This window comes from Desmodus rotundus, chromosome 7 (assembly GCF_022682495.2).
Source record: "Desmodus rotundus isolate HL8 chromosome 7, HLdesRot8A.1, whole genome shotgun sequence".
Taxonomy (NCBI): Eukaryota; Metazoa; Chordata; class Mammalia; order Chiroptera; family Phyllostomidae; genus Desmodus; species Desmodus rotundus.
Window position 1 is genome coordinate 51,555,795 of NC_071393.1, and position 576,716 is coordinate 52,132,510.

At 39.3% G+C, this 576,716-nt stretch overlaps 5 protein-coding genes, 2 long non-coding RNA genes, 2 other non-coding genes and 5 pseudogenes across 16 annotated transcripts; 6 read left to right on the plus strand and 8 right to left on the minus strand.

Annotated features, from left to right (window-relative positions):
• Nucleotides 1–22,828: 22,828 nt before the first annotated feature.
• On the minus strand, nt 22,829–24,578 carry LOC112296570 (elongation factor 1-beta pseudogene; annotated as a pseudogene).
• Nucleotides 24,579–43,668: 19,090 nt separating this feature from the next.
• On the minus strand, nt 43,669–46,703 carry LOC112296571 (ADP/ATP translocase 2 pseudogene; annotated as a pseudogene).
• A 244-nt stretch (nt 46,704–46,947) lies between these two features.
• Nucleotides 46,948–48,271, minus strand: MPV17L2 (MPV17 mitochondrial inner membrane protein like 2). The gene is given in 4 exon segments (XM_053928958.1): nt 46,948–47,022; nt 47,025–47,195; nt 47,197–47,327; nt 48,232–48,271. Coding segments are annotated over 4 exon segments (417 nt in total).
• A 2,221-nt stretch (nt 48,272–50,492) lies between these two features.
• On the plus strand, nt 50,493–51,246 carry LOC112296597 (very long chain fatty acid elongase 1 pseudogene; annotated as a pseudogene).
• A 34,065-nt stretch (nt 51,247–85,311) lies between these two features.
• BRMS1L (BRMS1 like transcriptional repressor) lies at nt 85,312–115,565 on the minus strand. 2 transcript variants are annotated; one of them, XM_045188035.2, is made up of 10 exons: nt 115,234–115,565; nt 111,880–111,970; nt 107,695–107,822; nt 105,775–105,854; nt 92,752–92,848; nt 91,378–91,461; nt 90,530–90,594; nt 88,827–88,866; nt 88,311–88,458; nt 85,312–86,894 (listed from the first exon to the last, which is right to left on the minus strand). In XM_045188035.2, the coding sequence occupies exons 1-10, from the start codon at nt 115,373–115,375 to the stop codon at nt 86,777–86,779; spliced, it is 993 nt and encodes a 330-aa protein (XP_045043970.1). In that variant the 5' UTR covers nt 115,376–115,565; the 3' UTR covers nt 85,312–86,776. The 2 variants fall into 2 exon arrangements, with proteins under 2 accessions (XP_045043970.1, XP_024407073.1); XM_024551305.3 differs by having other exon boundaries at nt 88,311–88,437; nt 115,234–115,564.
• A 5,262-nt stretch (nt 115,566–120,827) lies between these two features.
• LOC112296615 (U6 spliceosomal RNA) lies at nt 120,828–120,930 on the minus strand. Its single transcript, XR_002973942.2, has one exon. It is a non-coding gene; the product is annotated as a U6 spliceosomal RNA (small nuclear RNA).
• A 14,253-nt stretch (nt 120,931–135,183) lies between these two features.
• LOC128781307 (uncharacterized) lies at nt 135,184–144,348 on the minus strand. Its single transcript, XR_008427234.1, has 3 exons — nt 144,216–144,348; nt 139,645–139,743; nt 135,184–136,683 (listed from the first exon to the last, which is right to left on the minus strand). It is a non-coding gene; the product is annotated as an uncharacterized lncRNA (long non-coding RNA).
• RALGAPA1 (Ral GTPase activating protein catalytic subunit alpha 1) lies at nt 144,026–400,960 on the plus strand. 7 transcript variants are annotated; one of them, XM_024551309.4, is made up of 42 exons: nt 144,026–144,585; nt 182,498–182,608; nt 183,270–183,319; nt 186,604–186,661; nt 190,493–190,536; nt 192,391–192,568; nt 194,131–194,246; nt 196,691–196,829; nt 197,812–198,020; nt 200,316–200,555; nt 219,545–219,742; nt 222,870–223,007; nt 229,848–229,996; nt 232,812–232,941; nt 234,639–234,876; nt 235,910–236,071; nt 244,079–244,219; nt 254,740–256,275; nt 258,017–258,141; nt 259,195–259,411; nt 260,749–260,925; nt 263,065–263,217; nt 267,317–267,510; nt 267,763–267,861; nt 268,598–268,753; nt 270,085–270,213; nt 274,185–274,310; nt 275,446–275,504; nt 280,602–280,710; nt 282,024–282,134; nt 286,564–286,632; nt 292,569–292,703; nt 293,319–293,502; nt 303,255–304,119; nt 307,035–307,106; nt 317,406–317,529; nt 329,290–329,445; nt 350,212–350,370; nt 351,751–351,878; nt 390,611–390,735; nt 391,333–391,363; nt 399,620–400,960. In XM_024551309.4, the coding sequence occupies exons 1-41, from the start codon at nt 144,480–144,482 to the stop codon at nt 391,338–391,340; spliced, it is 7,623 nt and encodes a 2,540-aa protein (XP_024407077.2). In that variant the 5' UTR covers nt 144,026–144,479; the 3' UTR covers nt 391,341–391,363; nt 399,620–400,960. The 7 variants fall into 7 exon arrangements, with proteins under 7 accessions (XP_024407077.2, XP_071078032.1, XP_071078033.1 ...); XM_071221931.1 differs by lacking the exon at nt 391,333–391,363 and adding an exon at nt 397,877–397,941; XM_071221932.1 differs by lacking the exon at nt 399,620–400,960 and adding an exon at nt 397,877–397,893.
• On the minus strand, nt 200,587–219,236 carry LOC123478705 (uncharacterized; annotated as a pseudogene).
• Nucleotides 400,961–403,169: 2,209 nt separating the features above from the next.
• INSM2 (INSM transcriptional repressor 2) lies at nt 403,170–404,858 on the minus strand. The gene has a single exon (XM_024551285.2). The coding sequence runs from the start codon at nt 404,856–404,858 to the stop codon at nt 403,170–403,172; it is 1,689 nt and encodes a 562-aa protein (XP_024407053.2).
• Nucleotides 404,859–467,250: 62,392 nt separating this feature from the next.
• On the plus strand, nt 467,251–468,710 carry LOC112296496 (protein EURL homolog; annotated as a pseudogene).
• A 23,147-nt stretch (nt 468,711–491,857) lies between these two features.
• Nucleotides 491,858–492,072, plus strand: LOC112296605 (small nucleolar RNA U3). Its single transcript, XR_002973934.2, has one exon. It is a non-coding gene; the product is annotated as a small nucleolar RNA U3 (small nucleolar RNA).
• A 52,760-nt stretch (nt 492,073–544,832) lies between these two features.
• On the plus strand, nt 544,833–548,066 carry NFKBIA (NFKB inhibitor alpha). Its single transcript, XM_024551313.4, has 6 exons — nt 544,833–545,183; nt 545,759–545,867; nt 546,186–546,396; nt 546,670–546,758; nt 546,890–547,150; nt 547,495–548,066. Exons 1-6 carry the CDS (start codon nt 544,957–544,959, stop codon nt 547,540–547,542), a joined length of 945 nt encoding a protein of 314 aa, XP_024407081.1. The 5' UTR covers nt 544,833–544,956; the 3' UTR covers nt 547,543–548,066.
• A 5,080-nt stretch (nt 548,067–553,146) lies between these two features.
• On the plus strand, nt 553,147–558,232 carry LOC123478783 (uncharacterized). Its single transcript, XR_006654101.2, has 3 exons — nt 553,147–553,498; nt 553,931–554,052; nt 556,461–558,232. It is a non-coding gene; the product is annotated as an uncharacterized lncRNA (long non-coding RNA).
• Nucleotides 558,233–576,716: the final 18,484 nt, after the last annotated feature.

A 576,716-nucleotide genomic window follows, 5' to 3' on the forward strand; every position in this document is an offset into this window, starting at 1 on the left:
TGGTCTTCTTAACATGGACTGACTCTACTTGGAAAGCATGTATTTTTCCCCATGACATCTGGAGTACAATATAGAGAGTCATTCTTTTGTGAACTGGGCCTTTTCCCAAGATTTTTATTTTGCATTTAACAAAATAACGGCAAATTTCAGGTATTAGAAGGATCGAAACAACCCCTTCTATTCTGTTGTCCTTAGAACACCATCTTTTATTCACAGCTTCTCTTGTGGTGCTGGGAGGCAGATTCTGTCGCTATAGCAACGCCCTGCATATCCTTGGGGATAGCTTACAGTTTTACTCTTTTTTTTGAACAACAAAGAGCCATTGATACTACATGTTGCCAAAGGTTACAAAAGTTGAATTCTAAAATGAAAATATTTCTTCTATAGAAGTGGTACACCATATGCGTCCCACAAATTCAAAGAGATATGTAAGGATATGACCTTTGTGCGAACACTCATAAATCTAGCATAATACTGTTTGGCTTCAATGGATTATTCACAACAGAAGTAGTTGAAGTGTATGCCTTGTTTTTCTAAGACCACTGTGGGAAAGAGGGGTTTTATTCCCAGTATCTGTAAATATGCAGGAAAAGGAAACCAACAACAACAACAACAAAAATTCACCTACATTTTGTGTTACTTTGTAATCCCCTCCCCACCCCACCCCACCAAAATGAACTGCTATATCAAAATCCAATTACTATTTGACAGTAAATTGATCCTCAGAAGAGTGGTTGTGACTGAATCCTAGTTCCTCAGAATAGACATGAAATATAAGAGAGTCTCGAGAGCTCTGAAATCTGTATTTCTAGGTTCATTTTAACTGGATTCTCTTCATCTGTGGAAAAAAATATTCCTTAGCTAGTTGTTTTGTAAAACCAGTAAAAAAAATTCTTTTCAAATATTCTTTTTAAGATGTTATCTCATCCCCACACAAATCTGAAGGGATATGCTGAGAACCACAAGAGAGAAGTTAGAGGCTTCACAGAATCAACTCCTGAAATGACCATAAGAGCTGATAGAGGGTAAGGAAATGGGAATCTGGAGTTTTCTCACTAACAGAAGAGAGAGCCACAGGCTGAAAATGTAGATAAAATATAAGGACTGATCCCAGTCTCCTCTACTCACTACAGCCTCAGCAAGTTCACTCGGGCTAGAAGATCCTCTTAGCAGACCAAGCGAACCCCATAATTTAAGGCCTTTCCTTCATTTGTTCCCCAGTATTTACTAGGCGCATGTTATGTTTCAAGCCACTTTTCAAATGCTTACTAATTGCCTGATTGTACTCTTGAAGAGTCAGTCTCTAATGCAATAAAATCTTTATTAGTACAGTTTCTATGGCTATATTATGGAGAACTATATTAAAAATAACAGATTTGCAAGGTAATCACAGCGAACAATTACAACCACAGAGAGGGTGCTTTTAAATAACATCTCCCACTAAAAGAAGCCAGGTTTCCTTGGATAAATAACTAATTCCAGAAATGATTGGGATAAGGAAAACACAAGGTAGTCTCGGACATTGAAACCGAGGGTTTATGACTTTGATTAAAATTTTGCTTTAAATCCTAGCTCTAGAAATTCTCTCCCTCTCTCTCTCTCCCTCTCTCTCTCTCCTTCTCTCTCTCTCTCTCTCTCCCTCTCTCTCCCTCTCTTTCTCCCTCTCTCTCTCTCTCTCTCTCCCCCTCCCTCTCTCTCTCTCATGCACACACACACATACACAATCACCAACCCTGAGGCAGCAGAAGACAGTAGCCTGGACCTGAATTGACTAATGATCACAGGTATAAAGGTACCTCCAGCAGGCTAAAGGTAACATCTTAACCTAAGTTATGTTTCAGCTCCTGAGCCTTAAGTTGGAATGACCCCCTGGCTACTTTCTCAGGAAGCCAGACAAACACAACAACAGATCTCAAAACTGTCTTCAAGACCTAAAGAAATTACTCATTTCCCTTACCTCACCTCTGACCAATAAGCTTCCAGTATGACACAGCCCCTAACTCATGGTGTCTTATAATTTTGCCCCCCCATCACCTGTAACCTACGTGCCATCAGGTGTTTGAGCTTTTGAACATTAGCTTCCCATTTTCCTGGGTGGTGGCACTCATGATAAGACAGCCAATCTTTCTCTACTGTAATCCTCCGTGTTCGGTGTTTGGCTCTTTATGTTTCATGACATCTTGCTGTTCAGGAAAGCAAGGAAATGCTTAAATACTATTAGAGTCATGTCAAAAGCTGATTTGAATGAGCTCCTACTGGCCACATCCTGGACAATTTGAGCATCAAAATAAATAACGAAAAAAATAGGTTATAATGTATTAAATAAGAAATAAATACATGAATCCACACCGAAGCACAAAAGAAGGAAGAAGGAAGGGAAAAAAGAGAAAAAGAAGAAGGATGAGGAGAGAAAGGGAAAAATTTAAAAAGGAAAGCTCTACTTTACAGAAGAATACCAACTGTTACAAATTAAATTGTCCCAGGGACTACCAGTCAAGATGGCAGCATAGGTAAACACAGCTCACCTCCTCACACACCCACATCAAAATTACAACTAAATTATAGAATAACCATCATTCAGAACCATCTGAAATTGAGTTGAATGGAAGTCTGACAAATAAGAAATCGAGTTGAATAGAAGTCTGACAATGACTGAATTAAAGAAACCACACCCATCCAGACTGGGAGGAGGGGTGGAGATGTGGAATGGGCTGGTCCCACATACACATGTGGTGGATAAAAACTTGGGAGGGATATCTTGGGAGCAAGGAGTCCAAGTCCCACACCAGGACCCCCAGCACAGAGTTCCAGTGTAAGGAAGATAAGTCCTCATAAGTTCTGGCTACAAAAACCAGTGGGGATTGAGTCAGTGGAAGAAACTTCTGGAGTCCCAAGCAGGTCCTCTTAAAGAACACACACACAGACTTACCTACTCAGACTCACTCCTTCTGAGCTCCAGAAGCAGGGTAGCAGCTTGAAAGGCACCAGTGGCATAATGGGAGGAACTGAAGTGTCTGGTATCAAGGCAAGAGCTGGGGGACAGAATTTTCCCAGACAAAAAGGTGGGCAGAGCCACAGAGCTGCAGGTGGATGCCATATCTAAGACTCCATCAACCTGGCTAACACTCTTTGCCCCATCTTGGAGATTTCTTGAGACTCCATCTCATCCAGTTTACAGCTATTAACAGTAACTTATACATACAAATAGCTGGTCTTGGCTAAAATTTCACAGCTTCCTAAATTCTTTTAAATAAGCAACAGCTCTCCTTAGTGAGCCCCCAGCCTCTGTACCTATTGCCAAGTGGCCCCAGGCTCAGCAGTAGCAGCAGCCAGCCTAGATTAATAGCTTGGTTTTGCCTGGGAATTTCTAAGCCAAGCACAAACAGCAACCATCTCAGATTGCTCTATAGCTCAGGCAGGGTGGGCCCGGGCAAAACACAAGTGAGGGCTGAGCTTGGTCTGCACCACCCAGGAAACCTCAGGGCCTGCATACCCAGTTGACAGCTACAGGCCATGTAAGAGTACTTCCACCCTGCCCTGGCACAGCTGATCCTCAACAGAGGGCAGAAGTTTGTGGTCAGTGGTCATAGCTAGTCCTTGCAGCTGACTGGTCTAGGTAAATCCCTCCCATTGACCTACCAACAGCAACCAAGACTCAACTACAAGAGGAGGGTGTACTCAGCCCACACAAAGGGCACATCTTGAGTACCCAGCTTGGGTGATAGGGGAGGCTGTGTCACTGGACCCTACAGGACACCTACTATGTTAGGCTATGATACCAAGACAGGGAGTCATAGCAGTTCTACCTAATACATAGAAACAAACACAGGGAGGCTGCCAAAGTGAGGAGACAATGAAACATGGTCCAACTGAAAGAACAGATCAAAACTCCAGGAAGAAAACTAAACAAAATGGAGATAAGCCATCTATAAGATGCAGGGTTCAAAACACTGGTTATAAGGATGGTCAGGGAACTTAGTGAGGACCTCAACAGCATAAAAAAGAACCAGACAGAAATGAAGGATACATTAATTGAAATAAAGTACAGTTGTAGGGAAACAACAGTAGAGTGGATGACACCAAGAATCTAATAAATGACTTGGAACCTAAGGAAGCAAAAAACAACCAATCAGAACAACAAGAAGAAAAAAGAACCCCAAAAAATGAGGGTAGTGTAAGCAGCCTCTGGGACAACTTCAAAATATCCAGAACATTTGCGTCATAGGGGTATAAATAGGGGAAGAGAAAAAGCAAGAAATTGGAAATCTATTTGAAAAAATAATGAAAGTAAACTCCCCTAATTTGGTGAAGGAAACAGACATGCACATCCAGGAAGCACAGAGAGTCCCAAACAAGATGGACGCAAAGAGGCCTACTCCAAGACACATCATAATTAAAATGCCAAAGGTTAAAGATAAAGAGACAATCTTAAAAGCAGCAAGAGAAAAGCAGATAATTAGTTACCTACAGGGGAGTTCCCTTAAGACTCTAAGCTGATTTCTCAAAGGAAACTTTGCGGGCTAGAAGGGATTGGCAAGAAATATTCAAAATCATGAAAAGCAGGAATCTACAGCCAAGATTGCTCTACCTAGCAAAGCTATCATTTAGAATTGAAGGGCAGGTAAAGAGCTTCCCAGACAAGAAAAAACTAAAGGAGTTCATCATCACCAAGTCATCATTATATGAAATGTTAAAGGGGCTTATTTAAGAAAAAGAAGCTTAAAACTATGAACAATAAAATGACAATAAATGCATACCTGTTAACAATGGAATCTAAAAAACAAAGTAAGCAAACAAGAAGAACAGAGATGGAATCATGGATACAGAGAACATTTTGATGGTTGCCAGATGGGAGGGGGGTGGAGTAAATGGGTGAAGAGGTGAGGGTATTAAGAAGTACAAAGAGGTAGTTACAGAAGTCATGGGGATGTAAAGTACAGTATAGGAAATGGAGCAGCCAAAGAACTTATGCATGACCATGGACATGAACAATGGTGGGGGGATTGCTTTAGGGAGTGGAGGGTGAAGGGTGGAGGGGGGAAAGGGGAAAAAATTGGTACAACTGTAATAGCATAGTCAATAAAATATAATAATAAAACATATTGTCCCACCCAAAATTCATATGTTGAAGCCCTAATTCCCATTGTGACTATATTTGAAGACAGGGCCTTTAGGGAGGAAATTAAGGTTAAGTGAGGTTATAATGTTAGGGATCCAATCCTATAAGACTGGTGTCCTTGTATGAAGTGGAAGAGACACTAAAGGGTTCTCTTTCTCCACATGTGACAGAGAAGAGGCCATTAAGGACACTGCGAGAAGGCAGCTACGTATAAGCCAGGAAGACAGGCCTCACCCCAAACCAGCCCTGATGACTTCGATCTTGGCCTTCTGTCCTCCAGAGCTAGAAGTAATCAACCACTTCTAGAATAAAAGTCTATAAACATTATAAACAAATGAAATTAATAAACCTTGATGAAATCTTAGGTGAACAGAAGCACCTAAATAGACAAATCAAGAATGATTTGGGAAATTTTTAAATGGGACTCTGTATTGGTGACAAAATTGAATCCGTGGTAATTTTCTGAGGTGTTAATAGTACAAAGGTGACGTAGGAGACTGTTCGTGTGCTTAGGCAGTGCACACTGAAGTACTCCTGGATGAGCTATCATGATATGAGCAACTTCCTTTCAAATGGTTCAACAACAACAAGAAGAGATGCATATACCCATGTAAATAGAGAGAAAAATAAAGCAGATGTACAATAGTAAAATATTAACATTGGTTGTAAAGGGTATAGAGTGTTCGGTGTATTATTCTTTCAACTTTTCTGTGATTTGGAAGTTTTTAAGTGTACAGTTTAAAAAATAAAAAACATAAATATATTAAAATGTGAAACATCTTATGACATGCAGCTATTCTAACTGTGACTGACCAAGCACCTACCAGGACCGAACGGTATAACTTAATGGTTACAGAGCATGGATGTCAGGTCCCGACAGACCTATGTTCGAAGCCTGTTTCTCAGACTTTAGACAAATAACAATATCTCCAAGTTTTAGTTTCTGCAGTAAAATGAAAATAATGTCTAACTGATAAGCAGTGGAGGAGATGAAATGAGGCATATAAGCTGTCTGGCACACGGAGAAAGCTGTTATTACATGGCAGCATAAGGATAGGAATTGGAAGCTGTTTAGTCACCGTTACATGTTACACGTTCTCTGGCACGTACTCACCACTAAAACTGTGACATCACTTACTGACAATGAGTAACCTCATTTTATGTAAATAGGGACCATTTTTGTGGTATGTTTTCAATCAAATTAAAAGTCCCTTAAAGATGAGAACCATGCCTTAACTTTAATTTCTGCATTTCCCATAGAACCTTGTAAAATGTAGTACATGATAATATTTCATCTGAATGCTATGCTACATCAGTGTTCCTCAACCCTGCCATCACATTGGAGCACCTGGGGAGCTTTTTTATTTAATTTCTCACCTGAGGATATGTTTTATTGATATTAGAGAGAGGGGAAGAGAGAGAGAGAGAGAGAGAGACAGAAACATTGATGTGAAAGAGAAACATTAATTGGTTGCCTCCTGTGGGTGCCCCAGCTGTGGATCAAACCCACAGACCTAGGTATTTGTAACAACCGGTAATCAAACCCACAAAATGTTGGTGTACAGGATAGCACTCCAGCCAACTAAGCCGCCCAGCCTAGGGCACAGGAGCTTCAAAAGAAAATAAAGACCCAAACAAATGTTTAAATTTAAGCATTTTTGTATTAGGTTTGTTGAGTGTAGAAAGTCATAGAAAAATTGATGGGATGAAGGGTATGAGCTAAGTATAGTAAATTGGGGGGAAATTAGCAAAGCTTGTTTGTTCAGATTCTTCCCTGTGTCCCTCTGTCATTAGAGATAAGGATGCTCCTCTCCCATATGTGTATGGCAAGGGCACGTCTCACAAGGGTTTTATGATGTGCTTCAGGAAAAAATCAGAAAGTCCTTTCTGCACCTGCCATTTCTCAAATTCCTTCAGTTTAAAACATCCAATATGCCAAGGTGCCATATTTCTCTGTAGCATATCCTGAATCCCATTAGTTGTTAACACAAAATGTGACAGATTTGGGCTTCATGTTATCAAAATGTATAATTGCATCTAATGCACATTTTCCTCAGTTGGTGAAAACTGTAAAGGTACATTTTCCTAAACCAGAAGTTTGGGTGAGGTTTCACAGCAGAATAATTATCCAAACAGCAGAAACATAAATGTAATACTGCAGTATTTGATCATTTGGACTCTCACAATTTAGAAAATATTTTTATTTGTGTCCCAAAGAAACCAAATCAGAAAGTAGACTACCTGAATGGTACAGGAAATGGAGACAAGTGAGAACAGAAATCAGTATAATAAGACTATGAGAACCAAAAGCATTTTAGCCAGCTGCCAATGTTAAAGAATGAGTGACTGATAAAAATGTGTCCAGGCATTGGTCAAAATGCTGAACATGCCCCTCCCACAATCCTCCGACCACAGTGGCACCTGTGCTGTGAGCCTTAGTTGCAACCATAGCTGTCTGCCACATCCAGGTACCCTCCTGGATATGACCTTACAGACCTGGAACTGCTGGAGAGCACCAAGTGTCATTAGTAAATTATAAAGAGAAAGGGCGCCTATTGTGTCGTATCATATAATGCCTAATGAGGCTCTTGTTTCTTCCTAGGACCCAGGCCTATACTGCTAATGGCAGAGGGCACCAGATGTTAGACCTCGCTCGGTTCAGCAACCTTGGTTATTGAATTCAGCTGGGAAAGAATTCAGAGGCAAGGAGCTCAAATACAAACAAAAGTTTATTTAGGCAGTCACAGCAGTGGAAGAAACAAGTTGCAAAGGCAGAAGAAGGACCCTTGGAGCTTAGGAGAAAGAGATGTGAAGAAAATGCACCTGGTGGGAGGGGAGCAGGAAATGCGCAGGTGTGCTTGAGAGAGAGTGAGAGAGAAAGAGAGAGAGAGAGATCTGTGTCTCTTCCGGGTCATGGTCTCCACTGAGGTCAGCCCCAGAGCAGGGGGTCATTAGTCATCACAGCAGGTCTTGATGTCAGCCATGGTGTCACCCTACCTGGTCTCCCTGCTTTTCTGGGACTGGAGCTGACACACAACTGAGGCCTAGAATGTTACCCCCTGTTTAACCTTAACTTTGTCTCTGTGGTCAAAAGATTCAAGGCTTTGCTCCTAGATTATTTAATGCGGGTCAGAACCTCATTGTCCTGAGGGCTCAATGCTTAAGGGAATGGCCATGCCAGGGCTTGTCTGGGAGTCGTAGGAGGCTATCCTCTGCCTCCCTCGCTTCTCCTCTAAGCGGGTGTATTACATGAATAGCAATATGCTAGGAGAGGAAAGGTCACCCTAGGGGCAAGGTCCCACCCTAGTTTTGCCTGTTGCTAGGTACCTTGGGCCTTCCACCCTGATTACCTTCTGTACACGGCTTATCATTCCTAATCTGCTCATGTCTGTCTCCTGCCTACTACATCAATACCATGTCCAAAAACTAGCTATCCAATTTCCCACTTAATAGCCAGTTAACCTTGTCAAGGTACTTAACATCTATCAAAGCTCAAGTTTTTCCATCTGTCAAACAGTTATGTTTTAGCTCCAGGCACAGAAAAGCAGCAAACCAGATGGAGTGTCACCATGGCTGACATCAGGACCGGATGCAATGACTAATGACCCCTTCCCCTAGCGCCCACCAATCAAGAAACCATGACGCTGAAAGGGCACACCTGGAAAAGCCAGTAAATATTCTATTGAGATCCTCTTCTGGGACCTCCCCTAAGAGCCCCACCTTTAGAGAGGATGAAAACTCTTAGGACTGAGGACCCAGCGCACTTCTGTCTCTCCCTGCAGCACACCCATGCCCTTTCCTCTTTGTCCTTTTCCTAAGCTCCAGGGCCCTTCTTCTGCCTCTAACTTCTTTCCTGAGCCCACGCAGCCCAGCTGGTTCACTTCTTTCTACTTCTGTGACTTTCTAAATAAACTTTCTCCTTTGACTTGAGTTTCTTGGCTCTGAATGTTTTTCTTTGCCGAACTCAAATACAAGGTTGCTGAACCAAGGTCCAGTCTAACTCTGCCAGTAACATCTGGTGCCATTTTGCCACTAACAGGACCATTTCCACGTGCTGCCAAGATTTTTCTAACTAACTGTAAGGCATTTAAGACTTTAAAGTTTTAACTAAAAGGAATGATGCAAATGAGATAAAAAACCATTGGGTAAGAAAACATGGAAGAACAATGCATTAAAAAGTTGGAAACTAGAGGAGAAAAAAGCAGTGTGATAGTCTCAAGTGAAGCAAAAGGAGGGAAAACTCAGTGGTTGCCTACTGTAGGGAAGGAAAAATCTTTTTCCCTATATTCTCACACGCTGACCTTGGTGGCCTGTGAATTAAACAGACACAAGACAGAATAACAGGAGAAAAGGCACACGAACTTTATTGATGTTAATATTTTACATACATGGAGCCATCATGGAAAAGAAGTGAAAAAAATGAAAGAAGCAGTTAGGTTGGGGGAGGATATATATCACTGTGACAAAGAGTGATAAATTGCGAAGAAGTGACGAGACAAAGAAAAGGGGGTTGGGACTCCTGAAAGTGGTGAGCTGTAGGGCGGTGGCTGGTTAGTAAGGTTTGTTAGGCAGACTGAACTCAGCGCTGTCTTTGTCCTTCTGATATAGGAAAAGGGGAACACCTTTACAAGTGGAAATGTATGTCACCTTTACAAGGGGAAACGTGTGCCCTACTTTCAAGCAGAAAGGGGGAGGGCAGAGAATTTTTTCTGTCTTTTTCAACTGCCTTCAGCTCACAATAATTTTTATGCCAAAGTGGCATATTTTGGGGGTGGCATATTCCAGACCTCTTCACTAGGAAAACAACTGAGGGCTCAAGTTGAAGAGTTTCCAGAGGCAAGTTCTGAATAACACAGAGAAATTGAACTGCGTCACCTGCACATTTTGAAGTAGCCTAAGAGAGAAATATTAGAGGTGGTCTAGACAGGATATACCAAAACGAAGTTAAAGATTTCTTATCATAATGGTGGAAAGAGAACTAATTCTAGAAATACTAAAAAAGACAAAGCTAGACTGTTTCAAAGGTTTGTTTTCAAGGGGTCAAGTTTTCATGTTGTTCTTATCATTTACTTGAGCTTCATAAAGTTGGGGAAACATTTAATGGAAGTGTTACCAGACCTTGAATGCCAGGCTCTTGAGTCTTGATGCCATAGGAATGAGTGCTGAACCCAGAGCAAGATCAAGCAGATAGAGCTTGTTGAAAATAGTCTGTGCACAAGGGAGTCGACCAGAAAAGAGAAGCCGAGCTCCCTGAGAGGTCCTTGTGGATGGCTTACAGAGGGGCCTCGGGGTGGGTGTGTAACAGGGTGCAGCCAGGGGGACCCCCAAATAGGGATTTGTAATGGGGTCCAAAACTCAAGGTGTCCAGGAAATATAATATAAATATATATATGATGTCCTCCCCGCCACAAGTCTGAACTGGGGGATGGGACACATGGAGCAGGGCCATGGAGAGTTGTTCTGCATAGCAACAGTTTTGCAACTCATCTCAGGCATGGTCATTTAACATGTCTATAACTTTTAACTGGTTTCATGGATATGTTAAATAGCTGTGGCCACGCTTTGAGCCAGGGAGATGGGAGTGACTTCCACCCTTGACGGAACTGGGAGGCAGCTCCCCCTGGTTACAGCGCCTGCATGAGAGCTTGGAGTAAGAAGGGACCATGCAGCTTTGCCGAGAAAGGGGGACCATGTGGCTTTAGGGCTCCCTTTGCCACACAGCTTAGGAAGCTGGGAAGCAAGATGTAGCAGCGATGCAGAGCTCTCTCTTAGCACTTTGGAAGAATGCAAGAGAGATGCTGTGGGAAGGGAAAGGGGTAAAAGGACTCTTGCTGGTGGGCCATGAGAAGGTGCCACATGGGTTTGGATTAACTGGAGATCCCGGTGACACAGCTGATGGTGCTGGAAACCGTGGGAAGCCTGCCAGCCAAACATGGATTACTGGGAAGAACCAGGGGCTACCCGAGCCGTGGACTTCTATTTCTTTTCCTGAGATATGGTACCCCAGACTGGGCAAAGTGGGGAAGGAAGGACTGTGTGTGTTTGTGGGTGTTTTAAGGGACTCTGGGATCTTAATGAAGACATTAAATCATTACTCTAAGTCTGTACAACCTTTGAATAAATAATTCCTTCCCTTTTCACCAATCTCTGGCATTGAGAGACTTCATTCCCTTGCAGTGGGCAAAGCAAACCTAGTACAAGGGGACTCCAGGAGAAGGGGGGTCCATTGGGTAATAGTATATCATTCCCCCCCTCCACAGGTCTGTTCTGTAGTAGGTGTGGGTCATGGAGATGAGGGCAAAGTCAGTTGTCCCCTGATTGTCATCTGGCAGCGACTGATCCTGAGGTGATCACGCATTGTTTTCCATGGCCAGTGGACCACTCAAAGGGTCCATAAACTAATGCCTGCACAAATATTCTAGTTACCATTTAACTGACAAGACACCAATTTGCAGAGCATGGTGTTTAAAGAGGGTGCTATCATCACACAATCTTTCCCTTAAGGATGCAGTGAGGTTAATTCCAACTACAGAATTTTATTGAAAGCAAAGGTCACAGTCAGGTCTAAGGTCTAAGATGGAGTCCCTTCAGTCAGGATGGGGCCTCGAGATGTTACACTCTGAAGTATCATAACAAAGATATCTATGTAGTGTGTAAATCAATTTTACACTGAGTAAATTCAGCATGAGGTGAAAACATCTTCTAAATTTAAGGATTCTAGCCCTTTGCAAAGCAAGGCTCATTTCTGCTCTAATGAACTATTCCCACAATAAGAGAAATGTTACTTTTGAGTCTTGGTGCAAGTTGGGTCTTTGGCCATCTGCTAAGCCGCTGTAGGCCTCCGTCACACTGTGGATACAACAGGCTACGTGGACCCTGAAGTCCTGTCCCTCAGGAGATTCTCTTTCTCTTTTTTTTTTAGATTCTTTTTTTAAATTTTTGTTGTTATTCAATTATAGTTGTATGCCTTTTCTCCCCATCCCTCCACCCCACCCCAGCTGAACCCACCTCCCTCCCTCACCTCCACCCTCCCCCTTGATTTTGTCCATGTGTCCTTTATAGTAGTTCCTGTAATCCCCACTTCCCACTGTCCCCCCCGCCCCCCGCTATTGTTAGATTGTTCTTAACTTCAATGTCTCTGGTTATATTTTGTTTGCTTTTTTCTTCTATTGATTATGTTCCAGGGGAGATTCTCTTTCGATGTAAATGAATACAACTCTTGTTCAGATGTGACTCTTCCTTTTCCTTCAGTCACTCTTTTTTAAGTTGAACATGTTCCTCATAAAAATAGTTGCATTATTTATGATAGGATAAAAAACATACTTTCTTCTCTGCTCCTTTTAGAGAACAGGACCACAGGTATTCTTAGGTTCCCAACATCTTATATTGATAAAACCAAAATTTTGATCATTTTAAAATGTATTGCTATCTCAAGAAGCAAAAATCTGAATCATTTTAATAAATAAACTTGGTTTGGAATGAATTGTTCATGTAGTCACCAAAGTGCCATTTTGAAGAATTACAGAACACTTTTCAATTTCGTGCGCATCTGAGTATTGAGTCTCTAGCCATTTGCACATATTTAAGTACAAGGGACCAGTGTCTCTCCCACAATAACCTACATCACAAGAAGCAACTCCGTAGACTTATGAAAACTAAGCATGCTATTATTGACCATGTTGATGGATCTATACAAAATGATTGTGGTTCTTTTCCTTTATCTTTTTGCAAGATTTTAAAGACCTGCATTTTTTATCCTATACCTTAGAGTAAAAAGGTTTTGAAATCACACTAATATCTTAAAGTTATAATCCTAAGCATGTAATGGTTCCGGTTCCCAAAGCACATTTTTTGTTCCCTTAAGAGCTGAAAAATAGCCCACAGCACCAGTAGTTTGGGGAATGTTGTCCACGATCACCTTTCACTTTTAAACATGCTTTTTCCAGTTCAATTTTGTGACCCTTTCTTTTCACTCTAGTTATTTGGGGCCTTTTCTAAGTACTACCAAATAGGAAATGACCACAAAGACAAGTGGAAGGAAAAAACATTTTTAAAATAACTTCACGTACCACCTGCAATTCTGGTAAATGCCTCAGCCTCAGAGTGTGCGGGCATTTTTAAGATTTCTGTCAAATCAGTTGCACTGCCCCCCCATAGGGATCCAGGTTCCCTTTTCAGCTCGGTAATCAAATAGATTGACTGGTCTATGTCTGCCTTTGTCCACTTTGACCTACATGTTCCTGTGAGGGACATCTTTGTCTCACTTTTCTTTGGTCACTGAGTTCATGTACCTCAATAGGCTAAGTCTCTCAGTCCATTAATGAGAATTCTCAGCTCAGCCCTGGGCCACCCAGAAACCCGGTTGCATGCTCTCACTGAATGGCTTCACTGGTGGCCCATTCAAATGTGCTAATGTCAGAAGAAAGGGTTGAATGGGGCACCCATGTACACCATTGCCGAGGCAAAGTGACTGGGTCTCCAATAAAGCCTCCCTGGGGCGGTGTTAAATGGAGTTATCAATGGTGGAGAGGCTGAGCCAGGACCATGCTCCAATCATGCCATCAACAGGTGGCACGGATGCAGGCACTTCCATATGAAATCACACTGTGAAGTTCACTGACCATGCCTTCCTCTCTCCGGCTTCCAACCTCCAGATAAACGTGCACATATGCCTCCTTCTCTTTCTGGTTCTGGTGCAGGCTCAAAGAAGACATTTTGGGTGGGAGAGGAAATGGGTATTGTTTGCCCTTAATTGTTCTGAGATTCACCCCTCCAGCTGAGAAACTTTCTCAAAGCCTTCTTATTTTACTGTAGATGTACGGAAGCAGATAAAGCATTGCCTGATAACCCCAAAGCACTAAAAGGGCATTTAGCTCAGAAAGGGAATATTTTGACAGTGCAAAGCAGATGTCACATTATGCCCCTGTGAGCTAATTCTCTTAAGAGAACATCTTGAACTCCATTATGCAGGTATGATGACCAACCAACTCTGGAGCCTCCTCCACCCCCCAACAGAAACCAGGGCAAATGAAAGGGAAAAGAAAATAATCAAGCAGCTCCCAATTTTTCCTTCTAAATAGATATGTCTTAGAAGAAATGTAAAAGGAACCAACAAGACATAATTTTTATAATTACTGTTAAAATTTACTATAAGGCTCCTGGGTTTCTGAATTATTCACAAATAAACAGTATTCCAATGCATTAACTTGGAATAATACTCCAAAATTGTAGTTCCACTATCTGTCACTCAAACTGGACATCAAGATGAGCCAGTACCGCTGCCTCCCTGATGCCTAATCCTTAAATCCTGGCCACACCCTGCAGAGCCAGGTCAACCTCGGCCTTCCAGGAGCGCCCAGCCTCTGCTTGCTCACTCACTGCAAGTCAACACAGTCAACACAATGAAAAACGCTTCAGTCAGTTCCTCAGCTCCCTCAAACCATTTCCGCTCCCGAATCAAAAGTAACACACACAAAAATAGATAGCATATCCCACTCTCTCAGCTATTTTTTTTTGTTTGTTTCTCTCAGCTATTTTTAAAGATAGTAATTTTGTTGGGGGACAAAGCACAAAGCACAAGGTCCATACACACACCCAAGATGGAACTAAACCCACATGGAAATAATTTTAAAATATTCCGAGGTGCTAAACTGGGGGAGCTCCCAACTACAGAACAGGCCCCAAGAAGTTGTGTTGATCTAGTTTGGACAGGGGTGGGATTTGTGGAGGAAATCCTCTGGGGCCCACGTTGTGTATCTAGTCCCCACACAGGGGCCTTCCTGGGACCTTACATCTGGTTGCTAAGCAACAGCTGATGTAAGAGAGCTGTCCTAGAGGAGCCTTCTTTTAGGACTTCATCTCCAAAGTGATTCCCACACAATCCTGTTTCTCACACATATGAAGGGTTTACAGTGATTAAATTCAAGGACAGTGGTTCTTGGGCCCCAGAGGGAAGGTGGCAGGTCTCCCAGAGCCTCCAACTAGCCTAAAAATCTTCTTTTCTTTTTCCTTTGCAGTCACATGAAAGGTTTTCCCCATTGTCCCTCATCTTCCAACTCTAGTAAGTTCCTCCTACTTTTTTCTCAGGCCAGATGAATTACACAGAAAACAAAGAAGAGTCCTGGCTGGTATGGCTCAGTGGATTGAGCACCAGCCTGCAAAACAAAGGGTCGCTGGTTCTATTCCCAGTCAGGGCACATGCCTGGGTTTCAGGCCAGGTCCCCAGTAGGGGGCGTGCAAGGGACAAACACACATTGATGTTTCTCTCCCCCTCTTTCTTCCTCCTTTCCCCTCTCTCTAAAAATAAATAAAATCTTAAAAAAAAAGAAAATAAAGATTTCGCAAATTATTTTAATTTTAATTAATGTGGAATATATTTCTTTTCTCTAATTATCTTGTACTTTCTATCCATGTTTAATAAACATTAACATTTGCTTATTGTGTCAAGCTTTTTAATCCAAGAAAAAACATGCCAGATAAGGTGGAAGCTCATTTTGATCAAAGATCAAACCCTTTCTTCTCTTTCCCTAAAGGCAGGCACGCTGATGAATTCAGTGGTAAGCCTTCCAGTTTAAGTTTTAATACTTTCACTAAAAAATTGTTCTGAGTTTTTAAACCTTTGTAAATGATGTATCACATGAATGTAACTTGCTCTTTTTAGTTAATATTGGTTTTGAGATCAAATCACGTTGAGACCGTGCGCAGCGCTGCTCTAGGTACTGAGAACACAACTGAATAAAACAAACTCCTTTACTCATGGAGTTTTTATTTTGATTCCTTAATTTTTATAATGGACATGGATTATTTTAATACTCAGAAAAAGAGTTATTTCTTTAAAAAGTAATCCTCAGTCTTCTATTCCTCAGAAGTAGAATTTTGCCCTCAATTCCCTAAGAAAAAATATTTGCATGACACGTTAGTAAGAGAAACAACTGGCAAGGTTTAATTAAAAAAAAAAACCAAAATCCAAATTTGTCAATCAAGAAAAAAAATTCCTGCCTTTTCTTTCCATAATTTCCCTCCTTCTTAAGCATATTTCATCCAAAACTATCCAGGGGTGTCCAACCTTTTGGCGTCCCTGGGCCACACTGGAAGAGGAAGAGTTGTCTTCGGCCACACATTAAATACACAAACACTAATGAAAACTGATGAGCAAAAAAAAGGTTTTCAGTAAATTTATGATTTTGTGTTGGGCCACATTCATAGCCATCCTGGGCTGCATGCAGCCCATGGGCCGAGGGTTAGACACCCCTGACTGAATTTTTTTTTTAAATCTATGGCTTTTTGTTGGGACTGATGTCTGTAGAGCCCACATTCCTTTAACTGGGTTAGCATTTGAGGGTATTTAGACATTGGTCCAGGAAAATGCAACCATGTGATGCCACAGTTACCCTTTTGGTTCCTATGGTATATTGCCAGATAGAGAAGGTTATAGTCCCTTTAAAAATAACAAACATAACTGAAAATTGGATTGGGTTTGTACCTGGCCACCCGGCTTGCATTATTTCTCTCACCTTTATTCCCTTTAAGCAGATCAGTTTAAGAAGTCAGAATCTTCAACAACAACAACAACAAAAAAAAAAAATAGAAAGAAAGAAAGAAAAAGTCAGAGCCTTAAACAGCATTTTTCATAAGAGGCCTCTGGATTTTACTTTCTTCACTGCCTCTAAAGAGGCTCCACAGAATACCCAGAAAGAATGGGCCAATCCCCAGCTATCCCTTTGTTTACACTTCATTGCCCCCTTCCCTGTTGCCCCCTCCTCTGCTCCCCCCCTCCTCCAGCCTCAGAAACTTTGCTTTTGAAGGCATTTTTGACTTCAGAGAAGTTAGACCATGTCGCGGATGTCTCTGCTGTCTCTGAGGCAGGCTAATGGAGATAATGGGCCCGTGGGAGAGAGGAAGCCAAAGAAAGAGAGGGATTCCTTGGAATGCTTAAGGGATTACTGACGAAGCTCACCAGACAAATGAAAAAATGGAAAGCAGCTGAGGTCAGTCTACTAGATCCTTTATGCTGGGGTGGCGGGGTGGGGGTTGGGGGGTCTTGTTACTGTTTGAGAAGGGGGGAATAATGTTTTCAATTAGCCTTAGGCCACTTATCAAAAACTTTAAATAAATTTTTCAGATAACTAAGACTATACCCAGGAAAAGTCATTAGCATTTTACTGGATGTAGTCTTAATTAACAATCTTAATTATCTGAAGCATTTAAAGTCTTCAATTAGTAGTCTTAATTAATAGAAATGGAACAATAAATGAATATTAGTTAAGTGAGGAAAAGTCGGTATCGATCATTTCCTAAGTTAGAAAATCAAGTATTTAAATGCTGGTGCGGGAAAGAATTTAGTAGGAATCCCTTTTTTTAAGACATGCATCTTTTATTTTTTAATGTTATTATTGTTATTATTATTATTGATATTGGTGTTATTAATCCTCACCCAAGGATTTTCTTTTATTGATTTTAGGGAGACAGGAAGGGGGAGAGAGAGAAAGAAGCATCAATGTGAAAGAGAAGCATTGATCAGTTGCCTCTCACAAGTGCCCCGACTGGGGATTGAACCTGCAACCTAGGTATGTGCCTTGACCGGGAATCAAACCAGCAAACTTTAGGTATATGGGATGATGCTCCAACCAACTGAACCACCTGGTGAGGGCAGGAATCCTTTTTTATTACCAAAGTACATTTTTCACTGGAGATACACATAGGACAGAGTTATTCTTCCAATCTTCCCAACTTCAGTAAAGAACTCTTTACAAGCGTCGTTCAACGTTGCTTTCAGGCCTTTAAACTCAGGCCTTTTCTGTGCATATGCTAGAGACCACATGCAGGTACGTCAGCATGGGAATATATCTATCAACCCTTCTCAAAGCAAAATCTGTCTCCATTAACCTTTAAGCTGAAAGACAAACTGTTCTTGTTGGAGCCTCACTTCCAAAATTCACTCAACCTACCACCGCCTTTCCAAGGAAATGACTGAACTGGGAGTTTTCTACATAGAAACAACCCAAATAAGAATTAGACGTCACACTGACTGTAATTCTTCCTCTACAGCTACAACAGTGGTAAGATGTTGGTGATACTGGTTAAGGCTACATTATCATCTTTCACATAAAAAACCCAGTTAATAAGACAGAAGTATCAGACACTCATCCGAAAGTACAAAAATAACAGATCACGTTTGATGCGTTAATTACAGCTATATATAATGAACATTTGCCTATGCATTGTGTTATTATTATTGTTATTACAAACAAGTGGTCTTTATATGGAAAAATGTATTATATTTTTACCTTTCTTCTTTGTGACCCTACTGCTGAATTAGTCTTGGCATAATGTTAACTCTACTCCTAAGAGGCAAATCCCTTGAAGAAAAATCCTACTTCAGGAATCCCACACTCAACTGCTAGATCAAGAAAATTAGCATAGAAAGATACAAAGGATGTATTTTAGTTTAACAAAGCTAATTCCGGATACACACACTGGTGGATCTATAACACAGAGCAGTGGCATTCCATGGAAGATCTACTGCTTTATGGGACAACTTGTTTCCCTCCTACCTATCAAGCTTCCAAACAAGCATCAGCTTTGTTTCTATCCCTGCAAATGGCATTTACATTGTAGAATCACATTTTTGTGAGAGAGACATAGAACGTGACTTTTAAAAGTAAGCGTCAGATGAAGCAATTTATTGCACACAGATTTCAATTGCCTTTTTTAAAAAAGAATATTCAGAATTGCCAAGACCCCTAGCCAACCTACCACCTACTGGCATGCTGCACCAAGCATCTGTCTACACCTCCAGGGCTTGCCATCAGCTGCAGGTGCCATCTGCCTTTGAAGTTCTAATGTTTTTGTACTTCAAAGAGGTACCAAGACAATAGTAGGGAGGAAGAGATTGGGTCTATTCCCCAATTCACAAAATGTTAGACATATTTTATGAGCCTAAATGGCTTTCTGTTTCATCCTCAAAATCTCCCTCAGCCAAGGATTAAAACTAGCCAGGACACAGTAGATTGTATTAATTATATAGTCTATTAATTAAAGACTTGGTACATAAAATAATTAGCAATTAAGTCTATGCCAACTGGTTAGTCTACACTTTTCTTACTGATGTGGCAAAATAAATAGCAGGGCCTTTAACAAAATTATTCCAAATCTACTATCACCTCCCGTTCTTGTAACATTCTTGGAAGTCTGTTTACCCTCATGAAATGCCCCCCTCTGTTCTCTCGATTTCCATTGGCAAGGGTTGTAGGGTCCTGGGTTAAATGTATGTAAGAAATCAACATTTTCAAAATAAGATTTATGTAATTAAGAGATCAATAGCTGCAACTTCACTGCTCAGTATAAATTTCTATATGAAAATGCCTGATAAAGTTTTCAATCTTTTAATAGCTCAAAAAATAAACAGTGGCTGGCACACAAACCCACATGAAAGCCAGCGATGGGCCCAATGGAAACTGTGCAGAGAGCCCATCAGACATTAAGTAAATACTTTGCTTCTGTTTTCTAGTCCCTTTTTGTTTGGTTACCATGGCAACCTGTTTTTGTGGGGGTCACTTGAAATGTATAAGAATTTGCTGCAATTAGATGCTTATATCCTATTGGTCGGTATGATAGAGAGGAGTAAAACTAAAAAGAAATCAAAGAGAAGGAAGGGCACTGGTGAATTTGGACAAAGCCGACATGCACTGTGGGACCCAAAGGAAAATTCTGTAAGCCTAATTATCTTTCACAGCTATTTTCAAAGCTGCTCTTAATAAAAATGCCCATATCCTCTAGCCCGTGATTTCTCACCTCATTGACCTTCCAAACTATTCCTTAGCCATAACACGTGTATCGCACTTGATTTTACTTCTGTTATTCTCTAATTGTTTTACAGATATGTCTTATCCCTTTATGAGATTGCAGAAGTCCTTCAAAGGGGGGACCACATCTTCTCATTTTGAGGCCGTGAGGTAAAATGCAGAAAACCACAGAAGTGGAATTAGACGTGAAGGACTGTGGTTTGGTTCCGAACCGAATTACTTGCACAGCATTTAGCCAAATCCCTCCAACTTCACTGAGCCTCAGTTTCCATGTTACAAGATTCATGCCCTTAAAGGATGTCGTAACAGATTATTTATACTGTCCCTGGCATTATTTATATCTATGATATATTCTTACCATTTATTTCCTGAATTAAGGTTAATTGACTTAATATGTTAAAATTATCTTAGGCAGCCATAAATATACAGAAAATTAACATAACTGCCTCTGCTATAGACTCTTAGATTATAAATTTTAAATCCATGGTTGGGCAGGGTGAAGGCAACCTACTTCTGGGATACAGAAGAAGCAAATTGGATGGTGGTAGTTACACTCACAAAGAAAAATAACAGCATCAGTACTTACTCAAAGCCTTGCGTAGCCTGACTCCTGAGAAGCAAGGTAGCTCTACAGTTGTGTCTCACCCAGATCCAGAGATTATTAATGACAGAGAAATTGTTTACTTTAAATAGCTTCACCCCTTTTTTTGAAGCAATATATATTAAAGATTAGACTAATCATTAGACATAGCAAATGATTGCAAACCTCAGCTTGATTGTTTACCATCACAGATTACCTGAATTCTGCTCCACTCACCTTGGTCACTCCAGACGCTTAAGCCCCCATTCAGCCAGCTCCAGCAGTTCCAGGAGGTTATCCATTCAGGCTTTATTTCAACACCTCCAGTGGCAAGAGAATCACCGTGGCCCACAAGCCATTCATCCTGTGTTCAAGCAGCGCTAATTGTTCAGTAATCCTTCCTTATATTAAAACCAAAGCCCTCTTCCCAGTTACTCTATACATTGGGCCCAGGCTTGAACTTCTCGTGTGATATTGTTTGGAATTCTTTTTCTCTGAGTGCCCATCACTTTTCCAGGTCCTTCTTCAAGGGGCACCCAGAGCTAAACACTATCCCCTGTGCTGGCTGACCAGTAGAGTATACAATTAATCTCCATCATTAATTCAACAAGCATGATTCTGTGCCCCTTGGGGGCTATATGCTAGATACAAAGATGAATTAGAAATGTCTTTGATTTAGGGATACTAGGACCTACAGGGGGAGCCAAGAATATCAACAAATATGTTCAACAAACAAGCTGAGGGCCAAGGTTGAGAACACATATTTTTCAGTGTTCCCTGGGAAGGGGAAAGGGCCAGGAAAAGATTCATAGAGCAGGTGTTACTGGGTAGTCCATAAAAAGAGCATTCTGGGAAGAAGCAGTAGCGTAATAAAATCTCTGACACATGACTCAACATGATAAATTCAGGGAACTCCAAAAAGTTTTCTGTAACTGAAATTCACCGTATGAGCGTGACAAGACAAGAACTTAGGTTGGAGAAGCAGGCAAGAGCGCCTGGTGGAGGGTGTGTATGCTGGGCTAAAGCATCTGAACTTTGCCCTGTATCTAGTGGTCTCCAAACTGGAATGCACATACCACAGGGGACGCACAAGAAGATCCACTGGGGTAAAATATGAGAACCACTCATATTTTATTTTATTTGATTTTTACCCCAAGAATTATGAAAATATTAAGCTTTACCAATATTTCATTTGAACTGATACTGGCACTCTCAATAGGTTTCCGTGTCAAACTGTCAAATGTCATACACAGCAAGCAGAGCACCCTGAAGAAAAAATGGGAATTCCACAGTGGGGGGGGGGCTGGACAGCTGGCCGTCATCCTGTCATTCACTTTATTTCTATTTAACAAGTTGCTTTTTATGCTGCCTGGTCCATGAGACAGACTGATATGATCTACTCATAAGGAAAGAAATCCTCATAAAATAAACAATTACTTTTGAGTACAAATCTCTTCAAAGACACTCTAAACTCGAGATAACACTACTAGGGTAAGCACAGTCAGAGCCAAGACAAAGGCTGAGCTGATCGTTCTGCCCCTTTCATTCTCTCTGTCGGGTAAAAACAGTGGCAACACATTCTAGTCTGACACATCAATGATATGTATTATATGATTATGTATATCAATGATATATAATACATGATTAAGATATGGGTTCACATCTAGAATATGAAAACCTTACAAAAGTTTACTGAATTTAATAAAGATCAATAAAGCCTACTTTTGAGGGATTTTGCTTAGTAATAGTAAATTATGTTTAAAATGCTTGTCCTTTCTGTCTTAGGAAACATGGTCAAAAGCCCTCGGAAGGCCAGTTATGGTGACTTCGGCAGATAATGCAGTGACTGGATGTACACACCTTCCTCATGTGCTCTCCTGCACCTCAGCGCTGCAGCTTCCTGCACAACCTGTGTCCCTACCCCTGAGCGTTCTGGATCCCCAAACAGGTGGGTCAGAAGCACTTGGTGATCGACGTCTAGCCAATGACAGTCTAGAGAAGGAGATTATTTACTGTGCCTGGAGCAGAACAACTCAGAAAACTTCTGCGCTGGTTCCCGGCCTCACCAGGGGGAGTGAGACCCAGGTGCCCACAGCGGGACCCTGCTTGATCACACCCCCTTTGTTGGATCAGCCCTTCCTTCCTCTCCTCACTCCTGCCATGCCTTGTTTTGCCAAACAGTTGGATAAGATTGTTGTTAGTTGTTTCTAACGTGTTTTTGTTCTTCATATTTTTTAGACTCTGTCAATAATGAAATACATGAAAATCAACCTTTCTTTTTGTCTTTCATAGCTTTTATTTAATAGCAATGATCCCTGATAGATTTTATGTCTTGTTGAAAGCAGTCACATCCATGGACTGTACATAGTCCTGGCCTTTTTGATTTAGCTGCATTGTGGCTCAGTTGGTTGGGGTGTCCTCAACGAACTCCTCCTATAACCAAAAGGTTTCTGATTTGATTCCCCATCAGGGCACATACCTAGACTGCAGACTCCATCCCTGGTTCAGGCTCCTATGAAAAGATACTTCTCTCTTGCATCATTATTTTTCTCTCTCCCTTCCTCTCTCTCTCAAAGCAATGAGAGAAATGTCCTTAGGTGAGGATAATTTTTTTGAAGGGATAATTTTTTTAAAAAGTGATCAGCTCCTTCAGCATATCTGTTTCAAATTTATCATCCTTACACACTGTATTTGGAGTTTTTTAATTCTATACACCTCCTGGGAACTAGTGTGGAAGAGCCCCAGACAAAGCTTCTGGCACACTCCTCTAACTTTACCATTGCCCTCTTGTCATCCCAAAGTTTCACATCTAATAAGATGGGAGACTCGGCAACAAGTGCAGGTTTTAGCTTTCTTTTACTCGCACTGTGCAAAGCTTTCTTCTCTTTGCCTCTTGGCTGCTTTGTGTGCTTCCTTCTTGTCACATCCATAGAGATCGGTGTCATTATCCTCTTTACTATCCGTAGCTCCACTTCCTGTGGTGTCTTCCACATTGGCAGGGCCATACTTGCCCCAAGCTTTCTACACTCCTGGCAGGTTGGCCTTTTCGTTTTTGTAAGACTTAATGTGATTATACCAGCAGAGGGCATGATACAAGTTGGCAGGTGGTAGGCTGGAGACTGCTTCAAATATTGCCACATCTGCCTTTAATGTCACACACCCCTTGATGAAGCTTTTGTCCTCTAGGTAGTTGCTGAGCACCTGAAGGCCACTGGGGCTTTTCAGGTCTCCACAACCCAGGGCGTTGCCTGATCTGGGCAGCTGGGTAGTAGCGGAAGAAAAGAGGAATAAAGGAGGGGGGTCCCTAAGTGCTACAAGAAAAAGGCCTAAAAGGCCCCAAACTTCCTTATATAGAGGCAGAGTTTCCCTGCTTCATACCTGGCTGAAGGCTAAAGGTCAAGTACATTAATCTTCTTATTCACAATGTAAAAATTGGGGACTTAATAAAGTGGCCCAAAAATTACCTGCAGCCCATTCTTTTTATTTGGAAATCAGAAAAACAACTTTTTTGTGAGCCAATACAGTAAAATGTATTGAAGAATATATATTCTCCTTAGTTTTGATATCTTTTTAAAAATAGATATCAAAACTAATATTAAGGAACTACTGCATATAAATACAAACTTGACTAAAAAAGAGGAAAGAAGAAGAAGTCATTGCCTACGTCATTATAAGCACCTTTGGGTGCAAAAATGGTGAGCCCAGGTGAATGAACATTTCATGAATAGTATTAAATTTTATAAAAACAAAGACTTTAAAATGTAGCCTACATCCTTATAGTATTCTTAAATCACCTTTGAGTGAGGTAAAAAATCATGCAAATCTGAGGTATTACACAGAGATTTGTTATCTCACGACAAAGAACTTTAAAAGAACTTTTATATTTAAAAATGAGTTACATATTTTTCTTTTACAGAGAAAAATGCCCAAAATTTGCTTACCATTTTTTATGAGAATAGATTGTCATTAGCATACTACCTATTTTTAAAATTTTTTTATTGTATGTTTTTCCATTACCATTTAGTCCCCTTCTACCCCCAACCCCTACGCTTACCACACTGGTGTCCATGTCCATGAGTCCATTTTAGTTTTTGCTCCATCTTCAACCTCCCCCACTTTGCTGTCATCCAGCTCTCTGAGTTTGTCTCTATTTGGCTTATTAGTTCAGTTTTTCATTAGATTCCACATATGAGTGAAATCATGGAATTTGTCTTTCTCCAAGTGGCTTATTTCTATTAACGTAATGTTCTCCAGGTCCATCCATACTTTTTCAAAGGGTAAAACTTGCTTCTATTTTATGGCCAAGTAGTATTCTATGGCGTAAATGTCCCGTAGTTGTTTTACCCACTTATCTATTGGTGGACAGTGGGCTGCTTCCATAACTTGGTGATTGTAAATGCTGCAATGAACGTAGGGGTGCTCATGTTCTTTTCAACTAGTGTTTTGGGTTCCTCCAGATATAATCCCACAAGTGGGATCACTGGGTCAAAAGGCAGATCCATTTTTAATTTTTTGAGGTATCTCCATACTGCTTTCCACAGTGACTGCACCAATCTGCATTCCCACCAACAGTGCAAAAGGGTTCCCCTTTCTCCACATCCTCGCCAGCACTTGCTGTTTGTTGGTTTATTGATGACGGCCATTCTGACAGGTGTGAGATCATATCTCATCATGGTTTTAACTTGTATTTATCTGATGATTAGTGAGTTGAGCCTCTTTTCATATGTCTATTGGCCATCCACATGTCCTCTTTGGAGAAGTGTCTACTCAGGTCCTTTGCCCACTTTGTAATTGGGTTGCAATTGGGTTGTTTGCATTTTTTGTTTTGTTTTGTTTTGGTGTTGAGATTGTAAGTACTTTGTAAATACTGGATATTAACCCTTTATCGGATGTATCAAGAAATATGTTCTCCCATTCTGTTGGTTTTCTTTTTATTTTGTGATGATTTCCTTTGCTGTGCAAAAATTTTTTGGTTTGATGTAGTCCCATTTGTTTATTTTTTCTTTTGTGTCCCTCACCTGGGGAGATGTATCCAATACAATTTTGCTGCAAGCAATGTCCGAGATTTGGCTGCACATGTTTTCTTCTAGGGTTTTTATGGTGTTGAGTCTAACACTTAAATGTTTAACCAATTTTGAATTTATTCTTGTGTGTAGTGTAAGAAAGTGGCCTAGTTTCATTTTTCTGCATGTATCTGTCCAGTTTTCCCAACAACATTTACTGAGTAAACTATCTTTAGCCCATTGTATGTGCTTGCTACCTCTGTCAAATGTTAACTGACTATAAAGTTGTGGGGTTATTTCTGGGCTCTCTGTTCTGTTCCATGGATCTTTATGACTGTTTTTATGCCAGTATCACACCATTTTCATTACTATGGACTTATAGTATAGTTTGATATTTGGCAGCATGATTCTGCCAACTTTGTTCTTCTCCTTTCTTAGGATTGCTATTGCTCTGTGGGAACTTTTGTGGTTCCATATAATTTTTTAATATATTTGTTCTAGTTCTGTGTAATATGTCACTGGAATCTTGAGAGAAATTGCATTTAATCTATAGATTGCTTTGGATAGTACAGACATTTTAATGATGTTAATACTTCCTATCCATGAACATGGTATGTGCCTCTACTTATTTGTATCTTCTTCAATTGTCATATAAATTGTCATATAATTGCCATACAAAAATGCAACTGATTTCCAGATATTAATGTTGTATCCTGCTACTTTGCTGAATTCTTTTATAATTCATAGTACTTTTTGTGGAATCTTTGGGGTTGTCTATGTACAGTATCATGTTATCTGCAAATAAAGACAGTTTTACTTGTTCCTTTCTAATTTAGATGTTTTAATTCTTCTTCTTGTCTGATTGCTGTGGCTAGGACTTCCAGTACTATGTTGAATAAGAGAGGTGAAAGCAGACATCCCTGTCTTGTTCCCAGTTTTAAGGGGAATACTTGTAATTTTTGTCCTTTGAGTGTGATGCTGGCAGTGGGTTTATCATGTATGGCCTTTATTATGTTTAGGTATGTTTCCTCTATTCCCACTTTGCTGAGCATCTTTTATCATAAATGGGTGCTGGATTTTATCAAATGCTTTTTCTGCATCTATTTATATGATCATGTGGTTTTTATCCTTCATTTTGTTTATGTGGTGAATTACATTTATTGATTTGGGAATCTTGTACCAACCTTTCATTCCCAGAGTAAATCCCACTTGATCATGGTGTATGATCTTTCTGATGCATTGCTCTATTTGGTTTGCTAATTAATATTTTGTTGAGGATTTTAGCATCAATGTTCATCAGGGATATTGGCCTATAACTTTCTCTATTTGTAGTGTCTTTATCTGCTTTTGGTATTAGGAAAATACTGGCCTCATAGAATGAGTTTGGGAACCTTCCCTCCTCTTGAATTTCATGAAATAGTTTGAGAAGGAGAGGTGTTAGTTCTTCTTGGAATGTTTAGTAAAATTCCCCTCTGTGAAGACAAAAGCCATCTGGTCTATCGCTTTTGTTTGTTGGGAGTTTTTTAATTAGTGCTTCAATTTACTAGGTGTAATCTGTCTATTCAGATTCTCTGATTCTTTTTTTATTTAGTTTTAGGATATCATACATTTCTAGGAATTATCTATTTCATCCAGGTTGTCCTGTTTGTTGGCATATAGTTGTTCGTAATATTTTCTTACATCCTTTGTATTACTTTGGTGTCAGTTGTCATTTCTCCTCTCTCGTTTATGATTTTATTTATATGGGTCTTCTTTCTCTTTTCTTGATAAGTTTAGTTAAAGGTTTCTCAATCTTGTTTATCTTTTCAAAGAACCAGCTCTTGGATTCATTGATCTTTTATATCATTTTTTTAGACTCTATTTCATTTATTTCTGCTCCAATCTTTATTATTTCCTTACTTGTACTCAGTTTGGGCTTTTTGTTGTTGTTGTTTCTCCAACTTCCTTTAACTCTAAAGTTAGATTGTTTACTTCAGCTTTTTCTTGTTCTTTTGTTTTTTTGAGATAGGCCTGTAATGCTATGAATTTCCCTCTCAGGACTGCTTTCTCAGTGTCCCACAGATTTTGGATTGTTGTATCCTCATTTCGTTTGTTTCAAGATATCTTTTGATTTCTTCTTTCATCTCATTGTTGGCTCAATCATTGTTTAATAACATGTTATTTAACTTCCATGTCTTTGAGTGTTTTTCAGTGTTCTTCTTGTGATTGATTTCTAGTTTCAGAGCAAATGGTCAGAGAAGATGCTTCATATGATTTCAATCTTCTTAAGTTTATTGAGGCTTGTTTTGTGTCTTATCATGTGGTCTATCCTAGAAAATGTCCTATGTGCACTTGAAAAGTATGTATATTCTGCTGCTTTGGGTGAAAAGCAGCTTTTTAGTTCTATTTTTTGGAGATTTGATCTGTTCTTTCATTCAAACCATATTTCTTTGTCTCAGTGCACCTGTTATGTTGTAAGAGGTAGAGCCTTAGGTACTCACCAGGGTGGGACAACACTCTTTGCTGCACTGTGGCACTGTATGTTGGGGAGGGGTCCGAGAGGGAACAATGTTGGTTGCTTGGCTCTGTGCCAGCTTTCAGTCACTTTCCCTGCTACCCACAAGCAAATTGGGCCCTTCTGGTGCTGATTCCAAGCTGGGTGTGTTTGTGCATATTCTAGGATCCTGTGGTTCTCTCCTTTGAACTCTGCTGTGAGGCTGGGAGTTTCTCCCACTGCCACAACCCCCACAGGTTTTTACCACCAGAGGTTTTGAGGCTTTATTTCCCTGGGCTGGACCCCTGGGTTGTGTGGTCTGTGTTGCTCCCCAGATGTTCTTCCCAGTTAACCACACACAAATGTGGGACCACCCACCTTGCCCACCCTGGTCCTCCAGTCCACCTTGCCACAAGTCCTCTCTGCCCCAGCTGCCTGTCTCTGCCCCTCCTACCAGTCTGGATGAATGTTTCTTCTTTAACTCCTTGATTATTGAACTTCCATACAATTCAATTTTCCAGCAGTTTTGGTTATTTTTTTTTAAACTTGTTGTTGTCCTTCTTCTGGTTGTGCAAGGAGGCAAAGTATATCTACCTACACCTCCACCTTGGCCAGTCCAAGATATACAAAGAATTTTAAAGACTTAACAACAAGAAAACAACTTGATTGAAAAATGGGCAAAAGATCTGAACACACACCTCACCAAAGAAGACAGGTACATGGCAAATAAGCATTTGAAAAGGTGCTCCATGTGGTGCACCTGACGTGCCCTACTCGGGTGATCAAGTAGGCTGCACCACTCTGTCTCACAAGATACCTACTATATAAGGCCACTCTACCAAGATTAAGAGATGTTGAAGCACTACTTAATACATAGAAACAAACACAGGGAAGTGGCCAAAATGGTAAGACAAAGAAACATGCCCCCCCAGCCAAAAAAAAAAAAAAGAACAAAATGGACAGAAAAAAACAGAACAAAACTCTGGAAAAAAATAAACTAAACAAAATGGAGAGACACAATCTACCAGGTACAGAGTTCACAACAGTGTCTATAAGGATGCTCTTAGGGGAAGAATAGATCAGTTCAGGGAGAACTTCAGTGAAGAGATAGAAAACATAAAAATGGAGCTAGAAACCATAAAAACAGATGAGTCATAAATGAAGAATACAGCCCTGAGTAGTATGGCTCAGTGGGTTCGGCATCATCCTGCAAACTGAAAGTTCGCCAGTTCAATTCCCAGACAGGGAAATGCCTGGGTTGTGGGCCAGGTCCCCAGCTGGGGGAATGCAAGAGGCAACCAATCGATGTTTCTCTCACACATTGATGTTTCTCACCCTCTCTCTCTCCCTCCCTTCCCCTCTCTCCAAAAATAAATAAATATAATTTTTAAAAATAAATGAATACAATAACGGAAATGAAAAATACCAGAAGGAATCAACAGTAGATTAAATAAAGGAAAGGATGGAGTCAGTGATATGGAAGATAGGTAGCAGAAAATACCCAATCATAACAGCAAAAAGAAAAAAGAATTTTAAAAAATGAGGATAATTTAAGAGGTCTGTGTAACAACAGTAAGTGTACCAATATTCACATCATGGGTATGGTGGAAGAAGAAAGAGAGCAAGGAGTTGAAAACCTATTTGAAAAAATATGACAGAAAACTTCCTTAACCTGGTGAAGTAAATAGGCACACAAGTCCAGGAACTGCAGAGTTTTAAACAAGGTGGGTGCAAAGAAATTCATACCAAGACACATAATTAGAATGCCAACAACAATGAAATGTCAGTACTTACCTGTTATAATGACCAAAATCCACAACACTGACAACACCACATGCTGGCAAGAATGTGGAATAACAGAAGCTCTTATTTATTGCTGATGGGAATGCGAAATGGTGAGTCGCTTTGGAAGACCACTTGGTGGTTTCCTACAAAACTAAACACACTCTTACCAGCAGATCCAGTAATCACAATCCTTGGTATTTAATCAAAGGAGTTGAAAACTTCTGTCCACACAGAAATCTGCACAGGGATATTTATATTAGCTTTATTCATAATTGTCCAAACATGGAGGCAACCAGGATATCCTTCAGTAGGTGAGTGGATAAATAAATTGTGCTACATCCGGACAAAGGAATATTATTCAGTACTAAAAATAAATGAACCATGAAGCCATGAAAAGACATGGAGTAAATGCATGTTACTAAGTGAAAGAAACCAGTCTAAAAAGGGTACATACTCTATGGTTCCAACTATATGACGTCTGGAAAAAGCAAAACAATGGACACAATGAAAAGGTCAGTGGTTGCCAGAGAAAGAGGTTGGGGGACAGATGAAGATGCAGAACAAAGAGGCTTTTCAGGGAACTAAAAGTACTCTGTATGCTATAATAATGGGTATATATTATTACACATTTCTCTAAACCCATAGAGTGTGCAACACCCGCAGTGAACCCTAAGGTAAATGGTGGGCTTTGGCTATTATGATGTGTCAATGCAGGTTCGTCTATGGTGAAAAGGACACTACTCTGATGACTGATGTTGGTAATAGAGGAGCATATGTGGCAGAAGGGGTTATATGGGAAATCTTTATGCCTTCCCCTCAGCTTTGTTGTAAACCTAAAACTGCTCTTAAAACTGGTGTTTAATAAACAACAAACTTAGTCTCTCTGTTCAGAATAAAGGTGAAAGCTTGACAATGAGTGAGAAAGCAACTACTTTCCGAAAGAAGCCTGTGTGGCCAGAGCGTGTGTGAAAGTGTCATCCTCACATCTGCACACTTAAAAACAGAAAAGTGAAACTTTCTGACTTGCTCTAAGATTTTGTAAATAAAGTTTCAGGGGAGTGTTTTTTGTAAAAATATTGAAATGTAACACTTGTGAATTAGTTCACAAGAACAATTAACTGAATTATGGAAGATGGAAATTTTTTACCAAATTTCAGAAAAGAAAAAGATTTGAGGATTTCCAGTCAAGATGGTGACGTAGGCAGACACAGCTCGCCTCCTCACACAACCACATAAAAACTACATCTAAAATATAGAACAACCATCACTCAGAACCACCAGAAATTGAGTTGAGTGGAAGTCTGACAACTATGGAATTAAAGAAACCACATCCACCCAGACTGGTAGGAGGGGTGCAGACGTGGAAAGTGCGGGTCCCACAGCCACACCTGGTGGTTAAAAATTTGGGAGGATATCTCAGGAGTGAGGAGTCCCAGCCCCACACTAGGCCCAGCAACCCAGGGTTCCAGTGCCAGGAAGATAAGTCCCCAAATCTTCTGGCTCCAAAAACCAGAGGGGATTCAGTAGGTGGAAGAAATTTCTGGAGCCCCAAGCAGTTTCCCTTAAAGAACCCACACACAGACTTACCTACGCATACTCGCTCCCTCTGGGCCCCAGCAGTGGGGTAGCAGCTTAAAAGGCACCAGTGGCATACAGGGAAAAACTGAATTGTCTGGCATCAAGGTGAGCAGAGGTCATTGTCCCTTTTCTAAACCCTCCCCCACAAAGAGCTGGCAAGCTAGTGCCATATCTGGGACTCCATCAACCTGGCTAACACTGTGTGACCCACCTTGGAGATCTCCAGACACTCTGCCTCACCCAACTTACAGGCCAACCCAAGCTGCTTTTCCATGTGAATGGCTGGTCTTGGCTCATGCTTCACAACTTCCTAAATCCTATCAAACAAGCAACAGCTGAGCCCCAGGCCCAGCACTAGCAATAGCCAGCTTGATTCACAGCTTGGCTTTGCCTGGGAATCTCCAAGCCCAGCACAAGCAGCAGCCATTGCTTTATAGCTCAGGCAGGGTGCCTCAGACCAAACAAAGGTGGGAGCTGATGTTAGCCTGCACCACCCGGGAAACCCCAGAGCCAGCACCTGATGGACAGCTACAGACCACATTGGAGCACCACTACCCTGCCCCCGTACAGCTGACCCTTCCTGGAGGTTGGAGGTTGGTAGTCAGTGGCCACAGCCAATCCTTGCAGCTGACTGGCCTGGTTAAATCCTGCCAACAGCAACCAAGCTTCAACTATGAAAGGAAGGTGTACTCAGCCCACATGAAGGGCACACCTCAAGTACCCGCTTGGATGATGAGGGAGGCTGTGCCAGTGGACCCTACAGGACACCTACCACATTAAGCCGCATTACCAAAGCAGAGTCAAAGCAGCTCTACCTAATACATAGAAACAAACACAGGGAGGTTGCCAAAACAAGGACACAAAGAACCATGGCCCAAATGAAAGAACAGATCAACACTCCAGAAAAAGAGCTAAACAAAATGGAAATAAGCAATCTATCAGATGCAGAATTTAAACACTGGTTATAAGGATGGTCAAGGAACTTAGTGAGGACCTTAGCAGCATAAAAAAGATCCAGTCAGAAATGAAGGATACACTAATTGAAATAAAGTACAGTTGTAGGGAAACAACAGTAGAGTGGATGACACCAAGAATCTAATAAATGACTTGGAACCTAAGGAACCAAAAAACAACCACGTATAACAACAAGAAGAAAAAAGAATCCAAAAAAAATGAGGATAGTGTAAGCAGCCTCTGGGACAACTTCAAAATATCCAGAACATTTGTGTCATAGGGGTGCAAATAGGGGAAGAGAAAAAGCAAGAAATTGGAAATCTATTTGAAAAAATAATGAAAGTAAACTCCCCTGATTTGGTGAAGGAAATAGACATGCAAGTCCAGGAAGCACAGAGTCCCAAACAAGATGGATGCAAAGAGGCCCACTCCAAGACACTTCATAATTAAAATGCCAAAGGTAAAGATAAAGAGACAATCTTAAAAGCAGCAAGAGAAAAGTAGACAGTTACCTACATGGAGTTCCCATAAGGCTGTCAGCTGATTTCTCAAAAGAATCTTTGCAGGCTAAGGGATTAGCAAGGAATATTCAAAGTCATGGGAAGCAAGGATCTATAGCCAAGATTGCTCTACCCAGCAGAGCTATCATTTAGAATGAAGGGCAGATAAAGAGCTTCCCAGACAAGAAAAAAATGAAGGAGTTCATCATCACCAAAGCACCATTATATGAAATGTTAAAGGGACTTCTTTAAGAAAAAGAAAAGATCAAAACTATGAATAATAATATGGCAAAAAATACATATTTATCAACAATGGTGTTAAAAAACAAACTAAGCAAATAAGAAGAACAGACAGAATCATGGATACAGAGAGAGTTTTAATGGTTGCCAGATGGGAGGGGGATGGGGAGGAATGTGTGAAGAGGTGAGGGCATTAAGAAGTACAAATATGTAGTTACAGAATATCCATGGGGATGTAAAGTACAGCATAGGAAATGGAGTAGCAAAAAAACATATATGCATGACCCATGGACATGAACAATAGCAGGGGGATTGCCTGAGGGAGTGGAGAGTGCTGGGTGGAGGAGGGGAAAGGGGAGGAATAGAGAAAACTGTAATAGCACAGTCAATGACATATAATTTAGAAAAAGAAAAATATTTGAATATTTGATGCATGAGACTGAAAAGTAAAAATTGTTCTAGTTACAGACAATGATGAACTTCTTCTATTTGCTTTTGAGGTATGCTGTATTTAGACACTGTAGCCAAAACCAGGAATCAAAATAAACTAAACTTTGAATCACTATATTAAAAAAAGTTAAGTCAATATTTTAAAATTGATAAATCATATTTAAACAATTGCAAAAAATAGGTTTGTTATTTGTATTTGTCTTAATGAATAATATTTTGAATGAATTTTTATTGTATTTCATCCTTTTGAAATTTGTTTTGTGTATGTTTCATCATGTACAAAATAAATATTTATTTACACATATATTTTTATATACTTATATTGGATATGTGTGCTCCAAATATTCATATGGATAGGGTACACAGACAATGGGAAGACTGAAAGAAAACCTGGTGAAGTGTTTAGAGCCAGGAAATAACATAATCAGATTTGTGTTTTCAAATGCATGCTCTAGAAATAACGTAGATGCCACTCAAGGTTGAAGAAAGACAAGTTAGGAAACTATTTGACAGTGAAGTAGCAATATTTGGTCCTAAATCAACACAATAGCAATGGAGAGAGAGATGAAGAGTGATGAACATGAATGGAACTCGGAAAACCATTATTAGATGAGGGTCAGAGAAAGACCTGAAATAAAAATGACTTGGCTCCCTGGCTTGGAGCAGAACTTCATTGCTAGTGGTGTACTCACCAAGTCAGAACCTTCCAGACGGTAAATACCAGGAGGCCAGCAGATTTAGGAGAAAAAAAAACTAATACACTTGCTGAATCTGAGATGCTTATGAGAGATAAGTATTGATGTCAGAATGCTGGGCTTACAAATACAGAGTTGAGAATGGTCATTTTATATAATTATAGTTTATTGATGCAGCCTTAAAATACTTTATTTTGCAGGAAGGGGGTTAGTTACATCATCCTTTTAATTCATACTGAGTTTAAAATGAACTAATCTCTTAAATCTTGTTCACATATGATATTGTTAAGCCATTTCTCTTTATACTGTGCTTTTGCCATTTGGTTTTTAGACCCAGGAACAAGACTTTTCCCTTTTGTTTATCGCATTGCATCTTGCTCAAGTCAACTCGTCAATCAGTTTATCAAGCTCTCCCTGGATGGTGGTCACTATCAAGTACATCAGTCCTATCTTCCACCTTTATTTCATCACTTCCTAGCTTCAGTTAATTAAAAATTTTGTGCTATTTCTTTTTGCCCCTCCTGGCTCTCAGATACCCATTATCAAATTGATAATAGGGTTCATAGCATCCTATTATCATCAGTATCTGCATGGCCACTATTTTATGTTATTTTTACTTTTGTTATTGTTGTTCTCCCTTATACTACATTTCCAACTTCCTTTCTTCTTATGGCTTCCCCCACCATATTGGAACTGCACCGAAAATTTTTTTAAAAAGAATTGAGAGTTTTACAATGTTAACTTTCTCACCTATGTACATGGCTTACCTCTCCATTTATTCAGACTCATTCATTCACTTCATGAATATTTCTTCAGTGTTTATAATGTTTCAAACTCTAAAAGCTGTGAGAGTATTAGACAACTTTCTTTGGGTCTTTTAAAAAAATTTTAATATTTTTCTGTAAGTATCCTCTATTTTTGTTTGGTCACTTTCTATATACTTCAAGTTTTGTTGCTATAATAAAAGGCATAATATTTTCTGCTATATTTTCACTTGGTTAATGCAAATATAGAAGAATTCTGTTGTTTTGTTTGTTTGCCATTGTGACCTGTATTCTTTCATTAGTTGTAACAGTCTGTTAGCTGTTTTAAGTTTTGGGTCTCTTCCCTGCCTGTCCTGACATTTTTTGTATGTCTTTCTTGCCTCACCGCATTGGCCAGAGACAGTCACTTCTGCAAGAATCTCTGAACGACCCTCTCAATAAGTTACTCTGCGACAATAACAACCACCCATCTACAGCTTGCACACTAGCTTCTCTTCTTCTCTTTCTTCTTTTCCTCCTCCTCCTTTTTCTTCTTCTTCTTTGGAAAAAAATAAGGTCTATTTGATCTTCCAGAATCTCTCATTCTCCCCAACATCATCTTTTAAATTCTCAGTCGAAACACCATCGGATTTTCTCAATGAGATTGTGAGCACATTCTTTGTGGCCATTCCCTTTGCTAAATGCCATGTTTCAAGTTGTCTTACAGAGAGATTCAGGTTAAGTCCTACACGATATTGGGCAAGGGTAATCAAAGAAATTTTATGTGAAACTCAAGATTTTAGCTAATACCAGCTGTAAATGCAGGTTAACTATATTTACTTTCTAGTACAGATGTATTTCCGTCACACTATCCTCTTCAGAGTTGGCCCCTCAGATAAGGAAGAGTGGGAAAGAATGGAGTGTGTCACAAAGGCTATGGAGGTAACAACAGATGTTAATAAGACACCAATTAATATAAAAAATGAAGGACTCTGAAATTCCAGTTTATTTAGTATGTATGGTTACTTAGGAGTAAAATCAGGAGTTGGCGCCTGATTTACACCTGTTGTTTAAGAAAGAGATACCTTGACGTTTACGTATGATCATTTTGTTACTTTTCAACAGCACTAAATTCCTGTTCACTTGAAAACATTTTCAGAACAAATGAATCAGTCATTTCATAGATGGACATTTACACATTTATTTATGATTCAATTATTGTTAATTACTTCTATGTGCTTCTTTTCATTATGTTAATTCCCTGTATCATTACACTTTTTGTTTTGCTTGATGGTAGTTTAGAGTCTATAGCTAATTATATTGACACTAAAAAAATATTTGGCACATGTTTGGAATGGACTATAACTCAGAATCAAATTTAAATGGCTTCTTGCAAAGCCAGGAAAATTGTTGCAACACTAGCCACATAAAAATATATTTACTCAGCTAATACATGTTAATATTCATTGTTTGGGAAAAAATACTAAAATATATACTTATATATTTGATACTTATATATTTTACATATATCTATATTTACATAAATATAAATATGTAAATATAAATATTTATGTAAATATAATAGAAATGTAAATATAATATAATGTAAATATGTAAATATAAATATAGATATAGATATATGTACATTATAAAATGTACATTTATATATAGATATATGTGTATTTATCTGTATATATAAAATGTACATTTATAAATATATATCTTATGTCTATATATATTTGAACAGGGTTCAAGGTAACAATTACAGAAAAGCTGCCAAATTAGTAGGGAAATAAACTAGCAAGTTTATTTCTCTCTCTACTTTTTACCAAAGAGAGGATTGAGAGGAAAAATGACAAAAAAAATGGGAAAGGGGAGAGACAAATACATTCACTACAATTAAAATGTATTCCCTGAGATCATACTTCATTATTTTAAGTTATAATATTTTATTCTTTTCTCCTTCACAAGTGTTATTCACTTAACATCCTCAACTGCCACTTCCATACTTACTCAAAAATAATAATAATTACATCAAGAACATAGCAATTGATACTGTCATTTACGTCTCATCCCAAGAGGTATAAACTATTAGTCAGTTTAAGTTCTTTTTCTGCTGGATGAGATTTAATTAATAAAAACGGGCAAAGAATCTGAACAGACACTTCTCCAAAGAGGACATACAGATGGACAATAGATACATGAAAAGATGCTCAACATCACTAGTCATCAGAGAGATGCAAATTAAAACCACAATGAGATATCATCTCAAACCTGTCAGAATGGCCATCATCCATAAATCAACAAGGTTTGGTGTCAATGTAGAGAAAGGGGAACCCCAGTGCACTGTTGGTGGGAATGCAGACTGGTACAGTCACTGTGGAAAGCAGTATGGAGATACCTCAAAAAATTAAAAATGGACCTGCCTTTTGACCCAGTGATCCCACTTCTGGGAATATATCTGAAGGAACCCAAATCACTAGTTCAAAAGAACACAAGCAGTCATATGTTCATTGCAGCGTTATTTACAATCACCAAGTTATGGAAGCAGCCCAAGTGTCCACCAATAGATGAGTGGATAAAACGACTATGGGATATTTACACCACAGAATACTACTTGGCCATAAAATAGAAGCAAGTTTTACCCTTTGAAAAAGTATGGATGGACCTGGAAAGCATGAGGCTAAGTGAAATAAGCCAGTCGGAGAAAGACAAATACCATATGATTTCACTCATATGTGGAATCTAATGAACAAACAGAACCAGCAAGCAAAATAGAGACAGACTCACAGTTAGAAAGCAGGCTGATAGCTAACGGGGAGAGGGGAGGTTAGAAGATAGAAGGGTTGAGCAAAAAGGAAAAAGGACTCATGGACATGGACAACAGCGTGGTGATTGCTGGGTGAAGGCCGGTATAAGGGGACTAAATGGCAATGGAAAAAATACAATAAAAAAGAGAAGAAGACACATTAAAAAGAGAAGAGAGAAATAGACATATAGTGATAAGGGCAGTGCTGGTTAAAGTATTAAAAGCAGAAATATTTACAGTTCACTCTTCTTCAGCTTTTTCTAGAGCAGCAAATCTAAGCAGTGCTATGCCTTCTATTGCTCTCTTTCACTTTACAGATGCTGAAAACTTTCATTTCAAGTTTCCATCTCCTAGAAGTGGGGTGGAAAAAAAGCTGGTTATTATTTCTAAACCCATTGAAATTGCATTTTGTGGCATCAAAATGGATTTTTTTAAAGCAGGATGTTGGATTGACAGCAAAGCAGCTGCACTGCAACAAACGAAAGCAAAAATTAATAAGAGACCTTAGTAAAAGAAAGACTATTGGTTTTGCACACCCAGAGCAAATTGGCTGGATTTAGAAGAGCACACTTTGATCTTTTGCAGACTAATTACTGCTCTGCGGTTTGACTGTTCTGTGCATTATTTGCCCTTCATACAAAACGAAACTGCCATGGTACACAGCTGTAATACAAACGAAAATTTGACATTCAGTAAACAAAGCATGGCAAGGGTCATTCTTTCAGCACAATAAATGCATAATGCAATTTTAGAATGCCTTTTGTATACAAAAAAAATGACACAATCTAAGGCAGTTTTGAACTCAGAGTATGCAGTCAAGGCTGTTCATAAAGGACGGAGAAATTGCTCCCAGCTCCAATCTATAAATATAGATTGAAAACAGTGTATTTCAACATTGTGGAAATGCTGAGGAATTTACATATTTACAGAAATAAATGTGTCCATTTTTAGAAGATGGTTTTTCATTTGTCTTTAGGGTTAATTGGGAGCAGATTTCTTAAGCAGCTGTCTACAGCAGCCATAATGGTGTTTACTCGCCAATATGATTTGGATTTCCTTCTTGGAAATAATTCAGATTTTTAACATGTAGACTTTATATTAAAGTATTTAATGCTATATTTACTTTTCAGAAAATATAATGAATTCAATAATAATATTTTCAACAAATACCAATTAAGTCATATTAATTTGTATTACTTATAGATCACCACAATTATTAAAGCATAAATCTCTTTCTGTATAAAAATATATATATATTTAGGTTATAAATAAGTTTTCCTTCTAAAGGGCATCCTTTGAATAGTTTGTATTTACACATGGTTTTGACAATCTCTCAAGCAAACTGTACAATAAGTGATCATCGTATAACTAAAAAATGGATCAAGTATGTTAAAAGGCTTTTATCTGATAATACTTGACCCAGTTGGTATGTAAGCCAATTTAACCTTTGGAGCTATACAAACTTTACCTGGTTTTTGAAAACACACATTTATGCAAATTCAAATATACCTCCATTTAAAAGTCAAAGGACTTACAATAATTTCACTATTTAATATTGAAATATTTCAAATAGAGAGTAAGTATTTGATTAAATAAGTGATCTATCAAAAGGATTTCTAGCTAATTTGGGCAGAAAACATCATTATGCTTTATTTCTATCTCAAATTTTTTGGGGGGAAAAGTGGCTTAGAGGATATAATGATTCAGTTCATTTAATGAACCATTCTTTAAAAGAAAATATACATATATTTATACAGGATTGATTGATTGATTGACTGATAGCCAATGATCACCACCAAGAGAAAACACCATGGGTGTTAAAAATTGGAAATACTGAACTCTTTTATTTAGCCATTTAAGAATACCACACATTAGATATTGAGCAAGTGTACTCTCAGTCATTATTTTTTAATTGCTGTATGAATTATATAAATTTTATGACCTTCAGTGCCTCCTCATTTTGCTTTCAAAACATAGCTGGCTATATCCTCCATATACACACAAAGCTGTTTTCTAAATGCCTGTTTCCGTCTGGCTCATTTAACTTTACCTCACAGAAGCGCTCTCCTGGGGAACGAAGGTGATGGCGTGCATGGAGGGAAGAAGAGTAGTTACCTATTCACAGAGAGAGACTTGAAGAGTTCAGCACAATAGATTTTCACAATATGTTTAGGAGTGGCCCCGTGCTACGGTACTAAACCCCACGTAGGAAGGTAGATAAATACATAGAGATAGAACTATAGACCTCAGCCACATGGATTGAAGAATAACAGAGAATCTATAATGCTTTCTACTTCAGCAGCAATCATACGCAACCTCTGCAAATTAATCAGCCTGCAAAACGCCAAGTATGGAGAAAAGAGGATATTGATTCCTGGAGAAGCCACCTATATTTTATTTTCCCATTAAAAATAATCACAGAATGCTATTCTAAAAGTGTAAAGACTTTTTCCCTGTGAAATATAAAACAGACAAGTTCCTTTTTGCTAATACTTCCAAGATTGTATCAGAACGACTGCACACATCACTTTTGTTTTAATTTTAGGGGGGAAATTACTAAATAAACCCTGAAAGCATTATTTCCCATGCATTCTTTTCCTCAAGGGTGTTAAAAGTCTTGGAGTTACTGACGACTCCATTGAGTGTGCTTTCTTCCCTGTGATCATTAGTCATTTACTGTTCCTTTCCACTTACTTTTGGCCTGCAGATCTGAAAACTATCTCCAAAGGAACAAGAAATTAAGAAATACCTTTACTTTTCCCTGTGCAAAGTAAGTTTTCCTGTTAAACACACAAACTTACCCTTTCCAACTTACCTTACTCAAAAATTAAAAAGAAATACATTCATTGAGGTAGAAATTTTTACAACAAAAATTGTAATTCTGAAAACAGAACTTAGATTTTATTCAGCAGTAGAAGCTGTTTTCCATAATGTTTTCTTAATTATCTCATAAAATAATAATGAATTATTTCATGTGCTGTACAATCAGTTATAGCTTTGTGATTGAAAGCCTTTTTTTTAAATAAGAGTAAAGATTTGCTTTGAAAGACTTTTTGAATCTCCCTAAACAGTTAAGGTTTCTAGTATGTGCTTTGGGGGTTATTATAGTCACAAGTTCTGTTTTAAATTAAACACCTAATGAAAAGGAAGCCATTCATAAATAGCCACGCACATAAATCAGAATGGAATAGTGGGGGTTCCACATATGTCCCCCTTTCCCACAAGTCTCTTAGAACAATTTTCTATCCCCAGGAAAAAAACTGAAATTTGTCAAGTGGCTCAACTGCAACGCAGACATCGTGGCTGAATATGCAAATTGGCCACCACTACCACCAGCCTATTTTGGTGTAAGAGAAAGGCAGCAATTGCTATCTTCCTCTAGAAATACCCCCCAAAGCGGAGAGTTCTCATAGATCATTCTGACTGTTAACTCTGGTTCCCTCAGACAAGAACCTAACTTTAACCAAATCAAAAGAGAAAAAAATCTCAACCTTTGCATAAAATGTGAGTGCTTTCAGGAAATCTCATTTAAAAAAAATTGCCCTGGCTGGTGTGGCTCAGTGGATTGAGTGCCAGCCTGTGAGCTGAAAGGTTGCTGGTTTGATTCCCACTCAGGGCACATGCCTGGGTTGCAGGCCAGGTTCCCAGTTGGAGGCATGTGAGAAGCAACCAATTGATGTATCTCTCACACACTGATATGTCTCTCCCTCTCTTTCCCCTCTCTCTACCAATAAATAAATCAAATCTTTTTTTTTAAAGCACTCAACATATAAGGGGGTTTTAACTGCTCCCCAAACCATTTTTCATCTTCTTAAGGCTGGAGGTTACAGGGTACTTTGAAAAATGGATTTAACACTTGCTGATCACTAAGAAAATTAAAGGCATAAATGGCCAAGACAGGATGGCAGGGCCACTACCAAAGGTTTCACACTAGTATCATTCCAATGCCTGCTTCTCATCTCTGTGCATTCAAATGCTTACAAACAAAATTCGAAATTTTCAGGATTCGTCAAGGGCAGGAGCAGAAGATAGGCCCTTCTGAGCAGTTCCTCATCCAGCTAGGCTTGGTTGTGAGCGGATTAGCTTCTTGCCTTAGGGAAGTTATGTCACATGTCTCTTTGCCATATATAAAGTGAGGGTCAAAATTAGCTTTGTGGGAGAAAGCCCGACAAGCGTGAATAAATAAAATTGTCTTTAAATAGTTTGAAGCCAGGTACAATTTAAAATAATAATAATAATAATTATTATTATTATTATTATTATTATTATCATTATTATACTTTTAATACACTGTGATCTTACCTCAAAGCAAAGGGAGTGTAGTCTGCTGCTTCTTCATCTGAACGAACCCCGTAGCAATCATGCCTATTGAATACTTGCACGTGGTTCTGTGACGAAAGTTGTCCTGTCATCCAGGAGCTAATTATCTCAAATGAGAGGCCGGAGGTAAAAGTACTCTGTAACGTGTAAAGCACAAACTACTGCGCTTGCAATAACAATAGTAATAGTGTTAAGCAATTACCCTGTATGTTCTGCAGGGGTTTATGCAAACCTCACAGCAGCCTTGGGAGATAGATGCTATTACCACCGTTCATAAACAATAAGTCTGAGACAGAGACACCGAGGGGCTTGCTCATTCCACACGGCAAGAAGGAGAAACCGGGACGAAGCCAAGGTCTGTCTGACTTCCCAGGGGTTGTTATGGCGATGATGTTGACCTTTTCCCCATGTTAGAATTTAGCAGTTTTTGTCATGACTGACAATTTATACTTCTGAAAATGCACATGTTGTTATGAATTAGAAAGTTGAAACATGGCATGTTTTGTTTATAAAAGTTTTTTTTTTTCTAAATTGCTCTTCTTGTGCAGTACAACACTTGAGATATAACTTGAAGTAACAGGGAAAATGGGGACAGACTCAGAGATGACTGCTAGTGAGACGGGGGGCAGGTTGTGGGGAGGGATTGAACAAAAAGGAAAAGGACTCATGGACATGGACGACAGGGTGGTGATTGATGGAGGGAGGGGGTGTAAGAGGCCTAAATGGCAATGCAAAAAATACAATAAAGATTAAGTCAAAAGAAGAGAGAGCAGGGGAGAGAGGGGGACAAAGTTTAAATTATGGTGAATAAGTATTTAGAACTCATTTATTTCTTGTAAAATATTTTAAAAGTTAGAAGTACCCTTAAATGGTTGGGCCATGTTTTCATCTATTTAACTTTCAGAAGGAATTAAAATACTTTATTTCACCATCTATGATGACTTTTGTATTACAGTTTTTCTCCAGAAGAAATTGCTTAAGTTCTTACTTTGTTGTTCATATGAGTACAATAGGTGGTACATATGCAATCGCTAATCATTACTTGATAACAGATTTTTAAATATTTGGTATTGACATCTACATCATCAGATAATATTGGTGACAGTGGCATTAGAATCAAATGCCATTATACATGTAAATAAATACATAATCACCAATGATTTTTTAATATTTCAGGTATTTTTTATTTCTTCAGATTCGTTGTTTATCAGGAGTGACCAAAATAAAAAATATAATGGAGCCCCCTCATCATCATGGAAATGGCTTTAACAGAAAACTGATCCATCGGCCCTGGCTGGTGTGGCTCAGTGGTTGAGTTCCAGCCTGTGAATCAAAGGCCCGCCGACTCGATTCCCAGTCAGGGCACATGCCTGGGTTGCAGGCCAGATCCCCAGTAGGGGACGCACAAGAGGCAGCCACATATTGATGTTTCTCTCCCTCTCTGTCTCCCTTCCCCCCATCTAAAAAATAAATACATAAAATCTTTTTTAAAAAGAGAGAGAAAACTGATCAGATGAATGTTATTGGTTCCCATCTTCTACCATTAAATAGTTGCCATTGATAAACAGTCTGTCAAGAAAGCTCAAGATATGATGTATCTGTTACTGGAGGGGGGCTAGGAAATAATTTGTGTGAACTTCTTGATTTCATCATACAAGACAAGTACAAAAGCACCATCCATGCCTCTGAGAACATTAGACCATGCACCCTTATAAAAAGCGTTGCCTACTGCATCACAAGCAATCTCCCTCCAGCTGCCCGGCAGGCCTGTGTACATGGCATCAGTCCCTTTGCACCCTGACTGCATCACCATGCCACAATGAACAATGTCAAACGGACAGGAAGTCCACCCAGCCAACACCTTGACGGATCGTGCGATCATCCAGCTGATGAAGATGGGCATATTCTTGGATCTGGAAGCATTCTCTGTGCAGTGCCAGAGATTCCAAAGTGGTCAAATGATGATACCCTGCACAAACACAGGAAAGGCTTGGGGCAGGCCCTTGTCCCCATCAGATTTGTTGATCGTAACCAAGCAGTCACAGGGGCCTTTGAATTCCCTTCCAGCTCCAGCTTTGCCTACCTCAGCTATTAGATGGGTACAAGCAAACTCAAGAGGATACACAGAACACAATGAGGTGGCCCCAGCAGCACCACCTGATGCCAAATTCCCTGCAGAGTGGCAGCAAAACTGGGTTCCTTTGTCCACACCGCCCAGGAAGATCTGCTTGTATTTATCTTTGAGGGCAAAGTTGAGATCCTGGGTGGGGAAGGATCTGATAACATTGGCCAGGTTACTGCCCAGAAGGACAGGACTCCCTGCTCCTTGGAGATAAGAAACATGCAGTCTATATGGCCCCTGATTGCGTATCCACAGTGACTTGCTAACTGGCATTGGCATGCTGCCCCTGCAAGCAGCGGGCTCGACCCGCTCAGTGGACACTATTGCTGTCTGGGAAATGGTCATGGCCACTCCTGCTTCCAGGAAGCCCTTGGTGAAGGACAAACCAGCATCTGTCACGTTGAAAGGAAAGAAGCAGCAGGTGATTACCACGGGACTGGGCTCCTAACTGGCCTGGATTCCAGGGCTCCATGGCCATACGATTATTTTAAGCTGGAAACTACCTGGTGTGAAAATCACATATCCATAAAGAAAATAGTATTTTACTAAATCATTTTGGTTAAGAATTTATGGGAATCATATTTTTTTTAAACATTCATACTAACCCTATTGGTTATGGTAGCAAAAAGCTCTCTTTCTACTTTACAAAGAGAAACACCATGACCAAAAAAACCCCCTCATAATAACAAAGTATTTTAATTTCTTCTAAAAGTTAAATATATGAAAAACTGGCCCAACCACTTAAGGCTACTTCTAACTTTTAAAACATTTTAGAAGAAAAATCAATTCCAAATACTTATTCACCATGATTTATATTTCAGAGTATTGCAATTGATTTTGGGACAGGGTATATGAAAGAAAAAAGGACTGAAAGTTCAATTACAGTTAAATAAGTCTTGTCAGAAAAATAAACTGTGATAATTGGGGATTTTATCACGATGCAGGGAAAGCATTTTCTAATATAATATTTTTTCTCATTCTACCATTATAGTTCCAGGAAAAGCTTGGGAAAAGATTGGGAGCTATGTTTTGATGAAACTTGGCATGAACTTTGCTAACAATGATCCAAATAAGTTTTTAGATTACTCTCAAGAAATTGCAGCATTTCATGCAAAATGGTATCCACTTTACAACTAAGGTAATTTTTTTTACTGACCATGAAATGAAAATCTATATTCTGCTCTTCCTTGCATGTTTCTTTAAACTTCAAACCAGAGGCAGAAGTCACATTTTGGACCATTTTCTACTTTAATCTTCACTCTTCTGTTCTGTTTCTAAGGGGATACTTAGTTTTAACTAGATTGCAATTTCATTTGAAAAGAATTGAACAGGTTTTTCTAGAATGAGTTAAAGATTACCCATTGAGATTATTTTGGGCAGCTACCTTTAAAGACACAAATATCTATAAAAAATGGTACATCTAGATTTAATACAGATAATATTTGATTCTTTGAGATAGAAACGATGTAACTGTGATACTGACAGGAAATATATGTAACATACTCTTTTCACATCTAACATCTCTTTGAATAAGCACAGTTTTCTTTGTAGAATTTAATTATATTGAGAATGCTAAAAATATTAATAAATTTCTAATATACTAATAGCAGAAACATCTGGTATTGTTTTTAATTCAAATGGTTAAATATATACAATATTATTTCATGTTACTTATAAGTAGAATACAAAATTTAAGGCATGTTATAAAAATTATTATTACATCATTTCTATGTAAAAAGGAAAAATTATTAGCCTCCTCGTTATACTTTTAATAAAATATTTAACATTATTTAAAATTGATTTATTAATAACAAACATCAATTTATTAAAATATTAATTTATATAATAAATATTGGGTTACAAAATTTATTAATGATATATTGCTATTAATGCGATTAAATAAATATTAATGATAAATATCGGTTCATTAAATATTTAATGAATATTTTAGCATTTACTTTTAGAATAATAAAATCTTTAACATGCAGTCTGATAACTGTTCATTATTCAATAACTAAAAATAATGAAAAGCATAACTTTCTTACATATACTACCTATGGTAACAAAAATACACATTAGGAGTATGATTCTACATGGAGGAACTTAAAAATAAAGGTTTTGGTATATGTCACGCATACATTTACTAGCGAACATTTAGTGCGTGCCTTCCATGTCCAGGCACGGGGCCCAGTGTGCATGACGACACGATAACAGAGGACGCAGTACTTGCCCTCTGAGTGATCATAGTCTGAAAGAAGACCTGTATATATTCAGTCACATAAAATTTAATGGAGTTTCCACAGTCTGTGGGAGACCGGTGCCTGCCTAAGATTTGGGATCCTGGAGGCCAACTCCAGGCCCGGTCCTGCTCCGAGGGGACAGGCCATGTCCCCGCCTTGGTCCAGGGTCCAGAGCCCAGCCCACAGGGGTGTTGAAGGGCTGGGGTCCAGGGCTGAGGATGGAACATCTCCATCACTGACCACTAGGCTCCCAGTGAGAAGTACTGAGGGATGAGTGTCCATCTTCATGGTTGTGTTACAGATGGGGAAACTGAGGCCTCGTACTGGGCTTGTAAGGAGCAACCCAACCAGATGCCCAAGAATGAGGGTGGGGCTAGGACTACGCCCAAGACCCTGCCTGGTCTGCCTTGGGAGCACGGTCCCCTTCCCTCCCAGGTAAGGGGTCAGCTGGAAATCTGTCCTGCCCTGTCTGTCCGGTCCTGGGGCAGGACAGCAATTCAGCCTGGGGGGGGGTCAGGGGGCCCAGTATCCATTACTTCAGGTAGGAGAGGTATGTGTCCCAGCCTAGGGTCAGGCCGGCGATGTGGGTGACTTGGACTAGGGGTGGAGGGTTACGAAGAGGAATTCCCTCAGCTGGAAGGAGGGCTACAAGCACTAGTCCACCTTGTAGAATTCCCAGAACTTGTCCCTGGCAGCTCTTGCCTAGGATCTGGCCCTCTAGCAGCCAACAACCAAGAAGTACCAGGCGCGCATTCCCAGCATGGGAGAGGCCCACAGCTGGCTGGTCGACCAGGACTTTCCTGAGGATGTTTGGGAGGCTACGGAGGCCAGATGCGGAGAGCAGGAGGTCCAGCCAGAGGTACCATTAGTGCAGGGCGGGGCCCATGCTGCCGCACACTGCAAACGTGCTCACTGAGGGCCACGGGTGCCAGCTCTAGCCCAGCCGGGTTCAGATCCCCCAGGACGGGCATGCGCCATCCAGCGCTGCGAAGACAGCTCTACAGCGCAGGGGCTGGCCGCCACCCACAGGCCAAACAGACAGTGTCAGCTGCGGGACACAGCACCCGTGGGGACCTCAGTAAAGAAGACAAATATTTAAGAGATAATTGCAATAAAACCAGAAGGTGGGACAGCGGCCCTACTGTCTTAATTGTCTCCTTCCCCTCATGTAGTCCTGCATTCGAGTTCCAAGGGGCTCCCGTGTGTGCAGACCCCACGCTGGCCTGCATCTCCCTTGAGGCCTGGACTCTTGAGTTTCCACTTCTGGGTGGGACAAAGATTGATTTTTTTTTAATAGCTAGAGCAGGACATGAAGGAGAGCAAACACAGTTTTTTATGGTGACACGGATGTACGGTATATTTTGATAGCAGAAATTACAGTCTCAGTATTGTAGAGCAGGGCACATTCCACTGAAGCAATTTTATAGCAAAAGAGAGAGAGAGATGCTATAAAGTAATAATAATGATACTAGCTAATCCTCTTTGAGTACTTCCAGTGTGCCAGCACCTTATATATTTACTCAAGTAATCCTCACAGCAATCTGAGATAGACACTAAAGAGACAAAAAGGTACTTTTAAGATCTGTTGGAACACAGAGAAGAAAACACTTCACTATCTAGAGAGGTCAGACAGTTGAGCTGCTAAGTCCTATAGTACATATACCTTGACAAGAGGGAGTGATGTATCAGACAATATTAATATAAGTTATGCCACAGGAACCCCAAACCCCCAAATTTTGATGGGTTATAACAACAAAGATTGTAGTTGCTCACAAAACTTGTCAGGTTGACTTGAGGACTCTTCATGTCTCCTTACTCTGGGACCAGACTGACAGAGCCTCCACCGTCTGGAGCATCGCCAGTTGCCATAGCAAGCAAAGGAGCCGTGGGAAATGACACACTGTTTCTTCACGTCTCTTCCTATAAGACCCATGTCAGTTCTGCTCTGTTTTTATTTGCCAAAATAAGTCGCATGTTCACACCCAGCTTAAATAGGGAAGGGAAGTGCCATCCTACAATATACTCAGAGGCAAGAGAACAGGAATTCTGAGGAATAACTCCAGCGCCTACCAAGGTATAGAGGGAAACCAAAGCCAGCGAGGGAGAGAATCTCTCACTTTGGGAAAGACCTGGACCCTCTTTTAAGGGCTTTCAGTAGATTAAGTCAGGCTCATTCAGGATAATCTTGATTACCAAATCATCTTCAAGGGGAGGGGATTGTACAGGGAGTGACCAGGGGGAATTACTGTAGCCACTCTACAATCTGAGCTCAACAGAAGCAAATGGAAGGATGTTTTAAGAATCCTGGTGAAAAGTTTTAAGGTCCCAGACTAAGATTCAAAAATGTTTAGGAGATGTAAATATCCCCTAAATATAATTTAATTGTATTAAACTTTAGGTAATGGTCACTTTTTTTTTTATCTGTAGAACTGAACTCTGGTGATACTCAAAGTAAATATTTTTCAATGTTTTTACCTTTAAAAAAATAGCCACAAATATTTCAAATACCTAGATTATTCTAGCCAAGAGCAAAAATAAAACAAAATGTATGGATATCCAGTTACCAAGCATTGAGCTCTATGCCATAACTCACACACAAAAACTAGTAATTACTTTATAGCAACACCAACAGTTTATCTATAATTTTAGGACTTGAAAAATAAGGTACAGAATATATGTTACATTTTTCATAGTTGACTATCAAGACAATTGTTTAAAACATTTACACATAGGCAACTTTTAAAGGTTAAAATAATTTAATGAGTATTGTGCAAGATCTTTACTTATATATATGTAATTTGAAAACCACACGAATGTAAGGATGTCAGGGAGCCTAGGACATTGCAGTCAGGGCAGAAAGACATTTAGTAGCTATCTTAGAAAGTGACAAACCACCTGTCCCGATTGGCTCGAAGTAGAAATGCCAGCCACATGTACTCCTTATGAGCCATAAACATATATAATTGACTAAAAAGACAGACAAAGAAAGATAATGTCCATTAACATCTATGCATCCCTGTTTTACCTTTAGAGACCTCCTTAATGCCTGCATTTTTTAAATGCAGCAGAAGTGACCTTAGATTCTGCGTCAGCTACCATAGTTAAGCTGAAATCGGAGGCAGCTGGCATTTGATGCAGACCAGTTGAGAATACATACAAAACACAGTGTAGCCCTGACCGGTGTGGCTCAGTTCGCTGGGTGTGGTTCCAAGACAAAGGGTCACTTGTTGGATTCCTAGTTGGGGCACATGCCTGGGTTGTGGGTTTGGGCCCCCACTGGGGAACATGCAAGAGGCAACTGATTGATGTTTCTCTCTCACATCAATGTTTCTCTCCCTCTCTTTCTCCCTCCCCTCCTCTCTCTTTCAAAATACATAAAAAACCTTTTTTAAAAATTTTAAAAACACATTATTAAAGAGGTTAATTTCATACCTTCAGCACTAAAATGCACTGGCTAAGAAAGCTGTGGAACTATCTTTAAGTGAAAACTTAATGTTTGAACTAATATTTAACTTGAGAGTAGAAACAAAGGAGAAAAAAAGCTCACAAATTTTCAACGACCCTCAGGACAATTTCATGAAGACTCTCTGCCATCCAGAATGTCCAGGCTCCAGAACACTTACTGTACAGAAGTATGGTTTGCGCTCTGAGCTTCAAAAAACGTCATGTTGTTTGTATCAAAGAAAAAAATTAAGTTAATTATTTCACAGGCAGCAAATCCGCGGTTTCTTTCTCAAAGCCCCCTTTGTGTAGGTATGAAAATTTCATGGCATTGCCAGGGACCCAACCAGCCAGATGCCACCTCAATGTGCTTGCTTTTTAGCATTCTGTGACATGCACACCGCCTGCTGAGGATGTGAAAGGAGACAAGTCAGAAGATAATGAGCCAATTTCAGGTGTCTTCACATTCTGTCAAAGTGAACATTGGAAAGTGTTTATCACTATTATTTATAACATTAAAGAAAAAAGATTTTGAAATTTGTTGTTGCTCTGGAATGCTTAGCTAACACTCCATGGATAATAACCAAAGGGTAATTGCGTGGTAACACTGCAGTATATCAGTCAAAGGGAATCATGTTTTTTCTCAATTCAGGCAGGCTGGTCCTGGGGTCTATTCTCTGGCCCTGCTCCCTTCGAGTCCTCCACTGCTGCCTGCCTGGCCCTCCACTGAGTTGGGAGCCAGGATGCAGGCTGCTGTGAACTTGTACCAGGAGACGATGAAGCATGTGGTTCCTGACATCTGGCTGGAGGAGTAGCTACACCGGGCGCCATGACCCTTGGACTATTGCAACAACCCAGAGGCACTAAGGATGGTTTGAGTGGCCTGGCTCTTGCTCTTCTTCAAGCTAATTGAGCTGAGGACACAATGATCTTTATTCTCTGGAAAAAAGATGGACAGGTAGCCTTCCTACATGTCTTCCACCATTCAGTGCTTCCTTGGAGCTGGTGGCAGGGAGTAAAAATTGCACCAGGAGGAAAGGGCTCTTTCCCTGCCATGGTAAACTCCTCTGTGCAGGCCATCATGTGCCTGCACTATGGAGAGTCTGCCCTTGGCCCTGTGGCTCAGTCCTACCTCTGGCAGAAAAAGCACGTGACAGCCATCCAGCTGATCCAGTTTGTCCTGGTCTGGCTGCCCATCTCCCAGTACTACTTCATGCCCAGCTGTAACTACCGGTACCCAGTCATTATGCACCTCATCTGGATGTATGGCACCATCTTCTTCGGGCTCTTCTCCAACTTCTGGTATCATTCTTACACCAAAGGCAAATGGCTGCCCTGTGCAGTTCAGCAAAATAGGGCTTCAGGTATTGCCAAAGTCAAGGCCAACTGAGAAACTTGCTCTAGCAAGGTGCCCACCTAAGTGCCTCAGGACTGCACCTTAGGCAGCATCTGTCATTGTCCTCCCCACCCACACCTGTGACCAGGGCTCATGTGGTCAGGACTGAGCAGGGACAAGCCTTTCCCTCCCCACAGCTGGTACACAGGGGCCCAGCTTCTGTTCCTCACCTACTTCTCCCAACCAGCCCCAGAGATGTGGCCACATTGCCCTCTGCCACTCCAGAGCTTATGTCCCCCTCCCTGCCTTAACCTCAGGAAAGGAACATTCAGGGCTGCTACCCTCCCCCCAGGGGCTTGTGGCCTTTTCCTCACAATGAAAAGGTCAGCAATAGTCTGTCACTGTGGACCCACGCCCCCTCCTTTTCCATCCCACATGTCAAAGAGGGTGGGAGGCCTGGAATACAGCCTGTGGAGGCTGCTCACTCACTTATGTCTTCATTAAAAGTGACAGGAAATTTTTTTTAAAATGGTTTCATGAACTTTTGTGCCTCCCAAACTAACATTTTACATAAAAATCAGCTCCAACACATATTTTAAGGATTTTTCATCACAACCACAACTTGCTACTAGTTAAATAACGAAGAATGAATATAACATCTTTATTTTTTCTAAGATTTTATTTATTTATATTTAGACAGAGGGGAAGGGAGGGACAAAGAGAGGGAGGGAAACATCAATGTGTGGTTGCCTCTCACACACCCCCTACTGGGGGGACCTGGCCCACAACCCAGGCATGTGCCCTGGCTGAGAATCGAACCGGCGACCCTTTGGTTCACAGGCTGGAGCTCAATCCGCTGAGCCACACCAGCCAGGGAAAATGTATCATCTTTAAAACAAAAACTTTTTCAGGCACAATGGGCATACCATACAATAAAATAATTATCCAAAGTATTCAACGGGGCGAGTTTGAACTTTTACATAGCTGTGCGATCACGGCCACAGCCTCTCCTCATTTCCGTTTGTGTTCTCTCCTGCTGCCCCTCCCCAGCTCTCCCCCAGGCACCCATGGATCTACACTGTGTCACTTTAAATTAGTTTGCATTTTCTCGAATTTTACAAAAGTGGTTCTACTGTGTCTTGCTTCTATCACTTACCATAATTATATTCAGATTCATTTTGTAGTTTTATGCATTAATAGCATTCTTTCTGATTTCTGAGTAGTATTCCATTGCATAAATATTAACACAATTTCTTTATTCACTTGATGGATATCTAGGTACTTTCTAGTTTTTGACTATTACAAATAAAGCTGCTAAGAACATAGGCTTTGAGGAGAACCCAGATGGCGGCGTAGGTAGACACACTGCGCCTCCTCGCACAACCAGAACTGACAGAGAATCGAACAGCAAGGGGGACCGACACCAAGGAAATAGAAAATAAACATTCATCCAGACTGGTAGGAGGGGCGGAGACGGGCACCGGGGTGGAGAGGACTCCCGTGGCTGTGGCGGGACTGAGACTGGTGGAGTGTGGGACAAATGGCGCAGGCAGTCTGAGCACTAGCAGACCCTGCGACCCCACATTTGCACAAATAAACCCAGAGGGCCGGACTCAGAGTGGCGGAGAACGGGGCAGGCAGAGCAGCGGGTAGCACCCCGCAGCCCCACAGTCGCCCACAGATAAACTGGACGAACTGCGGGGAGCGAAGCAGACCCCGTAACCCAGGGCTCCAGCTCAGGGAAATAAAGCCTCAAACCTCTGATTGAAAATGCCCGTGGGGGTTGGGGCGGCAGCAGGAGAGACTCCCAGCCTCACAGGAGAGGTTGTTGGAGAGACCCACAGGGGCCTAGAGTGTGCACAGGCCCACTTACTCGGGAACCAGCACCAGAGTGGCCCAGTTTGATTGTGGGTATCGGAGTGAAAGATTGAAAGCCAGAGGAGAGTGAGGCGGGCGCCATTGCTCCCACTCGGCCCCTCCCCCACGTACAGCATCACAGCGCTGCGACCAGCATTACCCCGCCCTGGTGAACACCTAAGGCTCCGCCCCTTAAAGTAACAGATGCACCAAGACAAACAAACAAACAAACAAACAAAAAAATGGCCCAAATGACAGAACACTTCAAAGCTCCAGAAAAAATACAACTAAGCGAGGAAGAGATAGCCAACCTATTGGATGCATAGTTCAAAGCACTGGTTATCAATATGCTCACAGACTTGGTTGAATCTATTCGAAAAACAGATGAAAAAATGAAGCCTATGCTAAGAGAAAGGAAAATGTACAGGGAACCAATAGTGATGAGAAGGAAACTGGGACTCATATCAATGGTGTGGACCAGAAGGAAGAAACAAACATCCAACCAGAAAAGAATGAAGAAACAAGAACTTGGAAAAATGAGGAGAGGCTTAGGAACCTCCCGGACGCCTTGAAACGTTCCAACATCCGAATTATAGGGGTGCCAGAAGGAGAAGAGGAAGAACAAGAAATTGAAAACTTATTTGAACAAATAATGAAGGAGAACTTCCCTAATCTGGCAAAGGAAATAGACTTCTGGGAAGTCCAGGAAGCTCAGAGAGTCCCAAAGAAGCTGGACCCAAGGAGGAACACACCAAGGCACATCATAATTACATTACCCAAGATTAAACGCAAGGACCTACATCCAAGATTACTGTATCCAGCAAAGCTATCACTTAGAATGGAAGGGAAGATAAAGTGTTTCTCAGATAAGGTCAAGTTAAAGAAGTTCATCATCACCAAGCCCTTATTATATGAAATGTTAAAGGGAGTTACCTAAGAAAAAGAAGATCAAAAATAGGAACAGTAAAAATGACAGCAAACTCACAGTTATTAATGGCCACACATAAGACAAAAACGAGAGCAAACTAGGCAAACAAGTAGGACATGAGGGTTGTCATTAAGGGAGTGGGAGGGGGAGAGGGGGGGAAAGGTACAGAGAATAAGTAGCATAGACGATAGGTGGAAAATAGACCAGGGGGAGGGTAAAAATAGTGTAGGAAATGTAGAAGCCAAAGAACTTATAAGTATGACCTATGGACATGAACTATAGGGGGGGAATGTGGGAGGGAGGGGGGTGGGCAGGATGGAGTGGAGTGGGGGGAAAAATGGGACAACTGTAATAGCATAATCAATAAGTATATTTAAAAAAAAGAACATAGGCTTTTGTTTCTCTTGAGTAAGCACTAGGAGCAAAATAACTCAGTCATATGGTAAGAGTATGTAAACATTTTCAGAAACTCCCACACTGTTTTCCAAAGTAGTTGTACCTGTGTAGATTCCCACTGTTCATATTAGCTCTGGTTTCTCCACATCCTCACCAATTCTTGATACAGTGGGTCTTTTTCATTTTAACCATTCTAAAAGTGGGTGGTGGGACTCTATGGTTTTAATCCTAAATGAAGGATTATTTGCATTTATTCTAAATGAATAATGTTGAGCATTTTTTCATGTCTTTATTTGCTATATTTTTGGGTGATGTCTCTGTTCAAACCTTTTGCATGTTTTTAAATTGAACTGTGTATCCTTCATTAGATGTATGCCTTACAAATATTTTCTTCCAATCTGTGGCTTGTCTTTTCATTCTCTTATAGTGTCTTTTGAAGAGGGAAAGTTTTTCATTTTAATGAAGTACAATGTATGAGTTTTTCTTTTGTAGATTGTGCTTTTGTTGTCCTATGTACGAAATCTTTGCTGCACTCACAGTCATAAAGATTTTCTTGTGTATTTTCTTCTATCAATTTTATAATCCTAGATTTCACAGTAGCTCAATAAGCCATCTTTAGTTAATTTTATATGTGCTACAAAGTATTGATCAAAGTTCATTTTTGCATTTATTGATAGATAGCCAATTATTCCAGAACTATTTGTTAAAAGTATTTTTTTCCTCCCTTGAAAAGTATGGGTATATTTCTGGGCTCTCAACTCTGTTACATTGCTCTATTTATCTAGTACGTTGATCTTTTTACCCAAGGCCACAGTCTTGATTATTGCAGCTTTATAATAAATGTTGAACAAAAGTTGTATTAGCCTATGAACTTTATTTGTTTGTTTTTCAAAATTGTTTTGGATATTTTATATTCTTTTTCATTTCCAGATGACTTTTTAAGATCAATTTGTTAATTTCTATAAAAAGATGTGCTGAGATTTTTATTGCAATAGCACTGAATCTGTAGATCAGTTTAAAGTCACTTGACATAGTCACAATATTGAGGCTAACTACCCATAACAGGGAATATCTCTCCATTTATTTAGGCCTTTAGTTTCTCTTAGTAATATTTGACAGTTTCTAGTATATAAGAGTTGCTCAACTTTTGTCAGATTTATCCCTAAGCATTTTATAATTTTGAAATATGTAAATAGAATTATTTATTTCAAAATCTTAATGTTCATCACTAGTTTATAGAAATACAATAGATTATATGATATAGTATATAATATAATATAATACATATGATATAACTACAATTACTACCTTATACTCATTTTTTAACTCAAAACTACAAGTTTATTTTTTAATTTTTATTTTTTAAATATATTTTGTTGATCATGCTATTACAGTTGTCCCATGTTCTCCACCTTTATTCCCCCGCACACCCTCTCCCACCCACATTCCCCACCACCTTAGTTCATGTCCATGGGTCATAATATAAATTCTCTGGCTTCTACATTTCCTATACATTTCTTAACCCCCCACCCCACCATCTATTTTGTACCTACCATTTATGCTATTTATTCCCTGTACCTTTTCCCCCATTTCCCCGCCTCCCCACTGATAACCCATGAGATCTCCATTTTTGTGATTCTGTTCCTATTCTAGTTGTTGGCTTAGTTTGTGGGGGGGGGGGGTTACGTTCAGTTTTTAATAGTTGTGAGTTTGTTGTCATTTTACTGTTCATATTTTTGATCTTCTTTTTCTTAGATAAGTCCCTTTAACATTTCATATAATAAGGGCTTGGTGATGATGAACTCCTTTAACTTGACCTTATCTGGAAAGCACTTTATCTGCCCTTCCATTCCAAATGATAGCTTTGCTGGATAGAGTAATCTTGGATATAGGTCCTTGACTTTCATGACTTGGAATACCTCTTTCCAGCCCCTTCTTGCCTGCAAAGTTCCTTTTGAGAAATCAGCTGAGAGTCCTATGGGAACTCCTTTGTAGGTAACTGTCTCCATTCCTCTTGCTGCTTTTAAGATTCTCTCCTTATCTTTCATCTTGGGTAATGTAATTATGCTGGGCCTTGGTGTGTGCTTCCTTGGATCCAACTTCTTTGGGACTCTGTGAGCTTCCTGGACTTCCTGGAAGTCTATTTCTTTCACCAGATTGGGGAAGTTTTCCTTCATTATGTTTTCAAGTAAGTTTTCAATTTCTTGCTCTTCCTCTCCTCCTTCTGGCACCTCTATGGTTCTGTTGTTGGAACATTTCAAGTTGTCCCAGAGGTTCCATAGCCTCTCCTCATCTTTTTGAATTCTTGTTTCTTCCTTCTGTTCTGATTGAATGTTTATTTCTTCCTTCTGGTCCAAACCATTGATTTGAACCCCAGCTTCCTTCCCATCACCGTTGGTTCCCTGTACATTTGTCTTCATTTCACTTTTCATAGCCTTCACTTTCCCCTCTATTTTGTGACCATACTCAACCATTTCTGTGAGCATCCTGATTACCAGTGTTTTGAACTGTGCATCTGATAGGTTGGCTATCTTTTCATTGCTTAGTTCTATTTTTGAAGTTTTGATCTGTTCTTTCAATTGGGCCATATTTCTTTGTCTCAGCACACTTGTTACATTGTCAGTGGCAGAGACTTAGGTATTAGCCAGTGCAGGGCAACCCAAGCCACTGCATTATGGCACTGTCTGTGTGGGAGGGGTCCAAGAAGGAACAATGCTGCTTGCTCAGCTCTCTCCCAGCTTCAAGCCACTTCCCCCACTGCCCACAAGCAAATTGGTCCCTTCTGGTGATGCTTCCCAGGTGGGTGGTTTTGTGTACATTCTAGGACTCTGCGGATCTCTCCAACGAACTCTCCTGTGAGGCTGGGAGTATCTCCCACCACCTCAACCCCCAAAGGTTTTTATAGCCAAAAGTTTTGAGGCTTTGTTTTCCCATGCTGGCACTCTGGGTTTCTCTGTCTGCCTTGCTTCCCAGTTGTTCCTCCCAGTTTATCTGCACGCAATGTGGGACTGCTCAAGTCTGCCAGCAACCACCTTGTCCACCCGGTCCACCACCTTGCCATGCATCCTCTCCACCCCAGTTGCCCATCTCCACCCCTCCTACCAGTCTGAATGAATGTTTCTTCTTTAATTCCTTGGTTGTCGGACTTCCATACAGTTTGACTTTCTGGAAGTTCTGGGTTTTCAGAACTTCCATTGTTGTTCTGACACTGTGGAAGTGTTTTTTTTTTTTTAATTCGTTGTTGTCCTTATTTTGTTTGGGCAGGGGGAGGCAAAGTTTATCTACCTATGCCTCCATCTTGGCCAGAAGTCCCTTATCTCCAAATTTTAACATTGATTGGAATTAGGGAAACTTGTTTTCTAACTAAAGAAAACCTGAGGATATTTTTAAATCAATAGGGTTAAAGGTTAAGAGAAGGTATTCAGTTATACAGGTACCAAAGAGCTGAATTTTGGCAAAGCAAGTTCCTAATTTTCAGACAAATTAAGGTAAATTAACATTAAAAAACCTTTTAAGCTTTAAAAAATTACACAAGTCACATGTGATCATTTTCAAAAAGTCAGAAGAAAAAGACAAGTATTTGAAGCCCTAATCCACTAACCAGGATAATCTCTATTAACATGTCAGTGTACATCTGTTGAGCTGGACATCTGTTTGTCCCTCTAGATCCACTCACAATCCTGCCCATCCCCAGGTGAGGAAGTAACTGCTCTGTGCCTTTAGAGACTGATCTAATCAGACTACATCAAAGAACTCCTTTTTGACGTAGGAGTTCTTTGACATCGAAGAACTCCTTTTAACCAGAACTCCTGATTTCTGGTTAAGCTCAGTGAATGAATAACACTGTTAAGACAGTGGGGGAAGGAAGCGGAAAGAGAGGTCAAGATATTCATTTCCCAGCAGCCACAATGTAGAGTGGGAAGGCTACATCCCTTCAGGGACAGTCACAAACCCCATGCAAAGGCCTTCCCCCATAGCAGCCCCTTCCTGTGGCCCTTTCATGAGCCTAGGCTTGTGGCAAGCCCATCCTATCCTCCACACTCATCAGCTATAGATTCTGTACTACTCCTTTTTGTTTCTCTACATCCTGCCTACACCTTGTAAATAATTCGTCTATATAACACCGCTCAAATCACTCCAGCTGAGTGTGACATTCATGTCCTGCTGCTACCTTGACTAACCTCTGTCTAGATTTTAAAGTTTTTTTTCAATTACAGTTTTCATTTAATACTATTTTGTATTAGTTTCAGGTGCACTAGATTTTTAAGTATAATTATATATATAATACCTTATACTAAATATATATATACACACACATATACATGCACTCACATTTTTACAAAATACCTGCATAACATACCAGCTATTATATAGCTATATCAAAATCTGTATGAATTACTATTATTCAAAATTTACATCATTTCCATTTTTTTATTCTAAATAACGATGCAATAAATATGTACATATATATATCTTTGCACTCTTGTTTATGTTATTGTCATGAGACACATTCTTAGCAGCAGTATTTCTGTGACAAAGGGTATGTGCATATTTAAGGCTTTTGATATTGTCAAATAGCCTTTCACACAGGCCATAATGGTATGCACCTCCCCACGCAGCCTACTAGAATGCCCATATGCCCATTATTCCACCCACTCACTAACACTTCACCAAAACATGTTTTGCAGAAAGAAAATTAACCTCTTCAGTTCCATGTATTCACACCAGTTAGTACTGTGCAATGAAACTGTACCCAAAACTACCAAGTTGCCACCTGGATAGCAATTCAAACATCAGTTCTTACTTCCAATTTCAGAAATCATAAAATAGCATTTTCTGACATCTCCCTTTTCCACATGTCTCCCCCAGTAAGTACAGTCTTTAAACCCTTAAAATATAATGTGTAAAAATTCTTCCAGTGATTCTTTGGGAATGGAAAAAGCCATACATATAAGTCCTAAACCAAATAAGCTAGGGCAGATTTAATAAAATCCTTAATTTCTTTTACAAAGTATAAAGGAAAATTATCACACATTAAGATTTAAGTCAATCCCACAGAGGCCAAAGGAACAAAATAGAGCCCAGAAATAAATCTATGCATATTTGGTCAATTAATTTATGGCAAAGAGCCCAGAATACACGATGGGGAAAGGATAGTTTCTTTAATAAATGACATTGGGAAAACTAGACAGCCACGTGCAAAAGAATGAAACTGGAACCCTATCTTATACCATAAACAAAAATCAACTCAAAATTCATTAAAGACTTGAACATAACACCTGAAACCATTAAATTCCTAAAAGAAAATATAGGCTGTAAGCTACTTAACATCAATCTTGACAATGATTTTTTGGATTTGACTCCAAAAGCAAAGGCAACAAAAGCAAAAATAAAAAAGTGTAACATCAAACTAAAAAGCCTCTGCACAGCAAAGGAAACCATCAATAAACATAAGGGAACAAAATGAAAAGGTAACCTGAGTGGGAGAAAATATTTGTAAATCATATATCTAACAAGGGGTTAATATCCAAAATATATAAAGGACTCATGTAACTCAATAGCAAAAAAAAAGGAAAGAAATCTGATTTTAAAACTGGTAGAGGATCTGAATAAACATTTTTCCAAAGAAGACATACAGAAAGCAAACAGGTAGATGAAAAAGTGCTCACCATCACTAATCATTGGGGAAATGCAAGTCAAAATCACAATGAGATACCACCTCACACCTGTTAGTTAGAATGGCTGTTTTAAAAAGGACAAATAATGAGTGTTAATGAGGATGTGCAGAAAAGACAATCCTTGCGCACTGTTGGCAAAAATGTAAACTGATCCAGTCTCTATGGAAAACAGTATGGAGGTTCCTCAAAAACATAAAAATACCATATGATACAGCAATTTTATTTCTGAGCATTTATCCCAAAGATATAAAATCACCCCCTCAAAAAGATATCTGGGACTTCCGGCCAACATGGAGGCATAGGTAGACACACTGTGCCTCCTCGCACAACCAAAAGAAGGACAACAATTTAAAAACAAAAACCAACCAGAACTGCCAGAAAATTGAACTGTATGGAAGTCCAACATCCAAGGAGATAAAGAAGAAACACTCATCCAGACCGGTAGGAGGGGTGGAGACGGGCAGCTGGGCGGAGAGGACTCACAGCAAGGCCGCTGCTGGCAGACCCAGCGAAGTGGCAGACTGTGGTGTGGGGTGGGCAAAGCTGCAGCTGGCTGGTGAGGCAGCAGCTGGTGGACCAGGTGACAGACTATGTAACCCAGAGTTCCAGAGCGAGGAAATAAAGCCTCAAACCACTGATTGAAAACACCCGTGGGGGTTGAGACGGCAGTGGGAGAAACTCCCAGCCTCACAGGAGAGTTCCTTGGAGAGACCCACAGGGTCCCAGAATGTCCACAAACCCACCCCCTCAGGAATCAGCACCAGAAGGGCCCAATTTGATTGTGGGTAGCGGAGGGAGTGACTGAAATCCGGCAGAGAGTGGAGCAAGCACCATTGCCCCCTATAGACCCCTGCCCCATATACAGCATCACAGGGCAGCCACAAGAGTTACCCTGCCCTGGTGAATACCTAAGGCTCCGCCCCTTTACATAACAGGCACGCCAAGACAAAAAAAAAATGGCCCAAATGAAAAAACAGATCAAAGCTCCAGAAAAAATACAACTAAGCAACGAAGAGATAGCCAACCTATCAGATGTACAGTTCAAAACACTGGTAATCAGTATGCTCACAGAATTGGTTGAATTTGGTCACAAATTAGATGAAAAAATGAAGGCTATGCTAAGAGAAACAAGAGAAAATGTACAGGGAACCAATATTGATGGGAAGGAAACCAGGACTCAAATCAACAGTGTGAACCAGAAGGAAGAAAGAAATATCCAAACAGAAAAGAATGAAGAAACAAGAATTAAAAAAACTGAGGAGAGGCTTAGGAACCTCCAGGACATCTTGAAACATTCCAGCATCCGAATTATAGGGGTACCAGAAGGAGAAGAGGAAGAACAAGAAATTGAAAACTTATTTGAACAAATAATGAAAGAGAACTTCCCCAATCTGGCAAAGGAAATAGACTTCCAGGAATTCCAGGAAGCTCAGAGAGTCCCAAAGAAGCTGGACCCAAGGAGGAACACACCAAGGCACATCATTATTACATTACCCAAGATGAAACAGAAGGAGAGCATCTTGGAAGCAGCAAGAGAAAAGGACACAGTTACCTACAAAGGAGTTTCCATAAGACTGTCAGCTGATTTCTTAAAAGAAACCTTGCAGGCAAGAAGGGGCTGGAAAGAAGTATTCCAAGTCATGAAAGGCAAGGACCTACATCCAAGATTGCTCTATCCAGCAAAGCTTTCATTTAGAATGGAGGGAAGATAAAGTGCTTCTCAGATAAGGTCAAGTTAAAGGAGTTCATCATCACCAAGCCCTTATTATATGAAATGTTAAAGGGATTTATCTAAGAAAAAGAAGATCAAAAATACGAACAGTAAAAATGACAGCAAACTCACAGTTATTAACAACCACACCTAAAACAAAAACAAAAGCAAACTAAGCAAACAACTAGAACAGGAACAGAACCACAGAAATGGAGATCACATGGAGGGTTATCAACAGGGGAGTGGGAGGGGGAGGAGGGGGAAGGTACAGAGAATAAGTAGCATAACTGGTAGGTAGAAAATAGACAGGGGGAGGGTAAGAATAGTGTAGGAAATGTAGAAGCCAAAGAACTTACATGTATGACCCATGGACATGAACTATAGGGGGAGAATGTGGGAGGGAGGGAGTGGGCAGGATAGAGTGGAGTGAAGGGGGGGAAAATGGGACAACTGTAATAGCATAATCAATAAAATATATTAAAAAATAAATAAATGAAATAATATAAAATTTTTTTAAAAAAGATATGTGGACTCCCATGTCTACTGCAGCATTATGTGCAATAGCCAACACAGGGAAACCACCAAAGTGTCCATCGATGGACACAGAAGATGTGGTCCATATACACAATGGGATATTATTGAGCCATAAAAGAAGGAAATCTTGCCATTTTTGGCCACATGCATGGACTTTGATGACAACATGCTATGTGAAATACATCAGACAGAGAAAGGCAAATACTGTGTGGTTTCACTTATATGTGGAATCTTAAAAATAAAAAAAGAGTTAGATACAGAGAATAGATTGGTAGTTGCGATAGGTGAGGGGCTTGGGGAGGGTAAAATAGGTGAAGGTGGTCAAAGGTACAAACTCCAGTTATAAAATAAATAAGTCATGGAGACAGAATGTGCAGCTTGGTGCTATGGCTAATAATACTGTACTGCGTATGTATTTAAAAGTTGCTAAGAAAGTACATCTTAAAAGTCCTCATCACAAGGAAAAAATAATTTGTAAACATGTGCGGAGATGGATGTTAACTAGACTTACTGTGGTGATCGTTTCACATTAAATCCATATACCACATCATTATGTTGTACACTGAAACTAATATAATGCTATACGTTAATTATACCTCAGTTTAAAATAAAGATTAAGTCAGTCTTATGAAAATAAATGGAATCCCATGGCTATGGAAGACATCAGAGTCAAGGGTCTTTGAGGATACGGCCTTCTATTGAATGCAAGAAACAGAAAAGACATGAACAATGCTAACGGTGGCCCCAAAACAGTGGAAATCAAATTCTAAGAGCCTTGGCCAGGTGGCTTGGCTGATTGGAGTGTCATCTCATACACCACAGTTTTTCAGGTTCAAATCCCAGTCAGGGCACATACATAGATTGTGGGCTCGATCCTGGTTGGGGTGTGTACAGGAGGCACAACCCATGTTTCTCTCTCTCTCTCTCTCTCTCTCTCTCTCTCTCTCTCTCTCTCTCTCCCCCCCTGACTCTCTAAAATCAATAAATATATCGTTGGGTGAGGATTTTAAAAGTACAAATAAATAAAAATACACTCAACTTTAAATAATAATAATTGTAAGAACAGGGTCTCTGAAAAGGAAAAATAAAAACAAACAAACCTCTAGCCAATCAAGAAAAAAAAGAACAAGTATATACAAAAGGAAACAAAATGGAGGGTAACCATAGTTATTGAGGGTTTTTTTTTCTTTTTGAAGTACTATGACTCTAAGCTAAAACTTTAAAAATATATGTGAAATACAGAATTTTCTAAGAAAATTAGAATGACAAGTATTACTTCATCAGATCAATATACATGGAATAAGTGGAAAATGTTGACCAAAAAAAAGGCAGAAGAGACTACATATTAAGAGCGCAGCCTTAAATTCCATTGTCCTTCCAACCCTGGCTAAGACCACCTCGGTATCTCCTCCAACTATCCTCTGAGCTTGGCTGGAGAAAAATCACAATCAACCTCAAATGGGTCATGAACACTGCAAAGGAACTACAGAATTATGTATTTCTAGTTGTATTACTTTCCTATTCTCTACATCTCTATAACATAGATAAAATCTTCTCTCTTCTTCTCAAACTTCTGAATTCTGCCACACACTCTTGCCCCCTCCCAGGTGGACCAAATCTCTCAGCAGGCAATCTGGGGAAATCAGACTTCTGTTTTCATGAAGAAACAATAGCCATCAGGACTTCCTCAAATTCATGCCACTAGAACAATAACGCAAACCTTAATCATAATTAATCTTTTTTCCCCTCTTATGCCAGAGAAATAAGTGGCCAACTCTTATGACTTCACAGGTACCTTATTCTGTCCTATATCTTCAAACTGCCTCTCTCTACTGGCCCCTTCCCATTAGTCTTCCAACATCTTCCCTCCTATGAGCTCCTTCCCTTTCTGCTCCTTTTCATTCCTCATCTCCCTTTTGTTTCACAACCCACCACATTCTGGCTATTAGTTTCAACAAAAGGCCACTTGTCAAATTCATCACTAACCTCCGGGTTCACTCCAATCAACACTTTGTAGTTCTTTGCCTGAGCGTCCCTAGACAGTATTTGATACTGTTGACCATATTCTTCCTATCTGCTGCCTAATTAACAGGTTTGGTTTTTCTTTTTCCCTACGGGTTGAATTTTCACTTTGTAATATAATTTATAACAATGTATTGGTTCATGTATCTAATCAATAGTACAAGCTAAAAAGCTCCAATCCTGCCAAAGTAAGTCTCCTTCCCACCATTCCAGCTTCTCCAGTTCCCTCACGCAGAGGCCACATGCTGCAAGCACTGTGTGAGCCTGGAGCTAGGAGTGCAGCCGGTCCTTCCCGCCAGGAAGAAAACCCTGCTGGCCCAAGAACGGTGGCTACCCAGAAGGAACAGGAGATAGGCAGGCAGGTTCCTGAGGACGTTGTTTGAATATAGGTATCTAATTGACTCCGAAGCTTACTCAGACTTCAAATCTTCAAAATCTCTAGACTTTTCTAGTAATGGGAAAGAATAAATTCCCATTTTTATAAAGCTAGCTTGAACTGAGTTTCTGTAATTTGTAACTGAAGTGGTCCTGACTAATACGAGGGAATAGTCTGTAGAAATTTTTAGAACACAAAATTGACAGGGTTTCATTATCAATTAGACATGGAAAATCAAATTACCCAAGTGTATATGGGGGCCTGGGGAGGGTTGGCTAAGGTCCTAGACCCACATCTGGAAAGAAGAAGTTTACGTTTCACAAAATTGCCACATGTGATTGTGTGAGGAAAGGTGAAGATCAGAAATAAGTTAAGGGTCCTAAAGCTGGTAATTCGAATGGATGCTCAAAAATAAGCCCCAGTCTAGAAATAAGACATTAAGAGCCCACAGACTCCTAACCTTAAGTCTTAAGCTGGGGCAGAGATCAATTTATCTAAGAGAATCTGAGCTAGCAACTGCCAAGAAAAAGTCAAGGATCTGGAAAAACAGAGATCAAAGTTACACTGGATAGGTACATACCAGGTCTGGACAACCAAGGCAAGTAAACATCTGCATAGAAATAGAAAAAAGAGGGGGGGGAGTAAGTTAGGTGGAACAAAGCTGATATTAGCACTAAAGCCCTAAAATTACCTAAGAAGGACAGTTGGCTCTCTGATTTATTTTGCAGGTACTGCTGAGGGATGGCAGCTGCGGCACAAAGGACTGTACAAAAAGTAGTTGTCGCTCACTTAGACAACTGTGACATAAGCAATCTCATTAAGGCAGGACAAGGGAAGGAAAACTAGAGATGAGAAAGATAAAATAAGTAGAAAGCATAGGAAATCAAAGAAAATTACAACCAAAAGATCACGCATATTCTGAAAAATAAAGCTAAATCAGGGAGAAGACACTGAAGTTCAAACGACTTTGGGCAAAAGCCCCCAATCCAGTTTAATACTGACGTTTTCTTTTAAAGAGTACAAAGAGAAAGTCCAGTTAAAACAGTGCCATTGAAAGTCTGAGAAGTTATGTTTAGCCTAGATGTCTTTTTAAATTAAAAGCAGGCAATTCTGATGTTACAATCATTCACCGCACAGTTGGGGTGACGTTTCCCCACAGCCTGCGTGTGGCATGAGTATGGGTTTCATTTTGGCTTTGTGCTAATTCCAATGTCTTTTCTACCTGTACTGCACTCAGGATGGAACTGAAGTCTTTACCTGAAACTAAGAAAAGCTGTCAGAAAACAATAAAAAGATAGAAAAAAGAAACAAAGAGAGAGGGAGAGGGAGGGAAGGAGAGGGAGGGGAAGGGAGGAAGGAAGACAGGCTGGCTGTCGGTACTGTTTTGCTGGGTCTCCACAAACAAGCCAGTCATAAGGGGAGGCACAACTCAAGGCTAAGGAATGTAGGAACTATCTGTTATTCATTGCGTATTTACTTAAACAAGAGAGCCCATATTCAACTTTTTAATTAAAAAGCACATGTTATTAGACCTCGTGGGTAAAATTCAGTGGTGAAAGAGCCTCTCTGCTGAGTGTGAGGTCCCTAAAACCACCCTGGGAGCCAGTGCAAGACTGCCCATGACCCCCAGACCCTCTCATCGTCTTCACTCAACCCATCCAACAAGTATAAAAACCACAAGTAACACGGACTGTCCAACAAGCTGGTTCATTTCTATTTGTTTTCACTGAATTGTGTTTATCTCCACAACTAAAATATTCAAACCACAGGGACAAAAAAGGATAAAGTTACATGGTAAAAAAAAAAAACAAATTGTTCATCTTTCATAGTTAAGAGGCAGCCCTGGGGACTTCCACTTCCAGGAAGAGGGAGTAGATGAAATTTCCCCTAACCCTCCCACTAACTCCAACTGAAAAGCTGACAATCTGCCGCTATGTCCAAACCCACATAAGAAGGCGTGTAAGGTGGGCAAAGGACACGTTGTGCTACTGGCAGCCCTGCCTTGTAGCTTCCAATGCAGCAAACCTGTGATGCTAGAGGCATCTGTGGCAGATAAGGATGCCCTGCAGTCTCCGCCAAGTCTCAAATGGGAGAGCCAGCCTGCAGAACTCGATGTGCTGGAAAAACAGCAGATAACGACACATCATCGGAATTTATATGCACATTTTCTTGTCATCATCTCCCCAGAGTTCTCCAATGAAATTGATATTTATATAAAGTTAGAAGTCCAATTTCCATATTTCCCACCATGGGCCACTATTTTCCAAAACCACGGCTGAGAAGTCCCCGGTGCTCTGCAGTACACCCCCCGCCCCGCCCCCGTCATGAATCAAGCGTCACTAGATGCACAAGCAGGATGATGTGCTGCTGAGTTCTCTGCTCTGCTCATTGAGCTCACCGATTCCTACACCAGTGCCTCAGTTTTTCATTTTAGTTTTCAATTACAGTTGACATTTAATATTATTTTGCATCAGTTTCAGGTGTATGGCATAGTGGTTAGACAACCACATACTTTATTTACAAAGTGGTCCCCATATTTCAAGTACCCATCTGGCATGCTGTGTAGCACTATATTACAATATTACTGACTACGTTCCCTACGCTGTACTCTACACCCCGTGACTACTCTGTAACTGCCAATTTGTGCTTCTTAATCCCTTCACCTTTTCACCCAGCCCCCCAAACCCTTCCCCTCTGGCAATCATCAGTCTGTTCTTTATATCTATGAGTCTGTTTTTATTTTGTTCGTTCATTTATTTTGTTCTTTAGATTTCACATGTAAGCGAAATCATATGAATACCATATTTTACCATGTATAATGTGTATTTTTTGCCTAAATTTTTGAGGGGAAAATAAAAATGCGCATTATACATGGGAGTACTAATTCTGTTAACTATATAAATGTTTTTAATTCTGTTATTTATGCTTATGTGTTAAAAGTGTAACTCTAGAAAGCAATAATAGTATCCATATACAAAATGGATATGATCATTGGTTTTATATATAATAAAAATTGAATTAAAAAATTAAAACGGAAGATTTTTTTTCCTGAAAGTTTGAGCCAAAAAATGTGGTGTGCGTTATACACAGCAAAATATGGTACTTCACTATAATAATTACTAAATCTTTATTAAAATTCTAGTATCTGATAAGGAGATATCTCCTTACCTTATTTATCATTGGAAGTATTTTGGCTATTTTTGGCCTTTAGTGCTTCCACATACCTTTCCTGATCAAGTTTGTCAGATTCCTTGAAAAACCCTGTTAGAATTTATTTTCTATATTTAAGTATTGAAAAATTATATATACCTCTTTCACACATTATGAGGATAAATATTGTTTCAAGATACCTTGCTTTGGAGGTGTTTGTGTGTGGTGTATGCATACACACGTATGTATTAAGACATGTGTCCCTGTGAAAAGGTATGAAACCCACTGTCCACAGCCATTCAGAGGCTTCCTTGGCACCGGTCCCCCTTGGGCTTTCTCTTTTCCATTTGGTGTTTACTGCCTTATTGACTAAATTACACTGTTTTTAAACTGCATGCTCATTTGATTTTTAAATTTTCTTTTATTTTCAACTACAGTTGACACACAATATTATTAGTTTCATGTGTACAACACAAAAATCCAGGAAGTTTCCTGCCTCCCTCAGATTGATCAAACAGGACCATCTCTTACACACCTGTTTCTGTTGTCAGCGGGAAACTATTAGTTTTTTTACATGGCCTTCTTATCCCTTGTAAAATGAGTTTGTAGAATGAGACAGGAAATCTTAGAGCATAAAGAAATGTTAGAAATGCCTTTACTCTTAGGAAAACATTTTGAAGACAACTGAGTCCAGACTCCTGGCCACCAATGTCTTGGAATTCTCAAAGCGCCCTCTTCTGGCAGCCGGTGTTAACCACCACTAGTCCACACAAAATTCTGCAGACCTCAGATACACATTGACTCGGTTTAAGCTGATGCTCACACGGAGGGAGTTCTATTCACTATTATGTTTCCCAACTGAAAAAATTTAACTCGAGTATAAGTTCAAACAGCTCTAAGTCATACAGAATCTACAGCTACAGGACTTTTTTACAAGTTTCCCACTATTACAAACAAATCTAAACACTATTTGAAAATGAAATGGATTAATCATGTATAATTAGTGAGAATAACTTTTATACTAAAAACAACTTTTCTGGAAATATTTTACTATAAACAGATATTAATATTTCTGGGGTAAATATGCCATATGTCTATGCTCCTGTCTTTACATTATTCCCTGGTCAAAAACAAACTCATACTATCTTCTTTCAGGGTTTATGTAAAATTTCTAACTGCCTAAGAAAGATGACCATAAAAAACAATAAAAAATTCTATGGAATAATGAAAATTAAATTTACATTTACTGTGGTTAATAGCTTATTACTGTAATACAATCTTTAAAATGGAGTTAAATAAAATTAAGTGGAGGGTGAAAGGGTCAGGCCAGTTTCCCAGCCTGCCAGCCTGCTCGTGACCCATCAGGCCGGTTCTCCAACCCTCTGGACTGCTCGTGACTCGGTTATCCCAACTCAATTGGTAGCCCGCGGCTTAATCAAAACCCTCTCCCACAGCACACGACAGACACCTGGCGCCAGCCATGATGGCCACTGGCCAGACTGATCTTCCTGCACCTGGGAACGCCCGCCCTTTACCGAACCCAGTGTCCCGACTCACATCCTAGAACCCTGAGGCACCCGCCTGGAAGAACAAGGGACTAACCCCTTCCCTCGCCCCTCACACACTCCAGGCTTTTTCTTTAAAAAACCCCACACTTGCCTTCCCCGGAGCTGAAGTCAACCCAACTCAGCCCGCCTCTTAGGGCAGCACCAAAGAAACTTAGATCAGATCACCCGGTTCCTCCCGCCTCTATACAGAGGGATAAAATAACATATTGAAAATTCATATCATCCATATTAATAATTTCTAAACTGATAACTATTCCCAAGTCAGCATGGTCATAAAAAGATATTTAAAATATCAGCATCCTTATGGGCCAGAGATTCCACTTCTGGGAATATATCCAAAGAAACGAAACACTCAAAATAATATATGCACCCCTATGTTCATTGCAGTGTTATTTACAATTGCCAAGATTTGAAAGCAGCCCAAGCACCCATCAGTACATGAGTGGATAAAAAAAAACTGTGGTATATTTACACAATGGAATATCTCTTGACCGTAAAAACGTAGGAAATCTTACCCTTTGCGACAGCATGGATGGACCTGGAGAGCATTATACTAAGTGAAATAAGCCAGTCAGAGAAAGACAAGTACTTTATGAGTTCACTCATATGCAAATGAACAAAATGAACAAAATAAACTAACAAACAAAATAGAAACAGACTTAGAGAGAATAGACTGACAGCTAGGGAAGGGGAATTGCAGGGCTGGATGAAAAAGGTAAAGGGATTAAGAAAAAAAAAACTCAGACACAGACAACTGTATGTGGTTACTAGAGGTAAAGGGGGTGTAGGAGGTAAGAGAGAGTGTAAAGGGGATACATGGTGATGGAAGATTTGACTTGGGGTGGTGAACACACAGTACAATATACAGATGATGTATTATGGAACTGAACACCTGAAACGTATGCAATTTTAGTAACCAATGTCACCGCAACAAATTCAATAAAAAAGAAAAAATGAATAAAATATCAGCATCATTCATTTTGCTCAACAAAAGTAACTAACTTATGTGTTTACACACTAATGTTTATAGTACCTGTTTATCTTAACTTTTATTTAGAAAGATTATAGAAATTTTGTGCTTCCTAATTTGCAAAACTCTAATAATCTTGTGCCTAATTTTTGCTGTAAGTCAATGTACCAATAACAATATCTATCTCCTAACAGAAGGAACTATGGCCAGTCAAGATGGAGGCACAGGTAAACATGGCTCGCCTCCTCGCGCAACCACACAAAAATTACAACTAAACTACAAAACTACTATCACCCAGAATCGTCAGAAAATTGAGCTGTATAGAAGTCCAACAACCAAAGAATGAAAGAAGTCACATTCATTCAGATGGGTAGGAGGCATGGAGATGTGGAATAGGCAATCCCACATCCACGTGTGGTGGATAAAAATAGGGAGGGATATCTCAGGAGTGAGGGATCCCAGCCCCACACCAGACAACCCAGCCCAGGGTTCTGGTGTCAGGAAGGTAAGTCCCCATAACTTCTGGGCATAAAAACCAGTGGGGGTTGGGACAGCAGAAGAAACTGTAGAATTCTCAGGTGTCTCCCTTAAGGGTCTACAACAGACTTAGGACTTATGCAGACTCACTCCCTCTGGGCTCCAGCACCAGGGCAGCAGCTTGAGGGCACCAGTGGCATACAGGGAGAAACTAAAGCATCTGGCATCAGGGCGAGTGCTGGGGGCAGCTTTTCTCCCAGACAAAACTCCAGAAGCCAGGCAGCAGCCATTGTCCCTTTTATGAGCTCTCCCCCATACAGAGCCACACAGGGGCAGTACCATAGCTGAGCCTCCATCAACCCGGTTCACATGAGTTACTGCACCCAGGCGATTACCTAAGCCTCCACTCCATCCAACTTACAGGTGCACCTTCTACATTACTAAGACAGAGAGTCAAAGCAGCTCTAGCTAATACACAGAAACAAACACAGGGAGGCTGTCAAAATGAGGACACAAAAAAATATGGCCCAAATAAAAGAACAGAACAAAACTCCAGAAAAAATTAAACAAAATGGAGATAAGAATTGTATCACATGCAGAGTTCAAAACACTGGTTATTAGGAGGCTCAAGAAACTCGTTGGGTACTTCAATTGCATAAAAAAGACCAGGCAGAAATAAAGGTTACACTGAGTGAAATAAAGACAAATTCACAGGGAATCAACAGTGGAGTGGATGAAGCCCAGAATAAATCAATGATTTGGAACACAAGGAAGAAAGAAAACTTCAATCAGAACGGAAAGAAAAAAGAACCCCCCAAAACCCAAGGACAGGCTAAGGAGCCTCTGGAACAACTTTAAACGCACCAACGTTCAGATCATAGGGGTGCTGGAGAAGAGAAATCACAAGAAATTGAAAACTTATTCAAAAAAATAATGAAAGAAAACTTCCCTAATTTGGTGAAGGAACTAGACATACAAGTCCAGGAAGCACAGAGTCCCAAACAAGATGGACCCAAAGAGAACCACACCAAGATACATTATAATTAAAATGCCAAAGGTTAAAATTAGCCCTGGCTGGTGTGGCTCAGTAAACAGAGTGCTGTCCTACAAACCAAAGGTCGCCAGTTTGATTCCCAGTCAGAGCACATGCCTGGGTTTCGGGCCAGGCTCCCAGTTAGGGGCATGTGAGAAGCAACTGTTCAATGTGTCTTTCACACATTGATGTTTCTCTCCCTCTCTTTCTCCCTCCCTTCCCCTCTCTCTAAAAAAATAAATAAATAAATAAACAAACAAACAAATAAATAAAATAGAGAGAATCTTAAAAGAGCAAGAGAAAAGCAGATAGCTACCTACAAAGGAGTTGCCATAAGACTACCAGCTGATTTCTCAAAAGAAAGTTCGACCCTGATTGGTGTGGCTCAATGGATTGAGCACCAGCCTGCAAACCAAAGGGTCACTGATTTGATTTCCAGTCAGGGCACATGCCTGGGTTGCAGGCCAGGTGCCCAGTAGGGGGTGCATGAGAAGCAACCACACATTGATTTTTCTTTCCCTGTCTTTCTCCCTCCCTTCCCCTCTCTAAAAAATAAATAAATACAATATTTAACAAAAAAAGAAAGAAAGTTTGCAGGCTAGGAGAGACTGGTAAGAGGTATTCAAAATCATGAAAAGCAAGGACCAACAACCAAGATTACTCTGACCAGCAAAGCTATCATTTAAAATGGCAGAGCAAATAAAGTGCTTCCCAGACAAGGTAAAGCTAAAGGAGTTCATCATCACAAAGCCATTATTATATGAAATGTTAAAGGGACTTGTTTAAGAAAAAGAAGATATAAACTATGAACATTAAAATGGCAATAAGTTCACAACTATCAACAACTGAATCTAAAAAACAAACTAAGCAAACAAGCAGAACAGAAACAGAATCATAGACATGGAGATCATTTGGAGGATTACCAGTTGGGAAAGGGAAAGGGGAGAATGGGAGGAAAGGCAAAGGGATTAAGAAGTGCAAACTGATAGGTACAGAATAGGCAGGGGGATGTTAAGAACAGTATGGGAAATGGAGTAGCCAGAGATCTTGTACTCACGACCATGGACATGAACTTAGGGGATAGAGGGATAGCCGAAGGGAATGCAGGGTGTGGGTGGAGGGGGACAAAAGGGGAAAAATTGGAACAACTGTAATAGCATAACCAACAAAACATATTTTAAAAAGGAAGGAACAATGAAATAATCTACTTCTATTCTAATCTACTTCATTATATAAAAGATCAATAGACTCACTTTCCAATGAGTTGATATTTATTAATTTGGTATTTTGTAATGTTTCTGTATTATAATTATCAGTTAGGCTATTCTTTAATAATAATCTGGAGATTCTATTGATTAGAAGTAGATCATTGGGTAAAAATGCAACTATGCAAGAGTGTTTTTAAAATGTTCATAAAATAAAATCTTGAGAATAAAATTGGGGAAGCATGGGACAAAAGCCCGCAACAGGGTTATTAAGTCAATAGACAAATATAAACCATCTATTTAAAATTTCAGAGCGCTTTGATCTGTATTAAAAGTTTCTTTTTGTTTAATTACACACTTTGTTTCTACAGTAACTCTTAAGCATATAATCTGCTGCAATGTTCTTAAGCCTTTTATTGTCCGTGGTGAATTACTTTCAGTCAGTAAACAGTACTAATATAATCCTTGTTTAGAATTTTATCTTCTTCCTGAGCATCCCTTAATTAGTACGCAATAAAATTAAATGAACTGCAGTCTCACTATAGGATTTTGAATAATTAGAAGGAAAAATACAAATTCTAAACTAAGCACCTAAGTCTTACAGGAACTTACTGCCACCTTCAGGTTCTGATCAAAATGCATTGGTAGTACAGCTTTCCCATTTCCAGGAGACAGCCCCTGGTCAACGCAGCCAAACATTAACGTCACTTTCTGGTTTGGGGAACAAAGTGCTGTCTAGCTTGGATTGCAGCACCCATGTGTTTCATGAAATACTCTCACTGTGTTTTCCTTTTATGATTCTCCTGGAACATGTGATTGAAAACCAAAGCCCACTGTGTGTTTTATCAGTCTTTATAATTATATACCGGGATCTCCCAGAAAGCTGTCCAGAATATACTTAAGTATCTTCAGTCTAACTGTAATGGAAAACTCTTCAAGTAAAACTGTTTTAAATGCCCCGGGTGTCAATGGCCTCCAGCAAAAGGCCACCAGGAACACACCTGTAGCTGACCTAGTTGGGTTCTTGCTTGTTGCAGTGAGAGAACACACACCACGGGAAATGAGGTATCTGAGAAAGGAGGAGCTAGAAAGGACTTGCAGGATTTGCCCCTGTCGTGGGAGATTTTTGGTTGTGCTCAAGGAAGTGGGGCTATGCTCCGGACAGATTACTGTCAGGAAGTGGGGGCAAGTCTATTAGTCATCCGAATAAATCTTATTGATAAGGCAGAAGTGAGGCCAAAGCTGTAGTTCATGAAAAAGCAGCAGTCATTCATATTAGCCAGGAAAGGGAGAGGCTTAGTATGTAGTGCTTTGTAGACTGACCTTGTTTTATCTGTACTGAGACAAGACTACGAGGGGGAGGAGTCTTGTTCTTCATCTCCCTTCCTCAGTCACGGAGTAGCCTTGTTCGATGTGGGTGTTTCACGAGATTGTTTATACTCGACAGAACACCAGGGACTAGTGTGAGTGCCAAGCAGGCCCTAGTTGTCGGGGACTGCTTATGTACATCTACAATTCTGCCAACACCTTTACTATTCATTCCTTGAATGTGTGATAAAGTTATAAGTTTATGATTTTTAATATGGAAATCAACAGAAAATGAAATCCTGTGCTCCTGATAAATGTTGCCAGAGTCAGAAACCCAGATTTAAGAATTAGAAAAGGGGCACTTGAAACCTGTGGGCTGTCGTGAACTAATGTCACTCCAATAAATTCGGTTAAACAGTTGGAAAGGCGTGAATTTATTCGAAGACCCGTGTCACAGGAGGAGGATTGCAGTGCAGGTGGACTGCGAGTTAGCTGGAAGCAGGAATCCAAAGGCCAAGAAACTACCTACGCACTTCTCATCTCTTCGGCTCTCTGCATCACCTTTCTCCATGGGGCAGGAAACTTAATTGCCTGTAACTCCCCAACTTCCTTGTCCTCCCAGTTTCAACACTACAGGGAGACTGGCCCTCCTTCCAGTTACAGTGTGAAAGACCCCAGGGAAGGGCTCTAGCTGAGCCAGCCTGAGTCACATGCCCACCTGGTCTAAACAAGTACGACCAAGACTGGTGTGGCATGAGAGAAATGGATGCTCCCACGAAAACCACGTGGTTGGGAAAGAAATGTTTCCTGGAGAAAGTGGAACTGGAGAGCTGGGTAGACGAAAGAATTGAAGTACAGCAGGGACTAAAAAAAAAATCAGTTCGGGGTTTTAGAAATATGGCATTTGCTAGAGAAGGAAAAGATAAGAAGCAAAGAGACTAGTTAGGTCATTACATTCATCCCGGAAAAATATATTAGAGGCTTGAACTAGGGCAGCATCAGTGGGAGTGGAGAAAAAGGATGATTTCAGGAGGTGTTTCAGAGGTAAAATCTATAGGACTCAGTAATTAAATAGATGTGAGGAGTCAAAATATATAAATAGGCCCTACATAAGACTTATCATGTAACAGGCACTGTGCTAAGCACATGACATATAGTAATTCATTAAATCCTCACCACAACCATATGAAGTATAAAGTATTACTCTTTCCAACTCCAGATGGGGGTAGTGATGCACACGAAGGTTAAGAAACCGCCCAAGGACATACAGCTGGTAAGCAGCAGAGTTCAGACCCACTTAGTCTTGCTCCAAAGTCCCTGAGGTCCGTGAGTGTAACCACCTGCCACAGCCTCTCCAAGATCTAAATTTGGATGGATGGTAGCATCGGTACACGTGGGGCTGGGAGAGGGATGTAGAGAGGAGATAATATTTGGTTTTATATGTGTTAATTTGAAAATGTGTGAGGAACAGGTAGGTGGAAATGCCCATCAGACGACCTGAAACGTGTAACTGGGGCGAGGGTACAGATTGCAGTTTGCCGTTGGCAGGACACAGGTGGTAGCGGAAATCAATGAAATGAGTGAAAACTTCTTGAAGGACTTGGGTGAGGACCTAGCCTGCAGCTTGAAGCAAAACAAACAATTAAAGAGAAAGTGAAAGAATGACCCTGAAAATGATCAGAATCAACATTTCTGATGATATGGAAAAACAGGCATCCTCATGTAATGCTTGTAGGAGTATAAATTGGTACAATTTATTTGCAGGGAAATTCATCAATATCTAATGAAATATAAAATTCTCCTACCACTTGACCAAGCAATTCTACTTAAAATTTTTGCTATAAAAAAAAGAAAGAAATTTATGCTACAAATATGTCTTTCCAGTGGTCAAATATGTATTTACAAGGGTGTTGACTTCAGCCTCATTTGATTATGAAGAAAGAGAAGGAGGGAAGAAAGGAGAGAGGAAGGGAACTTAAGTGTCCATCTATGTTGTGCTGGTGGTATTCCACACCATGGAATTCCATGTGGCTTTCCAAAAAAATGAATACCACGCAGTCATTAAAAAGAATGAGGTAGATCTGGGGACTGATAGGGAAAGATCACAAGGTACATTTTTTAAAAACAGGAAAGAAAAAAAGAAATACAGAATGCATATAATATTCCTTTAGTGTAAATAATATATCCTACTATGCCCTACTCTATTTACCTGGCAGAAAAAATACCCAGAAATAGCACAGAATCTTACAGAATCTTTTAAAGCTCAAGATGGAGGTAGAAAAAAAGAAAATCTAGGGAACCAGGAGAGGACACAGGAGGCATTTTGCAGGTAATGGCAGGAGCAGCAGCCTTGCCCACCTGGATCTCCTTCTATCCTGGCACCCATGCAGAGTGGGCTTGGCTGTGACTGGCAGGGAGGAGAAAGGAGAGCTCTAGAGCATGGGACGGTGGCGAGTGGGCACAGCCCTTGGGCTCCACATTCTGTAAGCCTGAGACCCCTACAGAAATTCTGGGCATGAGGAAAGGCCCAAATCAAATCGGCCCTTGTGGAATGGATAATATTACTATATATGCATACTGTATGAGTATATTGAAAAAATATAAGTTAATACCATGGACTGTAAGACTCAAATCAAAAACTGATGTAGTCAATAATTTATACAGTGTCTGAAGTCTTTTATTTTTAAAAAATAAGTATTTCTTAATAAGAGATATTACCCATCAATGCATTTAAATATAATGAAATCATAAATGTATCAAACAGGTGAAAGTACTATCTTTGCCATTAACAATGCCACTTTCAAATTCATTCAATAGCATGATATTTCTTTCAACATTCTTCTAATAGTACATGTAGTTTAGCCTTTGCTTAAAGACCTGGTTTTCTAAGCAGTTTAATGGAAACCATAATCTTTACTAGCACAGATGACATGCTACCACATATCCTGCTTCTGTACTAGAATGATGGAACTTTCCTTTTAAAGAGAATGCAACAGTGTCCTGACAAGTTCACCCCCCCTCAAACCCATATGAGATACTGAAAATATGAAACTTTAAAGACTGTTACTACAGAGACTTCCGGTCAAGATGGCATCATGGGTAAACATGGCTAGCCTCCTCACATGACCACATCAAAATTACAATAAAATATAAAACGATCGACACTCAGAACCAACAGAAACTGAGTTCAAAGTCTGACAATTATGGAATTAAAGAATCTACATCCATTCAGACTGATAGGAAGGGTGGAGACGTGGACAGGCTGCTCCCACACCCATGGGTGGTGATAAAAATTTGGGAGAGATATCTAGGAAGTAAGAAGTCCCAGCCCCACACCAGGCCCCCACCAAGGGTTCCAGTGCCAGGAAGATAAGTCCCCATAACTTCTGGCTCCAAAAACCAGCAGGGACTGAGTTGGTGGAAGAAAATACTGGAGTCCCAAATAGTTCCTCTTAAAGAATCCACACACACACTTCCTCAGACTCACTCTCTCTGATCTCCAGCACCAGGGTAGCAGCTTGAAAGGCACCAGTGACATACAGGGAAGAACTGAAGTGCCTGACATCAAGGCAGGAGCTGGGGGACAGCTTTCTCCCAAACAGAAAGGTGGGCAGAGGTCATTGTCCCTTTTCTAAACCCTCCCCACAATGAGCCACAAAGCCAGCAGGTGAGTGCCATATCTGAGATTCCATTAACCTGGCTAACTCTGTTTGACCCACCTTGAGATTCCCAGAGACTTCGTCCCACCCAACCTACAGACCCACCCAAGTTGCTTTTCCATGCATGTCTGGTCTTGGCTTATGTTTCACAACTTCTTAAATCCTCTCAAACAAGCAACCTTGAGCCCCCAACCCCTGTATCTATTGCTAAGTAGCCCCAGGCCTGGCACAAGTAGCAGCCAGCCTAGATTTGGTTTGGCTTTGGCTGGGAATTTGCAAGCCCAGCACAAGCAGCAGCCACCTCAGACTGATTTATAGCTCATGCAGGGTGGCCTTGGGCAGAACAAAAGTGGTGGCTGACCTTGGTCTGCACCACCCAAGAAACCTCAGAGCCTGTACACCCAGTGGACAGCTACAGACCATGTTGGAGCATCATCACCCTGCCCCTGCACAGCTGATCCTCCATGGAGGGCGGAAGTTAGTGGTCAGTGGTCACAGCTGGTTCTTGAAGCTAACTAACTTGGGTAAGTACCTCCCACTGACCTGCCAACAGCAATCAAGGCTCAACTACAAGAGGACGGTATATTCAGCCCACGTGGAGGGCGCTCCTTGAGTACCCAGCTTGAGTGATAGGGGAGGCTGTGCCATAGACCCTACAGGACACCTACTGCATTAGGCCATGATACCAAGACATGGAATCAAAGCAGCTCTAGCTAATACACAGACACAGGGAGGCTGCCAAAATGAAGAGACAAAGAAACATGGCCCAAATGAAAGAACAGATCAAAACTCCAGAAAAAGAACTAAACAAAATGGAGATAAGCAATCTATCAGATGCAGAGTTCAAAACACTGTTTATAAGGACATTCAAGGAACTTAGTGAGGACCTCAAGGGCATAAAAAACATCCAATCATAAATGAAGGATACACTAATTAAAATAAAGAACAATTTACAGAGAAACAACAGTAGACTGGTGAAACAGAGAATCAAATCAATGATTTGGAACAGAAGGAAGCAAAAAGCAACCAAGCAGAAGAAGAAAAAAGAATTAAAAAAAAAAAAGAATAGTATAAGCACCCATTGGGACAACTTCAAGTGTTCCAACATTTGTATCATAGAGTTGTCACTAGGAGAAGAGAAAAAGCAAGAAATTTGAAATCTATTTGAAAAAATAATGATGGAAAACTTCCCTAATTTGGTGAAGGAAATAGACACGCACGTCCAGGAAGCAGAGAGAGTCCCGAACAAGATGGATGCAAAAAGGCCCACTCCAAGACACATCATAATTAAAATGCCAAAGGTTAAAGATAAAGAAACGATCTTAAAAGCAGCAAGAGAAAAGCAGTTAGTTACCTACAGGGCAGTCCCCATAGCTGATTTCTCTAAAGAAACTTTGCAGGCTGGAAGGGATTGGCAAGAAATATTCAAAGTCATAAAAAGCAGGGACCTACAGCCCTGCAAAGCTATCATTTAGAATCAAAGGGCAGATAAAGAGCTTACCAGACAAGAAAAAACTAAAGAAATTAATCATCATCAAACCACCATTATATGAAATTTTAAAGGGGCTTATTTAAGAAATAGAAGATCAAAACTATGAACAATAAAATGTCAAAAAATACCTATCTATATTGATATATAGATATAAATATCAATTTAATATTGATCTATCAATATAGATAGATATAGATATAAAATATCTGTAATACCTACCAACAGTTGAATCTAAAAAACAAAGTAGGCAAACAAGAACAGAGACAGAATCATGGATACAGAGAGTGTTTTGGTGGTTGCCAGATGAAGGGAGGTGTGAGGGAGTGTGTGAAGAGGTGAAGGGATTAAGAAGTACAAATAGCCCTAGCTATACCAGTGGATTGAGAGTGGTACCAAAGGGTTGCCAGTTTGATTCCCGGTCAGGGCACATACCTGGGTTTTGGGCCAGGTCCCCAGTGGGGGCCACGTGAGAGGCCACCACACATTGATGTTTCCCTCCCTTTCTTTCTCCCTCCCTTCCCCTCTCTCTAAAAATAAATAAAACCTTTAAAAAATACATTTAAAAAAAGTACAAATATGTAGTTACAGAATAGCCATGGGGTTGTAAAGTACAGTGTAGGACATAGAGTAGCCAAAGAACTTATACACACGACGCATGGACATAACACAGGTGTGGGGATTGCCTTAGTGAGTGGGGGGTTGCTGGGTGGCGGGATGCAAGGAGGGGAAATGAGGACAACCATAATAGCATAGTCAATAAAATACAATTTTAAAAAGACTGTTACTACATAACTTCTTCCCTTGACCTTCCTTTAATAACAAAATGCATCTTTGAAAGAAAATACGTTTAGATTCAAGCATAGGAGACAAGAAATTTTAGACTCAGAGTTGTTTTTAGATAGAAAAATAGTTATACCACATTTTTCAGAACAATTAACAACTTGAGGTATCACTTCAGCTTGAGAACACTCAATATGCTAGTCCTGCCGCAGGACTTTGCCTCTCAGAACTTGAGAAAACCATCATGACCAGGAAGTCCTAATGATAAATTTATAAAGAATAATAAGCATATCAGAATTCTTACATTTGTTTTGTTTTAAACATGAAAAATAATAAGTGACTTTTCACACATTAAACAGTTTCTGGCACATGGCAAACATTCAAATTATTAAGTAGTATTGTCACTGGCTGCCCATGAGTAGGGACCACATCGTTCCAATAAACTGGCAGCATGGCAACACTAGTGGTTCAGAAAGAACTTAGAGAGGGCTGCGGGCAGGTATCGCAATCAGCAGGCCACCAAGAAAAAAAAGTGGTCATTAAGATTATAGCAATGTGTCCAGCACAATACTATGAAGGGGGTACCCTCACCAGAGGACTGGTGTCTACCTGATTTCTCTAAAATAAAGGAGACTTCTGATGACAAGTTTGCTGTGACATAGATTTTCCCAGAAGGAAAGACTGTGCCAGCTAGTTGACTTGAGGCATCCGTTTTCCTTCTCAGTTATATTTCCCAATGTAAATTATTAAGCTGGTACTAGGCTGTGTCATTCAGTCCCGTGGGTCGGCCAGTCTAGCTTCACCAGAGCTGTCACCTTGGGGCGTGTAGGAGTATGCTAGGGCTGCCACAACAGAATACTGCAGGCTGGGTGGCTTAACCAACAGAAGTTTATTTTCTCACAGTTTTGGGGGTTAGAAGTCCCGAATCCACGTGTCAGCAGGTTTGTTTCTTCCGAGGCCTCTCTCCTTGGCTTGCAGATACCTTTCTGCTGTATCCTCACAGTCTTCCCTCTGGGGTCCAAATTCCCTCTTCTTTACAAGGACATGAGTCAGATTGCTACTGAAAAAGTCAGTGTTCATACTGCCTATCACTACCAGAACCAATAAGTAGAGACAAGGATGGAATCTTTATGGGCGCTTTATTTAGATGCTGGTGATCTGAGAAGACAGCAGGTTACGCACCCTCAAAAACTGTCTTAACATCTCATTTCAATCTGACATTTTTGGTTAACTGTATAAGAGTTGCAGTCCAGCAGGGACCTTCCTAGTACTTCTTTACCTGTTGATCAACCCTTTATCTGCATCACACGCCTTCCCTCCCTGGAACACAGCAGCTCAGATACCATCTCCACAGCCTGCAGACCCCCTGGGGGCACAAAGGTTGGATTACAGACCTCTAGTCATCATGCATTCCAGTTCCAGGAACAACAGCTTTCCACATACATTAATCACTTAAGCCTATCAGCAAAGGCTAAAATGTTTAACTCTTGAGTTCCCCTTTCAAGACTGGATTAGGCCCCAACCTAATAGTCTCATTTTAATTTAATCACCTCTTGAAAGGTACTATCTCCAAATATAGTCATGTTCTAAGGTTCTGATGGTAACATTTCAACTAAGAATTTGGAGATACAATTCAGCCTATAACAGGACATACAGATAAAGTTCAAGATTCTGGGTCTGTGAAGTAAAAGGCAACAGTGACCAAAGGGGGAAACTGCCTCAGTTAATCCCACTGGACACAGGAGCCACAGTCCTTGTAATTCACCCACAAAGGCAATATAAGGAATGTGCTCTGACTGGTGCGGCTCAGTGGGTTGAGCATCATCCCACAATCCAAAAGGCCACTGGCTCAATTCCTGGTGGGCCCATGCCTGGGTTGTGGGCCACATCCCCGATTTGGGGCGTGCACAAGGCAGCCAGTCAACGTTTCTCTCCCTCTCTTTCTCCCCTCCCCTCTCTCTAAAATTATATATATATATGGAATGTGCATTTTCTCTAACCTCATTCTGAGCTTTCACATTCTTTTAAAAATATTTTAGATTTCCTTATCTTTAGCAATTAAAATAATTTACATTCCAATTTGGCAAGAGGCGACATGAATCCTGAATCCTAACTGCCATATTTATTCAGTCTACACATATTTTCCTTATAACTTTATTTTAGTTCAAAAACAAAATCTTAGAAATAAGAGCCAACATCCCTGTTCTTCTAGTGAAATAACTATCAATGAGATGTATGTACATGGTTCCATCAGTGGTATTTGAATTCAGAGTAACAGCGTATCACGTAACAGAGTAACAGAGTAACATGTATCTCAGAACTTTTACATGAAGAAGGCCACAACGAAAAGCACTTAGTGCCCAGCCCACCCGCCCCCCCCCCCCAAAAAAAAAGTGAGAAAAGAGACAGAATGAGGAGTGTACCAATAATGTTTGTTAATGATTACTAGTAATGAATTGAATTAGTTTTTTGGTTTTTATTTTTATTGTTGACATTGTTGCAGATGTCCCCATTTTCCCCCCTTTGCCCCCCTCCTCCCAGCCCCTGTTCCCCCATCCCTCTGGCCATCACCACACTGTGGTCCGTGTCCATGGGCCATGCACATATCTTCTTTGGCTAATCCCTTCACCTTCTTTCATCCGACCCCCACCTCACCCCCCCCACTCTGATAGTTGTCAGTCTGTTCTATGTAAAATTGGATTCGTTTTGATTGGATTCTTTTTTTAAAAATGGGAAATAGCAGGAAAAGGTGGACTGAACATGAAATATTGGGAGCTGTGACAGGAAAGGCCCTTAAATTGATCCTAAGACAGAGGCTGATCGTAAACATAATAGCAGCCGAAACAGCTGCTACATCACACTTCACAGGTTCTAACAACACCCCTAAAGTAAACCTTCTAACTAGAAGTCTAATGACGTACTGCCAATAACAAAATATATTTTATAGTACTTTAGTCATAGATGAGCATATGCTTACCTGAAATACTTACATATAAATATTGAAGTTTTGAAAGCAAATGTGCTAAACACAGTTTTTAAAATAAAAACTTTCTTTGTAGAAAGTTTGTGGAAGTTATAGAAGGTTTGTGAGAGTTGTAGATTTGTGAGGAAAAATCTCGAGAGGAAGCTATTTGGTTAAGCTGAATAATGAATTTGATTAAATCAATGAATTTAAATATCAAAAGTAAGTTAATACAGAGTTGGAAATTGGTTCTTTTTTCACTATTAGAAGGACAAGATTTTCCTATATTTATATAACCATGTCACTTTAGGGTTTCATCAGAGACAACCATTGCCCTACTCTGATTCATTCACAAATATGTTACATCTTTAGAAAAAAACATGGAAAGAACTGACTTATTCTAAATTAGGTCTCAAAACATAAATTTTCAGATCAAACCTTTTAACTAGACAAATGCATATAGAACTGTAAGGAATAACTGAACTGACCCTTCACTCTGTGCCCCACATCCTGGCACTGGAGGGCTCATATTGACCAGCATGCAACAATTCCACATCAAGAGGATGATGCTTCAGGGATTCCGGCCCATCCCTACTTTAGAAGAATCGGTTAACAGCCTCTCTGTTTCAGTCTCAAATCCAATTCCCTGTCTTCCTTATATCAGGCAGGGAGACACTTCCATAACCTACACAGGCAGGGACCATGATCCTTACCAGCTGGAAGCAGTTACTGAAGATAGTCATCCTCCCTCGTCACCCCTAAAATATTTCAGAAATGGGCCCTGGCCAGGTAGTTCAGTTGGTTAGAGCATCATCCTGATACACCAAGGTTGCAGGTTCAGTCCCTGGTCAGGACACATACAAGTATCAACCAATGAATGCATAAATAAATAGAACAACAAATCTCTCTCTCTCTCTTTCCCTCCCCTTTACTGTCTCAAAAAAAAAAAATCAATAAAAAGGAAAAAAATTTTTCAGTGATGGAGGCCTGAGGGGGGGATGAGACAGGGTAGTAAGCCAGGACAAGTGAGGTAGGGAAACTGAGACAATAGTTAAACAACCAAGTAGTTTACAGCCATCTAGTAAATCCTATCTTCCCTAACCAAGGACACTTAAACAGTGTACACTTCTCCTCCCCAACCAGAGGGTACATGGCTTAAATCACCCTACTCAGGGAGATAGATTACAGAAATCCAATTAGTGCCTTTTGTGCCAACCACACCCAAGGATGGATGAAGTCAGGGGAATAAATTTCATTTGGGTGAATCACCATAAAGCTGATGAATATTCTATTGAGATCTTCCCTGAAGACCTCCCCTGAAATTCCTGACGTTAGAAAACAGGTAAGAACCCTCAAGACACAGACCCGCAGAGGGCTCTCTCTGGAGCACGCCCATGCCTTCCTTCCCTCTCAGGTGTGCATCATTACTTTCCTCCCCTAAACACTAAGCTTCCTCCTGAGAATTGCAACCAGGGGAGCAGTGGGCAGTGGCAGCGCATCCCAGGCTAACCCCTGAACCTGTCCCCAAGGCCCCCCTTTCTCTGACTTTTCAGTGAGCAAATAGCAGCCCTAGCGTGGCTCACTGCTTTCCCAAAATGTTTCTAGAGAGCCAAAGCAGAGCACCATCTACACTCTCTCCTATTGCTGCTTCTACCCAAGCCCTTCCTTTGTTTCACTGTCCCCAGCTTTAATAAATGTACTCTCAGAATAAACACATGAATAATAAAATAAATAAAATGAGTAAATGAATAAAATAAAAAATTCTCTTTAGAATTTCAGAACTTATACAGTACATTTTTATTAAAATACAACATATATGCATATTCTAAAATTAAGTATACATTAACTGTCTAATTAGCTAAATATACCCTAATAGAGGTTGAATTAGGAAGCAAAAACATTTGTTCAACACTCCATATCTATTCATGTAAACTGGCTGAAATCCTTAGAAATAGATAGATAGATTATAAATAATAAAAGAATGTATGCACAAGTAATTCAAGACACTACAAATGACACTCAAACACATCTTTTTATTATATACTAAATTTAAAAATACAAATCTTATTAAAAATGCTTATGAAACATTGTATACATAAGTACTGTCAAATACTGTCAGATTATGACATTATGTACATTTGCTAAGGTTAATCAGAGACAGAACGGAACACAGTACATAACTTTGCTGACAGTGAATTTCAGAAGTCAAATATTTTAACATTTGGCAACGGCGAAGTAGTGATCTGCACAGGAAGATGTTTGAAGAGGTAAAACAGTAAGAAAACAAACGGAATAATACAGAGTTCCTGCCCTAAGGGTTAAGAAGTAGATCTCTTCCTCATCCTCTTCAGTCTCATTATAACAGAAATTAAAGTGCACAAGACCACCAGGAACACATGATTTGGTTGCACCCTAACGTACACTACAGCCGACTGTGCTGCCGTAGTGAGGGCTTCAGTTCTTCACACTGTTCCTGAGGTTTAGGAGCTGATTTTGAATGTGGCTAAGGGAAGAGGCCAATACTTTCTAAATTGCACCAAGTGCCCTTAAAGTGTTGAATTTAGTAGAAGTGTAGATAAGATTTCTAATTTGAGAACACATTTAAGGAAATTATCCTTGTCTATTTTGCCCTAAGCATAAAATTAGGATAAGAACTTACTTTTACCTCTGGAAAATGCTTTGTAAAAATCTGTTTCGAAGATCAGAATATACAGCAAGCACCACAATACTGTCAGTTACTGTCCACCACTTACGCTGCAGCATAACCAGCTGCCTCTAAAGGCTCACGGGAAATACACATCGAAGCACATTACTACTTGACACTAATTTTACTAAATAACATTGAGTATACATAATTTGTAAAAACAGGTTACCACCATACAACGAAGGAAGAGGAGAAAGAAAGCTGCTAGTCTACAAAAGTGCTCCTTTAACTGTCAAACCCAATAGCTTAATTTTGGGTAAAACAAGATTGTAAAGTAAGGCCATCAGTTCTAAACAAGCTGATAACGCCATATATACATACTCACATATATATGATTAAATTTCAATTCTGATTAAACACTAATGTGCTAGTACAAACCATTTATAGGAAACGTATCATGAGGCTTATTTACAAATACATAATGAATGACAACGACATGGAAAGTCTAAAAAAATTGCAGATAAAAGTAATCATTTAGCAACATACTTCACTAAACACAGATTTGCATAAAAACCAAGAAAAAAGTTTAGTAAGAAACCCCTCCATATACACCTATTGGTCATTTCACCTAAAAGACAAACAAATGTAATGATCACAACTAAACTTTTTTACTGTCTCTTTCAATATAAGGTCCACTTCGAGTACTACCTACAAATGCACAGTCTCTCGTGATTCAGCGAGGGTATTAAAGTCATTGAATATAATTTTTACTCCCATGGCACATCACACACGGTAACACTAATAAGGTAGATTTAGGTAACACTTAAATCATGATTACGAATGTTTAATTGAATATTTTCCTTTCTGTAGCTGTGAAATGTAAAGCTTAGATTTGCTTCCATCAGGCCTCTTAAACCAAACTTCATCATGGTTAATTGTTGTAATTATGGCACTGAAAAGGATTCAAAAAAAAAAAAAAAAAAAAGAATGAATCAATGAATTACAATGTGACTCCTCTACTCATTTCAGAGTACTAGCTATGAAACCGAACAGGTGGGCTACGAGTAGATCCAGGTACACAAATGCCTTGTGCCAGAATGGCCGTGTTGTCAAAAACATCACATTCAGCACACCTAATAGATCATTTTCTTTCTTTCTTTTTAGTGGAGTTGGGAAAATGTACTATTAGGACTCTTAAATACACAATGTTCCCACCCCATCCCCACTCTACCGCTCCCTCACCGAAAACCCCCTGAGCGGCACTAACGCCAGTACTCCCGCTGGATCCAGCAGTCTGGGCTGAAAAAGCCTTTCAAATACAATCCCCACCTCCCAGTGTCCGGCCTCTGTGGCACTTGCACAGACTTTTTTAGACACTGTTAATCTCTATATAGGAACTTTTTTAAAAATAGACTTTGGTTAAGTCATCTCCTATGATTTTTTAATCTCTTTTTAAACTACATTTATGCTAAGTAGTAGTAAAATGTTTCAAAGGCAGTGTCATAAAGCCAAGAATCTGGGGGTATCATGAATAACATAGTAATTAGCCCAATGAGCTTCTGTGAGAAAAGTTACCATACACAATGCTCCTGGTATCCTAAAAATTTAAAGATGAAATTACAATCTGATTAAAATCACTGTATTTGGAAAATTAATATTCTATACTAACTGCAAACAGTTTACTTACCACTGAAACCTAGACTTTCTTAATATAAATGGTTACCACTCCGAGAATTACATCTTTAATAACCAAAGTAATTAAAGCAGCAATTAGCATTAATATTTTTCAAAGGTTACAACCAGATAAAACCTAGAAGGCTATATAAATAAATATATAAACTTTATTTAAGCCTAGACAGATCAAGCCTTCTAACAAACTATTTTCAGTTTTCAAGTTTACTCTAATTACTGTTACTCTTAAAGTTTTCACGCGTTTTCCATTCCTTTCCTACACTAATTGATCTATATTCTTCTTATCTAAAATACTGTCACACACCAAAAAATAAACCGAAGGACTGACAGGTCTACACATAATAGAAGCACACTATCAAATTTGCAATACTCTGATTTGAAGACATAATATTAGGATCGTAATAAGATGTCTACTATAAAAATTAACAAATAGTATTTCTTACCTGGCTAAGGGATTCTAAGACTCCCACCTGTGCTAATGCTTGTGTTCATGAGCTTACATGTGACTCTGGTATATAAATACTAACACTGGTGGAAACACATGCTAACCAAATCATATGCCGAGAGAAAAAAAGGGTCCACCGTCACCTAATGATACATCAAGAGTATACAACGGAGGCAGCAAATATTTACTGACAACAGTGTTGCAAACACTGAAATGATAAAGGCCTTTTACCTTGTAGGACATTCATCTTTTTTGTCAATGCATATTGTCTGTCCGCGTATATACCATTCGCCATCATAATATAATCTTCCCTCTTCAGATCTAGCACTGTGCATGTGTTTTTCCAGTTTCACAGGTGCTAAAGGGATCAGTTCAAAAACTGTTATATTAATAAGACATTGTCAGAACAAAAGTGCAGAACACAAAGAATTAACACCAATCCATGCATATATGTGAAAAAACACTAAAAATGTTTCTTACGTAACAAATCTAAATCTCAGAAATAAGAAAATTTAATTTCTTACATTTTCTATATAATTCACTACGTTTTTAATGTAGGTACTAAATAATGCTAAATAACGTACACTAAATCATCAATTAACTAGACAAGTGCCAGAAGGGGAGGGGGGCATTATCAATTACTGAGGCCAGTTTTAAGTGGGGGAAGCTCTTCAGTATGTAGACGACTTAACCCTGTTCAACAAGTCTCCATAGAGAAGATTTCTGACCTCAGACTGAGTGACTTACGTTCTGTTTTCACTCTGTGTGGGCCCAGGGTAGCCATTGCCTTAATAAAGAGAAAGAGAAAAGAAGGACATCACTGTCTGAGTTCATAGGCAAAGTATATTTTGGTTGTTAATATCTAAGACCATAAAGAATATATGAGGGGGGACCCAAAAAAAACCCCAGAACAACAGAATTACCTTCTAGAGGGCAAGCCCCTTGCAGCACAGGCCTCCCCACCAGGTGAGTGTTCTAAGAACCCACCTGTGTCAGCGCACCAGCTAGCGCTGTTGTGATGGGCTGTGTTCAGCTTCAGTGAATTTTTTTTTAGACTCTTGCAACATACTTGCCCGTTTCCCGATGGGCGATTCATGAGCGCGCCTGCCCACACTGTGCTGAGTGTTCAGCAGTTTTGTCCCGCCCTCCCTATTCACCCGACCTCGCCCCAGTGACTTTATTTTGTTTCCCCGGGTGACAAAAGTCCTCAAAGGGAAACGTTTTGCCAATGTGGAAGAGGTGAAACAAAAAATGGCAAAAGCACTACAAGGCATCAGAATCAACAAGTTCAAAAACTGTTCTGAGCAGTGGAAAAAACGTCTGAATAGGTGTATTGCATCAAATGGAGAGTACTTTGAAGGTGACTGAAGTTTAAATGTGAGAATAACTACACAGTTTTTATAATTAAATTGTGGGGGTTTTTTGGGTCCACCCTCCATATGTCTATATAAAGAATAATGATTTCTCTGGGATGTATTATTAATACATGAAATAATCTCTAATTCTCAACGTAAAAGTTTCTAAAAATGGAAAAATTGTTAAGGAAAACAAGTCTCCATTTTCAAACAAGCACAGCAAATCCTGTAATTCCTAAATCTTTGATGACAAAATGCAAGACATAACAAAGGCTCAAATTTTCAATTTAATTCATTCAACAAATATATATTAAGTGCCTTCTGTGAGCCAGGACCAGGGTAAGAAGTAGGCACAGAATTTTTTTATTTTTTAATTTTATTGATTTTTAGAGATAGAGCAAGGGAGAGAAGGAGGGAAACATTGATTTACTGTAAGGGAAACATTGATTCATTGGTTGATTCTTGTATGTGCCCTGACCGGGGATCAAACCTACAACCTTGGTGTATCAGGACGAGGCTCTAACTAACTGAGCTACCCAGCCAGGGCCTTTAATATTATTGTTGGGAAACCTAAATAAATGCTTTTCTGTACTTCTGCATAAATTATTAATTATATTATAACAAGAAAGAAACGAACTGTTGACATGTCTCTCTTCATATACCCCTTCCATTCACTGTTATCAGTATTAGCATTAATTGCCTTAGAGAGACTGTTGCAAAGTAAAACAGTAAAAAAGACAGTAAAAAAAAAAAAAATGTAGGCCCAGACAGTGTGGCTTAGTGGTTTCGGCATCATCCCCCAAACCAAAAGGTTACCAAATCGATTCCCGGTCAGGGCGCATGCCTGGGTTGCAGGTTTGGTCCCTGGCCAGGGCATGTTCAGGCAACCAATGTTTCTCTCTCACATCAGTGTTTCTCTCCCTCTTTTTCTCCCTTCCTTCCCCTCTTTCTAAAATCACAAATAAATTTTCTTAAAAACTAAAAAAAGTAAAGCCTATTTATAATAAACACATTTAATGTACTAGTGAAAAACCATTGAAATTTAAGAAGTAAACCATAAAAATATACTTGCATTCCATTCCTCTTTAATCGTACCTTCCTAATTGTTGTCCAGTCTTCCAGAATATCAAGATCTTGTAGCATATAAACTATATATGGACGTTGAAAAGTCAAGGTCATTGAGCTGTAAGAATTTCACACTTTGCATTATCCTTCCAAACTGCAGTTTTCCAAAGAATGTAACAAAGGTCTCTGGGCATAATCCCTTGGCATGCTGATTTCTGACTTCGAATTACTCTTCAAAAATCTCAGTACCTCAGATGTTATTAACCACACTTAATCCTACAAGGTTTGGCAAAAGTAGGTTTACAGTGGTGAGTACATGAAACATAGTTCATTCTCATATTGCTTATTGTTATGCTATATTACTTATTAATCATTGTATTATGTTCCATACAAACACCAATATGAACAACTAATTCTGCTCCACCCTGCGTGTCACTGCACACGCACCGCCAACCTCATCACTCTTCTGAGGTGGGAGAAGGCAAGGGCAAGGGGAGGCCACCACAGGACATGCTGAGACTGACGCACATATTGATTTAGATGCTCCACTCTGAGAAACATTAAAAACATTAAAAAGCACATACGAATTAAGCAATCGCGCTGTACACTCAACGGCTCTTTCACGTCAAAGCCCTGGTGAACTATGAAGCTATATTAATTTTTGAAGTTTAGATTGTAACTGTATTTCTCCTCCTCCTCTACCCCTCTTCATCTAAATTATATTCTTCTGCCTTTAATCAGTTTTATAAATCACCTTTTGCTTATTACAAGATCTTGCAAATAAAGGCAATGTACACTAATAAAAGTTGCAAAGGTAAGCACAGTACAACAATGCATATAAGGCAACAACAAGAACTCAGAAAATCTGAAAAAGATATCTGAGACAACAACTGGCTTCTTTTTGTCAGGACTGAAAGGGTCCTTCCTCTTTTTTCTTGACTGAAGCTCATCATTCCACAGCTCTGGCAAGTAAATAAAATGTAAGTATTAGTTTACTTCTAGAGATCAAAGGAATAAAACAAGACAATAATTTCAAGGTAGCAAAATTTCACTGGCGACTATGTATAAGTGTATAGATATATGACTATAAATAATTTCATGAGCACCTATATATTTATAAGTTTTTCTCTGCTTTTATTAAAGTAAAAATCGACGTGGCACATAACAACAATTATAAGTAACAATTGGTGAATATATGTCAGGCACTTTGTTAAATATACATTATATGAATTGTCTCAACTAATCCTCAAAGATACCTCTGAGGCAGGTACTCCACTGCTTCAGTTATACAGAAGAGACCAGTTCAGAAAAGCTAAAGTAACCATCACCCATGGCCACCCAACTAGCAGGTAACGGAACAGCAGCACTGAGCTCAGCTTGGCCGACTCTACTATGTCTACTCTATACCAGAGAAACAGAATTTATAAAAAATAAAGTAATGCATATGCAATAACTGTAGGATAACCCAGTAAATAGTCAACTCAATGGAGAAAGCCTTTCCACGATACCCCTAAAAAGCCAATTTCAGCCCTGGCTGGTGTGGCTCAGTGGATTGAGTGCTAGCCTATGAACCAAAGGGTCGCTGGTTTGATTCCCAGTCAGGGCACATGCCTAGGTTGCAGGCCAGGTGCCCAGTAGGGGGTGCACGAGAGGCAACCACACATTGATGTTTCTCTCCCTCTCTTTCTCCTTCCCTTCCCCTCTAAAAATAAATAAACTGTAAAAAAAAAAAAAAAAAAAAAAAAAAAAAAAAGCCAATTTCACATTGGACTCATCTAATTAACAAGTTTTTCCCTGAGACACAAATCTGCTCCCTGTGACTTCTACTCATTTTTCCTAGTTTGTGTGATACCAAAGAGAAGAGGATTTTATTCCTTCCTCTGCATGACAATCTTTTAAGACTTAAAGGGAAGAATATATACTACAGCTGTCTTCCATGTCTATTTTCATATTATAATAATATTCTTACTACTTCTATAGTATATTATTCTTATTCGTATAGTTCCTGTCAGACTTTTATTCTGTCCCTTTTCATGTGCTCCATTTTCCACATCTTTCTGAAGTGTGAGTTCAAGTCAAATCAACAATCACAATCCTGTCAAACTCTTTATAAGTCTCCCCCTTTCCTCGCTCATTAGAACACTTCATTTATATAACATGTATATTAGAAAACCAAGATATTATGAGACACTACGTAAGCCAAAGGTTCGGGGTCATTTAAATTAAATATCACGATCACATCATTCCCATACCTGAGGTAATATCAATGCTGTGTCTGTCCTCTTCAAGCCGCCTTATCTTCTCCTCTAGTTCACTCTGGACTGTATCATACAACAGAAGCTTTTCACTCTTAAAAAAACAGATTACACATAAGTAGAAAGAAAAACTGGTCTACCTTAACCAAGAGTACTAAATAACTTACTCTTAGAGTACTTTAACTAATGGTGCTTCTGTTTGCTTTTTTACTTCAACTTCAAAATTTTAAAAATGAAAGTCAAAATATAAAAGAAACAAAACCAGAAAATATAGAAGCTAAATGCAGACTGAAGAACATATAGTTAAATTGTTTAAGAACATCTAAATTTGTATACGATAGCCCTGGCTGGTATGGCTCAATGGATTGAGTGCCAGCTTGTGAACCAAAACATAAGTTGGACTTCTGGTCAGGGCACGTGCCTGGGCTGCAGGCCAGGTCCCCAGCTGGGGGTGTGCGAGAGGCAACTGATCGATGTTCCTCTCACACATCACACATCAATCCTTCTCTCGCACGTTGATGTTTCTCCCCTCTTTCTCCCTCCCTTCCCCTCTCTCTGAAAATAAATAAATAAAATCTTTAAAAAAATAAATTTGTATATGATAAATAAAGAGGTTATTTACTTTATAAGAAACTCATAAGCTCCATGGTCCCTTTTAAATATAAGCAGGTTCCACCTGTCACCAAAACGGAGAACCTGCCCAATAAAGTATAACATCATGAAATGGATCATACTTTCTCATTGGAACGGTGCTTGGGCCCGTATCCCTCACTAATATCTCAGCATCCTGTTAAAATGGACTAATACATCACAAAGAGAAAGATTCAAGTACAAATTTTATAATAATTCAATTATAGTCAAAATCATAAAATTACAGACCAACTACATCCAAATCTTGCAACAAAACTACAGAAAAACTGAGTGGCTTGCTAAAAGAGGCAAGGCTGTTAAATGGCAAAGCAGACTCGAACCCAGTCCCAGCCCACTGTGGTTTTATACAGCACTTTATCCCTTATTTAAAAAGCCATAAAATGAATATATGTATTTTTTATTCATTATATATAAAAAAAAACTTATGACAGATTCCTAAGCAACCCACCACATGCTAATTGCTACTAACTAGATATTAGCCTACTGGGATATAGCTAGTTATGATTGTCTTGTAGAAGCTACTGGAATACAGTGAGAGATGATTCTTGCGGGCGGCACAGGCCACACCCATGCAGGCAGCATTCCTAATGTCAACCGTAAAGTCCTCTCTTTCAGGTTTGAAATTTAGAATCTGCACAAGCTTGAAGACTGTCCTGAGTGGAAGGGGAAAGGATGGCTTTTGTGAATTTGGGGCAAGCCAGGAGCCAGAGAGAAAGCAAAGCTAAAGTTGGCTAAAACTAGACTTCGTGTGAAAAATGATCTCATGGCAGGCCACTCTCTCTGTTTACTTACTTTTACTTGTTGCCCTGCCTTTGGTAAAGTCTTATGAATATTCCAGCCTTATCTACACTGTGCTACAAGAATTGGGAGATATCGTGTGTCAGAGAAAACCGGAGAGCTGGCCCCCGCCACCGTGGACGTAGTGTGGCAGCTATAAATAGATCCAGATTCTCCAACCAAAGATAACTCTGAATATAGAACTGGAGTGGTAGGGCTTTTGCTTAAGACTGTAAGAGTTTAACTGGTGTGTTCTCTACTTCTCATTGATAAATTTGCCCTTGGCCATGCAGACATTCTAAAATAAATCCACTAACCGTTTTTTAAATTAAAGAAAAAGTCACAATGGGACTGACATGTTTAAAGCTTTGGGGGCATCTCTAAAGAGATCATAGGTATGTCTTAAAGCATACAGATGGAAGTACCTTGACTCTAATCTCATTCTTATTCCCTTATTCTTCTCTCCCTTATCCCCAACCCAGTAAGAGCCTCAAAGGGCTTCCTTGAGGAAAAAACATCATACAGAGCAGGTAGAGGACACCTGGAAATCCAACCCCAACTGCCTGGGTGCCTACAGAGGCTTCTACGTTCAACCGGTAACTCGGCCTTTAAGCGTACTACTCATAATTACATATTTGGCTTTAGGAGCCCACATTCCCTCCAAACCTCACACCAAGACTGAGTGAACATGCTCGCTGAGCCTTCCCAAGGCTGACGCCTATGCCTGTTCTCATCAGGGAAGCTTCGAGGAGCCCAGGAAAGTGGCTCCCAAAGTCTCATTTTTGTACTGATCTCACCCTGACCTGTGTTCAAAACCAGCTCCCCTCTAGCAGTTTCCTGACTTAGGCACCTGACAGGTCTCAGGACTCCCCAGTCCTGGGAGATTTTGGAAGGACTAGCATTATCAGAGACTAAAACATACTATAAGGCCATTTTTTAAGTATACTGTGCTAGAATAAAAAAGATAAGCAGAATAGAATTTAAAAGCTCAGAAACAGACCCTGGCTAAGGGAATTTTTGGTGTATGACAAGGGTGACTTTTCAAATCATCTGAAAATCTGATAATAAATAACAAGAGAAAAATGAGTTTATGTACATAAAAAGCTCAGTATTCTCTGCCTCACATTATACATGAAAATAAATGCACTAAAGAGTTAAATTTACAAAATGAAATCTAAAAGAGCTAAATGTAAGATGATGATTCCTTATTTGATGTTGGGATAAAGGAAGCCTTTCAAAGCACAAAAATTAAAAGCCATAAAGGAAAAGTCTAATAGATTTAATAGCCTAAAAATTAAAATAAAATTTAAAAGCAAAGGAAAGTAAAAGGCAATACAAAATAACATGATAAATGCTCAAAAACCATAAATGGCATTAAACAAGCATGGAATACTCAGTAAGAAAATCTAACCACTGCCCACCCCATTGCCAAAACAGGCCAGAGGAGAGAGAGAAACAGGGAGTAAAAATGCAAATTAGTACTATTTTTCACTTAGCAATATTTTATTTTTTTAATTGTTTAAAGTTTATTTTATTCCGTCACCATTTATCTCCCCATAACATCTTCCACATCCACCTACCCTTCTCCCTCATGCTAATTTCTTTTTTATTGATTTTTGAGAGGGGAGGAAGGGAGAGGGAAAAAAACATCATTTTGTTGTCCCACTTAATTTATGCATTCATTGGATGATTCTGGTATGTGCCCTGCCCAGGGATCAAACCTACAACCGTGGCATATCCAGATAATGCTCTAACCAACTGAGCTACTCAACTAGGGTGAAGTTTTTTGGGTTTGGGTTTTTTTTTTTTTTTTCAATTATAATCCACAATACTGACTGATGCTAGTATATAAACTGATTCAAAACTTTGGATTTGGATAGCAATTTAGAAACAAGTATTAAGGGTCTTAATGATTATATCCTTTGATTTAGTAATTACACTTTGAGATTCCATCCTAAGAAAATAGCCCTGGCTGGGGTGGCTCAGTGGACTGAGCACCAGCCTGCAAACCAAAGAGTCGCTGGTTTGATTCCCAGTCAGAGCACATACCTGGGTCACGGTCCAAGTCCCTGGTGGGGGGTACATGACAGGCAACTACACATTAATGTTTCTCTCCCTCTCTTCCTCCCTCCCCTCCTCACTCTCTAAAAATAAATAAATAAAATCTTAAAAAAAAAAAAGAAAGAAAAAGAAAAGAACAGCCTCCTGACTTGTGTAGCTCAGTTGGTTGGGTGTCGACCCTGCAAAGGGAAAGGTCATCAGTTCCATTCCCAGTCAGGGCACAGGCCTGGCTGCAGTCTGCTCCCTGGACAGGGTGTATATGGGAGGCAACCAATCAATGGATCAATGTTTTTCTGTCATATCAGTGTTCCTCTCCCTCTCTTTCTTCCTCCCTTTCCCCTCCTCTCCCTAAGGATAAATAAATAAAAATATTTTTTAAAAGAAAGTGAAGGAGAGAAAGGAAGGGAGGGACGGAGGGAGGGAGGGAGGGAGGAGGGAGAGAGAGAGAGAGAGAGAAAGGAAGCAAGGAAGGAAGGAAGGAAGGAAGGAAGGAAGGAAAGAAGGAAGGGAGAGAGAGAGGAAAGGGAGGAGGGAGGGAGAGGGAGGGAGAGAAAGAGAGAGAGAGAGAAAGAAAGAGAGAGAGAGAGAGGGAGGAGGGAGGGAGGGAAGGGGGAGGGAGGAAAGAAAGAAAGAAAGAGAGGAAAGAAGGAAGGAAGGAAAGAAGGAAGGAAGGAAGGAAGGAAAGGAAGGAAAGGAGGGAGGGAGAAAGAGAAAGAGAGAGAGAGAGGGAGGGAGGAAGAGAGGAAGAGAGAAAGAGAGAAAAAAAGAATGAACCTCAGACAAAGTCGTATGTCATAAAGGATGCTCACAATGGCAATACTTGCAATGCATAAAATGAGGCACAAAGTGAAGTCCAATAACAGAGTATAGGCTACATAAATTATTAGACATCCATATTATTGCTCTGTAAACACTAAAAATTCAGATTTTGAAAACCAGGCAGAGACTTCTAGGATAAGATTACAAAATGAACCCAATCACAAACTCTTCCCCAAGACCTAATAAACTACAAAAACATATATACAAAATAACTCAACAAATACCTGCAGTTATCAAACAAAAGGGGAGGGTACAGTCTCATGCCATAATCTCTGAATATGGCAACTATCTAAGACAGAACCCCAAGATCTGTACTACGTACACCGTACACAAGTACTCTCTTTGTAAAGAAAAATGTGAGTGAGGGGGCAATATTTTGAAAAGACTGAGTACTACTTCCAAATCTAAAAAGAAAAGGAGGACAATCTGGATAGGCAGTCCAGGGGAAATTATATATAAAACCTGGAAAGCAGAAGACCCTCCTTTTCAGGTTAAGCTCACAAATGAAAGTTGAATACATTCTTAAAAGGAACAAACACTTCTAGAAGTCAGCAGCTGACAAGCTCTAACTGATGGAGCAGGACGGAGAGGGAGGACAGGGGACGCAGGGGCAGGACTGCTCCCCGGAGGGAGGACCCTAGAAGAAAACAGCACTCACTCATTATCTGATGCATTCAATCACAAGGAAACGTTCACAGATCTACTGGAGTCTCTGGAAAGAGTTGACAATTACAGAGAAAACTAACAAAGTATAACTTAGACACGTATTATTTCCAAGGTTAAAAACAGTTGGACAAAAAGAGAAGTTTAAGCACAGTATAGCCCTTGGCTCGGTGAGCAACACTTCCAGTGACAACAAAAACAAAAGTTGTGACACGTCACTGTTGGAAGAAAGGGATGAAGGAAGCTACTACAGAATTCTTGGTTTCCAAAACAGGAAACCAACAGATAACGTCTAAAACTGGTATTACTTAGAAATTTAAGGTCAACTTCCAGAAGCACTAGCTGAAAGAGTTAGGTGATTACCACTGGGATGCAAAATTTAGACACGGGAAGGGGACTGCTTTTCACTGTAAGCCTGTGCTAGAACTCAGAATCATGAAATAAGGAAAAAAGCTGTGAGGTTTGGCAGACATAAAAACAGCAAAGTTAGACTCTGAAGAACTTCAAATAATTATGTATTGAATAAAATACATGAAGTATGGCCCTGGCTGGCGTGGACTTGTGGATTGAACATCAGCCTGCAAAACAAAATGTTGTCGGTTCAACTCCCATTGGGCACATGCCTGGGTTGCGGGCCAGGTCCCTGGTTGAGGGCGTGGAGAGGCAACCACACATTGATGTTTCCCTCCCTCCCTTTCTCCCTCCCTCCCCTCTCTCTAAAAGGAAATAAAATCTTCAAACATTTTTTAAAAAATTAAACATGAAGTATTGAGTGATACGGCAGGTAGAGGACTTACACGTGACTAATTAGAGCTCCAGGAGAAGGAGGCAGAGAAAACGGGTGCGGCAACGCCAGCAAAGGTAACAGCGAGAAGTTTCAGGAATTAATGGAAAACAAACTCTTAGATTCAGAAAGCACAACAAATTCAAGTCAGGAGAGAAAAAAAGTCTCTATAGAGACATACACTAGAGAAACTGAAGAACAACAAAGAGAAGAGCTTAAAAGTAGCTAGTGAGGGGAAGAAAATGATCACAGACTTCTAAAGGCAGACTGTAGAAAGTAAGATCCTAAAAATGTTAAGGAGAAAATAACTGTCATCCTAGAGTAGTACATCCCCCTTAACTGGCCCAGAATTACTAAAAATAAAGCTACTATTTTTGGACAATAAAAACTGAGTTTAGTACTAATCAACTTTCAGTAAAGGAATGTCTAGGCTGTTCTTCTAAGTAAAAACTACGAACCTGAAAGGAAGGGTCGTAGCTCAAAAACGGTAAGCAAGAAACTAGTAAAATACAGATAAACCTAAAAGAACTGAATTTATAAAATCAAAACAATGTCTTATTTGAAAGGTGAAAAAGCAAGGTGGAACTAAAATACTGCACAACTATAATTTGTAATTTGGGAGGGAGTAGCTGGAGTTAGAGAGTTCTGAGGTCCAACATGTTTCAGGAGGAGGACAGAGTTATTGATTAATATTTTCATTCTACTAATATAGGTATGCAGGCTGAAATTTAAGGTAATCATTAAAACATAGAAATAGAAGGTATGAGGGTAATTATTAAAATAATAAAAATAGAGAATATAACTTTAAGATGTAATTGTTAAAACTCAGTAAGTCACACACACCAAAATTTAAAAAAACAAGGTCAGGAAAGAATAAAAAAGAATAAAGCAGAACAAATAGAAAACACAAAATAAATTGGCATTAAATATCAAAATAATCACTATAAATATATATGGACTAAATTTACCAGTTAAAAGACAGAGATTATTAAAATAGATTTATTATAGCCCTGGCCAGGAAGCTCAGTTGGTTAGAGCATTGTCCCAATATGTCAAGGTTGTGGGTTCAATCCCCAGTCAGGGCACTTAGAAGAATCAAGAAATGAATGCATAAATAAGTGGAACAACAAATGGATGTTTCTCTCAATCTCTCTCTCTCCAAAATGAATAAAATAAATTTATTATAAATGAAGTCATATGCTATTTACAAGTAATACACCTAAAATATAAAGCCAAAGAAATGTTGGTGGAAAAAAAGAATGAAAAAACCTTCCATCAGGAAAATGTCAGGCCAAATACACCAGGGTAGCTGTTTTAATTATGACACAGAATAGTCTTTAAAGAAAAAATCATTGTTACAAAGAAAGTAGAGCATTAAAAAAATGTTACATTGACTAAGCGATATAAAAATTCTAAAAATATGTAAGTCTGATATGATGTTACATATACACACATATCTATATAACATATAAATGAAAAGCTGAGAGAAATACAAGGAGATATGGGAAGTTAACAATACCATTAACAATAGCATCAAAAAGAACAAAACACTTAGGAATTAACTAAGGAAAGAACTACACACTGACAACTACAAAATTTTGATGAAAGAAATTAAAGAAAACAAGCAAATGAAAAGATATCCAATGTTCATGGGTTGGGAGACTTAAAATTGTTACAATGTCTTTACTACCTAAAACGATTTACAAATTCAATGCAATCTCTATCAAAATCCCAGTGGCATTTTTTAATACAGAAATTTAAGAAATCTTAAAATACATATAGAATCTCAAAGGACCCTGAATAGTTCAAATAATCTTAAGAAAAATGAACAAAACTGAAGGCCTCACATTTCCTAACTTCAGAATATATTACAAAATTATGGCAATTAAAATAGTATGGTACTGGCATTAAGACAGACATATAGACCAATGGGAAAAAAAGCCCAGAAATAAACCCATGCGTATACGGTCAGCTGATCTTCAATAATGGTGCCAAAAATACATAATGGGGAAAGGAGAGTCTCTTCAACAAATGGTGTTGGGAAAATGTGGCAAAAAATATGCACAAGAATAAAATTTGACTCTTATCTTACACCATACACAAAAGTCACCTCAAAATGGACTAAAGATTTAAATGTAAGACCTGAAACTGAAAACCACTAGAAGAAATTACAGGGGAGAATCTTCACGACGTTGGTCTTGGCAATGATTTTTTGGATGTGACACCAAAAGCACAGGCAACAAAAGCAAAAACAGGCAAGTGGGATTATGTCAAACTAAAAGGCTTCTGCGTAGCAAAGGAATAATCAGAGTGAAAAGGCAACCTACAGAATGGGAGAAAACATTTGCAAATCACATGTCTGATAAAAGGTTACTATCCAAAATATATAAGGAGCTCAATTAAAAAATGGGCAAAGAACTTGAAAAATATTTCTCCAAAGAAGATATACAAATGGCCAATAGGTACATGAAAAGATGCTCAATCTCACAAATCATCAGAAAAATGCAAATTAAAATCACAATGAGATATCACTTCACACCTGTTAGGATGGCCATCATCAAAAACCAGGTAGGTGTTGGTGAGGATATGGAGAAACCGGTAGGAATGTGAAATAGTGCATTCACTGCGAAAACAGTGTGGAGGTCCCTCAATAAATTAAAAATAGAACTACCCCATGACCCAGCAACCCCACTTCTGAGTATGAACCACAAGAACTGATATCAAGATCTTGAACCGATATTTGCGCTCTCACGTTCATTACAGCACCACTCATCATAGCCAAGATGCGGTAACCCACCTACACGTACGCTGAAGGATGAGTGGGTAAGGAAAATGTGATATACACACACAATGAAATACTATTCAATCTTTAAAAGGGAGAAAATCCTGTCATATGCCACCGCGTGGATGAACCTTGAGGGCACTCTGCTACATGAAATACACCGGTTACCTAAGAACAAATGTGGCACGATATTCACTTGAGGTATATAACAAGTCAAACACATAGAAGCAGAGAATGGTGGTTGCTAGGGGCTATACTAAAATGTGTTAAGAGGGCAGATCTTATGTGTTCTTACCACAATTTAAAAATAGAAGAACGAACAAAAGAAAAAAGATAAAAAGAAATCCCATGGGAGGCAAATTTCAGCTGGGAGCATGGAATCCTGAGCATTCAGCCTCAAACTGGACCATCTTGTTTGATCAAAGGAACCCGAGACCATGGAAGTAGTGGACATGCCACTACGGAGCACCCCATCATCAGTGCCTCTGCCTCCAGGTCTCACGTGATAAATGCCTTTACTGTTCTGACAAGCATAGTATGTGGATTTTCTTAGGAAATTAAGAAAAAAATACCAGTAACAAATCTACCATCACAGAAATTCTGATATACCTCCCTTAGTAATTGAAAGATGACGTAGACAAAAATATATATATATATAAGGAAACAATGAGTCCATAATTACATAAGTAAATAAATTAAAAGTATTATGCAGAATGAGATATCTGCACAGTTCCAAAGGACTTCTCCTCCATGTATTTATTAATCACAATGAGAAAAAAGTTTATGTAGAGAAACCTGGAAGACACCACTTAAATCAAGTGATCAAAGTGTACATTACCAATAATCATACATATCAAAACTGTGTACTGCCTGATAGAATTCAAAGAGAAAAACATGGTGTCACTGCTGTGATATTCCTACCAAAGATGCACAACCTGGTTCTAATCATAAAGAAATAGCAGAGCTATTTATTTTTTTTACCTATTCATTTTTTTTATTTGTCTGATTTGGAGTTGTTTTCTTTTTATGTTTGAATACAGTTGTCTCCATTTCCCCACCACCACTTTCCCCTGCCCCACCCACCGCCACCTCCCACCCACAACCTATCCCCCTTTGGCTTTGTTTATGGGTCCTTCATACCTGTTCCTTGAGGACCTTTTTCCTTCTTTCCCTCCCCGCTCCCCTCTGGTTACTGTCGGTTTGTTCTTAATTTCACCGTCTCTGCTTATCTTTGCTCGCTTGTTTGTTTTGTTGATTAGGTTCCACTTATAGGTGAGATCACATGGTATTTGTCTTTCACAGCAGGGATTATTACTTCACTCAGCATAATGCTCTCCAGCTCCATTCGTGAAATAGCAGAGCAACTTAAAATTGAGTAACATTCTACAAAATAACTAGCCTAAAATTTTCAAAAATGGAAATATCACAAACGTCAAGGAAAGACTGAGGTATTGTTCCACAGTGAAGGAGACTGAAAAGACCTAACAACTAAAAGCAATGACGAAGACAATATGTCATTCTCAGCTGAATCTTGCTGGTATGAATGGTGCTACTGGGACAACTGCTACAACTTAAATGAGCCTGAGGATTGGACGATACCAACGTATCAGTTTACGTCTCCTGGTTTTGATGATTGTAGTGTGTTTATATAAGAGAATATCCCCTTCATCTGTCTGGAGTGTGTGTTACAGTATTCAGGGGTGGTGGGGCATCATGTTGCGAACTCATTCTTGTATTCACAAAAAGTTTTTTTGTACTTTCTTTCAATTTTTCTATGACACTGTTAAATATATATATATAATAAAGACAAGGTATATTAAACACTCATGAAATTGATAACTGTGTTCTTAAACATATACTTCTATGGAAGAGAAAAATATGGACTATTCCTAACTTACTTTACAAATCTTGAAATCAAATTAAAGGCAGTGTGAGAATTAAAAATTAAATCCCACTTGTAAACATAGACATAAAATTTCTAAATAAAACAGCAAATGACTCTGTAATGCACAAGAAAAACAATAATTCCAGGAATCCAAGGATGGTTTAACATTAGAAAATCCATTAATAGCCTTGGCTGGCGTGGCTCAGTGGATGGAGCACCAGCCTGTAAAGCGAAAGGTCTCCAGTTCAATTCCCGGTCAAGGCGTATGCCTGGGTAGTGGGCCAGGTCCCCAGATGGGGGTATGCGAGAGGCAACTGATCGATGTTTCTCTCCTATCTCTCCTACATCGATGTTTCTTTCCCTCTATCTCCCTCCCTTTCCCTCTCTAAAAAATAAATAAAATCTTTAAAAAAAAGAAAAAAATTCATTAATAATGTAGGCCACCACCTTAATATATTAAGAGCAAAATACCACGACTAATACAACAGATTCAAACAACGCATTTAATAAAATCTAACAATTACTCACAGTAAGAATTCTTAGAAAACAAGAAATATGAGTGAATTTCCTTAACTTGATAAAAAGAGTATTTCCCAAAATCTAACAGTAAGTATAATTACTGAAAAACTACCAGAAGCATTCCCTTAAAATCAAGAACACACAATGATCTGCTTTCACTAGTCCCATTCCATGCTGTGCTGGCGATCCTATCAGTGTCAGTAAGACAAGAAAAACAAGTAATGGGACGATCAGATCGGAAGAAATAAACTATGTCATTATTCATAAACGACATAGTCCACATGGAAAAATCTAAAAATCTGTAATGCAATTATTAGAATTAAGAAAAGAGGTAAATAAGGTTGGATACAATATCAAGACACAAAATTACTTGTCAATATACAAAATTACAGCAGCAGAAATAAGCAATTTTTAAAAAGATGTTACTAAACAACAAACTTTTTTAACTATAACAATTGTGACACCTGGCTGGTGTGGCTCAGTGTATTGAGTGCTGGGCTGTGAACCAAAGGGTCGCTGGTTTGATTCCCAGTCAGGGCACATGCCTGGGTTGCAGGCCAGGTCCCCAGTAGGGGGCACATGAGAGGCACCCACACATTGATGTTTCTCTCCCTCTCTTTCTCCCTCTCTTTCCTTCTCTCTAAAAATAAATAAATAAAATGTGTTTTAAAAGTGCTTAAAATAAATTAAAAAAAAAAAAAAAAACAATTGTGAGAAGAAAAAGAACAAGGTTAAAATTACCAGGTTATTGAATTACTGAGACTTACTAGACAGAAACCTGTAAAACAGAAATTGTGATACTGGTGCAAAAGTAAACAAACGGATCAATGGAACAAATGAAAAAAGCTAGAAACCAGCCATCACATATATGGACATTTGATATAAAAAAAAAAAAGAGTTAGAATTTGCTGATTAATGAGGAAACAATGGGGTATATAAGAGTATTGACATTACCTATCCATGTGCAAAAAAATAAAATTAGATCCATACATTGTATCACTCACAAAAAGTAATTAAAGGCAGTTTATCGATCTAAATGTTAAAAAGCAAATTTTCAACTTTCAAAGGAAGATACATCTTTTTACCTCAAAGCAGGGAAGACAAAGCACGTATCATAAAGGAAAGATGATAACTTCAACTACATTAAAATGTAAAAATTTTGTTCAAGTCTTCAAAAGAGTGAACAGACATCCCACTGCCTGGATAAAAATATTTGCGAAACATATAACCAGCAAGACACTGCTGTGCAGAACACAGCACTGTTCCCTCTACGGTCAATGAGGGAACAACTAGCAGCCCAAACTAAAGGCAAAATACATGAACAGGCACTTCCTAGGAAAGAAAACTCAAGCAGCCAGTAAACATCAAAAACAGGTTTATTTTATTTTTTAATTTTTATTTATTGATTTTTACAGAGAGAGAGGAAGAGGGGAAAGGGTGAGGGGAAGAGAGAGAGAGAAACATCGATTTGTTGTTCCACTTATTTATGCACTCATTGGCTGCTTCTTGTATGTGCCCTGACTGGAGATCGAACCCTCAACCTTGGCATTGGGATGATGCTCTAACCAACAGAGCAACCCGGACAGGGCAGCATTCTTTTCTAAATGTTATTCAAAATAAACAGAACATATAGACATATGCATCTATTTTTGTGATAAAGAGAGAATTATGCCCAAAGACATGGAAATATAATTGAAGAATCAGAAATTGATAACATAGTCCAACATTATAACTGCACTACTGGAAATGCATATTTTAGTCTTAGTTTGCATATTACACTAATTAATTATACTAATACTTTTAGTGATGCCAGAGACATAATCATTACAAAGTCGTTTTCAGGTAACAGCTGCAAACCTTCTAAAATTATCTCACTTAGTTCTTTTCTATGGTCCTTTCTTTGCGTCTTATTTCCAATACAGCTTCCAGTACAACTGTACTTAAAAAGACAAAAAATTCACACAAGTGATAAAGTATTTAATTTTGTTTTAACTTATTTTATTTACTTTTTTAACTTCTGCACTCAGAAAAGGCTTGAAGAAATGAAATTAGCTTAAAAGTTAGGCAAAATAATAGTACCTCACAATGCTGGCGAGAAGCTTGAATTTCACATTCATATTTGTTCTTTACAGATTCTAAGCAGAGCTCTCTATAGATTCCTGCAACCAAACACAATTATTCTGATTATGTTAGCAACGAATAATTTCATTATCGCTTCCCTACAGGAATTGTCCTAACTGGATTTTATAAGATGAATTAAGAAGAAATTGACCAGTGATTCTAACTTTATCTTTAAAATCTAAAAATAAACAGGTTCAGTTAAGCATGTATCATAGAAAACTAGAGAACTAAGAGTTTAAGAGCTCAAAAGAAACTATACAGCAAATTTTAGTCCTTATTGCATTCTTCTAACGAATACTCCTAAATGTTTGATAGGGAAGGAGCAAAATGAAAATAAAACTTTTCCTATGAAAAACAATCTCTGAGGACTCATAATAGAAAGAGAGCCCATAAACTCTGGTTTTATTAATCATACATACTCAAACAACTGGACTTCGTAGCCATCAAAACCACAATTTTTAAACTATTATTTATTTTTAGAGTCCAGTTTGGAAGATGGAGACGAGGTAGGTGGGAGCTGAACCCACTTGCTCGTGCACCCAACTGGGAACGTAGCCAATCTTCTGAAGAACAGAGTGAACAGCAGGGTCCAAAGCTTCCAAGAGGATTAAATGTATAAACTGACAGAACAAAACCTGTATGGTTTGAGGGCTCCTGACCAGGCTTCACCTGTAGGACGGATGTTCAAGAGAGTTTAACTAGGAGGTGCCAAGGCGACATGGGCATGCAAATACGCCATCACAAAAATGGCAGAGAGCTCTACATGTACGTGCTCCACTCTACGCCACAGTTGTCCCGAGAATGTCTTTCTCGCAGAGTAAAGGCAAGAGACAGATATCTGGAACGATGCCGTTAGCAACACATTCATACACACTATTCTTCATACAGTCAAAAGGGAAGGCCACGGAGTAGAAAACTGAGTAATTGACTCAAGTAGTATTTCCTAAACATCCAGTAAGTCTCACTTAGTTCTTTCAGAATGTCAAGGAAAATGACAGACACGTTTAGTTGTAAGGGTGTGCTAAACCAATATGCAAAGACAGCAAGAAGATGATTATCACATCATCTACCTATTTAATATTAAGCACTTAAGAATAAAATTTGGGTTGAGTTTAGTAACAAAAAGAAACTATTATCAACAGCGCCTGTGGTATAACAAGTACATGGATCAATTTGTGTCCAACAAAAGAAAACAATCAGCATCTTCATTCATCGAAACTGTTTTGACTACAAAAAAACGAATGATCTTTCAATGGATATATCCCTTGTTGTGACTGCAAGGACACAATGCTGAGGTTGGATTCCAGTTACAAACAAAAGGGCGTATTTTAATCATACAAATATAATATAGTATATTTTCATTTATTCATAGCCGCAAATGAGTAAACAATCTTATCAAAATTAAAAATTATCATTAAATTATCGAGTTGATGGCTAATTCCCTGTTTTTTTGTATGTTAATGAAATACTTTTTAATTTTATAAATAAAAATATCTTTATCACCCTGGCAGGCAAAAACTACTAAGAGTATTTAAATTGAACCATAATTTATCTAATAGGAAATTAAACTGTGACAGCAACAATATCTCTTAATGAAACTATCGTGGCTCCTAATTGTTTCACGTGCGGAAGCATTTTCTCAGCAGCACTCTGAGCAACGTTAAGGCTTTCGGTTTTTTCGGATCCCCCACAGCAGCAGAGAGAAGCAAGAGGTATTTGATCAATAACTATGGGCTGACTGACAGTGAAACACTCTGGTCAGTGTAAATATATTTTTAATTCCAATTAATAACAAATGCTCCCTCGACAAATACCTTTTAAATCTATGAAAAGTTCATATTCTACTTACTATATGAAAAAGATGTTTCACTTTCCTACCTGCTACCTTTGTACGAATTTGCATATTTTCTTGTAAAGTTGCGAGCGGTTCCAAATATTCTGGTGCTTTTCCAGCTATGACTTCTTGTAGTTTTGCATCCACCTGACTTAATCGTTCTTTATAAAGTCTTAACAAAGCAAAAATTAAGATATTAATTTTAAAAGCTGAACAAAGGGTAACAATTTACTGTATCTAATCATTATCTCTTCCTCATAATCATATTTGAATAACCTACCAAATGTATTTTTGACTTGATCTTAAGTTAAAAACTCAATACATTATTTGACCTTATGTACTTAGTCACAAAATAAATATTTTTCTACTGCTTTTTAGATATATCACTCCTTAACAGTCAACTCACAATGCAATAAAACACAACTGAAATAACTACTTTTTGGCACCCTAGATTTCTGGGTTTAACTGCATAACAATAAATTGATTAGAAGAGAAAAGGTGGTTTAAGCATTGAGTTTAAAAGAAACAAAGAAATCATTTTGAACTTAGAGACATTACTAGTTGTCAAAAGAAACAATCCCCTGCTTTCTCTCCACGTTTGCTGAAAAGGAGTCAGTGGTACAATATTTAGCCTACTTGATTTTAAAAAACAATAAAAAGGAAGTAGAGTGATGAAGGTAAAACCAACAATACTACAAAAAATAGAAAAACTATAGAACTTGTGACTCGGCATAACCCAGTTCATCTGGATCGCAACTGAAGACGCTGTAACAAAATGAACAGTCCCACGGATGGGGAAGGAAAATGGGACGGGGATTCCTGTCACTGTGTTTGAGTCTGCGTACGAATATTCTAATTTGCCAACTAGTATACCAACACCTTTAGCCTGATTACCAAAGACGGAGTATGTGAGACAGCTCAAGATTTCTTTCTGGCAATAATGATGCAGGACAGAACTCAATTTTTAACAGGAAAACATTTACATTGTCATTCTTTATGAAAGGCGCTTTTAATCCTCATTTTGCAGCATTTTAAAGACACCCTAAAAATTTCAAAGCAGATTAACAATTTAAGACCACTTTGTAAATTCTTTTTTTGCCATTTATTATTTTTTTCATAGGTGAGGAATATGTCATAATACATCACAAGGATGGCATGTGGTAACTTCCAAAAGAAACCACTGATTAAGCTTGTAGGTGTTAGCATAACTAGCAGTAGGCTTTTGAAAATACGGTACCTGGTTTTCATATAAAATTCTGCTTTTTCCTCTTGAAAACATAAAGCAATACAATTAAGATAATCAATATTTTCTGTAATTGAGTATTATAATTAGCATAGAGGTTTATATAATGACTCTGAAGGAATAAAGCAAGTTTGTGTGTTAACACAATAAATATTCTTTAAAAAAATAAAAGGGAGAAAAATAATCTGAGTTAACTGCCAAAATAATACATTATCTTGTCTGGGTTAAATTTTTCTAAACTCAAAATACAATGATAAACAAATGTGTAAAGTCAAAAAAGTATAATATAATACTTCTACTTTTTGAAGTTATAAATACCGCAGGTCCTCAAATAACAGTTTCGTTCAATGTCATTTTGTTGTAACATTCATGAGGTACCACAGAAACTTAACTCTTGGTTATATCAATTAGCCCATGATAAAACTGGTTTTGTTATATGTCATTTTGCTTAAAGTCAAAGAACTTATCGATACAATTGAGTAATGACTTACTGTACAATTATAGGCAAAATGATAAAATGTGATACAAAGGATGAATATACCTAAAAACACCAAACTTACACAAAACATTGGTAAGTCATCCTAAATAGGTGAACAGCATCTTAAATGAAGAGGATATGTGAATTAACAATATTCAACTAACTACCCTTTTAAAAGAATAGATTTCTCAAAACCTGTATAATTTCTACAATAGTGGAATTCAAATGTAAACTCATCAACGTCATGGAGCATGAGTCCCTCAGCAACAGTACCGGTCAGAATATATACTTAATGTTTGTTGGACACTGACCATTGAAATGAATGGCAACTGGGGTGGTATGAGTTCCTCTATCCTTTTAAGGAGGTAGAACTCACCTTCCACCTCTAAACAAACTGCAAATGGTGAATTTTCTGCCTTATGAAAGGAGTACTATTATGCCCTGTGGTGCCAGAACAGGAGAAGCAGAATAATTATATTACGTTATTACTGTCATTATTATTATCATATCAGTTTATTTTCCACCTCTTCTAAAGAGGATTTGAGGCAGCTTGCAGAGATCCGCAGGATAAAAATAACAAACAAGGCAACTAGGGCAAGACAAAAAAAAAAAAAAAAAAGATAAATATAAACCAGGTGCAAAGATTAATTTTTTTCTGTAACATATTTCTGGATACCAATTCCTTGAGAAAGAATCCTATTAAATAGTGGTAATGGGTCTACTTTTAACACTTTCAGAGCCAAACGAAGCTGGCCGGAGTAGCTGGCTGGTGGTCATGGCAACTCACGAGAAAGCAAAAATCAAGGCAACTGACAACCCCAAGATGAACAAGATTAGGCTTAATGTCTGACTAGCTGCAAAATTTTCCTATGTAATATATTATACCAGAGCTTTACAGTAATTTTCACTTCTTGGATAACCATTAAATAAACCTAAAAAGCTTAATAAGGATATCTTAATTAAGTGTGTGAGAATTACTCATTTGCGGATTACTTAGGCTAAATAGAAAAATATAAATTTGCTTCCTCTTTTCCAGAATGATCTGGATGAACTCTTCATGTTTCCCAAAGAATGGATTCTTTGGGGATCTAAATTCATTTTAATTTAAAACTAATAATGTAACTCTTTAAAGTAAGAAAATGATACTACGTTTTTTAAAGCCAAAATTTTAAACTTTGGATGGGTTTGAACTGCTTATATCAACATGTTACACCAGCATGGACGTTCTCTCTCCATCCATCTCTACCACCAATGAAAGTCAAGGCCAGAAATGGCACAAACAGCAGGTTTCATACAGTACACAAATCTGTCCCATTTTAGTCTGGCAACTGCAGGTAGGAAATGGGTTTTCATCTCTTCTTTGGGCTTCTCTAGGTAAGTGGTGGGGAAAAAAAAGTAGCAAAATTATGAAGAAATCACACACTGAAGAGACTTCACCCATGGAAGATATCGATACTCTCCAAAGTTTCTCTCATTTATAATTCCTAATACACAGCTATGCCCCATGACCGTCCAGCAAATTCCAAAGATCAGCCATGGCTGATCTCATTGTTAACCTCGGAATGTCTTCATCTCCTATTCTTTTACTCCTATTGTTCCCTCTCTCCAAATTACTGTCAGTCAGTGAGGAGGAGGAAAATGAGAAAACCTTTAAGATTTTTTTAAAAATCTGTATCAGCATCTATTTTGTTCTCTCATCACCGCTGCCTATTCTCATGTTGCCGACTTTACATAAGAGCTCTGGCATTATAAAGGGGGAGAGGGAGTGTGGAGGGAAGTATCTAATAAGCATCCACTGCATGCCAAGCAAGTGGCTAAGAATTTTATACATTGCTCATTCATAATAAAGAAGCTATTATTACATTGTTTTAATCTGTTCAGAAAGCCTAGATATGGAGCCTGTGCTCCTTCTACTCCCCTGCATGACCTCCAAAGTAATGTGTCTTAGTGGAAGGAATATCTTATCACCAGGAGGCAGAAAGCCTGGCTTAATCTATCACTCTCTGATGAACTATGTGGGCAAATCAGCCTCTCTGAGCATCAATTTTCTCACAGGTAAAACAGCTAAAACTATCCCCCAACCTTACAGAGTTGCTGCAAGAAGCAAACTAAATAATGCATGTAAAAACATGTACTGAATGTACAAAAAACACTCAGCGTCTTTGGGAAGTATTCTCCCTTTTTCTCAAATTTAAATGCTACTACCTTTATTCAACTATTTAGTAAAGGAATGAATGAAGCAGACTAGACTCAAGTGTGCAACAACCCAGGGAAAACATTTTAATGAACAACATCCACATTGAAATCTTATTATATCGCCCCCAAACCTGCCTCAAAACCTTCAATTTAGTTAATAAGGTCTTAAACAAGTGAACAATAGAGGAAGCCTCTTTCAGATCAATCAGTCCCATAACATACAAAGAAGAAAACAGTTCAGAGTATTTCTCTTAGTATACACGCAACATGGTTGCAATTCAGTGACATTGACCTCCTACAGTCACTACTTACTGATCCTTGAGATCCGTAAACTGTTTTTCAAGATTGGACATTTCATCTAAACATTCCATTCTTCTTCTTTCACAGTCTTCATCATCCATTTCTGTTAATAAAAAGGGAAATATCAAAAATAAAATGAGTTTTATGTTCCAAATATATCTGAATGTTAATTCAAATAGGGAAGAAAAAAGGGAAAAAACTGTAATATGAAGTTAGATGTGCCGTGCCTATATCATGCCATAAGAGAAAATAAACATCTATCCAAAATAATTTTCAGTATAGGTTTTAACCTAAAATACAGATGAGAGTTAAAACTACAGCAGTCTCTACACCTTCTTTTCTTACTCATTTTTAAATCGTTTTAAAGAGGACATTAAGCTCTGACTGTAATTAACCCACTTTTGGTTTATTTTCCACAAACCCAACCAGAACTTAAGCCCCAGAATGATTATGTTCCTTAAAGGTTAATATTTCTCAAAAACACTTTTGAAATCTTTCAGAACTGCTCACATGGCTGATCTTACTGTTAACCGCAGGGTATCTTCACCTCCTATTCTTTTATTCCCATTGTTCCCCCTCCCCAAATTACTGTCAGTCAGTGAGGAGGAGGAAAATGAGAAAAACAAGCAAACATTTTAAGAAAGCAACTGTTAATTACCAAGTCTGTCCTATATTCCATATCTTCTATTTCTAATCACATCAATGGAAACACATCAAAATAACTAAAGTGTAAAATTAGTCTAGATGATTTTTTTTAACATTTAATGTTTTTTATATTAGTTTCAGGTGTCCAACGTAGTGGTGAGACAATCATATACTTTATACAATGTTCCCCCAATGTTTCCAGTACCTACCCGGCGCCATACATAGTTATTACAATATTACTGCCTATGTTCCCTACGCTGTGCTTTACATCCCCATGACTATATTCTAACTACCAATACTTCTTAATTCCTCCACCTTTTTTACTCAGTCCTCCAACGCCCCCGCTCTGGCAACCATCAGTCTGTAGAAAATTATCTGCATCTTGATATTCCTCAGATAAAGATCAAACCATGAGAAAGAGTTAAATTATGTTCCATTATTTCCATATAGCAAGGGAGTATATAATTCTTTTTTAACTTTTCTAAAACATTTAAATTATGTCTGGCTTTTAATAGCTCACTGCTCAGCTATTTAAAACTTGGTCCCTCAAGATGACTCACTCCCCAATATTTCTGGATAGTAGAATTTTTTCTGTGCCTTAAGACCTGCTCAGTACCAAGGTTTAAGAATAAAACTATGGAAGTTGAACATGCAAGACCAACAGTCGAAAAGAGAGGCTTTTACACATAGTAAAACTGCAAAATTTATTTTTACAATTTCTTTGCACTTAAAAAGTCTGACTTACAGTTCAAATTATTATTATATTCTTCACAAATTAAGTTTTTCGTTATTTTCTGGGATGGAATAAAACCCAGTGAAAAATCACAACAGTTAACATAAAAATTAGAGAGGGGGAATTTTATCCAATGGATGTCACTTTGAGAGATCCTAACTCCCATCAAAAAATACAAAGCACACTTGAAAATAAAATGTTTTACAGACCTAGGAAATGTATTCACATACAGACTAGATGTTCTTTCTCTGTACTCCTCACTTTTGAAATTTCACCTACTTTCATGGCTTGCCCGATGATGTCCAAATCATGCTTCCCATCCCAAGCAGGTTCCAACGCCACATTTCCACCTGTCAGGTAGGCAAGCTAACTTAAATATACCACCATCGTTTCAAGCGCAGCATGTCTGAAATACTCTTATTTTCTATCTTCATCTCAAATCTTTTACTCTTTTGCTCAGCCTATCACAGTTTCTTTGCATTCATCAATCCTGTTTTGTGCTTTGAAAAAAAAGTCTTTTGCATTTATATTTTTATTTTCATTTTCTAGCTCAAATCCTTCTCCCAACCAAACTGGTTTTCTCACTCTTATGAATAAGCCTTGGCCTTTTGAAAAAGCTCTGGCCTTTGCACTTTTTCTTACAATCTCCCCCTACAGAAACACCTGGCCATTACCACCCCAATCCAAATTCTACCCATTCTTCAAGATAATTAAGGTGATTCCACCTTCTTCAACCAGCCTTTACTGACAAGCCCATTTTGAAAAGATGTCCTGTGCCTTATAGCATCATTTGGCAATTAATCAAGTGGTGACTTATGACAGCTTTTTAACTGAGATCATATCCTATTTATTTACACTTCACACTGAGTTGTGCCCAATGCTGCACAAGGAAGTATTCATAAATACTTGTTTTTTGGATGGCTAATATATTGATTGAAATTACATACTCCCATAGAGATTTGCTTTGAAAGGGAAACCTTTTGCTTTAGAAGAGTGTCAGGGTGATAACACACTGTCATCGACTTGTCATCAATCCTTGCTTTACACGGCCAAAATCAGTCCAAGAAAAAGAATATGTCGGTCTTATCCTCATCATATGCTGAAAAGGAAAAGAATCCAGCTAATCACAAATTCTACTTTTTTAATTTTTAATAACCATTCCTAAAAATTTGCAAAATTGACTTGTAGTGTTAATCTGCTCCCCCCATAACCCCACGGCCCCCACCACAAACAAAACATCACTTGAAATGGCCCAACGTTAGAAAGGAATGCAGGGAAAAAAGATGTGGAGAATCTCAAAGCTGCCAAAAATCAGCCAATCTACTCGCAGAAGAAGATTCTCAAATGACCCTTGATGTTGGGCCCTTCTCAGTCTTGAAAACTTCAGAGAGATGCTGTAAACAGGACAGCTCCTAAGTGAGCTCCGCTGCAAAAGCACTGATTGGTGTAAAGCGCTGACAGGTTGACTTTGGCGCTGAGGTTAACAAATTCTAAGCCAGCCAAGGTCTGGTATAAAATCTAAGCTCTAAAATCTAAATAAAATCTAAACTCAGCCCCGACAGTGCACCTACGTTGACAAGGGTTGCAAAAGTGAAAAACAAGGAAAGAGGTCTGTGGTTTGGGAAGAGAAGCTATTTCCAGAGTGTCCCAGACAAGCTGCGGGGCATTCCCCACTTCCGTGGATAGCCCGGGGTACTACCCCGAGGTTCCAAGGCGGGTCCGATGGCCAGCAGGACTGCGCGGCAGCCTGGGCTAGGCAAGCCCAGGCACGCATCCAGCCCCGCCCGGCCCCGCCAACTGGGACCCGCCAGGAGCCAGACTGCGCCCCGCGACGGTCCGGGTGCTGCCGAGGGCCGGGAGCCAGTCTCCGCCCCTTTCCCCTCTCCCCGCCCCGCTCTCCCAGCAGGACGCAGCTGCCCGGCGCGCGGAGAGCGGCCTGTAGCCAGCCTGGCACGAGGACTCGGTTCCAGACCCACAAGGTTGCACACCTGAGCTGTCCCCATCCTCGGACACCGACGAGCTCTCCGTGTCCTCGTCCTCCGAGCTGCTCCCCTCGTTTTCGGCGTAGTCCACCTCCATCTCATCATGATGGTTCGTCTCCTTCTTATCCCCACGGGAATGCACTGGCATTTTCCAGCCGCGCCGTCGCTTCCCACTCCCGGCGCCCAGCCCGGCCACTGCCGCTTCAATGTAGGGCGCGCCTAACGCCCCGACACTCCCAGCGGCCGAGCCCTTTCTGAACCCCTCGGCTCCTCCCCGGCTCCAGCCGGAGCCTCACAACCTAACCCAGAGGCTCTGCACTGGGAGCTCTGCCATTGGTAGAGGCCGTACCCGAGCCGGGGGGCGGGGCTTGCCCTGCTCAGGTACGGTTGGTTGCCCGTAATTACGGCGCGGCCTTACGGTGTCTTTCGGGAGTTGTAGTCCTTACAGCTCAGACCTGCAGGGGCTGCGGGCTGCCAAGCTTCAATAGCCTTGATCACTTCTTCCCTCTGGACTTCAAGTCCCACAAGGCGCGAAAGCTGACAGAGTCGATCGCAGTTTATAAACTAAACAGAAACAGATTGTGCGAATTTAGTCTGTATTTATTCTTTTCCCGCCAAGTAGTTGTCCGTGCTCTCTAGCTATCTAAGATGTTACTGCCAGATGTGAAAAGGTGCTTTTCTCCTCTTTGAGCCTAGGGGAACTGGAGTACCGTCTCTACTACCTAAGCACGTTTATTACCATTAATAAACTATGTTGAATTAGTAACTGCAGGCTATAACTTGCACTCTCTATGTTGAACAACAACAGAACAAACAAAAAAAACCCAAACAACTGTACACTGTTCTTGAAGCTTCTGCAATCGATAATATAGAAGGAAGTTTTTTAAAGATTTTATTTATTTATTTATTTTTAGAGAGAGGGCAAGGGAGAGAGGAACATGAGTGTGTGGACGCTTCTCTCCCGCCCCCTACTGGGGACCTGACTCCCAATCCAGGCATGTGCCCACCTGGGAATTGATCCATCAACTGGCTAGCCATCAATCCACTGATCCACACCAGCCAGAATAGAAGGAAGTTTTATCTTGGCATTTCAAATAGTATTTTTTCCACTTACACCTAATACAGCCCAAAGATGTCACTAGTCTTGATTTAACTTCAGTTTTCAATGAGAAATACTTATTTGATTTAATGAAATGATATGTTTTCTCAATGAGAGGACTGAGCACAAGGTAGATTCAATAAAAATCACAATCATAATAACCAAAATCAGTGGAACACATATACTCTGTGTCGGGTGTCCTGGTAAGCTCTTTACATGGGCTATACTGACTTTTATTCTCAATTTAATAGCTCTGAGGTAGCTATTAAAGCTACCATTTTACAAATGAGGAAACAATTTGCAGACAAATCTAAAACTGTATTTTATCCATTATAAAGACAGAGGTTCTTCTTAAAGTGTCAATTTGCTATTGAAAGACATTTCATAGAATATTGTGGATTTTACAGCATTTAATTCTCAAACACAAGGTCCAAAGACATTTTATGGAAGATGGTAAGGACACCCAGATATAATTGCACTAAAGTTAGATTTAGAATTTAGCAACAGAATACAGTGCAAGGGCTATCCATCTCCTGCACGGTAAAATCCAGAGCAAGGGGCTTTTATTATCCAGTGTCAGCCTACTTCTCTTCTTACTACATTCTTCAAAACTGAACCTTTCAGTTGTTAAACACCCAAACTATTTCGCATTTCAATGTCTCTGTACATCCTATTCTCTCTGTAACCCTCTTCCACTCCTTTTCTTTTTTAAAGCCACTTTCTTGACAACACATCACCAGCAGCACCTCCACCATTCAGTACACACTCAGGTTCTTTCAGGCTACTCTATACCTTGTACTTGTTTCTGTCACACTGTATTGTGTATTGTTTAGTGGATGCAATTTCTAAGGCATGTGGTGGTCAGGCAGGTAAAGTTAAAAGATGGAAACTGGAAGGGTGTGAGTATATGCACATACATTATGTGAGTGTTGCGAACTAAATGGGGCAGGGGCTTGGTGCTCCATCCCATTGTTACTACATGAGAATTCTGGCCAAGATGTTAGACATTACAATTTTCAAGAGGAACTGAAAATTTAGATCTCTATGTGAAATATCCAAAATTGTAAACATGAGCTCAATTGCGGTTTTGGTTTGGTTTGGTTTCTTGAACTCCAGACCATAGAAAAACAACTGTGGGTAAAATCCCAACCTGTGTTAATCACTGTTACATCAGCAGCTAGCAGAGTGTGTGCTAAATAGTAACAACAGCTTCGATTTCTGGTCACTTTTTTTTTTTTTGGTTGCACAACACTGACTATACTAAAAACCACTGAATTGTACATTTTTTAAAAGATTTTATTTATTTTTAGAGAGAGGGGCAGGGAAGGAGAAAGAGGGAGAAAAATATTGATGTGTGAGAGATACGTCAATCAGCTGCCTTCTGCACAACCTGGCCCACAACCCAGGCACATGCCCTGACCAGGAATTGAACTGGTGACCTTTGGGTTTGCAGGCCAGCATTCAGTCCACTGAGCCACTCCAGCCAGGGCTCTGGTCACTCTTTATGTGCCAAGCACTGTTATGGGCTGTAAGTAAACTAATTCATTTAATCCTTACAACTACTGTTTGAAGTAGATATGAGTATGCTTTCCACTTTGCAAATGAGGAAACTGAGGCACAGAGCAGTCAGAGTACTTGGCAAGGTGACATGGCTGATATGTAAGAGATTTAGGCTTGAATTTGGGTAGTTTGACATCAGAGCCTGCAGTCAAACACAGCATCCAGTGCACCTTTTGTAGGTGCTTTTTATGTTTCAGCTGTTCGAAGAAAAACAGAACGAAGTTGAATATAAACCATAGATTCTCACCCTGGTTCTGCTAATAACCAGAAAAATACATTTGGCAAACCACCTAATCTCTGGTTAGTTGTAAAATGAAAAGGTTTCACTGCATTATCTTTAACTTCTCTTCCAGCTCTAAAATTCCCATGGTCCTTGCTTGCATCTGTGTTTCAGACAGACAGATAACAGGAGATAATGCAATTAGAGTTTCATGACAATGTTTTGTTTAAAAGGAGAGTTTCTCTCCTCTCTCACCAAACATGTTTTAGAAAAGATGGTGTAGGGAATGTAAGCAGAACCGTAAGGGAAAAAATATATAAGGCTGGAAAAGAATATTGTCAATTTAGAAAATACAAATTAGTATTAAAAAAAACATGAAAACAGAATGAAGTTTCCTCCACGGAGGCAGTTAAAGAGGTAGTAGAATGCCTTACATTTATGTAGCACTTCATATTTTACACAGAGCTTACCCAATCATTATACATTTTAATTCTCACTTTTCATTAATCCATTCTGACTTATTTATTGAGAGCCCTCTAGAACTCATGACCAGTCATCAGCAAAATCCACTGTATCTTTACCCTCGCGCCTGAACAGTCCCTTAACTTGCTTGTTCTCAAGGAAATACGGCTGTCTCCTAAGACCCTGCTTCCTTTGCCCTCCTCCTCCCACTGAGCCTGGTCATGAACTAGGAGTGCTGCTGGTCCTCCTCGTTCCTTCCGGACGATCCTCCCTCTCTCCTCCCTAAAAACCTCCCGCTTGTCTTCAGGATATACCACATAGTATCTGTATTGTCATTGACGTACCCCCAAGGTCACTCCCCCTTATTGTTTTGAATATTTTAGCCCTTGGTTCATTCATTCCAATGCTCTGCCTATCATAATTCCTTTTACTTGTTTATTGTTAGAGAGAGGGGAAGGGAAGGAGAAAGAGAGGTGAGGGAGAGATGTAGCAATGCGCAGGCCAAAGTCCAGCCCACTGAGCCACACCAGTCAGGACTGCCTATCATAATGCTTGGTCCTTTTACTATTCCTATAGATAATCCTATACCACTCCATTTCCTGCTGGGTTTGCTCTAGTACAAAGTAGATATAAAATAATGCGCGCTTTTTCTTTTCTTCTCTTTTTTTTTTATTGCTGTTCAAGTACAGTTGTCTCCATTTCCCCCCCACCAGTCCTGCCCACCCCATGGGATTTTTCCTTCTAGTTTTCCTCCCATATCTTCTTTGGGGTAACTTTTTTCTAATCTGTTTTATTAAATATTTTAATATTACAAAATAATTTAAACAGAAAGGTATTCAGAACATTATATATCTAACACAGTACCCACCTCTAAGCTTTGTCAGATCTTAGCATTTTACCACATTTGTTCCATATGCCTCCTCAATCCCAATTCCTTCCAGGGTAACCATTATCCTGACTTTGGTGGGGGGGTTTTTTGTTCTGTTTTGTTTTTAAATATTTTATTTATTTATTTATTTTTAGAGAGAGGGAAAGAAAGGGAGAGAGAGAGAGAGAAACATCAATGTGCGAGAGAAACATTGGTCAGCTGCTGCCTCCTGCATGCACCTCAACCAGGAATCGAACCTGCAAGGTACATTCCCTGACCAGGAACTGAACCAGCGACCTCTTGCTTTACAGGACAACACCTAACCAAGTAAGCCATACCAGTCAGGGCCTGACTTTGGTGTTTTTGATTGCCATGTATGTGTACATACTATTTTGTATGTTTGTGTCCATAAATAATATGTAGGATTGCTTAACATGGGTTAAAGGGCTCACACATACATATCATGCTACAACTTCCTCGTTCCTTAACAGTGTTTCTGAGATTTATGCATTGTGATATGGGTAGCTCTAATCCAGTTATTTTAACCTGCTCTAAGGTATTCCACTGAGTACATATATTCCATTTAGTGAATATTAAAAATGTTACCCATTTACCTATCAATGGACACTTATATTGCTTCCATTTTTTCATTATAAAAGTTGTTGCCTCAATGAATATTACTGTATGTATCTTTGGGAACCTATGTCTGAAGATTTTAGGTCAGAGGTCTCCAAAGTGGAACATATGTAATCCAGGGAGTATATCCTGGGGGCAGGAAAAAAGATATTAAAACTTCCATTTATATAATTTTCAATTTCATCTTTTTTTTTTTTGGAATAAAGTAGATATAGGGAAGCAGCCAGAAGTCCATTTATTACTCTCATTCTTTGTGCCCCACTGTTCTTAACCAGCAGATCTTGCTTCTGAAGGGAAGCAAACTTAAATCCAATCACCACCACAAGGTGGAGCTGAGACATCATCTGTAAAATCAACAAATCTTCGTACTAATTGTCTCAGGCCCCTGCTGGTAGCTGGAAAAATAAAAGGCAGGAGACCAGAGACAGCAACTAATAACTAGTACTCAAAATCAGGGTGAATATATATTTTTAAGATTTTATGTATTTATTTTCAGAGAGAGGGGAAGGGAGGGAAAGAAACCTCAATGTGAGAGAGAAACATCAGTTGGCTGCCTCTCACAGGCCCCCAACCAGGGACCTAGTCCACAACCCTGACTAGGAATTGAACCAGCAACCTTTAGGTCCTCAGGCCAGCACACAATCCACTGAGCCACACCAGCCAGGGCCAGAGTGAACATTTTAATTATTCAAACTAAAGGGACTTTAGGGACCTACATGACAACTAGATGAGACCATTTTTTTCTTTTTCCCCCCCAAAATATGGACTGCTTTACAAATTTGTATGTCATCCTTGCACAGGGGCCACGCTAATCTTCTCTGTATTGGTCAAATGTTAGTATATGTGCTGCCAAAGCACACACAAGGAAGCACATAATTTTTTTTCTTTAAAGATTTTATTTATTTTTAGAGAGAGGGGCAGGGAGGGAGACAAACATCAATGTGTGGTTGCCTCTTGTGTGCCCCCTACTGGGGACTTGGTCCACAACCCAGGCATGTGTCCTGACTGGGAATTGAACTGGTGAACTTTTGGTCAGCACTCAAGCCACTGAGCCACACCAGCCAGGGCAGCATATGATGTTTTGTTTTGTTGGGTTTTTTTTTTTAATTGAATAATTTGAGAGAGAGAGAGAGAGAAATAATCAATTTCTTGTATGTGCCCTGACTGGGGATCAAAGCTGCAACCTTGGCAAGTCAGGACAATGTTCTAACCAAATGAAGGTCAGCTACCTGGCCAGGGTAAGGCAGATTTATAATTATACCAATTATATAAGACATGATTTCAATTATTTAAGAATGAAACAACCTAAAGATGCTTGAAGTCGTCTGTACACTGGTACAGGACCCATTCTTGTATTAACTGTGTACATAAATTAGTTATGGGATTAGTTATCTAAAAATTTAATAATATTTATGTTGGGATATTCATGTTATTATTATTATTATTCCACTATCTCATGGTTCAAATTATCATGTGCTTTTCTGCAGTCAATATCTCATTGTTTTTTAAGTAGAGAAATTTCCTTTTCTCTAATATTTTTCTGAAGGGTAAATATTTTATATAAATTTTTATTTTTAATCTGTATAGCTCTTCTTCAGATATTTTTTCTGTACAGTTAGTAGATATCTTTTGTTTTGGCCTCCTCAGTATCCATCCCTTTTGTGAGGTAATAGCTTCCTGACTTCTCTTTGGAGAAGCCCCTCTGCTCCATTCAGCGTATTTGGTTCAGGTGACTAATGAGAATGTATATTCTCCTGGTTCCGTGATAGACACGTGGACCAATCTTGGCCATGATGGGCATTGCCAGAACTTTACTGGAGTTATCAGGAAGTTCTCATCTTTTGAAATTAAAATTTGTATTAAGCCTGTGAGCCTAGGTGGGCTAGGACCATTTCTCCCTCCACATGTGAGTAGGGAAAAGGGGAACCAACACACATGACATACTTCAGCTCCTGGCTCCATATATGTTCAATGTTGTCCTTAGACTTTCAGTTACGTGAACCAGTGCATTTCTCTTTTTATTGAAGCTGTTTTCATTGGTTGTTCATTACTCTCAGCTGAAATAGTTCTGACTAAAAACAGATAGCTTTTTTTCTTTAAAATGTGTGTTTTTTGAATGGAAGCAATGAATATTCTAAAATCTCCCATCATAATTTCTTATCTATTCTTGTCAAAAATCCCCTCACATTCATTTATATATTAACTATTTATTGAATGTGTATTCTATGTCAGGTACTGTGCTGGTTTCAAGAGATTCATTGGTGAATAAAACAAACATAGCTTGTGCTTACATAGAACTTACAGAAAAGTGGAGAGATAAATATTAAATAATTAACTAAACAAGCTGACAGGCTGGTGTTATGAGAGTGTAACACAGAGACCTGATTAAGATGAGGAACAGGTGTCAGGTAAGGCCTCTCTAAAGAAGTAATATTTCAGCTAAGACTGAGGGTTGGTTAAGAGTTATCTAGCCTAGAGGGGAAGGAAAATTTTATAAAGTGAGAGAATAGCATTTGTAAAGGTCCTGTTGTAGGAGAAATCTTAGTGTGTTCATGTCTGAGGAGCTAAGAGACCCCTATAGATGGTCTCCAGTGGTCAAGGGTGAAAGGGGTACAAGACAAGGTTGGTGAGACAGGCAAAGATTGCATCTCATGGGGCCTAGAATTATAGACAATGGTAAGGAAATCGGATTTTTTTTTAAATCCTAAATGCAGTGGGCTGCCATTGCAAAGTTTGCAGGAAGGAATGATGGGATTCGGTTAGTGATAAGATTACATTAATTTAAGATCAGATCTTTTAAAAAGATTACTGGTTGCTTAGTGGAAAATGGATTGAGTAAAAGCAAGGGAAAGAAATACCATATTTTGCCATGTATAATGCACACTTTTCTGCCTGAATTTTTGAGGGAAAAATAAGGATGCGCATTATACGTGGGTAGTACTAATTTCACATCTATATAAGTGTTTTTAATTCTTTTATTTATGCTTGTGCATTAAAAGTGTAACTCTAGAAAGCAATAACAATATCCATATGCAAAATAATACCCTGGAATTCGATAATCAGTTTTATTGAACTTACAATGACCTTACAACAAAAGCAGTTTTGGCCAACGATTCAACAAAACGAAGAGCAACATATTGTTATCCACAGAGTAAGATCGATGATGCTGATTGTTACCCACTTGGTAAGATAGGTCATGCTGGCTTTATTACCATAAGGGGAACAGTGCAACATTTCTCTTTGTACACTTCAGGCGGGAGAAATTATTGGAAAATCCCTTGGAAAATGTCGAAATGGTTTTCGTACACTGTAAGCTTTAAACTCAAAGTTGTTAAATATGCTAAAAAGCATGGCAACGGAACTGCAGAAAGAAACTCTGGACCTCCTCCCACAGAGTGTCAGCAGGTCGTGGAGGCAACAGGAAGAAAAGATTCTTCGGATACCAAGACAGAAGAAGGTAATGCGAGGGAAGCCTCCAAAGTGGCCAGAGGTGGAGCAGGAGGTGAAGACCTGGATTCTGGAACAGCGTCCAAGTGGGAGCTCTGCTTCAACCCAGATGATACAAGAAGAAGGTAAGAGGACTGCATGAGAGAAAAACATTGATGGTTTCTCAGGGACACCTACATGGTGCTTCAACTTTATGAAGAGAGAAGGTTTGAGCATGAGGACACGAACGAAACTTGCCCCAAAACTTCCAGCAGCCTATGAGAATCAAGTTTTGGAATTTCATTCTTATGTTATCAATTTTAAAAGACTTACAACTCTGAGCTGTCCGAAATTGCCAATGTGGTTGGGACCCCACTCACAGTTGATGTGCCATCTAACAGAACTGTGCACGTCAAAGGAGCAAAGACCATGGCTGTTAAAACTAGTGGTCGTGAGAAAACACATTTCACTGCTGTTCTACCCTGCGGTGCAGATGGGTCAATGCTACACCCATGATCAGCTTTACAAGAAAAACATTTCCGTAAGAAAAGATTCCAAATGGAGTTATTGTCCACACGCATGAAAAAGGACGGATGAATGAAGAAGGCATAAAAATCTGGTTTAACAAAGTCCAATCATGAAGAACCTGGAGGATTATTTAATAAACCAGCTTTGCTTGTTTTTGATCACTTCAAAGCACATGTTAAAAAAGCGCAAAAGCATTGCAGCAGACTTGGAAACCCAACTTGCTGCGATTCCGGCTGGGCTAACCAGCAAAGTGGGAACTCTTAATGTGTCAGTAACAAGTCCTCGAAGGCCCTAATGAAGAAAGAGTGGACATTGTGGATGCAGTTAGCTAGTAATGATTTAACACCTACAGGCAGGATCAAGAAAGCATCCATCGCCCAGGTTTGGGGTTGGACCCTAAGATCCTGGAACAGCGTCAAGAAGGAAGTGGTTGTGAAGTCATTGAAAAAAATGTGGCATTGGCAATGCTATGGACGGAACTAAAGATGATGAAATTTACTAGGACGAGGAATGACTCTTCAGAAGACATTGGTCATGTAGAAATTGAAGAAGATGACCCTTCTGATATTGACAGTGACGAAGAGTTATTGGCCTTTTATGATGTGTAAATATCGTAAATGCGTTACCGGTACATAAAATTTCTTGTAGCTTGTATCTGTTTCTGTGTTTTGTAATTACTTGTTACATAAAATTTCTCGTACCATAACATGTTCAAAAATAAATGCTAAAAATTATCAAGGAATTTTATAATACAAAAAACAAGTACCTAAATATAAATAAATAAATAATTGAATTAAAAATTAAAACAAAAGATTTTTTTCCAGAAAGTTTGGGCCAAAAATGTGGGTGCACATAATACACGACAAAATATGGTAAACCACTCAGACACTGAGGTAAAATAATGGTAGCTTGGACAGGGGTGTAGGCTCTGTGGTGAGAAGAAACAGAGTCTTTTTCCTCCTGCAACCACATCAAAATTATAACTAAATTACTGGTGGTTTTCATTGACAATGGCCTGAAATCTGGCTGACAAGAAGTCCTACAACTAAGGATATAAAGCAGAAGCCACATGGAGACTTGTAGGAGGGGCCGAGACACAGAAGGGGCTGGTCCCACGGCCACCTGTGGTGGATAAAAATTGGGAGGGATATCTTGACTGCAGAGATTCCCCTACGTAGGAAGGAGTCCCTACCCCACACCAGTGCCCTTAGCCCAGGTTCCAGTGCCAGGAAGAAAACTCCCCATAAATTCTGGCTGTGCAGATCAACAAAGATTGTGGCTGAGTGACACAGAGGGCTGCTGGCTCACAGGTGTTTCTTTTAAGGGGCCTGCAAACGAACTTAGACTCAGTCTGAATGGCAGCACTAGGGCAGCAGCTCGAAAGGCGCATCAGGGACATACCAAGAGGAACTGAATTATCTGGCTTCAAGGTGAGGGCTGAAGGACCAGCTTTCTCCCAGACAGAAGTGCTGACAGAGACCATTGCTTTTTTTTTTTTTTTTTTTTTGCTGAGCCCACCCCCAACAGAGCTGGCAGGCAGGTGCCATATCTGAGGCTTCATAAACCTGGTAAACACTGTTTGCCAGGCACTGGTGATTCCTTGAGACTCCACCCCATCCCACTTGCAGGCCAACCCACACAATATCCAGTGTTTCCCATAGAAATAGCCTGTCTTCGATCATGCTGTGTACTTTCCTAAAATCTCTCAAAGGTTCACAAACCCCAAACATGGAACATCTGGCTTTGGTGTGACCCATACCTCTTGCAGGCCCAGCACTAGTGGCAGCCAGCTTCAGTTTGCAGCTTGGCCGATCCTGGGCACCTTCAAACCCAGCACAAGTAGCAGCCATCTGCAAATCACTCATTATGGGCACAGGTGGCAGCTGATCTTGGCCTGCACATCCTCGGAGGCCCCACAGCCAAGGCACCCAGTAGCCAGGTTCAGACCACACCGGAGCACCACTCAACCACCTCCACCAGAGACCCACTCAGTGGGCACTGGAGCCCTGCTGAAGTGAATCTACTCTGTGGTGTTAGCCCCTGCACAGCATCTCCTCCCCTGTGGTCACAGTTAGTCCTCACGGACAATCAGCCCTATGAGAGGCGGTCTGTCCCTCTCATTGATGTGCCAACAATCAAGGCTCAACTACAGGAGGAGGGAGCACACAGCCCACACAGTGGGCACACCTGGAATGCCAGTTTTGGTGATGGAGAAGGCTGTGCCACAGGGCCCTACAGTACACCTACTACATAAGGTCACTCTACGAAGACTGGGAGACATAGCAGCTCTACCTCATACATACAAACACAGGGAGATAGCCACAATGAGGAGACAAAGAAACATGTCCCAAATGAAAGAACAGAAGAAAGCTCCAGAAAAATAACTAATCAAAATGAAGACAAAGCAAGCAATTTACCAGATGCAGAACTCAAAACACTGGTTATAAGGATGTTCAATGATCTCAGTGGGAACTTCAACAAAGAGATAGGAAACATAAAAATGGAGTTAGAAAATATAAAAAAGAACCAGTCAGAAATAAAAAAATACAATAACTGAAATGAAGAATACATAATCAGGAATAACAGTAGAATAGATGAAGCGGAGGATCAAATCAACAATTAAGAAGATAACGAAGAAGAAAACACCTGATCCAACAAGTGAAAAGAAAAAAGAATCCAAAAACATGAGGGTAGTATAAGGGTCCTCCGGGACAACTATAAGTGTACCAACATTCGCATCATTGGGGTGCCAGAAGGAGAAAAGAGACAGCAAGGAATTGAAAAACTTTGCAAAAATAATGATGGAAAAATTCCCTCATTTGGTGAAGGAAATAGACATACTAATCCAGGAAGCACAAAGAGTCCCAAACAAGATGGACCCAAAGAGGCCCACTCTAAGACACATCGTAATTAAAATGCCAAACATTAAAGACGAGGAGAATCTTAAAAGCAACAAGAGAAAAGCAGTTAGTTACCTACAAGGGGGTTCTCATAAGACTGTCATCTGATTTCTCCACAGAAACTTTGTAGGCCAGAAAAGATTGACATGAAATATTCAGTCATAAAAAGAAAGGACCTACAAGGACCTATCAACAATTACTTTAAATGCAAATGGATAAATGCTACAATCAAAAGACATACATATGGTTGCTGAATAGATTACAAAACATGTCCCTTACATATCTCATATGCTGTGTACAAGATACTTACTTCAGATGAAAAGATCCACACAGGCTGAAAGCAAAGGGATGGAAAAACATTATTTCATTAAAATGAAAGCAAACAAAAACAGAGCTATGGTAGCAATATTTATACCAAACAAAACAGACTTTAAAAGAAAGGCTATGCCTGGCCAACGTGTCTCAGTTGGTTAGAGCATCATACCGTAAACCCAAATTTCCTGGGGTTCAATCCCCAGCCAGGGCACATGTCTAGGTTGCGGGTTTGGTCCCTGGTAGGGACACATACAAGAGGCAACTGATTGATGTCTCTCTCCCACATTGATGTTTCTCTCCCACTCTCTCTCCCTCCTCTTCCCTACTCTCTAAAATCAATAAGCATGTCCTCTGGTGAGGATTAAAAAAAAAAAAAAGTCTGTAACAAGAGACAGAGAAGTACCCAGCAATTTCACCTCTGGGTATTTATCTGAAGAAATCGAAAACACTAAATCAAAAAGACATATGCACCATATATCATTGCACCATTATTCACAATAGCCAAGGTGTGGAAGCAATGTAAATGTCCATCAGTAGACGAATGGATAAAGGAGAAGTGGCACATATATACAATGGACTCTGCCTCAATGATGGAAAAGAATGAAACCCTAGATCTGCAACAACATGGATGGGCGCAGAGGGTATCGTGCTAAGTGAAATAATCAGAGAGAAAAAGACAAATGTCAGATGATTTCACATATCTGTGGAATCTATGAAACAAAATAAATAACAAGCAAAAACAGAAATAGACTCATAGGTTCAGAGAACATTTTGATCATTGCCAGGTGGTAGGGGGCTAGAGATAGGTGGAAAAGGTAAAGAGACTAAGGTAAAAACTGACGTTACAGAACAGCCGTGATGATGTAAGGTATAGCAAAGGTAATACAGTCAGTAGCATTGTAATGGTTATGTATGGTGTCAAATGGGTACTAGATTTATCAGGGTGATCATTTCCGAAGTTAGAGAGACATCTAATCACTATGTTGTACCCCTGAAACTAAAACAATATTGTACATCAACTGTAACTGAAAAACTACAATTTATTTTTAAAAAATAAATGAACAAATTTGAGATATCTAGGACGCACAATCAACAAACCTTAGTAATGGATTAAATTAGGGGCGTGAGAGAGAGGATATAGTACATGGTTTACTTATCTCCCTTCTCTTCGAATTTTATTCATATTCTTATGCTAATAAATAATGTCATCAGCTTTTGCTTCAACAAATTTCCTTAAATACAGTATTTCACTTAAGAGATTTGTGGAGGGTAAGTGGAGGCAGTCTGGCTTCCTCACCCAGGTGTCTGGGTAACTAAGGGAAGCAGTGTTCCCATAGCCTTGGAGGGGCCTGATAACCAGCGTTCTCATAGCCTTGAGACTGGGCCATAAACTGTTCCCATACCATGAAGTGGGCTTGCATGCACAGGATTATGTTATGTTATGCAATGTTCTGGCATTTTTCCAGCTTTGCTCCCCTCTAGTACTTAAACAAGTAGGGGCTTCTCACTAGTTAGACACGTAGCCGCAGCATGCGTGGCTCACCCACCTGTGAATAAAGGTATGTCAAGCATCCCCAACAGCTCCGCGCATTTTCTTCTGTCTCCCAGAAGTGACAGTGTATCTCACTGGCCTTGATCAGCTGCAATACAAGGTTCTATCCTCATTGTATATGATTTTCAGTTCTTTCTGTCCTTAACCAATCTAATATTTCTTCTAATGCTTCTTGATTTGGGTGTTAATATTACCTGTTTTCTCTAAAAATTGAATGATAATTTATAAAATTATAACAGAAAGAAACTATAAAGTGTATCGTCATTGGAACTGACGGTGCAAAGCAGGGATAACTAAAATGGCTGGCACACTAACATAAGGCAGTGACACCAAACTGCACTAATGTCCATTGTGTCCCTCACTGCCAGTTGCATTTATGAATGTCCTTGATGAAGCAGTAAAAATTATTTTTCAACGAGATCCCAAGCACTGAGTATACATCTTTTTAATATTTTCGGTGGCAAAATAGAAAGTAGCATAAAGCATACAGAAGCACAATAGTGATCTTAAGGAAAAAACACTTGTGAAATTGAGTTGTGAATGGGCACATGAATGGGCACAGAGGGTATTGTGCTAAGTGAAATAATCCGAGAGAAAAAGACAACTTGATTCAAGGAATGGCATTTTTACTTGAAACAACTGACGAAGGATATTCAGACCAAGAAATCTGGGAAATATTTTCACAAAAAAATCAAATGGACAAAGTGAGCCTGTCACTTTTAGTAAAATAATTGACAATATTTGTTACCAAGGATAAAATTCAAACTTCCAAATTAAAATAAGGAATTTAGAAAACTCTTATCTACCATGGTGAGCATGACATCTTTCTAATACTTAAAGGATTTTCTAATATATGTGATTTAAAAAATATTTATGTTGTTTAACAAAATGTATTAACACTTGTAATATCTGTATAACTTAGTGAACAATTATTTTCCCAATGGCAAATGGATAATGGTACAAAATGGTGCATGGGTAAAAGAGGCAAGCAAAGTGCAAGATTTTGATGGGAAGAGTACAAAAAGTTTACTGATATACTTTCATATTCCACATTGCAACTAATCTTTAAGAAACTACCATTTAGTTAACTTTAGTGTAGTGTCCATAATTAGTAGAAAAAGCTATTAACATATTCCCCTTTTCCAATTACATATCTATATGAGGCCAGACTTTTTTCATGTGCTTCAACTATGTGACAAAATAAAAAATATTGCATTATAAGAATCTACCTGTCTTCTATTACATCAAACATTAAAGAGATTTGCAAAAATAAAAATGTAAAACTGACATTTTCTCATTAAAAAAGTCATTATTTTTGTTTTCAAAAAATAGATATTTTTACCTGATATCAAACTGTATTACAAGTCCACTGTAATCAAAAGAGTTTGGTACTGGCATAAAAATAGGCACATAGATCAATGGAACAGAATAGAGAGCCCAGAGATAAATCCAAGTCTCTATGGTCAATTAATATTTGACCAAGGGGGTAGAAGCATAAAATGGAGTAAAAATAGCCTCTTCAACAAATGGTGTTGGGAGATCTGGACAGCTACATGCAAAAAAATGAAACTCGATCACCAACTTACACCACACACCAAAATAAATTCAAGGTGGATAAAAGACTTAATATAAGTCATAACACCATAAAAGTCCTAGAGGAAAACATAGGCAGGAAAATATCAGACATTCCACGCAGCAACAACTTCACAGATATGTCCCCTAAAGCAAGGGCCATAAAGGAAAGAATAAACAAATGGGACCTCATCAAATTAAAAATCTTCTGCATGGCTAAAGAAAACAGCATTAAAATGAAAAGAGAACCAACCATTTGGGAAAACATATTTGCCAATGATACCTCAGACAAGGGTCTGATCTCCAAAATATATAAAGAACTCACACAATTCCACTCCAGGAAGACAAACAACCCAATTAAAAAATGGGCAAAGGACTTGAACAGACACTTCTCCAAGGAAGACATACAGAGGGCCCAGAGACATATGAAAAGATGCTCAGCATCACTAGCCATCAGAGAGATGCAAATTAAAACCACAATGAGGTACCACCTCACACCAGTCAGAGTGGCCAACATAAACAAATCAACAAACAAATGTTGGAGAGGATGTGGAGAAAAGGGAACCCTAGTGCACTGTTGGTGGGAATGCAGACTGGTGCAGACACTGTGGAAAACAGTATGGAATTTCCTCAGAAAACTAAAAATGGAACTGCCTTTTGACCCAGCAATTCCACTGCTGGGATTATACCCTAAGAACCCTGAAACACCAATCCAAAAGAACCTATTCACCCCAATGTTCATAGCAGCACAATTTACAATAGCCAAGTACTGGAAGCAACTTAAGTGCCCATCAGCAAATGAGTGGATCCCCAAACTATGGTACATTTACACAGTGGAATTCTATGCAGCAGAGAGAAAGAAAGAGCTCATACCCTTTGCAACAGCATGGACAGAACTGGAGAGCATTATGCTAAGTGAAATAAGCCAGGTGGTGAGGGACAAATACCATATGATCTCACCTTTAACTGGAACATAATCAGCAAAAGGAGAAAGCAAACAAAATATAACCAGAGACATTGAAATTAAGAACAATCTAACAATAGCCAGAGGGGAAGGGGGAGGGGACTGTGGGGAGAAGGGTTTTCCGGAACTACTATAAAGGACACATGGACAAAACCAAGGGGGAGGGTGGAAGCAAGGGAGGGAGGTGGGTTTGGCTGGGGTCGGGGGGGGGAGGGGAGTGGTGTGGAGAAAATGCAGACAACTGTAAATGAACAACAGTAAAGTAATTTTAAAAAATTAAAAAAATAGGTATATTGCCCTGACTGGTGTGGCTCAGTTGGTTGGGCATCATACTACAAAGCAAAAGGGCACCAGTTCAATTCTCAGTTTGATTCCAGGTCAGGGCACATGCTTTGGTTTCTTCCCATCAAGGCATGTATGACAAGCAATGGCTCTATGTTTCTCTCTCATGTTGATTCTTCTCTCTCTCCCTTCCTTCTCCTTTCTCTAAAAATAAATAAATGAAATCTTTTTGAAAAATGGGTATTTTACCCTGGCTGATGTGACTCAGTGGACTGAGTGCCAGCCTACAAACCAAAGGGTCACCAGTTCAATTCCCAGTCAGGGCACATGCCTGGGTTGTGGGCCAGGTCCCCTGTCGGGGGTGCATGAGAGGCAACCACACACTGATGCTTCTCTCCCTCTCTCTCTCCCTCCCTTGCCATCTCTCTAAAAATAAATAAATAAATAAAATCTTTTTAAATGGATATTTTAACTTTTTTATTTATTTAATCCTTACCCGAAGACATGCCTATTGATTTTAGAGAGAAGAGAAGGGAGAGAAACATTGATCCGCTCCCTCTCATACATGTCCAGACCGGGGATGAACCCACAACCTAGGCATGTGCCCTGACCTGGAATCTAACCTGCGACTTTTCAGTTTATGAGATGACACTCCCAACAACTGAGGCACATTGGCCAGGGCTCATTGTCATTTTTAAACATATTAAATAATTTTGAAATATCTCAGGTTTTTTAAGAGACTTTATTTTCTAGAACAGTTTTAGATTTACAGAAAAAAACTGAGCTAATAGTATAGAGTTCCCATATGCCCTGTACCTAGTTTTCATTACTTACAAATGGTATGGCAGATTTGTTACAATTAATGGCACATTATTATTAACTAAACTGCATAGTTTATCAAATTTCCTTAGTTTTTACCTAATGTACTTTATTTATTTCACAATGACCTATTACACTTAGTTACCAATTTATCTTAGGTTCTTCCTTGCTGTGATAGTCTCTTGCACTTTCCTTGATTTTGGTGAGTTGGATAGTTTTGAGGAGCACTGGTCAATTAGGACTTGTCTAACATTTTTCTCATGATTAGGTTGAGGTTATAGGATTTGGGTAGGAAGACCACAGAAGTAAACTGTCACTTTCAGCACATTATAACAAGGGTACACACTATCAACTTGGCTTTCACTGCTGATGTTGACCTTTATCACCTGGCTAAGGTAGTGTTTATTTCTCCGCTGTAAAGTCACTCCCCCTGCCCCTACCATATTGTACACTTAGGAAGAAATTCATTATATGCAGACAACACTGAAGAAGTAGGGAATTATTTCCATTCCTGTGGGTACCTACATAAATTTTTTGGAACTCTTTTTGCATGGGAGATTTGTCTTTTCTCCCCCATTTGTTTATTTACACAGTCATTTACTTATATAAGTATGGACTCATGAATATTTATGTTATATTTTGAGTTATAATCTAATAAGTACTGTATTTATTTTGTTGTTCATATTGTTTCAGCTGTAACCACTAGGTTCTCTGTCGTTTGCCATACTCCGTGTGTGTGTGTATGTGTGTGCGTGCGCACACTTCCTTACTTTCTGGCACTACAAAATGCTCAGGCTCATCTTGAATGTTTCCTGCCCCAGTCCTCAAATCAGCCATTATTCCAAAGAGCCTTGATTCTTTTTACTGTAAAATAGTATTAAACCAAGATCTGGGTGTTAGGCGTGCTTACTGCTTTTTAAAAAAGTGTTTCATTGCTTCTAAGCCCTCTCAGCTGACAGAGCAAGTAAATATATATGTATTTACTAATTCACCCATATATACATCTCCATAAATATTTCTATATATAAATATCTGTATCTATATTAAGCTAAACATGAGTTCATACTGATGTCTCCAACTCAAATCCCCTACCAGGTGAATCATTCTATCCTCCTCCCTGTGCTTATCTGAAAAACTCCCACTCCAGCATCTTGGGTCCCAGCATCTTCCTTCCATTTACTTAATTATTTAATTCCAGTATACACGTACAGCAGTGTCAGTTGTTAACCCATCCCTCCATGGGAAGCAACCATATCAACAAGAGTACAATGTTTGTGTACATTTCCTTTAGCCGTTAGTTTTACAGATTCCACTCATTTCCAAATGATTACCTCCCCCCCACCTTCTTCAGTGAAGCTGTTTCAAACATTGTAATACAGATAGATTATTTTGTCATAGCCTATATTCCAGCCTGGGTTCCTCTGACATCTTAAGTGATTTATTTTATTTGCTTACCTTAAGGTTCCCTCTGTGTGCTATAAAGTTCTATGAGTATTGAAAAATGCAGTCAAATATGCACAATTATAGTATTAAATAGAGTATTTCTACCACCCTAAAAAGCCTCTGTGCTTCACCTTTCCAATCTTCTCTTCCTCCCACCAAGCCCTTGTCAAATGCTGATTTTTTTTCCAGGATGTAATATAATTAGAATCATACCATATGTAGCTTTTTTCAGACTGGCTTCTGTCATTTAGTGAAATGCATTTCATATTTATCCCTCTGGTTTCATGGCTTGATTTCTTTTTATTGCTGAGTAATATTCCATTGTATGGATGTACCGTAGTTTGTTTATTCATTTACTTATTGAAGGAGTTCTTGGGTCCTCCAGTTTTGGGACTTATGAATAAATAATTATACACATTTGTGTGCAGATTTTATGTGAGGGCATATTTTCAAACCATTTGGGTAAATATCATGTAGAACAACTGTTAAATCATATGGTAAGGCTATACTTAATTTCATAAGAAATTGCCAAACCGTCTTCCAAAGTGGGTTGTACCGTTTTATATTCTCATCAGCAATGAATAAGAGTTCCTGCCCTGGGTGGGTAGTTCAGATGGTTAAAGTGTCATCCTGATGTGCCAAGGTTGTGGGTTCGATCCCCAGGGCACATACAGGAGATGACCAATGGATGCACGGATGACTGGAGCAGTGGGTTGTTGTTTCTCTCTCTCTCTTTCTCTCCTTCCCTTCCTCTCTCTCTCTAAATTCAATAAAATCAAAAAGAATTTTTTTTAAAAAAAAGAGTTCCTGTGCTTTCTATTCCCACCGGCATTTGGTGTTGCCAGTGTTTTGAATTTTAATCATTCTAATATATGTGCTGTAGTATCTCATTGTTATTTTAATTTGTGATTCCCTAATGACAAATGATATTGAGAATCTTTTCATTTCTTTTTATTTTCATTACTTTTACTTTTTAATATTCTATTTTGTACTTTTAATATTTCTATTTTATATTTTTATATTTCTATTTTACATTGTCTTTATTATGTTGAGGATATTTTCATATGCTTATTTGCCATCTGTATATCTTCTTTGGTGAGGTGTCTGTTCAGTCTTTTGCCCATTTTTTAAATTCGGTCACTTGTTTTCTCATTGTTGAGTTTTAAGAGTTCTTTGTATATTTAAAACAAATCGTTTTTCAGATATGTGTTTTGCAAAGATTTTCTCCCAGTCGATGGCTTGTATTGTAATTCTCTTAACAGTATCTTTCACAGAGCAGAAATGTTAACTTTAATAAAATCCAAATTTTTTTCTTTGGGCTCAAGGAGTTTATAATTCACTGGGAGAGAATAATCTAATTTTAAAAACAACTATTTTTTTTATCTTTTATTTTTTAAAGACTTTATTTATTTTCAGAGAGAGGGGGAGAGAGAAAGAGAGGGAGAGAAACATTGATGTGCAAGGGAAATATCAGTTGGTTGCCTCTCACACGCCCCCAGCTGGAGACCTGGCCCACGACCCAGGTATGTGCCCTGACGGGGAGTTGAACTGGAGACCTTTTGGGTTGCAGGCTGGCTCTCAATCCACTGAGCCACACCAGCCAGGTCAACATCTGTTTTTAAATAAAATAACATTTTGTTATAAACTAATGGTATAGGAAAGAAATATGCAATTACTTACAATATAGTTTCCAGCAATTTTATGATCTTAAAATTTTTCTGAAGACCACATTTGTCCATCGTATTATAGCATAATGGGGCAGACCAGAAGAGTAGGAAGTGGTAAGAACTATGAGTACTTTTAAAACACTGTATACTCTGGTTTCTCTTCAGATCATATAAATCTTTCACCTTTTTTTAAAACACTGTATGATGAAAATAAGAGGAAAAACATGCAGGTTCGAGGCCTATCACTTATGTAAAGTTTTTAGGACTTTGAACATTGTGAGTGGATTCAAGTGAAGCCAAACTAGACCATATAAATATTATTTTTTACTGACTCACCCAAGCTGTCTTGATTACTATAGTTGTATACAAAGTTTTGAAATCAGCAAGTTTTGTTCTTGTTCATTGTTGTGTTGGCTATTCTGGATCTTTTGCCTTTCCATATAAACTTTAGAATCAGTGTGTTGATGTTCACAAAAGATCAGTTTTGGTTGGTTTCGTTTTGAGTCTAAGATCAAGTTGGGAAGAATTGAAATCTTGAAAAAAATGAAACACTCCGTTCCATGAACACAAATCTTCCTCTATTTATTTATATCTTTGATTTCTTTGGTTGGAATTTTGTAGTTTCCTCCACTTTAATTTTTTGTAATGTAATAGATTACCAAAAGTTCTTTGGGGGTCCTCAGTAATTTTAATCCTGGACCCAAAGGCTATGAGAACTGCTGTCTATCTCTTGGTCGCTAAAAGAACTTCTTAGTTTTCTAAGTATTAGCTCAGATCCTTGCCATTTGTGTTTTGTTTAGGTTCACTTGATAAGCATTCTGCTCCTATTCTTACCATTGCAACACAGCTGGAATTGCAAACTCGCCATTCACAAGTAATGAAGCTAGAACAGATATAGTCTCTAAAGTAATAAAGGTAAATGTACAAGTTTTTATAATAAAATGGAAAACTAAGAAATAATGGCTTCACCTAGTGATTTCACCCAAAGAGTATGGTATGGAAAAGGCAAAAAAGAAACAAACAAAACCAACCACACAAAACTTTACAATGGAGAAATCTGACAAACAATACTTCAGTCAGGTGATCAAGTTCAACGTCAGTGGCACTTCCATGACCTTCTTCCTTCAAGCCTGCAACCTTAGCCTGATCATGAGAAAAACATCAGACAAATTTCAATAAAGGAGCATCCTTCAATAAACCTGACCAGTGCTCTCACGGTCGTCAAAATAAGGAACATAAGAGAAATTATCATAGCCAAGAGGAGGCTAAGGAGAAATGATAACCGAATGTAATAACATATCTTGGTCAGGATCAAGGAAGAGAAACAAGATAAAAAATGAGGAAATCTGAATAAACTATGAAGTTAATTAATAATAACATACTATTATTGCTTCATTAATTGTAATAAATATACCATACTAACATAAGATGTTAATAGTAGGGGAAACCATATAAGAATTGGGCATATGGGAACGCTCCACGATTGGCTCAATTTTCCTGTAAATTTAAAATTGTTTAAAAAAAATAAGTGTATTTAGTGAAAAGATCAGTGGTTTCCAGGGATTGGGGGGAGGGTTGACTAGGTGGATCATGGAGGATTTTTAGGGCAGTGAAAATACTCTGTATGATACTATAATAATGGACATGTATACATTTGTCCAAATCTATAAAATGTATATCACCAGAAATGAACCTTATGTAAACCATGGTCATTGGTGACAATTATTCGTTAACGTAGGTTCATCGGGTGTAACAACGTACCCTCTCTGGTGGGGGATGTTGATGCTTGAGGAACCTGTGCCTGTGTGGGTGCAGGGAGTATGTAGGAAATCTCTGCACCTTCCTCTCAATTTCACCATGAACCAATACCTGATCTACCAAAATGAAGTCTATTAAAAACAATCTATTAGCTTTAAAAAATCTTTTAAATTTGAATAAGCCTGACTTTATAAAAAGTAGTAATATAACAATTTCACATCTGGGAGATTGATAATGATCTATTTTTCGTGGAATGTTCATGATTTAAACATAAGTTTGAGTTTGAGCTTTCGAGTTTTCACAAGCAATATTTCAAAGATAATTTTCTGGGCTTTTTTCATAATAATTATGTCTCCAGTGGAGAGAGCTTATACTTTCAGAGAATTTTAGTATTTTAGTCATTGGGAAGAGGAAATCAGGAAGTGAGTTTGGCATGTTATATATAAATTACATCTATGCGAATTTGGTTTGTAATGGTACTACCTTTTTTTGCTCAGTTATGCCAGCCATATTATTAATATTAATAGCATGTTATATTTTTATATATTCTAAAATTACTTCCTTCATTCATCAAAGATTTACTGAGTGCCCATGCAAGAGAAAGGGAGGCAAATTGACATTCATTCTTTCATTCAACAAAATATCTATTAAGGGCATTTTGTAAAGGGAAATATGCACGGAGACTGGAATAAAGCTTTAAACAAAACCTATATGGTCTCTATCCTCAGGGAGTTTAGAGTCTAGTGAGAGAGTAAATCCTTAAACAATTACATAAATTGCTCTATTAAAAGTCTGTGAAGGAAAGGAAAGGGACATTATGTGTCAACCACTATAGAATTAACTTCAAATAGCATTTCTCACCTAATTATCACAAGTACTGATGGAGTTTATATGTGAGAAAAACAAGGCTCAAAGAGATTAAACTGTATGCCAGGGACCCCAGGGCTAGTAAGTCCTGAAATGGAATGTCTAATTCAGATTTAATTCTAAAGATCATGATTGAAAACACAGTAGTAATTCATAAGTTTCACAAAACTTTGAGGGGCAGACCCTATCTTGCTTTTACTAATGAGAAAACTGATACTGTAAGGAATCAGAACCCAAATCCAAAACAAGCCCTGTACCTTTGATGATACAAACATACAGGCCATGCATGTGGTAACTGCATACATTTTTGTATACAAAATAAGAAGAAGATTGTTGCTGAAACACACTATAATTAAGCATTGTTTTTCACTCTAATTTTGGCAAAAAATATTACAGTTCTCTTCTTTGCTGAATTTTAAAAATTTTCTATGCTGATCAAATATTTCATTGTATTTTGGAAAGGGCTAGTGCTATGGGTAAGAGCTGAGGAGGAAAACAGGTCTGCAAACAAGCGGGCTCAATCTTTCCTTTTTAAAAGATTTTATTTATTTATTTTTAGAGAGGGGAAGGGAAGGAGAAAGAGAGGGAGAGAAACATCACTGTGTGGTTGCCTCTAGAGCGCCCCCCACTGGGGACCTGGCCTACAACCCAGGCATGTGCCCTGGGAATCGAACTGGCAAACTTTTGTCAGCAGCCTGGGGCTCAGTCCACCAAGCCACACCAGCCAGGGCCAAGCAGGCTTGCTCTTAATGAAATTATTTTATGGAGAAAAGTTTCTAAGAACAAGTGTAGTTTATATTATGCAGAATTTCACTGATATTTTTCAGCTATTGCAGATTCTTTGGGTGACACCATCAATGTAGTAGGATATCAAATTTTTCTTTGCAGAGGAAAAACTGACAACATATCCTTGTTTACATGGGGTGCAAATAGGGACAACAGGATGAAAAAAATACAAGTAATAAAAAGGAAACCAAGATTAATTGTGCAGAAAACATATATAGTTCTGCTTAAAAGTCTTTTTGTTGTCAAGTAGTTTGCAGCAAAAAAAACCATGGGATATAATATAGCAAAAAGAAAAAATATGTATAAAAGAAAACACATAAATAGTATATGGAAATAATTCTTAGTAATAGTTAGGACACGATAAATTGCCCCCAACTGTAACCTCCGAGTATATCTTTCTGTTTGAGTGTCTGGTGACCACAACTTAGGCTCATTTTATTAAACATGGAAATGTTTAATAAAGACTAATATTCTTTTTCTTTTCCTTTTCTTCTATCTCTGTATCCTTCTTCTTGTCTCAACCATATACAACGTTCTGATATTTTAGGACCAGCAATAGCAGTTTAACCTCCACCATTTAAATACATAAACATAAAAGATTTTTTTTAAATTCTACCTCAAACCTTAAGGAGAGCATAGAACACATTTCCCAATGAATCAAAGCCTGGAAAATAAAAACTTGGCTTTGCTTACATGTTGGTCTGCTCCTTTTAAGCGTTGTTCTCCTGTCTTTGTCCTCCTTCCACCATCCTCTCTGATCGTTTGGTGTCTCCTCCAAGTAGGCTACTGTTCCTGAATTGACAGCAAAAACTTCACTGTAATTGCATAAATTCAGTAAGCATTTGTTGAGTGCCTAGTATTTACTCATTCTTTCCATGAAAATGCCTACCACATGCCAGTTGCCACTGGGGAAAGCAGAGAAAGAGAGAAGCAGAGGGGAAGACAGAAGGAGAGAGAGGGAAGGAGGGAAAGAGAAAAAACAACCCTTGGAGCCTTGGATTGTGGAACATAGAAAAATAAAAACCAAAAGCTTGTCATAAGGAGAGATCAGAGCCCAACGTAAGGGAGATGAAACAGAACAACTGACTACAGCAGAGTGTGGTGAATGTCACGGCAGAAACAAAAGGGAGCGCTGCTGGAGGACTTTAGAAGAGGGCTGCAGTACTGTTCACAAGCACTTTTTAAAAATATATTCTATTATTTATTTTTAGAGAGAGGGGAAGGGACAGAGAAAAAGAGGGAGAGAAACATGGATGTTTCTCATCTGTGCCTGGATGGGGACCAAACCCACAACCTAGGCATGCATCCAAACCTGGAACGACACTGGGGACCTTCCTCTTTGGGGGAGGACACCCGACCAACGGAGCCACACAGGTCAGGGCTACAAGCAATTAAAACAAAGTTGTAATCCCTCTTTAGCCCAGGAGAATATCATTAAAATGTATAAATCAGGATTTCTCCTATTGCCATGGACTGAAACTGGCTTGGGCAAAATAAGAACTTTACTGGCCCGTGAAATAGAAAATACCATGGGACTTAGGCAAGTTGGATCCAAATGCCCAAACAATGTTATCGAGGCTCACTCTATCCCTGTCTAACTATCCCCCTGTTCTTGGACTGTTAGCTTTATCCCCAGCAATTCTTTTCACATGTTGGTTCCTAGAAGTTCCAGGCCTTCATCTTGGAAAAAAGTTTCTTCTCTTTTCCAATAGTGGTAGAGGTGAGTTTTATTGAACTAACCTGGTTATGTGTGTATCACAAACACACTTGCTCTGCCCAGGGTGCTGGAATGCTGCAGTCTAACTGGAACAGTGGGGCATAAGATCAAATGAGACCAAGAGAGGGGTGGCTTTCCGGAGGAAAATCTGGGTATGATTACCAAAGGTAGGCAAAAGAACATAGCCTCACTAAAATCAATTAGTTACCTTTTTTTTTCCATCTCCACTTCAATAAGTGTTCTTTAGGAGTAAGAGACTAGGTCTGCTTTACCTGTGACATCTTAACAGACTTAGAGATGCTGGTCATAATCACTATGAAGTGGGAGCAAGGTATAAAATCTGAACATGCTTCTAGCTTCCCTGAAGTTATTCCCTCAATATGGGTTTTATTCTCTGATCTGAAGTGCTAAGCATTTCCTGACTGTGAGACATATTCTTGAACAAATAGGAGGTCTGTTAAGAAAAAGTCCAGCCATTGTTAATATAACAAGAACAGTTTGTGGCGCATTGATGTAACCTGGCAGCCAAGGAGTGGGGACTGGAATGTACAAGCATGAACAATGACAACTTCACTGTACTAGTCAGTGGGGGTGGTAGATGCTGTTGAGTGAGCATGTGCACTGTGTGGCCACTGCATTCAAAATGATTGAGTGAATAGAGCAACGAATTTGCATCAAATTTTGTGTAAGCTTGAACATTCCTCCGTGAAAACTATTTGGATGATTCAGAAGCCTGCAGCTATGGGCAACTGGTGATTAGCAGCTTCATCACTGACAACCCACCTGCTCATACATCATGCCTCCTGCAGAGTTTTTTGGTGAAACATCAAATCGCCCAGGTGACTCACCGCCCCCCCTACAACCCAGATTTGGTGCCCTGCAGCTTCTGGCTTTTCCGAAAACTAAAGTCACCTTTGAAAGGAAAGAGATTTCAGACTGTCAATCAGATTCAGGAAAATACAAGGGGACAGCTGACAGCATTGGAAGAACAGTGTGAGGTCCCAAGGTTCTTCTTTGAAGGGAACTGAGGCATCATTTTCCTATGTACAATGTTTCTTATATCTTGTATCTTCTTCAATAAAGTCTCTATTTTTCATAGTACATGGCCGGATACTTTCTGGACATACCTCATATATATCCATAAGCCATTCTCCTTCTCCCTCATAAGAAATGTCTTTATTTATCCATGCCATAGCTTAACACTTTAACTTCATTAAAGTATGGAGAGAAGATAAGACTATTGGGTATTTTTGGTTTTGTTTTCTAACTCAAAATTTCCTTAGAAAGGAGTGGATGCCCTGGTTGGTATGGCTCAATGGACTGAGCATCAGCCTGCAAACCAAAAGCTTGCTGGTCTGATTCCCAGTCAAGGTACATGCCTGGGTTTTGGGCCAGGTCCCCAGTTGGGGATATGTGAGAGGCAACAAATGTCTCTTTCACACACTGAAGTTTCTCTCCTTCTCTTTCTCCCTCCCTTCCCCACTCTCTAAAAGTAAATAAATAAAATCTTAAACATAAAAAAATAGCCCTGGCTGGTGTGGCTCAGTGGATTGAGTGTTGGTGTGCAAACTGGAAGGTCACAAGTTTAATTCTTGGTCAGGGCACATGCCTGGGTTGTGGGCCAGGTCCTCAGTTGGGGGGGTGTGAGAGGCAACTGATGGATCTCACACATGTTTCTCTCCCTCTCTTTCCCCTACCCTTCCCCTGTCTCTAAAAATAAATGAATAAAAATCACTACTCACACTCACCATCAGTGAGATGGCTAATTTAAAAACAGTCTTTACTAACTGACTGCTAAAACATTATTGTTAAAAATAAATTGTGTATGTTGAGTAAAAGTAGCCAGACCCCCCTCCCCAGAGTATACTGTGTGCTTACATTCATATAAAACTCTAGAAAATGAAAACTCTTAAGTGACAGAAAGTTCAGTGGTTGCTTGGGGACCAGGGGTGGGGGAATGGGAGGAAGGGATAAGAAAGGGGCAAATTTGGGGGGGGGTGATGGATATGTTCACTATTTTGATGTGATGATGTTTTTATGGTTGCATGCAAAAGTCTAACTTGTACAAATTGCACACTTTGAAAATGTGCAGTTTATTGTATATCAAGTACATCTTAATAAAGCTGTTAGAAATTATTTTAGCCCTGGCTGGTGTGGCTTAGTGGATTGCGCAGTTGCCTGGGAATGGAAGGGTCACCATTACCAGTTCAATTCCGGGCAGGGGCACATACCTTAGTTGTGGGCCACGTACTCAGTTGGGGGCATGTGAGATGCGGTTGATCATGTATCTCTCGCATATACATGCTTCTCTCCCTCTCTTTCTCCCTCCCTTCCCTTGTCTCTAAAAATAAATAAAATCTTTTAAGAATTGGTTTAAAAAATATTGTTTTAAAAAGGAGAGAAAAAAAGAAAAATGTATTGTTTAATCCGATTCCTGAAGTTACTAATGAGTGTGAATATTTTTCACACGCTTTAGTTATGAGTATACACTTCTGTTATTTTTTCCATGTTCTTTACTAATTTTTCTACCTGTGCCTTAATTTTCTGCTGGATTTGTGAACTTTTTACCTATCAGGAATATCCACCCTTAAAGTACTCCATATTTCTTTTCTCTGTAATTTTTCTGTTGTATCATGCTTTCAAGAGAACTCATTTATTTGTGCAAGCCAATTTTAACCAAGAGGATGGACTATAACACTACAAATCTTTAAACTGCAGTAAGTTGTTAATCATCACTTTGCAAAACAAAAATCCTTTAAAAGAAATTCAAATTGGTAAATGAAGGAGTATTACAGCCAGTGCCTTCAGAGCTGGCAGCTGAAATGCGTTGCACGCCTGCTTTGATGTGTTGGAGCTATCTCCATAAGTAATCATGACAGAGTAAACAGTAGGGATGAAAGATATATATTTTTTAATTTTTAAACACTTATTTATTGGAGAGAGAGGGAGGGAAAGAGAAACGTCAATATGTTTGTTATTCCACTTACTGATGCATTCATTGGTTGATTATTGTATGTGCCCTGACCCCGGCCAGAACCCGCCACCCTGGCTATGGACGGGTGCTGAGTACCAGGGCAATGAACAAACGGTATAAACAAAAAGCTTAAGATACTAGTTTGGGAGTTCGGCTAGGAATCACTTGCTTAAAATAACGCACGCAGTAATTACTTTCTCTGACTTTCCTGGGCTCCTCCTTTGGCTGCTTACTCATGAAACCAAAGGGGGGTGAATAATGCCACGGATGATCTCACGCTGGCATGACGTCAAGAAAACTTGACGTCAGACGTCAGAAGGCGGTTGCCACGGGGACCATTCTCCACTGACGGCAGAGTCGTGAAATCGCATCACTATCACTACACTCCGTCGCCTTTTGGCCTGTGCCGGGGCTAAGCTGCTAAAGACGTTTTAACCTTAAGGGGGCCTCAGGGAGACAGTAGTGCTGCCGCCGCCGAGAGCCCCACCCCCGCGGCTCACGGTCCCGAGCCCCGGCCAGTGGCGGCGAACGGCGGCCGCAGGAAGCGGGCGGTGGCGGCGGCGGGCGACCTACCCCGGTCTCCCCTGCTCCATGCAGGGCTGGGAGCAGGGATCCGCCATATTGGAGCCGCAGCCGAAGGTGCCTCGCAGCCGCGGCGCGAGCCGTGTGGAGGTGGCGGCCCCGGCGAGGATCTGGGAGGAGTCGGCCGCTCCGGGGCCCGCGAGGCTGGGGAGTGAATGAGCTGCTCACGCTAGTCTCCTCCCTGCCCACTCCCTCCACTTTCCGCCGCCGGGCCGGGAGGGGGCTGGAGACGGCCGTGTCGGCGGCAGCGGCAGGATGTTCTCCAAGAAGCCGCACGGGGACGTGAAGAAATCGACCCAGAAGGTGCTGGACACCAAGAAGGACGCGCTGACCCGCCTCAAGCACCTGCGCATCGTCATCGGTGAGGAGCGAGGGGTGGCGGCGCCCAGAGGCCCGAGCTGCCGGGTCTTCCCTCCGCCGGGATCCCCTGGGGACTCTCCCCCGGGTCCTCGCGCCGTGCGGAGGGAGAGGGAGAGGCGTCGCCTCTGCAGGGACGCGGGAGGGCGGTTCATTTGGGGAAGAGAAAACTTGGCAGCACTAACACAGGGTTACCTAATTTTGAGGTGATCGTCCGAAGTCACTGTTTTAAAACTAGTGTTACTCTAAAAACAGATCAGTTTTAGACTTTCGGGAGACTTGCTGCCTGTGGATGATGGAGTTTGTAGGATATGTTTGTCTGATGGATGACTACCGTCATCCCCACCCAAGTGAAAAGGAAAAAATCCTTTCTGAAACAATATAGACCTTAATCTTTCAAGTTTCTTGGCCGGTAAGTGCTAGGAGGAAGCAGTTACACCTCTTTGGGAAGTGGGTGGTTCCCAAAAACTTGTGGGAAAGAGCCCCGCCCTTTGTTAATGCACCTTGTTTGTCACTACTGTCATTTAGAACTATTATTAATTATAACAATCAAGTAGTTTACAGCTTCCTTTGCTTCTAGAGAATTGCATAGGATTCTCCTTTTACTTAATTAAAAACTTTCTTACCGTCTGTTTCCATATACTTCTGTTTTGCTAGCAAACCAAAGACCACTCTGAGTTTTGGGTATGGAGTTAGAATCTTTTGGATACTGGGTAATTTTGTAGGCTCATAAAGGCTGTAATAATACTTATGGGATGTCTGGTCCAGTTCTTGGATCTTTTTAGGTGAAAAGGAAAGTCAGTTCGCTTGTGTTAATACAGAGTCAATGGCAGAACGGGGAGGTTTGAAGCTAACTGTCTGAATCCTAGTTTAGAGTTTATCTCAAGCTCTCTTTCTAATGAATTGTTTTGAAAATTGTTTACTCAGTGATATAATTCCCTTATTTCAGTGCCTGTTTCTCTACTGTATTGTTTACTCATACCACCAGGGTACCACCAGTAACACCTAACATTTGTGTGGTGCTTTGTGAAATGATTTCACATAAATTATAACTAATGATCACAGTAACCTTACAGGTAGATATTATCCTTCATTACTTACTAATGAGAAAGCTGAAGTCTGGGAATGTCATCCAGGTACTAGGAGGCAGAGCCAGAACTGGAGCCCAGATTTCATATCTCCAGTTTGTTTTTTACTCTTCCTACATTTATGACAGGAAATTGTTATCACAAATCTGTTGTATTTATTCCTGTGGAATAGTAAGAAAGCAATTAAGTCCAGTTTACTGGGATGAAAAGAAGCCCTGTTTTCAAGAGAATGTAAATCTAAATATAGTTAAGAGTGTGTGAGCTTTTTATTTCTGTTCTTCATTCTACTTGAGAGAGAACTCATTGAAGAACAGATTTGGCTGAGAGAGTGAGACAGAGAAGGAATGTGTGAATGTAGGAGATGTATCACAGATAATGGAAGTTTGAAATTGAAGACTTAATGGAATTTGACACCTACTTGGGATAAACTGTAGGTTGGGTAATGGCAGAGCTATAAAGTTGAGTTCCAGTGGATGTTGACATTTCCTAAATTAAGCCATAGCTCTTTAATTATAGAGTGCAGGAATGGTTCATGTATACCTTTTTGGAAGAGAAGTTTCTTCTATATAGGAGACATGGTCTCAATTAAGAGGTCACACATGCCACATATTTTGCATGGCCTAGTTTCCTTGGTTTGAAAACAAAACAATAATTAGAAAACACCACCCTGGCTGGTGTGACTCAGTGGATTGAGCCCGGCCTGCGAACCAAAGGGTCACTGGTTTGAATCCCCATCAGGACACATGCCTGGGTTGCGGGCCTTGTTTCCTGGTGCAGAGCATGAAAGAGGCAACCACACAGTCATGATTCTCTCCCCCTCTTTCTCCTTCTCTCCCCCCCTATCTAAAAATAAATAAATAAATGAAATCTCTAAAAGTAAATAAATAAAAAACCTTTTGCTTTTCAGTAATTTATGAGCTTTTAAAAAATGGAGCATATACTATATATAAACATTTAAAATATCCTTAAGAATCTTCAAACAGAGAACAACTATACTTGAACAACAATAAAAAAAAGAAAAAAAAGAACATTGTGCTTTCAGATTCTCTACCCTGGGCATGGAGGAATTTCATACTGACAGGTTACTGCAGTTAAATAGTTTTAGAATAGCAGTTCTCAACCAGGAACAATTTTGTTTATAAAGATCCTTTATCGCCCTGGCTGGGTAGCTCAGTTGGTTACAGTGTCATTTCCATACTGCAGGGTTGTCTGTCTGTCTGTCTGTGTCTGTCTCTCTCTCACTCTCTCTCAACGTTTTTTTTAAAAAAAGCCCTGGCTGGTGTGGCCCATTGGATCGAGTGCCGGCCTATGAACCAGTATGACACCCAGTCAGGGCACATACTCTAGGTTGCAGGTTCGATCCCTGGTCATGGTGAGCGTGGGAAGGAACTGACTGATGTTTCTTTCCCCACCCTGACCCCCTTTTCTCTCTCTCTCTCAATAAACATATCCTAGGGTAAGGATTAGAACCAATAAAAAAAAATTTTGAAGCATTGTTTAGTTTCTAAAGTTTTGTTTTTCTCTTACCACCCCACCCCTCCACCTTTTGCAACTAACAGCTTTAAGATAATGACATTAAGTTCGTACATGTAAAGTGGCTAACATAGAGCCTGGCATATGGTGGATATTGACTAAGTGTTAATTTTAATCATCTATAGCAAGGTAAAAATTCAGTGTTTTTTTTAAAGTATATTTTATTGATTATGCTGTTACAGTTGTCCCAGTTTTTTTTCCCTTTGCCTCCATCCTCCTTGTACTCCCCTTCACTCCAGCAGTCCTCACCCCTTAGTTCATGTCCGTGGGTCGTTCTTTGGGTCTTGCTTCTCCCTTTCCTACACTATTATTAACCTCCCCCTGTCTATTTTGTTCCGACCAATAATGCTTCTTGATCCCTGCATCATTTCCCTCTTTCTCCCCTTTCCCCCTCCCAGCTGATAACCCTCCAAATGATCCCTATACCTGATTCTGTTTCTGTTCTGGTGGTTTGCTTAGTTTGGTTTTGTTTTTAGATTTTAGATTTAGTTTTTGGTAGTTGTGAGTTTGTTATCATTTTAATGTTCATAGTTTTGATCTTCTTTTTCTTAAATAAGTCCCTTTAACATTTCATGTAACAATAGCTTAGTGATGATGAATTCCTTTAGCTTTACCTTTTCTGGGAAGGACTTAATGTGCCCTTCCATTCTAAGTGGTAGCTTTACTCGATAGAGTGATCTTGGATGTAGGTCCTTGCCCTTCGTGCCTTCGAATACTTGCCAGTCCCTCCTTGCCTGCAAAGGTTTTTTTTTAGAAATCAGCTATAGTCTTATGGGAACTCCTTTGTAGGTAACTGTCTCCTTTTCTCTTGCTTATAAGATTCTTTATCTTTAACCCTTGTCATTTTAATTATGATGTGTGTTGGTATAGTCCTCTTTGGGTCTAACTTGACTGGGACTCTCTGTGCTTCCTGGAATGTCTATTTCCTTCACCAAATTAGGGAAGTTTTCTTTCATTATTTTTTCAAATAAGTTTTCAATTTCTTGTTCTTTCTCTTCTCCTCTGGCACCCCTATGATGTGACTATTGGACCTCTTGAAGTTGTCCCAGAGGCTGCTTATACTACCCTCATTTTTAAAAATTGTATGTAAAGATTTTATTTATTTATTTTTAGAGAGAATGGAAGAGGGGGAGAGAAGTATCAATGTGTGAGACAAACATCGATAGGTTGCCTCTAGGCCTGCAACCCAAGCATGTGCCCTGTCCAGGAAATGAACCAGACTCTTTGCTTTTTGGATGATGGTCAACCAACTGAGCCACGCTGGTCAGGGCTACCTTCATTTTTTTGGATTCTTTTTTCTCTTTGCTCTTCTGATCAGTTGTTTTTTACTTTCTTATCTTCCAAATCATTGAGTTGATTCTCAGCTTCATCCACTGTACTGTTGTTTCCCTTTAAATTGTTCTTCCTTTCAATTAGTGAAAACTTTGTTTCTGACTGGATCTTTTTTTTATGATGCTGAGGTCCTCACTAAGTTCCTTGAGCATCCTCATAACCAGTGTTTTGAACTCTGCATCTGATAGATTGTTCATTTCCATTTCATTTAGCTCTTTTTCTGGAGTTTTTATCTGTTCTTTCATCTGGGCCATGTTTCTTTGTCTCCTCATTTTGGCAGCCTCCCTGTGTTTGTTTCTGTGTATTAGCTAGAGCTACTTTGACTCCATGTCTTAGCAGTGTGGCCTAATGTAGTAGGGTCCAGTGGCACTGCCTACCCTATCACCCAAGTGGGGTACTGGAGGTTCACCCTTCGTGTGGGCTGAGTACACCCTCCTCTTGTAGTTGAGCCTTGGTTGCTGTTGGCAGATCAATGGGAGGGATTTACCCAGGCCAGTCAGCTACAAGGACTGGCTGTGACCACTGCCCACCAACCTCTACCCTCAGTGGAGGATCAGCTGTGCAGGGTCAGGGTGGTGGTGCTCCGATGTGGTCTGTAAGCTTTCAGCTGGGTGTGGTGGTCCTGGGGCTTCCCAGGTGGTATAGGCCAAGGTTAGACCCCACCTGTATTTTGTCCACGGCCATCCTTCTTGAGCTATAAAGCAATCTGAGAAGGCTGCTACTTGTGCTGGGTTGGAGATTCCCAGGCTAAGACAAGCTGAGAACCTAGGCTGGCTGCTGCTAGTGCCTGGCCTGGGGCTCACTGAGGTCAGCTGTTGCTTGTTTGATAGGATTTAGGAAGTTGTGCAGCTTGAGCCAAGATTAGCCATTCACGTGGAAAAGCAGCTTGGGTGGGTCTATAGGTTGGGTGGGGTAGAGTCTCCAAGGTGTGTCAAAAAGTGTTAGCCAGGTTGATGGAGTCTCAGATATGGAACCAGCCTGCCAGCTTTGTGGCTCTATGAGTGAAAGGCTCAGAAAAAGGACAATGGCCCCTGCTCACCCTACTGCCAGACACTTCAGTCTCTCCCTGTATACCACTGGGACCCTTCAAGCTGCCACTCCAGCACTAAAGCTAAGAGGGAGTGAGTCTGAGTAGATGAGTCCATGTGTAGGTTCTTTAAGAGGGACTGCTTGAGTTCCTCCAGTAGGAACTCCAGAATTTTCTTCCACGGACTCAATCCCCGCTGGTTTTTGTAGCCAGAAGTTGTGGGGACTTGTCCTCCTGACACTGGAACCCTGGACTGGGAGTCCTGGTGTGGGACTGGGAGTCCTCGCTCCCAAGACATCCCTCCCGATTTTTAATCTACCACAGGTGGGTGAGAGACTAGCCTATTCAGTATCTGGGCCCTTCTACCGGTATGAATGGATGTGGTTCTTAAACTCTGTAGTTGTCAGACTTCCATTCAACTGATTTCTGATGGTTCTGAGTGATGGTGGTTCTATATTTTAGCCATAATTTTGATGTGGTTGTGCATAGAGGTGAGCTGTGTCTGCCTGTGCCACTATCTTTAACCAAAAGTCTCAACATTTCAGTGTTCTTGATTTAAAAAGAAAAAGAGGAGTTCTTACTTAGCTAATAAATATTTTGATTATTGTTGGATTATTCTAATAGCTTTATTGAGATATAAATGACATACAATAAATTGCATATATTTAAAGTGTATAATTGAATAATTGTTGTGTACATATACACATGTTTATATATGCTTACATATGCTATAGTATATATACTATATATAAGCATATATATAAGTATATACTAAGTACATATACACACACATATATGTGTATATATGCATATAAATATACTTTGTGAAGCCATTATAACAATCAAGATAACAAGTACATCTATAACATCATAAAATGTCCTTTGCACCTTTGGAATTCCTTACTTCTACCCCTACTTGCACCAACCCTCGTCTTACCTAGACAGTCACTGATCTGCTGTCACTCTAGAATAATTTGCATTTTACAGAGTTTCATGTATACAGCATTACCGTATTTTGCTGTGTATGATGCTCTCCCATGTATATTGTGCACCCATGTGTTTGTATGGATATGCCACAATTTGATTATCCATTCACCTGTTGATGGACGTGTAGGTTTTTAGTTTTGAGCTATTACAAATAAAGCTTCTGTGCGTTGCGCTTGTTGTATAAACACATGCTTTCTTTACTCTTAGATAAATACCTAGGAGTGGAATGGCTGAATCATATGCAGTTGCGTGTGTAACTTTTTAAAGAAACTGCCAGTGTTTTTGACCACTGTACATTCTTACCAGCAGTGTATGGAGAGTACCAGTTTATCCACAGATGCACTAACACCACTTCGTATTGCCAGTCTTCTTAATTTCAGCCACTGTAAGGAGTATGTACGGGTTATGACCCGTATTTCCCTAATACCTAATAACATCGAGCTTCTTCTCATGTCCTTATTTACCATTGTATAATTTATTTGATAAAGTGTCTGCTCAAATCTTTTACCTTTCTTTCTTTTTTTTACCTTTTTTAAAAATTGATTTTAGAGAGGGAGAGAGAGGCATCGATTTGTTGTTACACTCAATCTGCATTCATTGGTTGTTTCCTGTATGTGCCACAATCATGGCATAGCTGGACGATGCTCTAACCAACTGAGCTACCTGGCCAGAGCCTAGATTTTCTTACATGAGAGATATATCAATCACATGCCCCCAAATGGGGACCTGGCCTGAAAGCCAGGCATGTGCCCTGACTGGGAATTGAACCAGTGACCTTTTGGTTCACAGACCAGCACTCAATCCACTGAGCCACACCAGCCAGGGCCCACAATGTTTTTTTATTTACTGTAAATTGATAGTAAATCTTGAAATCAGGTAGTGTTGTTCCTTCAACTGTGTTCTTCCTTTTCAGTGGCTTTTTGGGGGTTAGGGGGGTTATGCTAGTCCTTTACATTTCAATATGAGTTTTAAGATTAGCTTGTCAATTTCTAAAATAAATAAGATAAATTTTCCTGCTGGTATTTTGATCAGGATTATGGTGAATCTGTAGGTCAGTTAGGGAAAGGTTGACAACAGTGTTGCAGTCTGACTCATGAACAAGGTGTGTTTCTCCATTTATATAGGGCTTCTTTAATTTCTCTAGCAGCGTTTCGTAGTTTTTAATGTACCAGTCTTGTACACCTTTTTTTACTTATTCCTACATATTTTCTACTTTTGATACTCTTATAAATGATGTCTTCATATCCATTTCTGATTGTTGCTAGTGTAAGAAAATAAAATTAATTTTTTATATTAGCTTTGTATCTTGAAAACTTACTATATTCATTAGTTCTGTTAGTTTTTTTAGATTCCATTGGATTTTTTACATAGACAACCTCTTTTGTGAATAAAGACAGTTTTGCTTTTTCCTTTCCAGTCTTCCTTTCCTTTATTTTTACTGCCTTTTTGAACTCACTAGAACCTTTAGTACAGGTGTAGAATAGATATGAGAGTGGACATTCTCGTCTTGTTTTTGATCTTGGTTAAGCAGTTAGTTTTTACCATACAGTATGATAATTGTAGGTTTTTATAGATAGCCTTTATTATGTTGAAAACTTTCATTCTATTAGGTTGTTGAGTTTCATCAGGAATGGATTTTTCTAATACTTTTCTCCTTCTGTCGAGATGAACAGATTTTTTTCTTTCTTCATTTGTTAATATGATGAATTATAGTGACTGATTTTCAAATGTTGGATCAACTCTGCAATCCTGGGATTAAAACTTCGTGATCATGCTGTGTTATGGGATTTGATATCCTAAAATTTTGTGTATGATTTATGGATTTATGTTCTTGAGAGATATTGGTCTGTACTTTTCTTGTAATATTTTTGGTTTTGATTAACAGGTAATGTCAGCTTCATAGTATTATAAGCGTTCTTTTTAAAATTTCTGGAAGTGTCCACTTAGAATTGGTATTATTTTTCCTTAAATGTTTGTTAGAATTTAGCAGTAAAGCCTTATGAGTCTGGAATTTCTCTAAGGGAAGGTTTCAGAACTACTGTAAAAGAGGGGCTATTCAGGTTACTTCTTCATTCTTGCATTAGTATTGGTAGTTTGTGTTTTTTAAGGAATTTTCTCATTGCATATAAGTTGTCAAATATATATGTATAAAGTTGTTCATAATGCTCACCCTTTTGCGTCAGTAGAATCTGTGGCAATGTCACCCCTCTTATTTCTGGTGTTTATAATAAGTTTTTCTTTTCCTGATCAGACTAGAGGCCTTTCACATTTTACTGATCTTCTAAAAGAATTAGTTTGTGGATTTACTGATTTTCTTTTATTCTTCTGTTTTTATTTTATTGCTTTCTGCTTTGATATTTATTTCCTTTTTTTTCTGCTTTGTTTTAGTTCTTCAAAATCACCTGTTATGCAATCTCATGGGGTTTTGAACAAACAACAGACCTCTTTTTTAGTTTTAGTTTAATATGCTCTTTTTTCTAGTTTCTTAAAATGTAAACTGAGCTTATTAATTTAAGATCATTTTTCTTTCTACAATAGGCATTTAATGATACAAAATTTCCCCTATTATAAATTCCACAAATAATGATACTTTGTATTTTTATTTTTAATTAGATCCAAAATGTATTCTAACTTCCCTTTTGATTTCTTCTTTGTTCCATGGGTTATTTACAATTGTGTTCTTTAGTTTCAGATATCTTTGTTATTGATTTTTTATTGAATTTCATTATAGTCAGATAACATGTGTTTATGACTTGAATTATTTAAATTTATTGAAGTTTGATAGTCCGGAATGTTTTAACTTGATAGACAAGTATTCTGTATGTATTTGAAAAAGTGTATTTTCTGTTGTTGGGTTGTGTGTTCTAAAAATGTCAGTTAGGACAAGTTGCTTGAGAGAGTTGTTCAGGTCTTCTATGTCCTTGCTGAATTTCTTTCTGTCTACTTGTTTTTGTCAACTATTGACTGGAGGTGGGGTGGTGGTGCTGAAGTTTCTGACTATAATTGTGGATTTGTCTATTTTTGCAGTTCTGTCACATTTTGCTTCATGTATTTTGAAGCTCTGTTAGTAGGGTCCTAAACATTTGGGATTATTATTTCATCTTGATAAATTGATTCCTTTATTATTATGAAATGGTCTCTTTATCCTTCATAATAGTCTTTGCTTTGGAATCTACTTTGGTAGTAATGTAGCCACTTCCACTTTAATTGACTGTTGTTAGTAGTACATATATTTTCCTGTCTTTTAAATCTTTTAAGTGGATTTTTTGTTGACAGCATATGTTTGAGTTTTACTTTTTTATCTTTTTTTTTTTTTTTTTTTTTTTAAATTTATTTATTGTTATTTAATTACAGTTGTATGCCTTTTCCCCCATCCCTTCACCCCACCCCAGGTGAACCCACTTCCCTCCCCCCTCTCCACCCTCCCCCTTGGATTTGTTCATGGGTCCTTTATAGTAGTTCCTGTAATCCCCTCTACCCACTGTCCCCGCCCCCACCCCCCACCCCCGCCCTTGCTATTGTTACATTGTTCTTAACTTCAATGTCTCTGGTTATATTTTGTTTGCTTTTTCCTTCTATTGCTTATGTTCCAGTTAAAGGTGAGATCATATGGTATTTGTCCCTCACTTCCTGGCTTATTTCACTTAGCATAATGCTCTCCAGTTTCATCCATGCTGTTGCAAAGGGTATAAGCTCCTTCTTTCTCTCTGCTGCGTAGAATTCCATTGTGTAAATATACCATAGTTTTTGGATCCACTCGTTTGCTGATGGGCACTTCGGTTGCTTCCAGTATTTGGCTATTGTAAATTGTGCTGCTATGAACATTGGGGTGCACAGATTCTTTTGGATTGGTGTTTCAGTGTTCTTAGGGTATAATCCCAGCAGTGGAATTACTGGGTCAAAGGGCAGCTCCATTTTTAGTTTTCTGAGGAAATTCCATATTGTTTTCCACAGTGGCCTCACCAGTCTGCATTCCCACCAACAGTGCACTAGGGTTCCCTTTTCTCCGCATCCTCTCCAACATTTGTTTGTGGATTTGTTTATGTTGGCCATTCTGACTGGTGTGAGATGATACCTCATTGTGGTTTTAATTTGCATCTCTCTGATGGCTAGTGATGCTGAGCATCTTTTCATATGTCTCTGGGCCTTCTGTATGTCTTCCTTGGAGAAGTGTCTGTTCAAGTCCTTTGCCCATTTTTTAATTGGGTTGTTTGTCTTCCTGGAGTGGAGTCGTGTGAGTTCTTTATATATTTTGGAGATCAGGCCCTTGTCTGAGGTATCATTGGCAAATATGGTTTCCCATATTGTTGGTTCTCTTTGTAATTTGGTGCTGTTTTCTTTAGCCATGCAGAAGCTTTTTATTTTGATGAGGTCCCATTTGTTTATTCTTTCCTTTATGTCCCTTGCTTTAGGGGATGTGTCTGTGAGGATGTTGCTGCGTGGAATGTCTGAGATTTTCCTGCCAATGTTTTCCTCAAGGACTTTTATGGTGTTACGGCTTATATTTAAGTCTTTTATCCATCTTGAGTTTATTTTCGTGTATGGCGTAAGTTGGTGATCGAGTTTCATTTTTTTGCACGTAGCTGTCCAGATCTCCCAACACCATCTGTTGAAGAGACTGTTTTTGCTCCATTTTATGCTCCTGCCTCCTTTGTCAAATATTAATTGATCGTATAGATTTGAGTTTATTTCTGGGCTCTCTATTCTGTTCCATTGGTCTATGAGCCTGTTTTTATGCCAGTACCAGGCTGTTTTGATTACCGTTGCCTTGTAATACAGTTTGATATCAGGTATTGTGATACCTCCTGCTTTGTCCTTCTTTCTCAAAATTGCTGCTGCTATTCGAGGTCGTTTATGGTTCCATATGAATTTCTGCAATGTTTGTTCTATATCTGTGAAATATGTCATGGGTACTCTAATAGGGATTGCATTGAATCTATAAATTGCTTTGGGTAGTATGGCCATTTTGATGATGTTAATTCTTCCAATCCATGAACATGGTACATGCTTCCATTTGTTTGTATCTTCCTTAATTTCTTTCTTCAGTGTTGTGTAGTTTTCTGAGTACAGGTCTTTTACCTCCTTGGTTAGGTTTATTCCTAGGTACTTTATTTTTCTTGTTGCTATATCGAATGGGATTTTTTTCCTGATTTGTGTTTCTGCAGTTTCGTTGTTGGTGTACAGGAATGCCTTTGATTTCTGGGTATTGACTCTGTATCCAGCTATTTTGCCAAATTCATTTATTAGGTCGAGTAGTTTTTGAGTGGAGTCTATAGGGTTTTCCATGTACACTATCATGTCGTCTGCAAACAGTGACAGTTTCATTTCCTCCTTTCCAATTTGGATGCCTTTTATTGCTTTTTCTTGTCTGATTGCTGTGGCTAGGACTTCCAATACTATGTTGAATAGGAGTGGTGAGAGAGGGCATCCTTGTCTTGTTCCTGATCTTAGCGGGAAAGCTCTAAGTTTTTGTCCCTTGAATGTGATGCTGGCTGTAGGTCTCTCATATATGGCCTTAATTATGTTGAGGACTGCTCCCTTTATTCCCACTTGGCTGAGTGTTTTTATCAGAAATGGGTGCTGTATCTTATCGAATGCTTTTTCCGCATCTATTGATATGATCATGTGATTTTTGTCTTTGCTGTTGTTGATGTGATGTATTATGTTTATTGATTTGCGAATATTGTACCATCCTTGCATCCCTGGGATGAATCCCACTTGGTCATGGTGGATGATCTTTTTAATATATTGCTGGATGCGGTTTGCTAATATTTTGTTGAGAATTTTAGCGTCTATGTTCATCAGCGATATTGGCCTGAAGTTTTCTTTCTTCGTTGTGTCTTTATCTGGTTTTGGGATTAGGATGATGTTGGCTTCATAAAAAGAGTTTGGGAGTCTTCCATCAGTTTGGATTTTTTCGAATAGTCTGTGAAGGATAGGGGTTAGTTCTTCCTTAAATGCTTTGTAGAAATCTCCTGTGAAACCATCTGGTCCAGGGCTTTTGTGTGATGGGAGTTTCTTGATGACTGCTTCAATTTCCTTTGCTGATATTGGTCTGTTCAGGTTTTCTGCTTCTTCTTCAGTCAGTTTTGGAAGATTATATTTTTCTAGAAATGTGTCCATTTCATCTAGGTTTTCAAATTTCTTAGCATATGGGTCTTCATAGTAATTTCTTACGATCCTTTGTATTTCTGTGGTATCAGTTGTAATCTCTCCTCTTTCATTTCTAATTCTGTTTATTTGGATCCTCTCTCTTTTCTTCTTGATAAGCCTACTTAAAGGCTTGTCGATTTTGTTTATCTTTTCAAAGAACCAGCTTCTGGATTCATTGATCCTTACAATTGTGCTTTTAGTCTCTATGTCATTTAGTTCTGCTCTGATCTTGGTTATTTCCTTCCTTCTGCTTGCTCTGGGCTGTCTTTGTTGTTGTTCCTCCAGTTCTTGTAGGCGTAGGCTTAGGTTGTTTGTGTGAACTGTTTCTAACTTCTTAAGGTAGGCCTGTATTGCTATGAACTTCCCTCTCAGGACTGCCTTAGCTGTGTCCCATAGGTTTTGGGTTGTTGTGAGTTCGTTTTCATTTGTTTCCAGGAAGTTTTTGATTTCTTCCCTAATCTCATTCTTGACCCATTCATTGTTTAATAGCATGCTATTCAGTCTCCATGATTTTGAGTGTTTTGGGTTTTTACCCTTGGGGTTGGTTTCTAGTTTCAGACCCTTGTGGTCAGAGAAGATGCTTGATATGATTTCAATTTTCTTGAATTTGTTGAGGCTTGTTTTGTGTCCTATCATGTGGTCTATCTTTGAAAAAGATCCATGGACACTTGAAAAGAATGTGTATTTTGCTTCTTTGGGATGAAAAGCTCTGTATATATCAGTTAAGTCCATTTCCTCTAGGGTATTGTTAAGTGACACAATATCTTTGTTAATCTTTTGTTTGGAAGACCTGTCCATTTTTGATAGTGGGGTGTTAAAATCCCCTACTATAATTGTGTTGCTGTCAATATCTTTCTTGAAATCCTCCAAGATTTTCTTTATGTATTTGGGTGCTCCTATGTTGGGTGCATATATATTTATAATGTTTATGTCTTCTTGGTGGATTCTTCCTTTGAGTATTATGAAGTGACCTTCTGGGTCTCTCTTTATGGCCCTTCTTTGGAAGTCTATTTTGTCTGATATGAGTATTGCTACCCCTGCTTTTTTTTCCTGTCCGTTTGCTTGGAAAATTTGTTTCCAGCCCTTCACTTTCAGTCTGTGTAAGTCTTTTGTCCTGAGATGGGTTTCTTGTAGGCAGCATATGTGTGGGTCATGTTTTCTTATCCATTCAGCTGTTCTATGTCTTTTGATTGGAGCATTTAATCCATTTACATTTAAGGTTATTATCGATAGGTAGTTATTCATTGCCATTATTTCCTACCTGTGTTCCTCTGTCTTTCTCTTTTCCTTCCTTTCCTTAAAGCAGTCCCTTTAGCATCTCTTGCAGAGCTGGTTTGGTGGAGCTGTATTCTTTTAGACTTCTTTTGTCTGGGAAGCTCTTTATTTGGTCTTCTATCTTGATTGAGAGCCTTGCTGGGTAAAGTAGTCTTGGTTGGAGGCCTCTGGTTCTCATTACTTGGAATATTTTTTGCCATTCTCTTCTGGCTTGGAGCGTTTCCATTGAGAAGTCAGTTGCTAACCTTATTGGGGCTCCCTTGTATGTTACTTCCTTTTTCTCCCTTGCTGCCTTTAAGATCCTCTCTTTGTCTTGGAAATTTGCCATTTTAATTATGATGTGTCTTGCAGTGGGTCTCTTTGGGTTCCTCTTGTTTGGGACTCTCTGTGATTCCTGGATTTGGGTGACTTTTTCTCTCCTCAGATTAGGGAAATTTTCCATCATTACTTTTTCAAACAGGTTTTCTATCCCTTGCTCTTCTTCTTCTCCTTCTGGTATTCCTATTATACGGATATTGTTACGTTTCATGTTGTCCTGCATTTCCCTTATTGCCTCTTCATTCTTTCTGAGCCTCTTTTCCTTTTCTTGCTCCTTCTGGGTGTTTTTTTCTACTTTATCCTCCAGCTCGCTGATCCGATCCTCTGCTTCATCAAGTCTGCTTTTAATTCCTTCTACTGTGTTCTTCAATTCAGAAATTGTATTCTTCATTTCCTCTTGGCTCTTGTTGATATTTTCTATTTCCTTTTTCATGTTGATATAGTTTGCAGTGAGTTCATTGTAGTTTCCTTGTAGTTTCTGGTAGTTCTCTTTGAGCTCAGAGAGCTCAGTGAGCTTCCTGATGACCATTGCTTTGAACTCAGTATCTGATAGTTGACTTGCCTCTTTTTCGGTTAGCATTCTTTCTGAGACTTCCTCCTTTCCTTTCATTTGGGAATTGTTTCTTTGTCTTCCCATTGTTTGTGAGGCTCTTCTTGTTGGCCTCTGCTTCTTAAATTGCTTTGTTCTGAATCCCTGGGTTTATGATATGAACTTCTATGGTAGAATGCCAATGGGATTCGGTGGTGCTGTCTCCTTACTCTCCTGTGCTCACTGGTCTTGAGCTGACGTTTATGTGTTTAACACGGTCTAACTCTAGTCTTTTCAGCACTCCAGGTTTTGTTGTCTCACCTGTGGGAAAAAGAGAAAGGGGGGGCGAAAGAAAAGAAAAAAAAAAAACAACACACACACACACAAAACAAACCAAAAGAAAGATGGGAAGGAGGGAAAAAGGAAATAGGAAAGGAGGAAAGGAAGGAAGGAGGGAAGAAGGAATAAAGAAAGATCGGAGGCAAGATAAGAAGGAATTTTAACAAAAATTAAAACATAGAAATAGATACAAGAAGGCAGGAAGAAGACATAAAAATGGTAAAGGATGGGAGGAAGAAGGAATGAAAGAAAAAAAAAGAGAGAGAGAGGAAGAAGGAGTTCAGGTGGAAAGGAAAAGGGAAAAAAAAAAAAAAAAAAAAAAAAAGGGGAAAAAAAAAAAAATCTTCTGTTGGCTTTAAACCGTTCAGGTTATTTCTGCTGTTGTCCTGTCTGTGCAACGGGAGGGGGTGGTTGGAAGGATTGGTTTTACTTTTCTTCCTTCCTGGGTCACACTCTTCACTGTTTTGTAGGTGTGGTCCCTGGCAGGCAATCAGGCCGTTGATCAGCCAATCCAGCAGCTTTGTTCTTGGGACTCTCGAGTGGCCGCTCCAGCCGCTTTGGCTCCGGACGCGTGCGCGCGCAGCAGGGGAATCCAGCCGCTTCGGGTTTGTGACGTTATTTGGGCTCTGAGCGCGCAGCTGGCCGACCAATCGAGCCGCCCAGGCTAGGGAGGCTGGCGCGCTGCAAGCTGCTGGTTCAGCCGCCTTGGTGTTACGACTCTCGCCAGCCCCTTTGTGCTTGGGAAGTGCGCATCCAGCCGGCCCTACGCTTGGTGAGCGCGCAGCTCGCCGCCGAGCCAGAGGCTCTACGCTTGGGAGCCCGATCCAGCCGCCCGGGGCTTGAGACTCTCGGGTGGGCGGAGCCGCCCTGGGACCGAATCACGCGGTCCTCGGTTCCGAGGTTTTGGGTCTGTGGGTGGAGCAGCTAGTCTCTGCTCCAAAAGATCTCGGAGGTTTCAGGTGTGGGCGCCCCTCCGGGGTTTCACGTATGGGCCCCGTTCGCTAATCTGCGCGCGCGCTACCGCGCGCAACCGGACCTCAGGTGAGCGCCGGTGCTGCTTATCCCGCGTTCCCCGTTCGCAGTCCAGGGGCGGAGGGGGGAGGGGCGCCAGGGGCCTCGGCCACCACCGAGAGTTCTCTAACTAGCCCCTGAGTGTCTCTATTTTCTTTTTCTTTTTGAGAAATTCCTCCTTTTCGAGCCCCCCTGGTCCAATCAAGCACCTGGCTGCTCACAGCGCAGCCTGGCCCTCTCCCAGGACTCCTGCAGCAGCCCCTGCGCCAGGGCTGGCGCCTCTGCAGCCCTTGTATCGCGCGGTCCCGGGTCCCGGGGACCTTATTGTCCTTGAGCACTCTTCTTACCGTCAGATCTTTCAATGTCCTCTATCTTTGGTCTCTAATCTTCGTATATGCTGGAGTACTGTTGGCTGTTCGCTCTGCTCCTCAGATCAGCTAGGTATTTCCCTGGCGCTGAGTGGAAGTGGATTCAGCTCCCACCTATGTTGCCGCCATCTTTCAACAACCTACTTTTTTATCTTATCTAATAATTGCAACCTTTTAATTGAGATGTTTGGGTGACATCTTCAGAATTTGTCTTGTAAGTGGAATTTTATATCTTTTGACCACCTTCACTCATTTCCCCTACTGCCACCCCTTCCTCTGGCAGCCACCGTTATGCTCTCGGCCTCTATGAGTTTGCCTTTCTTAGGCTTCACATATTGTATAATCAAACAGTGTTTGACTTTCTCTGACTTACTTCACTTAACATAATGTCCTCAGGATTCATCTGTGTTGTAGCAAATGGCAGGATTTTCTTCTTTTTTTGTCCGAATAATGTTCCTTTGTGTGTGTATGTATATGCGCGCGCACACACACCACATTTTCTGGATGCATTCATCTGTAGAGGAACACTTTGGTTTGCACATCTTGCATATTGTAAATGCTGCAGTGAACATGGGGGTGCAGATATCTCTTCAAGGTAGTGATTTTATTTCCTTTAGATATATACCCAGAAATGAAATTGTCGGGCCATACGGTAGGTCTGTTTCTAACTTTTATACATGTTTTCCATAGTGTCTGTAGCAATTTACATCCTCACCAATAGTGCACAAGGGTTTTCTGTTCTGCATATCCTTGCCAACACTTACATCTTGTCTTCTTGACAATAGCCATCCTAACAAGTGTGAGGTGGTATCTCGTGGTTTTGATTTAGCTTTCCCTGAAGATTAGTGAGATGGAGTACCTTTTTATATACCTGTTGGCTATCTGTATGTCTTGAGAAAAAAGTCTGTTCAGATCCTCTACCCAATTTTTTCTTTAATCTCACCCAAGGGCATGCTTATTGATTTTAGAGAAAGGAAAGGTGAGGGCGGAGAGAGAGAAACATCGATGTGAGAGAGAAATATCCATCAGTTGTCTCTCATCCATGCCCCCATTGGGGATCGAACCTGCAGCCTAGCCATGTGCCCTGACCAGGAATCAAACCCGTGACCGTTTGGTTTACAGCATGACAAGTCAGCCAACTGAACCACACCAGCCAGGACTCCTCTGCTTATTTTTTAGTTGGATTGTTTGTTATTTTGCTATAAAGTTGTATGAGCTCTTTATATGTTTTGGATATTAACCTCACATTAGATATATGATTTTCAAATATTTTCTCACATTCAGTAGGTTGTCTTTTAATTTGGTGGTGGTTTTCTTTGTTGTACAGAAGCATTTTATTTATTTATTTATTTATTTATTATTTTTTAAAGATTTTAAAAATTCACTTTTAGAGAGAGGAGAAGGAGAAAGAGAGGGAGAGAAACACCAATATGTGAGAAATACATGGATCGGTTGGTTGTCTCTCAGTCGCCCCCAGCCGGGGACCTGGCTGGCAACCTAGGCATGTGTCCTGACTGGGAACCAAACTGGTGACCTCCCAGTTCGCAAACTGGTGCTTAATCCACTGAGCCACACTAGCCAGGGCTGTTTATTTTTTTAAAGATTTTATTTATTTATTAGAGAGAGGGGAAGGGAGGGAGAGAAACATCAATGTGTGAGAAATATTGATCAGTTGGCTCTCACATGCCCTCAACTGGGGACCTGGCCCGCAACCCAGGCATGTGCCTTGGCTAGGAGTCGAACCAGTGACTGTTTAGCCACACCTGCCAGGGTGTGCAGAAGCATTTTAATTTGATGTGATCCCACTTGTTTATTTTTTGCTTTTGTTGTCAGATTCAAAATATCACCACCAAGACCAATGCCAAGGAGCCTGCTGCCTGTTTTTTCTTCTAGGAGTTTTATGGTTTCCTGTCTTACATTCAAGTCTTTAATCCAGTTAAAGACTTGAGTTAATTTGTGTGTGTGTGTAAGATAGGGATCTAGTTTTGTTTTTTTGCACATGGCTGTCCAGTTATCCCAACACCATTTATTGATGAGCCTATCTTCTTCCCATTATATATTCTTGGCTCCTTTGTCATAAATGATTTGACCACTTATGCATAGATATTTTTCTGGGCTCTCTGTTCTGTTCATTGATATATGTGTTTATGCCAATACCAAATGCTTTTATTACTATAGCTTTGTAATAAAGTTTGAAACCAGGGAGCGTAACACCTCCCACTTTGCTCTTTTCAAGATTGCATTGACAGGCCCTGGCTGAGTAGCTCAGTTTGTTGGAGCGCCGTCCCAATACGCCATGGTTGCAGGTTTGAGCCCAGGTCTGGGCACATACAAGAGGCAACCTGTGGGTGCATGGATGGGTGGAGCAGCAGATTGATATTTCTCTTTTGCGCACACTCTCTCTCTAAGATCAATAAAAAAACAAGATTGCATTGGTTATTTGGGATCTTTTGTGGTGCCATACAAATTGTAGGATTGTTTTTATCTATTTCTGTGAAAAGTGCCATTGTTGAGACTTCTCACTATGAACAGATGTAGATTTTGTCAAATGCTATTTCTGTACCTATTCGGATGATTATATGATTTTTATCTTTTATTTTGTTAATGTGATGAATTGATTCATTTGTGGATGTTAAACCATCCTTGCATGGATGGAATTGATGCCCCCTGGTCATGATTATGACCCTTTTAATATATTGTTGACTTTGGTTGGTTAAACTTTGTTGAGAATTTTTGCATCTATGTTCTTCAGGGATATTTTAATTTTTTCTTGCATTGCCTTTGTTATCAGGGTAATGTTGGCTTTGTTAAAATGAGTTTGGAAATGATCCCTTCTCTTCTGTTATATGGAAGAGTATGAGAAGGACTGGTATGTTTTCTTTTTTAGATTATCATTGAAGTTACCTGGTTCTGTATTTCGTTCTGGTGGAAGCTTTTTGATCATGGATTCAGTCTCCTTATTTGTAATTGTTCTGTTTAGATTCTGACTAATAATTCATCATTGAGATCTGTATGATGTACATTTAATGTCATTATTGATTTGGTTAAGTTTGACCTGTCATCTTGCTGTGTTTTCTATTTGGCCAATCTATTCTCAGTTCCATTTTCCCCTCTTTTTTACCTTCTTTTGTATTAGTTGAGTAAATTATGATTCATTTTTTATCTCCCTTGTTGGCTGATTACTATAGCTTTGTAATAAACTTTGTAAATATATACTTACTTATACATGTTGTAAATCCTGCACTATTTTATTTTGTTCAAATAAGCGATTATCTTTTAAAGATTTTAAGATAAAGGCATATATTTACCTATGTAGTACTATTTCCAGTGCTCTTCATTTCTTTGCAGAGACAGATATTTCCATCCACCTAGTGTCCTTTTATTTATGTCTGAAGGACTTTCTGTAGCATTTTTTCTGTGATAATCTGGTAGTAGATTCCTTATGATTTTATTGATATAAAAAGTATTTTTTCTTCTTTTTTGAAAGATTATGGCTCTGGATGGTGTGGCTCAGTGGATTGAGTGCTGGCCTCCAAACCAAAGAGTCACTGGTTTGATTCCCAGTCAGGGTGCATGCCTGAGTTGTGGGCCAGGTGCCCAGAAGGGGATGGGTGAGAGGCAACCACACATTGATGTTTCTCTCCCTCTCTCCTTCCCTTCCCCTGTATCTAAAAATAAATAAATAAAATCTTTTTAAAAAAAGATTTGCTTTGTTTAGAATTCTAGGTTGATAGCTTTTCCCTTTGTCTTTTAAAAATTTTACTCTGCTATCTTTGTGCTTGCATTGTTTGTAATAGGAAGTCTGCTATCATCTGTATCTTACTCTGCATGTTTACATTATTTTTTTTCTGGCTACTTTTAAGATTTTTTTGTTCACTAGTTTTGAGCAATATATGCTGTGATGCAATTTACAAAATATTCTGTGGCTTGGGGTTCATTGAGCTTATTAGATTTGCGGCTTATAGTTCTCATAAAGTTTGGGAAAATTTTAGCCAATTTTTCTTCACTTAGGTTTTCTAAAGATTTTATTTATTTATTTTGAGAGAGGGGGGAAAAGAGGAAGAAAGAGGGAGAGAAACATCAGCCGGTTGCCTCTCACACGCCCCCAACTGGGGACCTGGCCCACAACCCAGGCATGTGCCCCAACTGGGAATCAAACCAGCGACCCATTGGTTCTCAGGCTGGAACTCAATCCACTGACCCACACAAGCCAGGGATCCACACTTATTTTTCAAATTTCTTTTTGAAATTTATTAGCTTATTAGTAAGTATATATTAGATAAGTATATTAGAAAGTAATATTTGTATATTGGACAGTCTCATAGCAGGAAAAGTACTGGCATTTTAATTTTTTTGGAATCTTTTTTCTCTGTTTATCTTGGATAGTTTCTATTGCTGTGTCTTAAAGTTCACAGCAATAGAAACTACATGCAATGTGTTTATCTAGTTCATTTTTCCTCTCAGACATCATAGCTTTTAATCTAGTTCATTTTGTGTGTGTATATATTATATATGGAAATTATATTGTCTATATGTCTTATATGCCTTAATTTTTTAGCATAAAGAATACAATTAAAATAACATAGTAGTTCTCTGCTCATTCTAACACTTATCAAATCTGGATCAATCAGCTAATTTTTCTCTCATCCTGGGTTGTTTTCTTCTTTGTACATTGAATAATCTTTGGATGTCTGGTATTGTGAATTTTACCTTCTTAGCTACTAGGTATTTTTGTATTCTTATAAAGTCTTGAGCTTTTTTCTGGGATGCTGTTAAATTGCTTGGAAACAGTTTGATCATTTCAGGTCTCGCTTTTACAGTTTCTTGAATGGGTCCATGTAGGGTTAATTATTACCTGCCTGAGTATTAATACCTTTGTATGTATTCTACCCAAATGCCCTGTTAATTATGAGGGGTGCTTTTTATAGCCCACCCAGCTCTTGGGAACAGGTACTGTCTTCGTCTTATGTAAGCATCTGGTGCCGTCTTTCACATAGTTCCTTCTGCTGTTCGAGAAGTTTCCTTGCAGTGTGTTATGATCATACTGGAAGGGGATTCTCTCGAGTTTCCTCAGTTGTCACTCTATGCAGCGGTCTCCTCTTTGATGCTCTGTTCTCTGAACTAACTTACCTTGGTCTTCTTGGACTGTCAGGTCATTTTCCCCACATACACATCCTACTGGCTCTGCCTGGATTCACTTTTCACTTACCATGGCCTGGAAATTCTTCAGTAAGCAGGAGAAGTCAAAGGTCCATCCTTTTTGTTTGCTGTCTGTCAGGAATGACATCACCTATTTTCCGTATGTGCTTGAAACAAACCCCCAAAATCCTGAAACATAAATAACAGTTCCCAAGACACTGGACATCAGATGCTGATAATAATAGGCTCTCATAGGTGAATGAGACTGAAAGTTGGCTTCATTGAAAGCAAGTTGGCTTTCATTTTCAAATTTTTTGTATTGAGAGAAAAAAGTCAATTGATTACTGAGGTATATTTGATGTATCTCCTATCCAAATATATTAGTTTTTCACAAAGAAAATTATATTAAAATATCTTAAATCAGAAAAATAAAAACTCGTTCAGTAAATATAAATGGTAATGTATAAGGACAGAAACAAATATTATGTGTTCATTAAATAGTTTAAAAGTGGTATAGATTAACTTGAGCAGATAGATATGGCTGAAAATGCATGAGTCATTGTCAACTGTAAATTACCTATAAAATAATGTGGTATTTGAATATATTTTTAGGGTTTGATATGCAGAATTATTAAGTAATTTTATAGAGTGACAATAGACTCTCTCATATTCTTTAATTTGTATACACTTTTGAATTTATATTCTTTAATTTGAATCTCATTTGAAAAATTACTTGACCTCGTTGAAATGCTTATCTTTGTTACTTTTGAAGAAGTGATTTACTGAAAGGTTATCTATATAAACAATGTTACTGATTAGTTTGCTTAGCTGTTTCAAACACTGCAAGCCATCTTTTCATCAACATTTCTTTTATTAAGCATTATTGCATCTAAATGGTTTTACATGGCTTAATAGGACTGAATAAAATGTGAAATAGAACAGTTAGTGATAAAGAACTGAATGCCTACTATTTAACAAAAGGAAACATTATCAGATTCCAGAGATGAGCTGTAAGGCATTGAATTTGGTTCCTAGATTTCCTAGCAGCTAAAGTGAAAAGAGAAACATGTTGGGTATCAAGTTTTCTGCGTCTTAGTAAAGAAAGCATGTGTTCTGGTGTTAAAATACTTTTTCTTGATTCTAAATCCAATCACTATTTGTATATATATGTGTTCATATGTTATCTAATTGTCTTTTTTTAGAAGCATCATTGTGATAGAAAGAGACCTCGGAGAAAATAGAAAAATAGGTGATTAGTATGTTTGTTAGGTCTGTTCTTTCTAAAGTGAAATTCTATACAATCTACATGGGCTTTTTCTATTTCTGTAAATGGCATCACCATCTTCTAGCTCATTAATACGTGAAACTTTCATCTTTGACACTGATAGGAAAAGATAAGTGAATGTGAGCGTGTCCCACAGGCACCTCAAACTCCAAGTATCTCAACTTAAATTTATCTTTGCCTACCACATTGCCTTCTTTAGCTTCTTGTTACCGCTCCCTCTACTTTCCATTTCAGTACCATTGAACCAGAAATCACTTTCTGAGTTGCCTGTACCTTTGCTAATAATATTACTGTATACACTACCTTCCCATCTGTCTTACATCTGAAAGCTTCTACTCTTCCTTCCCTATCAGGTAGATATTAGAGCTTCTTCTACACTGTATATATTTACTTCTTGTAATCTGTTTATTTTATTATAATGTAATTATTTACTTGCATTACTACATTTTCATACCTTTCTGAGGCAGAGGTGTATCATTTTATCTTCATATGGCTAGACTCTGCACAGTGCCTGGCATATAATTATACTCAGTAAATATTATGTAGTGCAGGAATTAACATAATAGGTATGAGGAGAGCAAAGTTGCTCTTTCGTGAGCAACTTCCTATCAATTGATAATGGTAGAAAAAAACACTTTAAAGTCAGCATTCTCATCAGAAAGAAACGTTGTGTTGTCTTTAGTACCTGTGCAAAAAAAAAAATTGTTTCAGAATCTGCACTATGTAAAATATAAGAATGAAAAACAAAAACCAGGACATTAACTGAAAAATGTTTACAGCATTATGGCGTAGGTTGTTATAACTTCCCCCACTATTGAAAGCAGCCTTTATGACCCTTATATAACATGTAATTATTAGAAAACTTATGTCTGATGAGCCTAACAACATTTTAGCTTTAAAGCATACATGCTTCACTCTCCATTTAACAGAATACACTTACCTATAGACAGACATAGAGGAGAAGGTGATGTGAAGACATAACAAAACAACAGGTTGGTGGCTCTTAATTTGTCATAGCAACCAGTGGGGACTAATACAGATAGATCTCTTGGTGGTTTGGCCTTTTGCTCCTCCATAAGAATTTGAGAATCATTTAGTTAAATTCAATGATACTATTGTTCGGGTTTTTGGTTTTTTTAATTGGATTGCTTTTAATCTGTAGGTTTACTTTGGAGGAGATTGACATCTGTAGAATACCTACTTTTTCTATCCCAAGGAGTCTTTATTTATTTATTTTGGTTTTCCTTAATGTTTATAAATTAAAATTTTATCTTTTCCTCTAAGAAAGATTTCTCTATCTTTTTAAATAAACAGTAAAATAAAATAGTAAGCACATTTTATTTTATTTTTATTAAAAAATGTTTTTAATCTTCACCCAAGGATTTTTCAAATTGATTTTTGAGAGAGAGGGAGAGGGAGAGAGAGAGAGAGAGAGAGAGAAACATCCATGTGAGAGAGAAATATCAATCAGGTGCCTCCCCGTACACACCCTGACTGGGAAATCAAACCCACATTCTAGGCATGTTTCCTGACTGGGAATTGAACCTGTAACCTTTTGGTGGGACGATGCTCCAACCAACTGAGCCACCTGGCCAGGGCTGCATATCTTTTTTATGGTCAAGAAGAGTTACATTTTAAAAGAAGATTAAATTTAAAAGGGATGACTTTTGCTTCCTACAGAAGGAGCTCAGGTGACTACTTCATTAAATGGTGATTTAGATACAGGTCAAGAAGAAAGAATGGTCATTTGGATAAAAGCATATAAATCACTACTTTATATCTTATAACAGAATAAAATCTAAATAATTTAAGTCATCACTACAATATGGAAGAAAAAAATAAGCATAATTATTAAAAATATTGGAATGGGGAAGGCCAATCCCAGAACTTACACCAAATTTAGAAATTGTCACGGCAATGATTGATAAATTTTCCTATGTAAAATATTTTAAATTTCTAATAGTACAAGTCATCATTAACGGTGTTAAAAGACAAATAGCTGACTAAAACATTTGCAACATATTTACAAGAGTTAATTTTCTTAGTTTGTAGATTGTTAACATTTATTAAATGTTAACATTTGGAATGTTAAATGTTAAAATTTGGAAATGGTTATAAAGTATGATGTCAAGACACGGAGACACTCATACATTGCTGGCGGAATGTAAACTAGAGGGCAATTTGACTGTTAAGTATCAAAATTTAAAATGTACGTATGCATACCCTTTGAAACCACCCTTTCCATTTCTTAGTATTCTGATGTAGTAACTGGATAAGTGTGTAGGATCTGTGCACTGTTGTTTAGAATAGTGAACAATTTGAACCAATTTAAGTACTCATTTTGGGGATTAATTTTGAATTTTAAGTATATTCTTACAGTTGAGTATTATGATTCTTAGAAATTGTTAGTATTCTAATGATTATTAAATAAATAGGTTGATTTCTTTTCACATGAACACAAAAGTACATTTCAGATATATTTTCATTATTTTGACTATCTTCTACCATTTAGTCCCCTTCTGTCCCCATCCCCCCTCTTTGAGAAGTTTTTAAGGAGTGAGCATTCTTATAGAAGCAGCTGCCGAATGTTGTTAATAACAGCTAATATTTTTGACCACTTTTATGTGGCTGGCTCTGGAACAAGCATTTTATATGTGTTACCTGACTTAATCCTTGCAATAGCCCAGTGTGGTAGATAGTAATTAATCCCCAAGGAAACTTGAGTATTAAATAGCTAGTAAGTAGGAAGATACAGTGGAGGAAGTCAGAGTATCTGGGTTCTGATCTCAGCTACATTATTTATTTAACACTTTTATAGATAATTTACCTGTCTATAAAATTAAAGTAATAGTACCTCATATTGTTGGAAGATTATATGAAAAAAAATGCATTTGAAACAATTTATGGAAGAATTTAAAACATTATTTGAATTTTAATTGGAACCTTAAAGGTGATAAAATTGAACCAGAACTATTATGACCTGTTGAAAGTCAAGAATAAAGTGAGCACAAACCACTGACTGATTTTCATGGTGGTCTAGATTCTGTACTTTATTCTCAGTCTTTTTTCTTTTTTAAGATTGTATTTATTTATTTATTTATTTTCAGAGAGAGGGGAAGGGAGAGAGAAAGAGAGGGAGAGGAATATCAGTGTGTGGTTGGCTCTCATGCACCCCCCGACCAGGGACCTGGCAAGCAACCCAGGCATGTGTCCTGACTGGGAATCAAACTGGTGACCCTTTGGTTTGCAGGCCGGCACTCAGTCCACTGAGCCACACCAGCCAGGGCTATTCTCAGTCTTTTAACTATTTAAAAATAAGGGTAGCCTTGATCACTGTGACTCGGCTGGGTATCATCCTGCAAAAGCAAAGGTTGCCAGTTCCATTCCCCATCAGGGCACATGCCTGGGTTGCAGGTCCCCAGACGAGGCACTTTGGAGAGGCAACTGATGGGTGTTTCTCTCCATTACAAGCCCCCTTGGAGGCCATGCCCGAATGGGTCCTTAAGAAGGGGTCATGGTATAGTCTTTCCTATAAGTCAGCTGGGCGACGCAAGCTGCCTATGGAGCAACCTGGCACCAAGGAATATGGAATATGCAAGAGTCACACAAGGTAACCTTGTTTCTACCCTGCAGCAGCACAGAGCTCCTTGCCCCTAGTTAAGGAGTAGATACATTTATACAGTCCTAAAATTACATTCAGCCCTTTGAAGGCAACCACAAGGCTGATGTGGCCTCCCGTGAAAATGACCAGTTTGACACCCTTGATCTAGGAGGAATATAACACATAGCAATCAATGAGGGTAATGAACCAGAGTCCCAGTGTCTCAGCCAGTGGGTCCAGGTGACAGCAAGGTGGGCAAGGGAGCTGTCAGTGTTTTGCAACGCAAAGTCTTGTGGAGTTGGGTCTGCAGGAGGGCCAACAAAGTCCTCCGTCTAGCAGGGCAGAGTCTCCAGCAGCAGTGCAGTTAGGAGATCAGCATGGAGTGGAGCAGCATCTTGGTGTGTGGAGCTTAGCTGTATTGGCAGTGGTCTGAGGTCCCCTCTTCTTATGTCCTTGAGGGCGGTGTGCCTTCCCCCTTCCGAGACCCTTGGTAAGTCATTAAGGAATTCCTGGTGGGCTCATTCTGGGTTACTCCCCCTCTACAGACATGTCTCTTTGGGTCACGTGTGCAAATATCTTGAACATTCCCCTCTGCCAGGCATGACTTCAGTAGTTTCCTTCTTGAACCAGACTCGATTGCACATACTCTAAGCATGGTTGACCTGGCCACCATATTGTTTGACTGGACTGATGTCATTTTATACAGTCCTGCTCTCCACACATTCACACAGTGATGATTCCCCCTCTTTTTCTCTCTCCCTTCCCCCTCTCAAAAAATAAATAAATAAAATCTTTTAAAAAATAAGGGTAAATTAGAGAAAAAATTATCTAAAAGTTACATTTTGGGAAAACGAAGAATTGAATGAATAAAAGGAAATAAAATTCATTGTTGGCATTTTATTTCTAGTAAACACAAGGAAGTCCTTAAATCGTGTCACTTAGCAACATTACTCTTTCCCTCCCCACCTAAAACTAAATTAAAATAGCTGGTGAAAAGAGTTCCTGGACCCAGTTTATATGCGTTCATATATGTGCACACGCTTCCCTACACCTACAAGCAGTTTTCGGGCACCAGCAGGGTGTCTGAAATTTCAGTTCAATTTTGACACTACCAACCCAGAGATAGAAAAAGATTCCACAGGTGAAGAGGTCAGTTCTACAACAGTGCTGTCCACTTCAAATGCCCATTGCAAGCCCAGGTTGTTAACTTACGCTTCTGACTGACCTGCTACAAACTAGAGGTTCCAACAACCCTCTCCTTGGGTTTTACTAATTTCTCAGAATGGCTGACAGAATGCAGGAAAACCTGTTTACTCACTAGATTGACAGTTTATTACAAAGGATATTAAAGGATACAAATCAACAGTGAATGAAGGAGCTTCTGTTGTGGATCTTGGGGCCTGCCCAGCATGGTGGCATGCAGAAGTGTTCAGGTACCCCAATGTGGAACCTGAAAAAAAGAGGGCAGAGGAGCTGATCTTTTGGTTATAATAGAGGCTTCATCAGTCATGATTGACTAAATCATTGGTCATTGTTGATTAAACTCAGTCACCAGCCTTTTCCCTACCCCAGAGTTTGGGGTTAGAACTGAAAGTTCCAAACCTCTAATCATGTGGTTGACTGCATTGGCAACCAGCCCCCAATCTTAGGTGCTTTCCAAAATCCACCTTATTAACATAACAAAAGATCTTTGTCACTCTCAGCACTTAGGAAATTTCAACAGTTTTAGGAGCTCTGTGCCAGAAATGGGAACAAAGACCAAATATATTTATAGATCTTATTGACCAACCATAAGTAAATTAGGAGTTGTCACTAGAATTAATTGACAACGTTTTTATTCAAAGGTCAAGAGTCTTTTTTCTAAATTATATTTTATTGATTATGCTATTACACTTGTCCAGTTTTCCGCCTTTACACCCTTCCACCCAGCACCCCCTACTCCCTCAGGCAATCCCCCACCAGGGTTCATGTCCATGGGTCATGCATATAAGGTCTTTGGCTGCTCCACTTCCCATACTGTACTTTACATCCCCATGGCTATTCTGTAACTATTTGTATTTCTTAATTCCCTAACCTCTTCACCCATTCCCCCACATCCCCCTCCCATTTGGCAACCATCAAAACGCTGTCTGTATCCATGATTCTGTCCCTGTTCTTCTTGTTTGCTTAGTTCTTTAAATTCAGTTGTTGATAGATATGTATTTCTTTTGCCATTTTGTTGATAGTTTTGACCTTTTTCTTTTTCTTCAATAAGTCCCTTTTAACATTTATATAATAATGGTTTGGTGATGATGGACTCCTTTAGTTTTTTCTTATTTGGGAAGCTGTTTTTTTTTTAAAGATTTTATTTTACTTACATTTAGGGAGGGAGAAAGAGAGGGAAAGAAGCTTCAATGTGTGGTTGCTTCCCACACGCCCCCTACTGGGGACCTGACTGGCAACCCAGGCATGTGCCCTGACTGGGAATCCAACAGGTAGCCCGTTGGTTCACAGGCTGGCACTCAATCCACTGAGCCACACCAGCCAGGGCTTGGAAGCTCCTTATCTGCCCTTCAAATTCTAAATGATATCTTTACTGGGTAGAGCAATCTTGGCTCTAGGTCCCTGCTTTTCATGACGTTGAATATTTCTCGCCAATCCCTTTTAGCCTGCAAAGTTTGACAGTCTTGTGGGAACTCCCTTGTAGGCAACTAACTTCTTTCCTCTTGCTGCTTTTAAGATTCTTTATCTTTAACCTTTGACATTTTAATTAGAATATGTCTTGGAGTGGTCCTCTTTGTGTCCATCTTGTTTGGGACTCTGCTTCCTAGACCTGTCTATTTCCTTCACCAAATTAGGGAAGGGGTTTTTTTCATTATTTTTTCAAGTAGATTTCCAATTTCTTGCGCTTTCTCTTCTCTTTCTGGTGAATGTTGGACCTCTTGAAGTTGTCCCAAAAGCTGCTTACACTGTCCTCATTTTTTTGGATTCTTTTTTTCTTCTCGTTATTCTGCTTGGTTGTTTTTTGCTTCCTTATGTCCCAGATCATTGATTTGATTCTTGTCTTCATCCCCTGTTGTTTCTCTGAAAATTGTTCTTTATTTCAATTAGTGAAAACTTCCTTTCTGACTGGATCTCCTTTATGATGCTGAGGTCCTCACTCAGTTCCTTGAGCATCTGTGTAGGCAGTGTTTTGAACTCTGCATCTGATAGTTCTACTCAGCTCTATTCCATTTAGCTCTTTTTCTGGAGTGTTGATCTGTTCTTTCATTTGAGCCGTGTTTCTTTGTCTCCTCATTTTGGCAGCCTCCCTGTGTTTGTTTCTGTGTATTCTGTGTCGACTCTGTGTCTTCGTAGTGTGGCCTAATGTAGTAGGTGTCCTGTAGGGTCCAGTGGCATAGCTGCCTCTCTCTCTCACGCTGGGTATTTGAGGTGTGCCCTTTATGTGGCCTCAGGACACCTTCCTCTTGTAGTTGAGCCTTGGTTGCTGTTGGCAGATCAATGGAAGGGATTTACCCAGGCCAGTCAGCTGCAAGGATTGGCTTTGACCACTAACCACCAATCTACACCCTTCATGGAGCATTAACTGTGCAGGAGCAGGGTGGCGGTGCTCTGACATGGTCTGTAGCTGTCCACTGGGTGCTCTGGCCCTGGAATTTCCAGGGGGGTGCAGGTCAAGGTCAGCCCCCACCTGTGTTTTGCCTGGGGACACCCTGCCTGACTGTATAAAGGAGTCTGAGAAGGCTGCTACTTGTGCTGGGCTTGGAGATTCCCAGGCAAAGCCAAGCTGAGAATCTAAGGTGGCTGCTGCTGGTGCCAGGCCTGAGGCTCACTGAAGCCAGCTTTGCTTGTATCATGGGAGTTAGGAAGTTGTGCAGCATGAGCCAAGACCAGCCATTCATGTGGAAAAGCAGCTTGGGTGGGTCCATAAGTTGGCTGGGGCAGAGTCCCTGGTGATCTCCAAGATGGGTCAAACAGTGTTAGCCAGGTAGATAGAGTCTCAGATATGGCACCAGCCTGCCAGCTCTGTGGAGGGAGGTTTTAGAAAAGGGACAATGGCCTCTGCTTACCCTGATGCTAGACACTTCAATTCTTCTCTATATGCCACTGGTGCCTTTCAAACTGCTACCCTGGTGGTGGAGCTCAGAGGGAGTGAGTCTGAGTAGGTGAATCTGTGTGTGGGCTCTTTAAGAGGAACTGCTTGGGCTGCGGCAGTTTCTTCCACGGACTCAACCCCCGCCGGTTTTTGCAGCCAGATGTGGGAACTTATCTTCCTGGCACTGGAACCCTGGGCTAGGGGCCCTGGTGTGGGGATGGGAATTCTCAGTCCTAAGATATCACTCCTGGATTTTGTAAAAAACTTTTATATGTTTATTTTTAGAGAGATGGAGGGTAAGGAGAAAAGAAAGGGAGAGAAAAATCGATGAGCGAGAGATACATCAACCAATTGCCTCTTACATGTCCCCAGCCAGGGACCTGGTCCTCAACCCAGGCACGTGCCCTGACTGGGAGTCGAACTGGCAACCTTCTGGTTTACAGGCCAGCACTCAGTCCACTGCGGCACACCAGGCAGGGCTCCCTCCCAAATTTTTATCCACCACATGTGGGTGATGAATCAGACTGTTCCACATCTGTGCCCCTCCTGCCAGTCTGGATGGATGTGGTGTCTTTAATTCCGTGGTTGTCAGACTCCCATTCAGCTCGATCTCTGACGGCTCAGAGTGGTGGTGGTTCTGTATTTTAGTTGTAGTTTTGCTGTGGTTGTGCGAAGAGGCAAGGCATGTCTATTCCAGGGCCTTAACATTTGCAAATCATTAAACACTACCCAGGTGTTTTAAAGGAATGAGAAAAGTTGAGAATTCTAATAATAAAAAGTATTGTCAATGTAAGAAACGTCCAGATCTAAAATAATTTTTATGAGTTTATATGAGCCAAACCGACAATAATTGCCAGGAAGCAAATTCTCAATGGATCGAGAAAATGCTCCAAAGGGCAGTTGTGCATCTTATATAATACAGTGTTTCATGAGAGGAGTCCTGGCCCTGAGCAGGTCTGCCTAGGAATGACTGGTAATGTGTGGGTAATTGACTTAGTGTAGAAGAGATTTCATAACACTAGTCCCTGTGATTTTTAGAGGACTTTTATTAAAGCTGGGGAAAGTGAAACAAGGAAAGGCCTAGGATAGAAGAAGCCACAGCAGAGGGACTAGGTGGGGAAATTACCCTAGGGTAGGCTGCTTTGGCTCACCAAGAAGTCAGAGAAAAGGGGACCTTGGGAACAGATTGAAGGGGTTAGGCTGGGACACATTTCCACTGCCCATTGCTCCCTGGATGAAAGCCTCCTGGATCCCTGAAGAGTTTTAGGTGATGCATGCCTGTAGGGCACAGGTAGCAAACACAAGGCCCCCAGGCCAAATCCGGCCCTCCACCTTGTTTTATCAGGCCTGGCACCTTATTTCTAGCCCCAACGACCGCTAGTTTAACTGTTAAGGAGTAGTTACATTTATACAGTCCTAAAATTGCATTCAGCCCTTTGAAGGCAACCGTGAGGCCAATGTGGCCGCTGGTGAAAGTGAATTTGACACCCCTGCTGTAGGGGAAGGAGAGGGAGAGGGGAAAGGTTCTGGCATACTCCCCAGAGGGAGAAAGCATGCTGGGACCTTCCTTTTGAGGGTTTTTAAAGGCTGGGGCCTTGGGGGAAGTCTTGGGGAGAATCTCACTAGAATATTCATCAGCTTTATGCTGACATCCCAAAATGAGATTTAATCCCTTAACTTTATCTGTCCTTGAGTGTGGTTGGCAAATGGCACTAATTGGAAGCTATTTACCTTCTGGTTGGGGAGTCGTGTAAACCATTTCCTCTTAAGTGTCCTTGGTTACAGAAGATAGGATTTTGCAATTTACTAGATGGATGTAAACTGCTTGTTTAACTGTTTGTCTCAGTTTCCCTATTCCACCTGTCCTGGCTTGTCTCAGAAGGAGAAGACAGGAGGGGGTTACATGAAATCCATTGGTGATAGATCAGGGAGGCAGGAGAAAGCAAAGTGGGGAAATCTCTGGGATCAGATAAAAAGTAAAACAAATAGGCACATTTCTGTTACACAGATGAATAAAAAGGAGTTAACAATTAACAATGCACAGTAACAATAGAACTGAAGGGTTCTGTGGTCTCCTGCTGTGGTGGGAGATTGTGTGCCTTGAGAGCTCTGTAAAAGGAAGTTACCCTGACATTTCAAAGGTACGTTAATACAGATGCAAAAAGACAGTAGACAAGCTCAGTTAAAGATTGATCTTCATGAAGGAAGAAACTGGCCTAGGACAGGACTACCCGCCATGATTCACATTTAGTTAGGAAGTTTTAATTTCAGACCATACTCTGTGGTAACTTTCGGTCTCTAAGTTTGTAAGGTTCACCTTGCAGTCCTGCCCTGAGCTTGTCGGGTTTAGTATGTGACCCTTTTCTCGTCCACAGTAAATTCTTGAGAAGAATCAGTCCTGCATTCTTAGCCTCTGAATTGGTTCGAGATTATAATGTTCCAGATGTCCAGTGTCTGGATAATTGATGTCAGATGGTCTAGACAGGTGAACATTCTTTCCTAAGTTCTTTACTCGAACATTCTTTTCTAAATTCTTCTGAGGGCTCTCTATAGGATTTGTGTATGTGTGTGTGTGTGTGTACATAGTTAAAGTAAAATAAAATCTATTACTCATGTTTCAACTCTGATCCAAGAAATTTTGTTAGCTTGGCCACGGTGAGTATTTTGTGTCTTCACTCTTTCCTCAGTCGGTCTCACAGCTAGTAAGTTGTAAGTTTGTGTTACCCAAAATTTGTTGCCATTGTCTAAATTCTTTTAAATCAACAGCTTCAAAGTTCCCAGTCAGTTTCCCTTTTCCATTTATTATCCTTAAAGCCTTCTAGAGGCAAGTTGGTTATTACAATACTGTAAGCCACTTCTTATAAACATGCCATTTCATGTAAAATGTCTTTAAGAAAAATAATTATCCATTTGTGCTTCCATTTCTTTCTGTAAAAATCTGAAAATGGTGGATCTGGGCAATTATTTTAATAACTACATAGAGTACTTTGCTAGGTTTTGGGCAACTGCAAAGGAGTAAAGGAGTTGATGGAATAATACAAGAATCATGTTAAATATAAAACATGTTATTAGTATAAAACAGGCAGGGATTGGATTGAATCGATGATTTTGGAGAAAGTTTTATGGGGCAATAACTTTTGAGCTGTACCTTGAAAGATGATGGGCATTTGAATAGAAGTAAGAGAAGAGCAGTTTGGGTGAATGTTGCGGAAAGCCCTCAAAAGTCTAAGTTCTGGGTAGATTTTGAAGAACTGACATGTAGCCTTATTCAAATTCATAATAACTTTAGTAGGGGAAACTTATATACACGGCCGTGCAGCTGCTTGCTTCCTGGGGTGGCCAGGTAGAAAAATCCACCCCCTCCCAGGACTAGGTCTTTTTTTTTTTTTTTTTTAATAGAGGGTTAATAACCAGTGCATTTCTAAGTTAACAGATAACAGCCGGCAGTTATCCACATTCTACACATTCATCAACCTCCTTCCTGGGGGGCATGACATTTATCTTTGTGCAGCATTTTGGCTTTCTGGGTAGTCAGTCAAGCCTGAGGCTACAGAGAGTTAAACAGTCACAGAAGGTTAAACAGAGTCCAGCATTTCCCAGATGCCTTTACTGCTGGAGCCATATTGCATCTCTGACCTCTCCTACAGTGAAGGCAACGGCGAGAGCATAGATATGAATGCAGCAAACTGGAAGGCAGTGGTCTAACAAGCTTACCCTAGAAATGATGATTTAATGGCAAGGTGAATAGAAAGGAATGAGAGGGAGACACTGTGGGGAGATGATTTATGAAGTTTGGTAACCAGGTTTCAGTGAGGATTTAGGAAGTAGAGATTATGCGACTCATACTACTTTTTGATATCCTGGTTTTATTGATGAACTCATAGTACGAACAGACTTCTCACTGCTGGCACTCATTAATATTAAGGCTACTCAGCCTGTACACTGTAGCTCTGCATCATTCATTTCCAGTCAGTGCTGCTGCTATTCAGAGTGTAGTCTGAAGGCTGGTACTGGTTTATCAGCTGTTTACTACACGTCTGCAACAGTTGAATGCAGAAAGTGAAAGTGTTGAGGAGCTCATGCCAATTTGATGATGCTGTGACATCCAAGCTTTGATTAGTAGACTTGTTTTATTCAATAGGGTGCCATCCAAGGGTGTCCAACCTGTGGCCCAGATGGCTATGAATGTAGCCCAACACAAAATCGTAAATTTACTTAAAACATTATGAGATTTTTTTGTGATTATGTGTTGCAGTGTATTTAATGTGTGGCTCAAGACCACTCTTCTTCCAGTGTGGCCCAGAGACACCAAAGGGTTGGACACCCCTGGTAGACCATTCTCGGTTCTCTTCACTTTCTTTTCTAGTAATTAATTTATTGCAAAGCATTAGTCCATAATGAATTGGAATTAAAAACAAAAAACTAGCCCTTCTATGATAGTTTGAGAAGCATGGTCTCTGCAGTGTGTCCAGAATTGAATACATTCTATCTTATTCTGCTTTTATCCTCTGTTGTCTTAAAGTATATATTCCCCCCAGTGTAATAGAATTTACTCTCTCAAACTCTTCAAATATGCATATGTTTAATTATTTTCACTGTCCAGAAAAATGCCTTTGAGTGTATGGAAATGAAATGAGACTTTTTTTTTATTTTGGAGGTGTAGAATTAGATCCAGAATATCAGTAGTGCTGTATTTTGATTACTCTCCTATTGTCTGACTACTCAATTAAAAAAATAGAAGGCAATGTTTTATATAATAATGTACTAAGAGCTAGCTAATCTTGAGTCTATGAAAGTGAGGGTAATGCATTTGGTTGCAGTAAACTTCAGTAATTGGGGATACAACAGTTTGCAATTTCTAGACTTAGAAAAAAAATTATTTTTTTCATCTGATTTCCATTAACTTTTTTTTTTCAGATTCTTTTCAGACTAGCTCTCAGATTCAGTTAAGAGTCTGGCAGACCTCATAAATTGGGATGTCATGAGTTGAATATTAGACCACCTAAAAGGATAGATCAGCAAAATAAGAAAAAAAACAGAAACCTGCCCTCATTAGCAGTCACTCCGCATTTCCCCATACTCCTTGCCCCTGGCAACTATTAATATACTTTTCATCTCTATTGATTTGACTGTTCTGCAAGTTTCATTGTAAATTAAATCATAAAATATGTGGTCTTTTGTTTCTGACTGTTTTTACTTAATATTAGTTTTACTTAATACAATGTTTTCAAAGTTCATCCACATTTTAACATACGGCAGTACTTCATTACTCTTTATGGCTGAATAATAGTTGTATAGATAATATCACATTTTGTTTATCCATTCATAAATTGATGGACATTTGGATTATTTCCACTTATTGACTATTATAGCTAATAATGTTATAAGTATTTGTGTGGCCAAATTTTCAATTCTTCAATATATGTTCTAGGAGGTGAATTGCTGGGTCATATGATAATTCTATGTTTAACTTTTGGAGCACTGCCAAACTGTTTATAAAGCAGCTACATCAATTATATTCCACCAGCAATGTATGAAGATGGACATTTCCCCGCATGCTTGCCAACAGTTGTTATTTTGCATATTTCTGAGCACAGCTGTTGCTAGTGAAGTGGGGTTCTTGAAATGTAACAAGGAAAGCATTCCAGGAGACCCATGTATGGGAGATTGTGGCATGGTAAGATTTATTTGTGGTGCCAGGTGCAGAATCAAAGGAGTGCCCCTGGGTTCCCAAAGTCTCATGTCCTTCCATTTAATCGTGGATGAAGTCCAGTCTTCTCTTCATCAAGCCAAAAACAGGCCAGGGTCCAAAAGTTCTGTGCCATCAGCAGTCTCAGTCCCCACCTAGGTAGCTTAGGACTGTCCCTGGCTATGCTGGGAGCCTACAGTTGGAGTTCATGTGGCTATCGGCTGTGGAGCTGCTAGGGCCAGATGGTTGCTATTTCCTAGGTCTGTGGGGTTATGTGTCCCATATCCAATCCAGTCTTTTCCCTAGGCTGGGCTGATAGGCCTGTATGGTTGCCATCTTCACTCCTATTGCCTATGTGCTTACCTTCCCTTGTAGTCTGGGCTAGTGGACCAGGGAGATTGAAAAGTCAGTTTTTCCTCTTTGCACAGGTAGGGAGGGGTGTTAATTCCCTTGGCCTGGGAATATGTGACCCCCCTGGGGTTTGTGAAGCTGTAGCTTCTTGATTGAGCAGGTTTATGCTCCCTAATTGATTATGCATAATGTCTGATTTCCTTTGCTACCTTTATTAATATTTAGCTACCTATGCCAACAGCCATTGTAGTGGGTAGGAAATCATATCTCATTGTGGCTTTGATTTGCACTTCTATTATGGCTAATGATGATGAGCATCTTTTCATGTGCTTATTAGTCATTTGTATATCTTTTGGGGGGGGAGACTTGTCTATTCAAATCCCTTGCCTTTTTTTTTTTTAAGATTTTATTTATTTTGTTTTAGAGAAAGAGGAAGGGAGGGAGAAAGAGAGGGAGAGAAACATCAGTGTGCAAGAGGTATATCAGTTGGGTGCTTCTTGCATGCCCCCAAGTGTGGACCCAGGCCACAGCCCACTTTGCCTATTTTTAATTGGGTTATATTTCTTTTTATAGTTGAGTTCTAAGAGTTCTCAGAGTTCTTTCTAGATTCTGAATACTAGTGCCTTGTCAGGCATATAGTTTTCAAATATTTTTTTCATTCTGTAGATTTTTTTAAAAGATTTTATTTATTTATTTTTAGAGAGAGGAGAAGGGAGGGAGAAACAGAGGGAGAGAAACATCAATGTGTGGTTGCTTCTCAAGTGCCCCCTACCAGAGACCTGGTAGGTAACCCAGAGACCCACCCACAACCCAGGCATGTGCCCTGACTGGGAATCGAACTGGCGACCCTTTGGTTCGCAGGCCAGCACTCAATCCACTGAGCCACACCAGCCAGGGCATGTAGGTTTTTTCTTTAGTGTCATTTGAAGCAAAAACATTTTGAGTTTTGATGAAGTCCAGTTTATTTGTTGTTGTTGTTGTTGCTTTTGTTTTTGGTGTCATATCTAAGCAATAATTGAAGGTCTTTTCAAGTGATATGTCCTCAGGCATTTCTTCTTTCTCCACGTTCATACTTTATTGAGCTTTGAAAATAATTTTGTGTTTCTAAATTGCCATTATACTTTGTCACTTCATTTTTAGAACCTAACACTGTCTATTCTGTGTACAATTATATAGGTGTGGGAAAAGTTGGTTTACAGTTCAAATACAAATACAATAATTAATAAATAATAATACAAGAATAAACTGTTCCATATATAACTGGAAACCTACTTTTGCCCAGCCCTGTATGTTTAGTTTTGTGTGCCCTGGATTATACTGACAGTTCTTTTAGAGCGGTATCATCTATATTTAAGCTTTGTGCTACTTAAAGTACTTATTTAAAAAGCCTGTTGTTAGGTACCTATTTACTGAATACATGTATTTTAGACGTGATATGTTATTACTCAATGGAAATACTGATTTTAAACTGTCTTAGGGAGAAATTAGAGGCATATCTGTGAATTGAAAATAGAACTTGACTTCTTTTTTTGGTTAGGTTAATGATTTTGAATGTCTCTCTGCGACTTTTTTCTTTTTAGGAAACAAAGGTTATGATGAGTTGATCAGTTTTCAAAATTAAAGCTAAACTCTTTAAAAACTAAAGCTGTGAGAACAAGGATATAGTTAAATAAATACATGCCTCAAATATTTCAATAGCATAGAATTTTAGGAGCAGTTCTTTGACTTTTTTGAAGGAAACTTGTCACTATCATATTTGCTTAACATAACTTAACATATGTGTAAATAGTAATCACTCTTTTCATTTATTTTTCAGAGAATGCAGAGTCTATCGATCTTAAACAATTTTTTGACCAACATTTTTCACATATATATTATGTGTTTTTTGAGAATTTTGTGACTATTGAAGCTAGTCTTAAACAGAAAGGTAAGATGTTAAAAATCAATTCTGATTTATGTTGATGTTTCAAATAATTATCATATATGTTCATTTAAAAACAGACACTTGGACATTGGAATTTTAGTATTGCTTCCTTTTTTAGTCAGGTAGCTTTTTAAAAATTTAACCTTTTTTGTATTTTTTTTCCATTACCATTTAGTCCCCTCATACTCCCTGCCCCGCAGCCACCCCCACACTGTTGTCCATGTCCAGGAGTCCTTTTTCAGTCAGGTAGCTTTTGATACCCCTCTCACAACTACGGGTTAGTAGTACTAGTCTTACTACTTTGAGTAAGCTTAGGAGATTTGCCTCGTTCCTGGTCGGTTTACTTGTTTCCTCTCCTTTGCTCTCCCCTAGGAGCATGTGTCAGGTTTCAGCAGTCTCTTTCAGAGTTCATTTAAAAGTTTTCTACAATATGTTATGATTTCTTTTTGGACATAAATATGTATAATCTAAATTAATTATTGAAAAAGAGTAGAGAGAGATACGCTGATACTGTGTTCACATTGAACAGAATACTTTAAATGTTTTAGTAAAAATCACTGAGAAAAAACTTTAGTGGCAGAAGTATTTTAGGCTATTTAAGTGGTTGTTAACAATGAGGATAAAGACGTTATGTTTAAAATATTTTTCTGTAAAAATGTTTTAGGTCACAAGTCTCAAAGGGAGGAATTGGATGCTATACTTTTTATTTTTGAGGTAAGTGCCTGCTAGCCTAACTTTATTTTTTCCAAAAATAGTTCTTGGAACATACAAAAGAATATATTGAATTATAAAGTATATAAAACAACACTGTGAATCTGCTGTGCTTTTCAAAAACAAAATCACTGAATCATGTTGGTTTTTTTTCTTTTTAACCTGAAAATATACCTGACTTAATTCTCAAAAAATAATTATTTTTTGAGGTACACATACTATTTTCACCTATAGACACAATTAGGTTTTTATGCATTTGACACCAGAAAATTGGTACTATATTTAATATGTTTACAAACAATTAAAATTTTAATTTGAGGGAGGTTTATGCAAATGGAGAACTTTTATTTTTTAATTCTAAAATACTTGAGAGGATAATTTCATAGAACTGTTATATACCTAAAGAATTTATAGTTTCAGCTTTAACTGCTTTTCATTGCAAACATATATGAAATAGTGTTCAGTAATTGTAGTTCTATGTTGCTTTGGATGGTTGTGGGATAAGTCTTTATTGCTAAATAAACAGAAGGAAACAGCAACATTTGATACTTTGCTAAAATTTGTGTTTTATTTCTACCACAATAATAAAAACTAGGGTAAGCCTCCATCTGCTCCCTACCCCTCAAGTACCTGCTTTTAAAATAACTCATTGCTCTTTGTCCTGTCTTTGAAATCAAACAGTGATAGCAGTTTTCTGCTCTTTATCAAGAATTCGAAGATGTGGAGAAAGCCAGATTAGACCTTGTGACTTGAAAGGCATAGTAAGGAATTTGGAAGTCACTTCCTAAAGATTCTTTGTGCTATGAATTAAAGAAAATTTACTGTTTTGTATTTTGATGGAGTTTAGAAGAATTTGAACAATCTTATACCTCTCTTAACTGTTGATTTAGCTATGATTTAGTCACAGCTAAAAAAAGATAGCTTGTTTTTTTCTTTTAGAGTTTCAGATAGAAGTAACTGGTGTTGGTATCTGTTCTGCATTTATTGTTGTTAGTCATTAACCCAGAGGAATTTGCTTATATTTACCTCCCCAAATGTTTGCATGAATTGTTTATAAGGCAAATATTAAAACACAGATGTTTTAAGAAAGATTAAAAGTAGCCACAGAGAAAGCAAGATAATAATTGCTGTAAAGTCTTCCTTCAGACATTCATCCTTGCTGAATTCAGGAAACTGAAATGATTGATAAGTTAATCAGGGTATTCTTTCTATTAATAATACTTATTTTTCTATATGTAATATATACTCATTAGTTATTCTTTCAACAGTAATGTTTGTCTTCAATGAATCACTAAATTTTATTAGGAAAAAAGATGTTAGATAGGGGGTTTTCATCTATTGGAAAAAAATATTTGGTGATGTTTTCTACCTATAATAGAAACAATAAATACATGCCTTTAGAGATGAGTGCTGATTTTTTTAAATGAAGAAATTATAAATAAAGTGATTTGCTCTTCCTGGAATAAAAAGCTTCATTATGTAATATTAATAATATGGCATAGGATTTATATTCTGTTTTCTGTGCATTTAAGAGTATACACAATTACATTCATTTTTATATTAACCACATAAAAACATATAGACATGTTTATTTACATTTTATAAGGGGTTAAGTCTAAATAATAATTTCATGTCATAATTCAGGAATGCTTTTGAGTAATCACAAACTTGTCTTTTCAACTTTCTATAGTTTTATTTTTCTACACCAAAATAAATATAATTATACAGTTGTTGGCTAGCTATGGAAGAAATATTAAGAGGGCAAAGGTAAAGAAGTTTATCTATCTCATGTGGGACCAGCATTTATATGTGAAGAACTTTGTAGTTTCTTCATCATCTCTTGTATGAGATGGACTAAAGAAGATCATATCAAACGGAAGATAGAGAGGCATAAAAAACATACATACTATCCTTTGAGCAGAATAGTATAAAAGCACAAGTTTTAGAAATAAGCATATTGAGGTTGGAATCTCTGTTCTGCTTCCTTTTTTGTTTTTGAAAGATTTTTGTAGTTTTTAAAATAATTTTCATATATTATTTATTTTGAGAGAGAGAGGAATGGGGAAAGATGAGGTTGGAATCTCTGTTCTTCTGCTTTCTTTTTTTATTTAAAAAAATTTTCATATAGTTTTAAAAGAATTTTCATGTTTTTATTTTTAGAGAGAGAGAGGGGAGGGGAGAGAGAAAGAGAAACATCAGTATGTTCTGCTTATTTATGCATTCACTGGTTGATTCTTGTATGTGCCCTGACCAAGAGTGGAACCCACAACCTTGGCGTGTTGGGACGACGCTCTGACCAATTGAGCTATTCAGTCAGGGCTATTATTCTTTCTAACTAAACACATTACTGTAACCCATTTTCTCATTTGTCAAATAAAGTTAATAAATTCTTTTAGGATAGGTGTGAGGATTAGTAAGATACCATTATATAAAGTGTCTAGTTTTAAATAATAATGATAATAATAATAGTAGTAGTAGTAGTAGTAAGAGCTGCAGTAACACCGCACATACACACAAATGTCATTCAGTCAGCGGAATACTGGGAGCTCAGTTCAGCAGCATAGTACGTACAGCAGCTGTGAGTCTAGAGTAATCCACACATATGCAATACGTAAAAGAACTTATTAAAGGCAAAAATCTGAAAGTATTATATGTAAAAATCATTTATTTCCAGTTAGTGGAAACCTATATTATATATATTAACTATATACATCCCTTGAATTTTAAAATTTTGTTCTCAAACCTATAGTCATTATAACATACATTCTTTTGGGTCCACATGAATTAACTCAGTAGTACAAATATTTCAGGAGATTTTGGTGAAATCAAAATATTTGCTCATGATTTATCAAAACAGGAGAAAGAACTACATGAAGAGAGAAAATGTCACAAATCTTAAAGAATTTAACTCTGAAAGAATTAAAAACTTATCAGTGATATCCACAATGCAGAAATTCTAAGAATAGTAAATAAGCATTTTGAAATATATTTTCCATGTCATTGCAAACTATAAATATCATTAATTTACTGTTTCAAGTCTTTGTTAGTGTAGCTTGTTGTTTGGGGGGGGTTTTCAAAAGTTACCTATGCCAGTGCAGAAATAGTGCCAGCACTCAGATTAGCTGAAAGACTAATTTGTATTTGTATTGTAATACTATCTTTTACATGAGAAACTCTTAAAGCCTTAGTGTAAGCTCTTTAATTTTTCACATTTCACAGAATATAGATTCATTCTTTGCTTTTCCTTCTTTTTTCTTTATTGTTGTTTTATTTATATTGATTTTTAGAAAATTTTACAACTTCTTCCAGAAAGGATTCATCAGCGATGGCAGTTTCATAGTATTGGTAAGTAATTTAAATGTGTATTTACCATTTGAAATAAATGTTAAATACTGGGAATATAAAATAAAAACATGGATGAAGGATTTCCTATCACAGTGGCATATTAAATTTCTTTGTTCTCTCTGTTCCTGTACTTTGCATACACTAGCATGATGGTAGTATTACAAAACCAAAAACATAAAAGCAGGCTCAGCGTCAAAATAAATATCTTTGTGAATCAAAAATGGAAAAGTAATGTAAAGTGCCAAATAGAGCAGAAGCAATGGGCTCCGGGTTCAAAAGCAAGCAGTGTAGTTTGCCCCACAAAAAAAGGGGGAGAACTGGAGTTAAGCTACTGCTTAAGAGTCAAAATAGAGCTTCCCAGCTTATGAAACAAAGGTGATGAGAAAAAGTGAGGGGAAAAAACCTGCTGTGGGTTATCGTCAGAGACCAAACAGGCAGGAGTTCACAGCCTTTCTGTTACCAGATACTAAACCAAGATACTTTCTGACTTCGAGTCTGGTTCTGTAACAATGGCAGTGTCACCCCAGTGCTCTCAAGGTATAATAATAAGGTATTCCTCTTCATGTTATAGAGGAATCTGCAGGTAAGCAATTGCTGGCTTTGGTTCAATGATGTCAGGGCTGACTGCTAGTGATTCTCATCAGCCTTCTCTTCTGGGGAATATACGGACAGCCACCAGATCTGTTGAAGTACAATGTTTATAACCCTTATGTTCGTTTGTAAAAATTGTATTTGTTTCTCTTAAAAACAAGGCATAGATTTATTTAGCCTTGTTTTTAAGAGAAACATTTCTTAACCAGTTATAGCAAATGAAATCTCTGAGACTTTGAAACTGTAAGTCATACCAATTAGGTGATCCAGAAGAAAAAAAGAGAACTTTGGACTTACAGAGGGGGTATTGATACAGGGCTAAAAATCCAAAACAGTAAAGCCTTTTAGAATAAACTTCTTAGGTCAAGTTTGAGACTAAAAATGAGGCACCCATAATAAATTAAGAATTCTTAAAACTCAATAATAAAAGTCCATTTTTAAAAATAGGAAAAATATTTGAATAGGCATTATACCAAAGAAGACATGAATTGCTGCTAAGGTGCTCAGTAGAAGTGAAACCCTGTTTCGTATTTCATAATCGTAAAAATGCCCTCAAAGGTTGTCTGCGAGGCAGCCTTTTGAGATGTCTGAGCTTCAGAAGTTCACTGTGCCTTCTGAGGAATGTAGACTTAAATCTCCATAGACCATTAGTCTATCTAGTTGTCATGATTAATAATGTTCCAATAAATATCTAACTTGAGAATATACATAAGTGATTATTTTTCTTTGTTATTGGGAAGAATCAAAAAACTCTTATTTCTTTTTTGTCTTCTGTATAAAGGAAAATAAATCAGTGACTCAATGTTCATTCAGTTGAAAATACTAATATCCCTTTTGGTTTCTTTGACCATATGCCTATGAGTGATTTTCTTTTTCAATTTTTCGAATAGTTGATGCTAGCACCGATTTTTTTCCTGTGTGATTTCTAACTTAATTTTTTTGTGGTTAGAAAATACACTTTATATAACATTGATCTTTTTAAAGTTTTTGAGATATTTTGTGGCTCAGAATATAGTCTCACCTGGAGAATGTTTTATTGCTCTTGAGAATATGTATTTTGTAGTTATTTAAAATATTACGTTAATGTATGGCAACGATACAATTATTTTTGTAAAGATTTTATTTATTTATTTTTAGAGAGAGGGGAAGGAAGGGAGAAACAGAGGGAGAGAAACATCCATAGGTTGCCTTTCAGAGGCCTCCCAACCAGGGAAAGAACCCAAAACCCAGGCACGTGTCCCAACCGAGAATCAAACTGGCGACCCTTTGGTTCGCAGCCCACACTGAATCCACTGAGCTACACCAGCCAGGGCTGGTTTATCTTTATAATTTTAAGGTAGGGTAGTATTTAATTAGACACAGTAAATACATGTAAAAAGAAAAACATGTTGAATTGACTGTATTGAAATTTAAAACTTTTCCACATAGAAGATACCACCCATCCCAGTCAGTAAAAACATAGTTATTTGGAAGAATGTACTTCCAATTCATAGAACTGACATAGAATTAGTAGTCAGTACATATAAGGAACTCTCATGTTAAACAAAATGACCCAACTGCAAAATAAAAGATATGACAAGCCATCTGCAGAAACTCAAGTGGCCAAATGAAAAGGTGCTGAATGTCACTAGGAGACATCAAATGAAAACATTAAGATACTTAACATGTAGCACTCATCGACCAGTTTTTTGTGTTGCCAATAATGTGTTACTATAGTACTCTCATGTGCTGCTAGCAGTACTGCTAATCTTCTTAACTACTTTGGAGGGAAGTTTTCAATATTTAGTAAAGTTGTGATTAATTTTGTTTCTATTTATATATCCTGGGGAAACTCATGCATACAGGGAATCATGAACAAGAACATTTACTATAATATTCTTTGGAAAAGCAAATTTTGAAAACAAACCAAATGTCCTAACATTAAGAAGATGAACAGTATATTCATACAATAATAGAGCAGTTAAAATGAAATAATTAGAGCTACATACATCAATATAAGTATCAGAGGCTAATGTTAGATGTAAAAGGAAAAGCAATGTATAGAATGACATGTTTTGTATGACACCATACGTACAAGATTTTGGTTTGCTTTCGCTGTTTCTTAATCCTCTAACTTAACTCAGATTTGATTAGTTTTCCACTTGTGTTCTATTCCAGGATCCAGTACATGAGCCCACAGGGCCTTTAGCATACATAAATTTTTAGGGGAGCTCATGACTGGGCTTTACTTAGTATTGCCTTAAGAAACCGAGTTTGCTCACACGTAAGGAAGGGAATTGCAGGTAAATCAACAGTTTGTTGAAACATTAAACCTTATTTTTCTGTGACAAATGAAACTTAAACCAAATAAAGTCTTAATCAGGCTTGATACAGGCTTGATCATTTGTATATAAACTCTACTAGAAAGAATAAAAAATAGAGGATTAGAACAAATAGCTATGGAATAAATTATTGTTACTGGTATAAATTTTTAAACATAAAAACAATTCTATTATTTTATGGATTTATAAATAAGTAGTAATATAAAATATTTTTAGAGATAATTAATACCAAAATCTGGATAATGGTTTCCTCTGGAAAATGAGTCAGGACGGTTCACAGGAGGCTTCACTGGTGCTTGTGCTGTTAGGTAAAGCATTATAGATTACGTGAATAAATGAAATTTTCGAAGTTGTAAGAAACATAAACTGTGTTTAGATTTGTCTAGACAAATGGTGGACCTCTGGATGTTTGTTAGTGTTATTTCAGTATTTTATTGTAGATTTGAAATGTATAATTTTTTTAAACAATGGTTTTATATATTTTGATGGTTTTAAATATTTTGAAAAGTCAATACAATGGAAATATTTGTTAGAAAATATTAGAGTTATAGGTGCTTATATGCTTCACTAAATGGAAATTTTCTGTGGTGGTTTTTAATTTGTATTAGTGGTGGAGAAATATTTAATTCTATTCTCAGCCTAATAGAAGGTGCATACAGATTGTTATATTGAATGCAGTTTGGGGGTTTAGAGTTTGTTTCAATAGACTACATCATATTTAATTGCCATAAACCATGTGTTGAATAGGTGACTTTTTATATACTCTTCTGGTCCCAAGGTTATGGCCAGAGGGATAGCACGGTCACCAACAATAATTTGGAGGTTGCCAAGGGCTTGTTTTAAAGTGTTTTCAAATCTGACTGAGAATGCTGACATTTAGAAAAATATAAGATGTGAATATTTAATGTTTTCTCTTTAGGATTGATTTTAAAGAAACTACTTCACACAGGAAACTCCTTGAAGGTATATTATGATATTTCTTTTCTATGACTTTTTAAAAAGTAGATAAAGCATACAGACTTTTTTCTTTTTATAAGATGTTATTTATTTTTTTTAATTTTTATTGTTATTCAATTACAGTTGTATGCCTTTTCTCCCCATCCCTCCACCCCACCCCAGCTGAACCCACCTCCCTCCCCCACCTCCACCTTCCCCCTTGGTTTTGTCCATGTGTCCTTTATAGTAGTTCCTGTGATCCCCTCTTCCCACTGTCCCCACCCCACTCCCCCCTGGCTATTGTTAGATTGTTCTTAACTTCAGTGTCTCTGGTTATATTTTGTTTGCTTTTTTCTTCTATTGCTTATGTGATCTCACATTTAACTGGAACATAGATGTTATTTATTTTTAGAGACGGGAATGGAGGGAGAAAGAGAGAGAGAAATACAGATGTGGGAGAGAAATATCAATTCATTGCCTCTCGCACACTCCCTAGCCCGGAACCCAGCCCCCAGCCCAGGCGTGTGACCTGACCTGCAGTCACACCAGCGACCTTTCAGTTTGCAGGATGATGCCCAACCCACTGAGCCACACCACTCGGGGCACATGTAGTCATTTTTTACATCAACTTTTTCCTAAAGAATTTTGAATTGTTTTTAGTCCACTTAATTGTAGTGAATTCATTTAAAATATAGCAACATACCCCGTGTGTATGAAAATACATACTAGGTTGACCAGGCTATTGAAAACTGTTGTACTTTTGCCTTTGCATTAACTTGAAAAATACTTTACTACAGAAACACTTTACTCTATGGTCTCCAAAAGACAAAAGTTAGTCATTCACCAAATTATTATTCATTTTATCACAGCTAGTATAGCTAGTATAGAGGAAGGTAGGAGATCTATATAAATTTTTTTCTTTGTCATCATCTCACTGTACTATACATGGTAAGAGAAGCTACCCAGTCCAAAGCATCTTGCTGTCGGTTAGATAAAAGTTATACTGTAGGTTCTTTTGACATCAAGGCTTGGGTGTAGCAGTACAAAGGAATACGTCTTCCTACAACATCTTCAGCCTGTTTTCTGACCAAACCATGTGGTAGAAGCAGTTAAATAGCTTTGATAGTGGCCATTATCAGAGCTGTAGCTGGATGATTTCCAAAGTTCACTGAGGTTAGGTTAGTGAAAAACTTTATGTTTTGCTTATCTGAAGTTGAATTAAAAAAATATAATATCTTTTCCAGTTCTCTCCCTGGGGGTGAATTCATTCATTCATTGAAATGTATATTGTCTTCCATGTTTGGGGCATTGTTGTAGGTGCTTAGAAAACAGTCAATAAATAGGTCAAAATTCCTGCTTTGCAGCTTAGCAGAAATGATAACTAAATGAGATAATTTCAGACAGTGAAAAGCTTTTTAAGGACAAGAGCATTGAGTTAGCGCACCAGGCTCCCCATAATCATTCCTCCTTTTACTAAGCTTATTACAGCAAGGAAGAGTCATTGTCCTCTCTCTTCTTGCTTAGACTGGTGGTTTATGTAAAGGAGGGAAGTAAATAAGAAGGAAATGATTTTCCCATTTTTTTACAATTAGAAATTGTAAAATAAAAATTACCTGATGGCTTTAAGTAGTTACAAGCCAAATTCAGTCTTTATTTGTTCAAAATCCATGAACTTAGATATAAAGATAATGAGGGTTTAATAAATGTCATGGGTGTAGTATCTACCCCCTTTCCTTTCTATTTCTTCCTTCTTCTTTCCTCTCTCCTTTCTCTCTTGTAAAGTGTCATTCTGTACTCATCTTCTGGAGAATTTTGGCCTTAAAAAGAAGAAAGTATTTGCATGATAAGTAAAAATACTGTTTTTCCTTTTTTTTATTTTAGATCAGGCGGGAAGGTGTTCGCCTTTTCTTATTATGGTTGCAAGCTCTTCAGCATAACTGCAGCAGAGAGCAGCTCTGGATGTTTTCCTGCTTAATCCCTGGGTTTGCAGCCCCACAGTCTGAACATGGACCTCGGACTCTAGATAATCTCATCAATCCTCCACTTAACCTTCAAGAAAGTAAGAATCATGACATCTTATACATTAGTATTTTTAAATTTTCTGTGCAGTTTGTTAATATATTTTTAAATATTTTAAAATTTCTTATGTAGTTTGTTAATGTATTTTAAACAAATGTCTATTAACTGGGTAAGCTAATTTTAAAACAGGTTTCATTCATCAGGTCTGACGAGGCCAACAGATCAGGAGATGATAGCCATTAAGAAAATATGTGTTGTTCAGATATCCAAAGAGGAGAGGGCATGCCACACCAGAGAGGCTGGCCGCAGTGGGAAGCGCAAGGGTCAGTCAGGTGGGATGGGGGATGTGGGGTGAGGGTCATGGGCGAGAGCCCCTATTGTGATTTCTGCGGGGAAGAATGTTCAGTGCAGAGTGAGCAGAACTAGAATTGGCTAGTTTGGAAAATTTCAGCAGGCTCTGGTGTGTGAGGGTTGTCCCTAGTTGTCTGGTACTTGGCCCTAGGGTGATTTGGGTGGGGAAATAGCAGCCCTGAGTGTGAGTCCAATAGAGGAGGCAGTAGAGGTGTGGACTCAGGTTGGCTGGTTTGTATATAAAAGGCATACTGTCAGGCCTATTTTTACTATCTCTAGGAATTAGATAGTTCTGGAAAGGGCATTCTGTCCAGGGCCCTCAAGGCCCCTGATGTCAAAGCATCAGAAATACACAGTTAATGTAGGCTGTTTACATTTGTCTCTGATTTCTAAATGTCATGTATCATCTTGCATTTTTGAGTTAATTTGGATATGTGTTAAAGCACAAGTGTCTTTTAATTTGTGCAAAGAGGATTGTAAAAAAAAATTTCTGTCCGTTTCTGTAAGCGGACTTGGTTACTTGGCTGATACTGAGAAATAATTTAGAGCCCTGCCTCTGCCAAACCAGGTACTGACTGTGCTGCTTAAGAAATATTTAAGAGAATTCACCTAGTCGTGGGTTGATTTTTCTTGAATTTGCATTTGTTATAATGAATGTTTTTGAATATCTGAGAAGTAAAAATATATAAAAGTTTCTTATTTTATAAGTACACTTTTGTAATCAAGGAACTAAGAGGTTAACTTTTCTTTCTTTTTGAGACGGAAATAGTATTTCATCCTTTGAATAAAGGGACTACCTTAAAGTAAGCATGGTCATTACCTAGTGTAATCAGATTTTTTTTTCATAGATGAATAAACACATACTTATTCAAATGTTTCTCATATAGAATTTATGTAATAGATACTCTTAATGTGAATTTTAAAATATCATGAGAAGTTCTTTCCCAAGTGAGACGTTACTTACCTTTAATTCCTACATAGCTATCTGTGCAGGGCTGTGTCACATTCCCTCAGTCCAGGGTTCATGAAGCAGCTGAGTGTTACAGTTCACGGTTGTTGTGATGGGCCGTCAGGGTGATCTCAGGTTTATTTTGAGGTTCAGTCATTAGAATGCTGTCAAGCAGTACAGCATATATTACATATATGCAATATTGCACACATATTTTGCAGTTAAATGTTATTTGGGTCATATTATTGCATTGTTAAATTTGTTTGGTAATTGTACTAAACTTCTCTTTTGTCTTTGGACAGCTCAAGTCACTATAGAGGAAATCACTCCTCTTGTCCCCCCACAATCAGGAGATAAAGGGCAAGAAGATCTCACAAGCTATTTTCTTGAAGCACTTTTAAAATATATAGTAATTCAGGTACATGTTATCTTCTTTGATACCACCTCCTTTGCTATGTATGTTTTGTGAGTACTTTCTCCCCTTCTTTTACCATTATTCTTTCATAGTAGTTATTTGCTTGTTATCCTAAAGGAAGAGTGGCAAGTTTTTACTTTCAAAAATATGTTAGTATGTCCTTTCTGAAATAAAAATTATTGGGGACATTATAAACCTCTTAGAAAGGAAGCTGGGAGGAGAAATTTTTAAAGTAGACTCACATATACCTCCTTATATGAGTCATTTGTGTTTAGTACTTTATAATTCTTTCATTTATAATTAGCAGCTGTGGTACTGTAAATGAAAATCTAGAAATTTTGATTTAGGGATCAATCTGCCAAGAGGCAGCAGCTAGAGAGGTGGCTGAAGATCGGGGAGAAATGGAATTTACACTTTATTTTAAAAATTTTTTTAAAGATTTTATTTATTTATGTTTGGAGAAAAGGGAAGGGAGGGAGAAAGAGAAGGAGAGAAACATCAATGTGTGATTGCCTCTCACATGCCCCTGACTGGGGACCTGGCCCACAACCCAGGCGTGTGCCCTGACTGGGAAGCGAACCAGGGACCTCTTGGTTTGCAGGCCAACGCTCAATCCACTGAGCCACACCAGCCAATGCAACATTTTAAACCTATTTGTCTGTTTGTACTTTTTACATTTCCAAGTGCATGTATTTTGTAAAGTAATCTGTTCATCTCTAAGACATGAAGTGAGTTTGTCCTGACTGATGAAAACACTCTTAGCACATGACACATTTCTTGTAACTCTTCCAAACACAGAACTTCTCTGTCACTCAGAAACAAACGTTATGAAGTTAATTTGGACCTTGAAGGAGTTTGCCAGGGTTTGGATCTTGTATAGTGTGACCTTTGGCAGATTACTTCTTTGTACTTAAAATAGAGATAAAAATAATATCTACCCCATTTTGGTGTGTGATATTTAAAAAATGAGTGCAAAGTACTTACACTAAAAAAAGTGCATGACACACAGCGAATGTTCTGTAGTGTGCAGTTTTTGTTATCATTATTATTGCCAGTTTCTTTTTAAACACTTCTGTACTTCATGTAGATTTTTTAACTGCTTTACTGGTTTGTTGTGATATAGTTAACACACAATAAACTATAGTGTTTGAAATAAGCAATCTGATTACACCCATGAAACCATCACCATAATCAAGATAATGAACCTCTATCACCAGTAAAAGTTCTTGGATCCGTTTGTAATCCATTCTTCCCCACCACCCCATCCCCAGGCAGTCATTGATCTGATTTTCGTCTCTATAATTTGCATTTTCCATATTTTCATATAAATGGAATTACGTGGTACATGGGATTTTTGATTGTTTTTAGTCTCACTGTTTTTTTTCAGCATAATTATTTGAAAATCATTCATATTGGTCTATGTGTTAATAATTTGGTCCTTTTTATTGCTGAGTACCTTTCCATTTTAGTGATATACCACAATTTATTATCCAGTCATCTGTTGATGATAATGTGAAGTGTTTGTCGTTTTTGGCTGTTAAAAATAAAACTGCTATGAATATTGGTAAACAAGTCTTTGTGTGGACGTAAACTTTTCCTGGTATAAATACCCAGTAGTAGCGTAACGGCTGGGTTGAAGAGTAGGTGGATATTGACTTTTTAAGACACTATCACACTGCTTTCCAAATGGTCGTACCCTTTTACATTTTACCAGCAGTGTATGAGACTGAAAGTTGATTCACATTCTCACCAGCAGTTGGTAAGGTTAGCCCGTAATTTTAGCCATTCTGAAGTGAGTATATGATGGTATCTCATCGTGGCCCACTTTTTGCCTTTATCATCCTCCTACTTAGATAACTTCCTCACCCTACTGGAATTCTCACACCCCATATTTTACTGCTTTGTTTCCTCCTGCTGTCACCCCCACACCCCCACCTTACGGACATCGCCCTCACCTCTCTCAGACTCTGAGTCCACTCGAGGCTGCTGCTGCCTTTACCCCCATCACGGATGCCCTACTTCTTGTGGTTAGGCTCTGACTACTGCACTTGACTGCCCCTGCTTTCACTTCCCCTGGCCCCTCACGTATTCTGTGCAACTTTTAGGCTGAAGTATTCTAGAAGATGCAAAGGGAAAAGAACATTAGTATTTTTGTCATTAGTAGAACTGAGTTTTGAATCAACTTTGACAGTTTTCCAGAGCACATTTTAACTTCTGAGATTTTTGGAATATAACCTATGTAATGTATTTGTGTGTCATTAGGCCAGTTTTTAAGATTTGTTCTTTATATATTTATGCACATAAATATACATACTTACGTATAGCTATATATCTTCACAGTGTAACAGTTTGGTGTATTGTTCAAGTAACCTTTTATAAGCTTATTTATTATAGCTAATAATTGTTTCTTGCTTCTGGGATGATTCTAATTGTATTCTGTATTTTAGGTAAAAAGTTTAGAATGGAAGAACAAAGAAAACCAAGAAAGGGGATTTTCATTTTTGTTTTCACATTTTAAGAAATACTACTTGCCTTATATTTTTCCAAACATGTGCAAGGAAAACAGTTTATATCATCCTGTACTTGGTAGGTAAATCTTTAGAAATTTTCTAAAAAAAAAATCAAACATAAGAATAAAACATACCTCAGTGTAAAAATGATGCTTGTTACCTGCAGAAAACTGACAACATTTAATATTTGTATTGACTGATTAGAGATGTTGATTATACCGAAAGTATAATTTTTATTAATAGGAAATTTTCATTGAAAGTGAAGAGATTTTTTTAAAAGCTTACTTTCTGGATCTCACCTATTAGATGAGACAGGTCTCACTGTAGTATAAATTTCCTTTTTAAGGTTCCCCCAGGAGTTCAATTTAGTATGTCTTACTCAAATTCTGTGTGAATCATTACATTGTTACATATTTTGGCCATCCCTTGTCCAGTATTTAGTGGCAGTGCCAAGAGGTTTGTTGGAACCTTGAGCCTAGAGCCTCACGGACAAATCCTGGGTCAGAAGCAGACCTCTGCTATATACAGAAGGCATTGGCAGTCTGTATGTGCAAATGTCCTTTTTGCCAAAAGATGTTTCTATTTTAAGCTCTGCCAAGTTTAGGCAACTAATAGGCATAGGCAGAACCATTAGGGCTAGTAAAAATGACTTAAATTAGTCTGAGTAGCAAGCCTTTACCACTGGGAACATTATTTGCTTTAAAAATCAAGGAAAACATCTCATATTTTGTATAACTTCAAAATATGTATCTCAATCTTAGGTTAATTGAAGTAAGCTCTCATTAATTTTAAATACAATTTTTAATTTTAAATTTCAGAAGCTTAGACAGAATTCATTGAGCCTATTAATGATATTTTTCAAAAAGACTCTGTTTCTGTATGTTTTACTCTTCTAGATTCTATGCTAATATTAAGCACATTATTTTTAAATGTCATTTTTGTACTAAATCTACTTCTAAAACCAAGGTATTACCGCAGTTTTTTTTTTAATGTTTAAAATGTAGATTTTTCTAAGTACAGTTCCTTTCTTACTTATTTTTCCTTTTTATTGTGCATAGATATCCCACAGATGAGACCAAAGCCACATTATGTTATGATAAAGAAAGATGCTGAAACCAATGAAGCAATATATTGTACAAAGGAGCCTTTCATTAAGGCTCGTGTTATTGTCATTCGTTGGCTAGTTTCTTTCTGGCTTGAGCCAAAGCCACATACAGGACCTCATATTCCTGGAATGGAAGGTGAAGTCTTGCCAAAGAATATTCAGGTAATATATACATAACTTGCTAAAGTTAGAAATGGTTTAAGAGATTTGTCAACTGATTTGCCTTAGGTTAGAGTACATTTAAATCAAATAATAGTAATATTTACTTTGTATAAATATATTTTATAAATCCAGATTTTAACAATAATTATAGAACTTGTTAGACAGGATAGATAGTAAACTAAGGCAGGGAAGGGGAGGATGACATGTCCCACCAATGAACTCAGCAGTCCTGAGCCTGGTCTGGTAAGATTGCCAAGTGTTTTGAAAGTCACAAGAAAAACCATGATGGCACAGGAGGAGGGGAGCTTGAAATTCTGTATGTATAGTTTCCACTGTCTGGGAAAGAAAGCCTTTGAAACTGTATTCATCCCAAGGTCTGGAAAAGGGAGGAGACGGTTCCCTCTAGGGAACCATCCTCTAGGAGGGGGAACCTAGAAGCTGACTATAAATATATATAAGCATAAACCCCCTAAAATCCCAGTAGTCCGTGCACTCAGACTAGCTGGGTGCTCACGTGTAGCTTCGCGCTCAAGTGTACTTCATAATAAACTTGATATCTCTTTTGCTCTGTATGTGTTTTCTACTACCTGTTCTCTTGCAAGGAGATAAAAACTGAGCAGAGGGAGCCCCCTAACTCAGGTCTCCCCTATAACAGGACCAACAGTTTTCTTAACAAAAAAATAAAACCTGGAAGGTATAGAAGATAATTTCAGTCATATCTGATTCTCAGTTTTCATAGTTTGTGAATTTCATATTACTAAAAATATCCTGAGTTATATGAATAAAAATATTCTGAATTTTACAAGTAAATTTTTGCAGTTGGAAACAGTTTGCAATTAAATGGTTGTAGGACCTTCATAATTCTTTTTAGATTTTTAGGCAGTAATAGATAGCTGACTTAAGTCTTGTCACCAACTCGTTCCCTTTTTCTCAACAAGGACGTACAGTCCAGAAATGTTGTATAAAATTATACAGCTATACAATGGAAGGACTAATATTTAAAAATCTATTATTTCTAAATAAATCTTCTTTTTTCACTTTAAATTTTTCCTCAATATACATTTTTACCTGAACTTGTATGTATTACAGAACTTTTTAACTATTTTATTTTCCTTTTCTCAGATTTTGCCATGTAATTTTAAAAATCTTATACTGTATCATTTTTTATGATTTACTGAATCTTTTAAAAAATTTTTTTTTAAAGATTTGGATAGAGAGAGGATTTTATTTTTAGAGAGGGGGAAGGGAGGGAGAAAGAGAGGTAGAGAAATATCAATGTGTGGTTTGCCTCTCGCACGCCCCCTACTGGGGACCTGGCCTGCAACCCAGGCATGTGCCCTGACTAGGAATTGAACCGGCCACCCTTTGCTTCACAGACCAGTACTCAATCCCCTGAGCCACACCAACCAGGGCAACTTACTACATCTTTTTCAAAATTACGTGAAGTTACAAGGTGTGCTAATTAGTTCATTAGCATTTAGAAAATCTGACTTATATTCTCTTTAGCCTTCTATTTATATGTAACTATGTGGTGTATTTTCCTCAAAACTTTGTTTCAAGTTCTCTACAAAGAATTATTAAATGTAGAAACTGCCATCTCAGAACTTAATGGACTAAAATAATAGATTTTTTTCTGGGAAGGCATATTTGAGATCATTTACCTAAACCATCTTATTTTATATAGACGACAAAACTGAGATCAAAAATTGAGTAACTTACCAGAAACTAATTTACCATAGTTACTGAACAGTGCTTCTATCATACCACGGTACTAATTTATCATCATCTTAAGACTTTTACTTTGTCATCTTTAGTCATGGTGAAAATTCTATTAAGTTACTAGAGTATAGAGATTTCTAAAAATTGTTTTGACTTCATTTCTACTTCTGTCATACATATTCTTCCATTTCTTTGATGATGTTTTTTTAAGAAGTTTTTACTTGTGTAATTTTTGTCTAAGCTAAAATAGAGGCGATTTTTAATTTTAAGTCTTTATTGAACAAAGAGTTCAATATTAAGTTGTTTATTTATTATTGAAGTTCTGAGTTAACTCCATCTGCATTATTATTTTTTACCCAGCTTTAATAGTAACCTCTTTATATTGCAAACACGCTGAAAAGCAAATCTAATCATAGATGGATAGATGACTAATGAGTATCACTTAGACGTTGAGTTATTTGCATTGCCATTTAATTATTTAGAGTGAATTCTTTGGATTCTGCCAATATTTGTTATTAGAAGCCAAAGTACCTAGATAACGATTATGATATTCTCCCCATTTTGTTTTTATTTTAGAGAGCAGCAGCTAGCTTGGTATCCAGAGAAGAAAACAAAAATGATAATGCGGATAAAGCAGATAGAACTGCAGAACCAGAACAGTCTCATTCTAATACAAGCACTCTGACAGAGCGAGAACCCAGCTCGTCTAGTCTCTGTAGTATTGATGAAGAACATCTCACAGACATTGAAATAGTTCGCAGAGTTTTTTCTTCCAAAAGAAGTAATGTAAACTTTGTCACAGAGATATTTCGTCAGGTAAAATACCTCAGTATTTTTAATTTGTAATACAGATTTTTGTCTTTAGTATTGAATATGCAGGGGTGGGTAAAAGTAGGTTTACTGTTTATTTTGAGTTAATAAAGCTACTGTAATAATCATAATCTGCATGTCCCTTTTCATACAAACTACTGTAAACCTACTTTTATCCACCCCTGTACTGACTTCTAGCTATTTCAAATTTATTCTTCTTGAAAATGTTTTTTAAAGTTCATATTTAGTTTTAAAGATTTACTATGCCTGATCCTTTAGTATTTTCTATTTATATTTTTTAGTTTATGGTGGTTTTAGTTTAGTAACTACCTCTTATACTTATTGGAATAATTTTCTTAGCTACTCTCTTTGTGGTTTGAAATTTTTCTATCATTTTATTAATTATAATACAATTACTTCATCCTTCACTCTTTGATCAATAAAAGTGGTTTTTCAATATAAGAAGCGATGTTTTAATTGCCTTTGTTTGTCCTCCCTTCAGAGGCTTAGTTTTGTCCTCTAATGCATTCTGAAGTTAAAGTTGCTTAAGGTAGATATTTGGGGAATAAAACGAAGAAGGAGAGAGAAATGAAAAGAATGAAAGCTATTTCACATAAAGATAGCTAGAAATTTCTAAGTGTACATTCTCAATTACATAGAAATTTTGTGGAAAATAAACCTTATGAAAACTGATCATTTGCTTTTACTAGCAAAATTATTTAACTTTAGTAGGTAAACACCACTGAGTTCTGTAGCTGAAGGGGATTATTCAAATCTCCCAGCAAGTAAGTGGTGTATCCTGGACTAAAATTTCCAGATCCTGGTTCACATGTCAGTGCTCTTTGTTCTGTGCCATACTGCCTTCGAGTGCCAGGGAGCTCCTGGCAAAGCAATCTAAACGTTGATTAATGTGTAAAACAAAGCATGAGACAGCATCAACCTAAGAAACAAACTGGTAACATTTTGTCCAGCTTTGGCAGTGTTTCTAGTTGCCAAGTTCAGGGCTTGTGTTGACTGGATATGTGACAAATGGGAAAGGGAAGATACTTGACAAATGGTGTTGGAATATTTTGCTTGTGGGAAAATTTAAAGTTTATGGAACTGTTCATGTTTTCTAGTTCTTGAGTCAGTTTGAATAAGTTTATTTTTCCAGGAATTTGTTTACTGCATTTGTTTTTAGATTTGGCAAATTGAAACTGCTTTATAAGAAGAGGGAAAGCCCAAAATGCTACTTTCTATAAAGAACTCACAGTTCAGTTTTATGCAGACCAAAGAAAAAAGAAACTTTTGATCATAGGTTTAGAATCTGTACCCAAACTGCCAATCAGTGAGAATAGTATTCTGCAAATACAGTTGATTTGCTGCTGCATTGTCTACTGTTTGTCTCATGTTAACAGTTGTGAACAGCGCTTCACTTCCCACCACTGTTTCTCTTTGAGTTCCAGGGCTTCCTCTCCAGTCATTTTTGATATCAAAGGTCTGACTAATATCTTAAGGAGTTTTCCTCTTGATCACACTGGCAACTGTCTTGCATGTAACATCAAGCAAACCTTTGATGTCTAAATAGTTTGCAGCCAGAATAATTTCAAAAAGTGTCCCTTGGTCAACTTTCATAAATTCTTGGTCCCATACAGGGATGTCATCTGTTCGCTTTTCTTTATTCTTACCGTCCTCAGGAGGAGGAGGAGGGTCATCCTTGTGGTGGGTGCTCTGAGAATGATCTTTTTAAAATATTGCCACATTAACGTTTTTAGAGGAACTGGGTTGTCATCACCTGATTCATCATCCATTCCCAAATCTGCAAACATGGCCTGGAAAGGCACCGATTGTTTGGCAATGTCAACATCAACTTCAAATACCTCTCTGTCAGAACTCTGCAGCTTAATTGAAGGCGTGGTGCTTTGTCTCAAGGAGACATCGAGCCGGAGGCTGGTGAGAATGGGGCAAGGTCAGCAGACAGGAGAGAAAGGCAGAGGACATGGCCACTGCCCAGCCATTATCTCTTAGATGTTTTATTTACTATCTAACAATATTTGTTTATTATTTACTTAAATATCTCTTAAAATAATTGACTTTGTCTCACTATTTTTCTCGCCTTTTCTAGAACTTGACAAGGTATATGTGAGATCTCCCTTTTTTTGTTTTAAATCAAGCTCTGGCCAGTTTTATTATAGAAAAAAATTGCATCATGTACTTTTCACCAGTCTACTCTGGCATGCTTCTAATGGTACCAGAGTCATCTGGATCAGTCAAAGCTAGTGCGCTTATTCTGTAGCATGGACACCAGTCTTGGCCAAAATGGCATAGAACTTTATTTCCCATTTCCTCAAGGCCGACAGTTGTTGGCGAGGATGACTGGTTTCACTTTGCCCTGTGTGGTCATCTTCACAGTCTGCTTGTACCCCAGCACATACTTTCCACTTTTCATAACAAGTTGGAACCTAGAGTTAAATGACTGTAGCAACTTTTTGTCCTCTTTGCGGCCACCATCTTCCTGCCTTAGGTGCAAGATGGCCCACAGACGAGAGCTGCTGCCAAGGTGACTGGGGAGCAAGAAAGGAAAGCTAGTCTCACTTTATACATGCCTGTTACCTCTCATTCATATTTTCCAACTCTTTCCCTCTCTGCGCTACATTCTGGATAATTTCTTTTTAATTACAACTGTGTCTAGAAGTTGGCCATTCTGCTTGGTCAATTTTAATGTCTCTATACTTATGTATTACCACTAAACATAGTTATTTTATATTTATTGATTGGCCTTTTTAGGTCTAATTCTGCCATGTTTTGTTTCTATATACTCTTTCTCATGATGCTATATTCTCTTGGATTTCTTCCCATATTTTGTGAATTTTAGAAATTCAGACGTTTGATTCTGAGCTTTTACTTCTTTATGACTTTATTTCTTGATTTGGTTCATTAAAAGTTGGTTCCTTCAGAGAGTAGTTGCATTTGCTTCTTCTAGATGCCAAGAGACACTACCAATCTCACATTAAACTGAATTCTTGATATGAGGTTCAAGCCAGCTAGATAATACGAACACAGTGGTAGGCTAGCTTTTGGTTATAGTGTCTCTGGGGAGAATTCTGTTGTTACTGTTATCTACTCTGATCTAGCTATGGGTGGGTTTCTTTCTAATTCAGCCTCACGCTGATGATAGCTAGTCCTTTAGAATCCCAACTTTATTTACAAGTTTCCTGTTGTTCTCCCTACTTTGCCCTAATAACTCCATGGAAACCAAGGTAATTGGTTCTACTCAAAGTGAAAGTCAGCTTTATTGCTCCCCCTAGAAACTTCCTGAGTTTGGATTTCGTGTATGTTTTTATTTTTGAATATTCTTCCTATTTTTTGGCTCATAATGCATTTAGGAAGATTAAGGTTTCTTTTAAAGAAATCTATCATTTTTGTCTCTTCAGTCAGAAAGTTGGTCAGGTTACCTAGTCCACCATACTCTTGGAAACAGAATTCCCCTCATTGAATTTTTAATCATTCTCTTATATTTTAATTTCTAAAAGTTTCATTTAATATCTGCCTATTCATTTTTTGCAGAGGCTGACATTTTATATTTTCATTTTCTATTTAGTTAATACATATCAAAATGCTTATTTTATATTCCTCATTCCAGTAACCTAAGTCTTTGCAGTTTTGGCCTGGTGGTGTTTCTGTTTACTCACCCTCGTTAGTCTGTTTTGGTCTTACATTTCTTTGAAGTTTTGTGAGAATTACGATGGAGCCTAGGTTGAAGGATTTGCACTTCTTTCAGGTGCTCGGGGGTCCTGTCAGCCTGCGTTTACTGTAAGCTGTAATTCTCAGCTTATGATTTTTCTCACTTTGCAGCAATCAAAGTTATGTGATGGTCAGCCTGGGAATGTGAATTTTCAGAGAAGACTGTTGTGCCCTTGTATTCACCTACCCTAAGTCAATAGACAGGTTTCTCACTGACGCTTGCGGAGTTGAGTTACAGTTTTTCTTCCCCTCTGGCTCGCCTTTGCATTGAGGTGGTAGCCTTCTTTGGGTCAGCTTTATGTGTAGGACTCGTATCTCTTCCTCTCCTTTGTCCCAGTGGCTGTTTAACCTAAAACTCTCTGGGCTGTCTGTTCAAGGCAGCAGCCAGAAGGTATATTGCTCACTTGTCTGTCTGGATTAATACTCCCATTTTGTTCTAGATTGAGAATATCCTTAGAAACTTGAGTTGTTTATTTAGAGGTATATTATATTTAAAAATAATTTTTTATTTATTGAACTTATTGGGGTGACATTGGTTAATAAAATTATATGTTTCTTGTGTACAATTTTATAGTACATCATTTGTATGTTGTATTGTGTGTTCCTGACCCCACCCAAGTCAAGTCTCCTTCCATTACCATTTTTCCTTTTACCCTCTTCTACCTCCCCCACCCTGCTTCCCTCTGCTAATCACTGCACTGCTGTCTGTGTCTGTGTAAAGGTATATTTTGTATGTGACAAATTTTAGGTATTTTGTGCTTGGAGATTTCAGGATTTTTTTTTTATGATACTGCTGGGAACTAATTCCTCTGAGATGTTATTTTTATTCTAACAATTATTTTATTTTTTTAAATGTATTTAATGATTTCAAGAGAGCGAGAGAAACATCAATTTGTTTTTCCACTAATTTAGGCATTCATTGCTTGATTCTTATATGTGCCCTGACCAGGGATAGAACCCACAACCTTGGTGCACTGGGATGATGCTCTAACCAACTCAGTTACCTGGCCAGGACCTGACAATTATTTTTTTAAAGTGATTTTTAATGCAAAAGTTTAAGATGATGACTCCATTGAACAATTAATTTTTGAAAGGGAATTAGTTTTTAAGAGTAGATTGTAGTAGGGCAGCTATTTTTACTTAACTAATACTGATGATAAATTTGCAAAATTGGTCAGAAAACTAAAAATGGAACTGCCTTTTGACCCAGCAATTCCACAGCTAGGATTATGTCCTAAGAACCCTGAAACACCAATCCAAAAGAATCTGTGCACCCCAATGTTCATAGCAGCACAATTTACAATAGCCAAATACTAGAAGCAACCTAAGTGCCCATCAGTAAATGAATGGATAAAAAAAACTATGGTACATTTACACAATGGAATACTACACAGCAGAGAGAAAGAAGGAGCTCCGACCCTTTGCAGCAGCATGGATGGATCTGCAGAGCATTATGCTGAGTGAAATAAGCCAGGCGGTGAAAGACAAATACCATATGATCTCACCGTTAACAGGAACCTAATCAATAAACCGAACAAGCAAGCAAAGTGTAGCAAAAGACATGGAAATTGAGAACAGGCTGACAGTGACCAGAGGGGAGAGGTGAGAGGATGATGGAGGAAAAGGGTGAAGGATTTACAGGAACAATTATAAAGGACATGCAGACAATAACAAGGGAGGAGGGTAGAAATGAGAGGGAGGTGGGAAGGGCTGGGATGGGGGAAAAAGGCAGAAAACTGTACTTGAACAACAATAAAAAAATGTTAAAAAATAAGTAAAATAAATGCAAACCTTAAAAAAAATTTGCAAGGTTGGGAATCTGTGATATAGTTTCTTCCCTTATTTTGAAGGCTCATATGTTTACAGTGTGGTATAGAGAAAATATATTATATTATTGTAATTATCAGGTATGTAGACGTAGAATGATTTAGCCTTTCACAATCCCAGCTAGAGCACAAGTGTTTCTGTAGCTAAATGAGTTTAGTAAAAATATCTTTAATTTTTATTTTCCTTTATTTTTATTACCATCCCCCATCATCTCCCCCTTGGTATCCATTAGCTTCTATGGGTCGGTTTCTGTTTTGTTTATTCATTTATTTTGTGTTTTTAGATTCCACATATAGGTGAGACCATATGGTGCTTGTCTTTTTCTGTCTAACTTACTACACTTAGCATAATACCTGTATTGTCACAAATGGCAGGGTTTCATTCTTCTTTTTCCTGAATGATATTCCAGAGTGTGTGTGTGTGCGTGTGTATCTTTTCTACTTATTCTTTTATTGATAGATATCTAGTTGCTTCCAAATCTTGGCTATTGCTAGTAATGCTACAGTGAACATAGGGGTGCATATATCTTTTTGAATTCGTGTTTCTGTTTTCTTAAGGTAAATACCAAAAGTGGAATTGTTGAATCATGTGGTAACTCTGTTTCTAAACTTTCGAGGAACCTCCATACTGTTTTCCATAGTGGCTGCACTGATTTACAATCCCAGCAACAGTGTATGAGGGTTTCCTTTTCACTGCATACTTTCCAGCATTTGTTTGTTGATTTATTGATGGCAGCCATTCTGACAGGTGTGAGGTGGTATCTCATTGTGGTATTTTAATTTGCATCTTCCTGATGATTAGTGATGTGGAGCACCTTTCCATGTCTCCTGGCCATCTACATGTCCTCTTGGAAGAAACGTCTTCAAGTTCTGTGCTCAGTTTTTAATTTGATTGTTTTTTTGGTATCAAGTTGTATGAACTCTTTATATAATTTGGATATTAACTCTTTAACAGATGTATCATTTGTAGATACCATCTCCCATTCAGTATGTTGTTTTTTCATTTTGTTGACCATTTTAGTTTCATGGAGTCCCATTTTTTTCCTTTTGTTGCCTTTGCCTGAGGAGACATGTCCAAAAAAAAAATATTGCTAGCAGCAATGTCAGAAATTTTATTGCCTATTTTTTCTTCCAGGAGCTTTATGGTTTCAGATCTAACATTTCTCAAATGAGAATTAAAGTCTAATTCATTTTGAGTTCATTTTGGTGTATGGCGCAAGAAAGTGGTCCAATTTCAATTTTTTTGCATGTATCTTTCTAGCCAACACTAGTTGTTTAAAGAGACTATCTTTACTTTATTGTACATTCTTGCCTCTTATATTGTAGATTAATTCGCCATATAATCAAGGATTTATTTCTAGGCTCTATAGTATTTTTCATTGATCTATATATCTGTATTTATGCCAGTAGTATTTTGTTTTGATTATCATAGCTTTGTAGTGTAGTTTGATATCACAGAATGTGATATCTTCCACTTTGTTCTTTCTCAAGATTTCTTTGGCTCTTTGGGGCCTTTTGTGGCTTTATATAATTTTTAGGATTAGTTCTAATTCTTAAAAGAATACCAATGGTATTTTAATTGGGATTACATTGAATCTGTAAGTTTCACTCTAGGTGATAAAGACATTTTATCAATATTAATCCTTCCAGTCCTTGAGCAAGGTATATTCCTCCAACTTATTTGTAACTTGTTCAGTTTCTTTCTCCAGTGTCTTATAGTTTTCAGAGCATAGGTCTTTTATGTACTTGGTTAAATTTTTCCTATGTATGTTATACTTTTTTATGCAATGTGAAGAGAATTATCTTATTAATTTCTTCTGATTATTCATTATTGGTATATAGAAAAAAACAGATTTCTGTATATTCTGTATCTTAAAAAAATCTTTATTGGGGTCATTTATTAGATCTACCAGTTTTTTGGTGGAGTCTTTAGGGTTTTTTATATATGTCATCAAGTCATCTGCAAATAATGAGAGTTTTGCTTCTTCCTTTCCAATTTCAATAGCTTTCATTTCTTTGCCTTGTCTGATGGCTGTGTGTAGGACTTCCAGTACTACGTTGAATAAAAGTGGTGATGGTGGGCATCCTTGTCTTGTTCCTAATCTTAGAGGAAAGGCTTTCAGTTTTTCACCATTGAGTGTGATACAGATGTGGGTTTGTTATGTGTGGCCTTTATTATGTTTAGATATGTTCCTTTTGTACCCACTTTGTTGAGAGTTTTTATTTATAAAAAGCTGTTGAATTTTGTGAGATGCTTTTTCTGCATGTATTGAGATGATTATATGTTTTTTATCCTTTATTTTGTTAATGCGATGTATTGCATTAATTGACTCACAGATGTTGAACTATCCTTGCATCCCTGAGATAAATCCTATTTGATTAATAGTGTATAATTCTTTTAATGTATTGGTAAATCTGGATTGCCAGTATTTTGTTGAGATTTTTTGCATCTATGTTCTTCAAGGATATTGGCCTGTGATTTTTTTTTTGTAGTGTTTTTATTTGGTTTTGATACTGCTGGCTTCATGAAATGCTTTGGAAGCTTTCCTTCCTCTTCAGTAATTTGAAATAGTTTAAAAGGCAAGTTTTAATTTTTCTTTGAATTTTTGATAGAATTTACCTGTAAAGCCATCAAATCCTGAACTTTTATTTGTTGGAAGTTTTTGGATTACTGCTTTAATTTCGTTGCTATTAAGTAGTTTGTTTAGATTTTCTACTTCCTGGTTTAGCCTTGGAAGGTTATGTCCTACTAGAAACATACCTGTTTCTTTTAGATTGTTGAATATGTGGCATATAATTGTTCATAATATTCTTTAATGATTCTTGGTATTTCTGTGGTGTCAGTTATAACTTCCCTTTCAGTTATGATTTTATTTGGGCTTTTTTCTTGATGAGTTTGGCTAAACAATTGTTTATTTTATTTATGTTTCAAAGAACCAGCTCTTAGTTCTATTGATCTTTTCTGTGTTTTTAAACATTTCTATTTTGTTTGTTTCTACTCTACTCTTAACTATTTTCTTCTGTTTACTTTGAGTTTTGTTGTTTTTCTGCTTCCTTTAGGTATAGAGTTAGGTTGTGTATTTGGGATTTTTCTTATTTCTTGAGGTAGGCCTGTACAGCTATGAACTTCCCTCTTAGAACTGTTTTTGCCACATCCCATAAATTTTGAAAAGTTGTGTTTTTACTTTCATTTGTTTTCAAGGTAATTTTTGATTTCTTGTTTGATTTCCTTTTTGATCCATTGGTTGTTCAGTAGCATATTTATGTTTATGTAGCACATCTTTGTTTTTTTTTTTCAGTTCTCTTTCTGTCGTTGATTTCTAGTTTCAGTGCCATTGTGGTCTGAAAAGATCCTTAATATGACTTCAGTCTTCTCGAATTTATTGAGGCTTTTTTTGTGGCTTAACATGGGATCCATATTGAAGTGTGTTCCTGTAAACATGAAAAAATTCTGTGTCCTGCATTTTTTGGATAAAATGTCCTGTGTATGTTTATTAAGTTGATCTTGTCTGATGTGATGTTTAAGGCCATTATTATTAGATTCTGGTTCAAATAATCTATTGATGTGAGAGGGGTATTAAAGTTTTCTACAATTATTGTACCATTTATGTCTATTAATAATTACTTTATATATTTAGGTGCTCCTATGTTGGATGCATAGATATTTACAATTGTTAACCCTTTTTTTGGATCGATCCGTTTGTAATTATGTAATGTCCTTCTTTGTCCTTTTTTACAATTTTTGTTTTAAAGCCTATCATGTTTGATGTAAGTATTGTTCTCTAGCTTTCATTTCTATTTGCATGGAATATCTTTTTTCATTTCTTCATTTTTAGTCTATATGTATCTTTGATTTGAGCCAAGTCTTGAGATAGTTTGTTATATAAGCTAATGCTTATTTGGGGGCAATGTAATGATCGTGAGTTGTATCTTAGATGTTTGTTTAAAACAAAGATACAACTATAAAGTGTAAATGCCAAACTCATCTGAAATGGTGAAGTTATTTTCTATATCCAGTAGAATAGGAATAATGCACTCCAGAAATTAACCCCCTATTTTATAAGGAAACCCAGTATGCTTTAATTTAATTTTTCCCCCACAGCCACTTTAATGTAGTGGATTACACGATGTTAAGTCCTAAGGATCTTTTCAGGTTCATGAGGTCAAAACTATTTTTATTAAAATACTGAGATTTATATATCTTTTTCATTCTCATTCTTTCATAAGTGAACAGTAAAGTTTTCCAGAGGATACTTGATGTGTGATATTGTATCTAATTGGCTACAGAAGCAAGCAGATAGGAAAATCCAGGTGACTTGCAAAAATGTAAAAGTAGTGCTCCTCTTTTTTTGAACAGTATGTTATTTGTGTTAACATTTAGTATGTTAGGGGTTCTGAAACCAAAATGTGAACCACTGCTTGAAGGAGACAAAAAAATCCCATATCTGCTAAATGCTCACTATATTTGATTACCTCTTAAAGAATGTGTCCATCGTGATCTGGGTTGGGTAATAATGGGAGCATATTAAAAGAACATCAGATAGCCAGGTAGCTCAGTTGGTTTTAGCAACGCGCCGATGCACCAGAGTTGCAGGATTCATCCCTGGTCAGGGATCAAGCAGGAATCAGCCAGTGAATGTAGAGCAGCAGATCCATGTTTCTTCTTTCTCTGTCTGCCTTTCTCTCTGTCTCTCTAAAATCAATTTTTAAAAAAGAATATCAGAGACCGACATGTTTTGTTAGTGTTTATTCACTGAAGAAGAGGGCTTTAACTATTAGAAGAGGGCTTTAAATTAGATCCCATTATTAGAAAACTTTACTAGGTTATCTTAAGCTACTACCATTAAATATTTGATTTTTTCTGTTTCCATAGAACTGGAGGTGACCTTATGTAAATCTATAGAGAGAAAATTTGCTGGACCTATAGATTCAAATAATTGCACCTGTGGTGATAGGTTCCCTTATTATCAATTAGTAATTGATATCAGATTATAAGTGGTGCTTCTTCAAAGAGAAATAGGGTGCCAGTATGTGGGTTTGAATGTTCTGGTTTCTGTGATAATTATTTTTCATTGTAAATTTATAAATTGGCGTTCTGATTTTTACACATGAGTTTTTTAGCCATGGCTAGTGTCAGTCTTTCCTCGAGATTTGTCTTTAGTGTGTTGGCAAATCAAATTTGGGGGCCTGTAGGGACAAAGGTTATATACACTCTGGTCTTTTGTAAATTCATTAAGCCACTTGGGATATAGTGTGACAATTTTTACAATAACAAATAGCTCTAGAGATTACTATTATTTTTAAATTTTCCAATATTTTAAATATGTTTAAAATTAACAATCTATTTTTTAGAGCAGTTTTAGGTTCATAGTAAAATTGAGCAGAAAATACAGCGTTTTGATGGTAACTTAAAAAAAAGTTTTTCAATATAAGAGAATAGAACTTCTCTGATTATTTGAGTTTTTAAAAAATATTTACATTGACCCTTTCTAAGGAAGGCTGAGCTGTTGATGCAATTGTAAAACGAATAGTCTAAGAGCAGGCAGTGACCAGAGTCATGCCATTGGCCATGAAGCTGCGGGAATATGAGTGAGAATTTGGGAATGGCTTTGTCGGGTGGAGGGAAGTAACAAGCAATGGAGTTTCCTAGGGAATCAATAATAGCTGATAAATAAATGATTACTGAACATTAAATACAGTGTTGATATTCCACAGTAACTTTTCATCAACTTGAAAAGCTGATTTGGGGGGGCTGCTTTTATTCAGAGAAAACAATATTATTTTGAATCCCATAATTATTATTAAACATACCTACTGATAATTCTGGAGTAGAAAGTGGCAGCTTTTAGGTAAAGGTATTGTGATTTAAAAAATTTTTTCATTCTATTTTTTTTTCCATTCAAAGGTTTTGTGATTTATTTCAAAGTTGAGATTAATAGGTAGTTGTTAAAAATTATTTGTAAATAAAAAGTATAGTCAAAAATATTACATAAACACAAACCTGCATAATGAAAGAACTTTGGGTGGTGAGATTAAAAGTATTTTTATTGTTTTATTTTTGTATGTCTGAATTGTATAAAAATATTTTTGTTGTGAAAATGTGGTATTTTGAAATGGGGACATACTTACTTTTTAAAAAGTTAAGTAAACCTGGAAAGTACCCCAAGGAATGAGTAACTGTAAAATATTTCTTTTAATTTTCTAAGTATTTTGCCTTATTATTTGTTACAGAACTATATTATATTAAAAAAGAAAAAAGAAAACTAACTTTTTTATATACTTAGAAAAGCTTCATTGCCTTGTTACATATAATTTTTCCTACTTCTTGGAGTCAAATTTAACTTTTGTTTTTCTTTTCTTTTTTTTAAAGATTATATTTATTTATTTTTAGAGAGAGGGGAAGGGAGGGAGAGAGGGAGAGGAACATCAGTGTGTGGTTGCCTCTCGTACGCCCTCTACTGGGGACCTGACCTGCAACCCAGGTGTGTGCCCTGAGTGGGAATCAACCGATGACCTGTTAGTTCACAGGCTGGCGCTGAATCCACTGAGCCACACCAGCCAGGGCTAACTTATTTTTCAATTAAAATTTTATTATTAACATTTATTTTAATAGCAAAAAATCATTGTAAGTTACCACATGTGATTTATATGAGAAATTGTATTTACATTGAGCTTTGTAGGACCACAGTTATTTGTTTATTGTATTTTTTTCCATTGCCATTTATCCCCCCATATCCTTCTCCACCTCCACCGACCTGCATCCTTCCTGCAGTCTCCACATTGTCAACCATGTCCATGAGTCCTTCCTTTTTACTGGATCCATCTACCACCTTAACCTCCTACCCCCCAACCAGAGGCTGTCCGCTTGCTCTCTGTCTGAGTCTATCTGTATTTTGCTTGTTATTCAGTTTGTTCATTATATTCAACATACAGGTGAAATCATATGGCATTTGTCTTTCTCTGACTGGCATATTTCACTTAGCATAATGTTCTCTAGGTCCATCCATACTGTTGCAAAGGGTACAACTTTCTTCTTTTTTACAGCTGAGTAGTATTCCATTGTGTGAATGTCCCATAATTGTCTTACCCACTCATCTCCTGATGGACACTTGGGCTGCTTCCAAATCTTGGTGATTGTAAATAATGCTGTAATGAATATAGGGGTGCTTATGTTCTTTAAAATTAGTGTTTCCAGTTTCTTTGGATAAATTCCCAGAAGTGGAATCACTGGGTCAAAAGGCAGTTCCATTTTAAATTTTTTGAGCTATCTCCATACTGCTTTCCACAATGGCTGCACCAGTTTGCATTCCCACCAACAGTGCAAGAGAGTTCCCCTTTCTCCACATTCTCACCAACACTTGTTATTTGCTGATTGATGATAGCCATTCTGACAGATGTCATATGGTATCTCATTGTGGTTTTCATTTGCATTCCTCTGATGATTAGTGATATTGGGCATCTTTTCATATGTCCATTGGCCAGTTGTATGTCCTCTTTGGAGAGGTGTCTATTCAGGATCTTTGCCCATGTTTTAATTGGGATTTTTGTGTGTGTTGAGTTTTGTAAGTTCCTTATAAATTTCTATATTAACCCCTCTTCAGATGTATTGGCAAATATATCCTTCCATTCAGTGGGTTGTCTTTTTATTTTGTAGATAATTTCCTTTGCTGTGCAAAACCTTTTTAGTTCGATACAGGCCCCTTTTTTTCTTTTTTTCTTTTGTGTCCCTTAGCTGAGGAGATACATCAGAAAAAAATATTGCTATGAGCAATGTTTGAGAGTTTACTGCCAAGATTTTTTTTTCTAGGTTTTGTATTGTTTCAAGTCTAACATTTAAGTCTTTAGTTCACGTTGAATTAATTTTTGTGTGTGGTGTAAGAAGGTGGTCTAGTTTCATTTTTCTGCGCATATCTAATTTTCCCCACATCATTTATTGAATAAACTATCTATAATCCATTGTATGTGCTTGCTTCCTCTGACAAATGTTATTGGACTGTAAAGATGTGGGTTTATTTCTGGACTCTCCATTCTGTTCTGTTGATCTATGTGTTTATTTTTATGCCAGTACCAGGCTGTTTTGATTACTCTGGCCTTATAATATAGTTTGATATTATGTAGTGGAATTCCTCCAACTTCATTCTTCTTTCTCAAATCACTGTTGTTCGGCGCCTTTGGCGGCTCCATATAAATTTTTGAAAGTTTGCTCTAGTTCTGTGAAATACATCATTGGTATTAATAGGAATTCTGCTGACTCAGTAGATTGCTTTGGGTACTATTGACATTTTAATGTTAATTCTTCTAATCCATCATCATGGTATGTGCTTCCACTTATTTGTACTTCAATTTCTCTCTTTAGTGTCCCATAATTTTCAAGTACAGGTCTTTTACATCCTTAGGTTTAATCTAAGTATTTTAGTCTTTTTGAAGCAATTGTGAACAGGATTGTTTTCTTAACTCTCTGTTACTTCATTATTGGCATATAAATATGCAACTGATTTCTGGATATTAATTTTGTATCCTGCTACTTTACTGAATTCCTTTATCAGTTCTAGTAGATTCTTGGTGGAATCTTAAGGGTTCTCTATGTACCATATCATGTCATCTGCAAATAAAGACAGTTTTACTTCTTCCTTTCCATTTTGGATGCCTTTTACTTCTTCCCGTCTAATTGCTGTGCCTGGGACTTCCAGTACTATGTTGAATAAGAAAGATGACAGCAGACATCCCTGTCTTGTTCCCAATCTTAAGGGGAACGATTGTAATTTTTGCCCTTTGAGTATGATGCTAGCAATGGATTTGTCATATGTAGTCTTTATTATGTTTTGGTACGTTTCCTCTAGTCCCACTTTGCTGAGAGTTTTCATTATAAATGGGTGCTGGATTTTATCAAATCCTTTTTCTGCATCTATCAATATGATCATGTAGTTTTAAGCCTTCATTTTGTTTTCATAGTGTATCACATTGATTGATTTGTGAATCTTGTACCAACCTTGCATCCTAGAACAAATCCCAAGTGATCTTGGTGTATGATGGTTTTAATGCATTATTGTGTGGCTTGCTAATATTTTGTTGAGGATTTTAGCATCTGTGTTCATCAGGGTTACTGGCCTTATAACTTTCATTTTTGTAGTGTCTTTATCTGGTTTTTGGAATTAGGATAGTGCTGGCCCTGTAAAATGAGCTTGGAAGTCTTTATTACTCTTGTATTTTTTGGAATAGTTTGAAAAGGAGGGGTGTTAGTTCCTCTCAGAATGTTTGGTAAAATTTACCTTTGAAGCTATCGTGTGATGGTCTTTTGTTTGTTAGGAGGTTTTTTCCCCCTTTGGTGAGCTTTTTAATTTTTTTTTTTAATTATATTTTATTGGTCATACTATTACAGTTATCCCGATATTTCTCCCTTTGCCCCGCTCCATGCAGCACCCCCCACTCCTTCAGGCAGTTACCCCACCATGGTTCATGTCCATGGGTCATGCGTATATGTTGTTTGGCTACTCCATTTCCTATACTGTTCCTTATATCCCCATGGCTACTCTGTAACTACCTATTTGTACTTAATCCTCTCACCTCCTCACCCATTCTCCCACACCTTTTTGCCATCTGGCAACCATCAAAAAGCTCTCCACATTCATGATTCTCTCCCTGTTCTTCTCGTTTGCTTAGTTTGTTTTTTAGATTCAATTGTTGATATGTATCTTTGCCATTTTATTGTTCATAGTTTTGATCTTCTTTTTCATAAATAAGTCCCTTTAACATTTCATATATAATAGTGGTTTGATGATGATGAACTCCTTTAGTTTTTTCTTTTCCAGGAAGCTCTTTATCAGCCCTTAGATTCTAAATGATATCTTTGCTGGCTGGAGCAACCTTGACTGTAGGTCCCTGCTTTTCATGAATTTATGCTGGGAGTTTTTTGATTACTGCTTCAATTTCACTAGGTTTAATCTGTCTATTCAGATCTCTGATTCATCTGATTTAGTTTTAAAAGATTGTGTGTTTCTAGGAATTTATTCATTTCTTCCAGGTTGTCCAATTTGTTGGCATATTAGTTGTTCATAATATTTTCACATAATCTTTTGTATTTCTTTGGTCTTAGTTGTTATTTGTTCTCTTGCATTTTTTTTTTTTTTAAATTTGGGTCTTCTCGGTGAGTCTTGTTAAAGGTTTGTCAATCTTTATCTTTTCAAAGAATGAGCTCTCGGATTCATTGGTTTTTGTATCGTTTTCTTAGACTCTATTTCTTTCATTGCTTCTCTCATCTTTATTATTTCCTTTATTCTACTCACTTTGGGCTTTGGTTGTTCTTTTTGAAGTTCCTTTAAGTGTAAAGTTAGATTATTTGAACTTTTTCTTGTATCTTGAGATAGGCTTGTAATGCTCTCAATTTCCCTCTTAGGACTGCTTTCCCAGTGTCCCAATGATGTGGGGTTGTTGTGTGTTCATTTTCATTTGTCTCAAGTACCTTTTGATTTATTCCCTGATCTCATTGTTGCCCCATTCATTGTTTAAGAACATGTTATTTAGCTTCCATGTCTTTGCATATTTTTCAGTGTTCTTGTGCTTGATTTCTAGTCTTATAGCAGTGTAGTCAGAGAAGATGCTTGATATGATTTGAGTCTTCTTAAATGTATCAAGACTTGTTTTGTGTCCTAACATGTGGTCCTAGAAACGTTCCATGTGCACTTGGAATGTATGTATATTCTGCTGCTTTGGGGAGAAATGCTCTGAAGGTATCAATTAAATTCATATGATCTAGTGTTTCATTTAAGGCTGCGGTCTCCTTGTTGATTTTCTGTCTGGAAGATCTATCCATTGAAGTCAATGGTGTGTTAAAATCCCCTACTGTGACTGTATTTCTGTCAGTCTCTCCCTTATGTCCATTAAGATTTGCTTCACATACTTAGGTGCTCTTATGTTCGATATGTACATTTTTAGTAGGGTTATATCCTTTTGTTGGAGTGTTCCCTTTATGATTATTTAGTGTCCTCCTTTGTCTCTTGTTGTAGCCTTGGTTTTAAAGTCTATTTTTGTCTGATAGAAATATTGCTACCCCAGCTTGTATTTCTTTTTTATTTGCATGAAATAATCATTTTCCATCCCTTTACTTTTGGTCTGTGGGTATCTTTCATTCTGAGGTGGGTCTCTTGGAGGCAGCATATATATGGGTCTTGTGTTCTTATCCATTCAGCTACCCTATGTCTTTTGATTGCAGAATTTAAGCCATTTACATTTAAGGTGATTATTGATACATATTTAGTGCTGTTTTATTTTTCAACTCTTTTCTTCTGTTTTTCTCCTTTTTCTTCCTTCTTCTTCCTCCTACTTCTTCTTTTTCTCGCCCCCCCCTCCTTCTCACCCCCTTCCTCTTCCTTCTGCTCTTCCTCCTAAAACAAGCCCTTTACCTTTTGTTGCAATAGTGGTTTGGTGTTAGCAAAGTCCTTTTGCTTTCTCTTGTCTAGGAGGCTCCTTATCTCTTCTTCAGTTTTAGATGGTAGCCTTGCTGTGTAAAGTAGCGTTGGTGTAGGTCGTTGCTTTTCATTACCTTCAGTATTTCACACCACCTTCTGGCCTGAAATGGTTCGTTGAGAAATTAGGTGACAGTCTAGTGGGAGCTCCTTTGTACATAACTGCTATTTTCCTGCAGCTTTTTAGATTGTCTCCTTGTGTTTAAGTTTCACCATTTTAATTATGATGTTTCTTGATGTGGGCCTTTTAGCGCCATCTTGTTTGGGGCTTCTTGCACTTCCTGGAATTGTGCTTCTTTTTTCTTCATCTGGTTAGGGAAGTTTTGGGTCATTGTTTCTCCAAATAGATTCTTGATCCCTTCCTCACTCTCTCTTCCTTTTGGTATTCCCATGATGCAGATGTGGTTACACTTCATGTCATGTTTCTTAAATCCCCCCATTTTTTTAAATCTATTTTTTCTTTTTGCTGCTCTGCTTGGATTTTTTTTTTTTACTTTGTTTCCCAAATTGCTGGTTTGATCCTCTGCTTCATGTAACCTGCTGTTTATTCATTCCAGTGTATTATTTATTTCAGATATTGTATTCTTTATTTCTGACTGGTTCTTTTTTTATTGTTTCTATGTCTTTTTTTATGCTGTTGATTATCCTTATAATCATTATTCTAAACTTTGTATCTGAAAATTGCTTGCCTCCATTTAGTTCTGGCTAATTCTCTTGTCCTTTCGTTTGGGGCCTGTTTCTTTGTCCTCTCATTTTGGTTGCCTCTTTCTGTTTGTTTCTGTGTACTAGGTAGATCTGCTACAGTTCTGGTGGAGACCTATTCAAACACTGCCTGTGACTGGCCCTGGACAACCTGTTTAGAGCTGTCTGTGATCCACAGCTTGTGGCTCCCTCTCCTGGGCCTGGGTGTGTGCAGAAAGAACCATGCAGCATACCATGGCTAGCTTATACCAGCATGGGGCTTGGGGAGGGTCAGCTAATGTCTCTAAGCTCACAGAGATCCATCCACCTTTGCCTTCAGGATGTCTGTTAGGATTAATCACTGAAACAGTCTCCAGCTGCACTCCTCAGCATCCTGGCTGAAGCTCCAGGGAGTGGCAAGAGAGATTCCTATCCCCACTCCCAGGCTGATGCCGAATGAGGGGGAGTGCTCTGCCTGAGACAGTTGGCTTCTGTAGTATGGGAATGACTCAGCACAGGGATCCTGGTGGCTGACCTTTCTCAGACTCCCCTCAAATGGCTGTTGTCCATTCTGCCCGCTCTCCGCCAGAGCCCAGGGTTAGTGGCTGCAAATGAATTTTTGTGTATTGGCCCTTTAAGAGGCTTCTGCATCTCTAGCTGTCTCTCCCTGGTGGGCAGAAACCCCACTGCTTTTCACAGGTGAATGTTATTTGGTTCCTTTCCCTGTCCAGGCTTGGGAGCCTAGCTTGGGGTTTAGATCACCCGCCCTCGACCCTTCTCAGGGCGAACCCTTCGGTGCTGAAATATCCCTTCAGAATTTCAGCTGCCATCCATGAGAGCCCAGCCAGCCCTTTTGCACCTGTGCACTTCCTAGAAGTCTCAGTGTGGTGATGTGTGTTCAGCTGGTCATTCAGGATGATTTTTCTATAATTTAGTTGTAATTCCAGTTTGGTCCTAAAGGAGGTTAGTGTAGCTTCCACCTGCTCTGCCGCCATATTGGTTCCCCCCAAAGTTATTTTATAAAATTTTCAAGGAATATTTTCATTTTGAGACAAATAATATAAATGAAAGAAATCTTTGCACTTGAAATCAGTCTCTACCAACGCATTTCTGTCTCAGTGTATTTATAAATTATTTGGAGACAAAAGGCTTTTTTTGACAATGAATTGGTTGACTTTAATTCTTTAAAACTTATTTATATCATGTTTTATAACAAAATAGAAATGTTTGTATTAGTAGTTCTTGGCAAAGTAAAAGGTAGCTAAGAAGTATCACTATTTCTGTACTATCTTTTTTTCACTAGGCATTTTTATTACCAATTTGTGAAGCAGCAGCTATGAGAAAAGTGGTAAAAGTGTATCAAGAATGGATTCAGCAAGAGGAAAAACCTTTGTTCATGCAAGAGCCCGAAGAAATTGTGATTTCTTCTTCAGACTTACCTTGCATTGACAGTGTCACAGACCGTGACATTTCAATGGAAGAAGGAGAAAAGAGAGAAGAGGTAAAATGACAAGGCTTACATATTTTATTGTATGTTTAAAAGATCAGATTTTCACAAAGGTGTAACTTTAGCACATATATACTTACTAAATGGGAAAGTAAAGATACCATTAGTATATTTTATAATATTGATGATGTAACAGTTACCTCAATACCCTGTCCCAAAACTCTTTGATGTCACAACTTTAAACAAAATTAATATTAAGGTTATATAATGATACTTTATGTCATTTTCTACATCAGAATTAGATGCTATTATAAAATGTGTAATGTTTATAATTGTGGTTGTAGATCAAAATGGGTGTTGTAGTACATATTTCTTAGAGTGATTACCAAACTATGGTTTCTTCTTGCCTGGCTTATTCTAGGATTGGGTACCCAGCACAAACCAGAATATTCAGAATTATTTCTTGAAAATTTTTGCATTGATGCCAATTTCAGAATTAAAAAACACTGATGTATTAAATCAGTTGATCTGTGATAAGAATAACTGGAGTTAACTCACAGTGGGGAAAAGAGAGTAGAAGTAGAAAAGGAATAAAACAAATTCCTTTTGTTTCTTTAGCCTAAATAATTCTTGTCCTTTGGTTGTTTAACTATTGCCATAGGTCAAGTTCTCACTTCAAAAATGAGAGTCTGGTATTGATATGTAACTTCTTAAATCCAGATAGGAGCAATTTGATAATGTTTATTCACCTTGGTGGTTCATTTGATATTATCAATGGAATTTATCAGGATATTAACCTAGAATGAGCAGGCCACATTCTACCAGGGATTCAATGAGTCAGTACTTAACATGTGTGTGTGTGTGTGTGTGTGTGTATTCCCGGATACAGGAAATATATGTGTATGAGACATGGATAATAAATATATATATATTTATAGAGCATGCTCCCCTATGTCTAAGAAGGGGGAAAATGTAACTAAGAAATATAATTGAAGTAAATAAAATTAACAATGTAAATTATGAAATAACATTTGCAGTTCTATTGGTTATACACCAACAAAAATATCCAATTTTGGCATCAACCTAGGAGATAAACCTATCAGTGTAATTTGTTTTCCTCCAATTTTGTATCATGAATTTATAGCTTAGGACTGAGCCTCCTGTGTGTCATTTACTATCCTTAAATAAAAATAATAGATAGTGTAAGCTGTCTGCACACATAAATGAAAAACAAGCAGTTGAAAGAGGGAGACAGGCAGGCAGGAACGAACGAAGCAGGGTGACAGTAGTTGTGTTGTACATGTGCGTTCGTTCTGTTGCTTACGCAGATACTGTAGCCAGTGTTGCCATTAGAGATGTGATTTTTTAAAATGCCAGGAACTCTTGCTAATGGCATGAACCAAAACCAAAAGTTAGAAGCATTCATTGATAGTTCTGATAATTCAGTATATTTAAGAAATCATTTAAAATTAGGCATTAATTTTAAAATGGAGTTAACTTAGAGATTCAGATAATTTTTATAAACTTTTTTTTTTTAAATAGTGCATGTGAGACATTTGTAAGACATGCTGTGTACAGGAGAGTTTGTGTATGTGCAGGCTCTCATGCACCTTGTATGTTTAGCATTCCGTGACTTATTCCATTAAAATGTCAGTGGTATTCTCAATTTTTATGCCAACAAAACACTCTCACAAATGTCCAAGTGTCCTGTAAAACATGATAATGCCCATATTTAGAACCGTGTTGGAGATACAAGCATGAAAAGATAATCAGTTTTACCTTCACATAACTTATGGTTTAGCAAGAACACAAATATGCAGAGTAAGTAATGTAAAACAATACTATTGCTGTGACTAGAGTGTGAAAGGGGGAAATATCTGACTGCTTAGGGAAGGCTCCATGGAGGAGGAAGTATAATGTGAAGAGTAGGTAACGAATGGGAAAGGAACCACACAGTGCGAATAGAATCTACAAGATGTGAGAGATGTTGAAAATATTTCATCTCGCTGTAGTTAAGAGCAGGTGGGAGGGAATGATAGGATATGTGAGCTAGGCAAGAATTAGACTCTGTTCAGTGATTTGTATGCCACTGTAATGGACTTTGATTACATTCTAGACACTGGAAAACCTTTGAAGGACTATGAGTAGAAGAATGGCACGGATAGTTACATATTTCAGGAGGAGTATACGAAGTCTAGGGGAGAAGATAGATTGGAGGCCAGTCTGGAGGCACGGAGACTACTTAGGAAGTTTTAGCAAAGTTGAGAAGGGAAATGACAAGTACCTGATAATTTGTGTAGATAGCAGTTGCAATGGGAATATAAGGTAGAAGACTGATACATGAGCTTCTTTGGTGGCAAAATCAGTATGCCTTCATGATTAAATTAGCTGAGAGCAATGGGAGGTGTCCCAAGTTTCTTTCTTTGGCAACCGGGGCACTCTTGAATAGCAATTTAAAAAGTGTTTGTGGTAGCCAGCTTGGCTAGAGAGCTTGGTAGGAAGTGAGGGGGGAAGGGAGACATGGGTAATACACAGACTTTTAAACATCTTGAGTTTGAGGTGCCTGTGGATCACTCAGGGAGAATTATTCAGAAGATTACCTGACTCTAGGAGTATGGAGCATAAGACAAAGGTATATACCGGACCATGGTGTATGGTTTTAGCCACTCGGAGCTGACCGAGTTCAGTGCTGTTCCTGGTAATGGCAGAGTATATATTTTCTATTAGACTAAACCTCCTGTATAAGCTCTAGACAAAAATTTTAAAGAAGAGCTATTTGAAGATACTGGTGAGTGACCAAAAGCTGAAAGAAACTAGAGAATAACTTTAAAAAATGGAATAACATTGTTGAGTGAAATTTTTGTTTGTGCGGCTTTTCACCTGAGGGAAATCCCTAGTCTGCAAAACTTCTAACAGCTAAAACTCAAGCAGAAAGTTGCTGTTGTAGTGGTTTCAAGTATCTATTCTGTCTTAGGATAATAGGAGTTTTACTAGTCTTGACTAGGATAAATAGAAGCTATTTTCTATTTTATTTATGTTAAGTAGATTCTGATATTTACAAGATACCTGTTTTGAGAAGACACTTAGTAGTGGGATCTATTAATTTCCAGTTTACTTCAACTTACTGACTTGTCATCGCATTCTTAACTAATCATATTAAAAACTTGGTATTTTGCTTCAGGAAAATGGGACCAATATTGCTGATCATGTTCTAAATTCCACTTGGGCAAAAAATGGCACCTACCAAGATGTTCTTCATAACGCCTCTGAAGAAGCCACAGAACAAAATATACGAGCTGGTACCCAGGCAGTTTTGCAGGTGGATCACTCTTTGGTTATTTTTTAAAAATAAAATTATCATTAAATATTTCAAATATAGTTCAGTATCTCAGTGTAGAGTATAATTTTTAAAATGTCATAAATTTGCCACCCACATTTATCAGTTACCGTTATGTCATTAATTTTGTGTTTTCTTTAACTTTTACTCTATATCAATAAATATAACATTACTTTTTTAGATATTTTAAAAATTTATATAAATTATGTCATGGTGCACTACCTATCTTCTGCAGCTTTCCTTTTGCATTAACCATTGTTTTTGAGGTTTGGCATTAACTATTGTTTTTGAGATTCATTTTAACTAATTGGTGGTATTGCAATATATGATTATTTCACATTTTATTTATTTTTCTGTTGGTGGTTTTTTAACTTGTTTCCAGTGTCTCATTATTCCAGATAAGTGCTACGTTGAACATTCTTAATATATGTATTTTTTGCACGTGGGAGAACTTCCGTAGGATATAAACCTAGAAGTAGAATTTGTGGGTTGGAGGATTTGTACATCATTAGCTATACTGTTAGTGCCAAATTGTTCTCCAACACGGTTATAATAATTGACATTCCCTTCAGTAGTATTTGTGAGTTCTCATTCCCTTATTATCTTCACCATAACTTGTCTACAGATTTTAAGTTTTGCTGCTCCTATGTATCTGAATGGTTACCTCATTTTTTTTAAGTTTGTGTTTCCCTGTTTTAATTTACCTTTTCTTCTGAAAATTTCTTCTGAAATTGAGCATTTTTTCTTATCTATGAATTGCCTATGCATATGCTGTTTTAAAATTGTTAGGTTTTTTGCTTATTCATTGTAGGAGTTCGTTATAATCTTTCTTTTTTTAATCAGATAATTCTTGTCGAGACCACATGTGACTTCCACATTGTTAAATCAAATGGACATTTTACAATCCTAATTTTACTAGACTAGTCAGGAGTATTTTACACAGTAGACCATTTCCCTCCCTATTGAAAGCCTTCTTCATTTGGCCTTCAAAAAACATACCTTTCTATTTTCCTCTTAACTCACTGGCTACTTCTACGATTTTTTTTTACTGTTTTTTCTCATATCTCCCAGACCTTTTCCTGTTGAAGTGTCATTTATTCTTGTCCAGTCCTGTAGCTTTAAATGTCATTTGTAGGCTGCAACTTCTGTATTTTATCTTTAGTCTGATATCTCTCGTCTGAACTCTTAAGAGCCCTGAACTTAAATATACAAATGCCAAGTAGGCATCATCATTTCGATATCTAATAGACATCGCAAACTAGACATGTCTTAGAACTTGGCTTCTCATCTTACTCAACAGGTGTGCTTTCCCTCATTTCATTTAATGACAGCTCTGTTTTCTAGTCACTTGGGCCATCTTGTTTTCTATCTTTCATTTATATCTAACATCTAATTTGACAACAAATCCTGTCAGTCTTCAGAATGTATGCAGAATGTGACTACCTGCCAGTGTGCACACTGCCTCTTCAGAATCTGCATCTGTCCAGGCCTTCAGAATCTTTCATCTGGGTTGTTATAGGAAACTCCTAATTACTACTTTTGCTTCTGCTCTTGCCTACCCGTCACCCTGGTAATATTCTCAAAACAGTAGCCAGGGTGATCCTGTAAAATACAGGTCAGATCATATCATTTTTCTGCTTAAAACCTTCTGGTAAATTTATCATTAAGCATAAAAGCAGAAGTCTTACTAATGGTCCATAAGGCTTTATTTACATCATTGCTTCTCAGGGTGTAATCCATAGACTGACTAGTTCTGGCCCACAACATAATTATAAAATTGAGAGTAAGTTTAGAAATTAAGTTAACTGAATACCTGTTGATTGTGATGAAAGTTTAGGCTTGTGTATCTTGCATTTACTTTTGCCTATTAGTTTACTTTTAATCATACTTTACCGTAGTATTATTCTGCAAAAGAATGGGTAAAGAATTTTGTTCTTTTACCACTGGAAGTGTGAGAATCTCTGCTCTACCTGCTCTGTCTCTCTTTCTTAAAATATTTCCTACTGCTTTTTCTCCTTCCTCACCTCATTCTATACTGCTTGCTGTTTCTCATATATGCTAGGCAAGCTATCACCCAGTTATTTTTTTTAATTATATTTTATTATGCTATTACAGTTTTCTCAATTTTTCTCCATTTTCCTCCCTCCACCAAGCACCCCCACTCCCTTAAGCAATACCCACATGGACATGGCAAGGCTTATGTCCATGGGTCATGCGTATAAGTTCTTTGGCTACTCCATTTCCTGTGCTGTACTGTACATGCCCATTGCTATTCTGTAATTACCTATTTGTACTTCTTAACCCCCTTACTCTTCACCTGTTCCCTCTACCCCTGTCCATCTGGCAATACTCTCTATCCATGATTCTGTCTCTGTGCCTCTTGTTTGTTTAGTTTTTTTAGATCAGTTGTTGATAGATAATGTATTTATAGTTTTGATCTTCTTTTTCTTAAATAAGTCCCTTTAACATTTCATATAATAAGGGCTTGGTGATCATGAACTCCTTTAGCTTTTTTCTTGACTGGGAAGCTCTCTGTCTGCCATTCAATTGTAAATCATAGCTTTGCTGAGTAGAGCAATCTTGGCTGTAGGTCCCTGTTTTTCATGACTTTATATATTTCTTGTCAATCCCTTCTAGCCTGCAAAGTTGCCTTTGAGATATCAGCTGACAGTCTATGGGAACTCCTTTGTAGGTGAATAACTGCTTTTCTCTTGCTATTTTTAAGGTTCTCTCTTTATCTTTAACCTTTGGCATTTTAATTATGATGTGTCTTAGAGTGGGTCTGTTTACATACATCTTGTTTGGGACTCTCTGTGCTTTCTGGATTTGCATATCTATTTCCTTCACCAAGTTAGGGAAGTTTTCTTTCATTAATTTTTCAAATAGATAGCCAGTTTCTTGCTTTTCTCTTGTCCTTGTGGCACCCCTATGATGTAATTGTTGGACTTCTTGACGTTGTTCCAGAGGCTGCTTACACTGTCCTCATTTTATGTGGATTCTTTTTTTCTTCTTGTTGTTCTGAGGGATTGTTTTTTGCTTCCTTCTGTTCCAAATGATTGATTTGATTCTCAGCCCTCCACTCTACTGTCGTTTCTCTGTAAATTGTTCTTTATTTCGATTAGTGTGTCCTTCGTTTCTGGCTGGACCTTTTTTTAAAAAAAGATTTTAGTTACTTATGTTTAGAGAGAGAGGAAAGGAAAGAGAAAGAGCGGGAGAGAAACATCATTATGTGCTCACCTCTCACACACCCCCTGCAGGGGGCCCAGCCTGAAACCCAGGCGTGTGCTGCCCTGACTGAGGATCTAACCAGTGGCACTTTAGTTCACAGTCTGGCACTCAATCCACTGAGCCACACCAGCCAGGGCTGGCTGGGTCTTTTTCATGCTGTTAAGATCTTCATTAAGTTCCTTGAACATCCTTTTAACCAGTGTTTTGAACTCTGCATCTGATAAGTCGCTTTTCTCCATTTCGTTTAGTTCCTTTTTTCTGGATTTTTGATCTGTTCTTTCATTTGGGCCATGTTTCTTTGTCTCCTCATTTTGGCAGCGTCCCTGTGTTTATTTCTATGTATTTGGTAGAACTACTATGATTCCCTGTCTTGGTGATGTGGCCTAATGTAGTAAGTGTCCTATAGCATTGGTGGCAGAGCCTCCCCTGTCACTGAAGCTGCGTATTCAAGGTGTGCCCATTGTGTGGGCTGAGTACACTCTCCTCTTATAGTTGAGCCTTGACTGCTATTGGCAGGTCAATGGGAGGGATTACCCAGGCCAGTCAGCTGCAAGGACTGGCTGTGACCATTGACCACCAACCTCTGCCCTCCTTGGAGGGTCAGGTGTGCAGGGACAAGGGTGGTGGTGCTCCAATGTGATCTTTAGCTTTCCACTGATTACGCAGATTCTAGGGTTTCCCTGGTGGTGCAGGCAAGGTCAACTCCCACCTGTGTTCTGCCTGGGGCTACCCTGCATGAGCTATAAAGGAATCTGAGATGGCTGCTACTTGTGCTGGACTTGGAGATCCCCAGGCAAAGCCAAGCTGTGAATCTAGACTGGCTGCTGCTAGTACTGGGCCTGGGACCACTTTGCAAGATGTACAAGGGATGGAGGCCAGGCATTGCTGGTTTGATAGGATTTAGGAAGTTGCGAAGCATAAACCAAGACTAGTTATTCAGAACTTCTGGCCAAGGTGGAGGTATAGGTAAACACACTTCGTCTCCTTGCACAACTATAAGAAGGATCACAACTAACCTCAAAACAAAAGGCAACCAGAACTGCCAGAAAATCTAACTGTATGGAAGTGTGACAATTAAAGATTTAAAAAAGAAATATTCATCTAAATGGGTAGGAGGGTTGGAGACAGGGAGCTGAGGCAGAGAGGACGTGGTGTGGAGGCAGGAAGGCAGTGGCCAGTGGAATGGGCAGTGCCACATTCACGTGTGGCAGATAAAAACCAGGAGGGACACCTGGGAAATGAGCAATCCCAACCCTAGGCCAGACTGCGCAGACCAGGGTTCCAGTGCCAGAAAATAAAGCCTCATCACTTTTTGGCTATAAAAACCAGTGGGATTTGGGGCAGTGGAAGAAACTGGCAGTCTCTCAGTAGAATCCATTTAAAGGGCTTCCACAGTTCGAGAACTTATGCAGACCCACCCACTCTGGGAACCACCACCAGAAGAAGAGCTAGAGGGCCGCCACTTGCATGCTGGAAGTGGGTGAAACAACTGGAAATGGGGCAAGTGCCAAGCAAGCAGCATTGTTCCCTCTCCATCCCCTCCCCCACCTGCAGCTTCACAAAGCAGTGAAGCAGGTTGCCCCACCCTGACGAATACCTAAAGCTCCACCCCTTACAACATAACAGGTGCGCCAAGATAGGGAGTCAATGCAGCTCTACCTAATATACAGAAACAAACACGGGGAGACTGCCAATTTGAGGAGACAAAGAAATATGACCCAGATGAAAGAACAGATGAAAACTCCAGAAAAAGAACTGAACAAAATGGAGATAGTCAACCTTCCAGATGCAGAGTTCAAAACACTGGTGATAAGGATGCTCAGAGTACTCACTGAGTACAGCAAATACAGAAGGGAAGAAATGAAGGTACACTAAGTGAAATAAAGAAAAATACACAGGGAACAAACAGTGAAGGGAAGGAAGCCAGGGTTCAAATCAGTGATTTGGAACATAAGGAAGGAATAGACATCCAACTGGAACAGAGTGAAGAAACAAGAAGTCAAAAAAAATGAGAGGCTGAGGAACTTCTGGGACAACTTTAAGTGCTCCAACATCTGAATCATAGGGGTGCCAGAAGGAGAAGAGGAAGAGCAAGAAATTGAAAATGTATTTGAAAAAGAATGTAAGACAACTTCCCAAATTTGGTAAAGGAAGTAGATATACAAGTCCAGGAAGCACAGAGAGCCCCAAACAAGTTGGACCCAAAGAAGACCACACCAAGACACATCATAATTAAAATGCCAGAGGTTAAAGATAAAGAGAGAATTTTAAAAGCAGCAAGAGAAAAGCAGAGATTTACCTACATGGAGTTCCCATAAGACTGTCAGCTGATTTCTTAAAAGAAACTTTTCAGGCAAGAAGTATTCAAAGTCATGGAAAGCAAAGACCTACAGCCAAGATAACTATCCAGCAAAGCTATCATTCAGAGTTGAAGGGTAGATAAAGTGTTTTCTGGACAAGGTAAAGCTAAAGGAGTTCATCATCACCAAGCCTTTATTATATGAAATGTTAAAGGGACTTATCTAAGAAAAAGAAGATCAAAACTATGAACAGGAAAATGACAACGAACTCATAACTTAAACAACTGAATCTAAAACCAAAAGCCAGCTAAACAAACAACTATAACTGGAACAGAATCATAGATATGCAGATCATATGAAGGGTTATCAACTGCAAGGGGGAAAAGTTACAGGGGATAAGAAGCATAATTGGTAGGTATGAAATAAACGGGGAGGTTAAGAGTAGTATAGGAAATGGAAAAGCAAAGAACTTATATGTATGAATCATAGACATGAACTAAGGTCGGGGTGGTTGCTGGAGGGAAGAGTGGTACGGGTGGAGGAGGTAAAGAGGAAAATAAATTGGGATAACTGTAACAGCATAATCAGTGAAATATGTTTTTAAAAAAGACTAGCCATTCATATGTAAAGTCAGTTAACAATTTGGGTGGACCAGTAAGTCGGGTGGGATGGAGTCTCAGGGGTTCTCCAGGTTGGGGCAAGCAGTATTAGTTAGGGTGATGGAGTCTCAGATATGGCACCCACCTGCTGACTCTATGGCTCTGTGGGGGGAGGGCTCAGAAATGGGGTTATAACAGGCAGTCTCTTTATGCAGTTTGTTATTACCAAAACAAATCTACAAACATAGCCAAAAACATGTAAAAAGAGGAAATCTTTGAACACCTCACAGAGGAAATTCTTGATTTAAGTATCATTTGTTTGTATTTTTTATTGTTCCTTTCATTTTATGACAGCAATAGGATTATTATAATTAAAGCTCTTGGTTTAAAAAATGTTTTTTGGGTTTTTTTTTTTATTGCAGCCATGCCTAATAGTAATTTACTATTTGTCTAGATAAACATAATACATAGATTTAATGAGTTTAAATTTCAGGTATCAAGCTACTGGTAGAGGTAGTTATATATATATATATATATATATATATATATATATATACACTCAACCTACAGTCTTATACTTTTAAGTTTATTATCGATTACCCAGCATCTGGTCAGCATCTGAGGGTTTTTTCTTTGATTAAGAAATTTCATGTTTAAATTCTGTAACGAATAGCTAATGATTTCTTTTGTCTTAGGTGTTTATTATAAACTCATCAAATATATTTCTTCTTGAACCTGCAAATGAAATAAAAAATCTTCTGGATGAGCACACAGATATGTGTAAACGCATTCTTAACATTTATCGGTTCATGGTTGTACAAGTATCAATGGACAAAAAGACTTGGTAAAAAAATTTACTCTTTATGTTTTTTATGTTGTGTGCATTAGTATAGTAACTTTTAGAGGAATAGTGTCTGAACAGAGCTTGTTGCAATGTTGTAGAGGCTTCTATTGAATAAATGAATAAATACAACATTTTATGTAGTAATCATGTTGACAGTAGTCTCATCAAACTTCAAGAAAACCACTTGACTTATCTTTATAAGGTGGACTTATGATGGCCTCCTGCGTCCCCAGGAATGAACGCATGCATGCATTATGAATGAATGAATAAGGAAATTACTGAGTGTATGAATGCCCGATCCCTCAACCTCACATTTAAGGCTAAGGCCATGTACAGACAGGCGCTTGCTCTGATTTCTAGCCCTTTCTCAAGCCTAAACCCCCCTGCAGGGTGAGATTCTGCCTCCCTGCTTTATCAAATTGTGTTTTCCTGAGCCCATCCTGAACTTTCCGTACAATGTCTTAATTCCTGCCATCTTCCATAGCTATCCTTAGATTTCACCTTCCTTTTTCTACATATCCCTATATTTTTTCCTTACTTCCTTTAATTCTGCATTAGTAGTACCTCTGTTATAGTTGTCAAAATTGTCTTAATCCCTAAATTACTTATATAGAATTTGTGTTTTGGTAAGTATGGAAAAAAGGGCTTTATTTTGAGAGGCCCTAAAAGGTATATACTGATTATTTGTTTCTATATTTTCTACATTTCTTACCACAGTTCCTTATGTAATATTGGTACTCTATAGAAATTTGTTTAATTGTATGGAAAAAATAGGCTTTTGGGGGAAGTGAGAAGAGCTGTTCTTTAGTTTTTATAAAAATGACACACTTCATTATTAAATTCAAAAAACCAAAAGTTTTAAAAAGAAAATGAAAGTTGCCCAAAAGCTCACTCACCAAACCACACCACAGTCCCATAGTGTTATGCCAGGTGTGTGTACCATAACTTTCTTAACCCGTTACCTATTGGTGGATATGTAGTTATTTCATTTTGTTGTTGGAGGAGGGTGGGACAATGAATATCCTTATCCATATGATTTTTCTCCTTTGACTCATTCTTAAAGAGTAGAGGTACTTAGTCAAAGAGAGTGTTTAATTTATGTTCTGCTATTTATAGAAAAATGGCATTATTTTGAAAAAGTTCTTTATTAACAGTATTAATATAGTTACATCTAGAAGCAGTTATTGTTTTTAACTTATTTGGAACATTTTTGTGTGAGGTATTTTTTCAAGCACTTTACATGTACTTTCTTAATTGTGGTATCACTCTATGAGGTTGATAACGTCTCTGTTTTATGGTGATTCTTAGGCATAAACAGATTAAATAACTTATCTTTTGTTCACACAGCTGAAATTTAAACTGTGATCCTTCTGACTTCAGAGCTTCACTTATTATTGGCCAATAACTATACCACTTTGACCCATTCTTTTGTTAGTCTGTCCTTTTTTACTATTTATATGCTTTGAGTCATTGCTCTTGAGCCAAGTTAAAGTGAGTCTTGCTATGTGGAACACAATTTTAGAATATTTTTCTTAACTTTTATAAATTCCCTTGAAATCATAGCATAATGAGAGATTACCCATGTATTTTTATTGAATTTATAAGACTTTATGAACTAAAATCATTATTATAGTATTACAAAGTGAAAGGTCATCTGATATGTGAGTTAAGGTTTGACCACAAACAAGATAAGATTTATTTTTAAATCTATACTTTATTGTGTATGTAGTTGATTTCAAATAGTTTTTCATTTCATATATAGCTAAGATGAAAGCCTAGGATTACAAATGTGGCACCTTTGATTTTTATTTTATTAATGAATGCGTGTATTTGTTTGTTAATAAATTCAGGATGTTTTTCATTGAGTGATATTTGTCTGTTTGATTTTGCCCTCGTTTCCCAGAAAACCCATGGCATCTAGATACGGAATTTATTGCTGCCTCTGCCATATTTCTCACATGGACTGTTCCACATATTACAATACCTGGAATGAGCCAGCAAATAATCTCCCAAAGAGGAGGGGGCTTCGATAGGGACTCAGGCTGTTTCCCTGACTGTACATAAAACTAATCCCCTTGTCAGCCTCTTTCACCTATGGTTGAATTACTGGTGCAAATATGGTAGTTTTATGGTCTTAATAATAAGCACCTAGAAGAAAGAGGCAAGGTAGGGATAATGCTAGGATTGTCTTGGCTCACAGTTACACAAAGAACATAAAGGGTTAAAAAATGGCCAAACTAAAAAGGATGGAAAGAGGCAGTACTCACCAGGCTCATTGTGTCCCTGTAATCTTACAATATCAATGGGAAAACATACAATGAAGATTGTATTTAAGAAATATGTAGCTTTTTAAAATTGAATTTATTGGGGTGACACTGGTTAATAAAATCACGTAGTTTTTGAAATTGAACATGATTTCATTCTAGATATGTGGTTTTTCTCTATATTGTAAAGATGGATCAAGGTAATACTATATTTATTGTACAGTTGGGTGGGTGTTCCTCTAACAGCTCCCTAAGGTCACTATTTGATGTGGAAGGATGAGAACAGTCTCTATATTTTCAACCCAGTTTTTCAGCTTTTGCATAAATTTTTATTTGATGAGAAGGTATTATGGCTAGAAATGCTTTTAAAGTGGTATAGATTTATAAAGTGGAATTTTTTTCAAGAATTCTGAAAATTTGAAAGCTATTTGATATTTGAGTTATTGAAAGATAATACATTTTTTAATAACAAATATTACCTTGAAAGTTAATCATTAACCAAAAGCAAATACTTGCAAGAAGAAAACATTAATTAATTTTTTTACTTTAAGGGAGCAGATGCTGCTCGTGTTGCTCAGAGTCACGGAGTCTGTACTGAAGATGCCGTCACAAGCTTTTCTGCAGTTCCAGGGGAAAAAAAATATGACCTTGGCAGGTCGACTTGCAGGACCACTTTTCCAGGCAATAAAAATAAATAAATACCTAGATAGTTAACTAGATGAATAGACATGCATTTCTTTAAGATTCACTGGGCCCTGTGTTTGTTACCTGAGGGAAAAGAGCTTTAAATCAGAGATCATTTCATATTAAAGGATGTTTTGTAGAGCTAAATTAAAAGTTGCTTTTTTAAATAGGCTATTTGCCGCATAAACAAAATTACAACCTACTATAAAACTGGAGGAAATGTAAGGTCTGAGAAAAATGTGTTAAAATAGGCTGATGATATTTTGTGTGGCATACTTGGAGGATTGCAAAAAGCTACAGAGGGGCTTCATGAAAAATGGCCTGATAGCTTTATCAGTTTCCAAATCTCTGGTATTATTAGAAAGCCAAAGTGTTCTTTTATGTTGTTCCATAGTAGTGAAAAGTAGTAAATGATCAAGATTTTTACTTATCATAAGACTTTATTCTCTTCACTTATTTATTTGAAATATCAGTGATAGTTTGATTATATAGGAATTTATATACTGTTTTCCAACCTGAGGATAAGACACAGACTTTAAAACTGTATTGTGGATTCTTTGGAAAATAGAAAGCATAAATATTTTTTAAGATGACACATTAAATATAGATACATGGATAAAATAGTTCTTAATGTCAAGAACAAGAGCTAGCTCTCTAATTCTTGACCATAAGTTTAACCATTCAAATATGCTAGCTTACCTAAAATCCTTTGCTGCTAGTGAATAATCCTTTGATACCAGCTATATTTATTATCTAAACTCCTCTTGAATTCTTCCTTCTTTCTTTTTCTTTCTTTCTTTCTCTTTTCCTTTCTCTTTTTCTTTTTTTCTTTTTAAAATTTCCCTCATATTAGAACTAACCCAAAGGCGGAAGCTATAGGAAGATAAAACTTTACCTTGCTATGTGGAATAACTTTTTTGTAGTCTGAACATTTAAAGATAGAATGGAGGATCACTAGTTATTAATATTCTACACTGTACACTCTGCTCATCTGTACATTTAACTTGTAAATTTATGTGAAGTCCTTAATAAAATTTGTAGAGTTCAGCTTTTGAAAAACTATTTTGTGACTTATTTCTTCAATAGGCATGTATATCTTCAGTAACAGGGGTATTGGATCATCTGTAATATTTATCCTTTTATAAATAAGTTTTCATTCAGTGATTGGATTTACTATAGAACACTATTAATTCCTCTGGTGTTTTTACAGTGAAATTTAATTTTACCCTTCAGTTTATAGATAATTTTTCAAAAACACATTTCACTGAGTTAAGTACATCTCTAATAATTTGTATTTTTAGAATGTTCAAGTATATAGTTAGTGATTTCTATCTTTAATTTGAGAATGTAGGGGTTTTTTTAGTTCAGTAACCATTTATTCAATAATTTCAATGGTTAATAGTGTGGGAAACTTTCTATCTTTATAAAAAAGCATTTATTTAACATTAATATAAAAGAACATGAAGGATAGCTACAATGTTAAGGAGATTTCTTTTCAGTTTTGGCATCCTAATTGCTGGTGTGTTGGTATTTGGCAATAGTTGAACTGAAATATATAGTAGATTCTAATGATTGCATGAATTACTATGTACCAAGAAAAGGTCATGGATGTTACTCTCTTTTTAGGTAATTTTTAATTGAATATCTGATTCTGAACATATTTCATTGTTGTTTCTGATTATTTGTCTTTATAGACTCTTATAGTTGCCTGGATCAAAGCAAATCTGAATGTGTACATTTCCCGAGAACTTTGGGATGACTTGCTCTCAGTCTTGTCGTCATTGACCTATTGGGAAGAGTTAGCCACTGAATGGTCACTGACTATGGAGACACTAACTAAAGTTTTAGCTAGAAATTTATATAGTTTGGATCTCAGTGATTTACCGTTGGATAAGCTGAGTGAACAGAAGCAAAAAAAGCACAAAGGGAAAGGTAAGCATTGTTCACAGAGATGATCCATATAAGTTAAAGTAAAATGGTCTCAGAAGCTCAAGCCAGGGATAGGACTGAGGTTAAAAGTCATGTTTTCTCTCCATTATTCCCTCCTTCATTTAACCTTGAAGGTTAAAAATTTTCAACAAAAAGCATGCAGGTACCTTGTAATTTTTTTTTTTTTTTGAAGAGCCATAAAATCAATAGTAATTTTGATGTGAGACAAAGTGGCCTGTGTATCTCCAGATGAAGTTAAATCAGTATTTCAGAATCTTAAATGTTTTATTTTTAATAATTAACCAAAATGAAAGTTTATAAAACACTCTCCCTTTAATCATACATAAGTTTTTTGTTAGAACTTAGATAGTGATTTTATGTTACTGTGTTTAAAAAGAATTTTTTGAAAATTCTTTTGAAAATATTTTCTTAGTTTTAACTATAAGCAAACATTCTCTATGTGGACTGTGTATCTTTCTAATGTTAAAAGTGGATAGAGGGACAGTAATAGTGATTATATCATTAATACAAGTTTTTATGATGCTTGGTTAGTGCTTTTTACTCTTAATAGTTAGTTGCTAACTAGAGATTATATCTGAGTCACATTTCACACTTAACAATAGTACAAGATGGTAAGTATGTGGCCAACCCATTTTTTTCCTGGGTTATTTATTTCCCAAGTGGCTATTGGCAGGTAGAGACTTAGTAACTATCACCACAGGATGGCTTTTGGTTAGCTCGTTGCCTATTCTTTTTACTTGAAAATGTTTCATTTCTATTACAGATCAAGTGGTGAGCTGAGGATTTATAATAGTTTATTGTTGGTGGTGTATTTTAAAAACTCTGCATCTGTTTTGGAGTATGATTTTTACATAAATGAAGTTTAACAAAATGTTATAGTACCCAAGCATTTTATCTTGTTACTTTATAATACATTATGAGTAAATCTTAAGCATCCAAAATAGTCCACACACATAATTCGAAGCGGTTATTACTCAGATGGTAGTATACTAAGATTGCAAATACACATTTCTAGGAGTTGGACATGAATTTCAGAAAGTTTCAGTTGACAAGTCATTTTCTAGAGGATGGAGTCGTGATCAGCCTGGCCAAGCTCCAATGAGACAGAGAAGTGCAACAACCACTGGCTCCCCAGGAACTGAAAAGGCGAGGAGTATAGTGCGGCAAAAAACTGTTGGTATGTACTCTTTAAAACAATCGTGAAAATTGTACAGGACAGTCTGCTTGTAGTTCTTAGCAACAATGTATATAAATACAGTTTTCTTATCAGTTGATTTTTATTGCTAAATGAAACACTTCTATAGCAAAACCTTTTTTTCAATAGTACTCAGAGTCCAATGACATGCTGTGTTATTCCTTTAAGGTATTAAGATTTATCTTACATTATTGCTTTTATGTAGTGTATGTTATTGTAGATATCAATAATTCTAAACTGTTGTTTTACAGAACTGACATAGAACTGATCCATTTTCCAGAACACATGCATTAACTGGTATAGTTTCTACTAAGTGAATATACTTACAAACATGGAAAATTTTCAGTGCTACAACTACATATTTAAATTGGCTTCACAGACTTCCAGCAAGGAATACATGCTTTTTACTTGCAGACAGTTGAGGCCAAGGTGGAGTCTATTGCTAGGTCCTTGCTGCTTTTAACAGACATGGAAGAATTTTCTATAATCTTGGGAGTAGCAACAAAGGAAAGTGATGGGAAGAATTTCTGGGTGTAGAATCACTCAGCATACTGTGGGCTTAGCTACCATTTTATTCCTTTTCCTCTCAGAGGTTTCAATTTGGTCTGAATTGTAGTAGAACGAGTGCTATAGTGAAAAGCAAAAGGGCTTTGTCCTAATCCCTTTTTTCACTCTCCTTCATTACTAAATAGCTAGATAACCATCGACAATTTACTGAACTTTCTACACTTTACTTCCTTCATCTGCGTAGCGCCTGAAACAAAATTGCTTGAAGTTACTTCATGCTTCACAATCTATGATTCTATGGAGGGAGAATATTCTGTGGAATATATCTATATTTAATGGTAATCAATGAAAAACATTATTAATTTAAAAGTGATTTAAACCCATTGTTGTAAGGATATGTCACCTATAAAACAATGGGTTCTGAATTGTTAAGAATTACATTCTAATGAGAGAAACAAAATTAGTAAGAGAATAGGGAAATTAAAGATTTTAAAAACTTACAAATCATGGTTAATTTTAAATCCTTCAAAAGAATTATATTTCTACAACTATCTACTTCCTATAAAATAAGCATAGAATTATAATGATTCTATATGTCAAGCAGAAGGAAAAAGAAATGATACAATGAAAAAGAATACTGATGGATTAAAGTAAATATATTTAGAAATTTTGGTATAGAATAACTTTTTGAAGTTCTTAGATGATTACATCTGAAATGGCTTTCTTCACTTTATATTACTGTCACATTTGGAGAAAATATTTGTGTGTTGGTTAGGAAGGAATTGTTCTTTTTTCTTTTTATTTTTTAGAGAGGGGGGAGGGAGGTAGGAAGAGAGGGGGAGAAACGTTGATGTGAGAGAGAAACATTGATCGGTTGCCTCTCCTCCACGCCCCAACATGGGACCAAACCCTCAACCCAGGCATGCACCCTGACCAGAATCAAACCTGCGACCTTGCACTTTGTGGGACGACGCCCAACCAACAGAGCCATACCGGTCAGGGCTGGAATTGTTCAAGTTTAAAATTTTACTTTGTTTTACTTAATTAAAACTTGAATCTCTTTAAAGTTCCTTATATATTTTCTATAGAAGTAATTCATGCTTAGTATGGAAAGTAAAGTTTAAACATAAAGAATCTTCCACTGTCTAGTAAGTAGTCATTGTTAATATGTTGGTATATTTATAATTTTTTAAATGCGTGCTATATAAATGTGTAAAATATTCATCGTTAAATCATAGCTGACTCTGGTACCTATGTTAAAACAATTTTGTCTGGCTTGTCCATTGAGCAAACCTATCAAATAAAAAGTTAAAGCATTAAAAATTTTGTTAATAAAAGTACCTACCTTCTCAAGGTAGAAAACACCAGAAGCAGCAGCAAGTTAAATTTTTAAATACATATTTGGACACATATTTTTTAAATTTTTAAAAATTAATATTTTGTGTTCTTAATGAACTTAAATACTCAAGCTATGTTAAAGTGTATACATTCTAGTAAGTCTTTCCCTCAGCACTACTCCCCACCCTCCCTATTCACCTCATTAGAGACGACCCCTCTTCTCAGTTTCTTGAGCATGCTTCTAGAGATCCTTTAGACATGCAGCTATGCATAGAGCATAATATGCACTGTTGTGAACCATGGCTTTTTAGACATTCAAACAATTTTTTTTTTAAGTACTCACTATGGACGCACTGTTCCAAGCATTGGAACTATAGGTAGGAACAAAGCAATTAATTCCACTGAAGCTGACAATTACAGTGTTCAGGGGAGACATATATTAAATAGATAAACCAGTAAACGTGTCAAGAAGTAGTTAGTGTTCTGAAGAAAAGTGAAGCAGGGAAAGGGGCAGGAGAGTTTAGGATGGGGAAATGAGACTGCTTTAGATAGGAAAGTCAGTGAAGGCCTATCTAGTCATATGATTTAAGACCAGAGACCTGAATAAAGTGAGAGCAGGTATCTAGAGGAAGAGTGTTCCAGGCAGAAGAAAAAGTATAAAAGCCCTGGAGCAGAGTGTGCTTGGGTTTTGGAGAAGAGAAGGGAGGCCAGAGTGGCTGGAGTTTGGAGTAAGAAAGGAAAAGAGTGCTAGGACGTGAAGTCAGTCTATGATGATGTATTTTAAAGATTATTGCATGTCAGAAACTGTTCTGAACTTCTTACATCGGATTTCATTACATGGAAGTATCATAATTTAACTTGTATCCTAAAGATGGATATTAGTTAATTTCTAATTTTGTGCTATTAAAAATAGTACAGAATACAGTTATGTTTACTTCTATACTTTGTACAGACATACTTTGCACAGTTATGCAGATATATCTGTATGTTTAATCTATAGAATTTAAAATTCAATTGCCCTTAAAACAGTGAAATACCACTACACGCCTATTAGAATGGCTTAAATCCAAAACACTGACAATAGCAAATGCTGATAAGGTTGTGGAACAACAGAAACTCTTCAATGATAGTAGGAATGCAAAATGATACGGCCACTTTGGAAGACAGTTTGGTAGTTTTTTTTTTTTAATTAAACATATTCTTTATCTACACAATTACCTGCACACAAATATTTGTAGCAACTTTATTCATAATTGCCAAAACTTGGAAGCACCAAGATGTCCTTCATAGGTGAGTAGATTAACAAACTGTGGTACATCCACACACGGAACGTTATTTAGCAATATGAAGAAATGAACATCATGAAAAAATAGGCAGGAGCCCTAGATGCATATTGCCAAGTGAAGGAAGCCAATCTGAAATGGCTACGTATGATTTCAACTTTATGACATTCTGCAAGAGGGAAAACTAAGAAGACTGTAAAAAGATCACTGGTTGCCAGGGATGGGGAGGTGTGGTAGGAGGGTGGGGAGTAGGGCAAGGAGGAGGGATAAATAGATGGGGAGCACAGAGGGTTTTTAGAGCAGTGAAAGTATCCTGTATGATACTGTAGTGGTGTATACATGTCATTATACATTTTTCAAAAACCCATGGGATGTACAACACATCCCATGTACTAAAGAGTGACCTCTAGTATAAACAATAGACTTTTATTAATAACACTGTATCAGTATTGGCTCAGCAGTTGTAATAAATGTACCATACTGGTTAATTTAAGATGTTAATATTTAGGGAAAGTGGTATTAAGGGGCGTGGAGATAAGGGTATGTAGTAAAACTCCTTTGTACTTGCCACTCAATTTTTCTGTAAACCTAACATGGCTTTAAAAAAATTAAAGTGTATTATCAGTTTATAAAATATTATGATATATTCATTAGGAACAGAAAGTACTGGTAATTTAGACATTTGAAATAATCACAGATTTACCTTTGAAAATTTTATTTTTTAAAAGTATGTCATTCTCTATTTCTTAATTTTATAAAATTTTCTTAATTTTATAAAATTTTCTTAATTTTATAAAATTTTCTTAATTTTATAACTGGGAGGAATAAATCACATTGATAATATTTCTGACTTTAATTTATATTTCACTTTCATGCAGTAGTCCTTTTAATAACAAAACTAATTCCTCTCATTAAAACTATATTTTTTCCCATGACTGAAGTACCTAATAGAGTGATAAATTATTAAATATGTAACTTACAAAGTCTAATTTAACTTTGAACAACTTTGTTGTACAAGTTTAATGTAAGCCTTGAATGACCTTGTCATTCATGAGGACAAGAGTATAGTCTGGTGAGATTTACAGAATAGTGATTTTGTTATATTCAGACTTACTAGTTGCTTTCTGGAGTTTTCAGATTGGGATTTGGCTAAAAGAATTTATCTTTCAATTAAAGGCAACTTGTCTTCATTTAAAAATTACCGAACATTGCATAATCCTTTAACTCTTAGATTACTCAGGATTACCTTAGTAAGAAACTTTCTGTTATTAATATTGAGTTTAAAGTGTAATTAAAAAAATTTAGACAGCATATTTAAGGTTTTGCCATCCCAACAAATATTAAAGGAGATACAGTAAGTAAATTTAGGACTTACAGAATATATTTAGGAGAAACAATGTAATATGTCTGCAATTATGATTTGGAATCTGGTATTCAACATTTGGAACAAATATATCACTGCTTCTGTTTTCAGATTTTCCTCATAGTTTATATGTATTTTAATATCGGGCCTAAATCTGAGGACTTACAGGTGTATTTCTGCCAGTGGACACACATGTATGCATGTTCTTAATTTTACTTAATTATAAATTAAGGAGAAATACGTGTAACATTTTGGAAGTGAGAACAGACCAGAGTTGCCTTCCTCCTCTTTATTTTATATGTTTGTGTGCTTGTAATGAACTGTCACATCTGCTGTCCATGAATTTCTTGTGCTACATGGGGACTCTGGAGTAAAGGTTATAGTTTTGATACAGTGTGGGTCCAAAATGAGTTTATGTGGAGTACACCTATTTTTCTTCTTTATGTTTGGTTTTTTCTTTTGAGAAGGGTGAAGGGAAGATAATCCTTCAAAAATTGGCATGATTGTAGGTTTGACATTTTGTTTTGCTTTTTGATGTTTTATATGTTCAATACTGCCCTTTCATCTGTGTAAGTCATACTGCAGATTTAAGATCACTGGGCCTGTGACTTGGGAATGTATGTAGCAGTAGAAATGTTAGTGTCTTAACAGAGATTCTTTGACCTGGGCTTTAGATTACGACGTCTCAAAAACTTTCAGTAGTTAATTCGTTCTAATTTTCTATAGTGGGGGTTGCCCAGCTGTGATGCTCTTGACGGATTTCCAGGTATTCATAAAGACCTGTGGTAACAAAGGGAGGGGTCGGTTTTTAAAGAATTCGTTCCACATCGTAACACTAACTTACACCACTACGATTATGGAAGAAATTTCAAGGTAAATACCCAGTCTCTTCAAGTTGGTGGTAAAAAAGAAGGAACAGATGGGATTATGTTCAAGGAATTACCTAACCCAAGGGAAAGTAATCAAAGAAGACTTGTACATAATTCACTGTGGAACTGAAAATTGAATTCAATTTTGTTTTAAGAGAAATATTTCTAAAAATTACATCTGATTGTAACTGTAGTTGCCTATGTGTATCTTTGCCGTAATGGCTTTACTGAGTGATTATCTCAAAATCAACAACTTTTATTTCAAATTGGATTATAAAATTGTCGGTCACTTTCACAAAAACAAGCAAACAGGAAAATATGTGTAGGGCCAGATTCTAACATTTTGCATATGTGTTCAATTTTAAAATACACTTGTTTTTTATACATCACATAGTAAGCCATACACTGAAGACAGGTTGTTGCTATTGTCTGAATATATTCCAGTCTTCCCTGTTTTGCTCCACATAAATGTATCTAAAAACTACTGTTAAGGAATTCTTTATTTTTCCAACATAAATAAAGATTTTTGAAAAATCTGTAATTATCGTTTTCTATTACAAACTTTTGACATACCTTTCGTTTTTGGTTAATATTTTTTATGGTTTTCTCTGTATGCTCACAACTGAAAGTTTTGTTTTTGAAATGATTATGCTGGGCTGCTCAAATACAGATATTACTTCAGTAAAGATTTACTAAGCTCTTACGTGCAGAGCACCAGGGACATAAAGATAAGAGGATGTAGTTTTTGCATTTGAAAAGCTGGGAGGCTGGCATAGAAAACATATAATCTACTAAAAATAGATTGCAAGCTTTGTAAAAGCGGGAATTACTTGTTTTGTTCATTCCTGTACTGCTAATAGTAATTTTATTATGTGGGGGAGTGAGAAAAGACACAGATGAGATGACGTTTTGAGTATGAAGGGGAAAAGAAGACCAAGTATATTATGAACTCACGAAGCCATGCTGTTGCAAAAGAGCATGAAATTTTAAGGGAACAGCATAAAATTCTGTGTGGCAGCAAAATGGGAGAACAGTTGGAGATGAAGTTTCAGTGGTTGTTGCAGCAAAGGTGCAAAGGTCTTGTGTGGCAAGCCAAGAAATTTAGGCATTAGGGAGCAAGTGTTTTGGTTTTTTTAAATTTTATTTATTGATTTTAGGGAGAGAGAGACATCAGTTTGTTGTTGCACTTATATACTTATGCCTTCATTGGTTGCTTCTTGTATGTGCCCTAACTGGAGATCAAATCCACAACCTTGGCCTATCACGGCAACCTCTAATCAACTGAGCTACCTGGCCAGGGCCCAGGTATTTCTTATAATAAGTAAAACCCAAGATTTTAAATTGATGTTAACCTTTAAATATTTTTTCCCAATGCCTATTACACTGTATGTCAGCAATATTGTTTTTTTAAGTCCCCTAGTCATACACAGCAATACACATAACTATTTAAGAATTCCTAAACTAATAATTAAGTTAAAAAATGTTTGGGAAGTATAAACTTGATTATTAACTAGGTCTAAGTGTATTAAAATTTGTCTTTAATTTTGTGAATGTTGACTCTTCTTTTAAGACATTACCAAATACATCTCCAAATGCAATTTTAAAAAAGTAATCCAGCCCTGGCTTGCGTGGCTCAGTGGATTGAGTGCTGGTCTGCGAACCAAAGGGTCACTGGTTCAATTCCCAGTCAGGACGCATGCCTGGGTTGCAGGCTGGGTCCCTGGTGGGGGTGATGCAAGAGGCAACCACACATTGGTTGATGTTTCTCTCCCTCTCTTTCTCCCCCCGCTTCTCCTCTCTCTAAAAATAAATAAATAAAATCTTTTTTTAAAAAGTAATTCAGTTTTTACCTTTTAAAAACTTAATCTTCTCAATTTTTACATAATATGCTTAAGATTTTGAGTAAGCACCAACTTGTTTAATTTTCTCAGTTAATCAGCTCTTCATGCTGATTTCAAATTCTATTTTCTGTAGGTATTTCTGTTTATATTTTAAAAATTACATTGACTTTAATATACATAAGAGATACTGATTTGATTAAGTATTCTTCTCCCACCAGGAACAAATACTAACTATAAGATTCAATCCTTTAGATTAGGAATTATATAAGGTTTTCTTAAAAAGACCTAAGAGTGACCTTGACAGTTTATTAAGGAAGAGGATAAGAGTAGGAATTATTTTCTTGGAACTCAGCTTCATTAAGAAGAATGGCTCAGAATTGCCTCTGATGGCTCAGAGAAATGCCCAGATACGGTATCACAATTTTCTTTGAACTAATAATATTTAGGTTTTTCACTCTTTCTATTCAGTGAACTTTTCACCCCTTGGTTTTAAGAACATAGGGTTTATTAAAATGTATGCTGTTTTTTAATGCTGTACCATGTAACTGCTAATAATAGAAAGTATTTTCCTGCTTTACACCAAAATATGTACATTTGAAATATATATTCTGTGATTTCTTTTTTTTACAGCTTGCCAGTATTTGCCGTGCTGAAATATTTTAATTTAAAATTTCCTTCCTTTGTATCTTTTAGTTGTCTCTGTTGCTGCTTTTTCTGTGACACAAGCCTTTCATTATAGTCACTCTTCTTTTTCCCTTCCCCACTTCTTTCTTTTCCTTTTTTTAAAGCCATGAGAAGCCGATCCATTGGTGAATGTGCTCTGCCATCGGCCTATATACGCAGTGCTAAAAGTGCTCCTGTTCTGATCCATACTTCCAAACCCTTCTTGCCTGATATTGTTCTCACTCCCCTTTCTGATGAGCTTTCAGGTAGTGCCACCTCTGCTAATTTCTGCACCACCTTTTTCACTTTTTAATCCTCTGCTTTCAAATTGTGCTTAATCAAATAAACTCTTCAAAGTTAATTTCTTTGGGGGAGGTGTGGGAAATTGGGAAAGTGGTTGAGAAATCAACATTTGAGTTATTTGAACTCTAATGCTATCTTTACAGTTCATTCTGGAAGTGCTAAGTTTAGTGCTGTGCCAATGTCCAATATTTTTGGTTGTAAATGGCCAATTTCTGTTTATGCTTGATTTTTTTCTTCTCAGATGGTTAAAAGATGTACATATGTCGTTATAGATGTTTCACAAAAGATAACTTGGAAGATAAGAGTCAGGGCCTTGACTTTTAGTTTCCCATTGTTTTCACTAACAAACAATATGGTAAATCTTGAATAATGCTTTCTCCATCATCTACAGTAATGGAACTCAGCAAGGGGGGTTAGTAATCAAGAAAAGTATGTAATATAAAGTCATTTTATTATAAATCATTGTATTTATATTAGGTTATAATATGTAAATAGGTTTAGTATGTAAAATTCTAAGAACTCATCTTTTTTATCCTCACCCGAGGACATTTTTTTCGTTCCTTATAGAGAGACAGGAAGGGATAGAGAGAAGCATCGATTTGTTGCCTCTCTTATGCACCTGGACAGGAATCGAACCCACAACCTTTCCGTTTATGGGAAAACACTCCAACCAACTGAGCCACACCAGTCAGGGCAAGAACTCACTTTTTTTTTTAATTGTTGTTCCATTACAGTTGTCTCCATTTCCCCCCATTACTCTCCCCTGCCCTGCCCCCCGCCCAAACTCACTCATTTTTAAACCAAACAAAGAAAGCCTTCAGTGAAGCCTCAGTTTCTAAGGAGCCTCGAAACCTGCTCGGCCTTTCAGTTTTGCCTGAGGTTATTGATCCCGCATGCTGGAATGGTCTATTTAATAATGTTTAACTAACATATAATAAAATGTGTAGATCCTGGGTTTAATTTAATGAGAATTATGCACACCTTTATTAACCATCACCACAAACAAAATATAGAAAGCTTTCATTGCCCGCAAAACTCTTAGTGACACTTTCAGTCAGTACCCCCTACACAATACACTTTAATTTTTATCACAATAAATTAATTTTTAAAAATTACATGAATAAAATCTTATAGTATCTTGTCTTTTAGACAGAAGCAAACTCGCCTTGAATGTAGTTAACTATGCAAATGAGCTAACTCAAAAAAAGTTACTTTTACATTCTTGGGTACTTTCCTCTCTTGCTTCTTAGGAGTACATTGCCGCATATGGTGAAGTTGCTGATTTTTGTGTGTGTGTGTTTTTGAAACGTCCTATCTACCTTTCAGTTCCTAATGGACTGTACAGGCTTCTGTGAGGGAAGGTGCACTTTTACTAGTATGTTATTTCAGGTGAAGTCCCTTTCACCATCCCCAATCCCATTAATATCAGAGATTTCTCTCAAACCAAGAGTTTAATACATGCAAACACACTCTTGTGTTTGGTATTCTTTGAAAATACTGTAAATGAAAAAAACTTAGTACGAGGGGGGACCCCCAAAAATGGAATTATCTTCTGAAGGGTGGGCCCCTTGTAGCACAGGCTTCCCTGCTTAGGTTAGTGTTCTAGGAACCCATCTGTATCAGTGCACCAGCTGGTGGTGGTGTGAGAGCCTGCGTTCAGCTTCAGTGAATGTTTTTTGAAGACCCTTTCAATGCGTTTGCCCATTTCATGATGGGTGATTTGTGAGCGCACCTGCCCACACCGTGCTGAGTGTTCAGCAGTTTTGGACCAAAAACAGCATGACTCCTATGCCCCACCCTCCCTATTCACCTGATACCACCTTGAGTGACTTTTTTTTTGTTTTCCTGCATGAAAAAAAGTCCTCAAAGGGAAATGTTTTGCCAACGTGGGAGAGGTGAAACAAAAAAAAACAGCAGAAGCACTACAAGGCATCAAATTGATGAGTTCAAAAACTGCTTTGAGCAGTGGGAAAATGTCTCTAGGTGTATTGCATCAAATGGAGAGTACTTTGAAGGTGACTGAAGTTTAAACCTGTAAGAATGAATACACAATTTTTTATAAATAAATTGGGTTTTTGGGGTCCCCTCTTGTATTGGCTTTTTTTTTAATGAGAAAATTGTCAGTTATCGTGTGATGTAATATATTTGTGTTTTCTAGTTAAGAATACCTTGATTAGGAGGGTTACGTTAGCATATTCTTTGTGATATTTTTGAGAGGTGTTCAGTATTGTTTTTGAACCCAAAATATAATTAATTGGAAATAATGAATTATTAATGAATTTTATGATGAAATTGGTATTTGTGCAGTTTTATTAATGACAGTGATCAAATAGAAAATTTGACCTCAGATCTAAACCTAGATGTTCAATAAGTATGATGATGGATGAATATATTTTACACCAGTAAAATTAGGCTACCTGAATAATTTAAGCTATTAGTGCAAAAAGTAGTAAGATTGGAAAATATATAAGTGAAATAACATGAATTTTAATATGAAAAAAAAGTTTTTGTTACATGTGATGCTTAACTATAAAGAAAGGATTAGGTTACTTTGTCTCTTCAGTGCTCCACAGAGGCACCATATCTTCCTATAAAACTAGGACTGGTTTGGTTGCTTGTATCAGATTACAATTTAGTTACCTAAATTGGCAAACAAAACAGTGTTTCTGTTCTTATAATAAATTAGATATAGCTAAAAGAAATTCCCAATTTGTTTTAAATGTCTCTGAGATATCTTTTTTTTTTTGCTTCAAGCTTTTTATTAATATATACAGCATTTAATGCAAACCATTTTTAACATGTTTAAAATTAAAGTGAGGTTTGACTACTAATTCTTAAATGTTTGTTTGGATTAAATATTCTACTGTCTTAAAACCATCAGGAATATTTATTTTTCTCAGAGTCTTATGGGCTTTACAAAATTTATTGTCTGCAACTTCTGTAATATTTTGCCAAATGTGCACAACAAGTGCTAAAATATTATTAAAATGCTCGGATAAAGGTGAGGTTGTTCCCTTTAAAATGTTCTAAAGTAATTCCTTAACCAGGATAAGTTCCTGCTTCAGAATTCTTGCAGAAAGACCACCTTTTTATGATTTGATGGAGGGAGGTATTTTTATGAAGAACGAAAGGAATTTTCTAAATGGCAGCTTTATTTTACTTCCCCAGTTTGAACCAATTTGGGGTAAAATGCCTTCTGTGATAGATTTAAAGATTTAAATAATAGTGAAATACCAGTCACTAATCAAAATAAACTTTATATCTGATTATGAAAATAATGTTAATTTTAGGAAATACTGATTACATGGAAAATTATAGGAAAAAACAAACCAACGTTTGTTCTCCAATCCAATGTTTTTTATTGATAACTTGAAAAACAATTATCTCGTTTTCTGTGCGTATGTTTATATAAAGTATAAAAGCATGTTAAACTTTATTTTGAGTAAAGATTATTTTTCTCTTAGTACTTAAAAGAGGGAAGGAACAAAAAGTAGCAGCAAAACACTCCTTTATTGAGAACTGACTTGTAGAGGAATTCAGCATTTTTGAAGCTGATGTGTAAATTGAGAACACTTTCTAGCAGATGTTAATAGATATATAAAGAGTTAAAGATTCATATTGTACATCAATATATTAAAGGCCCTCAAAAATCCCGTTAAAAAATGTTTAATTCAATATTCCTCAAACTTATTTAATCATACAGAACTTTTCCAGGTACACATATTTACATCCTCTTACACCAGGGGTGTCAAACTCATTTTCACCAGGGGCCACATCAGCCTTGCGGTTACCTTCAAAGGGCCAAATGTAATTTCAACCCTGTTACATTTATACAGTCCTAAAATTATTTCAGCCCTTTGAAGGCAACTGCAAGGCTGATGTGGCCCCCCAGGGAAAATGAGTTTGACACCCCTGTATTATACTAAGGTTTCAGAGGGAACAAATTTGGAAGGCATTGAACTAACCATAATTTTAAATATTAGTTTTATGAAATTGGACAGAACTATTCTAACATAAGCTTACACAGAAGAAATCTGAATTATTGGATTTTTTAATTGCCCCTATGGTTCTTGGAGGCAAATTAAAGCCTTGAGCAGGAGGGGTTTGGGAGAGGGAAGGGGGAGAGATAAGAAGAGTTGTGTGAACAGATTTTTTAAATTATTGATCCTCACCCAAGGACGTTTTTTCATTGCTGTGAAAGGGAGAGAAACATCCATGTGAGAGAGAAATCTTTTGGTTGCCTTCTTGTACCCAGGATGGAACCCGCAACCTGGGTATGTGCCCTGACCTGGAATCGAACCCACAACTGTTTAGTCTACAGAACAACACTCTAACCAACAAAGCCAAACTGGACCAATAAACAGATTTTTTAAAATAGTGCTGATTTAAAGAAAGTCAGTCTTAAATCCCTCCAAAGTTTGAGTAGATTATACTTTAGAATAGTTTAATGTACAGAGACAGTAAGAAAGGTAAACTACATAAAGGAAAATTTTCTTTCACAGTTTATCTTTCTCTTATATGACCAGGCTTAATTGAACCCATAATAAAATATTTCCTGAGTTCATAATCTAAGATCAAGAGTTGAGATGTCAGTAATGCCTTCACCAAAGAAACAATGAACCTACTCATAAACAATCACTCTAGCTTTTGGTTAGAAGTAGAATTTTCCAGAGCAATATTTACCTGATACTCTTGGACTCTTATGGGGGTACAAGGAAACTACTTTTAACTCCTTTCTTTTTTAACATACTTAGATTTTAAAAATGGACCACTGATTTTCAAAATACCCTGTTTTTGTCCATTGCTTTTTTTTCCTCCTTTTCCTCCAAGTATTCCATGTTAGATTTCCATTCTGTTGTTCAGAGTGTGTTGCTATGTGTTACAGCTTTATACAGACTAAACTAGTTGAACAGTTGAATATTCTTGAAGAGTTTTTTTTTTTTTTCCCTCACCCGAGGACATTTTTTCATTGCTCTTTAGCAAGAGAGGAAGGGAGGAAGGGAGAAAGAAACACAGTAATGCCAGAGAGAAGCATCGATTGATTGCCTCCCATGCATGCAGACTGGGGATCATAAGTGCACAGACTAGGGATTGAATCCGCAACCTAGGTATTTGTCCTGACTGGGGATCGAACCTGCAACCTTTGGGTTACCAGACGATTCTCCAACCTGCTGAGCCACACCAGCCAGGACCTTGAAGACTTTAAGCTCTGGAAACTAGTTCAGGGGCATTGGCACTGTGTCAGTGACACTAATTCTAAACCTCAAATTCATCTGTTGTTGAAAAGTTTTTTTTTCCAGGCTCCCTACCTGAGGTTTTGATATTCTATGTTGGGGGATGCATAGGGATCTGACATTTTTTTAAACTCTGTAAGCTTACTGGTGTCTGGGCAAAGCACGCGCTCCCTGTTCTTTCTCTAGACGTTGGAGATTCAACATCTACACATTGGATAGCCCAGCCTAACAGTCTTTAATTTTCCTGATAAACAAGTTAGAGAAGCCAAGTTAGAGAAAAACAAGTTAGAGAAATTCCAATAATGGTTCTAATGCAGATTAGCTTTTACTGTCAAAAACAATACTTTAATGAAAGAAGGGATGCAAAAGAACAACAGCATGTTGAAAAATGGATTGTTTATACTTTCACACCTATTTCTTCTTCTTTCCTAAATGAGTACTATGGGTTTCTCACCCTGAAATTGTTTGCCCACCTACTTTCAACTAGTTTTCCAAACTGCTCCTTTGCCATGTTGGTTGCCGTTAACAGTCTAGCCTGTCTAGGCCATGCTACATGGACTGCTGGTGCTGATCATGCTTTATCATTTGAAGCAAGCTCTGTAGAGCAAAATATTTTTTATCTTTTTACTTCTATCTTCTGAGTACTAGGCGAAAGAAGATGGTCTCTCTCACACCCCATCACGTTCCTAAATTCTGCCTGATCAGGAAGAGAATTTTCCACCTCTAATCAACAAGTAGGCCCTTTATACAACCAAAAAACTTTTTTATCATCAATATGTGAGAGTAACCTTTTACAGCTTTTCTGCTTATAATGCGCTGGTTTAAGCATAATTCTAAGTTAAAACTTTTTTGATGAAATAATTTGTTAATTTTTTTTAAGAAGTACATCTCAAAAATCTGAAGCTAATGTAAACATGGTATAATATAACTTGTTCATAAACAAACAGTATAATTTTCTTATCTTAAAAGATGATGAGTGGTCACTTGCCTACCCAGAATTTAAGAGTCAGCAGAAAAATATTAGAAGGATAAAAGAGTAAAAGATAGTTTAGTGGTTTAAATTTTAGTGGTCTAAAGTTAAAATTAATGAACCTGGTTTGTTGCTTTTTAGTCTTTTCATCTCATTTCAATAATGTAATTACTGCTTTGAATTACCTACAAATTGATTGTCTAGTCTTAAAAAGATGTAGAGTTTTTACTGGCCTCTGTTAATAGTAAAAATGGAAAGAGATGCTCTGTAGTTCTTACAGGAGAACTACAATGTACCTTGAAGGTACATTGCTATTTTTGCTAAAACAGGTAAAAATTACATAACAGACATTGTCATTTAACTTTAGGCAATTCCAGAAAAAAAATCTTGAGCTTCAAAGTGACTTCAATTTCAATATACTAATATAAATGATTTTATGAATCCAGGAGCTGTAAAAATGTATATTATTACTGAAAGCTACTGTGATTGACCAGTAATAGAATTTAACTTTGGTAAAAGGGATTTTGGCACTTGATTCTGTACCTTGTTTTAGAAATTATTAAAATTTTCTAGTGTTATGTTAGTATTACAACTTAAAAGGTTTGTTCCTTGAGGAATTAACTTGATATTTAACTAATGAGTGACTGCTAATTTTTAATACAAAAGACACTTTTCTTCTACAACTGTTTGTTGAGCTCCTACTATGTGATAAGAGTTATTTAAGCAATCAGGATATTAGGGTGTTAATACAAATCAAATTCTAGTGGAAAGAATTATTTTTTTACATATTAGAAGCTAATATTACACTTAAATTTACAGCTTATCTTTTGAAATAGCAAAGAAAAGTTTTCTTTGAAACAAAATATTCAGGAAAAAACTACTTTTTAATTCAGAAAACTTTAATGCTAGACATTCAGAAAATTCAGAGATAAAACTGACATTTCTGTACTTTGTAGACTCTACAGGAAGCATTTTCTCAAAGTACAAAAGTATTTTTAGTTTGTTAAAAAACTTCTTTCTTGCTTTGCTCATTCAGTTTAGGTTTAACCTAACACTTTAGGTTAAACTAATTTAGTTTACAGCCTGTTATTTTTCAAGGTAAAAAACAAGCAGCATAATAACATTATTGTGAAGTCCATTATTGTTTTAACCTGATGCCACCATTATTTTCAGCAATCCAATACAAACTTCACCAGTTGTTTTCTTCTGAACAATTTACAAATTTTGCATTTGACTAAGGTTTTTTTTGTTTTGTTTTGTTTTTTAATCCTCACTCCAGGACATGCTCAGTGATTTTAGAGAGAGGAGAAGGGAGGGAGAGAGAGAGAGAAACACCCATGTGAGATAGAAACATTGGTTGCCTCTTGCATGCACCCCAACCAGGGTTGGAACTCACAGCCTAGGCGTGTGCCCTGACCAGGAATCGAACCTGCAACCTCTTGATTTACAGGGCAATGCTCCAACCAATTGAGCCACATCAACCAGGGCTTAACTAAGTTTTGATTTCTAAGATTTTTATCTTTATGGTGCTATCTCACTATGCTACTTAATAACAATTTTTGCCAATTTAAAAAATAATGAATTATTTCATAAATGCATACCATTATTTGAGAAATTAAGAACATGGACTAATTTTTGCTTTCAAATCCCAGCTCTTCACTTTCTTTGTAACCTCTGGCAAGTCACTTAAATAGTTTCTTCATCTGTAAAAAGGGGATAACAACACCTATTTCACAGCGTTTTTAGATGGATTAAATGAATTAATATATGTAAGATTCTTAGAGCACTATGTAGCATGAAGAAAAGACTATATATGGCTTAGCTATTATTTGTTTTTTTCTTCTCACCAAAGTTCTTTAAATTTAAGGCTTATCAGAGTCATTGATGCAAGTGCTGACGTTGGTTTCCTGTCAGCAACTATTTTCTTTGATTTTTTGCAATTACCATTTTCATATGCACATGTAAGACCTATATTTAAAGCTTAAAACTTTCAAAAACTTTTTTGTTTAACCTTACATTTTTTTGACACTACTTTATCGATAGAAAAATACTGATTTTTTTTTTAATCTTAAACTGGCATAAAAGTTCTAGATATATGTGCTAACAAAAGTTTAAGGAGAAAACTTAAGCTAAAATAATGGTTAAATTTTCTAATATGAAAGGTGAACACTAAGTTTGTGAAGAAATTTTTTTAAATAGAACTTCACAGTAATCTTCAGTGGCTTTAGAATGGAAAAATTATGAAAATCAATAAATAAAGCTAAAAAATAAAAGTATTTTTTTTATAAAGTTTATTTATTTGCTAGTCTCATAACATTAGATTTTAATAAGGTTTACAGTCTTGATTTTGAATTTGGGGTTGATAAAATAAAAATTTAACTACAAAATTGTTAAGAATTTTTATAGAAAAGTTATATAGTATTTTTCATAAACTTTGCTGAATCCTATTAGAATATTTTGTGCCTGTTGAATATAATCTCTGTCTTCTATGCAGAGGTTCTTATGATCAATTCTGGGAGATAAATACTTAGTTATCAACATATACAAATACACATTAGTTATCTGCTACAATAGTAAATAATGAGCATAAATATATAAATATGGAGATTCTGAGGACGTGTCTTACTTCTCAGGTAGAAGAATTTCTAAATGGAGGGCATGAAGAAGAAAGCCAGCATCATTTAAAGTATTAAGTATTCTCAACTTAATCACAAAACAGATTTAGCTGATATTATATATTTACCTCTGTAGGGAGTCTAAATGTGTATCTTCAGGAATATGGTGGAGTCTTGGCATAATACAAATTTCTCTTGATCTGGATTTGGCATAAAGTAGTTTTTTTGGACTTCATGCAAAAAGGATGATATGAATGACATATCAGAAAGACCAGCCTCCTTTCATCCATAGGATGAACCCTGGGAATATTAGGAATTACTGCCCCCACTTTGTAATGCGGAAACTGATCTCAGAGTCCAGAGTAAGAAAACTTAAGTACTAGACCTAGCACCATCAGTAAATTACCTTGTGATCTTGGAGAAGATCTGTCTTACTCTGTATCTAAATCGTCTCATTTTGATTGTTCACCTATAGTTCTGTTACTCATAACCTTTGTGTTACAAGCCTAATGAGTAGCAACATTTGACTTTTTGACTTTGTCCTTTTTTTATTTTATTTTTCTGGCTTCTGAAAAAAATTTTTTTTCAGTCATTTCTAGGTAATGTAAAGGCCATGATGGATTCAAAGACATTGTATTTTGCTTCTAAAATTTCTAATTTGTGTGTATCTGTTAAATATTATTTTATTTTGTATTTTTTTATTTCATATATATTTTTGAGGATTTACCATATACTGAGCACTTCAGGCAGTAAAAACAATGTAATGACATAGAACACTAAGCCTGCTTCTCAAACTATGATTATAAATTTGAAAAAGTAACTTCACCTTATTGGACCTCAGTATCTTCAGTAAGAGAGTTAAAGTAGATAATCAGTAATGTTCACTTTTATTCTGAAATCTGTGATTCTTAAAAAGAGTTGTAAGAAGACATAGGTACAGTTTTTATGGTTTGATGGTTGATGGAAAGGGCCACTGATAGGCAGGGAAGGTGTCTTCTTAGTAAATTAAATTAAATGGTGTTTTAACAATGTATTAATTTTATTTGATAGGGCTGAATTGACATTACTACTATAATAAAAGTAAATACAAACCTCATAGAACAGATAGTTTCCTGACAAAGAGAACTTTAGGAGGAGGGTGGAGATTTTCATCTGTAATATGTGATCAATCAGATAGGCAAGATTTGAAGAAAAATTGGTGCTTCTTGCCTGATAAGGAAGGAAATGGGAGTTTATGAGACCCTGGAAGATTTTACAATGGTATATTTAGATCAACTTTCTATGTTAAGGTCTAGTTTTTCTGCTTGGAACTTAAATAAGTAGGAAAAATTGAACAGCAGTTTGAACTGCTTGATTTATTGGCACAGCTCTATATTTAACTGCACTTCCAAATGTTTCATCACCTCACTGTCTCTATGCATGTTAACATTTTAAAGTATATTCTGGTAGTTTGCTAATTCATTGACACTACATGCTGTATTGGCTTGTGCCCATCATTATTTAAAAACAGATTTGTATTTTTTATATGTTTTCTTTCATTGAGCTTACAAAAAAATCAGAATTTTTTTTTATTTTTAAGCATATTATTAGGGTGTGGTTGAAAGTAATAACTTATTTTTCATATTCATATTGTTCTACTCTACGTAATTTTTCTTTTTTTACAGATATTGATGATACTCAAATACTTCCCCGCCCAACTAGAGTCAGACATTTCTCACAAAGTGAAGACACCGGGAATGAAGTTTTCGGTGCTTTGAATGAGGAGCAGCCATTGCCTCGAAGTAGCAGCACTTCTGACATCTTGGAACCATTCACTGTTGAACGAGCCAAAGGTGCAGTTCCTGTCATTGACAGTTCGTCCCGTCATGCGCCAAGCTTGCAGAGTTCCACAGAGGCTTCGTCAATAACTAGATCCACTGAAAGCTACATAACTGATACTCATAGTAGAGAGTCTTCTCTGGAAGTTGGTGATAGCATATATGACCATCTTTGTCACTTAATAGATCCAGTAGAACTTGCAGATTCAGCTTTTGAACAAATCCAGTACATTGACCTTGAAGGAGATGACGATCTTCTTTCCTCCCTGAAAGAATATTTTAAGGAAAACCAGGAAAATCACAGTAAAAATGAGTTAGGTAAAGAAGCAGCTTCTCAGGAAGTGATTATTGCAGTAAGTAGGGATGAAAGATCATCCTTAGATAAACTAGAATACTTAGACCAGGAAAATAAATTAGAAAGTATCTCCTCTTTTGTTGGGACTCCTGAAAACATACAGTTTCAAAAAGAACAAAACTCATCTGTCTTCACGAGTAATAGTGCGTCTAACCAATTAGATAGTTTTATGAGAATGAAAACTTCTGAAAAATCCAAGCTACCAAACAGTGATAAACAGTCATCGGAACCCAGTTCAGGTAGCTCTTGTGATAAGGAAAAGAGGAAATATCTGTATAGACAAGCAGCCACAGAATTAGATGCCTGTGTAGATATCACACTAGTTGAAAAGGTTAAGGGTGTGCAAATTAATGAAAAAAAAACTGTCCCACACGTTATTCATGCCAAGAAAACCTCACTGAAGGCACCTGTTAACCGTAGAATGCCTCACGTTACAAACACCAGCAAGCTTTCTCCAACCAAAAGGAGCTTGTCTGAAACAGTAACTCATAGAGCCAAAATCATGAAAATCGCTACCAAAAAACGAAATAGTGTTCATGTTACTTTTAGACCATCTACTGAATCAGTTCAGTTTTATAATCCTCTGGAAAACAAAGAGGCTCCATGGAAGATGAGACTGCGGAAGCTCAGTGGCTTTAGTAGTAGTAGCAATAGCAGCACCAGCAACCCCCATACCAGCTCAAATACTGTTGCAGAGCTAGTGAAACCGGGCGTGTACAGACCTCTAGATGCAATGAATACATCAGTAAGTAGTAAAACAGTTAAGGAATCTACAGAGATACCCACCGTATTACAAAAGGAAGAAATCGCAAGTAATCATTTGGGTAGTCGTAGTACACTTAGATCATCAAGTCATGAGGCAGGATTACCACAGGGCTCCCTGGGTGGCGTTTATAAAACTGTTGTACATGCTCTTTCAAAGCCGAAGGCAAATGTTTCCCCACAGAGGCAGAACAGAATGCCACCAGAGGCGCCACTGAGGGATCTGTACAGTCATGTAATGGGCTATTTTGGAAGGAAAGCTGCAGGTGAGCACTCACAATGTGCAGAGCGCAAAAGGAGAAAGACAGCACCAGTTTGGCTTAACGCAACTGAAGCAAGCTATAAGCAATCAAGCTTTGGGATGGTCACTGCTTTCTCTCTGTTTGGTTATGCATGCGCCTTTTCCCAGCTGTATTTTTCCCAGCATAAAATGTTTATTTGAATTACTAATTTCCCTTATAAGGCATTTAGTTGAACCTCTTTGCTGCTGAACAGATAAGAAAGAGGAAGATATAGGAAAATTTTAATGACTTTTCAAAGGCTGTCTAAATCAGATATTTCCCTGAGTGTGTACTACATGAGCCTTGAAATTGTTTTCTGAGATACTGCCCCCCCTATAGTTTAAAAGGGCACCAGCTATATCATTGAATCCATTTATTTCACTGCTGATTTATTTTTATCTTTTTTTCTTGGTAGACTGCTACTTTGACATTATGTAACATAATGGGAATCAAAGTCCTACAATCAGCACCAACATTTTTAGTCAACTGTAATGAAGAGGCAGTTATTTCTTAAATCTCAAAGTGGATTTAGTTACATTTCATTTAAGTGATTTCCAAACAAGCTATAGGCCTTGTAGTTTTGATTCATTTGTATAGAATGCAAGTCATGTCCTCAAACACTTATCATTACTTTCTCTTTTCTGAGATTTTAGATGTGCATAAAGGTTTCATGATAGCCAATCCTGATTTAAATATGGAACCTCTATGGACAGATTGCAAAAAGCGACATTATGATAACTGTTTTATCTTGATTCAAATTTAAAATAACTTTACAGTTATAGAAAATTAATTTTCAGCAGTAAGGTAGGTTTTGATTTTATTTGTTTAACATGGTTTTGTTAGCATGATTAACAGACCGCTGTATAATGAATGCATCTTGCATTGAGCCATTAATGCCACTTGAGGGCAGTATTTGACAGCTTAGCAAAGCCTGGCCAGTCATATAAAGATAATGGTATTTCACGATGAGCTTCTGATCTATGTATTTTCTTAACCTGAAATGCTTTGTAGTTAACTAGGAGTATAAACAGTGCTGATTTTCTTTTCATTGCAGAGAAATCAACTTTTTAAGAGCATAATACTGAAATAAATATCTTACTTTCTATAAATTAATTTCCCAAGCTGAATGCTTTCTATTAATGTAAATTATAATGTAGTCATTAAAAAAATCAAAATAACTATTTTGGGTTTTTCTTTTTACAGAAAATTGTGAAAATCTCTTTTGTTAAAGCAATAAAATTATATTTTATAGTGAATAGAAATGTCAAAATCGTAGAATTTTTATTTATAAATATCTAAACTTAAATGTATTTATATCCCAGTAGATTCACGTAGATTCAAGGGATCTATTTCTTGCAAATATTCTTTCGGGAAAAATAGAATTATAAATTAAGACTAACTAGAAGCATAGAGATGGAAAGAAATATAAATATACCAGTTTCTTTATAGGCAATATTAACCTAACTCCAACTAGTGCTTATCTATAAGCTTTCTTGCTGTTTAAGGTTATACTGAAGATTGACTAACATCTGCTTAGTTAAATGAAGTAAATATCAATTTACTAATTCTTAAAATTAAATCTAAAAGGAAAGAAATTATAAATGCATGTTTGGCAAATAATTGATATGGCATAGGTAATTTATTTTGGGTTGTTCTTGTTTGTTTCAAATTTAGAAAATGCAGTTAAGTCTTTCCTCACTATACATAGTTATTTATTTATTTTTAGTCAATAAAGAGGACATGAGCCCAAAACTGCCTCCTCTTAATAGTGATATTGGCAGCAGCAATACTAATGTTCCTGATCTGATGGATGAGTTTATAGCAGAACGACTTCGAAGTGGTAATGCCTCAGTAAGTCTTATTTTATTTTATTTGGTTTTAGAGAGGAGGCTAGAGAAACTAAAAGATGTATACCTATATACATCTATATATAATATAGATGTTGAAGTTTTTATTCAAAACAGCCTTCCCCCAAAGTTTAACCCTTTCTTGTTAAAATGTTAAATTATATTTTAATGTTTTTATTCAAAGACAGAAAACAAGCAAGCTTATCATTTTGACCAGAGTAAAAGATTAGAATACCTGTTTACTCAACTACTTAGATATAAACCACCACCTTCCTAGTCCTCCCTCTGTGTTTGAGATTGCTCATAGGTTACCCTGGTGTCTGCTGACAGCCCTTAGCAAGAAAAATAACAATGGAGGTTTTCTCACCAAACTCCTGTAATTTTCACAGTATAAATTTCTTAATCATTGTAGAGAACTTCGAAGTAGATTTTAAAGTTACTTTTATTTTGAGTATTTGAATTTTGACAAAATGAAAATAGATAATGCCTATTTTCTTAATTGCTTAATAATGCTTAATTGTTAAGGAAAGATTAATATATGTGGAAGTACTTCTTAGAATGGTCATATTCCTTTTGGGTTTCAGCTTGTCTTTAATGAAAGTTTGTAGGCCCATTATATTTCTTGCCCTTTTTTTACTTGTTCCTTTTCTTCTTAAGTGAGGCAAAGTTACAGAATCATTATAGAGTAACTTCTTTGTCATCATTCTCCCTACCTTACTTGTCTCTTCTAACTGCTTCCTCTTTTTCCATTTGAGTACTTTGCTCTTTATACTATCAAAACTTATAATCACTTTATGGATCCTTTGAGGCTTAAGAGTCTCAGGCCCAGCGCCATCTGATATTTGGGTCTTTGGTATAGACTGACCAAGAGTAGTTCAGGCTCCCAACTCCATACAGTTAATGTGGCTTGTTCAGTTAGTTTATTTCCCCCCCTCCTACTTCAGGCCCTAAATTTCAACATTTATTGTGATAATTGTCTTAGAAATTAAAGATTTCAGTTGTTTAATGAGAATTTTAAAACTTTTTTTTTAATGGTAAATGTTTCTTGAATTTTTAGACTATGACAAGAAGAGGAAGTAGTCCAGGCAGCCTTGAAATTCCCAAAGACCTCCCTGATGTTCTAAACAAGCAGAACCAAATGCGCCCTGTTGATGATCCAGGGGTACCTTCAGAATGGACTTCTCCTGCCAGTGCAGGGAGCAGTGATCTCATCAGCTCAGATAGTCATTCAGATTCTTTCAGTGCTTTCCAATATGATGGCCGGAAATTTGACAGCAAGTATCTTTTTGTATATGAACATGAGGGGGGTTTTGTTGTTGATAGTTTTTTGTTCTAAACTGACTTACAGGTCACATGACTGTCACCTTCCTCTCTAATGTTACTTAGGCAAGGGATTACCACATATTTTGATTTCATTTTTTAAGTGAAATTCCAAAGGAAGTTTTAGGGAATCACTTTGGGTTGAGGCCACTGTATTTTGGCAAACTAAAGGCATTTAAAAAAACAAAGTACACTGTCCTGTCATAAAATTAATTATATTTTAAGACCAAAAATGTAGAAAGGAAAAAAATTAGAATGGACTTGATACTAGAATAAAAGACAGTCATGCATATGAGTTGGCACTATTTCACGCACTCACACTTGGGAAGCACTGTCTCGTCACGTTCAGCGTTCAGTCTGTGCAACACAGTTACGTTCAATGCCCAGTACCCAGAGCATTTCTTGAACAATTACTTCATGTTAAAATGACATCAATGGTATTTTTTGGTACTGTATCACTACCACATAGCTTTTCTGCTATAATTCTGTATTACACTTGGTAGTCAGTGAAGGGTAACAAAATTTTTAAAAAGTTAAATCCTTGGGAGCCAAGTTCGTGACAAGTGAGGAGATACATTGGAGAATTACATGTTTGCCCCTTAACTGCTCTGACCTCAGACTGGGAATATGGTGTGGAAGAAAAATTATTTTTGTCACTCATATATGTACCATTTTTATTATATATACCTGTACTACAGATTATGAAATACTTGAGGCCTGGCTGATGTGGCTCAGTGGATTGAGTGCCCGGACTGAGAACCAAAGGGTCGCCAGTTTGATTCCCAGTCAAGGCACATGCCTGGCTTGTGGGCCAGGTCCCCAATTGGCAACCAGTCCATGTACCTCTCACACATCAATGTTTCTTTCTCTCTCTCTTTCTCCCCTTCTCCTCTTTCTAAAAATAAATAAATAAAAATCTTTTAAAAAATAGATAAATTGGACTATATCAAATTTGTTTAAACTTAAAAAGTAAAATAAGTAAATAAAATACTTGAAAAGCAGTAAGTATATTACCAGCCAACACAAAGCATGGATAAGAATAACGATGATATATGTCTGTCTGTCTTTTATCATTAAGTTTTTAATAATTAGTTATGTGAACCTTTAAAAATTTGTTTCTAACTATAAACTTCCAAGCATTATTATTTACGCTTGTGTGAGTGGTATACAAATAGAATAAATTCAGGGGAGTGTTAATGTTTAATCATTTTGCTGAAGTAGCTGTGTCTTTTTTGTAAATATTTTTGTTTTGTGATTGTGACTTCGGTACTAGCATTTCTTCTTCCTATAGATTTTGGCTTTGGAGCTGATCCTGGGATTGTATCCTCTGCTGATGTGGATTCAGGTTCTGGTCCTCATCAGAGTGCGGAAGAGCAAGAAGTGGCCAGTCTCACCACACTTCACATAGATTCTGAAACAAGCAGTCTTAACCAGCAAGCCTTCTCTGCTGAAGTTGCAACAGTTACTGGTAAAGTTACTCAAGGGAATGTATTCCTTAAATGCATTTTCCTAAGAGCCACCAAAGTTTCAGTTTAGAATTTGATTTGATAGATTTTAAGTATTACTTATTACTGTTTAAATATTTTTTTTACTCTTCTTTATGTAATAATGGAGAAAAAAATTAATGTAAGAGTTTCTTGGCCTAGAGTCTACATGGATAAGCTTCAGGGGACTCTATGAACTCCTAATATTATATGAAAAATTTTGTGTATGTTTACACCAGAGCATTTCCTGCAGCAATTTTTATATAGATAACCACAGAAAAGTTAAGAACCACTGTACTCTGCCTTTTTCATTGTCTTTCAGAATCAACTTAGATTTTTTTAGATTTCTTTGGGAAAGTACTATAGAAAATCTAAAGTGCACTGCCTGTTAGAAGGCCTGTTTTTTTAAAATGTAGTAATATTCTGTGTTTATACAGTAAATTATCCCTTTCAGCAATTTTTTTTGTATAGTCAAACCCAATGATAACATGACAAGTCAGATCCAAGAAACTCAGTTGTGAAATACGGCATCACAGCATTGCAGAGTTAGTGCCGTGGTCCTCAGGAGCCCGAGCAGCTAGTGGCCCATGGTTCAGGAGTTCCACTGTATGAGCCAGATTCGCTCTGATTTCCACTGCCGTTTGTGCCCTTGGGTGGGAGATTATCCTTTCCAGTTTAAAGATCAGTAGAGTGGCTTTTGCATCCTGAGGATGGCTGGAACTTGCAAGATTGGAGCAGGGATTTCTGCATGCCTGAATTAGACATATTTCCTCAGCCAGATCAAGCAGATGAAATTTTTTTCTAAGGTAAAACATTAAGTCATTGTGAAACCTGGATATTTGGGGCCATGGGAGCCTTTTTTTTCTTTTCTTTTCCCTTAATTCTTATCCAAGGACATGCTTATTGATTTTAGAAAGAGGGGAAGGGAAAGAGAGAAACATTAGTGGGAGAGAGAAGCATCGATTGGTTGCCTCTCATACCCACCCCTACTGGGGACCAAACCAGCAACCTAGGCACGTGCCCTGACCAGATTTACAGGACACAGCTCCAACTGAAGCTGCTCCACACTGGCCAGGGCTCAAGCAGATGAAATTTGGCCAGTGGGAGTACTGGATAGGCAGGAAACCATCCTTTGTTTTCATACTCTGCCTCTTCTACATCTCTTCTATTAGAGGATAAGTAAGAACAGTAGCCTAACAGGTTGCAGAATTGGGGCTGAGTGGAAGACAGGAGCTAATGGCTTATATCAGTGATTTTCAACTGGTGTGCTGCAAGAATTTTTAAACATGCAATGCCTGACTATTTAGGCAGGGGCAGTGACCTCTTTAACCTTAGATTGCCACCCCCCCCCCCAAAAAAAACCCAGCCACACAACAGTAGCCCTCTGGTGTGAATGAATCAAAATTATACCTATTTTTTTTTGTCAGATCAGCAAAAAATACATTTTCTGGTGTGCCACAGAATTTTAATAATTAATTCATGTGTGCTATGAGATGGAAAAGGTTGAAAATCACTGTACTAGAAGGGTAGTAGAGCAGTAAGAAAGTTGCAGATAGACGAGAAAACACACTAAGATGTTGGGCTTATGCTGAGTCCACTAAGGAGCCATAGAAGGATTTTAAATGACGGAGTGACATTATTAGATTAGATTGTTAGATCTTTTTTTTCTGTCTTATGGAGAATGGATTGGGAAGAAGCAGTAGGGGTGAGAGGGAGACTAAAGACTCAAGGACCACCAGGGACCGTTGTAATTAGGCTAGCACTGGTGGTGGCATATAGAGCTCATGGCCCCAAGAGTGAAGTAAACGAAATAGAATAGCAGTGGGTACCAGAGTTTCTAAAGCCGTACCGGGAATGGGAGTAGAGATTCTTGCTTTCACTGATGGCTCCTATTAACTGGTATGTCTGATTCTAATTCCTACTAGTTTTATGGTAGACATGACATGAGATCCCTAGGTACAAAGTCTTATATAATATTATGATTTTACCTCTTTGTCTAATATATAACCTTTTTTAGCTTTTCAGTTTTTAATTTCTGTTTTATTGGGGCTTTACGCATTATACCTGTGGTAGAGGGTATTGAATATCCTCTGTATACTAATTTTGTGAAATTATATCTACAGGTTCTGAAAGTGCTTCTCCAGTTCACTCAGCTTTGGGATCCAGGTCACAGACACCTTCTCCTTCCACACTGAATATAGATCATATGGAACAGAAGGACCTACAGCTTGATGAGAAGCTCCACCACTCTGTTCTTCAGACGCCAGATGACCTAGGCAATATTTGGAAATTAGATATTTGTCATTTCTCCTTTCAGGGCATTAGTGTCAAGAGATCTTAAAATAAGGCATCTTAAATTTGGTTATGTATTATATACGTATTTATTATGTAGTATTTTGTAAGTCTTTTGGAAATTTGTTACTATATTTTTTTTTCTTGCTCTTAAAGAAAGATATTTATACTCTGATTTTTGTTATTTGTTATTCTATCATAGTTGATTACAGTTATAGCATTAGTGATTGCATTAATTTTGTGTTATACAGGGTCTGGCAGAAGTAATGCCTGCTTGAATGTGGTTGGTAGGGTAATAATATGGATGTAATAATTTATAGTTTTAATTTGAACATTTCATCTAAAATGTCATATGGTGTGCTTGAGTGTGATATTATTATATTAAAGAATTATGTGCTTATGATTTTATGATAAAAGAGGGGCATTATTTGTGCCAGACCCTCTATTATCATTGATACACTGCCATTCATTTGCTAAATCAGGAAATACATAATTTAGCATCATTATTCTTAATGATGTATTTGTAGAACCTGCTGACTCAAAAGAGAAAGTAGTAGAATTATCATTTGCTAATCAGGCTTCTAGTGAAACAATTGATTACATAAATCGATTTTTTTTATTTTGATTCTACAAGTGTGTCAACTGAATTTAATTATAAAGTAGGCCACCCAAATGGAGTGTTTTTATTTTATTTTTAATTATATTTTATTGATTTTGCTATTACAGTTGTCCCAATTTTTCCCCCTTTGCACCCCTCCACCCATTACCTCCTATTCCCTCAGGCAATCCCCACATCTTTGTTCATGTCCATGGATCATGCGTATAAGTGATGCGGACACCAGCAAGCAGTGTCCTCGGTGTTAATGGCTGAGACAAGACAAATTCACATGGACTACGAGTCCTGTGGAGGAAAAGGGATGGCACGGCCTCTCTCTCAAGGGGAGAGCTCCTCGCTCCTCGGAGCGCCTCGGCCACACTCTCAAGAGGAGAGCACACCGACCCTTGCCTTGTCAGGCTCTTACTGGCTTAATTTGCATAGGAATACAGGACATATATGGAAAGTTCATCAATCATTGTCAGTCAATAATAATCAAATAGATAACATTCAAAGAACTCTGAGGGCTAATTTTGAGTCAGGGCCAGATAGCTGAAGGACCATAAAACTTTGGGGAAACAAATTCATTTTATGCTTTGGACCCTTATCATTTAAATTGAGGGTATTAACAAAGCAGGTTTCACAGAATTTTATGCATTCTTTCTCAGGCCTGATCACCCCAGGGAACCTGCCCTTTCTAGCAAAGGGCTGCACCCATCTCCAGCATTGTTTCAGGCTTAGGGTCAAGCAGGGGAATTAAGGCAGCCAAGAGATTAGGAGACTTCTTGCAGACAGAATGAGGACTCAGGCTACGTCAAAGCCAAGGGGTGAGGGTCCATCATCGCCTTTCTCCATAGCCCCCCAGACCTTCCCTGAGGGCCCCCTTGTGGCCATTCCTGTCTTGGTTCGTCCCTCCCTTGAGGAATCTTACCCGTCATTGGCTAACTGGTCATGCACTGGGGGCCAGGCAGGGTGAAGTAAAGTGGGCAGAGCAGTGCTCCTGCCAGGGAGATAAGCTTTGTCTCCTTAGTGGCTTAGGGTCCCAAGGTCTCTCACTCAGCCTTAGCCACGGGGGATTATAGTCTCTGAAACCAGGCATAGCGGTTCCCAACATGTAAGTTCTTTGGCTACTCCATTTCCTATACTGTACTTTATATCCCCATGACTTCTGTAACTACCTATTTGTGCTTCTTAATCCCTTCACCTCTTCATCCATCCCCCCAAATCCCCTCCCTGTCTGGCAACCATCAAAATGCTCTTCGTATCCATAATTCCTTTTCTGATCTTACTTACTTTGTTTTTTAGACTCAGTTGTTGATAGATAGGTATTTATTACCATTTTATTGTCGCTAGTTTTGATCTTTTTATTTAATAAGCCCCTTTAACATTTTATATAATAATGGTTTAGTGATGATGAACTTCTTTAGTTTTTTCTTGTCTGGGAAGCTCTTTATTTTTATTTTTAAGGAAATGTTAAAAAGTGACTAGGAAACCTTAAAAACTACAAATTAAAAAATAAATTATTTTTGCTAAGCCCTACATGATGTAATAAACATTAGGATAAGAAGTCATTTTGCAAATATGCTAAAAACTTTGGTCAAGGACATAGTTGATGAGATAATTTACAATAAATAACACAAAATGTGATTTTCATTGGTAATGTAGTGGATTTGCCCTTTGACCAAAGGGAAGAATTTAAAACCATATGACCATTTTTTTTTAAAGGTACTCATTAATGTGCTATTACCTTGGAATTACATAGCCTTAATTATCTGTCTGTGGGTTTCTGACTTTTACTCTCCTCCTTTGGCTTGCAATTTTTTGTTTGTTGTCTGTTTTCTTCCTGACATTTGGGGGGAAAAGCAAACTTTTAGAAAAGTTACAAGGCTAGTAAAATGAAAACCCACAAATCCCTTAGGTAAATTCACCAGTTAACATTTTGCCTCTTTACCCCTTTGCATCTGCATACACAGGCACCCCCCACAAAAAAAAATTCCACCATACCTTTTTTAAATTTGGGGGGTTTGGGTAAGTCATTTAAGAGTGAATTAAAAATATCAGACTCTTCACAGCTAAACACTTCAGCAAGAATGTCCTAAGAATAAGTATACATTTATTACTTGCATGGCCACAATATAATGTCCACATTCAAGATATTTAATATTGACACATCACTGTAATTTTAGTTCATAATCACATGGTCTCTGCTGTCCCAATAATATCATTTATAGCTACCTCACACCACCACCAGCCCAATTGGGATTGAAGGAATCACACATTGTTGCTTGCTTTATAATCATTTAAATTTTGTCAGCTTTACTTTGAGAAGGATAACTTAGAGACAAAGCAGTTGATTTGTCACTATATTATGACAGGTCTGTAGAGAGAGGAGATCTTAACAGTGATGGTTAAAACTGCAGGCTTTTGTTTTATTTTAGCGGGTTTATACCAGAAGCCTATTTTTTTATTACTGTGAAAGACTTCAGTAGCTTTTTAATAACACAGTCAATTATTGTACACTTTACAAGCAAAGAGAAAAAAGGTAAACATTAAGAGTAAAGGATGTACAGATACTAACCAACATACATTATCAGTACATTGAGAATTTATCTAACAAAAATTTTTGCTGATTCTCTAATGATTTTGCCTTCTGCACTATATACATTGAATAGAATAATAGGTTTTTATGTATTGTAGAATTGTACACTGAAACCTATATAATTTTATTAACCAATGTCACAATAATACATTCAATAACATTTTTAAAAGTTAATAATAGTAGATTTTTTTAAGCTGGAGAAGACCTATAATGATATCCAGCTAAACCATTTATTTTACAGATAAAAAAGGTGTAGCATTGGGGAGGTGTTTTAGTAGCTTGTACATCACATAATTAGTGATAGAAATGACACTAAGATCAAAGGTTACCTGTATTTCTTACATATAATTTTGCCAATATTAGTAACCAAAAATATAATTATGGACATTTTAGATTATTTTAAAATTTTAGTTAAATGTGTATTTTTCCATGTCATTTGATAACCCGCTTAACGCTAGTTCTGGCATAATTGTGAAATATATTTCTTTGCAAATTTTAACTACAAAGAAACAGACTTATAAAGACTTCCTGCAGGATTCTACCTTCAGCTTGAGATTTTGTATTAATTTGATGATAAAACCTGAAGTAGTTATTAGGTAGAGTATGTAGTTGTAAATATGATCTTTATATCAAACATAAACTTCTCCATCTGGTATTTCATCATTTTCTCCTTAGGCAAATCTAGATAGAAACACTGTTGAGTAAGTAATATTGCCATAATGAGGAATTATGAACCGATAATGTTTTCACCTTATCAGGAAAAAAATTAACAGTACTGCATATTGTCATTTCTTTTACTCACTTTTGTAGATGTTTCAGATTAACTCTTTCGTGTTTTTGTGATTAATTGTCCAGAAAAATTACTGATACTTGTGTATTTTTTTTATAGAAATCAGTGAATTTCCATCTGAGTGCTGTAGTGTGATGGCAGGGGGTACTCTCACAGGATGGCATGCTGATGTTGCTACTGTGATGTGGCGAAGAATGCTAGGCATTTTGGGAGATGTCAATGCCATTATGGATCCTGAAATACATGCCCAAGTTTTTGATTACCTCTGTGAACTTTGGCAGAATTTAGCTAAGGTACAAACGAAAAGGTATAAGGGGAGAAGGAAAGTAAAATAAAGTATTAAGAAGTAGAAGCCTTAAATAACATAGTCACACCACCTCCCTACCCCCTTACTATAAATTGGTGCTACCTTGATGAAGTCACTTAACCATGATTAAATATGTAGTTAGTGGTATATACTGGGCTTAATCTCAAGTTTAAAGTAAAACAAATTGGAAGAGAGAACACTTTTCATAGGCTTGTTACATTTTATTTGAAAATTACAGATAAGAGATAACCTCGGCATTTCAACTGATAATCTGACCTCCCCTTCTCCACCAATACTGATTCCTCCCCTGAGAATTCTTACACCTTGGCTTTTCAAGGTAAGCTTAATAAATAAAATATCAATGTAAACAGTTCATTTAGCATATAAGTGTGTGGTCAGTCTTAAACATTTAACAGATATTAGAGCTCTTGTATAATCTTTCTTCTAGATGGCACTTAATTTTTAGTCATTTAGGGTTAATACGGAGTGGAGTGGGCATAGTGAAATAATTGTACAGGATACATCATTTTTATAGAAAATCATGTTTTGCATTATATTTAATGAAATAGTAACTGCATATGTGTCACAATATGTATGTACTTTTAAAGATGTAATTCTTTCAAATGTCATTGGATAATGTTTGACGCATTTTCCTAAGTGAAACTGGTTATTCATACCTACACTATATCATTTCTTTTACATTTTTAAAAAGATTTTATTTATTTATTTTAGAGGGGAAGGGAAGGAGAAAGAGAGGCAGAGAAACGTCAATGTGTGGTTGTACTCGTGCGGCCCCTACTGGGGACTTGGCCCGCAACCCAGGCATGTGCCCTGACTGGGAATCCAACCAGCGACCCTTTGGTTTGCAGGCCAGCACTCAATCCTCTGAGCCACACCAACCAGGGTCTACACTATATCATTTTACTGGTAATAGTTTAGGTAGTTCAGTAAAGAAATTGGGACAACATAGAAATAAATGAAAATAAATGTATTGCTTGATATATTCAAATGTTTAAGTATTTAACAAATAGTATTTGTTTTTGAGTATTAAAACCATAATCTTCTAATTGTAGGCAACCATGTTGACTGATAAATATAAGCAAGGTAAATTACATGCTTATAAACTTATTTGCAATACAATGAAAAGAAGACAAGATGTTTCTCCAAATAGAGATTTTCTGACACATTTCTATAACATAATGCATTGTGGATTACTTCATATTGATCAGGTAAACATGTATACTTTCTAGCAAGTTGCTTTATACATTTATCTTTGATTCTCCATTCCGTTTAACTCTTGACATTTTAGGTTTAGAATTAAAATTTTTTCCTTAGGTAATGGTTTATTTACACCTTTCATTTTTATAACCTCATTTTTTTGAAATGTAGGTGAAAAAAGAAGCTATTGTAGTTAAGGGGCTTACTTGATTATTAAATGCCCAGTTCCTCCAATGTTATACCAGCTAGTTCTCTTTTTGAAGAGATTAAAGCATCATTTGTTTATACTGACAACATCTTAGGCGTTTTGTGATTGTTACTTGATAATTGGTCCTTGAGGCCTATGGATCTGCTCACCTAGTCATGCAGCGGTCAGCAGTTTTTTCCCATTCTGAGAGTCAGCACATCACGTTTTCTTACTGCCATAAATTGTGTGCGCATAATGACAAGTATAATGACTTGGCGTTTGTATCAGTCACAGTCATTGCAGTATGTAGTCATAATGATCATGACTAGAACACTACCTCAGGGGTCTCGCTCCTGGCTGTAAAATAAAAATCGTGGGAGGTCTCAAGTCAAGATAATGTAAACATTTTTGTTAAATGTGCTTAAATTTCACTTTCAGTTGATTTAAAGAGCACTAAATTTATATTAAAAGGTAATAATTATATCCCTTTCTGAAAAATGAAAACTCCTTAGAAACTCCTACATTAATTAGAAATAATTATGTTCTACCTTATAAACATGTCGCAGATAAATTGGCACTCTTAATTACTAGAAAAAGAAAGCTTTTGTTTAAGATAAATCACATTGAGTAATACAGCCTAACAGACTGCATTCTCATGGTAAATTTCAAAAGCCAGCAGATGAATAACCAAGTCCATATTCCCTCAAAAACGTCTGCACCTAGATCTTTGATGCTAGCTAGCTATCATCAAAGGAATTTACTTTATCTGAAAAAGGAATCTCTTCAGTTGCTATATAGCAGGTCATGTAAGTTCAGACATCAGATTTATCGCATGGAAGCCATGAATGGCAGGAGCAACTACTCTGCAGTTTGGTTTTAACCGAAGTAAAGAGCCTTCTAACTTCCTCTTGTGGGGAAAAAAATGCTATATTGGCATCAGTTAAACAAATGTGTTTTACGTTTACTTTGACAGAATACAATACTAAGCACGGATCATTTGGAGAAATTAAAATTAGTCTTTGTAATTAGTCAGCCAATGTTTAGTAATTACCTGTTTTAGTATTTCATGTGATATCTATTTTAAGGATATCGATTAGCTGATACTCAAGATTACATTTGTGATATTTTTTTCCCACTTCTTTCCTTATTCCTAAGGATATTGTCAATACAATCATCAAGCACTGTTCACCTCAATTTTTTTCACTTGGTTTGCCTGGTGCCACAATGCTTATTATGGATTTTATTGTAGCAGCTGGCAGAGTGGCTTCTTCAGCTTTTCTCAATGTAAGTTTTCATTTCCTGTTCTTCCTAATATAACAAGCTCAGTTAACCAGGACTCAACTGACAAAGCAACAAAGGAAAAGCTATTGTTAACAAAAAACATAGTAGTCTGATGTTGGGAAGTTTCACAGTTTAATTGGATTGATTGCTTCTCCCACATTAGGAAAAAGTAAATAAGAAATTTTGAAGTATAAGAAAGTACTAAAATTAGTTGATGAATTGATCCAGGAGCTATAAAAATGAACTAAATATGCTTAAGAAAACAGAAGTTTTAGTTGAGGACATCTAAGGAAACAGAAAGAGAGAAGAAAGTAAAGAAAGGGCAATGAGCTCTAAGAAAAAGAAAAGAAAGAAACAGAGGTGGGGTAACCCAGAAATATGCTCTAGGAATACAGTCTAAACTCAGACAGTATGTGAGGACTTTTCATGCAGCTGTGGAGCTTTGAGACAGTGCCAGGTAACTTAGTATAGTTGGAACATGTTCATTTTAAGTGGCCGAGGTGAACTAAGAGAAAAGGCAGGGACTGTGTTCATAGTGCTGAAGAGATTAGATTTCATCCTAAGGAAAGAATGAATGGATAACCATTGAAGGATTTTAAGAAAGGAGTAACATGATGAAATTTACATTTTAGAAAGATCACTCTGGATCAAAGTATAAATAAGAAACGACAATTAACTGAAAGCCTACTAGAAAATTTTAAGAGTTTTGGGGAGAGAAAAATCAGTAATACTTGACTAGCACTTTATAACTTGCAAAAGTTATAAGCTGCAAAAGACCAACAGTGAGTGAGGAGGAGTTCTGTTTGGGACATAGTAGGCTGTCTATTAGATATCCATGAAGAGATGTCAGGAGGGCCATTGTATATATTACTCAGGAGCTCAAATGAGGCATTAGGACTGAAAACATAAAGCTAGGAAACATTACTTTATGGATGGTATTGAAAGCCATGAAACTGTATACAAGCACCTAGGAAATCAAATAAAAGAAGAACCTGTATGTATAGCTAGTTATTAATCCCATTTCTTACCCATGTCTTACCCATCTTGCATCTCCAGGGCCTAGCCCAGCATCACACTTGTAGGTATTTATTATTCGAATGTGTTAGTATTTATTCAGCATAGTGTATGTTAAACATGGTGATAAGCCCTTTTACTATTATTAAAGTTTTGTTTCCCCTTGGGTACGAAGTGTTCCATGGGTGGAATACAGAAGGATATAGAATAAATGAGATAAAACTGCTCAAGCAACATATAGTCTGCTGCTGGGAAAATATGAAAGTATATTAACAATTATAGAATATGGATAACAAATAGATGCCAATAGGAGGAGCTTAGCATAGTGCTTAAAAGCATGGAATCTAGAGTTAGTCTGCCTAGGTTCAGGTCCCAGCTCTGCCACTTACTAGCTGTGAGACCTTGTACAAGTTACAACTTAATTCCTCTGTCTCAGTTTCTTCAACAATAAAATGGAGATAACCTTCCTCATGGAGTTATTTTATAAGGATTAAAGTAATTAATATTGTAACATGGTTGGGACATTATATGACACATTATGCAATATGAGAGTCTGTTAAATAAAGTAAAATTATATAGTAATTCAGACAAAAGAGAGATCTTACTTGGTTTGAGATATTGGGGAGTTTTCATGCGAAAGATATTTGAATATGTCCTTGAAAAATTAGTAGTATTTTTATATGTGAGGATGCAGATGAGGGATGGTATTCCAGGCCGAGGGAAAGAGGCATGAGTAGGCTATGTTCAAGGAACAACAAATAATTGTTTAGAGGCTAGTTAACCTAACTAGAGAGTAGTAGACAAAAAGAACAGAGAGGTATTTTAAATCCCAGCTACGCAAAACATGGTCTGCACACCGGCAACATTTGTCGTGATCTGGGCGCTTGTTACAGATGCAGAATCTCAGACCCCGTCCCAGATGCACTGAAATAGAATATGCATTTTAACTAGCCCAAGTGGTTAATGTGGACATTAAAGACTAAGAAGCACTGCTTTAGACTACTGCATCTTGGGAGGTTTTGAATGCTACGATTCAGATTATAATTTTTTTATATTAGATGAACAGTTAAATTTTTTAAAGTAGGGAGAGAGGTGATTGAATCTGTGCTTTGGGAATATTAAATAACTGTATTAACCTAGGAGTACATTAAATGGAAGACAAACTAAAGATGGTAAACAAGTAACAAGGTAATATAGTATCAGTGTATACAGGTTATCAATCTCTTAGATAACAGGCAAAAAGTTTCTAGAGTTTAGCGGAGACCCATCCATAAACCATTGCCATTTTTTATCAGTTTACTATGAAAACTATTACTGTTCAATGGGCCAGTTATTCTAGATGAGTAGTCGGCATATTTCCTGCAGCCTTTCTCAAGGTTCTGCAAGAGATTAAGGCCTGATGTCCCTAGGCATCTATTTTATGTGACTACACTTCCCTCCTGCACAGCTAGAAGACTACTTATGTCACATCCCTGGGGAAATTTAGAAAATAGTCTTCCTGGTTCATATGAGGAATACCTGTTGAGAAAGACAGCACAGGAAACTAAATTAATCAGGTTTGACTGCAGGAATCAAACCTGATACCCACATTTCCACTATAAGGTTAAGGACAGTCTTCTTCTGGATGATGTTTCAGGTACACAGTATATATACATTTTGCTCCTTGGATTTCCAATTTAGGTCCCATACATGTCATCTTTTTGTTAGTCACCACCGTCCCATCCCCTGCCAGGCATATTACAAAATAATTAATTAGTTTTTGCTTTTCTTAATTACAATCACATTCCAAGTCTGCCCCCATTATATCTATATACCTGAACATTTCCAGTCACCCTATCCACCTTTCAAGAAAAACCCTTATGTAATCTCTTTCATTAAATAATGCTTTTTTGATCATTTTCATTTTTATAGGGTAACTTCCTTTAAATTAGGATGGTGACCACCAGCTTACCCTGCCCATTTCTGCTGCTGCCTTATATCTATAAATTTAGATTTTTTTGTATACAGAAATGAGTTGTTTGTTGGAAATCATCATAAAGTACTGCTCTGTTGCCTCCATTGTAGCACTTACTAACTTAAGTCCTCGTGAAGACAGGTTCTTGATTTATGTGAATAGAAGTATTATATTTCTAATGGATTGTTTTAGCACTTTTGTTAGGTATTATTAAACATACAAATCAACTTGTAGTTATTTTACTAAATATAGCACTGTATTAGTAGGTTGATGTTGGTGTTTGATAGGCATGTAAGAAGTCAGAGAAGAAAAATAAATATTCAGTGCTAATACTTCAGGAATGGCTTAATACAGCTAAGGAAAACATCCTTTATCTGCAGTCCGGGCATAAATTCTAAGGTTGCTTTTAGTAAGTAGTACAGGCAATGCTTTTCCTCATGTGCATAATATAAAAACCATTTAGAATAATTTCTTGAAAATTTAGTTAACATTTTCATCCTTAGTTATTTTACTAATTCTTAGATAGTAGCAAATATAATCTAGTGAATTGAGTCATATGCACATTTGAACAATGTTACTATTTATTAACCAATGTCACCTCAACAAATTAAAAAATTTTAAAGAACAATGTGTTACAATATATGAATTGCCTTTAAAACAAAAGTATTTATATTTTTCCTCAAAATTAGGGTAATTTTATGTTGTTAGCTAAACTGCCTTTTTACATTCACATATTTTTAGTCTTGTTAACTGTGGCTAATTTCTGCTTGTTAGTTGCTCTTAAGAAAAATTCTGCTATTTGTTGCATTTACTGAGAATAAATAAAAATAAATAGTTTATATGGAAAATGTAGGTGAAACCTGAATTTTTTTGTGTTTTCCATTCTTTGTGAATTTTGTCTTATTTGCTCACTTCTCTGTGTAATATGGTTAGGTGATCAAGTAATTTTGGGGGTAATTTAATAACACAAACACATTTTAAAGATTTTAAAAATCTGGATATATAGGCACCAAGAGTGGAAGCACAAGTTCTTCTGGGATCTTTGGTTTGCTTTCCTAACTTATATTGTGAATTACCTGCTCTCCATCCCAATATTCCTGATATTGCTGTGTCTCAGTTTACAGATGTTAAGGTAAGACACCAGATGCTAATTTTTAGTATTTAAATGATAGTATAATTATAATGTATATTCAATAAAATCTGTATTCTTTCTTTTCTTAAAAACCACACAACTGGCTGGTAAGTAGTATTAACCAGCCGTACTCCTCTGACACAAAGGCTGGAATGTCCATTGGGAGCATAGCCTTTTTGTGTGTTTTTAACTGCTTTGGAAACATCTCCTTAGTATTGAACCCACTCACATACCAGCCTCTTAGGATTTATTCATTCACTCATTGGCTATTTATTGAAACATTCTGTGTGTCAAATACTATGCTGTTAATGCAAGACTTCTAAGATTGAAATGGTACTAAACCTGCATATTGACTCTCACCCTTTCCCAGTTTCCCAGTGTGAAGAATCAAACAAAATATTCTGTTCTGCTGTAGGAGTTGGGGTTTGGGCTCCCATTGCACCAGAGTATTAACTGGCTTGAACAGAAGATGGTGCACAATTAAACCGTGACTGTGCAATTGCTGATGGAATTTACCACAGATATTAAACCTTAAAAGTAAAGATAATGGTATTTGATTAGAAGCAGATAGGCTCCTAATTGCCTATAAGCCTTTTTTAAAACTTCAAGTAAAAAATCAGTGAAAACTTGTTTTGGGCTGCTATAACAAAATATTACAGATTGGGTAGCTTATAAAAACAACAGAAATTTATTTCTCACATTTCTGGAGGCTGAGAAGTTTGAGGTTGGGGTTTAGCATAATCGCGTTCGGGTGAGGGTCCTCTTCCTGGTTCATCCTGGGCCTTCTCCCTGTGTCCTCACAAAGTGAAAGCTGCCGTGCTCTGTTGTGGGTCTCTTTTGTAATCAGAGCATTAATGTGATTCATAAACGTTCTACCCTCGGGACCTGTGCACCTCTGGGACTAGGACTTCAACATGTGAATTTGCCAGGGGATGGGGGACATTCAGACCATACCATTGTTTTATTTTTCTAGCTCATTTTATGAGTAATATTTAACCCTATTAAAAGTATGTATGTGAGAACAAAGACTTTCACTTCACTACAGTATTCCTATCACCTGGCATAGTAGCAATTAATATTTGTTGAATTAATGAATGAACTCTTACTCATTGCTTCTATTTCCCCTTTATTTTAGGAACTTATAATCAAAACTGTATTAAGCTCAGCAAGAGATGAACCCTCCGGTCCTGCACGGTAGGTCAGATATTCTTAAGACTTGTCATAACTGTTAGGAACCTTATTTTAGAAGTTGATTGAATTATTTAGCAGTCCACATTGTTTCAGATACACAAAAGCAATTCTGAATTATAAATTTAAATTATTTGCATAATTAAATACTTTTCTCATTATTTAAATATGACTCACTAAAAGAAATACTAGTCATCCTTTCAGTATCTTTACCCTCTGTATTGAAAATAACTTTTTTCTTTCTTTAGTTTTTTAAAATATACTTTATTGATTATGCTATTACAGTTGTCCCATTTTCCCCACTTTATTCCCCTGTACTCTGCATCCCCCCCACCCATATTCCCCCCTCTTAGTTCATGTCCCTGAGTCATACATATAAGTTCTTCAGCTTCTCTATTTCCTATACTATTCTTAACCTCCTCCTGTCTATTTTGTACCAACCATTTATGCTTCTTATTCCCTGTACCTTTTCCCTCAATCTCCCCTCTCCCCGCCCCCCCCACACTGATAACCCTCCATATGATCTCCATTTCTGTGATTCTGTTCCTGTTGTAGTTGTTGGCTTAGTTTGTTTTCAGGTTCAGTTGTTGATAGTTGTGAGTCTGTTGTCGTTTTACTGTTCATAGTTTTGATCTTCTTTTTCTTAGATAAGTCCCTTTAACATTTCATATAATAAGAGCTTGGTGATGATGAACTCCTTTAACTTGACCTTATCTGAGAAGCACTTTCTCTGCCCTTCCATTCTAAGTGAAAGCTTTGCTGGATAGAGTAATCTTGGATGTAGGTCCTTGCCTTTCATGACTTGGAATACTTCTTTCCAGCCCCTTCTTGCCTGTTGATAGGTTGGCTATCTCTTCATCGCTTAGTTCTGTTTTTGAAGCTTTGATCTGTTCTTTCATTAGGGCCATATTTTTTCTGTCTTGGCACAGCTGATACACTGTAAGGGGCGTAGCCCTAGATATTTGCCAGGGCGGCGCAACCCTGGTATGGCACTGAATGTGGGGCAGATGTCTAAGAGGGAACAATGCTGTTTGCTCGGCCCTCAGCTGGCTTTCAGTCACTTCCCCAGCTACCCACAAGCAACTTGGGCCCTTTTGGTGCTGATTCCCAGGTGGATGGTTTTGTGTACATTCCAGGACCCTGTGGGTCCCTCCAATGAACTCTCCTGTGAGGCTGGGAGTTTCTCTTACCACCACAACCCCCACAGGTTTTTACCTCCAGAGATTTCGAGGCTTTCTTTTCCTGCTGTGGAACCCTGGGTCGCGCAGTCTGTCTCGCTCCCCAGTTCCTCCCGTTTTATCTACATTCAAATATGGGACCTCTGCATCCTCCAGCCTCAGCCTCACCTGCCCCATCCTCCAGCCATTGCCTTGCTGTGTGTCCTCTCCCTGCCCCGGATGCTCATCTCTGCCCCTCCTACTGGTCTAGATGAATGTTTCTTCTTTAACTCCTTGTCAGACTTCCATACAATTCAGTTTTCTGGATGTTCTGGGGGTTTTTTGTTTTTAAATTTGTTGTCCTTCTTTTAGTTGTGTGAGGAGGCAAAGTGTTTCTACCTCCGCCTCTATCTTGACCAGAAGTCCAAATACCCTTCTTTAGAGTGTTTTTGAAAGAGTTTTGTATATTTATTTTTAAAGATAGGGGAAGGGAGGGAAAAAGATAGGGGTAAAAACATCAGTCCATTGCCTCTTGAATGCCCCGCAACTGGCGACCTGGCCTATAACCCTGGCATGTGCCTTGACTAGCAATCGAACCAGAGACCCTGCAGTTCACAGGCTGCTGCTCAATCCACGGAGCCACACCAGTCAGGGTGAAAATGACTTCTTTTAATTTAAATACATTTTGCTTTCCTTTCATTTTATATTTGTCACTGTTTCTTATGCAATACTTTTAAATGTAGTAGTAGGTACCCAATGAATGTTTGTTAAATTGAATTAAAATAAAACATTATTATTGTAAAAATAATATATTTAAGAATATAGCATATGTTGATATTAACAATTATTTGATCAGGATGTTTTAAAAATATATATAAGTAAGTTTTTAGAGTATTTTCTTTTCAAATATCTTATTAAGAAGTGAAAACTTGGCATTTTTTGTTTTACTAAACATTCCCCAAAAAAGGTTGAGATTTAAATCAGCTGGTTGTCAGTAACACATCATGTTTTTTCTCATCCCCAAAATATCATCAATTTACATATTTCTTGAATGTCATTATAATAGTTTGTTATTAGCTTCAACATTAGTCTGTGTTACTACTCTGGCCTTCATCTCAGCAAAGCTTCCTCATTTCCAACACACTTTCTGACCCAGCATTCATGAAAGTGCAGATCATTGCTCTGACCATTTGGATTTTAACTCTAATTGAAACCTCTTTTTTTTCCAGCAAGTAAAAATAATATAAAATGAGCAGCTGGCTTAAATGAGACATAGCTCCAATTTCTTAATTCAATTCCATGTTTCTCACTTAATTGTAAAGGTAACTAAAAGCAAATCTTGAGTAAATTTTTTACATTAATTCTACTTTAATATTAGACATGTCCAGAAATGACATTGTCTTTATCATTATACTATATTTTCATTTTTGGTAGCTTTACCCTCAAATTGGATAATTTTCAATATTATTTCTCTAGTATTTTCTATGTTAAAAATGACAACCTTTTGTTTCCACAATTTTCCTATAATATTGTTTCATTTATTCCTCATCACAGTGCTGAGAAATTAATGCAACCATCATTATCCTTCCAATTTTCCTAGCAAGAAACGGATGGCTTAGAAAGCTAACATTTATTAAGCCCTTTCTAGGTGCCAGACACTGTTCTAAATACTTTATTACCTCATTTAATCTTTGCAACAACTCTAGGAGATAGGTACAATTTGTATCCTCCTTATTATGGGAACCCAAAGTATTTAAATAATCAGCCCTATCACCCAGAAATGGCAGAGCCATGATTAAAACCTGGCAGTTTGCCTTCAGAGCTTTATTAGATCCATAAATAATAATGGCTGGATCAGATTTGAACCTAGAGCTCCAGGTTCTAGATTTTCTGCCTTTTTCTTTTTTAACTGCGTTTCATCTCAAGTAAAGAATATTGAAGCCTAAAATATAGCTGCCCAGAACCAGATTTCGGAACCATTAACACAACAGCGTGTACTAAGAATGTAGGGAAGAAAAAGGACTCATGGATATGGACAACAGGGTGGTGATTGCTGGGGGGCAGTGGGGTATATGGAGACTAAATGGTAATGGGAAAAAATATGATAAAAATTAAATTTTTTGAAAAGTATAGGAAAATTGCATAAATTGAACATAACCATTTTATAAATGTATTTCCTGTACTTTTCAGGAATGTGAAGTCTTAGAAGCTTATACTCCCAAAATTGACCTGGAGCAGAGAGTTGAGCCATACTGGGAATAATCTAGATTATTTGGACATCTTTTTAGAAATGTAGGAAACTGTACATGCATACGTGTGTACGTACACACACATACACACATATCTTATCCCTTTGTTAACAAAAATACCGTTAAGCAGCTGCGCTCCCAGTCTGTGCCTTTAGTTAGCTGCATCAGTGGAGAGCTTTGCTTCACTTCAGAGTTTAATGTTACTTTAGGAGTATAGCTCTATATACTGCTAACGGGGAAACTTGGTTATTTACATCTGTAAATTTTACCCAAGATTTATGGAGAGACAATAGTAGAGAAGAAATAAAGCAGTGGAATTGCTTAGAAGACTTTCTGGTGGAGTTTTTTTGTTTGGTTGGTTTTGTTTTTTTATTTAAAACTACTTTTATTACTTTGGGGTGAGCACCACACTAATAAAAACCACTGGCAAGGGCTAACCTCCTCACCTCCAGGAGTGGCCCAGGGAGAGAGGCTACCTGAGGGAAGGGAAGCACAAAAGGGACCCGCTGAGACCCAGGGCAATGGGGTGCCCTTGGCGCTGGCACCTGTGAGCACTGCAGGAGGAAACGCCAGCGTGGTGGGACTGGCCCCAGGCACCCAGGCAAAGGGCAGGAGGGTTGGACAAGCTACTTGAGTTCCACCTTCTTGTTTGCCTTCTTCTGCCTTTGCTGCATTATCTCAGAGCCCCTCTGGTTGCAGTGGCAGCAGAAGCCCGTCATCTCCGATCTTTCCCTTAACCGAGTCTGCTTTTTCATGTTCTGGCAGGCAAGCTCACGCTGGTTACTGCGGGCATGATGACGGCAGCGGCTGTGGTGGTTTTGATAGTAAACAATTTTTGTAGCATTAACACTGTGCTAGACTAAAACTTCTCGTCCAATTTGTTTAGGAAGTAAAATGTTTCCGCACTGAATTGTTCTGAAGTTTAGCAATTTCATTTAAGAGTATCAATTTAAGAATATCAGTGTCAGTACATGCCAGGTATACCAGGATATTAGAAGGAGTTGACTTTGCTTATTCGTAGAACCATTATGGTCTTCATCAGAAGCTTATATTTGAACACACTAATGGAATTCTACTGATTCCTATCACAAGTTCTCCCTTCAAGCTGAAATTCAGTTGAAGTAGGGAAAGGGAGGTTCACAAGACATGAAGCAACAGAACACAAATTCTATAAGTTCGTTTCTGTTGGAATCCCTTTTAAAGAAAGCATATGCTTTTTATTTGTGATCCTAACTTGTTTTTAAGAGTTTGTAGTGAGCTATGTTAAATGTAAATGATAATGAAAATAATATTTGTCTTATCCTAGCTGCTTCTAGTTTTTAAGTTCACCTTTCTGCTATCAATTAATCAAATTACACTCTTTCCTTTTTGAAAGCAGGTTACATATTTGAGAAGCTTTATGGAAATATCAATTTATTAATATGGGTTTGTTAGAAAAATCCTGTGTATTATCTGTGCCTATGATCTTGGTAGTAAACTATAATTGAAAATTAGAGTTTTGGGGATGTACTTTCCTCCCACTTTCTCTTCCTAAGCAGATCTAATGTACAAAGTAACACTAATTTACAGAGTAGAGATCAATTTAGTTAAATAGTGCATGTTCATTCTGTGTTGGCTGATTGTGGTTGTGGGGATGGTTTCATTTAATTTAAAGGCTCATACACTTTCATTTGTATCATTGGTTGCCTTTTTTGCAGATGCGTGGCACTTTGCAGTTTAGGTATTTGGATTTGTGAAGAACTAGTCCATGAGTCTCATCATCCTCAAATTAAGGAAGCTCTGAATGTAATTTGTGTTTCCTTAAAGGTAAGAGAAAAAAACTTAGTGAAATATATTAAGATAGTATAGAATCATGACTGTTCTTCTCCAGGTATTAATTATAACTTATGCCCTCATAGATGTAAAACATTTAATAAATGTGTTCATTAATTTATTATTACATTATTTCCTTGATCCTAACTTTTTCATTAAGAGTGGTCCTACTCTTGAATTTAGGTAATCCAAGTAATGACCCATTTTATCTCCTCTTTTTTTATATTTGGCTTCGTCCCCAGAGTACATACAGATGATTCCTAAAAAGGAAGGTAGTCATTTAACAACATATGTGGTGTTGTTTATTTTTTCTTTATCAGTATTTTTGTAACCTCCTATTTGATCATTATCACATCTGAATTCTTAAGCTGCTTAACTTTTGGCTTTATCATTCAAGTTAAATACCCTCTTTGCGAACAGAATAAGATTTGTTCAGAAATAATAACCTAACTATTTGGAGAGTCTGAATGAATAAATGCATATTTTTTTGTTTCTGAAAGGATATATACTACTGTTTCTGTCTTAAGACTTGTAGTATACTATCTGCATAGGACTCTGAATACAGAGTACAAGTATTACTAAATGACAGATATTTCTGAGCATATACTGGCATGAGGCACTTTGTTAGGCAGAATAAGGGATACCAGAATGAAAAGAATTGTAAATACTAGATTCAGGAAATTAATGATATGATGACTGAAAAAGATTAAAATAAGGGTGACAACATTAAAAAGGCCAAGAGAACCAAATGAGTGGTGTATGTAAATTACAGAGGAAGCAGAGATCACGTGGACTTAAGTACCAGAGAAGACTTTGGAAAGAGGAGACATTTGGTCAGGGCTTGAAGAGTGGGTAGGATTTGGTCGTAGAGAGAGAAGCATGAAAAGTTTGACTTTATGCCATTGGGGAGTTATTTAAGAGTTTTAAGTGTAGAGAATGTCAGCATAGGAGGAGTTCTTTAGAAGACTGATTTGGAAGTACTGAGTATAGTAGATTGGGAAGGGGAAAGAGTAATAAGATTAGAGGCTGCTGCAGCAATGCAGGTAAGAGAAAATGGAATAAAACTTGAATAAGGACAAACGTTACAAATGAAAAATAAAGTTAATTGTGTCTTTGGAATGTGTTGTGATTTTTTATTTCGATTTCGCAGCTGTATATCTCCCTAATATTTTAATAAACATTATAAATATAGAATGACAAAAGGAAACATGTATGAAATGTAAATTTTTCAGCAGTTAATGCATTGATGCATAATAGTTCAAGAAGAAGCTTTTATAAGTTGTTTTTTCTTTTTGTTATTATTACAGTTTACTAATAAAACAGTAGCCCATGTAGCTTGTAACATGCTTCACATGCTGGTTCACTATATACCTAGACTTCAGATTTACCAGCCTGATTCTCCCTTGAAAATTATTCAAGTAAGTAATTTCTTATTTTTTTAATAATGACCTTGTTGAAGATTTTTAGATTTGGGTACCCTGAATTATAAAATTATTTAGTAGTTTTCTTCAAATTTTGCATAGGTAGGAAACGGCAACCCAGGAAGTGTTTTTGACTAGCAAAGTTCATGACACTACCTTTGTTTTTTATGTTAGAAGATTGTGTTCTTGTTTTTAAAGGCTACCTGCAAATTTATAACTGCCATTGTCTTTATCAGTGCGCATTTGGCATCATTCTCTCTCTTAGACTAAGAAAAGGTACCACCCATCCAGTTACCGTATCAGGACATTATTTTGATTCATTACTTTTCTCATCTCTTCAGCCAATTATTATGAAGTTTTTAAACTTTAAGTCCTGTCTTCTCCACTTACATTTTTTACTGAAGTTATTGGGGTACAGGTTTCACGTGTACAACTCAGTAAAACATGATCTGCACACTGCATCATTCACCCATCACCCCAAGCAAAGTCTCTTTCCATCCCCCTGTGTGTGTGAGTTTGTTTAATCCCTTCACCTTCGTTCATCCAGACTGCCAAACCTTGCCCCTCCTGACAGCTGTCACTCTGCTCCATGTATCCATGCCTGTGTTTCGGTTTTGAGCGTCAGTTCATTTTGTTCATTAGATTCCACATATATGTGAGATCATACGGTATTTGGCCTTCTGTGACTAGCTTATTTCGCTGATTTAGCATAATAATCTCCAGGTCCATATGTGCTGTCACAACAGATAAGATTGCCTTATTTTTTTTTTACAGCCAAGTAGTATTCCATTGTGTAAAGGTACCACAGCTTCTTTTTTAAAAAATCCTTACCTGAGGATATGTTATTGATTGATTGAGAGAGAGAGACAGAGAGAGTGCACATTCATGAAACTTCAATGTGAGAGAGAAACATCAATCAGTTGCCTCCCATATGCCTTCTGATGGGAACCTGCAACCTTTTGGTGTATGGGACCATCCTCCAATCAACTGAGCCACCCATCCAGGGCAACCATACCTTTTTTATCCACCCATTTACTTATGGACACTTGGGATGTTTCCAGGTCTTGGCTATTGTAAATAATGCTGCTATGAACATCGGGGTGCATATATTCTTTCAAATTAGTGTTCTGGGTTTCTAAGGATATATTCCCAGAGGTGGGATCACTGGGTCAGAAGGCAGTTCCATTTTTAATTTTTTGAGAAAACTCCATACTGCTTTCCACAGTGGCTGCATCAGTCTGTATTCCCACCAACAGCGCACAGGAGTTCCCCTTTCTCCACATCCTCGCCAGCACTTGTTGTTTCTTGATTTATTGGTGATAGCCATCTGGCTGGTGTGAGGTGACATCTCACTGTGGTTTTAATTTGCATCTCTCCGATGATTAGTGACATTGAGCATTTTTTTCATATGTATATTGGTCATCTGTATGTCCTCTTTGGAGAAGTGTCTATTCAAGTCATTTGCCTATTTCTTAATTGAGTTATCTTCCTGGTGTTGAGTTGTATAAGTTCTTTATATATTTTGGAAATTAACCTGTGCTTTTGGTGTCTTATCCAGGAAATCAATGCCAAGACCAATATCAAGAATCATTTTCCCTATGTTTTCTTCTAGGAATTGTATGGTTTCAGTCCTTACACTTCAATCTTTGATTTATTTAGAGTAATTTTTGTGAGTGGTGTAAGATAGGGGTACACTTTTATTCTTTTGTATGTGACTATTTAGTTTTCACAGCACCATTTATTGAAGAGACTGTGCTTTCACCATTGTGTGTTCTTGGTGCCCTTGTCAAAGATTAGTTGGCCATGTAAGCGTGGGTTTGGGTATAGGCTCTCTATTCTGATCTACTGTTTTATGCCTATACCTTACTGTCATATTTTTATTACTGTAGCTTTATAATGTAACTTGAAATTAGGGAGTGTGATGCTTCCAACTTTGTTCCTCTTTCTCAAGATAGTGTTGGCTCTTCATGGCATTTTTGGTTTGTACAGATTTTAAAATAGTTTTTTCTGTTTCTGAGAAAAATGCTATTGGAATTTTGGGTTTTATTGAATTTGTAGATCTCTGGGTAGTATGAACAACTGAACAATATTAAGTCTTCCAGTCTATAACATGGAATATCTTTCCAGTTACAATAGTCCTCCCTTATCCACAGTTTTGCTTTCTGCAATTTTAATTACCCATGGTCAACTGCAGTCCAAAAATAATAAATGGAAATTTTCAGAAATAAACAATTTATAGTAAGTTTTAAATTGCATCCTGTTCTGAGTAGTATTGTGAAATCTCACGCTGCCCCTCTCCATCCCACCTGGGATGTGAATCGTCCCTTCGTCCAGCATATCCACACTGTACACACTGCCCACCCATTGGTAGCCGTCTCAGTTACCGGATTGTCTGTCATGGCATCCAATGGTTGTGTTCAGTAACCCATATTCTACTTAATAAAGGCCTCAAAGTGTAAGAGTAGTAAGATGCTGGCAGTTCAGATATACCAAAGAGAAGCTGTAAAGTGCTTTCTTTAAATGAAAAGGTGAAAGCTGCTAACATTGCTAAGATCTACAGTAAGAATGAATTTTCTATCCATGAAATTGTGAAGAAGGAAAAAGAATTTGTGCTAGTTTGCTGAGAGACCACAATCACATAACTACTCTTACAGTATACTGTTATAATTGTTCTATTTTTTTAATTGAATTTATTTTTCTTTTTTCTGTTTTGCTCAATCCCTCTACCACCTTAACCCAGCACCCAATCACCCCCAACACCTAACAGCTGTCAGCCTACTCTCTATCTATGAGCCTGCCTCTATGTTGCTTGTTAGTTTATTTTGTTGACTGGATTCCACAGACAAGTGAAATCATATGGCATTTGTCTTTCTCTGACTGACTTAGCATAAGCTCTCCAGTCCATCCATGCTGTCAGAAAGGTTAAAATTTCCTTCCTTTTTATGTCCTAGCAGTATTCCATTATCTATGCGTAGCACAGCTTCTTTATTCACTCATCTACTGCTGGATTACTGTTGTTAATCTCTTCCTATGCCTAGTTTGTAAATTAAACTTATCATAGGTATGTGTGTATAGGAAAAAACATAGTACATACAGGGTTTGGTACTCTCTGAGGTTTTAGGTACCCACTGGGGATCTTGGAACATACCCACTGTAGTTAAGGGGGGATACTGTATTTGTGTTCCTACATTTCATTCCTCAGTGTTTTACAGTTTTCAATGTACAGGTCTTTCACCTCCTTGATTAAATTTATTCCTAAGTATTGGTTTCAATGCTATTGTAATGTGGTGATATCTTTCATAATTTCTCTTTCTGATAGTTTGTTGCTTGTGTATAGAAATGCAACTGATTTTATATCCTGCAATTTTACTGAATACATTTCTAGTTGTAACAGGTTTTTGCTACAGTGTTTAGGGTTTCCTATATATAAGATCATGTCATCTGTAAACAGAAATAATTTTATTTCTTCCTTTCAGATTTCGATGCAATTTATTTATTTATTTACCCAATTGCTGCAGTAGGACTTCTAATACTGTGTCGAATAGAAATGGCAATTGTGGACATCATTGTCTTACTCCTGACCTTAAATGAAAGGCTTTTTAACTTTTCACCATTAAATATGATATTAACTGTGGGCTTATCATTTACGGCCTTTATGTTTAGGTACATACCTTCTATACTTCATATGATGAGCAGGGTAGATACCTTGAGTGACAGAATTACAGATGATTTTTATAAATCTTTGTGCTTATCTGTATATATATGTTTATATTAGGTTTTTATTAGAACATATATTATCTGTGTGTTTATACTTGATTCATGAGTTGAGTTTGTGCAAAATGCATAAGTTGACAGCATATAATGTTGGTTCTGTGATCTCACTTATAAGAGGAATCTAATGAGCAAAATAAACTAGTGAGCAAAATAGAACCAGAGACATAGAATCACAGAACAGACTGATAGCTGTAGGATGGGAGGATGAAGGTGGGGACTGTTTGAAAAAAGGGGAAGGTATTAGTCATGGAACGTATATGAAGGACCCATGGACATGGACAGCGGGGTGCGGATTGACCGTGAAAGTGGGGGGGCGGGCTGGGCAGAAGAGGGCAAAGGGGGAAATAATTGGAACAACTGTAGAACATAAAAATAAAAAAGATGTTAATAAAACAACTTGGAAAAATATAATATTATAGACGAGGATTGTACATGATTGATAGTTAAGAGGTACTTGAAAAGTTTACATATTAAAAATTACTTTGAAATAATATTGTTAATGTTTCAGAATAAACTTGCAGCGATATATTCTATATCATTTTAGCATTAACATTTAAGGTTCAGAATGCACCATTAGTTTGTAAACATGTTTTATGCTTTTTTCCCTCTCTTTTTACTTCTTTGTGTTTGGTTGGCTGGTTCTGGACCGTAGATCCTCATAGCCACTGTTACTCATCTTCTGCCAAGTACGGAAGCTTCATCTTATGAACTGGACAAGAGGGTAGGTAGTTTAAATTCTGTTTGCTATTTAATGTGGTTATGTAAAATATTTATATTTTAATGACAATATTAATTCATCTTGTATTTAAAACTGACTATAATGTGACATATCTATTATTTAAGTGTAACAAATTATATTTTCATCCAGATTTTAAGTTAATCATGGTCATTTGATAAAGTCTTTGAACCTCAGGGTCGTAAGGAACGTTGGAGGACATTCTATCCATGTGTAATTATTTTGAAGTCAAAATCTGGGAGCGAGGTGTGTACGGTGTCATTGTTTTAGGCTCTCTCAGCAAGTAGAGCTCCACGGCAGATTATATGCATATGCACATAAAATACCGTGTGTAATTAATATATATTTTATGGGTATATATAATATATATTTTTCATCTACCTTATATGTATTAAAACGCCATGAGTTTATCCTGACACAGTTGATCCTATTTCAATACCACAAAGTCCAGCCTGTTACTACCCCTTTCCATGTTTGTAACTCCCTGCTCCAACAGTGAAGAGCCGTTCCCTCTACCCGCGATGTGTTTATTTGTGCAGTGCTAGAAAAATTAAAGCAGGTTTTAGAATTAACCTATACCTTTGCATAGTTTACCATGAATGTAGCGTATAATTCAAAAGCTGTTTAAAAGTTCTTTGGGTCACTTACCCCTTCCTCTTCCTCACCTCAGTGTGGTTATATAATTCATTGGAAATATAGTTCAGGTAATTTTTTTCTTCCATTTGTATTTTATTTAAGGGTTTCCCCCTCATCCCTGTTGCTTTTATTTATTTTTTTTAGTCTATGGTGTATATTCATCCTTCATTTTTTTCATAAATCAGCAAATACAGCTGTACTTTCTTTTTTCTTCTTGTTTGTTATACAGAATTCTTTTCACTTTACGGTATATCCTGGGAATTCGTGATCAATTCATAAAGATCTTCCATGTTTTGTTTTGTGTTTTACAGCTGTGTAGTGTTAGTACTTTATTGTGTGAGTGTAACATACTTTATCCAACTCACTCTCCTAATGTAAACATGTAGAGTGTTTTCAGAAGTTTGCATTGCAAACAATGCTGCGGTGATGAGCTTTGTGCCCCCATATCTATTTTTACATTATTGCATTGGGTCTTTGGGTTATATTACTAGAAGTGGAATTGCTGGGTCAAAAGGTATGTAATGTAGTTAAATATTGTCATTTCTACAAGCAAACTGTGAGAGTGTCTATTTCCTTAGAGCCTAAATTCAGTGTGTGTCATTTTTTAAAAACTGTTGCCAATTTGATAGGGAAACAATGATATCCCAGTGTAGTTGTTATTTACCTTTCTTTTTTTTTTATTAATTAGGTTGAATATCTTCTGATACTTAATGCGGATTAATCTTTTATATGTTTTATTTTTGTGAATTGCTTATTCATATCATTTTACATTTTCTGACAGGTTATTCCCTGAAATTTTTACCTATTAGGGATATTAACTCTTAACTATGATATATGTTGCAAATACTTTCTCTCTTTTTTCACCTGTCTTTTGATTTTGTTTACAGTGGGTTTTTTGTTGTTGTTTCATGTGTGGGATTATGGAAAATGTTTTTTATGCAGTCAATTTATCAATCTTTCTTTCATTGTGCCTGGATTTTGAGTCCTAGGTAGAAAACCTTTCACTAAACCCTGGATAAAGAAAAATTCACCCGTATTTTCTTCTAGTATTTATATGGCTTCAATTTTTCCATCTTTATCCTTTGTTTATTTCCATCTTTATCCTTTGTTTATTATGCAAGAACATAACATAACATATCTGTTATGTTCTGAGATAGGGACCTAATTTTCGTTGTTTTTCCCAGTGGATCACCAGATTTCTTGGTTCCATATAATAAAAACTTCATATTTGCCCTTTAGTGAATATAATTTAGTAGTTAGTTCCATAACTACTTGTGTCTGTTTTTTGAGTTTCTGTACTAGCAGTTTTCAAGCTCTTTTGGTGACAAGCCCCTTCAGTACTGTAAAACATTATTGAGGACCCTAGTGAACTTTTGTTCGTGTGGATTGTATTTGGTGCACGTGAGTTGTCTTATACTGAAAGTGGTGTGTTAGGAGCGTTGTTAGCGTTTTTGTATTTTCTTGCACCTGTTGTACATGATATATTTCCCTTGTTATTTTTTCGTTTAAGTAAGTTCCTTTTGGTATTCAGAAAATCTTATACTTCTTGTGGTTACCTTTATACGTATACCTATTTTAATGCCTTTACTCCCTTGCTTTCTTACTGTCTGGTTTGTGACTATTTAATGGTATTCTTTATCTCCTGTCTGTCTGTATGTCAGTAAATGAACTTATTGTACTTTTCTCTTTCTCTTCACCTCCATTTTTAGTTACTTTATTTCTTCACATAACATACAGAATATGTCATATAACATGATTTTCCACACTCATTTCTACCTTCATATTTTTTATTCTTAGAGCTATAAATAGATCTATATTTAAGATCTATAGGTTTATAGATCTTAAATATATCAGATACTCACCATTATTCTTTTTGCTGAAGTTCCTCAGTCAGCTTCTTGGTTGGGTGAAGTTCATCTTTACTCTTCAAGAGGGACTCATGAATACAGAAATCCCCAAGCTCTTGCATATTTAAAACTTTTTCTGTAACCTGATACTTGAAAACCAGCTTGGTTAGATATGAGTCCTTGGTTCACACTAATTTCCATGAGGTTTTGTTTTTGTTTCAGTGTTGCCTTGCTTTGTATGTTGTTTTTGAGAAGTCTAATGGCATTTTTATTCTCTAGCCTTTGTAAATTATTTTATCTTTTTTCCTGGAGGCCTTACAGATACATGTGTATGTATGTGTGTGTGTTTGTATTTTGAAGTCTTTTGAAGTTTTACCAGGATGCGTGTTAAGAGTTTATTATTGGAGGTCACTTTACCCTGACATCTTAGTGGGCCTTTTCAGTACAGGGATTTCAGGGACTTCTCATGGGTGAATTGGATGTTCTTTTTCTTTCTTCCATTTCACTCATGTTTCTCTCTGACACTTTTTACTCTTTTCCTTATCTCATTTTTATTCTCTCAGTTGTTTTCCACTGTTCTCCAATGCCTCTTATTAAATTTTGTTCTTGATTTTTTAAATTTATTCTTCCTTAGGCATTTTATAATTCAGCTTTCATTTCTAATATGATTTTATTTTTTTCTTTTAGTTCATTTCCGGACCTGAGTCAATTCTTCCCTTCTTGGTTTATTTCTTTTTAGTTTTGAAATTTCTGATTGAAGATCAGGTTTTCTTTTTCTCCCATATCTTAGTGCCTATTTGAAAATATTTAGATTAGAAACTTTTGATACAGTTTTCTTTTGCCTTGTAACTGGATTATTGGGAGAAGACTTGAAGGATCAGCTTCAATGAAGACCAGCTTCATTTTGTCATTTTTGCCTCCAGTGATGTTTCAGGAAAATTTGCTCTCAGACCCACTGGTTTGTGTCTGGCAGTCCCCGGTGTCTGTACAGCTCTTCTCCAACACCGTATTTCATGTGAATCTGTTTTTTCCCCTATCTGCCTTCTTCATTGTTCAACTCTCGCATCTGGATGAAGTAGCTGGGTGTACGGAGGTGTAAGTGATCCTAGCTTTGGTCTCTGGTGACACATTTTGCTCTTAGTGATCTCTAGTTCTTCCATTGCTACTCTTCCAAGTCTCAAATTTTCTTGATTTCTTGGCTGCAGTCTTTATTTGAATTGATGACTGAACCAAGGTAAGCAGAATCTTTAATGTTTTCATTATCTATTTTTAAAGTTGTGTATTTTATTTATTTTATTTATTTTTATTTATCCTTTTTGTCACCTTATTGTTAAAATACTGTCCTGCTTTAGCGCTTTCTTCTTTTACTTTAATCAGAAGTCATTTCAAATCTTTGCTGCTTTCTGCCTGTAAGATGGTGTTATCTGTACATCTTAAGTTACTGATTTTTTTTCACCAACTTCACTCCTCCTTCTGAGCCTACCCCAGTTTTTTTATATAATATGTTCTGCATACAGATTAAACAGAGATAAAATGCATGCTTGTTGGACACCTTTGCCTATAGGAAACCATCCTTTCTCTCCATGGTTTCCTGTACACACACAGGTTAGGCATAGGACCGGACCGGTCAAATACGGAGGCATGCCTGTTTTTCTCAGAGTGACCCATAGCTTGATCAACGTAACCAAAGGCCTCCTGTGGTCTGTAAAACATACACGAACCTGACTACACTCCTTAGCATCTCCTCTCTTTAAGTTTGGGATAGAGAGTGAATGTTTCCAGACTGTAGGCCACTGTTTTGTTTTCCATATTTGTTGACATATTCTTGTTAGTCTCTGTGCCTTGAAATAATTCTACCAGTGTCCCATCCACACTGGGTGATTTACTTCTTCCCAATCCCTTCAGGGCAGTTTTCACTGCACTTTTAGAATTACAGGTTCTTCCTCCGAGGAATCTTCTTCAAAGGTGTCTGTTACCCTTTCTGTATAGATTTTCATTGTACTACTTCCACCTTCCCTTTATTTTCTCCTGGTCAGACAATATGCTTCTTTTGTTGGCCATTCAGCATTCCTAATCTGGGTTTGAATTTCCCTTTTATTTCTTGATTCTTCTAGTAGAGATCTCTTATTTTTCCCTTTTTTGTTGTCGTCATCGTCCTCTTATATCTCCTACACTGACCCTTGTAACAGCTCTCTTTTTCTCTGCATGACGGTCAGTGAAAAATTGCATCCAGGACTCTAACCCTGCTCTTGTCACCTTTTACTTGTGCATCTCTCCTACCTCTAACAGTTTTTAGTGTTTCTTCTGTCATCCATCACCATTTTTATTTCCTTTTTACTTTTGGCAGTGTCTTTCCACATTCTTCCCTAATAATATTTCTATTTACTGTCCACAGTCCTGCTGGTTCTCAGTTAGGTTGAACACTGCCATTCTGTTTCCTATGTGGATGTTAAATGCATCAGGAATTATAATTTGGCACTATAAATAATTCTTGTAGTGCTCTTCCTCAGCTTTCCTCTGATGCTCGATATTAACCGGTCATGGTCAGTACCAGAGTTCTCTCACTTGAAGTGGACTTTTTCTTTCTGGCTCTTTTTTAGGATTCTACCTAATTTCCTTTTCTCTTGCAGTTTTTCCCACCCTGCCCTTGCTCCTCATGAAAGCTTGCAATGGGCAAATGGGAAAAAGCTTACTGGGGATTTGTCGTATATTTTCTACTTGAAATATAATTTGAAGTTTGGATGATGTTTTCTGGTCAAAATGAGGGTGTGGGTTTTGTGATGTTTTATTGGTTCTTTTTGTTCATTATTGTGCTTTTGGCGGGCATGTTGGGAGACTTAGACCAGCATTACTCCTTGAGCTGGAGAATTGGTCTTCCAGTCTAAGCGTCAACAGGTCTCTTACTGCTAACTGATCGAAACTTTTATGGCACTAATGGTGATTTTTTTTAATTGAATAAAATCGACCGCATAGGTACTACTATTATTTTACTCCACATTTTGTATAAAAGTGTTTTGGTTATAGCGTCCATTAATTTAAAAGTATCCAGTGGAAAGGTTTATTTTAAAAAATTAGTAACCGTTTCAGAAAGAGGTTAAGACAGCCTAGTCTTTCTGGCAGGATACTCAGTGAGGTATTGTTAAATTAGAAGAGTATAGCTACTTGATGTCTGTTGCTTTTTAAGCTCGGTGTGCTTTTTTTTATTAAAAAAATTAACATTCCTGTCTTTATTAAGGTTTCATTATAAGAAACCCACAATAATGTTCATATAAAACACCTTGAAAGTTAGGTCTTGTAAATATTAATGTTGGAATTTAGGATTGATAGTCCCTGAAATAAATTTGGAAAACAAAACATAAGTAGTTAAATTTCTGATAAGTATTTAGCTCTTACTTTCTGAGTTCACAATAATAATGGCCGTTTGTGTTGTTGTTACAGTTGGTCGTGTCTTTACTTCTGTGCCTCCTGGACTGGGTCATGGCCTTACCTCTAAAGACGCTGCTCCGGCCAGTCCGCGCTGCCGGGACAGAAAATGACGAAGCGGACAAGTCTGTCCTCAGCTGCATTTACAAGGTAAACTTCTTTTCCTTTAGTACCGTGGTTTTCGAACTATAAGACGCACTCCCCCAAATTTGGGGGGGAAGGGAGTGCGTCTTATAGTCTGAATGCAGCTTGCATTTACATTGGTGAAATATTGTGTTATTTATGTTACTAAATATTTTATCACATTTTTTGCTTCAAAATTTTTTTCCCTATTTTCCTCCTCTAAAACTTAGGTGCGTCTTACAGTCCGAAAAAATACGGCGCTTATTTGGTAGGCAAGGTTTTATAAAACCTAAAGGAATAGCATTTCTTAGTATTTTCATTTAGAGCTAGGTATTTTATAAGAACATAGATTTGTCTTACAGTACCTAAAGATAATTAAAAAGTGCTTCCTATAATACACTGTTATTTTATTGCCACATTTTTAAAGGAGTCAAATCTTTGTTGAATATAAGAATATTAGTTAAGTTTTATTAACTCTTATTAAGAGATACTAAATTTTACCTTGTTTGAAGACCTAAATGTTAAACTGTTTAAAATTTTGTCAAGCTCTCATATTACCAGTGGATTTTTTTTCCCTTTTGCTTTTATTTATTTATTTTTACTAAAAAGGAGAACTTGTATGTTTTCCCCCTGTATTTCCAGGTATTGCATGGATGTGTTTACGGAGCTCAGTGTTTTAGCAATCCAAGGTATTTTCCAATAAGCCTCTCGGATTTGGCGTCTGTGGACTACGATCCTTTCATGCATTTGGAAAGTCTGAAAGAGCCTGAACCTCTGCACTCTCCTGATTCAGAACGGTCTTCTAAACTCCAGCCAGTGACAGAAGGTAAAGTGAGTTTTTGTCAGGACGGAGTTATCGTTTGGGTTCTCTCAAGGCATGATTAGAGGGCTTGGGTAGAAATAATGGGCAAGGATATATTTTACTCTGTAGTTGTTTACTTCATGATGTATATTACTGCAAATTTCATTTTCAGCTTAATTACTTAACATACACAGTTGCTAAGACTCTATGTGATGACGTTCCCTTTATACTTCTAGCTAAGTTATTCTGATAAATTCCTTTTGATATTTTACCTTATACGTCATAGGATTTATATAATTGAGTGAGACTTAGCTTTGGAGTCTGACAGACATGGTATTGAATTTTGACTCTCATTTAATAGCTGAGTGACTCTGTCTGTATCCCTTATTTGTAAAGTGGGGATAATATTATTTGTTCCTTCATATAGTCGTTTTGAGTACTAAATAAGATAATATGTATAAAACCCTTTACGTGGTTTTTTATATATAGTGAACTCAGTAACATTTTTTTAAAACCATATTGCTTCTACATTCAGAGTTTATTGTCTGATATAAGGGAAAGATGTAAACAAATAACCTTATGAGTATAAAAATAAACGTACATTCAAGATACAGAGGTCATTCAGAGGAACCCAGCTTATTGAAGTTTTGTAAGGAGGTGGTATACATGATAAAATTCATATTAAGAGCACTTTGACAATAGTATTTTATAGAAGTTGGTAAATTATAGCCCACACCTGCCACTTGTTTCAATAAGTAAAGTTTTTTGTTTTTTTTCTTAATTTTTATAGAGAGAGGAAGGGGGAAAGAGACAGAGAAACATCGATTTGGTTTTCCACTTATTTATGCATTCTTTGGTTGGTTCTTGTGTATGCCTTGATGGGGATTCCACCTGCAACCCTGGTGTGTCGGGATGGTGATCTAACCATCCGAGCTACCTGGCCAGAGCTTTGTAAATAAAGTTTTATCAGGACATCCCCATGCTGTTCACTTACGTATCATTATGGCTGCTTTTGTGCAAAAAGAGTAGTGTTGAGTAGTTGCAACAGAGATGTTGTGGGCTGTAAAGCCAAAAATATTTATTGTCTGGCCCCTTACAAAGGAGTTTGCTGACTTCTAGTATGTTAGATTAATTTTAGGAAGGTTAACCCAGGAGCAGGGAGGCTAATCATGAGGCTGTTGCAACAGTCGAAGCAAGAGTTGTTAAAGGCTTCAATTAGTTAAGTTTTCCCCAAAGTAGACCAAGAATATGAGAAAGTTCAGAGGCTTGGGAGAGGAAATGAGGAGGGCCATGCTACAAACGTTTTAGTTTGGGGTGCCTACTGGATATTTACATGAAGATATCTAGTGGACACGTTTGTTGTATATACATACCTAGTTCTTCACAAAGGGGTCTCTGTTAGGAATAAGTATTTACGTGTGTGTGTGTGTGCATGTTTTGTGGAGAAAATGTTGGAAAGGAAGGAAAAACAGAAGAGAGTAGTAATTTTTCAGAAATGAAGAGAGGAGAAAGATACTTAAAATATTGGCTAACAGGCCCTGGCTGGTGTGGCCTAGTGGATTGAGCCCTGGCCTACAAGCCAAAGAATAAGCAGTTCTATTCCCAGTCAAGGGCACATGCCTGGGTTGTGGGCCAGGTCATGTAGGGGGTGCTCCAGAGGCAACCACACACGGATGTTTCTCTCCCTTTCTTTCTCCCTCCCTCCCGCTTTCTCTAAAAATAAATTAAATAAAATGTTTTTTTTAATTGGCTTACAGTATTAAATGATAGATTGAGTATAAAAACACTGCCAAGTACCATATTTTGCTGTGCACAATGTGCACCCATGGCTCTGTGCGCGTTATACACGGGATTCTTACGCCCATGGTATGTAATCATTATACCCGTGTATAATGCACATCCTTGTTTTTCCCTCAAAAATTTAGGCAAAAGAAAAGTGTACATTGTACTGCAAAATAAGTAGGAGGCAGAAGCTGATGGCTGTGGGCTGAGAGGCAAGAAAGAGTTAAGGAAGTAGAGCCATTTGTTGAAACTACTCTTTAAAGAAGCTGATTATTCAAAAAGAAAAGAAATAAAACACTAAGAAAGCTAAAGGGTGATTGGGGTTAAGGGGTTTTTAAGGATGAAGAGTGTTTAATCATGAGCTGAGGAAGAAGGTGGGAAGAGGATCATCATTAGTACAGTGAGTTCCTGAGAGGTGAGCAGGAGAGTGTAGGTGCTAATATTAGCCCTTCTTATGAGACCAGAAAAAAGAAGAAGGTAAATTAAGGGACTGAGAGAAGTTACTGAGGGCCCAAAAGAAAATGAAAACTACAAAGTTTTGTTTGCACCAATCAATCTTCAGTAAGGTAGCTATGGCAGAAATACAAACTATGGCTTTCAGAATACTGGTATTTGGTTGAATCCAATCTAGGCTTGACTGACCTGATGCTAGGAAATGGCTCTTAAGTTGGAAGAAAATGGAGTGATCCAGTGAGTCAGAGTAGATGTGGTTGATAACAACTCAGAACAGTGATTCTCAGCCTTGGCTGCCCATTAGAATACTGATGTTCTGGTCCCTTCAGTAGAGATTTTGATGTGTTGATCTGGGATTGCTGGGATTTTTAAAAGCTTTGCAGGTGATTAATATGAAGCCAGGGTTGAAGACCACTAAGAGGATGAGTGTGTTGGGGCAGTGGAGTGAAACCCCCTCAAATAAGTTTCACAAGGAAGTCCAATTTGTAATGCGTACTGAAAGTAGAGCTGAAGCAGCATAGAGGCCGGTATTCCACTGACTTCTCTTCTGTCCATCTCCAAGAGCTCTACAAAAGAAATTGGGAAATCACTGGACTAGGAGGTTGTGGTCAGAGTATAAGCTGTTAAGGAAGAGTTTTAATTTTAGAAGCAAAATAGTTATAAATGATTAAAACATCTAGGATATGATCATAATATTGGATTGATGACAGAATGCAAGTGGAGATACGAAGTTACACATCAAGGAAATAGGGGTAGGGTTTGGGGTTGACTACAAATTTTTCCTGGTTTATCTAGAATACAGATATACAAGTGAAGTATCTCAGATACTGGACAGTATATTACAGCAAAATAATTTAGACAATAATTGGTATCACAATTTATTATTTCTTTAGATTTGTGTATAGTATTTATGTAAAAACAAAGATATATAAAAACAATTGCTTTCTGCTTTTAAAATTTTTTTATTTTTCAATTTCAACTGACATTCAATATTATTTTCTGTTGGTTTCAGATGTACAGCATAGTAGATAGACAATCATAATGTACAAAGTGGCCCCCAATATTTCAGGTACCCACCTGGCACCGTACTTAGTTATTACAATATTATTGACTGCATTCCCTGTGCTGTACTTTATATCCCTATGGCTCTGACTACCAATTTGGACTTCTTAGTCCCTTCACCTTTTTCACCCAGCCCCCCAACTCCCTCCACTCTGGCAACCATAAGTTTGTTTTCTGTATCTACAAGTCTTTTTATATTTTATCTGTTTATTTTAATCTTTAGATTCCACATGTAAGTGAAATCATGATATTTGTGTTTGTCTAAATTATTTCACTTAGTATGATACTTTCTAGTTCATCCATGATGTCAGAAATGGTAAGATGTCATTCTCCATTCTTTTTTATAGCCAAGTAATTTTCCTCTGTGTGTGTGTGTGTGTCTGGACACGTGTGTATACGAATGGATTTTTTATCCACTCATCTATGGATGGGCATACTTTTTGCATTTTCAGAGATGTAAAATGATAAAAGTTCGACTTTGGGCAGTATAGTGTATTTCTTAAACAGTGAAATAAGTTGTTTACTTATGTTAAGGGAAGTATTAAGGTATTTCATACCAAATTTACTGTACTATTAACAATCACTTTAAAGGACACAAAGGTAAAGATTTAAGTAGATGAGCTTTATACTGATATCGAATACTCTGTGGAGTACTATTCTATAAATGTATTCAGTTATTCCCTTTGGACTTTCTTAATTAAAGGTATTAAGGACCAAATAAATGCAGAACCTTTCAGGAACAGCTGTGAACTAGCAGCAGGTGATTCTGTGGTCTGTAGTGACTACATGCTGTGGGGTTTCTTTAATGTGGTGAAAATGACTAATCATTGTGCTCTTGTCTAAGGCATGCTTCATCATCTTCAAGTACTTTTTTGGCCAAAGATTTCTAAACATAGAGTGTCCCTAATAAGCTCAGTATTGGATTGAACAAGTCTGATTTGAGAACTATTGGCAAGAGTAGCTGTAATTATTAAATTTACTGAAGAATAAAGCAAGGTAGTGAAGTTGGCTTTTTGTCAAATGGCAGTAGTCTTATTAGCAAAAAGTCATCATTTGCAGGGTCAGAGTGAAAGGAGGCTCCAAAGAATTCATTCTGTCCTAATTATAGTTTCTCCTATATATATTATGCAAAGCTAATATTTAAAGCATTTGCCAAAATTAACTTCCTCTGCATGTTCTATTACAGTGCTGTGAATTACAGCAGCTTTTTATGTCTTGTTGCTTTTGTATGCCATAATAATCTATAATTATGGGTTTGCTGCAAATGCTGTAGGGTTTGTTTAATCTGACAATCTGAAAAGACAACCCTGAATAGGCTTTTTTAAATGAATGCTAGTTACACAAAGCCTTAGACGCTTCGATATCTTCATTTTGCATATTCTCACAAGGCTAGTTATTTTAGAATTTCATTATGAATTTTTAAATTAGAGCATTTCATTTTTTTATGTCTAAGTAGATATGTAGAAAGGAGATAAATATGTCCTACAGTTTATAACTCAAAAATAAATCTAAATAAATCTAACCTCCCAATTAAAAGTTGAGAGATTCTTATCATGTTATATTTTATATATCCTAAATTTAGAGACAAAACTGAGGAAAAAATACTTTTACCTATAACTAAAAGTTTTCATTTATTTTTTAAGTGTTCTCAATATTAATAATTATGACAGCTTTGTGAACAAGTTCACTTAAGTTGCATTCCCACTATTTCTTTGGGAGGAGCATCTGTAGAATGGACTGGTACCTTGACTTAGGGGTTTACGTTTTAGGGCAAGAGCTGGCTCATTCCTACAGTTTATTATAAGCAAATTCAAAAAGGGAACTCATAAAATCTGTGTTATTTATAATGCTCTCAAAAATTGAATGATTTATATTGTTTCTGTTATATCTAATTTATATGAGTTTTCAATTTATCTTTACAAAAAGTCTGTGTCATTTCTAAAGAAAAATGGGTCTTAAGGAGTTTTGTGTGATTTTTTTTTTCCATGATCACAAAGCAAACCAGAGACAAAGTCAGGAATTCTTTTCTTTTCTGTGATCTATTTCTATTAAATTACACTCCTTTGCTTCTTCAGAAATGTTGTGCAAAATAGATTCACTGCTTAAATAAAATGAGTCACCTTTTAAAGCATATCACTCAAAAAGAAGAAAAGGGAAAAGAACATAACAAAAGTATTTTCCTACATCAAAAAATTTTTAAATCTTTATAATAATTTATTACCACTTAAGACAAGATATAATCTTATTTAAATGAGCATTTTCAATTTATTATGGCCATTTATTTAGTAATTCATGCCAAGTAATACATTTTTGACATTACTACACACAGAAAAATAATTTATTTTATTTTTTAAGTATATTTTATTGATTATGCTATTATACTTGTCCCATTTTCTTCTCCTGTTTAATCACCTCCACCCTGCATTCCCCTCCCAACAACATTCCTCCCCCCCTTAGTTCATGTCCATGGGTTGTACATATAAGTTCTTTGGCTTCCCTATTTCCTATACTATTCTTAGCCTCCCTATGTCTATTTTGTGCCTACTCATTATGCTTCTTATTCCCTGTACCTTTTCCCCGTTTCTCCCCCCATCCCTCCCCGCTGATAGCCCTCCATGTGATCTCCATTTCTATGATTCTGTTCCTGTTCTAGTTGTTGGCTTAGTTTGTTTTTGCTTTTCTTCCTTTTAGGTTCAGTTGTTGATAGTTGTGAGTCTATTGTCATTTTACTGTTCATAATTTTGATCTTCTTTTTCTTAGATAAGTCCCTTTAACATTTCATATAATAAGGGCTGAGTGATGATGAAATACTTTAACTTGACCTTACCTGGGAAGCACTTTATCTGCCCTTCCATTCTAAATGATAGCTTTGCTGGATAGAGCAATCTTGGATGTAGGTCCTTGCCTTTCATGACTTGGAATACTTCTTTCCGGTCCCTTCTTGCTTGTAAGGTTTCTTTTGAGAAATCAGCTGACAGTCTTATGGGAACCCCTTTGTAGGTAACTGTGTCCTTTTCTCTTGCTGCTTCTAAGATCCTCTCCTTATCTTTAACCTTGGGTAATGTAATTATGATGTGCCTTGGTGTGTTCCTCCTTGGGTCTAGCTTCCTTGGGACTCTCTGAGCTTCCTGGATTTCCAGGAAGTCTATTCCCTTTGCCAGATTGAGGAAGTCCCCCTTCTTATTTTTTCAAATAAGTTTTCAATTTCTTGCTCACCCTCTTTTCTTTCTCGCACCCCTATGATTTGATGTTGAAACGTTTAAAGTTGTCCTGAAGGTTCCTAAGCTTCTCCTCATTTTTTTGAATTCTTGTTTCTTCATTCAGTTCTGGTTGAATGTTTATTCCCTCCTTCTGCTCCACATCATTGATTTGAATCCCCGTTTCCTTCTCTTCACTGTTTCCCTGTATATTTTTCTTTATTTTAATTTGCATAGCCTTCACTTTTTTCTCCATTTTGTGACTATATTCAACCATTTCTGTCAGCATCCTGTTTACTAGTGTTTTGAACTGTGCATCTGAGAGGTTGGCTATCTCTTCATCACTTAGTTCTATTGTTGTATCTTTGATACGTTCTTTCATTTGGGCCATGTCTCTGTCTTGGCACACCTGTTACGTTGTAAGGGGTGGAGCCGCAGGTATTTGCCAGGGCACAGCAACCCATTTGGCTGCATTGTGGCTCTGTATTTGGGAAAGAGGTCCAAGAGGGAACAATGCCACTTGCTCAGCTCTCGGCAGGCTTTCAGTTACTTTTCCTGCTACCCAGAAGCAAATTGGGCCCTTCTGGTGCTGATTCCCAGGTGGGTGGGTTTATGTTCATTTCAGGACCCTGTGGGTCTCTCCAGTGAGGCTAAGAATCTCCCCACTGCCACAGCCCTCATCGAATTTTACAGCCAGAGGTCTTGAGGCTTTATTTCCCTGCACTGGAACCCTGGGTTGTGTGGTCTGTGTCGCTCCTGGGTTGTTCCTCCCAGTTTATCTGCACCCAAATGGGGGACCACCAGCCTTGGCCTTTCCTACCCAGTCCTCCCTCAGCTGCATCACAGCCTGTCCTCTCTGCCTGGCTGCCCATCTCCACCACTCCTACCGGTCTGGATGAAAGTTTCTTCTTTAACTCCTTGGTTGTCAGACGTCCATACCATTCAATTTTCTGGCAGTTGTGGTTGTTTTTGTTTTTAAATTTGCTGTTGTCTTTCGGTTGTGCAAGGAGGCAAAGTGTATGTACTTATGCCTCCATCTTGGCCAGAAGTCCAGGAAAAAAAAATTTAATTCATTGTTTTCATGTGTCGCAGTAATTTGCCAAAAGAAAAGAGTAGTTGAACAAAAGGGGAAAATATGGAAATCAGATTTGTGGTAAAGATGAAAATAACACTGAGCTGGGAAGTAAAAGACTGGTACTGATGGAACAAGCAAATCCCTTAACTTCTGTGAACCTATTTGTCTTCATGTGCAAAATGTTAAGTACTGACTAGATTATCTGCTAAGGCCCCTTACAGTGTTAACTTTTATTATATTCTAAGTTATAATTAGGAAGAAAAAGCCGTCCCACCCTCTCTTTCTCTCAGGTAGTGACATATCTTTTTACTTTGCTTATAGTCATGAAAATGTAGAACTAAATTAAGGTTAGTTATTTACTGTTGTTATGTAGTGTTGAATAACTGATTTTCAGAACTAGCCATAAATATAATGGCTAGAACAGCTCGATGTAAATGAGTTTTTAAGTAAACTGCAAAATGTTCATATGTATATATATTGAATATGTAGACATAAAACTTGATTGATAATGGGAAAAGATTGAAATTTTGATACTCAGGAACATTTCAAAATCAACCAAAGCCTAAAGAAACTTGTTCTTTTATAGACTTGGAATAATGGGATGTTATTAGTATTAACGGCATAGCAGCTGCTTTGTTGCTAACTCACCACCTGTATCTAGTGGTGTTGGTTCTGAGTCTTGATGGCTATAGCTTTGAAAATGTAACACTGTTCTTCTCTCTTTTTAAATATATACCAGCAATGCACAAGCTGGTTTCCTTTATAAACTTTTAAAACAGGATTTCTTGACATACAATTTACATAAAGTAAAATTTATCCTTTGTTGATGTAGGAATTTTACTTTATATTGATTATGTTGGTGTTTAACACAGTTCTATACACTTATCAAAATTCTCCACAGAGTACAATTTAAAATTAAGGAATTTATTGAATATAGGTAATACTTCGATCATCCTATATTTATTTCTGGCAGCTAGGCCACAGTATTCCCAAATGATTAACTTACAAAATATAAATAATACTCAGGTCACACTCTAACTGTGGTAGAACAATACAGAGTCACAATCATTCTGTAAGCATGCCTACAGCCAAGACAAAACACCATAAATACACCCGCATGTGTGTGCACACACCACTAAAATCCTCTTCCTACATGAATGATTACTACTGCTTTACCAGTGGCAACTCTTCTTCCATCTCCTAGATGAAAAGTAGCGAGATAAACATCACTGAATGGTCCCCACTTCTTGACACCACTTCTTCCAGAACTGGTTTCACATCAGCCCTCCTTAGCACGACGCCGGCACTCTCGGGCTAGTGGGCTTTGACAGGTTACTGTCTCCATTTCGTCCTGCCTCCTTCCACCCTCTTTCTATGCTCTCTTCCTCCTCCCATCCCCTCCCTTGTTCTTCTCCGTTAGGTCCTGACATGAGGCACCTTGCTTGTCAGGCCTCATATTGCTATGATTTTTGAGTTTTTTCTCTTTACTGTTTCCTGTTTTTTTTAAGTTACTTATATGGATTTGCTCATCTATTTGCTTTCCCTAATATGCTTAAGGAAGGGGGGAAAAGTGCTTCCTACATGCAACTAACTGCTCAAATTAGAACACAACACCCCTGAAGAATACCTTAGGGAAGAAATACATATGCAGGCTCATAAAATTTTTTTTCTTTAAAATAAGCTTACTTGTCATATACTGGCTACACTGACTCACTGTTTAAATTGATCCTGACTCCTGAAGTTTAGCAAAAGATCGTACTTTTCTCTAAAACTTTTACCTCATCGATAAAAGCCATAATTAAGTGACATTTAAGACCTGCTGCAAACTGTTTCTGAATCTGCTCATGAGATAAACTTATCAGTTGGATTTCATTGGCTTTCTAATCTATGCACTTAGTGATTTCTAATGCTTTTGATCATCCTTTTAGGGTATGATGTAGATTTAAAGGCTTAAGTTTAAGAATCCAGAAGCAAAAATTTCGAAAAGGACTTCCTTATAAAATTGACAGGAAAAATCATTAAAGAATAGTCTTCTTTTTTTGCTATCATTCCTGTACAGCCTAAATCGGAAATATTAATAATTACTGAAATATTTGAATGTGATTTTGATAATGTGATAAAGTCACTATTTGTTGTCTGATGTTTCTTTGTTTTATGACATTCTAGGAAGCAACAGTATTCCCACTCACTTATTTTTTTATTTCTAGTGAAAACTCAGATGCAGCAAGGATTAATTTCAATAGCTGCCCGCACTGTTATCACTCATCTGGTAAATCACTTGGGCCATTACCCAATGAGTGGTGGTCCTGCTATGCTAACAAGTCAGGTGTGTGAGAGTCACGACAACCATTACAGTGAGAGTGCAGAGCTGTCTCCCGAGCTCTTCGAGAGTCCGAATATCCAGTTCTTTGTGCTGAACAACACGACCTTAGTGTCCTGTATCCAGATCAGAGCAGAGGAGAGTATCCCTGGAGGGGGTTTATCCGCTGGTCTTGCATCAGCCAATTCAAATGTCAGAATCATAGTACGTGATCTCTCTGGAAAGTACTCATGGGACTCTGCCATCCTGTACGGACCACCTCCTGTGAGTGGCTTGTCAGAACCTACTTCTCTCATTCTTTCGTTGTCTCACCAAGAAAAGCCGGAAGAGCCTCCTTCATCTAACGAATGCTTAGAAGATATAATAGTAAAAGATGGGATTTCCTGCCAGTTTAAGAGAAGATTTAGAGAAACTGTACCAACTTGGGATACAATCAGAGATGAAGAAGATGTTCTTGATGAGCTTTTGCAGTATTTAGGTGTAACAAGTCCTGAATGCTTACAGAGAACTGGAATCTCACTTAATATTCCTGCTCCACAACCTGTGTGCATTTCTGAAAAGCAGGAAAATGATGTCATCAATGCTATCCTTAAGCAACATACAGAGGAGAAAGAATTTGTTGAGAAACACTTTAATGACTTAAACATGAAAGCTATGGAGCAAGATGAACCAGCACCTCAAAAGCCTCAGTCAGCATTTTATTATTGCAGATTGCTTCTTAGTATATTAGGAATGAATTCCTGGGACAAAAGGTAAGAACAAAGTAGAAATGGGGTCTTTTTTCCCATTAGTCTTATTTACCTTTCCATCAAGCATTTGTCTCTGTTCTTTTCCTCACTAAATTTTGTCTACCAATTGGTTCTTTGACCAGTGGGCACATTGTTTTTTGAGACCACCACATTATATCAGGATTCGAGGAATAAGAAGATAATCTAAACTCAATAAATTAAACATTAACATTTTCATAAGACTAGTAAAACTCTCTGAATGAGAAAATATAGCTCATATAATTGAAAAAATTTTATTTTTCCAAACTTCACATAAGCTAATAGGAGGGATTTTATCTTACTCACAACACTTCCGGCACCACATGTGTGGGGTTTTCCCGCCAGGCAGTTCCAGCGCTACCTGGAGTTTGCAGCACGGATAGGTCAGCGCTCAGACCTGCGGGGCTGCTCCTCACTCTGGGCCACCCATACTTCCGACTAACCAGCTATAAGTCAGGGGTTCCCACCACCCCCTCCTTGGGTTTAATAATTCACTCTATTGGCTCATAGAACATTTACTTATATTTACCTGTTTATTATAAAGGACAGTTAAAGGATACGGATAAACAGCCAGATGAAGGGTATATAGGGTGAGGTCTGGAAGGGTCTTGAGTGTAGGAGCTTCTGTCCCTGTGGAGTTGGAGTGTGCTATACTTACACTGAATGTGTTCACTTACCCAGAAGCTCTCCGAATGTCATAGTTTCAGATTTTTATGGAGGTCGCATTCATACAGGCATAATTGATAGTAACTCAACCTCCAGCCCTTCCCCCTTGCCCAGAGGTAGAGCTGAAAGTTTCACCCTTCTAATTAATCATGGTTGCTCTTTGTGGTGGCAAAGCCTCATCCTCAAGTTATTCAGGAGCCCACCATGAGTCACCTCACTGGAACAAAAGATGCCCCAAGTACTCAGGAAATCCTAAAGGACCTAGGAACTGTGAAGATGTTCCTATCACCTCCATCACTTAGGAATTGACCAGAGTTTTAGGAGCTCTGTGTCAGGGACTACAGGTAGAGCCCAAATATATTTCTTACTATGTCACATAAGCATCACAGTTTTTTAAGACAAATATCAATATGATCAGAGGAATTAACTCAAGATTTAGCATGAAATCCAGAAAAGAATCTGGATATCATTTTTAAAAAATGTTTTCTTCATATGCATGTTGGAAAACCTCATTAAAAACTTGGAATGAACACACCAAGTCTTCAAGTAAGTTAGGTAGGAGTTAAATGAAAAGGCATTATACTTAAATTGGAGGACCCAGGTTAGAGTCATTTAACCTTCGAGGAAATAACTTTGACCTCACATAATAGTGAAGATTAAATTAGGTAATGTACATAAATAACTAAAATTGTACACTAGCATAAAGCATTATTAACATACATTTATTTTTAAAATTTCTGTAAAACAAAGCTGTAGGGAAATAGAAAAGCATTGTTTAATGTATTGTTTCTATTCAATTTTTGGTAGGAGGGAAGCTCAGATATCACTTCAGGGGTGTCAAACTCATTTTCACCAGCGGCTACATCAGCCTCACAGTTGCCAAATGTAATTTTCAAAGGGCCGAATGTAATTTTAGGACTGTATAAATGTAACTACTCCTTAACAGTTAAGCGAGAGCTTGGCACCACCCAGGTAGAAACAAGGTGGAGGGCGAGATTCGGCCCATGGGCCTTGTGTTTGCCACCTGTGCACTGGACGTATAAATCTTAAAGTAATTCAAATGCATATAAAGCACTGAAATGGAATTCTACTTGCTTGCTTCGTGTTTTACTTGATTTAAACTCTTCCATTTATTAGAAGGGAATAGCCTCTGCCTTAGGAGAAAGCCACATTATATTAGGAACACCATTTGCCTAATGGTATATCCAAATACAGGTCATTGCCACTCCTATAAATGCATTTTCTCTTTTGCTGTATATTGTCTAGAGAAAAAAGTGAGAGGCTGTATTGTCAGTAAGCATCGGTTCATGATTACAATTTGCATATACAAACCCCCAGTGGATGCCTGAAACAGGATAGTACTACATCTATTTGGAATATTTTTTCATATACATACATACCTCTGATGAAGTTTAATTTATAAATTAAGTATAATAATAACTAATAGTAAAGTAGTAAAATTGTAACAATATGCTGTAAACAAAGTTATATCAGTGTGTTTTCTCTCTGTTAAAGGAGATGGCTACTAAGTGACCGCGGGTGGGTAGCGTAGACAGTATGGATATGCCGGACAGGGTGATGATTCATGTCCCAGGCAGGGTGGAGCAGCAGAGTGAGATTTTCTCATGCTGCTCAAAACCATGCACAAAATTTCTGAATTGTTTATTTCTAGAATTTTCCATTTAATGTTTTTGGAACTCAGTTGACCATGGGTAACTGAAACCATGGGTAAGGGGGGGAACTACTGTATTTTTGTACCTATAGAACATAGTTGGTAAATGTATATATACAGGGCTTCATAGTGTAGAAAATACAGTATAAAACAAGGAAGAAAGCAGACTCCATCCAGATTATACATGCTTACTTGGTAATGATTTAGATGTTGAGAATATTTTATTTCTCATGAGGAAAAACTTTCTCACTTTATAAAACTATTGAGAAGGAATCTATAAGTATTTTTATTCATTTTTTCTGGAAATGAGTTTGGGAGGCTCGCAGCATCTGCAAAGAAAAATGAAATGGTCAATAGATAATGATCCACTGGCAGAAATGCTTGAGGGTCTGGAAAGAAATAATGACATATATTGTTTACATTGTTTAAGGTCTGTTCTCCTTTGTGTGAGAAGTGTAAGGCAAGAAAAGTGTTAAGAGTTGCCTGAGTATAGTGGAAAGTATTTCTGGGACTGTCATTCACTGCCAAAGTGATAAAAATATTTATAAATTTTTCTGTTTAGGAGGAGCTTTCATCTCCTGAAGAAAAATGAAAAACTACTTAGAGAACTTAGGAACTTGGATTCAAGACAGTGGTAAGTTGTTGGAAAACCTCAAATTTTTAACTAGCAACTGTCAGCTATTTCTCCATTTATGTGTGAATAATACTATATTGTTGAGTTACAACTTACTGAACAGAACCTGTATTTTATTTATTTATACCTTAAAAATAATAAACTTTTAAAGAAAAATATAGGGCTACATTAAAATGCTTGGTATCTTTGAATTGGTTATACCTTTTTTATGCATTTTAGAATCATTTTTTGAATTGCAGAAATCAGACTGCAATCTTTTTTGGTGTTTGTTTTGTTTTGTTTTGTTTTTTGGGGGGTTCCCACACTTAGAAATTCCAAATATACTTTTTGTGATTAGTCTAAGAGGCCTCAAGTGAAATGATTGGTGAATACAAGCTAGTACCTATAAAATAAGGTAGATATAGTTTTTGTATTGCTATAAATCTGATTTCTCTTTAAGCCCTTGAATTATGTATCCATTTAAATGTGGATTTTGATGTGTAAAACCCTATTATATCATTATTTTAATGATCTCTAGTTTTTTGATATGCCTGGATGAGATTTCCTGGGAAACCAGTACTAGAAACTACAGAATATTACTTAACTTAAATTCCCATAAGGCTAATTTTTATATTGGTTACTTTTGTATATGCCTACTTTCCTTTCCGGTCTCAAAAAATGGAATTTTTGGATAGGTGCTTTTTGGCAACACTTTGGATGTCATTATTATTAAGAATGTGTTTATTTCTGAGATCTGAAATTTACAACCTCCTTAACATCCACATTTATCACTGTCTTATGTCTTAACTCAACTGGTGTTTTATACTTTCATATCTCCAGTTTTTTACTCTTCCCATTCCCACAGTAAATCTGCCCACCTACCTCTGATTTCACCTGCCTTCCTATCCAGGAAACTCACACGTTGTCAACTATTGTAAAAATGCCATATCGAGCACCCTAAAAACTATTCTACATTTAAGTTTACATGCACATACACGGCAGTAATCAATTCTCTAATCAGAATCATTTTGTAAGGATTTATTTATGTATGTATGTATGGCTGTATGTATGTATGTATAGACGGAAGGGAGGGAGAGAAACATAGATGTGAAAGAAAAACATCAATTGGTTGCCTCTCACATGCATCCCAACCGAGGACAAACCCACAGCCCAGGCATGTGCCTGACCAGGAATCTAACCGTGGACCTTTTGCTTTGCAGGAGAATCCCAGCTAATCTAGGCCACACAGGTCAGGGCTCTAATCAGAATCATTTTTAACATCTACTTCTCTACTCCTAGGCAGCAGTACCTTATAGATAAAATTATCAGCCCGCTGTGATATAAAGTACTACTGTATATTCATGCTCCTTTACTTCACCAGTCTTCTCAACTGTTTGGCAGATTTCTTACCCATGTTTACTTCTTACTTAGTTTCTGACAGTAATTGTTATACACCACTTCTTCGTTCCGAAACCCTTCATTATAGTCAAAAGGTCGTCTGTATTCTGACCTCACTAAGAACTCAATTGAAATGTTTGATCTCCTGTATGAAAGACAATCTGCTAGAACAGTAGTTCTTAACCTATGTTCTTCCTCCACACATTCACATTTTAACACACATTAGTCTAATTAATTAAATCCAGTGATTTCTGACAATTGGGAAGCTCACTTGATCTAAGCCACCCACCATGCCATCACTATTTTACAGGAGTGCAAAGTGAATGTGATTACTCAGGCCTTTCACACAATAACTCTGCCTTTTAACATCTATGTCTCTCAAAATTTCTATGGTGAGCCATCTTCTCTTGCTTACCCTCACTCTCAGAAAAGCCATTTTTCCTCTCTAAACTTCTGCATCCCACCTTCTTTGCCTGCTGTAGGATCTTCAAAAAGTTATCCTTTTTAATCTTGAATTTCTACTCACTCCTCTTGTATGCATGTTTGTAGTCTGCCTTTAAACTAAACAAAACATTCCTCAGACTATGCTTTCAACTATAGTTTATCCCTTCCGTGCCTTTTACCACCATTTATGGAATAATATAATCTTGACTCATTTCTGGTAATTCCTAACTGGTTGTTTTTATTTTAACTTTCCTCAGAATGATCTTGTTAAAATAATGTTTAATTTGTTTGGCTATGTAATAGAAAATATAAAACAAAAATAAACCACATATTTATAAAACTATTGTTAATAATTTTTATGTATCTTCAGTATTTCTTTTTTGATAGACATGTTTATGATTTTACAAAACTGGAGTCATAATAATATATAGTTATCCTTTTAAAAATTTATGTTATATTGTGAACATTTCCGCAGTCACTTTTGATATTCTTCAAAAATATTCATTTATGATGCCACTTAAATTTTTTTAAATTCCATGACCTAGGATGGATTTCTAGAACTAGAACTCCTAGACCAAAGCATAAGAACTTATTTCAGGCCATATATGTTGCAAAATTGTTTTCTATTAAATACTAATATCTAATGTTACCAACATTGTGTAAGAATACCTGTATAACTTCAACCTGGCCATATATGTAAAATTGCATAGTATTTGTCTTGCCTGACTTATTTCACTTAGCATAGTACTCTCGAGGTCCATCTATGCTATTGCAAATGTTAAGGGTTTTTTATGGCCAAGCAATATCTCACTGAGTATAGGTACCACATCTTCTTTATCCAGTGGTCTGTTGATGGGCACTTGGGTTGCATTTATATCTTGGCTATTACAAGTCTTGCCGCAATGAACACTGGGTTGCATATGTTCCTTTGAATCAGTGTTTTGGGTTTCTTCAGACGTATACCCAAAAGTGGAATCACTGGGTTTAAGTTCCATTTTGTATTCTTCAAGGAACCTCCATACTGATTTCCATAGTGGCTACACCAGTGTGCAGCCCCGTCCACAGCACATGAGAGTTCCCTTTTCTTCACATCCTCTCCAACATGTGGTGTTTGTTGATTTACTGACGATTGTGTATATTATGCCAACCTTGCATCCAAGGAGTAAACTCCATTTGATCTTTTTAATGTAGTTTTGAACTCAGTTTGCTAATATTTTTGAGGATTTTTTGGATATATGTTTATCAGGAATAATAACCTATAATTTCCTTTCTTTATAGTTCTTGTATCTGGTTTTGGAGTCAGGATAATGCTGGCCTCATAAAATGAGCTTGGGAGTCTTCCCTCCTCTTGACCTTTTTGGAATAGTTTGAGAAGTGTTAGTTCTTCCTTGAATGTTTAGTAAAATTCTCTTGTGGAGCCATCTGGTCCAGGAATTTTGTTTGTTGGAAGTTATTTAATCACTGCTTCGATTACTCAGATTTTCTACTTCCTCTAATGCATCTCCCAGACTTATGCTATATATTTAGGTCAGAGCTCAACCCAGGAAAGATAGCATCTGCGGACAGTGTGGGAGAAGGACTCAGCACGGGAATATTGGTGGTCGTGCCTCAGGCCCTCTCCCCAAAGACACACAACCAGATCTTTCCTTGTTGCCATCCCTGCACCAGAGGCCAGGGCGCAGTGTCTTGGATCAAGATTGTGTATCCTCGCTCTTCAAGAAGGTGCCTGGGTTTCTAGCTTTGTCTTGTATCACCTTGGTGGACGGATTCACTGCTGATATTCACAGCCACAGGTTATGTGGGCTTCTCTTCTTGGCTCTGGATCCTTGGGCTGGGGAGCTTAGCATGGGATTGATTCCCCTTGCACCTTAATGGGGAACTTTTAGCTGAGATCTCTCTCCAGATTCTGAACTGCCACAAGTAGGTGCAGGGCCAGCCCTTTTTGCATCTACACCCTTCTACAAGTCTTGATAGGCTGCTTCTGTATATCCTTAGTTTTAAGACTTCTGTTCACATAGTCTTTAGTTGGTTATTCAGTTTGATTGTTGTATAATTTAATTGTATTTTGATTTTCTTCTGGGAGGGGGTGATTGTAGCTTCTATCCTCTGCTCTCTTGGATCCCTCTTAGGGTTTGTTTGGGTGTGCATGTTATTACTTTCTGCAGATAATCTCCTTTCTAAAAATTATGCATATTTTTGCCTCTATCCTTTAATTGCAGTGGCCAGAAATTACACTACAGTGTTACATAGTTATAGTAAGAGTGGATATCTTTGGTTGCTGGTTTGGAATAGGGACTTTTTATCATGCTAAGGAAATAGCCTGTTTTCTAGAAGTTTTAATGAAAGGTTATTAAATGTTATTAGAAGCTTTTTTAGCATCAGTTGAGATTTTTATATAATTTTGATTTCTTAAGTAATTGACATGTATACTTTGTGTTTCAGTATCACTAGGTTACTAATATTAAATAATTCTTATATTCTTGGGATAAACTCTACTAGGTCTTTTGACTTCCTGTTGTGTTAAACTCTATAATTTCATTTTGAAATAGGATCTATCTGTTAGCATATTCTATAGTTAATTTTTGTCTATTATTACATTCTTAGAATTAAGTGATAGCCCATTTTATAGAGTAAATGTTTCTGTTCTTAGAAAATTTGGAAAAATAAGTAAAATTTCCAATTTCTTCAATTTGTTTCATTATTATTAGTCTTTTCAGATTTTATTTTAGGTCTCATGTTAATTTCAGTTTTTGTTTTTTTACAGAATTCCATTTCATTGAGACTTTCAAAATAAATAGTAAAGATTCATACATTCATAATTTTTGTTACATTTCTTTTCTTATTTTAGGTTTTAGGGGGTCTAAATTTTTTCTGAGTATAGTTCCTGTCCATCCTTTTAGTCTCAGCTTAGACATCATTTTTTTATGAAAATCCTTTTCGTAAAGTGCTCCTACGTTTTTATCTCCTTCCGCAGGCTGTGCTTGGCTCTCCATGTGCTCTCACAAACCCTTGTCATGCCATAGCATTTATCTTATTATTATTACTACTGCTGCCGCCGCCGCTGCTGCTGCTGCTTCTTACATATTCCTATTGCTTCTTTCCAAAACAGTTGTAATAATTCTCTAAGCAGTCTGTGCGTTGTTATACCCAAACTCTCCCCAATAATAATTTATTACTAGTACTACGTAGTCAAGTCCTTAAGACCAGGAATCATACCTGTTTTGCTGTCTTGCTCACCATGTGTTCTCAGACCTCTACCTCTCTATTGTAAATATCCTTCTGAAGTTAGTGTCCCTACAATCAACTCTAAAGTATTCCCAGTCTACATCAGCCTCTTTGATTTATCTAATTAATTTAATTAACTTAATAGGCATTTTTTAATCACAGCAGTTTTAGGTTTACAAAATAATTGATTGCAAAGTACAGAGAGTTCCAGCATACCCTTTCCCCCTACATATAGTTACTCTTTAATTCATGTCTTGTGTCAAGTGTGGTACATTTGCTACAGTTGATGAGCCATTATTAACATACTGTTACTAACTGAAGTTCATAGTTTCCAGTTCACTCTTTGTCTTACATATTGTATGAGTTTTGACAAATGTATAATGACATGTATTCACCATCGTACTATAATATGGAATAGTTTCACTGCCCTAAAGAAACCCTGAGTATTATAATCCCTTAAAAATTTAATAGTTGTCTACTCTTTTTAAAAAATGTTCTTCTTCCTGGCTTCTGGGACACTGAAAGTATCTGGTTCAACTCCTCATTCTGTAAGTATTTCCTGTTCGTCTTCACTGGCTCCTCTTCGGCCTCCTACCCCAGAACATAGTCATCCTTCTCATCGTGATGTCTCTCCTGTCTTCTCACCCCCATTCCTTTCTGTCCATGTATTCCTCTCTCTCAATTCTCAGTCATGATTTCGTAGCTACTACTATAAATTTTTACCTACCTGCTTGCTACATTTCCGGGTCACTGTTTCTTTGTCAAATCAGATCCTTCTGCTTTTTTTCCCAGTTGTGTTCAGAGGTGCCATTTCAGTCTCCCAGACTTCACCATTTTCTTTCCCTTAGCCTTGGATTTTCATAATCATTCTATCAGTTCTTTCTTATTATCTCCCACCTCTCTCTATTACTGACCCTTTGTTCACGTCTTACTACTTCTTTATACAAGTTATGACAACTCTCTACGCAGTCTGTAGGCTCTCATCTCCAGGCTTTTCCCCATCTAGACGGTCCTCAGCACCAGAATAATTTTTGTGAAGTAAAATTTTGATTTTATTCCTTAGTGACATCCCAGTACCTGACCAGACTCTTTAGTCTAGAACAGCAATTTTCAACCTTTTTCATCTCATGGTGCACATAAACTAATTACTAAAATGCTGCACACATCAAAAAATGTATTTTTTGCCAGTCTGACAAAAAAATAGATATAAATAATTTTGATTCATTCACACCAGACATCTGTGTTGTGTTGGCTGTTGTCATTTTTTAATTGACTGTCTCAGGGAAAAGAGGTCTGTGCCCCTCATTAAGTAGTCAGATATTGCATGTTTTGAAAATTGTTACACCGCACCATGTGAAAATTGCTGATCTAGAACTCAGGCCATATCCACCAGCCTCGCCTATTCATGGTTCCTTTACATTATCTTCTAAGTTTCTACTTCGGCGCTTCTGCTAAACTGCTGTCATTCTCATGTATACCTTGAATATATGGAGGACTTCTTCCTTGAGATAGCATAAATTTTTGATACTCTGTCTCAAACGAACCCATGAAATTTTTTGTTTGCTTTTTTTTTTAAAGAAAATAACAGTTCTCATTCTTTCCCCAATACAATGGGTTCAAATAAAAATCCATTCTAATCATGTAATATTAAGGCAACTTTTGAGCTAAGCCAAGAAACCTGGAAATAAATCTGCTTGTCTGGAGGACTAGCAAGGATATAAATGAAAAGTTACTTTGTTTATACTCTTATCTACCTAGATCATTTGTGGATCCTTTATTTTCTTTGACCAAATGAACTGATTCCCGTTCCTCACAATTGAACCACTATTTTTACATTTCAAATCTCAAAATGATTTGTATTAGTATTTCTATAGCAGCATACATAATATACAGGGATTCAGAAGTGCTTATAACTTAGCAGATTTCACTTCGAATTTTTCCATAGTGTGCTCATAACATTTTGCCAGTACTGCGCATGTTTTTATAGAATATTTGTGGTTGTAAATTTACTAATTTTATTTTTTTCTAGTAACTATTTCTCATTCACTTTGGTGGTGCATATTAATCTAATGATAATACACCAAACATTTTAGCAGTAGTAGTTAGTAGAAATATAAGAAGGAATGGTGAAAGATTAAGATTTGACATAAAAGGCAGCTGAATTGTAAGAAGGACACATAATATGAAGGTAATTTCTCTTTTGCTTCTGCATTTTAAAGATTTATGTTCTATATTTTTTTCCCATTATGGCACATAAATTTCTCTCAGCTTTTGGATTTTTATAGGATTAGGTGAACGTTTCTATCCAGCTCTTCACAGTTTCATAAATTATGATTTATGAGTTCTTACTGACAACCCTTTACGTAAGAAATTGAGAACACTGAGAAGTTGTCTTTCTGCCAGGATCAGACTTTACACATAGATCATGCATCCAAGTTAAACTCTTACCTGCCTTATTGAAATGTAACTCACATACCATACAATTTCCTCATTATAGTGTATGTGTTTTTAGTATGTTCACAGGGTTCTCTATATAACACGACAGGCTAGTTAGACAACAGTCTAACTTCACAATATTTTAGTCCCTTCAGAAAGAAGCCGCATACCCATTATGAGCAATCCCCATTATACCAAACATCACCTCCAACCCCCCAGCTCTGGACAACACTGACCTACCTTCTGTATCTATATATTTTCTGTTCTGCGTATGTTATATAAAAGAGTATGTGGTCCTTTCTACAGGTTTAGCACAGTGTTCTCAAAGTTCACCCATATTGCATTATGTCTCTGTTTCACTTTTTGTTGCTGAATAATTGTATAACCATACTGCATATTGATTCATCAGTTGGTAGACATTTGGATTGGTTTTACTGTTTGGCTGTTATGAATAATGTTGCTACGAGTATTCATGTGCAGTTGTCATAATTTTATAGTTTTAAAAACTTGTTTTAGACCCAGTATTTAGAACTATGATTCATTTTGATTTAATTTTTGTATATGGTGTGAGGAAAGAATCCAACCTATGGCTCCATCTTGACCAAAAGTCCAGAAGTTCATTTTCTTGAAATAATTGAAGTGGTCCCCTACTTGAAGTATATTTAGGCTGGCTTTCCAGTCTTTTGCTCTTACAGTCAAGGCTACAGTGAGTAACACTGGACACATGTCATGTTGTACTTGTGAAAGCTGATCTGCAGGATCAGTGCTCCCAAGTGGAACTGTCAGTCAGAGGGCATGTGCACTTTCAGTTTTGAAACCTGCTGCCCAAACTGCTCTTCACACGTGGCACCACTAGTGTATGAGATACCTGTTTCCCTCACACCCTCTCAAATACACTCTCAAACTGTGTCATCTTTGCTAACCTGATAGGTGAAAACAGTATCTTAGTGTAGCTGTTTGGTTCTGTTTTGTTTGAGTGACAAAGTGATCTTATAGTCACATATCTGATTAAGTAAAAGAGGAGTCTCAGTTTAATGTCCCTTTGATGGCACACACCTCTGTAACACTTGCTGATCTGTTTTTTTAAATAAACTTTATCTGGAGAGAGTGGAAAATTCACCTGAAGTTTTAGGAAATAATAAAAAGAGATCCCATGTGCCCCTGTCCCCGATTCCCGCTGTGAAAAGCTGCATCACAAGCAGGATGCTGACACTGATCAGGTTAATAGAGGGAAAATCTTCATCACCGCAAGGATCCCTCCTGCCGCCCTGTTACATGAGCCACGCCCAGTTCTCTCCTACTGCCCCTCCTCCTTCAGCCCTGGCAGTCCCTAATCTGTTCTTTACCACCAGAACTGTCATTTCAAGAATGCTATAAAATGAAATTATATAGTATGTAACCCTTCCAAGAATTTGGAGTTTATCCTGTTAATGATTTCAAGTTTGATCCCACTATAGTTGAAAAACACACTATATGATTTCAGTGCTTTCAAATTTGATGTTTGTTTGATGGCCCAATATATGGTCTATCTTGGGTACTTGAATATGTGCTCTGATGTCAGGCAGAGTGCTGTATAAATGTCAATTAAATTTTCTTGGTGATGGCGTTGAGTTCTTCTATATACTTGCTGATTTCTGTCTATTTCTCTCAGCTGTTTAAAGAGGGGTGAAGTCTCCACCTATAATTGTGGATTTGTTTGTTTCTCCCCTCACTTTCCCTCAGCTTTGCTTCACATACTTTGCAGTTCTGCCATTTGCTGCGCACTTAGGATTGTTATGTCTTCTTGGTGGAGTGACCCTTTTTTGCTGCATAATGTCCTGCCTGTCTCTGGTTTCTTTGCTCTGAAATCTACCTTATCTAATATTCATGTAGCCACTCTGGCTCTCCTTTGATTAATGTTCACATGATATAACTTTTTCCACAGCGAGCCATGTTTACCTACAGCATCATGTTGACCCGATGTCCTGGGAACAGTCTTAATGTTCATCAGGAGAGTGATATGGTAGATGTCCATGTAGTAGAATACTGGGGTTGACAATCTAGCCACCTGTTTGCAGAGATGGGCAGCAAAGATAAAGGGGTTCTGTAACATGTAGTACAGTGCTCTGCTGCTTCAGAGGGCAGAATTGGGGCCACATGGGAGCCACAAGGATCAGATAGTAGTTCACCTTTATTGGACAAACCAAAGCCACTCACCCTCAGTTTGCCTCATCACCGTGGAGCGTTGGCAGGGGATGAGGGGGAGGCTCCACGCTCTCTTCTCAGACAGGAATACTGAGGCCCAGAATCAGGTGTGGACCAAGGAGAAAAAAAAATCCAAATAACCTTCCAAGAGGATGCCCGAAGTCACGCACAATCCTTCAAGGGTCTCACAGCCTGCCCCATTTCTGCATCAACCATCCGCAACCAGCTGCCTTTGCTCTTTTCTACTTTTATTTCTAAAACACAATTCCTTTAACTCTGGAATTCAGCCACATTCTGTAGCAGGCAACTCCAGATTCTTCGTGCACTCAAACCTATGTGTCTTTCCTGATATACTTCCTCTTCTTCACTTTTTAGCTCTTACTTACCTTCACCCAACTCAATAATTACCTTCTCCTTTAAGTTTTTCTGTTTTTCCAGTCAGAAGTAATTGTGCCTTTCTCCTGTTACAGTGGTATTTTTGGACTTTTATACTTTTACTTATAATTACTTTTATAAGATTTAAATTATTTTTAACTTTTTATTGCCATATACTTTGTACATAGAACATAAGTATTAGATGAATGAATGGATAAGGTAATGATTAAATGAATGGTATAATCTTTCGTTTTACAGCCGAGAGACACACAAGATCGCAGTATTTTATGTTGCTGAAGGACAAGAAGATAAACATTCCATTCTCACCAATACAGGAGGAAGTCAAGCATATGAAGATTTTGTAGCTGGTCTTGGTTGGGAGGTACTGTTGTTAAATTACACCAAATATCATTTTATTTCTATTTGGAAGCATTGGTATTCCTTTTTTCTTTCTAACTCATTTTAGGAGCATTATATTAAGAGACTCAACAACTGTACAATGGGTTTGTTAGTGTTTCTGCCTTCTATCTCATCTGCACAGACAGCAGCAGTTGGCATTTGAATGGGAAGTTGTTGGCTATTTTATAATACAGTGTGTTGTCAGAGAGTGTGAAATGCATAGGTTTAGCGATCTGGATTTTCTTCACGTTGTGACCACTGCACTGGTAGTCTTCAAGCTAAGATGTGAGTGTTCTTCGGCCTATTCCAAGGCTCTTTAGGGGGCATGTCAGCATGCTTAGTTGAGATTAGTTTCCAGATAGATTCTCAACTTTACTAAAATTAGTGCCTCAGAACCCTTTTGCAGTCTCTTTCCTCTTTTTTTCTATACTTTATTTTTATAAAAGAAAGGCTTGCCACTCACTCACCCGTTTTGCATTACCCCAGAAGGTTTGGCACCAAAAACAAGATAGTTCACTCAAGAGGGCATGTTCCCGAGTGATTGTGTCTCTGAAAGCAGAGGAATAAATATGGAAAGATACTGCACTTTAGGCCTTCCCGGCCTAAACCTTGGCAGGAACCTTGACATAAGTTGACATAAGCCAACTTATGTCAAGGTTCCTGTATCAAATCTCTCTTAGAACTATAACTCAGAAGTGAAGTGTTTATCGCAGAGATTTGTATTAATATGTGTATTGTAATTGAAAGATGAAGTGTCAGACATGTTCTAACAGAAAGTGAGTGTGACGGGGCTGATTGATACGTCATAAATAGCAGGCATTTTATACATATTGTATCAGCAAAATTTATAGCTCTGAGATTTTGGTGAAAATATATTTAAAGCACATATGTAACATACAGTACACTAGAAATTATATCTTTTGCAACAGTTTAAACTTATGATGAAAATTTTCATTATAGTTGTCTATTTAATACATAATTTCTCAAAATTCTTGTAGAGAATACATGAGCAAAATTATTGAAGACTGCTGCACTAGACTGTAAACTACTAGAGGGCAGGCACTTTCCCCTCATTGTGTTTTCTTATTAAATCCCAACTCCTTGCACAGTGTCTAATAAATACGCCTTTAGCATTCAGTATGTATTTTTATGGCGTAGTATTTCCTAACCTGCTATTTCATCCTAAGTGAGTTACTTGAGCTATGGAGGCTTGTTTGCTTATTTCTCATAGGTAATATATCTTTTTACACAACAGATACGATATGAAGTTCAGCTGAGATTATGTATGTGAAAGTAATTTAGAGAGCAAAAAGGAACATTATGAATAGATTTTATGTTAAAGAAAATGACAAACAGAAAAGTATTGGTAATAAGTATTAGTAAAAGCAAGGGTCATAGGAAAAAGAACAAATTAGGAGTAGTGACACGTCCTGATTTTGAAACTTAATACAAACTAATGCTAATCAAACAGTGTGATACTTGCATCACAATAGACATATCTATCAGTGGAATAGAATTTAGATTCCAGAAATAAATCTATACATGTATGGTCAACTGATTTTCTTTTTTTTTTTTAAGTATATTTTCTTGATTATACTATTACATTTGTTCCATATTTTCCCGTTTGCCCCCTCTATCTGGTACCCCCAAGCCTCCAGCAGTTCCGCTCCTTAGTTCATGGCGTGGGTCATACATATAAGTTCTTTGACTTCTCCATTTCCTATACTACTTTAACATCCCCCTGTCTGTTTTGCTACCTACCATTTATGCTTATTATTCCCTGTACCTTTTTCCCCATTCTCCCTCCTCCCCCTCCCCTTTCCTCCACGTTCCTTCCTTCCCCTCCCCAACCCTCCATTTGATCTCCATTTCTGTGATACTGTTCCTGTTTTAGTTGTTAGCTTAATTTGTTTTGGGTTTTTTAGATTCAGTTGTTGATAGTTGTGAATTTGTTGTCATTTTACTGTTCATAGTCTTTATCATCTTCTTTTTCTTAAGTAAGTCCCTTTAACATTTCATACAATAAGAGCGTGGTGATGGTGAACTCTTTTAGCTTTACCATGTCTGGGAAGCACTTTATCTGCCCTTCAATTCTAAATGATAGCTTTGCTGGATACAGTAATCTAGGTTGTAGGTCCTTGCTTTTCATCACTTTGAATACTTCTTGCCAATCCCTTCTTGCCTGCAAGTTTTCTTTTGAGAAATCAGCTGATAGTCTTATGGGAACACCTTTTTAGGTAACTCTCTCCTTTTCTCTTGCTTCCTTTAAGATTCTCTCATTATCTTTAATCTTTAGCATTTTAATTACGATGTGTCTTGGTGTGACCCTCTTTGGGTCCACCTTGTTTGGGACTCTCTGAGCTTCCTAGACTTATATGTCTATTTTCTTCACCAAGTTGGGTAAGTTTTCTCTCATTTTTTTTCAAATAAGTTTTCTAAATTTCTTGGTCTCCCTCTTCTTCTTCTGACACACCTATGATTTGGATGTTGTAACATTTAAAGTTGTCCCACAGGTTCCTAAGCCTGTCCTCATTTTTTTGAATTCTTGTTTCTTCCTTTTGTTCTGGTTGAATCTTTTTTATTTTTGTTCCAAATCATTGACTTGAATCCCAACTTCCTTCCCTTCACTGTTGATTCCCTGTATATTTTTCTTTGTTTCACTTCAGGTATGGCCTTCACTTCTTCCTTTATTTTGTGGCCGTACTCAGTCATTTCTGTGAGCATCCTGATCACCAGTGTTTTGAACTGTGCATCTAATAGGGTTGCTATCTCCATGTCACTTAGTTCTCTTTCTGGAATATGGGTCTGGTCTTTCATTTGGGCCATATTTCTTTGTCTGCTCAACTTGGCAGCTTCCCTGTGTTTCTTTCTGTGTATTAGGTAGAGCTCCTTTGACTCCTCACGTTGACATACCTGTTAGTTGTAAGGGGCAGAGCCTTCGGTATTCACCAAGGCAAAGCAACCCACTTCACCGCTTTGTGGCACTGTATGTGAAGGAGGGGTCAGAGAGCAATGCTGAGCAATGCTTGCTCAGCTGTCACCCCATTTCTAGTCACTTTATCCCTCTTCCTGTAAGAGACTGGTGCCCTTCTAGCTGCTGCCATAGTGTTCATTCCCATAATGTGTGGGTTTGTACATGTTCTAGGACCCTATGGGCCCTTTATACAGACTATCCTAAGAGACCAGCAGTTTCTTCCACCACCCCAACCCCCGCTGGTTTTTACAGCCAGAGGTTATGAAGCTTTCTTTTTCTGGTGCACGATATAGCCCAGGGCTGGGATCACTTGCTCCCCAGTTGTTCCCTTCTCGTTTTTTATCCATGGCAAGTGAATATGGGACTGCCCTTTCCACCGGCCACCACCACTGCTGCCTCCCCATCTTGCCAAGCCACACCGCATCCTGTCTGCCCCAGCTCTCTGTCCCCTCCCCTCCTATCCCTCTGATTGCATGTTTCTTCTTTAAATCCTAGGTTGTCAAAATTCCATACAGTTCAATTTTCTGGCTGTTCTGGTTGTTTTTTGTTTTTAGATTGGTTGTTATCCTTCTTTTGGTTGTGCAGGGGGTGAAGCATGTCTACCTACACTTCCATCTTTGCCAGACTCCCAACTGTGTACTCAACTGATTTTCAATAAAGATGTCAAAACCATCCAGTGGAGAAAGAATATTCTTTTCACAAATGGAGCTGGAACAACTGCATAGCCACATGCAAAAGAACAAAGTTGGACTCTTGCCTCACACTATGTACAAAAAATAAACTCAAAGTGGATCAAAGACATAAATTAAGAGCTAAAGCTATAAAACTCATAGAAGGTAAACAGTGGTAAATCTTCATGACCTTAAATTTGGCAAGGGATTTTCTTTTCAGCTTTTTTGAAGTATAATTTACAAATAACAGGAATTTATAGATATGATACTAAAAATATGAGCAACAATAGAAAAAAATCAATAAGTTGGACTTCATTAAAATTTAAACTTTTTTGCTTCCAAAGACATTATCAACAAAGTGAAAAGACCACCCATAGAATTGGAGAAAATAGTTGCAAATCACTTACATCTAAAATATGTAAAGAACTTATAATAAATCATAATTAGAAGACAACGCAATTTTAAAAATGGCCAAAGGACCTGAAACAAACATGTCTCCAAAAATACTTACATGGAAAAATGCCTGTCGTTATTATGTGTAAGAGAGATGCAAATGAAAACCACTGTGTGACACCACTCAGTAGGATGGGAAGAATCGAGAAATCAGTCTACAGTAATAACAGCTGTAGACTAGGATTTAAAGCAATCTGAACCCTCATACACTGCCATTCGGAATGTGAAATAATGAAGGTACAGTGAAAAGCAATCGGAGAGCTCATCAAACAGCAGAACACTGCATTAGCTTAGGTCAAGAACTTCCACTATTAAGTATATAGTGGAAGTGAAATACTTCTCCAAGAGAAGTGAAAGTGTATGTCCCCACAAAAAAACTTCCTCATGGATAATAGCCAAAACATGAAAACATCCCAGATTCTTTCAGTGGATGGGCGGATAAACAAAGTATGGCATATCCATACTTTGACAGTGTTGTAACAGTGTTTTTCAGCCATGAAAAGGAATGAGGTACTGACGTATGCTACAATGTGGATGTACTTAGAAAACATCAAGCTAACTGAAAGAAACCAGTCACAAAGCGTATGTTTATAGTCCATTTCTATGAAATATCCACAATAGGGGTGTGTGTGTGTGAATATATAGAAAGTAAGCTATTGGTTGCTTAGGGCTAGTTGTGGGGAATAAGGAATGGTTGGGGTATGACAGCTAAAGGGTATAGGGTTTCTTTCTGAAGTGATGAAAATGTTCTAAAATTGATTGTGGTGATGACTGCACTTATTTGTGAATATACTAAATTCCATTAAGTTTTACAGTGGGAACTTTCACTTCAGGGAAGATCAAGTACACAGACTCTCCCTATTCTTCACACTAAGTATGACAAAATCCCTGGACATCACATAGAAAACAAGCATAAGAAGACTGAAAGGTGGAGAGAAGACAGACCACCTAGGGACTTTAGAACCAAGAAATGACAAGATTATGGGTTTCAGGTTTTGTTTTTTGCCTTATATATAGCCCAGACGTGGAGCTGGAAAAGCCAATAATCTAGAAACATGAACGAGCACAGGAAAAAAAAGCCAATAAAACACTCTTTCTAACCAAAGGACCAGGAAAGGAACAGCAAGGAAAGCAAAGAACATTTAGACAGCAACTGCTCTACTCCAGCCAAACACCACAGAAAATACTGTGACCACCCCATCCTCACCTCTGACAACTAAAGCCAGTTAGGGGGCCTAGACTTCTACCCTCACAAGACTATAATGAGGCATCCCCAGGTCTGTACCAGAGCAGTATCAGACAATGTCAGAGAAGAGCAAGACAAGACTTTCATCTTTGCCAACTAGTAACAAGTCCCATCCACTACTCTCAAAACAGTATCGATGGAGTCTACAGGAGGAACCTAGAATTTCACCTCCACCCAGTAATAATTAGGTGCCCCTGCTTCTCTCCACTGGGTTAGGTCAGAGGGGACAGAGTGGAGAATGAGACCTTTCACTGTCACCCACCAGGAATGAAAGCACCCCCACCTCAATGTTAGTAGACCCCACATAGGAAGCCAGAACTCCTACCTCCACTTAGCAGTAATAAGGACCACCTCTGCCCAGGTATCACCATAGGTTAAGTAGGGAACATATATTTCTACCTCCACCTGTCAGTACTGAGGCAGCACTGCCCCTGCCTCTCTGACGGAGCTGTCACAAAACAAGAAGCTAAAGCAGAAGGTTTAAATAAATAAGGTTTAAATAAGATGTGTTATAGTCTCATAACATAATATCAAATGTTCAGGCTTCAATCAGAAATTGTACAAACAACCAGAAAGGTCTCAAACTGAATGAAAAGACAATAGATGCAAACACCAAGATGACAAAGATTTTAAATTGACATGCTAGAAATGCTTCAACAATTAGGACCACAGTTGAAATGAATGAGAAATGGAAGATACAAAGAAGAACTAAATGGAAATTTTAGAACTGGAAATAAAGTAACAAGTACGAAGGTCAGGAGATGGACATGTGTGAAGAATATTCAGGTGGACATAGGTGTACAGAGGAAAGTATCAGTAAACTGGGAGATGGAATAGTGAAGACTAATCTGAACAGCAGAAAGAGAATAGACTTAAAGATCATGAGACCTGTGAGGCTGTGACAAAAGATCTAGCGTTCCTGTTTTCTGATTTCGGAGTCCTAGAAGGAGAGGAGAAAGAGGTTCGGTCTGAAAAATCACTTGAAGAAATAATGTTGAAAACTTCAAGTTTGACAATAGGAATAAAGCTAATAAAGGTACAGATCAAAGAAGCTGGTAGAAACACATATAGGATAAATCAAAAGAAATCCATATTAAAATACATCATAATTAAACTTACAAAATCTACAGACAAAAAATATCTCAAAGGCATACAGAGAAAAATTGTACCTTATCTATAAGTGGAAAACAATTAAAATGGTAGTGAAATTCTCATCAGAAACGAGGGGAGCTAGAGGAAGTGACATAAGTGTTTTTCAAGGGCTGGGGAAAAATACCTGCAAACCCAGTATTCTCTACCTAGTGAAGGAATTAATCAAAACATTCTCACATGGATAACTTACAGAATTTGTAAGATGTCCAGCAGACCTACCCTAAAAGAATCACTAAAAGGGGTTCTGAACAGAAAGGAATTGATAAAATGAACCTTGGAACATTAGAAAGAAAGAGCATGGCAAGAAAAAATATGGAAAAACACACTAGGGTTCTTTTGAGGTTTCTTAATTATGTTTGGTGGTGGTTGGTACAAAAATTATTTTATCATCTGGTATGTTCTAAATGTATTGCCATTAAAATATTCACGGCAATTATATTACAAAAAGGGAAAGTGTAGGGCCACAAAGTCTGGTAGGGTTCCTGTATTTCACTCACACTGGTAAATGACAACAACATCAGTAATCTATGATGTCATGTACATCTCATACCAAGAGCAACCACTAACAGACATACATCCCAAAAGATATGCTCAAAAAATCATAAATAAAAGTGGAATTCTACAACACTTAAGTAATTCATAGGAGGCAAGAAAAATAAAACAGAGAAAAAAAACCTGAAAATAAAGAGAAAACAGAAAATTAAAAGGCAGGCTTTTAAGCCCTGACATATCAGTCATTGCTAAATATGTCTGAATATACTGAAAAATTGGCAGACTGGATTAAAAACATGACCCACATATGCTATATAAAAGAAACTCCCTTCAAATATAACAATATAGGCAGATAGAAAGCAAAAGGATGAAAAAAGTTTCATTTTATAGCATTCTTGAAATGACAGTTCTGGTGGTAAAGAACAGATTAGGGACTGCCAGGGCTGAAGGAGGAGGGGCAGTAGGAGAGAACTGGGCGTGGCTCATGTAACAGGGCGGCAGGAGGGATCCTTGCGGTGATGAAGATTTTCCCTCTATTAACCTGATCAGTGTCAGCATCCTGCTTGTGATGCAGCTTTTCACAGCGGGAATCGGGGACAGGGGCACATGGGATCTCTTTTTATTATTTCCTAAAACTTCAGGTGAATTTTCCACTCTCTCCAGATAAAGTTTATTTAAAAAAACAGATCAGCAAGTGTTACAGAGGTGTGTGCCATCAAAGGGACATTAAACTGAGACTCCTCTTTTACTTAATCAGATATGTGACTATAAGATCACTTTGTCACTCAAACAAAACAGAACCAAACAGCTACACTAAGATACTGTTTTCACCTATCAGGTTAGCAAAGATGACACAGTTTGAGAGTGTATTTGAGAGGGTGTGAGGGAAACAGGTATCTCATACACTAGTGGTGCCACGTGTGAAGAGCAGTTTGGGCAGCAGGTTTCAAAACTGAAAGTGCACATGCCCTCTGACTGACAGTTCCACTTGGGAGCACTGATCCTGCAGATCAGCTTTCACAAGTACAACATGACATGTGTCCAGTGTTACTCACTGTAGCCTTGACTGTAAGAGCAAAAGACTGGAAAGCCAGCCTAAATATACTTCAAGTAGGGGACCACTTCAATTATTTCAAGAAAATGAACTTCTGGACTTTTGGTCAAGATGGAGACGTAGGTTAACACAGCTCACAGCTTACTCAACCACATCAAAGTTAATATCTAAACTATAGAACCATCATTCAGAACCATCAGAAATTGAGCTGAATGGAAGTCCTACAAATACAAAATTAAAGAAGAAACTACAGCATGACTGGTAGTAGGGGCAGAAACACAGTACAGGCTGGCCCCACCCACGTGTAGAGGATAAAAATCAGGAGGGACATCTTGGGAGCCCCCCAGCCCAAGGCTCCAGTTCCAGAAAAAGAACTTGCCGTTACTTCTGGCTGTAAAAACCAGCAGGGATAGAGGCGGTGGAAGACAGAAACTGCTGGACTCCCTGACAGTTGCTCTTAAAGGTCCCATACCCAGACTTACTCAGACTTACTACCTCTGAGCTCCAGCAAGGGGGCAGCAGATTGAACGGCATCAGAGACATACACGGAAGTAAATTGTCTGCCATCACGGCAATAGCTGGGGGCCAGCTTTCTCCCAGAAAGAAATGCTATCAGCAGCCCATATTCCTTTTCTGAGCCCTTGCCCCACAGAGCTGCAGAGCCAGCAGTCGGGCGCTAAATCTGAGACTCCATCAACCTGGCTTGCACTGTTTGCCCCACCCTGGTGATTCCCTGAGGTCTGCCCCTCCCAACTTTCACTCCACTCAAGGTTTTTCCAGTGGCTTTTCATACAAATGGCTCATCTTGGCCCATGCTTCAGATTTTCCTAAATCATCTCAAACAAGAAGCATTGGCAAACTCGGTACCTATTGCTAAGTTGACTCATGCCTGGGCTTGGTTCACTATCGGCAGCTGGCCTTGGTTCGCAGCTTGGCCTCTCCTGGGTACCTCCAAGCCCAGCAGAAGTAGCAGCCATCCACAGATCACTTTGTAGCTTATGCTGTGTGACCCCTGACAGAACACAGGTGGTGGCTGACCTTGAACATGCCAACAGCAATCAAGGCTCAGCTACAACAGGAGGGTGTACACAACCCACATAGTGGGTGTACCTCGAGTTAGGTTGGGTAATAGGGGTGGCTGTGCCATTGGACCCTACAGGACATTTACTACATTAGACCACTCTACCAAGCCCAGGAGACATAGCAGTTCTGCCTAACACATAGAAGCAAACCCAGGGAGGCTGCCAAAATGAGGAGACAAAGAAACATGGCCCAAATGAAAGAACAGAACAAAATTCCAGAAAAAGACTAAACAAAATGGCAACAAGCAAGCTACTAGATACAGAGTTCAAAACACTGGTTATAAGGGTGCTCAGTGAACTTAGTGAGAACTTCAACAGCATAAAAGAGGGCATGGAAACCATAAGAAAGAACCAGTCAGAACTGAAAGATACACTAATTAAAATAAAGAACAATTTACAGGGAATCAGCAGTAGAGTGGATGAAGCTGAGAATCAAATCAGTGATTTGGAGTACAAGGAACCAAAAAACACCAAAGTAAAACAGCAAGAAGAAAGAATCCAAGAAAAGTGAAGATAGTGTAAGGAGCCTCTGGGACAACTTCAAGCATACCACATTCACATCATGGGGGTGCTGGAAGGAGGAGAGAGCAAGCAATTGGAAACCTATTTGAAAAATAATGACAGAAACCTCTAACTTGATAATGGAAATAGACATACAAGCACGGGAAGCGCAGAGGGTCCCAAAGAGTCCCGCACCAAGATACATCATAATTAGAATGCGAAAGGTTAAAGACAGAGAGAATCTTAAAAGCAGTAAGAGAAAAGCAGTTTGTTACCTACCAAGGAGCCCCCATAAGACTCAGCTGATTTCTCAAAGGAAATTTTGCAGGCTAGAAGGGATTGGCAAGAAATATTCAAAGTCATGAAAAGCAAGGACCTACAACCAAGGTACCCAGCAAAGCTATCATTTTGAATGGAAGGGCAGATAAAGAGCTTCCCAGACGAGAAAAAGCTGAAGGAGTACATCACCACTAAACCAGCATTATATGAAATGTTAAAGGATCTTCTAGAAGAAGTAGAAAATCAAAATTACTAAAAATAAAATGGCAACAAGCACATATCTGTCAACAATTGAATTTATACAATAAAGTAAAGAAGCAGAACAGAAACAATCATAAATACAGAGACCATTTTGATGGTTGTCAGATAGGAGGAGGGGGTTGGAGGTATGGGTGAAATAGGTGATGTGATTGAGGAGTAGAAATTGGTAGTTACAGAGTAGTCACGGGGATGGATGTAAAGCCTAGGAAATAGAGTAGCCAAAGAATACATATGCGTGACCATGGACGCGGACAACAATGTGGGCATTGCCTGGGTGAGTGGGGTCAGGGGCCTAGTTGGTGCAGGGCACATGGGGAAAAAGTGGGACAGCCTTAGTCGCATAATAAATAAGACATAATTTTAAAATGATAATGAACTTCTGTAAAGCCATAAAAACAAAAATGAGGAAGCTCTTACTAATAAGTACGTTTCAAAGTATTTTAAGTGCAAAAAAGCAAGGTTCAGAATATTGTACATGCACTCTGTGTGTGTATAAATACACATACATATAAAGAATTTCATTGTGTATACAGAGAACATTTTTGGAAGGATACTTAAGAAATTGATTTTTGGTAGAGCTGAGTAGCCAAAGACAAGAGATATGGAAGCAACATTTTTGGTATATCTGTTGAATTGTTAATTATATAAATTTATTACTGAGTCAAAAAAATTTTTTTAAAGATTATGATTTAATCAATCTCATAGTAAATGCTTAAAAACTAATTTGTTATTCATATGTTCACTCATTAGTAACTGGTAGTGATGGTTAAAAGACATGGCCATGTGGTATGGAGATTCGTTTTTATAATTCTCTACTTTATCAAATATTCAGATTTTATTATTAAAAACATGTCTAAGTGGTTTCTTTGAATGGAGAGATATAAGCAATGTTTTCATTTTTTTCCATTATTTCTTTACTTTTCTACAAAGAAACGAGTTGTTTGCTTCTGTGCATCACAGATGTCCGGGGAATATCATTCAATGCAACAACCTTGATACTAGCATGTATTGTATTTATAATCAGAGAAAAAGATTTTTAAAAATCTTTGCACAGATTGAATTATAGTTTAAAACATTTGAAGTGTACTTAATTTTTGCATTTTAATATTTTTCTTCTGGGCTATATGATAGGTACTAGTGATTAGGAAGGCAGTTTTGATGAGTAAGTACGACACGCCTAATTAACCATTTTATTAAAGTGTCATTACTGTTTTAACTTCTCCCAGAATCATTTCCAGTCTTGATTTTTGCTACTTGATTCTTACTCTCTGGCCTTGGTGTCCCCCACAGCCTTTACAATTTATATTAGCACCTGGCAGCCTAACTAAAAGTGCAGAGTGCACAGCAGTTCATTGCTTTTCCAATTAACTCCTATTAATTACGGGCCCTCAAATACTTAAGAAAAAATACGAGAGTGAACAGAGCAAGTCTGATAATTCTTGTTCAAGCATTGGTTTATAACATACAAAAGACTTTTGTTCCCCATGTTTTCACAAAGTGAAAAATTTGAGCGTCCTTCACTAGTGAGTTTTGAATTCTCTTTAGTTGATTAACATTGTGTCTCTTCATTGCTTCTAGGTCAACCTTACAAACCACTGTGGTTTTATGGGAGGACTACAAAAAAACAAAAGCACTGGATTGACCACACCATATTTTGCTACCTCTACAGTGGAAGTAATATTTCATGTATCAACAAGAATGCCTTCTGATTCGGATGACTCTTTGACCAAAAAAGTAAGAGTTGAGAGAAAAATGCTTAGTTAAAATCCTAGTATTTAAGAAAATTAATACATAAAATATGTATGTAATCTAACTGATCAAACGCTAATTCTGAGCACTGTACTATTCACCTAATACCATCTTCAGAAACAGTATCATTGTAGAGCAGACTCTGTTTTCTTTAATGATATGAAGGTTATAGTCTCAACAAAAGATTTGCCATCAAGGAAGTGGAGATACGAAAAACTGAAAATTTTGTGTATACAAAGTGGTGAAATTATATTTCAAGTCCCTTTGCTTGTGGAAAGATACATTTATATTGATTAAGAGGGGGAGTAAATTATTACAAAGCACTTAAAATATAGCATGCTTTATCATAAACTTTAACTAAAAATACTATAGCAGATAAATAAGCCATAATTAATTGAAATAAATATTACTTCCTTAGAATTTATGAGAGAGAGAGTAGAGTGGTTTTGATGGCCCACGTGTTTTGAAACCCATGCCACCATTTTGCTGTAGCTGGCACTGTCATTCGAAAGTAATTTTAGTGACCACAAAGATACCTCAGCGTATAGGTGTATGTACTTTGTTTTGTTAGGAAGAAACACTTTTAAAAGTAAAACGTCGTCCAACATTTCTTTTCTTTGCCTTCTCCACTTCCTCCTTCTTTTCCTCCTCCTCCATTTTCAAGGACATTAAAAACTAATGCTGGCTGTAACCAACTTAATATCCATAGGTCATTTTTCTAGATACTCTGTTGCCTGTTATCAAAGCTCTGCACACTTATTAATAAGCTATGAAAATAGTGTTCACACTTTTGAAAAGGAACTGCAGAACGCCTCTCAAATATTTTAGAAGATTGGTTTAATATCCTTGATGCCCTCTGTTTACACTTTAAAATATTGTGAAAATGCCTACTCAGTGAGTAATGGTTAGTAAGATTAATGTCAGAATGCTAATTAGATTGCAATGACTAATAAAGGTGAGGTAATTGATAAAGGTAGGAAAGCATGTTCAATAACAGGTTTGCTATAGAATTTCTTGGCACATCGTTTTGAGAAGTACAAAACGACCCATGAAAACTGACCAGAAGATGGTGAGAAGTTGGATTAGAATAAAACTTCATTAAAATTTCAGTTAAGCACTTTATTCCATCAACTCATTTTAAATCTCTGTAAAGAAGCTATACCCAAATTAGAGACAATTATAATACACAAAGATAAATAATTTTAATCATTAAGAACTTGCCAGTGACTCATATTTATCATTATCATCATTTTCATGGCTCCATGGATACAACTTTTAAACCCCAGAGCAGTCTAAAATTAATAGTATATTAGATTGCAAATATAAGAGCAGAACAAAGTATATCAATTTTTTTTAGTTAAAATGCTTTTTTAAAAAAATTTTATCAGGCTATTTTTACTTCACTGTATTAAACCTGACAATTGTATGGTACATAAACTTTTATTCCTGTGACCTTTGTAAAAAATGTCAAATAAGTAAGATTTCTTGTCTCATTCAAAACATTTACTAGGGTTTATCTTTTAATGATTTAAGAAGAATCTGAAATGGATGTTTAACAATCAATTATTATAACAAAACTAATTTGGAAATGATAACACCATTTAAGAATTATTATATGGTTGAGTTCTAGTTGAAATTATACTTTTAAATGGTGAAGATTTTAAGTACTGGAATTTTGAGGGCTTAAACCTTGAACATTAAGTTTGTTTTCACATATAAGTATAGAAAGATTTTTTACTATGATAAAATATATATGCAACATAAAATTTACCATTTTAATGGTTCATTGGCATAAAGTCCCTTTACTTTTATATACCCATCACTAGTATCCTTTTCCAGAACTTTTTCATTTTCATTTAGTTCAAAATATTTTTTATTTTCTTTGAGAATCTTTAACCATGTATTATTTCAAAGTATATCGCTTAATCTCCATATATTTTGAAATTTTAAATGTCACTGCTTTCACATGTATAGTGCCTACCATATAAATATGAAGCCTTTGAAAATTGTAAATAAATGTAATAAAGCATTGTTATTTTGGAAGGTACACTTTTCTTGAATAGAAATTTAAATCAGTTTAAGTAAATTTACTCTCTCAAGGTTAGGACTTAATTGAAGCAACATTTCACTAATTCAGTAGAAAGGAAAATTTTACCTGAACTCAGAATTCAGTATAAGTATTCTAAACCTTTTCATAGAAAAATTTTTTTAAATTATTTCTTTATATACTGAGTTTTCCTTTTCCCTATTCTTTATTACTCTTGTCTTTACTCTTTAGAGTGGTAGTATGTAAAATTTTTCTAAGTGACAAGCTTATATTTTAGCTCTATTATAGTATCAATTTCTTTTTAATAAAAGGTTAAATGTTTAAACTTAATCATAGAGACCAGTTGTCTTATACCAGTTCCCCTTAATAAAAAATCACTTTCTGTATTGGCATTTTTTCTCCTGAATTTAATAAATTCCACATTAGAGGTAATAAGTTGAGGCCTAGAACATGTGTCCTATTACAAATGAACAATTGGCTATCATTAGGTTGTCCCCCTTTCCTTTGTACATATATCTTTAGTGTGTTAATCCATTCAGTAGACACATTAATGAGCACTGGTTGAAGTGTAATATTGGAGGATGTAAGGCTCGTTGACCTCAGCATGGAGTTTAATACCTCTAATTAAATTAGATAGTCGACAGTCGGTATAAAGAAATAGCCATGCCTCTGGCAAACTAGAATTATTTATGACTCTGGTTCTTTGTTTTAAACTTGAAAGGAGAAAATCATTTATATCTATTTTATAGAAACTAATTTTAGTTCTCACTTTTTATTTATAATATGTGGTGATTTTGTAAATTGTCTTTAAGCATTTTATTTGCCCAGAATAAGAGGTAAATATCCTTGAACTTTTAAGTGTAACATTTTATTTCTTGTGATGAGAAGCTTTTTCAAGGCTCAAGACAGTAGTAGCAGGATTTTTACAACATAGACTATATGTTTTGAACAAATTAACTAAACATTTAGTTGAACAAAGTGTAGTCTCTCTTAGAAATATTATACCACCATATCAAAAATCCTGATATAACCCCAGTTCAAGCCGTCTGTTCTATAAATTATCTCTACCTGAGGAAGATTGATGGAAAATGGTTAAAAATAATTTCCACTTAACTGAGTTTATTCACCCCTAAAAAATCAAAAGTGCTACAAGTATTGGTATAAAGTGTTCACAGGAGCTTGTCTCATTTCCTCTGTCTCCTTGTGCTAGCCACTTGCTGATTGTCTGCTTCATAGGTAGCTGAATCATCCTTTTAGGACTTTGATGAAGATCAGGTTGAGATCACTGTAACATACTTAGTTGGACTCTCTAGTCTATCTTTCATTTCCTGGATCCCCACCCCTCCCCCCAAAGAGGAGAAAGAAGCCTTTCATTTAAGTCAGTTTCTTCTGAAATACTGTTAGTGTGATGGACAGCAGTTCATTTTCTGTTTTGAAATTTGGTAACAATAGTTTCACAAATAAATGAGCTTTATAGACCTATTTGGTCTAATTTTAAATCTATTTTTATTTATTTAGGGATAAAATTGCAATATACATTACTTTTTAAGGAACTATATGCTAAATATAGTCTGAAAAATGAATTCTAAAACAAATTTAAGGAATAACAAAATTTTCATTATTTCAGTAGGCATAGTAATTAGTAAATGTTACAGAATTATACTCATGGTTTTAGTCCCAAAATATAGAGACCTTACATAACTAATTCTACCTTAATGTCATAGACTCTGCCCTTAACCCCAATTTCTATCAATAATACTCCTGATGACAAGAATAATGGATAGGGAAACCAACCAGAAAACATAAATAGCTCAGAGTAAATTTATCTCACCACTGTGAATGGTATAATTTGGATGGTATAGAAATGGCTTCTCATTGCATGTAGAACAATATTTAAATTTCTCACTAAGGCCTTCAATACTTTACATGACTTGTCCACCTGCCTGCCCGTCCCTCTGATTTCATCTTCTGTTACTTTCTTTGTCCTTTAACATAATCTGGCCTTATCTATCATTCTAATCTGCCAGCATGTCAAGTTTATTCCCATTTCAGGAGCTATGTACTTACTGTTCTTTCCTTTTGAAATGTTCTTTCTCCACATCATAAGGCTTTCTCATCCTCATTGTTCTATCCGCAAGCTCATAGCACAGTTCCTCAGAGAGACCTTTGCAGAGCACCCTAGCTAAAGAAGCCCCCTGCACCAGTAACACTGTCACATACCGAATTTTCCTTTGCTATAGCACTTACCACTTTTAAAGTGGCATATTTAAATAAATGCAATAATTGCAGATAACTCTGTTTTTATGCTATACGCTATGTAATGATAGAAAAAAATTGCCAAATACTTTGATATTGTCTTTTTAATAGCAGTATTTATTGAGTGTCCACTCTGCCATGGTATCATGTACTAGATTCTGTACCTATTGCTTCAAGAAGGTTTTCTTAGTAATTAAAAAATTAATGCTCCACACAGGAAGTGAATGTATGAAAAACATGTGTGACTGTGTATCAAAGTATGCAGAATGTGCATGAAACTATGTTTTTTCATTATTGAGGAGTATATGATTGTATGTTTTGCTACATATTAGTGGAAGATAGGGGAAAGTGTGAGGGTTTGGAGCAGTTTCAATTTCTGCAAGTATACCCGCTATCTCCTAAAGCAACTGCCTAACCAAATCAGCTTATGTGCATTCTTCAAGTGCCATTATAGCCTAGTTTTCTTCGTTGCTTGACTTCAGGAAAGTACATTTAGAGCATTATCTATATTGTTAATTATTTATTTATTGCCTAGATATTTTACTTGGTCTCCTCTACTGGGCTGGAAGCTTTGTGAGAGCAGAGACTGTTTTCCTCACCATTGAACCTACAGTAGCTAGCACAGTGCATTTATTCAGCTCTCAGTATTTTATACTGTGTGAAAGAAGGTGCATAGGGAGAACAGAGTACAGGAGGAAAGAAGAAGGCCTTTTAGTAACTCAATGAACTGGTCTAGGTGTGTAGGATGACAAATCTGATCTAGACAACAGTAGAGGAAATAAGGAGCAAAGTACAAGAAAGGAGTATACTTTTTAAAAAATATATATTTTAAGATTTATTTTATTTTTTAGAGAGGGGAAGGGAGAGGGAAAGAGAGGGAGACTAACATCAATGTGTGGTTGCCTCTCGTGCACCCCTTACTGGGGACCCGGCCCACAATCCTGGCATGTGCCCTAGACCAGGAATCGAACTGGTGACCCTTTGAATCACAGGCCGGCACTCAACCACAGAGCCACACCAGCCAGGGGTAAACATATTTTATTGATTGTGCTGTTAAGAGTTCGCCCAATTTTTCCCCTTTGACCCCACCCAGCACCCCTAACTCTCCTCAGGCAATCCCCCCACCTTTGTTCATGTCCATGGGACATACATATAAGTTCTTTAGCTACTCTGTGTCCTATACTGTACTTTATATCCCCATGGCTGTTCTGTGACTACCAGTTTATTCTTCATCCATTCCTCTTCACCCATTCCCTCAAAACCACCTCCTATCTGGTAACCATCCAAACACTCTCCATATCCATGATTCTGCCTCTGTTCTTGTTTGCTTAGTTTGTGTTTTAGATTCAATTGTTGACAGGTATATGTGGTAATTGCCATTTTATTACTCATAGTTTGGAGCTGCTTCTTTTTCTTAAATAAGTCCTTTTAACATTTCATATAATAATGGTTTGGTGAAGATGAACTCCTTTCGTTTTTCTTGTCTGGAAAGCTCTTTATCTGCCCTTCAATTCTAAATGATACTTTCGCTGGGTAGAGCAATCTTGGCTATAGGTTCCTGCTTTTCATGACTTTGAATATTTCCTGCCAATCCCCTCTAGCCTACAAAGTGTCTTTTGAGAAACTGGCTGACAGCTTTATGGGAACTCCCCTGTAGGTAACAAACTTCTTTTCTCTTGCTGCTTTTAAGATTCTTTCTTTGTCTTTAACCTTTGGCATTTTAATTATGATGTGTCTTGGTATGGACTGCTTTGCGTCCATCTTGTTTGGGTCTCTGCTTCCTGGACTTGCATGTCTATTTCCTTCACCAAATCAGGGAAGTTTTCTTGCATTACTTTTTCAAATAGATTTCCAATTTCTTGCTCTTTTTCTTCTGCTTCTGGCGTCCTTATGATGTAAACGTTGGACCTCCCGAAGTTGTCTCAGACAGTCTTTGCGCTCTCCTCCTTTATTTGGATTCTTTTTTCTTCCTGTTGTTCTGATTGGTTGTTTTTTGTTTGCTTGTGTTTCATATCATTGTTTTGATTCTTGGCTTTATCCACTGTACTCTTGATTCCCTGTAAATTATTCATTTCTGTGAGTATATCCTTCATCTCTGCTTGGCTCTTTTTTATTCTGTTGAGGTCCTCACTGAGTTCCTTGAGCATCCTTACAACCAGTGTTTTGAACTCTGCATCTGACATATTGCTCATCTCCATTTCATTTAGCTTTTTTTTGGAGTTTTGATCTGTTCTTTCATTTGGACCATGTTTCTTTGTCTCCTCATTTTGGCAGCCTCCCTGTGTTTATTTCTATGTATTTGGTAGAACTACTATGACTCCCTGTCTTGGTGATGTGACCTAATGTACTAAGTGTCCTATAGCATTGGTGGCAGAGCCTCCCTTGTCACTGAAGCTGGGTATTCAAGGTGTGAACATTGTGTGGGCTGAGTACACTCTCTTCTTGTAGTTGAGTCATCATTGCTGTTAGCAGGTTTGTGGGAGGGATTTGCCCAGGCCAGTCAGCAACAAGGACTGGCTGTGACCCCTGACCACCAACCTCCACCCTCTGTGGAGGATCAGCTGTGCTGGGGCAGTGTGGTGGTGCTCCGACGTGGTCTGTAAGTGTCCACTGGGGGTGTGCAGGCTCTCAGGTTTCCCGGATGGTGCAGGTCAGGGTCAGCCACCACCTGTGTTCTGCCTGGGCCACCCAGTGTGAGCTACAAAGCAGTCTGCAGCTGACTGCTATTTGTGCTGGACTTGGAAGTTCCAGGGCAGAGCCAAACTTTGATCTAAAGAGGGCTGGCCCACAAGTTGGGTAGGGCAGAGCCTCAGGTAAATACCAGGGCAGAGCAAACAGCATAAGCCAGGTTGATAGTCTCAGATATGGCTCCTGCCTGCCAGCTCTATGGCTCTTTCTGGGGAGGGCTCAGAAAACACACAATGGCCTCTGCCCGCCTTTCTCTCTGGGAGGAAGCTGTCCCCCAGCTCTTGCCCTGATGCCAGATACTTCATTCCTCCCCGTATGCCACTGTTCTCTTTCAGGCCGCTATCCCAGTGTTGTTGGAGCTCAGAGGGAGTGTGTGTGCTTAAGTTCCACATGGGCCCTTTAAGAACTGCCAGGGAGTCCAGTAGTTTTTTCACTGACTCCAATTCCACTAGTTTCTACAGACAAAAGTTAATGGGGGCTTATCTTCCTGGCACTGGCACCCTGGGCCAGGGAGGGGGGAGTGTTATGGGGATGGGACCCCTCATTTGTAAAATATCCCCGCAAATTTTCATCCCCCATGCATGGGTGTTGGATCCACCCATTTTGCGTCCCTGTATTTCCACATCTCCTTCCATTCTGGATTGATGTGGTTTCTTTAGTTCTGTAGTTGTCGGATTCCCATTCAGCTCGATTTCTGAGGGTTCTGAGTGATCAGTGGTCTGTAGTTTAGTTGTAATATTGATGCGATTGTGCAAGGAGGCGAGCTATGCTTGCCTATACCTCCATCTTGGCTGGAACTCTGATAATATTTTTTTTTTAATGCAAAGCTTGTTAAGAGATAAAGTAAGGAAAACAGAAATTGAAGACTTTCAGGTTTTGATCCTGAGTAATTATAATTGATTGTTAGGTGCTTTTAAGTGAAATTGGGAAGTCATAGAGTAGTAAGCTGATTTTATAAAAGAGAGGATGTAGTTACTTTACATGAATTCTATTCTCCAGCTCCAGAAGAATGATATTCTGTGGCACTGAGGAAATCTAGAATTAACTCTGGAACCTGTTCATAGCCATGGAAAATGAGAAAACTGCCATAAGATAGGCAAACATCTGATTTCCATAAAAATTTGAACAGGCCAACTACAAAAATTACTAATGTTCATGAGCTCCATCTCAGTGCCTGACAAAATAGGATTATTAAACAGATGTCTTGTGAGCACTTAGGTAATGAAGTAGTGATCACTAGGAGCCACAATGAGTTCACCATAACAGATTGCATCAAAGTAACTTAATTTGTTTTAATAGGATTACTAGATGAGGGAAAGCCGTAGACAGTATAAAGCATTTAACTAAGTCGTTTTTTGTGGGCAAATTGAAGAAATGTGGTCTTAATAATAGTTCAGTTAGTATATTCATAACTGGTTGTATAATCATATCTAGAGACATAAATTATTTAATAAAAGGCAATATAGGGAAGTGGTTAAAGTGTGGTTTCTGGAACTAGCCTGCCTAGGTTTCAGTGATGGCTCTGCTACTTACTTAGTTGTGTGACCTTAGGCAGGTTGCTTTATCTTTTTAAGCTTCAATTCCTCACCTGTAAAAATAGAGGTAATAATAGTTATATTTGCCTTGGAGCACTGTTGTAAAAATTAAATAAATTATCACAAAGCACTTGGAATAGTAAGCATTTATAAATGGGGATATTTTTTAACCAGGAGGAACATCTGTAATGGCCCTTACCCATACCTGTCCCATTTGAACTTATTATCCCAAATCTAAATGAAGATACAAGAATTTGAATTTAAGGATAACCCAAAACTGGGAAGAGAGAGGTAACACATTGATTAACAGAATCAGGCTAACAAAAGACCTTCATAAGCTTAAAGATAATCTGAACTTTGTAAGAAAAAGACTTAAGGGTTTGAATTGAATACAACTTCTTTTTTTTTTTATTTAATGCTTTATTTATATTTTTATAAATAGTTTACTTTTTGTTTTTTTCTATTTTATTTTATTTTTTAATTTATTGTTGTTCAAGTGCAGTTGTCTGCATTTACCCACCACCACCCCCCGCCCCCGCAGCCATCCCCACCTCCCTCCCCTGATTCCACCCCCACTTGGTTTTGTCCATGTGTCCTTTATAGTTGTTCCTGAAAACCCTTCCCCCCTTCCCCCCCATTATTCCCTTCCACCTCCCCTCTGGTTACAGTCAGATTGTTCTTAATTTCAACGTCTCTAGTTATATTTTGCTTGCTTATTTGTTTTGTTGATTAGGTTCCACTTAAAGGTGAGATCATGTGGTATTTGTCGTTCACTGCCTGGCTTATTTCACTTAGCATAATGCTCTCCAGTTCCATCCATGCTGTCGCAAAGGGTAGGAGCTCCTTTCTTTCTGCAGCATAGTATTCCATTGTGTAAATGTACCAGTTTTTTGATCCACTCATTTGCTGATGGGCACTTAGGTTGCTTCCAGTACTTGACTACTGTAAATTGTGCTTCTATGAACATTGGGGTGCATAGATTCTTTTGGATTGGTGTTTCAGGGTTCTTAGGATATAATCCCAGCAGTGGAATTGCCGGGTCAAAAAGCAGTTCCATTTTTAGTTTTCTGAGGAAATTCCATACTGTTTTCTACAGTGGCTGCACCAGTCTGCATTCCCACCAACAGTGCACTAGGGTTCCCTTTTCTCCATATCCTCTCACTTTAAAACTTCTATTTGAGCCAATGTTATAAAAATGCAGAAAATTAAATTTACTGAACAGAACAAAGAAGTAGTCCCACTATAGGCTGGCTGTATTTTTTTTATTATTATTGATTTGAGAGATAGAGAAAGACAGAGAAAGAAACAGTAATTTGTTGTTTCACTCATTTATTCATTTACTGGTTGATTTTTTTTTTAATTTTATTATTGACACTATTACAGATGTCTCCCTTTCCCTCCTCTTTGCCCACCTCCACTCAGTTCCCACTCCCCCTTCCCTCTGGCCATCACCACACTGTCATCCATGTCTGCAAGTTATGCATATATGTTCTTTGGCTAATCGCTTCACCTTCTTTCATCCACTCCCCCTCTCCACTCTCCCCTCTGACAGTTGTCTATTCCATGTATTCATACCTCTGTTTCTATTTTGTTCATCTCTTTATTTTGCTCATTAGATTCCACTTACAAGGGAGATCACATGGTACTTTTCTTTCTCTGACTGGTTTATTTCACTCAGCATAATACTTTCCAGGTCCATCCATGATGCCACAAAAGGTAAGGTTTCCTTCTTTTTTATAGCCATGTAGTATTTCATTGTGTAAATGAACCACAGCTCTTTTTCTCCACTCATCTACTGATGGACTGCTTCCAGATGGTGGCTATTGTAAATAACACTGTAATGAAGTTAGGGGTGGATATATTCTTTTGAACTGGTGTTTCAAGATTCCTAAGACATCTTCCCACCCCCTAGAAGTGGGATCATGGAGTCAAAAGGTAGTTCCATTTTTAATATTTTAAGGAAACTCCATACTGTTTTCCACAGTGGCTGCACCAGTCTGCATTTCCACCAACAGTGTACTAGGGTTCCCTTTTCTCCACATTCTCACCAACACTTGTTTATTGGTTTATTTATGAGAGCCATTCTAACAGGTGTGAGGTGACTGATACCTCATTGTGCTTTTTAATTTCCATCTCTCTGATGATTATTGACATTGAGCATTTTTTCATGTCTGTTGGCTATCTATATTTCCTCTTTGGAGAAGTGTCTGTTTAGGTTATTTGCCCATTTTTTAACTGAATTGTTTTGTCTTCCTGGTGTTCCTTTGTGTAAGTTCTTTATATACTTTAGAAATTAACTGCTTATCACATTTACCACTGGCAAATATGTCCTACCATACAATGGGTCCCATTTTCATTATGTTGATGGTTTCTTTGCTGTGCTGAAGCTTTTTAGTTTAATATAGCCCCATTTAGTTATTTTTTTCCCTTGTTTCCATTGTCCAGGTAGATATATTTACAAAAATACTGCCCCAAGAGATGTCTTGAGATTTTACTGCCTGTATTTTCTAATACGATTTTTATGATTTCACTCCATATATTTTAAGTCTTTTATCCATTTTCAGTTTATTCTCGTGTATGTTATAAGTTGGTAGTCTAGTTTCTTTTTTTTTTGCATGTACCTGTACAGTTTTCCCAACACCATTTTTTGAAGAGATTGTCTTTTACTCCATTGTATGCTCTTGTCGCCTTTGTCAAATATTAATTGACCATAAAGGTGTGAGTTTATCTCTGAGTTCTCTGTTCTGCTCCATTAATCTATATGTCTATTCTAATGCCAGTACCAGGCTATTTTGATTACAGTGGCCTTGAAGTATAGTTTGATACCTGGTATTATGATATCTCCAACTGTGTTCTTTCTCAAGATTGCTGAGGCTCTTCAGGGTCTTTTTGGGTTCCATATAAATTTTTGGAATATTCTAGATCTGTGAAATATGCCATTGGTATTTCATGGAAGTTCTGTTGAATCTGTAGATTGCTTTTGGTGGTATGGACATGTTAATTTCCAATCTATGAACAAGGCATACACTTCAACTTCCTTGTACCTTCCTCATTTCCTTTTTTCAGTATCCTATAATTTTCCAAGTACAAGTCTTTTACCTCCTTGGTTAAATTTATTCCTAGGTACCTTATTTTTTTTTGTTGCAGTAGTAAGTGAGATTGTTTTCTTAGTTTTCCTTTCTGATTTTTCATTATTGGTTTATAAAAATGCCACTGATTTCTGAATATTAATTTTGTATCCCACTACTTAAATAAATTCATTTATTAGATCTAGTAGATTTATGTGGAGTCTTTAGGGTTTTCTGTATAGAATATTATGTCATCTGTGAATAATGGCAGTTTTACTTCCTCCTTTCCAATTTGGATGCATTTACTTCTTTCTCTAGTTTGATTACTGTGGCTAGAACTTCCAGTTCTCTGCCAAATAAGAGTGGTGAAAGGAGACATTCTTGTCTTTTTCCTGATCTTTAGAAAAATACTTTTACTTTTTGTCCATTGAGTAGGATAATTGGCAAGGAGTTTCATTGGTTGATTCTTTTTTTTCCCCCTCAATACATGTTATTCTCTTTTTTAATTTTTTTAATATATTTTATCGATTATGCTATTACAGTTGTCCCATTTTCCCACCTTTATTCCCCTCTGCCCTGCACAACCCATCCCACCAGCATACCCCCACATTTAGTTCATGTCCATGGGTTGTACATATGTTCTTTGGCTTCTCCATTTCCTATACTTTTCTTAATCTCCCCCTGTCTATTTTCTACCTACCAATAATGCTTCTTATTCCTGGTACCCTTTTCCCCATTCTCCCTGCCTTCCTGCTGATAACCCTCCATGCGATCTCCATTTCTGTGGTTCTGTTCCTGTTCTAGTTTGCTTAGATTTTTTGGGTTTTTTTTTTTTAGGTTCAGTTGTTAACAGTTGTGAGTTTGTTGTCATTTTGCTGCTCACAGTTTTGATCTTCTTTTTCTTAGATGAGTCCTTTTAACATTTCATATAATAAGGGCTTGGTGATGATGAACTCCTTTAACTTGACCTTATCTGAGAAGCACTTTATCTGCCCTTCCATTCTAAATGATAGCTTTGCTGGATAGAGTAATCTTGGATGCAGGTCCTTGCCTTTCATGACTTGGAATATATTTTTCCAGCCCCTTCTTTCCTGTAAGGTTTCTTTTGAGAAATCAGCTGATAGCCTCATGCGGACTCCTTTGTAGGTAACGTTCTCCTTTTCTCTTGGCTGTCTTAAAGATTCTTTCCTTATCTTTCATCTTGGGTAATGTAATCATGATGTGCCTTGGTGTATTCCTGCTTGGGTACATTCTCTGGGACTCTCTGAGCTTCCTGGACTTCCTGGAAGTCTATTTCCTTTGCCAGATTAGGGAAGTTCTCCTTCGTTATTTGTTCAAATAAGTTTTCAGTTTGTTGCTCTTTTTCTTCTCCTTCTGGTATCCCCATGATTTGGATGTTGGGATGTTGAAAGATGTCCTGGAGGTTCCTAAGCCTCTCCTCATTTTTTTGAATTCTTGTTTCTTCATTCTTTCCTGCTTGGATGTTTCTTTCTTCCTGCTGGTCCACACCATTGATTTGAGTCCCAGTTTCCTTCCCATCACTATTGGTTCCCTGTACATTTTCCTTTGTTTCTCTTAGCCTAGCCTTCATTTTTCATCTAATTTGTGACCAGATTCAACCAGTTCTGTGAGCTTCCTGATTAGCAGTGTTTTGAACTGTGCATCTGATAGGTTGGCTATCTCTTTGTTGCTTAGTTGTATTTTTTCTGGAGGTTTCATCTGTTCTTTCATTTGGGCCATTTTTTTTTTGTCTTGGCGCACCTGTTATGTAAAGGGGCGGAGCCTTAGGTGTTCACCAGGGCGGGGTAACACTGTTGCTGGGATGTGACGCTGTATGTGGGGGAGGGGTCTGATAGGGAGCAGTGGCCCTTGCTCCACTCTCTGCTGGCTTTCAGGCACTCCCTCTGCTACCCACATTCAAATTGGGCCCTTCTGGTACTGATTCTCAGGTGGGTGGGTCTCTCCAACAAACCCTCCTGTGAGGCTAGGAGTGTCTCCCACTGCTTCAACCCCACATGTGTTTTCAGTCTGGGGTTTTGAGGCTTTATTTCCCCACCCTGGAATCCTGGGTTGCATGATCTGTCTCGCTCCCTAGTTGTTCCTCCCACTTTATCCACACACAAATGTGGGACTGCCTACTCTGCCCAATGCTGCCTTGCTCACCCCGGTCCTCCAGCTGCAGCCTTGACATGAGTCCTCTCAGCCCCGGCTGCCCCTCTCCGCCCTGGCTGCCCATCTCTGCCCCTCCTACCAATCTGGATGAATGTTTCTCCTTTAAATTCTTGGTTGTAGGACTTCCATACAGATCAGTTTTCTGTGAGTTCTGGTTGCTTTTTGTATTTAAATTTGTTGTTGTCCTTCTTTTGGTTGTGTGAGGAGATACAGTGTGTACCTATGCCTCTGTCTTGGCCAAAAGTCCCATTCACTTTTATTTTTTTTAATTTTAAACATTTTACTGTTTATGCTATTACAGTTGTCTCAATTTTTCACCCATTGTGCCCCTCCTCCAAGCCCTCCCCAACATCCATAGCCAGTTCCTACACCATTGTACATGCCCACGGGTCATTCATGCATGTTCTTTGACTGATCCCTTCACCTTTTTTCAACCAGTTCCCACCTCCCCCTACCCTTCTTATAGCTGTCAGTCTGTTGCATGATTCTATGCCTCTGGTTCTATTTTGCTCATTAGTTAATTTTGTTCAGTAGATTCCACTTGTAAGTGGGATCACATGGTATTTGTCTTTCACTGACTGGCGTATTTCACTTAGCATAATATTCTCCAGTTCCATTCATGCTATCATAAAAGGTAGGTATTCCTTCTTTTTTTTATGGCTGTACAGTATTCCATTGTGTAAATGTACCACAGCTTTTTTATCCACTCATCAACTGATGGGCACATATTCTTACAGTATATTCCCAGCAGTTGAATTGCTGGGTCAAAAGCCATAAAAATCCTAGAGGAAAACATAGGTAGTAAAATTTCAGATATCTCTTGTAGCAATATTTTTGTTGATATAAAATTTTGCTGATATTTTTCCCTTTTCCTAGGGTAAGGGAAGCAAAGGAAAAAATAAACAAATGGGACTACATCAAATTAAAAAGCTTCAGTACAGCTAAAGAAAATACCATAGAAATGAAAAGGGAACCAACTGTATGGGAGAACATATTTGCCAAAGATACATTGGACAAGGGTTTAATTTCCAAAATATATAAAGAACTTCTACTAACTCAACACCAGGAAGACAAATAATCCAATTTAAAAATGGGGAAAGGACCTGAATAGACAGTTCTCCAAGGAGGGCATACAGATGGCCCATAGACGTATAGGAAAATGCTCAACATTACTAGCTATCAGAGATGCAAATTAGGACCACAATGAGATATCACCTTACACCTGCCAAAATGGCTGTCATTAATAAACCAATAAACAAGTGCTGGTAAGGATGTGGAGAAAAGGGAAACCTTTTCTGTTGGTGGGAATGTAGAATGGTGCAGCCATTTTGGAAAACAATATAAAATTTCCCCCCAAAATTAAAAACAGAGACTTCTGGCCAAGATGGAGGCGCAGTTAGACATACTGTGCCTCCTCGCACAATCAAAAGAAGGACAACAAATTTAAAAACAAAAACCAACGAGAAATGACAGAAAATCCAACTGTATGGAAGTCCAACAACCAAGGAGATAAAGAAGAAACATTCATGCACACCGGTAGGAGGGGCGGAGACGGGCAGATGGGTGGAGAGGACTTGCAGCAAGGTGTCGGCTGGTGGACAGGGCAATTCGTGGACAGGGCAGTCCCACATTCCTGTGCAGATGAACTGGGAGGAAAGGCAGGGGAGCGAAATAGACCGTGCAACCCAGGGCTCCAGTGTGGGGAAATAAAGCCTCAAACTTCTGAGTGAAAACACCCGTGGGGGTTGAGGCGGCAGCATGAGAAACTCCCAGCCTCACAGGACACTTCATTGGAGAGACCCATAGGGGCCTAGAATGTCCACAAATCCACTCACTCGGGAACCAGCACCAGAAGGGCCCAATTTGAATGTGGGTAGCAGAGGGAGTGCCTGAAAGCCAGCAGAGAGTGGAGCAAGGGCCACTGCTCCCTATCAGACCCCTCCCCCACATACAGCGTCACATCCCAGCAACAGTGCTACCCCGCCCTGGTGAACACCTAAGGCTCCGCCCCTTTACATAACAGGTGCGCCAAGACAAAAAAAAAAATGGCCCAAATGAAAGAACAGATGAAACCTCCAGAAAAAATACAACTAAGCAACAAAGAGATAGCCAACCTATCAGATGCACAGTTCAAAACACTGCTAATCAGGAAGCTCACAGAACTGGTTGAATCTGGTCACAAATTAGATGAAAAATGAAGGCTAGGCTAAGAGAAACAAAGGAAAATGTACAGGGAACCAATAGTGATGGGAAGGAAACTGGGACTCAAATCAATGGTGTGGACCAGCAGGAAGAAAGAAACATCCAAGCAGGAAAGAATGAAGAAACAAGAATTCAAAAAAATGAGGAGAGGCTTAGGAACCTCCAGGACATCTTTCAACATCCCAACATCCAAATCATGGGGATACCAGAAGGAGAAGAAAAAGAGCAACAAACTGAAAACTTATTTGAACAAATAACGAAGGAGAACTTCCCTAATCTGGCAAAGGAAATAGACTTCCAGGAAGTCCAGGTAGCTCAGAGAGTCCCAGAGAATGTACCCAAGCAGGAATACACCAAGGCACATCATGATTACATTACCCAAGATGAAAGATAAGGAAAGAATCTTTAAGACAGCCAAGAGAAAAGGAGAACGTTACCTACAAAGGAGTCCGCATGAGGCTATCAGCTGATTTCTCAAAAGAAACCTTACAGGAAAGAAGGGGCTGGAAAAATATATTCCAAGTCATGAAAGGCAAGGACCTGCATCCAAGATTACTCTATCCAGCAAAGCTATCATTTAGAATGGAAGGGCAGATAAAGTGCTTCTCAGATAAGGTCAAGTTAAAGGAGTTCATCATCACCAAGCCCTTATTATATGAAATGTTAAAAGGACTCATCTAAGAAAAAGAAGATCAAAACTGTGAGCAGCAAAATGACAACAAACTCACAACTGTTAACAACTGAACCTAAAAAAAAAAACCCAAAAAATCTAAGCAAACTAGAACAGGAACAGAACCACAGAAATGGAGATCGCATGGAGGGTTATCAGCAGGAAGGCAGGGAGAATGGGGAAAAGGGTACCAGGAATAAGAAGCATTATTGGTAGGTAGAAAATAGACAGGGGGAGATTAAGAAAAGTATAGGAAATGGAGAAGCCAAAGAACATATGTACAACCCATGGACATGAACTAAAGGTGGGGGTATGCTGGTGGGATGGGTTGTGCAGGGCAGAGGGGAATAAAGGTGGGAAAATGGGACAACTGTAATAGCATAATCGATAAAATATATATATTTATAAAAGTACTTAAAACAGACACATCTGTTTAGGTAACTGACTGCTTCCTAGTCAGTTGGTGGGTTTATGGGTACTCAGTCAATTGTTAGTAAATAATATAAAAGAGTGTTATGCATGAAAAAAATAAAATAAAAATGAATGGACTTATTTATGAATTTTTAAGCTACCACATCTTAGAAGTATTTGAGCAGAGGCAGAATTACTTGTCAGGAATATCGCTGTGGGAGTTCCTGTATTAGGTGGGAAATTAGAACTTCAGTGTCTCTTCTGGTGCTAATATTCTATATATAGTTGTTTGAGGACTTTGATTTTATATATGTTGAATTTCATTTAAGTGCTTTGTCTTCATAAATTGGTAATGATAATCTGTGGCCAATGTTACATACTTCAGCAGTAGCTGAAGTGAGTTTGGAAGAGCTGGTTTCAATGATTTTAACAGACCTGCCCCATATATAGAAGTCTTGTACTCTATCTCAGAAGTGATTGACATCTAGGTACAAAAACATGTAGTTAGGAACCCCTTTGAGTGTTTCCAGAGCATAGAAAAACCTGCTGAGTATATAGGACACAGTCTTGTAAGTCCGTAAGAGTTAAGGAATATATAAAATAAATATAAAATTAAGCTCTTATGACAATAACTCTGTCAAACACACCTGAAATTTATATTAACTGTTAACCACTTAAAGTTGATTTTTTTCATTATTTTCAAAAATTTTGAGGTCAGCAATGATTAGCAGTTTTTCAATATGTGTTTAATTATTATAAAGATATAAAAATATGCCTCATCATGACAGCATGGAATAATTACTTTTTTAGCATTTGAGTATAAATCATAAGGGATATTCTTGAAGCTTTTCCCTTAAAGTGCTTGAACATATTTAGAATAAATTTGTTCTATGCATGGTTCTGGGCCACAAATGTCTTCATTACATTGTTTTCATAAAAATGTATTCTTCTTTTCCATTAAACTTCTGTAACAGACTTTTAATACTCTGTGGTGGATATTTGAAGAGAAGCCTTGGTTATGAGATAAAACTACAGTTGCCCTTTTCTCTCGTTTCTTTAGATAAGTGAGCACTAGAAATTATAGATAGCTTTGGCAAGAGTTCAAGGGTTAATGTAGCAGATAAATAAAAGGAATTTTCTGTAAATTGAGATCTGCATTATTTCAGTTGTCTTGTCTTTCCTAACCTAACTCATTTAATTTTAAAAAGTAAATACTTAAATTCTTCCTGACAGTGTGCTCAGCTTTTACTATCGTTTATTACTTCAATTATACTTGATATCACTTAGAACAATCTGCCATTTGGAAATCTCAGTATAGCCTGGAGCTTAGTATTAGATCTGGCTGCTATTGTAACATGTACAGCATATGACATTAATGTATCAAAATTAGATTGGATCATCCCTCCTGGTTAAATTTATTTCACATTTCTTTTGTATTCAGTTAACATAAACCTATTAGGGAAGCTGACACATGGGCAAGGTTGTATAGGAAGGATATTTTTAAAGTATTTTGATTAAAAAATGAAATTATAGAGCCATGGCTTTTCTGAGTTGTGTAATCTTTTTTGGTTTTTAAAGATGTCACAAAGCCTAAGTCCTGCATTTATATCATTCGAGTGTGTGTGGTGTAAATAATAAGAGTTAAAACTTAAAACAATATTTTGATATTTGAGGCCTACCATCAAGTATTAAGAGCAATAAGCACATTTATAGTTCATCAAAATAAAGAATTATCCACTTAAACCTAAAAAAAAGACTTTATGCTATATTTCTAAAATATAGGCTTAGTTGGCCACTATCTTTAAAGTAATAATAGTTGCCTCCTCCATCTTATAATCCATCAAAATATCTGAGAAGGCATTTCTTGCTTAGTAATACAAATTTTAAAGTTCAAGAATTTACTTCAAATTCTCAAAAACTTAATGACATTCATAGTGATATCTGGATAAATTGGTGTTAGAAACTTTAGAGTGCTGATTCTTGGCTTTTTTGCGGGGGGGGTATTACATACTCTTACTTTGATAGACTCTCTACTCAGAAAAATATACATTTTACAAATAACTTTCAAATATTCACAGAGCCCTTAAACTTAGGTTAAGAACTCCATAGTTAAAGGGACAGAAGAGAGCCTTTCATTAATTGAACTTAACTCCTTTCTTTAAATTATATATTTAATGTTTTTTCTACCCTTTGGTGGTTAAGCCAAAAAAGTGCATCTTTCAGAAATAGAAATTGTCTGTATGTTAGCTCATAGTAAAAATAAATGTATTAATGACACTTATCCTAGTTTTTTCTTTCAGACCTTCCCATCTACATTGTCCACTTATCTGAAAGTAATAGAATAGTTTGTAAGACATGCCCCAAAGTGGACTCAAATCTTTGCAGTAGCAGAATCAATAAATGTGCTAAGATAACCAAATTTTGTATTAAAGTACATGTTTATACAGTACTCTCTATGAATAACATGCAAGACTAATGAGTATTAGGTTCATTTTTCTGATAACTTACAGAAATTCAACTTTGTCATGCTTTGCTTTTCATAATTTTAATCACCATAATGTCATCTCTCTCTGCCAAAAACATCTTTGTAAGCACCACATATATTTGAATAACATACTGTGAGTCTAACAAATCTCAGGAAGTCTGTTTGCATGAATTTCATAGGCACAGAAAACCTGGAAATAAATTTGTCAAACCAGATATAGTCAATTTTCTCATACTCAATAGATGACTACCCAGTTTATGAATCACCTGTGTCTTTTCCTTCTCTTCCAGTTGGCTTCTTTAGGCCAGTTCAGTCCTCATTAGCACTTCCAGAGAGTGATCAGAAAAACAAGAGGAATCTTAAATCAGTCACTTTTTAAAAACACTCTTAAACAATCATTTAAAAGGTTTGGTAGTGAAGATTTGGTGGTTGGGCTGTATGGGAATCTTTTTTTATCTAAGTTCTATGTTTCCCATTTACTATAGACCATTAAAAGTTACCTGGTCTTATAGTTTATAACCTTTTGCTTTTATCCAGTTTTAATCTAGGCATCTTCTGTACCATATGTGCAATTCAGTTTCCTGAGACTTAGAAATAGACAAATAAAAACATATCATAGCCCTATGAGGTCAGGGTTTACAGTTAGTTCTTAAGGATGGACTTTTAGTAACCTTGATCATTAATAAAATTAGTTGCCAGTAACTTTTGGGATAGATAAGGGTGGGGACATGTATTCTGGCTGTAGTTAGGGGGATGGAGAGGAGGAGAGAAATATGAGCAGTGATTAAGCAGCTAGAAGTGGATGTGGTATTCATTTTACAGTGTGAGTCCTATAACGGGGCACAATCGGGGGAAGCTTACACATGGTACAAGATAATCTGAAGCAAATGGGGTCGAAATTGTTAGGGAGAGTTTGGAAAGTATACATGTAAACGTACTTTCTATGTGCCTTTGTTTCCTTTCTGTTTCTGCGACAACATGAAAATAACACAAAGAGGCATTAAATGGTCAGAAAGAAAAAAAAAAATTACCTGGTCTTCTGTAGTGTCTCCTGATGTCTTTGAATGTTTGTGTTTCATGTGTTGTAAAAAAATGATCAAATGAACACTTCTAAATTTTTTTTTTTTACCTTTTAATCTTTGTATAGTGTGCTAACAGTAGTTGTATAAATGTAGGGATTTTCTAAAGCACTATGACCTGTGTTCTTGGTTTTCCAGTTGAGACACTTAGGAAATGATGAAGTACACATTGTTTGGTCAGAGCATACTCGAGACTACAGGAGAGGAATTATTCCTACAGAGTTTGGAGATGTCCTTATTGTAATATATCCAATGAGAAATCACATGTTCAGTATCCAGATAATGAAAAAACCAGAGGTAAGAACTTATCTTACATTTTAATAATATATTTTGAGTTCTGTATGGGTTTGTTTCTTTCCCTCTTTCAGGAAGATTAGGCATTAGACTAGGCATTAATTTATGAGATGGTGGGAAATGAAACAGACCCCGGTAGCTCTGTGAATTGTCTTAGTCTGGTTCAGAAGGAGCTAGAACAGGAATAGCAGCAAAAAACTATATTCAAATGGAAGAAGGCTTGATAATGCTAGAGCGGCAGTTGTTTTATGCTAAGCTCACAAAAGTGCTTATGTTTTATTAAAAGAATGATTAATATTTCCCAAAAGACACAGTAGGAACATTTCCTTTAGAACAGGAACATGATTCCTGTATTTTTAGTTGATACGTCACATTAAGATCACATGAACATTTAGTTGTGTCACTTACTAAATGAGAGTTCTAAAAACATTTTTTTTATAATGCCAAGTAGTTCTAGTTGGATATTTTATACTGTAGGGTTGAAACATGCTTGCAGAATTATTTCCTTACAAAATAATAAATGTTTGGTAATATTTTGGTGTCTTTCTTTTTTTTTAATTGAATACTTTCAGTGTATAGAAAACTTATTGACAGTTCGTCATGAATCTTAAGAATTTCTTGAGTCAGATTAAGTTTTCTGCGTGTGAATTTAAGTTTATGGCCAGGTTGTGTTTTTAGGGTTCATCTAAACCAGTGGTCGGTGCAGTATGGCCCACTTTCTATTTTTGTACAGCCCACAAGCTAAGAATGGTTTTTACATTTTAATGGGTTTTTTTTTTTTTTTAAATTGAAGAATAATATACAGCGGAGACAATATGTGACCGCAAGCCTCAAGTATTTATTACATTATTCACAGCTCATGTCTTTGCCTTCAGCTACCATTTATACCAACCATGGTCAAATAGAATAACTTTTGAAATTGTCAGTCACCTGATAAAAATGACAAATTATGTGATAGAAGTGTTTCAGGTTGTGTAATAAAGCTGGTATTACACAAAAATAATTAAAAACAACTTGCCTATAAGAACGTATATCTTTCCTGTGTTTACTCAGTGGAGGAAGAGGAATTTACTTCCAGAGTTGGTTTTGCACAATTGAGGCTACAAAAATTTGGAAGTTGGTAGGGAATATAAATTATTTAGTCTGTTATATGAAGTACAAGTTCTTTTGAGTGAAACCCTGCAGGCTGTTGACATTTTTTGTTTATTGTTCTAGTGTGAATTACCCATAGTGGAAAAGAATTGAGTTTGAATAGTATTTTTACTGAAAAAAGAACTAAGGGCGAAGCAGAAGCACTTTTGTATGCAAACATTGTTTACTTTTCCCTACAACCTTTCACCAATTTTAGTATAAAAAAAAATTATGTTCTAATTTCTCAATCAGGTTCCCTTCTTTGGCCCACTTTTTGATGGTGCTATTGTGAATGGAAAGGTCCTACCCATTATGGTTCGAGCAACAGCTATCAATGCAAGCCGTGCTCTGAAGTCACTGATTCCACTGTATCAAAACTTGTATCCTTTTTAACAGTATGGTTTCCGTTCTAATATATGTCTGCTTTGCAAGGTAAATATTTCTCGTGTTGCTAAGACGTTTGAATTTCTTTTTATTGATATATAGGTGATGGAATGAGCATTCATGATAGTTGAATGGTATAATTTTTTATACACTTTTAATTCAGTACTTAATTACCTTTTGGTTAATTAATTAGAGCCCCACTACGTGCTAGGCACTCTGCTACTCCAAATACAGAGATAACCAAAACAGTCATCAGAAGGTACTCAATCTAGGTAAATAAATAAACTATTTTCAGTATATATGATCAATATGCTATAGTAGTTTTGCAGAGTATTCTGGAAGTATAAACAAGGGGCCTTTCTTTTAGCTGGAAGGGGCTGTGGTATCAGGAAACACTTCTGAGAAATGTGAGGATTGAAGCAATCATGAAGGATGATTGAGTTTATTGGGGGGATGAAATTAAGGACATTCCAGAAGCAGAGGGAAGAACAGAGAGATATGGAAGTTTGAGAGAACATGGAGTGTTTAAGAACATGGCTACTGGAGCCAGGTTGCCTGCGCTCAAATGCTGGCCACCACTTTTAGCCTTGGGCAAATTATTCAACCTCTCTCAGCCTCAACTTTTTTAATATATAAAATGAGAGTGATAATGATATCTAGCTCATGGTGTTATGAGAACGGAATGAATCAACACGTGTGAAGCTCTTAGAACAGTGCCTGGGACACAATATACATACAGTTTTAAATTTTACATTGTGTTCTGAGATTCCTTTCTAAAATAGATGTTTTCCCTTACTTTTTCTATATGATTAAAAACATTTTAATTCTTTTTATATAATAAATTATGGATTTAAACTTTACAGGGGAGGCTTTTTAAAATATGTTCTATTCCACATGAAATGAATTTATCGTATGTATACCACATGCATTTTCTTTTTTTGATAAAAATTGGCTTATGCAGTCTGATTTCTATGTAATTTCTCATGTATTCTGACACTATGAAATGGAATTGTAGGGAGACTGTGACATGTTACATTGATTTAAGCTGAATGACATTTATATAGCATTTATTTATGGCAGTTATATCTTCACTTTAAGTTGAAAACTCAGATTTGAAGTGGTCATTGTGGTAAAATATAAGGATTCAGTTTATTAATTCCTGACTATCTCTAGAAAGGAAACTAATCTTACAAGGAATAATCAGATTATTACCTATTAACTAATTTTATCCACATTGTCAGCTCCACGGAAGTTGTCTTCTTTCTGACCTTTGCCTCTTTACAGTTCAGCTGACCCTGATGGTCATCCCGAGGTCAGTGTCCTCTGCCACTTTATTTAAGACACAGTTGAAAATATGCCTTCAGTCTTTTGGGAAAGTGGTAGAGAGAGACTAGATTGTAATACAGAACTCTATTTGCCTCTTGTGTTATACAGCAGGAACTTGAATTATTGAGCAAACACAAACTATTTCTGGTTTATGGCTTAATTTCTCTTTCCTGTACCTAAGTTCCTACTGTTGAGAGCTATTTCATATTTGCATGTTACACCCGAGGTATGATAACAAGATTTGCAGTTAGAAAACACTGACTTTAACTCACCCTCTGACTTATGATCTTGGCCAAGTCACAGAATCTCTAAACCTCACTTTACTCATCTGTGAAAGAGATGTTAATACCCATCTCAGAATTGTTGTGAAGGTTAAATGAGATAATGGATTTGGATGTGCTTAGTAAATGAAGTAAGTTACTTTTTTTTGTGCAGTGATTAATTCTGTTATGTGTAAAGATTACAGTCAATATAAAACAGCTCTACCAACACCATGGAATTGCCTAATTGGGTTTTTATGTTTGCTTGGTTGGTAGGTTAATTGATTGGATTGGATTTTCAAGCCTGCTCCGTGAAGTTCGTAATAGTTAAATCTTGCTGACATTAAATAGATAACACATTGGAGAAAACTCTAAAATGAGAGAGAATTTCAGACAAAAACAGTAAACATGAACACTTCATTTGCACAGCAAATATGAGCAGTTTCTGTCAGCAAAATCACTTTTGAAACAGTAAAAACATTAAATAAGACGGATCAAACAAAGTTTTCTTGACTTAGAAGCTTGAATTTAGAGGCTCTATGGGAATTATTTTCCCATACTGTTGAAGTATACGGTAGAGATACTCCTAGCCATTGCTAATTTGACGAATATACAGTCTCTTTTGACAGAGATTTGCAAAGTTCTATGTAAACTCTAAATGTTAGGGAAAACTGACATTCCAGAGTTAGATTACTTGATTTTTAAGTGAAAGTTTATATAACAAATTACAACTAGATGTTTTTTTATTTTAAGACACTGAAATATGTGTTTTAATTTTAAATAACAAATATTTCAGAAATATATTAAATTTTAAGATATGTTTTTTGACAAATCCAGATAAGGAAAAAAACATATGTTCTAAAACAGATCAGTAAAACTGAACAGAACTTACAACACAAATTGAGATGGAAGTAGGCTTTGAAAACCTCCAGAGTTACTACTTTAATCCTCATCAGAGAAGTGAAGGGCTACAATAATATGTAATAAACTCAATTATATTTGATAATTGTACTGCTGTGTCAGTTATTTTATGCCCAATAAAAGTACCCACCAAGATTCCACAGCATAAATTGTGCTATTTATGATCATTAAATATAGCTTAAATTTTATCCTTGGAACATCTTCTGTAGCTATGAATCTAATGTTGTTCGCTAAATGAGGACAATATTGATTGTCATATGCTGCCCAAATCGATCGTGCTAGCAGCCAGAATTACAGTAATCTGTCAGTATCGATGACTGTCTTTCAAGCTTTGAAACCTCTCCCTCACTTCACTTGTCATTTCTTGCATTACTTGTACTTGAAAAGCATTTCCTTGCAATCTCTGACTTTGTCAGGTACTTTTTTTTGTCTCAAGCTCAATTTGTTGGTTTGAGCATGCAATTACAATTGAAGTAGAACACTGGAGAGGAAGAGTGGGCAGATTCTGGGTAACCATTGGACCTGGTGGGTATTTCAAGAAAATTTTAAGCAAATTATTTTGACCCTAGAGATACCATTGTGCATATATTAAATATGGTAATTGTCATATAGGTACTGTTTCTTTTCCTTTTTTTAATGTATTTTTAATCATTTTTTATTGTTACTCTATTGCAGTTGTCCCAATTTTTCCCCCTTGGTCCTCCTCCACCCAACCCAGAACTCACTCCCAGTTAATCCCCACACTATTGTCCATGTCCATGGGTCATTCATACATGTTCTTTGTCTAGTCCCTTCCCCTTATTTCCACCATTATCCCCCTCCCACCTCCCCTCTGCTCACTTACAGTCTGTTCCATGTTTCCATGCCTGTGGTTCTCTTTTGTTCATTAGTTTATTGTTCATTAGATTCCTCTTATAGGTGAGATCATATGGTATTTGTCTTCACGGACTGGCTTATTTCACTTAGCATAATGTTCTCTAGTTCTATCCATGTTGTTGCAAAAGGTAGGAAATTCTTCTTTCTTTCTGCTGCATAGTATTCAATTGTGTAAATGTACCACAGGTTTTTGATCCACTCATTTACTGATGGGCACTTAGGCTGTTTCCAGCACTTGGCTGTTGTAAATAGTGCCACTGTGAACATTGGGGTGCATAGGTTCTTTTGAATTGGTGACCCAGGATTCTTAGGGTATATTCCCAACAGTGGAATTGCTGGGTAAAAAGGCAGTTCCATTTTAGTTTTTTGAGGAAATTCCACACTGTTTTCCACATTGGCTGTACCAGTCTGCATTCCCACCAACAGTGCACTAGGGTTCCCTTTTCTCCGAATCATTTCCAGCACTTGTTAGTTGACTTGTTAATGATGGCCATTCTCACAGGTGTGATATCTCATTGTGGTTTTAATTTGCATCTCTCTGATGGCTAGTGATGTTGAGCATCTTTTCATGCGTCTATGGTCCATCTGTTATGTCCTCCCTGGAGGAGAGTCTATGCAGATACTTTGCCCATTTTTTTAATAGGATTGTTTGTCTTCCTTGTGTCAAGTCATATGAGTTCTTTATACAGGGTCCAGCACTAATAATGCCCTTTTTTATTACAGGATCTTTTATTACAAAATCATAAGCATGTAATTCTGTAGCAGAACAATATCACACTGAAGCACACTATATAACATTTTAGGTGAAATGTTCAGATTAAAACTATAATTATTACACCCATATTATTACCCTACCAACCACAGTCAAGCAGGTGTCACTTCTGCCAGACCCTGTATATTTTGGAGATCAAACCCTTGCCTGAAGTATCATTGGCAAATATTTTATCCCATGTAGTCAGTTCCCTTTTCATTTTGATGATGGTTTCTTTAGCCATGTAGAGTAATATATAGATTCAACGCAATTCCTATTAAAATTGGAATTGGGGTGTGTGTGTGTGTGTGTACATATATATGGCAATATATCAGTGGCATATTTCACAGATCTAGAACAAATACTTCAAAAATTTATATGGAACCAAAAAAGACCCTGATAGCCTCAGCAGTCTTTAGAAAGAAGAACAAAACAGGAGAGATCACAATACACAACATCAAACTATACTACAAGGCCACTGTAATCAAAACAGTCTGGCACTGGCCTTAGAAAAGACACATAGAGCAGTGGAACAGAATAAAGAACCCAGAAATAAACCCAAGTCTCTATGGTCAATTAATATTCAACAGACGGGACATGAGCATACAGTGAAGCAAAGATAGCCTCTTCCATAAAGGGCATTGGGAGAACTGGACTGGCGTGTGTAAAAAAAAGAAATGAGACCACCAACATACACCATACACCAGAATAAACTCAAAATAGATAAAAGACTTAAATATAAATCATGATGCCATAAAATTCCTCGAGGAAAATATAGGCAGGGAAATTTCAGATACCTCATGTGGCAATATTTTGCCAGTATATCTCCTAGGACAAAGGAAATAAAAGAAAAAATAAATAAATGGGACTACATCAAACTAAAAAGATTCTTTCCCTTTTTTAATGTGAAATTTATTAAACAGAAATTTTTAGAAGTTACAGCATATAATGATGGATTAGGGTTCTCGGAAAAACAGAAGCAATATATGTGCATACATACGTAAAGATTGATTTCAGGATATTGGCTCATACAATTGTGGGGTCAAGCAAGTCTGAAATCTGCAGGAGTGCCTGAGCGCAGTTTGATGTTGCAGTCTGAGTCAGAAGGCATCTGGAGGTGAAACTCCTTTCTTCCTTGGGAACCTCAGTCTTTTCTCGTAAGGCCTTCAGCTGATTAGATGAGGCCCACCCACATCATGGAGAGTATTCTGCTTTACTCAGAGTCTCCTGATTTAAAAGGTAATCACATCTAAAACATACCTTCACAGCAACGTCAGACTGGTGTTTGACCAAAAACTGGATACTATCGTCTAGCCACGTTGACATAAAATTAACCATCTCACATGTCCTATTTTCCTTAGGGTTTTTTAAAAACTTTTTTACTGTACAATATAATTTGAGAAAAGTACATAAATCCTAAATGTACTATATGTGAATAATTCCAGTTTAATCACCACCAGGTCAAGAAATAGAACTTTAGTCCTTTTCTTCTATCAGAAATATTTATCGATCACTAACATGGTAGTGGTAAAGATGCAGAGACAAATCAGGTGGTAATGTTGTCTTTAATAAGCTTATAATTTAATTGGGAGAGAATAATATGCACATTATTATAACACAAGATGCAATGTGCATAGTAGTGTTATGTGTGAAATGCTGTGGGAGTTTCCAGGAAGCGTTCCGTTGTAGTAAGAAAATCAGGGAAGAATTTATAGAAAACCGGGCCTCAAAGGCTGAGATTTGAGTAGGTGGAATGTAGCATGTCTGTTATAATTCTTGTACAATAATTTATATTTTGGGTTTTTATATATACAGGTGTCTATATGTATATAATACACATGGGATATTCTGAAATATACAATATGGGGGACATTCTAAAATTAAATGACATCTTTTAAAAAATAACACTTTCTTCCTAGGTTTAATATTCTTTCCTACCAAACCAATATTATTTGATTTCTTCTAATCTGTTTAGATTTGACTTTTTCTTAAATGCCAGAATTGGGATTCTGTTTAACTTTATCAGACAAATTACCAGAAGTCAATGGTCATTCTTCAATTAGTCACAGTTTGTTATCCCTGCAGTTTTACTACTTAAATGTAAAGAAACTGTTGCAAAAGTATGAGAGCCAAAATGAAATGAAATGTAATTGATTGGCTCCACTAATGTAGTTTGCCATTCATTATGATAGACCATTATAAAACCTCTTAGGAAGGCTCGTCAATATTGCTGCCGTTTCACGTTAGAAGAAAGTGTGTTTATTGAGAAACTACATAATTTTATGTATCTACTGTCTTTTGTAGATCATTTACTTAGAAGATATTACTGATAAGTGTGCTTAATTTGCATATCAATTATATTTTAAATTTCGGAGGCTGATTGTTGGGAAGTAAGCGTGGGCTTCAGAGTCGGGAGCCTCTTATTAAATGTGTCACAGTCGCTTTGTCTACTTTTTATTCTGTTAAAAACAGTACCAAACTCAGGATTGTTCTCAGGGTTAAATGAGATTTCCTACTTGAAACTGAGCAGCCTATCTGTCCTGTAGCAGATTAGGAAATGAAATGGTAGCTACCTGGTCATTGATGATGTTATCATTATTATTATCTATCTGTGTTGACACTGGAAATATTCGTCTAAAACGCAAGACTTTGACTTGATGACAGTGACATATGGGGAGAGTACAGTTTTCTGTCCTCCCCAAGAAGAAGGCAACTCACAGCTGTAGCCCTGACGGCTCACACTCCTTCCTGAATGGCAAGGAAGGTGGGTACCCACAGGAGAGCAGCGGGGGGCAGCTATGGGAGGAGTCCAGACGCTGCTGAGATCCTCAATTTTATTTCTTGAACTTTCTACATCATTAGGAGCTTTCAGTATCTTTCAAGTGCCTTTTGTTCTACATACTTTCTAATTGGAAGTCTTAAACTTTATGGACAAATTGGTTGTTCGTTAAATACTCTAAGATCTGTGACTATGGTCATTTATGCTTCAAAAGAACATATTATTTTTTAAATAAAATGTCTCACCAACTAAGTGATCCAGGTTTTGTGGCCTCAGAAATGTTTGCAGCACTTGTGCCTTTGATATTAATCATTGTATTAGGACCTAAGAACAGACAAACATTCTTATTTACCTAACATTCTGCTCTATAATTGGAATGTTTAGGTCTCCTGTGTTAAAGATATGGGCATTGCTGTTGAAGAATCTGTGGCTAAAAAGTTGTGATTAAACATCCCCTGGGCCTCGATTTTGCTTTAAACCTCCTACTCTGTGCACATAGAGCATTATTTAAGCAAGGCCTGGATACGTGCAACACTTCTCTGTGACTCTGATACATTCTTTACTGCGCCAATTTTAACTTGTTCGACTATTCTTTTTGAGGAATGGCAGTCTGTGCCTATTGATGGTGTTACTGGTATTTTAGAGGATTCCTTACAATCGTTGTGGGAATATTTTATTGCATACCTTCAAAGATGTGAGTTTGGGTCTAACCAATCTGCCGATGTCCTCTCAAAAAATTACAAAAGCAATAAATACAAATTTCTCTGATATGTAATAAATTTTGATAATAAGGAAGGAAGTTTATTCTATGGAACTGAAACCAGTATATCTGAAAATAGCATTCTCTTAATGTTCTCTAGAGATGATATCTTTGAAAGTTTTACTAATATGGACTAATAGTAATTACTTTTGTTCATATTTAACTATGGGAACTCACAAAAAGGACTTTAGTATACGATCAACTTTTATTGCTATTATCATTGTATTAATTCTAGAGATATTTTAAGTTTTTATTTTCTACCGAGAACTCAGTGCAATTATGGCAAATTATTTTTTATTTTTTAAAGTATATTTTATTAAGTATGTTATTACAGTTGTCCCATTTTTTTCCTTCGCTTTATTCTCCTACCCCCTGTACCCCCATCACACCAGCATTCCCCCACCTTAATTCATGTCCATGGGTCATGCATATAAGTTCTTTGGCTTCTGCATTTCCTAGACTATTCTTAACCTCCCCCTGTCTATTTTGTACCTACCATTTATGCTTCTTATTCCCTGTACCATTTCCCCCATTCTCCTCCCTCCCCCTTCGTGCTGATAACCCTCCATGTGATCTCCATTTCTGTGATTCTGTTCCTGTTCTAGTTGTTTACTTTATTCTTGTTTTTCTTCTTTTTTAGTTTCAGTTGTTGATAGTTGTGAGTTTGTTGTCATTGTACTGTTCATAGCTTTGATCATCTTTTTTTTAGAAAAGTTTAACATTTTATATGATAAGGGCTTGGTGATGATGAACTCCTTTAACTTGACCTTATCTGGGAAGCACTTTATCTGCCCTTCCATTCCAAATGATAGCTTTGCTGGATAGAGTAATATAAGTTCTAGGTGTCCTTGCTTTTCATGACTTTGCATACTTCTTTCCAGCCTCATCTTGCCTGCAAGGTTCCTTTTGAGCAATCAGCTGAAACTGTCATGGGAACTTCTTTGTAGGTGTCTGTCTCCTTTTCTCTTGCTGCTTTTAAGATTCTCTCCTTATCTTTAATCTTGGCTTATGAAATTATGATGTTCCTTGGTGTGTGCTTCCTTGGGTCCACCTTGTTTGAGACTCTGAGCTTCCTGGACTTCCTGAAAGTCCATTTCCTTTGCTAGATTGGGGAATTCTCCTTCATTATTTGTTCAAATAAGTTTTCCATTTCTCGCTCTTCTTCTTCTCTTTCTGGCACCTGTATTATTTGGAAGTTGGAATATTTAAAGTTGTACCAGAGGTTGCTGAGCCTCTCCTCACTTTTTTTGAATTCTTGTTTCTTCATTCTGCTCTGGATGAATGTTTCTTCCTTCTCCAAATTGTTGATTTGAGTCCTGGTTTCCTTTCCGTCATTGTTGGTTCTCTATATATTTTTCTTTATTTCACCTCTCATAACCTTCACTTTTTCCTCTATTTTGCAACCATGCTCAACTGTTTCTCTGAGCATCCTGATTACCACTGTTTCAAACTCTTCATCTGGTAGTTTGGCTATCTCTTCATCACTTAGTTCTGTTTTGGGAGTCTGATCTGTTCTTTCATTTGGGCGATATTTCTTTGTCTCGGTGCACCTGTTATGTTGTTAGGGGTGGAGCCTTAGGTATTTGCCAGGGCGGGGCAACCCTTTTTGCTGTGTTGTGACTCTATGTGGGGGAGAGGTCCAAGAGGGAACAATGCCACTTGCCTGGTCACTTTTCTCACTACATACAAAGTAAGTCCTTCTTGTGCCAATTCCCAGGTGGGTGGTTTTGTATATGTTCGAGGGCCCTGTGTGTCTCTCCCACAAACTCTCCTAAGAGGCTGGGAGTTTTTCCCACTACCACAACCGTCACAGGTTTTTACAGCCAGAAGATTTGAGGCTTGCTTTTCCTGCACTGGAACCCTGGGCTGTGTGGTCTGTCTCACTTCCCAGTTGTTCCTCTGACTTTATCCACATACAAATGTAGGCCTGCCAAGTCCACCAGCCACAGACTTGCCCATACCGGTCTGCTAGCTGTCACTTTGCTTTGCGTCCTCTCCGCCCCTTCTGTTGGTCTCAATGAATGTTTCTTCTTTAACTCCTTGGTTGTTGCCCTTCCATACAGTTTGATTTTCTGGCGGTTTGGTTATTTTTTGTTTTTAAATTTGTTGTTCTCTTTTTTTTACCTATCAATAATTACTTTATTTTGTTGTTGTTGTTGTTGTTGTTGTTCAAGTACAGTTATCTCCATTTCCCCCCACCACTTCCCCCCACCCATCCTCATCTCCTACCCTTGATCCTACTCCCCTTTGGCTTTGTCCATGTGTCCTTTATACATGTTCCTTGATGACCCTTTCTGGTTTTCTCCCCGTTATACCCTCCCCTCTCCCCTCTGGTTGTAGTCCATTTGTTCTTTATTTCAATGTCTCTGGTTATATTTTGCTTGCTTTTTTGTTTTGTTGATTAGATTTCACTTAGCATAATGCTCGCCAGATCCATTCATGCTACTGCAAAGGGTAGGAGCTCCTTTCTTTCTGCTGCGTACTGTTCCACTGTGTAAATGTACCACAGTTTTTTGATCCATTCACTTACTGATGGGCACTTACATTGCTTCTACCACTTGGCTGTTGTAAATTTTGCTGCTATGAACGTTGGGGTGCATAGGTTCTTTTGAATTGGTGTTTCAGGATTCTTAGGGTATAGTCCCAGAAGTGGAATGGCTAGGTCAAAAGACAGTTCGACTTTTACTTTTATGAGGAAATTCCATAATGTTTTCCACAGTGGCTGCACCAGTCTGCATTCCCACCAACAGTGCACTAAGGTTCCCTTTTCTCTGCAACCTCACCAGCACTTGTTGATGGTTAATTTGTTTATGATGCCCATTCTGACCGGTGTGAAATCGTATCTCATTGTACTTTTAATTTGCATCTCTCTGATGGCTAGTGATGTTGAGTATCCTTTCATATGTCTCTGGGCCCTCTGTATGTTCTCCTTGGAGAAATGTCTATTCAGGTCCTTTGCCCATTTTTTAGTTGAATTGTTTGTTTTCCTGGAGTGGACTTATGTGAGTTTTTTATATATTTTGGAGCTTAAACCCTTGTCCAAGGCATCATTTCCAAATATATTTTCCCATACATTTGGTACCCTTTCATTTTGCTGATTTTTTTTTTAGCCACGCAGAAGCTTTTTATTTTGATGAAGTCCCATTTGTTTATTCACTCCTTTATGTCCCATGCTCTAGGGGACATATTGGTGAAAATATTGCTGCGTGGAATATCTTAAATTTTCCCTCCTTTGGTTTCTTCTAGGACTTTTATGATGTTGTGATTTATATTTAAGTCTTTTATCCATCTTGAGTTTATTTTTATGTATGGTGTATGTTGGTGGTCGAATTTCATTTTTTTGCACATAACTGTACAGATCTCCCAACAACCATTAGTTAAAGAGGCTGTTTTTACTCCATTGTATGCTTCTGCCCCCTTTGTTGAATATTAATTGACCATAGAGACTTAGGTTTATTTCTGGGCTCTCTATTGTGTTCCATTGATCTGGGTGTCTGTCCTTATCCCAGTACCAAACTGTTTTAATTATGGTGGCCTTGTGATAAAGTTTGATGTCAGATATTGTAATCTGTCCAACTTTGTTGTTCTTTCTCAAAATTTTTGTGGTTTTTCAGGGTTGTTTATGGTTCCATATAAATTTTTGAAATGTTTCTTATACATCTGTGAAATATGTCATTGGTATTTTAATAGAGATTGTGTTGAATCTATAAATTGCTTTGGGTAGTATGGACATTTTGATGATGTTAATTCTTCCCATCCATGAATACAGTATATGCTACCATTTGTTTGTGTCTTCCTTAATTTCTTTCTTCAGTGTTGGGTAATTTTCTAAGTATAGGTCTTTTACCTCCTTGGTTAGGTTTATTCCTAGATACTTTATTTTTGTTGTTGCTACATCAAATAGGTTTTTTTTTCCTGATATTTCATTGTTGGTGTTCACAAATTCCTTCAATTTCTGAATATTAACTTTGTATACTGCTATTTTGCCAAATTCACTTATTAAGTGGAGGAGTTTTTTGGTGGAGTCTTTGGTAGGATGTTCTATGTACACTATCATGTCATCTGCAAACAATGAGTTTTGCTTCCTCCTTTCCAGTTTGGATGCCTTTTATTTCTTTTTCTTGTCTGATCACTGTGGCTAGGACTTCCAATACTATGTTGAATAGAAGTAGTGAAAGCGGGCATCCTTGTCTTGTTCCTGATCTTAGTGGGAAAGCTTTTAGGTTTTGTTTATTGAGTATGATGTTGACTGTCAGTTTCTCATATATGGCCTTTATTATGTTGAGGTATACTCCCTCTACTCCCACTCTGCTGAGTGTTTTTATCATAAATGGGTGGTGTACCTCATCATGCTTTTTCAGCATCTATTGATATGATGAGATTTTTGTCTTTCCTTTTGTTTATATGATGTCTTACGTTTATTGATTTGATAATATTCTACCATCCTTGCATCCCAAGGATTAATCCTACCTGATCATGGTATGATCTTTTTAATGTATTGCTGGATGCAGTTTCCCAATATTTTGTTGAGGATTTTAGCATCTATCTTTATCAGCAATATTGGCCCGTCGTTTTCTTTATTTGCTGTGTCCTTATCCTGTTTTGGGATTAGGATAATGCTGGCTCCATAAACAGAGTTTTTGGAATCTTCCCTCTTCTTGGATTTTTTGGAATAGTCTGTGAAGGATAGGGGTTAGCTCTTCCTTAAATGTGTTCTAAAATTCTCCTGTGAAAGCATCCAGCCCAGGGTTTTTATGTGCTGTGAGCTTTTTGATTACTGCTTTGATTTCACCAGAAGTTATTGGTCTATTCAGGCTTTCTGCTGCTACTTCATTCAGTTTTGGAAGATTGTATTTTTCTAGAAATTTGTCCATTTCACCTAGGTTTTTAAATTTCTTGGCATATAGTTGTGCGCTGTAATTTCTTACAATCCTTTTTATTTCTGTGGTATCAGTTGTAATCTCTCCTCTTCCATTTCTGATTTTGTTTACTTGGGTTCTCTTTTTTTCTGGATGAGTCTGCTTAAAGGCTTGTGAATTTTGTTTATCTTTTCAAAGAACCAGCTTCTGGATTTAGTGATCTTTTGAATTGTTCTTTTAATTTCTATGTCATTTAATCCCGCTCTGATCTTGGTTATTTCCTTCCTTCTAATCACTCTGGACTTTGTTTGTTGTTGTTCCTCCAGTTCTTGTAGATGTAGTGTTAGGTTGTTTATTTGAAATGTTTCTACCTTGCTTTAGGTAGGCCTGTATTGCTGAGAACTTCCCACTCAGGACTGCCTTTGCTGTGTCCCATAAGTTTTGGACTGTTGTGAGTTCATTTTCATTTGTTTCCAGAAACTTTCTGATTTCTCCCTTGTTCTCATCATCAACCCACTCATTGTTTAATAGCATGCTTTTCAATCTCTATGAATTTGACTGTTTTTGAGTTTTTTCCTTGATGTCTAGTTTCAGGCCCTTGTGGCCCAAGAAAATGCTTGATATGATTATAATTTTCTTGAATTTGTTGAGGCTTGTTTTGTGTCCTGTCATGTGGTCTGTCTTTGAAAATGTTTCATGGGCATTGGAAAAGAATGTGTATTTTGCTTCTTTGGGATGAAAGGTTCTGTGTGTGTGTGTGTGTGTGTGTGTGTGTGTAAAATATACCTATCATTTAAGTCCATTTGATCTAGGACACTGTTCAATGCTGCAATATCCTTGTTGATATTTTGTTTGGAAGATTTATCCATTTTTGACAGTGGGGTGTTAAAATCCTCTAGTGTAAGTATGTTACTGTCTATATCTTTCTTGAAGTCCTCCAAGATTTTTCTTATATATTTGGGTGCCCCTGTGTTGGGTGCATATATGTGCATAATGTTTATGTCTTCTTAATGGAGTCTTCCTTTCAGTATTATGAAGTGTCCTTCTAGGTCTCTTTCTGTGGTCTTTGTTTTGAAGTCTGTTTTGTCTGACATAAGTATTGCTACCCTGGCTTTTTTTTCCTGACCAGTTACTTGGAATATTTTTTCCCACTTCTTGACTTTGAGTCTGTGTAGGTCTTTTGTTCTGAGGTGGGTCTCTTGTAGGCAGCATATGTGTGGGTCATGTTTTCTTATCTATTCAGCTACCCTATGTGTTTTGATTGGAGCATTTAACCAATTACATTTAAAGTAATTATTGATAGGTACTCATTCATTACCATTGTACTTCCTTTGTACCTGTGATCCTTTCTCTCTCTCATTCTTTTTCTTCCCTTTCTTAAAAGAGACCCTTTAGCATCTCTTGCTGAGCTGGTTTGGAGGAGGTGTATTCTTTGAGACTTCTTTTGTCTGGGAAACTCCTTATTTCACCTTCCATTTTAATTGAGAGGCTTGCTGGATAAAGTAGTCTCTGTTGCAGTCCTTTTCCTTTTCATACTTGGAATATTCCATGCCATTCCCTTCTGGCTTGTAGCGTTTCCATTGAGCAGTCAGCTGCTAGCGTTATTGGGGCCCCCTTGTATGTTACTTCCTGTTTCTCCCTTGCTGCCTTTAAAATCTGTTTGTCTTTGAATTTTGTCATTTTAATTATGATGTGTCTTGAAGTGGGATTCTTTGGGCTCCTCTTGATTGGGACCCTCTGTGCTTCCTGGAATTGTGTGACTTTTTCTCTCATCAAATTAGGGAAGTTTTCTATCATTACTTTGTCAAACAGGTTTTCTATCCCTTGCTCCTCTTCTTCTGCTTCTGGTATCCCTATTATATGGATATTATTATGTATCATGCTGTCCTGCAGTTCCCTTACCACCTCTTTGTTCTTTCTGAGTCTCTTTTCCTTTTCTTACTCTTCCTGGGAGCTTTTTTCTACCTTGTCCTGCAGCTCGCTGATTCAATCCTCTGCTTCATCTAGCCTGATTTTGATTCCTTCTGCTATGTTCTTCAATTCTGAAATGTGTTCTTCATTTCCTCTTGGCTCTTGTTGATTGTTTCTATGTATTTCTTCATGCTGATATAGTTGGTAGTAAGTTCCTCATAGCTTCCCTGTAGTTTTTGGTGATTCTCACTGACGTCATTGAGCTTCCTCATAACCACTGTTTTGAACTCAATTGTCTGATAGTTGACTTGCCTCTATTTCACTTAGCACTTTTTCTGAGTATTCCTCCTTTCCTTTCGATTGGGGGTTGTTTCTTTGTCTTCCCATTATTTGTGAGACTCTTCTTGTTTGCTTCTGCTTCTTAAATTGGTCTGTTTTGACCCCCTGTCTTTGTGATGTGAACTTCTATGGTAAGGGACCTGTGTGATTCAGTGGTGCAGTCTCCTTGATCTCCTGAACTTGATGCTCTTCGGATGTCCTTTATGCCATTTATGTTGGTTCTCTGGATGTAATTGGCTTTTTATTATTGTTGGGTTGTTCTTTCTTGGGTCCGTCCCTCCAGCTGGTTGACTGAGGGTCACTCTACCCACCATGTCTTGTATGTTGTTGTGCAGGTGCTGCCAGAACAAAACCACAAAGCCTAGGAAACATACCCACATCTGCAATAATAACTCCACCCCCCCATACACACAATCCCATTATCAACAGCAAATGAACCAGTATTAATAAGGGTTTAAAGAGATTAAAACTATGGTAAAACAAAAAAAAGAGAGAGAGAGAGAAATAAGCTATAGTATAAAATCTAGTGACTTAATATGCACAAACTTGATGGAAAATAAATGAAAGTTAAAAAGCTATGCAGGAAAGAAAATATCTCAAGTCATGGAGAATACCACAGTGGATTTCGTCTTGGTGGTCTCTTGTATTTACCACTGTTTTTTCTTTCTGGATCCGCCTCTGGTGATGTCAGATGTTGACCCCTTCTGACCTTAGGCAACCTGCTCCAATACTGCCAGGGATCTACTGTCCATGGCTGTCTCCTTCATTTGTTAATCTAGTCCCTTTGTATTTAGCAGTCAGGTTTAAGCACCACAGGGTGGGGCAGAATCCCTCCTGGGGTCAGGGCTGTTGTTTCCCCTCAGGCTGCTGCTACTTGGAGGGGAGTTATCTGCCTGTGCATTATGGCTGCTGCTGTATGGGGGATGACTCAGCAATGGGATCCCAGCATCTACTCTCTTAGCCCTCTCCCCAAAGCTTCCATCCCCAGTCTCTCCTCAGGCATCGCTAGCCCACTCTGCCTCCTCCTTGCCAGAGCTCAGGGTAAGTGGCTGCAACTGAAAATTTGTGCATTGGCCCTTTAAGCAGCTCTTTCACACCCCAGCCATCCATCTCTAGCACAGAGCAACCCTGCCGCTTTTGTGCTGGTTGTTATCTGTGTACTTTTGGGGCTCTGGTGCTCTAGGAGTTAGACCCCACACTTCTCAAGGAGATCCAACTGGTTGTTTAATTATACCTCCAGTGCTTTCACCTGTGGGTGCCTAGCCAGCCTTCTCAAGTCTCCACTGCACTCCTTACCAGTCAGGTTGTGCTGAAGCTGATTATTCTGTCTTTCTAAGGTTATAAGTCTTCTCTCTCTCTATTGTTCACTTGTTTATTCCAGGTGATTTCTCCACAATTTAGTTGTAATTCCACATTGGTCCTAGGAGGAGATTAGTGTGGCTTCCATTCACTCCTCTGCCATCTTTCTTCCCCCTCCCGTTGTCTTTCTTTTGGTTGTATGAGGAGGCAAAGTGTCCTCCATCTTGGCCAGGAGTCCTCCTGTCAAATTTATGTACTTTTTAAGAGGTTACATTTCTTCACTGCCCCCCCCCAAAAAGTCACTAAGTAATTTTCAATCTTTTACTTATTCATCAGTATTTATTGACTGCTATGTGGGAGCCACTGTGAGAGAAGAGCTAGAGATACAGGCACTGCTTTCAAGGAGCTTACAGTCTGCTGCAGGAGAGAGGGAGAGAGCCCTATGAATGAATGAATGAATGAATGAATGGATGGATGGATGGATCAGTGACTGAACTACACGTTGAGGAGTCGAGCAATAGTGATACTACAAAGTAGGATGGTAAAGTTGGGTAACTTTTTTAATTGTATTTTATTGATTATGCTATTACAGTTGTCTTATTTTTCCCCTTTGCCACTCCTCCACTCAGCACCCCCTACTTCCTTAGGCAGGCCCCCTCCATTTTTCATGTCCATGGGTCATGTGCATATGTTCTTTGGCTACTCCATTTCCTATACTGTACTGTACATATCATGGCTATATATGTAACTACCTATTTGTACTTCTTAATCTGCTCACCTCTTCACCCATTCCCCCACACCCCCCTCTCATCTGGCAACCAACAAAACGCTCTCTGTATCCATGATTCTGTCTCTGTTCTTCCTGTTTACTTAGTTTTTTAGTTTCAGTTGTTGATAGATTTGTATTTTTTGCCATTGTATTGTTCATAGTTTTTATCTTCTTTTATCTTCTTTTAAATGTTAAATAAGTCCCTGTAGCATTTCATGTAATAATGGTTTGGTGATGATGAACTTCTTTTGTTTTTCTTGTCTGGGAAGCTCTGTATCTGCCCATCGACTCTAAGTGATACCTTTGCTGGGTAGAGCAGTCTTCACTGTTGGTCCCTAGTTTTTATGACTTTGAATATTTCTTGCCACTCCCTTTAGCCTGCAAAGTTTCTTTTGAGAAATCAGCTGACAGCCTGTAGAAACTCCCCTGTAGGTAACTAACTTCTTTTATCTTGCTGCTTTTGAGATTCTCTCTTTATCTTTAATGTTTGGCATTTTAATATGATGTGTCTTGGTATGGACTTGTTTGCGTGCATCTTGTTTGGAACTCTGTGCTTCCTGGACTTGCATGTCTGTTTCCTTCAGCGAATCAGGGAAATTTTCTTTCATATTTTTTCAAATAGATTTCCAATTTCTTGCTCTCTCTCTACTCCCTCTGGCACGCACATACTGCAAATGTTGGACCTCTTGAAGTTGTCCCAGAAGCTGCTTATGCTTTCCTCATTTTTTTGGATTCTTTTTTCTTCTTTTTGTTTTGATTGATTGTTTTTTGCTTCCTATGTTCTATGTCATTGATTTGATTCTTGGCTTAATCCACTCTACTGTTGTTTGTCTGTAAAATTGTTCTTTATTTCAATTAGTGTATCCTTTGTTTCTGACTGGATGTTTTTTATGCTGTTGAGGTCTTCACTAACTTCCTTGAGCATCCTTATAACCAGTGTTTTGAACTCTGCATCTGATAGGTTGCTTATCTCCATTTCTCCATTTCATTTAGTTCTTTTTCTGGAGTTTTGATCTATTCTTTCCGTTGGGCCATGTTTCTTTGACTCCGTGTCTTGAAAATGTGGCCTAATGTAGTAGGCGTCCTGAAGGGTCCAGTGGCACAACTTCCCCTGTCACCCAAGCTGGGTACTCAAGGTGCACCCTTCATGTGGTCTGAGTACACCCTCCTCTTATAGTTGAGCTTTGATTGCTGTTGGCAGGTAAGTGGGAGGGATTTACTCAGGCCAGTCAGCTGCAAGTATTGGCTGTGACTACTGACCACCAACCTCCACCCTCCGTGGAAGATCAGCTGTGCAGGGGTAGGGTGGTGGTGCTCTGACATGGTCTGTAGCTGTCCACTGGGTGCACTGGCCCTAGGTTTTCCCTCGAGATGCAGGCCAAGGTCGGTCCCCACCTGTGTTTTGCCACACTTCCTGAGCTATAAAGCAATCTGAGATGGCTGTTACTTGTGCTGGGCTTAGACATTCCCAGGTGAAGCCAAGCACTGAATCTAGGCTGGCTACTGCTAGTGCTGGGACTGGGGCTCAATGAGACCAGCTGTTGTTGTTTGATAGGATTTCAGAAGTTGTGAAGCATGAGCCAAGACCAGCCATTCATATGGAAAAGCAGCTTGGGTGGGGCCAAGTCTCTGGAGATCTCCAAGGCAGAACAAACAGTGTTAGCCTGTTTGATGAAGTCTCAGATATGGCACCAACTTGCCACCTCTGTGTGGGGAGGGTTTAGAAAAGGGACAATGGCCTCTGCTCGCCCTGATGCCAGACACTTCAGTTCCTCCCTGTATGCCACTGTTGCCTTTCAAGCTGCTCCCCTGGTGCTGGAGCTCAGACAGAGTGAATCTAAGTAAGTGATTCCATGTGTGGGTTCTTTAAGAGGAACTGCTTGGGGCTCCAGAAGTTTCTTCCACTGAGTCAATTCCCACTGGTTTTTGTAGCCAGAAGTTGTGGAGACTTATATCACTGGCTTTGGAATCATGGGCAGGTGGGTCTGTGTGGGGCTGGGACTCCTCACTCCCAAGATATCCCTTCCGAACTTTTATCCACCACATGTGTGAGGGACCAGCCTATTCTATATCTGTGCCTCTCCAACCAGTTTGGATGGGTGTGGTTTCTTTAAGTCCATAGTCGTCAGACTTCCATTCAACTCGATTTCTGATGGTTTTGAGTGATGGTTGTTCTATATTTTAGTTGTAATTTTGATGTGGTGGTGCAAAGAGGCAAGTCATAGCTGCCTATCCTCCATCTTGACCAGAAGTCTGTTGATTTTTTTTTTTTAAGATTTCATTTATTCATTTTTTAGAGTGAGGAGAAGGGAGAGAGAAAGAGAGGGAGAGAAACATCAGTGTGTGGTTGCCTCTAATACATCTCCAACTGGGGACCTGGCCTGCAACCCTGCCATATGCCCTGACTGGTATCGAACCAGTGACCCTTTGGTTTGCAGGCCGGTACTCAATCCACTGACCCACACTAGCCAGGGCTGGTGATTAATTTTTTATTAAAGTATGAGAAGATAGTGGAGAGTAGAAATTAGGAATGGCTTTACTGAGGAAGGTTGTTCTGCTAATTACCTCAAATGTATATGGGACTTTCTCAGGCAGACAAAGCCAGGCAAGAACTTTACAAGGGTAGGAAATGGGCATGGAGGGTTAGATGTGTGATGTGGTCAAGAAATACACATTGCTGAGTGAAATACAACAAAGGGGGGAATAGTAGCAGATGAAATCAAGAAGTAGGTCAAAACCAAATGATGTATCAAACAGAAAGAAAACCAATATGAACTTGGTTTTGTAATGTTCCTGCCATTAATATAGCATCCAGTATCTGTCATGACTGTTCCTTCTGCTTTTATATAATTTTAACCTGTTCAGTAGCAGAACACAGTTTGAATATATTGTTTTCATTTTCTAGTAAATCCTTTCCAAAATAAGTATAGTAGATTAGTGTTTAAATAAAGTCTTTATTTTTATAATAATTACTTATACAGGAATTACCAGACTAGTAACAGTAATAGCTAGTGTTACTTTTCTTAATGGAACTAAGAATGTCTGTAAATGTTTGATAATCTTTACACATATTTGCTATTTTAAAAAGACAATTCAAGGTTTTTCATAATTCTTAACTGTCATGATAGACTTCATTCCTGCATAACAGTTCTTCTTTACACTTTTTCCTGTACAGTACTTTTATACATAGTTGTGGTTATACACACTACTCTTATACATATTGTGCTTTTACACACTATTATGCTTGTACACATTATTGATAAATCAAGTATTGTTATCCTAGTGTGATAATACTTCGGTTTCACGGCAAAAATTTCAAAGGAAAGCAGGGTAGTTCCACCTTTTCTCTTTTGTCAAACCCAGTGTGACAGTATTGTTCACATGTGTCAATGTAGTGTACTCTCTACTAGAAGGAAGATAGCGAACTCTTACCAGGTGGTGGACGAACTGTTCCCTAAAAACAACAAAATTTGAAGTTTCTCTACTTCTGTCTCTATCAACTTCTCACCTGTGCTAGAATGGGGATTTTTTTCCTCCTTTAAACCCTATGTTTTGGTGTTAGTGACTAGTGCACTGGTATGCTCACATTGTTATTCACCACACCTACCACACGATGTGCAAGTTTTATTCTAGTCTTTGTTTAAATATAAAAACAGCAGCAGCTTCAGATGCTGTTTGGGGGTTTCAGAGCAAAGAATGAAGAATGTGGAGCTGAAACTAGTCTTTAACCTTGTTTGACATAGGAACTGCAGTGCTTTTAATCCATTCTTTTTCTTTTAATAAACATAAGGACTTTTGTTATTGAATTTTTAATAACTCAGTAATGGAATTAAAATTAAACTATGGGTCACAAAACTCCTCATTTTCTTCTAACTGCTTTTCCTCTCAAACACTAGAATACAGCCTATTTAAATCTTAACTTTTGCTTGCCAAACCACTGTTACCTCCCATCTGTTCATGCCAATTGTAAAGAAGGTTTGGTTTTTAGTGAAGCTTTGCATTTCACATAAGGTATGTGAAGTGAAATTTCACAAGGGACATCATGGATCCTGATTCTTAGTGATAAACCTTTGGGGCCATCAGGGTTGGCATATGGTCCAGTATGATATGAAGGCTTGGGTTCCCTGGCTTCACTTCTTTGGCGTGAAGCTGATAAAACCTGGCTGTTGAGTATTATTTCACTGGACACCAATCATGGGCAGCAGGAACTGCCCATTTAACTCTCTGTGGGAAGGAAGCCCAGAGAGCGTTCACAATGGTACCATTGTCGAGTTGCAAACTGCTCTGAACAGCTTGACAGCACTAGGGAGGAGGGGAAGGGGTTGCTTTACTAATTGCTGTTAAGAAAAGAGGAGCAAAAATAGCTGTTGCAGAACTGGTGTTTCTACATTTACTTACTCTCTTGATAGGAGTATTGACGTTTATTTAGCACATACCTACTATCAAAAAGAAAGCAAATAAATACATTTAAGCTACCATCAGTAATTCCTCACTAGCGTGTCATTATCTATTTTCCGCCTGCCAGATTATAGCAGAGCAAAAGTCAGTTTTGCTTTATGATACTGTGTTTGGATGAAAAAGGATGTATTTTTTAATCTTTATAAAAATTCGAAATTAATTTTGGAAAGTGGGTTAAAACCAGCACAACTCATATATCAGGTAATATTAAAGACAAATTAGCTTAATTTTCTTTACATTGTGCTTTTTAGAATTCCCAGATATCACCTGAATATATATATAAGCTTTTATAGAAATGTAAATTAATGTTCATAACAATTGCAAGTGCTAAAATAATTCACTAAAGGTAAATTAGTCATCAAATCTTAAGGTTAGATACTGGTTTTATCATTTAAATGAGTAACAACTATTTTCAGTCATCATGATTATCTCTTTCTGTTTAGTTCTATTTCGGATAGCTTTCAAAATGTGAGGGTTTTTTCCTTCTGTGAAGCATTGTACGCCATGATACTTGTGTAAACACTGCTCTTGCCCTGTCCATTTTTTTCTAGTTAGTCTAACCAAGTAGTTGGTGGTTGTGATGCAAAGAAACAGTGACCTACCACATTAAAAAAAATTAAGGTTTATTTTAGCCCCCAAGATCCTCACAGTATATTTCCATAGGTGACTCTTTGTTTTTCTTAACTTGACTATATTATATTGCAATATTATAATTTATAAAACACGTCCTTCCAAAGGATTAGAGGGAGATATTTTAAGAAAACCTTTTTAATCTATAAATTTTTTAAAATTCTCTTGCTATGTTGAGGGAAAATGAGATGCATATTTTATAAATCAGTACCAGTCTATAAAATTTACTAGTATTCAATTTCCTCGTGTCCTCTTAAATGATTTTAGTAAATGGGCACCAGGGCAATATTTCAAAAGCAGTAATTCATTGAATGCCCATTCCTCCTTTTACTGCAGAATAGATTATATTTAAGTCAAGATTAATGGGTAGATTTTGATGTTAAAGTCCAGTCTCTAACCCTATCATTCCCTGGAGGCATATAGTGCATTAGTTTAAGCCAATATACTGTTTATCATAGATTCTATGGCACAGTCTTAAATGACAGCTTGCTGTACTTTGTAACTACTTACTGTGATAATAAATCACTTTTTTTTTTACTCCTGATAATTTTAGCATTTAAACAAAATCTTAATTAAGTTAGTGCACATTTAGGTAGAGATAACACTTAAGTAATTGTACACTGTAAAATTTCACTTATTTAGTGACTGTTTTTCCTTTTTTGCAATCTTCTAACAGATCCCAAGTTTAGTATTTATTTAGTTCAAACATATACCTTCATTTCCTCAACTTTAACGTACTGACATTTTTGTTCCTAAAGGGAACAACACAATGGCGATTGTTTCTAGTTTCCCCTCCACGTTTCTTACACTCTTGCTCCAATACTAGTGATTCTGAAGCAGTTCTCTCCTGTCTGTGAAAGGCTCATTAATACTTAATGACAATATTTTCAAGAAGATCTCATCAAAAATGAACGTCCATAATGTTAATTTCCTTAAATTTGAAATCCAGTAACTTTTTCTTTTAGATGTTTTGCTTCATACAAATATAATGAAAGCAAAATCGATACACATATTTAATAATCATGTTAGTGCTTTTAGAAACCAGTGGTCATTGGATTATTTAATCAGGAAGTATTTTTAGAACCTTTTGGTAGGTTTTAATTTTTAATGCTATTTATTTAAGATTAATATAATATTTTTAATGTATTTACTTCAACTTTGGTAGAATTGGGCTTTTATCAACTTTTCACTTAATGTTTTCATTTAGTAATTGACTGATTTAGGAGCAATTATATATGGTTCAAATTTTATTCAACTCCAGCTTCCAATAATGGGACTATCCTCACACTGCCTTAGCACCTGTTATGGATTTTGAGTCATCTGGCAGCCCATGGGACTTAGATAAAGAAGTACCAGGTGTCCTGCCTGTCTCCTAATTGAGACGCAGTGAAAACAATATAGACTTGGCAGTATGGTTAAAAAGGATGGATTAAAGCCCAGCTTTGTCTACTCTGACAAATCACAGCTTCTCCTTCATGGTGTAGATAGTATCAACTACTAAAGAATTTCATTAATAAAATAAGGCATCATAAAAATTACACACAATAATTTTGCATAACCTGTTGCAGACTTTCAGGAGCCTTTCTATTAACATGGTACAAATATACACCATACCAAGATTCATGCTATTTAGGGGAATTTTATTTTTATTGCATGTGAACTAGACATTGTGTTTCTTGAAGAAATTAGCTACTAGAGGAAAGAAATGTGAGTATTAATTTACCAAGGATAGCAATACATTTACTTGGATCTTACAAATGAGTAATGCACGTTAGTCCATGGGATACTTAATTGCTCTGTACATTTCAGCAAAGTTTGTCACTTTACAATAGCAGCCATGAAATCCTTGAGATGTATTTGTAAAGTATTTCTGCCCATGTTCTATATCTCAATAAAATTCCTGTTTTTTTAAATTGTTTTTTCAAGACCCTGTGTAATGATACTGCCTCAGAATGTTTGAAGATATTTCAAGGCCTTTTAACTAAAAAGCCAAATGTATTTTAGTTTGTTTCTTTTCTCATTTTTATTTTAGAGTACACCAAGGATTTTTACTATACCATATGTGATATTTTAGTATATAAATAAGCATTTTCCAAAAGCTACACATCTTAGAATTTAAACTAATATTCATTGCATTGGCCATATGTGAGCTAACTAAAATACCTCTTACATCTTTTTCTTTTTCTTCATACAAAACCCAGGTTACTAATAAGATGGGTGTAGAAAGAGCACTGGACTATTGAGTGATCGTGAATCTAGCCCCAACTCTACCGGCGAACAGCTCTGTTTTCCCAAGCAAATCTCTAGTTGTATTTTCCATCGAGGCAAGGCTTATTGCTAAACATTTTGCTGATTTTGCTAAGTTTCCCAAAAGTAATGTTCAGAGATAATTACTTGTCCTTCCTCTCGTTCAAACTGTCCTAAAATATTCTCAGTAACTGATGACTGGAGATAAATCTTCTTAAGATGGTCTTTTGAAAAACCTGATTATTTAAATTTCTAAGTATTATTTTTCAAGGATATGATTACCTCTATTCTTATGGTGTCCAGAGCAGTTTTGGAAATCTTTCTAAAATGGTTTTGAAATTACCCTCCATTTGATTTTTCCTATAGACATTTTCACAAAGTTTTTTCCCTTTTCTCTATAGATGGCCATTCAAATGAATTAGCTTAACTAAATTGGTTACCTCATACCATTGTTGAATTTAGGAAAAGTATTTAAATATTTTTAAAATTCAAAACAATTGTCACAGCCAGTGGGGCAAAATGTTTATTTCAGTCCTAACTCTAGCATGCTGTAATTACTTTCAACATTTATAGAATGTGTTTCTTTAGGCAATGATTATGTTTTTTGACAAGTTATCAGTTCTCATTTCTTTAATATTAGACCTTACCTGTGTGCTTTATTCACTTTTTTAATATACATTGTGCTTTATTCACTTTTCTTCTTTCAAAGGAGGTCAGCAAGATCAAAGATAGGAGGTGAAACCGAACTCTTTCTCACGAGATTTAAACTCTATATCCAATCCTAGGAAAGTCCCCAACTGCATTTGCCCCAAAGGAGTTTGCCTCTGGCGAGCCAGATTAGGGTTAGAGAAAGGGGGCTGTCTGTTTACCAATCTCTAGTTCGTCACTCTGAGTAACACCGGGCCCTGCGTTGAGTTTATAGAGATGTATTATATAAAGAGAAGAAGACATGGCCTCTGCTCCCATGACATAGTCTCCCCAGTAGTTTAATCGATCAACAAGCATGAGGAAAGAGGCACATTTGGTGTTTAACAACTGCCTCTCAAAAACATGGGAGGCTCCAGTTTGTGGCTTTTGTCAAGTTCTGTGAGGTGAAAACTCCCACCATAGCCAATTTCAGCCTACCAGCCACCTTACAGACTTTGTGAATATTGTTAGTAGTACTCTCCAAATTCTTTTTACTTCACTAGGCGAAACTCTCCCTCTTCTACAATTACTGTTAATGGAATCTCCATACAAAATCAGGGGATGAAATTCCTAAGTGCTGAAACTGCAAAGAAGCCACAGAAATATGAGTGCAGGCAATGCTTACTAAAATAAATTATGAATTTCAGAATGGGGCTTAAATTCCTGAGGCTATGATATTAAGCACATATCTAAACACCTCATACTTTGCCTTTACTTAAAAAGGAGACAATAGGTTTTTTTCTTTTTTAGGAAAGGAAACATTAAACCTCAATTTAAGAGGAAATTAGTTAATATGTCTTTGAAGTCTCCTTACAATTACATTTTCACAGCTCCTTTTTGTTAAAAAATTACACTTTCATTCTTCATGTGTACAACATAGATACGTGCATGTATACGTATACGTATATACAGATTTCCATTTCTTTGAGGCTAGTAATAAATTACTTTTTTCTTCACATTTTTATTTAAATTACAGTTGACATACAATATGCACATTAGATTGAGGTGTACAACACAGTAATTAGACATTTGTATACATTACAAAGTGATTTACCCCAATGTTACCCCAATATTACGACATTATTTGCAGTGTTCCCTGCGCTGTTCTTTACATTCCTGTTTGGATAACTAAAAGTTTGTACGTCTCAATCCCTTCCCCTTTTTCTCCCAACGCCCGCCCATTTGGCAACCATCAATTTCTTCTCTGTACCTTTTAAGTTTGTTTTCATTTTTGTTTTGTTTTTAAGATGCCACATATAAGTGAAATCCTGTGGTATTTGCCTTTCTCTCTGTGATGTATCTCACTTAGCATAATACCCTCTAGGTCCATTCATGTTGTTGCACATGGCAAGATTTCATTCTTTTTATTTTAAGTATATTTTATTGGTTATTACAGTTGTCCCAATTTTTCCCCGCTTTATCCCCCTCTACCTTTCATCCCCCCACCTTCCACGGTCCTGTCCCTCCCCCTGCCCTGCCCCTTGGTTCATGTCCATGTGTTGTACATATAAGTTATTTGGCTTCTCCATATCCTCTACTATTCTTAACCTCCCCCAGTCTATTTTGTACATACCAACTATGCTTCTTATTCACAGTATCTATTTCCCCCATTCTCCTCTCCCCTCCCCCTCCCTACTGATAACCCTCTATGTGATCTCCATTTCTGTGATTCTGTTGATGTTCTAGTTGTTTGTTTAGTTTGTTTTTGTATTTTAGTTTCAGTTGTTGATAGTTGTGAGTTAGTTGTTACTTTACTGTTCATATTTTTTATCATCCTTTTACTTAGATAAGTCCTTTTAACATTTCATATAATAAGGGCTTGGTGATGGTGAACTCCTTTAACTTGATCTTATCTGGGAAGCACTTTATCTGCCCTTCCATTCTAAATGATACCTTTGCTGGATACAGTAATCTTGGATGTAAGTCCTTGCCTTTCATGACTTGGAATACTTCTTTCCAGCCGCTTCTTGCCTGTAAGGTCTCTTTGGAGAAATCAGCTGCCAGTCTTATGGGAACTCCTTTGTAGGTAACTGTCTCCTTTTCTCTTGCTGCTTTTAAGATTTTCTCCTTATCTTTAATCTTGGGTAATGTAATTATGATGCGCCTTGGTGTGTTCCTGCTTGGGTCCAACTTCTTTGGAACTCTGAGCTTCCTGGACTTCCTGGAAGTCTGTTTCCTTTGCCAGATTGGGGAAGTTCTCGTTCATTATTTGTTCAAATTATTTTTCCGTTTCTTGCTCTTCTTCTTCTGGTGGTACTATGATTCAGATGTTGGAGTACTTAATGTTGTCCCGAAGTACTTAAAGGTTCCAAAGCCTATCCTCATTGTTTTGAATTCTTGTTTCTTCATTCTGTTCCAGTTGGATGTTTATTTCTTCCTTTTGTTCCAAATTGTTGATTTCAGTCCCAGTTTCCTTCCCTTCACTGTTGGTCCCCTGTATATTTTCCTTTATTTCATTCTGTATAGCTTTTATTTCTTCCTTCATTTTGTGACCAAGCTCAATCAATTCTGTGAAAATCCTGATTACCAGTGTTTTGAACTCTGTATCTAGTAGGTTGTCTGTCTCCTCATCGCTTAGTTTTTTCCTGGAGTTTTGATCTGTTCTTTCATTTGGGCCATATTTCTTTGTCTCAGCAAGCCTATTACATCATAAGGGTCAGAGCCTTAGGTATTCATCAAGACAGGGAAACCCACTTCACTGCCTTGTGGAGCTGTATGTGGGTGAGGGGTTGGGGAACAATGCCGCTTGCTCATTTGCTCAGCTCTCACCCCTCACTTTCTGTCTCTTCCCTCACTTCCCACAGGCAAATTGGGCCTTTCTGGTGTGATTCCCCAGGTGAGTGGGCTTGTGTATGTTCTAGGACCCTGTGGGTCTCTCCAACAGACTCTCCTACAAGGCTGGGAGTTTCTCCCGTCACTGAAACCCCCACAGATTTTTACAGCCAGAGGTTTGAAGCTTTATTTCCCCATGCTGGAACCCTAGGTTTCACAGTCTGTCTCACTCCCCCATTGTTTCTCCACACGTGAATGTGGGAAGTTCTGTTCACCAGCCACCACCTCGCCTGCCCAATCCACCACATTGCCACATGTCCTCTGCACCATAGCTTCCTGTCTCCGTCCCTCCTACCAGTCTGAATGAATGTTTCTTGTTTAACTCCTTTGTTGTCAGACTTCCAAGTGGTTTGATTTTCTTTAAGTTCTGGTTGTTTTTTTGTTTTTATATTAGTTGTTCTCTTTCTTTTGGTTGTGGGAGGAAGCAAAACTTTTCTACCTATGCCTCCATGTTGGCTGGAATCCAGATTTCATTCTTTTTTCTGGCTAAGTCATATTCCCTTGTATTTATGTAATACATCTTTATCAATTCATTATAAATGAACACTTAGGTTGCTTATATTTCTTAGTTATTGTAAGTAATGCTATAATGAACACAGGAGTGCAAGGAATTTTTTGAATTAGTATTTTGGATCTTCAAATAATTACCCAGAAGTTTAATTACTGGGTCATATGGTAGTTCTATTTTTAATTTTTTAAGGAACCTCCATAATGTTTTCACTAGTGGCTGCACCTTTTTCCAATCCTACAACAGTGTGTGAGGGTTCCCTTTTCTTCAACAACTTGTTGGGTGGTTGGTGTTCTGACAGGTATGAAGGTGATATCTGACTGTGGTTTCAGTATGCATTTCCCTTATGATTAGTAATGTTTTGTTTCCCTTGACCAAGGAGACATATCCCAAAACATATTACTAAGAGTGGTGTCAAAAAGTTTACTGCCTATTTTCTTAAAGTTTAATGCTTTCAGATCTTCCATCTGTCTTTAATCCATTTTGAGTTCATTTGTGTATGTGGTGTAAGAAAGTGGTACACTTTCATTTTTTGCATGTACCTGTCAATTTTCCCAACACCATTTGTTTAACAGGCTGTCTTTATCCTATTGTGAATTCTTGTCCTCTTTGTCATAGATTAATTGACCATATAGGCATAGATTTATTTCTTGGCTTTCTATTCTATTTCATTGGTCTGTGTGTCTGTTTTCATGCCAGTTTTCGTGCCTTGCTGTTTTGATTAGTACCTTGTAGTATAGTTTGATATAGGGTAGCTTGGTACCTCCAACAGTGTTGTTCTTTCACAAAACCACTTTGGCTATCCGGGGTCTTTTATGGCTCTGTTGAATATATAAATTTTAGGATTGTTTGTTCTAGTTCTGTGCAAAGGGCCACTGGTAGTTTGGTAGGGATTGCACTGAATCTGTAGGTTACTTTGGGTAGTATGGACATTTTAACACTGTTAATTCCTTCTATCCATAACCATGTTATATCCTTCCATTTATTTGTATCTTTAGTTTCTTTCATCAGTGTCTTACAATTTCCTAAGTACAGGTCTTTTATCTCCTTGGTCAAATATATTCCTAGTTATGTTATTTTATTTGATGCAATTTTAAATGCAATTGTTTCTCATTTCATTAGTGGTGTATAAAAATGCATCTAATTTCTGGAGGTTTATTTAGTATCCTGCTACTTTACTGAATTTATCTATCAGTTCCAGTAGTTTTTTGGTAGAATATCTAGGTTATCTATTATAGTATCATGTCATCTGTAAACAATGACAGTTTTACATCTTCCTTTCAAATTTGGGTGCTTTTTACTTTGTTTTGTTGTCTGATTGCTATGACTACGACTTCCAATACTGTGGTGAATAAAGGTGGTGAAAGTGGGTATCCTTGTCTTGCTCCCGATCTTAAGGAGAACTCTTGTAGCTTTTCCCTTTGAATATGATGTTAGCTGTGAATTTGTCATATGTGGCCTTTATTATGTTCAAGTATGTTCCCTGTATTCTCACTTTGCTGAGGGTTTTTACCATAAATAGATGCTGGATTTTGTCAAATGCTTTTTCTGCCTCTATTGATAGGATTATATGATTTTTATTTATTTTGTTTATGTGATGTATCACATTAATTGATTTGCAACCTTGCATCCCAGGAATAAATTCTACTTGTCCGTGGTGTATTATATTTTTAATGTATTGCTGAATTCATTTTTTTAGTATTTTGTTGAGGATTTTTGCATCTATGTTTATCAGAAATAATGACCTATGATTTTTTTTTTTTTGCAGTATCTTTGTCTAGTTTTGGAATCAGCATAAAGCTGGCCTCATAAAATCAGTTTGGGTACCTTCCCTTTTCTTGAATTTTTTGCAATAGTTTGAGAAGGGTTGGTGTTAATTCTTTTTTGACTATTTGGTAACATTCATTCGTGAAGCCATCAATCCAATCCAGGGCTTTTGTTTGTTGGGAGTTTTTAGATTACTGATTCAATTTCTTTGGTAGTACTCAATCTGCTCAGATTTTTTGTTTCTTCTTGATTCAGTCTTGGAAGATTGCATGTTTCTTGGAATTTATTTTTTCCCACATTGTCCAATTTGTTGGCATATAATTATTTGTAGTATTTTCATATAATCCTTTGTAGTTCTGTGGTGTCAGTTGTCACTTCTCTTTTATTTCAGATTTTATTTGAGCCCTCTCTCATTTCCTTGATGAGTCTGGTCAAAGGTTTATCTGTTTTGTTTATATTTTTAAGTGAAACTACTCTTGATTTTATTGATCTTTTTAATTTTTTTAGACTCTTACTTATTTCTCCTCAGGTCTTTGTTACTTGCTCCCTCCTACTCAATTTGGGCTTTGTTCTTCTTTTTCTATTAGGCCTAATTTAGTCTGTTTATTTGAGATTTTTCTTGTTCCTTGAGTTAGGCTTATATTGCTGTAAATTTTCCTGTAGGAAATGCGTTGGCCATGCCCCACACATTTTCAGTCATTCAGTTTTCATTTTCATTTGTCTCAAGGATCATTTGATTTGTTCCTTGATCTCGTTGTTAACTTACTTCTTGTTTAGTAGCATGTTATTTAACCTCCATATGTTTGTGTGCTTTTGTTTGTTGCTTCTAATTGGTTTCTGCTTTCATTCCATTGTGGTCCAAAAGAATGCTTGATATGATTTCAATCTTCTTAGAATTATTGAGACTTGTTTTGTGGCCTAACAGTTGGTATGTCCTGAAAAATGTTTCCTGTGTACTTGAAAAGAATGTATGCATTCTTCTTCTTGTGGTGAAATGTTCTAAAATTATCCATTAAGTCTGTCTGGTCTAACCTGTCATTTAACGTCACTGTTTCCTTGTTGATTATCTGTATATTTCTATCGATGTCAATTGTGTGTTAAAATCAGCTGCTGTGACCATATTACTGTCTATCTTTCCCTTTATGTCTGTCAATATTTACTTTTATACATTTAGGTTAGTTTTTTATGAGAGATTCGTCCTCCTGTGGATTGATCCCTTTATCAATATTAAATGCCCTTCTTTGTCTCTTGTTACAGCCCTTGTTTTAAAGTCTATTTGCATTTTGTCTGATATAAGTCTTGCTACCCCGCCTTTTTTTTTGTTTCCATTTCCATGAAATATCTTTTTCCATCCCTTTACTTTCCTCAGTCTGTGTGTGTTTCCATTTGAAGTGGGTCTCTTTTAGGCAGCATATGAACAGGTCTTGGTTTTTTATTCATGCAGCCACCCTGTGTCTTTTGATTTAAGATTTAGTCCATTTACATTTAAAGTAATTATTGATTAGGTATGTAATTGTTGCCATTTTATTATTTTCTGATTCTTTTTTAAATTATTTGGGTTTTTTTTTTCATTCCCTGTATCTCTTCTCTTATATGTTGATGCTATTCTATAGTGTCATGTTTGGATTCCTTTCTCATTGTTTCTTGTATATATCTTGTAGATTTGGGGTTTGTGGTTACCATGTGCTTCATATATACCAAGCTATGTGTATAGCAGTCTATTTTAAGTTGATGATTGCTTAAGTTTGAACACATTCTGAACTCATTACCGTTTTTACTCACCCTGTCCACATTTATGTTTTTGTCATTATTTTTTACTTTCATTGTGTGTTTGTGTGTCCTTTAATTTACTGTTGTAATCCTACTTTTGCTTTTTAACCTTTATACTAGCTTTAGAGTTGGTTGATCCACTGCTTTTTCTGTGTTTGCCTTTGTCAGAGAGGATATTTTTTTTCCTTTATTTTCTTATGTATGTATTTGACCTTTTTTTTCTATTTTACTTTAAAAATCCCATTAACTTTTGTTGTAATGCTGGCTTAGTGGTAAACTCCTCACTTTTTGGTTTTTTGGGGGTTTTGTTTTGTTTTTGTTTTGTTTTGGTCTGGGGAACCTCTCATTTCTTCAATTCTAGTGATAGCTTTGCTAGGTAGAGTAATCTTGGTTGTAGGTCCTTGCTTTTCATCACTTTGCATATTTCTTGCCACGCCCTTCTGGCCTGCATAGCTTCTGTTGAAAAATCAGCTTATCGTCCTGGCTGGTGTGCCTCAGTGGATTGCAAACCAAAGGGTCACCAGTTTGATTCCCAGTCAGCATGCATGCCCAGGTTGTAGGCCAGGCCCCCTGTAGGGGAGTGTGTTAGTGGCAACCACACATTGATGTTTCTCTCCCTCTCTTTTTCTCTTCCTTACCCCCTCTCTAAAAATAAATAAATAAAATGTTTGTTGTTTTTTAAAGAAAAATCAGTTTATAGTCTTATGGGAGCTCCCTTGTATGGAACTAAATGCTCTTTTCTTGATTCTTGATGTTTTAAGGTTGTCTCTTTGTCTTTACTGTTGGCATTTTAATTATGATGTGCCTCGGTATGGTCATCTTTGGGTTCATCTTGTTTGGAACTTCTGTACTTCCTGGAATTGTATGTCTATTTCCTTCACCCCATTAGGAAGGTGTTAGTCATTGTATCTTCATATAGGTACTTAACCCCTTGTTCGCTCCTTCTGCTACCTCCATGATGCGAATGATTTTACGCTTGATGTTGCCCCAGAGGTCCCTCAGACTATTCTCTTTTCTGTTCTAATTGTCATTGTTTTCCTCCACCAAGTTCATTGAGCATCCTGATAACCAGTGTTTTGAACTCTGTATCTGACAGATTGCTTGTCTCCATTTTGTTGAGTTCTTTTTCTGGAGATTTTTCCTGTTCTTTCATATGGGACATGTTCCTTTGCATCCTCATTTTATCTAACTCCCTGTGTTTGTTTCTGTGTATTAGGTAGATCTGCTATAGCTCCCTGTCTTGGCAGAGTGGTGTGCTGTGAGGCTCAGTGGTGCAATTTTCTTGTTCACCTGAGCCAGGAACTCCAGGAGTGTCCCTTGTGGGGGTTGTGTGTGCCCTCTTGTTGTTGTGCCTTGATTGCTTTTGGCAAATCTGTGGGTGGGATTGACCCTCAGTCTGACAGGCTGTGAGGGCTGGCAGTGACTACTGTGGACAAGCTGCTGTGTGAGAGCCGACCCCATGGAGCAGGAGTTGCTTTAGTGGTGGTCTCTGGTACCATTGAGCCTGCCCTTTGGGTATGTTGTTTGTTAGTGGAACTTGTTGCGTGGTACTCTGTTGTGGTCTGAAGCCGTCCACCAAGTGTATTGGTTCTGGAGGACCTTGGGAAGGGCTCTGGGTCAGGCCAAGTTCAGCTGATGTTTGTGCTCAGCTTGGGGCCATGTAGTGGGAACTACTAAATTGATCTGCAGTTAGTTAACCACTTGTGCTGGGCTTGGAGATGCTTGGGAGAGGCTGTGCTGCAAACCAAGGCCGGATGCCACTAGGGCCAGGCTTGGGATCCTTTGGTGGGCACCACAATGTGAGCTGAGGCCAGCTACCTCTTGTGCTAGAACCCACTTAGTTCAAGCTGTGTTCCAGACAGCACTGACTAAAGCTTGTGCCAGGCTTCAGACTACCTGCTAGAAGTTACAATGCAAGTTGAGACCAGTCACCACTTGTACCACGCTTACGGCTGTTTAGCAAGAGGTGCAGGGCAAGTTGAGGCCAACTGATACTTGTTTGGGTTTCATGGAATAACCCCTGGAAGCAGCTCTGGCAACTGGAGAGTAGGGGTAAGTGGAGTCTCAGGTAATCACCAGGGCGTGGCGAAGTGTTATTAGCCAGGTTACTTGGCACACACCTGCTCCTGAGGGATGGGTGTGGGGAAGTCGAACCCTCAACAAAGGAGCAATGGTGCTTGACAGCATTTTGTCCCTGGAGGGAACTCCCTGACCCCTACCCCTCCAGCCCTCAGGCTAGAGGCCAGAGCAAGCGAGTCTGTGATCGAATTCTTGTCTGGCTCCTTAAGGGAACACCTGTGACTCCAAAAGTCCTTTTATTCAGCTTCAGTCCTCAAAGCCAGATGTTATGTGAACTCCTCTTCTCAGCACTAGGCTGGTGAGCCAGGTGTAGGGCTAGGACCCTTCACTATTCAGGAGGGACCTCTGCATCCAAGATATCCATCCTGATTCTTAATCGCATGGGACCTGCTCTTTCTGTGTCTCCATCCCTCCTGCAAGTGTCATCGTGGCTGCTGCTTTCTATTTGGGGGTATGAGACTTCTATTCAGCTGGTCTTCAGGTGGTTCTCAGTTATGGTTGTTCTGTAATTTGGTTGTAATTTTGATGTGGTCCCGGAAGGAGGTGAGCACAGAGTTTATCTACTCTGCCATCTTAACTGGAAGTACTCACAAATTACATTTGAGCTAAATGTTTGCACAGCCTACAGGGCATGCCATGGGAATAGTGATTGCGAAACTGAAAGTTTTGCCTTTTCGGACAGTACAAACAGTTCGAAATTACATTGTATAATTAAGAAATTTACTGTGGAGAATGAAGGGTTATTGCTTCTTTAAAATGAAATCTGCCTTTTATCTGTTTTTCTATACATTAGTAAAATCAAAAAATGTGGTGCTATTTAACCTTCTACAGTATATTTTTCATATTGTCTTTTTTCTCATGGAAATCACTTTCCTCTCATCCAAATTAAGTCAAAAGTCCCTCTGTTCATACTATAAACAAGCAATAGTATCAAAGACGTCCATACACATCCATACAGATGTTTCTTAAACCGACACTGAAAACTGCCCTCGTGGAGACAGCACCTACTATTCACAAAGGCTTGACCCAAAGAACAAAATAAACTATTTTCACACAGATGTAGGGGGACTTGGGGTTGCCCTGTATCCATATCCTTTATCTTCAACATCCCTGTGACATAAATAGGGGCAGGGGGTGGTATTCCCATTTAACACACAGAGAAACTGTGGCACAGAGAACTCGTGCACATTTTTCCAGGACTGGACTGAAATTGAACCCCATCTTCTTGACAGCTCATCTTGACATAGTGACAGAGGGCCACAAGTAATTTTGTACATAAGTTTAAAATCAGTAGTCATTATTTAAAATGAATTGTAATGTTAACTTAATATTATGAAGCACAGGTTGGGTTTAAACTATTTATACTATAGAAAATGTTTGATTCCCTGTATTATTTTTAGAACAGTAGTATTCCTTCCCCCCTTTTCTGCTTTTTCAGAAAGTAGAAGGAAGGAGGATTAGTGGGTAATTATATTGCTGTGATTGCAGCACCTGTGTGTTATTTCTTTTGATTGGCTAGTTTTGTATTAAAGATTCCTACCAGCTAAAAGTCTCCCTCATCAAATGGCTTTTTATTAGCTAGTTCTGGCTTGGGTGGTTTTAAATTTACAATAAAAACCTTTTTAATTCAACTTAGACTTGTACTTTAAATTTTGCTCTGAATTTGTTAGTTTACCATTACCTTTTTATCATCTCACCCATGTCATTTTTTAAAATTTCAATGTCAACGGCAGCACACACTCACAGTAGGAATATAGCTTGAGCTGTCCTATTGTGGATAGCCCTCAAGTTTGTATATGCCACTTAATTTACAGGTACTAATATCTTTTCCCTAGAGAGCGACCTTTTAAGGACTAAGTGTCTAACTTTGTCTAAACTATTATAAGAGATAGAGGAATAAACACCTTGTTTGTGGACTTAGCACTGTGGTTCAAGTTCTCAGAGTTCATTAAATCTCCTTATTGCTGTGTGTTTTCCAAAGTAAAAAGAGGAAAAGATGTAACTACTATAGATTGGGTTGGTTTGTCTTGATCTTGTTGTTTATTTGGCCACATCAAACTTTGAAAATTATAAAGAATTTTTAGAAGGTGAGTTACTGTAGAATATAATTATGTACTAAAATAGCAGTGTTTTCCAAAGATAACCCCCCAAAAAGGAAACTTCAGATATTAGTGTTCCTGATTTGTTGTAAGTGCTGTAACTAAATTCATTTAAATTCAACCATTAATGATTGTTTCACTCTTTGAAAATTCTTTTAGAAAGCATCATTTTCACTAATGAAGATATTTTGTAATTTTAGTAAATATATCATGTGCTTTTATATAAACTGAATACATTGTACCTGGATAATTTTACTTTGTATAGCTTTTTACTAGGGTTTCTTCAGAATTTTATAAATCTCCTTCTTTTGTATAATGAAGTAGAATTACACTCCAAAATGAATTTTATCTAGATAGTCATTTCTTGCTTTAATAAATTTTACTACATTGGAAATATCCTCCCTGCTTTAGAAATATTAACATTTGCTTGCTTTCTGCTTAATTTTTGTGTAAACTCTAAATATAATAAGATAAAGTAAAATATTTCATTTATAGGCCTTCTGAAAGTAGAGCATTTTTAAAAGCAGGTAGGTGTCTCCACCCTACTTTCCATGAAGCATTTTACCCATTCAAGCAGACTTTTAAAAACAGCTTGTTTTGATAGCAGACTGTTCTCCTGTGGGCCTTCAGCCTTTGCTTCCTGGCAGCACCTTTGGTGCGAAAAGAGAGTGATCAATTGGGAGACTATCAGTGCCAGCATGCATAGAGTGATAAGTTAACACACCACTGGGAATTTCTAGGGCCCACCAAGATACTTCACTTCTAATGTGCTAACAAGCTCATTTTTCTACCTCTTGCCTCTTCAGTTATTTTTTTTCTCAGAAGAGCTTAGAAGTTGAGTGCATCAGGCATAATGAAAAGCTCTGTAGGAGGGAGAAGCAATAACCCCATTTTTCCCTTTTCAGCCAAATAGAAAATTAGTTTCTGGTAATACACAAAGGCCAGTATTTTTTGTACAAGGGGCACTGCTGTGAATCAAAGGACTCTATTAACTGCAGAAAATTCGGCAGCTGTGAATCTCCCCCAATGAAAAAAGTACTTTCCAACAAGTTGAGAGATATGTGGTATTATTTAGATTGAACCATCAGTTTCATCCTCTTCCATTTATAACCATATACCCTCTTTTAAAAGTGTGCTATATTTCTTTCCAATGGTAACACTCAAAAATGCCTATATGATTCTTCCATAAAATAATTACTTACCGCTGATCATTTTAATATAGCATCTTGTGCTGTTGCTGCCCATTTCAGAAGTAAAATTCTTTTGAAGTTCAACCTCAGTGTATAAAATGGAAAATAATGGATGGCAAGGAATTGGAATTCAGATTATTTCAATGCATAAAATAAATCATAATGCAAGAAGAGAGTACTCAAGCCAATTAGATGGCAAAAGATACCGCAATCTAAGTCAAGTGCCTATTTAATATAATCTTACCTTTACTCTTACGCTCTTTTATAAATGTAACTTGCTATGGTATCTCCCTTTGAATTAGCATTTTAAATTACCTTCCCCAACTTTTTTTCTTGGTCTTGGTTGTAGACTTGAGCTACAATTTCTAGAATTGTAGAACTACAATAATTGAATTGCAATTCTTTAAAAAAAAAAAAAGAAAAGAAAAAAATATTTTTGAGGAGAAAATACTTAAATGAGTTTTGGAAAATTAGTGAAAAACAACCAGCCAGTAGACAAATTTTTATTATTGTTTGTGCTTATTTAAATGTCTTATGTACAGCCTATCAACATAGCATAGTGAGTACAGGAGGAAAACTTTTTAAAGTTGTAGAAGAAAGGTTAACTGATTTCTCAGTTCAGGAACTATACGACATGAAGTCAGCGTGTGAGTTTTTCCTGATAATTGTATGTTGCTGCCTGCTGCTCTACATTTTGACAGCCATTTCCATAGTTGCTTTCGTGAACAACAGAAATATTCTCTCTCCTTCTCGCCCTCTCTGTGCTAACAGCACAATCAGGCCTGCTGAAACAGGAAGCCTGGAGTGGGTTGTTCAAAAGCAACAACACTTCAAGGCACTGGTTGCTTGTCAATAATATCAGAGAAGAAAATGTGGGGAAAGGGAAGTACAGTATTTTTCTGTCAGTGTCAGTGCCCTGTAGATGCTTTGTGAGACAGTATGTAGGAGTCCTGTGGTCTCTTTGCAAATATTCCTGCTTGTTTCAGTGTTGTAATTGACTAGGTAGTTTTTCCTGACATACAGATTCAACTATGCATTTATCTTAACCGCATGGAGTTATTCAAGGATTACAGCAACAGCAGTCTTCATTCAAAATGAGAACAATTGGGAAAATGCAGAGATTTTAGAAAACGAGGAAGATATGCAGGAATTTTTCACAATAAATCTTTACAAATGAGAAATACAGAATTTCAGACATAGTATTTTAAGCAGTATGATATTTACTTGTGGCTTTTCAGAGTAAATCTGCAGATCTGAAGCTGATTAAAAAGATAAGATGAGCCTAAGCTGACCTGATAGCAGTTGAATTCTTTCTCAAGTAAACTTAACTTTCTTTCTTGCAACAGTTTAGTATTTTAATTATTTTCTAATAAATGTCTCTCTGTTAAGCTGCCATTTATAGCGATATCCTAAAGTGTAAACTTACGTTTAAAACCATATTTTTAACTCCTTAAAAAGCCATACTTGTAATATATGCAAGAATAGTTAATGAGTAATTATTATATTTATCAAGAACTAAGAGCTTGGCAATCGCCATAGTCCTTTTGGATGAGATCTGTTCTTTTCCAATGTGAGCTGCATTTAACTTCATCCTTAACTGAAGGAAACCAGCTATGAGGAGAGAGCACGATACCTGCAAACAATTGTCCAGCACCATTTGGAACCAACGACATTTGAAGACTTTGCAGCGCAGGTCTTTTCTCCAGCTCCCTACCATCATTTACCATCTGATGCTGGTAAGATTAAAAGCAAGTATTAGTTACTTGTCATCATTTGAACTTGAAATGCAATACCCTTTTGTTCTAAAAACTCTTCAAATCATGGAAAACTTGCTTGAATAAAATTCCAGTTTCAACATTGAAATATAAATTTTTCATCATTATTTAATAGTTGAATCTGGCCTATAAATTTGACTTATAGTTTCTTTTACCTAAGTGGAATTCCTTTGAAAGTCAGTAGTCTTCACGGAAGTGCATGTACCACATGTTATTTGAGCTGATGGGCAGAGACCCCTGTGGAACCCTTACAGAAGGAAGTATCTGCACGAGAAACCCGAGTTGAGCATGCACTCTGTCAACTTTGCAGGATCAAATTTTATGGCCAAGAATATTGCCTTATCTCTAATTTTTCAAATAAAGTCAAACAGTCTAGATATATAAGTACTTTAAACTGAATTATGTTATAATATTTAAAGATTATAAGAGGGTACTGCATTTTTACTATTAACTAATTTTGAAGAAATCAGTAAGAAAATAAATGACTCATGGCCTTCCTATTCTGTAATACTTTGCACTCCTTATGATTGTTTCATTTATTTTATTTTCCCTCTTTAGATCATTAAATATCAGTTCTGTTTATCTGAAGGTAAGACAAAGTGTCAACCAAAACATTCTTTGTTCTTCCCCTATTTCCTTTGTTAAAAATTTAGCAAGCACTAAGCTTGTAACTCAGACAGTAAGCAAACTTAACACTGCCCTGGTTCATACTAAACATTTCAGAAGTTGTCACTAAGTTTTTTCCAGAATTATATTTACTAACCCAAGTCTGCATGAAACACTAACACTGGCTCTGGGATAAAAAGAACTAATGATAAAACCCTTGGTTGAAATTGGTTACACCTTGTTGTATTAACCTTCTTTGTTTCTCAGCATGAGAAAGTAGTGCTCCTGAACTGAAATGGTACGTCTTTGTATTTTATAATGTGTTGCGTTGTTATTGGCCATCTTAACTCATCAAACAGTTACCCTGCCGTGTGTCTTGCACCGTACTAGGCACCTGAAATGCAAAGATGACTATTCTGCCCTGGCCGGTGAGGCTTAGTTGGTTGGAGCATCGTCCTGTAACCAAACGGTTGAGGGTTTGATCCCTGGTCAGGGCACACCTAGGTTGCAGATTCAATCAATCCCCAGTCAGGGTGCATGAGATCCTCTCTCTGGGGGTGTGCTGGAGGCAACCAGTCAATGTTTCTCTGTCACATCGATGTTTCTCACATCAGTGTTTCTCTCTCTCCCTTTCTCTCTCTCTAAAAGCAATGAGAAAATGTCCTCGGATGAGGATTTGAAAAAAAAAGTGACTATTTTAATGGTGTTCAAAAGAAGCAGGAAAAGAGAATTTAATATACTCAAAGTTCATTATAGTAAGCCTTCAAATTCTCTTTATATTATATTTATATCAAATAAGTTTAAGAGGCACAGTACTCCTCTCGTCTAATTTATTGGAAAAAAATTACTGTAATTCTAAATTGAGGTTTAATTATTGAAATTAAAGCTTCCATTTCTGTCACCATGTAATCGGCCATTATAAAATAACTTTATCTAAAACGTAGAGCCCTTTTGATTGATATAAAAGAGTTAGCAGCGAGAGAATTATGTTAAGACTCGGTTGAACCTTTTGAAAGAGAGATTAAAAAGTGTAATATTCACTTCAATGGGTTGATACTATCTAAAATTACTCAGTTTGGCATAAAGACATGGTAAAAGACAGACAGTAGAAGTACATTAATGAATAATAAGGTAAAACTAGTTAAGTATACCTGCCATTTTTAATAAGAGAGTATCTGATAGACTACATTATTAAAATAGATATGAATAATACTTTTGTGTATCATGTAGTCGTTATAAATTTCACAACTGAAAAATATTGATAATAGGACCACATTCAGACTAAAGGGTGTCAGTTTTAACCTTGTGGCTGTTTACCAGCTGCAGTCCTTCATATTCCTCTCCTTAATGTTCCATTCATATTTGCATATTACCCTACATATCTTGCCAGATATGTAATATGGGAAGTAAGCAGTATTCTCACTTTCTGAGGCATTAAGTAAAGGATAACATAGCAACCAAGTCAAGGCTCTGTTGGCTTCATTTTTTAATTTTTTTAAAGATTTTATTTATTTTTAGAGAGATGGGAAGAGAGGGAGAGAAACATCAGTGTGTGGTTGCCTCCCACGTGCCCCTCCACCGGGGACCCCGCCCGCAACACAGACATGTGCCCTGACTGGGAATCGAACCACCGACCAACCCCTTGGTTCGCAGGCTGGCACTCAATCCACTGAGCCACACCAGCCAGGGCTTAACAGTTACCTAAATAGTAATGAAAATACACATTTTAACATAAAAATAATACCATGCTACAAATTATTTTCAGTTAATTTGGGGAGAGAAAGAGAGGGAGAGAACATTGATGTGAGAGAAAAACATCAGTTGTCTCTTGTACGTCCCTGACTGGGGTCCAAACCCACAGGCCAGCCATGCGCCCTGACTGGGAATGGAAATGGAACCAGCGACCCTTCCTTTTGCTAGATGACATCTGACCAACTGAGCCACACCAGTCAGGGCAATGTCCAGTTAATTTTTCAAAATTGTCTTTGCCTTTAGGAACTATTAGAAACAAACACTAATTTTTGAGAGTGTTTTTTTACCTGTAAATAAAATGGGTCCAGTATTACGAAATACATTTTTATACTTCCGTAGTTGTTAAAGATAGGAATTTTTAGCAGATTCCCAGTTCAAAACAATATAAAAATAGAACATTTACTTCTACAGTAACAAAAACAGTGTTATCTGAAGGACAATTGTTTTATTTTTTTTCTTTCATTCATCTCATTTTGATTTTCCTCTCCTTAACCATACGTCCATATGGAGCTCCCTTTAAAGCTATAAGTCAAAGCAGGACAGAGAAGGCATGAAATAAACCACATAACAGCAATGTGGACCTGACTTACGGTTTACAAAAATTACATAATAGTGCTAAGTTTTGGGGTTCATTCTTTTTAACAGATGATAAAATTTGCCACATTAAGGAAGTACATGTATAATTGCAAGTGAAATCAGTTTTAAGTTTTAAAGTAATGCCAATATGATAATCATATAAAGAATATAATCTTTCTAAACAATCTTATAATTCTACTCAGTGGTATAGTGTGGAAAAATACTATTTTTTTTAAGTTGACTAACTTGATTTAAGATTATCTAAAAACCCACTTTCTGGCTAACAGTAATGTAGCAACTGTGATGACATTGAAATCCAAAGAGGACTTTTATTTTTTAGATAATTTTTAGTGTTATTTAAATAGACACGAAAAACATTTTTGGTGTATCACAGTTGATCCATAAATTTCATAACCGTGTTTTCTCAAAATGGACTCTGTCTGCGGCAGTAGACTGATACTTAAGGGAAATTATTTTTATCCCTAAGGTCATTGAGGGGAGATAGGGAAGACCAACAAAGTGCGACACACAATAACTACATTAAAACGTTATTAGATTGTTCTTGTCCCTTATTTAAAAAAAAGTTACAGGAAAAAATTCCCTTTATCTTTGTCAGGCATGTGTGTGTGGAAAATATCAAAAGTTTTACAGTGACCTTTTTTAACTTTTTTTTGTATTCATGAATACCTCTCCTCTAAATCTAAACTTGAAAATGAAATCACTCCTCTTCTTGGCCAAATTACATTGAAGTTCAAAATCTAGATATTTTTCCCTAACAGCACATTGTCTTTTCAAATCATCTTTTTTTTTAAATAAAATAAATTACAGAATGCCAACAAGAAACAGGACTTTTTTGCTGAAAATGCACAGTAAATACCGTCTTTCTCAATTTCAACATTAAAAATAACACCCACTTTTTTTCCAATGTTGTCTTTTTTTAATATTATCAGACATAAAAATGTTTAATCTTTATTGTGTAGTATATGTAGAATTACCTCTAATATTATCTTACTTTGTTTGTGCTAGTAATTAACTCCCCTTGGATTTATTGTTTTTCTGCAAATTAGAATTTTTAGTACTTTAAAACTTGAAGGATTGCATGCTATTTGACTCTCTGTACATATGCATACACACACACACACACCTATACCTACACAGAACTGTGTAATTACCTTTAGAAAACGTATAGGTTCCTACTTAAATATTATAAAAATAAGTAATAAAATTCAAATATTTCTATGCCATCCAAAAAGGGGTCAATTTAGAGAAGAGTGATTATGAAGACTTAGACTAGCATCTAATCTTCATTCATTCTAACCGATGTTACTGTCACTCACAAAATCCGTATTGCCACAAGTCATGGGGCAGCATTCTGACGGTCAGGTCCATCTCTTTGAGTCTTTGGATGGAACGAATCATCAAAACTTAGCCATAGCTGTTGGTAACCTTTTTAGCTCAGTGTCCTTGAAATGTTATTTTAAACTTTTCTTTCCAGCCTCTGAAGTGATCTGAAAGAATATACTTTATAATAATGATTATAATTATTATTAATAATAATAATTATAATCCAAAATAATAATTGAGCCATTACTGAGTGCCAGGCACTGCATTAAGTATTATACATGCATTCTCTCATTTAATCTTCATGGTAATTCTGCAAGATTAAAAAAAAAATAGCTTCACCAGAGCCTGCCTTGAGAGTCCATGATCTCAACTATTATTTTTAAAGATTTTATTTATTTATATTTACAGAGAGGTGAAGGGAGGGGGAAAGATAGGGAGAGAAACATCAATGTGTGGTTGCATCTTGTGAGCCCCCTACTGGGGACCTGGCCTGCAACCCAGGCATGTGCCTTAACTGGGAATAGAACCTGTGAACCTTTGGTTCCCAGGCCGGCACTCAATCCACTGAGCCACACCAGCCAGGACCTCAACTATTATAATTACTCACTTTCTCTAAATATCTTCAACCTCTTCTTGCTGTTGAAAGAGAGAAGAGATAGAGAAGTTGCTCAATAACATGTCATATTTACCAATTAGAAATTGTTAGAGAATTTTATTTTGAAGGCTCTACTTTTCCACTCATTGAAAAGTCCTATTTCTTTCCTTGAGGTCGTCTTTTTTTTTTTAATAGTTTTAAGGTTACCATGGAGAAGTATGGGCCCTGGAATCAGACTGATCTGGACTAAACCCTAGCACTATTTATTATCTGCATGATCTCAAATAAATTAATCTGTCTTGAACCCAGTTTTCCCATTTGTAAGGAGATAAAATATGACAAGCTTAGGTGTTCTAAGTCTGCAATAATGGCACTTCTTGAATATCTTAAAATGAAACCACTTGTTTGCCTGTATTTCTGTATTATTTTATTGTAAATTATGTTATTTCCTTTATGACGACACTCCATGGTGCATCCATGCTAATCTTAATCACTTATCAAATCCTTTAACAATATTAAAGCAGTAAGATTATTTGGGTAATCTGCATCCTTTAATATAAGATTATATTTTGTTAGGAATATTAGCATAAGAGTAAATAAATTCCTTAATTTTCCCAAAACTGAACTTACCAGTATGTGCTGTTCTCCACATTTCAACAGTTATATTTTGTAAGTGGTCATTTTCTTCAAAAATATTTCAAACTGCTATCCCTTCTTTCTAATCCTCGTTTTTTCTGATTCAGTCTATGAATTTTCACTCTTACCTGTTTAGTAGCTTTATGACAGGGCTACACTCACTGTGTACCTGCTCTGTGCCAGGGTCTTTGCATCTGCAGTCATTCGTCCCTCACAACTTTGCAAAATAATTCGTGTTGTCTCCATTTTGCAAATAAGAAAACTGTCCCAAGTCAGTTTGCCCAAAATCCAACAGCTAGTAACCTGACAAACTTAACATTGAACCTAGGTCCGTCTAACCTGTGCACATGCTTTCTCACACTTCACGTTGCCTCTTAGTTCAGTATTAATTGGAATTGTTTTCAAAGTCACAGTATTTTTAAAGGCTATATTTACCCTATAACTATCACGGTTTCAAACTGGCCATACCTGTCAGCAAGCAGCACAAACAAAGCCACATTACGTATCAATTCATTGAGCTCCCTTTCATAATCTGTATAAATCCCCAAAGTCATATTTATCATGTTACTTGTAATAATAATTCATTGTAATCTATGCATAATATACGAATTGATTTATTATACCATCAAGATATGGGCACAGTCTGTAAGTAATGTACCAACGTTTATAACAAGTATGACATGCATAAACATAGGAATCCATAGACACTTTTTAAACTTTATAGTAAAGGATATATTAATAATAGAAATAAATTAACATTCTTCATGACTGAGTTGATATGAATTAGTACTTAGGCAGAATAGGATATGAAATGAAGTCTAGGTATCACTGTATTGTTTACATATAAAATCGAGCTCTCTCTACTCGCAGGTATTTACAGAGCTTGGGTATGCTGAGTATGTACCATAACTATTTGTTGGTACATGCGGAGGTACTCATATATGCCACACACACTAAAAAGCCTGCTTTGACGCAGTTTACTAAAGGGGCCTTCACTCTGATACATGGGAATTCCTGTTTTTGAGGAAAATATTCTTTGAATTTGGCATACGCTAAAGCAGTGTTCTCCTAAAACTTTCTGTGATGATGAAAATATTCTGTATCTTCACTGTGCAGTATGGTTTTTCACTAAACCACATGTGAACACTTGAAATGTGGCTTAGTGCACTAAAAAGCCAATTATTTTACTTAATTTTAATTTAATGTGGCAGCTGTGGCTAGCATGTTGGGTAGTATAGCTCTAGAGATTTATGACTGAGCGATTAGGATAACATGCCGCCATACAGTGACCACTTGGAAAGGTAGATGTTTATAGCATCTCTCATAGACTTTTTTTCTTTTCTTTTTCCCTATTTGAACTTGTAGTTGGTAAGTATAACATTTGAATTTACAAAGCAATATCCATTGTGAAACATCATCACCCTAACACGTTGCATGACCAATTGTATTTCATATTAAAAACCTGACTACTCTCTCCCTGCTCCTCAGTTAACACCTGTAAAATTCTGCGCTGTGTCTCTCATATCTGTTATCTATCTTCTCTTTTGTTTTCTCACTTCTGCTCGCTACTCCATTTCTTCATTTACAACAAAGAAAGAAATGCAGTGATAGTTCTCTTCCTCCCAAAACCTCCGCTAGAAAACATTGGCCACCTCAAGGTAAATAGCCATGGGAAGGCCTGTCATGATTGGCCGGGAAAAATACGCGTTACCAGAAAAGCATGAGCTACTGCTCTCCACCTTCCTTCTGCCATCCGTCTGCAGTGCTTTCCTAAAAGGGCCACGGATTCATATTCTCCCCTAGGCTTTCCAGTATGGGTCTGATGTCAACCAATTCAGATATTCGGGAAGAGCAAGGGTGAACAAAAATATATTTCTTCCTCCTTGTATTTTGAAGGCCAGTCATTTCAATTAGAAAAGAAAGAAGGTTGGAGAAGTTACTTTGAAAAGGTTAATAGACCTGGATTTTGAGTAATAAAATATTTTTTATTTGACAATGTATGTTTGCTTGTAAGTATAATTAGAACATTTGGCCTTAAAAACATTTTGAAGTATTCACCAAGACACATTCTTAATAATCAAAGGGATACTTCTCAATAGGACCTGTATCCCCTGTTGAATGGTCTTGTGTTTGTTAACAAATATTAATAACTTCAATTTAGACACAGAAGTTTTATTCTGTGGAAGTGCTAGTGTAATTGTTTCCGAGCTGGAAGTGCCAGTGAGGTGCCACATTGGCTAACGAACATGCCAGAGCCCTGCCTACGGAGTAGGGAGCTGTGTGGGGTCAAGCCTGCCGCCTGGACGCTGTGTGTGTCTGTCACACACAAAGAAGATTTTCTGGGTAACTGAGACCTAGAAAATGTGGAATAAAGTGCCTTAAAACATACAGAATTTTTTTAAATTTTGCTATTCTGTTATGTTTGCTGATTTTCTTTGTTTTTTTGAAGGGCTTTTATTTTTCATGTAAATTCTTATTCATTTATTCATTCAGAAAATATTTGAAAGCCTACAATGTGCAACGTTCTGTAGTTAGTGTATATTAAAGAATCACGATTCATGGAAATAAAGTACGGAGATAAAGAGCTGCTTTGTAAATGACACAAAGAATTTTCTAATTTGAAATTGCTTTGCTGCTTTTAAATTTTTTATCTTCTAGTTCTACTGGTTACCTACTTGCTGGGACTAGATAATGTAATTGCAAAGTTTAAGTTCAGGAAAAGCATTGCTTATCTCTTCTAAATTGAGACATTTTGAGGGGTCAGTTTGTCCTTTTGACTGCCTTTCACATGCAAATTGTTCTCTTCCTTCCTCCTGGAATTTGTCTTGCTCCTTCTTAAAATCATATTTTAATGCCTAGCATGTTTAATGGACGCATAGTGCTGAACTCCTTTTGGAACTGATTGGTACCGATAACTTTCAAGTTTGAGCAATGAAGGCCGTTTTCTCGGTTAGGCCCTATACCCTAGAGATAGGAATTGGTCCTTCTTACCTGCTTCAAGCCCTTCCCTGCATGCTAATGGTGCTTTGGATCCCTGTCCTTTCTGGCCGGAAGATTTTTGCTTCCTATTGCTTTTCCTGGGGACCTGTCCAGTTAGTTCTGGCTCTGGAAATAACGATTGGCGCTTTCTTGCTACTATGATGACAAGAGCCACCAGGTCATTGTGTTTCAAATGAAATATTAGTAGATTGTTGTGGCAAGCAAGTTTTGGGCTTGCTTTTGTCTTTCAAAAGACCCCATTAAAGGTTGGGATCCATTGCTACAGATCAGTAGTGAAAGTTTGTTTTTTATCAAATGAGAGGCTAGATGACCTAATGCTCTTGTTTTTTCCCACAGGTTCCTACCCAGAGATTCTACCCAGTGAAACTCCCACAGCAACGCAGGTAGACGGGGCAGACCTGGCCTCTCCAATGTCTCCTCGAACTAGCAAAAGCCGTATGTCCATGAAGCTGCGTCGTTCCTCTGGCTCAGCCAATAAATCCTAAGGAGACAAGCAGCCCAGCAGTGATCAGCAGTAGCCACCTCAGCATGCATACAGTGTTAACCCTTTCGGGCCTCCTGTTTGCCATAACACGCATGTTCCTTCCTGAACACTTATTGTTTAAAAAAAAAAAACCCACTGGATTTAAATAATTTGTAACTTAATATTTTAGATTTGAATTGTTTATTCAGTTAGGTTTTTCCCCCCACACTCCAACTGCCATATTTGGGGGAGTTTTATTCAACACCCCTTTACCTTTCTAGATAATTATGTTTAAGTAGTCTTACTTTTAATTTCATGATTAACTTTGAACCAAAACATAATTGGACAGATAGTCTCATTATTTTATCATGCTTCACTGCAACTTCATGGGCTCAATAAATACATAATTTTTTTACAAATGTAAATTTTTAAATTTAAGCATTTGTGAAGTTATACCAAAAGTTGCAGATCTGTTAATACACAGGAGTTGTATGGATTATTTATGTTATAAAAACAAAACACTTAAAATAAATGGTCTTTTGGCTTCTCAAATTCTGAAATAATTTTAGCATTCTCTTCTTCCCAAAGCAATGCCTTGTTTCTTAGCTGTGCAGGTGATTCCATATCTAATAACCAGAAAAATCACTGTGCTGAACTTTGATTTACGTTTAGCTTTAATATTTTTCTAATGTTTTGCTTTTTAAATGGTATCACTGTTAAATGCCGTTTGTTTTGAGATTGTGCCCCTTTATTATTGGCTGGTAGATCCTGGTGTGTCTGTGTTCTTTCATAAGTACCAAAAAGGGAGGCTTGGGAAGAAGAAAGAAAAGAAGGAAAAAACTTTTCTAAATATAAATGTGTTAATTAAATTGTGTGTATTTTTTTAAAAAGGAACATGGCCCAGGAGTCTAAATTAAATCTAATATATTTAATACTGAACTTGCAGGTGCAGGTCGGTGTGCATCCCACCCTTCGGAAGTATTTCCTACAGTAGATGAGCCACTCACATTTTGCTCATATTTTGTTTTGAACAGGCATCTCCTAAGGAAATGTAGCATGACACGGTACTAACTGCATGTGTAAATACAGCACACTAGCAAACTCTAAAATATAAATTATATATCATCATTCACGTAGCATCTACAGATTTGTAACAGTGAAAAAATATATATGGTATATAATATTTAGTAATACAATAAAATTATTATCACTTATGTCCATGAGCATTTCGTCTTTTATGTTTGTCTTTTATAATTTTCAGGTTTAATAATCAGGGTTATATGATTAATGCAGAGATGTGAAGCATAAACCAAGGTTATCTTAGTCATGAAAAAAAGATTTGAATTCTCAGGATGCAACCCTAACTTATTTCTCAGGGATCCTACCACAGTCATTAAAAATGCAGGAAATTTTACACCTTCATAAGGGCGGGCCGGAAGCTCCATCCAGTGCACTTAGTTGAAGTGTCAATTTATCTCAGCCTCACCTCGTGCTTCTTTGATTTCTTAAATTTACTTTATACATTCAGGAACAAAACTTTTAACAGACAGTTTCTAAAACCTGTACACTTGAGGTTTTTTTCTTATAAATAAAAACAAAGTCCTGTGATATGATACAGAAAATAAACTTAAATTCTTAAGAAAGAAGATAAACAAATGGCCCTGGGAACAAGATAAAACTGCAGACAGTGTCCCACAACCCAGGTGAGGGTTGCAGAGAGAAAAATCAAAGTAGCTGATTACACGTTCTGTAGTGGTTTGGTTTGGTTTGGTTGTTAGTGAACAGCTAATGGATTGATGATAGGTAACGATGGAGTGAAAATACCAACTTGAAATAGTGACCTTAATTAGCACAATTAACATGATTTTTTTCATCTTCAGATGACATTATTCATTAGCTTTTTCAAAAATATTTTAAATTATTTTTCTTTTTTTAAATATTTTATTGTTTATGCTATTACAGTTGTCCCAATTTTTCCCCCTCTCCACCCCACCTCCCATAGCCAATCCCCATACTTTTCTGTCGACATTCTGTGGTAGTAAAGTATCTTTAGGTTTAAAGACTAGTGCATATTCTTTGCCTTTTGGAGTTCTATTTGTGCAGCCATACTTCAAAGGAAATTTTTCCATTGCATTTCCTCACCATTACATTCATTTACAAAATAAAATTTCTCCTGTCTGTATTCTGTCTAAGTGGGTCACTAAGATTCTAAAGTAGGATACTGGCTTTGGGGAGATAATATGTGGCTTTGAGAAATAGGCTGTGTGTAATGGGATTCTTAAGACAAACAAAACACAACAAAGCACCAGCTATGTACATTTATTTGGTGGTAAGCATCTTACAAATATGAGCTGTCAAGCTGTACTCAGCCAGTGTCCCCAACTCTGGCTATAAGGGCATGGGTTCAGAATGTACTCTGAATATGGTGTACAAAAAATCTAAAACAGGTTGCTGAAAAGAAAATACTGGATATTGAATGAATTGCCATTTTGTTCCATAGTGGATTATAGGTATTAACATCTTCCTTAAGCTGAATGTAGTTTAATATATAATACGCTGTATGAGATTTACAATGGAAGCATTAAACAATTTGAATGAAAAACTACTAAAACAGTTAAACTTAAAATGAGTTCTACATTTCCAAAAAGCTTTTTTTTTTAAGGTTAAAGTATTTCTTGCTGAATACTACACACAAAATAGCTGAAGGTGAGGATCTTGGGGGTATCTCAGCTCCTTCCTGTAAACTACTACCCTCCCCACCTCCAAACACTAACTTAAAAATGGACTAATACTGCGAAAAGGAAAGCTTACAGGGAAATCCCCACAACCCCCCAAATGCGCAAACATCCTATATTTGCTGCCTGCAGACACAGGTCTTGAATATACAGCTCCCCTCCCGCCAGACCCCATAAGTTTGGCACCAATCACAACTTCCAATTCACAGAAAATACAAGGCAAGAGATCTGACCCTATTGAGACAGAAACTACATAGGTGTCTGTGATAACAACAGGAAAAAAAATTGTTGACTACCATTTTTGGTAGCTAGAATCCTTTGTAGACATTGAGACATGCACAAATTCACTGCGACTTTCCATAGGAATTACAAGTCATAGGATTCATTGGGATCTTCAGAGTTTGGAGAGCAAGGAAGGAATCCTATTTTCATGGGGAAAGTAAGAAGGATTTAAAGCTGACAGTTCTTGACCAGGAATGTTAATACTACCCATATACATACCTGCTCTAGGAAGGGATTTTACATTTTGCTGTCTGCTCCTGTGTCTGAACATTGACTACCGGGACTTTTTAGGAGAGAAAATATAGGAAGGGAAGGGGGTAAACTTGCAAGTTGAACAAAGCCCCACAGAAATTGCCGTGATGTTTCCTCCAGGGCCAACCTCGCAATCTAGCGCGTCTCTCGGCCCTCAACAGCCTGGCCGCAGTGGCATCTGCAGCAGCAGGACCTGCCGGCTTTCTGAGGGGTGGCACTTGTTAATGTGTCGGGTCAGCCCTGGGGAGCTAAAGAAAGTGGACGGGCAGTGCTTGCACGAGAAGATTTGCTGAGCACTCCCGTCGGGTGCCCCTCCCGGGCCCGGAGCTTCTGGGGGGACCCCAGGCAAAGCCGGCAGGAGCAGTTCGTCCCGGACAGCATGCCACAGCCTGTGCTTGTCCCTGATGTCTGCAGACGGGAAGTGCGCCCCGCACAGTGGGCAAGCGAAGGCCAGTGGGGCACCGCGTTCGGGGCCAAAGCCTGGGGCCAGCGCGCTGGCCGAGGCCGCGTCGTGAGTGCCCAGATGCTTGCGCAGATAGGCTTGGCGACGGAATTTTTTGTGGCAATAGGGGCACACGAAGATCTCGGGTTCCCCGACACCGCTGGCAGTGCTTGGCCCAGGCACCCGGCTCCCTATCACCCCCTCCGAGTAGGGAACCCGAGGGAGCGGTGCCTCGAGGTGGGACAACACCTGGAGGCCCTGGGCCTGGGCGCTGTCTGGGCACTGCTCCGCTCCGGAGCTGTCCCGGGGCTGCAGGTGCTGATTTTCGGTGTGTTCTGCTCGGCTGTTCTCCTTCCCCTTCGCCAGAAAAGAAGCAACAGCCCGGGAATCCGGGGAGGACAACGGAGGAAGCTTCCCGTCAATCGAGGAGACGGTGGCTGCGTTTGCCACGGCGGGACGAGGCTTGTGCCAGCGGCGATGGGAGGCGAGGTTCGCTGGGCAGCTGAAGACCTTGTCGCACTCCGGGCAGCGGTACTCAACGCGGACGATGCGGGAGCAGCGATGCTGAGCCAGCGCGAAGGGGTCTGCGTACTGCTCCTTGCACAGCTGACAGATGAACTCCCCCAGCGGCGCGCGGCCGCCCCCCGGGCCCCGGGACGGGGTTCCGGATGGGGTTCCGGGCTCCTCCTCCTTGATCTTCAGGCCCAGGACAGGGGATGTGGTCACTTCGTCTGCGAAGCTCAACTTCCTCATAGCCTTTGGCTTCTTGACTCCAGCAGCTGCAGGTCCAGACACGCAGCCCGGAGGTGCCTTGGCGCGGCGTTCGGCGGCCGCGGGCCGCTTCAGGCTGTGTAGGGCAGCCGAGAGGGGCACCGGGTCTGGATGAAGCACGGGCTCCGGGAACGGTGCCCGGAGCGGCAGCTGGAACTGCTCCCCTGAAGCTGGTACGGCTGCCGGTGCCACCGAACACGAAAAAGCAGCCACGGCGGCGCCCCCGGGGAACGACTCCGCGGAGACTGGCGAGCTGAGGCAGCGCTCCAGGAACGCCCGGCGCAGCTCCGTGCCCACCGGCTTCGCAGGGCTGGAGCTGGGCCTGGGACCCTCCCTGCCATCCACCTTCCATTCTGCACCTTCCCGCCTGCGCGGCCCCGGGCTCACCCCCGCTGCCCGACGAGGCGACCCCGACAGTTCCCGGGCTGCCGATTCCTCCAGCCCCTTTCCGGGCTCCTCTGGGCTAGGGGGCGCCGCCCGCTCTGTGTCCGGCAGCGGGGCACGGGAAGCCTCCTTGGGGAAGGGCGGCGGCCCCTGGGGCTCCGGCTTGGGGAAGACCCGCTGTGCTAGGCGCACTCGGTACGCGCCGCCTGTCCGTTTAGTTCGCTTCACCAGGAAGCCCCTTGGCATGGCGGAGTCGAGCGCTGGGGGGCACGGAGTAACGGGGGTGCCACGGGGGCGGAAAAAGGGCGAGCACAGCAGCCACCGGAGCGTCGTGGCGGTCATGCACCGGCAGCCTTTATAGCTGAGACGGAGGCCCGGGGACCGCTGGGCCGTCTGGAGGCCGGGCGCCCAATCAGGAGTGGGAGCGGGTGCCGGGGGCGGGGCTTTCGCCCGCGGGCTCACGAGGGTCTGCGAGGCGGGCGGGTGGGCGGCGGGAACGGCCCTGCCCGCCTCCGCCGGTCTCCGCACCACCCAGCCCCCGCAGGTGGCTCAGGGGCTGCCCGCGGCACCACCCCCTGCCACCCGACCCGTAAGGACGCCAGAAGGTAAGGCCCGAAGTGTGCGGACGCTCGGCACCCCGCACCTCGGCCTCCTCCGGGGACCTACGAGGAACCCTGTTGGGGGGCCACCCACCGGCGCCCTCCTTGCCGGCTGTGGCGCGGCTGCCCGGGCGCGTAGGGTCCGGGTGGGAGAGCGCCCCCACCCCGAGGGCAGAGCTGAGAGGTCCGGGCAGCGGCTTCGGCGACCGTGCGGGTATCCGCCGGGAAATGGGTGTACGTCCTCTGCCGGCGTATCGAGCTGCTGAGAAGCTGCGACCGGGCGGCACGGCTGCTAAGTCCACCGCCCGTCCCCACACTTGACGGTAGCAGCACTTCTGCCATCCAGTATCGATCGAGGCTGCGCGCGTCTGTGATACTATGAGAATTCATCAGGGAAGAAGGGCTCTCAGTGCGGGAGCGTGCGTGCTGGCAAGCCTCCGGAGCTCAGGACGCCGGCAGCTGGCGGCGCCCCAGCCCTCAGGGCTCGTAAATGCCCCTCCCAGATGGGAGCAGGAGTGGGGAGAGGAAAGTAGAATCTAATTTCCCCCCGTCCTCAGATAAAGTGGTCTATCCGCTCACACCTTCCACTTGTACAACCCAGAGACATGACTTAGTGCCTAACTGGCCTGTTTAGAGCATGGAGTAGACCCGAGTGAGAAAGACGGTGGAATCAGGATTACGTCTGCCTCGCCGTATGTAAGTGATTCTTCGCGAAATGTGTGCTGTCGACCAGGCTCAGAAGATTTTCATCCAGCTCTCCCTAACGTGCCCCACGTTGTTTGAGGTACTAGAAGACATCCGACAGTTTGTAATACTAGCCGACAGTGAGATAATTAGAAAATATATGAGAAATGTATAATAAAGTCCCCATAATATAGATATAAATACAGTGTGAGAATAAGAAGGGGAAAGAACTATGTGTTCAAGTCTCCTTACAAAATCAAACTGGAGAAACAGACTGAGCGACGTGTTTTCAAAGTTGACTATAGCCACACAGACCTAGTCCTCAGTACCACATACTGTCTTCCCTCTAGTGAACGAGGTGTTTTTACAGGCAGAACATTATTTTTAAGCAGATTTGGAAGTAATTGTGTATCTGTTAATCATTGACTATACTTTAGGCACTCTCCTTAAGTAATCCCTAAACTTTTCACACATGAGCTCAAAAAACAAGGGTATTTTATTATTCTCCTTTTTTGATGAAGAGATTGAGCTATAGAGATGTTCCATAACTGGTAAAAAGTCACCAAGTGCCCAGATTCAAACTGAGTTCTGGCTAATTCCAAATCTCACTTGTCCACCACACCAGGGGCTTCAAACTATTTTTCCTGATCAGATCCCACAGTAAGAAATATATTTTACAGTACACATATAACTGAAACAAAAGATTCACAAAATAATACCCTTAACTAGGTGCACTGCATTCTTGTTTTTCTATTCAGTTCTATTTTCTTTTTTAAAAATGCTGATCATAGCAAACAAGTTGCTTTCATCACTTACTAATAGAGTAGGGCCCACAGTTTGAAAAATACCATCATTATGGTATTTTCTATTAAGTAGCATGAAATCATATAAAATTAACTAAACAAACCTGACACTTTGTAGTTAAAATTAATATTCTGAATCTCTACTTAAACCAGCATTTGCACTTCTAGGTCTAGACACAAAAGGATTGAAGACAGGCACTGAAATACATAATTATACACTAATGTCCATTGTAGCATCATTCACAATGGCCCAAAGATTGGTGGGGGGAAGGGGGAACCTATTTTCCACCACAGATAAATATATAAACAAAATGTGGTATATGCAAATGACAGAATATTGCTCAGCCGTAAAAAAGAATGAAATGCTGGTACTTAGAACATGGACGAATCTGCAAAAATTGTGCTAAGCAGAGTGACCCAGACACAAAAGGACAAGTATTATAAGATTTCACTTTCATGAAATATCTAGAATAGGCAAATTCATTGAGAAAGAGAGTAGATTATTGGCAATCAGGGGCTGTGGGAATAAGAACTCAATGGCTTAATGGTTATAGAATTTCTTTTGGGGTGATCAAGTTTTGTTAACCAATAGTAGTGACTGATGGACAACACTGTGAATGCAATCAATGCCCTTGAATTATACACTTAAAAATGTTAAAATGTAACATTTTATTATATTTATTATATTATTATAAAATGTAACATTTTTTTATATTTTTTACCACAATAAAAAATTTCACACAAAAGAGTGGAAGGGAAGGTCATGGCATGTGAGACTAAAAAAAGAATCTAAAGGAACAGGTCATGTAATTTGGACTTTATTACATAAAACAGGCAAGGAGAGCCATTTAAGGTTTTAAAGTGAGGGAGTGACATTTGGTTTTGAAATTTCATGAAGGAAACTATCTTTAGCTGTGCTTTCTGCCAGAGAGAGAAGGGAAATGCGGATGTATGAGCCTCTTCTTCTCAGTCCTTCCCCGTTTAAACATCTGAGATTGCGTGTCTGTTTCTAGGGGGGGGAATGGTGAAAACTTTAAAAGTCAAAAGAGCAGTTATGATGTGGAATACTTAATGAAGTGATTGGCATAGAATTGATATGCAATATTGTTTAATGGATGGTGCCAGTGTGTCCAGCCATCTATCCAGCCATCTGTCTTACATCTGCATGTCTGTCCAATCATTCATCAAATAATTGCTCTGTATTCTTTCTGTGATAGTTCAGAAGCACAGTGTTCAAGCAGTAACTATCCTCTGTTATTTTCAGGAAAACAAATTTCGGTAGGAGAGGGCCTGGCCTGCTTGCAGCTATTTTTATTTCTGACCACCTTATATAGAAATCCCCCCCGCCATCAAAATCTCTGGCTGATCCAAAGGACACCGACATCACTCAGGTTGCCAAAGGGTTTGCTTTGGGCTGCCCTTCCATCAGCTCTGCGTCAATCCAGTGTGAAGGACCCAGGCAACTCCCCCTCCTCTAAGGGCATCTCTCACCTCATTCCCACTCCATTCCCTTCTGCCTCTCCTCTCCTCATCCCCCCAACCCCTCAATATCCAGGAACATCCAACCTCCATTAAAGAAGAGTTTCCTGAGTTTCACGGCACAGGTGTGTCTGCTGTTCTCCCCGCTCTGGAACCCTTGTACCAGCCACCACACAGGCTAACCCTTATCTGCTGTGGAGTGAGATCTATGAAACAGAGTGAACAGTGATTACTATGACAATACACAGCTGTTTCATTATTTAAAGTGGGGAAAAAAGAATTGCTGTCAAATATTTACTAGCAAATCCAGTGGTAGTTCCAATAGGTGTTTCTCTCCCTTCCTCCCGCATGTAATTTGACAATCTTTCTAGAAATCAGTGTAACAATGTGTATCAGGAGCTTTTAAAAACAAGCGTACTTATTAATTTACCAAATCCTTTTAGTAAATTACCCAAAAGAAGGAAAAGGCATATGGCTGTTTGTCACAGTATTACTTGTGACTGTAAGAAATCAGAAATTACCTTGAGTGAATCAGGGCACAGCTGCGCTAGAGCTGCTTACGCGCGTTAAAAGCACGGTGACGTGGACAAACGTGTGTGCCATAATGTTAAGAAAAACAGCAGGATGAAAAGTTGCAGGTACAATAAAGAGCTCGATTATGAAAAACAAAACGAGTAAAACACTGGAAGGAAATATACCAGAATGTTGTTGGAGTTACCTCTAGTTAGCAGAATTTTAGGTCTTTTTAAACTGTTTTTGTTTCAACTGTTTGCAATAGCATACATCACTCGAATAATCAGTAAAAAAAAAAAAAAAAAAGTAAAAGCCGCCTTAACGCCTTTCTGGGGTCGGATGCGGAGCCCCTTCCCTAGGACACTGTGCAGAACTGACAGGGCAGCACCGAATGGGAACTGACAGGGGAAGTGGCCCTCTCCAGAGTCACCCTTGTGAACTCGGGCCCCACAAAAGAGGTGACAAGCTTCTATCATGCCACAGGCCTTCGGGGTGAAGACCCGTTTTAGGAAGAGACTAAGGGTTAAAAGGTAGAAAAAGGGCTAGAAGGTAGTGGCAAGAAAGAATTTAGATGAATACCCTCCACTTAGATATGAACCTAGAAGATCCTTAAGATCTTACGAACTCTTCTTTCTCCGCTTTCTCACTCAGAAACCAGATCGACGGGCCAGTCCGCAAGACCGTGAAATCTCTGCTTTCTTTATCTGCATCCTTTACCTTGCCAACGGCAACCTTTCCCCCCTTTTAAACACTGAGGACCTTCATCTGCTTGGTTATATTTTGATAAAGTTCACACATGTGAATTACCTGTCAAGCCATTTGCATGGTAAGCTTCCTGTGTCTAACAGTGGAATAAATCACTTTGATTGAAATTCAGGAATTTTGAGACATTAGCAATCAGGAAGTCTTTCAAAGAGAGACTTCTTGCTCCGACATCCTCGTGGGTATATGAGAAGCTCAGATGACCACCATCCCTTTCGGCCGCTTGAACGAAGCGTTGCGCGGAGAACCTTTGTTCTCTCCGTGTCCCTGCTCCCTCGCCTCGGCACGGCCTGTGAAAGATCACCACCAGTGGCAGCCGCTAGAGGCCTGTTCTCCCACGAGAACCGCGAAGTCTAATAGGCTCTCACAAATCTAAAACTACTCGATTGCCTCTCCTAAACCTAATTCTCACATCTGAAAATGGCACCTCCATTCAATTAGCTGCCTAAACCCAAACTCGGAAACTTTTGGCTCAAGCCAAACGCCTCATATTCAGTCCGTTAGTGGTCCGACTTCATCAGCTCTACCTCCCAACGTTCTCTGAGTCTGAGTCCCAGCTGCTCTCCCACCGCGCGCCACGTGGTCTCTCTGCGGCCACTCCTGCCCTGCTGCATTCAACAGCCAGGTGGATCCCATTAGAATGTAAATTTGATTATTTCACTCTTTTTGCTAAAAATCTTGGAATGGCTTCCCACCGTATTTAGAATAAAATCCAAATCCCTGGCTATTCTTAACCCACGTCTCCCCTGCCTCTCTTCCTTGTTCAGTCTGTTCCATATACTTTGGTCTCCTTATCTTCCTCAAATAGGACAAGTACACCTCCACCTCAAGGCTGTTTATTCTGCCAGAATGTTCTTCCTTCAGACAGGCTCACAACTGGCTCCTTCACTCCATTTGGATGTTTTCTCACAGAGCAGTGCCCCAGAAGGCTCTTCCCTGACCATCCTCACTAGAAGAGCAGCACTAACGCCCCATGGCCCTTCACCATGTTCTGTCCCTTTACTCAGCTTCTCTTCAGAGCATTTATCCGTCACCATCACCGTAGGCTTATCTGTTGACTTCTTCATTGCCTGTCGCCCTCCAGCGAGCTGTAAGGCCCATGAGGACAGATTCTTTGTTTTGTTCACAGCCGTATATCCAGGGTCTAGAACAACGCCTGGCATATAAGTAAATGAATGGATGGCTAAAATAATGTGCCACTGGATTTAAAAAAAAAAAAAAAATATTCCTGCTTTTTATTGCTTCAACCTACAGACTGAGAGCCCACTCTGCCCGAGCACAGAGGAGGGAAGACAAAGTCACAGGAGCTCCAGATTCTAGGCATTTGGGAATCTTGGTGCAGAAACATTAGAGGAATAGAAGGGTCTCCCTTGCATCATATACCCTTGGAAGGCCTTTTCTTCCCCACCTCAGCCAATTGACCCATGGCTTAGGTCACTCCCACTTCCTTCCTCCGCAGCCATTCTATACAGGGAAAATAAACCCCAGCTCATAACCAGAGTGTCTAGATCCAGCTGTTCAGTACCCGTGGCATTAGGAGAAGAGGAGCAGAGAGACATGTGTCAGCTACTTAGATGGAAAGACAACACTTGCAAGATGAGGCTCTATGTGTGGAAACCAGGGAATTTCAGGTGTAGGGCATGGAGGGTAGGATCCAGGTTATTTACTGAGAAATTTAATCTAGGAGCTTTCAAGGGAGATGGCACTGTGTAGTGGTCAGAGGCGCAGGCTGTAAAGTGAGGCTGTCTTGAGTTCAAGCCCAGCTTCACTACCAGCTGTTTAATCTTAAACAACTTGCTTGGCCTTCTGCAGCCAGTTCTCTCATCACAAATGGGAATAGTAGTGATTGCCTCAAAGAGTGCTTTGCTCATCAAATATTATGTACGTAAAAGGCCCAGCATAATGCAGGCACATGGTGAGCCCTCAACGAATGGAATTGTTGTTGGTATTGTTGTTGTTATTATTATTTAAGTATCTGAGGTGAAAGAAAACTATTGACATTAGTGGCAACTATAAACTTTACAGAAATAACAGAATAATTTATTTGACTGGCATATTTGACACAATTATGATGCAAGAAGAAAGCACTGTTTATGCATAACATTTAATATGTTCAAAATTAATTTCATTTCATATGGTTAAAGCAACATTCACAAAACACAAAAGCAAAAGACAATGTAGTTTCACTGGATTAAGCCTGCGATTTGGAGTCAGGCCTCCGTTGGAATCCTGGCTCTGCCACCTATTTGCTGGTCTACGAGGGCAGGCTGTCTGAACCCCGGCCCGGTTGTTTGTGGCGGGGGCCCAGTGGCATAGTGTTCTCCCTTGTGGTGGGGCTGTGGTAGGAAGTGGAGGAGCTGGGCTGGAAAGGTGAGCTGGGGCTAGTATACAAAGAGTATTAGTTATAGAATCACACTAAAATTCAGCGTGGGTATTACTCCGTGAAAAACACTGACTCTTCTAAAGTATTTAAATGATCTAATCACATACTTGCTTTGAAAAGGTAACTCTAATGGCTGTTTTGGGCTAAAGCTCTGGGTTGTGGTGAAGACGTAGAAAGGGGGGTAGGGCATGAGGTGAGACGAGGTAGGGAGTTTAGCCAGAATATTGAAGTAGTTGATAGAAGATGATGTGGCCCTAATTATTTAAATAGTAAATGGATTTAAATAATTTGTTGAACTATACTATTATGTTATCTCTAACAGTGTTTTTTCCATTGGCAAGGAGTGAAATGGATAACTTCCACATTCTAAACACTTGAAAGTAGAGAGAACTTACAACTTGACTTTCACTTGGTCATAAAACACTGCCTGTTGAAACTAGGATTCACTTGAGAAACTTAAAGCAATTGGGAAAGAGTGAACTTGAGCTGGAGGGAAAGGATTTTCAATGGCATAAGATACCGTAATGAGAGGCATTTATTTTCTATTATGCCGGGCACGCGGCAGTTCTTTATCCTCAGATACTCACGCATTCCAAATCACTAGCATCATCTGTCTCCCGAGATAGCTTTGCCTCATCAAACTATTTAGCCACTTGTTTGGCTCAATATACAACTCTCCCGTACTGTAGACACTTAAACCTTTGTCGATACTGCACAAAGACATCTTCATCCTAATTTTATAGAGATTTTTCTATAAGAATACATACATCCTCACTTCCAGCCTCAAAGGATTAAGTATTTTCTGAAGCTGGTGTATTGCTCATAAAAACAGAGGATTGGAATTCTAGCACCATCATTTACTAAAGAAGTGATCTTAGAAAATTTACTTAATCTCACTGAGTTTCGGTCGTTTATCGCTAATTTAGGCATAACAATCTTACATCATAGAATAAGAATTAAATTGATTAAGCTAAACAAATATCCTCTCCAGTACTTGGTGTTGCTTGTAAACATGTAAGGGTAGAGACGATCTAACCAGCTTTCTACTGCACAGAATAATGTGTGTGTGTGCTTAAATAAACATTCTGGAATCATAATGAAGGCAGTCTGTCTGACTAAGAGGAAAAAAAGCCTTATCAATCTTTATCTGTATCTATATATTTAGATTTAATAAATCCCATTAACATACTTGAAAAGAATGTGTATTTTGCAGTTTTGTACATACCAAGTATTATATATGTCCCCTCCCACATATATACACATATATAACAATGACACATTGTTCTTCCATTTTGTAGTCTCTCAATTTTTGTTCTAAATATTTTGAGACTTTGTCATAAGTGCATATGAGTTAAAAGCAATTCCTATTTGGTTAAGTGAACATCTCATCAACATAAAGTATCCCTCTTTATTTGTAGTAATGCTTTTTTTAAAAAGATTTTATTTATTTATTTTTTTAGAGATGGGAAGGGAGATAGAGAGGGAGAGAAATATCAATGTGTGTTTGCCTCTTGAGCACCCCCTACTGGGGACCTGGCCCGCAGTCCAGGCATGTGCCCTGACTGGGAATCGAATGGGCGACCCTTTGGTTTGCAGGCCAGCACTCAAGCCACTAAGCCACACCAGTCAGGGCTGTAGTAATGCTTTCTGATTTAAAATCTATTTTATCTGATGTTTTCCCCTAGACACATCAGCTGTCTTTTGTTTGATGTGTTTGCAAGGCATGTATTTGTCTTCTAATTTCAACCTTTCTTTATCTTTATGTTTTAAATGTGTCTCCTGTTAACAGTAGTTGGATTTTTCAACCAGCTATACAATCTTTAACCTTTAACTGGAGCACTTAATCCTTTTACAGTTACATAATTCTATTATTTGGAATTAAATCTGCCATCTTCAAAAGTGTTTCCCATTTGTCTAATCTGTTACATTTTATTTATTTTATTTATTTTTATTTTTAAAGAGAAGGGAAAGGAGGGAGAAAAAGAGGGAGAGAGACATCAATGTGAGAAAGAAACATCTATTGGTTGCCTCTCAGATGCCCCCCAACCAGTGATAGAACCAACAACCCCGGCATGTGCCCTGACCGGGAACCAAACTGGCTACCTTTTGGGTTGTGGAATGACACCCACCAAAATGAGCCACACTGATCAGGGCTAATCTGTAACATTTCTTATCTTTTAGATTGATTTCAAATTTTTGTGTATCAAATTCCCTCTCTTTATCCATTTTAAATGATACCCTTTGTGTTCTTTTATTAATTTTAAAATGATATCACACAGCCCTGACCAGTTTGGCTCAGTTTGTTGGGCAAAGGTCATCAGTTCAATTCCCAGTCAGGGCACATGCCTGGGTTGTGGGTTCAGTCCTGGTCAGGGTGCCTCCAAGATGCAACAGATGGGTGCTTCTCTCCCTCTCTTTCTCCCTCCCTTCCCCTCTCTCTATTTATAAAAAATTAATAAAATCTTTAAATAAAATTATATCACACATTTATAATTTATCAAAGTGTTTAATATAATATTTAAAAAGTTAGAACACTTTAACTGCATTTATTCTTTCCTCACATATGCTATTATCATTGTATTTTTCAAACAATAAAACATTATTACTGTGTAAAACCACAGTTAATATTAACTAGATTTACCCACACTCCCCACCTTTTTAAATGTATTTTTTAATTATTTTATTGTTGTTCACGGACAGTTGTCTGTATTTAGCACCCACCACTCCCCTCCCACCCCAGCCATCCCCACCTCCTTCCCCTAATTCCAGTCCCCTTGGTTTTGTCCCTGTGTCCTTTATAATTGTTCCTGAATACCCTGTCCCCTTTTCCCCCCATTATCCCCTCCCACCCCCCCTCTGGTTACTGTCAGATTGTTCTTAATTTCAATGTCTCTGATTATATTTTGCCTGCTTGTTTGTTTGGTTGATTATATTCCACTTGAAGGTGAGATCATATGGTATTTGTCCCTCACCGCCTGGCTTATTTCACTTAGCATAATGCTCTCCAATTCCATCCATGCTGTTGCAAAGGGTATAAGCTTCTCCTTCTTTCTCTCTGCTGCGTAGAATTCCATTGTGTAAATGTACCATAGTTTTTTGATCCGTTCATTTACTGATGGGCACTTAGGTTACTTCCAGCACTTTCCACTTTCTTGGCTCTTAATTTTTTTTTGTATCTCAGGCTTCTCATATGAGATCATTTTCCTCCTGCCTGAAACATATGCTTCTTTGAAATTTCCTTCACTGTAGATTTGCTAGGGGCAAAATATCTTAGCTCCAGTGTATCTGAAATATCTTTATTATATCTACCTGTAGAATTTTAGATTGGTCATTATTTTCTTTCAGCATAGTGCAAATAACAGTCCACTCTCTCCTGTGTGCCATTTTTACTAGGGAAACGTCGGCTGTCAGTATATTGGTATATTATTGCTCATTTGAAAGTAATTTGTGTTATCTGGCTGATTTTAATAAGTATTTATTCTTCGTCTTTGCTTTTAAGAAGTTTTACTTCGATGTGTGTAAGTGCAGTTTTCATTTATCATGCTTTCGAGTTAATAAGAATTCTTAAACTGAGTGTCTTGAAGTCTTTTGTCAGTTTGGAAATTCCTCAGGGATTAACTCTTCAAATAATTGCTCACCTCATTCTCTCCTTCTTCTAGAACTCTGGCTAAAACTATGTTGGACATTCTCACTATATCTTCTGTGACTTTTACCTTCTCATATATATTTTCACCATTTGTCCCCTCTCCATGCTGCATTCAGGATTGTTCCTCTTGATGTATCTTCAGGCTCAGTCAGTCTTAAGGTATGTCTAATCTATACTTAAAAATTTGTTGGGTTTTGCCCTGGCTGGTATGGCTTAGTTGGTTGGAGCATCATCCCATAAACCAAAAGGTCATAGGTTCAATTCCCAGTCTGGATGCATACAAGAGGCAACCAATCAATGTTTCTCATGTGGATGTTTCTCTCCCTCTCTCTCTCTAAAATTAATAAGCATGTCCCCCAGTGAGGATTTAAAAAAGTCTTGTTAGGTTTTAAGTTTTTATTTATAAATTTTTCTTGTAAAACTTATTTTTTAAAGATTTTATTCATTTACTTTTAGAGAGTGGGGAAGGGAGGGAGAAGGAGAGGGAGAGAAACATGGATGTGTGAGAGATACATTGATTGGTTGCCTCTCGCACACCCCCAACTGGGGACCTGGCCCGCAACCCAGGCATGTGCCCTGACTGGGAATAGAACTGGCAACCTTTCAGTTCACAGGCTGGCAGTCAGTCCACTGAACCCTACCAGCCAGGGCAGCTTATTTTTATTTACAAGATATAAATACATTTATAAAATGTGTATAAATTCTACTTAAAATAAAATCAACATATTTAAAATATTTAAAATCACAATAAAATTCTATTTGGTTCTTTTTTTTTTAAGATTTTATTTATTTTTTACAGAGGGGAAGGGAGGGAGAAAGAGAGGGAGAGAAACATCAATGTGTGGTTGCCTCTTGCACACCCCCTACTGGGGACCTGGCCCACAACCCAGGCATGTGCCCTGACTGGGAATCAAATTGATTCCCAGGCTAGCATTCAACCACTGAGCTACACCAGCCGCAGCTGGTTCTTTTTTAAATTCAGAATAGCTATGTTACTTTTGGTAGTTTCCTGTTCTCTATAAATATCATCAAGGTGGTCTTTTGTATCTTCAAATATAGTCATCATAATTATTTTATAGTCCTGTTTTTTAGTCCATGCCTTATAATTCCAATATTTAAAGTTTTCATGGGTCTGTTTTTGTTGTTTGTTTCTATGCTGATTTTTGCTCGTTTAATCTAGGTTCCTCATGTACCTGATTATCTTAAAAAATATGCTGCACATTATATTGCAAAAATCATTTATGGAAATTATTTAAGCCTAAAAAAAGGTATCTAACTTAAGAGTAGACTCATATTTATTTCTGCCAAGCACCTAGAGACATGGCCCATCCAGAATTATTTGAACCCAAGTTCAAGGCTTGAGATTTGCTGGCTTGGGAAATTTGAATAAAAGCAGAAAAACTCAAGGACTCTGGAGTCCCAGTATCTTAGGGGAGAGGGTCTCCTATTAGACTTCCTGTCATATACAGGTCCTGGATCTAGCTTCCTGTCTCCCTCGCACTGCAAGTCTATCAAGATATAGATTCTGCTTTTTATCAATCGGCAAATTCCCTCAAGGCAGAGCAGCTTCCACATTTGGATTCCCATTTCTCCTTCACCTTGAGTCTGGTGATTTTGTACTATCTTTTGATATCCTTCTCTGCTTTAAGAATATATTTTAAATCCAGGTATTTTAGTTATTTTCACTGAGAGAACTGATCCATCTAAGTCAGCCTAACATTACCAGAACCATGAAGTCAACCTAACATTTTAAATGTTTTTTAATAAATACTGAGAAAGTGTCCTTTAGAAATGTTGCACCTGTTTATATTTCTATAAGCAGGTTTAGGAATGCCACTTTCCCTTTTCCCTTAACTATGATCTCTCACTTATAAGAAAAAATATTGCCCTATTAAAATACCAATGGCATTCTTCTCAGAACAAATAATCCTAAAACACGGAATCACAAAAGACCCCAAATAGCCAAAGCAATCTTGAGAAGGAAGAACAAAATTGGAGGTATCATATTCCCAACCTCAAACTATACTACAGCACAGTACAATGCTGGCACAAAAGCAGACATATAGATCAATGGAACAGAAGAGAGAGCCCGGAAATAAATCCTCACTTATGTGGTCAGTAAATCCATGACAAAGGCAAGAATATACAATGGAGAAATGACAATCTCTTTAATAAGTGGTACTGGGGAAACTGTACAGATACATGCAAAAAAATGGAACTGGACTACTCTCTTATTCCATATACAAAAATAAACTCAAAAGGGATTAAAGACTTAGAATACTATGTGGCCATAAAAAAGAATGAGCTCTTTTTGTGACAGCATGGATGGACCTGAAGATTATTATGCTAAGGGAACTAAGCCAGTCAGAGAAAGACAAATACCATGTGATCTCATATATATGTGGACTCTAATGGACAAAATAGAAACAGAAGCATAGAAACATGGAATAGACTGAGAGCCGTCACAGGTGAAGGGGATGGGGGGCTAGATGAAAGAAGGTAAAGAGATCAGCCAAAGAACATATGTGCGTGACCCACGGACACAGACAACAGCGTGGCAGTGGCCAGAGGGAAGGAGGAAGGGAGTTTGGGGGAGGTTGTCAAAGTGGGGTGTGGGGACATATGTAACAGTGTCAACAATGAAAATACAGTTGAAAAAAAGATATGGGGAAATGCTTATCAAAAGTGTTGATAAATGCGGAATAAAAATGATATATATCATACAGTTGACAGTCATCTGGCACATGACAATAGGATATATGTGGCAATAAACATGTTTTGAATGTGAAAAATCACTTAAATGTAAGAACTGACACCATAAAACTGCTAGAAGAAAACAGACAGTAAACTCTTTGATACTGGTCTTAGCAGCATCTTTTCGGATATATCACCTTGGGCATGGGAAACAAAAGCAAAAATAAGTAAATGGACTGCATCAAACTGAAAAGCACAGCGAAGGAAACCATCAGCAAAACAAAAACACAGTTTATGAATAGAAAAAGATATTTGTTATCTTTACAGATATATCCTTTTATATTTGTTACATTATAACAAATGATATATCTGTTAAGGAGTTAATATCCAAAATATGTAAAGAGCTCCTACAACTCAATATCAAAAAACAAACAATTTGACTATAAAATGGGCAGAAGACATGAACAGACACTTCTCCAGGGAAGACACACAGATGGCCAACAGACATGATGAGATGCTCATCATGACTAATTATCAGGGAAATGCAAACGAAAGCCTCAAAGAGATTCCACCTCACGCCTATCAGGATGGCTACTATCAGAAAGTCAACAAATAACAAATGTTGGCAAGGACGTGCAGAAAGGGGAACCCTCATGTGCTGTTGGTAAAATTGTAAATTGATGCAGCCATTATGGAGATTCCTCAAAAATTAAAAATGGAACTACCATACAATCCAGCAACTTCACTTCCAGATATTTATCCAAAGAAAATGAAAACACAAATTCAAAAAGATATACTCCCCTCTTGTTCATTGCAGCATTACTACCTCAACAGTAATAGCCAGGAATGGAAGCGACCCAAATGTTCTTTAGTGCGTTGTAAGGTATGTGAATGTCAAAGCATTATGTTGTACGCCTGGAATTAATATAGTGTTATATGCTGACTATACTTTAATTAAAACATTTTTAAGGAAAAACATTTGCCACTAAGTTAAGTAAAAATTATTATTTTGTTAAAATAAATTTGTACTTATTTCATTACTAATAAAGTTTAACATCTTGTAATCTGTTTATTGAAGTTATATTTCACTTCTTATCATTTAACCTATTCAAATTTTCTACCTGTTTGTTATTTTTCTTTGATCCTTTGGCTATTATAAAGTTCGTACCCCCAGAAAAGCTGTATTAGTTTTTAATATTTAAAGTATTAAAATATTTCCATATCAATTAGCAACTAGCCACTACCTTTCCAAATGTCCTCCCCTTAATCCTCCCAGTCACTCCAGCTTCCCCCAAACACCACCCACCTCCCCATTATCCATCAACCAAAGAGTTAATGTCCAACATAAAGAGGTCTTTAGGGCCCCACTCAAGCTCTGTGACTATTATCAGTTCTGACTGATTAATAGCCACTTCATAGATATTGTTAAATATTTTAGTGTAACCCATGTGAATATATATTGAAAACATTTTTCCATTTTACAGTATGACTTTAAAATACATTACCCTGTATTCCTTTTTCTTTCCATATCCTTATTTATAATTAGTTGTTTCTCTCAGTTATTACCATTACTACAGCTATTTGCTTCTACATTATCTCTCATCTCTTAAAAATTTATAAAAGAATGTGTTCCCAAATGTACATAATATTTTCATTGAATTTTAATGTGTTTTGAAAGTCTATCAAACTTATGATTATCTATTTTAATGCTTTTGACAGAACACCACAAATTCAAATTTTGTAAATATTAGTAGAGGCCAAAATAAAGTAATAGTTCATTTTGGACAAGTAGTAAAGTATTTTGAACTAATATTTTAAGTATATTTTATTGATCATGCTATTATAGTTGTCCCATTTGAACGAATTTTTATTTATGATGTGTTACCTACTGAAGAAAGAATAAAATAATTATTGTGGACTAAATAATTTTTATACTTGCTTACAACATTGATCTATAAAGATACTAGCTCTTTTATGGTCTTCTGCCAAGTATATCAATTAGATATTATGATCCATTTTTTATGATTACTGTGTTTTAAATCTGATAACCACACCATTGCATTGTTATCCAGGCAACATCTTCCCAGCATTTCAATTATCTTAATCTCATGCAGACCCACATCAAAAGCTTTTATAGACATTTAGATATATTGTTTTTCCGTGGAGTTTCCTTTATCCACAAACTTGTTGAGTAATTTTATAAGACCAAATAAATCAGATTTGCCTGGCATAATCTGTCTTCATAAACAAATGCTGTCCGCATTGTCATCTAAATGATTTCAGATCAATTTGGTTCACTCTAACTTGGGCAATTGCATTCTGCCAGCCCCAAACTCCCTCTGTTTTTCAATTGGAGACATTATTCTTCCTTTCACTTAACAAAGTGTTCTGTAAAGCAAGCAGGCAAGTATCTGAACCAATAAAGCCTATTTTCCCGAAGATCTGTGTCTGACAAGCTAACTGAACCTGTGTCTTATGCCCTGTCATAGCTTCAACTAGTGGCATTACCACCTAAATCATTGTACTAGATGCCGTAAGTAATATCTTAGGTTACATCACTTGTAACTGTAGGCAGAACAAAGAATGTCTTCCTTTCATGTGTACTTATAGTACATACTAACACTGGATTCCCTGACACATAATGAGATTTAGTTGAAATGGAGCTTTATATCAGAAATTAATAATATGATACTGGATGTGAGAGAATTTCATTGGAAAACTTGTTACATATTATATAGTAAAAATAACACTGTGCTTTACCCAAGAAAAATGATAGTTCTGCATTTCAAGGTAAGTGAACAAACTATTTGCTACTTACCTGTCATTATATAAAATGTATACATTTCTTAACGCTATTCCTCTTACATTTATATGATGACCTTTGAAATCATCTGAGGCTTATCTCTATAATGACACTCACCCAAAACTACAGTTGACCTTTGAACAAGGGGGTTGGGGCACCCACCCCTGCTCAGTCAAAAATCTAAAACTCCTTAAGTAACTGTTGACTCTATAGTCAGCCCTTGGCATTTGCAGGTTCATCCAACCTTGGATCAAAAACAGTATTTTTAGCCCTGGCTGGTGTGGCTCAGTGGATTGAGCACCGGACTGCAAACCAAAGGGTCACTAGTTCAATTCCCATGCCTGGGCTGAGGGCCAGGTCTCCAGTTGGGGGCATATGAGAGGCAACCACACAGTGATGTTTCTCTCCTTCTCTTTCACTCTCCCTCCCCCTCTCTAAAAATAAATAAATAGCATCTTTTTTAAAAGGACTGTATTTTCAATCCACAATGGGGAGTGTAAAAATACTGTTTTCCACCTGCAGTTCATTAAATCCACAAATGCAAACCTGCCAATAGGAAGGACTAACTGTATTTTTTTTTAATCCTCATAATTGGACCTGCGCAGTTCAAATCCTTGTCGTTCAAGGGTCAACTCTGTATGTTAATTTGGAGTTAACTGAAAGAGACACTAGGCTAGCTAACACATTTAATGGACTTGTAAAGCCTCTTTCCAGGAGGAAAAATGAGCATGCTTCCGTTTCCCTTTGGTGTTCCATTATCTTAATTTCAACCAGGTTCAATTTGAGGTTCAGTGTGCAGCTGTTTGCTTAAAACAAATATGCCCAGATTCCAAAATTCAGTCATAACTCCCAAGGCATAATTCACCCATTGAAATAATGTATGTGTAATTTTTGCTTTTGGTAATTTTGATCAGCATTTGTACTACCAAATCCACATAGCCCATAAAACAAGTCATTTGGAAGAAGATACTAAAGGAAACTAGATAGAATATTTAGTCACTAAAAGTATATCCTTTACTAATAGAGTATGGCTAAAGTTTTGCTATCCAATAATAAGTTAATCAAAACCCATGAGAAACATGAATAAAGACAAAATACCTATAACATGAAATTATTGTATTCTCTAATCTTCATTGTTCTTATTGGTAAATTGGTTTTCTTTTTTTTTTAACTTAAGAACATCATCAGTCATAAGATCAATTATAGTAACATCTTTATTAGTTCCATTTTTAAAGTGTACTTTATTGATTATGCTATTACAGTTGTCCCAATTTTTCCCCCTTTCTTCCCCTCTGCCTGGTTCCCCCTTTCCCTCCAGCGATCCCCCTCTTAGTTCATGTCCATGGGTTGTACATGTAAGTTCTTTGGCCTCTCTATTTCCTATTCTATTCTTAATATCCCCCTGTCTATTCTATACCTTCCAATTATGATTCTAAATTCCTACACCTTTTCCCCCATTTTCCCTCTTCCCCCTCCCAGCTGATAAGCTTCCAAATGATCTCCATATCTATAACTCTATACTTGTTCTAGTTGTTTGTTTAGTTTTTTTCGATTCACTTGTTGATAGCTGTGAGTTTCCTATCACTTTAATGTTCATAGTTTTGATGATGATCTTTTCCTAAATAAGTCTCTTTAACATTTCATATAACAAGGGCTTGGTAATGGTGAACTCCTTTTACTTTACCTTATCTGGGAAGCACTTATTCTCCTCCATTATAAATGATAGCTTTGCTGGATAGAGTAATCTTGGATGTAGATCCTAGCTTTTCATGACTTTGAATATTTCTTGCCATCGCCTTCTTGCCTGCAAGGTTTCTTCTGAGAAATCAGCTGATAGTCGGATAGAAACTCATTTGTAGGTGACTGTCTCCTTTTCTCTTGTTGCTTTTAAGATTCTTTCTTTTTCTTTAATCTTTGGCATTTTAATTATACTGTGTCTTGGTGTGGTCCTCTTTGGATCCAACTTCTTTGGAATTCTCTGAGTTTCCTGGACTTATATGTCAATTTCCTTCACCAGATTGGGGGAGTTTTCTTTCATTATTTTTTCAAATAAGTTTTCAATATCTTGCTCTTCCTCTTCTCCTTCTGGCACCCCTATGATTTGGATGTTGGAATGTTTAAAGTTTTCCCAGAGGTTCCTAAGCTTCTCATTTTTTTGAATTCTTGTTTCTTCATTCTGTTCCAGTTGAATGTTTATTTCTTCCTTCTGTTCCACACTATTGATTTGGACCCAAGCTTCCTTCCTTTCACTCTTGGTTTCCTGTGGATTTTCCTTTATTTCCCTTAGTAGAGCCTTCATACCTTCCCTTATGCTTTTGCCATATTCAATGAGATCTTTGAGCATTCTGACCACCAGTGTTCGAACTCTGCATCTGATGGGCTGGCTATCTCCACATCACTTAGTTCTTTTTCTGGGGTTCTGTCTGTTCCTTCATTTGGACCATATTTCTGTCCCTGATTTTGGCAACCTCCCTGTGTCTGTGAACCAGGAGAGCCACTTTGATTATGTTTAGCACAGCCGTTAAGCATGTGGGCAGAGCCATGGACATTGGCCAGGGAGGGGCAACCATGGCTCCATGTGTGTCAAGGAGAGGTCACAGAGGGGACAGCGCCACTGCTGGCTGACTTCTGGGGGCTTGCCTGGCCCTCACCCTGTTTCCAGTCACTTCACTCACTTCCCATGTGCTACCGATGCCTCTTCAGCTGCTGTCCTGGTTGTGGTTTCCAGGGTGGGTGGGTTTGCATAAGCTCAAGGCTCTCCTGAGAAACTGGCAGTTTCTTCCACCACCCCAGCCCACACTGGGTTTACAGTCGCAAGTTATGAGGCTCTCTGTTCCTGGTGCTGGAGCCCTGTGCTGCACAGTCTGGCCTGGGAACGGGCTCACTCACTCACATGTTATCTCCCTGATTTTTATCCACCACACATGAATGTGGGGCTGCCCATTCCACCAGCCAACACTGCCTTGCCACCTCTCCGCCCCAGGCTCACCACCGCTACATGGAGTCCTCTCCACCCTAACTCCCCATATCCACCCATCCAACTTGTCTGGATGAATGTAGCTTCTTTAAATATGAGACTTTTGGCCAAGAGGGAGGCGTAGGTAGATACACTTTGCCTCCTCAAACAACCAAAAGAAGTACACACAAATTTAAAAACAAAAAATAACCAGAACAGCCAGAAAATCAAACTGTATGGAAAGCCAACATCCAAGGAGTTAAAGAAGAAACATTTATCCAGACCAGTAGGAGGGGCGGAGATGGGCAGCCAGGGCAGACAGCACGTACAGCAAGGCAGCGACTGGAGGACTGGGTGGACAAGGCGGCAGCTGGAGGACCAGGTGGTCCCACATTTGCTTGCAGATAACCAGGAGGAACAACTGGGGAGCAAGACAGACCATGCAACCCAGGGTTCCAGCACTGGGAAATAAAGACTCAAAACATCTGGCTGTAAAAACCTCTGAGGGTTGTGGCAGTGGGAGACACTCCCAACCTCACAGGAGAGTTCATTGGGGAGGCCCACAGGGTCCTAGAATGTACACAAACCCACCCACCCAGAAATCAGAACCAGAAGGGTCCCATTTGCTTGTGGGTAGCAGAAGAAGTAACTAAAAGCCAGTGGAGAGCCAAGAAAGCAGCACTGTTCCCTCTCAGACCCCTCCCCCACATACAGTATCACAATGCAGCCAGGTGGGTTGCCCCGTCCTCAGGTGAGCGAATACCTAAAGCTCTGCCCTTTACAATGTAACAGCTGTGCTGAGACAAAAAAAAAATATGGCCCAAATGAAAGAACAGATCAAAGCTCCAGAAAAAATACAACTAAGTGATGAAGGGATACCCAACCTATCAGATGCACAGTTCAAAACACTGGTAATCAGGATGCTCACAGAATTGGGTGAGTATGGTTGCAAAATAGAGGAAGAAGTGAAAGCTATGCAAATTAAATGTACAGGGAACCAACAGTGAAGAGAAGGAAACCAGGACTCAATTCAATGTTTGGAGCAGAAGGAAGAAATAAACATTTATCCAGAACAGAATGAATAAACGAGAATTCAAAAAAGTGAGGAGAAGCTGAGAAACTTCTAGGACAACTTTAAATGTTCCAACATCCGGGAGAACCAAGATGGCGGCGTAGGTAGACACACTGCGCCTCCTCGCACAACCAGAACTGACAGAGAATTGAACAGCAAGGGGGTCCAACACCAAGGAAACACAAAATAAACATTCATCCAGACCGGTAGGAGGGGCGGAGACGGGCACCTGGGTGGAGAGGACTCCCGTGGCTGTGGTGGGACTGAGACTGGCGGAGTGTGGGACGAACGGTGCAGGCAGTCTGACCACTAGCAGACCCTGCGGCCCCACATTCGCAGAGATAAACCGGACAAACAGCAGGGAGCGTAGCAGACCTCGCAACCCAGGGCTCCAGAGCAGGGAAATAAAGCCTCAAACCTCTGATTGAAAACGCCCGTGGGGATTGGGGCAGCAGCAGGAGAGACTCCCAGCCTCACAGGAGAGGTCGTTGGAGAGACCTACAGGGGCCTAGAGTGTGCACAGGCCCACCCACTTGGGAACCAGCACCAGAGTGGCCCAGTTTGATTGTGGGTATTGGAGTGAAAGATTGAAATCCGGCAGAGAGTGGAGCAAGCGCCATTGCTCCCTCTGGCCCCTCCCCCACATAAAGCATCACAGCACAGAGACCAGCGTTACCCTGCCCCGGTGAACACCTAAGGCTCCGCCCCTTAAAGTAACAGAAGCGCCAACACCAAAAAAAAAAAAAAAAAAAAAAAAAATTGGCCCAAATGATAGAACACTTCAAAGCTCCAGAAAAAATACAACTAAGCGACAAAGAGATAGCCAGCCTATCAGATGCACAGTTCAAAGCACTGGTTATCAAGATGCTCACAGAATTGGTTGAATCTGTTCGAAAAGTAGATGAAAAAATGAAGCCTATGCAAATAGAAACAAAGGAAAATGTACAGGGAACCAATAGTGATGCGAAGGAAACTGGGACTCAAATCAATGATGTGGACCAGAAGGAAGAAAAAAACATACAGCCAGAAAAGAATGAAGAAAAAAGAACTTGGAAAAATGAGGAGAGGCATAGGAACCTCCAGGACATCTTGAAACGTTCCAACATCCGAATTATAGGGGTGCCAGAAGGAGAAGAGGAAGAACAAAAAATTGAAAACTTATTTGAATAAATAATGAAGGAGGACTTCCCTAATATGGCAAAGGAAATAGACTTCTGGGAAGTCCAGGAAACTCAGAGAGTCCCAAAGAAGCTGGACCCAAGGAGGAACACACCAAGGCACATCATAATTCCATTACCCAAGATTAAACGCAAGGACCTACATCCAAGATTACTGTATCCAGCAAAGCTGTCATTTAGAATGGAAGGGAAGATAAAGTGCTTCTCAGATAAGGTCAAGTTAAAGAAGTTCATCATCACCAAGCCCTTATTATATGAAATGTTAAAGGGACTTACCCAAGAAAAAGAAGATCAAAAATAGGAACAGTAAAAATGACAGCAAACTCACAGTTATTAACGACCACACCTAAAACAAAAACAAGAGCAAACTAGGCAAACAACTAGAACAGGAACAGAACCATAGAGAAGGAGATCACATGGAGGGTTGTCAATAGGGGAGTGGGAGGGGGAGAGGGGGGGAACGGTACAGAGAATAAGTAGCATAGATGATAGGTGGAAAATAGACAGGGGGAGGGTAAAAATGGTGTAGGAAATGTAGAAGCCAAAGAACTTATAAGTATAACCCATGGACATGAACTATAGGGGGGAATGTGGGAGGGAGGGGGTGGGCAGGATGGAGTGGAGTGGGGGGGGGGAAATGGGACAGCTGTAATAGCATAATCAATAAATATATTAAAAAAACAAAACAAAAACAAAAAAAAATGTTCCAACATCCAAATCATAGGGGTGTCAGAAGGAAAAGAGGAATACCAAGAAATTGAAAAGTTATTTGAAAAATAATGAAGGAAAACTTCCCCAATCTGGCAAAGGAAATAGACATCCAGGAAGCTCAGAGAAGTTGGACCCAAGGAAGCACATGCCAAGGCACATTATAATTACATTACCCAAGATTAAAGATAAGGAGGAAATCTTAAAAGCAGAAAGAGAAAAGGAGAGTTACCCACAAAGGAGTTCCCATAAAACTATCAGCTGATTTCTCAGAGGAAACCTTGCAAGCAAGAAGGAGCTGGAAAGAAGTATTTGAAGTCATGGAAGGCTACATCCAAGATTACTGTATCCAGCAAAGCTATCATTCAGAATAGAAGGGCAGATAAAGTGCTTCCCAGAAAAGGTGAAATTAAAGGAGTTCATCATCACCAAGCCCTTATTATATGAAATGTTAAAGGGACTTATCTAAGAAAAAGGAGATCAAAACTATAAACAGTAAAATGACAACAAACTTACAACTATCAACAACTGAACGTAAAAAAAACAACAAAGAAAAACAACTAAGCAAACAACTAGAACAGGAACAGAATCACAGAAATGGAGATCACATGGATGGCTATCAGCGGGGAGAGGAAGGGGGGAGAATGGAGGAAAATGTACAAGGAATAAGAAGCATAAATGGTAGGTACAAAAGAGACAGGGAGCCCTGGTTGGTGTGGCTCAGTGGATTGACTGCTGGCCTGCAAACTAAAAGGTCACCAGTTCGAATCCCAGTCAGGGCACAAACCTGGGTTGCAGGCCAGGTCCCCAGTAGTGGGCTCAGGAGAAGCAACCATGCACTGATGTTTCTCTCTCTTTCTCCCTCCCTTACTCTCTGTCTAAAAATAAATAAAATCTTTAAAAAATAGTCAGGGGGAGGTTAAGAATAGCTTAGGAAATGTAGGAGCCAAATAATTTATATATATGATCCATGGACATAAAGTATGGGGTGGGGGCAGAATGCAGGTGGGAGGATGGCTGCAGAGCAGAGAGGAATAAAGTGGGGAAATGGGACAACTATAATAGCATAATCAATAAAATCTATTTAAATAAACAAATAAATAAATAAATCCTTGGTTGTTGGACTTCCCTACAGTTCTGGGTGTTTCTCTGGGTGATTTTCTGGCAGTTCTGGGTGATTTCCGTTTTTACCTGAGTTGTGTTCCTTCTCACGGTTGTGCAGTGAGGGGAGACGTGTCTACCTCCGCCTCCATCTTGACCAGACTGCTCCTTCTCGGTTTTTGTTTTTTATTACTTAAATATCAACCATGCTTGTTTAGTGGCAAATACTGTGTGTGTGGAAAATGATTATTAAAAAGACAGTACTATTGTGAGAGAACAGGATAGGCCATCTCAGGGTTGGCTACATTTCTTTTACATCCTTTCTATTTCCTTAGGGGTCTTAGAGATAATTAGAATATTGGCCTGGCTGCTATTGTCTAACAGAGTTCCCTGTCATTAATAAAACCTCTTCCTGCCTTAGTACATTGTAACTACAACATTTATTTGTAAGCAATGCTGTGGTTTCCAATGAAATAGATTTTCCCAAAGGCTTATTTGTTGTTAATATTTTCCAGGGAGAAGAAGTTGTTAAAAGAGGGTAGTAATGTAAAGATCTCCAGCGTGCTCACCCAAGATTCCCCATCTGAACTACACTACACAAAATTACTTGACCATTTTCTCAATTCACCCAAGATAGCACATAAGCAATGCCATTGTAGACGCACAGGAGAAAAGTTCATTTGTTACGTACAGTGACTGCCCTAGAGTGTTAGGGCTTTATTATCCCCTAAACCAGTTGAGAACGGCTTATACCTATACTTAAATATAATTCCTTAAAGACCCTACTGGTGTGGCTCAGTTGGTTGGGCATCACCCTGCAAAGTGAAAGGTCACCAGTTCAATTCCCAGTCAGAGCGCATGCCTGGGTTGTGGGTTTGGTCCCCAGTGGGGTGCATGCGAGAGGCAACCAATTGATGTTTCTTTCTCACATCAGTGTTACTCTCCCTCTCTCTCTCTCCCTTCCCCCACTGTAAAAATCTTTAAATATATATACATTTTTTTCCTTAAATAGTACACTGTAACTTTAAAATATAGTTGAAACTCAGATGTAAGCAGATTTAATAATTTCAGCCTATTATAAATAGATTGATTTACTCCTCAGAGATTGATTTGCTCCTTGTGAAACTAGTTTAAATACTTTGAAATTAGTTTAAAAATGAAAGCATCATTGTTACATCAAATCTGTTTTTTTGTTTCTCTTTTCTTTACTGTTTTGTTTTTACATTTTTGAGAGTTTACTTTTTAAATATTACACTGACTTTTGATTGGATACTTGACTCATTATTTTTCAGTTTCCCTTTAATACATGAATTTAAGGTTGTGAATTCCTCTCAAGTATGACATCAGATGTGTCATGGTAGTTCTTAATATATAGTGTTTTTTTAACTTTATTTTTACTGTTTACACTATTAAATATGGCCCCCGTGCCCCCCACCCCCTTCCCTCCGGCCATCACCACACTGTTGTCTGTGTCCATGGGCCATGCATACATGTTCTTAGGCTAATCCTTCCACCTTCTTTCATCCAGTCCCTGTCCCCTCTGACATTATTCTTGTTTAAAAGATTTGAGTAACAGAGGCTAGGCGGGACTGTTACATCAAATCTTTTAAACAAGAATAACAGGGCTAGTTAATTACAACAAGAGCCACGCAGTATATTCATTAGCACGAACTGCTTGAAAAGTCCTAACTTGGTGTCAAGGTCATAGCTTTTAGTCCTAGTGTGATCAGAAACTTGTCAATAGAAACCTAACTTCCTAAATGTCAGACTTCAAACACTCCACTGAAAGATGTAAAAGCCAATAACTATGAGAACTGCATTTCTCACTGGGAATGCTGAGATTTAAAGCCTTTTTTAAAAAATTTTTATTTATTGGTTTAAGAGAAAGAGAAAGAGAGACAAACATTGATTTGTTGTTGCACTTATTTATGCATTTATTGGTTGCTTTTTGTATGTGCCCTGATCAGGGAATTGAACCTGCAACCTTGGCGTATTGGGAGAACACTCTGATCAAATGAACTACCTGGCCAGGGCAAGATTTAAAGCCTTTCCATAAAGAAAATCAATATGTGTTTATGTTTTACACATTTTTTATAAATAAACTAGAACTGCAATATTTATATTTATTGAGCTACTCCATTTGTCTTCCCTGGGCAGAACTTCTTAAAGTCCCAAAATGGAAGAGAACACAGAAAACAGTATATAAAAAGGCAGGGAGAAGAAGGAGTAAAAATATGTGAAAAATAACACAGTGGAGCCAAAACATATTAAATATCCACTAGTATATTTAAGAGTATACATAATGCCCATAAATATTTATATTTTAACTGAGAAAGTTTCTACAGATATATATATAAACATGTTTCAGACAATTACATGTGAAATCCTCATCATGACCATTCACTGAACAACTCTACTGCGAGTAGAGGATTTTCTGAAACTGAAATTGCTGTTGGCGCGATGTGGTGCACTGAAGCCGTTCAAGGCTTTCATTCTACTTCGCTGGAAATGAAGATTCACCATATTAACGTTCTCCAGACACTTGTGTGGTGTGAAATTATGCCTCTCAATTACAAATTCTCGCAGCCTTCTATCTTTGCTTCTCTATTTTCAAGTCTCATTTTAAATACTCGAGAAAATATTTGGACTCACTTGGCATAAAAGAAGCAAACTTCTGTTCCTTCTTTTCCCCACCTTTACATGGAGTTAATAACATTTGCCTCACTCATAAAGAGATTGTGAGGCATAATATTTTGTAAAGTACTTTTAAAACCTTACACATGAGTGCTAATGGAAGTAAAGACTGTATTGTCATCTATTCTCCCAAATCCTCTCAAATTAGCCATTTTCCCTTCCTCCCTTCCTCCCTTCCTCCCTCCTTTCCTTCCTTCCTTCCTTCCGTCCTTCCTTCCTTCCTTCCTTCCTTCCTCCCTCCTTTCCTTCCTTCCTTCCTTCCTTCCTTCCTCTCTTTTATTTTTTGTTTGTGTGTTAAGAAGAAATACTGTTTTGTTATTGTATGTTGACGCTTAGCTTTATTTCCTTCAACTTCTTTCCCCTCCTATTTCTTTGTGACCTCTGGTTTCATTACCCCACACTCATAGATTGCTTCCAAGAACCCACACAGACTAACTCAAATGATGTATTTTCTAACAAAAGCATCGTATATGGTCTAGTATTACAACCAAGTAATAAATTCATAACTTAAGGCTTCATGACGGCATATTGGATGGACACTATTGCTACTACATGACCTATATTCTTGGTCTGTATTTACCAGCCCTATATTTGTATTAATTAAATAAATTCTCTGTTATTACATTATGAGCAACCTTGAGGGAAGTAATTGGATCTGTCTACAAAGTACCTAGCACAATTTTCTGCTCATAGTAACTATTTAAGAAATAATTGAAAGTAATTAAAACTAAACTAATGCTCCCTAAGCTAGCTGCACTGTAGAAGTCTTTAGAGCCAATAAGACTGAGCCTAGAGGTGCTGCTACCCATTATTTCCAAACTCAGTAACCCAGATGTTGAGAACTGCTTGACAAAGCTCTGGGAATTAACTCAGGATTTTTTTGGCTTGGGGGCAGGGGTGGGGGGTGTTTGTTTTTTGTGTCTGCAGGTCAAATGCTAACTGTACTCTTGTCTTCGGAGCTGCTAGTAGAGGACCCCATTGTGAGATTTAAATATAGGAGCCCCTTTTCTATCTACTACACACCATTTCTTCAGAAAGGTGCACATATAATGAATCAAAATAAACAATGAAGTAACACGGCAACAAGTGAATAGAGGAGTACATAAAGTACACAGTGAAAGGGTGGTGTTGAATAAATTAGTTAGCTAGAGAGATGTTGAAGTCGGACAGACCCAAGTTTCTGTCCTGGCTGTGCAGCTTGCTAGCTGTGTTACATTGAACAACCTCTCTGAAGCTCTTTTCTCATCCTTAAAATAATACTTTCCTTGGAGAATTATGAAAATAGTTTTGCTGCAATAATACTAACACATGCCTAAAGCTCAATAAATGACATTATCATTATAATTAACCGCACCATGGAAAATTATAAAAATGAATAACTGAAGAGGCACCTTAACCAAAGCAACAATTAACACTGAACTACTGAAAAAATAGCCCTAGGAAAAGCCTAGTAGACTGAACAACAGAAAGTTTTTATCAGTGACTAGGCAGGAAATCACAGCTTTCTCCCTGTCCTATCTCACTCTTAGCTGGGTTCAGAGAATGAAACGTTGGTAGAAGAATTACAAATCAAGGATATAAAACCAGTGAGTCTGAATAATATTATTTTTAATTTTCTCAAAGTGTTGCTCCCTAAAAAGGACAAACTCTAGATATAAGTCCTTTGATTATCTAGGTAGTTTTAATAAAACAAAAGAAAGGAGGGCAATGGGTTGAATATTTGATCTAATTATAAAATTCCTATGTCTTATTCCTGTAGGTTCTTTGTAGGAATTAGGACTAAGTACTGGATTCTACACTGGAGTAATATTTTCCTCCAAAATTCTGGGAGAAGGAACATTTCCCAGATGCAGATAAATGATGTAATGATTCTGCCTCTTTATGCCCCAGTATTTCTCCAATTTATTTTCTTAAAAAAAATAGATTGGAGGAATACAAAAATTTTAGATAGTTTTTCAGGCATCTCAGAAACATATGATCACAAATGTCTTGAAAACACTATCATAAATGACAATAGGAGTAGATCATGTAGCTGCTTTTTCCCTCTAAACTGCCTGAAGAACAAAGTCACAGAAGACATTTTAGAAAAATTAAAGATACAGACAGATGGATAATTGGATAGATGGGTAGTAGTAGACTGACAGATAGAAACTACTATTAGTGAAGTCTCCTCATAGGAAGGCTTCCCAGGGTGAAGAATATCAAACTTAATGCTTCAAGAGAGATTAAAAACATTCTTGAAGTGATAGTTTCTGAGCAATCAGTCAAATAAATACATGAAGATACGCCAGTGTGGAGAAACAGTCTTTTAGTTTATCTGCATCTACCTGAGCTAATACAAATATTTATTACATTTCCAAACAGAAGCATTGACAATTTAGAGTTCTAAGACTACATAACCCACTGTAATAAGAACTTGGACAAATAAACGGGGCAGCAACGCACATATTCACAAGAGCAAGGCTATTTTTTATTATATGTAGGTTAAGTGGCTGACAATGTGGACATTCTGCAGGAACTATGACATGAGCTAAATGATTTTGGGAGGTCTTAAGTCAGTAGCACTAAGCGAGGCTTTTCTACTAGTTACACCCTTAGTATGCCGCTGACATTGAAGAGGTTGGAGGTAGAAAAGAATTACTTCCTTGGTAGACTATAACTAATGGTTATATTCCAGGCCAGTTCATTTTTCCCCTTTCTATGAATGTGTGTAATGAGAGGAAATTGAGGAAAAAATCTAACCTGTTGTAAAACCTGTTGTAAAAATAATCAACTCATAATATATTTTGCCTGAAAATATATTATGCAATTTGATATCTGAAAAGTGCTAGGAGATACACTCAATTTTTTGTCTCTGCAAAAAAGCAGAATGGTATTCATAGATTTTTCTGTAATGCTTAAATCTGGAATAATAAAACTTTAATTTTCTAAATTATATTTCTTAACAAGTGAATTAAGCAATTCATTGAAACTTCCCCATTATTTTAGCTCTTCTCTGATTGTCTACAAAATTGACAAATCTGCACTTTACCTGCTCCTGATTGACTACATTCTGAAAGTGTTCTCTTGTTTGTTAAGACTATCGCTTTGGTTTTTTCTTTTGTGTGTTTTGGTGGATAGAATATTATAAACTTGTGGTTGCCATGACCCATGTGTTTCGCATGCTGGTATCACCCATGGCATCTAAAACAGTTCAGTACTTACTATATATTCATTAGCTTGAATTGAATAAAATGTCTAAAAAGGACTTGAAAGGTCTTATGTCCGTTTCTCTGTTTTCAGAATCACACCTCAACCTAGAGAGATAAAATCAGTACTTTGGTTTAACTCCAGGACAAAGAGGTTTCCACCACCTCTAAAGGCAGTCCTGTCTAACATCAAAAGTACATACTGAAAGGAAACCCTTTATATGTGTGTAAATATTGATAGTCAGATAGGTAGGTAGGTAGGTAGGTCAGTAGGTGAGTGAGTTCATGGATGGGTAGATAGAGAGGAAAAACCTTTATCTTTGTTTATCCAAAAAGCTGCAAATGGCATTTGCTACATTACTATTATATAGGGAATGTGTTTGTGAGATCTCTTTCTGCAGAATATCAGAAAAAATCAATGAGATAGTGAAGAAAAGATGAAAAATATTTATGAATCTAGGGGCAAGAACAACAATCAAGAGTAGCATTTTAATTCTTAGCATGAGATTTTAAAGCCCAACATACAATGTCAATTCTTCTTTTGCTCTGGTTGGTGTGGCTCCGTGAATTGAGTGCCAGCTTGCAAACTGCAAGGTCGCCAGTTCAATTCCCAGTCAGGGCACATGCCTGTGTTGCGGACCAGGTCCCAGTTGGGGGTGTGCGAGAGGCAACCTCTCGATATATCTATTGTACATCGATATTTCTCTGTCTCTTTCTCCCTCCTTTCTCTAAAAATCTTTAATAAATGAATAATTTGTTTTAAAAAGTTAATTCTTTTAATATAATGTTTATAGTACAGCAATGCCTTTTCACTCAAGAACTGTGTACATCATAGTAAATCTTAAATGTTCTTACCAAAAAAACCCAAAAGGTAACTATGGGAGGTGATGGATATGTTAACTGACTTTACTGCAAGAATCACTTCACAATTTATATGTACATCAGATAATCACATTGTATGCCTTAAATTTACAAAATGTTATATGTCAACTACAGCTGCAAAAAACCGAGGAAAAAATAGCTCTGTACATCAGAGTAAATGAAATGGGGGCTCAAGGAGACTGCAAGTCCCTCAAACCTGAAGATGCCCAGTGACTATAAATTACTAAACTTCTAGCAACCTGTCTCTTTTCCTGACATTTGATTAAAGCTCTATCGTATATTAATTATTGTTTTAAGCAAAGGCCCCGAATTTCACTGAGTTCACCAACTCTAGCTGCCTACAAATATGTTGTGCTATAAATTACTGGCACTGTTTCTGTTGATATTCAGCATAATCAAACATTTGTAAGCATGCTGTCTTTTCAATCTGTTCAGCTGATGCACTTTACCTGATCTTTCATTAAAGTAATCAAAACACTTGCTGTGTCGCATCTAATGAATGTTGCATGTATGATTAAGTGCTTTCATTCATATTGCAAGTTTGATTTAATGTAATCTGCCTTTCAGACAGCCATTAGCCTAGCTCCTACGTGAATTCGATTAATTGCCTGAATTCTTCCAGATGTCCATTAAGCATTACAGGAATTTCTATGTAGAAGCAGCAGGGACTGTCTAGCACAGAACCAAACAATGAAATGTTATATTGCTGCCATGACTTACAAAAAGCTGGATTCATTTTCATTAATAAAACATCTGTACTCCTGCACAGCTATGCATTGAGATGCATTTATTTTATATGTTTATTTCTCTTATGACTGTAAATAGATAGTTAAATAGAAGCACATTTACTGTATTAGGTAGGCCCAGGGTTTAGCAGATGCTGCTTGACAAAACAGCTCATTTTTAAAGTTTTCAGGAGGTCCTAAACAGAAAAAAATTTACAGACACCTGTTTGAAACAGAATTAAAGAATATATGGGATCAGAGCAAGAGAAATACAAGTATTAAAATGATGCTCAAGACTTATTTTCAACATGGGCTGGTGGGCGCACCTACTCCCAAACCACTGGGTCTCTGTAAGAGAAAACAGCCAAGGTAGCCTGACATTGGGGTATCCCATGCTGGGGTGACCGGGACTGTTGTTCTGAGGGCTTGTTTTTGTCGTTAGCGTTGAATGGTTAGTTGTTAGAAAGCTGGGAGAGGTGTAGCCTCGTGCAGCTCCGTGTGCCCCACCACTTAACAAACCCTCCCTCCCGCCATTGGGAGACTTACCACGACTACTGATGGAAACAAAAGGCAGGTTCAAATGAAGCCAGTACTAGAGAGGGGCAGTTACATATTCCCTAACACAAAATATCCATCACAAAAGTCAGTGAGTACCACAAAAAATGACTTTTTGTGTCTCATTTATAAGGATCTACGAATTGATTTTACCACTTGAAGCTGATAATTGCTCTTATGCCCACAACTGATGAAATAACTATTTTGTAACTATGTATCATCCCTGCTATAAAGACATACAGTGTTTGAGACTAAAATGTCTTTTATCCTTTCTTTGCACAATTAGACAAAATATGTGAACTTGGAGAGGAGAAAATGTAATTGTCTCATAATAAACTATGAATGTAAATCATTAATTGTAATATAAATTTTCTAAAATAATTGAACTTTAAAATGTTAAGATTTTACAGAGGGTCCAAAGACATATGAAAGGATGCTCAGCATCACTAGCCATCAGAGAGATGCAAATTCAAACCACAATGAGATACCACTTCACACTGGTCAGAGTGGCCATCATAACCAAAGTAACAAACAAGTGTTGGAGAGGATGTGGAGAAAAAGTAACCTTAATACACTGTTGGTGGGAATGCAGACTGGTGCAACCACTATGGAATTTCCTCAGAAAACTAAAAATGGATCTTCCTTTTGACCCAGCAATTCCACCACTAGGATTATATCCTAAGAACCCTGAAACACCAATCCAAAAGAACCTATGCACCCCAATGTTCATAGCAGCACAATTTACAATAGCCAAGTACTGGAAGCAACCTAAGTGCCCATCAGCAAATGAGTGGATCAAAAACTATGGTACATTTACACAATGGAATTCTACGCAGCAGAGAGAAAGAAGGAGCTTATACCCTTTGCAACAGCATGGATGGAACTGGAGAGCATTATGCTAAGCGAAATAAGCCAGACGGTGAGGGACAAATACCATATGATCTCACCTTTAACTGGAACATAATCAACAGAAGAAAAAAGCAAACAAACAAAATATAACCAAAGACATTGAAGTTAAGAACAATCTAACGATATCCAGAGGGGAGGGGGGAAGGGATAGTGGGGAGAAGGGATTACAGGAACTATTATAAAGGACACATTGACAAAATAAGGGGGAGGGTGGAGGCAGGGGAGGGAGGTGGGTTTGGCTGGGGTGGGGTAGAGGGGTGGGGAGAAAATGCAGACAACTGTAATTGAACAACAATAAAATAATTTAAAATTTAAAAGAAAAACTATGGTACATTTACACAATGGAATACTACATAGCAGAAATAAAGAAGGAGCTCCTACCCTTTTCAACAGTATGGATGGAATTGGAGAGCATTATGCTAAGCGAAATAAGCCAGGCAGTGAAAGACAAATACCATATGATCTCACCTTTAACTGGAACATAATCAACAAAACAAACAAACAAGCAAAATACAACCAAAGACACTGAAATTGAGAAAAGATGAACAGTGACCACAGGGGAGAGGGGAGGGAATTTCAGGGGAAAAGGGTGAAGGGTTTGTAGGAACAATTATAAAGGACACATGGACAATAACCGGTGGGGGAGGGGAGCAAAATGGGAGGGAGGTGGGGAGGGCTGGGGGTTAGGCTGGGGTGGGGGGAAAAGGCAGAGAACAACAATTAAATTAGAGAAAAAAAAGATTTAGGCACAGAGTTTGTTCTTGGAAATAGGTAAAGGGAGCTTTAGAAAACAAATGGGTACATAAAGAATTTGCAAATAAAAAATAAAGAAAATGGTAAGTTTTTTCAAATGCTTTTTTAAAAAAGATATTCATTTATTTTTAGAGAGAGGGGAGGGACGAGAGAAAGGGAGAGAGAAACATCAAAGTGAGAAAGAAGCATCCATCGGTATGCACCCCCACCCGGGGCTGGACCCTCGACCCAGGCCTGTGCCCTGACCTGGAATCTCATCAGCAACCTTTCTTGCCTTGCAAGAAGATGCTCCAACCAACTGAGCCACACCAGTCAGGGATTAAATTTAAAATTTTACCTGAAATACCTTCTCTACCAGTAGTTTCTACATCATTGGGATTTTTTAAAGCGACCCTTTATTATCTTTAATAACAATGAGTGAGTGAAATTGTGTTAGCTAGAAGAGGGTGTGTCAGGATCGTATGTCAGTCATGGGCACCACGGTAATGAGACAAACAGGATGTCAAACATGAGGTCTGATTAGCCAATATCTGCTTTGATCAGAGTTTGTTGGCAAGTTTTTAGAGCACAGAAAATCTTATAAAGGGAAATAGTAGATAGTCTTCTTATTGGCCTTGGTGCTAAAATCAGTTTTAAAAACACAAAGTTTTAAAAATATTTGAGTCTACTTTTTTTGAACCGTCATTCAGCAAAAATTCATTGAACACCTACTATGGAAATGCAAAGGCATATAAGCCACCATCCCTGCACTCACAAGGGAAAGAAAACATGTAAGTATATTACATGACAAGTACCATCATAAAGTTGTTCAGAGTCCTATAAACACATAAAAGTGGAAGTGTTCCACCCTGGCCAGGTGGCTAAGTGGGTGGAACGTCATCCCATACACCAAAAGGTTGCAGGTTTGATCCCCAGTCAGGGTGCCTGTAAGAGGCATCTGATCGATGTTTCCCTCTCATCTCTATCTATCTATCTATCTATCTATCTATCTATCTATCTATCTCTATCTCTATCTCTATCTATCTCAAATCAATAGTTATATCTTCAGGTGAGGATTACAATTTTTTTTTATTAAATGGAGGTGTTCCCCTCAACTCCCTCAAGCCTCACATAGGAGTTAACCTTTGAGCTTCACCTTGGAAGATGGTTAAGAGTAAGGCATTCAAACTGAAGGACGAAATGGGGAGCAATAGGCTGTCACAGGCACCAAGAATAGTGTGTGCTGTCAGAGGGAGCGTTGGCTCCCCACACCTATATTTCCCTTCATGTCAAGAGATATCCATTAGGGATAAAAGAAATAAAGACCACGTGAATTTTGAAAATGTTAGTGAAAACATAGTTGAAGCATGTATTTGAAACTCAGGGGAAAATGCCAGGCTGGAAATACAGAATTAGAACAAGTCACCGCATATAGGTAATATGCTGTCTGATTCACGAGCCTGCATGTGGCTATTTTAATTTTAATTGTAATTAATTAAATGTGTGAAGGGGTCAAAAGCTACAAATTTCCAGTTATAAATGAAATAAGTCATGGAAATATGGCTCAGCGTGGTGACTATAGTTAATAATTCTGGCCCTGACCAGCGTGACTTGGTTGAGTATCCTCCCACAAAGCTGAAGGTTCGATTCCCAGTCAGGGCACATGCCTGGGTTGTGGCCCAGTCCCCAGATGGGGGCATGCTAGAGGCAACTGATTGATATTTCTCTCCCTCTCTTCCTCCTTCCCTTCCCTCTCTCTAAAAATAAATAAGAAAATAATTTTTTTTAAAGAGATATCCATTAGAGTGACATTCCTGGACTCCATCCTTCCCCTCCTTCACTCATTCCTCCCCAGGGGAAAAGGGATGATTTACCTTAACTACTGAGTTAGGAACCAGAAACTTGGTATTCTTAGCTTAGCCACCTTCTACCTCCTTCCTCTTTCAGATCAACCTGTCTGCTTTTGTCCTTACATAAGCTCAGAAATAATTGGTTGTTCCTGAGAGAAAAGGCCAGAGGTTATCCAATTCTTCCTGGGACAGGGTGGGAAAGTGCCTAATTTTGGAATTCATATTTCAGAAGCCCCTTATTTTCCACATTTAAGCCACATTCTAATCTAGCCATCATTAGTAATAAAAGTGATATTTTCCTTTCAAATGGCTTCCTTTATTTTTTTCAGTTGATTTGGAACTCAGGCAAGGAATTGGGATGCTGTTAATTGTCCCCCACAAAAAGAAATCAATCTTTAAGACATGTAAATACATTTTGTACAGCAAAGGAAAATGTCAACAAAACAAAAAGACAACATACTGAATGGTAGAAGATATTCACAAATGACATATCTGTTAAGGGGTTAATATCCAAAATATATAAGGAACCCGCACAGCTTAACATCAATAAAAACAAACAATCCAATTAAAAAATAGAGGACCTGAATAGACATGTCTCCCAAGAGGACATGCAGGTGGCCGACAGACATATGAAAAGGTGTTCAACATCACTAATCATCAGGAAAATGAAAATGAAAACCACAACAAGCTTTGGCCAGTTGGCTCAACTGATAAGAGTATTGGCCCTTGCACCAAAAGACTGTAGGTTCCATCCTCAGGCAGAGCACATACCTACACTGCAGGTGCGATCCCTGATCAAGACGCATACGGGGGGCAACCAACTGATGTTTCTCTCTCACATCAATGCTTCTCTCTGTCTCCCTTCCTCTCTCTCTCTCAAACTAATAAACATGTCCTCAGGTGAAGATTTTTAAAAAATACAATGAGATATCACCTCATGCCTGTCAGAATAGCTATCAACAAATAACATGAGCTAGAGAGGATGTAGAGAAAAGGGAACCCTGTACACTGTTGGTAGGATTGTAAATTGGTGCAGCCAGTATGGAAAACAGTATGCAGACTCCTCAAAAATTAAAAGTAGGGCTGCCATACAATCCAACAATTACACTCTCGGTATTTATCCAAAAACAAAACAAAACAAAAACACTAATTCAAAAGGATATACACACCCCTATGTTCGTTACAACATTACTAGTAATAGCCAAGACATGGAAGCAATATAGATGTCCACCAATAGACGAATGGATAACGAAGATAGGATACACACACACACACACACACACACACACACGGGAATATTATTCAGCAATAAAAAATGAAATCTTGCCCTGGCTGGTGTGGCTCAGTGGATTGAGCATTGGCCTGCAAACCCAAGGCTCACCAGATCGATTCCCAGTCAAGGCACATGCCTGGGTTGTGGGCCAGGTCCCCAGTAGGGGGCACATGAGAAGGCAACCACACGTTGATGTTTTTCCCTCTCTTTCTCCCTCCCTTCCACTCTGTCTAAAAAATAAATAAATAAAAATCTTTTTTAAAAAATAAAATCTTGTCATTTGCAAAAACACGAATGGGCCTAGAGGGTATTATGCTAAGTGAAAAAGACAGAGAAAGACAAATACCTATCATCTCACTTAAATGTGGAATCTAAAAAAACCAAAATAAATGAATAAATATCAATGAAACCAAGACTTTGTTCTTTAAAAATATAGACAAGATTGACAAACGTTTATCCAGACTCCTCAAGAAAAAAGAGAAAGAACTCAAATAAAATCAGAGTTGAAAGAGAAGTGACAAACGACTCCACAGAAATACAAAAGAATTGTAAGAAAATATTACAAACAATTATATGCCAATAAGTTGCACACTCTGGACATATTGGATAAATTCCTAGAAACATAAAATATTCCAAAACTTAAAGAAGAATAAAAAATGTGAATAGACAGATTACAACTAATGAAATGAGGCAGTAATCAGAAAACTCCCAACAAACAAAAGTCCTGGATTAGATGGCTTCAAAGGCAAATCTTACTGAACATTCAAAGAACTAACACCTCTTCTTCTCAAACCCTTCCAAAAAATCTCAAGAGGAAGGAGAACTCCCAAGCATTTTACGAGGCCAGCATTATCTTAATTACAAAACCAGATAAAGACACTAAAAGAAAGATATAGGCCAGTATCCCTGATGAACATAGATGCTAAAATCCTTAACAAAATATTAACAAACCAAATCCAGCAATACATTAAAAAGATTATACACCATGATCAACTGGGATTTATTCTGGGGATACAAAGTTGGTACTAACTATATCCACAAATCAATAAATGTGATACGCCACATAAACAAAGGATAAAAATCAATTGATCAGATCAGTAGGTGCAGAAAAAGCATTTAATAAAATCTAACATCCATTTATGATAACTCTCACCAACATGGTAATAGAACATGCCTCAACATAGTAAGACCATATATGACAAACCCACAGCCAACACCATACTCAATGGGCAAAAACTACAAGTGTTTCCCTTAAGATCAGGAACAAGACAGGGATGCCTGCTTTCATCACTCTTATAAACATACTACTGGAATTCCTAGTCAGAGCAATCAAACAAGAAGAATTATCCCAATTGGAAAGGAAGAACTAAAACCGTCACTATTTGCAGATGACATAATACTATATAGAGAGAATCCTAAAGATTCCACCAAAAAACTACTAGAACTAATCAATGAATTCAGTAAAATAGCAGGATACAAAATAAATATCCAGAAATTGGTTGCATTTTTATGAACCAATAATGAACTATTAGAAAGGGAAACTAAGAAAATGATCCTATTTACAATTTCATCAAAAATAAAATAAAACACCTAGCAATAAACTTAACCAAGGATGTAAAAGACCTGTACTTGGAAAATTATAATACACTGAAGAAAGAAACGGAAGAAAATACAAACAAATGGAGGCATTTACCACATTCATGGATAGGAAAAATTATCATTAAAATGTCCACTCTACCCAGAGCAATCTATAGATTTAATACAATTCCTATTAAGATTCCAATGGTGTATTTCACAGAATTACAACAAATATTCCAGAAATTTAAGTGGAATCATAAAAGACCATGAATAGTAACAGCACTCTTGAGAAAGAAGAACAAAGTTGGAGGTATCACAATAACTGACATCAAACCGTATTATAAGGTCATTGTAATCAAAACAGTCTGATATTGGCATTAGGACAGGCACATAGATCAATGAAACAGAAGTAAAAGTCCAGAAATAAACCCATGCCTTTATGGTCAATTAATATTTGAAAAAGGGAGCAAGAACATACAATGGCATAAAGACACTCTATTCAATAAATGGTGTTGAGAAAATTTAACAGATACATGCAAAAAACAAAACTAGACAACCTTCTCGCACCATGCACAATAGTAAACTTAAAATGATTAAAAACTTAAATGTAAGACTCAAAACCATAAAATACTAGAAGAAAACATAGGCAGTAATATCTCAGACATTTCTCGTAGCAACATTTTTTCTGACATATCTCTTCAAGCAAGATAAACAAGAAAAAATAAACAAATGTGACTATATCAAACTAAAGAATTTTTGCACAGCAAAGAAAAAAAAAAACATCAACCAAATCAAAAGACAAGCCCATGAATGGGAGTACATATTCACCAATGATATATCTGATATGGAGTTAATATCCAAAATTCATAAAGAACTTATACAAATCAACATCAAAAAATAAACCAAACAATCCAATTAAATACTGGGCAAAGGACCTAAATACACACTTTTCCAAAGAGGACATAGAGATGGCCAACAGGCATATGAAAAGATGCTCAACATCACTAATCATCAGAGAAGTGCAAATTAAACCCACAATGAGATATCATCTCACACATGTCAGAATGGCTATCATCAATAAATCAACAAACAACAAATGTTGGTGAGGATGTGGAGAAAGGGGAACCCTATTGTTTTATTGGTGGGAATGCAGACAGGTGCAGTCATTGTGAAAAGCAGTTGAGTTACCTCAAATATTAAAAATGCAACTGCCTTATGAACCAGCAATTCTACTTCTGTGAATACATGTGAAGAAAGCTAAAACACTAATTTGAAAAAATATATGTACCCCTGTGTTCATAGGACCATTATTTACAATAGCCAAGATTTGGAATTAGCCTTATTGTCCATCAGTAGATGAATGGATAATAAAGCTGTGGTACATCTACACAGTGGAATACTACTTGGCTATAAAAAAGAAGGAAATCTTACCTTTTACAACAGCATGGATAGACCTGGAGAGAATATGCTAATTAAAATAAGACAGTGAGAGAAAAACAAGTATCATATTATTTCATTTACATGTGGAATCTAATGAACAAAAACAAAATGGGAACTGACTCATAGACATAGAGAACAGACTAACAGATGTCAGAAGGGAAGGGTGTTGGGGTGCTGGGTGAAAAAGGTGAAGGGATTAATAAGAAAAACTTCCAGACACAGACAACAGTATGGTGATTACAAGAGAGAAAGTTGCAGGGCGGGGGGGGGGCAGGTAGAAGAAGGTAAAGGGGGGATAAGTGGTGATGGAAGGAGATTTGACTGGAGTGGTGAACACAGTACAATATGCAAAAGACATATTGTAGAATTATACACCTGAAACCTATGTCATTTTATTAACCAACGTCACCCCAGTAAATTCAAAAATTCTTTTTGAAAAAGAAATGGAGCTGAGTAAATACTGTTTCCTTTTATGGTGTTTATGATAGACAGCAAAATCTAAGAACTTTTCCTTGTTGTGTATCAATAAGTGAATGTCACCAATACTCCTCGTACTTTCTTCCGGACAAATGTGAGGAGGAGATTCCATAGCTTCTGAGCTTAAGAAATATTAATAAAGATTGTGAATCTCCAGCTAATTAGAAATGAAATGCAGCCAGCTAAGCTCCAGCCATTTTTAATTTACAATATTGCTTTGCTTCAGAGGCAAATGTGGACAAGTCACAACTTCTTTTGATGCCCGAGGGATTGAAAAAAATTAAATCAGCAGGACTGGATATTGATGTTTTCTAGCAAATGTTTTGAAATCTCTGCCTTTCATCCATCTTGCAGGAAAACAGGATTGCTCTGTGAGCCTTCGAAGATATTAATTCCTTCAATAAATCCTTATTTGTATGTTGAAAACTTCCAATGGTTAGTTTCTGTAGCAATCTCTACATCAGGGGTGAATGTTGCCCGCAGGCAGACTCTCAATTTTGGCACAACTATCATCACTCTTAGCCAGAAACTAGGACTAACCAACATTACAGCAGATTAAACCCACCTTCTGTTCAGCCTCTTTTCGTAAGATTTCTTTGTTATATTGTTTGCAAGGCAAATTTCATGACAGGCTGTTTGCTTTCCTGGCGATGAGCACTTAATGAGATAAAGCACAAACATAAGCAGACACTGTCCCAGTTCTGTGCTTTGAGCTCTGCCCCTCTACCCATGTGAAAAAATATGGAGAGCAACTTGAGATTCTAAAAATATAGTTAGTATTTGCCACATAATAAACCAACCAGAGGTCCATCCAATAAAAATAAAAGTTGAGTAGAGTAAGTTAAAACGTAAATACCCAGAGATAATACCACGAGTACGTGCAAGAAAGGTGGGGTCGAGGGTAGAGGGAAGTTGATCCTGTTGTGAAGATTCTATGTAGAGCATCTATTTTCTCCAATAATTTTCACCACAATGATTATACAGAGATAGTAAAAATGAGAAAATAGCAACGAAACTGTCAGATGACCCTCTTGAGAAGAGCAGTATTTCAGGTGCTTCTTTTTTTAAAGGAAGCATTTGTGGCATCGGTTTTAAGTGTTGTTCTGAGGCATTCTCTTTGGAATTCCTGCTTAGGGGAGTTACTAGTAATGTGTGTTGGCTGCAAACAAAGTCTAAAATTTTCTCTCTTTTTTTTGTCTAAGCCATCAGAGAAAAAAGAACAATAAACATACTAGCTCTTGTGGGAGAAAGAGAGAAGTTGAATCACTAATTAAATGGGTCCCCACCTTTCCCCTGGAAAGTAAACTAAAGAGGGGGATCTAGGTAGCTTCTGACAATACAGAGGAAGATGGCCAGTAGCAGGAAGGTTTTGGGGAACAGTTTTAGGGTCTGTGACTCAGTAGGATCCAGTGTCTCTTTTTTGTGAAGTATCTTTATCATTCTTGATTAATGATTTACATTAGACTGATTTTTCCTGTAAGTTAAAAGTACTAAGCACAGTAACCTTACATAAATAAACAATACTTACTGGCCATAGAATGATACATTTAGAGACACATTTTATTGGTTTTTTCCCTATTAAAGTATAATACTGAAAAATTAAACATTATATTAAATACTTTAAAGATTCTATTTTTAGAGTAACTACCTAATTACATATGTATAGATATAACTACATATACATGCATATATGAAGTAAGTACACAATTAGAAAAACTAATTCAGATGTGTATATTACTGTTGTCAAAGTTAATCATTTATTAACTTTAACTTTTTTAATTGTTGTTCAAGTACACTTGTCTCCATTTCTCCCCCCCCACTCCCACCCACCCCAGCCATCCCCACTTCCCACCCTTGATCCTACCACCCTTTGGTTTTGTCCATGTGTCATTTATACATGTTCCTGAAAACCCTTCCCTCTTTCCCCCCATCATCCCCTCCTACCTCCCCTCTGGTTACTGTCAGTTTGTTCTTAATTTCAATATCTCTGGTTATATTTTGCTTGCTTGTTTATTTGTTTGGATGATTAGGTTCCACTTATATGTGAGATCATACAGTATTTGTCTTTTACTACCTGGATAATTTAAAATATCATGTTCCACATTTATTGAAGCAAAATACTTAAGAATAAAAATGTTATGGCCACTATGCTGTACATCTGAAACTAATGAGGCAGGATAGTATGGAGCTAGGAAAATTCCTTGGCGAGTGGAATGAGGAAGCTAAGACAGATAGCTAAACCAACTGGCCCAGCAATTTACAATGAGATACAATAGGTCACCAGGGCGAAGAGCCTGGGTGCCTAGCAACAGGCAACACTGCCGGACCTTGTCCTCAGGGTTGCCTTTTCTTCCCTTGCATATCGCTGGTCATGCAGTTTAGACCCCCTGACCTTTCCTCCCTAGAGCTAACATCTAGGCCCAGTTGTATTTCAGCTCTAGGCCTAGAAAAGCAGCAAAACCAGGTGGGTGATGCCAGCACCAGCTGCACTGACTAATGAATGACCCCCTACCCTGGCCTGGACCAATCAGTGGAGACCATGACCCTGAAAGGATACACCTGGAAAAGCTGATAACTATTATATTGAGGTCCTCCCTTAGGTTCCCAGACTTTAAAAACCCTCAATACAAAGTCCCCAAAGCTCTCCCTCCCAGGAGCACACTGGAGCCTTTCACTTCCCTCTCTTCCCATCCCCTCACGGGCATGCATCTCCTAAACTCTAAGGAGCCCCACAAGACTTGCAACCAGGGGAGCAATGGGCAACAGCAGCTCGTCACAGGCTTACCCCTGAACCTGTTTCCAACAGCCCCTTTTCTCTGAGGTAAAGCATCCCCACATAAGTTTTCTCTTATTGCTTTTTCTTCCTTAAGCCCTTCCTTATTTCACTGTCCCCAGCTTTAATAAACATACCCTCATAATCACCTGGACTTGTGTTGTGAAATCTTTCCTTCACAAAGTCACAAACCCACACACTATCCACTGGGCCTAAGCAACCACTCAGGGCCAGGTGATTCCAGTAATACTAATACAAAATAATGTTGAATGTAAACTATAATTAAAAGAATAAAATTTAAAAAGAGAATTTCCGTAAGTAAATTTCAATTTTCTTATTCAAGAATGATCTACACCTACTATAAAGACATTCATAGTGCTTTACTAAATGTGAAAATATATATATAAATATATCCTTCACAGCAGAACTCTAAAGAGAACCATATTTACATTTATTTACTTTGCTACTCACCCTCAAAGTTTCTAATTCTCTAAGTCTGAGGAGGATTCTGATCATCTCCATTTTTAAAAAGCTCCGTAGGTGAGTGTAATATGCAGCCAGGGTTGAGAATGACTGACTAAAAGGAGGTTAAGTGTAGAAACTGTGGTCAACACTGGGAACAATATTTTTCATTGAGTATAAACTGGAACAATAAGTAGGTCTCACACCACTCCAGAAACACTGAGTCACTACAGAAGTTAGAGGTACTTTATAAAGCAAAAATCCTTGCCTATTAAATGCTAATGGTAATGACATCAGCAAAATGGTAGAGTGGGCAATTCCAGGCTCTTTCTCCCCAACAGAAACATTGAAAAACAAGCAAATATAGTTCCAAGATGGTGGAGGAGTAAGTGAAAGGTCCACTAACGTCCTCCCAGAACCAATCTGGAATTGTAACTAAACTGTAGAGAAATCATCTTGAATAACCAACTGAACACTAGCTAGGGAGAAGCCTTACAAACACAGAGAGAATAAACACTTCACCACAACGTGACTGGTAGGGAGTGCACAGGAGATGCGAGAGGGCTGGCTAGGCTGCCACGGGAGGCAGCAGAAGTGCTGGAGGGATATTTCAGCGGCCAAGAGCAGTTCCCCCTGAGAACTGGGGCCTCTAAACCCCAAGCTGGGCTCCCCAGCCTATAGTACCAGAGCCCAAAGGAGCCCAGATAACACCCAGCTTTGAAAAGCAGCAGGGGTTCTGTCAGCCAACGAGAAATGGCTGGAAACGCTGAGAGCCTTTTAAAGGGTCAAAGCACTAAATTTCATTTGCAGCGACTTACCCTGGGTGCCAGCAAACGGAGGGCAGAGTGGACTAAAGACACTTGAGGAGAATCTGGGATTGGTGGCTCTGGTGAGAAAACTGAGGGAACAGCCTCCAGGATCCCTGTGCTCAGTCATTCCCCATATGGCAGGAGGTATCTCTCTCAAGCAGAGCACTCTTCTCTGAATGGCATCAGCCTGAAGAAAAGCACTAGCTCCACCCACAGGAATTACTCAGCCCTACCCTGTGGTGCTTAAGCCTGACTGCTGAGTACATATTGATTATATTAACAACTGATCAGATTAACAGATGATTAATTTAACATCTAAGGTGGAAAAGACAAAGATGCAGCCAAAATAGGAGGACAAAGAAATGGACCCCAAATGAAAGAACTAGAGAATTTTCCAAAAGAACTAGATGAAATATAAGTAAGAAATTTATCAATTAGAGTAATAACTATAAGTAAGAAATTTATCAGTTTAGAGTAATAATGATAAGGGTACTCAACAACATGTTAAAAGAATAGAAACCATAAAAAAAGGATCAGTCCAAAATAAAGAATTCAATATCTGAGATAAACAATATACTGGAAGGAATAAACAGTAGGTTAGATGAAGCAGAGAAATCAATAGGTGTTTTGGAAGACAAGGTAGAAAAAAACAATCAGGCAGAGCAACAAAAAGAAAAAAGAATTTTAAAAAATGAGAAGAGCTTAAGAAACATCTTGGACAACATGAGCATAAAAACATCTGCATCATGAGAAAACCAGAAGAAGAGAGAGAGCAAGGGATTGAGAACCTATTTGAAGAAATAATAACTGAAAACTCCCCTAATCTAGTGAAGGAAAAAGTCGCACAAGTCCAAGAAGTTCAGAGATCCCAAACAAGTTGGACCCAAAGAGGCCTACACTGAGACACATCATAATGAAAATGAAAAGGCTTAAAGACAAAGAGAGAATCCTAAAAGCCAAAAGACAAAAGAAGATGGTTACCTACAAGGGAGCACCAATTACACTGGCATCTGATTATCCATCAGAAACATTTCAGGCCAGAAAGGAGTGGCATGAAATATTCAAGGTGTTGAAAAGCAAGGACCTACAACCAAGGCTACTTTACCCAGCAAGGCTATCATTTAAAATTGAAGGAGAAATAAGGAGCTTCCCAAACAAGAAAAAGCTAAAGGAGTTTACTAACACCAAAGCAATACTGCAAGAAATGTTAAAGGGCTTGGAAGAAGAAGGAGGAGGAGGAGGAGAACAGGAGGGGGAAGGAGAGGAGGAGGAGGTGGTGGAAGAAGGAGAAGAAGAAGAAGAAGGAGGAGGAGGAGGAGAGGAGGAATGGGAAGAGGAAGAAGAGGAGGAAGAGGAAGAAGAAGATGACGACAGAGGAAAACAATCTAACAATAAAATGGCACTAAATATGAATCTATCAATAATCACCTTAAATGTAAATGGCTTAAATGCTCCAATGAAAAGACAGCAGGTAGCTGAATGGATAAGAAAATAAGACACATATATACGCTGCCTCCAAGAGACCCACCTCAGATCAAAAGATACACACAGACTAAAAGTAATGGGTTGAAAAAAGATATTTAATGTAAATGGAAAAGAAAAAATAGCTTGGGCAGTACTCTTACCTGACAAAATAGACTTTAAACCAAGGCTATAGTAAGAGACAAAGAAGGACACTACATAATGATAAAGAGAACAATCAAACAAGAGGATGTAACCCTAGTAAACATTTATCCACCCAACATAGGAGCACCTAAATATGTAAAGCAAATCTTGATGGACATAAAGGGAGAGATCGACAGAAATACAGTCGTAGTTGGGGATTTAAATCCCGTTGACTTTAATGCACAGATCTTCTAGGCAGAAAATCGACAAGGAGACAGTGGCCTTAAATGACACACAAGATGAAATGGATTTAATTGATATTTTAGAGCTTTTCACCCCAAAGCAGCAAAATATACATACTTTCCAAGGGCACATGGAGTGTTTCCTAGGATAAACCATATGTTAGGTGACAAAACAGGTCTCAATAAATTTGAGAAGACTAAGATCATATCAAGCATCTCCTCTGACCATAATGCCATGAAACTAGAAATCGATCACAGGAAGAAAAGGGGAAAATACACAAAGGAATAGAAGTTAAATAACGTGTTATTAAACAATGAATAGGTCAACAATCAGATAAATTAAGAAATCAAAAGATACTTTCAAACAAATGAAAATGAAGACACAACAATCTAAAATCTCTGGGCCACTGGGAAGGCAACCTAAAAGGGAAATTCATAGCATTACAAGCATATCTCAAAAAACAAGAAAAAGCTCAAATAAACAATCTAACCTCACACATAAAGGAACTTGAAAAGGAACAACAAACAAAGCCCAATGTGAGTAGAAGGAAGGGAATAATTAAGATCAGAGCACAAATAAATGAAATAGAGTCTAAAAAAACAATATAAAAGATCAATGAATCCAAGAGCTGGTTCTTTGAAAAGATAAACAAGATTGACAAATCTTTAACCAGACTCATAAAGAAAAAAAGAGAGAGTAACCAAATAAAATCAGAAATGAAAGTGAAGAAATAACAACTTACACCAAACAAATACAATGGAACATAGGAAAATATTATGAATAATTATATACCAACAAACTGGACAACCTGGACAAAATGGATAGATCTTAGAAATGTACAATCTTGCAAAAATAAGCCAGGAAGAAACAAAGAATCTAAATAGACAAATCATACCTAATGAAATTGAAGCAGTAATCAAAAAACTCCTAACCAGCTATTATAAAGGACACATGGACAAAATCGGGGGGGATGGTGGGGGTGGGGGAGGGAGGTGGGTTCAGCTGGGGTGGGGGGGAGGTAAGGGGAGAAAAGGCATACAACTGTAATTGAATAACAATAAAAAATAAATTAAAAAAAAAAAACTCCTAACCAACAAAAGCCCTGGACCAGCTGGGTTCTCAGGTGAATTTTACCAAACAGTCCAAAAAGAACTAATACCTCTCCTTCTCAAACTATTTCATAAAACTCAAGAGGAAGGAAGACTCCCAAACTCATTTTACAAGGCCAGTATTATCCTAAAACTAGATAAAGACACTACAAAGAAAGAAAATATAAGCCAATATCACTGAGGAACATCAATGCTAAAATCCTCAACAAAATATTGGCAAACTGAATACAGCAATGCATCAAAAAGATCATACACCATGATCTAGTGGGATTTATTACGAATGCAAAGATGGTACAACATTAGCAAATTAATAAATGTGATTCACCATATAAACAAAATGAAGGATAAAAACCACATGATCATATCAATAGATGCAGAAAAAGCATTTGATAAAATCCAGCACCCATTTACAATAAAAAACTCTCTGCAAAGTGGGAATTGAGGGAATGTACCTAAACATGATAAAGGCCATATATGGCAACAGCACTGCCAGCATCATACTCAGTGGGCAAAAATTACAAGCATTCCTCTTAGGATCAGGAACAAGACAAGGATGCCCACTTTCACCTCTCTTATTCAACATAGTACTGGAAGTCCTTAGCCACAGCAATCAGACAAGAAGAAATAAAAGGCATCCTAATTGAAAAGAAAGAAGTAGAACTGTCATTATTTGCAGATGACATCATTCTGTACATGAAGAATCCCAAAGATTCCACCAAGAAATTACTAAAACTGATAAATGAATTCAGTAAAGTAGCAGAATACAAAATTAATATTCAGAAATCAGTTGCATTTTTATATGCCATTAGTGAACTAACAGAAAGGGAAATTAAGAAAACAATCCCATTCACAATATCTTCAAAAAGAATAAGATACCTAGAAATAAACCTAACCAAGGATGTAAAAGACCTGTACTTGGAAAATTGTAAGACACTGGAGAAAGAAATTGAAGAAGATACAAATGGGAAATGATATCAGTATCTCAAAGAGATATCTGCACCCCAGCATTCATTGCAACACTTACAATAGCCAATATATGGACACAACCCAAGTGTCAATGGACAGATGAATGGATAAAGGAAATGGGTACACACACACATACACACACACAATGGAATATTATTCATTCATAAAAAAGAAAATACTGCCATTTGCAACAAAATTGATGTAACTAAGTGAAACAAGTCAGATAGAGAAAGACAAATATTGTATGATCTCACACATATAGAAACTACAAAAATCCAAGCTCATAGAAACAGAACTCATATTTGTGGTTTCCAGAGGCAGAGGATGGGAAATCAGGGATATGGGTGGAGGGAGCCAAAATTATAAACTTCCAGTTATAAGAAAAATAAGTACATCTTGGTAACTATAACTGGCAATACTATATTGCATATTTGAAAGTTGCTGACTTCCAGTCAAGATGGAGGCATGGGTAGATACACTTTGCCTCACACAACCAAAAGGACAAGAAATCTAAAAACAAAACAATTACCAGAACTGAGAGAAAATGAAACTGTATGGAAGTCCAACAACCAAGGAGTTAAAGAAGAAACATTCATCCAGACCAGTAGGAGGGAGGGAAATAGGCAGCCAGGGTGGACAGGACATGTGGCAAGGAGGTGGCTGGAGGACCCGGCAGGCTAGGCGGCGGCTGGCGGAGTGAGTGATCCCATAGTTCCATGCGGATAAATCAGGAGGCTTATCCTCATGAAACAACTGGTGACCGAGACAGACATCGCAACCCACAGTTCCAGCCTGGGGAAATAAAACCTCAAAACCTCTGACTGAAAAAATCTGTGGGGGTTACAGTGGCAGTGGGAGAAACTCCCAGCCTCATAGGAGAGTTCATTAGAGAGACTCACAGGGTCCTAGAATGCACATAAATCCACCCACCCAGGAAGCAGCACCAGAAGGGCCCAATTTGCATATGGGTAGAGGAGGAAGTGACCGAAAGCTGGCAGAGAGCTGAACAAATGGCATTGTTCCCTCTCAGTTGCCTTCCCCACATATAGTGTCACAACGTACCTTCCCCACCTGGCAAATAACTAATATTCTGGCCCTTAGTATGTAACATGCATGCCCAGACAAAAAAAAAATGGCCCAAATGAAAAAATAGATCAAAACTCCAGAAAAAAACACAACTAAGTGACAAAGAAATAGCCAACCTATCAGATGCAAATTCAAAACACTGGTAATCAGGATGCTCACAGAAACAGTTGAGTATGGTCACAAAATAGAGGAAAAAGTGAAGGCTATGAAAAGTGAAATAAAGGAAAATCTACAGGGGACCAACAGTGATGGGAAGGAAACTGGGACTCAAATCAACGTTTGGACCAGAAGGAAGAAATAAACATTCAACCAGAACAGAATGAAGAAACTAGAATTCAAAAAACTGAGGAGAGACTTAGGAACCTCTGGGACAACTTTAAACATTCCAACATCTGAATCATAGGGGTTCCAGAAGAAGAAGAGGAAGAGCAAGAAATGGAAAACTAATTTGAAAAAATAATGGAGAACTACCCCAATCTGGCAAAGGAAAGAGACTTCCAGGAAGTCCAGGAAACCCAGAGTCCCAAGGAAGTTGGACCCAAAGAGGAACACACCAAGGCACATCATCATTAAGTTACCCAAGATTAAAGATAAGGAGAGAATCTTAAAGGCAGCAAGAGAAGAGGAGACAGTTACCTACAAAGGAGTTCCCATCAGACTATCAGCTGATTTCTCAAAAGAGACCTTACAGGCAAGAAGGGACTGGAAAGAAGTATTTGAAGTCATGAAAGGCAAGGACCTACATCCAAGACTGCTCTATCCAGCAAAGCTATCATTTAGAATGGAAGGGCAGATAAAGTGCTTCCCAGATAAGGTCAAGTTAAAGGAGTTCATCATCACCAAGCCCTTATTACATGCAATGTTTAAGGGACTAATTAAGAAAAAGAAGATCAAAAATATGAACAGTAAAATGACAACAAACTCAAAACTATCAACAACCAAACCTAAACAAAAACAAAAACAAACTAAGCAAACAACTAGAACAGGAACAGAACCACAGAAATGGAGATCACATGGAGGGTTATCAGTGGGGGAGTGAGAGGGGAAGAGAGGGGGAGAGAGGGGGAAAAGGTACAGGGAATAAGAAGCATAAATGGTAGGTACAAAATAGACAGGGAGGTTAAGAATAGTAGAGGAAATGGAGAAGCCAAAGAACTTATATGTACAACCCATGGACATGAACTAAGGGTGGGGGAAAATGGGGATGGGAGGGGGTGTACAGGGTTGAGGGGAATAAAGGGGGGGAAGGGGATAACTGTAATAGCATAATCAATAAAATATTTTTAAATGCCAAAAATAAATATATAAATATGATTTACTTACAACTTTGAATATTACCTGTATCATAGAATAAAATATAAGATAATAGTTAAAGGCCTGAACTTTGGAGTCCTGCGGCTCTGAAATTGATTTCCAGTCCTGCTACTTAGAAGCTGTTTGACCTTGGGCAAATCCTTGACCTCTCTTGGATTGTTATATGCAAAATAGGGATGATAATACATACTTCATTGTGCCCTTATAATGATTAAATGAGATAATATATAAAGCAACCAGTCTTGTGCTCAGTGATTTCTTTAAAAAGGGGGAAAATAAATAAACAAATGAGTCTTACCACTCATTTTTCAACTCCCTCACTCTAATTATGTGGCACATCACATGACCAAGAGTATACACTTAAGAAATAGCTGGCTAGGATTATTGCTGCACTCTATCATGGATTGGACAAAGTTAGCCAACACCACTCTGGAAAGCCTTGCCTGATGACCTGTCTGGGGTTCCCCCAAATTTTAAATTGACCCTTAGTTCTGGCTTCAGTGAATAAGAGTGTTCCATGACTTTGAGAATTCATCAATTCTGCTCTCAAGTGTTTTCAGGTTAAAAGTAAGCAAGTTCCAGGTCCCAGAAATGGGACCAGCCACAGTTGTCAATGCCCACACTACTTCCAAACAACCAGAGTTTAAAAAAAAAAAAAAGAATTTTAACGAGAGAAAATCTGTTGTTGGCATGTCAGTGTAGCAGAACAATTTTGAGTCGATATGGATCACAGATACAGCCTTAGATCTATATTATTCCTCTTGTTTAAATCCCTAAAAAAGTAACTTTTTATGGAGAGAGAAACTTGCAACACTAAAAGAGGTCAGTTGGTGTGACGTGCACGAGTATGGTGGGGGTCAGGTCATCAGATTTCTCATGACTAGGCTTTCCCTGGTGCTTTCTAAACTGACTTGCTGAGAATTCCCTCATAAATGAGGATCATAATGCATCAGGATCGTGAGAATGAATAAAATGCTATACTTGATTATTTGACTCCTGAGAGGCAAAACAGGCTAGAAATGCATATCGTTAGTAACATTGAGCTGAGAAAAGACAGAACAAACCACGAAGCCCTAGTTAGAATGTGGGAATGACATTTTGCCTCAGATGGTATTATATACCCATAAGAAGGTTAATTGTTCTAATAGTAGTTACAACCACCCAGGAAAACAGAATTGAATGGTGGGTGTTTTGATAACTTTTGTGTGGGACAGAGCCCTGCAGCCTCTTCTGAAGAAACTGCCAGTCATTCCGAGAGTGAGGCAGCTGGGATGCAGGTCCTTATCTCTCAGGACGGCACCAACCATCAAGATAATCGGAGGGCCATTTCTGTGTACAGCTGAGTGGTTGTGACGTTGACAAATAGGTTGTGTGGGTGCTGCCTGTGTGAATGAGGAGACAGGACAGTGAAGTCATTAAGAGCAGAGTGACCCTTCCCAAGAGACCGATTATGATGCAAGGCTATTATCAGCCCAATGATTCCCACGCATGCAATAAACTTCACCACTTCATTAACACACTGAGATGTTATTAAATCCTAACAGAGCAGTGAGGAAAGTAGATTTCCTTTTGTTTTCCTCTTGGACCTGCCATCTCTACAACACACCTGTTTCTGCCAGCTGTGGCACCGGGACCATCAGGATGCCTTGCAAATGCTCATCCGGCCCTTTTTGGAAATGGAAGCAGTTGCTGTGTCCATGCAGAACAGGCAGGTGACTGTATGGAAAGAGTACTTGAAAGAATGGATTTCTACTTTCTTTGCTGCAGACTGAAGTAATTATAGTTAAAATCTATATAGCATTTTACAATTTTCAAAGCATTTTCTTAAACATTATTTCATCGGATCTTCAAAGTTTTCTCTTTTGTGTAACCTGTGCCAACTGACTTATCTCTCAGAAGTTTAATTCCCTCATCTGTAAAAAAGGAACGATGCCATGTACTCTACAAAATTGTGAGGATAAAAACAAAGGTGTGTATAAGGTGTACAGCACTATGCCTGAAGGGTCAGTGAACGCTAGTGCTCAGCACTCTGCCAGGCCGGCCTTCACCATCAGCTCACTCAGCTCGGAAGGACCACATCCGGGTCCAGAGCCCAAGCCTTCTGACTGTCCCATCGTGCAAGGACGCAAGAGGAAAGGGAAAGTATCCTTTGCACCGGCTGTGTGCAAGTGCTCGATCTCATTCCCATGCCGCACGGCATTGAACTAGTCAAACAGGAATGAGCACGGACACGATTTAAAGGAAGAAACTCATTTCAGTCCATCTTTCTTTATCTCAACCACTCCCATAGCTTTTCTTTAAATTTCCTTTTTTCTGGTTTTGTGTCTGAAACATTATATGAAATAAGAAGTAGTTCCACATTAAACTCTCAACCAGAGAGAGATTCTCTTTAAAGCATTCACATAAACTAAGGGACTATGAAACAGCCAACTCCATGACTGACACTAGAACAAATCACAGCAGAACAAAAATTATGATTATTGACTGAGTTTTATTCTTAACGTCAGCTAAGTAACTATGTGCAAAGTGCAAAACCTTCATTTGTTGATATCTAAGAATAAAATCCATAAAACTGCCTATAATCTATACTTCTCAATTTTACCTCTCCATAATAGATCAAACAAGAGTAATTGGATTTCTGCCTGACTAGCAGGGAGAGAAAACTGTTTCATTTTGGATCAAAGTCTTCCTAGTGGATTGGATTACACTTTCTTTCTCTTACCTATAACCATGCAGCAATTGCATCCAGGTTTTATTTGATTCAAAGTATCGAAATGTTACCCTATAATTTTTAGTAGAAATATGCCAGAGTTAAAGTTTGATTCTAATTCTAGAATTAAGGCTTACCCTTCCCGTTTCACCTTCTTCCAAAGTTCCCTGCTTGACATCACTTTAAATGTGATAATATCTATCCTTGCAGTTGTTAATGGCAGTTTTCCTTTTTTAATAAACATGATTAATAGTAACTACTCTTGTATTTTAGAGTTTAGAAAATGTTTTCACATACATCATCTCATTTGATCCTTACAATTCTGTTTAAGTGAACAGTGCAGATATTATTTTTACAAAGAAGAAAGCTGGGATTCAGAGAGGCTAAGTAACTAGCCTAGATGTTCCAGCCAGATGGACCTAGAACTGACACTACTGCATTACATCATATCATTTCGTGGTAACAAAGGTCTTTGGCAGAGTACTTTGGAGCAAGACATCCCATGTCATCTGCTCGTGAAAGTTAGTAACGCACAAAGGAGTGCTTTAGCACGCACAAAAATGTTTACGTGTTACCTGGGTGACGACAAGATGGCCCTGACTATTATCTTGCATGTTCATTTATGCAATTTGTATATTAGTATTGTAGTATATGCTATGAACACTTTTCAGATTTTCTTTAGTGATGGCTGCGGTTACATTTTTAATGAAAATAACTTTTTCTTCTGATTTTAAACATGATACGTGTTTCTTCCCCATTCTAACAGCACACACAAAAAAAAACCCAACAATGAAGTATATTATACTGTGGAACCTTGGTTCTCGAACTTAATTCGTTCCAGAAGGCTGTTTGAGAAGCAATCTGTTCAACAGCCAAATCTCCTTTCTTTGTCCCCTGAGAGATGCCTGACTGATCATGCAGGTATCAGCCTCAAAGAGTCGTAGGGTCGGGATCCGAGCTTTTGTCTGACAACCAAGAAGACATCTCGTCCGTGAGCAACTTGATCAAAAACCAAGTTGTCTGAGATAGGAGACGTTCAAGAACCGAGGTTGGACTGAAGTCCCAGCTCCTAGAGTAAACCTCTGCTCCTCTTAGAATCTCTCAAAGTTCACTCACACACACACACACACACACACACACACACACACAAGATGCACACGCTTTGGAGGGAGAGGTAGGGGGAGAGAAAAAGATTTATATAAATAGCATTATTTAAAAAGCTACTGGGCATTTTTTATTCAACATCTTAAACATTTGTGCATGTCAGTACATGAGACCTGCTTAACCAGTGTTAACTGCTGAGAGCATACAACGTAGATGTATCACTTTTTTCCAACTAAACCTTTACTGATAAACTTTTAAGCTATTTCCATTTTTATTTTGCTCTTATAAACTACACTAAGATGAAAATGTAGGACACATTCCTGAAGCTATTACGGGATCAGAGGGTATTCCAACATAAAATTATGACACGTACTGCCACAGCCCCTCCAGACACGCCCCAATTCGAGTTTACATTGACAGCAAGTGAAGGCAAGCGTCTCCACACTCCCAATGGTGTCAGGTTTTGCCAAATAATTGTTATCTTTTCCAATCTGAATAATGAAACATATCTCATTGTTTTCATTTGCATAATTTTGATAACTGGTGATTACAAACATACTTGATATGTGTTGGGCCGATTTAATTTCACTTGACTTCCTTTACATGCTCTGTGTCTTTTTTTAGGTATATTGATTTTTATTTACATAAACATTTTGTAATAGAAAAATCAACCCTTTTTTTTTACATGTTACAGATATCTCATCTTCTTTGTCTTTAACCTTGATTAAGATGGTTTTTACTTCCTAGAATTTACTTTTCACTTTATGTAATCAAATTTGAGCCCATTCTTTTCTTTCATGCTTAGAAAGGCCTTCCCCACCTCTGCAGTGAAAAGTCATCCAACCTTTTTTTCTGTAGGACCTGTATGATCTCTTTTTGATATTTTACTTCTTTAACTATCTGGAATTTATTATTTTCATTAACAATAGAATCAACTTTATTATTATTTTTTGCAGAGTTGCTAACTTTAAAAATGTTGCCAGCCCTGGCTGGTGTGGCTCAGTGGGTCGAGTGCCAGCCTGTGAACCAAAAGGTCACTGGTTCGATTCCCAGTTGGGGCACATGCCTGGCTTGTGCGCCAGGTCCCCAGCTGAGGGCATGTGAGAGGCAACTGATGGATGTTTCTCTCACATATTGATGTTTTTCTCCTTCTCTTTCTCCCTCCCTTTCCCTTTCTCTAAAAAATAAATAAAATCTTTTAAAAAATAAAATTAAAAAGTTGCCATAAATCCATTGATTAAATATGCTGCCTTCATCACATACTAAATTCTCATGTATTCTGATATCCACCTCTAGACTGTCTCTTCAAAACCACTGCTCTTTCTATACCTACATCAATATCACACTACTACAATTTCTGTAGTAATTTTATAATATATTAACTATTTGGTAGTTAGGCTCCCTTATCATTTTTTACATAAATTTCCATTATTAAGTTCATTTTGTCAACGCACATCAATTTCATTGATTTCTGAATTGTTAGGGAGAATTAGTTTCCATAATACTGAACCTAGAAAACACTTAATAATTTATCAGTAGAGAGGGTTTATATAGTTTACATTCATCTATTCTTACATAATACTATATATAGCCATAGGTAGTCACATGGGAGAATCAAGAAGACATTCTAGTTTTTTAAAAACAAGTCTCAGGGATTCTGTGTCTGGCAAGATGGAATAGTCATACTTATCCCTAGTTCTCCCTCTAACTACAGCAAAGTCCCGGACAGTATATATAAAGCTGACATAAGAAGGCTCTGAAAGGTGAAGAGAAAGCAGACTTTCATGGTGTGAATCTTGGATTGTCTTTTGTCTCCTATATCCCAGGCTCGGAGCTGAATAAGCTGGCAACCTGGAAGTGCCAACAGGTGCAAACAAAAAAAAGCCCCAACAAAAGCTCTCTCTCTAGCCAGAGTACCAGAAACACAGCAACTTAGTAAGAAAGAAAACCTTTAGACAATGACTGCTCTGCTCCAGCCAATGACACAGAAAATACTGTGGCTCCACCTCCCCTGATGCCAACAAAGGTCCTGCCAGAAACCTAGACTCCACTCTCAGTAAGCTTTAAAGCAGTGTCCCCATGCCCTGCCCACAGCGATTTCAGAGGAGGCCTCATGGAGGATCAGGACTTCCACCACTGCCTGGCAGCAAAGAGGCCACCTCACTATGGTGCCCATGGAGACCACCCAATGGGCCCGAACTTCCACTCCAGCCAAGAATAGCAAGGAGCACCCCCCTCAGGGTGTTGGTGGGGAATTTGCACTTTTACATTCTCCTGATGGTAATGGGGCAGTGTCCTTTCCGACCTTCCATTGATAGAGTAGTATCAGAGAAAGCCATCTTAAACAAGTGGTTTAAATAAGGTCCAAAGTCTCATAATATAGTACAAAAATGTCCAGGTTTCAATTTTTAAAAATCACTCATCATACAAAGAACTGCGAAGTCCTCAAAATGAATGGAAAAAAAAAAGAGAAAAGGACAGTCAGTAGATACCAGTACTAATATGATAGAGAAAATAGAATTATTAAAAAGTATTTTAAAGCAAGCATGATAAAAATTCTTTTTTTCTTTCTTTAAATGTATTTATTGATTATGCTATTACAGTTGTCCCATTTCCCCCCCTTCACTCCACTCCATCCTGCCAACCCCCTCCCTCCCACATTCCCCCCCTATAGTTCATGTCCATGGGTCATACTTATAAGTTCTTTGGCTTCTACATTTCCTACACTATTCTTACCCTCCCCTTGTCTATTTTCCACCTATCATTTATGCTACTGATTCTCTTTACCTTTCCCCCCACTTTCCCCCTCCTGCTCCCCTATTGATACCCCTCCATGTGATCTCCATTTCTGTGGTTCTGTTCCTGTTCTAGTTGTTTGCTTAGTTTGCTTTTGTTCTTGTTTTAGGTGTGGTTGTTAATAACTGTGTTTGCTGTCATTTTTACTGTTCCTATTTTTTATCTTCTTTTTCTTAGATAAGTCACTTTAACATTTCATATAATAAGGGCTTGGTGATAATGAACTCCTTTAACTTGACCTTATCTGAGAAGCACTTTATCTGCCCTTCCATTCTAAATGATAGCTTTGCTGGATACAGTAATCTTGGATGTAGGTCTTTGCCTTTCATGACTTCGAATACTTCTTTCCAGTCCCTTCTTGCCTGTAAGGTCTCTTTGGAGAAATCAGCTGCCAGTCTTATGGGAACTGCTTTGTAGGTAACTGTCTCCTTTTCTCTTGCTGCTTCTAAGATTCTCTCCTTCTGTTCAATCTTGGGTAATGTAATTATGATGTGCCCTGGTGTGTTCCTCCTTGGGTCCAACTTCTTTGGGACTCTCTGGGCTTCCTGGACTTCCTGGAAGTCTATTTCCTTTGCCAGACTGGGGAAGTTCTCCTTCATTATTTGTTCAAATAAGTTTTCAATTTTTTGTTCTTCCTCTTCTCCTCCTGGTACCCCTATAATTCGGATGTTGGAATGTTTAAAGATGTCCTGGAGGTTCCTAAGCCTCTCCTCATTTTTTTGAATTCTTGTTTCTTCATTCTTTTCTGGTTAGATGTTTCTTTCTTCCTTCTGGTCCACACCGTTGATTTGAGTCCCAGTTTCCTTCCCATCACTATTGGTTCCCTGTACATTTTCCTTTGTTTCTCAGCATAGCCTTCATTTTTTCATCTAGTTTTCGACCAAATTCAACCAATTCTGTGAGCTTCCTGATTAGCAGTGTTTTCAACTGTGAATCTAATTGGGTTGGCTATCTCTTTGTTGCTTAGTTGTATTTTTTCTGCAGCTTTGATCTGTTCTTTCATTTGGGCCATTTTTTTTTTTGTCTTGGTGTACCTGTTACTTAAAGGGGCGGAGCCTTAGTTGTTCCTGAGGTGGGGTAACGCTGGTCTCTGTGCTGTGGCACTGTATGTGAGGGAGGGACCAAGAGGGAGCAATGGCGCTTGCTCCACTCTCTGCCGGATTTCAGTCACTCCCTCTCCTACCCACAATCAAACTGGGCCCCTCTGGTGCTGGTTCCCGAGTGGGTGGGCTTGTGCACGCTCTAGGCCCCTGTGGGTCTCTCCAACGACCTCTCCCGTGAGGCTTGGAGTTTCTCCTGCTGCCGCCCCAACCCCCACGGGTGTTTTCAGTCAGTGGTTTGAGGCTTTATTTCCCCGTGCTGGAGTCCTGAGTTGTGTGGTCTGCTTCACTCCCCTGCCATTCCTCCCGGTTTATCTATGTGCAAATGTGGGGCCACAGGGTCTGCCAGCCATCACCTTGTGGGGTCTGCTAGCTGCAGCCTGGCCTGCCCCATTCCACAATCTGCCACCTCTCTGGGCCCACCAGCTGCCACCTTGCCATGAGTCTTCTCTGCCCCGGCTACCCATCTCCACCCCTCCTACAGGTCTGGATGAATGATTCTTCTCTATCTCTGTGGTTGTCGGACTTCCATACAGTTCAATTTTCTGTCAGTTCTGGTTGGTTTTTGTTTTTAAATTGTTGTTGGCCTTCTTTTGGTTGTGTGAGAACGCACAGTGTGTCCAGCTACGCCTCCATCTTGGGTGGAAGCCCCCTCTTACACTAAAATTTATGCTATCGATCTTTCCCTAAGCTTTTCCCAAAGGAAAATAATCATACATTTCCACAATTACTGTACAGAACTTTGAAATGACAATAATTCCGGGAGAACCAAACATCACTGAAATCTGTCAATTATCAAGAATTCACCAGATCAATAGCTGCACAACAGATACCAGCAAGATTTGTCCATTTGCTCAATCAGTGAAACCACAACTGAAACAGCAACTATAATCAAAGTCACCAGCTGGTTAAGATTATGATAATCCACTGTCTTTCTCTAAGATTCATCTGTTTTCTGCCATCAAGTTGCCACACAACTTGAGTTTCCCATCATGAATTGGGAGTTATCAGACCCACCAACCAATAAAGTAGGATTGCTACTTCCTCTGTTTTTTAAGAGTAGTTTTAGCCAATATCATACTCAACAGGCCAAAAAAAAAACCTTTCCCACTAAGGTCAGGAACAAGACAAGGATGCCCGCTTTCACCACTTCTATTCAACATAGTATTGGAAGTCCTAGCCACAGTGATCAGTCAAGAAAAAGAAATAAAAGGCATCCAAATTGGAAAGGATGAAGCAAAACTGTCATTGTCTGCAGATGACATGATAGTGTACATTGAAAATCCTATAGACTCCACCAAAAAACTACTCAACCCAATAGTGAATATGGCAAAACAAATTCACTTGGCAGGATACAATTTCAATATTCAGAAATTGCAGGCAGTATTATACACCAATAATGAAATATCAGAAACAGAAATCAAGAAAAAAATCCCATTTGATATACTAACAAGAAAAATAAAGTACCTAGGAATAAACCTAACCAAGGAGGTAAGAGACCTATACTCAGAAAACTATGCAACACTGAAGAAAGAAATTAAGGAAGACACAAACAAGTGGAAGCATATACTATGTTTGTGGATTGGAAGAATTAACATCATCAAACTGTCCATACTACCCAAAGTAGTTTATAGATTCAAAGCAATCCCTATTAAAATACCAATGACATATTTCACAGATATAGAACAAACATTTCAAAAATTTATATGGAACTATAAATGACCCCAAATAGCCCTAGCAATTTTGAGAAAGAAGAACAAAGTAGCATGGATCACAATATCTGACATCAAACTATATTACAAGTCCACAGTAATCAAAACAGTCTGGTACTGTCATAAGAACAGACACATAGATCAACGTAACAGAATAGACAGCTCAGAAATAAACCCAAGTCTATATGGTCAATTAATATTGAACAAAAGGAGCAGAAGCATCAGATGGAGTAAAAATAGCCTCTTCAACAAATGGTATTGGGAGAGCTAGATAGCTACATGCAAAAAAATGAAGCTCAACCACCAATTTATACCATACACAAAAATAAATTCAAGGTGGGTAAAAGACTTAAATATAAGTCACAACACCATAAAAGTCCTAGAGGAGAACAAAGGCAGGAAAATCTCAGATATTCCACGCAGCAATATTTTTACCGATATGTCCCTTAGAGCAAGGTATTGGAAACCAAGTGTATTGGAAAATATATTTGCCAATGATACCTCAGACAAGGGTTTGATCTCCAAAATATATAAAGAACTCACATGACTCCACTCCAGGAAGAAGAACAACCCAATTAAAAAATGGGCAAAGGACTTGAATAGACATTTCTCCAAGGAGGACATACAGAGGTCCCAGAGACATATGAAAGATGCTCAGCATCACTAGCCATCAGAGAGATGCAAATTAAAACCACAGTGAAATACCACTTCACACTGGTTAGAGTGGCCATCATAAACAAATCAACAAAAAATAACTGCTGGCGAGGTTGTGAAGAAAACAGAACACTTGTGCACTGTTGGTGGGAATGCAGACTGGTGCAGCCACTGTGGAAAACAGTATGGAATTTCCTCAGAAAATTAAAAATGGAACTGCCTTTTGACCCAGCATTACCATTGCTGGGATTATACCCTAAGAACCCTGAAACACCAATTCAAAGGAACTTATGCACCCAATGTTCATAGCAGCATAATTTACAATAGCCAAGTGCTGTAAGCAACCTAAGTGCCCATCAGTAAATGAATGGATCAAAAACCTATGGTACATTTACACAATGGAATTCTACACAGCAGAGAGAAGGAAGGAGCTCCTACCCTTTGCAACACTGTGGATGGATCTGGAGAGCATTATGCTAAGTGAAATAAGCCAGGCAGTGAAAGACAAATACCATATGATCTCACCTTTAAGTGGAACCTAATCAACAAAACAAATAAGCAAGCAAAATATAACCAGAAACATCGAAATAAAGAACAAACTGACAGTAACCAGAGATGGGGGGGAAGGTATAATGGGGGGAAATAGGGGGAGGGCCATCAAGGAATATGTATAAAGCACACATGGACAGAGCCAAAGGGGGTAGGTTTGAGGGTGGGAGGCAGGGGGCTGTGGTGGGGTGAAAATGGAGACAACTGTACTTGTACAACAGTAAAAAAGGAAACCCCAAAGATTTCACCAAGAAACTACTAGAACTGATAAATGACTTCAGCAAAGTAGCAGGATACAAAATTAATATCCAAATATCAGTTGCATTTTTATATGCCAATAACAAACTAACAAGGAGATTTTTAAAAAGTCCCATTTACTTCAAAACTGTAACCAAGGATGTAAAAAACCTGTACTTTGAAAATCATAAAAAAATAAAGAAATTGAAGAAGATACAAATAAGTGGAAACACATACAGTGTTCATGGATAGGAAGAATTAACATCATTAAAATGCCCAATCTACCCAAAACAATCTATAGATTCAACACAACTCCTATCAAGATTCCTATGACGTATTTCACAGAACTAGCAAAATATTTCAAAAATTTATATGGAACCCCAAAGCTCCTGCATAGCAACAGCGAACCTGAGGAAGAAGAAAAAAGTTGGAAGACATAGCTTATTGCAATATTTTATCAGATATATCTCCCCAGGCAAGGGAAACAAAAGAAAAAATAAACAAATGGAACTACATCAACCTAAGAAGTTTTTGCACAGCAAAGGAAAACATCAACAAAATAAAAAGACAACCCACAGAATGGGAGAACATATTTGCTGATATATCTGATAAAGGATTAATATCCAAAATTTATAAAGCACTGACAAAACTCAACACCAAAAGAACAAACAACTAAGGACATAAAGAAGAAGCCACACTGAGACTAGTAGGAGGGGCAGAGATGTGGAACAGGCATGTCCCACACTCACGTGTGGTGGATAAATATCGGGAGGGAGGGATATCTCATCTGTGGAGCTCCCCCTTGAGGAGCAAGGGGATCCCAGCCTCACAGCAGGCTCCCAAGCCCAGGGTTTCTGCTGCAGCAAAGCTACTGGTTTTCACAGCCAGTGCCACCCTAACAGAACAGCCTCAACAAACTAGGGTAGCAGATGCAGGCAGCCCTAGCGTAGTACACTCATTCTTCAGTGAAGGCTCCTATTGTTCAGCAATTGTTAATGAATATACAGTTTTTAATTTGTTGTTTGCTGAGCCTTATGGATTCCCAGCACCATGAAATGATTGATTTTGAAAATTTTATAGTTTTTAAAATCTTCACCCAAGGATGTGTTTATTCATTTTAGAGAGAGAGAAAGGGAGAGAAAGAGGGAGGAAGGTGTGGGGGGGTGGCAGGCAGAGGGGGAGAAAGGGACAGAGAGACAGAGAGGGAGAGAGAGAGAAGGAGACATTGACCCATTGCCTCCCATATACACCCTGAAAGGGGATTGGACCTGCAACCTAGGTATGTTCCCTAACCAGAACCATTTTGCTGGATGGGACAATGCTTCAACCAACTGAGCCACCCAGGCAGGCCTGAAAATTTTGTGCAGTTTTATAGTTGTTTTGGGGGAAAGGATTTGTCAACCTTTCACTTCTTTGTCTATCTTAATATAATTTTATGCCTGTCTGAACTTAACATAACTGTGTAACTGTCTGAACTTTTCTGCCTTTTCAGGGTACTTTAATGATGCTTTCCCAATCCTGTCTTCTTCCTTTGATTCATTTACTATAACTATAAACTATAAACACTGGGTCTATTCTACTCTGCCATTTTTCATAATTTGGCTTCCAAATCTTCCAGGGGTGTACAATCATGTACAACTGATATTTGTTTGAAATAAAGACAAAATGTAGGAGCCCTGGACGTGCAGAATGGCTGCGGCTGTGCACTGAGCTGGACGGGGCATAATGAATGAAGAGGAGCAGTTTGTAAACAGCGATTTGAATGATGACAACATTTGCAGTGTTTGTAACCTGGGAACAAAGAAATACTCTCCTCTGCCATGTTTGTTTAGAGCTAAAAATTGAAAGAGTATCAAAACCTAATCCCTTGTACAACACATTGTTAAGGAGCCAAAAGACTTTTTTCAAAAGCTTTGAAAAATACCATTTGATTGCAAACTAAGATTGTCCTTGATCTAAGCTTTTAAAAAGTACTTATTATGAAGATGTTAAAACCATTTTGAGTAAGAAGATAAACTGCACTGTACAATATGCACAAAATAAGGATGTGGATTCAGATTCTGAATTTTTTTTGTTGACTGATCTGAGAGAGAGAAACTCTCTCAAATCAATCAATTTGTTGTTCCACTTATTTATACATTCATTGGTTGATTCTTGTATGTGCCCTGACCAGGGATTGAACCTGCAACCTTGGCATATTGGGAGGATGCTCTAACCAACTGAGCTACCCAGCCAGGGCCAGGTTCTGAATGTTCTAACAATCCCTGGCATCACCTGTTTAATTTCAGGCATAAGCCAGATAAAAAGTTATCCCCACAGTTTGATTCCCAAGTACCAAAGTATTTTGCAAAGTAGATGGATGGAAGTACAAGTGGCCTCTCAGACTCTATATAAAGAATATTGGGAGGTGGGACTGGCTGGGGTGAGGTGGAGGGATGGGGAGAAAATGCAGACAATTGTAACTGAATAAAAAAATTAAATTAAATTAAAATTAAAAAAAATAAAATAAAATAAAAAGAATATTGGAGCCCTGGTAGGTGTATATCAGTTGGTGGGAGCATCACCCTATGGTCCAAAGAGTTCTTGGTTCAATTCCCAGTCAGGGTACACACTCAGACTGCGGGTTGGATCCCTGGTCACGGCACAGATGAGAAGGCAGCCAATCGATGTTTCTCTCTCATATTGATATAACTCTCTCACTCTCTCTCTTTCTCTCTCTCTCTCTCTCAAAGCAATGAAAAAATGTCCTCATGTGAGGATTTTTTTAAAATATGAAACAGAGGGAAAAACAGACTTTGGGCATTCTATGCTACAAGATTCAGGTGCCACTTACTTTAGGCCACAGTAGGGTACTGTAGCCTCATGGTCACAGCCAGGCATAGAACAAAGGAGACAATCTCTAAACCACAGGCTAATGCCTCCACCCAGCATCTACATTACAGCAGAGAGGAATTGAATTTGATGACTTTTGGGGAGGTAAAGCAACTGAATGCAAAGCTCCAACAGCAAATACAAGTAGTTTTTGAGAGTTAATACAAGTGCAAGAAAAAGAAAAAGATTCTTTGGCCTCAGAGTTCCATGTCCACCATTTTGCCATCAAAGAGCTTCTCAAGAACCATTCCAAGTTACCATGTCTGCAAGTGGGACGAATGGGAATGAAGTCACACCTGCCCATAGACAACTGAACTAAACTTACGCTTCCTTCCTACACCCTACCATGTATTGGTCTGCCAGGCATGCAAACTTTGAATAAGTTGAAGAAAGTTATGGTCCACTTTTTAAGATGTATTCAAAGTCATGAAAGGCAAGGACCTATATCCAAGATGACTCTATCCAGCAAAGCCTTTCATTTAGAATGGAAGGGCAGGGGTGGAACCAAGATGGCGGCGTAGGTAGACACACTGCGCCTCCTCGCACAACCAGAACTGACAGAGAATCGAACAGCAAGGGGGACCGACACCAAGGAAATAGAAAATAAACATTCATCCAGACTGGTAGGAGGGGCGGAGACGGGCACCGGGGTGGAGAGGACTCCCGTGACTGTGGCGGGACTGAGACTGGTGGAGTGTGGGACAAATGGCGCAGGCAGTCCGAGCACTAGCAGACCCTGCGGCCCCACATTTGCACAGATAAACCCAGAGGGCCGGACTCAGAGTGGCGGAGAGTGGGGCAGGCAGAGTGGCGGGTAGCACCCCGGGGCACCACATTCGCCCACAGATAAACCGGACGAATGGCGGGCAGCGAAGCAGACAGCGCAACCCACGGCTCCAGCTCAGGGAAATAAAGCCTCAAACCTCTGATTGAAAGCGCCCCTGGGGTTTGGGGCGGCAGCAGGAGAGACTCCCAGCCTCACAGGAGAGGTTGTTGGAGAGACCCACAGGGGCCTAGAGTGTGCACAGGCCCACTTACTCGGGAACCAGCACCAAAGTGGCCCAGTTTGATTGTGAGTATCAGAGTGAAAGATTGAAATCCGGAGGACAGTGAGGCGGGCACCATTGCTCCCACTCGGCCCCTCCCCCACGTACAGCGTCACAGCACAGCGACCAGCATTACCCCGCCCCGGTGAACACCTAAGGCTCAGCCCCTTAAAGTAACAGAAGCGCCAAGACAAACAAACAAACAAAAAATGGCCCAAATGACAGAACACTTCAAAGCTCCAGAAAAAATACAACTAAGCGACGAAGAGATAGCCAACCTATCGGATGCACAGTTCAAAGCACTGGTTATCAATATCCTCACAGAATTGGTTGAATCTGTTCGAAAAACAGATGAAAAACTGAAGCCTATGCTAAGAGAAACAAAGGAAAATGTACAGGGAACCAATAGTGATGAGAAGGAAACTGGGACTCAAATCAATGGTATGGACCAGAAGGAAGAAACAAACATCCAACCAGAAAAGAATGAAGAAACAAGAACTTGGAAAAATGAGGAGAGGCTTAGGAACCTCCAGGACACCTTGAAACGTTCCAACATCCGAATTATAGGGGTGCCAGAAGGAGAAGAGGAAGAACAAAAAATTGAAAACTTATTTGAACAAATAATGGAGAACTTCCCTAATCTGGCAAAGGAAATAGACTTCCGGGAAGTCCAGGAAGCTCAGAGAGTCCCAAAGAAGCTGGACCCAAGGAGGAACACAACAAGGCACATCATAATTACATTACCCAAGAATAAACGCAAGGACCTACATCCAAGATTACTGTATCCAGCAAAGCTATCATCTAGAATGAAAGGGCAGATAAAGTGCTTCTCAGATAAGGTCAAGTTAAAGAAGCTCATCATCACCAAGCCCTTATATGAAATGTTAAAGGGAGTTACCTAAGAAAAAGAAGATCAAAAATAGGAACAGTAAAAATGACAGCAAACTCACAGTTATTAACGACCACACATAAAACAAAAACGAGAGCAAACTAGGCAAACAACTGGAACATGAAGGTTGTCAATAAGGGAGTGGGAAGGGGAGAGGGGGGTAAAAGTACAGAGAATAAGTAGCATAGATGATAGGTGGAAAATAGACAGGGGGAGGGTAAGAATAGTGTAGGAAATGTAGAAGCCAAAGAACTTATAAGTATGACCCATGGACATGAACTATGGGGGGGGGGAATGTGGGAGGGAGGGGGGGGAATGGGACAACTGTAATAGCATAATCAATAAATATATTTTAAAAAAAAAAGAATGGAAGGGCAGACAAAGTGCTTCTCAGATAAGGTCAAGTTAAAGGAGTTCATCATCACCAAGCCCTTATTCTATGAAATGTTAAAGGGACTTATCTAAGAAAAAGAAGATAAAAAATATGAGCAATAAAATGACAACCAACTCACAATTATTAGCAACCAAACCTAAAAAAAACCCCACAAAAACAAAAACCTACTAAGCAAAACCTAGAGCTGGAACGGAATCACAAAAATGGACGTCACATGGAGGGTTATCAGTAGGGGAATGGGATGGGAAGAGAGGGGGAAAAGGTACAGGGAATAAGTAGCATAAGTGGTAGGTAGAAAATAGACAGGAGAAGGTTAAGAATAGTATAGGAAATATAGAAGCCAAGGAACTTATATGTATGATCCAGGAACATGAAATAAAGGGGGGGAATGCAGATAGGAGGGTGTGTACAGGGCGGAGGGGAATGAAGGGGGGGAAATGGGACAACTGTAATAGCATAATCGCTAAAATATATTTTTTTAAAAAAGAAAGTTATGGTTCACTTTTTCTAAAATACATTTATTGATTATGCTATTACAGTTGTCCCATTTCCGCCCCTTCACTCCACTCCATCCTACCCACCCCCTCCCTTCCACATTCCCCCCCTATAGTTCATGTCCATGGGTCATACTTATAAGTTCTTTGGCTTCTACATTTCCTATACTATTCTTCCCCCCCCCCGTCTATTTTCTACCTATCATTTATGCTACTTATTCCCTGTACCTCTCCCCCCCTTCACCCCCCACTCCCCTGTTGATAACCCTCCATGTGATCTCCATTTTGGTGGTTCTGTTCCTGTTCTAGTTGTTTGCTTAATTTGCTTTTGTTTTTGTTTTAGGTGTGGTTGTTAATAAATGTGTTTGCTGTCATTTTTACTGTTCCTATTTTTTATCTTCTTTTTCTTAGATAAGTCCCTTTAACATTTCATATAATAAGGACTTAGTGATGATGAACTCCTTTAACTTGACCTTATCTGAGAAGCACTTTATCTGCCCTTCCATTCTAAATGATAGCTTTGCTGGTTACAGTAATCTCGGATGTAGGTCCTTGCCTTTCATGATTTCAAATACTTCTTGCCAGCCCCTTCTTGCCTGTAAGGTTTCTTTTGAGAAATCAGCTCACAGTCTTATGGGAACTCCTTCGTAGGTAACTGTGTTCTTTTCTCTTGCTGCTTCTAAGATTCTCTCCTTCTGTTCAATCTTGGGTAATGTAATTATGATGTGCCCTGGTGTGTTCCTCCTTGGGTCCAGCTTCTTTGGGACTCTCTGGGCTTCCTGGACTTCCTGGAAGTCTATTTCCTTTGCCAGACTGGGGAAGTTCTCCTTCATTATTTGTTCAAATAAGTTTTCAATTTTTTGTTCTTCCTCTTCTCCTCCTGGTACCCCTATAATTCAGATGTTGGAATGTTTCAAGATGTCCTGGAGGTTCCTAAGCCTCTCCTCATTTTTCCGAATTCTTGTTTTTTCATTCTTTTCTGGTTGGATGTTTCTTTCTTCCTTCTGGTCCACACTGTTGATTTGAGTCCCAGTTTCCTTCCCATCACTATTGGTTCCCTGTACATTTTCCTTTGTTTCTCTTAGCATACCCTTCATTTTTTCCTCTAATTTGTGACCAAATTCAACCAGTTCTGTGAGCTTCCTGATTAGCAGTGTTTTGAACCGTGCATCTGATAGGTTGGCTATCTCTTTGTTGCTTAGTTGTATTTTTTCTGGAGCTTTGATCTGTTCTTTCATTTGGGCCTTTTTTTTTTTTTGTCTTGGTGCACCTATTACATAAAGGGGCGGAGCCTTAGGTGTTTCTGGGGCGGGGTAATGCTGGTCTCTGCGCTTTGACGCTGTACGTGGGGGAAGGGCCCGAGAGGGAGCAATGGCACCTGCTCTACTCCGCCAGATTTCAGTCACTCCCTCTGCTACCCACAATCAAATTGGGTCCCACGTGGGTGGGCTTGTGCACGCTCTAGGCCCCTGTGGGCCTCTCCAACGACCTCTCCTGTGAGGCTGGGAGTTTCTCCTGCTGTTGCCTCAACCCCCACAGATGTTTTCAGTCAGAGGTTTGAGGCTTTATTTCCCCTTGCTGGAGGCCTGGGTTGTGTGGTCTGCTTCGCTCCCCCACCATTCCTCCCGGTTAATCTGTGCACGAATGTGGGGCCGAGGGGTCTCCCAGCCACCACCTTGTGGGATCTGCCAGCTGTAGCCTGGCCTGCCCCGTTCCACAATCCGCCACCTCACTGGGCCCACCAGCCACCACCTTGCTGTGAGTCCTCGCTGCCCCCGCTGCCCGTCTCTGCCCCTCCTACTGGTCTGGGTGAGTGTTTCTTCTTTATCTCCTTGGTTGTTGGGCTCCCATACAGTTCAATTTTCTGTCAGTTCTGGTTGTTTTTTGTTTTTATTTTTTTTATTTATTTTTATTTTTGCTTTCTAGTTTTTCATTTTATTTTTTAGTATATTTATTGATTATGCTATTACAGTTGTCCCATCTCCCCCCCCCTCACTCCACTCCATCCTGCCCACCCCTACCTCCTACATTCCCCCCCTATAGTTCATGTCCATGGGTCATACTTATAAGTTCTTTGGCTTCTACATTTCCTACACTATTCTTACCCTCCCCCTGTCTTTTTTCCACCTATCATTTATGCTACTGATTCTCTTTACCTTTCCCCCCACTTTCCCCCTCCTGCTCCCCTATTGATACCCCTCCATGTGATCTCCATTTCTGTGGTTCTGTTCCTGTTCTAGTTGTTTGCTTAGTTTGCTTTTGTTTTTGTTTTAGGTATGGTTGTTAATAACTGTGAATTTGCTGTCATTTTTACTGTTCCTATTTTTTATCTTCTTTTTCTTAGATAAGTCCCTTTAACATTTCATAGAATAAGGGCTTGGTGATGATGAACTCCTTTAACTTGACCTTATCTGAGAAGCACTTTATCTGCCCTTCCATTCTAAATGATAGCTTTGCTGGATACAGTAATCTCGGATGTAGGTCCTTGCCTTTCATGATTTCAAATACTTCTTGCCAGCCCCTTCTTGCCTGTAAGGTTTCTTTTGAGAAATCAGCTCACAGTCTTATGGGAACTCCTTTGTAGGTAACTGTGTCCTTATCTCTTGCTGCTTCTAAGATTCTCTCCTTCTGTTTAATCTTGGGTAATGTAATTATGATGTGCCCTGGTGTGTTCCTCCTTGGGTCCAACTTCTTTGGGACTCTCTGGGCTTCCTGGACTTCCTGTAAGGCTATTTCCTTTGCCAGACTGGGGAAGTTCTCCTTCATTATTTGTTCAAATAAGTTTTCAATTTTTTGTTCTTCCTCTTCTCCTCCTGGTACCCCTATAATTCAGATGTTGGAACGTTTCAAGATGTCCTGGAGGTTCCTAAGCCTCTCCTCATTTTTCCGAATTCTTGTTTCTTCATTCTTTTCTGGTTGGATGTTTCTTTCTTCCTTCTTGTCCACACTGTTGATTTGAGTCCCAGTTTCCTTCCCATCACTATTGGTTCCCTGTACATTTTCCTTTGTTTCTCTTAGCATACCCTTCATTTTTTCCTCTAATTTGTGACCAAATTCAACCAATTCTGTGAGCGTCCTTATTACCAGCATTTTGAACTGTGCATCTGATAGGTTGGCTATCTGTTCGCTGCTTAGTTGAATTATTTCTGGAGCTTTGGAGTGTTCTTTCATTTGGGCCATTTTTTTTTTTGTCTTGGCGTGCCTGTTACTTAAAGGGGTGGAGCCTTAGTTGTTCCCGGGGCGGGGTAATGCTGGTCTCTGCTCTGTGACGCTGTACATGGGGGAGAGGTGGAGAGGGAGTAATGGCACCTGCTCCACTCTCTGCCAGATTGTAGTCACTCCCTCTGCTACCCACAATCAAATTGGGCCCCTCTGGTGCTGATTCCCGAGTGGGTGGGCTTATGCACGCTCTAGGCCCCTGTGGGTCTCTCCAACGACCTGTCCTGTGAGGCTGGGAGTTTCTCCTGCTGCCGCCCCAACCCTCACGGTGTTTTCAGTCAGTGGTTTGAGGCTTTATTTCCCCACACTGGAGCCCTGGGTTACGTGGTCTGCTTTGTTCCCTGCCATTTGTCCAAGTTTATCTGTGCGCGAATGTGGGGCTACAGGGTCGCTAGTGGTCAGACTGCAGGCCCCGTTCATCCCACACTCCGCCAGTCTCGGTCCCGCCACAGCCACGGGAGTTCTCTCCACCCCAGCTGCCCATCTCCACCGCTCCTACCGGTCTGGATGAATGTTTATTTTTTATCTCCTTGGTGTCGGACTTCCTTGCCGTTTGATTTTCTGTCAGTTCTGGTTGTGGGAGGAGGCGCAGTGTGTCTACCTACGCCTCCATCTTGGTTCCTGTTTTTTGTTTTTAAATTGTTGTTGTCCTTCTTTTGGTTTTGCGAGGAGGCACAGTGTGTTTACCTACGCCTCCGTCTTAGCTGGAAGCTCCAGATAGTCTGGTCCACTTTTTTGAAAAGTAAATAAAGTTCTTTATTTACTCTTAGAGAGAGGGGAAGAGAGAAAGACAGGAAGAAAAAGATTGAATGGTTGCCTCTCGTATGCCCAACAGCATGGTCCATTTTTTTGTGGCCATTACATTTGCGAAGTTTGCCATGGCTGGTGTGGCTCAGTGGATTGTGTCAGCCTGCGAACCAAAATATCACCAGTTCAATGCGCAGTCAGGACCATGCCTGGGTTGCGGGCCAGGTCCCCAGTATGAGAAGCAACCGATCAGTGTCTTCCTTGCACACAGATGTCTCTCTCCCTCTCTTTCTCCCTCCCTTCCACTCTCTCTAAAAATAAAATAAAATCTTTTTTAAAAAACCACAAAGCCAAAAGGCAGTATTTAACATCTTTGTCAAATAAAGCAGATCATTGCATTCTTATCTTGTAGGGCTAATCATGTTGGTTTATTTTGGGAATCTCTTTTCTTATAATTACTAAATGGCCCTCTCTAAATTTTGCCACATGCGACTATTTAAATATACTGTTAGAGTGTGATTTTATTAAATATAGTTTAATGTCATTCACCTTTCAAAACAATAGATGTTAAACTCCTTAGATTAGTCTGAAATAACAAAGACAAAATTTAAGAGGGAAATGGAATTCATAATATCACCTCTTATTTATTATGAGCAATATTTTAAGAAAAAATTTATATATAAAATGCTGTTTTAGTTACTTTTCATTCTCTTTATAAATGTGTATTTGAATGGCTTTGTATATTATATTTAAACATTCATCTATGAATATGTTACTTTTTAAAAAGTCATCATTGAAGAGACAGAACTTATCCACTTACTTTCTTTTTTTTTCTATTTAACTTTTAATTTTGATGAATTTCAGATTTACAGAAAAAATGTAAGAATTTTTTTCTGTTTGAGAATAAGTTACTGACAGGATATCCCTTTACCCATTTATTCTTCACTCCTTTATTCTTCAGAGTGTAATTCCCCCAAACAAAAATCCTCTTATAGAATAACATCAAACTTTTATAGAATGTTATTTTATAATTTATAAGCATTATTTGGACTTCAGTTCTTTTTTTTTAATTTATTTTATCTTTTTTTAAAATTTTTATTGTTATTCAATTAGTTGTATGCCTTTTCTCCCCATCCCTCCACCCCACTCCAGCCGAACCCCCCCCACTTTTACCCTCCCCCCCAATCCCATCCATGTGTCCTTTATAGTAGCCCCTGCAATCCCCTCTCCCCACTGTCCCCTCCCCACTCCCCTCTGACTATTGTTAGATTGTTCTTAACTTCAATGTCTCTGGTTCTATTTTGTTTGCTTTTTTATTCTGTTGATTATGTTCCAGTTAAAGGTGAGATCATATGGTATTTGTCCCTCACCACCTGGCTTATTTCACTTAGCATAATGCTCTCCAGTTCCATCCATGCTGTTGCAAAGAGTATAAGCTCCTTCTTTCTCTCTGCTGCATAGAATTCCATTGTGTAAATGTACCATAGTTTTTGGATCCACTCATTTGCTGATGGGTACTTAGGTTGCTTCCAGTACTTGGCTATTGTAAATTGTGCTTCTATGAACATTGGGGTGCATAGGTTCTTTTGGATTGGTGTTTCAGGGTTCTTAGGGTATAATCACAGCAGTGGAATTGCTGGGTCAAAGGGCAGTTCCATTTTTAGTTTTCTGAGGAAATTCCATACTGTTTTCCACAGTGGCCTCACCAGTCTGCATTCCCACCAACAGTGCACTGGGATTCCCTTTTCTCCCCATCCTCTCCAACATTTGTTTGTGGATTTGTTTATGTTGGCCACTCTGACTGGTGTGAGATGGTACCTCATTGTGGTTTGAATTTGCATCTCTCTGATGGCTAGTGATGCTGAGCATCTTTTCATATGTCTCTGGGCCCTCTGTATGTCTTCCTTGGAGAAGTGTCTGTTCATCCATTTACTTTCCCTTGTGATTGTTATGGGAACTGCGTGGCTGGGGACACCCTACATTTTTCAGGGCTGGAGGCTTCAGAGAGCATCCTGTCAGTGGAACGTGGTGATCAAAGGCTATCCTTTAGTCAAGAGCCACACAGGAACCAATAACTTTTCCTCTCTGTTAATTCTTCTTTGCCTTCCTTTTATTTATCTTCCTCTGCCTTTCTCCAGTTCTTACTCCCCTACCAATACCTCTTTTGTCCTCTTTCTTTTCCTCCTCCTCCTCTCCTCTCCCCTTCTCAGCTCCACTGCCCGCCCTCCCTAGCAAACATGTCAGACATCTGGGTCCAGCACTGAGAAACAGCTCCTGCAAGTTATGAAGGGCAGGGCTGGCTTGACACCTCACTTAGATACTGAGGGGCCTCTGAAATAATACTCAAATCCCTCTCCTGACACATAAGACATATTTACACTGAAGCGTGCCTCTTTGTCCACTCTGCCAGGCCCACTCAGTGACTGCTGCTCAGGGCTTTCAAAACACCTCCTTCCCTGTGGCCATGGGGAGGGCTGCACCAGAGCCTGGGTCTGAGGGCCTCCAGGGGCCATTCACAAATGTAAGACGTCACTGCACTCAGAGATTGGCGGTGAGCCTTGGAGGTGGCCAATAAGGGGGAGTCCCAGTCACCTACAGCCATGGCTGCAGCCAGCCAGGAACACCTGCAATGGGTGAGAGGAGCCCCCTTAGCTCTCTGAAAGCCAGTAGCCCATTTTCTCATTGGCCCAGGTTATTAAAATTTTTGTTCACTTGCAGACATGTGACTGTAGCCATCTGCTAAAGGTCTTTTTAGCTAAAGGTCTCTTAGCACAGGTCACAGGGTCAAGTTGGTTCGGATAGTCAGGCAAAGAGATGCCCCTACTCTATTTAAGAGTCTGGAAGCAGGACCTGATTCCATTGGGAAAGAAACTCACCCCACAGACTGAAGTCTACTTTGGGCCTGACTGTGGGACCCACGGTAACTTTCTTGAGTTTGGGCCTTGTTTTCCCATCTAAGCAGAGGGTAAGCACCGTCTCTTCCTTCTCATTCCTTAGCCAGGCTGTTGTGAGGAGAAAATAGGACCGATGACGCTAAAATCCCAGGGGATTCCATGAGCACACAGCTGCTGACTCTGCGAGTGGAAGGAGAGGAAGTGTATCTCAGAGCCTCTGGTTTCCACAGTCCACCAAGGTCATAATCAATATTATCCTGAGAATTGAAAAAGCATAGAGGAAAAGAAAGAAAATAAAATGTAGGACAGAGAAAGAAGAACCGGAATTTGGTGCGTGATTGAACATGGGGTGTAAAGAAAAAGGATGAGTCAAAAACAATTGACTGGCATGGCTCGGTGGGCTGGGCATCGTCCTGCCAACCCAAAGGTTCGATTCTCAGCAGGGCACGTTCCTGGGTTGTGGGCCAGGCCTCAGGTTGCAGGCGTGCAAGAGACAGCCCCTTGGTGTTTCTCTTCCTCTCTTTCTCCCTTCCTTCTCCCCTCTCTAAAAATAAATAAATAAAATCTCTTAAAACAACAAGTACAGGACCATAATCATAGGCAACCAGAATGGTGAGGCTAGGAATGCTCTGAGAATGTAAACAACAGAACGAAATTCAGTTTTTGACAAACATTCTGGTGCTGGTATGATATACACGCAGAGATACTGTATGGACAGCTAATTACCTGCATGTAGGACCACAAGGCACAAAACATGGTATTTGAAGCTGTGAGAATGCATACACTTCCTAGAAATTAGCTGCACTGGGAGGAAAACGAGTCCTGCAGAACCACAGATACAGCTCAGGTAGCACAAGAACTAAAGACAAACACAAGAATCCAAGTAATAGTGAAAGCTCACAGCGACTTTACCATAATAACCAAACCCAGGAACGATCTAAATGGCCTTCGTCTGCTGAATGGTTAAACAACCTATTCATACCAGAATATTACTCAGCAATAAAAAGGAATGAACCGGTGAGCCATCCAGCAGCCTGGAGCAATCTCAGAGACTTAGGCTCAAGTGACTAGAGCTGATCTAAAAAGGTTACATATTTGCATGACATTCTCAAACGATAAAGCCATGGGGATGAGGAACACATGGCAGTTTTAAACACCGGTGGTTTTAAAAGGGGAAGGAAGTATAAATAACTACAAAGGGGCAACGTGAGGGATCTTTGCAATGGTGGACTAGCTCTGCATCTGGACTGTGGTCTTGATGGCCAAACCTTACACTTCTGATAAAATTGCATAGATCTACACACGCACACACACACACACACACGCACCCCAATGACTGCATAGCAAACTGGTGAAATTTAATTTCCCAACACACAGTGATAGAAGATTTCATTACATAGATGTTTCCATTGGAGGAAAACAGGGCGAAAGGCACACAGGGCCCCTCTCTACTCTTTTTTGCAACTTCCTATAATCTATCATTTTTCAGGAAAAAAGTGAAACTAGCTGTGTCAAGAGAGAAAAAGAAAATACTGTTAGGTTTGGCCAGGAGCGGTTAAGTTTTTAGCCCCAGCTTCACTGAGGCGTAATTAACAAGTCAGGTTTTGAGACGCTGAAAGCGCACAGCACGGCGATCTGATACACCGGCTCGTTGAGAAAGGGTTCCCACCTTCAGCTTAATGAACGCATCCGTCACCTCCTGTTTAATTTACCTTTTTTTGGTGAGGACATTTAAATTCAGCTCTCTTAGCAAATTTCAATTATACCGTGTTGTTATCAACTAGAGCCACATGTTACATATTAGATCCTTAGACCGTATTCATGTTACAACTGCAAGTGTTCACCCGCTTCCCAGCCCCGCCCTTGCACCCCCCCACCCTCAGGCCCCAGCAAAGGCTTTTCCGCTGTTTCTCTGAGTTCAGCTGTTCAAGATTCCATATGGTATTCCGGGTGGTATTTGTCTCTTTTATTTATTTCACTCAACATAATGTCCTCCGGTTCCCTTCATGTTGTTGCAAATAACCAGGTTTCCTTCTTTTTTAAGGCTGAATAATATTCTGTTGTGTCTGTATACCGTATTTTCTTTATTCACTCATCGGTTGACAGACTTAGGTTGTTGCCATTCTTGGCTGCTGTGAATAATGCTGATATGAAGTGCAGACATCTCTTTGGGATAGTGATTTCATCGCCTTTGGATAAATACCTCAAAGTGGGATTGTGGGGTGATATGGTAGGTCTGTTGCCGGTGGAAGTGGAGTTCTTGCAGGGTCATAAGATAAAGCATTTCCAGGGACCCACAAAAGAGGATGAGGTCTGGTGGTAAGATGTATTTGGGAAGCAAAATCAAAAGGATACCCCTCCAATGTCCCAACTCTGTCCACCCCACTAGGGAAAGTCAGGGCCAGAAATAGAGTCCATGTCCAGAGATTCTGTGCCATATTCAAGCTCAGGCCAGCCCAGCATCCAGCTAGTGTAGCTAGTGATCCTGGCTGTGATTCATTGTTGTGCTGCGCTATTCAGGCTCCTGCCTAGAGCCTGTACGTGGAGTCTGCACGTCCATTGGCAACACGGCTGCTAAGGCTACATGGCTGCTAAGGCCTCGTGGCTGTGGACAGAGGACACGCAAATGCAGGTTGTGAGTGAAAAAGAAAGAGAGCTTCCTTGTTCCCTGGGATTATATTAGCTTGGGTTTGGGATGGAGCAGGTGCTTTTTCAAAATAGCCAACCAACTTTCTAAGCCTTCACGGCTTTTGATAGCTCCACCCCTTAGATAGTCAGATAGGAGTCCATGGTCAAGGACCTCCCCCTGCACCCCACAACAATTGGTCCCAGAGGAGAAAGAGAGGAGTGTTAATCCCCTGGGCATGGCAATGCTGCCATCCCCTGGGGAGGGGCGCTGCAGCTTCCTGCTGAAGCAAACAAGCTCATGCCCCCAGTTCATAAGCTCAACGTCTCCTTCCCTTTGCTCTCTTTCTTTTTGATAACTAGTTAACTCCTATGGTAACAGGTCCACTTTTAATTTCTTGAGGAACTGCCATCCACAGGAGCTGCACCAATTTACATTCTCACCAACAGCACACAAGGGTTCCCTTTTCTCCACATCCTCGCCAGCACTTGGCTCCTGTCTTGTTGACAACAGCCATTCTAACAGGCGGGAGGTGACACCTCACTGTGGTTATGATTTGCATTTCCCCGATGAAAGTGATGTTCAGCACTTTTTATGTACTTGGTCATTTGTACGTCTTCTTTGGGAAAATGTTTATTCAGGTCTACTGTCCATTTTTAAACTGGGCTACTTCTCTTTTTGCAAAGGAGTGTATGAATTCCATGTATTTTTTTGGATATTATCCGTTTTGGGATATGTTATTTGCAAGCCAAGAGAAGTTAATTTTAGAATATGTCTTATATAGTGGTGAAGACAAAAGCCAAAAAAAAAAGAGAGATTAATGAAGGAAATGCAATACGTACATAATGACATATTATTCGACCATAAAAAGCAATGAAAACTTGGCATTTGTGGCATCATGCCAAGTGAAGTCAGTCAGACAGAGGAAGACAAATATCATACAACCTTACTTGTGCGCAGAATCTAAAAACAGTGACAACACCACCACCAAAACGAGCTCACAGTCACACAGAACAGGCCGGCGATTGCCAGAAGGCAGGTAAGGGATGACAAAGGGGGGGAGGGGTCAAAAGTACAAGTTTCCAGATATAAAATGAGAAATTCATGGGGATATAATGTACTGAACAGGGACTATAGTTACTAATACTGTATTTTGTATATTTAAAAGTTGTTCCGAGAGAACTTAAGAGTTCTCATCACAAGAAAAAATTGGTAACTATGCAGGTGTCAGATGCTAACTGGACTCACTGTGGCTGCTGTTTCACAGGGCAAACACTGAGTCCTTATGCCGCTGTGGGGCTGGGAGCAAGTGTCCCCAGGATGGGCCACTGGCATGCTGAGGACTGATTTTGAGCTGAAAACAATTAAAGTCTAACAAAGTCAGAAAGAGGTTTTTTTCTTACCTCCCCTTACCAGCCTAAAGAGATTCCGTAGAACACCCTGCTTCAGGAAGGGAACTTCGGCATATTCACCTTAGCACAGACCAAGTAAGTGTGAGATAGGGAGGATCAAGCAAAAACCTGTTCGCTAGACTCCCCTTTGTGTCTCATTGTTTTGGGGCGGCCTTGGAAGAATTTGTTTGCCAACTGTTTGCTCGTGTTCATCCACCTGTGAATTGATACCCCCAACTCCTTAGTCCAAATGACCGTCTACCTTAACCTCTGATTTGCTGAACCTGATTGCAAGAGGGACATAAGTAGATGATTTCCTTCCTTCCCTTCTCTAACTGTCCTCCAGAAGAATTTGTTTTTCAACCAGGAATGTTGCAGAATCAACCTCCTACAAAGCCAGGATCGGAAGCCATCAAGGACTTACTACCGACAGATTGTTATCACTGAGCAGAGCCTTACAATTAATATGACAAAAGACTACATGTTTGCTTTCTGGTCCCCTCACACTGTGTTCAGGGCTGGTGTTACAGTGTGGACGAAACAAGGGGCCACATACTCGACCTGACAAGCGCAGGGGGGGCCTGCATGGCAGGCCCTACAAACACCGAGACGGAAAGCAGCCACTTGAGATGGTCTGAAATCAAACCTTTCTAGCTGAACGTGAGTCATGGCGGGTCGTCACAGCTGGTATCTTTCTTGACAAACTCTGCCTTCACTGAGCCTGTCTATTGTCTTGTTGCATCTACAGAACATACATTTGGAATGTCGGGGTAATTTCCTCTTTCCAGACCCCTCAGGGCACAATCTCCCACCAGCGCAGAGACCACAGAGCCCCTCATAGTTGTTGCTATTGTGTTCATTCTTAACTGTTAACTGCCCTGTACCCACCTATGTAAAAGAAGTGTGTGTCTATACATTTTACTTTTTATCCAATCCAGAGATTTCCCCACTTTGCTTTCCCCCACCTCCCTGATATATCACCAATGAATTTCATGTAATGCCCTACGTCTTCCCCTTTGACTATGGTCTATAAAATACGTGGTAAAACTGCCATTTTCTGGAGCATTTCTCAGTGTGTCGATATTTTGCTTCCTGGCGATTGACATCAGTTTGGCTCAAATAAACTCATAAATATTCTTACAGGCATGGACGTTTCTTACGTCGACCACAGGCAAGCAGAAGAGTACGTTGTAGAATAACTGGTGATAGGAAGTCACTAGTGTGTCTGCAGCTCAGCATGTGGGACCAACAAGTTCAACTCATTGCCTGATCTGAAAATAATCACCCTTGTGCAGAATCCTGTTAGGTTCAGAAGTTTAATACACAGTATAAATTTAATATACAGTATTAAATGTTTCTACTTATCTCAGAAGTCCATATAGTAAAAACTTACATCTGCAGATCTTATTGTCTAAAATCTGATTCATCTCTCTCCAACTCTCTTCCCATGTACTTATTGAAAACAGGACATGGACACACATATATGTCTATGTATATTATCTATAATGGATACATATAATCTCCGAATCTCCTTCTCTAAATCTCATTATGATGAATTGTTTCTTTTAGCTCCCGTAATGAATAGTTTGCTTCCAATCTCGTGATGGAAAACTTTCCTTTAAATTTTGATAACAGCCTAACATTTCATGAATAAATACACTTTATTACTAACTTGGGAAAAAACCTTGGAAAATCTTGTTCATCTCTTGTGGTTTCAAATAAATCAGGACTAGTGTTTCAGAGAAAAAAAAAAAAAACAGAATCTTAAAGCTTCAGAACTGAAAGGGACGTTAAAAGATTGTCTCTCTAGTGATGATAAGCGTGGAGAGACGGGAATGATTTGCTCTGAAAACGGAGGAAGGACGCGAGCCAAGGAATGTGGAAGCTGGACAAGGCCAAGGAAATGGATCCTCCCTCAGAACCTCTGGAAGGAGCCGGCCCTGATGGCACCCTGACTGCAGCCAAACGAAACTGAATTTGGGCTTCTGACTTCCGAAGCTGCAGGAAAATAAGTTTGTGTTGTTTTAAGGCAAAAAAAAAAATCATCTCTCCAACTTCCTTATCTTACAGATAAAGAAATTAAGGAACAAAGAAATTAAAGTAACATTTGAAATTCACGAAAAATAAAGTTGGAAAAACAAGAAGTCTGTCTAATGATATTAGCACTATTTCTAGAAGCTGGATTCTAGTCTGCCTTTTTTGCCAAAAAAAAAAAAAATGCCAAAACAACTGTTTCCACTCTCGTAAACAATGCTGCAGTGAATGTTCTTCTATGGGTCTCTTCGCGCATGTGCACGGGTGTCTTCCGGGCATAGCTCTAGAAGTAGCATTGCTATAAATATTCACAAATTAAACGTGAGTTACTAAATATTGAAAAATTGCTACAAAAGGCTAAAGTGAATGTCTGGTTTTTACTTCCACCAGAGTCTGAGTCCCCATTTGGTCTAGTGAAACATGCTAATTGTGGCCAGTCTGATGGGTATAGATGGGCTCTTACCGTTTTGTGTTAAATTTCCCAGATTAGTTATATTCAGCATCTATCTCTTCATATGTTCACCACCCATATTAGGTTTCCTCTTCTGTCAATTGTCTGTTTTTATGCCTTACCAATTTCTCCCAAAGGTTGATCAATAATAGCTCTTTATATAGTCCGCATATGCTAATCATTTGTTGCATTGTAAATATCTTCTCCCAGTGAGACCTTGCTTTATTCACCTCCAGCAACCTGAAGAGTGCAGAAAAGAACCTAAAGTACAGGAAAGTGCGCAGAAAGTTTTTAAAGATAAAACGAGGGAAAGGAGGGAAAAAAGCAATTTCACATCTTGTTCTGACTAAGGCATCGTAAGAAGGTTCCACTACAGATTTGATAGGACTAATCATCAAATCATTTTAATTCAAAATATCTGCTTAATGGATTTATTAAATTTTTACAACCATAATGTTAAGGCATTCTGTATTGGTGATGGTGGCGGTAATGATGGTGGTAGCTTTATATTTTATATATTGTTTTGGGGTCCATTTGGCCAATTGTTTTTTAACCAAAAGTGATTTTTTTATTTTTGTCCATCTTTTAGCAAGTCACTACAGTTAGAAAAGGCCGATAAATATGTTAGTAAGGGTGGGCTTATGGTCTCTTCAGATCGTTTCATCACTGTTTTTCTCTCTATCCTGCCCTTGCCTTTTTTTCTATAAGGCACAATCATATAAAAGAAACACGTAGTCCACATTTACTTCCTCAGGCATAGGAATTACACGGGGCTATTTCCACACAGGCAGTATTCTCCCAGACCTTCTCTATAGATGCCAATTAGAAGATTAGCGTCTTTTCTCTCTCCCTCTTTGCTATTAAATAGTCACACAAAAGCTGAGCTGACAAATTACTCTCTCCATGGTGCACAACAAAGACAGACAATAGATCATCATCATTTACTACACTCAAATCCTATTAATCACAGATTAATGAGAACATGTCTAGTGGGGAAGAAATTACCAGAGTGTGGGCCTATTGGCTTGTTACTCATGTAACATCTGCTCTGGCTTTACCTTTCCTGTCATGTCATCTTTTATCACATTGAGATAATGTTTGCTCCAGAAACATAATTAAGATAATGGAGCAGATTCAGAGCCCTTCTCTTAATAATTAAAGAACTGGGGTTATATTTCTTAGTCCAATGGCTTTTAAAAACCTAATTTCCCTCTGTTCTTGATTATTTCCTTTTTCTGTTGCTCATAATGATCTATCAAATCTTGGGGGCGGGGGTTCCCTCACTGTAAACTATGTGACTTAATACTCATACCCAAAACTAGGACAAAGTCAGATTTTGAGTTCTTTTTTCTATTGAGATGATATTCATGTAAGAAAAAAATGTCACCATTGTAGTCATATTAAAGCATACGAGTCAGAGGAGTTTCTTTTGACAATTCGAAATATTCTAAATCCAAATTAAGGCTTAGGTGACTCTAAAGCTTGTGATAAACATCAAGTATTACATTTGCTCTTTAACCCTTATCTACAGTGTGCTGTTTTATTTTTAACAAATATTTTCATATTTTTAATGTATGGTTTCACCAATGTTTTAGCTTTTTATGCTTCAGCCAACTTTATGCTTTACTTTAAAGCAAAGAAGCTGAAATTCTGGTTCAACTATTTCATATTCTTGGAGATCCTCTATTGTCCTCTTGTTTTCCAACAAGGGGTAAAACTGGGGGAACAAATACTAAATTTGAAACAGAAAGCAATGTTACCTGTAATCAGCTGATAAAGAGGAAAAGAGAATCACAATTCATGGTTATAAAATTGAAGAAAGTAATTGCTCATGTTATTAAAATCTGGAATGTGTGCTTGTCATTCTTGGAAGGAGAGGTGATTAGTGCGAAGGGCTGGGTAGGCTGTGAGCTAAGGCTTTGTGATTAAGCTGTGATTCAGCACCATAGGGATAGAAACAGCTCCCCGGCCAAGGGCAGTCGAGCACCAGTTGAAGGAGGAAGGTGGGGGAGGACTGCAAAGAGCTTCTTAATTAAATTTTAATTATTGCTAATTAGAACTACCGTTTTTTATATCCCCAACATGGAAGACAAGAGCCGATCTTGCCTTTTTATTATTCTGCTAATTAGTTTCCCAAGGAGAGGTTTGAAAGGGCAGGCTCTGCTTTGACAGTATCCAAGTTGCTAGCTGAACCCAGATCGGCATTGCAGGTGGATCCCAGCCTAAAATTGGAGCTTTACTATTTCCAGGTAGTTCTTTTCCAAATCTAAGATGTTATTCCAGATACCTCAGGAAATAAACTATCTCTGTTCGCTCTGGGAAGAAATCCATGGGTTAGTTTTCCTTATGTTTACCCTGTGCACCTCGAAAATGTGTGCTGACTTTGTAAAATGGCTCTCCCCTACATACTAGCAATGTACTCATGTAAACTTTATGCCTTTGTGAATTGTTAAATGTTAGAGATGATCTCGAAAAGACTTAAAGGAACAACCAAATGTATGCAAAAAGTGACTGCTACTTTTCCCCAGCAGTGAACTTAGTGCTTTGCAAGAGGTAACAACAGCAACATCCAAGTCCCTGCCCTGAGCAGCTCCCAACTTCTATTAATGCCATTTAAGATGAAATGCTCCAGGCAAACCACACTGGAGATTGCAAAGCAGAAACCCTAATTGCAAGCTTCAGGACATAATCCCAGAAGGTTCCCAAATCTCCGCAAATTATGAATCCTATTTCATAAGTGCACACATTTCATAATTCTTCTCCCAAGATAATAAAGTTAAGAGTTCTGAGTTGGTGGAACTCTCCGTGTTAATTACAATAAAACCCATCAAACAAAATTACAATACATTTCTGGAATCAACAGCGCTTGGCCAAGCACACGCACATGCCTTGACAGCCTTCCTTTCAGCTGCAGTTACATTAACACGTGTTTGTTTCCTCACCTCTTCCAGGCCCAGGAACCCTGTGATATGTTAATTTACACCAAATTCCAATCCTTTTCCTTGCCTTTATCTCCCCAGCTCAGTGATAGGATATGTCAACACCTTTCACACTGAGAAGGAAAAAAATGCTTAGACAAGATTTTGTTTTTACTCACTTTAATTAAAATTACAAAAACTAGAAAACAAAGAATAAATAAATTAAATCTGCCTTTCAGTGCCATTCACCATCTGGCCTGTCAATATCCAGTCTGATGTGAATTATTCTAAAAAGTCATCTGGATATTTCTTACTCTGATTAGTCAATTAGCCACATCCTACACTGGTTTAAAATGTGTTTTTTCAGGTCAGTGAATTACCCTCACAATCTTAGAGTAGTTGACATACCAGTAAATAAAGACTTCTGAGATTTCCCATTAATACTCAAAGATTTGTTCTTGCTGCTTCTTTATCTAGCTAATTCAATATTTGAAAGCTTTCCGATAACTTACATCAGTATTCTCTTCAAAATCATAAGTGTTGCATAATTATGTTTTATTTATTTTTCTTTATTGTATATCTTTATGTTAGATAAGGAACGGGTAATAATCTGTTCATTAACCTCATTATTAACCTCACTTTTATAGGTGAAAAAAGTGTACTAGAATATTATCCAATTCCATTTATGCTCCTTTTGCAACTTACTTATTCTACAGTCACCTATATCGGTCAACAAGAATTGTTTTTTTTAAGAGGTACTTGGGCCTTGACTGGTACCAAGTCAGGTAACAGGTCTGTCTGGCTTAATGGGTTGAGGGTCATCCCACAAACTGAAAGGTGGCTGGTTTGATTCCCAGTCAGGGCACGTGCCTGGGTTGTGGGCCAGGTCCCCAGTTGGGGGCGTGCAAGGGGCAGCTGATTGATGTATCTCTCACACATCAATGTTTCTCTCCTTTCTCTGCCTAAAAATAAATAAAACCTTTAAAAAAAAAAGACAAAGTCTATAACAGCAGAAAAAGAGGCCCCAGCAATTCCACTTCTGGGTATTTATCCAAAGAAACCCAAAACACTAAAAATATGCATTTATATGTTCATTGCAGCATTATTTATAATAGCCAAGCTATAGAAACCTAAGTGTCCATCAAGAGACAAATAGATAAAGAAGTGTATATACACACGGGAATATGACTCAGCCATTAAAAAGAATGAAATCTTGCCATCGGCACCAACATGGATGGACCTAGAGGATATTGTGCCGGGTGAAATGAGTCAGACAGAGAAAGACAAATACCAGATGACTTCACTTACATGTGGAATCTGAAAAATGAAATAAACAAGCAAACGAAACAGAAACAAACTCATAGATATAGGGAACATTTTGGTGGTTTCCAGGTAGGGGAATGAGTGGAAAAGGTGAAGGGATTCAGAAGTACATTTGGTAGTTACAAAATGGTTCCAGGGATGTAAGTACAGCACAGGGAACATAGTCGATAAAGTTGTAATAACTATATGTGGTTTCAAATGGGCACTAGATGTACGGGGTGATCACTTCAGAAGAGATATAAATGCCCAGTCACTATGTTGTACACCTGAAACTAATATAATATTGCATGTCAACTGTAATTGAAAGTTTTTTTAATATAAATTTTTAATTTAGAATTCTCTGGTCATTTATGTTAAATTTTAGCAGATTTTGTGAGTTATAAGGTATAAGTTATCAGATACAACAAATAGCGCATACATAAATTAAAGGGTGTGTAGTGGGTATAATAAAAAATTCAGGTAGCAAGAAATATCCCTTTATTCTTATAAAAACTTAAAATTTCTGACTCTAGCCACCCCCACCCCCAGCCTCTTGAACTACTGGAAAAATTATAATTAGTTATTTTTAAAGCCCCTGCCTCACCTCTTCTGAGCTATGCCAACATTCTCATCTTGTGCGTTTTGAGAAGGGGAAATTGGGGTAGAAGTGATTCGAGCAATCAGTCGCCTCTGTACACAGGTTGCCCCTGAGTCTTCCATGGTCTTGTGTAGAGGGCACCTTCAGTACCAGTTGTTCTCTTCCGCTTCCTATTTGGGATTGGAATCTTCCTCAAAATTGACTAAATCCCATATGTCCAGAGTTCTGGAGGAGCCCCTCTTTTTCCCCACTTCTCCAAAACATTCTATATCTACCTTAAAATCTTCCCCCTTTTCCTCTACAAACTCTCTAAAAGTTCTCAAGAGCTTAAGATTTTGGAAACAAAAGTCAAAAAGTCTTGCATAGTACCCCCACTTTCTGCCCTATAGAGACCCTGAGCAGACTATTTAATTAAATGGAAGAAGTAAAAAGAAAATGTATGTATGCCCTGGCTGGTGTAGGTCAGTGGACTGAGCGCGGGTCTGTGAACCAAAGGGTTGCCGGTTCAATTCCCAGTCAGGGCACATGCCTGGGTTGTGGGTATATAAGTAGCCATACAGAGTATGAAAAGATAGGAGAATTCCTTTATAACCTTGACATAGGAAGGGGTCTTTCTAACTATAAGTCAAAGCCAGACATCATTAAAGAAAATAGGGATAGTTTCATTAAAATATTATAAAATTCAGCATGGCAAAAATAAAACAATGTCATATCAAAAGACAAATTACAAATTGGAGGAAAATGTTTATAATTCTTGCCACAGACAAAAGGTAAATATTTATCTAGAAGGAGCTCCATAAACAAAATTAAAAAACAGACCATCGATTCAACGGTAAAATGAACTAAAGATAGAAAAAGTCACAGAAAAGGAAATAAAAACTTTTTGGAACACAGGAAAACATACCTAACTTCACTTATATTAAGAAAAATTATGATACATTTACATAATGGGATTCTACGCAGCAGAGAGAAAGAAGGAGCTTATACCCTTTGCAATGGCATGGATGGAACTGGAGAGCATTATGCTAAGTGAAATAAGCCAGGCGGGGAGGGACAAATACCATATGATCTCACCTTTAACTGGAACTTCAACAAAAGAAAAAGCAAACAAAATATAACCAGAGACATTGAAATTAAGAACATTGTAACAATAGTCAGAGGGGAGTGGGGAGGGGATAGTGGGGATAGGGGTCTATAGGAGCTACTATGAAGGACACAAGGACAAAATCAAGGGTGAGGGTAGAAGTGGGGGAGGGAGGTGGGACTGGCTGCGGTGGGGTGGAGGGGTGGGGAGAAAATGCAGACAATTGTAACTGAATAAAAATTAATTAATTTTAAAAAAATAGAAATGCAAATTAAAATTATGCCGAGATATGATTTCTCAGCTATTACATTGGCAAAAATCCAGAAGTTTGAGAATGCACACTGTTGGCAAAGCTGTGGGGAGATGGGCCCGCTCATATACTGCGGTGGAAGTGTAAATTAATACAACACCTACGGAGGACAATTTGCAATATCTGTCCAAAGTACAAATGTGTATGTTCCTTAATTTAGCAAGTCCACTGCTAGGAACTTATCCTATAGATATTTTTTAGTACATTATTCACTGAAGCATTGTAATAGCAAAAAATTATAAAACAATCTAAGTGTTTATTAACAGGAAATTCACTAACTAAATGATGGTACAGCCCTGACTGGTGTGGCTCAGTTGGTTGGGTGTTGTCCTGCAAACCAAAAGGTGGCCGGTTCAATTCCGGGTCAGGGCACATGCCTGGGCTGTGAGTTTGGCCCCCAGCTGGGGCATGTGCAAGAGGCAACCAATCAATGTTTCTCTCCCTCTCTTTTTCCCTCTCTTCCTCCATTCCTTCCCTTCTCTCTAGAATCAGTAAAAGAAAAAAAATAAATGATGGTAAATATATATTGAAATATTTTGCCGATATACAAAAACAATGAGAATGCTGTATATAATGATATAGAGGAAATTTCCAGGATACTTAAAGATATTTTTAAGTGTAGAATAGTCCCATCTTTTGTGTAAAAGAGAAAGGGGGATCTATATTTATAACTACTTGCATATACAAAAACTGTAAAGATTCGGGGGAAACTAACAACAGTGATTCTGGCGGAGAGGTAGAAAGCGGGTAGAAGAGGCCAGCTATGAGAGGGTTACTCATGTCTCTACGATGTGACTCTTCACTGTGTACCTTTTAATCCTGAGCCATACATCACATGTTCTCTGTGATCCTTTTTACCACTTAACTATGAGTTATAAATTATAGTAAATTCTGATCATCATCTTATGCATTTATTTATAAATTTTTAATGACTTTAAAATCTAAAATAATTGTTCATCTTTCTAATTTTTAAGGTTTCTAGACTTAAAAAATGATGTTGTTTTAATCCCATTAGAGTGAATACCATTACGCTGAATAGTTTTGACTTTTTAAAACAATATACAAAGACTATAGTTTCAGGAATCATTTCCATAGTTCGTCACTAGAGAAGTTTCTCTGAACGTGTAGAGCACCCGAAACCACGAAGAAGAGATGGAGCGTTCTGTCCTGAGCGCGAGGCCGGCTCTCGGTGTTGCTTCGGTCACTGCCATTTGCCATTGATGATCGTTCTTCTTCCTCCTTGGAGGAAGTAAGAGGAAGAGAACACCGTCTGAGTGGGAAAATACATACATACATACATACATACATACATACATAAAATAACATAATACAGGTAATTTTACTATAATCAGATCTTCAAAGAATTTATTAGAGTACAGATAAGCTTTTTTTGTATATATTGTACACATACAATTTCCATTATAAGAAACTCCAAGAGACTTCTGATATTCTAAAATATAATTTTATTATATTTCTGTATCAGAAGTATATAATTAAAGTTGCTGGAAATGTATTAGCCAAGAACTGAAACTCAAAATATGTGGCCAAAAAGAAATTTTTGTTTTAACATTTTTTGTGCTCCTAGATTTGATCCATATTATTCAGGCAGCACAATGTACTTTTCCCAGTCTTGGGCCGCACGTCCAAGTGCAGAGCACGGGCCGTTGGCTCAGACTATCTGGGTTCATGTCTTGACTCCCCCACTTAGTAATTGTGTGACTTTAGATAAGTGACTTCACTTCTAAGAGCCTCTGTTTCTTCATCTTAAAATGGGGATAACAATAGTACTGACCTCATAGGATAGGTCTGAAAATGAAGTCATTCAGTGCCTGCACAGAGGAAGTGCCCAGTGAGTTTTAAGTGTTACCATTACAGATAGATACACAGAAAGTGGGGGGCAGGGGAATCACCTGAGCCTCCAAGGAAGAATATAAAACACAATGGCATTTTTCACAGAAACAGAACTAACAAATTTAAATTTTGTACAAAATCAAAAATAAGGATCTCAAGTAGCCAAAGCAATCCTGAGACAGAAGAACAAAGCTAAAGACATCATGCTGTCTGAGTTCAAACTATTACAAAGCCATAGTCATTAAAACAACAGGGCACTGACATCAAAACAGACACAAAATGCAGTGGGACAGACTAGAGAGCCCAGAAATAAACCCATGCCTATATGGTCAGTTAATACTTGGCAAAAGAGCCCAGACTACACAATAAGAAACGACAGTCCTTCCATAAACAGTGACAGGAAAACTGAACAGTCACATGCAAAAGAATGTGAAAGGGACCAAAAGTTTGGCCTTTGGGGATATTGATTTTGAGCTGATTATTAACAAACAGAAGACTCAGAAAGAGCATTTGACCCTCCTCCCCCATTCCTGTCTGAGATTCAGGTGGAAAAACACACTCTAGAGAAGAAAAGGTAACATACTCACCTAGACTAATTTGAATTAAATACAGTACACAGCGAGGTCAAGTAGGAGCCTGGGAACTAGATGACACCCTGTGTCCCATTAAAGCAAGAATTCGCCCTCCATGTACAAGGGTGGGGGGATCAAAAAACAGGAATTTATTTTTTAAATGCGTATTTATTCTTACATGTTTAAACTTCAGTCAACTTCAAAGTATCCTCCATTTGATGCAATACACCTCTCAAGATGTTTTTTCCACTGCTTGAAAAAGTTTTTGAAATTGTCGAATTGTAGATACCTTTTAGTGCTTCTGCCATATTTTGTTTCATCTCTTCCACATGAGCAAAACTCCCTTTAAGGACTTTTTTCATCCAGTAAAACAAACAAACAAAAGTCTTTCAGAGTGAATAGGGAGGGCAGGGCACTGCGGTCATGCTGTTTTTAGTCAAAAACTGCTGAACACTCAGTGTGGTGTGGGCAGATGAGCTCATAAATCACCCATCATGAAATGGGCAAATACTTTGAAAGAGTCTTTTTAAAAAATTCACTGGAGCCAAATGCAGCCTCTCACAATAACGCCAGCAGGTACACAGATACAGATGTATTCCTAGAACACTCACCTAGCAGGGGAAGCCTGTACCACAAGGGTCCCACCCTCCAGAAGGTAATTCTAGTCTGGGTGGGGGGGCCCTCTGCATGTTCTGCTGTTCCTCAATTAGCTGTAAATCACCCATTTTCACTTTTGAAATCTAGACTGTTCCCCCTTTTTTTCTTCTTTGTCCGAAAGGACATACATGCCCAATTTTGCTTCATTGTCTTTGGAATTTTCATGCTTATATGAATCCCCCAAGCACATATATTAAAATTTTATTTCTTCTTCTTAATCTGTCTCTGTTAATTTGAATACTAGCCCAGCTGGAAGAACTCAGAATGTCAGAGAAAAACCATTATTTTTGTTAGCCCCACAGATGAAACTGGACCACTATCTTATACCAAACACAGAATTAACTCAAAGTGGATTAAAGACTTGAGTGTAAGATCTGAAATCATAAAAACTGGAAGAAAATAAGCAGTAAATGTCTTGACATCAGTCTTAGCAATGATTTTTTTTTTTTGATACCAAAAGCAAAGGCAAGAAAAGCAAAAATAGGATCAAATACATGGGGACGTAAGATGACTTAACTTTGGGCACTGGGCACGCAATACAATATGAAGATCATGTATCGTAGAAATGTACACTGGAAACCTGCATAATCTTGTTAACCAATGTCACCCTAATAAACTTAATAATAAAAAAAGAAAAGAAAAAATAAGCAGGTGGGATTCCATCAGACTAAAAGGCTTCTGCACATCAAAGGGAACCATCCACATAATGAAAAGGCAAACCACCTAATGAGAGAAAATATTTGCAGATCATATACTGATAAAGGGCTGAATTCCAAAATATATAAGGGACTTGTTAGCAAAACAACAAACAATCCAACTGAAAAATTGGCAGAGAATCAGAATAGACATCTTTTTAAAGAAGACATACAGATGGCCACAGGTACATAAAAAGGTACTCAACATCACGAATCATCAGGGAAGGGCAAATCAGAACCACAGTGAGGTGTCGCCTCACGCCTGTTAGAACGGCTGTTGTCAGCAAGAAAAGAGGTAAGGGTTGGTGAGGATGTGGAGGAAGGGAACCCTTGTGCACTGTTGGTGGGAATGCAGACTGGTGCAGCCTCTGTGGAAAACAGTATGGAATTTCCTCAAGAAATTAAAAATAGAACTACCATGTGATCCAGCAATCCCACTTCTGGGTATTTATCCAAAGGAACCAAAACACTAACTCTAAAAGACCTGCACCCCCAGGCTCACTGCAGCGTTGTTTCCAATAGCCAGGACGTGGAAGCAGCCCAAGTGTCCATCAGTGGACGAACAGATAATGAAAATGTGATTTTATATATATATTATAATATATTTATATTATTTATAAATACAAATATTTATAAATATATTCATTACAAGTGTATTATATATATTTATATTTTTGTATTTTTACATATATATATAAAATAGAATATTTTTCAGCCATAAAAAGAAGAAAATCTTGCTATTTGCAACATCAATGGACCCTAGAGGATATTATGCTAAGTGAAATAAGTCAGACAGAGAAAGGCTAATACTGTATGATCTCATATGTAGAATCTAAAAAAAATAAACAAAATAAAACAAACTCATAGATACAGAGAACAGATTGGTAGTTTCCAGAGGTGGGAGCCAGGGGTGGGGGGGGGCGTGCAAGACAGGTGAGGGGAGTCAAAGGGTACAAACCTCCAGTTGTGAACAGGCCGTGGGGGTGTAATGCACAGCATGATGACCATAGTTCAACACTATACTGTGTGTTTGAAGTAGCTAAGAGAGAAAATCTTTTTTTTAATTTTATTTCTTTATTTTTAGACAGAGGGGAAGGCAGGGAGAAAGAGAGGGAGAGAAACATCAGTGTGTGGTTGCCTCTCGTGCTCCCCCTACTGGGGACCTGGCCCGCAAGCCAGGCATGTGCTCTGACTGGGAATCCAACTGGCGACCCTTTGGTTCGCAGGCTGGCACTCAATCCACTGAGCCGCACCAGCCAGGGCCTCAAAGAAAAAATCTTAAAAGTTCTCATCAGAAGAAAAAAATTGTAACTATGTATGGCGATAAATACCAACTGAAATTTCTGTAGTGACCATGTCACAATACATACAAATGGCAAATCATCATGTACACCTAAAACTAATATATATTGTGTGTCAATTATACCCCAATTTAAAAAAGAAAAAAGTTTTATAAAACAAATTTTACCTATAAGCCATCACAAACAAACACACTCAAAAGCCAAAGAAAGTTTTCTTGAAGTCAGTATTTTCCTCTGAGAAGTACCTCCGAGGGCTTATCATTACTATGGGCGTGGAAGGCTACAGGGGAGAGAAGCAGGTCGGATTTGAGCAACCACCGAATCAACAATATTAGAATTTAGATCTGGAAGAAAACAGCCTATTGTTTACATATTGCAAACAAAGGAAGTAAAGCTTAAGAAAATTATTTTGCCTTGGGGTAACACAGAAGACAGTGCTTCCCAACAGGGGCATGCCCCCTGAGAGAGTCACATCCGAATTTGGGGGGTGGACTACAGGAAAGGGAACCAGACAGTTACCTTTAACAGAGACCAAACTATCAGAGGAAGGAGGTCACTTATCAAAAAAGAGGAAGTTTCCATTTTAAAAAGAAATTATTATTGATTTGTATCTCTACCATGCTATCCCCTTATGCAGATGGATTTCCTTTGGCTGTTTGTTCTGAGGATGAGGAATAATGATTAATCAGAAAGGCAGGTATTTATCCTTCTTTCCCCAGGGGTGAGTTGGAACCTGATCCCCCCATCTTCCTAGGCTTCCTACTGCAATAATGAAATTCCATTACATTGAAAATGATGCATTCCCCATGGGGTCAGCTGTTCACAGACTTGACCTATATGGATACAGTAACGATGAGAACAAAGGGATCAGGAAATGAAAAGAAAGAAAAGGACAGCATTTAGATTTGCTTTGCTGGCTTCACGTCACTTTAATCCAGTTATACAATGTCTGTTAAAAACTTTCTTCATTTCTGGTGAGAAAAAAAGTGCAAAATAATAGAGATAAATAGCCAAACAGCTCCAGAATTCAGTGGTACAATTATCGGGATTTGTTCTTCCTTCTTCCACCTCCACCTCCGCCCCCCCCCACCACCACCACCATTGATCAATTCTCATTATTAGCTCTTAGAAAAGCAGACAATCCCTGGGACAAACCTGGCTTCAGATCAGAGAGTCAATATTCTACTGTAACAATCTGCCAAAAAACGCAATTCAGGCACATTTAAAGTGTGTCTCCCCAGAGGAAAGCAAGAAACAGAGGCCATTGAGAGGGGGGCTCATTATTAAGTCTGATTCAACCACAGCTGCCTCTGACATTTCTAAGCCACTCAGGGTTATCATCAGAAAACGTGAGTGAGCAAATGTGGGTTGACAGCAACCACAGCACAAGGCTGCCTGGTTCAGGAAGTTTCTCCAACTCCCTTCACTGTTCGCCCCTCCCTCTGCCCACCCTCTCCTCACAGGAGGAGCTGAGTTCCTGATGATAAAGACTCCCAGAGAGTGAGTGCCAGGAGGGCAACGTGTGAGAGGAGGGGGAGCTGTGGCCTTACTGAAAAAATAATTTATGAGGCACAGGCTGAGTAACAAATGAAGATCGCTTCTCTTGAAGAAGCTGTCAAGTTGCAAGACCCAGGATAAACATGAAATACTTCTGGGTGTGTGTGTGCATATGCATGTGCAGGAAATGGCCGTTTCTGTAGCGAAAAAATGGTCAAGCATACTCAATGTTCTATCACTCAACCACAAATGCTTACATTTGACAAATATAACGCGAACAGAATCAAAAACAGAACGGGATAGAAATGAGCTCGGAGAGACCAACTGCTAAGAAGCCAGTGGTGAGTAGAGAATAAAAGGCTTATTTACATATTGTTAAATTGTTAAAAATCCACTTTTGACTACATTGATTTAATTATATTTAGTACTAAAGTTATATGTGGAAATTTCATCTTGAAGACGATTTTCAATTTTTATTTTAGAGACTATTTAAGTGTTGATACAGTAATAATGAAGTAGGATACAAACTGTGATAAAGGTCCAATTCTACTTTTTAAGTGTATACAAAAATGAATGTAGAACATACTCGAAATGCTAACATCATTTCTGGATTCTTGGATTAGATGTAGTATAAACTTCCCTATAGTTTCAAAAGTTTGATCATTTACAGATTTTCCTTCTTTCTCGTCTCCCCCAAAATAAAAACACTGATTACTGACCCTATTGAACATGCGATTATTCTATAATCAAACAATTTCTAAATATATGTATTAATTTCCTTGTCTGTACTCTTATCACAAGATTATTATTCTCTTGAGAACTATCATCAGAATTTTTTAAAATACAAACTTTCTTTGCCAAGTAAAGCGGAAGAGGGATCCCCCAGGGGATTATGAGAAAGGGGTAAAACTGCCTTGTATGAAATCGAGTGAGGAATTTGTCGTTCTGGAGAGGAAAAGTAAGGAGGAGGAAGTGGAGAACAATTAAGGAGAAAAGAAAAAAGAACACATAAATACAAGGCCATTTGTATTATCAATAACTGTTAATCCCACATACACACATATGCACATACGAAAAATAGAGGCTGGAAGAAATAACAGTGCGTTATCTTTTCTGCAGATTATTTTTTCCTTCATAATTTACTCTGTTTTTCATAGTACCTGCAGTAAACATGTTTTAATTTTATAATCCAGGAAAAATTATTCTAAAAATCAGAGGAGTTCAGACAGATTAAGAAAAAGCACAGGGGCATTCTGAGTATATGGAATGCATTGAGCAAAGTTACGTGGGTGAAGTGGCTTTAAAACGGCCTGACGGGGCAGGCGCAGTCTGGGTGCCCTCGTTGATCCGAGGGTTCTTCGGAGAGACGTGGGAAACTCAGAAAGGTAAATTAGGACTCGTTGAAGGGTGAGTGCCAGTGTAACCCTCTAGGACCTGGCTCACTGAGCCTGGAATAGAATGGGTGGAAGTTTAGGGTACAGAGCTGCTGCATACAAGTTTGCTTCTGAGAATAAACCCTAGCAGGACTGCCAGGCCAAGCCAAAGTATCAGACTATTTCAAAGCGGCACCTAAGTCATTGTGGATGAAGAACACGAGTCAGGGAATCTATTCCATCCAGACGCCAGGCTGCTGCTGAAACACAAGGAGGTCAGAGTGGTCAAGCAAGAGAATTGAGTCTGGGGCCAGGCTGTAATCACTGAGGCCACAGATACCTCTGAGGCAAGAGTTCTTAACCAGAACATCAAAATCACTTATGAAGTTTTGTTTGTTTGTTTTTAAACACAAACCCATGCCTTGCACTGTCCCCTGGGGGTGACACAGGTACTCTCCAGATCTGACTTTATCCAAACCCTCACTTGACACCGGCCCGGGCTACTCCTTCTGCGGGTGGACATGCGAAGAAGCAACTGTGCGAGCCCATGGAGACTGAGTGCTTAGGGTTTACTGCCTCCTAACCCAAGAAGTTCAAATGATCTATGCCAACAAAATCTCGTCAGGGATGTTCTTTGGGTCCATCCCACATTCCGTCAGTGTGACCACCCTGCTGATGGACCTATTCAAGGAGGGCAGCCCACCCAGGTCCTGGATGGATGGATCCACGCTGCTCAGCAAACTGAAGAGACCTCACCGCTGCAGCGACGTTGACCTCCTTCCGCCGCTCAGCGCCTGTTCCTGGAGGAGGCCAGCACTTCCAGACTCAGTCCGGGCTATGTTTTCACAGATGATCCCAAGGCCCTTGCTTTCCAAACCTCCCTGAAGATAAGAACCTCAGATTCCTGGGCCCAAACCTAGATCAGCAATTACAATTCCCAGGGAAGAGATCTGGTAATCTGCTCTAGACAAATGCCCTTATGGCCAGAACACACTTCTTCTACCAGTGCATCTCTGGTCTAACCCCTAAACGCAGCTCATTTGGTGAAAGAGCCCCAACAGCGGCTGCCTCAGCACTACCTGGGAGAGGCCTACCACCCATAACATCTCCGCTGACTGTGGGTTTACTACACGTGGAGTCAAGACAGACACAGCTGGCTCTGGTTTTCTAGTACGCATGTCTAATGCAGTTGCAAACCCTGTTCTGAAGGAAGCAATCAGGCAGGCACAGGGGAGGGCGGCGGGGAGGGCCTCACGCAGAAGTGGATTATAGAACAGAGTATCAGCGGTCCCGGCACCTGCTTCCGCTCAGCTGGAGAGTCACAGGAGCGCGGCACTACCTGGTTCTGCATTCACCCAGCAGCCTTCTCCAGCCACTCCTCCTGATCCCGGTCTGTGGGCCGCTGAGGCCTTCTCTCACGGCCACTTTGTTTTTATGTCCTAGCCATTAAAGTCCAAACTGCAGTCTGCAGTGGGGACATGGGGGCATACTTGGTCCACTAGTTCTTCCAGAAACCCGACATATTCCACAACGTCCCACCCATTGCAGGGTCTATACATGCGTGCCCAGGTGAGATAAAAACAGACAGGAATGGGTAGAGTCTGAGAGTAATGCCTAGGAGGCCTGTAGCCTGCCTCACACATATTCCTAATCCTTTGGCAGGCTTCCCTTGAAACAACCTGGAAAAACCCAGAGTCCGCCCCAATTCACAGTGAAGACTAAAAGCAGAGCGCCGGAGTGGGACTCTGGAAGAAAAGGCCAAACGTAAAAAAGCATTTAGGACATGGCATCTATTACATACAATCCTGTTATCACGGATATCCCTCTTCTCGGCCTGCTTCATGCTTGATTCTGCTAGTAAACAGCATCATTGCTTTAGCACGGGGTGCTTTAACCACCTCCACAGCTCCAACCTCTTCCACCACTCCAGCCTTCCAGGTCACAACTTACCTTTTTTCTGGCTGGATGCAACTAGACCAAGCACAAAGAAATAAACTTCTGTCCTGTTTCAGAACCTTTCTCTTGGAAGTTGATTCCAAGTGGATAGGGCTCAGCATACCCAGAAGTTCCCATATCTAATAAGAGAACCTAAAGAAAAATTTGCAAGATTTTGAGCAACAGAGTGGCACAATGAGATCCATGCTTTAAGAAAGTTAATGACAAATGCTGGCGAGGATGTGGAGGAAAGGGAACCCCAGTGCACTGTTGGTGGGAATGCAGATTGGTGCAGCCACTGTAGAAAAAAATATGGAGTTTCCTCAAAAGATTAAAAATGGAACTGCCTAACAACCCAGTGATTCCATTTCTGGGGATTTATCCAAAGAAACCCAAAACACTAATTCAAAAGAATATATGCACCCCAATGTTCATCGAGGCATTTTTCACGATAGCCAAGCTATGGAAGCAACCCCAGCACCCATCAATAGATGAGTGTATATAGAGGCCATGGTACATACATTAGAGTGCAATGGAATATTACTCAGCCATAAAAAAGAATGAAATCTGACCATTTACAACAGCATAGAGGGACCTAGGGGTTACTATGCTCAGTAAAAGAAGTCAGTCAGAGAAAGACAAATGCCATGTGATCTCACTTATATGTGGAATCTAAAGAACAAAATAAACAAAGAAAATTGAGACAAACTCATAGATACAGAGGGAGAACTGGTGGTTGCCGGAGGAGAGGTAGGTTGGAGGACTGGGTGTAAGAGGTGAAGGGACTAGGAAGCACAAATTGGTAGTTACAAAATCGTCACAGGACATTAAGTACAGCATAGGGAATATAGTCAATAGTATGTGATAACTAAGTATGGTGCAGTTGAAGTCCTGGAAACCGAGTGGAAACAGTATATCCAGTATATGATTGTCTCACCATTAAGCTGTACACCCGAAACCAATACATAACAAAAAAAGAAGGAGGAGGAATTTAGTCTGGCCTCTCTATGACGGATTTGAAGGTAACAGTTGCTGAATTCATGGGAGGGTTATTATAATAATCGAATATGAGAGTCTAAAGTCTAAGCTTGCAAGGTGGTAATGTAAAGGAAGGTGCATATATTAGAGACATAGAAAAAGAAAAATCAACAAACTCAGTGAGTACATTTTGCACGGAGAAAAAGAAAGCCTGAGAGAGAGTGCTGGTGCAGCTGAGATGACTTCAAAATAGAGGCAGGACGTAAGAGAATCACGCTGAAGAGAGCGGGTGCTCCTGAGGGACTGAGTGATTTTAGATAAAGCAAATCACTAACTATTTAGAAAATAGTTAGTGCACCAAGCTCCATGCACCAATAGGGAAATAAAATTTGATTTCCTTTGTGTGCGTGTGAATGTGCTTACTGTTTCCTAAATTCAAGAGCAGCTCAGCTAAGAAAAAGAATCTGAATAGACGATTCGTAGAGGAAGAAATACAAGTAGCCAATAAACATTTAAAAATATGTTTAATAGTGGAATTGCAGCTGAGAGGGATTAACTTCTAAAAATAGAATAAGGCAAAAATCAAGTACAGTTTAGCCAATTGCCCTTGAAAATCTCTTAAATCTCCCCAAAATACAGTATACAACATTTGGTAGGCAGAATCCTACATGTGTGCATAAATATATAATGGATTGTACTGAGGGGCCCCCAAGACCACCCTCAGTCTTAGTAATTCACTACAGGGACTCCCAGAACTCAGAGAAGCTGTTACACTTGCGGTTATGGTTTGTCACAGCAAAGCGTTTCCGAGAGCAGAGTCCAGGGGAAACCAAGTGACAGCTTCCAGTCACTGTGGCAGCAGTCACGCAGACAGAGCTTAACCCCCCGGCAATGGCGTGTGACAGCACGCGTGCAGTGTTGCCAACAGGGCGGCGCACCTTAGCCCTGGTGCCCGGGGTTCTCATCCGGAGCCAACTGCGCAGACATGAAGCCCTCACAGACTGACCCCAGCGAATCAGTCTCCCATCCCCCAGAATCTGAGACAGTGTGACCCAGAGCCACAGGTGAGCCAAAAGAGGGGCTCAGCGTAAGTCACACTGTTTACATACACTATCTGGTATGGCCTGTGGTCACTATACAAAGGCACTCTTATCGGCCAGGACATTCCAAGGCCTTAGAGGTTCTCTCCCAGGAGCTTATCAAACGCTAGTCCTGAAGACCTTTGGAATATTCAGGAGTCAGGCACCTATGCCTGCTGCCTGAACAGTTTAGGCACATGCACATAAAAATATGGACTATATACTAGGATATTTACGCAAAACATAGCTGTATAACACTGTCTTTAAAAACTAGAATAATAATTCCTCTTATAAGAATAACAGTTATGAATAAAGGTCTACATTCAAGGATGACAGTAAAATAGCAAAAATTTGAAAGCAATCTAAACATACAAGACTAGCAAAATGGTCAAAATAATCATGGTACATTCATATTTTGGACTACTATGTACCCATTAAAATCCAGACAGTGTTAAGTAAATAAAATAACTAAAATATATAATAAACCCTCATTATTCATAGATTCTGTATTTGTGAATTCATCTGTTCTCCAAAATTATTTGTAACCCCGAAATCAGTTATTGCAATGCTTGTGTGACCAAAATTTTGAGTTTCCTGACAAATACTCTTCCTGCTGAGGTCGGCCTTCTTGTTCTGGTTCCCTTACTCTCACTGCCTGTTTACTGCCATATATTTCACATTTTTGTGCTTTTTCTTTTGGTGATTTCACTGTTTTAAATGGCCCCCAAGTGTACTGCTGGAGTGCTGTCTGGTGTTTCTATGGGCAAGCAAGCTATGGGTGCCTCACAAAGAAAATATGTGTGTTCCATAAGGTTCATTCAGGCTTGAGTTTTAGTGCTGCTGGCCATGAGTTCAATGTTAATGAATTAACGATACATATTAAATAAACTGGCTTCAAACGGAAACACACGTGAAACAAGGTTATGTATTGATGGACTCATGAAAACATTGTGACCAGATGTAACTGAGCAAAACCAAGGCTTGTCCTTGATGCACGACCCAACAATTAGTGTTGAAGGAAACAGGTTTTTATTTACAGGATTCCAACCTCAGGGGCGCTGGGAGCCCTCCTGCATGCGGGGTGGGCATCCACCTCCCCTGGCTATGTTGTGAGTCCTGAAGGCTCCCAAAGTACACCTTCGCTGGGGGCAGCAGCACAGCTATCAACTTGCCGTTGTTATGCAAAGTATTTTAAATGCCGTATCATTCATTCTGCCTTCCCCAATCAAGGTTTGGGGGGAATATGCTTTGCTCTTTGGGGGGCCCCACTCTACACCCCATTACACAGAGGCTCGTAGGAACCTAACCCTGTTACTTTTCTTAGGATCAGTGGTTCAGTATTTACTAATTCATGACTTTATAGAATATAACGACTGCAAATAATGAGAACTGTGTGTGTGTGTGCATACATATATATGTATATAAAACATGGGAGGATATGTATCAAAATATTAATAGTGGTTATCTTTAATAAGAAGAATGTGGTTTCTTTTTTATTTTTTTCTTTATACTTCACTACATTTGCCATATTTTCTATCAGCAACACGTGTAATATACATAATTGAGCAAAAGTTAGTTATATAATAAATAAATGTAAAACCCTGAAAATAGATTATGCTAATTAAAGACCCTAGTAACATTCAGGAAAAGCCATAAAGTGTGAGCACTAATGTTTCTAAAGGTGCCAGTGGCCTCAGTAACCACAGAAAAGAACCACCAAGCTGAGTACCTGGGCTCTCCCTCTGGAGTGGCGGGTGGGACACAGCACAGAAAGGTGCCAAGAATATTATGCTTACTCATAAAAACAGAACAGAACAAAGCTTCATTCTAGTCATTGTCAAAGGCATGGAAGGGAAAAGTCTAGCTGGCTTGCCTCTTTCAGTCCATTTCCAAATGAAGCTTATTTATGAGCTGGGAGCTGAAAAGGACCGTGAATCCCTGGTTTGTTCCCACACGGGTGCTCCCACACTGGTGCTTGGTGGTGGAGATAATAATGCTGCTGTGGGCCTCACGTAGCCCACCCATCCCACCTCACACAGTGGCCAGGTGGGCTTAAGTGAACGTGCTGTCTGAAAATCAGTGCTGAGGCCATGAAAACAGCGTGGCAGTAGTGTGACTGTGTCACACGGGGGCTTTCCCTGGGGATCTGCGTGTTGTCAGCACCTCGCCCTCACATTACTCGCAGGCAACAGCAGCTGTGGCAGCATATTTCCATCCCTGGTTTGTTTCAACTCCCCTGAGAATCACACAGAACACAGCTCCCATTTATGCCAACTCTTCCTTCCTTGTGAGAGGCTCCCACAAGGCTTCATTAATTTCTCAAGCTGGCCCCAGAGGTCACTGCTGCTGTTTCGGGGCAAAGCACTACCAGATAGCACACAGAAGCCCAGGATGGCCATTTGAATTAAGAAACAAAAAAGCATTCCCACCATAGGGAGCTCAGGAAAACTGCATATGACCAGTTCACCTGGTGTTTAGCCAGGCACCCTCCTCCTGATGAAGAAATAATGGCTGTCGTGGGCTCTGAGGTGAGGTCCTCCCCCCGGGAGTCCAAAAAGCTCTTAGAACAGGTGGACCCCAAAGAATTAGGTTTAACTCAAGGGGCACCCTTTGGATGAGACAAAAATTTGACACATCTTGAAACAAATACTAATGCAATGGAGTTTACTTATACAATATGCTCAAAACTCCAAAGAAATTAACTTTCCTCTGAGACAATGCAGCGGGGTATTACCAAGAAAGAACTGGAAGAAAAACATAAGGTCAAATGCATCAGGCAGGGAGAACACAAAGCAATTAACTCAAGAGGAAAAGAGGATGGAGGCTCTACAGGAAACGGAAACAGGGTATTATCATTCTTTGGGTGATCACAGACCAAGCCCTCTTCATCAGGAAAAGGTTTCATTAACTAAATGGCCAAGAAGCATTTAACAGGGATGAATCAGAGAACGTGTTTCCTGGACAGGGAAAGGGAAAAGTTTATTTAAAATGAGAACCCAAAAGATTTTCCAAAACAAGAATTTCTTCTTAAGTACCTAAAAAAAAAAAAGTCAACAGGGAAAAGAAAAATACATCAGTAAAACTATGGGGCAAAGAGCATGAATAGGCAAGTTACTAAAAAAAAAAATGCTAATGAACATTAAAAGCTGCTCAACTTCCCTTATAATTAATCAAATAAAAATTAAAACAATGTCATTCTCTATACCTATGAGATTGGCAAAGATGTAAACATTGACGATATTCGGTGTTGGCAAGAGCGTAAGAAAACATAAATGGGGACATACTCTTGTTGGAACTGTTCATTAGCACAAGTCTTTTGTAGGGAAGTGCAGCCATTTCGTTTACATTTTTAACATTCATCGCCTTTGACTCAACATTTCTACATCTAACCATTTGTCTCAACATTTCTACACCTAACCATTTGTCTCACAGAAGTACGCAGTTCAAGGGCGTTTGGTACAGCATTGTTTATAATAGTCTTAAAATCCAGAATAACCCAACTGTCCATTAATTGAGGCTAAATTACTATGGTACTTATAATGGAATACTATAAATCTATTAAAAGAATATGACATATCTTTACATACAGGGTGCATTAAGTAATAAAGCAACTTGCAAAACAGTATGAATTACTATAACCTAACCTACATATATAGCCTAGCAGACAGACTAGCATAAATTAACCTTCGTTTAGAGTTTATACTTTTGCCTCAACTAACCTGTGACCCTACTTAAACCCCTCTAAAATTTATAAGGTTTTTGTGATGCTGTCTTGTAATTTGCTGAAAGTCTCCAGAAAGACCAAGACTTAGATGCGGATGCGAACGTACACGGCCCCTGGTGCCTATTCCCAAAGCTGTTTTTTAGGACCAAGCCCAGGATGTTCTGCAGGACCAGGGGTGAACTGGCTGAAACCATCCGAGACCAACTCAAGAGAAGCTGGAAGTCCCCTCCAGTGACGTCCTCATGAGCTTTCCTCATTATTCCCTCATTATAATAATAAAATATCAACCCAGAGAGGAGTTTTTCCGACATTTTGAACATGTGATGTGTGTACAGCCATGTTTTCTGACTGTGGGTGACCTGGAAATGTCCCCACCTCTACATGCAATGAGGAAGTCTACCTTGATGTTTGTGCACGATTTCTTCTAATAAAGATGGATCAGATGCTTTATTCGGGGATCTGTGTGTCTTTGTTTGCTGGTTTGCAATAAAGTTCCTTCTCATAAAATCACCTCAAAGTTGTGTTTCGGCGGACAACTACTGAGCATTCAGACCCAGTTCAACCAGTAATGATAGGGTACAGGTCTCCTTGACGGGGTGATAAAAATGTCCCTGAATTATTGGTGATGGTTGCACACATTGTGAATATACTAAAAGTCACTAAATTGAACCATTTTAAATGGTTAAAATGGTGAGTTTATGTTGTGTGAATTTTACACTACCTCAATTTTAAAAAAAGACAATATGATCCCATTTTTGTTGGAAAAGCAATCCTATCTATTAGCACATACATAGAAAAAAACCTGGAGAGAGGAATACTACGTAATTGGCAGGGAGTGCCTCTGAGGGTGGTAGACGTGGTGTGCTGGCAGTGTCCATGTTGCGAATATCTCTAATGTTTGAGTCTTTAGTAAAAGAGCAGCTATAACATTCAAATTCAAACAGTATGTATTAAATCACTTGAAAAGTACACCTTTTTCTATAAAGCAAAGGTCTGATTATTTGAGAACAAATAATTGAACCAATAAAAAATTCCTTCCATCAGGGATTTCTTTTTATTATTGTTGTTCAAGTACAATTGTCTCCATTTTCACCCCACCACAGCCTCCCACCCCACCCATGCCCACCTCCCACCCCCAAACCTACCTCCTTTGGTTTTGTCCATGTGTCCTTTATACATGTACCTTGATGACCCTTCCCCTATTTCTCCCCATTGTCCCCCTCCCCCTCCACTCTAGTTATTATCAGTTTGTTCTTTATTTCAATGTTTTTGGTACATTTTGCTTGCTTGTTTGTTCTGTTGATTAAGTTCCACTTATAGGTGAGATCATAAGGTGTTTGTCTTTCACTGCCTGGCTTATTTTGAACCAGCAATTCCACTGCTGGGATTATACCCTAAGAATCCTGAAACACCAATTCAAGAGAACCAATGGGCCCCACTGTTCATAGTAACACAATTTACAACAGCGAAGCAACCTAAATGCCCACCAGTAAATAAGTGGATAAAAAAACTATGGTACATTTACACAATGGAATACCGTGCAGCAGAAAGAAAGAAGGAGCTCCTACCCTTCACGACAGCATGGATGGAACTAGAGAACATCATGCTAAGTGATCATCAGAGGTGTTTCAAAATACCTACTTTAGTGCTACCCCCCAAATATGGCATATTAAATACCTTAAGCAGAAGTAGTTTTATTTTTTTAAAGACTTTATTTATTTATTTTTAGAGAGATGGGAAGGAACAGAGAAAGAGAGGGTGAGAAACATTGATGTGCAAGAGATACATCGACCCCAACCAGGGATCTGGCAGCAACCCAGGCCTGTGCCCTGACTGGGAACCGAACCAGCGACATTTTGGTTCACAAGCCAGTGCTCAATCCACTGATCCACACCAGCCAGGGCAAGCTGAAGTAATTTCAAAGGCAGTAATAGTAGGAAGGTCACTCTGACCTCCGCCCCTTCCCTTCTTCCCTGAAACGGGCCATAAAACTCCCACATGAAAGGAGCCTGCCCTGTACCAGGAGGACAGAAGACGTCACTGGAGGTGGTATTTGGGGCCAACAAGGCTGTATAAACAAATCTTGCCAAACTAAATCTAATTTTTCTAGTTACTTCTTCATCATTCACTACCCCTAGGCCCAAACCTCTTAGCCTTATCAATTCTCCACAGATTTATTGTTTCTTTGTCTAAAAAGTACAAAAGCTTTCTGCTCTAGCCGCTTCTTTGGGTCTTCATTCTCTTGTGAAGGCTCCCACACACACGTAAAAATTCAATAACATTTGCATGCTTTTCTCCTGTTAATCTGTTTTTAACAGTTTAATTTTTCAGACCCAGCCAGGAACATAAGAGGGTTGAGGGAAATTTTTCCTCCGCTGTAATGGGAACTGTGTTATTTCAAAATTGCGAGAATGTAAAGGTGTTATTTTTTTATTTTGCATTTCCGTATTCAATAAAGAAAAAGAAGGAGAACATGTACAAACGTTTGTTCACTAGCGTTAGATACTAAAACTAACCTTCACTGAGGCTGACATGTAACTGCTAGGGTGGTCAGTGACCCAGATGTGAAAGAATTCACAAAGAAAAGAAAGTGCAGAGAGTAAAGGTTTTATTTTTACTTTCCCAAGGGAGGGAAAGGGCCAGGTGTGGAGATGTGCATCAGCCTTAGGGCCTTGGGCTTTTATCGGGTAATGGGGAGGCTGTAGGGCAGGATGTTTCCGTTGGGCTGCACTTGTTTCAGTGTTATCTTTGGGTGCAGGGTCCAGTGGCCTGGTGTGTCCTGTTTCATAAGTTCCCACAGCCTCAGAGCCTTCAGGCACTTCCAGTAATTTTCTAGTCCTGAGGATAAAGGCTCACGAAACAATTAGGGTCAGTCCTGCTGAAACAGGGTGCAGAGAAAAGGGGGACATCTGCTCTCCAAAATATGGGAGATACTCCCCACAGCCCTTGGTTGGGGGATGGAAGAGCAGATGACACAGCTTAATATACTTTTCATAACAATGGTGAGTGGATAGCCGTGTCCCTCCTGAAGGGAAGCATAGTGCCGCCCACCTGGATAAAAGCTCTACATGACTTTTAGAACGTATAGTGCCAAATATGAGGTCACGTAGGAAGTTCCTGGTCAGCATTTAAAATAGGCTTGGGTCTGCTATGAGGGAAGGGAGCCATGATGTAGTCACCATGAGGTTTGAAAGGGTGAGAAGGTCCCCCCGGTCCACCATGAGGTCTAGTGTGTAAGGACGTTTCACACGGTTTGGACTAAGGAGGTGCCACCGAGTTTTGGATTAGGAGCTGGAGGAAGAAAGAGGAGGCCCACTGGGAAACCTGCCTGGAGAACACGTTGGCAGAGCTGATGGAGCTGGGAATTGCGGGGACCCGCCTGACCAAGCAGGATCCGTGGGAGATGCCTGGGCTGCTGACCTGTGACCAGGAATGCTGAGCTTCAGGCTTCTGCTTTTCTGAAAGACGGTACCTCTCTGACTGGTGGATTCTGAAGCTGGCCTGGTTTGGCAAAGCAGGGCATGACTATGTGTTTGGGTGTTTTAAAGGAGTGAGACTTAATGGCAGAATTCTGCCACTATTCTAAATCTGTATAACTTTTTTAAAAGATTTTATTTCTTTATTTTTAGACAGAGGGGAAGGGAGGGAGAAAGAGAGGGAGAGAAACATTGATGTGTGGTTGCCTCTCCTGCGCCCCATACTGTTGACCTTGGCCCGCACTGAGGCCTGTGCCCTGACTGGGAATCGAACCAGCGACCTTTCAGTTCACAAGCCAGTGCTCAATCCACTGAGCCACAACAGCCAAGGCCTTAATCTGTACAACTTTTAAATAAACAACCCCTTTCCTTTTCCACCAAACTCTTGCATTGGGAGTAACGCTTCTTGGCGGCGAGCAATCAAACCCCACAGCAATCAAACCCCACAAACCCCATTGCTCTTGGCGGCGAGCAATCAAATCTAAACAGAGTTCTGTAACAATGCCTGATGGGGTCCAGCCAGCTCTGGGAAAGAGGGCCAGAGAAAGGGGCTTTTGTCCTCTTAGTAAACACTCACTTGTCTAGGACAAATTTGGTTACTAAAGTCTAGGCACCCTGAATTATGCATCTGTTTCCAGCCAAAGCATCTGCTGGGTCCTGATCTTCAGAAATGTAAAAGTCAAGGTCAGAGGACTGGGAGTCTGGTTCCAGTTCAACCACAAATTTGCTATGTGAACAAAAGCAGACCCCTTAACCTGTGTAGGCCTCCATTTCTTCATCTCTAAAAATGGGGTGATGGTACTAAACAGAGTGGTAAAATTATGTGAGTATGTAAGAAATCAAGAAGCCAAACAAACGCTATGCTCAAAAATTTCATTTAGGGCAGTGCATATTATTTTATATAATCTTAAGAAAGTCTGTTAAGGCCACTAAGCACAGAACTAGGGCCAAATATACCTGTTTGCGAGGATGCTCAATAGATTCTATGCCTACAAGACATTTTAGAAGCCGGGAAGTGAGGCACCTACCAAAGAGGTCCATTTAGTGAAGCGAAATTCTACTCAAAAAAACATTTGAGTCTTCTAAGATGAAAAGTTTATTCAACGAATCTAATGTGTTTTCTAGTTCAAAAGATGTCTGGTTTTGCAGACAATAGAAAGAATTGTACTCCTTGCTGCCCCCTTGTGAGTTTTAAGGAAACTGTTTCTTGTTTTATTAAATTATTTTTTTAATTCAGCAAACATTTAGTAAGTGCTTTTCTTGTGCTGGCACCTTGCTGGTGATGAGAACACAGAAATAAATAAAACATGATGCCTACTCTTAATGAATTCACACATTAATAAAAGCTATCAATGGGCAAAACATTTATAATACTGTATGATAAAGACAAGGTCAAGGATTTATTGGACCACATAAATCAGACTGTGTTTTGGGAGGTGGAGTAGGGCACCCCAGGACGTCTCCCCAAGGATGGAAAAGAGAGGTGAGCTGTTTCTGGAAGATATGTAGGGAGTGGAATTGCAGAGACTGCTGATGCCACGGTACGGCGGTATGGAGGAAGGGCCGAGGCGGCAGTGCCGAGTAACGGCTAAGAATATGTCTACGTGGTCAAACCCAGGACTAATACCACATAGACACGAAGAAGACTTTCATCAGCCCTTTTGATTCTTTTAGTATAGTCTCTGTGTGTTATTTTCTATCAGAATCTCAGCCAGATTTCATTGAATTTACTGTATTTCTACTATCAGCTATTATCACTTAGTACTTTTAGGGATTTTATTGGGGTATTGTTATCATCATTTTATGTTTGACAGCTGTATATTGTGGGTGAACAAGAGGCCACACACTAACCCGACAAGCTCAGGGGAGGCCTGCGTGGTGGCCTCACGAACTCAGAGACCAAAGTAGCCACACAGGATGGTCTGATTGTAGAACTTCCTAACTAAGAGTGGGTCATGGTGGGCAGTCCCATCCTAGGCCTGTGGCTCCCTGACAATGGTCAGTCTTCAACTTAGAATTTGTCTATTGTCTTTGTGCATCTAAGGTAGCATGCCTTTGAAATGCAGAGTAATTTTCTTCCCCAGACCTCCGGAAGGCACAACTGCCGGCCCAGAGCAGGCGACCGCCCTGTTACCTGTCACCCGCCTACCGGCTCTGTAAATGTTAGGTAGCTTGTGCCCGCCAGTGTAAAGGTAGCGTGTGTGTGTCTGTTTCTCTTTTCATCTCAGGGACTTCCCACTCTGTTTTCTCCCCCCACCCCCAATCTACCACCATTGAATTTCATGTAACCCTCCTTAGGTCTCCTCTTTTGATTTTAATGTATAAAATAAGCTGCAAAACTGCCATTCTCTGAAACATTTTCTCAATCTGTTCAGATTTTGCTTCCTAGTGGCCATTATTTTGACTCAAACTCATAAGAACTTTTCTTAAGCTGGACGTTCTTTCATCAACAAGGCAAAAGACAGGTGATGAGCGAACAGAAGACCAGCGCCAGTGTCACGGGAGAATTTCTCACATAAGCAAAAGCACAGCCGCTGTCGGGAATCAAGGGAGATTCCATTTCGTTTCTCCCTGTTATAATCTCTGAGACCATCTACAGGGCCGGGCACATGGTGGGTTGGTTGAAATAATAAATTTGAATGAACAATTAAAAATTATTGAATTTGAATGGACGAGTAGCTTTAAAATCAGCCTGTGAAGAAAGGGAAAGATTGGGATTGCTAGAAAAGGTGGAGGAGAAACAGCATTTGAGAAAGGGCGAGCCACACGTATCAGCTAAGGCAATTTATCAAAGAAAACATCATGTCAAGTACATGGACTGATTATTAATTACTGCTAATTAAGGGGCTACTTGAGGGGACCAGTGTCCAAATATAGACAGAGCCTGATGTGGGTCTTTTCCTTGAGCCTCAAAGGGTGATTCACTATACGTTCTTTGGAGTACGAAGAGACCGTATTCCAGCCGTAGGCCCCAGTCTCCCTCTACCACCTCTTTCTAAAATGCTGGCCTGGGATACCCACAGCTTCAACCACTTCTTTTCAAGACCTAGATATAAATCTCGTTCAATAAAAACAATTAGCAGAAGAGAGAACATTCAACAGTTGTAATTACCTAAATGTCCCCCCATTAACCATTTGAATGACTAAATCCTCTACATTGATTGCTTTAATGAATGGTAAATAAAACCAAATAACCTCTAGGCTCATTTGATTTCTACAGTGACAAAACTGAATGTCTAGTCATTATATTGCAAGGCCCTGAATTGAACCAGGCAAAGCAACACAAATAAAGCACAGGGAAAACTGGGTGATGAGTGGAAGGGTGCTGGTGTGCAGTGGACCACCCTAGCAAACACATTTTGATTACCAGTAGATGGGCGCGCCCTGCAATGTCACTCACTAGTCAGGAAAATTCTTCCAGGCTTTGCCATGTATAACATACAAAAAAATAACAATTGGCCCTGGCTGCTGTGGCTCAGTGGATTGAGTGCTGGCCTCTGAACCAAAGGGTCGCAGGTTCGACTCCCAGTCAGGGCACATGCCTGGGCTGCAGGTCAGGTTTCCAGTAGGGGGCATGTGAAAAGCAACCACACATTGATTTTTCTCTCCCTCTCCTTCTCCCTCCTTCCCCTCTCTCTAAAAATAAATAAAATCTTTTGTAAAAAAAAGAATAATTGCTTCCCACTACTTCCTGCCACCAACCAACATGTAGCTCATATCTGCCCTCTGAAGCATTGCTTCCCTCGCTGTTGAATCACATACCCAATTCCATAAGGCCTGCTAGGAATATTATGTGTTGTCAGCTTAGACACATTGCAACAGAGTGATAGTATCTCCAACTCTGTCTTGTTCAAACCTGCATTGTTCCCATGGCTTTCCGGCTATCTGCTTTGTCTCGCATATGGACACACTAATCATTAGAGGAATTATGCTTATGGCTTGCGTTTTACAAAAACAGACCATGCCCTCCCATTACCCCTTCTCCTGACATAAAAGAAGACTGAACTCTGCACTTTCTTCAGATGGATTTGAGGTACCCTTAGGGCTCCCAACATCTTAGTTGGCGCCTGTTGATCAATGTCTTCCTTACTCCAAACTCTGACGTTTGAGTTTTGGCCTTTCGAAACATTGGGCACACAGACTTTGGACCAGTAACAATATGACTGAGGATTTTTACCTTTTTAAGGCAAGAATTTTGCACAGCACCATCAGAAACCTAGCTGAACAGAAGTCCTACAGCGAAGGATACACAGAAGAAGCCACATCAAGACGGGCAGGAGGAGCAGAGCCGTGGAAAGGGCTGGTCCCACACCAGCGTGGCCTGCACACTGGACTTGCTTGGACTCACTCACTCTGAGCTCCAGTACTGGGGCTCTGGGGCAGCAGTTTGAAAGGTGCCAGGGACCCACAGGGAGGAAGTGAATTGTCTGGCTTTGGGGCAAGGGCTGGCAGGGCAGCTTTCTCCCAGACAGAAGTGCTGGCAGAGGCCATTGTTCCTTTGCTGAGCCTTACCCCTGCAGGTGCAGGTGGGCACTATATCTGAGTCTCCATCAACCTAATACTGTTCACCCAGCCCTGACGATTACCTGAGATACCATCCCACCCAAATTATGAGCCCACCAAGGCTGCTTCCAGTGGCTTTTCTTGGCTCATGCTGCAGACTTTCCTAAAATCTCTCAAAAGTTCACAAATCCCAAACAGGTAACATCTGGCCTTAGCATGCCCCATACCTCTTGCTAAGCAGCTCAAACCTGACACTAATGGCAGCTGGTGTTGGTTTGCAGTTTGGCCTCTCCCAGGCACCTCCAAGCCCAGCGCAAGTAGCAGCCATCTGCAGAGTGCTTGGTAGCTCCTTCCAAGTGGCCCCAAGCAGGGCACAAGGTAGTGGCTGACCTTGGTCTGCACCTCCCAGGACCAGCACACCTGGTGGAAAGCTTTAGACCATGCTGAAACATCACCCAATCACCTCCACAAGCAACACACTCAAGAGACAAATTAGGTGGGCACCAGAGCCCCACTAAAGTGAGTTCTGCTCCATGGGTGGGCCCCTGCACAGCAAATCCTCCACTGTAATGTGGCCAGTCCTCACAGCTGATCAGCCTGAGGATAAATCCCTCCCACTGATGTGCCAACAGCCATCAAGGCTCAAGTACAACAGGAGGTACACCTGGAGCATCCAGCAGCCCGCACCACTGAACCCTACAGAACATGCACTACATTAGGCCACTCTACCAAGACTGGCATAGCAGCTCTACCTACAACATAGAAACAAACACAGGGAGGAAACCAAAATGAGGAGACAAAAAACATGTGCCCAATGAAAGAAAAAAAACAAAATTAAAAAAAAAAAAAAAAAGAATACAACAAAATGGAGACAAGCAATCTACCAGATTCAGAGTTTGAAACACTGGTTATGAGGATGCTCAGTGAACTTAGGGGAAGATGAACTTAGTGAGAACTTCAGCGAAGAGATAGGAAACATAAAAATGGAGATAGAAAACGAGAAAAAAAACAGAAATTAAGAATATAATAATTAAAATGAAAAATACATTACAGGGCATCAACAATGGAGTAGATGAACAAGAGGATCGAATTGGTGATTTGGAGAATAAGGTAACAGAAAACACCCAATCAGAACAGCAACTTCAGGGGTACCAACATTCGCATCACTGGGTGCCAGAAGAGAGAGCAAGGAACTAAAAACCTATTTGAAAAAAGTGAATGATGCCATGGCTGGGTGGTTCAGTTGATTGGAGCATTGTCCCATACACCAAAAGGCTGCAAGTTCAATCCCTGTTCAGGGCACAATCCTATGTTGTGGGTTGGATCCCCAGTTGGGGTGCATACAGGAGAAAACCAATCGATGTTTCTCCCTCACGCAACAACCTGGATGGGTCTCAAGGGCATTATACTAAGTGAAAAAAGACAATCTCAAAAGTTTACATATTGTGAAAGTAAATGACAAAAAAAGTATAGCCCTGGCTGGTGTGGCTCAGTGGATTGAGTGCCAGTCTGTGAACCAAAGGGTTGCAGATTCAATTCCCAGTCAGGACACATGCCTGTGTTGCAGGCCAGGTCCCCAGTGCGGTGTGCATGTGAGAGGCAACCACACACTGATGTTTCTCTCCCTCTCTTTCTCCCTCCTTTTCCTGCTCTCTAAAAATAAATAAATAAAATCTTTTTAAAAAATAAATGGCAGAATTATAGTGATAGAGCACAGATCAGTCATCACCAGGGTTGGTGACGGGGGAGAGGGTGTGACTATAAGGGGTAGTACAAGGGAGTTTCTTTGTGGCAATGGAACAGTTCTGAATCCTGTTTGTGTTACTGGTTACACAAACCTATACATCTGATGAAATTTCATAGCACTGTATAGCAAACTAAATAAACAAATAAACCAGCACATGTGAGAGCTGTGAAATCTGAATAAAATCCATAGCTAATTATTGTTGGCATTGTAGTCATGTCAAATTGCTGGTTTTGATAATGTTATCATTGGGGGAAGCTGAGTGAAGGATACACAGGAACTCTCTATACCTTTCCACAACTTTTGTGAGTATGAAATTATTTTAAAATAAAATGTTGAAATTATGTATAATTACATGAATTGCATATTTAACACAAAATGACAGAGTTTTAATTAGAAGGGCTATCAAGTAAAAAATTTACATTGAGAAGATCCTCAGATGTAAGCATTAGAGCCATTTTTAATAGCATGAGTCACTCTAAAACTTAATAAAAGAATGACACTCTAAAGTGGTACCTAATCATCTTAATAAGAAGCAAATTTAGCCCTGGCTGGTGCAGCTCAGTGGATCGTGCACTGGCCTGCAAACCAGAAGGTCGTAGGTTTGATTCCCCGTCAGGGCACATTCCTGGGTTGTGGGCTGGGTCCTCAGTAGGGGGTGTGTGAGAGACAACCAATCAATGTATCTCTCACACATTGCTTTTTCTCTCCCTCCCTTCCCCTCTCTCTAAAAAGTAAATAAAATGTTTTTTTTTTAAAAAGAAGCAAATTTAACTTTATTAACCTGGAGCCATAGTTACCAATGGGGTTTCAAGAACAACTGCTTCCACTGAAACAGTCCGTCTTTGCCCTCGGGGCGCAAGGCCTGCGTCCGAGGTGCAGGAGTCACCGGGCCTGAAATGTGACTGGGGAGGGAGCGTTTGCTCAGGTGTTCTCTTAAATAAAACCTTGTCATATGCAAAATTCTAATGTAATTTTACTCTGCATCACTGCACACGGAACGTGAATTCTGGCTAAATAAATATTTTGTAAATAAACACCTCATCGCTGAGGGAACCCCCACACACCAGTTGCGGAAGTGGTGAGAGCAGCCGGAGCCCCTCACACACGTGAGGCCCCACCGAAGGCTCCGTGCGGATAAGGGCTTTCCCAGCTCGCCCCACTTCGTCCTCACGACAGCCGTGTGAGGAGGTGGTACTCTCATTGCTTTTCACAGATGAAGATACTGAGACACTGAGAGTAACTTGACCTGGGCCACACAGGTATGAGTAACTGGCAGAACTGGGAACCTCGACTGGTCTCCTCGCCTGTATCACAGCTTTGCCTCCACAGCAGCACCTTGGCCCTTACCTGCCTTCTCTCCTTCAGCTTCCCTTCCTGTCAAACCACATAGAAGTTTCCCTATTGCGGTCATGACCAATTACCACATATTCAGTGGCTTCAGCAATACAAATGTATTATCTAACAATTCCGAAAGTCAGAGGTATAAAATGAGTCTCCCAGGCCAAAATCAAGGTGTCGGCAGGGCTGTGTTCCTTCTGAGGCTCTAGGGGAGAACACGCTTCCTTGCCTCTTTGCAGCTTCCAGAAGCTGCCTGTGTACCGAGGCCTTGGCCTCATCCCCGCACCTCCAAAGCCAGCGACCTCAGGCCCAGTCCTTTTCATATGGCCATCTCTCTGGTCCTCTCTTCTGCCTCCCTCTTCCATTCGTAAGGGCCCTTGTGATTACATTAGGCCCACCTGGATAATCCAGGATACTCTCCCGTTGCAAATTCGTCTGATTAGCAAACTTAATTCCCCTTTACCACGTTACCTCACACTTTCAAGAGATCTAGGACTTAGGACATGGACATCTTGGGGTGGGGGAAACATCCTGCTTGTCACAAGCCATAATGCTGGCATTGAAATAATCTTTTATCACTATTTCAGATGGCCATTCTTTTCCATTCCTATCAATTCTAAATTTTTTCACTTACTTGTTTATATTCCTGCCTTGTTCTTCACAATTGATGTGACCTAGGAATACATACTATGGTATAGAAATTTTCCACTTAAAAAATCAGGACCTGAGAGAGAATTCCGGGAAGATAGTAGATAAGAGGCACCAGGAATCTGTCTCTCCGCCCCACCCGCCAAGCAACAACTGCACTGGAAGAAGCCGTCTGATGTAACCACTTTGGAACTCTGGAGTCTACTGAAGGTTTGCAACTTCCAGGGGAATGCCTGGGGTTAATTGTGGCCGATTCTAACTCTCAGTTTAGCCACTGTCACACATGCGCCTCCTCAGCCCCATAGCCGGTGGCTGTGCACACATTCCGGGAGCACAGTGCACACAGAGGGAGCGAGCAGGAATAGGCAGGAAGACTCCTGTCCTCTACAGGCGGCCGGGGTGGAGAGGACGCATGGCAAGGTGGTGGCTGGAGGACCAGGATGTCCCACACTCACACGTGGATAAGCGGGGGGGAACAACTGGGGAGCGAGACAGACCACGCAACCCAGGGTTCCAATGCAGGGAGATAGAGCCTCAAAACCTCTATAAAAACCTGCAGGGATCGCGGCAGCGGGAGAAACTCCCAGTCTCACAGGAGAGTTCATTGGTGGGGCCCACGGGGTCTTAGAACATACACAAACCCACCAACCCAGAAATCAGCATCAGAAGGGCCCAATTTGCTTGTGGGTAGTGGAGGAAGTGACTGAAAGCCAGCCAAGAGCTCAGCAAGTGCCATTGTTCCCTCTCGGACCCCTCCCCAACAGACAGCACCAGGACGCAGCAACATGGGTTGCCCCACCCTAGCAAATACCTAAGGCCCTGCCCCTTACAATGTAACAGGTGTTCCGAGACAAAGAAGTATGTCCCAAATGAAAGAACAGATCAAAGCTTCAAAAATAGAACTAAGCAATGAGGAAATAGACAAACTATCAGATGCAGAGTTCAAAACACTGGTAATCAGGATGCTCACAGAAATGGTTGAGGACAGACACAAAATAAAGGAAGAAGTGAAGGCTGTACAAAGTGAAATAAAGAAAAATATACAGGGAACCAACAGTGAAGGGAAGGAAACTGGCTCTCAGATCAAAGATTTGGAACAAAAGGAAGAAATAAACATTCAACCAGAACAGAATGAAGAAACAAGAATTCAAAAAAATGAGGAGAGGCTAAGGAACCTCTGGGACAACTTTAAACGTTCCGACATCCGAATCATAGGGGTGCCAGAAGAAGAAGAGGAAGAGCAAAAGATTGAAAACTTATTTGAACAAGTAATGAAGGAGAACTTCCCCTATCTGGCAAAGGAAATAGACTTTCAGGAAGTCCAGGAAGCTCAGAGTCCCAAAGAAGTTAGACCCAAGGAGGAACACACCAAGGCACATTATAATTACATTACCCAAGATTAAAGATAAGGAGAGAATTTTAAAAGCAGCAAGAGAAAAGGAGAGAGTTACCTACAAAGAAATTCCCATAAGACTTTCAGCTGATTTCTCAAAAGAAACCTTACAAGCAAGAAGTGGCTGGAAAGAAGTATTCCAAGTCATGAAAGGCAAGGACCTACATCCAAGATGACTCTATCCAACAAAGCTATCATTTAGAATGGAAAGGCAGATAAAGTGCTTCCCAGATAAGGTCAAGTTAAAGGAGTTCATCATCACCAAGCCATTATTATATGTTAAATGTTAAGAGGATTTATCTGAGAAAAAGATCAAACTATGAACAGTAAAGTGACAACAAACTCATGGCTATCAACAACCGAACCTAAAAACAAAAACAAAAACAATATCAAACTAAGCAAATAACTAGAACAGGAACAGAATCACAGAAATGGAGATCACATGAGGGTTATCAGCAGGGCAGGACAGGGAAGAGAATGGGGGGGAAGTACAAGGAATAAGTAGCATAAATGACAGGTACAAAATAGACAGCGGGAGGTTAAGAATAGTATAGGAAATGGAGAAGCCAAAGAACTTATATATACAACCCATGGACATGAACTAAGGTGGGGGAATGATGGTGGAAGGAGGGTACAGGGCGGAGGGGAATAAAGGGAGAAATGGGACAACTGTAATAGCATAATCAATAAAATATATTTTTAAAAAGATTTCACATGGAAATTGTTAGAACTAATAAATGAATTCAGCAAAGTAACAGAATGCAAAATCAACACAAAAAATCAGTTGCATTTTTTTTTAGAGAGAGAGAGGGTAGGGAGGGAGAAAGAGAGAGAGAAACTTCAGTGTGAGTAACATCAATTGGTTGCCTGTCATACACGCCACATGGACTGACCACGCAACCCAGCCCTGTACTCTGACCAGAATTGAATCCGCAACCTTTTGCTTTGTGGGACGACACCCAGCCAACTGAGCCACACCAGTCAGGGCTCAGTTGCATTTCTGTACATAAATAATGAACGACTGGAAATTTTAAAATCTGTTACACTTAACAATATCATCAGAAAAATAAAACACTTAGGAATTAACTTATATAATGAGGTAGAAGACATATACAATGAAAACAACAAAACATGCTGAAATTAAAGAAGACAAATGGAAACACATCCCATGTTCATAGATTAGAAGACTTAATATTATTAAAACGTCGTTACTATCCAAAATGACCTGCAGAGTCAATGCAATCTCTATCAAAATACAAACAACATTTTTTGAAGAAATAGAAAAACCATCCTACAATTCATATGGAATTTCAAGGAACCCAGAATAGCCAAAACAATCTTGAAAAAGAAAAAGTTGGAGGTCTTACAATTCCTGATTTTAGAACTCACTACAAAGTTACAGTAATTAAAATAGTATGTCACTGGCATAAAAATAGACACTTCCAACAGTCTTCCCCAGCAATCACCATAGCTTCCTGCTTCCACACTGTGTGGCGAGAACGGGCACTAATCCCCTGCCCCGGATGGCCACACAGAGCCAGCCCTCTGCACCTTCTCACAGCGCTCTCAGACCACCCCCAATGCCCCTGCTGCTGCTCCAGCCCTGTGCAGCCACTGCCACCTCTCCTCAGTCACCCACCGTGACTAATACCCCCCTCACTGGTGGGCTGGAACTACCACGAGGACTCCGAGGCCACCATCACCCACCTCCTGTGTCTACCCGTGCATTGCTTACTACTTTGACTGCAATGATGTGCCGCTGAGGAACTTTGCGCAGTATCGTTTTCACCAGTCTCACGAGGAGAGGGAGCGTGCTGAGAAACGGATGAAGCTACAGAACCAACAAGGTGGAAAAACCTTCCTTCAGGATATCAAGAAACCAGACCGTGATGACTGGGGGAATGCACTGACTGCAACGGAGTGTGTTACACTTGGAAAAAAGTGTCACTCAGTCACTGCGGGACTTGCGCAAACTGGCCACTGACAAAGACAACCCCCACCTGTGACTTCACGGAGGCGCGTTGCCTGAATGAGCGGGTGAAATCTATCGAAGAAGTGAGGAACCACAAAAACAACGTGTGAAAGTGGTGCCCCTAATCTGCCAGGGCAGATTATTTCTTTGACAAGCACACCCTGGAAGATGGGGTGACCGCTGAGCCTTAGGCCGGCTTCCCACAGCCGCGGGGGTGGCGTCCCTGGTCACCAGGGCAGTGCGTGCATGTTGAGGTTGCCTTTACCTTTTCTCTTACCAAAGTATTTACTTAAATTTTCTCGTTTGTACCATTCCTTCACATAAAGCAATTTGGTGCCCCTCTTTTAAAAAAGCATGCTTTTAAAAAAGTAAAAAGGTAACCCATGCAAACCATGCTAATATATCTGAGAAAGGATGGATATGCAGAATATGTATAGAATTCCTAAAACTAAACAAACAAAAAAACACCAAATAACCTGGTTCAAAAATGGGCAAAGGACTTGAGGTGACATTCCTTCAAAGAAGATATTTGAATGGCCAATAAGCACCTGAAAAGATGTTCAACGTCACTTCCCACTAGGTAAATGCAAATGAAAACCACAATAAGGGACCAATTCCTACCCATTAGGATTACTACTATCAGAAAATCGGAAATACCAAATGTTGGCAAGGACGTGGAGAAACTGGAACCCTTGTGCACTGCCGGCGCGAATGCGTACTGGTGCAGCCACCGTGGAAAGAGTGTGGAGGTTCCTCCAAAAATTAGAACTAGATTTAGCATACATGATCCAGCAACTCCACTTCGGGGTGTATACCCCAAATGACTGAAAGCAGAGTCCCAAAGGTATATCTGTACGATTCCATTTACCTGAGGTAGCTAGAGGAGTCAAAGTCATAGACACAGAGGTAGAGTGGTGGGCTGGGAGAGGGGGCGGAGGGGAGTTAGTGGTCAACGGGTGCGGAGTTTGCTTTGCCAGAGGAAAAGAGCTCCGGGGATGGGCAGTGGTGATGGATGCTCAGCAACATGAATGCATTTACTGCCGCTGAACTGTGTACTTAACAGGGTTAAGATAGTGATTTTTATGTTATGTGTATTTTACAATAAAGTTTTTAAAATCATGGCTAATTCAGGCCAAATCCAATAAGCATAGACGTAGATCTTAACTTCCTATGCAGTTAGTAAATTAAGCAACAAATTTGACTTGCCATCCACCCCTCTAGTACCTCGCAGATTCCAGGGGCATATTTTACAATCAAGCATCTCATTGCTTTCAACAAGTAAGGCAAAATTATACTTTAGCCACCATCTCAAGCATGATTTCAGAATAAAAGCATTGTCATACATGCAGAGACTCAAAAAATTTACATCCCAAGCATCCTTCCCTAGGAGACTACCATAGGACAAGTTTGTCCTCAAATGCCAATAGAAAGTATCATGTCTTTTTCTCGGACCTCTCCACAGAACTGATTATAAACACCCTGAAGAAGGGACCACATTTTACATTTCTTTTACTCAACAGGATTTTGAGGCTGTGTTCCTACCATAATAGAGGCTCACTAAATATTATTTATTCTAGGGTATTACAAACAGTAAGCGAATCTTCCATTAGCAGAGACTAGAGGAGGAAGGAAGTCACCAGGGACTCGCGGAGTGCTGAGGCTCATTTCTCTAGCCATTCATGCAGCGGCACTCCATTATCTGGTCCCGCCGAGCCCATCCAACTTCACCTCTAGTCCCTGCCAATATATGCCTCTCAGCTATAATCTTCTTGGCTGCTTCTTCCAGAAATGATCATTACTAATATTCTCCATAATCACTAATTATGTTCAACCATAAAATTACAAATTTGGGCACTTTCTCTTGCTTGTCAAGAACCTTCTTGGGCCCTGGTTCAGTGGACTGAATGCCAGCCTGAGAACTGAAAGGTTGCTGGTTCGATTCCCAGTCAGGGCAACTGGTTGATATTTCTCTTGCACGTCAATATTTTTCTCCCTCTCTTTCTCCCTCCCTTCCCCTGTATCTAAAAATACATAAATAAAGTCTTTTTAAAAAAAAAAACTGTCTATAGCCCTGGCTGGTGTAGCTCAGTAGATTGAGCACAGGCTGGAAACCAAAGGGCCACTCCTTCAATTCCCAGTCAGGGCACATGCCCGGGTTGCGGGCCAGGTTCCCAGTAGGGGGCATGCAAGAGGCAACCACACATTGTTATTTGTCTCCCTCTCTTTCTCCTTCCTTCCCCCTTCTCTAAAAATAAAATAAAATAAAATAAAATAAAATAAAATAAAATAAAATAAAATAGTAAAATAAAAGTTATCTATAAAAAAAGAAACTTCTTAGGTTAGGAAAACATAGTTGTGCCCACTTCCAAAGAAATGTCTCTGCAGTTCCTCTAAGTCCCAGTAGGTGGCAGTGACACCATACAAACCGGTTCTAGTTTGTCGCTCACTGTTTATTGAAAGAATCCATCTCCTTTGCTATTGAGGTTACAATATTTATTTTTAGGGTAACTTTATGGGCCTTGTCTGTAATTTAACAATATTGGAATCAAATTCTGATATCTAATCACACGGAGAGAAGCTCTATTAGATTTCAATTAGCATTCACTCTGATTCGATTATAAGGCTTTAGCCATTCAAATGGCTAATAGGGAAACATTTAGACAACTGCAGCTGTCTGGAGCTATTACGTTTGCTATCATTTTCACAGAGTGATTCATGTAAAGACTGGGCCATAAAATGTGTTTTCATTGGGAGAGACAAAGAATGACGGCTTACTGGGGTGTGGGGCACTATTAAGCGTTTTGCTATTATGGTCTGGCATATGACGTAGTTTTTTTATTAGGAGGGAAAGAGGAGTGTAGGTTGTTTGCCATTTAGCTATTTTCCAAAAAGATATTCTTCATTCTCCATCTGCAATATTGTTTCATTTGGCGAAAAAAAAGAGGAACTAGCCAAGTTTCCTTTTCCTCTTTTAATTGAACTGAATTACATTTGAACTGAACCAACTGACCACATCAAAACTTACCTCCTGCACAAAGACCTTCCTGAGTAAATGGAGTCAGGGTCTCCCCTCTCCCCTAATAGTCTTCCCCTTCTAGGGGCAAACAGTAGAGGTATTTTACCCAAGTGCTAGACCACATGGTGAGGTTGTTGAGACGTGTGTTGAGCATAAAGGAGTAGTCGGACCAAATGGCCATAAAAGTCACTTCAGCCCCTACAGTCTAAGATTCTAGGTGTCAACAGAAACAACTGCCCCGCCCTGAAGAGCCCAAGGGTTGAGACTGTTTGCCCGGGGCCTTGGAGCAGCCCTCCTGTATATTTTTCTGGGCAGGACAGAGGGCCCGCTAGACAGGCAGCAAACTCCACCTACAGAAAACCACACTCTGCCCTTTGTGGGTCACTCAGAGCCAATTCAAGTCTGAAAAAAATAAAACTCAATAATGAAATTTCATGTGTTTTTATATCCAATACTTTGTAATTTTTATTCACAAATTGATAATCTGCCAATATGGTTTCAAAACTATATTCTGTTCAGGGAAACAAATGTGGTCTTATAACAGGGTGCAGCCAAGAGGCAGGCTTCAAGTAGGGATGTGTAATGGGGTCCAGAACTCGACATGTCCAGGAAATATTAGAAAAATACATATAGGATGTCTTCACCCCCACAAGCCTGAGCTGGGGGAAGGGACGCATGGAGCAGGGCCATTCAGAGCTGTTTTGTACAGCAACAGCTGTGCAGCTAACCTCTGGCATGGTCATTTGACAGACTATAACCTTTAACTGGTTTCATAGATATGTTAAATAGCTGTGGCCATTCTTTGAGCCAGGGGGATGGGAGTGACTTCCACCCACAATGTAACTGGGAGGCAACTCCCCCTGGTTACAGCACCTGCGTGAGAGCTTGGAGAAGATTGGCTCCGTGCCATGGGGCCACACCTGCCCAGACTTACTATGGCAGCCCAGTAAAGCTGGAAGAATACAGGGATGCTGGCAGGTGTAACTGATAGTCGGAGGAGTCGGAAATGGGGCTGCAGAGGAAGACTGGCGCTGGGATTTAAACCCAGGCGCGGCAGCCATACCGGGAGAGCACCACTCGGCTTTGGCGGAGAAGGGAGAGAGGACCACACAGCTTTGGCACAGTGGGGACCCCATGGCAGCGACACAGCTGATGGTGCCGGGAGCCTGAATCACGGACTTCTACTTCTTTTCCTGAGATAACAGTACCCAGGACTGGGCAGAGGGAGAAGGAAGGACTGCGTGCATCTGTGGGTGTTCTAAAGGACTTTAGTATTTTAATGAAGACATTAAGTCATTACTCTAAGTCTGTATAACTTTTAAATAAATAATTCCTTTCCTTTTCACCAGTCTCTGGCATTGAGAGACATCTTTCCTCTGGTGGAGGGCAAGGTGAACCTAGTAGGTTGGGGGACCCCCAGAGACAAAGGGGGGTCCCTTTGGTAATAGTATATCATTAATCCCACCCCCCATCTGTTCTCTAACAGTCTCTGAAGACTGAAAAACAAATTTTGAGGGAAGCTTAGAATTCTCTTTTGTTTTAGAACATATTTCTCACGTACCAATGTGAAAATACTAATGCTCATAAATACCCCTGTGTTCTCAGAGGTCCAGGACGAAACCTCTCAGAGTCCAGGACTGCTGCTTTTTAGTCCATGTTTTTGTGCAGCGCCTGGCCTAAGACACCGCAGACCACTCAAGCACTTCGCTGCCCGTAGACCCAGTCCTACTCCAGCTCCTACTGTCTGTGTGAGGACAGAAGAGAATACAAAACGTTCGCAGGGCAATGACCCACCCGGCCTAGCAGTTTGCCTTTGACCGTGGCAACTGTTACTTTAAAGATTTCTTTTATGTTTGAAGACAAGTTCAGAAATCTTCCAGAAAGACAAAACATCCTAGTCTGTCTTTTAATGTGTTTATCAGTCTTTTATAATTCTTCCCCCTCCCCGGTACAGATGGCTGTGGATGGTCCACAAAAGGTTTGACCATAAAAAGAATGTAGGCTGACAAACTGAAGGTCTAAGCACCGCCCACAACTCCTACGGGTGGGGTCGATTTTTCCCAGAAGTGCAAACAATGTAATTCCGTCATACAGGAAAAACGTGGCCAACATTGCCAGGGCAATTCTCTCAAAATGTAGTGAGGAGGTCAGGGTAGGGTGTGGATTTGGGAAGAGCAGGAGCAAAGCACGTATACACATAAAAGATGGCCGAAGACACATATTTCCTTCTCTGTCCGTCTCTCCAGACCTGTTTCCATTGAATTGTTTGGAGACAGTTGCATCTGAACAAACTCATTAGACACTCTGGAGGGAACTGCTAAAACCCTCCAGATTGGGAGATCCACGGCTCAGGTTTGCGACCTCCTGGTCCCTCAAACATAAAAAGTACAATTCAGTACAAGAGAAACCAAGTGACATTTTATGGAGAAATTTCCTAAATGCTAAATAGCAATTTCTAAGATCGCAGCATTGATCTGACTTTCTGTTGGCTCTGACTCATTTTCTGTTCCTCCTCCGCTGACTCAGCCCACTTCGCGCACCCTGATTCCCTCCTGCTCCTCAAAGAGTGCTCGCACCCCAGGGCTTCTGTGCTCAGGAATGCTGCCCAGACCCTGCTTCCCCCACAAGTCCCCGCAGTGCACTCTCCTCCCTGCTCCAGATCTTTTCTTCCACGTTGCATCCCATCTTCCCAGCTACTTTACTGAAAAGTTTGACGTACCCGCCAGCCCTGACATTTCTATCCCTTTGCCTACTTATTTTTCTCCTTTATGTTCTCACTAACACAGTACATATTTTACTTATCTCTCTAGTATATTTGTCTCCTGCACAAGATAAGATCCCTGAAGGCAGAGATTCTGACTACATCTCCAGTGCCTAGAAGATCTAGAAAGTGCCAGTGCTCAAAACGGAGTTTCGGATGGATAACGCCTAGTTTCATATTCATACTTTCCACAAGGACCCTCGTCACACATAAAGCAAATTAATAGTATAAGAAGGGTTTTTTAGAGGATGATAAAGCAACCTGGGAAACCTAACTGCTTTCTAGAATCCTCAAGTACCTTTAAGTGTTAAGAGAGAAAAAAGCATATAGAACAATGGTTCTCAAATTGTGGTCCCCAGCATAAGCAACAGAGAACCTGGGATTTATAAGAAATGCATTCTTGAGGATTTTTGGTCAAGATGGAGGCATAGGCAGACATGGCTCACCTCTTCACACCACCACATCAAAATTGCAAATCACTCAGAACCATCAGAAATCGAGTTGAATGGAAGTCTGACAACTACGGAATTAAAGAAACCACATCCATCTAGACTGGTAGGAGGGGTGCAGACAGAGAACGGGCTGGTCTCTCACCCACGTGTGGTGGATAAAAGTCTGGGAGGGATATCTCAGGATCGAGGAGTCCTGCCCCACACCAGGACCCCCAGTCCAGGGTTCCAGGGCCAGGAAGATAAATCCCCACAACTTCTGGCTGCAAAAACCAGTGGAGTTTGAGTTCGTGGAAGAAACTGCAGGAGCCCTAAATAGTTCCTCTTAAAGAAACCACCCATGGACTCACCTCAGACTCACTCCCTCTGAGTTCCAGCACCAGGGTAGTAGCTTGAAAGGCACCAGTGGCATACAGGGAGGAACTGAACTATCTGGTATCATGGCAAGCAGACGCCACTGTCCCTTTTCTAAACCTTCTCCCCACCACAGCAGAGCTGGCAAGCTTGTGCCACATCTGAGACTCCATCAACCTGGCTAACACCATTTGCTCTGCCTTGGAGATCACCTGAGACTCCACCCCACCAACTTACAGGTCCCCGAAGCTGTTTTCCTATATGAATGGCTGGTCTTGGCTCATGCTTCACAACTTCCTAAATCCTCTCAAACAACCAACAGCCAGCCTCAGTAAGCTCCAGTCCCAGCACTAGCAGCAGCCAGCTTACATTTAGAGCTTGGCTTCACCTGGGAATCTCCATGCCCAGTACAAGTAGCAGCCTCCTCAGATTGCTTTATAGCTCAGGCAGGGTGGCCCCAGGCAAAACACAGATGGGGGCTGGCATTGACCTATACCACCTAGGAAACCCCAGGGCTAGCACACCCTGTGAACAGACCACATCGGAGCACCACCACCCTGCCCCTGCATAGCTGATCCTCCACTGAGGGCAGAGGTTGATGGTAAGTGGTCACGAGTAGTCCTTGCAGCTGACTGTCCTACATAAATCCCTCCCATTGACCTGCCAACAGCAACCAAGACTCAACAAGAGAAGGATGCACCTCCAGTACCCAGCTTGGGTGATAGGGGAGGCTGTGCCAGTAGACCCTACAGGACACCTACTACATTAGGCCACACTACCAAGACATGGCCTCAAGGAAGCTCTACCTAATGCATAAAAACACAGGGAGGCTGCCAAAATGGGGAGATTGAGAAACATGGCCCAAATGAAAGAACAGATCAAAACTCTAGAAAAAGAGCTAAACAAAATGGAAATGAGTGATCTATCAGATGCAGAGTTCAAAACACTGGTTATAAGGATGCTCAAGGAACTTAGTGAGGACCTCAACAGCGTAAAAAAGATGCAGTCAGGCCCAGGCTGTTGTGGCTCAGTGGACTAAGCACCAGCCTGCAAACCAAAAGATCACTGATCCAATTCTCGGTCAGGTCACATGCCTGGGTTGTGGGCCAGGTCCCTGGCTGGGGACATGCAAGAGGCAATCGGTCAGTGTATCTCTCACACGTTGATGTTTCCATCTGTCTCTCTCTCCATCCCTTCCTGTCTCTCTAAAAATAAATAAATAGTATCTTTTTTTAAAAAAAAGATACAGTCAGAAATGAAGGATACACTAATTGAAATAAAGAACAATTTACAGGGAAACAGCAGTAGCGTGAATGACACCAAGATTCAAATCAATGATATGGAATATAGGGGGGAAAAAACAACCAATCAGAACAAGAAGAAAAAAGAATTTAAAAAAACTAGGGTGGTATAAGCAGCCTCTGGGACAACTTCAAGAGGTCCAACATTCACATCATAGGGGTGTCAGAAGGAGAAGAAAAAGAGCAAGAAATTGGAAATCTATTTGAAAAAGTAATGAAAGAAAACTTCCCTAATTTGGTGAAGGAAATAGACATGCAAGTCCAGGAAACAGTCCCAAACAAGATGGATGCAAAGAGGCCCATTCCAAGACACATCATAATTAATAAAGGTTAAAGATAAAGAGAGAATCTTAAAAGCAGCAAGAGAAAAGAAGTTAGTTACTACAGGTGAGTATCCATAAGACTGTCAGCTGATTTCTCAAAAGAAACTTTGCAGGCTACAAGGAACTAGCAAGAAATATTCAAAGTCATGAAAAGCAGGAAACTACAGCCGAGATTGCTCTACCCAGCAAAGCCATCATTTGGAATAGAAGGGCAGATAAAGAGCTTCCCAGATAAGAAAAAAACTAAAGGAGCTCATCATCATCAAACCATTATTACATGAAATGTTAAAGGGACTTATTTAAGAAAAGAAGATCAAAACTATGAACAAAAAAATGGCAAAAATATATATGTATTAACAATTGAATCTAAAAGTCAAACTAAGCAAACAAGAAGAACAGAGACAGAATCACGGATACGGAGAGCATTTTGATGGTTGCCAGGTGGGAGAGGGGTGTAGGGGAATGGGTGAAGAAGTGAGGGGTTTAAGAAGTACAGATAGGTAGTTACAGAACAGCCATGGGGATATAAGGAACAGTATAGGAAATGGAATAGCCAAAGAACTTACAGGCATGACCCATGGACATGAACCGTGGTGGGGGGATTGCCTGAGAGAGTAGGGGGTGCTCGGTGGAGGGGGGTAAAGGGAGAAAAATCAGGACAACTGTAATAGTATAATCAATAAAATAAAATAAACAAACAAGTAAATAAATTAAAAGAAATGTGTCCTCAAGCCCCGCCCAGAGCTGTTGAATTAAAATCTCTGGGTGTGGGGCTCGGCAAAATGTGCTGTAAAAGCCCTGCAAGTGACTCGGACTTGCCCTCGAGATGGCAGAGGAGCCAAATGCTATCTCAACTCCTCCTATGACCACATCAAAATTACAACTAAATTATAGGGAAAAAACCCTTGAGAAACACCTGAAAACTAGCTGAACAGAACTCCTGTAACAAAGGATATGAAGTAGAGCCACTGGAGACTCGTAGGAGACGTGGAGACACTAAGCTTCCCATACCCACCGGTGGTGGTTAAGCATCAGCAGGGATATCTAGGTTTTGGGTCTCTAGTGAGAAGCAAGGGGTCCTGGCCATATACTGGGCTCCCCAACTGGAGCACCAGTGCTGGCTAAAGGAGTCCCTATAACTTCCAGCTGTGAAAACCAGGATGGATTCCATCAGGTGAGATAGAGGGCCAGGCTGCTGTAGACCAAGGCATCCACTTAAAGGGCCCAAGCACAGACTTACCCTAAGCACCAGAGAAGGGAGAGCAACCAGAAAGCACCAGGGACATATAGGGAGGAACCAAGTTATCTGGCTTCAGGGCGAGGGCTGGAGGAACGTTTCTCCCTGGGACTAAAGGACAGGCAGGCCCCATTGTTCCTCTGTTGAACCCTCCCCCCACCCAGCCTACAGGTGTCCCTGGGTGCTAAATCTGTGTTAATGAACCTGGCTAACACTGCTCTCGCCCCATCCTGCTTGTTACCTGAGACCCTACCGCACCCAGTTCCTGTGCCAGGCCCTGACCTCTTTCAGCAGCTAATCTATGCAATCATGGATGGCCTGGGCCCATGCTTCAGACTTTCCTAAAATCTCTCAAAGGTACACATACCCCCAAAAAACAGCAGCTAGCTTCAGCATGCCCCATACCTCTTGCTAAGTAACCCCAAGCCTGGCACAGTGGCAGCCAGCCTTGATTCACAACATAACCAGGTGCCTCTAGGCCCAGCACAAGCAGCTACCAGCTGCAAATCACCTCATAGCTCCTACCAGGCAGCTCCGGGATGGACCCAAGCAGCAGCTGACTTGGTCTGCACTGGAGCCCCTCCCTAGAGGCCCCAGAATCTACATACCTGGTGGCCAGCATCAGACCATACCAGAGGACCACTCAATTAGCACCACAGGTGACACACCCATAGGATGAACTTGGCAGGCATCAGACCCCAACTAAAGCGAATCCCACTCTGTGGAGTCAGCCCCACACAACAGCTTGTCTGCTGTAGTCATGGCCCGTCCTCACAGCCAGTCAGCCAGAGGGTCATTCCCCATCCAGTGACGTGCTAAAAGCAATCAAAGCTCAACTACAACAGGAGGGCACTCACAACCCACACAAGGGACACTCCTGGAGCACCTGGCTCAGGTGAACAGGGAGACTGCAAATGAGCCCCACAGACATCTACTACGTAAGGCCACTCTGCCAAGACAGGGAGATGTAGCAGCTCTGCCTAACCCACAGAAACAAACACAGGGACAAGCAGGCATCCAAAATGAGGAGACAAAGAAACATGTCCCAAATGAAAGATCAGGACAAAACTCCAAAAGAAGAACTAAACAAAATGGAGGCAAGCAATCTGCCAGACGCATAATTCAAAACACTGGTTATAAGGACGCTCAGTGAATTTAGGAGAATAGATGAACTACGAACTTCAACAAAGAGACAGGAAACATTAAAAAAGAGATAGAAAACAAAGAATTTTCCCTGGCTGGTGTGGCTCAGTGGATTGAGTGCCAGCCTGTCAACCAACAGGTCCCCGGTTCGATTCCCAGTCAGGGCACATGCCTGGGTTGTGGGCCAGGTCCCCAGTAGTGGGTGTGTGAGAGGCAACCACACATTGATGTGTCTCTCCCTCTCTTCCCCTATCTAAAAATAAATAAAATCTTTAAAAAAAAAAAAAAGAACCAGTCAGAAATAAAGAATACATAACTGACATGAAAGATACAATAGAAGGAATCAACAGCAGAGTACATGAAGCAGAGAATATAATCAGCAATTCAGAAGACAGGGTAGTGGAAAACACCCAACTGGAACAGTAAAAACAAAAAGGAATTAAAAAAAAAAAAAAAAGAACCTCTGGGACAACATCAGGCATTCATATCATAGGGGTACCTGAAGGAGAAAAGAGAGAGCAAGGAATTGAAAAACTACTTGAAAAAATAATGACTGAAAAATTCCCTAACCTGGCAAAGGAAAGAAACACACAAGTCCAGGAAATGCAGAATCCAAACAAGATGGACCCAAAGAGGCCCACACCAAGACACATCATATTTAAAACGGCAAAGGTTAAAGACAAAGAGAGAATCTTAAAAGCAGTTAGCTACCTATAAGGAAGCTCCCATAAGACTGTCAGCTGACTTCTCAACAGAAACGTTGCAGGCCAGAAGAGATTAGCACGAAATATTCAAAGTGACAAAAAGCAAGGACCCACAAACAAGATTGCTCTACCCAGCAAGGCTATCATTTAGAATAGAAGGGCAGATAAAGAGCTTCCTAAACAAGAAAAAGCTGAAGGGGTTCATCAGCATCAAACCATTATTATATGAAATGTTAAAGGGACTTCTTTAAGAAGAATAAAAATAATAAAAAATAGGAATAAGAAAATTTTACAAAAGATTTGCACTGGCAAACACGTAATCAAAGCAGCGGATCAACCAACCCTGAAGCTGGTACAAAGGTTAAAAGGCAAAGCGGAAAGATCATGTGTAACTACAGCAGTAAACTAAGGGATACACACAAGAAGTGAAAAATAATAACAAAAATATGAACATGGATGAGGTGAGTAAAAGTGGTAGGGATTTTAGAATGTGTTTGAACTTAAGCTACCATCAACTTAAAATAGCCTGCTACGCACATAGCTTGGGATGTGTAAAACACATGGGAACCACAAACAAAAATCTATAAGATACACACAAGAAATAAAGAGAAAGGAATCCAAACACATTACGGAAAGTCATCAACATACAAGAGAACAGAGCAAGAGAATGATACAGAAACCAAGAACTACAAAAGCAATAAAATGATAACCACATACCTATCAATAATTACTTTAAATGTAAGTCGATTAGATGCTCCAATCAAAAGATGAGTGGATGAAGAAGAGGTGTATATATATAAATTAAATAATCCTCAGCCATTAAAAAGAGTAAAATCTTACATTTGCATGGACTTAGAGGGCACTGTGCTGCGTGAGGTAAGTCAGACAGAAAGACAAATACTATATGATTTCACTTAGACGTGGAATCTAAAAACAAAATAAACAAGCAAACAAAACAGAAAAAAATTCATAGAGACAGAGAACAAACTGCTGGTTGCCAGATGGGAGAGGGGCTGGGTAAAAAGGGGGAGGGATTAAGCACAAACTGTAAGTTACAAAATAGTCACAGGGATGTTCATAAAGTACAGCATAGGGAATATAATCAATACTGTTATAACTATATATGGTGTCATGTGGACACGAGATTCATTAGGGGGAACACTTCGTAAGTTATATAAATGTCTAACCCCTCTGTACACCTGGAACTAATGTAATATGGGATGTCAACTGTAATTGAAAATGTCTTACTTTTTCAAAATAAAACACAAAAGCCCTCCAGGTGGCTCTAATGCAAAGCAAAGTCTGTGGACTGACCACTGACAGAGGAAAAGGAACAGCGGGCTGGATTCTAGTCCTGATCTTTTTAATTGTGCGACCTTGGGTTCATCACTCAACCTCCTCTTCCTCCCTCCGCTCACACACAAAGTGTAAAAAATGCTATATTTTCATTATATGCATTTAATGCACTAATGCTAAATCTTTCTATCACAGTCCTTAAGGACCCCCTTCCTTAGCCTTGCAATTATATGTTTGCAAGTAACTCAACATTGTATCTTAAGTACAACTTTTTTCTTTCAGCCTGGCCTTTTTCTTCTCCAGTGAGCAATTCACACATCTTCTGGTACTTCTCACCCTTTCCAGCTTCTGGGGCAGCCCCCTCTTCTGGTCTCCCTCCCACCTCTTTGGATGCTCTTCCTCAGTTTCCTCTGATGGCTTCTTAGCCTCTGCGCACTCCTTAACTCCCAGTGTTCCCATCCTGGTCCTGGGAACTCGATACACAATTCCTGGGTGGCCTTGTCCACAACTGGACATCAGCTATTTCTCAAATAAGCTGATGACTTCCGAATATTTCATTATCTTAAGCTCCCCACATTAAGGCACCTGTTATATATCCATGAGGCCCCTCAAATGAAAACAGCCAAAACAGAACTCTCCCCCAACCCGCTCTTCATCCTATTTTCCCACTAAGCCGTCCAAGTCAGAAACCGAGAGCTCCTAGATGCTTCCCTCTCTCCTTCCCTTTCACCCAGTCAGTCACCGAGAGCTGCGGGGCCCTGTTCTGGGATCTCTTTTTAGCCTGGCTCTTCTTCACTTTCCAGTCCCTGCCTTTAACTGGTCACCAGCTTCCTGCCTAATCCACTCTGATCGGCTCCCCACACTGTCTCCCAAAACACACAGTGGTGTTAGCTGCCATGTGAAGTCCCTCAGAGGCTCTCGGTGGCCTTCAGGGTGTCGTTCCAACTTCTCTGCTCAGTCTTATGGCCACGTAGCATCTCCCTCTACCACACACAGGGCCTTGTGAGCCTGCGGGTTTCACACCCCCGTGCTCCGCCACTGACCCGGCCTGCTCCTGGCATGTCCTTCCCCGCTCTGGCTCCTGGGTGGCCCTTAAACACTGTCCTTGGCCAACGCTCCAGTCTGACTGAGCTTCCGTTCCATGCCCGCAGCACACTGGGCTCTAGCGGCAACCACAGCCCTTATCACTGCTCCCTGGAATGGCTCGTGTGCCCGATTACCCACCCAGCAGACCAGAAGCCTCGGGAGCGCGCAGCGTCTGGCACAAAATAAGTAAGTGCTGGACCCATTAATGTTTGGTTTTCCTTATACCTAATACATTTTTCCTTTAGAAATTTCTGTTTTCCTATTAGCCACGTGCATCGATGTTTCACATTTCCTTTCTCTTAAGCCGTCCTTTCACCAGACACAGGCACAGGCAGGTAGGGACAGTCATCTGCACTTGACCCCGGACCAGAAACTGAGAAGGTAAATTCAACCGGAGGGAAAGCCTCTCAGCAGAGGCCTGGGGGTGGGAAGGAGTGACAGCCTGTCTGTGGGAGTCATGACATTTTGAAAACACCAAGTTCTCTGTCACCTTGAGCTTCTGTGAGGCAAAAAGGGGTGACAGAGGCGGGGGCTTTTGTCCTCTCTTGTGGGCAGATTCCCCAGTGAGTTTTCTTTTTGTGGTGGCTGTGGCCCCGAAAGAGGCTGCCCCAGGAACCCCCACCTATTTTTAGCTTCAGTTCAATACCCCACAGGCAGCAGCCCTCCCCTGTACCTCTGCATTTTCAGTCTTGCTCTTGCCAGTATGAATCACCCAGGGGTGACCTGAGGAGCTGCTAGAGCTGAAGTGCGAATAAAAAGACGTGAGGTGAGAAGGTGCAGTCTTTAACAGCGGAAAGTTGCCAAGGTGCCCTGACATCTGATGTGTCTAAGAGCTCCCTGTGCTGCTTTTATGAAACAATGTTCATAATGTAATGTTATTTTAATGAAGTTCTTTTTGACCAGAGTCCAAGATGCAGAGCCCGCACTGGATAATCTAAACTCCTCCTCAGGATTTCCTCTTTATGAGAAACTTATCCGGGAAGTGAACAGTTCTAGATGTTGCCTGGGTCAGAGAGATTACACACCACACGTTATTCTTGCCACACCAATGGCATTTCATTTTAAATACTGACTAGGTTAGTTTTTGGATGCTTTGTCAAACTAGGTCAAGGTCTTGAGGGATGATATTTTGTGTTGCAAATGCTGCTGTTTCTGCAACCCATCGAAGCTCACCCTGGAAGGGCAGCTGACGGGCTTTAGCAGCGGCATGACCTCTGGGTCCAGCCAGCCGCGCCTCCTTGGACTTCAGCCTCGCAGTACGTTTCGGGAGTTCTGATGACGCATTGTCCTGCCAGACAACCTGTGCATCAGCTGCACTGATTCAGCCTCCTTCCCCTTCCTTCTCCAAAGGATTTCTGACATAGGCAACACTCTAGGCAAATGTACATCTAATATCTCTAAACTAGAGCTTCTGCCCTAATTTCCTTTTTTTTTAATCTTCACCTGAAGACATGTTTATTGATTTTAGAGAGAGAAGAAGGAAGAGAGAGAAGGAGAGAGAATCATCAATGTGACAGAAATATTGATCAGCTGCCTCCCACATGCACCCTGACCAGGGAGCAAACCCACAACCTAGGTACGTGCCCTGACCGGGAATCAAACCTGCAAACTTTTGGTGCACGGGACAACACTCCCACCAACCGAGTCACCTGATCAGGGCTGCCCTAATTTCCTTTTGATCTCTTGTCCCGGGGAGGTGGACTAAGCCATAGCAAGCTTCTAGGACTACATCTATCTCTGTACTGAAGATTTTGAGAGGCAGCGTCTTCTTCCTTACCCTTGCTCCCATCCCAGAGGTTACTGTCAGGCAGCAGCAGGAGAAAGAAGAGAAGGGGGCACTGCCTAGCTCTATCTATAATCTCTTCACTCCCCTTACTAATGATCCAGTCCCCGGGTGGGCTGAGTTCCATGGTGGCTCTGCTCCGTCCATGAATGGCCTGTGTTCACCATGCCGCCTTTCTTTGTAAACCGGGAATGATAACACCTAACTCCCTCCAAGGCCAGAGCAGCTCCAGCAGAGTGTCACTGGGAAGAAATGCAGACCAGCAGTGGCCAAGCTGGGTGGCGTCTCACTCTGGAGGGTCTTCCATTCTGCCGGAGCCATTCAGGCTGTCCCGCAGGACACGGTAGTCACTAGAGGTTGCTATAGGAAACAGCATGACGAAAATGTGTGCTAGACGCAGTGGGGAAGGGGATGTAATTGTATAATTGTAACCCTTTTATACTACTCGAATTTTTAAGATATTTTTTAACCATGTGCAAATGTTTCCATTTAAAAACGAATTTTTAATACTACAGGTAATACAACATATCATTTGTGCCAATACTTTTGAAAATTTTAAAAATAGGACCAGTCAAGCCACGTGGTAGCGTATGGAAAACAATGGGAGGGGGGCGCTGGGCGGCGGGTATGGATGCTGGCTTCTGCGTGAGTGACTCAACCTTCTGAGTCTCAAATTTCTTTACTACAGAAATAATGATACCTACCTACCTGAATGGTTGTGAAGACTAAATAGGGTAAAGTCTATCAAGTGTCAGCCTGGGTAAATACTTAATAAATGTATAAATAATGTACCGAGAGGCTACCATGGTAAAACAGGGCCTGCACTAATGTGGGGACAGTGGAAATGGAGAGGGGATGGGCTGGAGTCCTTTCGAAAACAGAATGAACCACGGTGAGATACCACTTCACACCTGTCAGAATGGCCATCACAAACAAACCAACAAACAAGCGCTGGCGAGGTTGTGGAGAAAAGAACCCTGGTGCACTGTTGGCGGGAATGCAGACTGGTGCAGCCACTGTGGAAAACAGTATGGAATTTCCTCAGAAAGCTAAAAATGGAACTGCCTTTGGACCCAGCAATTTTACTGCTGGGAATATACCCTAAGAATCCTGAGACACTAATTCAAAAAAATCTATGCACCCCAATGTTCATAGCAGCAATATTTACAATAGTCAGGTGTAGGAAGCAGCCTAAGTGCCCATCAGTAGATAAATGGATTAAAAAACGGTGGTACATTCCCAGTCAGGGCACATGCCTGGGTTGCAGGCCAGGTCCCTGGTGAGGGGCCCCCAAGAGGCAACCACACATTGATGTTTCTCTCCCCCTCTTCCTCCCTCCCTTCCCCTCTCTCTAAAAATAAATAAAATCTTTTTAAAATAAATAAATAACTGCAGAACATTTACACAATGAATACTACACAGTAGAAAGAAAGAAGAAATTCTTGCCTTTTGTGATAGTATGGATGGAACTGGAGAACATTATGCTAAGTGAAATAAGCCAGTCGGTGAAAGACAAATACCCTAATAAGAGGAATCTAATGAACAAAATAAACTAATGAACAAAACAGAACCAAACACATGGAAACATGGAACAGGCTGATAGCTGCCGGGGGCGGGGGGGGGGGGGGGGGGACAGAGGAAGGAAGGGGAAGGGACTAGACAAAGAACATGTGTGAATGACCCATGGACATGGACAACAGAGTGGGGATTGACTGTGGGAGCAGGGTATGGCGGGTCAGCGGAGGGCAAAGGGGGAATAATTGGAACAACTGTAATAGAAGAAACAAGGATAAAAACAATAAATTTTTAAAAATGTATAAAATTTAAAAAACAGAATGAACTGATCAGCTATGGGAATTTCAGGGGATTTCCCCTGGGACTGCAATAAATGGCATACTGTAGTCACATCTCAATGTCCAGTCTCAATGAACACCCTCAACCCCACCTTCCTGAAATCCCCCCTTAATAAAATGTGATTCTGCAAAGAAGTTATTCCACAGATGGCCGGAAGGTGTCGCTGCAGACAGTACCATCCATATTGTGCTCCTCGTCTTGGGAGTCCTACCCTGCCGTTTAAAAATTCTACTGTTGCTCTTTATCTACCTCCCCTTACTCCAGGCTCCTGTCCTAAGTGTAGCCCCCTCGTTTTCCTGTGAATCCTCACCCTTCCCTCTACACCCCTGCCCTGATGCCCTGGCTACCTAGCGAGGGATTCAGAGCCTTCAAGACAGCAGAGCCAACGTTGTACCTGTGCTTCCCTGCACTCTCTCCATCATCACATGCATACAGATTATTTACCAAGACCTGTATCCACGCTGTCACCCCACCCACATTCTCCCTAGCCTCTTCAATCCCCATCGATGAAAGTAGGGGGCACCCCTATGCCTTTTCTCCTGTGCTCTTTAATTTCACTTCTAAATTGGCCCAGTTTTCAAATGTTATCATTTCAAGATTTGGTGATGTTAATCTACCTAGGTTTCTGAAAATATCAGCGTGCTTGGTAAAATATTCCCTAAACTGCAGTCTATAAACAAGCTTAGGATATAGGAAATGATGAGCATTGCAGAGCCAAGCCGAGTGACTTAGCCTCAGAGATACGGCACAGTCCCAGGACTCCCCTGGACTCCCCAGACTGAGAGCCGGGATCGAAGGAAAAACGCTCCAGGCCAAATCCCCCCTTTCTCCCAGCTCAAGGCTTCTGTTTGTGACCCTTCTTACTCAGTTTCTCATCTGCTTCCAGTATTTTAAAATCAGCCTAAGAATATCTTTCATAATCAGTATTGTTATAGGTATCCCTCATTAATAGTCTCAGGGATGAGCTTCCAGGCCATCTCAATTCTTAACACTCATCCACGTAATCTGAGGCTCTACTGCAGAGAACAGAGGCTCTAAAAGGGGGGTGGGAAAGGTTTTACCTTAGCAATTACAAGAAAGAGCTGTGGATCCAGGTTCCTAAATCTTTACTCTATTTGTAAAGCAAACATTTTTAGCAGCTATGATTCTGTTTACCTTTGTCCTAAACCATTCCCCAGACCTTGGACCATAGAGGGAAAACATAGTTTCTGGTGGTGGATGTAGCCCCTGATGCTGAAAAGGGCCATGAGCCCCTCACCTGCTGAGGGTGCCCAGGACACCAGGCCTTTGTGTAGAACTGCCCCAGTGCTCAGCCTCCTCCTACCCTGACTAAACTCAAGATGAATCCACCCCGAAGACAAAAGAGCACCTGTACGACGTGAAGAGGAAGCAATGTGCCTCCACCCCTTCCTCATCCAACCACTCCTCCCCAAACACAGCAGAACACGAGCAACCTGCACACCCACAGGTATTCCATGGTTACGGCCAACAAACACTGACAAGGGAGAGCCAGGGATTGTGGCCGGGGGCTGTCACGCGTGCGGCGGACACGTGCAGGCCTCCTCCTTCCCAGGCAGTGTGTCACCCGACAGGAAGACTGGGCGCGTGGCCGAGGCACCAGCACAGCAGGAACCCCTCAAGGAGATGTTCACTGAAAGCATCTGAGTTTGAAAGGAAAGCAAAATGAAGGAACAAAAAAAAATAGTAGTCTTTGTGAGAAAAACCAGAATTTGCTGAACTTGTTATTTTTATTTTACCGTGTATTTAACAGTCTGCGGGGACGGAGAAATAGTTTTTCGGGGCTTAGACTCTCTGGTTCCAACCTGCCTGCCAGAGGCAGACCAAACTTCCCGGACAGACACCCCGCCCCTAGCCTCAGTCACACGGAGGGGCAGAGACCCCACGACTCCAGGGCGCGGTGAAGGCAGGTGCCTGCCCCCAAGGCACTGTGAGAACATCGCACCTTGGCTGAAAGTCAGGTTATAAACTCAGGGTCTGTGTGCACCATGGAGCCAAAGGATGCGGAAGTGTATTTTGTTTGGTTTTCACAATATTATAAAATTTGAAAATGTTCACATCACAATCCATCTTCTTTTTTTTCTTTAACAAGGGAATATCAGCACTGAACTCAGAATGCTGTTTGGCAAAACTGTGTGAGCTGAGTGTGAGAGACAGGCCCTCTCAGGTCTGGACTGGCAGACGCTGCCACGCCCCCTGGGACTCACGTGGCTGGCTTCCCTCCTCTGTGAAAACTGCCTGGCCCCTGGCCCCTGTGGGTAGACATTTGAGTTTGGTACCCTTTAAAGGTTTGATCCTTATTAAATTGCAGAATGCATAGTGAAAGAAATACATAAGGGTTTCGACAGTCTTATTTTCAGGTCATTATGAATGAAGGTCCTGATGACTGATTTTCTGTGGGGAGATCCAGGGCTTGGGAGCTCCAGGTTTCAAGGCAGATGGACAGAGGTGGTTGCTTACCACAACAGGAGGAAAGAAGACTGAGCCTGGGCCTGGAGGCAGAATATAAATTCGGAATTTCACTGCAGGGCTGTCCATCAGCAGTGGGCCTGACTCCCTCGGCCTTCAGGACTCTGTCCTTGCTCCTCTCTCTTCCAGTCTGGCTGCATTCAAATTGCTGGGGTTAAAACAATTTTGGCTGAATCAGCCAGGGCAACTGACACAGAACACTCTGCCCATGAGGTAAGAAAAGCCAAATGTTGGACCACTTGGCTGAGCTTAAAGAAAAATCCCCACACTGCCAGGCCACTGGGCACTTCAGGCAGTAGGTTTGGTTCCCACTGTGCATTTCCCACCCAGAAAGAGTGCATGAAGTCACACCAGCCACTTACAACGCTCCTTTCCCCACAAGGGTGCTCCTGCCCACAGTGAAGCCCTCGGACATCACTGGCCATCCCATCATTCCTTGAGGCTGCTTTCTACACCAAAATACAAAGCAGTTTCAAGGTTAACTTAATCATTCTTTTGTATAAAAAAAAGCTAAATGATTTACCTATAATTTAATTGACATCTTTAAGATGGTCAAGCAAAAATGTTTGACAATAAGATGGGGAGAACTCTAAGTGCCCAAGAGTCCAGAAAGGTCTTTCTAAACCAAAAATCCATTCTGTTGTCTTCTTTGGCCCCTTCTGCTCATGTTTTCTGATTTTCAAGTATGTTCTTTATTGCCCAACCTGCAATGTTTATATTTAAGCCCTATAGAGCTTATATACATGACAGAGAGAAAACCTGCTGGATCACATTATTCAAAACCGTCTCCCAGGTTGCAGAAAAACAAAAGGTACCTCCTTGGGAATCCCCACTATAGGGACAGCTCAGCACCTCCCAAAATTTCCAAAAGCACTCTGACGAGTGAGGGAATTCCTGGGACTGACTCTTACCACTAGATGTCACACTAAGCAATCAGGAATAAAGACCACCAGGCCCTGAAGGCTGCCATAAAGCCATAAAGGGAAGAGCAAAGGTACTTAATTCTGTGATACATTTCACTTATGCACACTTTTCTTTTTAATAATTATTTTAAACCTGCAGCCAGAAGTCCTCTTCTATGGCATCCTTTACTAGTGGGGCGTTTAGAATTTGACATTTCTGTACTTTTTTACAGACATGAATATCCCCATAGAGATAAAATAGAGGGTGGTAGATGTTCCCCTGACAATCGGGGTAGAAAATACTTGTAGAAAACATTTTCCAAATTAGCTCCAGCTGGATTAGCTCAGTTGGTTGGAGTGACGTCCTCTAAAGCAAAAGGTTGCAGGTCCAATCCCTGGCAGGCACACTTCCACGGCCAAGCGATGTTTCTCCTCCCTTCCTCTCTCTCCAAAAGCAATGAAAAAATGTTCTTGGATGAGAATTTATTTAAAAAGAAGAAGAAAGAAAATATATATGTTCCAAATTCTAGTGTATTCAGTCTTGTTTTCAAAATGTGTTTTCAAAACTGTTAATACTACAACTGCTTTGGCCAAACGATTAATGTGTTGGGATATGAATTAGACAAACTGCCCCAGGGTACCTAGGTGAGTTTCTCTGCATTTCAGTTTCTTTTTAGGAAAGTAGGAACAAGATTTATCTTACAAGATTAGTTCTGAGAACTATGTGTTACCTAAAGTGTTAGAGTACTTCCAAAAATTTATACTGTGAATTTCCAAGAGACATGGTCACCCTTAAGCAGAGTTATACATGCATTTGTGGGCAAGGAATACAATTTTGAAGATGGTAAAAATTTTTAAAAAATTAAACTAAATAGCATTAGATCCAATCTTGTTATTATAAAAGCAGGTATACCACAGCAAAGTTAACTGATCTCTCCAATTAATATGCAGTTAATTAGAGGCAGAGGCTGGAACCGAGATGCACTTCACAGTCGCGTTGCCTCGAAAACTGAATGTTTGTGTATCACATGCTTGCAGAGACAATGCGACCATCCCTGGGAAGTTTTCATTTTGGCATGCCATTACATTACTACCCTGAGGTTTTATTTCTTGGTTTTACGTTTTTTCCCCCTCATATTTTGTTTGTCACTCCAATTGACCCAGGTCCCCCACATTCAGATATTGGGGGTGGGGAGAGGGAGATTCAGAGAAGAGACAGGTTAGTACATGACCAGTCAAGTACTGGTGACCGCGCAGTAAAGATGACTGCGACCATTGCCAGAAAGCTCTACAAAACTACAGAGGCCTCCTTGGGCTAATTCTGAAGAACTCTGGCAGAAGTTGCTTTGTTTTGCCTGGACCAATTCTAGAAGTAAATCGATGCAATTTGTGGCTTGTTGGCTAGGAGGTAGGAGTGCAAAGAGGGACCTAAGTTCTATTTCTGCAGGTGAAGCCAGAGGATGGTGGGACTGTAGTGCTACCCGCACGGCATGACTATGTCCAACTGCTGCCCTCCCCAGGATGCACAGCAAGGAGCCAGGATGTGCAGGAAGGGGCAAATGTTAGGGCTGCCTTTAGCCTCCTGCAGAATGCCTCGCGGCTATATTCTTAGCCATCCTTAAGGCCCAATCTTGGGAAAGGCACTACTCAACCCATTCTTCTGCCTCCTTCTCCAAATGTTTCTGGAAAGTCACCTAGCTGGGCACCCAGGATAAGGCTCAGGATCCATTCTCTGCAGCAGCACAGTGCAAATCAGTCAGGGAAGACGACCTCAGCAATTATGCTGTTATTGCAAGGTATTTATAACCTCTACTACAAAAATATAACACCTTGCCCTACTTAAAAAAAAAAATTATGTTGACATTCAGAATTCGCCCGCTCCACCAGCGTAAGGGCTGAGTGCTTGCCCCTCCCCCCTGTCAACAGAGTTCTTAATCCCGAAAAAATGGTTTGAGGATTCTCCAAGCATTTACATTTTCAACGCCAAACTTTCACAACTTCTACCTGGGGAAGGGGCTGGGCGAGCGCTACAGGTCCCTGCGCTGCGAAGAACCTGCAATGGGCAGGAACGCAGAGGCAGCCCTTCTCACCGCTGGTGCGCCCTCCCCGGCTCAGGGAAGTTTGGGGAAACAAATCCCTACACCCGGCCATCACTTCCACTCGCCTTTTCAAAAGATCATAAAACGGAAAAGGCCAGCAGGTTGGCAAACCCCAACGAGGAACCGCCCAGCAAGTCTGCGTCCTTGGGATCTCAGCAGCCGACGACCCCAATCCAATCCATCGTGGGAAACCCCAGGCAAGGAAAGGTTTATTGCAGAGGGACAAGATTACTGAGAGCAGGCTGCAGGGAAGTACCGGGGGAGGGGGCCTGGTCGGGAGGACTTTCCAGCCACTCAGCTTTCATCAAAAAGTTCCCTGTACATGACCCCAGTGGCTCATCACAGGGAGTTTCTCTGATGAACCCCAGCTCAGGGTTTAAATTGCTTTTCCCCTAGCTTAAAGAGGGGGCCAGTTCTCTTTTCTGGTCTGACTGGCTTGGAAATTCCCCGCGCCTGACCCCGCCCCTGAGAAATCCCCTGCCAGCGCTTATAGGGCGCCGCGGCGGCGCTGCCGAGCCCACAACTGTCCCAGCCAGCCGTCCCGCCTGCCAGCGACACTGCGAGGGAGCGATCGCGAAGCCCGCAGCCGAGCGCACCTACGGAGCAGCGCCCGAACAGTTACCACGGCCATGTTTCACCCTGCCGAGCACGCCCAGGACTGGGCCATGGAGGGCCCCCGGGACGCGCTCAAGAAGGAGCGGTTGCTGGACGACCGCCACGACAGCGGCCTGGACTCCATGAAGGACGAGGACTACGAGCAGATGGTGAAGGAGCTGCGAGAAATCCGCCTCCAGCCGCAGGAGGCGCCGCGTAGCCCGGAGCCGTGGAAGCAGCAGCTCACCGAGGACGGAGACTCGTAAGTGTCGCGGGCCCGGGTGGCAGGGCTGGATGGGGGCTCTGGGCCTGCAACGCGCATCGCGGGGCCTGCGATGCGGCCGGGGACCCGGTGTTTTGCACCGACCCCGAGACCTTGCAGAGCTGCACGGGGGCAGGGGGCCAGGGTTAGTTCCCGGGGCCGCGGTTCCACAGCTCGGCCTTGCAGCCGTGCACAGCCCCCACCCCCAGTCCCGGTCGTCTCGGCCGGGGGCGGGGCGGCAGCGGGGACGCGAAGTCCCCGCTTGCAAAAGGAGGCTGGAGTTTCTGCCCCGCTGGCGGGCGCCGAGCGGCCGGGAGGGGAAGTACAAGGCGTTCCGGCCCCGCGGGAGGGCGGGGCGGTCTGGTCGGCGCCCTCGGGGAGGGCGGGGGGGTGAGCCCGGAAAGTCCCTGGGCGCCTGCCAGGAACACTCAGCTCATAATAACCTCGCGGAAAACACCGCGGCCTCGGCCTCCAGAAACCCCGGCCTTGCGCAATCCCCCGCAGCCCGCACCTCCCTGGGCCCCACGCATTGTACTTGTACTCACTCTGGGGGGTTTTCCCTCTCTTCCCCTCAGGTTCTTGCACTTGGCCATCATCCATGAAGAGAAGGCACTGACAATGGAAGTGGTCCGCCAAGTGAAGGGAGACCTGGCCTTTCTTAACTTCCAGAACAACCTGCAGCAGGTGCGCCTCTGGCCCAGCCCCTGCCTCTCTGACCCTGTGATCTAGCAGTCGCTCCTAATCCTCTATGAAATGGTCAGTGGTCTTTATTCGACCTGACCTTTTACATTCGAATCAGCCAACATTCTAGAAAGTAAAGAAAATTCCATTAATTTGGTGAGACTTTATGAAGGCCACCAGGGGCCTCTGGTATTTGCCTTTCCCCTGGCACCTGTCTGGGAGGCGGGGCACCCACACCCTAGGGAATCTCTGGGTCTCCAGAAAACTTAGACTGTGGGTTTGGTCCATGACTTATCGTCTCTCTGTTCCTCCTGTTTGTAGACTCCGCTTCACTTGGCTGTGATCACCAACCAGCCAGAAATTGCTGAGGCACTTCTGGGAGCTGGCTGTGATCCTGAGCTCCGTGACTTTCGAGGAAATACCCCCCTACACCTTGCCTGTGAGCAGGGCTGCCTGGCCAGTGTGGGAGTCCTGACTCAGAGCTGTGGGTCCCAGCACCTCCACTCCATCCTGCAGGCCACCAACTACAATGGTACGTCCGCCTGCCCTGCCCATCAGAAGGTAGCTGGCATGCAGGAGGGGGAGGTGGGCCAACTTCAGGATTCCAGGCAAGGGCTTAAACTCTCAACATATAAAAAGCTAAGAAAATAATATATACAAAAGGTCTATTTGACACCTTTATAAAGTTAATTCAGAAACCAGATTCTTCAGTAGAATTTGTTCCTTGAAAGAACAGGTGAAAGATTCTGCTTGAGATGTGAGGGTTGAAACAAGTGCTTATACTTTCTTCCTTTTGTTCTTCTAGGCCACACGTGTCTGCACTTAGCCTCTATCCATGGCTACCTGGGCATCGTGGAGCTTCTGGTGTCCTTGGGTGCTGATGTCAATGCTCAGGTGAGCCCTTCCTGCCTCCAAATGCCGTGCATTGGGCTCTAGGGCCCTCCTCCCTAAGATCTCCCCTGCTTTTGTTGCAAGCTAAAATTCCACACTCAACCGTAAACATCTCAAATTCCTTTTGGTTTCAGGAGCCCTGTAATGGTCGAACTGCCCTTCATCTTGCGGTGGACCTGCAGAATCCAGACCTGGTGTCTCTCCTGCTGAAGTGTGGGGCTGACGTCAACAGAGTCACCTACCAGGGCTACTCCCCATACCAGCTTACCTGGGGCCGCCCAAGCACCCGGATACAGCAGCAGCTGGGCCAGCTGACCCTAGAAAACCTTCAGATGCTGCCAGAGAGTGAGGATGAGGAGAGTTATGATACAGAGTCCGAGTTCACAGAGGATGAGGTAAGTCTCAATTTTGCTCTGCAAAAAACAATGAGAATGGCCATTCTCCCTCCACCCTCCCAGGCCCCTAGAGCCAAACTCTGCGTCCAAAGGTCTCACATAGTGAAGCTCTCCAACTTTAGTGTGTGTAACCAGTATCACAAGAGTGTGTCTTTCCTCTATGGCTTTTAAGCAGAGGAGCGTTAAAGCAAAACTCCCTCAGCTCATGAAGTAAATTTATGTTTGGAGTAGAGAGAAGGAAGTCCACAAATACTTGACTTATTTCCAGTAGCAGCTTCACCATTATCCCAGCACCCCTGGCAAAGCTCTGAAGTTTAACGTGCCTTTTTCCCTTTTGATTTTAGCTTCCCTATGACGACTGCGTGATCGGAGGACAGCGCCTGACGTTATGAGCTTCGCAGAGTGTCTCAATGAACATGGACTTGTATATTTGTACAGAAAGAGAGTTTTATTTTTCTAAAAAAAAAGAAAGAAAAAAAAATCAAAAGGGTGTTCTTATAACCACACTGCACACTGTCTGGCCTGAAACATTTTACTGGAGTGGATCAGCCTTTATTCTTTCTAAGAACTTTGGAAGGGGACAAGAAAGATCATTGGAATTCAAAGAAAATTTCTTTGGAACCTGACCATGGCGGGGTTTTTTGAGAAGGTTATCCAAACTCTTATGAAAGGACTGATTTTATTTATTGTGCTTTCTGACTGAACCTCCTTGGATTCAGTGGCTGAGCCCAGTTGTGTCCTGTGACGTGTGACAATGAGGCATGTTGTTGAACCTTTCAGTGGTGTGGGGTTAACGGTCGCTGCCTGTCAAGGTTTGTGTTACCCTCCTGTAAATGTTGTACATAGTGTATTTTGTTGGTAATTATTTTGCTACTTCTAAGATGTATATTTATTAAACAGATTTTTACGAACAGAATTATCCTGATCATTTTCTTTGGGCCACGGTGGGACTCTGTTCTGGGAGTCACTGAATCAGTCAGGCCTCAGGTGGAGAGTTGAGTGGGAGCACTTACCACAGCCAGCCCTGAAACCCTTTCAGAAGGCAGCTTCTCACACTGTCAGTACACAGCTTTGCAGGCAGCAGGGCCCACTCTGTGTGGGAGGGGAGGCTGTTACCAGATTGCAAGATGATAGGAAACAGGCTGGGGGTGAGGGGAGCCAGATGCTTGGCCTACAGCTGGAATGCTCTCCTTTGTCATTTGCTTTCATCCTCTTGGTGTAAATTATTCCAGGACCCTTACTTCCACTTTAGGAGATTATTTTGGCCAAGAGGATTATGCTGAACTCACATTTTCTAGAGCTGGAAAAGATCTCATCCATAATACTGGAAGTTCCTAAGGACATGGGTTCAGAAATGGGACCGCACTGACATTTGCTGGCAGGTGCCCACCTCTCACCCTTTGTTTCACCATTTGTAAACTGGGCTGTTGTGAAGGTTACACAAGACAATCCACGTAAAAAGCATAGCAGAGTGCCAGGCACATAGCGCTGAAGAAAAATACAAGCTATTGCACAACATCCTGTATTTCACATGGGAAGAAACAAGTCCAGAGAGAATGCCCTACCCTGTCCTGTCCAAGGTCATCTTGCAGAGTACGCAGGTGGTTAATGTCTTTTAAATCTGGGGTCCCCAACCTCCAGGCACAGACTGGTACCCTTCAGGGCCTGTTAGGAACCGGGCCGCACGGCAGGAGGTGAGATTGGATGGTAATGAGCTTGAATCATCCTGAAACCATCCCCCGCCTCCCCCATCCGTGGAAAAATTGTCTTCCATAAAACTGGTCCCTGGTGCCAAAAAGGTTGGGGATCACTGTTTTAAATACACTCCACTACTAAACCGATTTTGCTACCAGCCGTAGCAGATAAGTGGCAATAAAGTCTTGAAAAATCCAGTCAGCTCAATCAGTCACTAACTCTACTGAATGATTCTGCAGAAGCAAAACATTTTCCAAGAAATCAATAACTTGCAGAATTTGGGTTGAGATGCTCTGAATCTCAATGTTTTTATCCCTAAAATGCATCTCTCACCCAGGTAGAGGAGTAAAGTTAAGTTTATGGCACACTATAAAATGCAGAATGGTGTATAAATACAATTCATTTACTTTAGCTTAACTTCAGAGAGCATTACCGTTACATTGCCCCTTTCCTGGTCCACAAATGATCACCTTCCTCTCAGACCAAAAATGAGCCGGTACTTAGCGGGTCTTCTATAGAGAGTATTATTGTAGACTGGACTGACTGGGCAAGGCAACCTCAGTCATCTGGAGCTGAGCACTGTGGTGGCCCCTCTACCAGTCTTGACTCCTTTGAAAGCGCTCCAAGCCCAGCACTGAAATTCCTTGTCCATCCCAGAACACCCGAACACAGGTGTGGTGTAATATAATGTAACACACGAATGTCAGTTATGTTCAGCTGGTGAGTAGAGGCGGCAAGAGGGGTGGGAGGAGAGATATCCACCTCATATCCAAAAGAACAAAGGCTGGAAACTTGGCTCCCGATTTTGAAATGATGATGCCCTTAGTGCGTCTCAGTGAGACCAGCTTCTTTTTTCCACTGTAATGGTGTTGAATCTGTGCTGGGTTGTTGCCCGTCACCCTCACTCCCGTTTTGTGCTAGCAGGTTGGGAGAGGCAGGACAAAGGATGCAGCCCACTCTTCCTCAGCCTCCCCGGTGATCAGCTTTCATGCAGTGGAGTCACCTTCCATGGTCACGGCAGAAAGGGACCTTTTCTGATCCATTTGGTCCCAGCCTCCCACCTTTCTAGGCTTCAGCTTTCCTGCCTTTCAGGACCCCAATCCTCAGGATAGATTCCATCATCTGAATAAATCTCGAGGTACCTGGGCTCAGCTAAGGGCTCGAGTCAGTCCCAGTTTCTTACTCTTCTACCTGCTTGATTCTCCATTCCTTCTTTCCTTTTAATGTTTAAAGCTACTTTCTTTCCTTCATGTTGTTGGTTGGGTGGCTGGAGCCTAGAGTTTCCCAAAGAAAGATTTTATACCTGAAACAGTCTAACCAGCAGAAAGTTTTCCTCAATTTTCTTTTTTTTTAAAGATTTTATTTTTTTATTTTTACAGAGAAGGGAAGGGAAAGAGAAAGAGAGGGAGAGAAACATCAATGTGTGGTTGCCTCTTGCACGCCCCATGCTGGGGACCTGGCCCACAACCCAGGCATGTGCCCTGACTGGGAATTGAACCTGCGACCCTTTGGTTCACAGTCCGGTGCTCAATCCACCGAGCCACACCAGCCAGGGCCAGTTTTCCCCAAATTCCAAAGTTAAACAAGGACAAAAGTTTTGAAAGAAAATAGTTCAGCAGACTGAGATCTGTCTATGCGCTTTGATTTTCTCCAAGAAGCTACAAGTCTTATTAGAGCAGGTAGAAATAAGGGGGCCTTGGGAAAAAGGGAAGTGACCCAAGGGGGAAATAAGAAGTCAGCAACTTCCTTGAATTTAGTTCCTTGATTCCTTTTGCCTGCCTCATCCTCAAGATAAGTTTTCTTTATAGGTCACATAGACCAGGTTGCTTCCAGAAGGAAGCGTTTTTCTTCGAGAGGGAACGAACTCCAGTCTAAGCAGTTTGGAGACCTCCATTCAGGGCCTGGAGGCAGGCTGCTGGCTGCTGTGGGATGTTCGCACAGAAGTTCACTCACTGTTGGAAGTGACTAAGTGATGATAGTTAGAACTGAGTCAGTGAGATGGGTTCTTCCTTGGCCCCCTTTCCTTCCAATTTTCATCAGCTTGCTCCAGGTGTAGTTGAGTTCACTTGGCAAGAAAGGTCAGAGTGGAGCTCCAGTCAGAAACCTGCCCAAGGAGCATTCTGCGACCTCTGGTACTTCCACAAGGACATCCCAGGCCATTTCCCCATTTTAGGAGATGATTACAGAAACTGAAACTGGATATCCTGCCGTGTTTCCCTCCTAGAGAAGTGGACTCTGTCTCATTCACTCATTTGCATTATAAAACACTATTATTCTCCAGACCCTGTGCAGGGGCTAGAGACACAAAGAGGAACCTGTCGTGGCCAGTGCCTCAAAAAACTCCTTGCTTAAGACAAACAAGCATATATAAGGCAGGATGGTAACATGCAGTGGGACAGGGGACAGAGACCAGGCGGTTACCCCCGCTAGCGATCTGACCCTCAGGCCACTACCACCTAGTAATGTGAATGGGCGAACCGTCCCAGATGTTGGACCTCAGTCGAAGAGTTCTGGCTAAGAGAGAATTCAGAGCCAAGACTCAAATATATGCAAACGTTCATTTAGAAAGTCACAGAGGTAGAAGAAGGGAGCCGACTGGACTGTGTGGACTTAGGAAACAAGTTACACAGGCGAAAAAAGGAGTTTTATCTGAAGGTCTCGGGGGAAAATATCAGTGGAATAGTCATCAGCTGCCAGGTGAGTCCTTTCATGGTCATGGTCTTTACTGATGGGTCGGTATCAGGGGTCATTTGTCCTTTGAAGCAGGTCCTGATATCAGCCATGACATCTCCCTGCCTGCCTGGCCTTGCTGCTTGTCTGGGCTTGGAGCTGAAACACAGCTGAGGCCGAGATGTCATGGCTAGGGCTTCATGTTCGAGGGGGTGGTCATGCAAGGGCTTGGATGGGGGAATAAGAGTATTCTCCAGCCCCCTTGTTCCTAGTCTGAGGGGGTCTACTACTTGACTGACTATGTGCGGGGGAGGAAAGGTCAGGGTGATGGGGGACTCAAATGTTAGAAAAGTTTTAATTTAAGTCACAGCTAATAAGCTTAGTAACCAATGCCTGTAAAAAGCTATTGTTTCGGGAACTGAAGGTATGACCCTCCCTGACTCCAGGAGACCACGAGCAGTTCCACTCTGTGCGCCAGGATGACTGCAAGCAGTCAGGATGGTGCCTGAGCCCTTGTGCTCCAGGCTGAGACGCCCACTGCCCAGGACACGGAGGAAAAAATGCTGCAGCTTTTATCTGATGAACTTTTCCCTTGAATTCCAAACCCCTTACCCCTACACTTTTCTTCTCCTTATAAAAAGGGTCTGTTTAAAATGGAATTTAAGACCATCTGTTACGGTACATAACCTGCCGTCTTCTCAGATCACTGGCCATCTGAATAAAGCGCCCATAAAGATTCCATCCCTGTCTCTGCTCATTGGGTCTGGTAGTGACAGGCTTTCCTGGTTTCAAGGAAAGGGTCTCGACCACATGATCAGCTCTGAAAGGTTAGGGGATCTAAACCCCATGACCAGTGATATGCTAGGGGAAGAAAGGTCCCTCCCTACAATATTTGCCCTCCCAGTTTTGCCCATTACTAGGCCCCTGGGGCATTCTGCCCTGGTGACCTTCTGAACCTGGCCTGTCATTCCTACTCTGCTCATGCCTGTCTAACAGCCCACTGTATCAGTCCCACATCCCGAGTGGCCAGTGGCAGCCTTTGGATATGCGGCTGGAAACGAAGCTTTGCTCAGAACAACGCTAATTCCTGGGCTGGGGTTAAATCAACCCTCCACAGCAGGCACCTGTTCATTTTTGCCCCTGTTGTGATCCTAGGTTGCAGAGCTGAGCCTGAAAGCAGTTTGCCCCAAGTCTTTGAAATAATGACAAATAATATGCTTGTCTTAGTCCAGGGCTTCTTGAACTCAGTGCGCACTCGAATGGCCTGGAGATTTTGTTGACACACGGGCTCCAATTCAGTTGGTCAGGAGATGGCCTGATATTTGTGTTAGGGTGGTCAGTGACCCAGCTGTGAGAATTCACAAAGAAAAAGTGCAGGGAGTAAAGGTTTTATTTTTATTTTGCCAAGGGAGGAAAGGGCCAGGTGTGGCGATGTGCACCGGCACCAGTACCAGCACCACCAGCACCAGCACAGGCTCTGAGGGGTGGGGGCTTTGGGCTTTTATGGCGCAATTGGGAGGCTGTAGGGCAGGATGTTTCAGTTGGGCGGAAACTTGTTTCAATGTTATCTTTGGGTGCAGGGTCCACTGTGGCCTGGTATGTCCTGTTTCATAAGTTCCTGCAGCCTCTGCGCCTTCAGGGCGCTTCCAATAATTTTCTAGTCCTGAGGATAAAGGCTCATAAAACAATTAGGGTCAGTCCTGCTTTATGGGGCCCAGCCAGCTCTGGGAAAGAGGTTCTGACAAAGTGGCTTTCGTCCTATTAATTTGCATTTACAAGAAGTTCCTAAACAAGGCCTACGCTAGTGGTCCCAGGACCACACTTGGAAGAGCCTTTTGAATAAAATGCTATTTTACTGATATTTAGTTAAGGGCAGCACTCTCCACCATCCCCCCTCATGCCTCTGCACCTGGGACAAGCGCACTTCCGCAGCCACTCATCAGGATGAGATGACCCAACATCAGGCAATATGTCTTGTGAAAAGTAAGGTGGGATGCTGAGCGCTAACATTAAAATTGGGGTCAAGGAGGAGGGTGTGGGGGGAGGTGGAGGAGGGTATGGGGGGGGAAGATGGTGATGGAAGGAGACTTGGCTTGTGGGGGTGAACACATAACAGTGTACAGTGATGTGTTATAGAATTGTGCACCTGACACCTGGATAATTTTGTTAATCAGTGTCACCCAATAAATTCAATAAAAAGGAAAAAGGGTGGGTCAAGGCCCTCAAACCTGCCATCCAACCAGGTAAATGTGATAAGGGAGGCATCCGACTCAACACAAAGCCAAAGACATCTGAGGCCCCTGAAAGGACCAGAAATCATGAAGCAAACACCTTTGAAGGGTAATTTGCTAATTAAGATGAAAAGCTGTTTTTCAAATGTGCTTACTTGTACCTTTGTATGGGGCTGCTCCGCAGTGTGGGAGGGGCCCGACCAGGCCTCCAGCTGCTTCCCTGTGACAAAGTCCCCACCACGTCCTTATCAGAATGTGGGAAGCTCCAATGATGGGCTGACTGGAATGAATCCTTGAAAACCTCAGGTAAAGAATACCTTCCCCTTAAATGTTGCCATCATTTCGTATTTCCCAATTTTAAGACCATATGAGTACAGGCCATATAGAAAATACGCAGCTATTTAAAGGTAAGTTTTCAAAATAAGTTTTACTTTATACAATATTTCATTCAAAATGTTATTTTAGTGATCTATGGTAATACATATCATGGGATAAAATAATAGAATCCATGTACTTTTTATTTATTAAACAAGTAGAGAGTGCTGTGTGCTGGACCCTCTTCTAAGTGGCTTACAGATATTAACTTCTGGTATCCTCAAACCACCCTGTGCGGTAGGTGCTATTATTATTTTCATATTATTTTACAGATTTTATTTATTTATTTTTAGAGAGGGGAAAACAGGGAGAAAGAGGGACAGAAACATCAGTGTGTGGCTGTCTCTCACACACCCCTCACTGGGGACCTGGCCTGCAACACAGGCATGTGCCCTAGACCGGGCATCAAACCAGCAACCCTTTGCTTCTCAGGCCAGCACTCAGCCCACTAAGCCACACCAGCCAGGGCATTATTTTCATATTTTTTTTGTACGGAAGATAGTGCATAGCCGAGTCAAGAGACTCAGCCAGGCCACACTGTCAGTACATGGCAGCGCCTCACTGGGGTGGGCTCAGGTCCGCATACCCAGCTTGTGGCATAAAGTGGTTTCCAAGCATGCGTGGGAATTCCCACTAACTTAAAGGATTTCAGGTCATCATTCTGTTTCTTACACATTTGTTACTGATATCTTACCAAAATAGGGTAACATAGTACTAAGCATGGTATAATGTTCTGATGTGTCCTGTTAATAGAAAAGTGTCTTACTGCAACTATATCACAATGCAGAGAATGCAAAATGTAAGACCTTAGGAGACCTCAGCAAACTGAACAGTAGTGTGGGACTCCAGCAGGTCCGGACCTGCATCCCAGTTCCCAACCTCTGCGTGTCTGGCGTCAGGTTTCAAGCGGTACTGAATAGAGGGAAGTGAGGTGCGTCTTTCCTTCCAGGAGTTTCCAGTTGTGTGGTCTGCATTTGCTTCTGATTGAGGCTGAGTCTACCCCAAATCAGCACAGTAAACATTTTGGTCAGACTTTCTACAACTTTGCAGTATTTTAATATTCATCTCCAGGGAAACCGAAAACAAACAAGCAAATGCAAACTTTTAAGAACTAATGAATGAGCTTCTTTCAGATGAAATGTTCTGGTGTTGATTCGATTTTAAAATTTTAAGTTGGTTTTTAAGCTTTTCCTTCGAGTGACCACCATCGTTGGGGGACAACTTCCCAGGGCAGCACCTTGCTGTGTGGCCCGCTGTGTGTGTGGCTTGGGGGAGCAGCGGGGCTCCCGAAACTTTTATGTGTATTAGCACTTAATTCAGTTCTTTTCCACAAAACAAAGAGTAAGCCCCTGGTTTGAGTAAGCCAAGCCATAGATATGTAAATTCACATAACTTACAAATCCAAAGAAGTAGAAAGTTTTCATGTCTTTGAGACAATCTGGAAGAATCTGTCTGGGGTGGAGGCAGCACTTCCCAGGTTGGAAACGCAGCAGCAGCGACGGTCGCCAGGGTCTCTCTGCTCTCGGGCCCACAGCACCCACAGCACCCACAGGTGGGAGGGGCAAAGCCAAATCTCAATGAGAATTCCAAATTTGGTGTAAAGGGTATTTCAATGCAAGGGCTTCACTGGGCTTAGGAAATTTCGGGATATAGACATTTGGATTTGGAAACAACAGCAAAGTGAGGATTTTAAGGTGAGGGGTTTGAAGCAGCTCAGGCGTGAACTGCATTTTAATGTTTCCTATTAAAGAGTCGATGGGTCTTTCGGGAAATTCCTGTAATGAACAATCAAGTTATTTCCCTGGGCAAGAGTGTCTTGGAATAGTAAAGTTATTGTAATGAACAATGGAAGAATAAAGTCATTTTGATGTAGACAGTAAACTAGGGGGCAGGAGGGGCAGTTGCAGCCTCAGTGTGATTAGTCATTCGGCCCACAGTGAGGTCCTGAGCAATATGAGGACTCATGACAGGCACATTGTGATAAATAAAAAAGATTAAAAATTCAGCATGTGAGCCCGTGGCGGGAGGGGCTGACAGGGAGGTTACAGGGGAAACTGTATGCAGGGAGCACAGAGGCAGGGATTCAACATGATTCAGAGGAAGGGAATCAAAAAACAAGTTTTGCCTGTTCTGTCATTTTATCCGTAATTGACAAGCCTTAGCTGCAATCTGTTGTTCCAAAGTTGATCGTTCGCAAGACAAATTCACACTGCAAAGTAGCCGTGCACTGCAGCTGCTGGTGAAGAATAACTGTAGGCATCATTTCGCAAACAGTGTCTGCCAGGGATTTTACATATGTGATCACAACAGGGGTGGGCATTATTATTCCCGTTTTGCAGATGGAAAAACCGAGGTTTCGAGAGGTTTCGCCATTTGTCAGAGGTGATGCAGTCAAGAAAAGTGTCAGTGCTGGGATTCAAACCTGCGCCTTCTGCCTCCAAAGCTCTCTTTCGGCCGGCTGGTGGGCAAGCCCCCTTACTACCGAAGACACACAAAACTCCTCAACCTCTGCCGTCTTCCGCAACTGGGGTTGTTAACCCGAAGCAGCTCTGGCTGTCACATAAACCCATGTTACTCTGAGAAACCATTCGCTACTTCTATTTTATAAAATTTCCTTATTACTGAAGTTGGAAAGGCACCTCATAGGAGAGTTTGAAAAATAACTGAGAGTCGCTGTAAATGCATGGGAAACTCATAGTTTCCTATAAACACCAGAAAACCATGCACACAGTCTTGGCACACCAGGCTTCGGTGGGTGAGAGGCCTCCAGTCACAGGCTCCAGACACTCCTGGTCCTGGCTCACGGGGCTGTCCAAAAGGGGAGCAGGTGGTTCTTGAGAGCAAAATAATAGGAGCCCACCAGCAAAGGAGAAAACTCCACCTCCTCTGAGCCTCCTGGGAGACCTTGTGCAAGGCGATTTGTGGTTAGATTTAGAGCCCACCTTTCAGCTGACACTGTGGGACAGAGGTGGGTACAACGAACAAGCACCTCTGGGCCTGGGCCTGGGCGGGGCTGCTTCGAGAGGCACTTTCCAAAGGACTGGCAGGCACTGCCTTGGTGGTTATGATGACAGCGGCAGCCTGTAGAGTAACTGCCCAACCATTTGAAGTTCAGACGGACCTGGTTCCCACCGCAGGCCCAAACCTGGGCTAGTTGCTTAACCTCCCTGCTTCCCAGTTTCTCAGCTATGAAGCAGGTGCGGCTGCTGCCCTGAAGAGTTGCCATGATGCTTAACTGTCGCTCGTGGCATGTGTAAAGCCCTGGCCCCCACACACGGTAGGGCTCAGCGGGTGACAGCACCTGCTATTAGGTCATTCATGTCAGTAATGATAAGGAGCATCTGACAACCTCTCTTTGGCACGCAGTCCCCTCAAGCAGTCCTCCTCCTTCCTCTACCACTCATGGTTGCCCAGGACCTGAGGAACCAGCTCCTCTAAGGACAAACTGGGCCATCCTGTTGTCCCTAGTGCCCTTCCTGGCCTTTTCCTTGCCCCAGGGCTCCGCCCTCACCCAGCCAGCCCATCTCAGCCACAGAACATGGTTCCCTGGTGGGGGGACCTGATTGGAGCCCATTTAGTGCAGACCTGACCCACAGGAGCTGCCGCAGTGCTGGACGAGGAGAGACCATCTGTCACTGACGTGCCTGACCCCAGATGGGAAACTGAAAGTTGCTACGGGCTGAGTTCTGGATGGGAGACTGGAGGCTCCTGACCTCTGATGGCCCCATGAAGCCACAGAAGGCGAGACCACTGCTCCTGTGGTCAGCAGTGGGCCAAGCTACCAGCTGCTCAGGGACCATGGCTCACAGAAGCACAGTCTGTTTATAGAGTGTGATGAATACCCGTCTAGTGTCCTGGGGCCTTGCCAGGAGCCCCCTGTTAAGGGGCAGCTGGTCAGGCTTACCCTTGGGGCATTCAGGTCCCCCCACCCCGTCTCACACAGAGGAAAGTGAACTTTTATGACAGAGACCTTCCTTTCCTTCTACCAGCCCACTTGGGGGAAAGGAAGGGAAGGGGAGAGCAGCATTAACCACGTGTGACAGAATGAAGGAGGGAGGAGGTCTGCACTCCCAGGAAGACGCCTTCCACATGCTAGTAAGTGGAAGAATAAAAGCACCTTGCAGTGTGGTTTGCGTGGTATACTCCTATCAATAAACAAAAAACTACACTAGAATGTTCTGTCCACCAGGATCCTTAGTTATAAGCAAAAGAAACTCATTCTGGATATAGGCAGAAAAGAGATTTGTGGGAAGGATTTTGGGGGAGCCCTCAGAATCATCAGGCAGGCTGGAGAGCCAGAGAGAGAAGAGCTGGTGAGCTCTTCCTTGCAGCCTGGGCCATTCCACTGTGGCCAGCACGGACTCCACACGGTCCCTCCCTTTATTAGCCTCTGAGTCAAGGTCTAGGCAGAAGGGTGTGATTGCTGAAGTCTTGGTCATGTGCCCATAAAAGGGAGGCTGGGAATGCACTAAGTGCCTGACATTTTTGCTTCAAGTTAGGGCATCCCCCAAAGGTAAGTGGGTTCAGATGACAAATTTGAGTGACAAATATCCCTTGATGTTAACAGTGGTTATTTCTGGGTGGTTGGATTAAAGGGTGGCTTTGGGGGGTTCTGGGTAACTTGTTATGGCGAATTTCAAACATATACCAACGTAGAAAGAATATTAAAACAAACCCCCATCTCCAGCTTCACTTTTCACCTCACAGCATTTTGTTTCATTCACGCTCCTATCCACCGCCTCCCCAACCTTATTTCAAAAGAAACACCAGTCACCGTATCATATATGTTTATTCTTAAATATCTTAGTACTCATCCCTAAAAGACAAAGACTATATTTTATTATTTTTTTAAAGATTTTATTTATTTTTAGAGTGAGGGGAAGGGAAGGAGAAAGAGAGGGAGAGAAGCATCAACATATGGTTGCATCTCACACATACCCATGCTGGGGACCTGGCCTGCAACCCAGGCTTGTGCCCTGACTGGGGATTGAACTGGTGACGCTTTGGTTCAAAGGATGGCACTCAATCCACTGAGCCACACCAGCCAGGGCCAAAGACTATATTTTAAATGCATAAGTTTAATTTCATTATCACACCTAAGGAACTAATTAAGACTAATCAGAGAGATATCTTTTACTCTTTTCTTTGTGCATTTCTCTATTACTTTAAGTATCAGGAAAAAATATAAGTATACACATTTTTATTTTATTTTATTTTTTAAATATACTTATTGATTATGCTATTACAGTTGTCCCATCCCCCCCCCCACTCCACTCCATCCTGCCACCCTCTCCCTCCCACATTCGCCCCCTATAGTTCATGGCCATGGGTCATACTTATAAGTTCTTTGGCTTCTACATTTCCTACACTATTTTTACCCTCCCCCTGTCTATTTTCCACCTATCATCTATGCTACTTATTCTCTGTACCTTCCCCCCCTCCCCCTCCCACTCCCCTATTGACAACCCTCCGATCTCCATCTCTATGGTTCTGTTCCTGTTCTAGTTGTTTGCCTAGTTTGCTTTTGTTTTTGTTTTAGGTGTGGTCGTTAATAACTGAGTTTGCTGTCATTTTTACTGTTCCTATTTTCGATCTTCTTTTTCTTTTTTTTTTAAATATATTTATTGATTATGCTATTACAGTTGTCCCATTTCCCCCCCCCCACTCCACTCCATCCTGCCCACCCCCTCCCTCCCACATTCCCCCCTATAGCTCAAGTCCATGGGTCACACTTATAAGTTCTTTGGCTTCTACATTTCCTACACTATTCTTACCCTCCCCCTGTCTATTTTCCACCTATCATCTATGCTACTTATTCTCTGTACCTTCCCCCCCTCTCCCTCTCCCACTCCCCTATTGACACCCCTCCATGTGATCTCCATCTCTATGGTTCTGTTCCTGTTCTAGTTGTTTGCCTAGTTTGCTCTTGTTTTTGTTTTAGGTGTGGTCATTAATAACTGTGAGTTTGCTGTCATTTTTACTGTTCCTATTTTTGATCTTCTTTTTCTTAGGTAACTCCCTTTAACATTTCATATAATAAGGGCTTGGTGATGATGAACTCCTTTAACTTGACCTTATCTGAGAAGCACTTTATCTGCCCTTCCATTCTAAATGATAGCTTTGCTGGATACAGTAATCTTGGATGTAGGTCCTTGCGTTTAATCTTGGGTAATGTAATTATGATGTGCCTTGGTGTGTTCCTCCTTGGGTCCAGCTTCTTTGGGACTCTCTGAGCTTCCTGGACTTCCTGGAAGTCTATTTCCTTTGCCATATTAGGGAAGTTCTCCTTCATTATTTGTTCAAATAAGTTTTCAATTTTTTGTTCTTCCTCTTCTCCTTCTGGCACCCCTATAATTCGGATGTTGGAATGTTTCGAGATGTCCTGGAGGTTCCTATGCCTCTCCTCATTTTTCTGAGTTCTTGTTTCTTCATTCTTTTCTGGTTGGATGTTTGTTTCTTCCTTCTGGTCCACACCGTTGATTTGAGTCCCAGTTTCCTTCGCTTCACTATTGGTTCCCTGTACATTTTCCTTTGTTTCTATTTGCATAGGCTTCATTTTTTCATCTACTTTTCGAACAGATTCAACCAATTCTGTGAGCATATTGATAACCAGTGCTTTGAACTGTGCATCCGATAGGTTGGCTATCTCTTCCTCGCTTAGTTGTATTTTTTCTGGAGCTTTGAAGTGTTCTGTCATTTGGGCCATTTTTTTTCTTTTTTTCTTTTTTTTTGGTCTTGGCGCTTCTGTTACTTTAAGGGGCGGAGCCTTAGGTGTTCACCGGGGCGGGGTAACACTGGTCACTGTGCTGTGACGCTGTACGTGGGGGAGGGGCCGAGAGGTAGCACTGGCGCCGGCCTCACTCTCCTCTGGACTCCAGTCTTTCACTCCAATACCCACAATCAAACTGGGCCCCTCTGGTGCTGGTTCCCCAGTGGGTGGGCTTGTGCACACTCTAGGCCCCTGTGGGTCAATCCAACGACCTCTCCCGTGAGGCTGGGAGTCTCTCCTGCTGCTGCCCCAACCCCCACGGGCGTTTTCAATCAGAGGTTTGAGGCTTTATTTCCTGGAGCTGGAGCCCTGGGTTGCGCAGTCTGCTTAGCTCCCCGCCTTTCACCCGGTTTATCTGTGTGCGAATGTGGGGCCCCGGGGTGCTACCCACTGCTCTGCCTGCCCCGTTCTCCGCCACTCTGAGTCCGGCCCTCTCGGTTTATCTGCACAAATGTAGGGTTGCAGGGTCTGCTAGGCTCAGACTGCCTGCCCCGTTCGTCCCACACTCCGCCAGTCTCAGTCCCGCCACGGCCACGTGAGTCCTCTCCACCCCGGTGCCCGTCTCCGCCCCTCCTACCGGTCTGGATGAATGTTTATTTTGTATTTCCTTGGTGTTGGACCCCCTTGCCGTTCGATTTTCTGTCAGTTCTGGTTGTGCGAGGAGGCGCAGTGTGTCTACCTATGCCGCCATCTTGGTTCTCCTAGCTATACCCATTTTTAATTTGTTCTCAAACACAAATTTACCCACAGTTGAGCATGACCCACAAACCCAGTCCTAAAGCAAGAGGCCAGTTAGGGGGCACAAAGGTATAACCCAGGAGACCGTGCGCATGATTTGTGTCACAAGCAACAGAAGCTCCTGACCCGCTGGCTGGGAGGCTCACTGAAGCTGAGGACAGGGAAGCAGTGAGGCTGAAGGCCAGCAGAAGCCGCCTGGGCCTCCACCTGTGCTCCTCTCTAAGCAAGAGCTTCACCCATTTTCTCTCTGTGTCCCGTCACATGGCAGGGGAACCTGGCTGTGGCTGCCAAGTTCAGAGGGGACAGGCGCAGAATGGAGACGGGCCGACCCCTCCATCAACCTTGCTGTTCCTCTCACACACACCCTCACACACATACGCACTCTAACACATACTCCACACTCACCCTGTACATTCATACTCACACACACACACACCCATAGGCTCCCAGGGAGAGGACTCAGACCAGGCTAACTACAGCCGGAGAAGTGGGGCATGTTTATGGCTACACCCTGAGAGTGGTCCTGAATTCCTGGATGGATCTAGGCAGATCAGAGACAACAAGCAGAAGGAGGGCCATTGTGAGCGGAAGAGCCAGCCGAGGCAGGGGTGCCCACCTCACAGGAGGTCTGTGTTGACAGACAGCTTGGTTTTAGGGAGACGACCCAGGTACCGATAACGCAGAAAGCCATATGGAGCAGCACAGGGGAAGGTCCCATGGACTACAGCATCACCCATCCTAGTCTTTAAACTCTGGACTGGCCTTGGTCCATGTGACTGGAGTTGATGGTGAGCTTTGTGCCTTTGGAGAACTGAGATCTTTGTCTGTCTCCTTTTTCCTCAGGTCCAACGGTCCAAGCCCGACGGTGCCCATCTGGCACATAGGATTGTAATGACTAAGGAAGGAGGCAGAGGAAGGAGGGGCCTTCGGATGGTCCCTCCATGCCCTCTGCCAGGGCTGGGCCTCACAAAGACAAGAGGTGAACAAAAGAAGGAGGGGGCTTTGCATAGAAACTAAGGAACCACCAACGACCACCTGATCCAACCCAGGCCTCCTATGGATAGCAGCGGCAGCCCCCAGTGAGGGTGAGTGACCACCCCAAACCAAGGCAAGTTCCTGGGAGCACTAAATCAGATCCAGAGAGTCAACTCCCAGCCCCGAATTCTTGCCAGGGTTTGGACAGACAAGAAGGGACAAAGTTTTCCTTCAGAGGAAGTTGTCAAGGTAGGCGTCTATCTGGACCCCCTCAAGGAGAACATAGGGCTCCCACAGTCAGATGTCAGGGGCGGGACCCCATTACAGAAGGCTGTGGACATCTGACTTGACCTACAGGCAGCAGAAAAGCACATAGGTTCCCAAGCAGAAAAGTCACAGGATAAAGGGCAACCGTGACAATTAGCAGAGCTTAGGATGTGGAGTGAGCTGTACGGGAGCTCAGCTAAGAAGCTGCCGCGGTTGCTCAGGAGTGAAAAAGCACAGATCTTTATAGAAAGGTGGCTCTCAGTGCGGAAGAAGCTCCACCATCAGACAAAACAAATGTGTGCATGTGCACGTGTGCGTGCCTGTGCGTGTATGCTTGCATGCAAGCAAGAAGTGATCCGGCCTCCGAAACCCTGCCCCCACCCCAGTCTGGACTTCCTGTGGCTGCTTTGGCCGCAGCCGTGCTGGACTCAGTCCCCAGGCTCAGGGACTTTTTTTGGACTCACTGATAAGCCTTGAACTTTCTCAGCTCTTCCAGTCAGGTCCAGACCCAGACCATGCCTGGTTGCCATCAGTAAGAAGGTGACATGATATGACACGTACAGCTGGGATGTTCTAAAGTTGACTGAACTCTTGGTTGCTGAAATATACCATGTGTGAGGCCTCAAAATTAGGAATACTGTAGCATTGGTAAGGAAGGTATGACATCTGGAAAAGTACTTTTTAAAAATATACAACTCGGGGTGGGGTGGAGGGATGGGGAGAAAAGGCACACAACTGTAATTGAATAACAATAAAAAATTAAAATTAAAAAAGCAATAAAACACTTAAGTAAACTTTTAAAAATATATATATACATATACACAACTTGCCCTCACTGGCGTGGCTAAGTTGGCTGAGTGTCTTGTAAAGTGAAATTCGACTCCAATCAAGGCACCTGCCTAGGTTGCAGGCCAGGTTCCCAGTTGGGACACAGGCGAGAGGCAGCGGATGGATGTTTCTCTCCGTCTCTTTCTCCCTCCCTTCCTCTCTCTCTAAAAATAAATAAATAAAACCTTTTAAACAATATATACAACTTAAGTAACTGCAAAACAAACAACTACAAAAACAAAATTTTTTCATTCTTCCAATGTCTTGACTAATTATAGTTAACATCCATATATGTTTTATAAAATGCATTTATAAAAGCAAATGGATGTTAATAGAAAAACTGAAAAACCAGTGATCGTGCTATGAGTGATAGCTGTTTTTGGACACCTGCTTTTGACTGTGATTTCCTGTCCTATTCACAGGCAAATTTTCTGTGACACTGTTGCTTCTGGTCCAAGATGGATTAATAGTTCACTTCCTGATGTTCCAGAAGAACACCCTGCTACAGGCCCAGACCAGCCTGCGGTCCTCTGCAGAAGGGCAGCCGGTCACTCAGCCATTCCGGACTCAACCATTTGTGAAAAGGTGAGAGCATTAGACCTTCCAAACACGAGTCTTAGAACTGACCCTGGGGACTTCAACAAAAAGTTGGCATCAGTCTTCTGGTGTGATCCACTTATTTAAATGTTTGATCCACATTGTGTTTGAGAAATTTCTGGTTCCCTTTGTGAAATGAAGACGTACTGAGTCACCTTTCTGAGGCATTCCTGCAGTGTGATTCCTCAATTTCCCAAGACATTTTTACTTCATTTTTCCTTGATTAAGAAATGAGTACAGTGAGTAGCCCAGTAAATGTCACAGAAGGTAGATAGAGACATTGGTGCTGACAGCTAGGCCAGCTTCAGGCTCAGGAGATTCCACGCAGAGCAGGCCCCTTCTGTTGGCTCGGGGCTCCACCACAGATGCAGGAAAGATGGCCTGGCCCCTGCCCTGGGAGAGGAGCGGACTGGCTACGCAGTAGACTTTCCTCCTAAGTTGTTTCCTTCAATGGCTACTTGGAGTTTTAGTTGGAACTTCGTGTTCCAGCTGCTCAGTGAACCAAGCCCCTGTGATCTCGATAAGGGAAGGCACCTTTCCTATTTTTTCTGGCCTCCCAGCCCTGCCTCTTGGCTTGGTTTCCAGCCTTGTTGTTTCAGTCTGTTTGAATAACCAAGGGCTCTGGGGAGTAGGCAGTGCCAGGGAGTGGGACCAGGGTCAGGCTGCGTGCCTTTCTCACAGGGTCCTCTTAACTCCCATTTTCCGCCTCAGAGGCCCGCTGGGCACCCAAAGGGGTAGGTTGGGCAAGAATTTCTCACAGCTCAGGGGCCATGAAACTACTGGAGTCCTCATGGTGACAAAACAAAGGAAAAACTCCTTAATCTTGGAACCCACTTACCTGGAGCTGCCATGCCCACCAAGCCAGGCTCCTGGGCAGCCTTTGTGACTCTGCTCAGAGGACCCCTAAATGCCCCGCCAAGGGCAGGAAGGCCACTGTGGAACCACTTTGGAGGGAGGCAGCAACAGAGACCTTGAGGACATCACTCATCCTTTCTTTCTGTGCCTCGTCAATGTTCTCATCTTTTTTTAAAATGTATTTATTGTTAGAAAGAGGGAAAGGGAGGGAGAAAGAGAGGGAGAGAAACATCACATGTGAGAGACACATTGACTGGTTGCCTCTTACACACCCCCGACTGGGCACCTGGCCCACGACCCAGGCTCTTGCCCTGGTCAGGGATCGAACCAGCAACCTTTTGGTTCGTAAACCGACACTCAATCTGAAGCAGGGTGCAGCCAAGAGGAGGGCCCCAAGAAGGGATTTGTAATGGGGTCCAGGACTCAGGGTGTCCAGGAAATATTAGAAAAATGTATGTAGGATGTCCTCACCCCCACAGGCCTGAGCCAAGGGGGATGGGACACATGGAACAGGGCCATTCAGAGCTGTTTTGGGTAGCAAGAGCTTTGCAGCTAACCCCTGGCACAGTCATTTAACATGTCTATAACCTTTAACTGGTTTCATGGATGTGTTAAGTAGCTGTGGCCATGCTTTGAGCCAGGGGGATGGGACCAAATTCCACCCAGGATGGGACTGGGAAGTAACTCCCCCCTGGTTACAGGGCCTGCGTGAGAGCGTGGAGATGATTGGCTCCATGCCATGGGGCCACACCTGCCCAGACTTACTATGGCAGCCCAGTAAAGCTGGAAGAATACAGGGATGCTGGCAGGTGTAGCTGACTGTAGGAGGAGTCAGAAATGGGGCTGCAAAGGAAGATGGGCACTGGGATTTAAACCTAGGCCCGGCAGCCATAGAAAGAAGAGACCACGCGGCTCTGAAGTAAATGGGGAGGACCACAAGGTTTTGGGGGAGAAGAAGAGACCACGCGGCTCCAAAGTAGTAGGGAGGACCAAAAGGTTTTGGGGAAGGAAAGAGGAGACCACGCGGCTCCAAAGTAAATGGGGAGGAGACCATGCGGCTCTGAAGGAAGGAGTGAACCACGAGGCTCTGAAGCAAGTAGATAGATAGAGGTCCATGTGGTTCTGAAGTAGAGAAAAAGGACCACGCGGTTCTGAAGGAGAGTAGAGAGGACCACGAGGTTTTGGAGTGCTTCTTCTTGCCACGCGGCTTAGGCAGCAGGAGAGACTTTGCCAGGAAGAAAGGGGAGGAAGGACTCTTGCTGCTGGGCCATGAGAAGGTGCCACATGGCTTTGGATTAACTGGAGATTGCAGCAGCCACACAGCTGATGGTGCTGGGAGCCTGAATCACAGACTTCTACTTCTTTTCCTGAGACACAGTACCCTGGACTGGGCACAGGGAGAGGGAAGGACTGTGCATCTGTGGGTATTCTAGAGGACTTTAGTATCTTATTGAAGACATTAGGTCATTATTCTAAGTTTGTGTAACTTTCTAATAAACAATTCCTTTCCTTTTCACCAGTCTCTGGCATTGAGAGACGTCTTTCCTCTGGCGGCGGGCATTGCGAACCTAGCAGGTGGGCGTGGGGGAAGGAACCTCCAGAGACAGAAAGGGGGAATCCTTTCTGTAATAATTTATCGTGAAGGAACCCCCCCCCCCTCTGCTCTGTAACAAATCCACTGAGCCACACCAGTTGTTGCAGCTTTAAATTGTGGGTTTTGGAGCTCCTACCCATAGAGTTGAAAGAAGCAACCCAAATGTCTGACCCATAGTAAACTCGCAGTAATACAACAATTAATAGTAGTTGTAGAGTAGAGGGGGGAAAATAGGAAGTCTTTTTATCTGCCCTGCTTCAGACAATGATCCCAGTTGGCCCAGGTTAATCTGGCACCAAGCCCCAGCCCCACTCCGCCCACCCTCCCCGGGGGCTGGGGAAGGCTGAGTCCAGGCTGGGAGGGCCCAGGCATCAGCATTCAGACCTTCTGTAGTCCCAGTCCTTGGGTATCTGTGGCCTCTGTCCCAGAGTGACTGTACATCCAAATTCAACACTCAGTCCTGAGGTTGGGCATGAAGTGGGAGGTGGAAAATTGCTTAGGAATCTGTGCACGGGGCAGGAAAAAGCAGCACCAACATTCCGTGAAGAATGTGGATTGACAGCGGTAAATTAAAGTTAACATTTAAAATCTCCCTTGGAAGATCCTGAGAAGCAGGATTTGGGGGGAGGGAACCGTCACTCCAGTGGGGGTCATGAGGAGGGGCTCAAGGAGGGGCATTCCTTTCTTCAGGTGTCAGGACCATCCCTCCTTAGCTTCTGAACAACCAGTTTCCAACTAAGGTTCTTTGACCTGAGCCTCCAGGCCTTTGGCAAGAGGTTTAGAAAAACTGCTCAGAAAACACCTGGGCACCAGAGAGAAGTGCTCCTGGGTTCTAGCCCCGCTCTGCAACCCAGGCCTCTTTTTTGCCTGTGAAATGAGGGTGATAAGGGAGTTGCTCAGAAGCTCCCCGACCTTTCCTCTTCTTGCAAAGTCTAGGATCCTTTTCTCTCCAGTCCCTGCCCCCACCCCACCCCCCAGCCACATCTATGCACCTGGGGAAGAAGTCCCAACAGGATTCAGCTGACTCATGTTACGGTAACAGGATGCGTTTCATATTGCTCTCTGGACCTGGAAACAACCGACAGTGCCAAGGGTGGACCAGCCCGCGACAGTTTCCTGTTTCTCCGAGAGCTGACAGGCCCTCAGTCAGGATCCAGGGAGCAGTTGCCAAAAAGGGCTGTGTCTCCTGGAGCGCCCCCACTGCGCGGCCTCCCCTGCTCCTGACAGCGCCGCGCAAGGCTCGTTGGCGCTGCAGCGGGAGGGGAGGCGTCATCCTGCCCCGGCAGAGGTGCAGGCGGTGGAGGGGAAAGAGGGCTTAGCTCGCAGGCTGGAAGCTTCTGAAGGGGCGTGTGCTCCCTGGTGCCCGAAGCACAGGCCCGAACACGGAGGAGGTTTCATCGGGTCCGTGGATGCCCTACTGACCCCTGTTGCCCCTGAAGGCTCCGCATCAGGAGGGAAGAATGTGCTGGGCACACTCAGTTGTCAGTTTCCTGCGGGACCTCCCCTCCGGTGTCAGGATGTGTTCTCGCTTCCCCCAGGCCCAGCATTTCCTTTCAACACACGAAGCTGGGGTCTTCCAGGCTCCGGCCCCTCCAGAACTGAGGGTGGCGCGTGTGGAGGCCTCTTTGACTGGATACAGAGGGAGTGAAGGTGGGCAACAGGAGAGGGTCTGAGACAGCTGTTTGCACGTCGGTCGCCGGAGTAGCAGGCAGGAGCCAGCTGTAACCAGCTGTAACCGCACAGCGGGTGATTTGGAAAGAGTTTAACAAAGGGATTGTTTAGAAAGGCGAGGAGCCGCGTGTGGAGGCCACAGGGTGTGACCCTGGAGCGCAGGCTGGAGGGGCGAGAGGGCTGCGGCACCTGAGCCCAGAGAAAACCTTTAGGGAAGCCGGGGACAGGCCCAGCTTCCCTCCCTGCCGCTGCCCAGCCGGGCTGAGGCAGAGCCGGAGCCGCAGCTCTGCTGTCCCGCGGCGCAGAGAAGGGGGCTGGTGAGAGCAGCGGGGTAATAATGTTCGGCCCAACTGGGTAATGTTTTGTGGCTTTGTTTTGTCTTTGCATCCAGGTGTCTCAAAAGTCCAAGGTAGTCACTCCGAAACTCCCTGTCCCACGCTGGGTTTGCCTTGGGTCATTCATGCAGGGTGGCCACTTTTCTGGTGAGGTCCCGGCTGGCTGCATGGGGCCTCTCCTGCCAGCGGTCACCGTCACCAGCCAGCTAGAGCAGACTGAGCCCTCTGCCCAGGACAGCCCCCGAGTCACGGGCTCCACTGGAGCTGCTCAGGCACTGTCCTTTCTCCCGGCCACTCTTGTGCAGAGTGCCAGCTGAAGGAAAGTACCAGTGGCTGCAAATTACTTAAAAAAATAATTAAACATACTTCTTATCCCAACAGCATAAAATATATGTTTTTACAAAATCCAAGAAACCACCCACAATTGTACCTACTAAGGAAAAGTGCAACTCTGTTTGAAGGCAGAGGAATGAGAAAACAGATTAAGGAGACTGACCTCACGTTCAGGTCACAGCTTTAGGGACCGATCTTATTTTCTGCCCATAGGAATGGTCTAAAGGAGTTAGGAAAAGGTAACATTCGTTGGATACTTCCTAGGTGCTTAAGCTTGGACAAGTTTCTTAATCTCCCTGTGTTTCCATCTTTGTATCTGTAAAATGGAAATAATCATACTGCCTTTTAGGGTTTTGTGAAGATTAAATGAGTCCATCTCTGCACAAGCTGTTCCTAGATGTGACATCACAATGTGGAATCCCCACGGACCTCCAACCCTCGCCTGTACTCTCTAATGCTCAGCTGGGCTGGAATGGATAAAAATAAACCAACTGCAGTGTGTGTGCAGGGGCCCTAGGGGAGCTCCTTAGTGCTGTGGTCTGTCCCCACCGTCAGGCTGCTGCAAGGAAGTGGGGGGGGGCATTAGCCCAAGTGAACCCTTGAACTGCTGGGGGCAGAGGGAGAAGATGTCCCATCTCAGGTGGTTCCCAGGTTCCAGAAGGAAGCAGATCCTCTCCCCATCCAGCCTAGGGTGGAATCTGGGGGAAGAAGGAGGTTTCTCTGGAAGAGGTGACCCAGGCCCTGGGGTCTGCTGGACTCAGAGGGATGGGTGAAGTAACCAGACATGAAGCAACAAGTTCCTTTTGCAAACCAAAAGCTTCTAAGCTTCTAGTTGCAGCCAAATGTAGGGGGAAGTGCCAGGGGAGATAAGGGGGCTGTGAATAGAACACTGTTCAATGGGAGAGGGGAGAGAGAAGAATAGAAATACACCCTGGCTGGTGTAGCTCAGTGGATTGAGCGCAGGCTGGCAAACCAGTGTTGCTGGTTCGATTCCCAGTCAGGGCACATGCCTGGGTTGCAGGCCATGTCCCCAGTATGGCGTGCACTAGAAGCAACCATACATTGCACTAGAGGGAGCAATCCCTCTCTCCCTCCCTTCCCCTCTCTCTTAAAAATAAATAAATAACATATTTTTTTTTAAAAAGAAAGAAATAGAGTCTCCCCACCCCAGGTGAGGAAGGAGCTACCCTGGAATTACTCAGAAGCAACCACACAAATTACGCAGATTAAATGAGATGCTCTGAGCACAGGGCTTAGCATTGGCCTGGCACAGAGTGGGTGCACAGTGAATTTTCTCCCCTTATACCTGTGTGCGCTCACACGCAACTGCGCTCGGCCTCACCTACTGTGTGCTGGGCACTCTGCGAGGTTCAGGGACCAGGCCCTCTGAGAGCAGGCCTCGGCCTTGCGACCTTCTGGTCTGGTCCTTGGGACATTTTGGTCTGGTAGTTGAGAGGGACCTGAGCCCAGGAGAGAACTGGAGCCCTAACAGGAGCCTAGGGAGATGCTCTGGAGCTGCGGCTGCTGATGGATGGGCCTCCAGGCTGAGGGAACAGCAGGCACAGCAGGAGGGGCAGGAGCTTTTGGGGTGACTGTGGAGCAGGGGTTACATGGAGGGAGAGTCTTTGGGTGGCATTTTCTTGTTACCCACCTACTCGATCTATTCCTTTGGTGCCTCTTGGAGAGGCAGGACGTTGGCTGCCCACCCTTGCAGGCATCCACATAACCGGCACAGGTGTGCTGGGAGAATCTACAAAAGAGCCCTGCCCTCTGTGTTCCAGGAGAACATTCTAAACTGTCACAGAGTCCTCACGGGGCTGAAGATTCTCCCAGAGGTGTCTCCTAGGACTAACTCCAGATGCACGACGGGGGTGCTACCCATCCCTTCTCCCCTCCCACCCTCTAGTCACCCTCGCCCCCACCTTTGGGGACAGGTAGTCAGTCCCTTCCACCTCTGGCTCTCTGCAGGATGTCCCTGGGATGTCACATCTAAAGTGGGGGAAGGAAGGGTGGAAAAGCATCATCCCCAGTGGTCTGTCCCTTGGGTGGTGGCTCAAGCTGGGCAGAGCTGTCACAGCTGGGAGCGGCCATGCAAGGAGCTGTGCACGGAAGCCTGGCTCGGTGGGCATGGCAGCTCCGTCACAGATGGGTTGGGGCTGTGGGCTCCCTGCCAGCCAGTGGGAACTGTGCAAGGGGTTTTCACGGGCCACCCCATTCCGACAGTCTCCGGGACTAACCTGAAGTTAGCAGGGGTCCCCACGCCTTAGATTCTGGCGTGGGTGAAGGCTGCTTCCCAGCTGATGCACTTGGAAAAGCCCCTGCCTCTACCATGGGCCACAGAGTGCTGTGTAATTTCCTCTGTGGGTCAGCCCTCCACCAAGGGCTGTGACGGGGCCATGAGTCAGGCCTCAGCCTGTCACTGACAAGCCACCAGATGCCTGGCTTCTAGCTGGCTTGGTGGACACCAGAGTGGCTGCCCATTCCCTTCTCCCATCTCTGCTCTGTTCTGCCTAGGAAAGGTGGGGCCACACCAGAGAAGGCCAGGCAGACCCAGAGTTGTTCTGGGGCATGGCTGGAGTGAACTGTGGCTGAGGGAGAAGCTCAGCCAGCTCCCAAGCAGGTCAGCCATGAGTTTCCAGGGTCTGGAATTGAGGTGCCACCAGCCAGCTGTTTGAACTGGGCCTGATTACCCCACTCAATCCCAAGTAAGAACATTCTCCACCCTCTCCTTAAGCTCAGGAGACCCAGAGTCGAAACTGCTCCTCTCGGAAAAAGGCACTCAGCTTGAGTAAATAAAAAAAAAATCAGTGCTTACTTCACCTGCCTTCAAGGGATTCACCATGTGCGGACAAGGCCTTGAAACTCAACAACTGGCTTTTAGAAAACCAAAGGGATCATCTTTGGGTCCCTTGTTCTGAGCTTACAGTGGCTCACCCCAGAACCCCTCGGGGCAGGGAGGCTCAGGCTGGTGTGCCAGTCATACTTCTGGCCAATTTAAAGCCACGTGCTCTGTGTCACCAAGACTGTGACTCAGCTGTGTGCTTGCCAAACGCATTTACAGAGAGGCGAAACTGCTCTGTAGACACTTTTCAAAGCGCAGGCTCTCCACCTCCCGGAGGGAAAACCGGAGGTACACAGGAGATGGCCCTTCCAGCTGTCCAGGGGGGAGGCCCTCAGCCAGCGCAGGCAGGGGTTCAGTTCTGGGTCCCCAGCCCCTAGCTTTCCATAATTGTCTGTTAGGTGACTGAACAAACAGCAGAAAGAACAAGTGAAGCTGGTACAAAACCCTAAAGCCCATACCTTCCATGTGAGTCTTCCCTGGCATGTTGTTTCTTGGAGAGAAGGAGGGGTGCTTGTGTGGTCTCCCACCAGGGGTCCCCGGATCGAGCTGATGGCTGGCTGGGGCTAAGAGGCCCATGTGCCCCAAATTATAAGAAGTTCATATTGGCTGAGACCCTCAAAGGAGTGTTTTATTATTGTGCTCCTTAAAAATAATAAAAATAAAAAAGGCCTAGTGACAGGTGCTAAGAGCCCCGGCTAGACCAGCCTGGCCAGGCTGGGAGGAGCGAGCCTCCCCTGTGGGCCTCGGTCAGGCTGCCCAGACAGAGTGGGCAGACGCCTCCCGGCTCCGCCAGCCCCGCAGCTTCTCCGTGTCTTGAAATCCCCACCTTCACTTGGGCCTGTGGATGGGACAGCAGCTGCCGCCGCAGCTATCCCCACTGCAGAGCAAGGACCAGCATCTTGGCTTGGGTTGGCTTTTTTCCCCCCTGTCCTTTCCTTTCTCTTTCCTTCTCTTTCTTTGCCTTCTCCTTACTTAATATAATTGTCAAGCTGGCAAGTGGGGACAGGAAGTCGCAGATGATGCAGCACAGGACAGAGACTTCCAGAGGAACCTGGACCTCAGCAGCAAGGGCTGGGTGGTGTGCAGCTCCTTGGCCCGCCCACATGGCAGGCAGATCCCGCTTATCTGCCTGGACACTTGGTTTCCTGGGCCCCTGCCTCCCCGGGTGGGGGTTTCCTACAGGGCAAGAGAGAACAAAGGCAGGGGAGCCACCAAGGGTTGGTTCTGTAAGAGAAAAGGGTAGCAAGGAGGACATAAACAATTTGATCAGGCTGATTACATTAACAGCCCAAACACCAGAGCTGAGTGGGTCAGAAATCCCGCAGGCGTTGGTGGCCAGCTACAGAATTTGTTTGCTCTGTGCTTCAGGCTGAGATGTCCCCGTGGCAGGGGTTTCCATCTGCTGGGGCCTTCCACAGAATCGCATTTTTACCGTTATCCGAACCATTAACAAATGAAGACTCTCATGCTTTCTAAGACTGCTGCCTCTAAAAGGAAATTGGGACTACATTTTTCCACAAGAGGTTCAAGGAATTGTGATTACTCAGAGCTCCCTCTCCACATTTGTATGAACGTTCGAGAAATTCCCAGTGCCTCCTGTCACCCTGAGTACGGGAAGCCAGGGATGTGCCGACTCACACACAGCCCAGCGAGAGTGATTCGGGCTCCTAGCAACTGCGCATAAACCATTGCATAACTGCACTTGTGTGTTTTACTTTGATAATGAAAGGAAATGCAAATAAAGAAGGAATGACTTCTGGTAAAAAGATGCCTAGAACATGACTTCCTATTCTCTACCCTTCCCGTCCCCTCCAAGTCCTCTCGGCGAGATCTCTTCTCCAGGGGTTTATTTTCCAGCGCAGTTTTCCAGGCTTGCTAAGGGACATATGACAGGCTATGTAATTAGTTCTGTGAGGCCCCTGCAGGACTCAAAGCTTCTCTCAGGCCCTGAGAGGGATGCAGAGACTCTCCAAGCTAAAAGAGCCTTCTGGCCACCAGCCAACTTCCAATGCAAAGTGCAACTCCAGTCATGAAAAGGACCTGGGGAGTCTTGCCAAATACTGACGACTCTGCCAGAAAAGAATAGAGGGCATGCATAAGCCTGCCCCATCACTCCATGGGGAGAGACAGCTCACCTTGGTCCCTTGCAACCATGGAGGACGGGTGTGTGAGCGCTGGCTGTGTTCAGGGGAGTCTCGCCAGAGGCTGCCAGAGCCTGAAGGAGGGTCTGCTTGTGTGTATGCTGCAGTAGGCAAGAAGGAAGAGCCACTAGACCGCAGGGAATTCTGGAAAATAAGGGTTCTGTGACTGGGTGAACGATGTAGACAGGTAGACATGTCTCAATTTCCAAAGAATGAATTGTTTTTCAAAGAAAGAAAGGAGGGAGGAAGGAGAGGAAGAGAAGTGAAAAGGGAAGTTCTAGAGCAGCCCTTGCTGGTGTGGCTCAGTGGATTGAGCACGGGCCTGCAAACCAAAGGCTTGCCAGTTTGATTCCCAGTCGGGGCACACGCCTGGGTTGTGGGCCAGGTCCCCAGTGGGGTGCGCTCGAGAGACGACCACCCATCGATGTTTCTCTCCCTTTCTTTCTTCCACCCTTCCCCTCTCTCTAAGAATAAGTACATAAAATCTTTTTAAAACTTTTTAAAAAGAGAAAAGTTCTCTATCTGCGCTGTTTGATGTGGTAGCTTCTGCTCACAATATGGCTATTGAGCGCTTGGAACCAGCTCAGCTGATCCGAATTGAGATACGATGTAAATATAAAATATACGCTAGACTTCAAAGATCTTAGCATGAAAAAAGAATGTCAAATAAGTAACAATTAATAGTTTTTATCAATTATATGTTGAAATAATATTTTGGAGAGTTTGGATTAAACAAAATATATTAACATTAATATCACGTATTCTTCCCTCTTGTCCATGTGCTCCTAGAACATCACAGCTGCGCCCCTTGGCCACCCTCCATTTCTGTCGCAGCACTGGTCCAGACAGCGGTGCGGGGGTGGCCAGGGCCGCCCGCGGTCCCAGCCCCCCTTCTAGGCCCCACCCAGCTGCAGAGGTCTTTAGCCCCTTTTCCTGGACTGAAAGCAAACCAGCCCAGGCGTGGGGTGTCCTAATTCCTAGGTTCTCCAGATAAGATCCAAACATTTCCTTGGAAAATCCTTTCGAGTTTTAAGCAGCTGTTTTCTGAGTATTGCTTGACCTTTCGAAACTCTCTGCTTCCCACGAAGGCACACAGGGGCTTTCTGGCACCCTCCGCAGGAGCCCGGAACGGAAACGGCGAGCAGTGTGTGCGAGCTGTGGGACACTTCGGTCGGGCCTCGGTGGGACCACGGCGCTGACAGGCACTGTTCAAGTTTGAATCCAGGTTCACTGGGAAATACCTAGGAGAATTTTTTCAAGTGTTACTACAGAACTTCATAGCAACATTAACACAACTTTTCTTCCAAAATATATGTGGAGACCCTCTCTAGGCCCTGGAGTGCACCAGGTGATGAATTCAACCGGCTGCCGTGGCAGCCTGGAGGAGGAGGAAAGGCTGGGTGTGCGATCCGGTGGGAAAAGGTCCAGGTGCCGGGGCTCAGTTTCCTAGGCCCCAGCCCGAGTGGGCCTACCTCTATCTAGTCCTAATTCCACTAGAGTTACTTGTTTTGTACCATACTTCTTTCTCACCAGCATTTTCCACATTCCTATCTAGTCCTCCTATCATCCTTTTTAGTAAGGAAATCGGATTCCACCGAGTGACTCGTTTCGTAACCTTCTGTGGGACATTTAGTTTCCAGTTTTGCTCATTTAAATTAGAGAGCAGCAAAAGTGCAATTTGCTTTTTCTTTTGGATTTAAATTTCCTTATGATTAATTGTCAGCAAAGAAAGCAACAACCATGTTCAAGGTTACGAATGTTTTTCTAGTTCTTGACAGGCATGGCCAAGGTGCTGTCCAAAAGGCCTGTAAGAACTCACACTGCTGGCAGCAATGGGCTCACGTATTCAGTTTCTTGCAAGTTTGCCAGGGCTGAGGTGTTACAGCATACAGGTGTGCATGTATAAAACATTTAAATTTGCAAATGTAAGTACCTATTAATAGATACATATACCTGTGTGTTACATGCATTTATGTACATACATATATATTTGCAAAGTTAAATGGTAAAAATGGCACCTCCCTTGGATTTTGGAAACTTTTCTAAGTAAAATATTTATAGACAAATAACACAAATATTTTTTTCCTGAAAATGCCAAGACGTTTGCTTGAGCATTTCTGTATTTCGTATACACCTCTGTTTTTATTTATTTATTTATTTATTAAGATTTTTATTTATTTGTAGAGAGAGGGGAAGGGAGGGAGAAAGAGAGGCGAGAAACATCGATTGTTCGATTCTCGCACACCCCCAGCTGGGGACCTGGCCCACAACCGGGTGTGTGCCCCAACCGGGAATCGAACCCACGCCTTTCAGCTCACAGGCCAGCTCTCAGTCCACTGAGCCTCACCAGCCAGGGCTGCACCTCCGTTTTTAAATTGTTCTGCACAGAAGAGATGTTTCTTCTTCATTTGTTAATTTAGTCAGTCATTTATTCATATCAACATGGACTCATGTTATGCTCTGGGTTATAATCCCATACTGCCCCCCCACCAGCCACACTCAAGAGCACCTGTTTCCCTCCCCCTCCCCCACTGAACAGTAGCAATCCTTAACGCTCACTGATCTGGTAGGTGGAAAATGGGATTCCCTGTTTGAATCTGAATTGATGTTGTTTGAATTTATGTTTCTAGTTCTCTCTTGCTTGTCTGAT

Excerpts from the sequence above, each read along its gene's own strand:
- BRMS1L (XM_045188035.2), bottom strand. The coding sequence starts at position 115,375 with ATGCCAGTGCATTCCCGTGGGGATAAGAAGGAGACGAACCATCATGAT. Across the intron at positions 91,462-92,751 it reads CAGCATTGATATTACCTCAG|AGCTGTGGAATGATGAGCTT; the intron begins GTATGGGAATGA and ends TTTACTTGCCAG. Across the intron at positions 86,895-88,310 it reads AAAGATGAATGTCCTACAAG|TGCCATAATTACAACAATTA; the intron begins GTAAAAGGCCTT and ends AATCCTTTTCAG.
- RALGAPA1 (XM_024551306.2), top strand. The coding sequence starts at position 144,480 with ATGTTCTCCAAGAAGCCGCACGGGGACGTGAAGAAATCGACCCAGAAG. Across the intron at positions 219,743-222,869 it reads AAGGAGAAAAGAGAGAAGAG|GAAAATGGGACCAATATTGC; the intron begins GTAAAATGACAA and ends ATTTTGCTTCAG. Across the intron at positions 263,218-267,316 it reads TCAGACGCCAGATGACCTAG|AAATCAGTGAATTTCCATCT; the intron begins GCAATATTTGGA and ends TTTTTTTTATAG.
- INSM2 (XM_024551285.2), bottom strand. The coding sequence starts at position 404,858 with ATGCCAAGGGGCTTCCTGGTGAAGCGAACTAAACGGACAGGCGGCGCG.
- NFKBIA (XM_024551313.4), top strand. The coding sequence starts at position 544,957 with ATGTTTCACCCTGCCGAGCACGCCCAGGACTGGGCCATGGAGGGCCCC. Across the intron at positions 546,759-546,889 it reads GTGCTGATGTCAATGCTCAG|GAGCCCTGTAATGGTCGAAC; the intron begins GTGAGCCCTTCC and ends TTTTGGTTTCAG. Across the intron at positions 547,151-547,494 it reads CCGAGTTCACAGAGGATGAG|CTTCCCTATGACGACTGCGT; the intron begins GTAAGTCTCAAT and ends TTTTGATTTTAG.